At 39.8% G+C, this 576,716-nt stretch overlaps 2 protein-coding genes, 1 long non-coding RNA gene, 1 other non-coding gene and 1 pseudogene across 17 annotated transcripts; 3 read left to right on the plus strand and 2 right to left on the minus strand.

Moving 5' to 3' along the window:
* Positions 1-336: 336 nt before the first annotated feature.
* On the plus strand, positions 337-43,478 carry TMEM154 (transmembrane protein 154). Of its 3 annotated transcripts, XM_015538397.2 has the most exons (7): positions 338-513; positions 22,186-22,458; positions 22,550-22,588; positions 28,320-28,347; positions 29,649-29,734; positions 32,047-32,104; positions 41,059-43,478. In XM_015538397.2, the coding sequence occupies exons 1-7, from the start codon at positions 426-428 to the stop codon at positions 41,072-41,074; spliced, it is 588 nt and encodes a 195-aa protein (XP_015393883.1). In that variant the 5' UTR covers positions 338-425; the 3' UTR covers positions 41,075-43,478. The 3 variants fall into 3 exon arrangements, with proteins under 3 accessions (XP_042839698.1, XP_042839697.1, XP_015393883.1); XM_042983764.1 differs by lacking the exon at positions 32,047-32,104 and having other exon boundaries at positions 337-513; XM_042983763.1 differs by lacking the exon at positions 22,550-22,588 and having other exon boundaries at positions 337-513.
* A 79,348-nt stretch (positions 43,479-122,826) lies between these two features.
* FBXW7 (F-box and WD repeat domain containing 7) lies at positions 122,827-348,131 on the plus strand. 11 transcript variants are annotated; one of them, XM_042983766.1, is made up of 15 exons: positions 177,931-178,263; positions 190,448-190,518; positions 194,317-194,364; positions 254,272-254,321; positions 254,978-255,559; positions 317,593-317,675; positions 320,931-321,072; positions 329,874-330,008; positions 335,560-335,683; positions 338,046-338,182; positions 339,130-339,243; positions 340,461-340,642; positions 342,688-342,913; positions 344,861-345,071; positions 346,156-348,131. In XM_042983766.1, the coding sequence occupies exons 5-15, from the start codon at positions 255,047-255,049 to the stop codon at positions 346,422-346,424; spliced, it is 2,136 nt and encodes a 711-aa protein (XP_042839700.1). In that variant the 5' UTR covers positions 177,931-178,263; positions 190,448-190,518; positions 194,317-194,364; positions 254,272-254,321; positions 254,978-255,046; the 3' UTR covers positions 346,425-348,131. The 11 variants fall into 11 exon arrangements, with proteins under 11 accessions (XP_042839703.1, XP_042839701.1, XP_015393881.1 ...); XM_042983765.1 differs by lacking the exon at positions 177,931-178,263 and adding an exon at positions 189,723-190,003; XM_042983767.1 differs by lacking the exons at positions 177,931-178,263; positions 190,448-190,518 and adding an exon at positions 122,833-123,967.
* On the minus strand, positions 186,210-187,120 carry LOC102960823 (annotated as a pseudogene).
* On the minus strand, positions 296,973-297,079 carry LOC122238184. Its single transcript, XR_006217146.1, has one exon. It is a non-coding gene; the product is annotated as a U6 spliceosomal RNA (small nuclear RNA).
* A 3,674-nt stretch (positions 348,132-351,805) lies between the features above and the next one.
* LOC122237652 lies at positions 351,806-374,374 on the plus strand. Of its 2 annotated transcripts, XR_006216243.1 has the most exons (6): positions 351,806-352,078; positions 359,203-359,306; positions 360,069-360,210; positions 367,033-367,178; positions 373,280-373,377; positions 373,977-374,374. It is a non-coding gene; the product is annotated as an uncharacterized LOC122237652 (long non-coding RNA). The 2 variants fall into 2 exon arrangements; XR_006216244.1 differs by lacking the exon at positions 359,203-359,306.
* The last annotated feature ends 202,342 nt before the right edge of the window (positions 374,375-576,716 follow it).

The following is a 576,716-nucleotide window of genomic DNA, read 5'->3' on the forward strand; positions in this document are numbered from 1 at the left end:
CAGCATCTCAGAAAGTTCTACTGAATACCGCTGCTCTAAACTCTGGGCAGCCCCAGATTCTCACCTGGGGATTGAGTAAAATCACAAATGGAGAATGCTTGTGGTCCAGGACCCTCAGTCCCAGATCCCAAAAGCCATCTGAGCAATCGACACTGTTTTCTAAGAGACAATTACAAAAGATGGGGGCCGGTGGCAGGGCTGGGACTGAAAAGGGCTTGAGAGGTGTTACTGACTGAATCAGTGCTTGCAGAGCAACTTCTCTTTTGCAATCCTTGCTGGTCTGACAGGCTCCTGCAGAATTACATCACTTCCTAAAAAACAGGCAAACACCTCTCCTTCAAGTCAGCACCAACCCAAACAAGCAGGAAACAGGAAATGTTCAGGTTTCAGGGAGGCTGAAGCCCAGCGCAGCCCAGCACAGCATCATGCCGGGGCGAGCTGACAGGAAGGCTTCCGGGGCTGCCCTCGTCTTTGCCCTGGTGATCGCGCTCCTTCCCACCAGCCAGGCTCTGGGTAAGCTACCTCCCGGCTTTCCACTCCAGGAAAGGAGGATTACGAGGCTTGTTTAGTGCCCCGGGCTACAGAACTCTGCCGGGGAGGGGGAACACCCAGAAAATCTAGTCCTTTCTGTGAAAGAAGGAGAGAAAATCAGAATTGTAGTTTGGGGGGGTGGAGTTGGGGGGGCTTGGCTGGCTTTCCCCGCAGCTGGCCAATCCTGCCCCAGTTCACTCACGTGGGGTCCCTGTAATTTACCAGCTCTAACGGGCATATTAAGAAAACCATGAACTTTTTGGCAGTTCGTGCAAAAGAACATTTCAGTCAGCTGAAACAGAGAAATAATGAATTTACTTTTAACAAGGTGGGCTGAGAAATCTGCTTGTCCTAAAACCTCTTGTGAAAAACTGGGGTATGGAAATATACGGCTAGAAATTATACCAAAGAAAAACAGTAAGTTAAAAAAAAAAAAAAGTAAACAAAATTATCTGAGGAGTTACCAGGCATCCATTCCAACTTATCAAGAGAAGCCTTTCATCTGTTTTTCTTTGATCTTGTTACGTTGGGGGATATTTTCTTTGCATTGATTGTTACTACTGAAACTTTATTTTTTTTTTTATTTAATCTCTTTAAATCTTTAGATTAAATCTTTTTAAAATCAGAGTGTGTGTGTGTGTGTGTGTGTGTGTGTGAGAGAGAGAGAGAGAGAGAGAGAGAGAGAGAGGCAGAGCATGAGGGGGGGAGGGGCAGAGAGAGAGGGAGACACAGAATCTGAAGCAGGCTCCAGGCTCTGAGCTGTCAGCACAGAGCCCGACGTGGGGCTCAAACTCATGAACCGTGAGATCACGACCTGGGCCGAAGTCGGACGCTTAACCGACTGAGCCATCCAAGCATACCATGAAACTTTATTTTGAAAAGTGATGTGATTGTAGCCAATCAAAGGTACCGGAAAAGACAAAATGTTAAATCTCAGTATTTTGAGCTAAGAGCAGCAATTGATTTATACCCTTGACAGTTGCTACAACAAAAGCACGATCAGCCTCAATTGCCTCTTACAGTTTTGTTGACTTGCCCTCGGGTAAATAAACTCATTGCCAATAGTTTCTGTCAAGGGATACTACCTGCTTCTAGCATATGGCAGTATTTCAAGCAAAAGGAAGTTCTCAAGCTACAATTCTTTAAATAGGATGGGGGTGGGGGGGGGGGCATCAGGCCCTGACCTAGCAGATGTGGCAATTTCCTGGAGATTCACAGTCAACACGCCACCACACCATCCCACCAATTTCGCTTGCCCTGGGTGCTCTCCATGCGGTCTTGCCAGGCATCCGAGGTGGCAAATGAAAAGTGAAAGGCAAACCATTCCAACCAGAAAGATGTTTGGCTAAAATGGGAGGTAGTGTTTAAGATGAGCCGGGGGGGGCACCTGGGTGGCTCAGTCGGTTAAGCGTCTGACTTCGGCTCAGGTCATGATCTCGTGGTTCGTGAGTTCAAGCCCCACGTCGGGCTCTGTGCTGACAGCTCGGAGCCTGGAGCCTGTTTCGGATTCTGTGTCTCCCTCTCTCTCTCTGACCCTCCCCCGTTCATGCTCTCGATCTCAAAAATAAATAAACGTTAAAAAAAAAAAAAATTTTAAGATGAGCCGGGGGGGGGGGGCAGGGGGGCGGGGAGACAATGTGTTATCTTAGGCACGGTTTGGGGGCTGGGAGCGAGCACCAAGGTGACACAGCTCAAGTTGCATTTGGTGGCACAGGGGAGGTCGGAAAGCCAAGCTCCATTGCCCCGCAGCTCTTCTGACTGAGGTTCCCCGGTTCTCTCCTCTGCCCGGGTGGAGAGCCCTCTGGGCCAGACTCCTGTCCCCGCGGGGCGTCCCTTCACACCCCAGGAGGCAGAGCCCAGCCATCCCACTGCCACCTGTTGTGAGTCTTAGAGGTACCACCCGTGCCTCAAAGACGCGCTGAGAGTAATATTTAAGCTTGCCTGAGTATTTTCTTGACATTTCTGAGTCCAAGCGTCTGCTTGGGAGACGCAAAAGGATCATCTGAAGACCCAGTACAAGTTTTCTTTCTAAAACCCACATCTGATCAGTGGCTCTTCCACATGAAGACCTTTGGTTGCTCCTCACTGATGCCCCTTAGACTCTCACTTCAACCTCCTTTCCATGGCATCTCCTCCCACGTGCCCTCCCACTGCCCAGCCACAGTCACACCGAATGGAACATGTGCCCCAGGCCTGTGTGGCTCATGCTAAAAGTGAATGACAAGTTCTCTTTTTTCTACTTAATGAACTCCTAAAGACCCAGACTGAAAGTTAACGCTTCCTTGATGTCTCCTTACACTGCCCCTTGCCTGGCATTCTGCCTTTACCTGTATTATGCCCACATAAAACTAAACTTCTATAAACATAGCTAATCACATTAAATCCTAATTGCGTATATGTCCGTATCTGCCACCAGCCTGTGAGCTCCTCCAGGGAAAATCCTCTGTAGCTCATCTTTGCCTTCCTCGAACCCTTTTCGAGCAATATAATGGATCTGAGGCTGATCACTAAAAGCTGATGAACTCCTGAAAACAAGTATCATTAGAATGTCAGGGAAGTCAGAGGTGAAAAGCTGCATTTCAGCCAAGTGCAGGTTTTATCCGGATAATCATCCAAGACACTTACTGGGCCCTGTCTGGATTTCCAAAGTCAGAAAATGCAAAAATGCCCACCTGCAAAAAGCTGTATAATCGAAGTCAAGGGGAAGTCTCTTACAAAGACTGATTATATATTTTTAAATTAACGAATGTATATCATTGTGAGCCCATGGGGCCTAAGACTTCAGGATGTGAGTTGGTGTATAGGCGTCACACTTGTATTTCCTTGGATTCTTCAAAAAGTATCTTGGAGATGTTTGGTAGTAGAATCCAATCTACTGAAGAGCCTGACTCTCTTCCTTGCAAACATATTCCAGGATACAGCTCAAATCAAGCCAACCACAAACAGGCAACATAATCTCATACCTGCAGTTACCTGGACCAGTGTCAATACCTCTCAGTGTCTTTTCTCTCTATAGAGAGAGCCTGATGCAGACTTGATTATTATCCCAAGTGAAATAATCTGCTTAGAAATCACCAGGAGAGAAATGAGAAAACAGCTTTTCTGGGATTTTGACCAAACAGATGAGCAGAGTAGAAGAAAAGCTGTGGATTTAAGTATCTTGGCCAGGGTTGGATGCTAAGAAAATGCAGACTCAATGTCAAGGCAACATTGTGTCCAATGAGTGAGGGAGTCATTTCCACCTGGTTTCTTGCCCTGTGCCCTGTCAATGTCAGCTTGACAATATCAGAAAGCTAAAAGCAACTTCCCAGACACCAAAAACATGGGATTTATTATCTGCTTTGGGCATAATGGTTTGTAGAAAGGAGGGCTAAGGGCATGACACAGAGAACAAGGAGGCTGTAACTGTTTTGGTGGCCAGGGTTAAACACTGGGTTTGACACGGACGACTGGGAGATTTTCTATGCTGTTTCAGGAGAGCATTAGCTAAACCTTGGGAAGAAAGAATTAAATAAAATACTAGTTACATAAATGGAGTTGCACTTCTTACACTGATCTCATTTCAACGAATGTGACTGGCACCTGCTATTGCCTGGGACAGTTCCAATTTCAAGTAGCAATAATGATGATAGCAAACACATATAGTATTCATTGTATGCCAGGCGCTGTTCTAAATTATTTATACTAACTCATTTGATTTTCCTAACAACCTTAAACACATGTCCCTCTTTTACGTATGAGAAAATGGAGTCACTGAGAGGTTAAGTGACTTGCCTCAGGTCACACAGTTAAATAATAAAGTAAGATTCAGTCTCAGGAATCCATGTTCTAACATATGCTGTGATACCTCTGGATTTTTAGGCTCTGCCAGGATATGTGGCTAGTTTCAGGTTTAGAAAAATATATGTCTGGTATCCTTCTAACTGTAGATGCATTCTTAGTTGGAGTCTAATGTTACTGCATATTAATAAAGGAGCTGTATCTGGTTGGGTCAGAGACGGGTCTACAGGAAAAGGGATGGAGGGAGTTGGGTTGAACTTTGGCCTTTAGAGGGGGAAGGAAAGGCTGCAAGGTGCAGAGTGAGCAACAGAGAATCAGGGGATTAGCATAGTTAAGACCAGAAGCCGGAAAAGTTGGAATGATGAAGTCATTGGGTAAGAGGCTTCGGGGTGTGGGAACCAGGGTCAGTCGCTGTGGGAGAGCGCTACTGAGAACTGACCCCAAGGACCAAGCAGCCTTCAGGGACCAAAAAAAAAAAAAAACAAAAAACAAAAAACAAAAAAAAAAACCAAAAACAGACAGAAAGGGATTGATTGAGGCTTAAAGTCCCTCTGTGTCCAAAAGCCTGATCTAAGAAACCAGAAGAGGGCTGGATTTTGGCTGGGATGGGCCCAATTCTGCAAAGAAACAATATAACCTGCAATTTGCCTACCTGTGTATAGTTTGCACCATCCTCAAGTGTTGGCAAAGATGTGGAGAAACAGGAACTCTGCACCACCAGTGGGAGGGTTAGTGCAATCACCCAGTCCATCCTGCTGCTTAACCCATTCATTGGGCTTTTAATTTCAGTTATATTTTTTATTCTAGAAAAAATTTTTTCGTTTCCAGAAAAAAATATGTCTTGCTTTTATTTTTCTTTAAAAAAAATTTGTTAATGTTTATTTATTTTTGAGGGAGAGAGAGACAGAGCATGAGTGGGGGAGAGGCAGAGAGAGAGACACAGAATCTGAAGCAGGCTCCAGGCTCTGAGCTGTCAGCACAGAGCCTGACATGGCACTGGAGCTCATAAACCATGAGATCATGACCTGAGCTGAACTTGGGCCCTTAACTGACTGAGCCACCCAGGCGCCCCTGGTTTTATTTTTTCTTGTGTTATTTATTCCTTCTATGTCTTTGTTTTAAACATAGTATTACCTAATAGTTTTATCTGAAGTTTATACAGACCCAAGCCTGTTGTTCATCTCAATTGATTCCCATTCATGATAGAAATCCTGGGGGCACGAGGCACCTGGGTGGCTCAGTCACTTGAGCGTCTGACTTGGGCTCAGGTCATGATCTCGCGGTTTGTGAATTCGAGCCCCGCGTCGGGCTCTGTGCTGACAGCTCGGAGCCTGCTTCGGATTCTGTGTCTCCCTCTCTCTGTGCCCCTAACCCGCTCATGCCCTGTCTCTCTCTGTGTGTCAAAAAAAAATAAACATTAAAAAAAACTAAAAAAAAAAAGAGAAATCTTGGGGGCACTGAGGATACAGTCTGGCACACAGAGGAAGACTCACCCCACTTAACAGAAATCCAACTTTTTTTTTTATTCCATCACCAACGTATTGTAAATACCTTACCAATACAACCTAGTCCTGTCACCACAGAATAGTGTTTGGGAGAAATGGAGGCAGGGATGTGCTAGGCTTGAGGAGAGTCAGAGGTTAGACCTCAGGCTTAACCCCCAGCATTGGCGTGGAGAGGGGGAGGCTGAGCAGGCCTCAGGGGTCAGACTCCAAGAGTGACAAGAGGAGGTGCCCAAACATCATTAAAGGCACGAGCCAACAAACCAGAGTCTGCTGTGGAGGCAAGTTGACGCCAGAAACAGATGACCAGAGATGCCAAAGCTATTGCCAACGAGAAAGAAGTAGACAAAATCAAATTGAAATCAGAAGAGGGGCCAGGTCCACAGTGTCAGGATGAGGGTGAGGTCAGCCTGGCTGTGGAACACTGGTCTTTGACTTAAAACTTTGTGCTAATCACTGCTCCTTCCCTTCTTTTCTTTTCCTTAAGTTTATTTAATTTTGAAAGAGATAAAGAGAGCATGAAAGTGGGGGAGGGACACAAAGAGAGAGAGAGAGAGACAGACAGAGAGAGAGAATCCCAAGCAGGGTCCTCACTGTCAGCGCAGAGGCTGATGTGGGGCTCAAACACATGAACCATGAGATCCTGACCTCAGCCCGACTCAAGAGTCAGTCACTTAACTAACTGAGCCACCTAGGCGCCCCTTCCTTTTTTTTTTTAAAACCATGGCCTGGTGTTTCAGCTTTAACTTTTTTTTTTTTTTTAATTTATTTATTTTGGGAGAGAGAGAGAGAGAGAGAGAGCATGTGAGAGAGGCAGAGAAGGTCAAACAGGCTCTGTGATGTCAGCATAGAACCTGATGCAGGGCTTGATCTCACAAACTGTAAGATTATGACCTGAGCCGAAACCAACAGTGAGATGCTTAACCCAGGCACCTAGGCACCCCAGCCTTAAGTTTTGAGCCAAGAGATGGACAGAAGTCCCCTGAAAGAATTATATAACCTCTCATCCCTATGGTCCCAAACCTTTGTTCTAGGAAATCCCCTAGGTTCCCATATTCGTCTCCGAATTTAAATTTCCTCTATCATCTTTTTCTTTTTTCCTTTCCTTTTCTTTTTTCTTTTTTGTTTTTTGAAACATTTTCTGGACCCTGGGGATTTCCTTGCTTTTTTGAGATTTCTTTATACATTTAAAAAGTTGCTTCTGATATTTCATTCAGTATTTCTAGGTGTGGCATATTGGGAAAAATTTTCAGGTTACCAACCATACCAAAATACTGGAAAAGGAAATTTTTCTACACAACCAGTCTGGAGGACAATTTGGAAATATTTAGTCAGCTAAAAATGTTTGTAGCCTACAACCTCAACAATTTAATCTCAGGTATATATACCAGCTCAAAAACAAATGTGTGGCAAAACGTCATGGCCAAGAATGCTGACTGTAGCACTGTTTGTAAAGATGGAGAAAATAGAAACAACTTAAATGTTCATGAACAGAAGAATATGTGAAACTTAATATAGTCACAAAATGAGGTGTCATATAGCTGGTAAAATTAATGAACTAAAGCCAAATGTATGAAGATGAATTAATCTCAACTGTAATGTTAGCCAAAAAACCCAACTGAAGATTATTTTGCACAGAATGATTACATATACTTAAAGTTTTAAAAACACTCCGGGGCGCCTGGGTGGCTCAGTCAGCTGAGCATTCGACTCCTGATTTCGGCTCAGGTCATGATCTCGCGGTCGTAGGATCAAGCCCTGCACGAGGCTTCGCGCTGGGCTTGGAGCCTGCTTAAGATTCTCTCTCTCCCTCTGCCCTTCCCCTGCACACACATGTGTGCTCATGCATGCTTTCTCCCACAAAAGTAAATAAATACATAAAAACACTCCAAATTATGCTTATATTACTTAGGGACATAAGCATATTTTAAAAGTTGGGACTGATACACGTTAACTTTAGGAAAGCAATTACCGTTGGAAAGGGAGGGAGGGGAATGAGATCAGGGAGGAGTACAAGGAGGGCTTCCTGTATCTATGATGTTGTGTTTCTTTCAGAAAAACATGGTAGTCCTGGGGTCAGCAAATGAAAACCCATGGGCCAAACTCAGCAAGCGCCCCGTTTTTTTCTGACCCGTAAGCTAGGAATGGTTTTTATATATTTAAATGGTTAAACAAAAACTTACATAATAGCCTGTATTTTGCTTTGTGGGCCACAAGATCTAAAACATTCATTCTCTGCTCTTTAAGGAAAAGTTTGCCAATCTGTCCTCTAGTCGATATAGAAAATTGTAAGATAATTAGTGGTGGGTACCCAGTTATCTGTTACAGTATTCTCTATTCTTTCAGGTAGGTATACTTTTATAATGAAAAATAATGAGAGTGCCTCTGAGTTTTTCTTGAGCTTTCTGCCATCGTCCCTTTCCATAATTCCCAGTCTCTTTGAAAGAAGTCAACACACCTTCATCTGGACCCACTGCAATCTGGCTGCTGTGTCAAACACAGCATTCCAATTGCTCTACCTGGGTCATCAGTGTCTTCTAAGAGCTAACCCCAAGGGACCCATTTCTGTCCCTATTGCACGTTTTCCTCCGTATCACTTAACATAATTAACCAATGATTGAAATTCTCCTCTTCCTTGGGTTTTGCAATGCCTTTTTCTCCTTGATCTCCTAGCACATTGAATGCTCCTTTCCAGTTTTTGTTTAGGAGTCTTTCTCTCCCACCTGCTCATTTCATAGCATGTCTATCTTTTATTTCTTATTCCTTATATCATTCCTGGGCCATGGTATCCTTGTTCATGGCTTTCACCTTACTTCTTGGCTGATGATTCAAAACAAAACAAAACAAAACAAAACAAAACAAAACAAAACAACCTCCCACTAGGCCTATCTGCCCAGCTTTATACCTGCATTCTCGTCCTCAGTTTTTCTTGGACAATGTCACATGGGCCTTAGGCTCAGCATGTCCAGAACGGAACTCCTTCTCAGCTCCCTGCTAGTTTAAGCCCTTGTTAGCGCTCGCCTATTCTAGTTCATTAACTTCTTAACCTGTCTCTTGTGTTTAGTCTCCTCTTCAACCCTATTTCACATGGCCTCCAGAGCAATAGCTCTATAACAAAAAGCGATCATTTCTTCCTGTATCTACCCCTTCAGTGAGATTTCATTTCCTTTGAGTAGATTCCAAACCCCTTGCCATTATTACAAGGCCCCTTATGAGTTGTCCTGAGTTCCCTTCTTGCTTAACCCTTGACACTCCCCACCACACGCCTGATGGTGCAACTGCTTGAATGTGCCAACACTGTTGGGTCACTGAGCCTTCCCATGTGCGTCAACTGTGAGGCCTTTCCCTGACACCTTTGCCTGATAAACTCCTGAGATTCAATTTAATGACCTTCTCCTCTGTGAAGATTTCCTGAGTCTTCCACCCCCAGATGAACAAATACCTTCCTCTCCCATAGTCTCATGGTATTCTGTATACAATCATGGCTTTTGTTAAACTGTATTATAGGTATTGATTTATGTGCCATTGTCCCTACTTACCAGTGTCTTCCCTGGGAAGCATAGACCTGGTCTCATTCACCTTTATATGCCAGGACCTAGAATAGAATAGTGCCTGGTACATAATAGGCACACTATTGACTGACTGACTAGGGAATGAATGACATAAAATTTATCCAAGATTTACATATATTCATGACAAAGTCATAATCATTTAAATAATAAAATGAAACTATGGTAATACCTGGATAAATATGATTTTTTACTTACTCCACTTTTTTTTTTTATTCCAAAATGTTAACTATCCCATATCTTTTCATGTATAAGTAGTTTACTTCTGTCTTCTCAGACCAAAACAGGCAACAATTACTGCTTCCCTTCCTGGAGAGAATACTATGTAACCACATCCATTGAGTAGTATTGAGAAAGTATTCTTATCTGTCTTCCTCTCAAAATAGGGATGGCGGGGTGCCTGGGTGGCTTAGTCGGTTGAGCATCCGACTTCAGCTCAGGTCATGATCTCATGGTCCGTGAGTTCCAGCCTCACGTGGGACTCTGTGCGAACAGTTCAGAGCCTGGAGCCTGCTTCAGGTTCTGTGTCTCCCTCTCTCTACCCCTCCCCTGCTCACGCCCTGTCTCTCTCACTCTTTCTGTCTCTCTTTCAAAAAGAAATAAAAACATTTAAAAAAATAGGGATGGAGTTTAGACCCAGGAAATAGGTATTGAGCAAGCCTGACGATTTGCAGAAAGACCAGGTAGTTACAAGCATTTGGGGGAGGCTTTTGAAAGGAAAACAAAAGGAATATAAGTTCCATGGATAATACATTTCAAGCCAGTAAAAGAGGATTTGAAAACTCAAAAAAGAAATAAAATTTCTGTAACATAAAATAAATAGAAACATCTGCCTCGCGGGACGAGGACAGCACAGAAACATTTCCTCCTTAATTAAATATGGTGAAAGGAAAGTTCCCTACCAGGGCAGAGTCCAGTTTGTGGTGTTGGGTTCCTTTACCTTGAAATAAAACCAATAAATCTAGTCTGTTTTAGAAATTTGAATTTTTTTCTATGTTTTTTTGCTGTACATGAACTAAATCCATCTTTATTATTTCCTACTTCCCCACCCCATTGTGGTTTTCAGAAATAAGAGTCCAGTAGTTACTAGGGTTTCCTGACATCTGGTTTTTTTTCTTCCACCGACAAAAATATTTATTAATTAAAAAGACATTTATTCTTTTCTGAACATTATGCTTGTTTATTTATTCATGATTAAGACTACTACATTTAGCAAATAAAAATATAGGACACTCAGTTAAATGTAAATTTCAAATAAACACTTTTTTTTTTTTTTAGTGTAAGTACATCTCATGCAATTCAGTGTAAGTATAGGCCACACAAATATTGCATGGGACACATTTGTACTAAACAAATTATTTGTTGTTTATCTGATACTCAAATTCAAGTGGGGGTCCTGTACTTTATCTAGCAACCCTATGACTATCTTTTATCAAGCAAAGACCATCCCTACATTGGTCTGTCACTAAAACCACAGACCTTTGGTTACGTAGCCAGTTAATAAATATTAGAAAAAAATTAGGCTGAGTCCTAGATCAGTTATTCAAATAAAAGTACAGGAACCATGCTGAAAACAAAGCAAAACACAACACCCTAATGATTACATAGAACCAGGAATCCGAGAGCGGATCACCTTTAGAGAATCTACTCGTGCAACCCATCACATTAAAAACTAGAAGGAAAAAAAAATTCGTGGGATTATATTAACAAATGCAGAAGGGGCGTCTCGGTGGCTGAGTCAGTTGAACGCCAATTTCGGCTCAGGTCATGAACTCACGAACCGTGAGTTTGAGCCCCGCGACAGGCTCTGTGCTGACAGCTCAGAGTCTGGAAACTGCTTCAGATTCTGTGTCTCCCTCTCTGTCTGGCCCTCCCCCACTCACGTTCTGTCTCTCTCGAAAATAAACATTAAAAAATTTAAAAACAAAACAAATGCAGAAAAGAGGCTGGCAAGAGAGTGGAACTGAATTGCATCCCGAGCTCAAGCAGTAAAACTGAATTTTCAGTGCTTGAGGCCTGTTAGGTTGTCCAGGATGGAGGGCCAGAATAGAATCTCTTTCAAGGTAAAATAGGACCAGAAGCAGGCCAGCCTCAGACACCAGCCTCAGACACCAGCCTCAGACACCTGGACTCAGAAAGTCCCATCCATGATTTGTTCCGCTCAGACACCACTTCAGAGACCTGAGGAAATTGCCTCCTTCTTCGGCCTCCTGTAAGAATCTGTCAAACAATAGAACAATCTCTTGCTCTCTGCTCCCTCATACTGGTTACACCCTCTCCCCTTTCTCAGGCTGGTCCTGGTGAAGACACATCAGCCCCTGAGATACTAGCCCACATCTCCTTTCCCTTCGCTCCTGTCCTCCTTGTCTCCTATATGTCCACAAACATACATCTACCACTTGTTTTTGGGCTTGGCCCTGTCTTTCAGGTGCTCTCTCTGGCGACACTGAGCCCATGCTGATCTGAGCAAGGGGTGCATCGCCCAGACAGTGGGCCTGTGTGCACTGTGGAGGAGCCCGCCTTGTCTCCCCTCCCTACTCGGAGGGGGCTGATAGCAGGCCAGAGAGAGGGCAAGGGCATGGCCAGGAACATTTGACTCCCACTAACTCTCTCGAATTGTAATTTTGAAACCAGTTATTCGAAAGAGAGATAGAAATATAATAAAAGTAGAAAATATTCAGATTAGTAATCATAATAGCTATCATTTTAAGAAAATCCTTTTTGTTTCCATTTTTTTTTTTTTTTCATTTGTTTCTTCATTTCAGCTCAGGTCATGATCTCACGGTTTGTGAGCTCAAGCCCTACATCAGGTTCTGTGCTGACAGCGCAGAACCTGCTTGGGACTCTCTCTCTTTTCCTCTCTCTGTTCCTCCTCCGTGGTTTTCTCTCCCTCTCTCAAAAATAAATAAACATTAAAGAAAATACATACATTCCTTTAAACTGCCAGGTACCACAAGGCAGAATAGGTCTCCAGGGGGGAAAAAGGTAGTCAGATGGTCAGAAATGCAGCTTCCCCAGGTGAGTAACTCCCAACTGAGACAGCCTCAGGGTCTGGGCAAGTCCGGTTAAATATAAGCAAGCTTTCTTTTGAAAAGACACCAAAATAAAAAGTTTAAAACAAAAAAAAAGGCATCCGAGCATGGTGGGCCCCCTTTGTGGGCATGTTTTAATCTGATAGCAAATTACAAAAAAATAAAAATAAAATCTGATAATAAACTGGAGCTGCAGGTGTGCTTCTGGAGGCAATGAGGTAAAAAATACAACCAAGCTTCGCAAGTAAATTCCCAGAGCAGACTACCATGTGAAAGCATTTTACCAGACGACCCTCCTCAAAATAAGCCAAAGAAACATTTGTTAACCTTCTTTCAGCATATGGTTGATGAGAAAGGGTGTACAAAATGCAGGCATTGCTGTATGCGAACTGCCTTTACTTTTTTTCTTTCTTTCTTTCCTTTTTTTTTTTTTTACAGTTTATTTGTTTATTTAGAGCATGCAAGCATGAGTGGGGGAGGGGCAGAGAGAGAGGGAGAGCGAAAATCCCAGGCAGGCTCTGCACTGATAATGCAGTGCAGATAATGCACTGATAATGCAGAGCCTGATGTGGGGCTTGAACCCATGAACTGCAAGATCACCATCGAGCCAAAGACAGACAGGTAACTGACTGAGCCACCCTGGTGCCTCTGAACTGCCCTTTGACAGTTAAAACCCGCCCTCACCCTTCGGCGCTATTGTCTTGCATCTGTTCAACCATAGTTAACCTGATCATACCTTCTTCAGGTAAATATGTCAGGAAAATACATTAGGTGAGTATTTCCACTTAATCAAAATGGTCAAATAGTACAACAGAGCTTACAATGACAACCACAATCTCTCCATTTCCCTAGTCCTGTCCCCAGAGAGAATTAGGTCACCCAGCCTTTACATGTGGGAAACCATGGGAAACACTGGAACCCCCCCACCCAAACAAAACAAAAACTAGGAACATGAAATTTTATCATTCAGTATTTTTAACTTTGCGTTCAACAGTTCCTCTCATTTTCCAGTGCTTTCTTTGAAATTTAGATAACTTAAAAAAAAATTTTTTTTTTAACGTTTATTTATTTTTGAGACAGAGAGAGACAGAGCATGAACAGGGGAGGGGCAGAGAGAGAGAAGGAGATACAGAATCGGAAGCAGGCTCCAGGCTCTGAGCCATCAGCCCAGAGCCCGACACGGGGCTCGAACTCACGGACCGTGAGATCGTGACCTGAGTTGAAGTCGGACGCCCAACCGACTGAGCCACCCAGGCGCCCCTAGATAACTTTTTAAGAAGACCACCTTAGATCCGTGTTTCTCTCTGTGACTAAGAATGTACAGTGTGTATTCCTGGAAGAGGGTGGATAGAGGCAGGAGGACATTATATTCTTGATAAAAAGGTAAGAGATGTCCCCGCATTTTCTCTCAGACTAACATGGCCTATTTACATTTCCTAAACAACTTTTACCCGCTGGCAGACAGGGTTACAGGTGCTAGGGATACAAAAGGCACCAAACTGTGGAGGCATCAGACAATAAACAAGTATGTGGGGGCGCCTGGGGGCTCACTTGGTTAAGCGTCTGGCTTTGGTTCAGGTCATGATCTCACGGTTTGTGAGTTCGAGCCCCTCATTGGGCTCTCTCTCTGCTGTCAGTGCAGAGCTCTTTTCAGGTCCTCTGTCCCCCCAACCCCTCTGCCTCTCCCCTGCTCGCTCTCTCTCTCCCTCACAAATAAAGAAACATTAAAAAAAAAAAAGTACCTGAATGAAGTACTCTCAGATGATAAACAATAGGTTAGTACTGTTTTGAATCCAAGCAAATGGGAGAAAGGCAGAACACTTCAGAAACCCACCTGTGGTCCATGCAGGCTGATATCCCAGTGGCCCAACACCAAGGAGCATCGTCCATCCACTTGGCCCTGGTGTCTCCCTGCATCCAACACAATCACCCTCCCACAGACAGGTTGCAGTCGGATGAGCCTGGTACGTCATTGGTTCCCATTTGTTCCATGGCCCATCGCAGTCCGATTCCACAGATGCTGAACAACTGATTTGTAAACAGACACCAGCACAGAAGAGATAGACCATCTGATGGATGCCTATTCCTATTAATTTTGCTCTCAGAGGCTTCTTTCTGTATAGGGTCTCCGCTCATCTTTTTTTTTTTTTTTTAATATCTATTTTTGAGAGAGAGACACACAGATTGTGAGTGAGGGAGGGGCAGAGAGAAACGGAAACAGAATCCGAAGCAGGCTCCAGGCTCCGAACTGTCAGCACAGAGCCGGACGCAGGGCTTGAACTCATGAGCCATGAGATCATGACCTGAACTGAAGTCAGACGCTTAACCGACTGAGCCCCCCAGGTACCCCTCCTTTAAAGCTTAGTAACAACAAATTAAAATAAAGTCAATTGAATTACAGTTTAACTCAGTAACTCTCAGCCTGGCATGCTTACTGAAATCACTCGGGGAGCTTTTAAAACATGCCGAGGCACAGCCGCTATAGATACCCTCACTGATTTGGACAGAGCTTAAAACCCACCAGCTGATGTGGGTGCATGGTAAATGTTGTGGACAAGAGGCATCACTAATAACTAAGCACAACTTAGACCAATGGCTCTCAAAGCATGGACTCCAGGCCAGCAGCCACTGCATTTTGTTAGAAATGAAACGTTTTAGCTCCATCCCAGACCTACTAAAGCAGAAATTCTGGGAGCGGTGGTCACCATTCTGTGTTTGAGAAACCTTCCAGCTGATTCTGAAGCTAAAGTTTGAGGACCCGTGGTTTAAGGGGGCTCAAGGCTTCAGTGGTGACTGTTAAGCTATTCCGTTCTGGCGACAGAGTCAGTAGCTGCTAGACAAGACTTTGGTATCCCACTGCCTGACCTCTTTCTTCTCCAGTTCGCCAACGAGGAGCGCAGAGAACAGCAGTGGGGAGTGCTGGGTGGCCCAGGGCAAGACCAGAAATGGGGAGGGTCTTCAGCAGTGGTTCTCAATCCCGGCTGCACACTGGAGTCACCTGGAGAACTGTAAAAAAAAAAAAAAAAAAAAAAAAAAAAAAAATATCCTGAGGCCTGCATTCACCCCAGATATAGTGAGGTGGAAAGGTTTGGGCATCAGGAGCGTTAGAAGGTCCATAGGTGATTCTAACGTGCAGCCAAGGCTGAGAACCCCCGGTTTGGTTTTATCTCATCCAACACTGACTGGCTCTTTGCTGTGCGCAGAGGTCCAGGTGAATGAGAAGCAGGCGGACTTCTTGAGTTTGGTGTCTTAAGTATCTTGAAATTCAGATACTCCAGTTTCTCCACAGAGCAGGGCAGAATTTGAATGCCTGACACCTGACTTGTGTTTCCGTTTGTTTCGTTATCTGAATTATGAAATTGTTGACACAATTCGTGCATGGAGGCTACATAACAAATGAAAGAATGGGGCCTCTGATTGAGGCCCAACAGACTTCGTGGTATCCTGAGTTTAATGCCGTTGTCTCAACATTGTTTTCTTTTACATTGGAACATCAGTGTGGCATTCTCTCAGCTGGTACGTAATGCCTTTTTATCTTCAACTTAAAAAAAAACAAAAACAAAAACACTGGAGCGTGGTTGCATATTTGTTCCACTTTCAAGAAAAGAGAAGTCAGCTAGTTTGCTTCACGGAGAAGCAGAGTCATTTCCACTTAGTGACGGTGTTTGGAGCAGTGACAAGGGCTGACGCGCCCACTCAGCTGCTCTTGCGGCCGGGTTCACCTGGAGCCTTTTCTCCCAGTTTCCCACGCACAAAGATTCCCCCCAGGGTCCTTGCCAGGTTTGTGGAATATGCGTCCCAGATGTGTTTGCATGGCCATCGTCAGCAGTCATTTGTAAGTGACTCCGTAACTGTGCGGTTGATTATCTGGTGCTTTTAGGATCGGAGGATTAAGAGCAAAGTGAGGTGTTGCAGCGTCGCTTTTCGCCGGCTCGTGCCTCTCCCTGTTCACTGTCATGCCTGAGCCTCTCTATTTCTGCAGCGTTTTCAGTTTTACCCTCAGGCCATACATCACTTACCCTGAAATATGTCCAGACTTAGGTGAGAAGACATAGCAATAAGATGAAGACGTCAGAGCAGGCAGATTAGTCCCCAGGGGGACGGCCGAGAAACCGGTAAGTCTAGAGATGGGGGAACGAGAACGGAGCACTAAGCGCGTAGCAAATCTACCAACACCGGGCGTGTGTGTGTGGTGCCCTGTGGGTTACTTGGCATTTTCATGGTTGTGATTTCCTTTGCTCTTCACAGGAACACTATGGGATAAGTAGGACAGGGCCTCCTTCCTTGGCTTTTAAGAGAGGGTCGTGGCAGCGAGGGGCCTTCCCAGGCCCGGCCGTTCTGAACCCACATCCTGCCCGCCCCGATGCCATGGAGATGTCCACAAAGTCCACACACGACATAAGACACGGCCCTGCACATTCTGCCCCACACACGTTCTGGGCTCACTTCCTGATAGAGAGTCTGGGTTCTCCCATAGGAGCACTAGACTCCTTAGGTTGTAAAATGTTGCTTTTACCCAAGAAGCATAAGGTGGTTCCTACAGGAAGTTACCATTGACTATTGTGGGCCTTAGCAAGTGTTGCTCAGAAAAAGCTGGGGTTTAGGGCACATGGGTGTCTCAGTCTGTTAAGCATCTGACTTTGGCTCTGGTCATCATCTCATGGTCGTGGGATTGAGTTCCGCATGGGGCTCTGCACTGACAGAGCAGAGCCTGCTTGGGATTCTCTCTCTCCCTCTCTCTCTCTGCCCCTCCTGCCACCCTCTCTCAAAATAAATAAATAAACTTAAAAAAAAATCACTGTCTCTAAAAAAAAAGAAAGAAGGAAAAAGAAAAGGCCGGGGTCCATAGATACGTTGGAGGCAGAGTAGCTTTAGGGGGTGCCATGTCCATGGGGGAAAGAGTTGCTGTCACCCCACAGGCCGCAGGAGGAACCTCCGTAATGCTCTACGGAACAGTCCCCTGAGTAGCCCTCTGCGTTGCCTGCTTTTGTGACCACTGGCTCCTTTGCGGTTCCCACCTTGGTTTTGTCCGCCTCTTGTTTCACTCTCACCTCTGTTCCCTTGGTGAGCCACTCTTGGCTCCTGAGTTGATTCTATGGCTCACCTTGGTTTTCTGGCTCCCCTTTTGACGGCATCTAATGCTGCTGGGGCTAATCCCCACCGTTTTTCAACTCCCCCCTTTCCCATCAAAGATACCCTGCATGCCCCACACTTTTCTGACTTAGTTTCTGCTGGTCCTCATGGTGTGAGGCCCGGGCTGGAGCTATCTTGGAGAAGGCCACCAAGAGCAATTTGGTGCTGTCTTCTCTCCCCCTGCACCCAACACCCTTGTTCCTGCTCTCACCACACTTAAGACAAAATACAGACCATACGTGAACGGGTACAAACCAAAGGATGCAGGGGTGTTTATTGTAACATCATTGAAAATGCAAAAGAAACAACTTAAATCTCTGTCAATAGGAACAGGTTATGATACATCCAAATAATAGGGGGAAAGACAACTGTCTGTATATAGACATGAAATAATCTTGAAGGTCACATTTTTTAAGTTTATTTATTTAGTTTGAAAGAGGCAGAGGGAGAGAGAACCCCAAGCAGGCTCTGTGCTGTCAGTGCAGAGCCCAGTGTGGGGCTGGAACTCAAACCATGAGATCCTAACCTGAGCCGAGACCAAGAGTCAGGGGCTCAACCAACTGAGCCACCCGGATGCCCTTAAGATCAATTAAAAAAAATTTTTTTTTATTTATTCATATTTGAGAGACACAGACACAGCGCAAGTGGGGGAGAGGCAGAGAGAGGGAGAGAGAGAATCCCAAGCAGGTTCCGCACTGTCAGCAGGACGCAGGGCTTGAACTCATGAAACCATGAGATCATGACCTGAGCTGAAACCAAGAGTCAGACACTTAACTGACTGAGCCACCCAGGCGCCCCTTAAGATCAAATTTTAAGTGAGAAAAGCAACGGTCAGAGCAGTATATACATTTTGCCACCCTTTGTGTTAAAAAAAAAAAAAAAAAAGAAAGAAAACAGGAAATGATACTTACACATGCATTGAGTTTTTCTGGAAGGCAGCAGAGTGGGTTACTGCTGGGGAGGCACCTTGAGTGAGTGGGGGAAGTGGTGGTAGAGAAACTTCCTTTCTGAGCTTAGTATCATGTGTCTAGTACCAGTTCAGAAAATTCTAATTAAAAAAAAAAACAAAGTAAATAACCCCAGAAGCAACATAGCAACGTGGAAATAGATGGGGTGTTGGGGGTCCCCCCCTTAGTTGTACACATTAGGACATCATGCCACAGGGGTAAATAATTTTTTCAAATTCTCACTACTATGAAGGGACAAGCTATGACTAGAAGCTTCGCTATCATTTGGCACCTACGCTGTAGGGAATGCAGCTACAAAACCCTATGTCACAGAACTTATAAAGGACAGGGTTGTCCCCCAGGGCAAGACATTCAGGACTCAGTTTCTCCATTTGTAAAATGTGAGCAAGGAAGTTGTTGGGGGGAGGAAATTAGGTTGTGGCTGTTTATCCTAGATCCTAGCACATGCTAAGCATATGATAAATGCCAGCCAGTGTTCTTTATTATTTGTGGCTGTTGTGGTGTTGGATGGGGTGGGGAGGGCTGTAAGGAATGTTGTAATGGAAGTATCTGGAGATGAAGTCTTGTAGGGTAAAGAAAAATAAAACAGAGAGGGAAAGAGACCCCTTGATTCTCATTTATTTAAATAACCGCTAGAGATTCTGAGAGAGTGATGTTTAACGTGCAAAACGTATGTTAGGGTGTATGTGAGAGGGATGTTGGGGAGAGAAACTTCACCCCCTTTCACTCCAAAATGTCACTAGGGGCCAGCTGTGACCAGCACTGTCCCTTGTGCTAAAAAACAAGTGTACATGACCCAGGACCATCTGGTGTGTTTCTTTCCATTTCTCTTTCATTCCTGATTATCTAAACACTCTCATTATTCCTGCCACCTTATTTCCTTTCCTATTTTCTCTTCTTCTGGGGCCACAGGTCAAATGGTGACTCAAATCCTTCCTTGGAGAGGTGTTGAACACGTCCTGCTGTGCATCTGGGCTGAATTGCTTAGAAGGAGCCCCACAAAACCCAGGTTTCTGGGACCCATCCCTCTCTCTTCCCCTTTGTGCCAGGAAACTGCTTCCTTCCAGGCGAATCGGCGAGAACAGGGGTTCCCTCTCTGGTTCACCACCTCGTGCCTTGTAATCATTGTATTCCTGTCTTATCGGAGGGAAACATCGTGTGAATTTCAAGGCTCAGTTTCAATGATCGGCCACCTTGGGTTCACATCCTCCTCCACGATAGCTCTGTGACCATGGGCACGCTGTGTAACCTCTTTGCCCAGTTTCTATCTGAAAAAATGGTGAGGACAAAATGAGATAATCTGGGTAAAAGGCAGAGCCCAGGATTTGGCTTAGTAAATTCTCTATAAAGGTTAGCCTGAAATAGTGGTGGCAGCCTCAGCAGGCCTAGAAGTAAGCAAAAGAAATAAAAAAGAAGTCTGGGTATTCGAGGAAGGTCTGTAAGCACTGGCCTCAGAGAATAGGGGGGTCAGTATTTCTACTGCACCTGAGTGTGTGCCCCTCCCTTGCCAACCCCCCAAATATGTCTAGTCGTTACTGGCTGGATCATCAGTGAATGATGCTATTTGGTCTCAATAGTTCTGCGAGCTGGATGACTTTAATGAGGAGATTGTCCTACTGGACAAATATCTTTTCCTGGATTAGGGTGATATATGATGCATCAAAGCTTTTAGCATATGTGTTAATATTATTAACTTATTACCTTATTTCAAAGACATAAATATTTCAAAGACTTAACCCAGACCGAGGTCAATACATAGTAAATATTTTTTAAAATCCTCCTTTTGGGGGCACCTGGGTGGCTCAGTTGGTTAAGCATCTGACCCTTGGTTGCAGCTCAGGTCATAATCTCACAGTTTCATGGGTTCAAGCCTCACATCAGGCTCTGTGCTCACAGCGCAGAGCCTGCTTGGGATATTCTCTCTCTCTCTCTCTCTCTCTCTCTCTCTCTCTCTCTCTCCCTCTTCCTCTCTGTTTCCGTCTCCTTTTCTCTCTCTGCCTCCCCTGACTTGTACTGTCTCTGTCCCTCTCAAAATAAGTAAATAAACTTAAAAAAAATAATAAAAAATAAAATCCTGCTTTTGGCATAAACACGTGAGGAACATCAGCTAGTTATACTCTGTAGTTTGTAACTGACTCTGATGTTTTTGGGGGGGGCATTTACCAATGTGATTATCAAGTGGATTCCCTGGTCTTGGGGGATACGGAAATGTTCGTGTACATAGTCCAACAAAAAATTAGACTGTGATCACACATATTTTTATTTTTATTTATTTATTTATTTATTTTTATTTTTAAATTTTTTTTTTCAACGTTTATTTATTTTTGGGACAGAGAGAGACAGAGCATGAACGGGGGAGGGGCAGAGAGAGAGGGAGACACAGAATCGGAAACAGGCTCCAGGCTCTGAGCCATCAGCCCAGAGCCTGACGCAGGGCTCGAACTCACAGACCGTGAGATCGTGACCTGGCTGAAGTCGGACGCCCAACCGACTGCGCCACCCAGGCGCCCCTCACACATATTTTTAAATAAAATAAATCAGAGGAATTCATGGTCATTCAGTCATGCGAATGGATAAGGTGTGGAATTGGCTCTGTTACTCAGTGCGGTGGTGGCCTGACCTACAGTAACAGAGGATGGCTTAAAGCAGCTGACTTTTCTGTTTGCATGGCACCTTTCACTTAGAATGTTCATATAAGTCATCTTACTTGATAAGTTTTCTATAGCCTAAATTCATGCTCTTACCTTCAGTGGGCCCCATTTGAATGATAGGCAACATTATGCCATAGTAACATGGAAACCTTTGGTTGCCTTACTGTGGTCACTACATAGCCGGGTGAGGAAAGATTTTTCAGATGATCATCAGGCTAATAGTCCTTCCCTGTCCTGTGATGAGCCCCAGGATGGTTTTAAACACAATCTGAAATTCAAAGAGAATACACTTGTTTATAGCTTCTTAATAGGGGAAGCTCTTTCTATTCTAGGGAAAGATGCTTTCTATTAAATACATTTAAATATTGGTTCCCTAGTCTCTAAGGGAGCTTCCCCCTCGAGAATTTCCCTTTACAAATGAAATACATGTTGTGTTTTTATTTAGAATTCAGGAAGACTTGTGTCCGATAATCTCAGAGTCTCCATTCTCTGCAGCATGTGAGACTGAGGCTGATGTCTAGTCAGTCTCCCCAGTTTCCACGAATTCTTCTGCACTGATAGGCAACCTTTTATGAAAAACTAGGACAGCATGCATTGCTTTATACCTGAGTGCTGTGTGGCAAGTAGTTAACTTCCAGGAAACATGAATTTGGATTTATCCAGAAATGTTATGGAAATAGCGTGGTGTCCTCTAGAAGATGTTCTGGAATATCACCCTTGATATGACGAAGCTTCTCAATGCCCTTTGCGTAAGTGTGTCCAAAGTATCTGGTTAAGACCCAACTGCCTGTATCAGTGGGAGGTTTATCTCTGGGCTCCGTCCGATTCCATGTCCAATATACTCCCAGCTTGAACTCCATTTATGTTAAATCAATACTCTGTCACAACGAACCGGATGACCAAATGCAGTAGATCAAGTTTACCACTGGATGCATGTAGGGTAAATGTAAAAATCATTGAAAACATAACATACTAGCTTTGTCTCCATGGCAATCTCAATTTTGTGTGTGTTCCCTCAGGGTATGTTGAGGAACCAGAACAGTCAGCAGATAGGCCCCTGGAATTGGAAAGCCGCGATGGAGACTCTACCGATGGAGCCGTGATGGAGACGACGTTGGCTGCAGTGACCACAGCAACATTAATAACAAATACAAATTTTACCTACTTTGAGGAGGATGCAGATCAGCACGAATTTATATTAATGGTGTTGATCCCGCTGATTTTATTGGCCCTCCTATTTGTAATACTGGTAATCCTTGTAACACGCTATAAAAGGAAAAGAACTAAACAAGGTAAATATTCTGTGTGTTCCCATTTCCAGACAATTGCTTCATGTGTTAATGAACAATCAATAAGGCAAAAACACTTTCTGCTTTTACACAGAGCCTTCTAGCCAAGGATCTCAGAATGCCTTACAGACATGTGAGTATGATCCTAATTAATGCTTGTTGGGAGTTGGGGCTGAGGGAGGAAAGGGAACGGAGAGGTTTTAAAGTGAAGCAACAAGGACTACATAAAATAGTAAGTGGTGAACACTCCCTTGTTTTTCAAACAGAGAGCGGCTTCAGCCTCAATTGAAATTTAAATCACACAACTGCCATCTCTGTGCTTAATCCAGACAAGGGCGCAGTCTAGAACTGGCCAATAGGTCCGTGCGACATTCCCTGAGTCGGAGGAAATAATCGAGCTGGCAAAGCAGTGGGTCAGATTGGGGTTGAGGATGCGGAGGCTGAGACCTTGGGCTCGAGAAGAGGATTCTCTCATACAGATTTCCGTCCAAGATACTGTTTTCTCCTCCATGCCACATCCCAATTTGATTGTGTAAAGGCCTGAGTAAAGCATCATTCTTATTCTCATTAAAGCTATGACAACTTTTGTATGAAATTCCTAATTGGCTCAAGATGACCGTCATCAATCTGAAAGCAATCTGATGGAGAATTCCTTAGGTCAGAGATACACGCGAGGGGTATTCAGTGCCAATTCTCGGAGCAACACATACTAGGTGTCACGGTGTAGTTCTAAGTCCAAAGCAGACTTGACTACTTCTGGCTTGTGCTGGTAAAAAGGACTCCAATTGGATTTTTAAGTTGAAGCCTTTAGTTCTTCCAAAAATCACTCAAGGGATGAGACCATCCCTGATAAGCTCCATATTGATATGTGCACACAAAACTCGCTCTCTATCCCTCACACTCACTAATGGGGCACCTCTGGCTTCGAGATCAAGCTCTTGGCCTGTGGGTCTTGCTCACTGTCCTCACACCAGAAGAGGCTTTGAGATCACGGCAGGAGCTATAAATGGTCATTTTCCATTATGCCAGCAGGTATGGTAAATGTGAGCTAGGGAAGAAGCCCTGATGTGCATTACCTTTCTTGGCAAGAGCCAATGTAAGAGATTCCAAAGGAGTAGGAAATACACCTGTTTTCTCCACTGCTTGAAATTTCAGGGTGACCTAGTAACAGTGGTCACATGGGAGCTCCTTTGTAAGCTAAAGAAAAAGATAAAGCAAACAGAGATGTCTGGACCCCATTGTTTTGACCTCATGGAAAGTAAGAATTTCCTGCCTAAACCATAGTCCTTCAGCCAGTCTTACCTAATGGTGTCATAGGGTTTGGGGGGAGGATGCCGGGTGTCCAGTCAAATGTTCGTGCTCCTAGGCTCTAAATACAGAAAGGGCTTTTTGATTAAACTTCATTGTGAGAACCTCAAAGTTCAAAAGCCATCCATGATCAAGAACGGGCCTCGATCTCAGACATGGCTCATGTACCTCACATTGGGTACATGAATTGTTGGCTGTTCCCAGAGTGTGGCTTACACTTTTATGACATTAACGTGCCTGGTTGACACTGTTCGTCTGTGTGAGATTTCCTTCTTGTCTGCTTGGCAAATCGCCACCCTATTCTTCAATGCCCAGTTCTTTTATGAAGCCTTGAGTAATCACTCCCCAGGCAAAATTAATCACACCTCTTCTGTGCTCTTACAGACTGTGTTCACACTTACTGTGCACAGTGTTTACACTGGCATGAGTTGCTGACTTGTCTTTTTTTTTTTTAATTTTTATTTTTTGGTCTCTCTTACGAGGTTATGTTCTCTTTAAGGTCCAAGAGAATCAAGAACTTGTCTTATTTATCTTGTTTAGTAGTATGACATCAAGGTTAGAGAATGGACTCTGGAACCACACTGCCCTGTTGGCTTTTTTCTTAGCCCTCTGACTTCTCTGATTCAGCTTCCTCATTTGTGACATGGGCAAATCCAACACCTAGCTGACAGAGACGGTATGAGAATGAAATGGGTTCATGTATGTAAATCACTTAGTAGGAAGGAAGAGTAGCCGGCATATTGTGTTAACCTATTAGTATGATTACCCCTTTTACCTAACCTAGTGCCTAGCCCAACACATATATTAGCTGCTCAATAAACGTTTGTTGAATGAATGAGTTAATAAAACAATGTTAGAACTTTTTTTAAAGAACAGCTATTCTCAGAGATAAAAACAAATTTGCAACTTATTCTTAATACCAATTGGCACCTTCTTTTTGGTTTAAATATGCCTCACTTTAAGAGAACACAACAGAAGGGCATCTGGGTGGCTCAGTAGGTCACACACCTGACTCTTGGTTTCAGCTCAGGTTATGATCTCATGTTTTTGTGAATTTGAGCCCCACATCAGGCTCTGCGCTGACAGTGGGGAGGCTGCTTGGGGTTCTCTCTCTTCTTCTCCCTCTGCCCCTCCCTGATTGGTGCTGTCTCTGTCTTTCTCAAAATAAATAAATAAACTTAAAAGAGAGAGAGAGAGAGAAAGAGAGAGAGAGAACACAACACAGATATCTTGAAACGTCCAAACAATTGCTACTCACAAGTTTTGATAGAAATTTATTTAAATATTTTCTTTTACTAGCCACTCCTTTGGTATAGATACAGACGGTTAACTGCTTAACAGATGGATGTCTCCTCAAACAAACTAAATGCTGAAAGGTTAACAACTTCCGTCCCCTGAAGTCCCTCTATTCACATAACACCACATTATAATGCAAGTCAATAAAAGGAGAATATTTAAATTAACAAAATGTTATTTAAATATTTTTTTCCAGGAAAAATAGAACTGTCATACTGGGTCAGACCAGTAGTTTGCTTGGAAAGTATCCAAAACAATGTTTTGTGGAAGGGCATGGATGATGTGCTCTCAGAAAGTTAGACACATTGGTATTTCCCCCACCTGAATAGAGCCTGGTATGCGCTTCTGCACCAGTTTGACCACCGGGGGGCGCCTTCCCAACACATTTAGAAAGAACACTTCTCGGGGCTCACTCAGTTAAGCCTCTGACTCTTGATTTCTGCTCAGGTCATGAACTCGCAGTTTGTGGATTCGAGCCCCATGTCCGGCTCTGTGCTGTCAGTTCGGAGCCTGCTTGGGATTCTCTCTCCCTTCTCTCCCTGCCCTTCCCCCACTCTCTTGCTTGCTTTCTCTCCCTCTCTCTCAGAATAGATAAAAATTAAACAATATTAAAAAAAAAAAAGAAAGAACATTTCTTCCTATTGGAAATTACTTTTTCTCTTTGGGCCTGTCCGTTTCGAGTCCAGGAAAAGGGAAATGCTGTGTAGTAACCTGATGCTCTATTAACCATTCTTCCTAGACCTGCAGGCATTAAATTTGCAGTTGTTATTATTTAACATTTATTAAGTGTTCTGATGTGCTGTGTCTGAGAGAGCTGCAGGGAAAACAGCTGCCAGGAAGCCATCACTTTAAATAGACTGTGGCTACATGACGCCTGGGTCTGCTCAGTACATCTCCAGAAAGAGTCTGTCTCTTGCTCAGTGTTCGGCATGGAAAAAAGATAAATGAGCCACTTTCCTGTGGGGCTCCTGCCCTCATCCCCTCGCCCCAGCGATGCCACCATCTGAGGTACACAGAGGAGGGTAGCTGGCAGGGGGGGCATTGTCAGGCTGAGTGGGTGTAGCTGGGAACCTCAGGCCGAGGACGAAGTGGGTAGGAGGGTGTGAAATGGAAGGACTGTAGGAGGGAAAATGGAATCAAGTGCAGGTGGGGGGCTGTGTAAGAGGTACATTTGCCCTCCGGTGGCAAAGGGAGTAGATGGCTATTAATAAAGAGATACAGGCCCGGTGGAGTGGAGTGGGCAGGACCTGATTGCTGAGGACACGTAATTGGTCTCCCTCCTGGTTTAATGCTCTGCTCTGGTGTGCTCTCCCAGATGTTTTTCTGTTGCCATGGTGGCTGGGGCAGGGGTAATGGTCTCGGAGCAGGGGAGATGAGGCCGCAGAAGGCTCTTTGCTCTGTTTGAATACTGATTACAGGAGCTTCCCATTTGGTGCATCTGGAGTACTTTTGTAATGGGTTTTTAAACTTTTCCATCGTCTGCAGGCAGGGTTAGCTTTTGCTCACCACAAAGCCTGCAGGCGCTCAAATTATAAAGATAAATCCATGCCCTCTACGGTGGGGCTGTGGGGCCACTAGTGTCTGAGAAATTAGTTGGGGGTGGTTTACTAAGCAGGGAAAGAGGGGGAAGGAAAGAGAGGGAGTGACAAAACAGGGGGATCTTTATGGGTCACCTGTAGGGAAGGCTCAGTTGTGTATGGGCTTTATTTATAGTAAAATCCTTTAAGGAAATAGCACGTCAATTTTAGATGAAAGATATACAGATATAAAATATAAATGAACATACTCCCCTTTCCCCAGTCTAAGTGCCTGAGGAGTCAGACACCTGCAGAAAGCATCAGGTTCCTAGCAGGGGGCAGAAAGATATAACCCATAGGCCCTAGAAGGTAAGCAGTGGTGGCTCAAAACTTCCATCTGTGCCCAGCTTTCCTGGATCAGCGATGCCATGAAAGCTTGCCAACCCACAGGAAATTATAGTGGCTCCCAGCTGCCAGGAGCTCAGTTCCAGGTTCTTGCTGGTTGTGTTTGCCCAACGGGGACCTACATTTCTGCAGGCCAGGCAAAAAGAGACCTCCAGTTGCCAAGGATCAGGACCACTCGACTATTTGGTGGACCTCTAACAAAGTGGTTTGCTTCTCAATGGTTTTCACATCATAAAAGGTGCTGTGGGTCTATGCTCTCCACTCACTTGACATCATCGCCTCATTTCTCTGGATGCATCGGTTCCCCTGCCAAACAAAACAGAGCGTGAGCTGGGCCATTGGGCTCTGATTCTTGCCACACGTTCATCTGGAGCCTGATGGGCATTTGACAAACTGTTACCTGGTTCTCACCTCAACCACAGCAACAAAAAGCAAGTTTGCTCAAAGCTTTGTTTTTATGATATAGTTAAGTCCAAAACATTGGGTATGAATTTAACCCATGTTAGACCCTCCAGATTAAGGCCTACTCATTTATTCAATACATACTTACTGGGTATTTGCCAGGTACCGGGCTAGCTGGATGGGAGGTGGGGGGATAGCAGGACAACAAGACAGGCACGATCTCTGTCCTTCTGAAGCTGTGGGAGCGACCAACAAAATTAAGCAGATGGATTGACCGATGACAAACATGGCAAATTCTATGAGGAAGCAAGCAAGGTGCTGAGCTGGGGGACAACTGGAAAGGTAGGCCCTACTTCAGAGATAGGAGGGAGGGAGGGTGCTCCCTGAGGAGAGAGTATAAGCTAAGACCAGAAGGGTGTGAGGGGTCCAGCCATGCAAGCAGCAGGGGTGAGAGTAGAGTTCCAAGGGTAGCCCTGATGAGCCCTCCACAACCTGCTCTGGGACAAAGGGACAGTCACAGTGCTGGGCTTCGTGTGTCACACAAAGATACAACAGCAATGTGTTGAACTGGGACGTGTTGGAGTAAGGAAGGGGCCAATGAACAGTCCCTCTTGTCTGACTCTCCCTTGCTTCCCATTGCCACTGTTTTCTTCTTCAGATGGATTTAAAAAAAAATGAAAAGGGAGAAACATCTGATTTGAGGTCAACACTCTTAGAGAACCATCATATCTTTAAAAAAAAAAAAAAGATTTCATGTGGTAAATTAGGACCTCATTTCAATATGGTGCGTGTTTGACTTAAGAGTTATTGCTCCCTAAAATGCAATTTACTTAAAGTTGTCTCCTGTCTTTGGAAAGGAGATTTCAGCTGTTGTTGAACTAAAAAGTTGTTCTAGACAATGAAAGCTAACATGACCTTTATATCTATTCTCTTTAGGTGAACTGGGAAGTGAGAACATCAAAGTGTAAGTTCCTGCTGCCTCCCACCCAGCTCAGTGTAGACGAAGATATCCGGGAGAGGAGTAGATTAGAGAGCCATCTGCCTTTTTAGGAGTTTTTATTCTCACACCCTTGAGGGTTACCCTTTTCATCCTGGGCCCCAGGAAAGGGCCCTTAGCAGCCCAAGGGGGAAGGGGATGCACCTGTCTCCCAACCTCAGTTCAGTGGGGGATCTGGGTGAAGATCCAGAAAAAATCTTCTGGGTCCTCTCCAGGAAAAAAAAAAACAAAACAAAAAACTCTTTTGAATGCTACCAGTTCCAAATGCATTGTAGTTTAAATATTCTGACCCTGGGTGTATTTCAAGGACGTTGGTTCATTTATTCTGATTAAAAATTTTATCACCAGGAAAGATAACATTCCCTGGTAGGAAAGGGGAGTCCTGGTAGAGGCATAAAGTTCATGCTGCAGAATCACAGTGAGGACGGGAGGGAGAAGGGGAATGGAAGGGGAGAGGAAGGAAGGATGGAGGGAGGAGTGGGCAGAAAGAGAACAAGATGCCACCAGAAGAGTGTTCTGGGGCGATGTCACCACCTCCTCCAGCCTTCCCCCTAGCAACCTTGCTTGTTTAGACACTTTGCTGGCTTCCTCCATACGCCCTCCTCTTACACCCAGGCTCCTCTACGTGCCTTCCTTTCACGTCCCAGCTGTGGTTCTGAGCTGGTGGTCTCCTCCCCAACCCCATTTACGTTAACCAGGGGCTTCTTTTCCATAACCGTGTGCTCTGAATCCTGGTAAGTGAGGGCAGTGGGTTTCTGAAAGCAACGACTCCATTTCTCTATGTCAGAAAAGCCTGGGAATTGAAAGGAGGGGTGATAAAAGCAGCCTGTCCACAGTGGCCTCTTGACCTGGGGCACAGTTCAGAAACCTCAAGGAAAGGGAAGTGAAATTAAGCAAGGCTAACATGCTAAATAGGGCAACTCCCCAGAGGAGCCTCGTGGTAGAAGCCTGGCAGCTCAACTTGGTACCTAATTTAGGGAAGCAGTCAGAGTCTCCTGGGCTCCCTTGCAGCCCAAGAGCTGGGCCGTGCGCCTTGCAGCCCAAGAGCTGGGCCGTGCGCCTTCCATCATTGGATCAGTGATAGATGAAGGCTTATTGTAGTTCGAGCCTTTCCGCCTCTTAGAATTTGGTGAGTAGGGCAAAGCCCCAATCTGCCGTGGAGTGTCACACACCAGATCAAGTTCACCTTTCCCGCAGTCAACATTCTGGGCTTTCCCAAAATGAGACTCGGCACACCACACTCCTTTTTGTTTCTGTTCTCTCTCCAGCCCCATTTTTGAGGAAGACACACCCTCTGTTATGGAAATTGAAATGGAAGAGCTTGACAAGTGGATGAACAACATGAATAGAAATGGTATGTGGTAACCTAAAGTTGCTTTTCCTGTCCTCTCTGGCATGTGAAGGTTGCAACGGTTTTATAAATGTCCCGTAATTGTTGGAATGTGACGGCGTGAGCCCAATCCGCATTAGATCTGGAGCATGCGGGTAATCAACTTAGGTCTGACTATCCTTAAAGACTCAGTTTAAGGGGTGCCTGGTGGATCAGTGGGTTAAGCGTCCAACTCTTGATTTCAGCTCAGCTCATGATCTCACAGTTTATGGGATCAAGCCCTACAGCAGGTTCTGTGCTCGTAGCAGTGAGCCTGCTTGGGATTCTCTCTCTTCCTCTCTCTTTCTCTGCCCTCCCCTGCTTGTGTTCTCTCTCTCTTGCAAAATAAGTAAATAAACATTAAAAAAAGAAAAGACTCAGGTTAATTACTGCATCACATGGTGCCATTTGTTTTTATTTTTGTACAATCTTTTCAAACAGACTTTTTCAAGAAGAAGATGATTTTTCTTCAAACAAGGAGCTCTCTGGGTCCAAATTATCTGGAAAAAGCTAGCGTCTGGCATTACCTTATCTACTGTAGAATTTAGAGATCTATGATTTTAATCTGTATATGGATGTAAAATTTTGCCACATATAATTTACATAGATCAGTGCTGTTCACTGCCATATGCAAGAGACGCCAGCCATATGTGGCTATTTAAATTAAAATTTAAAAAATTAAATAAAGTTAAAAATTTTCAGTCACACTAGCCACATTGTGAATGCTCAGTAGCCACTTGGGATGCATAACTACTGTATTATACACACAAATCTAGAACATTTCCATCACCAAAGAAAGTTCTATTGAACAACACTAATAAAGATAGTAATATAAACATCCTCCTGTAACTTACTTCCTAATTGATATCTGGTAGTAATTGCTGTATGTGTTCCTTACTTTTCATTAAATCAATATGTGGGTTTAAAAAAGGTGGTAGCAGGGCACCTTGGTATCTCAGTTGGTTGAGCGTCTGACTTCACTCGGATCATGATCTCACAGTTTGTGAGTTCAAGCCACGAGCTGGGCTCTGTGCTGACAGCTCAGAGCCTGGAACCTGTTTCAGATTCTGTGCCTCCTTCCCCTTGCCCCTCCCCCTGCTCGCACTCTGTCTCTCTCAAAAATAAATAAACATTAAAGAAAATTGCGTGTCAATAAATGAATAAATAAAAAGTAAAAAAGATGGTAGTTGTTTTTTCCCTTTTAAAATTCCTATAAAAATCAATAACTGATTTTTAATGCTCAGATTATCTTCATAAAATCCACTATTTATATTATCATATCATTTGTATTGTTAACATTCAACTTTAAAAAATACCCTGGGGTCTGTCAGATTCAACAATAGTGAAGCCCCAAATCCAGACACCTGTTATTAGAATTATTATACCAGAGGCTTATCAACATAAGCTTTCCCAAAGATTAGAACCATTCGATGAACTTGTACAATTTTGAACGGAACAGTTTTTCATAGCCCAAGATTGAGGCAAGAAAGGCTCTGTAAAGCATTTGGGGACAGGGGCAGGTCACTATAATAATCGTTAAGGCAGTTTCATTTTGTTGTTTTTAGTTTATAAAATACACATACATAATAATTTGGCAAATGCAAAAATAAAAGTAGAAAGAAGAAAAAAATTATACCACCCAAAGGCAACGTCTCTTAATAATATGACATCTTTCCTTCTGTGCCTGAGATAACAGTAATACATCAGGATCCCATTACACTCACAAAACCAGAAACCCAGAAAAAGGCATATCTACTTCGTAACTACAGCAGAGAGTTATTTTGACACATAGGTGATGGAGTCGATGGATTTTGTTTTTCCTTACAAATAACTGTGACATGATAGGAGAGAACTCTGACGACTTTAAGAAGGTTAGTCGTTCCTCAATTCACTTGCTGCCTTTTGATCGTGCATCCTGACTGAAATCATTCTACAGGCTCATCAGGACCTCCGGTAAAGCTATTTTATTCCAGTGTCTAACCTGAAACATGCAGATTCTAGCTTTTGGAGCAACAGTGAGGTTCTTTGGGGACTGAGTAACCAAGCAGTGATGAATTGTGCCCTTTCCAACAGGGCCAGAGGCATGTTGAAGCCTTGTATCTGTGCTACTAATGCTTTTTCCCATTTCAAGAGCCTTGCCATCATTAATCTTTTAACCTCTGGAACTCCCTAGTGAGGTCATTTCTGTACAAGCAACCACACAGAGCTGGGAAATGTGGCGCTCAAATGCATGAGTTTTGTGGGTAGAAAATAGAATTTTGGTGATTAACAACGAGTTTGCTTTTATTCTGTCCTAGCTGATTGTGAATGTTTACCTACTTTAAAGGAAGAAAAGGAATCAAACCACAACTCAAGGTACTTCTAATTTCTACCATTGATTATATGTGTGTGGGGGAGGGTATTGGAGACCAGGGTAGGGCATTTTCATTTACCATCTCTGTGCTTGTAAATTTTATGTGACAATTTACATGGGTATATAGGTGTGTAGTGTGGAGAAAAGAAAGGTACAAAGGTACAAAGTAAAAAGAAAGATACAAATAGAAAGGTACAAAGTAAATATCCTAGTGACTCTATCTTTTGAAGTAAATTAATACTGGCATTTTCTTTGCCCTTCTGAAGACATACTGTTGAGTCGACTTCTGTTTTAGCCACAAAACTTTCCAACTGTAACAGACTATAGGTTTGTTTACCTTGGATAAATAGATGTTTGGTAAGGAAAACAGATGGAAGTGACAGCCTTACTGGATAACTGTAAATATGAGTGAGCAAAATGAACATATAAAAAACAAAACAGAACAAAACAAAACCCCCCCTGGATTGGATTGTCAAAGGAGAGAAATTAAATGAAAATTTTAAAAACATATTCCATTCTACCACTAGGTGGCTCTGCTTGATAGAAAATTTTAGTGGTCAGCACACCAGAATCTTGTTTAAATTTTGCTACCTATTGTGAGGCTAGAAATGACCACGCCTGGGGTGTTTTTGATCAGAGGACTGTTTGGTCAGGACGTGGGAAGCGTCGCGGGAGAAAGGATTGATGATTCAGCAATCGTGGGGACTTGTTCCACACAGCAGCGCTGTGATTTGGGGGGCACCAAATTGTTGGTAGGGGTGACTCAGAGGTGATCAGCGAGTAGAGAACTTGACTGAGCCTGTGACTGAGACTTTACGCTTCTGTTGGAGTAGATAGAATAATCTTTCAGAGCAGGGTAAATACCACCCGTCTTCTCTCCCTCCGTGTTAACCAGAGGTCTTGTGCCTGTCATCTTAAATGCTTCCAGAGTGCAGACATTTGTCACGGGCAGTCCCTGAGGCTGGAGCCTTGCAGGAAAAGCCTGATAGTAGATGGTGATCGGGGCAGTCAGATGTTTGTCTTCTAGCCCCTTTTTCTGCTCCTTCCCTTAAACCTTATCTGAAAGGTCGTCACCCTACATCTCACACATCACACCTCTACAGTCTTAGTGAGGTAAACCTCAGCTCTGATTCGGAAGTCCGTTTCTTATTGAAGATTTCAGTCAGCGTTACCAGTCCAGGTTTTTGCATGTTAAAAATTCATCACTGTTCAGAAAAAATTCTATCCCATGTAAATGAGGTACCAGATATTAACAAGTAGATGAAAGGGAAAAAAATGCTAGCGGGAGCATCACAAAGGCAATTACAAAAGAATATTTTCTCTGCATTTTAATCTTACCTAAAAATGAGTCATGTGTATGTTCAGCACATGGCTCAGATCACCACCAAAACCCTATAAATATCTTATGACTGTATTTCTGATGGGCACCCACAAGTGGCATGGAACACCGGTGGTTTTTATACATCTGCCTCTTGGTTTTTGGAATTATTGGCAACATAGAAGAAACTTGATGTTGAGAACTATATGGTTGGGAAAGCATCTTAGAAATCACATTTTTGAAATATTGAAAGGTTGGTCTTTGAAATAAGCTCTAGGTCATTTCTGCCTGTAAGACAAAAAGCCTTAACCCATTTGGAGAGCTGCTTTATGCTGAACTATTGTTTTTAAGGAGAATGTCTACATTTCCTCTGTTGGTCCAGAACTGTTCGGCTTTAATTCACAGGACAGCCGTCTGGCCTTACGTCATTCCCTCTCAGTGAAGCCAGCACCAGCATTAAAAACCAGCAATGGCAAGTCCCAAGGCTTTGGTGCCACAGATACTTTCTGACTGCTGCACAGAGTAGTAAAATATTGTAAAGCAAATCTAATTTTTAGTCACTGAAAAGTCAGAAAGGTACAAAGCACTCAGAACAAAGTCTGTCACAAAATAAGCTCTCAATAAGTATTGGTATTCTTATTATTAACTTAACATTGATATACATAAATTGACTGCCTTTTGGGCTCGTGAGCTTGTGTCCAAAGGCCCAGGCCCACCCACAATACTGGTTGGGGCATTTTTTTTTTTTTTTAAGACTGTATATTTTAGAGCAGTTTTCTGCTCAGCAAAACTGAGCAGAAAGTACAGAGAGTTCTAATACCCCCACACATGCACAGCCTCCCCGGCTGTTGGCATCCCATACCACAATGGTACATTTGTCACAATCAGTTAACCTACTTTGATACATCGTTACCCCCAAAGTTCCCCATTGGCTTTTAGCTCTGTGACTCATCCTTCCTCTACCATTTAAGCAGTGTACAAGTGACTGCAATGCTTCAGAAAGTATATAACAGTCACTGAAGATTGAACTTAGTAGAAAACACACTTCTCCATCCTCTTGCTAAACTAAGACTTCTGGACTCTATTTAAAAGGGCTCAATCCCTGTTGATGCTAGAAAGACACCCTGACGCAAAACCTCTTAGGCATAAAGTCCATGTACTTCTGGAAAAAGGAGTCGATCTGGTCACCATCCTACACTTAATGCACCACATTGGATACAAAGACTTTTCTTGTTAGGGCCCATAATCTCCGGCCTTTCAGAACTTTCCCCATGTATCCCATTGGCAAGCCATTGTTCATTACTTTGCCCTGTCCTCGTTGAATGGACATTTTCTTTTCTGCTGTGGAACCTAAAATCTAGCACAGATTTTAATAAATGCCAGAGACATACCGAGCACTATGGGAAGTTTATACTATGGTTTCTGTATCTTTAAAAAATCCATAAGAAAAGACAACAAAGGAATTGTGGAGGAGGGAGAGTTTTATATTCTTATTTCCTTATTGTTATTTCCTTAGCATTTTCCTCCTAATTCGTATTGGTTCTGTGCTAGGCAGTGTAAGAGGTAGTGGGAAGAGTGTTAGTGGAAGTCGTGTCCAAGGGAGGTGGCAAGGCTGTGGGAGAGGTCTGCCCTAGAGTTGAAGAGAAGTTCATCACTGACACGGTTCATCTTTGCCAGCACATGGTGACAACAAAAAGCAGATCTATTGAGTTGGTTTTATTATTGTTTAAATTCTCTGTAAAGAACGCACTCCCTTATTGTCTACCCTCACCCTCACAGAACCTTCCTGAATGGAGCTAGACAGTGGTAACAAGAAGGGGAGAATCCCTTTCATCATAGTGCTTAAGGTGTAGCCAGCCTGTCCCTTCTTCCTGAGGCCTTTATACTTAGACAATTTCCTGCAACCATGGTGTTCTGTCTCTGTAAGCTTAAGTGAATAACCACAGAAAAGGAACTGCAAATAACAGCCAAGTGTCCATCTTCTTTCCTTTATGCCAGTTAGCCACAATGATGAGTTTATATTGAGTGGGGAACGACTAGGGAAAAAATCGATTTGGTTTCATTCAAGTAGATTTATAATTTTGAAAGCTCATGAATAACAAAAACAATAAGACATTTGTATAGCATTTTATATATGCCAGATGCCTGGGTACTATCACCTAGGAAATTAACTAGTTAGAGGGTGAATAACAGCATCCCTGTTCTGGTTTTGTAATAATTCTATTGTTTATCTTATGATTCATGTCTGAGCTCAATGACATAAAAATGGATCACTTCAATATTTCTCAGAAAAATCCAGTTTAGTTTAATAAAGAATTTTGTGAATTTCTTCCTGTTTCCTCTCTTCTCTTCACCTTTCTCTCTTTTTTTTTTTCTTAGAAAAGTATGATGGTTGATATAATTTTACAAGATATATTTACTGAACACTTAATATGAACACCTAATGCCAGACAGGGCCTGGCATTGTCTATATCATGCCAGTTCGACCAGTTAAAAATGAAATAATCTGTATGAGTAAGCCTGGAACTCAGAGATGTTAAGTGATTTGTCCAATTTACACAGCAAGTTTATGAAATGCAATATTTCTTTTAAAACTACATTTTAATTCTCTTTTATTAATTAGTTAAAATAAGAGATAGTCCACAAACTAAAAGATAAATTAGAGATTAAAAAAAAAAAAGAAGGAACACACAGCAGCAAGAAAGGCAGCCACCATGAGGCTGATACGTGAAAGTATTTGGTAGATGATGCATCCATCGTCCCATATATTCATTGAAAAGATCATTAACTGCAAGAAAACAGTGGTTTTAGTGAACTCTTTTGACCTCTTTGCTCAAGTAAATCTCTGGCTACCTCCAGTTATTTTCTTTGTGAGTTTCTTTCCTCTTTTCCTTTTTTAGTCTCTCAAAAGTCTTTTAAAACTCAACAAGTATTTAGGAAGTATATTAAGTGCCAACTGGTTTCCCTCAAATCTGAGCTCTGTATTATGAGGGATACAAAGTAACATATGAGGAGTACAAAGTAACCATTTATAATCCTGCAGGATGATAATCTCAAATAACATTGTTAAAATGCAGGTGTGTGTGTGTGTGTGTGTGTGCGTGCATGCTCATGTGGTGGGTGAGAGATGTACTAAATTTAATAAAACACAGCCTGCTTGAATAGTGGCCCAGATTATGTCTGCTGTGGGCATGATCTATGTGTCTTGGATGAATTTTAGGCCTGCCTGTGATGTTAGCCAGATGTGTGACCTCTATAATTCCCCCCAGGGCCAGGCCTCTTTCGAGAAGGAGTAGGGACGTTATACTGATGAAAAGGAAGGGAGCACGATCTTATTGTTATGTGAGTTTGTGCTATCCTGAGCTCTGCACTTCCCCAAAACCAAGTTAGGGAGCATCATCATGTGAGAAAGGTTTAATGTAGGTTTATTACCATCTTCAGAGCTAAGAAACATTAGCTCTGCTCATAAAGAGGGATTGTTAGAAGATAAACCGGTCAGAAGAACAAAGATGGCTTATCTGATCCTACCTGCAACCAAGGGGGCAGTTAGGAAACAAGGTGTTAAGAGCTGTATCTGTCCTCATTTAACTGCTAGCATTCCAATTAAATGCTTTCTTAAAAATAACAAATCGATGCTTTTTCATCAATTCAATTTGTTTTTATGGTTTGTAGGCCTGTTACTATAAAGGCCTTTAGGAAAGCTGTCCCACATTCTGAAAATATCTGTGTAACACTCTGAGAAAAATTCCTCACTAATGCCACTGTCATAGACAAGACACTAAAACTGTAGGAATTAACACTGAGGCAGGCAACAGAGGTTGGAAGCAGGATTACTTACTTTATTTGTTGCAGTCGTGTGGCAGTTTGCCAAGGTATTTTTAACAGAACTCTAGGATTTGCCAGAGTTAACAACGTCTGGGCTCATTTGATCATTTCACAGAGATGATAAATAGCCCCAAAGACAGCAGGGAACGCATCTAACTAAATAGAGGGAAGAACGTGAGCCAGAGAATGGCTCTGGGCTCAGGTAGCGGGCCAGATCCCAGGCTGCTGACTTGCCCACAGGCCTGATGGCCACCGCACCACAGCCAGTAAAAACTCGCACGTGGGATTTGCAACACTAGGAATGACCTGAGGTCCCATAGCTGAGGCAACTTGTATCCACGTTGGGACCGTCTTGTGTGGCAGACCCTGTCACGCTGCTCACTGTCCACAGAGCTGAGCGCCGAGTGCCACGTGTGAGCTTCTGTGCTCTTCGGTGCTTGAAGTTGAAGCAGGAGGTGGACAGCGTCACACGTGAAGCCTTCAGAATGCTTGTAGAGTGTTCTAAACAAACCTCATTTAAGGGCGTTCTCAGAAATGGAAAGTTTGTTTTGGAAGATGGTTTCTGAAAGCTTTTGGATATTTGAAGCAATGTTCCAGCTTGTAGTTCACTGACAGACATTTGCTGCTTAGAATCTGCAAAATAAGGATAACACACGTTCATGGGTTTGCATGTCAGGCCCGCAGCCTAGGGCCTTGTATTTGCTCACCTATCCTTTACAACAACCCTAGAAGGTACATGGTATTATTATGCATGTTTTGCGGATGAGAATAGGAAACTCCGGCTAAGAAAGGTCAACTTATCCAAGGTCACATAGCAAGGAAGTGGCTGAGCCCCGGTTCAAGCTCTGGCCATCTGACCCTGTGCTCTTAGCTACTGTGCTAAAAGAGCCACTGTTAGCACACATGAGCATTAGTACTACCATAAAAGAGCAACACGAGGTGTGAAATACCAAGGCATAAACGTAATCAAAAAATGAATGGCGTAATATAAAAAGAAATTGTTCAAATTTTTTTTGAGGGACATAAAAGATTTTTAAAAATAAAGATGTACTGTGTTCCTGAATGAAAGACTCAACAATGTAAACATTTAAATTTACGGGTGCCTGGGTGGCTCAATTGGTTAAGCATCTGACTTTGGCTCAGGTCATGATCTCCCAGTTTGTGGGTTCGAGCCCTGCGTTGGGCTCTGTGCTGACAGCTTAGAGCCTGGAGCCTGCTTGGGATTCTGTGTCTCCCTCTCTCTCTGCCCCTCTCCCACTCATGCTCTCTCTCTCTCTCTTTCTCTCAAAAATAAACATTAAAAACTTTTTTTTTAAATTAAAATTTAGAACTCTGCCTTACACTTTAGATTAAAATAGACTCCAAATAAGTTTAAATGTTAAAAAAAGAAAAAAGTCCAGGGAAAATATAGAGGAATTTTATTATAACTCTGAGTTGGGAACTAGTTTGAAAGCATGACACACAAGTCAGAAACCATATCAGAAAAGCATAGTTTTAACTACATTGAAAACTCTAAATTTCTGTACTTCTGAAAACACAATAAATAGAATGAGAAGGAAAATAAAAACTGGGGTAAAGTATTTCCAATACACGTATAATAAATAAAAATTATGATTCTTAAAACACAAACCAATAAAAAGATAATAGTCCCATTTTAAATATGAGTAAAAATTATCAATAAGCAATTTTGCAAAAGAAGGAATGGAAATTACCAAGAGAGCTTTAAAAAATGTTTGTTTTTCTCAGAAATTATAAAAAAGTAAATATACTATTTTCACCTATTGGATCAATAAAAAATGAAAATAATAATATCCAGTATGGGGAAGGATGTGGGGAAAAAGATATTTCCCTAAAGAAAGTGTGGGGAGAAGGTAAATTGTACAAAATATCTAGGGAAGGGGGTAATTTGAAAATGGGCTCTTCAAGCTTTAAAAGAGCACACATTTTAACCTGGTAATTCCCCTTCTAGCCATTTACCCGAAGGTAACAAATGGAAATGTGCAAAGATGTAGCATTTTTTAGGCTAAATAAAGACTATTGGAAAGGGTCTACATGTTTAACAATAAGGGTGTGTAGTTTAAAAATGCTTTTTCATCTCATGAGGCAATGAGATCCTCTATAGCCACTAAAAAGATATTGTGTATTTATTAGCAAGGACTGAGGTCTCCAGGTGAATGAGAGTGAGCAAAGCAGTCGATAGCACAATATATGTAATAGGATCCTACTTTTGTACAAAAAGAATGCATGTCATTATCAAGGGAAGAAAGTTTGGAAGAATGAACACCAAAATGTTGACTGTAGTAAGATTGTTGGTATTTTTGCTTTGCTTATTTGTATTTAGTTTTCCAACAGAGGCCACGGATTGGTTTTATAAAAATTAAAAAAAAAATCACATCTGTTGTAACAGCTGGACGCAGATCAGCGTTGTGGACAAAAGAGGGCTCGTGCCCACTACTAGTGAGGCTTTGTGTTATACTGTGCTTAGGGGAGCTGAAGTCTCCAGATAAGGCCACAGAAGGAAAACCCGCAATTCAGAGACTTATGTTCTATAGAGATGAACTTCTGGATCTTAGAAATAATATTCTGCTACCACCCAGTTTCCAAGAAATGGAACCTCCTTGCCCAGTTTAAGAGTGGTGGTACAGGGTAACTTAAGTGAAGGGGTTGTTAAATCTGCTCTTCAGCTAAAAACTTTCTTAATTTTCCATCAGCTTCCCATTGTAAATAAATTTTGCTACAGAAGTTGTCCTTTTGTTCACAATTGCCCTCCTCCTCCTTTCGTACTGGCTGTCCGCCCTTATCACAGCATCTTCCCCCGGTCTTCACAACACAAATGCAAACACATAACCATACACACTACGTTTCCCCTCCCCTTTCGTGGATAGATCTATTTATCTGGCTACCTATCCGTCTACCAAACTGCTTCAAAGTCTTTTTGGAAACACATGCTGTTTCCCTGAGCAGGAGAGCCCTGAAGTAGGAGTAAGAAGAATACAGTCTGTTGCAGACTACCCATGTCTGTGAGCTAAGGAGATACGATGTTCTGTTGATTATTATCATTCGGGCACTTCCTTGGACACAAAGGTCACTTCAAGTAGGGATGTTCTGGAATTTGAGTGATGGGACACAAAACTGAAAAAAGAAGCAGGAGGAGAGGGAGAGTGGCCTGCTCTCCAGGAGACGTGGGTGGAGGTATGGTCTCACTGGGGAAAAGTTGCAGAGCCAGCTATGTGGCCAAGATAGCCAAGTTAGAAACAAAAGCACAAATTAGCCAGCCAGCACAGTCATGTCCGAATACCATGTCCGTAATTTATGTCTATTCACACTCCAAGATGCCTAATGGTTGAATTCTGAATGACACGGAGAAAGCACCTCCGTATCCTTTGTGGATACGAAGAAAATGGGCTTTTGAAAACACGCCAGGACCACCAACTCTTGAAAAAAACAATGCATGGAAATTTTTTTAAAAAAGGAAAAAAAAAAGGCAATTTGGCATCTATTCATAGAGAATGGGATTCGTTTTAATTAAAGGTGGGGGGGGGACCCCCAACTCCATCTGGTTCTCTCCACATCAGCACGAGGGAGGGATATTGGAGCAAGAGCTAGGGATTATTTCTTGGCTTTCATGGATTTCCTCCTCAGGGACCAAGTATAAAATCCAAACCAACCTTTGTTTCAGAAACTGTAAGCTGGACACTGTTGGCTTCCTGACTGTTTATGTTCTCTTGAGTCACCTCCACAGTGGAGTGACCAGCTCTTGGTAGCTTCTTGGAAATACACTATTGTTCTCTCTCTCTCTTTTTTTTTTTACAGTGACAGTGAATCCTGAAACTGAATGGTGCTAATGTTTTCCAAGGAGCAGCCCTGGAGGGAGCCTGCCGAGCCTGCCAATGGAGGATGAAGAGGATGCAAATTTAATTAATTTCAAATCAACACAGACACAAGAACCTTTTGCTGTGCCTCCCAACGCCCACTCTCCCTAACGATGGCATCACCTGTACTTGGAAGAATGCACGATTGAGAAGCGCCGGGCAGAGGCTTGGCTGCCATCCACCGTGGCTTCTGAGGGTGGAGTAGCCACGGGACGCGTTCACCTCTCCTCAGCGCCTGTTCCCTCCTCTCCACCAACCTCTAGCTGCCTGTACTCACTGCGGCCACACTCTCCAGGTCCTTGTTCCCTTTCTGCTTCATTCCTTGGAGTTTAAATCAGGAAGCTGTTTTACATACGGCCTCCTTCTGGGTCACCTTGTTACCTAATTAGCTTTGGATAATTTCCTCTGATTAGTCAAGTCCTCTGATAGGTCCTCTGCCTTCAGCAGGAACTTTCCTCAAGGCCAGTTACGTCATGGAAAAGACAGTGAACAAAGCGCGTGCTTCACTCTATACATCATCCCCAGGGGTTGGGAAGCGCGTCTATCTGCCAAGAAGACAGAGTGAGAGTCCACCGTCCTGAGGAGATGTTGTCTGGTGACCTGCGGACTCTGAGTTGGCCAGACAGGCCCTTTGGGCACTTCTCGGAGGAACAGGAATCTGCAGTGAAGGAGCGAGATGATCTCCCTCTCGGCTAAGATCACCAGCGCAGTCACATTTCTCCAAAGCTCATTCTTGCTCTCACCACACCTCTTTGCCTTTGTGTGAAGAGAACATGGGCACAGGGGGTCATCTGCCAACGCTTTACATTTTTGAGATCTTTAAGGTCGTTTGCAACAAACAGAACAGGAACAGGCGGATACCTGTGCCCGTGGCAGGCGTCACCCACTGTACCTTCCTGTCAGGCTGGCACAAGCCTCGTGTCTCCCTGGACACAGCTTTCCAGGAGGCCGCTATCAGTCCAGCAGAGGTGACATTCTACACGGGGTTTGTTGACATTCTTGTACAAGAAGCAACGGCGCCAGATGCAGAAGGGCCTGCTTATCATTCCCATTCACGGAAAATCAATCCTCACTGAATCCTTGATTGTCCAATTCTGACCTTTAAAGCAATCTGGCAAACTGGGAGTCCTCGGGTCTTCCGCAATACCTGATATTGTATTCCAGGAAAGAAATAAAGAGTGAACACTTTATTTATTTTACTTTCCACATGTAAACTGAGGGGAGATGAGGGTCACCACACATTTGCTGCTGAATTTGGGGTCTTGGGTTCGAAAGGCTGCCTTAATACATAACAAAACTACCCCTCTCCCCCTTCTCGGAATCCCTTTGACTGGTACTCACCTTCTGAACTATGCCCATCATTTTAAAGGCAGAGCTCCAAGCCAGGGAAATCTTTCCGTACAATGAAAGAGAACTATCTGGTTGTGTTTAACCACTGCTATTGTGTTATCCTGGGACTTCATGGAACTGTGGCAAAAGACAGTCTTTGTGGTATATAATGTCAGCAGATTCATCTGTCATATCCTCGTTAGCACATCCTAATAAGGCATTTTTGTTTTCACGTCTGTTTTGCATATTCATATTCAATTTGTGGTCGACAGTGACTCTCGGATATTTATGCCAAAATTGCCATTTTCTGAATTATTATTTCTGCCTGTTTTGTTACTTTGTTTCTTCTCCACGTTTTGACTCTTTGAAGAGTCTTAGATTGCTTCCTTCTCTCTCTAGGTATCTAAGATTTTTGCTGAATACTTACGCCTATAAACTTTATCCAAGTCTCTCAACCAATGCACCTAAAAGTTCAGAGAATGATAAGGGGTCTTGAAATCTCATTTTGATTAAGCAATACTTTATGAACATTTTAATACAGTTAAAATATTCTCATTCAGTATTTAAAATAACTTTAAATTTCAGAAGAAGCAAGCTTCAGTAACATGTCATTGAATTTATGTCTGCAAAATGTCCTAACCTCTATAATTGCACAGTCTACAAGGAATTTTTTTTAGAAGGTAGTTTATTCTAGCAAGGTCTATGAACCAAAGCAGTGAAGGGTCAATCCTAGCATCCTGTATCTTTTTATTACTGTTCAATCAATAGATATCATATATTTATGATAATTTCAATAACTGCTTTTAAACCCAAACTTAATTTTTATGTTTCAGACTATTGTTGGTAAAAATCACATTAATTTGCCCTAATTGGGTAGCCAATCAGAACAAAATCTGACTTTAGAATATTTTAAAGATATATAACTTTCACTGCATATTTTTGTACACTTTAAGCAAACTAGGTTAACAATATTGCCTAGTTAAACTCCTCAGGGAACTTGTTTTAATAAACATACAAGTTATCGATGTGTTACTCTTCTTTTTTAAGCTTATTTATTTATTTTGAGAGAGAGAGAAAGAGAGAGAGCGTGTGCATGCGAATGGGGGAGGAGCAGAGAGACGGAGAGAGAGGATCCCCAGGCCGATTCTGGGTGGGAAACCTGATGCGGGGTTCCATCTCAGGAACCATGAGATCATGACCTAAGCTGAGATCAAGAGTCAGGCACTTAGACACTTAACTGACTGAGCCACTCAGGTGCCTCTATCAATCTGTTACACTCTCTCTCTCTTTTTTTTTTAAAGTTTTATTTTGAGAGAGAAAGAGACAGTGTGAGTGAGTGAATGGTAGAGAGAAGAGAGAGACAATCTCAAGCAGGCTCCGCACAGTCAGCACAGAGCCCGATGCAGGGCTCGAACCCACAAACCCGTGAGATCATGACTTGAGCCGAAGAGTCGGACACTCAACCAACTGAGCCACCCAGGCGCCCCTCAGTCTGTTACTCTTAATTCAGTGATATGACTCCTCTTTCTGGGAAGCTCACTGTTATCTAAAAACAGGCATACAGCATGGATCAAAAGTCATATCCAGGGAGTGACAAATGCCTCTAGCAATGTAAAATGTTTTAAAAAATGCTTTTGTCTATTTTTAAATTTCGACTGTTTAAACTATCAATTTGCACCATCTCTGGAAGAAGGCCCCTATGATAAGTAAACAAAATATAGGCTTTAGTTTCAGTTTCTGTCAGAATTAATACAAATTCTGAAGGTAGTAGAGTGCCAAGACACAGTTTCATACTGGGAAGACACTGCTGAAATTCTCATTGTGGGGAAAACACTGAGTTTTATGCTGGATTAAATTTACACATGCTACTTTTTCACCGTCAGAAGATACTCAGGATGAATCCTGGGGTTCCACTCAGTATACACAGCAGGCAGGCCAGAGTAGCTCTACCCATAGGTTACATTTCTTCAGTCTTAAAATAATAAGAAAAGTCACTGTATAATAGTGTGGAATGGAATTAGTCAAATTTTTTATTAATAATTGCATAATCCAAACAATGAATTGCCTAAATTACTTTGCTCATTTGAGCAGCTCTTTGACATTGCCTTGGTATTGTCCTGTCTGGCACCAAACTTTTATTTTCCTCTTCGTCCTTTTGGGAGTAGCTATTTGTAGATACTCGGTGGGGTTTCTTGGTTTGTTTCGTTTTTTTGTCCCATTACCTCTTCTAAATAGCATGTCATATTCGTGAGATAGCAATCCATACAATTATATAAAATAAAACCTTTAAAAATCAATTCAGTAGATGCTCTATGCTCTTTTTGAAATGATATCTTAAGAAGTTAAATTTCTAAGCCAAAGTACATCCAATAACATTGAGACTTTCATTTCAGTGCCGTACAAGTTTAGAAATACAACACTGAACCATTGAAAACAACCAAAGGTGAATGGATGTTTTCCAGTTGGACTTCAGGTGCAGAGGGCTCGGGCAGTCATATTCCTCACATCCCATCACATTATCATCACTGGCTTTTGGTACTTTATACATAAGTAATTGGGCCTTTTACATGAAAGATATTCTTCACATTTTCACTTCTTTGGGCTGCATGGAAAGAACAAAATGAATGATACATAGAAACTACAAATTGTAAGCAACACTTTCTCTGGTATAAAGATCAGTGGAGAGTAATCACTATATTACTCTGACTTTGGTGAAACCCTGACATTATAATTAACATCAAGAACATGGGAAAACTCTGCATGTTTAATAAATGCTAGCCTTCAGAAAGAGCAGAGGTTATAGTTTTCCAATGAGTGAAAAAATAATCTGGTAGATCATTAATAATTTCACTTGTATGCATCTTGTTTTTAAAATTAAGTGAAAATAATGTAAAAAATGCTGTATTAGACTCTCATTTTTCAAGTAATATAAAGTCTTTCCTCAGAAGGTCAGTAAGATCATCAGATGTTTATTTATCACTTGGCTTCAATGTATAATTTCTATCTTATAAGTCTCATGTAAGAAATGGTCCCATCACTATTGATTAGAACTGATTTGCAAAACTACTAAAGTTTTAAGACTGATTACAGGTTTTAGGTTCTTTTCTCCTGCCTTGTATGCTGAGAATAATATATGTAATGATATTTTTCCTTTATAGCTTATGGCTTTAGAAATGTCAGATATCCATTACATATGTATAAATTATGCTCAGCTGTATGATTTTTATAAAAAATAAATACGTACATACACGCTGGTAAGCTAAAGTGCTCATTCAGCAGTGTTAGATGGAAAAGCATTTTTGAATTTAACTGAAAAATAAAGCACTATAAGAGAGGAGTAAAGAGTATCTTTGACATTAGTTTCTATGTGATTGTATATAAACACTTAAGATAAATGCTTATTTGAAAGTAAGGTGTTTGTTTACTAAAATGTTGTTGACTAAGAGTAAAGGAGTCAATTATACATCTGTTTAAAGGAAAATTCTTTTAATTTTACTTGTGACTATGAAAAAGAAGGATTGTTACCTTTTATAATTATCTCTTTTGATCCGTATACCTTTTTTTTTTTTTTTTAGTTTTTTTAATGTTTCTTTATTTTTGAGAGAGAGAAAGAGAGAGAAACAGAGTGTTAGCAGGGGAGGGGCAGAGAGAGAGAGGGAGACGCAGAATCTGAAGCAGGTTCTAGGCTCTGAGCTATCAGCACAGAGCCTGACGCGGGGCTTGAACTCAGGAACTGTGAGACCATGACCCGAGCCAAAGTCGGAGGCTTAACCAACTGAGTCGCCCAGGTGCTCCGATCCACACACCTCTTTAAATAAATGATGCAATACCAATTTTAAAGTTCTTATAGAATTCAACCTGCTTTATACAAAATTGTCTACCCTAAAAATTAACTGGGTTTTCTGCATACCTAAAAGATGTTGTAACACATTCTTGTCTTTTTTCTTTACAAAATATTTTTAAATTGAGAAACGAAATTTCAATTGTCTATGGAATGTAATTTTTAAAAGTATTTCTAGTAAAAATAGAAAAATCATAGGGGTGCTTGAGTGTCTCAGTTGGTTAAGCATCCAGCTCTTGGTTTCAGTTTAGGTTATGATGTCACTGTTTATAAGTTCGAGCCCCAGGTCAGGCTCTAAACTGACAGTGCAGGGCTTGCTTGGTATTCTCTCTCTCTCTCTCTCTCTCCCTCTGCCCCTCTCCCTTACTCTCTCTCTCTCTAAAATAAAATAATAATTAAGAAATTAAGAAAAATCTTAGAGCTAAAGCCTTATCTTTTTCCTAATTTACTAGCTTTTGTTCATGTCTTTAATTCTAATTTCATTTTCTACACCTTGACATTATAATAGTTGGAACAAGGCTGACAGACAAGTTCATAACACATAGATAATATGAAGACATCTGTGAAAAAGGATGCATTCCTGCACACAAACCAGTCAGTACATTGACAAACAACGAGCAGAAAGATTCCCCTTCAAGGCCTCAACTAACGTAAAACCTGGTCATTTATGGCATCAATACACCCCTAGAGTCTGCTGCAGGGTATACGTCCTGCCTATGTTAACCAGAGTGACTACGTGACTGACGTGATTGGGCAGACCGGCCTCGAGATGGCTTGGACCTGAAGAGCAGACAGCCCCACGGCCTCAGGGAAGGGATATGAAGAGAGAACAATAATACTAACTGGAACTTATTGTGAATTAAGTTCAGCTTCTAATACTAGACACGCAAAATGAAATTATTTCAAGCAAGATCTTTTTTGGTCACGCATGAAACAATACAGAGGTAAGCTGGTATGGTAACTCCATGGGCATCTGGACCCTGGATTCCTTCTAACCCTCCCCCCTATCATTAGTGCAAAGCTCCCATCCTCAGGGGTGCCGTTCGGTACACATGCCCCAGCGTGGTGTCCACAATAAGGACAGAAAGGGAACCAGCACAGGGCGAGCCCCTCTAAAGAGCTTTCCTGCCAGCCCATTGAAACAACTCCGCCTACATCTCATTAGCCAACCTATCTGCAAGGCCAACCCTACCTACCTGTAGGGTTGGTACAGGTAGGGTCTCAGGGTTGGTACATCATCATTCCCAACAATGAGGGTCTGCTTCTCAAAGCAGTGAAAGAATATTGGGTATCTGATGAGGTAGCAACACTGGCCATAAGGTGCTAAGTACTTACCATATATCGTCTTGTTTTAATCCTCGCCATATACTTAAAAAAAACGTTTACTGATTTTGAGAGGGAGAGAGAGAGAGTGCACATGTGCACGCGCACACACACACGTGCACGCGAGTTGAGGAGGGGCAGAGAGAGAGGACGAGAGAATCCCAAGCAGGCTCCACATTGCCAGCACAGAGCCCAATGTGGGGTTCCATCTCACGAACTGTAAGATCATGATCTGGCCGAAATCAACAGTTGGATGCTTAACCTACTGAGCCACCCAGGCACCCCTCACAATATACTTTTACGATAAGATTAGGGAACTTATGAATTTGTCTCATGTCTTCCTAACTCCAAAGCACATGATCTAAATGGCTACACTAAACTGCCTTCCCAGTAATAAGCAATAGGAGGGTGTTTAAGAAGGTGTCGGTCATTGTCAAGGAGGCCTGAAGGTGGGCAGATTCAGACCGGAAGTAACAGAAGCTTCAGGAGGGCAGTGAAGGAAGGACCCCAGGACCAGTAGAAATGGTATATCATGCTGAGAAAAAAAGTCAGGGTTTGGAATAGGGGTGATAAGGTAAAAATACTTAGTTTCTGGACCTAGGTTCCGGTAAGGATTTGGCCACCGAATAAAGAAATAACGAATGAAACTTAGTGGCTTAAAACCAGCAACAATCGTTTATTTTGCTCGTGAGTCTGCAATTTGGGTGGGGTTCATTGGCAACAGCCTATCTCTGCCCAGCATCATCTGGGCAACTGAATTGGGGCTGGGGGATCTGCTTTCAAACAGCTCACTCACATGGCTGGCGAGTTGGTACCCAGCTGTTTGATTCGGAACCCAGCCAGGCATGTGGGCCAGGGGCCTTGGTTCCTACTACATGGGCTTCTCCATGGCTGCCACACAGCATGGTAGCTGGATTTCAAGAGCAATATCCCAAGAGAACAAAGTGGAAGTAGGTGGCATTTTTAGAAGCTAGACTTAGAAGTCACATATCATCACTTCTGCCATACTCTGTCACTTGAAGCAGTCACAAAGTTCAAGGGGGAGAGAACATAAACTCCCCCATTCGATGGGAGAAGTGTCAAGAGCGAGTGGGATAGGAGATATGTTACAGGCATTTTGGAAAACACGATCTGCCAAAATTTGCATGGCCTCATGTAATACAGAAGAAGTATAACAGTCAATCTCACACCAAGTGTCCCTAGGAATATTTGATTTCCCTTGAGTCCAGTGCCTGATGGCCATCTTTGGCTTGGACATACATCCCTGGTCCAATAATTTTGGGCAGGTTTCATCAACTACATGAGGCATGACACATAACATAGAAGGGCCTGTGGGTGGATCAGACACAGAGAAACTTATGAGTATTTTCAGTACATACAGTTATAACGGGACCAGATTAGATTGTGAGCACCTTGAGGATGGGGATTAAAAAATGTTAGGCATCTCTGTATCCTGAACAGTGTGTGGCACTAGTAAATGCTCAATAATCATGAAAAAACCAATCAGCCACTGCGCTAAGAGTCACTGCACTACCCTTACTCGTACCAAATCAGTATTTATCACCAGTGAAAACAGGACCCAAAAAGAGGTTTGCTTATTGCCCGTTACCATTTTCTACCCAAGTTTCCAGTCTCTACCCAAGTTCACCTTCCAACTGATAGATTCTGTTACCATTTTTTATCTTTATTTGAAATTGTCCTATTGTATGTGCTTTTTATTTCCAGCTATCTTGAATCCAATCTGGAAGGTGGCAGAGAACAATCATAATTGAACCAACAGGCAAGTGGAGGTGGAGGAGAAAAGGTGGACCCCATTTGGAGGGGAAGGAACACAAGGAGGGGCCAGCAGGTCACTGAAACCCTCTCAAGATGCTCTTTTGGCTCAGCTCTGGGCTCTTCTTTGCTCTCTAGAATGTCCACGGGGAAAAGAAACACAAGTTGTATTAATAAAAAGGTTAAATGATCTATTTTAGGTAATGACACAAGAAAGATGTGGATTGTTTCTTCCCTGGATAGGGGGACAGATGAACAAAATAAGAGGTGCCGTAAATCCTCCTTGAAACGTTTCCCAGCCAGCACTCAATGTAGATAAAGCCGACCAAGTCACCTAATGGGGCAAGAGAGTAAACTATGGGACCCATTTATTTCTCAGCTCCATGAATCTGTAAAGAAACTCCTCCATCTTGTTACATGTGGTGACTAATGCCTTTTTACCTCATGTGAATGTGCCTTCCTGTTTGTAACCCAGAAGGACCTTTCTGTTCCGTTCCAGACGGACCTCCATCCTTCCTCTTTGCTTATACTCCCCAACCCTCTGCCTTCAGGGACCTGGGAGGGAGAGATATATCTGGGGAGGCAGCCAAATGAATTAATGTTAAGATTTGTGTTCTGAGTGGGGCTGGAGCACAAACAAGGGGAACAAAGTGGGCTGAGGGAGGGGGTAGGGAAAACGGGAGGAAAAGTTCTTGGGGAGTTCTCTGGCTCAACAGGTGAAACCAAGACTAGTTGTGAAAAACAAAGGGGCAGGATGGGAGTCAAAATCTGGGACACAAATCTGAAGCAGGAGTTAGAAGCAGACTAGAAAGGGTTGGGAGTGAGGTGAGGTGGGGTCTGGGTGATTTTGACAATGGAGCTGAGCTATCCAGAGTCTTCCTTCAGTGGCCACTGGATGCACAGGGAATGGTGGCCCGCCTGGCTTAATGGTAGAAGGGCAGAAAGGACACTAGACAATAATATCTTGTCTACGGTAGAGTCGGCTCACCTCCCTGTTAAGAACTGAGAAACCCAGTTCCAGAGAAACAGCGTGAATAAGAAGGCTAGGCTAGGATTCATGCTCCCACAGTATTGGGACACATCCCCTAACCCCTATGAGAGCTGTGAGAGTGGTGACAGCTAGCTGGATTGTCTGAGAAGGGGTATGCCACCTTCACCTCTGGTCAGATCCAGAGCAGGCCACACGAGGCGCGGCAGGGCAAGGCCCCACACTTTCTTTTGCATAAATTTTTAAAATTTATCCTAAATGAATGCACCTCCCTAATTTTTTCTCCTTACGTGTAACGTAGGTGTGTTTGTTTAAACAAGACTCCTGATTCCGTGAGGAATTTTCCAACTCAAAATACCTCAGACCAAAAGAAACATACAGGCTCCGGTAACCAAATTGGGCAAAGCAGGAAGTCGCTGCTCTCAGAGAGAACCTGACGCAGGTTCAGCTACGGCGAGGAACAGCCACACCAGGGACTCAAACGCGATGAAAGATTCTTCAGTATTCTTGTCTTCCGTTCATTGTCTGAAACACCCTTCTCCACGGGGCTACAGCTATTGTAGCTAGTGGCTCCAGGGAGCTCATCTTTCCGTCTTTACCACCAGAGCAGAAGGGAATCTCTTTCTCTCACCCAGTTAGGAAACGTCCCCCGGAAGGAATTAGATTAGACTGGCTGGGTTTTATGCCTAACCCTGTGAAAATGGTATTGGGACTGACTGGGGTTGACATGTCCTTGTACTACCACAGTATTCATATGTGTATGTGTGTGTGTGTGGTACACACTGATTGGTTGGTTGGTTGGTTGTGGGGAAGAGAGTTTATGAGGAAGCAGTTTCTAAAGGGGATCGGAATGCCACGACCACACGCAGGGCATTTGGGACCAGCCAAGGACACAGATATCCCCCTACACGTGTTCTTCTCTCCCGTTCCACTTACCTATCCACGTTCAGAGCCACAGCTCCAGAGTGGGCCAGGCTCTCAGGAAGGTGGATCTACTGATGCTTTTCGTTTCCTTTGCACATTTTTAGTATTTTCTAAATGTTCTACGTTTAGATACATAAATTTGTATCACCTTTGTAATTTATGTTACAAAAATGAGAGTGGGTAAGTTCTCATTAGTGGAGGCAGAAATATTAAGAACTCATAGAAAAATCCAATATTCTTCCAGCAAAGGAATGTTTTTTGAAACTCAGTTGCAAAGCTGCATGAATATATTTAGGTGTATATGACCAGGACCACTTTTTGTAGAAAAGAAGAAAGGGTTCTGCGGGAGGGTTGGTAAGAAGCCCTCAAAGCCTTGCCAGGGTGGAATGTATAGTTTTTCTTCTGCGTGCCTTCCTGTATCCCGGGCTGAACGTGGACACACTTTGCCATTTCTCTTCAGGGACTATGGGAGAATCAGGGCAGTTTTTGAAAGTCTGCCTTTACCTTATGGATCATGTCACCATTTTAGGACAGGAGCAGAAGGTATTAAAGCAGTTGTCAAGGTCTTGAGACGCTGAATGAGAACAAGTCAGAATTAGAAAGGTTTTCTCTCTCCCTAACGCATAATGTCTAATCACTTGGGTTCTTTTCATTTTTATTTTTTTACTGTAAGGATCTTTAAATATTAAAGAATATTTTGAATAAAGAGCAAAAATATCCTCCATTTAAAATTCTCTCCCTTGTTTACTTCTGTAAGTTTCTCCAGTTAATACATATACTTTTTATAGAGTTAAAAAAAAGTAGTGAAAATAAAGTCCAGTTAAAATCCACCCCCTGCCCCGAGAAAATCATTCTTAATTCCCCCAGCCTAGCATGAAAATTGCCATTCTTAGGAGTGATGTGGAGTCTGCAGCAACTCTTTCTAAGAAAGGGAATGAGAGCAGAAGGCTGAGAGGGAACCCTGGTGGGGGTCACGCAAGGCCACTGCCTCAAGCCCAAGAGGGCATGCTTTCCTGAGGAGAGCAGGACTCCTTAGCAGCTGCTGTGGGTGGGTTTAGAGGGGTCCATGGGAGAGGGACCCAGCCAGAAATCCTGGAGAGAGAAAAAACACTAGAAGGCTTCCCTGAAGATGCCACTGGGATCCATTCGTTCAGCAAAAATTTCTTGAGAGCCTCCTATGCGCCAGGCAATAAAGATGCAGAGGAGAGGTGAGATAGCGTGGGGAAGCCCAGAGCCTCTGGAGCCAGACTGGCTGGGTTTAAATGCTGGCTCCACGCTTCTGGACAGGTTACCGAACCTCTCTGCGCCCTACTTGCCTCGTAAGACTTTTTTGAAAAAACGCATGGGAGGATCCATGTGAACACTCTGAACAGAGAGTGCCCAGTACGTGGTACGGATGGTGGAGTGCTGGCTCTTACTATTGTCGTCTCTGCCCTTAAGGAGATCACAGTCCAGAGGCTGAAACGGCATAAACTGAAAGTCTGTGGAACAAGATGAAGGGCCTGCCAGGCTCATTTTGTTAAGATGCAGAGCTGTGGGGAGGCTCTCCTGTGGAACAGCTTGTGGGAAATCACGCTGCCCAGGAGTCTGGCCCCAGGCACCATTTTGTAGGTCATTGGATCACAGAAGGCACTGTCACCTAGTGAGAGTCATTCCAACTGGGAATGACAGCATGATGACGAAGGCTTTTAGTGAGTACTCACTCTGCGACAGTTACTTTTAGACATGCGCCATGTGAATGAACCCACTTAATGCCCCCAAGTAAGTACACTATTACCCCCATTTTACAGAGATGAGGTAACTTGCTCATGGTGCACAGACAAATGTGTGTGTGTGGTAGAACTGGGATTTGAACCCAGCTGGTCTGTTTTTATTTCATTTAAAAAATTTTTTTTTCACGTTTATTTTTTTGGGACAGAGAGAGACAGAGCATGAACGGGGGAGGGTCAGAGAGAGAGAGGGAGACACAGAATCTGACACAGGCTCCAGGCTCTGAGCTGTCAGCCCAGAGCCCGACGCGGGGCTCGAACTCACGGACTGCGAGATCGTGATCTGAGCTGAAGTCCGACGCCTAACTGACTGAGCCACCCAGGTGCCCCCAGCTGGTCTGTTTTTAAAAGCGGTCTGCATGTTCCCAGGCTCACCGTGCAGACGCACCATTTTCATTGACTACAAAGGGATTGTGTGAGGGTTGACACTGAATGACATTTTGCCCACATATTTGAGTATCATTCATTCGTTCCTTCAGTTGACATTTGCTGAGCCCCTTGCTCTAAGTGGGGCACGGTGGGACCTATTGGGTACAGAAAAGAAGCAGCCAGTGTCCTCCCATCAAGCTGTTTTGGGAGATAAGGCTTGTGCCCAGATGCAGAGTGATAAGTTCCCGGGGAGGAGCAGATACAGGGCTCAGAGACACAGAGGAGGAAGGATGACTGGGTTGGGGACAGCAGGCAAAATCCTGGGGGAGAAAGTTGAGCTGGAGCAAGGTCTTAAAGGGCAGAGGGTTGTGACAAATGGTCATCGGAGAAAATGGCATTTCAGTTCCTAGGGAGGAGCACGAGGAAAGGCACAGAGTCGGGGAGTGCATGACAATACAGTGTGGCTGCAGCACGCAGGGCGTGTGAGGGAGAGCGAGCTGCACGCGAGGAAGCAGGCACCGCACCGGGAAGCTGGGGCCTTGAACTCTGCTTTGGGAAGTTGGATTTCATTTAGCAGGAATGAGGAGCTCTTGAAGACTTTTGGGAATGAGAGCAAAATGCTCAGCACTGGGATTTGGAAGAATGATCCTCACATGTGGAGGGTGAGTTTCAGGCAGAGAAACAAGTAACGGGAAATGAGCGGAGCAGCAGAGAAAATCCAGGAAAGAGGAGAAAAGAAACGGGAAGGACACAGGGAGGCCAGGTCACTGCCCACCCTCCCTCAGCCACTTAAAAGCCTTCAAATGCCTCCCCTTTGTTTTTCAAATGAAGCTCAAAGTCCTTAATATTTGTCTGCAAGCCACCTTTGCCTCCTGGATCCCTCATGGCTCCTAGTGCTTTAGCCAACAGCCTCCTTTCAACCCCTGGAGAGTACCCTGCCCCTTCCTTCCTCAGACTTTCTCACGCGCTCTTTCCTCTGTCACCTCGTGCCCCTCCCTGCTCAAATCAGGCCCACCCATCCTTCAGTCTTCAGCCAAGCCAAAGCCTTCCCTGGCCCCCCATTGTGTGTTCTCAGTACCTTTTCTTCGTAGCCCGTGCTGCCATTGCAGTTTCACAGTTGTTTGGTACAACTAATCCCTGTCTTGGCTATAAGCTTCACGAGAACAGATAATCCCCTGCCCTCGAGAGCAAGCATCGTGAGAACCGATAAACGTCTGTTTGCCTTCTTCTTGTACCCCCAGCGCCAATCGTCTCTTGCGCTAGTGTGCCCTTAGAACGTTAAATCAACGAATGGAGCAGACACAGGATTCGGCAACTGACTGAATAAGAGAAATGAAAATGAACACCGGGCCTTGAGCCCTATAGTGGCAGGAAGCGTGGTGTTGCCATTTGCTGCAGCAGGGAACACAAGAGAAACCGGTTTTTTTTTTAGGTTACGGTTTTCAGATTAGGAATCTAGCGTCGTGCAAATTGATTTGGAGGTGCCAGCAGGTCATTAATTTGTCCAGCAGGCCGCAGCGACTTTAACACTACAATTTACGGGAAATATTACAGCTAGAGAAAGGAAGAGTGACGAGTTTGAGGGTATATTAGTGAGAATTAGTTGCCTGCATGTAGCAGAAAATCCAAGAGGATTTATCGTTGTCTCACCTAAAAGAAATTTGGAGGTAGGACACCCAGGGCTGCTATGGTGGCTCCATGGTCATCCGAGACCATGATCTCTATCTTTCTGTGCCACTGTTCTTAGCATGTGGGTTCTATCCTCAAAGCTGCCTTTGGCCCCAGATGACTGCTGGAGCTCTGGTCATCAAGCCCATCCTTCTGGCAGGAAGGAAAAAGACGGAAGGTGAGAGGCACTCCCCTGAAAGCCCGATCCACTTACATCTCATTGGCCAAAAACACTAGAAATGCAGTGCATCCAGCTTTAAGCAAAGCTGGAAAATGTAGTCCTTTAGATGGGTGCATTGCTACCTTGAAGAAAGCCAAGGGTTCTATTAAGAATAATGTCTATCGGATGGGCAACGGCTGATTCCACCACAAGAAGCGACAGCCTAGATGAGATACTCGAGGTCATGAGAGAAATGGGCAGTTTCACAAATGCTCCCCCACCTGAGAGGAATGAGCGTCCAGTCACAGGTACACGGAATTTTAGAGGTGCAAGGAATTTCAGTGATCACTTAACATAATCCCTGCATTTTGCTGATGAAGAGACGTGACCTGTAGAAACAAAGAGGTTTGGCCGATGTCACACCGCAAGTGGGGGGCGGAGCTGAGGCGAGAACCAGATTCCCTGGATGCAGTGGTGGAATAGAATGTGGGGAGGGTTTGGAGCAGCTCCAGAGGAACACACATGCCTGCAGAAAGGCTCGCTTCGTGCAACACTGCGGTGATTCAAAGGCGAGGCTGGCATGGAACAGTCTTGGGTTTGAATCCTAGCTGTGTGACCTTGGGCAAGTTACCCAGCTTCTCTGAGCCTCACCTCCTCATCTATGTAATGGGGTGATGGCCCAGAGCAGGCACTTTATTACCGCTAGTCGTCATTTTCGTTATTATTAGAAAGAAATGTTTTTAGAATAACAATCAGTGAACAAACAAAACAGGAATGAATGAAAGTACAACAGACAGCTAGCCACCTAAGATGCTTTTACTGTTTGTTTGCTGAGAGATTTAAAGCTGGATAGGTGGTATCTTACACGCCCTAGCATTAAATTCTATCACGCGAGCTTTCCGCACGTGCCCTACTGAGAATCTGTGCTTCCTTGGACTCCTTGTGGCCTGCCTGCAGACCACGCCATTCTCCTCTGTGACCCCTGTGCCCCTGATAAACACACCAATTCTGTAACAGGGTAACCAGACACAGACTTCCTCCACGTCTTGATTTCAGTTTCCCTTTCCCACCCTCACATACCCCTCTCACTCTTTCACCTTCTCCCCACCTTCCTCTCCCATTCATCAGGCAGCATATTTTGAGTGTTTACGTAAGACTGAGCTTAGTGTTGTGGGACACTCCAAAGAAGACAATAGTCATAGACTCTGGCCTTGAATTATTTTCAATATGATGACAAATGCGTGAGCCGTAATGACATTTTCTTAGGCACTGTGACTTGGAGGTAAGGTACATATATCTGTTCTATAGCTATATTGTTCCCCCTTTGCTGTCATTTCCCCAACTCTGTCATCACCTACTCTTTGCAACTTTACATAGTTTTGTGTCATTAATTCTTGTGGAATTTTAAAGGCTGGGAAATAGTTATATTTATGGCTTCTTCTTTCCTATCTTTAAAAAAAAAAAAAACTTCATCAATTCCATATCAATGCTCAAGGTAAAATAGCATTAAATTACCAAATGAAACATGCAAAATCTGTAAACACTACGTGAGATCCTCATTAAAATTAATTTATTTTCTTTGGGCATATACCAGGTTCCATTTTTATTTGGAAATGCGGAATTTATGTCTGTTGTAAAATATAGTAATAAGTCCCATATTGCTGTGGCCAGAACTATATGCCAGCTGGAGAGGAAATAGAACTCAGTATTTGCCTGTCTGGGAAGGTTTCACATCCAGAGAGCCTGAAGACCTCTCTGTAGTCAGAATGCTCTTGAATTTCCCCTCCTACAGGGTTCTGCTTCTGCCACTAGCTAGCTGAGTGACTTTGGGAAAGATGCTTCACTTCCCTGGGCCTCAGTTTCCCCATCTGCAAAACAAAGCAGCTAGATTAAATCATCTCCAAGTCAACAGCTGTCACACCAAGTATGCACAAAAAGCATCTCTCTGGGCAGCTTCTTAAAAATTCGAAGTCTCGAGTCACCAGGCCAAAGGGGGTTTGGCCCAAGAACCAGTTGTCCTAATGAACATGTCTGATCATTCCGAAGCAGGGGATCTGTAGACCACACAGAAATCTGCCAAGAGCTCTTATTCAGCCTCAGTGGGCTGCATCTTCCTCTGAAACATATTGCAAATATAAACTCTCAAAGAAGAAGGAGATGGAGAAGGAGGAAGAGAAAGAAAAAGAGTAAGCAAGAACCCTATTCCCCCTAAGAGCAGAAGTTGAAGGACAGGCACCGTGGTTCCCAGGGCTGACTGTTGGCACTGACCTCTCTCTGCCCTGAGTTGCTGAGCACTTGCATCTCGACACACACTGGGGAAGCTTGATCGGAGGCTGCCTTTTCCATCAGCTTACTGTTCCCTATGAATGAATGTCTTATCTGTTTCAAAGTATAAGACCTCTGGCAGTGAGGTCTGCTTTGACTTCCTGGGCATTTTTAGCAGCCTCTGCACAGTGCCACATGAGACCCGCAAGACTCGCTCAGATACCGACACAAGTGAGGCATGAGTAACTCTGAGTCCTGTAAGAGGAGGTCTTCTCAGTTTTCCACCCGTGGGAAACCTCACGTGTGGCTCTGTCAGCACCCACGTACAATACTTTCACAGGCCAGCTCCCTTCATTATAGATCTGAGAGGGAGAGGCTTAATTTCCCCTGATGAGCTCTTCCTTTTGCTAGTTTAGGGTGATGGGTACAACTGGGCACCCTTTGGCGTTTAAATTAGGGACTGCTTAGTACAGGAAGTTGAAATACCTACAACAGTGGCTAAAACTTCCTTTGTGGGAAGAATGTGGGAACATTCTAAGTACTTTACTCGTACTATCTCATGTAAACCTCTCGACACACCTACGAGAGAGGTATTATGATTGCATTCAGTTTCCAGAAATGGAAGCCCAGAGAGGTTAAGTAACTTGCTGAGGGTCACCATCTCGTAAGCAGGAGACCCAGGATCCCGGACCAGGGCAGTCTGACTCTGCAGCGGAAGTTCCAGACCACTTGGCTCTACTGCCTCTCTTATGTTTTGGGGAGTCTCAGCTCTCCCTAAGCTGTGGCCTGTGACCCCAAAGGTCTCCTTAGCCATTCCTTTCCCAAGTTTCCCGTTTGGAAGGGCTGTGTGGAGAGAGGGCCAAGCAAAGAGGGATACTGCTCTTGGGGATAATGGAGGACAGCCTGGAGGACTTCCTTCCCAGTAAACATCTGGGGAAAGCAGATAGCTTCGTAGGCAGAGAAAATACTGGAGCTGCTCGGCAGTGATGATCAGACCCTTTGGGGCCCTGCTGTAAACATACCTGCAATTGCAAGAGAGAAGCTGGAGTAGCTTATAAGCCCCTCTCTGCCATGCTCCAATGACTTGCAAGGCAAAGGTCTAGTGCATTTTCCTTTGAGGGCTGTACTCCACCCCCGCCCTCCCCCCCCCCCCAAATAAGTATGCTCCTCTTATTCTTCAGGTGATTAGATAAAAAGATAAAATGCCTTGCACATCTACAGTTTCCTCCTGCAGGAAGTGAGCGGATGGGAGAGATTCACCGTAATGATGAGTCACCACCTGGATTTGAAACAAACACACCTACAAAGAGAGCAGGGTGTAGACTCGGTAAATAATCAGCCGACTGGCACTTCTGAAACCAACTGCTACCACGGATTTGCTTTCTGATTTTTTTCCTCTTCATTTTTTACTGCTTTGGAGCCGTCCTAAGCAGCAGCCTGTTCCTTCTCTCCATTAAGATTCAGAGCGATCCCTCCCCCTCTACCTTCAGAGTCCTGGGAGCCAGGCTCAGCAACAGAGGGGAGAAATGAGGGCAGGGCTAAAGAGGAACATATAAAAAATAAATGAGCCATTCATAAAAATGAATATTATTACCAAAAGGAGCCGTCTGCCAACATCTCCATGTATATATTAACTCAGCTGCTGGGCTTTGCAACAACGCAGAATTAAGCCAATGCATCATCTTTTTAGTAGTTGCTCAGTTGATCTACTATTAACTTTAAACAACCAATTGTGAACTGAGCACTTCACCGTGCCGTAATGATGATGAGCCTTCGCCCGGTACTATTTTTTTTATAACGTAAGCTAGAAAATTGGTAAAATAAATTCAGCTGTGCTTAGTACGCTCCCGTAGCCCTTCAAAACCAGACATTCAGGTGTAGGAGGGAGACTGCTCAACTCAACCAGCTTTGTGAAGTCATTTGCACAAATTCTAAAAACCGCCTTTATTTTTCTCCAGCTTAGCATTTCTTTCCCTGAAAACCCGAAATGCCAAGATGTTGGACTTTTTGCCGTCTACATGAGAGATTGCAGATGGCTTCTTTTTCTTCACACTGAAAGACATGCATATTGGATGCCTGTCTTTTCCTCCAAGGCCTGCATGTCGGTCTAGGTGACAGTATGAAAGGAGCCAGCAAAGAGCCTGTGTTGACAGCAGGGTCCTGGAGACACCGAGCACCTGTTTCTTGCGTCTTGCTCGGCATTTTACTAGGTCGCCCCAGGCTTTTTGTTCTTTGCTTCTCAAGGCTGGTGTTGTGATCTGGCCCCTGGTCGTAGGTTGTGACTCTGAAGAAGAGTGACTGATTTCCACATGTGGCTTGTGGAATCCATGCTGTTCCTTTGCAGCCACACCTTGTAAATCTCTCCAGGCTACAAGCTGGTGTCTGTCCCCTGTGGTTCCGAGAACAATTCGCAGCAAACACTGACTGGAAGGGCCATTATGGTCGTTGATGTTCTCACCATCTGGAATGGTTACAGTTGTCAGGATCCGAGATGACTCAGTGTGCTGAGGAATCATTTCTCTAATGGCAGCACTAATCAGGAGGGACGAAGCCGTTGCTAAGTGCCGCTGCATGGAGAAAATACCACGCCAGATGAAAAGGAAGGCCCGTTGATTTGCTTTCGCTCATTTGAAAATAAAGTGGCTTGGAATGTCATTCTTGTTTCTGTCTAGTGACAGGCCATCTTCCGTGTCAGGCGCTGGCACCTCAGGCCAGGCTTCAGGAGCATTGGCCGTTTCCATGGGCAAAAGACCTGTGCTGTGCTCTCTGTCCTTTCTGTGTGCCCTGAGATCGGGCAACTCTCTGATGGAGGCTTAGCAGTTTGGTGTAAAAAGGGTAGCACAAACAGATGTGGATGGTCTTTTAATGCAACGCTAGCCCTTGTACTATTCCTTGCAAACCCTAACCCTGCCATGGACACCCTACTGCTGTCCCAGTTGGACCCTGTGGAAATTCCCATCCACACTGGAGACGGGGGTGGGGGGGGTAGGGGGTGTCATCATGCTCATTCTGGACCTTAATTGTTGCCTTCAGAAGGAATCAACCCTGACAACTCCTTGATTTTGGACTTCCAGACTCCAGAACTGTGAGATAATACATTTTTTTTGTTTTATGCCACTCGATTTGTGGTAATTTGTCATGGCAGCCTTAGGAAACTAATTCAGTAGGGGACCAGCAGACCTTAGATGTCACGAGAAGACATCAGACGAGAGCCACACAGTCTCCCCGTATGACTAAGGGTTTTCATCAGCTCCTTTCTGAGTTGCTGCACCAAATATCCTTAGAGTTTGTGCTTGAGGTCACTGTATTGTAAAACATAGGAAGTTTTCGTTTCATGGTGGGGGCGGGAGTTGATTTATTTGAATCCACTCCTTTTGTTACCATCAAAGGAGTCCTAAATCCAGGCTGAAAAGCTCACCCCCTAACCTTTTCCCCATAGGGCGGAAACAAGCATACCATGACAATTTCCCCTGGAGGTGACAGTTCAGGGTATCCTTTGTAACTATGTCACAGTCTTTGCCATGTGGGGGCCACATCATCCTTTTCTCTAATCTTCTTCCCATCCCTCCTGTTACCTCGGCCTTCTTTGCCTCGTGCAGGTACATATCCATTTCACCCATGATCCTAAGAATCCTGATATAAGGAAATCTAACAGCATCCTTAATCTTAAAATGAAAGCGAACACTTATGTAGCATTTGCGTATTACTAAAAGAACTCCATTTAATTCTCCAACCAACTTGTGACTATCCCTCTTTTGCAGACAATAAAATTGAGGCCCGGAGAGGCTAACTCACCTAAAGTCAACAACCGGTAAGTGATAGGACTAAGATATTAACCCACAAAGTCTGGCTTGAGAGTCCGATGTGGATTCGCTGTGCAAACCGCCCTAAGGTTAGCAAGCGAGGAAAAGGCACGGGGTGGGGGTGGGGTGGGGCTGGCCGCCACATGCTACCTTCTGCTTCCCAATGTTCACCTGCCATTTGGGACTATCCCACTTGAGACTGAAGTCCCCCCGTGTAACACGCTGATCCAGGCAAAGACTCACAGTTCCACCTGTAATTCCTCACAGCAATACCACGACTGAGCTGGGATGGTTAAAGCGAGCCTCTACAGCAATGTGGACGGCAGCGTGCTGTACCAACGGTACTCAGGATGTGCCCTGCCGCCTTGCTCCCGGGCTTCCTCTACCATGGAGCCCATCTTATTCCCTTCCCCAGAGATGAGTTTGGAAAATTATGTCTAAATCCAGCCCAAGGGCAGGAGGAGGCTATGAGGAGAAGAGGTGGCCCTTCTGGTCTGCCTGCCTTGCTCCCTCCCACTTCTGGCTCCCTGCTGAGATCCAGCCTCCTTCTCTGGGAATGACCACACCCACATCCCATGGGGAAAATCCCACCCACCTCTTTACCCATGTGGCTGTGGTCTTATCCTTTAATCTCAACAGGACCTCCACATCCTGATATCACACACCCTGAGGTCTGCAGGTTGAGGAGCAAAAGGAGGGACCGTCCATTATATCCTCTCTGTAATGGAGGAGGGCAGTTTCTGCTCATGACAATAGTCATTTCATCCTCCTGTAACTTGTCAAGGGAGATGCATTCTTAGCTCTGTTGGCTATTTCCTCGTTGCTACAATCAAAAAGACATTCCATTAAAGCAGTGAATAAGAAAAAAGGAACTGAATTTACTGAGGAGCATGAGAAACATTTGTTTTTTGTTTCACACATTCATTGCAAATGAAGGTGATGTGACCACAGCTGACTCACAGGGTTAATCAATTAGCCCACAACACTTAGAAAATGAACTTGACAGTGACACAGCAGTAGAAGCTAACACCTGGCTTCCAGGAAGCTGTCCCGAGCCTACATGCTTTATACTCTCTGGTCCCTACTGCCCAAAACATTACGGTTTTGCAGGCACCAGCTTCTGATTCTGCCTGTGCCAATGACTCTGACAGTTAGCTCAAAGCTAGGGCGTGGTGTGTTAGAACATGATTTCAAATTTAGTGACATTTCAGTGCTGGTCAGAGGACGCATACACTGCAGAAATGGAAGGATGGTTTTTGCTTTGGGGACAATCTGCAGGATGCCTTCTTAAACCACTGCCTGATGAAAAAGAGAATCCCCCTTCCCCTAACCACCCCCCACACCCCGCCCCACCAGTGGAACCCTATTTCTGATTTTGAAGTAAATGCAAGTTGTATGTTATGTGCTGAAAATGAAGTTATCTATTTTTTTTTTAAAGCCATTTCTGATTCAAAGCAGCAACTTGCTATAGTGATTATGATAGTGGTTTAGGATCAAGTTCTCCAAAAGAGAAATAAGATCATCCCGAATGTAATTATGTTGAAATATGAAACATTAAAAGCTCAACTTACCAACAGTTCATAGTCTGGGCTGTTATGAAAGCAGTTGAGTCAACTACAGAAAAGCTTCCAGCAGAATCCACCAAGACACTTAGAAAATAAAGATTATTGGGGCTCCTGGGTGGCTCAGTCGGTTGAGCATCCGACTTGGGCTCAGGTCATGATCTCGCGGTTTTTGAGTTCGGGCTCGCGTTGGGCTCTGTGCTGACAGCTCGGAGCCTGCAGCCTGCTTCGAATTCTGTGTCTCCCTCTCTCTCTGCCCCTCCCCTGCTCATACTCTGCCTCTCTGTGTCTCGCAAAAGTAAACAAATGTTAAAAAAAAAAAAAAAGAAAGAAAAAGAAAATAAAGATTATTGATTTTTGTTGTTGTTGTTAAGGAGCAAGAAGAAAACTTAGTGATTCAACTTCTAATCTTAAAGACGAGAGGGGAAAAAGAAGTTTGTAGATAAGTTTGAACAAATTTCTCATCCCCAGAAGGGATGTTTTTTAGTCCTGTGAAGTGTCCCCATCTGGCCTCTGAGCGGCCCGTGTTAAAACACACAGCCGCAGGTTGTTCCTAGTGGCTGACCTGAACTGAATGCCAGAGTGAACTGGACAAGGGCCTCTTCGTCATTTTTAACACCTCCCTTGTGCTTAGCTCCTGTCCAGCTCACTAAAGGTTAGAGATATTTCACATTTTTTGCAATTTTTTTTTTTAAGCACCAAGGCTGACTGGTTGCATTGACTGTGGTTACCACACTCCTGCTCAGTGTTGCTAGTGATGGGGAAGTCTAGTGTTCGTAACATCATCTCTTGTCCGCGTGCTTTCTCTCTCTCTCTCTTTCTTGTTTTTGTTTGTTTCATTGCAGTGAAATTTCTCCTAACCTTCTGACTGGCTTTGTTTTGGCATATCTACTGAGCTAGGAACCAGGAGGCCTGGATTTTGAAGCTTAATCTCACTATCATGTAGTAGGTTGGACTTCGAGTTGTTCCCTAATGTCCTCTGTAACTCATTTCCTTATCTGTAATGTGGAATTTATGAACCAAAGGATCTTTAATTTGATGTGACTTTCGATGCTTTTTAGAATGGTGAAAATATTTTTTCTCTCTTTTTTTTAGATGAAGAAATTGAAGATTAGGGAAGTTAAATGAATTGCTTCAAACTACCACCTTCCAGGATTGAGAATAAAAAGGAGGTAATAAGGAAAAGCTATTAGAGTAACTTATTTAATACTCCAAATTCATAGTAGTCTTTGGCAAAATATTGAGGTAGATAAAGACTGTTTTCTTGCCTTTCAGCTCCCCACTTATCTCTGAGCACCAATATCTGGAACCACTGTTTGCCAAGAGGGACTGGTAATGCAATCATAGCCGGTCCAATGCGGCTTTTGATATTACACTGAAAGACAGCTGTATATAGCTTGTATACCTCAGAAAAGATACTACTACACAAAGTATTGGTAATTAAGCAACTTTTAGAAACATGAATGTAGCATTCTAGTAGCTTCTCAGTGTTAGCCTTTTGCTACTACTATAGAATCTTGAACATAAGAAGATGAGTGCACAATGAGACAGCACCTGGAGGAAAACGGACAAGATGTTGGCAGCTTAGAAGACAATCTCTGGGGTGAACATCATTCTCTGTTCTTCCTTCCTAAAAACTTGACAATTTAGAAGGCAACACAATATGAAACAAAGTTACCTCAGAGAGTGAATAAAACATGATTAATTTTCTGATACCTTCATTTCAGTATATTTTGCCTATTTTAATTAGCTAAAAAATGTTGACCTAAATTCTTTTCTTTTTCTTTTTTTCTTTTCTTTTCTTTCTTTCTTTCTTTTTTTTTTTTTTTTTTTTGGACATAGGGAATACCTTTATTTATTTTTTTAAAGTAATCCCTATGGGGATGCCTGGATAGCTCAGTTGGTTAAGCAGCCAACTCTTGATTTCAGCTCAGGTCATGATCTCAGGGTTGTGAGATTGAGCCTGGCATCAGGCTCCACACAGGTGTCCTCTATAAACAAACAAACAAACAAACAAACAAACAAATAAATAAATAAATGGGGCACCTGCATGGCTCAGTCAGTTAAGTATCTGACTTCGACTCAGGTCATGATCTCACCGTTCCTGAGTTTGAACCCCACGTCGGGCTCTGTGCTGACAGCTCAGAGCCTGGAGCCTGTTTCAGATTCTGTGTCTCCCTTTCTGTCTCTGCCCCTCCCCTGCTTGTGCTCTGTCTCTCTCTCAAGAATAAACACTAAAAAAATTTTTTTTAAATAAATAAATTTGAAGTAATCTCTATGTCCAATATCAGGCCTCAAATTCATGACCTGAAGATTGAGAGTCATGTGCTCTACTGACTGAGCCAGCAAGGTGCCCCCCAAAATATCAATCTAAATTCTTTTTTTTTTTAATTTAATTTTTTTTATTTTTACATTTATTTATTTTTGAGAGACAGAGAGAGACAGAGCGTGAGCAGGGGAGGGGCAGAGAGAGAGAGAGAGACACACAGAATCTGAAGCAGGTTCCGGGCTCCAAGCTGTCAGCAGCACACAGCCCAACTCGGGGCTCGAACCCACGAACCGTGAGATCATGACCTGAGCCACCCAGGTGCCCCTCAAGCTAAATTCTTAAAGCAAATCTAGAACAATACCTTGGTTCAGGACTACAAACAAGAGCCCAGTGCCAGGGGTTCATGTTAGGCTTGGACCAACAGCCTTAGAGTCATGGGGAAACTTTTTTAAGATGAAGATTTTCCAGGTCCTAGCACTAGATGTTTTGAATCAGTTGAAGTGGCATGGGGCCTGGGCATGTGTATTATTTTACATTTCCAGATGTTTGTCAATATCTACTGATGTGATGCATCGGCCATATGCCCAGGTCCTCTTTGAGAGGTACTCCATTGTTTCAGACCAATAGTGGAGACAGTATATAGCAGAATTTCAGAGCAAGTCAGAATCAAGTCACAATCTAGGGAATAGATGGCATGCTCATACTGGGTACTTGAAGAAAGATTAATAAAGAAGAGAATTACAAAAACATGGGTAGGGTGTAGGGAAATCCACAAGGAGTCTAGCAACAGTATGGAGTCACTACAACCCGAAGCCTAAAGAGTCAAGGAAAGGGAGTGGTTATTGGAACAAACAGAGGCCATATGGACAGGACCACCTGACAGGATTTGTGGTCTTGAAAAAGGATGCAGCCATTGTATGTCAATGTTCAGAGCAGCATTATTTACAATAGCTAAAAAGTGGAAACAATCCAAAGGTCCATCAACAGATGAATGGATAAACAAAACACAATAGGTTTATGCAATGAAATATTATTCAGTCTTAAAAAAATAAAATTCTGACACATGCTACAATGTGAATGAATCTTGGACACATTTTGCTAAGTGATACAAGCCAGACACAAGAGGACAAATATTGTACGATTCCCCTTCTAAGGGGTGCCTAGAATAGGCAAATTCATAGACACAGAAAGTAGGATAGAGGTTGCTAAGGGCTAAGGGGAAACAGTAATAGTTACTGTTGAATGGGTATGGAATTTCTGTTTAGGATGATGAGAAAGTTCTTGAAATGGATTAGTAGGGATGGTTGTACGACATTTTAAGTGTGCTGGTTTGTATACCTAAAAATGGTTAAAATGGTAAATGTTATGTGTATTTTACCACAATTTTTAAAATGCAGATAGAAAAAAAGAAGAAAAAACCAGGGTGCGGCCAACTCACAGCAATTCCTCCAGGAGAAGGTCAGCTTCTTTTTTCTTCTCCTGCCCAGTCTTCAGCCAGAGTCTCTTACCAGTTGAACCCAACTGGAATGCACAGAGCAAGGGAGCCCATTGATGTAGTTCATGAAGATCAGCCATGCAGGGGACAGAACAGGGTGGAGATGAGATCTGAAGAGACAAAAGGCAGCTGGATAGCATGGGGCTCCCGTCATTCAATCATCTACTCTGTAGAGGAAGCATCGATCCTACCACCAGAACAACATCGAAAAAGCATTGGAATGAGAAAAGCTGGTGGCAGGTGTTTTCCCCTTACCCAGAAACAACCTTACACAACCAGTGAACACAGTGATGTGTTTTCAGATTAACCCAGAAAAATCTTTGTTTAAATGCCACAATAGACATTCACATCTTTTGATCTAGAAATCCCATTTCTAGGAAACTACCTTAAGGAAATAATCAGAGTAGACTCAAAATTACACACAAAGAGATTCACTGAAACGTTATTTATAATCACAAAAAAAGAAACATGAAATGTCTGGCATGCACCATATCTTAAGTGGGAAGGCAGGCAACAGGCTGAATATACCTGTAATGTCAATTGCGCAAGAGACTACAAACTATACTAATACATTAGAGAGGTCATCTTCAAATGATTGGATTAAGAATGATTTCTTTTCTTTTTCAAGCTTTCTTATTTTTCCACATTTCTGTGTTGAACATGATTTACTTTGATAAGAAAAAGCAACACATGTTGTTTTTTAGAAGCTCGTGTCTGCCTCGCAGATAAACACTCTCAATACAGTGACCTATGGAGTTTTCCCTGCCATCCTCTGTAAAAGGCATTGATTACCTGCTGGCTGCCTATTAATTTGAAGGGAAGCGGGGGGGGGGGGGGGGGGGGGGGGGGGAGGGAGGGCAGCCACCTCCTCCCAAACAGACAGCGTGTGGGGCTGAGGGTGCAGCTTCCTTTGATGAAATATTGCTAAACGATGAAATTCTATCTCCTGCAAGAAATTATTTCTGCTGGCTGTGCAAACGTCAGGCTGGAGCCTGCCCTTGGAGAGGCGGCTGCATTACTATGTATTTGTAAAATCAGCAGAGCCTATGCATGAATGGTCACAGCGGTTGATTTTACAAGCTACTCACGACGGGCATCTGCACATAGAAAACCATAGCTCAGAGAAGATTTAACCTATTGTGATTCCTTCTGATTTCATGCTTTGCCATCTTGAAAGGGTGTCATTTTACCCAAGAGAAAATGCTCTTGGGTAAAATGACTATAGAGACATAGGAAACTACAATATATTAGCCTATATATAAAGGGACATTTACACAGGCCAGAGGTCCTGCTGGGTCTGCCAGGTGCTGGGACTCTACACTTCAGACTCCATATTGGTGATATGACACATCAGTATTTGGTGGCACCAAGGCACCTATCTGCTTCTGACTTCACACTAAGTCATTGCTTCAAGCCAGCAAATGGTAAGAGTTTTTAACTCACACAGACTGTGCTTTCTTTAGACTGCATCTTGGTGAAGTCCCCAAACTTCATCCTGTCTGCCTTCCCCAAAGTATCATTAAAAAAAAAATATTTGTCTAGTTTTGAGAGAGAGACAGAGACAGAGAGAGAGAGAGAGAGAGAGAGAGAGAGAGAGAACGAATGGGGGAGGTGCAGAGAGAGAGGGAGACAGAGGATCCGAAGCGGGCTCTGCACTGACAGCAGAGGGTCCGATGTGGGGCTCGAACTCATGAACCATGAGGTCATGACCTGAGCCAAAGTTGGAAGCTCAACTGACTGAGCCACCCCAGTGCCCTTGAATTTTACCCTTCAAATCATCTTCTGGGGGTTGTGATGTTTTAACTAGGGAAATTAATTTTGCCATCTGTGAAATCAATAAAACATTACAAAAAATTACAAGAGTGCTTCCAATTTAAAAAATTAGAATACAAAAATCAACCATTGAGAGAAGTCATTCTTGTGGCTAAGAATGATTAGAGTAGACCCAACAAAAAACTCGTGAAGCCTTTTCAACACGCTGCTTGCATCACATCCCCAGAGACACTGACCTACTAGGTTTTGGGTGGAGAATGCACACTGAAAATGCTTTACTTAAGAGAGATCACATTAGAAGAATTACTGGAAGAAATGAGGCAATTCTAATAGCCCTTATTGTTAGTAGAATATTTTCTGAACAATATATCATTTTCCTTTATGCTTGGTTGCATCCAGACAAGAAGATGTTTACCCACTGCTTATTCTTGCCCCAGACTACTGACTTAAGATTCTAGTAAGATCCAAGGAGACAGCCATCTTAACCTAAAGCAGAAGGATTCTCCTCCTCTATTAACGTCTTTCCTAACTGAGCAGCTCATTTTTCCCATAATTTTCCAAGTTATGGCTGAGAGTTCCTGATCTCAGGCCAGAGTGAGAAGGAATTCATATTTCTTAATGACTCATGTGGTATTATTTCTAGAGAGAAATTAAGTGTGAGCATAAATAACTTGGCCAAGGGTACAAAAGATGAAGGTAGACATATCTGAAGATGCCTGCAGATGCAGAACTTAACGTGTGGATGCATTTGACTCTAATTATGCATCGATTCCCATGGAGGAAGGTGGAAATCTTTTTTGTCAGTATTGGACAAGAACATAATTCTTTCTTTCCCCTCCTTCTATCCTACATAAATGCATCACACTATCGAAGTTATCAAAACAGTATCATATCAGACAAGGCCAGAAAAGGGGGCAAGGCTGCCTTGGTTTTTTGTACATGTGATCAGAGTTCTGAAAAAGTTGTCAAACTACCATGTCAGGTAGTAAACGTTCAGTTAACACAAAGGAAAGTGTTTCAATCAGAGGATCATTTCTTTATTAATTTAGAAATACAGAGTGGTAATTGTATGTTGCTATTACTTCATAGCCAATTATTCCATCTATCTGGGTTGAGCCCTCAGAAAAGGTCTTGATAGCACCTGCTGGGAAGGAAAGGACACAGATTCACTTTCAAGCGGCAATGCTTTCAAAAACAATGACTCTTTGTGGGCTCTCAGCAGATACAAAGTGATCCATACAGACAAAGTTGGTGACTTACACTGCCAGAAAGAGATATTACCAACTTGAGTGACTGCTTCAAAATTTCTCAGGTGGTTTAGGATTTCTGTCCCCTATCTTATTAGGGATAGGTTAGAAGGACAGAGTTCCAAACCACATCTGGGATGAAATAATAGTAATTGCTGGGCAAAAAACTCCCTTGAAGATGAGACTGAGAGTAATTCACAAACAGAACTACTCTGTGTCTCTGCTTCTCAGGACTTCCGTCTAAGCACGCCACTGTTATCAGGAGTTTATGTTTAAAGCTTTACAGCATCTGTCCTAGATCTTTCCAGAAAAAGGATTGCTAAGCAGGAACAGAATGATCGCATCGTTCACACTTGAACTCAATGTGATGAGCACATTTGTTTGTCCTCATTAAGTGCAGTGTAGCGGGTGCTAACCGACATGCGGAGGCAGCATGCTGGGGCACGGCTAGGGAGCCAGGAGCTGGTCGGGAGAGCTGGGCTCTGCCTGCAGCCTGGGGAGATTACTGCTTCTCTGAGCTCTCGGGGAGAGCTTGTCAATAAGAAGAGGCATTTAGGGAGAGGTTGTCCAGAAGTTCCCGGGATTCCAGGAAATGCCCAAAGACACCCGGGGCAGGGGCAGGGGGAGGGCGCAGGAGGAAAGCCAAATAGGGGCAATACCTACAGGCCCTTGCTCCTCTTTCAAACAGACCATCTCTGATTGGATCCTTTATATGTATTGAGTACTAAGGAAGCCTGATCTTAAAGGTGTAAAAACCACAAGACTAGCTAACCTTCACGTTCTTTACTTACAAAAAGGCAAAGTGAGCGTATCTTTTTTCATGGTCAAACATGATGGCAGCTAGAGCATGGATTCTGGAGCCAGCTTGCCTGGGTTCAACCCTCATCTCTTATGTCTAGAGCGGTGTGACCTTGGGCAAGTTTCTTAACTTCTCTATGCCTCAGTTTCCTCAACCAAAAACATGAGTAATAGCAGTGCTTGCTGCATAGGATTCTTGTGAAGATTAGATGAGGTCATCGATATGAAGTCCTCAGAACAGTGCCTGGCACATAAACAAGTGTTTCCTATTATTATTGGCCCCAGCTAGCAGCAAGCTTCTGGCCAGCATGGCTAATAAAGCCACAAAAGGAAATGCAGAAGAGCTCACTCATTCCGCGGAAAGGTGCTTGGGAGCATAATTGGATTTGCTGAAAGTGCCTTTTTAAACGGTACTGTTGGTTTCTGATTCACATTTGGGAAGAAAAGCAGAACAGAAGGTGATAAATTCCTTTATGGGAGAGCTTGGCAGGAAAGGCAGATGCGACTGTAAAGTTAATTGGTGAATGGGAGGCAGGACCCCTGGGCAAAGGCGGACTGACGGCATGAACACGTTCTCCCTCTCCCGCTCCGGTTTGTGGTGATTAATTCATTAGGGATTCTGAAAGGCCATTCTTGGGTGGCTGCTGGCCCTGTCTTTGCCCAGACAAGGATGATGTCAGCATATAGTTTATGGAGTTCTGCAATCCTCCGGAGAATTCCAGGAGCTTCTAGAGCATCTCCAGGCGGCTGGCCAGCCCTCTGAATACTGGATCCCACTTGAGCCTTGTGTATTGCGACTTGCTTGTCTCCATCATGATTTCTGTTGTTGTTGTTGTTCTCTGTACAAGCACTGGGGCATGAGAAATAACCTCCAAAGTTCCTTACGTAAGACTCATTTTCCTAGCTCTGCTGGCTTGAATCTCCCTGGGAATTGGGCTCCATTTCTCAGCCCCTCCTCTAATTCATGAAGAACACAGAGTGAGATAACACACCAGGGATATGCCAAGTTTAAGACGCAAAATTTAAGATCGTCAAATGTGTCGTTATTTTATATGCCACTAAGAAAGAAAGAAATACTTGCTAATTAGACTGTAATACCAACTTAAAAAAATGTTTGAAAATACTCCTTCCAACTGACTTAGATGTTTTAAAGTCACACATCACTCTTAACATAAATACATGCATACATAAAAAGGAAAATATCAGGTTAGGTATTCCTAAAATGTTTTTCATGCCAAGTCTGAGTCTTCTGAATCACTTTTAAATCCTCGGTCAAAATATCTGTGTTCCTTCACATAATATCATTCTCTGTGCTGTCAGGGGCAATGGGCATGTAAAATGTCAATGTCAAATCATAGTGTAAATTTCTGAAGACACTGTAGACAGCCTGGGGACTCAGCACAGGTGGGCCACCCATGCCACATCTCGGTTGAAACACCGCATGAAGAGCTATGACAGGTCTGTGCCTGTGCCAGAAATGACAACTCGTTCATGACTGCCATCAGGCCAGCAGTAACTGTAAGTTGCATCCCGAGTGAAGGAACGTTTAAGTGTGCAAAAAGAAATGTGTATCTTAGAATCCATGAATTGGTAATAAAGGTTTACACTTGTTGTTTTAAGAGGATGGGTTTAATTCCCAGGAAACTTTTCAAAGATTGTTGAAAAACTGTACCTCATCCCATTAGTCAGAAGGTACACAGCAAAGTTCTGGCCTTTTCCAAGAACTTGACAGTTCCTCCTATCAGGATATGCTGGAGGATCAGAAGATTCCAGAGGGGAGAGCCAGTCTCAGGAGAGGATGGCTGCTCATGGGATGTGTTTTACAGTCACCCAAAGTGTTGTCCCCTTAAATGAGTCATTTATTTGTGTGATGGCATTGTTATTCTCCGTTAAAATACAAATACCCTTAAAAAGGTCATTCAGTATCACTGTCTGATTAATGATTTCTCCCTTTTAGAGTGGAGTTTGCCAGAAGTTTATTTAAAGGAGCCAACCCTTTAAACCACACCATTTTTTTTAAGTAATCTCTATGCCCAAAGTGGGGCTCAAACTTATGACCCTGAGATCAAGAGTCACATGCTCTACCAACTGAGCCAGCCAGGCACCCCTCTGAAGGAGCCAGCTTTTTAAAAAGAAAAATCTTGGGGTGTCTGGGTGGCTCAGTCAGTTAAGCGTTGACTTTGGCTCAGGCCATGATCTCATGGTTCGTGGGTTCAAGCTCCACGTTGGGCTCTGTGCTGACAGCTCAGAGCCTGGAACCTACTTCAGATTCTGTGTCTCCCTCTCTCTGCCCCTCTGCTGTTCGTGCTCTGTCTCTTTCTCTCTCTCGGAAATAAACATTAAAAAAGAAAAAAAAAAAGAAAAGGAAAAGTCTCTGAATGTTTCGATAGCATAAAGCTTAGATCATAAAAGACCACATATTGTAAGATTCCATTTACATAAAATGCCCACACTGGGCAAATGTCTAAAGACAGAAAGTAGATTAGTAATTGCCAAGGGCTGAGGGGAGGAGGGTGGGGATGACCGATAATGGGTCCAGGGTTTGGTTTTGGAGAATTAAAACTGTTCTAAAATTAGATTGTGGTGATGGTTGCCCAACTCTGTGAGTATAATAAAAACACTGACTTGTACACTTTAAGTGGGTGAATTGTATAGCATATGAATTATATCTCAACAAGGGATTTAAAAAAAGACACTTATCAGAATGTGTTCCGTGTGTGTTAAACAACCTAACCAGAAGTTCTTTTACACTTATCCCAAGGATATATATTTAATAAAAACTTAGAATTATTTTGTCCAAAGCAAAGCAGAATGCTAGGGACTATGGCAAAAAAGAAGTGATCTCTCCTTGGAGGAACCCGTAATCAAGGAGGAACAGGAGAGAGACGTATATGTAAATAACTGGGGACAGGGGAAATATCCTGAGAGAACTGAGGACATTTGGGTGAACTCAGGATCTGACTTGGCCTCAAAGGCATTGGACTTTGATAGGTAGGTGTGGGGAGATAGGAACAGGGGCAGAGGTGAAATAGAGAAATGTTTCAGATCCTCTGCAAGCTGAGAAAGGCTCTTGGCAAGAGGCCCCAGTCCAGGTGAGTTGATGGGTCCAAACCACCAAGAGCTCCTCCAGACAGAGTTTAAGAATTGATGAGCCAGAGAGAGTGAGGGTCAGTGGAGTGAAACCAGAGAAGGTTCTGAGACTGAGTGGGGAAATGTTGTCCCCAATGTGAAAGGAGCGGGAGCCCTGAGCAAGGTCACTCAGCTGCTGGGACAGATCCTGAACTCAAATCCGGGTTTCCTAACTCTCATCTCAGTCACCCCTCCCCTCGAATTACTGTCATAACACATTCTGTGCCATCGCCGCACCCGCCGTCTGTGGTCCTGGGAGACTGTAGCCTAGTGGAAAAGTGCAAGCTTCGGAGAGGTGGAAGATAGAAGTCAAAGAGACAGTGAAGTAAGAACCCACTCTTAGTTCTTTTCCTTATGTCTTCAACCTCTCTTTCTTAACCTTAGGATCAGAAGCACTCATGTTCCACGAACACCCATTCCTGTGCCACCGACCCCTGTTCTTTATGGGATGCTGTTGACCTGGTCTGCCCATTCTGGAAGCTTGACTGCAACTAACAGTAGGATTTGTGAAGGACAGCTTTCTTTCTTTCACCAAATCCCTAGATTGTTTTTTTTCCTTTAATTTAGGAATTTATTAAAAAAAAAACTCAAATAAGTTTGAGATTGATCGAATCCATACTTTGATAACGAGCAATACAAAGTCAACGAATTGTTGACCCAGTCAAAATTTACATATACTAAACTTGTAAAAATACACAGAACAGTTCTGGTGTTAACTTTTATTCCGTCCTTACTGAGCATTTCATGTGATTCTTAACCAGATTTCACTGAGGTCACTGTGTCTGTGTTGGTCATCAGGATCTTTTCTTTTTCTTTCCCTGGATATTTTCATTAAGTAATCCCCTACTAGGCTCCATGCCGTTCCTCATCCATGCTTGTTGTCATCAAAATGGCTATTTCCTCGCATGAAAGCTTTTCATTTTCTTTCTCCATCTGCAGTGGCCCAAAGTGCTCCTTTTAAGAACAGAATCCTCGTCAACTGTGTTTCTCTCATAGGCCAGCTATGTATGCATGTGGAGCAGAAGGCAAGTGTTTCCTCCAGCGGCCACCTGTTATCCAGGAAATTCTCCCTCCACCACCCCCTCTCTCAAGTGATTCTTTGCTCTGTGTTGAACTGTCCCTGTAAGCTCTCAGAGAAGCAGAGAGGATGTTTATAACTTCTTGTTTTAGTACTCACTTAAAAAAAATCTCTATCCGGCTCAGAAGTCATTGGCTGATGTAAACACCCTGGTTTTGCTCTTCTCCCTTCTCTGTGTAGTCTCTACTCAGCTTCTGTTCTTAGTACGGGCAACTTAACTCCCTGTAGTGGTAACCTTGCTCGCTTCCTCTGCAGAGGAGGAGCAGAGAGAGAAGGAGAGAGAAAATCCCAAACAGGCTCCATGCTGTCAGTGCAGAGCCTGACACAGGGCTCGATCTCATGACTGTGAGGTCATGATCTGAGCCGAAATCAAGAGTTGGAGGTTCAACCAACTGAGCCACTCAGGTGCCCCAGGGATAGCGCTATTTAAAGGAAAAGCCGAAAGGTTATGGGAAGCCTCACTTGGCCTCCCATCCCAGCTCTCTTTAGTCCTGATTTTGTATCTGAACTATTTCCTTCTTTGATCAGTAGATGCATGCTAATATAATACTATAACCATAGATGCCTAATTAATTCAAGCAAAAAATACTCCTATCCATCTGTACCATCATGGTGGATAATCAAAAATTTGCACACTTATTTTTATTAAATAAAAGAATAATGTAAAATTAACTTGCTTTCTAATACTGTAATATTACTCACAAAAAATTTCATTCCTTCAAAATATTTGATTACATTGGCTAATTCACACTATGTGATATTTTATACTGTTTACCAAATTATCACATTGGAGGAAGTCCAAGCCAGATGCTTTTAAAAAATGCATTCTTCACAAACCAGGAAAAGATCCCAAACTCTGAGAGAATCCCAGATGTTTGAACATTTTATCTGAACCAGTTCTGTGATGATAAAACCCTCTTGTCCTTCATTTTGTTACATCAAATGACTTCTTTATTGTGACTGATAATTGAACAAGAGCAGCTTTGGCTAATGCCATTGTGGACATTATCTCTTCCCATAAACACCAGCAGAAGAAAGTTCCGGATTATTAAGAATGGTCATGCTCTTTGACTCTTTCATGATTATTTCTACCAACTTTTTGTATCTTCAGTTTAACATTCCCAACAAATACACAAATACTACCTTTCTTTGCTTATAGACCAGGTCATGGAGAGCACTGTTACTTAAAATTATTTTAGGGGTGCCTGGCTGGCTCAGTCAGTAAAGCAAGTGACTTTTGATCTTGGGGTTGTGAGTTCGAGCCCCACGTTGGGTGTGGAGATTACTTAAAATAAAATCTTAAAAAAATAATAAAAGTATTTTATTGACTTGCATCTCAAATGATTATAAACTTGAAGACTTCCAGGGGCACCTGAGTGGTTCAGTCAGTTAGGCTTCTGACTTTGGCTCAAGTCATGATCTTACGGTTCATGAGTTCAAGCCCCACATCAGGGCTCTGTGCTGACAGCGCGGAGCCTGGAGCCTGCTTCAGATTCTGTGTCTCCCTCTCTCTCTCTCAAAAGTAAATAAACACTAAAAAATTTTTTTTAAAAAATTGAAGACTTCCAAGCAACAAAAATATTTAAACAATTTTGTTTTAAGTTTAAATAGTTCCCCTCCTTTTTCAAGGCCAATTATCTTGTGTTCCCATTTTGTATTCATTTAACAAATATCCATATACTATTAACTAGTGAAAAGATAAGTGGAAGAAGCAGTAATGGTCAACAAAGAAAAAAATGCATAATTAAGTATGTGGTAAATGTTATAAATTAAAAGGTGCAGTGGGATATTAATGGTGTGTGTAAGTGTGTAGTTAGGTAAAGGGAGGCCTCTTGGAGGAGGTCACACTGAAACTAAGGCCTGAAGAATGAACAGAAGGTAGGCACAGAGAAGGGAAGCAGGGTCTCAAATAGAAGGAACAGTAAACACACGGCCTTGAAGCAGAAAAGAGGTTGTTATATTCAGTTGAAGAAAGGATTTCAATGTGGCCAAGACGTGCAGAACAAGGGAACAAATAGGACAAGATAGGATACATGGGGCCAGAAGTTTAGATCTTCCTTGGAAGCACAATCTGTTAAGGTTATCAAACAATGGCGTATCATGATGATTCAATCCATGTTTTAAAAAAAATTACTCTGGTTATCTTTTGGTAGGAACGGGGAAGCCAGGCCACTACTACAGTGATCCAGGAAAGAGTGGAGAATGGCTTATAATTAGAGAGAAACTTTTGGGAAATGAGAAATATTGAAGGAAGTAGAAATGGCAAGATTTATTGAAAGTGAGAGAAAAGAGGGAGGTAGAAATCCAGTATGACAGGGGATTTTGGATTTAGTGACTGGATGGAAGAGGGTACTACTCAGTAAGATGGAGGAAAACTAGGAGAGGGAATGTTCTGGAGTGGGGATTGGGTTGGATCAAGAGTTTTATTTTGGAGATATTGACTTTGAGATGCCTGTTAGGAAAGTTCTGTACTCCTAAGAATGGTCATGCTCTAAGACACTTCTGTGATTATTTTTTTCCTTTTTTTTTTTTTTTTTTTTTGAAGGAGCTGGAAGTTTATTGATTACACTGCAAGGGAGCAGTGGGCAGGACAGCAAAGCAGAGACTGTCTGCTGTGATTATTTCCATCAGCATCTTCAAACTGGGGAAATGGCAGAAGCAATTTGATAAGTAAATTGAATGTATGGAGTATATGAACTTAGAGGAGAGGCTTGGGGAAGTATTTGAAACCATGGGTGTAGATGAAATGCCCTAGGGAGTGGATATTATGAAGGAAGAAATTACAATTAGGCCTCCAGACTGGTGAGCCACTAAATTCTACTGAAACCATTATTACGCTGTATGTTAACTAACTTGGATTTAAATTTAAAAAAATAAAATCTTTTGATAAAATGTCAAAACACTTCAAAGATCTTGTGCATGTATTCATTTATCTTTGTTTCTTGGCACTTTATGTTTCTTATTGCCCTTAAAAATGAGGTTTTATTTTAAAAATTTACATTGATAAACAAGTCACAGGGATGAAAAGTACAGTATAGGGAATGCAGTCAATAATATTATAATAACTTTGTACGGTGACGGAGGGTAACTATACTTACTGTGATGAGCATTTTGTGACGTATGTAATTATCAGATCACTGTTGTACACCTGAAACTAATGTAATATTATATGTCAACTGTACTTCAATTAAAAATGAAAGGAAAAATTTTAAAGAATGAAGAAGGTGTTGAGGAAGGCAAGTCAGCAAAGAGGACTGAAGAGTGGCTGAAGTAGGAAGGGTGCCAGGAGAATGTGGAGTCAGGAAGGCAGGCAGGAGAGTGTTTTGAGAAGGTGGAGGTGGTTGCTCATTTCGGGAGGAGAAATTTTAATGAACTGGTGGAAGCTGAAGCCATACGCGAACTTGGGAGTACCCAAAGGTCATGGTGGCTTTAAATGCCTGTTTAATCCAACTGTGTATAAAGTTTAGTTTACAAACTAAAATCCCACTAACCGCACAGGTCCCAAAGTCAAGCAAAATGTCAAACGTCCGGCAGGAACCTTCATTCCTAGAAAGAGAGAGAAATAACAGAACACCTGCAGAACTTGTAACATAAAAGATTTGGTAATGTACATAGTAAATTTCAGTAAACAAGTCAAAGAACAGACTTTCTGTTGTTTTTGTTGTTGAAGTGGGTGGATTTATTTACTGTTAAATATTCCTGCATAAAATGTAGGTGCACTATGAGTGCAACTCTATGTGAATCATGCATATAGGAGGTAACATGCAATAATGAAGTTTAATCATTCACAAGATTAAAAATATTATGTTTCTATTCCTATTCTATTATCTTTTTCTAAAAGAATGAGAACGGTTTGTTTCCTGTGACATGAAAAGTAAGGAACTGAGGTTTCTATAGTTTCTGCTCAACGGGTATACATTTTTTGGCTGATGGGAACTTCCCAGACCAGACAGGTATGAAACCACCCCAGACCACACAGTGAGGCAGTGGGAGGAGTTGTAACAGGTCTTTGTAACCTGTAACCTTTGTAACACCTCATTGGTGTGCATATTTTTTTCCACCGTTCCTTTAGTGTTACAAAATAACCAACTCCTGAAGCTCTAAAATCAACTTTTCATCTTAGTCCCTAACTTCTCTGTGACGAGATCAGAGTTGGCTATAAAAGCATTATTTATCTGCATAATTTCCTACTTTGATTTGTACACCTAAGCATGATTCCCTGGGTTTGTTTCTCGGGATGGTTGGAGTGGCTGGACCACCGTGGCTTCCCTGGCTGCTGTCCAGGCCCCAGCTGTACTGCATGTAGGCGGAAATGAAGGATGGGAGAGGGTGGGGGAAGGGAGAAGCAGTTGCCTTAATGCTGTCAGCTAATACTTCGTTACTTAATTATTGGCACCTTCCCACCACGTGCCAGCAGAAAGAATCTCAATTTAGTGCCTGAGGTCAAAGGTGGGGTTGGGCAAAAGAAGCAAGGAGCAAAAAAGCAAGGTGGATTGATCTTCGCCAACCTCTCAGCCTGGTGCTTGCTGAGGTCAATCTGTAACATCAATTTTTACTTACTAAGCATTTATCGAGTGCTTTGGATAGTCACCGTGCTTGCTGCTGGCCAGATTCTTAAAACACCTCACTGTGATGATCCATTATGAGAGACAAAACAATATTGGGATATGTGTCCTTTTGAAATGCAAATAACTCTGAGAAAAGTGATAAAAATTGCCACTGCTTTTGTAAAATTCAGAAACTCAGACCTTGCTCCTCTGAGCCCCATTTAACACCTTTTGCACACTCTACCCACTCAATTAGAGGAAACTGGCAAGATGAAAGGCACAGAGCTTGCAGATTAAAATATATCTCAAGAACCCTTTCCATGCTCCAAGGTAGAAATTATTCATAGAATTATAGATGAACAAATCTCCCTCTTTTAACTTTAAAAAACTGTTTAGAATACTTTTTTTTTGTACTAGAGTCAAATTATTACTTCTTCCTCATTTTAAATTTGTTTTATTTTAGAACCAGCTACTTCTCCTCTCAGTTACTGTGACATCCATTTATATTCAAAAGAATACAACCTAAGATCAGGTAGTATTGATGTTATTTGAAAGATTTATCATTTACTTGCGTTGAGAAAAGACACAGCTTTTAAACGTCACGTTCAAAATGTGTGTAAACATCTTGAAGGAGTCACTCCATGATGACATTACACATTCTCTTTTGGAATAACCTGATTTTAAAGCTCATTCCTCTGCTATGACATTTCTTAATGCTCTCTTTGCACAAAAGATTCTTAGAAGGATGAAGAGGGAAAAAAAGCCCACTTTTTAAAAAGTCTAACAAGATGTTTCATGAAAGGGTAGAATAAAGGCAAAATGACATGTGATCCAGAGGCCTCAATTAAGCCTTTCTGAGCCTCAATTTCCTCTTCTGTATAATGGGGGATAATGATAGCACCCACATCCTGGATTTACTGTGAACTGTGCAAGAGATGGCAACTATTATTGTTAGGAAGCTCATTTGGGGGGGGGGGTTGGATGCTCATGTGTTTGTTTTGGGGAGGAGTTTCACCCAAGGGGACCCTAAAAATAACTCAAACTTGTATTTTTTGATGAAGTGACAGATTCACACTCAGTATTCTAGTTTGTGAGACATGAGGGAAAGTTCAAAGCCTTTATGAAAAAAAAATTTGTTGAAGACTTTTTTTTTTTAAATCTGGCTTTTAAAAAAAATCTACTCTTTTTTTTCTTTAAGTAATTAATTTATTTTGAGACAGAGACAGAGACAGAGAGAGAGAGAGAGAGAGAGAGGGAGAGCACAAGCAGGGGAGGGGCAGAGAGGAGGGGGAGAATCCCAAGCAGGCTCCATGCTGTCAGCGAGGACTCCAATGCAGGGCTCGAGCCCATGACCATGAGATTATGAGCAGAGCTGAAATCGAGAGTCAGATTCTTAACTGACTGAGTCACCCAGGTGCCCCTTGCTGAAGCCTTCTTAAAGGACACATTCATTTATTCAGTCGACATACATTTACTGAAACCTACTACATACCTAGCATTGTGCTAGGTGCTGGGGAGTGAGCTAAGTACTTTCTGATCTCCCTGAGCTTGGCTCTAATGGAGAGGAGATTGTGATTGGCTAAATAACCACAAATAAATAATACAGTCCATAAGAAAAGCTATGAGGCAAAATTCTGCCTTTTTTTTAATCTTGGAAAATGGAACAGATGTTGAAAGAAGTACTCGGGAAGTCTAATTTTGCCATTCTTCCATCTCAGTGTCTCTCATAATTGATAGGTATGATGTTGGTACTTGGGCTCCCTTGTCTGTGTGTGGCATTCTTTGTCAAGACAAACTGTACCAAATACATGTCAAATTTTCAAGATTGGATTAAAACATGGAATCACTGAAATGGCAAACTGATGGCTAAAGCTATAGGTTCATTTCATGGTCATACAGACATTTTGAAGGGGCAAGAAACCCTGGACAGGAAGGCTGGGGTGGACCTGGGGAGTGGAGGCCTGAGGAAGGCAGGGACAAGATTCCTGAAGCAGTGGTCAAGGCCCCTCGATGAGGACATCCTGAGTCAGAGTGACAAAAAGACTGAGAGGCAGGACTAGAAGGATTAGTCATCGCACCTGGAAAGCAAGTCTCTGGGAGTGTGTGTGTGTGGGGGGGGGGGGGGGCGGGCGGAGGGGGGGGGCATTTGTAAGTGTTTATTTAGTGGGTACCCACTGACATTTTTTAATGAAATAGAAAAAAATAAAATAAAAAATGTCAGTGTACATTGTCTGTAATAGGGTTGAGGTTGTCTGGGTTTGGGGGTGTATGTGTATACTGGGTGGCCTCTGGGGCCCAGAGCCTGTTCAGTGGTGGGTACACCCTGTCCCCCAACTACTTTTCCCAGGATCTGGTCCTTTAAAGTAAAGCCTTTTCCCAAGCAAGTTAGGCAGAGACGCGGGTCGCAGAGCAGAGCTCCTACCCAAGCTCAAGTTCAGGGATCGGTCTGAACCAATGGTATATGGATGTGGGGGCTGGCCTGCAAAAGGTACAATCCAGAAGAGACATCCCTTGAAAATGAATGATATAGAGACCAAGTACAAGACAAAGGCATTACCTTCCTTCCATGGGAAGGAAATTATATAGGTTGGATTTGGCCATTTTTGTAACCTGCAAAATGGCAATCTCCTATATTGAAACTAAGAGGTGGGTTGGCCCAGGCTTGAAGAAGTCCCCTGATGATGCAGCCTCATTTAGGACCTGACCTGTGAGTGGGAAAGGTGCTGATATCAGAGAAAATTGGAAGTGAGATTAAACCACGGGCTTACATCCATATTTTCGTTCCTGGGCTCTTTGCCCTTGAGCAACTGCTCTGGGCACCTGTCAGCTGTCTGTAACTGAGGGCATTGTGTTTTAAACAAAGTATGCTTAGAGGTAGCTTCCTTCTCGCCATAGCACCTTTATGACTAAGACTGCTTTCCAAACACTGTCATTGTGTTGAGTTTTATTTCTCCCACTTGATAAGATACTTCTCTTACTGTGGTTTTAAAAAAAATTAAGTTAGGGGCACCTGGGTCGCTCAGTTGGTTAAGCAACCGACTTTGACTCAGGTCATGATCTCCCTGTTTGTGAGCTCGAGCCCCGTGTTGGGCTCTGTTCTGACAGCTGGAGCCTGGAGCCTGCTTCAGATTCTATGTCTCCCTCTCTCTTTAACCCTCCCCTGCTTGCACTCTGTCTCTCTGTCTCTCAATAATAAATAATAAACATTAAAAAATTGTTTTTAATAAAATAAAAATAAGCTAATTTATGTAATAACTTTTTTTGAAGGATCAAAGAGTTGGTCATTTTATTTGCATTTATAATTTCTTTTTTTTTATGTTTACTTATTTTTTGGGGAGAGAGAGAGAGACAGAATGTGAGCGGGAGAGGGGCAGAGGGACCTGACCTGAGCTGAGCAACTGAGCCACCCAGGTGCCCCACCCTTACAGATAGAATTTGTAAGTTTAGGTCTTCCCACATTGATTTTGGATAACAGAGAGAACTCTCAAGGAAAGAGGGATGAATAGCTGGTCTTCCTTGGAGCCGTTAGAGTATTCCAGTAGCTCAGTAATCCAGGACTCCTTGATGATAGACAGGGAGGTGGGGTGAGGGAGAACTTTGCACAGGTTTGGCAAATGGTGCAGTCCCTTTTTGCTGAGAGTTAAGCTGGTAGAGAGGGAGTGAGAGAAGTGGCCCTGAGCTGGGGATACAGACAGATAAACTGTCAGGGAGGAAAAACTAGTAAAGCAGTAATGGAAGATACCAACTTTCATGCTGGTGAAAGTTCATGAGTGGTGAGGTGAGGGTGGTTCTCTGCAGAGGTGGAGGAAGAGTCTCAATCCAGGGCCCCCGGAATGGAACATAAACTGTCAAGAGAGATGGCAGATCTCCAAGATAACCACTGATTGCTTTCAAATGTCCCACCCTGCAGTGGCAACTTCAGCCTAGGTCTCTGACCTACTCTTTGCGAATCTGAGTTCTTCCTTTTCTTAATCAAGGCCGAAGGCTCTTTATTTCAAACATGAAGAGAAGGAAATGTCTCTTTAAAACTCTTACATAAAACTTTCATGTTGTAGAAAAAGCATGTGCTTAGAAATGAGACAGAGCTGAGTAGCATTTTTTTAAATGCTCACCACAGACTAGCTGTGAGCCCGTGGGTAAGATAGTTAACAAGTCAGGAATCTCAAAGAACTACAGTCTCTTACCCTGGAAATCAAGAAAATAATACCTCTTTTGTAGGATTGTTATGAGAATTACATAAGACAAAGTTTATAAAGTGCAAGGCTGGGCACTCAATAATGAAGTTAGTATGTATGTTATGATCTTTCCAGTCCAACAAGCAGTTAAAAGACAACCAAAACAGAATTTACAACTCTTTTAGAACACCAGTGTTGATCATAACATAAACATTTGGGGCAGATTTGCAGAATTTATAATTCAGTACGGGGGTCTTTTCAAAGGCTTTTATGAAAGTGTTGCATGAAGCTGCTTAGACAGTTAAGTGAAAATTCTATATCAAGATCAAAGAAAATCCATCCAGTTTTAATTCTTGAGAGATTATCAAGTCTAAGAATTATTCAAGCACTTTAGTTTCTTCCTTTTCACTTCTGCTGTTTAACTTTCTCTGTTTTATATTTAATTTTGGCTTCTCTGTTATGGTCAGTGTGACCAAGGTTTGGAACAAAGGCTTAAAAATAATAGACATTTTAGACCTAGAGCTAGAACATACCTTAGGGATTATCCAGTCTAGTACATTCTAGATAGGACCCATGCAAAAATAACATTTCACTATTTTGTCATATCCCCATATCATTTACTTAATTTTTTTTGAGAATCACTTTATTTTTATTTATTTTTTTTTTACATTTTTTTAATTCTATTTTTTTTTAATTTACATCCAAATTTGTCAGCATATAGTGCAACAATGATTTCAGGAGTAGATTCCTTAATGCCCCTTACCCATTTACCCATCCCCCCTCCCACAACCCCTCCAGTAACCCTCTGTTTGTTCTCCATATTTAAGAGTCTCTTATGTTTTGTCCCCCTCCCTGTTTTTATATTATTTTTGTTTCCCTTCCCTTATGTTCATCTGTTTTGTCTCTTAAAGTCTCATATGAGTGAAGTTATATGATATTTGTCTTTCTCTGACTGACTAATTTTGCTTAGCCTAATACCCTCCAGTTCCATCCACATAGTTGCAAACGGCAAGATGTTATTCTTTTTAATTGCTGAGTAATACTCCATTGTATATATATATATATATATATATATATATATATATATATATATATACCACATTTTCTTTATCCATTCATCTGTCGATGGACATTTGGGCTCTTTCCATACTTTGGCTATTGTTGATAGTGCTGCTATAAACATGGGGGTGCATGTGTCCCTTCAAAACAGCACACCTGTATCCCTTGGATAAATACCTAGTAGTGCAATTGCTGGGTTGTAGGGTAGTTCTATTGTCAGTTTTTTGAGGAACCTCCATACTGTTTTCCAGAGTGGCTGCACCAGCTTGCATTCTCACCAGCAATGCAAAAGAGATCCTCTTTCTCTGCATCCTTGCCAACATCTGTTGTTGCCTGAGTTGTTAATGTTAGCCATTCTAACAGGTGTGAGGTGGTACCTCATTGTGGTTTTGATTTGTATTTCCCTGATGATGAGTGATGTTGAGCATTTTTTCATGTGTTGGTTGGCCATCTGGATGTCTTCTTTGGAGAAGTGTCTATTCATGTCTTTTGCCCATTTCTCCCCTGGATTATTTGTTTTTTGGGTGTTGAGTTTGAGAAGGTTTTTATAGATTTTGGATACTAACCCTTTATCTGATATGTTGTTTGCAAATATCTTCTCCCATTCTGTCGGTTGTCTTTTAGTTTTGCTGATTGTGTCCTTCGCTGTGCAGAAGATTTTTATTTTGATGAGGTCCCAGTAGTTCATTTTTGCTTTTGTTTCCCTTGCCTCCGGAGGCGTGTTGAGTAAGAAGTTGCTGCGGCCAAGATCAAAGAGGTTTTTGCCTGCTTTCTCCTTGAGGATTTTGATGGCTTGCTGTCTTACATTGAGGTCTTTCATCCATTTTGAGTTTATTTTTGTGTATGGTGTAAGAAAGTGGTCCAGGTTCATTCTTCTGCATGTCACTGTCCAGTTTTTCCAGCACCACTTGCCGAAGAGACTGTCTTTATTCCATTGGATATTCTTTCCTGCTTTGTCAAAGATTAGTTGGCCATACGTTTGTGGGTCCATTTCTGGATTCTCTATTCTGTTCCATTGATCTGAGTGTCTGTCCTTGCGCCACTTAATATTTTTCTTTAGGTTGACTGTCTTAAAAAACATAATACCTACTTTGCTTCTAAGCAGTAATATTCATAAACATCACAGGTTTGATAGGCTAGTAAAATAAATACATAACCTAAAGCGATTGTCCACAGGCCACCTAAAATCATCTCATGTACTACCAGTGGCATGAGGAAGATAGCACACTTGGGTAAACACTGATCACATCTGCTCCTCTATTTTATAGACGAGGACGCTGAGACCCAAGGAATTGAAGAGTCTGTGCTCGCAACTTTAATAAAAGGCTTGATATAAGAATTTGGTAATTAGGGGCGCCTGGGTAACTCAATTGGTTAGGCCTCTGACTCTTGATTTCAACTCTGGTCATGATCTGGCAGTTCGTGAGTTCAAGCCCCATGTTGGGCTCTGCACTGACAACGTGGAGCCTGCTTGGGATTCTCTCCCTCTCTCTGTCTCTCTCTCTCTGTCCCTCCTCCTGTTGGTGCTCTCTCCCGCTCTTTCTCTTTCTCAAAAATAAATACATAAACATTAAAAACAAAAAAAGAATTAGGGAATTAAAAACCATCTCAATATTTAGTAGTACCATGTCTTGCTTTTCATGTTTCCCATACACTTCCTAGAATCCAAGAGAGTAGGCAAAATAAGGGTTGTCTTAGTGAAAGAGAAAATACTGCATATTATATATCGCTCCTTCAAAAAACTATGGAGATGAGTCAAAGGACAAAGAGCTAGATTTTGTAATTTGTTTCTCTCTTTAAAAAATTTTAATAATCATCTGAACACAGTCCAAAGCTGAATCATTTACCTCTGTTCATACCCGTTTATGGAGTTTATTTTTACTGACCAGATTAAGGTCAGCAATATTGGCCTTCTCCTGACCCTGAATGCCTTGTTCTTTGAAACTCGAGTGTTAGTTCCTGTTTGCACCATTGTACCTTGTTAGAGAAGGTATTTCTATTCTCCAGAGAGTGAACAATAAGCTACTGTATGTTTGGTCTCTAGGGTTCATTTCTTCATCTTTTCATTAGTTTTATTCATAAGATTCTATTAGAGTCAATTGTTAAATTGCTGGAAACGTCCCCAACAAAGGACAAAAAGGTTCTTCTATAAAACAAGAACAGCCCATCCCCTGCCCAGACTTGAAGGACCATAAATTGGTGTAATAAATTGCAGAATATAAGCAAGTAACTTTTCTTCCCACTCTACTAAGGGGCCTGGGATTTGTGAGTCCACGTCTGAAAGTAGGTCAGTAGCATAGTAAAAAAATCCTACTAAATACAAGTTGGAGTTCACTGCTTTGAAAAACTGTAGTCCCATCTAGTTAAATCAGAGTTCATTACATTCATTTTCATGGATTCAGTTATCATACATAACCTGAAGTAATTGAAATCATTGTTATAATTAATAGTAGTATCTCATTTGAGATATTCCTTTTTAAAAATATTCTCCTTTTACTTCCAGAATTAATGGTTAGAAAAACATTCCTCAGTTTATCCTAGAGGTTTCATTTGACTCAATTCCATTGTGGATTCACATTTTCCTAGTGTTTTAAAGATCCTAGAATCCCCTTCTCTCTACTTTGAGCTCATGGAAGCATTTGAATACAAATCTGTTTTGATTCATTACTACAAAAGCACATTATCCAAAAAGGTACAAAATTTGAGAGTAAGCCTGGTCATGTAATTTCTTGCCAAGAACATAAAAGCAAATAGACCACTTAATATTTACTAAGAAATAAGTACCCAAAGGGGGCCAGTCAGTAACAAAGACAGAAGCACATGTAATGCTATGTCAAATGAGAAATTTGAGCATATTCATTGGACCAAGCATTAATCTTTTATGAATTGTACAATTTTAAATAAAGCAACATGGGGGAAATTACAATAGAGTGAAGAAAAGAGGCAATTCGGGGGAATTATAATGTATTGAAAACACATGTCGAATACTTCCCTCAATACTGATGAATGGGATCAAGCCATAGTCTATCTAAGCTTCACATTGTTTTTTGCCTCCTACATTCTAGCAAAGTCTGAAAACAGCAGCTAAGAAGGCAGGGATGGAGATGTTGCAAAAATATTTGTTTTACAGTGCAATGGATGCTTATCTGATTTTAAATTAAATGTTCCCTAACGGACATCTGTTTAGTGGTGCTCTTGTGCTCCCCCCCCCACCCTCTTTTGTGTAATTTTTTTGCCCACAGCATTCCCTCAAAAACTACTAGAGTGGCTTTTGCTATTCTTTATTTTTTTTTAAACAATGGCCAACCATCTCTCTAATACACTGGTAGACTATTCCCAGAACAGTTAAATAGCCTCTCTATTACACATTAATGCCTTGTTCACGCTATGAACTTCAAGACAATTTCCCAACTATTTATTTGCTTTTAGCACTTTTCCCTGCAAACTCAGAAACCAGCTGCCATTCCTTTTATACCCTTAAAATTAGGTGGGAGTGTGTAAACAATGAATGATAAAATGAAAGGGCTCTGGCCTCCCCATTGTACCTCTGGAAGAGCTCCTTTAGGAACAGAGGGACCCTCCAGAGGACAATGTCGCCTACCTGGGCTGCAGTCCAGCCGATGGCATCTGCAGGGTGGCATCTTATTGTGGTCGAGAACACACCTGCCAGGCTATGCCAACCCTTGTCACTTGCATTTAAAAATAAGACAGAGGATGAGACTTCTGACTTAGAACCAAGAGTCGTGTTCTGACAGTGCCTCTGTGAATTATACAATTTTAAATAAGCAACATGGGAACACTGCAATAGAATGAAGAAAAAAAGGCAATTTGGGGGAATTAGAATATATTGAAAACACATGGCAAATACTTCTGTCAATGCTAATGTGCGGAGCCAAACTCTGGTTATCCTTCTGGCTCCTTGAGCTGGACATATTTTTCATCTACTCCTTGGACCCTCTTCTGGAGACCTGAGTTCCAAGCTCATCTTGCCTTCTTGCCCACTCAGGACCCTTAGTTTCAGTAGCTGTTTGCCCTGTTCAGTGGCCACACTTTGCCATTTCCTCGAGGTCAGTGAGCTGCCTCCCATCTTACGCTGGCTGATACCTCGTTCCCTTCCCCCTTGTGTGTGGCTTTTGCATGGTCTACTAAGCCTGTCACCAGGACAGTGTTGATCTGGGACATCCTTGGTCGGTCCTCGTTCTCTCTAGCCTATCCACCTCCCCACACCTCCCAACTTCCTGCAGTCTTGTACTGACCCCTATCCAGTTCCCAAATTCAGAAATTAAGGAATCCAAAGATAGATTAAGATTCTGGCCTGAACCAAAAAAGAACTACATAATTTTGTTTAAAATGTGACAAATGTAAAGTACTCAGGTGATCAACATCCTTGAAAGTTGTCATTTACTCAGAGGAATTAATAGCTTAAATTGGTGAGTATTTCTCAGTACTATATTCTGGAGGAACAGCGTTCACATCTTTAATCTGAGGGGAGAAAGGAGACAAAGGGTGGTAAGGGCCAGAAAAATGTGAAAAGGATCAGAAAATGGGACTATCAGGAAAGATGAAAGAACGTGGAATATTTGTTTGTAAGAAGAAATTAATTTCCACATTTATAACTCCCTTTAAGAATGTGATGTTACTACATGAGCATTGGATTTTATTGTCTTTTCATTTCTTCTGTTCAATAAATACTACTGAAGATAAAACACAGAAGGAATGTGAAGAGAGTGTGTTCATTCTAGTGCTTTCTGAGGGTGGGACAGGCAATGACTTAAAAGGCGTATCATGGAGATAAGGAAGCGTTTCTTGACAGTTGCCAGACCAGTATTTCCCAACACCCTTATTTCCTCTCCTGTCGTCAGCATGGCCTAGTTCACATTGTCTAAAGATAAGTCATGAACTGTTCCTGCTCAGAGACCCAGTGATTCCCCTTTGAAGAACATACTCCAAGGACAAAGAACAAAAGTAACTTCCACAAACTTGTTCAGAGCGGCATTATTCAAATTATAGTGACACCTTTTAGGGGTCAGCCCAGCCCGTGAGCTATGCCATCATCTGTAGGAACTCCTCCCACCCTCCCTCCCCGGAGATGCGGCTCTGACATCCATGTTTGTAGTGGGTAATCCCTCTCGCAACTCAACCTGGAATGGAGCTAATGTAAGCCAGGAGGTGGGCCTGGGACAGAAGACTGCAGGTTAATCCCTGGATGTGGTCAGAGTGATACAATAAACTCTGAGGTAACTCTGTTCCTCTGCAAGAAGAGACAATGAGGGTAAAGGAAAGAGAATGAAGCAGATTCACTAAGAAAAACAGGGATAAACAAAGAATGGACTGTCAACATTCTGGCTCCTTCCAGACGCCCAAACTGCATTTCTACCCTTTGACTTGGTGACACATCCCTCTATCTTTGAAATAAATTACTCTTTCAACTTAAAGTAACTTGAATCACCTTTTGCTTCTTATAACCAAAGCCTTAACTAACACACAATAATAAAGAATCAGAAGCAAATTAACCCAAAATAAGAAAATAAGTAAATTATTGTAGGTCAGCATGATTACTGATCTTTTAAAGTGATTATCTACATGGAAAAGTGCAGGCTGTAAGGCAGAATGAACATATTGCTCGGGACTTTTAAATGGTAGACTTAGTCAAAGAGGACCAGAGGAGTATACAAAGTAATGTAAACAGTTACTAAGGGCATGGGAGTTTTGGACACGTTGTTGATACAATATCTTTGAAATTCAGACTTCTGGCATTTTGTGGCAGTGATTTAATATCCTGCTTCAAATCTTTCTCAGAATATTCATTTTTCTGATATAGTTATCCCCCATCAGTTTTCACCTAAAACTTGAAAGTTGTTCTTGAGTCTTTTTTTTTTCTAAGGAGCCTTTTATTGGGAAATGGTATTTAGAAATTACAATTCTGGGTGTGATTTTAAAATCATCCTTACCCTTCTATGGAGAATGGAATAAAAGCAAGTTGAGTATAATTTGGGAAATGGTCTAGGAGATAGTGTGATGGTCCATCCGGGCTACCAATAAAAGGAGTCAGTGCTCCTTGAAGAGTAAACTGATTATACAGGTCTGGGGCAAGAAATGTGAAAGAATAGCCTGGAACATCTTGCCAGACCAGATAGCAGTGAAGCAATCCAAGACTACTAAGGTCATGTCAAAAGGACTCAGTAATCAACCCACAGAGACTTCCACTGACCCTCATAATTATATGAGATAATTATGTATTGATAAAAATAATAATCATAAGAGATTGATACAGATTAAGGTGTTTAGATCCATGAATTCATAATAACATGAATTTATATAATTATACATACACACATAAAAACCTTTGAAGGATACTAAATGATTATCTATGTTGAAAATCCTAAAGAATCATCTTAAAAAATCTTAGAACTAGGGTGCCTGGGTGGCACAGTTGGTTAAGTGTCGGACTCTTGATTTCGGCTCAGGTCATGATCTCACTGTTTGTGAGATTTAGCCCCTCCTCGGGCTCTGTGCTGACAGCACAGAACCTGCTTGGGATTCTCTCTCTCCCCCTCTCTCTCTGCCCCCACCCTCTCTCTCAAAACGAATAAATAAGCTTTAAAAACCTTTCAACTGTTTTAAATCGCATCTTAAATAAAAGCCAACCTGTAAGACCATGCTTGATCTGGCACCTTCTAATCACACTCATCTTATTTCGTGCCACTTAACCCGTTGCTTATGATGTTCCAGCCATATTAACTGTTAAATAAACTTGCTTTTTTCTGCCCTAGGTTGACCCCTCCTCATGCTTCAGATCTCAACTTACCTTTCCAGGGGGATCTTTCCTGACCATCTTAGGAGTAAATCCTATTAATTCCCTCCCTAAAATCGAACATATTTTGTATTTATTTTGATTGTTCATTTGTTTTTCCCAGTACACTGCAAGTAAGTTTTAAGGGGGGAAGAATGCCTTATTTCTACCCAGGATCTACCACGTACTACTCTGTAACTCTAGGCACTCTGTAACTATTCATGGGAAAAGTAAGTGATGTTATCCATTGAGTTGAGACTAGGTGGTTGAAAAACAGGTGAGACTCTCAAATAAGTAAGCGAAGGTGATTGTGGGATCTCTAGAAGGGCAGAAGCACTAAGTCTGTGTATACCAAAGAGCCAGGAGCATGCTGGGAATAAAAAGAAATGTGATTTCAAGGACAAGGTCATTGTGGAGATTAAGAAACAGATGTGATCACCTTAGGTTTGCTTTTATGGAGAGTTAAATTAAAAAAAAAATTTCTAATACCACTTTAAAAATAAAAATTGTAGAGTTCCTAGGCATTGGCCTAATTATTCTCAATTAATGACTCCCATATTACAGATAATAAATAAGAGAACCTTTCCATTATGTACTTGGCTATGGCATCAGGACAAATAATTCTAACAACTTCTATTAGTATATCTAATCCTTGGTAGGTATTTTATTTTATTTATTTATCATTTTTGTAGAGAGAGAGAGAGAGAGAGAGAGAGCACAAGGAGGGGAGAGGGGCAGAGAGACTGGGAGAGAGAGCATCCCCAGCAGGCTCCACGCTCACCATGGAGTCTGACACAGGGCTCGAACTCACAAACCATGAGATCATGAACTGGACTGAAGTCAAGAGTCAGACACTCAACCAACTGAGCCACCCAGGAGCCTCTAATCTTTGATATGTCTTCATGTGAGCTTAGGTGTATGTATAGAAAACCCATCATGGTTATATTTCGTGCTTTGGCAGCTTTAACAATGACACAGTACAAATTTGTCATTTATGATTGGGAATACTATCATGCCAAACACTCCTTTTAATTTTTTTTCTCTTTTCAACCAAGAAATTTTCTGAGGCTAGCTGTTAGCAAAATCTGTCATTATAGTTTCTGAATATTAAAGCTGGGGTAAATGAAATTCTTCATAAAAATGTCAGGAAGCTAATGGGTTCTGAATAGCACGTGACTTTTTTCTACCTGTGTCTTAATTAATAAAACAACATAAATACATTACAGAAAGTTTGGATGATCAGAAAAAGATGAAAGAAATCAGACATAATAAATCCCCATGACCCTCGTGATACAAATCTCATATATTTTCTCATATGCTCATTGTTTCCTAGTTGCAATCTCAGTGTACATTTTAAGTTTTTACCCCAAAGTTTTCTTTGGTTCTGAAATAGAAGGCAAGCAAATTAGATAATTTATTTGTTTGTTTATTTATTTATTGTGAGAGAGAGGGTGCAAGTGAGTGAGGGGCAGAGAGAGCAAGCGAGAGAGAGAGAGAGAGACAGAGAGAGAGAAGTGGGGCTCACTCAAAGCCTGGCTTGTGCTCAACGCAGGACTCGAACTCATGAACTGTGAGATTATGACCTGAACTGAAGTCAGATGCTTAACCAACTGAGCCACCCAGGCGCCTATGAATTAGATAATTTAAAGTAGAGATAGATAAGGTGAAGCAAATAGAGGAGACAGATTAGAATGAGTAGTCATTTGAGATGGAACCTGATTGGCGAGAAAGAATCAGCCTTGTGACTGAGCCAGAGCATTCTCACACATAAGGCAGAGAGTACAAGGAAGCAGGACAGGAATAAACTTTGAGCAACAGAAAAGTGACCAATGTGGATAGAGTAAATGAGCAAGATGAACATGGACGAAGATGAGTTGGGAGAAGGAAGGGAGGAGGGAGATGAGGTTTGGCCATCAGGACATACATCCCCGCCAGGATTACACAGCACTGGGAAGCACTCTCCAAAGGAGAGGGATATTGCTACCAGGAGATTCGTAAGCATGCTGGGCAGAATAGGAAAACAAACAAACAAACAACCCAATAGCTGCATTGCATGGTCATTCAATTTACATAATGATTTTTTTTTTTGTGAGTAATATTCCATCATATGTATATTTTATTGACTTAATATTTTTGCTCACACTGCCATTACTAAGTTCTATATTTTAGTGAAACAATTCTTGATTCTTTCATAATTTGGCTGTTTCAAGTCTTTTATAATCATAAATAGTATTTTATGATGGTTCCAGTGCATATGGCTTTTTCTATACCTTATATTTTCTTCACCTCCAGAAAAAGGACCATGTATAACAGGGCATGAGATCTTCTTGTTGATACATTTTGTTAAAGTTAGTATTTTCTAAAAGGTTTTGTCCATGTGAAATGTCAGTAGAAATTCATAAAGCATATGCATTTTTCTGTCCCCTCTACATTAATAAGTATTACCCCTTTCTCATTTTGCCAACGTAATAGATGATAACTATATATATTTGCTTTGTGAAATCGTAACTGTTGGTGGAAATTTTTATTTAAGGTTAGTTGTATCAACTCTTCTGCAAATGTTCTCCACATGCCCATTGTTGATTTATCTATTAGAGTCTTAGTAATTTTTGTATCTATTTATTTGAACTCTTTAAAGTTCCTCTTTAAAGAACTTGTTAAAGTCCCTTCCCATAAGTAACTGTGTTTTCAAGTTTGCAGTTTGCCTTTTTAACTCTCAAAATTATATTTGTGTTTATATTGTCAATTTTTTATTTTATCTGTTATTTTCAAGCTTAGAAATTCATATTGTTTCCAGAGGCTTGGAAAATATTTAATTCTATTTTATATTAGCTCATCTAAAGATGTTTTTTTTTCTTTTTCATTTCTCTACATAGTCTAATTTTATTTTTTATTTATAATGTGAAATGAAGATATGAGCTGGTTTTTCTCTCAATTGGTAGCTGTTCAACCCATTACCATTTATTTTTTATTATTTTTTAAAGTTTATTTATTTTGAGAGAGACAGCTTGCATGGGGGAGAGGTAGAGAGAGGGAGGGAGAGAGAATCCCAAGCAGGCTCCATGCTGCCAGCCTGATGCGGGGCTTGAACCCATGAAGCCGTGAGATTATGACCTGAGCTGAAACCAAGAGTCAGTCACTTAACTGACTGAGCCACCCAGGTGCCCCTCAACCCATTATAATTTGTGAACTGATCTTTCTTTCCCAGTTGATTTGGGATACAACATTTAACATATATTTTATGCACGCTAGAACCCATTCACAGGCTATTATGTTCCAGTGGGAAATTTGTCAACTCAGTCCTTATACCAGCACCACAGAGTTTTGATTCTTACTTCCTTATGTCTTAGTATCTTGTAGGGCTAGCACTCCACTTCATTTCTCTTTAGAAAATCCGTGTTATTTTCATTTGTTCATTCTTCCAGATGAACGTTAGGATAACTTCCAAAGCGAAAAAAGAATAAAAAAGATCCTATTAAGCCGTTCATTGGAACTACATAATATTTAAAAGAGAAAATTTCGGGGCGCCTGGGTGGCTCAGTCGGTTGAGCGTCCGACTTCAGCTCAGGTCACGATCTCACGGTTCGTGAGTTCGAGCCCCGAGTCAGGCTCTGGGCTGATGGCTCAGAGCCTGGAGCCTGCTTCCAGTTCTGTGTCTCCCTCTCTCTCTGCCCCTCCCCCATTCATGCTCTGTCTCTCTCTGTCTCAAAAATAAACATCAAAAAAAAAAATTTAAAATAAAAGAGAAAATTTCTGGAAAATATCCAAAGGCTAGGATCAGAGTTTCCTGTCATCAAACAGATCCCAGTTCTGGTATCTTGTTCTCCTCTGTCCAGTTTGCTCTTTCTTTTTGAGAACAAAATTCATTTGCATGAAGAATAAATTTCCTGTTGTTGTGGAGCTTTTATTTAAAATTTGTATTTAAAATTTTTTTAATGTTTATTTTATTTTTGAGAGAGAGACAGCGTGTGAGCAGGGGAGGGACACAGAGAGAGGGAGACACATAATCCAAAGCAGGATCCAGGCTCTGAGCTGTCAGCACAGAGCCTGACGTGGGGCTTGAACTCCTGAACTGCGAGATGGTGATCTGAGCAGAGGTCAGACGCTCAACCAACTGAGCCACCCAGGTGTCCCCAAAATTTGTATTTAAAAAAATTTTTTTTTAACGTTTATTTATTTTTGAGACAGAGAGAGACAGAGCATGAACGGGGGAGGGGCAGAGAGAGAGGGAGGCACAGAACTGGAAGCAGGCTCCAGGCTCTGAGCCATCAGCCCAGAGCCTGACGCGGGGCTCGAACTCACGGTCCGTGAGATCGTGACCTGAGCTGAAGTCGGACACTCAACCGACTGAGCCACCCAGGCGCCCCCAAAATTTGTATTTTAGACAGCACTTCTGTTGTGGTTGACCTCAGAATTGAAGGTAGGACCTAAATAAGATCAGTGGGTTTTTGGACTAAAGTTCCTATACTTTTCGTTGTCTCTTGTTAGTTTTAGTATTTGTACAGATCTTTTAGCACCCAAAAAAGGACAGAGTTTCAGGATGGGAATTGCTTTCATTCATTACATTTGTTGTACTTATCAAATTTATTTGAAAATATGAAGGTCATGTGCCACTTGTTTGGATAGCTGATTTCTGGCATGCTTCATCATTTGTAAGTTTATTATAGAAAGTGGGAGCTGCAATCTTTACACAGTAATCCTTAGTTGATAGCTGCAGGTCCTGAATTACAGGAATGGTGCACCCTGGAGTTGTGCAGTACGTGGCCATATGCTACAGCCTTGGCGATAACTCTGCTGAACTTGAAAGCAAGTCTATTTATTTCCTTCCAGGATCCTATCAAGGGTTGATTTATACCCTAAAGTCATTTAGGCACTTTCCTTCGTTCTCCTTAGAGAACCTGTCTTTTCCAGCAGGGAAGGAATAATGATGATGATGATGATGATGATGATGATGGTATACACTACCACCATACACTATCAGTAAGTTTTGCTCTCATTATCTCATTATACCTCCATTGTAACTGTCTGTTGTAAAGGATATGTGTTATTAAACCTCTGTTTCAGAGATGTGAAAAATGAGGTTCAGATAGACTATACGAGCTCCCAGGCTAGTAGGTAGTAGGATTGAGCCTTCTGATAGCAAAGGCCAACCTCTAGGTTAACTCCTCCTTTAGGGGCTATTGAGGGAATGCCCCTAGCCAGTTGTGGTCCAACCCTTTAAGATACTAGTCTAATGTCTGGAATCTTGGAGAATTGTGTGTGTGTGTGTGTGTGTGTGTGTGTGTGTGTGTATTTGCGTGTATGTCTTGAGTCGGTTATAGTTCCGAAATGCTATGTTCAAGTTTGGGGTCTCCTGTGTGGGGTAGGATTTAGGGAAAACCTTATTGCTTTTTTTTTGTCACTTTTCTTTACCACTTGATATGTTGCAATTGGTATACAGGTAAAACCAGCTTAAAACTTCCACTTACACCAGATTTGAAGAGTAAAAGAAGTCATCCAAGATCAGCCAAAAGAATGGATATGGAAGGAAGAAGAGGCAGTACTACCTCTCAGTCTTTTTGGTGATGAGAAAGATGACCTAATTGTATAAGCCTGCAGTCTGTTTTGTTTTGTTTAAGCATCAAATGAGATACCTCCTTCTCCGCTCCCTGCCATAGCTGGGTTCAACTGTCTATAACATGGAGATCCTTAGAAAGAGTACAGCCTCTGTGTGTGTGTGTGTGTGTGTGTGTGTGTGTGTGTGATAGCAGCATATCTCTGATGACTTACAAAACCACACACAAGCTTTCTGTTTCAGGAGATCATAACTCTTGCATCTATTTATATGCAATATGGATTGTTTCACCTTCACTTTTCCTGTCTTCACACATTTACTTTGTCTTAAATGTTTGTTTTTGTCCCAGTCAATTTTACGTACATTTCTATTTATTTTTATTTACTTATTTTTTTATCTTAAAAAATTTTTTTTAATGTTTACTTATTTTTGAGAGAGAGAGAGAGAGAGAGACAAAGTGCAAGTGGGGGAGGTGCAGAGAGAGAGGAAAACACAAAATCCGAAGCAGGCTCCAGGCTCCAAGCTGTAGCACAGAGCCTGACATGGGGCTCGAACTCACGGACTGTGAGATCATGACCTGAGCTGAAGTCAGATGCTTAACTGACTGAGCCACCCAGGCACCCCACAAGCCTTCATGATACATTCAAGTTGAGCAAAATGACAGTGACACCAGTATCTATATCTTGTGCTTTTTGCAACAACATAATAAAAAAATTGCAATGCATTGATTGCCTTTCATGTGTCAAAATCGACAGGGAATTCATATACATCTTCTGATGTAATCCTTCTGAGCAATCATTCCCATTCTGCATGGCACAAAGTGTCGACTCAAGTGGTAGCTTACCCAAAAGCTACAAGACTGGAACCCAGATTTTCAAATACCCAATGTTTTTACTTAAAAAAAAAAAAAAAAGAAATCCATCACATCTTTTCAACTGTACTCTGGATGTTCTACCATGTATATATGTATGTTCTAGTATATACCAGATCTGGCATATACTATATCTAGTATATACGTATCTATACATCTATATATCTATACTAGATCTAGTATATATATCTATACTATATATACAGTATAGATATATAGTAGAGATATATACTATATATATATATATATATATAACTATATAGAGATAGATATATATAGTATAGATCTAGTATATATATATATATCTATCTATATATCTATATATATATAAAATCAGAAAATAACAATGATCCTCAGCTTTTTTTTTTACTAATTCCTTCTTTTATTTTTATTTTTTATTTTTTAAAATTTACATCCAAATTAGTTAGCATATAGTGCAACAATGATTTCAGAAGTAGATTCCTTAATGCCCCTTACCCATTTAGCCCATACCCCCTCCCACACCCCCTCCAGTAACCCTCAGTTTGTTCTCCATATTTAAGAGTCTCTTCTGTTTTGTCCCCCTCCCTGTTTTTATATTATTTTTGTTTCCCTTCCCTATGTTCATCTGTTTTGTCTCTTAAAGTCCTCACATGAGTGAAGTCATACGATTTTTGTCTTTCTCTAATTTCTTTTAGCATAATACCCTCTAGTTTCATCCACGTAGTTGTAAATGGCAAGATTTCACTCTTTGGATTGCCGAGTAATACTCCATTGTATATATATATACCACATCTTCTTTTTTTGTTATTTATTATTTTTTTATTTTTTTTATTAAAAAAAATTTTTTTAACGTTTATTTATTTTTGAGACAGAGAGAGACAGAGCATGAACGGGGGAGGGTCAGAGAGAGGGAGACACAGAATCCGAAACAGGCTCCAGGCTCTGAGCTGTCAGCACAGAGCCTGACGCGGGGCTCGAACTCACGGACCGCGAGATCATGACCTGAGCCGAAGTCGGCCGCCCAACCGACTGAGCCACCCAGGCACCCCATCACATCTTCTTTATCCATTCATCCATCGATGGACATTTGGGCTCTTTCCATACTTTGGCTATTGTTGATAGCGCTGCTATAAACATGGGGGTGCATGTGTCCCTTCGAAACAGCACACCTGTATCTCGTGGATAAATGCCTAGTAGTGCAATTGCTGGGTCGTAGGGTAATTCTATTTTTAGTTTTTTGAGGAATCTCCAGACTGTTTTCCAGAGTGGCTGCACTAGCTTGCATTCCCATTGCATTTCTATTTAATTGTCATACTCCCTACAGTTTCTATTTTTTTCTCCTGTGGTAGGTAAACATTTTCTCTCCTGAAGAATCTTGTGGTCAAGAGAATAAAAAGCTCTTCTATATAGTTCTTAGAATAAGAAGCAGTCTTTTTTCTTTCTATACTGCATCCTGCCTAGCATTGCTCTGGTTGGCACTCAATAGGTATTTATTTACTCAAAATAGATTCTAAAGAATACCAAATTCATTCAATACCCAGTACCACATTCAAATGCCACATTCATTTACTCATTCATCTAGTTTCTGGTAGCTCCTTTTATGTTGTCCTGGAGTGGAAGTAAAGGGCACAATAAAGCTTCAAAGAGTGTTTGTTTGTTTTTAATTTTTTAAATGTTTATTTATTTCTAGGAGACAGAGAGACAGAGTGTGAGTGGGGAAGGGGCAGAGAGAGAGAGGAAGATACAGAATCCAAAGCAGGTTCCAGGCTCTGAGCTGTCAGCACTGAGCCTGATACAGGGCTCGAACCCACCAGCCATGAAATCATGATCTGAGCCAAAGTCGGATGCTTAACCAACTGAGCCACCCAGGCATCCTTAAGATGTTTTTATTTAATAGATTTTATTTATTCTATTTTATTTTTTAAAAAATTTTTGAAGTTTATTTATTTATTTTGAGAGACAGAGAGAGTGAGTGGGGATGGGGCAGAGAGAGAGGGTGAAAGAGAGAATCCCAAGCAGGCTCTGGACTGTGAGCTGGAGCCTGATGCAGGGCTTGAACTCATGAACCGTGAGATCATGACCTGAACCAAAATCAGGAGTCTGATGCTTAACCGACTGAGCCACCCAGGCACCCCTAATAGGTTTTAATTTTTAGAGCAGTTTTAGATTTACAGAATGTGAGCAGAAAGTGCAAAGAGTTTCCATATACCTCCTTCCCTTTCCCCAGTTTCCTTATTATTAACATATTGCATTAGTGTGATGCATTTCATATAATTGATGAGCCAATTATCAATACATTATTATTAACTAAGGTTCATTACATTACATTACATTAGGGTTCAATCTTTGTATTGTACATTCCATGGGTTTTAGCAAATATATAATGACATATATCCACTATTAGAGTACCACGCAGAATAGTGTCACTGCCCTAAAAATTCTCTGTGTTCCACCTGTTCATCTCTCCCCCCTGCCCCAGAACCTCTGGAAACAATTGATCTTTTACTGTCTCTGTAGTTTCCCCTTTTCCAGAATGTCATAAAGTTGGAATCATACAATATGTACTCTTTTCAAACTGGCCTCTCTTCACTTAGAAATGTGCATTTAAGGGGCATCTGGGTGGCTCAGTCGGTTGAGTGTTCAACTCTTGACTTTGGCTTAGGTCATGATCTCATGGCTCATGGGAACCAGTCTCACATCTTTCTGCACTGACAGTGTGGAGTCTGCTTGGGATTCGTTCTCTCCCTCTCTCTCTGACCCTCCCTGTGCTCCCTTTCTTTCTCTCTCAAAATAAATAAACTTAAAAAAAAAAAAAGAAATATGCACTTAAATGTTCCCCCTGTATTTACAAGCCTATAGACTTTAAAAAATTCATCAACAATAGGTGTGCCTGGGTGGCTCAGTCAGTTGAGTGATCAACTCTTGATTTTGGCTCAAGTCAGGTTTGAGCCCTGCATCAGGCTCAGTGCTGTGTCAGCATGGAGCCTCTTTGGAATTCTCTCTCCCTCTCTTTCTACCCCTACCCGACTCATGTGCTCTCTCTCTCGCTCTCTCTCTCTCTCTCTCAAAATAAATAAATAAACTTTAAAAAAATTCATCAGCAATAGCTAGTAAACACCTACTATGTGTCAGGCACAGTGATGGGTGCTGAGTATACTGCAGTAGACAAGACAAGCAAGATTGTTGCCCTGGATCTAAGCTTCAGAACTGCCAGATGTTCAGTACCCCACAACAGATTTTCCAAGGCAACAAGTGCTGTACTTGTTGTGTCGAAGGTCTTCTGAGGAAATCATTTGCTTACATCATCAACTTGAGGGTACTGATGGTATCTACAAGTGATTTACCATGTTCCTGACGTACCACTTCCCTCTCCTTTGTGTATCAGGAATGAACTCTCCTGACTCACAATGTAGATCCTGATCTAATTCTTGACTATGAAATCTGATGAGACCAGAGGAAAGCCACTGCCCCGAAAGGTGGTTTCGGCCTGTTTTCTTAGCTTAGAGCTTATCTAGATCCTCCTTCCTACCTAATGACTAACACACAGAAATTTATTTCTGCCTATAGTCAGCAATAAAATCTAAAATTGTAATTGAAATTTCAAAAGATAATTTTCTAGTCACCAATAATATTGTTGCAAATGAAAATATAAGGCATCTTCCAAATCTTTTGTTGGTTTTTTCCCCCCAAGATTGGCAAGATGCATCTTGTATGTGCTAGATTTCCTGAGATGAACAAAAAGAGGAGTCTAGTCCCAGGCTCAAATCAGGTCTATTTCATTTAAAAATATTTCATATTTTAAGAGGATTTTTTGAGCTTGTATGTTTCTTATTATTTACTCATAAAAAGTTTTCAATGTTGGGGCGCCTGGGTGGCTCAGTCGGTTGAACGTCGGACTTCAGCTCAGGTTGAGCGTCCGACTTCCACTCAGGTCATGATCTCGCTGTTTGTGGGTTCAAGCCCCGTATCGGGCTCTGTGCCGACAGCTCAGAGCCTGGAGCCTGATTCTGATTCTGTGTCTCGCCCTCTCTCTGCCCCTCCCCTGCTCACGCACTGTCTCTCTCTGTCTCAAAAATAATAAATAAAAAAAAATTAACAAGTTTTCAATGTTTATTTATTATTTTGAGAGAGAGAGGCACAGTGAGAGTGGGGGAGGGGCAGAAAGTTAGGGTTTTTTCTTTTTCTTCTTTAAGCCTTGAGGTTTTCTGTACTATACCGTGTATTTACCAAGTCATGAGAACCAAACTGGTTTTAACCAGACTAGAAGATAGATTACATATGATGATATCATAATGCCTGAAGAAAGGAATAATTAGATCCGTGATTAATACATGAACACAATGGGAATACTGAGATGCCCCACTTGTCAGCAAATACTGTCACAGATTTTATTTTAAAGTCTTAGGCCCACAAAAGAGGACTGTCAAATGGTTATTAAGTCACAAAGAATGTGGACGCCCACAAGCAGACCATTGTTTTCAACCCTATTGCAAGAAAGAAATCTATACCTGAAAGATAAGAAAATCTGGATAAAAAATAAAGAAAATATTTATTAACTTTAGACTAAGAATATGCATCTGTTTATGACAAAAATTTCTGTACTAAAGATAAGGAGGCATGATGATTTCAATTATTCGGGATGACTGTTATTGGTATAAAAAAGAGCGTTTAAAAATGAGAAATATTTAAGGTAACAGCTTGTTTTTTCCCCTGTGGTCTTTCTTCACATGCAGGGTGCAGCCAAAGTTCTTTGTCTTGGAGACAATCTGTATTCTCTTAGATTACAAGCCTATTATAATTTCTTTTTCCTTCGTTAGTTTTCTATCCTTAGACATCTAATCATAGCTGCTGTTTTCTTTCCTTCTTTTATGAGGGAAGTTTTATATGGAAGAAGCAGAAAGTTGTGGTCTGGTATATGGGTGTACAGGACTTGCCAGGTCTTAGGATGGGAACTGCAGGGGATACAGGATGAGTCAATCCTTTCATTCAGGCAGCGTGGGAATGAGCCAGTGCCGCTTGGAGCCATACTGGAGCCTGAGGCTCTGGAAAATCAGTCATACTGATCCTGTCTCTCTCTGTCTCAAAAATAATAAATAAAAAAAAAATCCTGTCTTTATTTAAAATTTTTATATCATCAAGTATCATCATCTAGAATTTGTGTTAACTTAAAATTTTTTAAATGTTCATATAAAATATAATATAGATATTATAAAAGCTTATAATATCATATTAGTATGTAAGTATTATAAAATGTACTGGATATGGTACATTCTGTAAGATACATTTCTTAAAAGGTGGTGATAATGTTCTAGATTTAAAAAGACTAAAGAGATCACAGCCAAAGACCTAGAGTGAAACTTGATTAGGTACTGATCTGAAGATACTTGATCACTGAGTTTTTTGCTACCCTTTAAAATTTGTGTCTCAGGTGGGTCCTCCCTTGCCTCACCCTTGTCCCAGGACTGGGAAGGATTTCCCCGGGCAGTGTAAACCACCGTGGTCCAAGATGGAGGAAGATGCGTCTAGCTACAGTGAGAATCAGCAGTTTCCAGAAGAAGCCTTTAAGAATGAGGAGCATCTCTGCTTGTCAGAGACAGTTGAAGGAGGAGGAGAGCAACCCGGAAACACAGACATCTGGGGCCGAAAGAACAACACAGCCAAGGGCATCAGCAGTGCAGGCATGAGGTCTGCAAGTGGCAGGCAAGCCCAGTAATGTGGGGATGGAATACGTATAGGTAGAAATGGGAGCAAAGGCTGAAAAGAGAGACTTAGATCCTTCTGTGAACTACCTCTATGTTTAATTCTAGAGGTAATGGGGGGAGGGCCTACTGAATTTTTTTCTTTTGTTTTTTAAATTAAAATGCATTCTCAATGTTTCCTTAATTTATTTTCAAGCGTTTTCATAGAAGTAGTTTAAAACGTAAAATGTATTTTTGCTCTTGTTTAAGATATATGCTTCTTCTAAATCCACTGTAAAGTGACATGAGTGAAAATAGAATATTAGAAATTTAGAACCAAGTAAGATAAAGACTTGGTGATTGATGATAAACACAATTCCTATGCAGTCTGGGTTTTCCAGGACGGTCTCAATTTAAAATTTTCTGTCTTATTATTTTTATTAGTACATTGTGCCCCCCCCAACTTTTTACAGCTTTGTTAAGTCGTAATTGAGGTACAATAAATGGCACATATTTAAATATTTAAAATGTACACTTTGTCAGTTTTGACATATGTTGTCAAACATACAATGATTTCATACAATGTGAAACCATCACCACAATTGAATAATGCACATATGACCACCCCAAGAGTTTGCTCAAGCCCTTTGCAATCTATCTCTCCTTCTGACCTTCTTCCCCCATCCCCAGGTGACCACTGACTGCTTTCTGAAACCATAGATTAGTTTTCATTTTTCAGAGTTTTATATAAATGGAATTACTGAACATGTACTGAACATGGTACATTTTACGAGACATGTTTTAAAACAGTGGAGGAATGTGCTAGACTTAGAAAGTCTAAAGAGACATAACCAAATGTGATAGGTGAAACTTGGTTGGATACTGGCTTGAAGACACTAAAGACCACACTAGGGACAATTTGAATAGAACCGGATACTACATGACAAAAAGGAAAAAAATATGAATTCTCTTGGACGTGAAAATGATACTACTTTACGTAAAAGAATATCCTAACATTGTATGTTGAAGCATTTATGCCATTTACACCCAAATGGCTCAGAAAGATAATTAAATAAGACAATATGGAAACACTTTAACAACTACTGAATCTACATGGTAGGTATAAGGTATTTATGGGTCTTCTCAAGTTCTCTGTATGTTTGAACTTTTTTTTATAATAAAAGTCGGGGAGAGGGGAAAGGACAGAAAATTAAAAATTAAGACCCCTCCTGAAAAATCTAGCTTATAGTCAATCACTAGGCTGTAGCCAAGTCTTTTTTCTACTTGTAAGTCTTTCACTGGTCCTCTCTATATTCAATCCCATCACCCCACACCTGATTTAGAATAAGCACACATCTTTAAATGTTTTTTACTTATTCTTGAGAGAGAGCGTGCATGTGCGTGCACACATGCGAGGTGGGAAAGGGCGGAAAGGGAGGGAGAGAATCCCGAACCGGCTCCATCCTGTCAGCATAGCACGCTGCACCCAGTTCAGGACCTGAGCCCAGATCAAGAGTTGGGTGCTTAACCGAGGTGCCACCAGGCCCCCTGAATAAGCACACACATTTTAAGCAAGAGCAACAGTGAATTTTAACCTTCACATTAGATCATGTATAAAAATTAACTTAAATCTGATCATAGACCTAAACGTAAGTGCTAAAACTATAAAATTTCTATAAGAGAAAAGAGGAGAAAATTGTAGTGACGTTGGGTTTGGCAAAGATCTCTTAAATACACACAAAACACATAAACTATAAAGGAAAAAAAATCAATAAATGTGGCTCCACAGAAATTAAAATTTAAATTAAAACCACAATGAGATGTCACCACACAGCTGATAGAACGGATAAGTTTTAAGAGACCAATGATACCAAGTGTTTGGGAAAAAGTGGAGTGACTGGAAGTCTCATGTACACCAGTGGGGATGCTAAGTGATATAATCACTCTAGACAACAACAGTTGAACCAGTTCTTAACAAGTTCAATATATACCCAACCAAATGATCCATCATCCAACCTTTAGATATTGACCTAAGAGAAATGAACAACAGGTAAAGAAATAAATTCCACACAGTGGAATTAAGCAATGAAAAAAGAACAAATCATTGATGTTGGAGGGGGAAAAGTCCTCAGAATAATGATCCTGGAGAAAGCCTACATAATGTTGACAACTTTATGATGACTCTTTAGATACAACACCAAAGGCATAGATGATAAAGGAAATAATACATAAATTGGAATTCATCAAAATGAAAAACTGCTCTGTAAAAGACAATGTCAGAAGAATGAGAGGACAAGCCATAGGTTGGAGAAAATATTTGCAGAAGAGCTCATCCTTCATGGCTCTGCTCAATGAGCCCCTCTTCGGAAACCCCGACCTCCTTCTCCTTCCTAACCACAGAGACTAAGTGTTTTCAAGCCAAATTGCAAATGTTACTTTATTTCATCCATTTACTCAAAAAAAATTATTGTGTACATGCCATGTTTTAGGCACAGTTCCAGGCATGGAGCATACAGTAGTGAATAAATCAAATGAAGTCTCTGGTTTATATTCCAGTGGATGTGTGTGTGGTGGTGGTGGGGGGGGGGGGAGACTATAAAGAAATATAAGTATAATAGAATTTTAGGTACAAATATTACTGTGATTAATTTAAAAAAACAGTGGAAGAGTAAAGGGCACTGAGGTGGTGTGTGTCATTTTATTTTATTTATTTACTTATTTTGAAGTGTAGTTGACACAATAAGGTATTAGTTTCAGGTTTCAAAATAGTGCTTCAACATTTACATACCTGATGAAATGACTACCACCATAAATCTATCTACCATCTGTCACCATACAAAGATGTTACAATATTATTAACTATATTCTTTATGCTGCACATTACATCCCCATGACTTTATTTTAAAACTGGAAGTTTGTACCTTTTAAGCTCCTGCCCCTGTATTGCTCATTCTCCCATCTCCCTCCCTTCTGGCAACCAGCAGATTGTTCTCTGTACCTATGAATCTGTTTCTGTTTTGTTTTGTGTGCTCATTTGTTTTGCTTTTCAGATTCTACATATAAGTGAAATCATATGGGGTTTAACTTTGTCGTATTTCACTCAGGATGATATCCTTTAGGTCCATCCATGTTGTCACAAACGGCAAGACTTTATTAATTTTTATGGCTGAGTAATATTCCATTGTAGGGGTGTGTGTGATTTTAGAAAGGAAGTCAGGGAAGGTATAGCTGGCAGTCATTGGTACCCTACCCGTGTTCCCTAGGTACTTTGGAATGATCCAGTACAAGCCAATCTCATTGGAAACACTTGTGATTCCCTGCCTGTGGCATGAGGGCTTCTATCTGAATGTGGGGCAGGCCCATGCTTAGGGAAAAGACCTCAGCCAATGGCAATGGGAGGTAGAGAATAAACATCCTAGCTTCCCTGCCTACTTTGATGTGTATTCCACCTGTCTTCCAGAGATTCCCTGTGAGATTGAGCCCCAGTTTTCCTCAGCAGTACCCTGCTCATTAAAGGGCTCTGTATTTCCTCCCCTTTGTCTTCTCTGTTCCTCTGCCAATACTGCCTGATATCACAATTACTTTTCAAACATGCTACATGTACTCAAATCCTTAGTTTTGGAGGAACCCAGCTTAAGTCAGTGGGTCCTAGGGTGATGCAAGGAAGGATACTCTCAGAATAAGATTCCAGAATTGGATCATTTGCTGGTCAGAAGGCAATGAGGACCCAGTTGCTGTTGATAATCTCGGGAATGTTCTAGCATCATTTTTACTAAGAGTCTTACCTGTGATGAATTGGGATAGTGTGAAAGTGTAAGAAAATGCACTGGCCTATAAAACAGCTCTAGAACTGTATGAATAGATGGGGGTCAATGGTAATTATTAGAATTTTGAAGTTAGTTTATTGTTAGCTGTTGGAGGAGCCATGGAGGAAGAAAATAACAGGCTGAGATCAGGTAACCATTAATTTAGAACATAGTTTGAAAGAAGGCCAGAAATCTTGTGTGGCATCTTTTAAAGGGAGTCTCATCTCCTGTAGACAGAGAGTAGAATAAGCTGAAAAACAAGACCTCAAATTTGATCTTCAGTACAGCAGGAGAAGGTTGAATCCACTGCCCAGAAGGTTTCTTATGCTAAAGTCAGTGACTTGAAAGGGAAGAAGAGGAGCCTTGAGACCTCTGAGAGGAATTGCTGGGTGGATAGGATTAAAGACTTAACTCCCCAGATTCCTCTGGATATTCTGGGTCAGAATTCTCTGGAGCCCTTCCTCTTGCTAGAGGAAAGCAGTCTCTGATTGCCTGAGGTTTGTGCAAAGGCTTTACCTAGGGCTGATGTCTTATAAGATGATGCTTGTCTGTAAGACCTTTCCTTGTCTCTCTTTATTACTTCTAGACCGATAATTAGAAGTCTTATTATGAGTCCAGCAGGAAAATACTGCTGTGTGAAGAAAGGTATTCTTCACCAAAAGCTCTGCAGAACCTGGCAAATCCATACCAGCAGGAACTGGGAGAATTTGCCTGGAAATGGATCTTAAAGGTGCTGGATCAGGGAGGATAGACTATACTATAAGGCTGGATGGCACAGGGTTTATTAATAAGGGTGCATTATTCAGTGACTCAGGACTTTATATCCTGGTAGAATGCCTGGTAGAATGCAACCACTACATTGCAAAAAATAGCTCTTTGAAACTTGAAAACAATGATGAGATGGAGATACTGGGATTTCTTAGAAGAAAGATGAGTAAGGGCTAAAAAAAATTCAGGTGGGTTAGAATTAAGAATGCATTTATTATGTAATACTAGAGAACCCACCAGCTAACAATGTTCCCTAGGAGGGCTCAGAGGCTCCTCCCTTCACTAAAGTGGTAAGTATTATGCTAGTACATTCTGAGAAGCTCAGAATTGGTTGTCCTCTAGATCAAGATTGATGGTAAAAGCTGCTTCAGAGTCAACAGGATTCTAGAGGCCAGGTTGGCAGCACTAGGCCATCAGAGGCAATGGGGATGTAATTATCGTCACATATATTAACATGAATTAATCTTAGGGACCTAATGTTGATGAGGGGGGTGGGCAGGTGAATTCTAGAAGAATACATGAATTGTTTGGATTTTAAAAACATGCAAAGTGAAAATGTAAGTATGTGTGAGAGAAAGAGAGAGAGAGAGAGAGAGAGAGAGAGAGAGACAGGTTAGTAAACACAAAACTAGAATACTAGAATAATGTAGAATAATGGGTTCTGGAAGAAGTGGGAAGAAAATAGGGATGGAGGGAGATGTATAATAGGACTTCTAAGGTATTAGTAATATTTTCTATCTTAAGTCAGGTTGTGAGTACACAAGTGTTCATTTTGTTGTTATTCCCTTTACACATAAATTATGCTTTTTGAATGTATTCAATATTTAACATGAATAAAATATAGAAATAAAGCCTAACCATAATTTCTTTCTGTTGTGACTCACAGAAGAGACTACAGGCATCAGATAGATCCAGATTCAAGTCAGGTTGGTTGTACTACCTTAGGGAAGTTAATGAGTCTCTGAGTGATAGGTTTCTCACCAGTAAAATGATTTTGATAATGTCTTCCAAGCAGGGTAGAGGTATGGATTAAATGAGATAATTTATATAAATCTTATAATCAGTGCCTGGCACATATCAGGTGCTATAAAGTAAATTTGTCCATGCTTCCCATTTTCTTCCCATTCAGAAATTTTCCATCTTCTTCATTTCACTTCATTTCAATTTAATTATTTCCTGTAAGAAAAAAATTATGTTGGGTGGGCTATGCCTTAATTTAAAAAATATTTTAGTTTCAAAAGACCATTGTCTCATTTGATCCTCTCATTCAGTCTGCATTGCCAAGCACAGGTTGCAATATGGAAAGAGCCGCAAGAAATCTTAGCAAATGAATAAATGTGGAAGGTGGGTGTAATGGGCTGAATTGTGTTTTCCCAAAGTTGAAATTCCAATCTCTAGTACCTCAGATGTAACTGTATTTGGAGATAAGGTCTTTAAAGAGGTGATTAAGTTGAAATGATGCCATTAGGATAGGGCTCTAATTCAATATGCCTCCTTATAAGAAGAAGAGATCCCAGGGATGAGCTCCCACAGAGGAAGGGCCATTTGAGGATACGTTGAGGAGGTGGGTATCTGCAAGACAAGGAGAGTGGCTTCAAGAGAAACCAACCTTGCTGACACCTTGATCATGGACTTCCAGCCTCCAGAACTGTGAGAAGCTAAAATTCCGTTGTTTAAGGGGCTTGGTCTGTGGTATTTTGTTACGGCACCTTTGTAAACTGATACAGTAGGACAAGTATTATTATCCCCAACTTATAAATGTGTAACAGAGTCTCAAGGCTTAAGACCTTCACAGATTTACACAAGCAATAAAAAGGCAGAATTGCCCACTGAACTGAATCTAGGTACCAAATTCTGGTTCTTTTCACTATAGCCTGTTACTTTTCAAATTGTGCTATATTAAGATGTTTCAGTCTATATAAACTTAATTTAAATTAAATTCTTATTTTTATCAAAGTAATATATGGGCTGATAAACAATAACAAAAATAAACAAACAAAAAAACAAGGTCACCTGCCTTTTTCCTTCCTCTAATGTTGGCTTCCTTAGAGGCAACCACTTTCAACTCTTCAGGTGTTTTTTCCTCTTAGTATTTGCATCTAAATAACATGCTAATACAGGTATGTCATAGTTTTTCAAACCAAGATGTCATCTATTAAGTTCCTATTATTAAAGATGAGTCTTTGATTATCTCAATATGTACAGACACACACCATTATCCCATGCCCTTCATCTTTAAAAAGTTTTATCACCGTCTTTGATACTTTTCTTCTTCTGTATTATCTGTATTCTCCAGGTTAGTTTTCTTTCTTGCTTTCACATTAGGCTTTCCTCAAATGTCTGGTGACCCTCGGCTTTCCATTCATATTTAAGAAAAAGTGTGTTTTCTGCTTTACCCTGCATTTGTGCCTTCAGAAGCAACTAGTGACTTCAATTTTTCCATTTTCTAGGGTTCCATATCAGGGATTGGCTGGTTATTGCTGGACACGCTGCTACAGAAACTTAGGTTTTAGCTTTCTTTTCTCTACGTTAGCTGTTCCTGTCTACCTACTATTTTCTAGAATTTTCTGACATCTCTTGTCTCCTGTTATCTCCTGTTCTGTTTGTACTTTTTTCTACCATTACTATTATTTTAGGGGGTTTGGGAGGAAATAGAGACAAACATAGGTCTTTAAATAGGAGTCAACATTTCTAATTTTGACTTTTTTAAGATTTTTACTATTAGTCAATAAGCAATGGTTAGTATCAGTTCAATGCATAATGAATAAAATATGAATGCACAGTGCACAATGAATAAAAATATCTGTGAGTAACTATTTTTCCAGTTGCCTCTGTCCAAGCCTCTTTTATATTGAAAACCTCAGCTTGTGTGTTATGGGTAATAAGAGTAATATGATATTTTATACTTAAGTATCACTTACACTTGAAGACTTTCATGCTTAGAGCCAGGTGAGGAGGGTGAACACATGGAGAGAAGGACCAGTGTGGAGTCAGATTCTGAGCGGGCTGAGGAGGCCTTCCACGTGGTGACCTTCCACCTGGTGGCAAAGCCTGAATGGGGGGAGGAGAAGATCCATCCAGAGAGGTGGCATGCCCTGAGAAGTTGGGGGACAGATTCCATGTAAGGTGAAAAGGGCATCCATACTGTGGGATAACCTGTGGTGAGGTGTCAGAGGCCAGGTTTGTTGAAGGGCATGTCTGACTTGGAAATAGCCTGGCACAGGGGTCCTAGCTCAAGCAGCTACGGGGAAGGAGGGGATACCTGCAAGGAGGCAGTGGCAGTGGTGTGATTTTGGTTATATACCAAGTGATTGATCAAATAAGTAAGTATATTAAGAATAATGCAAGTCAGGTTTTTCACCCTAGGAGAATGAAGTCATAAATATGGAAACGGAAAAAAACTAGAATAAACCTCCAGGTGTTAGGGGTGCCTGGGTGGCTCAGTCGGTTGAGCGTTGGACTTTGGCTCAGGTCATGATCTCCCTGTCTGTGAGTTCAAGCCCCGTGTAGGGCTCTGTGCTGACAGATCAGAGCCTGGAGCCTGTTTCAGATTCTGTGTCTCCCTCTCTCTCTGCCCCTCCCGACTCATGCTCTGTCTCTGTCAGAAATAAATAAATAAACATTAAAAAATTTTTTTAAAAAATGTTTAAACTTCCAGGTATTGGATTGGAATTAGACATTTTCAGTGTGAACTCATGAATTGCACTGTATCTATATTTATATGGCATTGATATTAATATATAAAAACAGATGTAAATGTGTGTATGCATGTGTGTGTATGTATACATGTTCCCTAGCTCTGTCCATCAAGAGAGTCTGAGACCTGTGAACTCCAAATATAACCAGCAGACCCACCCAGACTGTGGCTTCCAAATACTGTTCTCCACTTAAAGGGACCGAGCAAGGCTCCTTGGTAGAGTGCCAGATTTATCATATAGAAATACAGTAAATATTTAGCAAATAAGAGATTATTGCATGGGACATGCCTATGCTAAACACTTAATTCATTATTTATATGAAATTCAAATTTAACTGATGAACCTTCATTTTATTTGGTAACCCCTATTCTTCAGAGAAATGATTACTTCCAACACTGGGGAAGGGAAAGTACAAGATGAGCCTGGAATATTTTGTTGGGCTAGAAAAAAAAATACTAAAAAAAATGATGGGACAAAACGAGATAGAAGCCAATTTGGAGGGGTATCCACTGGCCAAATATAGGACATTGTAAGCATCAAAATAAATAATAATAATAGTAACAGATTATAACTCATTAAACAAGGAAATCATGCGCCCATACAGATATAAATAAAAGAGTAAAATGAAAATTTGATGAGGAATAAAATATTTATTTAGAACTAAAATATCTCCTCACAAAATTAATACTCATTAATTCCAAATGGAAAAAACAGTAACTTTATTTTGGAGTTACCTAATTGTGGCAAAGCCTGGCAGACTCCATTTTAATCGAATAATTAAACTGGACTTCATCAGTAAAAGGACAAACTGAAACTGACTCAATACAATAACAGCACTACTCTGGTGGTATTTGTGCTAAACATAAACACACCCAAACTGAGGGATATTCTACAAAACAACTATCATCTTCAAAAATATCAAAGTTGTGAAAGTCAAAGAAATATTGAGGAAACATTTTAGACTTAAAGAGATTAAAGAGATGTGACAAATGCAACACACATTCTGAAGTGTACTCTATTTTGCTATCAAAGTTATTACTGGAACAATTAATGAAATTTAATGGCGGACTCAGGACTAGGTGGTAGTTAATGTTAATGTAGTCAATGTTAATGTCCTTATTAGGTTGGCAATTTCCTCCCAAATGGGTCAAGATAAAGAAGTTCTTTAAACTGTACTTACAACTTTTACATGAATTTCAGATTGTTTGAAAATAAAAATGTTTATTTTTGGTTTTAATAGGGAAATGAATATTTAATCATTCTTACACATAGGTCTAAAAACAGAGCTTAAAATGCCACTAATAAGTTTGCAATGATGATGTAAAAGACTAAAAGCCAACCATCTGGAGATCACAAATTCATTTATTTAAAAATGCTCTTGAAATTAAATTGCTAGAATTTTTCAGCTACAAGAAGCAAAAAAAGATTCTGTATATTACTGATACCTGCATGCAAAACATGAAGGAAAATTGCTCTTTAAAATAAAAACAAATGGAAGGTATTTCTGGGATTCAGACAGTGGCATTTCACCTCTGGGGTACATAGTCCTTTTAAGAAAAACATCTTTAAGGGTGTAACGGACTGAACGTTCACATGTTGAAATATTACTGCCCCCACCCCCACTTCCTGCACAGCCATGTACTAAGAGGCGAGCCCTTTGGGAGGTTATTAGGAGTAGATGAGGTTGTGAGGGCATAGGGCTCATGAATGGGATTAGTAGTACCCTTGTAAGAGTTAGCAGAGTGGTTGATGCTCTTTGTTCTTCATCATGTGAGGCTACAACAAGTGGACAATCTGCGACCCACAAGACGGCTTTCACCTGAGCATGGTGGCACCCTGCTCTCGGACTTCCAGCCTCTGGAACTGTAAATTTCTGGTGTTTATGAGCCACCCAGATTGATGGTTTCTTGTTATGGCAGTCAGGACAGACTAAGACAAAGTGTGTCAGATACTGCTGATTTCCTACTCCTTGTCTGTTCTTCCCACTCTCCTTATTAATGGAATTTCAACTTCATTGGGGCTCACTTGGAGCCCCAATGCCCAGCAAAAAGGCTTCTCAGCCTTCTTTGGGTCTAGGCATGGCCTCAAGTTCTCTCAGTGAGACCTAAACAGAATTGTGCTGGAAATGTTGGGGAGAGAATCTTCATTTCCTCATACAGGCACCACCCTTTCCTTTTCCTTCCAGTCTGCATTTAAATGTGATTCCTGAAAAACAGCCACTTATTTGTGACTCATTAGGCAGCAGGCTTGATGATAAAAGTCAATGTGACATGGATGGCAATAAGGATGGCAAAAAAAGAAAAGTAGCCTAGGTACCTGATGGTACTATGAGCTGCTATGCCAATCTTGGATTCCCTACTAGAGGATTTTTCATTAAGAGAAAGAACGAATCCTCTAAATGTCTATGTCTACTGGGTTTTCTGTTATTTGCATCTGAATACAGTATTATTATTACTGTCTTTATTTTATTTTTTAAGTAGGCTTCACACCCAGCGTGGAGCCCAATGCTGGGCTTGAACTCATGACCCTGAGATCAAGACCTGAGCTGAGAGCAAGAGTCAGATGTTTAACTGACTGAGCCACCCAGGCATCCCTGTGTACATTATTAAAAATGAGTTTGATGGGATTTTTCATAAAAGGTGAAGACCCAAGAGAGTTGAATGGCTTGCTCAATAAAATAAAAGGAATCTTGTATTTAAGGAGATTGTTTTGGAGAGATATGAGGAATGTGTGTGTGTGTGTGTGTGGGGGGGGTGGTTAGAGTAGCAGATATAGGGTGATGGAAAGAGACCTGATAAAACACATAATCAGTGAAGAAAATCCCTAAGCTTGCAATTGGCCAACAGTTTTAGGAAAAGTTCTGACATTGATTTTGAAGTTGTTTCCTGTGCTATAGAAGTTGGTTTTTATACTATAATAACCACTTGTTACCCTTCAACCTAAAAGTGCACTACATAGAACCGTCTCATGTTGATGAATGGAAATAGTAGTGTCCAGTGCAGGGCATGGCATTGAAATAATTTGAACAAGCCAGCCACAGTGGAGAGAGGTAGAGGTGGCTCTGAACTTTTCATAGCTTATCAGATGGTAGGTCATGACATTTTATTTGGTTTTAAAAGAAATGTCAACCCTGGAATAAAAGGCTGGAGAACCTGAGGATTTCATCTTTGGAATGGCAGCCTATTTGTTGAAAAGGCAGCCTTAAAGAAATACCTGGAGGGTATTGGTGTTCTAATATGTGGTACTTCTTTCACGGAAGAGTCAATCCCTAGAGTTCTTGTTTTCTTTTCTCTAGAAGTTCTTTTATAGTTTGGAACTGAGAATGGAACTCAGAACTCATGTTTCTATAAAAACAGTTTAACAAAGGGGGTTTGCATTCTCATGTCAGGTCACAAAGGCTTATCAAACCCAACCTCACTAGACTGGAATACTAACATAAGGACTTGCTATTCTTTATGTTTCTAAATGCAAACTCGGTATTAAAGTCAGAAACTTCACATAACTTTACATTCTGCTCAGTTCACTGTCTGATTGAGGTCAGATAGAACTCCCCTGCAGAGCAACTAAAGAATCTGAACTCTTAGCATGTGATCTAGTGTCTTAGCATCCTTTGCTTTTAAGCATTGTAGACAAGGGAGAAGTCACAAGCTGATTGTCTCAAAGGAGACTTTAGAATCAAACCTGGGAGTGGCTCTATTACTTTTGCCCGCTTTCCCTTGGTCAGACCAGTTACATGACCCCAGCCTAATAGCAAGGGAAACTGGGAATAGAGTCTTCCTATGTGGTCAGGAAGAGGAAAAAGGAACGTAGGCATCTTGTGCCTACTTTGCAGGGTTTTGTGAAGATTGAATAACTGCATATTCTAGGTTCTTGACAAATGTTATGCCCTTTCCCTCCTTTGAAGTCAGCTCAGTACACACTCATGGTGGTGGCAGGTTGCACTGGTGGTGGGTTCTGATGCAGAGGACTCTTAGTGAAAGGGTTTTGGTAAAGGAAATCAGGCAGATTCTGGTAGAGCTAAGAAGAGGTTGTGGTAGCCTGGAAGGTGGGCAGAGAATAAGAGAAGATAAGAACTGTGCAGTTAGATGCTCTTGAAAGTGTTCCTGGAAAGTTAGGACAAATTCGAAGAGAGGCAAAAGAGGTAATAAGGGTTTGGGCCGGGAGAAAAAAGACAGAGCTTTCCAGGAAAAGTATGGTATGGCGAAGGCGGAAGGAAGCAGTGTCTAAGAAAACGTGTAGGCTACTTTCAGAAAATAGGGGAATGCTCAGTATCTCCGTGAGTTCCCCACTTATTAAAGCTGCACTAAAGTGGTGTCAAAGGTGAATGAAAAGCTACTGGGTAAAGGGAGACCATCCTCCACAAAAATGCATAATGTTTTTAGAAAAAAAAAATACAATGCTCTTAAAATATAACATTGTCAAAGACAGAAATGACATAATGTAAAATAATTATTTCCAAATATTCTTGGAGAGTCCAGTTTTCAGTTTCTCTAAAAATATCTACATTTAAATAGGATTGAAGAAAAAAAATATGATTGAAGAGTGCAATGTGTGAAACTTGATTGGATCCAGATTGGGGGAGGGCACACACTATCAAAAATATTATTGGTCGTTTATATTTGAAATTTGCTAAGAGAGATCTGAAATGTTTAAATGTCACCACACACACAAAAAGGTAACTATGTGAGGGGATAGATGTGTTAACTAACCTCAATGTGGCAATCATTTCACAAATATGTATGTATATAAAATCATCATGTTGTACACCTTAACCTTGTACGGTGTTATTTGTCAAATCATATTCCAATAAAACTGGAAAAAATACTTGGGACAATTAGGGAAATCTAAAAATGAAGTACATATTTCGATGTAGATTTCTGTTCATTTTCTTAGGTCAGATTAAAGACTGAAGTTAGGTATATCCTTTTGCTTAGGTGATACCTGCTTAAGTCCTGGGAGTGAAGCAATATGATGCCTGCAACTTAACTTTCAAATGGTTCAGGAAAGTGTAAAGCTAATAGAGCAAAATGTTAACAATGACTGGATCTAGCTAAATAAATATGCATTATACTACTTTTCAGTGTTTCTGTATTTAAAAAAAAATTGTCATAATGAAATTCTGAAAAATGACAACAAAATTGAAGGTTTCTAGCATGTAATCATTTACTTGCTTATCAAGAGAATAAAAGTAGTCACCCATTTACTTATAGATCATCAGATGAAAATATATTCTGGTGGTGCCTGGAGTCAAGTATCAAACCTGACACATACTAGGGAGTAGACTAGTTCCACGAAGCTAGAGATTAGGTCTGTTTTGCCATTACATGTTCAGCACTTAGTTAAGTGCTAGGAAATAGTAGATGATAAGTAAATTTTTGTTCACTGAATTGTCAAGTAAATGGGAAAACTCTATGCTTATGATAGATATTCTAACACTTTTATATTTTCTACATTTCACTGCCTTTGGGAAGTTATGGTAAAAATAGACATATACTATTGCTGTATCCAGTACCTTTGGCGAGTCCTTACTGTTAATCCAATAGCTCAGCCTTGAATTTCAAGCCAGAACATTTTATTTTTAAAAAAAAAATTTTTTTTTTCCAACGTTTTTTATTTATTTTTGGGACAGAGAGAGACAGAGCATGAACGGGGGAGGGGCAGAGAGAGAGGGAGACACAGAATCGGAAACAGGCTCCAGGCTCCGAGCCATCAGCCTAGAGCCTGACGCGGGGCTCGAACTCACAGACCGCGAGATCGTGACCTGGCTGAAGTCGGACGCTTAACCGACTGCGCCACCCAGGCGCCCCTCAAGCCAGAACATTTTAAAGCCTTTGCTCCTCAGAGTTAAGTTACATCTAATCCTACCTTATCAGGATTTTATTAGGTAAACACACTTTGTGACTATTAATAATAAAACCAAACGAAGGGTTTTTCTGAAAATCTGAGGTTAAGTTATCAAAGATTATAAGTGATTTACTTATTTTCTGTTAAAACTAGTAATCATCTATAATTCATTTTTACATCTTTTTGCAAATCCAGTTGATGATAAAGGCAACACAGGGGTGATCTCATCAGGCAGTTGATAGGTTTTCTAGGTTGACTTGTTCTTGGATTTACAAATGTCATTATGTTCTGACATTCAACATTTTTAAACAGCATTATTAAATTATTAGGGAGCTGATCATGTAATCCAAGGGCCTTCTCTGAATTATTTTTCACTACTAACCATTGCTTTCTTTTGCACAATTTTTTTCTTGGATACTGAGAAAGTATGGTAGTTCTCTGAAGAGGCGATAAGGTTTAGTGAAGGAAAGAGTGGAGAAACCTTCTTCTTCTTCTTCTTCTTCTTTTTTTTTTGAGGGGGGGAGGGGCAAAGAGAGGGAGAGAGAGAATCTTAAGCAGGCTCCACGCTTAGCACAGAGCCCCACGTGGGGCTTGATCCCACAACTGTGAGATCATGACCTGAGCTGAAATCATGAGTTGGCCACCCAACTGACTGAGCCACCCAGGCACTCCTGGGAAACCTTATTTTTTTAAAAAACAAGTTTCCATGCAATCCCTTTATAGAATTTATTTATAATAATCTTTAAAATTGTATTTATTTATTTTTATTTATATCAACCTTAATCTGATTCTAAAGCTGTCAGACTTAAAATAATCTTATTCAATGACAGAATAAGAAGTTTGCCATATGGAAGTGAACAATATTCTACAGACCATTGGAATTAATTTATCTTACTGCTCCAGAAGACTGAGTCAGTGGGATATAATGGCAAGAATACTTATTAGGAGACTTGGGGTGGAGTCCAGGCATCTTATTTACTTGCCCTTTTGACTCTAGGTAAAATACTTAATTTCTCTGGGTCTCATCTTCCTCCAGCTTTAAAATATCACTGATTTGGGGGTGCGTGGGTGGCTCAGTCAGTTGAGCATCCGATTTTTTTTTATTAATTTTTTAATGTTTATTTATTTTTGAGAGAGAGAGAGAGAGAGAGAGAGCAAGTAGGGGAGGATCAGAGAGAGAGGGAAACACAGAATCCAAAGCAGGCTCCAGGTTCTGAGCTGCCAGCAGAGCCTGACGTGGGGCCTGAACTCATGAGATGTGAGATCATGATCTGAGAAGAACTCAGACACTTAACTGACTGAGCCACTCAGGCACCCCAAGCGTCGGATTCTTGATTTTAGCTCAGGTCATGATCTCATGGTTTATGGGATCAAACCCTGTATCGGGATTCTCGCTGAAAGTGTGGAGCCTGCTTGGGATTCTCTCTCCCTCTCTCTCTCTGCCCCCTTTCCACTCACATGCACTTTCTACTTCTCACAAGATAAATGAATAAAAACATTAATAAAAAATAAAATATCACTGATTCAACACAAAGAACTGACAGATATGAAAATGATAAAGACAACCAAAGAGAATATGTTGGGAAAATTTGCCAGGAGAGACATGTATGGTATGTATTCAATATTACTGAGTAAAATTAGAAAACAAATAAACCCAACAAACCATGTATTTTAGCAGGGACTTCAGAAGGAAAGAAAAAGTCACTGTGGCTTATAAAATGAATGAAACTGGGAAATGAAAAAAAGAAGTGTGTAGGGGAAACAATTTGTTACATAGTTGCCTATACAAAGTAACAAAGGACAGAATTCAGTTACATAGATTCAAGAGAATAAAAATTGCCTTTACATACTTGAGGGAAACTAACAACAAAACCCAAAACCACCACAAGAAATTCCAGCAATAATAGTTGAAAGCATGGCATTATTTTGGAGGGTAAAAAATAAAAAATAGTTTTATCCTGTTTTTAAGAAGTTTATAATCAAATTCATAAAAGATAATTAGGTAAGCTATATTTTGGAAAGAGTCGTCCCAAATACAATTCATTAGGTAGCATTGCCTTACCTGAAATAAATTGTTCAAATGTGGACTATAAAAGGATATTGGAAAATCAGGCATCTCAGATACTGGGCATGAAAAAGTCAATTACACACTTCACAAGAGGAAATCCAAATGGCTACTGGATATATGAAAAGGAACTCAATAGCATCAGTACTCACAGAAATGTAAACTCAAACCACAATGACATCCTACTGCACACCCACTGGACTGGCCAAAGGACTGGCAGCGCTGAGTGTGGCTGAGGTTGTGGAGCAATGGGACTCACGTACGTGTCTGGCATGAGTATAACACTCTAGAAGCAGCCCCCAGGTATATATCATACAGAAACTTGTATAAATGTGATGGAATACACACACGGAGAATGTTCACAGCAGCGTTTTTAACAGTTCCAAACTGGAAACGATCCAGATGTCCATAAACAATAAAATGGCTAAATAAATTATGGCATATTGCTACGATGAAACATGGTAATATGCAGCAATTAAAATGAACAAATCACAACTATATGAACAACCTGAACAACATATGGCTTCCAAACGACATTGTGAGAAAGCAGCAAGCAAACAGGTTACATATTATGTTATTCCATTTAATAAAGTTCAAAAGAAAGGGCAAAACTAAACAATATACTGTTTAGGGATGTACGCTTGTGAAAAAACAATAGAGAAAAGCAAGGAAATGATTATCACAACAAGTTAGAATAATGGCTACCTCTAAAAGAGAGGGAAAGAGTTGTGCTCAGGAAGGTCACCAGGGGGGCTTCTAGGATGCTGGCAATGTTCCATTTCTTGACCTGGTTGGTCACAGGCAGGTTTCTTTTAGAACTACTCATTATACTGAATAACTGCTTTATGCATTTAAATGTATATTTCACAATAAACATGCTAAAAGTAATTGAAGACTTTAGATGGCATTTCTAGAAACTTTACCAGATGTTTTAGCTCATGAAATCTTGACAGTAAAAACCACTGATGTGGGATAATAAAACACTGATTAAATCGTTTATCATAAGAACTCACTTCTCAAGTGCAGGAGAAAAGAACCTTACAAATAACCCTTTGTTATATTTTAACATAGTACGTAGATCTTTATCACACACAAACTGATGAAGCAGGGAAAAGTACTGTTACCTGAAATTTCAGATTTTTTGGAATTTTGAACAAACTAGCTGTTTTCTCCTCTGGATTAATAAGAAGTAAAAGAAATAAAGAGATGCAGACTAAGTTGGAAATGTATGAACTTCCTCCTCTCCAGTTGCCAGTTCCAGCTGTTTCCTCCAGTTATCACGCTGGGTGGTGAGGTGGGTGGATTTTGCCCAGCAAGCTTAGTGCTGCTGTTATTTCATAAGTAGGTGGATGAGGGCTCTCCTGAGTGCTATTCTGTTTCTCACTACTGAGGTTCTAAGGTGGAGACACTGACAATGAAAACAGATCAGGCTGCTGACAAACCCCATGTGGTACAGTACATACTTTTCTGGAGGCGTCCTCGGCTGCGTTGCAGAGCTCTGATGTTTGCGCTCTTTATCCAAAGCCCACAGAACTTAAAATCTGAGGTGCTCAGGCTTCACAAAATCTCCTAAGTTGGCATATTTTACTCATTCAATTTCCATCAGGAAATTAGGAAGGGGGAAAAAACCAAATAAAGATTTATTTTGTAACCAGGTGGGGCTATAACTGCTGGTCACATTCCCTGTGAGTCTTATTTGGAAGGACATGGCAGGGCATTGGTCATGACAAGGCAGTCAAATCCATGCTAGCTTAAGCAGGATAGTTAGCCTGGCTCTTGGAACTTCGGACAGTTGGGCAAGTGCCACTTTGTGAGTCTCTTCTTGCTTCTGCAACATCCGCTTCCGCACTTCCATTGATCTTTCTGCAGCATTTTAATAAAAATGAGCCCTTGGATTCACCCAGTTAGAAGTTTCCTTGGTATACTGTTTGCGTATGGTGGTGGTAGAAACCCCGAGCTTCCACAATTTGCCTATAAAAACTTGCTCCTTATTCCCTAAAGTGGAAAGACTTGTAATATCCATTAATGCTGCTTCCCAAGCAGGTAGGGTGTGCCAGGGTCCGGTGACAGAACTCTAGAATCTGCTTCCTTTCATCATTGCTGCCGCTTTCATCTCCGTCTCACGCTATTCCCCCGGACAGGTGCAAGACAGATTCTGAGGATTCTGGTCCTTTCATCTTAAAACATTTCTTTTCCTAGAGAACTACACTTCCAACTTCATGAGTTTTTATTTGAACTTACTTTCCAGGATAACATCTGTAGGAAAAGCTGCATAATCGTACTAATACCTAATTTAGAGAGGAGATAGCTTTGGAATCAGACCTGAAACACAGGCCAACATTTCTTGATTATGGTTATAGATGGACACTTATGAACAACCAAGATCAGTTCTCCAAAGCTTCATACAAGCAAGAATGAGTACTAAAAGTGAGACAATAAAGTCAAATATCGTTCCGTAATCTCCGGGAGGACGGCTCCCTTCCCTCGCGTCGGCAATTCGCCCCCCTTTACACTAAAGACACAAGTTGTGACACCGTACCTAAACCGCACCCCTATTTCCTTTCGTGGCGGGGCGGGGGGGGGGAGGAGGGCTGTATTACCACTCTCTTCTTTACAATGCCCCGCAGCTTACAAAACGCTTACACTTCCATCAACTCCTCTGAACTCCGCGGGTACCTCGGAGGGAGGCATTCATTCATCAAACATTTGCTCGGCCGGACCACACGTTATCGGGTGCTAGGTCTCGCCCCAAACCGCGGGAAGGGTGGGACGCTCGCTCCCTGGAGCAGGTGCAGCGGAACGGACGTCGGGCAAGTTCTCGCCCAGTCTGGCTTTTCGAAGGCCCATTTGGGGCGATATGCCTCACCTTCGGGGGGTGCGCGCCCGAGCATGGCCGTGCGGCCTGGGCCTTCCTCCTTGCTCCCAAAGGAGCCGTCACCACCTGCCCTGAAGGAAACCTCTACAGAGCAAGCTCTCCCCGCCGCCGTCGGGTCAGGGGTAAGATCAGGCGGCAGCTTAGGCTCCACTCGGCTCCTCCCCTTCCTCTCTTCAATTCTGACGCGGCCGTAGAGGCGGCGGCAGCCGCTGCTAGTCCCGCGGCTCGAGGCGCACCCACCCGCTCGCGGAGCCCAGACTTCCTCTTCCCTTGCAGCGTCATCAGAGCGCGCTGGAGTCAGCCAGGGCGGGGTGATTAGAAAGGGGAAAAAAAAAAAAAAAAAAAAAAAGGCCAGCGGAGGAAACGTCCCGGCGGAAAGAAAAGGGAGGGGGTGAGGGGAGCTGTTGCTAGGTGACTTGCGTCATCGGGCCGCGCCGCTTTCCTCCCGCCCCTCTCTGGAGTGAGGCGAGAGCCCCGCACAGAGCGAGCGAGACAGCGAGCTGAGCTCCGGGCGCTACCGCCACCGCAGCGGAGAGCGTGAGACCGAGGGAGCATCTGAGAGACCCAGCCTCCGCGCACTGGCCACGGCCGAGACCTTCGTCCTGACCTGGACCGGCGGGAGTCGCGGCCACCCCTCTTTTCCCCCCCTCACCTTCCCGGCCGGCAGCGGCGGCTGCACACGCCGGAGCCCGAGCCGGAGCCGGCGGCTGGGGGGGCTGGGAGGCGGCTACCTCAGGCCGGGACTAGTCAGCTGCTCCGCGGTGAGAAGACGCTGAGGAGGGGGTCGCAGCTTCTGTCTCGTCCCGGGGCGCGGGGCGAGGGACCCCCAACGTGTAGGGAGGGGGTCCCAGCCGCAGCGACACATGCGGGAGCCGGGAGCGGGGGCGGCGCCGAGCGGAGCCGGCCGGGTCCCCCACCTCGCCGCCGCCTCGGCCACCCGCCCGGGGCCATAGCATCTTGCCCCCGGAGTGTATGAACCCGGGACCCACGCTCAGCAACCACCCCCCGGCCGGGGGGGCGGGGACCCCAATGTGAAGCGGCGGCCCCGGCGGCGGGGAGAGCAGGACCGGCGCCACCGTCCTTTCCTTACCTTCCCCCTCTCCTCAGCCCCCTCGCGAGGGGGGGGGTCTTTTCCCTCGGCCTGTCGCCGGCCCCCCGGCTCCTCGGCAGGACTCCGGGAGGAGTTCTTAGAGCCCCCTCCCCCGCCCCAGCCCCGAGGGCGGCGGGGCCGGGGGGGACCCGGGGGGCCGGCCGCAGCCTCAGCCCAGAGGAAAACTTTATAAAAGCAAAATCTGGAGCCTCCCAAACGTGACTGTCCCGGGAGAAGTGGCCCAGGACGGGCAGCAGACACAGCCTGAAGGGACCCAGGAAGAGGAAAAGCGGAGGTAAGCGGGGCCGCTGCCGCCTCCTCTGCTCCGGCAGCGCGGAAGAGACCCGGGTGACCGCCTGGCTCAGAGACACAAGCACCGCTTCTTCCTCAGTAACGCGCCGAGCCTTCCGCAGCTGCCGCTTCAGAGCGAACGAGGAAGGGAACCAGCCCACTTTCTCAGCGCCACGGCTCTTCCCTAAAGTGTGAGTGGCCCCGGGAAAGGGAACGGAGGGGTGGAACGTGGGAGGATACCGGTTCGCTCTCCTGGAGTTTGGCTGATGTTTGACCGGAGTGTTGGCAGAGCGTGGATCAGAGGGTGTATCTTTATGTTTACAGCGAGGAGGAGGGTCTTGGATCGTCCACTGGTTTCGAACATTTAATACGTGGACTAGGCAAACTCACAGGTTCCCTTAGGGGAGTTCTGCCCCTATCCAGGGTGGACACTTGCACCTTTCTGGCCAGTAATTGGCAAAGGGAAATTGAGGAAGCCAAAGCATATGTGCACACAAAGGACATCTCTGTAATACACCTTTTCCTGGTACAGCGGGTGTGAAACCCCGCTGTGGTTTTTGTTTCGGGGCAACTCTTATTTGGGCTCCCACGAGGGAACCTTTTATCCTGCGAACCCCTGAAAGTAAAATTCCTTTCTTCTTTTGCAGTTTTCCTTGAGAGATTTTCATTTCGGTACCTGCTGGTGCAGGAATTTTTTTTACCTCCTCATTTCTTGGGTCCAGTTCCTGTGCATCAGGACACTGTGACAGATTTCAGTTACTCAGGAAATTCTGAGTTCTTGTGAATCACAGCTTACTTGGAGGAGAGCATCTAGTACTTTAACCAGTTTTTAAAAGTTGTTACATTTTTTCCTCACCCAAATGCTTTTTTTTTTTTTTTTAAATGTTTGGGTAGCATATGTCCTAATTGCTGGCATTTTTTTTTTTTACTTGGCAGAATGACTTGAGACTTGCTTGTTTGAGTTATCTTTACTTCCCTATCAAATGAGGAGAAACTTTTTTTTCAAATGAGGGGAAACTTCTTTAAGTTTGTTTTTACTTATTTTGGGAGAGAGATCCTGTCTGCTCAAGTGGGGGAGGGCCAGAGAGAGAGAGAGAGAGAGAGAGAGAGAGGGAGAATCCCAAGCAGGCTCCACACTGTCACGCAGAGCAGGACACAGGTCTTGATCTCACCAACCGTGACATCATGACCTGAGCCGAAGTCAGGAGTCAGTTGCTTAACCAGCTGAGCCACCCAGGTGCCCCTGAGAAACTTTTTGGTATTAAACTCTTTGAAGAATGATTATTTCCCTTCCCTTCCATTCTTGTGAAGGTGAAGTCTATAAAAATCTTTCATTTGTATCTTAGGTATCCTCTCTAGTGTCAACTTGACATGCGGGAAAGTAATGAGCATTTCATGTACTTCTACAGACCTTAAGCGTTCAGTACAGGGTAGAATTTTATTTAATAGAACACTGGCAGTACTATACTGAGAGTTGTAGTTCCTCCAGACAGCAGTGTGGACTCACACCCTCTGAAGCCACTGCTGAGAGAAGCTTTTTGGGAATGAACGTGAGCCGAGGGTTATCTGTGCTAACTTCGTCATTCAGGATCTTGACTAAATGTATTTAAAACTTTCTCAAATAGTGTTTGCATCTGTACTTTTTCTCCTTGAGGTAATGAGTTCTACAAGCTTATTAGACCCTAAATTATTTAACAGTTCATTTATTTATCCCAAACCTGTCTCTCTAAAGTTGTAAGACACATCCAGAGTTCTTGTTCTGAGAAGCGCTAGAACAAGCTGGAGTTCATCTTTTCTTGGTTTTATAGATTTTCATTGTTCCTCTTTACCGTCATCTTTCCTGACTTTGTGTGTCTGTCTTAGAATGATATCTTTCTATCCCTTGATCACTTTGCCCTCCTCAGGAACTTCTCCAGCTATTTTGTTTCTCTTTATATATTTGTGTTTGTTATGCTTTTTAAAGGAACCTTAGGTTCTGTCTATTTTAAATGGGTACTACATGAAAATACTGATTAGTGGATATAATGTTAGATGTGGAATCAGAAGCAAATGTCTCTGGACCTGTTTGCTATCTTATTTTGAGACCTTGAGGAAGTTACATATTCCATGTTTCACAAAGATGGGAAGAAGAGAACTCTAGTCTTGGCATTGGCTGTTTTTTGGGGGCAGGAGGGGGAGACAAACCAACAAACTATAATTTGAAGGTAGATTTGTACTCTATCAAAGTTGCTTACTAACTTTAAGACTTATTTTTATTGCTCTGACTATAGATTGGTTAAAAAGCATGGTAATGTTTTATTGCAAAGAAGCAGCAAAGTGTTTGGGGTCCATTTGGGGTCCCTGCCTTTGAGATGCTTTTATTTATGGCAGAGGCAATGAAACACAAGTTGCATAAAATCATAGGAAAGGGAGCATGAACCAGTGTTTGTTTATAGCCACTATATATTATACTACTATGTTTGGTACCTTTAGATATAAATGTATTTGAATATTTTTCATTAGAGAAGTGACTATATAAAACTAATTGGAGTCTCTGAGCCAAATCTGGGAAAGAAGTTCTCTTTTAGGATGAAAGGAGCAGTGGAGGTAAAGTGTTTAAGGCTTTTGGAATTGGACGGTGTGAGAGACAAGTATAATTAGGAAGTCAGCTTGATGGGAATACAGATGGAGATTGGTTGTTGAGTCAGCTTAGGGTCAGTTTGTGTTTGTGCAGTTATATGAGTATAGCCCAAAGAAGCAATTGAGAGAAATGTTCCCGAGAAGGTAGTTTTAGATGATTGAGGAGAAATTGTATTTTAGGTCAAGAGGCATTATACCTGGAGTAGGATTTTGTTTTTCTAGGAAACCAACATTAAAAAAAATTTTTTTGATGTTTATTTATTTTTGAGAGAGAGAGAGAGAGAGAGAGAGCGCGAGCGTGCGCACGTGCACACGAATGGGGGAGGGCAGAGAGAGAGAGAGAGAGAGGGAGGGAGGAAGGGAGACACACACACAGAATGCGAAGCAGGTTCCAGGCTCTGAGCTTTCAGCACGGAGCCCATCATGGGGCTCAAACCCATAACCCATGAGATCATCACCTGAGCCAAAGTCAGACGCTTGACCGACTGAGCCACCCAGGCATCCCTAAGAGAACCAGCATTTTTACACCATGGTCATCAAAGAGCTATACAGTTGCAAGCGTGAAAAAGAAGATGCCCCCAGTATTTTAGTTTGGTGCTAGTGGTTTCTTATAGAAAATAAATCAGAAATAAGGCAGTGGACTTTGCTTTGGACATTAAATTTTAGGGTGAAAGTTGATGCTGATGCAATCTGAAGATAGAAAAATAGTTAAACTAATGAGTGAAATGCTGAAAATGTAGAGTTAGGAGTCATTTTCACAGTATTAAGTTTTCTTGAGAGAGCTGACAGAGTAAAGAGATGAGAAATGTGTATTTTTACTTGGGCGGGGGGAAGGAAATCTGTTAAAGTTAGCAAAGATGTAGTAATGACAGAATGGATGAGACTGTACCTAAGAAAATGTTTTAAAAGTAGGTAAGACTTGAAGTCAACAGGGAGGAACAGCTTTTAAACATGGCTACCATGTTCAGTGTTAGGACACGTGAGTCTATATTTTTGAAAGAGCTAACAAGTTTTTTGTAGAGTATATAGGTCCCTTGAGATTAAGTTTCAAAGAATATATAGGATTTCACTGTAAAGGAAACTGTACATGAAAGCACAGATTTGTTTTTATAAAAATTTGTGTTTTTAAAGTTTGCCCTTCATTATTATCCTGAGTTTGGTCTTTAACATGATGAAGTGGGGCTAAAAATAGCTGGCAGAGAAGCCCGCTTCCCCTGCTTGCAGTTGATGTGTGTCTTTGTGTCCCATACAATGGAGGGGGATATTCCTGTGTTGGCACAGCAGTGCTGAAAATGCCTTTTTTTTTTTTTTTAAAGCCTTTTTATTAAAAAATAAACAAACAAAAAACGACTTGGCATTTAAAAAAATTCAGCTGTCTTTGAAGCATGAGACACTGTAAGACTTTTTTTGTGGTGAAACCTGCAGCTAATGGAACTAGCATTTAGTGTTGACTGACAAAGATAAGGATTGTGAGATAGGGTACACACACACACACACACACACACACACGCACACACGCACACACATACACTTATATCTCCACACTTTTTGTGTTCCTTAGTTCAATTCACCACCTTCCTACTAGCTTCTTTGGCCTCTTAAGGGTTTAATACAGGGAGCTAGATCTTAGGTGATTCTAGGATGAGGATACAGGGACTAGAATATATGCCATACAGGTGCCTTCTCCAGCCTCTACTTTCCACAACATTTTTTATGCAGGTAAAACCATGTTTAGATGAACTTAAAGGGCAGCCTTTTTGGGTTGACATGATTTACTAGCAAAGATAGGGGGAAAGGTGGGACTCTGGTAGGAGGGAGTGTTGACCTCATGTGCTTTGCCTTGGCAACTTTGGGATTGATATGGGATAATTAAAGACCCTTGGGTGTGCATTTGTGTTTTAGTACTCATGACCTGAAAGCCTACACCTAGGCTGGCAGCAGCTCAACTTGTGTACTTTAGAAACGGTTCTTGGAGAAGTCGTGAGTTGCTCTCACATCTCATTGTGTAGAGGAGGGGTTGGTAAGCTTTTTTTCTTTTTTTTGGTAAAGGACCAGTTAGTAAATATTTTAGATTTTGTGGTCCACATCTGGTACAACGATTGAGTTCTGTTCTTGTAGTGTAAAAGCCATAGCAATATATAAGCAAGTGAGTGTGACTGTGTTCCAGTAAAACCTTAAACAGTTGACCCTAGAACAGTGTGTGGGTTAGGGGCACCAGTCCCCTGTGCAGCAAAAATCCATGTATGACTTTTGACTCACACCGAAATTAACTATTGATGACCTATTGTTGACTAGAAGCATTACCAGTAACAGTCTGTTAACACATTTTTTGTAGATTTATATGTATTCTAGACTACATTCTTACAATTTACTACATTCTTACAATATTGAAAGAGAAAAGAAACTTATTAAGAAAATTTTAAGGAAGAGAAAGTACATTGACAGTACCGTATGTATTGAAAAAAATTTATGTGTAAGTGGATTAGCGCAGTTCAAACCCATGTTGTTCAAGGGTCACCTGTACATAAAAACAGGAGGTAGGTTGGATTTGACCTGTAGTTTATAGAACCCCAGTGTAGACAACTGCCCAGGTCCACCAACATATGGTATAAGCATTCCATTACAAAGATTGGAGTGGCTGCTTTAGGTGTTCTCCATTTTCTAAGTGAGATGTGTCCTTGAGGGTTGTCTTAAAATGATTCCGTAGTAAATCTGGAGTCAACTGTTCAAAATACTTTTGCCTTTAGAGTGATGAAAACTATGGATTGAGGAACAAGGTGGCAGTCCTGTCTATAGCATCTAAAAAATACAGACTTACTTGCATTTTCTTATTCTAAGATAAATAATTGACATAGTGGTATACTGGCTATGTGTCATAGCTGAAAGTATTTTTGAAGAAACTTAGGGGTGTAATTTTGGATGGTTCTGAAAATAAATTGTAAAGCATTTATTTTAATGTAAAATTATAAGTGTTTATGGTTGGTTTGAATCAGATGAAAATATTAGCCAAGTTGTAAGAACATTAAGTTTTGATATTTTTTTAAAAAGTTTATTCACTTATTTTTGAGAGAGAGAAAGAGAGAGCAGGGGAGGGTCAGAGAGAGAGAGAATCCCAAGCAGGTTCTGCTGTGACGTGGGACCTGATGAGGGGCTTGAACTCAGGAACAGTGAGATCATGACCTGAGCCCAAATCAAGAGTTAGCCGCTTAACTGACTGAGCCACCCAGATGCCCCCAAGATTTGATACTTCTGTTTCTAAAAGTCTTAATTTCTTGCAATGACCAATTCAGTATGTAGAATAATGGGGTGCACAGTTTTTGTTTTAAGTCTTAACAAATCCTCTATTTTTTAAAATGTTTATTTACTTTTTAAAAATTTTTTAATTTTTTTGATTTTTGCTCAAGCACGCAAACAGGGGATGGGTGGAGAGAGAGGGAGACACAGAATCTGAAGCAGGCTCCAGGCTCTGAGCCATCAGAACAGAGTCTGATGCGAGACTCGAACTCACAAACTGTGAGATCATGACCTGAGCTGAAGTTGGATGTTCAACTGACAGAGCCATCCAGGTGCCCCTTCTTAACAAATCGTCTAAATAACTTAAACGTGTACTCTAAAAAATGTTTGCTGTATTCTTAAGGGTAAATGTAGCATGGATGAACTTACTTCTTGGGAGACACTGTCTCAAATGTATTGTTTAGGAAGGATAATTCACTTTGTACAATTTTACATTATAGCTAATATCAAAACATTTGTTTCATATGTCAAGAAATACTTGCATTAGATGATGGTATATTTTTACCCTGACTTCATAAATATTATTTATTTCATGATTCCCCTATTTATTGCAGGGGAGGAGGTGACCCTTGCAATAATGGTAATTTTTAAATTGGTTTCTAACCTGCTTTTATGTTTCATAGTATTTCTACACATGTAATTGGTACTTCATTTCCTCTTTCATTAAAAAAATGTATACAGTTTGACAATTTAGGCTACCTTTTAGTAGGTCATTACAAAGTTGGCTTTCCTATTCATTAGGAGAGGATTCTTGTTCTTTTGAAAATCTTAATTTTTGTCATTTCAAGTAATTTTCTCATTGTCTTAAGCTTAAGGATAGTTGGTGATTTAAAAGACACAAGGTATTCATCTCATATCTGCAAATATTACAAATAAAAATATTCTATATTGGTGACATTTTCAGTGGAGCAGGGGAAAGAATGCTGTATTAGTGTTTTTCCTTTTTTTTAAACTTAGCTGCATTGTCATTACAAACAGATGAGTAAAGTTGCTTTCAAATAATAAACTTTTTTTTAAAGAAATTTTTTATTGAAGAATAATTGACATACAGTATTGCATTAGTTTTAGGTGTACAATGTAGTAATTCCATATTTATATACATTAGGAAGTGGTTGCCACAGTTAAGACTAGTTATCATCTGTCACCATGCAAAATTGTTACAATATTATCAACTATATTCCTTATGCTGTACATTACGTCCCATGTTGTATTTATTTTGTTATTTGAAGATTGTACCTCTTTATCTCCTTTACCACCTATTTTATCCATCTCCTCATCCTCCTGCTCCTGCCCCCTTTCTGGCATCAGTTTATTCTTTTTAAAAAAAATTTTTTTTTTTTTTTAACATTTATTTATTTTTGAGACAGAGAGAGACAGAGCATGAACAGGGGAGGGGCAGAGAGAGAGGGAGACACAGAATCGGAAGCAGGCACCAGGCTCTGGGCCATCAGCCCAGAGCCTGACACGGGGCTCGAACTCACGGACTGCAAGATCATGACCTGAGCCGAAGTCGGACGCTCAACCGACTGAGCCACCCAGGCGCCCCCCATCAGTTTATTCTTTATGAGTCTGTTTCCTGTTTTGTTTTCTTTCTTCATTTTGTTTTGTTTTGTTTTGTTTTTTTAAATTCCACATGTAAGTGAAATCATATGATATTTGTCTTTCTCTGTCTGAATTATTTTACTTAGGATAATACCCTCTAGGTCCATTCATGTTGCAAATGGCAAGATTTCATTCATTTTTATGGCTGAGTAATATTCCATTGCATATATATACCACATCTTCTTTATGTATCTGTTGATGGACATTTAGATTGTTTGCATATCTTGGCTGTTGTAAGTAATGCTGTGATGAACATCGGGGTGGTATATGTCTTTTTATATTAGTATTTTCATGTGCTTGCTTTGGCAACACATATACTGAAATTAAACTAGTATTTTCATTTTTTCCACATACATACCTAGAAGTGGAATTGCTGGATCATATGGTAGTTCTATTTTTAATTTTTTGAGGAACCTCTACACTGTTTTCCACAGTGGCTGCACCAGTTTGTATTCCCACTAATAGTGCATGAGAATTCCCTTTTCTCCACATCCTTGCCAACACTTGTTATTTCTTGTTTTTTTTTTTTTTTTGTGATAATAGCTATACAATTATTTATTTTACATAGAAGTGGTTTTTACACAGCCATCTCTAAGGTAAATAAGTTATATGATCTTTATCTAAGAGCAGGTTTTGATCAGGAAATAGGTGAACAGACGATGGAGACTCTGAATTCTTGAAGGGAAAGGATGCTGTTGAGGAAGAAGCGAGTTAAGGAAGAAGTTATTAGTGATATGCCAAATTTCTCTTACCATATAATTTGGCTGAAATCTGCCTTCATCCAACTTGGTAGCAAATTTTGAGTAAATAATGAACTCTTGCATTTAAACCTTTTTACTTGGAGACTTTTTCCTGCCCAGTGTAAAACCAGTCTGTCTTACGTCTCAATGTACTTCTCGATTTTTGCTACTTTCTTTTGAGACTTTCGTTGTTTTTTTCTCATGATACCTTTTATAGTATGTTTAGAGTGTATTTTCTAAATATACTCTATGTATATGACATTTCCTGAACACTGTGGGATATGTATTTTCTAATAATTATACTACTTCACACAAGTATATTTAAAATTTCCTCCTATTCCACCTCAGAATTGTGAAATATTTGAGGGAACATCTGTACTTGATTTGGATTTTGAATGACCAATATGTAATAATTTCTCTAAAATATTCCTTTAAATTTTTTGGGTAACTCGATTTCTTTAAAACAGTAAGCTAGTACAAGAAAGTATGAGAGCCTGTATGTGTTGTATTATCCTGCGGTGCAGTGGTTGAAAAATAATAAACAAAAATGTACCAGAGACCTCACTGCTTGAGTATCTTTTACTCTTTTCTCTATCACCTAAGGGATAGCTAGTGGATCACTCAGATATTGTGCAGTTTCTATTGCTTTGCTGTGTTGCCTCTGCCCTTTCTTTATAGCTGGGGGGTAGCTACTGGAAATCTGGGTGGCTTTAGGTAGCATGTATTGTGTGTGTCTGTGTGGACATATACCTAGTGTACTGCATTAGGTGCTCCTTTCTGCATGACTGTTCTTGGATTTAGGAAATATTGAAAGACTTAGTGCAAAGTATATATTTTTTAAAGTTTATTTATTTTGAAAGGAGAGAAAGTGCGAATGTGGGAGGAATAGAGAGAGAGGAGAGAACTAGAATCCCAAGCACGCTCTGTACCGTCAGGGCAGAGCCTGTCGTGGGACTTGAGCCAATAAACTGCAAGGTCATCACCTGCGCCAAAGTCCACACTTAACTGAGCCACCCAAAAGACATAGCGCAAAATATTTTTAATGTCACTTAGCCTTTCCTCTGAGAGGATCATCATTGGGTAAGATACTGTTTTCTTCTGGCTTTTTGTTTTTTTAAGAGAGAGAAAAGAACGAGTGGGGAGAGGCAGAGGGAGAGAGAGAATCTTAAGCAGGGTCCACACCCAGCATGGAGCTGAGGATACTGCTCCCGGGGGGGTTGATCATGACCATGAGATCATGATTTGAGTCGAAATCAAGAGTTGGAAGTGTAACCAACTGAGCCACCCAGGCACCTCTCTTCTGGCTTTTTCATCCCATAGCATCTTGAGTGAACCCAATAATATATGTTAGTGTAACATGTGAAATCTGGAGACAAATTGCTGGTTTGTTTTTGGAAGAATGTATATATCTTATCAGACTTTTTAGGATGGCTGACATAAAATAATGTGACCCATCCCTGTTAGTTCTTTGAGTTAAAGGTCTTTTAAGGTATGATATAGACAGCCCTAAAGTCAGGCTTTCTATTGTCCAGCATTTAAATTCAGCCCTAGAGTTTGACAAATAATACTGAAGTAATTCCGCAGTGTTTTCAGAAGTATCTGAACTAGCATATGATTCATTAACATTTTATTAAAAACTCTTAAAAACTAGAGAATGACACACTGCTGTGTTTATTATTTAGAGGAAAGAAGAACTGATTTGAACATAACTTGAATTTGAGTTCATTTCCAAAGACCTCGGTAGTACTTGGATCACAAAGGACTCTTTTTTGAATAATTCATTGATTATCTCTGAAAGTGACTGTGGTGCAAATTGTTTATTTAGAAATATCAGGATGCAATTTAGTTATCAAGTCTCTTAACTGTCCATCTCTTTAGTGCTTGGGAATAAAAAGCTTTAAAAAATTATGAAAAAGTTGGGATGCCTGGGTGGCTAAGTCGATTGGGTTGTCTGACTCTTGATTTCAGCTCAGGTCATGATATCGTGGTTGTGAGACTGAGCCCCATGTTGGGCTCTGGGCTGACAGCATGGAGCCTGCTTGGAATTTTCTTTCTCCTTCTCTCTCTCTGTCTCTGTCTCTTCCCTGCTCATGCTTGCTCACTCTCTCTCAAAAAAAAATTAATAAACTTAAAAAAATTATGAAGAACTTTAACAAGTTTTATCTGTATCATTATATCTGAAATTATCATTACATCTCAAATTAAGATTGAAGGAATTTCATTTATGTGATTCAGTTTTAACTAAATTTTAGTTTTCTCCCTTTTTAAAAATGATTAGTATGTGTGTGTTTGCTATTCTGTTTTCACTTTTTGTGTTTATTATACACATCAGTTTTCAGAAATAACTTTTCCTTCAAGCTTGGCATAATCAGTGTTCTGTTGGCCAGCATAAGAAACAAATGCTTCTTGACTGTTTTATATTTGGAAAGTTTCTATTTTGAGAGCAATTTGGTGATGTCTTCATAGTCTGTTTATTTAATAGAAGTGTATATTTAAGATAAGTATATGAAAAAAATCCAAAGGCAGAAAGAAAATATTGAGATATATTTCTTAGTAGTGATTATCTTGCCAGCTCTTGTCCTCATTCTCTAACTTCTTTTAAGGCAAGTTTGTTTTAGGTTTTGATGTAAATGCAAAAGCTAGATTGGTTTACATATTAATGGATCTCTAGCTATGTGGTTAATTTAATAAAAATTCTAGTTCAAGAAAATCCAGCTATTTTAAATATTTTTCTTTGTTGGTAGCAGTTGGAGTTTATGCTTCTGGAGTTATGCTTCTTTCCATTTCAGAGATTTTTCAAAATAGGATTTTATGATTATAACTAGTTTACTAGGTAGATGGGAGAAGAGCATAGTTTTTCTAGTGACTGTAATTTCTTTTTATTTATTGTGTATGTAATACCAGAAGGTTATATAAATAAATTTGTGGATCATCCTTTTTCTTTTGCATAATTGGTGGTCTCTTAATTGACTACCATGTGAATTTGAGAACATAAACTTTGGAATGTTGCTGTCATGAGTGGGGAATCTTTTTCTATTGAATATTACATAGGCAGATTTCTTTTCACTCAAGAAATATTAAAATACTGATTTATTAGATTAGAAATTTAGAGCAGGAGACAGAAAACTTCAGATTTTTTTTGTGAAGGCCAGGTATTTGGTAGGAGAGGTGAGATGTACAGAGGGGTGGGGAGAGCCACAGAGCCAAGGAAGGAGGGAAGGGCAGATACCAGGGAGAATGGCACCGGAAGTTTTGAGGTCAGTCTTAGTCAGAGGTCACACCCTGTTATTTCTTCGGGTTTGTGGAGTGGGGTGTTACCACATGTTATCTACCATCCTTTGAAATGTTGATTAGATTAGTTCCTAGCTTTTCAACATCTGGATTCTTTAAGCCATTGAAGTTTTAATCTGTTTGGGATAATCAATGTATCCTAGGGTGGGAAAATTTCCACAATACCAGCTGTGGGTATTGAAGGGGCAGACAGGGTTTTCAACTGCTAGTGGAGTTTCTTTTTTTTTGTTTTTGTTTTTTTTTCCTCTTTGGCAACATTTCCCTAGCTTTGCCTAAGTGGGATGCGTGTAATTCTGTATATGTGACAGAGTGGTTGAGAGGCAAGCTTTGGAGATGATAGACCCAGGTTCAGCTGTATTGTTTTGTGACTTCGGGCACATTATTTATTCTGTGTGTGTTCCTTGTAAAAACTGGGCGATAGTAATAATACCTACCTCTTTCATAGGCTAGTCAAGATAGTATTCATTATAATATATGAATTAATGCATTACGAGGTCTGGCTCAGAGTTAGTGCCCAGGGAATGTTAGTTGTTGAAATTAATAGTATTAATATTATAATATTGTTATTGTTGTTTCTGTGAAGTTGCTGTTTTGAATGCCAGAGGCATTTGTGATCTTCTGATGAGGTCACTATTTTGAATACTGCCTTTTTTCAGCAGCAGGTATTTATTGAACACCTGCTATGTCAGGTATTGATCTGAGTGCACAAAACATAAAAATCCCTGCCCTCCTGAAACTTATATTCTCTTTGGGGACCCAAGATACACAAAGCAAAATAGATGACCCATCACTCATTTTATGAAATGTGGTGTTTGACTTTATAGCTAAGCCTGTGTTAACCAACCCTATCAGCTTTTACTTTAGATCGTTTTTTGTTTGTTCTTCTTTCAGTGCTTGAGAGTGTTTGGTGGCAGGAGCACCCTAAAAGCATGGAACTAGTCTCATTGTCTCAGGTTATGGCTCAATCTTCATTTTAAGGCAGTCTTACACTCCTCATTTCCTTGACTTACTACTTAAATTGGCTATCACAGACTTTCCTTTCAGTCCCCAAATTTCTGCTGCACATTGTTTGCAGAAGTGGTGCTTCTCCCCATCTCATTACCTTTTGCTCATCCATGTCACTTCTTAAGAAAAGGAATTGACTACTAGAAACCTTTTTAAAGAAATATTCCCTGACTAATCTACTGTATACTTTTCCTTCATCTATTTTGTTATTCCCACCTTCTGTCTATTGTTAACTGAGATATTAAACTAGTTTATTGCCTGTCTTGTGTTAAAAAATTAAAAAAAATTTTTTTTAAATTTATTTTTGAGAGACAGAGAGACAGGAGACAGCACGAGCCAGGGAGGAGCAGAGAGAGAGGGAGACACAGAATCCGAAGCAGGCACCAGGCTCTGAGCTATCAGCACAGAACCTGACGCGGGACTCCAACTCACGAACCATGCGATCATGACCTGAGCCAAAGTCAGACACTTAACCGACCCTGGTGTCCCTACTCTCTGTCTTTTAAAAAAATATTTTTCTTGTTTCTTCAGTTAAATTGTAAGACATTTTAGGTTAGGGACCACTTTTCTATTCTGAGCCTTTGCTTCCTCTCTTGAAAAAAAGATACGACCTATCTCACAGGGAAGCTGTGAGATTTCAGGGAGATAATGTGTGAAAAAGGTCCTGAGCTAAATCCTAATAGTAGTTTCTTTTTCTTTGAACCACTCTAGTTCTAAAGTTGATACTGGGCATATATAGTCAGTGCTTAAAAAAAATACTTGTTAAGTTATTCTGAAGTGAGGTTGGAAGTCTTGTAACTTCTACTTGTGTGGCTAATTTTAGTTTTTACTTCCAGATGAGATTGAAAACATTACTTTTCATGTATCAGATAATAAAGGTGAGACATTAATAAGAGATGATATAACAGTGATTAGGAGCAGGGACTCAAGCCACTATCATTTGGGTTCAAATACAGACTACCACACTTACTGGTCGTGTGACATTTGGCAAGTTTAATTCTGCTGGTTTTAGTTTCTTTATTTGTAAGATGGGGAAGACCATAACCAACTCATGGATACTATGTTCCTAGAGTAAATGAGATAATAAATGAGAAGCACAGAGCAGTGCTTGGCACATAACATTGGCCCCAGCGAACATTTGGCAATATCTGGAGGTGGTGTTGATGGTCACAGCTAGGGAGAGGTATGTGTGCTACTAATATCTAGTGGGTAGAGGGCAGGTATAAACAATGTACAGCACAGCACCTCACAACAAAGGCTTATTTGATCCAAAACGTCAGTTGTGTGAAGGTTGGGAAACCCTGCTTTATAAAAAGTCCTCTGTTTCTCATTTGGGTATTTTCTTCATACAAGGTGCTTTGCCAATTCCATTGTGTATAAATACTGATTATTGATAAAGATAAATCACAGACATGGATCTCATTTAACATCCATTTTAAAGGACAGATATAAAGGGAAATTAATAGATTTCATGATTTTTGAAAAAGATTATAGGGCAGTTACTCCAAAAGTAATCTAAAAGTGCTTCCATTTATTATTCAGAAACTAGGAAAGATTTCCAGGTGGATTTTACTAATTTGTTTTTCTAAATGGCAAACTGTTCATGTAAAAGTGTATCAAGAATAGGGAGCTTATGAGATGTGAGTGCCATAGTGTGTAAATATTCATAGGATCAAATATACACTAATGGACAAAGTAAGTATCAAGGTTAATGGAATGATCTATTGGGAGAAACCTTGGATCGCATCTAATTTCCCTCTCTTGTTTTAGTACTCACCACGTTAAGGGCTGTTTAACTGAGGACTTCATCTTTCTATTAATCTCTCTCCCTCTCTCTTTTTTTTTTCCTGTTTAAAATTGCACGTTTACCATTCCCTATTTCAGAAGCTTCTAATTGATTTCTTTGCTACTGTCCTTTATATTCCTTCCTGAATTGATTCTGCTTAAAGGGGAGCCTTTCTAGTCTGGATTCAGTTTACCATTCAGACCTCTGAGCACCATCCCTTTATTTCTGGGAGAGAATTAAGTGCTAATGCCCTAAGGTTGGAATTGGAATGAACTAACTTTTCTTATGCATGGTATGAGTTGTATATCATCTTTGGGAGAATTGGCGAAATAGTTCATTGCATCATTTCCTGTATTTTGTGTGTCAAGTGATTTTCCTCATTTGTGTCTAAACACTGATTGTATATCCATATATACACATGTAAAGTATGTATATACTTAATGCATATTTGTGTGTGTGCGTGTGTGTATGTGTGCATGTATATACTTTCACATAAAATTGTCTCTGCACTTTGCTCTTTCCTCTGTCTGGAGTATTCTTTTCCTTTCATCTGCAAAACATTTATCTCTTAAGACCCTACTTAAATATCATCTTCTCTAGGAAGCCTGTCCTCATTAATGTAAGTGGAATTAGTTTTTTTTTTTTTTTTTTTCTGGTTATCCACAGTCTCTGTGTGGCTTTTATAGCACTTAAAATAGTTGTTCATATTTTTCTCTTCTACTGGTCAGTTCTTTGAGGGCAAGTGTTATGTCTTACTCATCTTTCAGTTAATATCTTCTCCCCCCAAGTGCCTAATATTTACTGCTCTTTAGCAGGCATATAGTTTGCTAACAAATGAAAGAGAAAAAAAAAGATTGGAAAGATTTTTTAATGCGCTCTGTAAGAGGAGGACATTATCATGTCACCTTTGCTTCAAAGTGCTTAGTGTAGTACCTGTTCATAGATGTTAAACAAATATTTATTAAATGACTTAGAAACCAGTTCTAATAATGGTTGGAAATTTCGTGTAAAGTTTTTCTTCTGTATTTCTAGAAGGCATATCCTAAAAGTAAAATAGCCTAGATATTTGGTACATCTGATGCATTAAGTTGAACTTTCTTTTCCTGACTCAGTAATGAGACTTTTATCCAGCAAATACTTTCTGAAAGATGCTTTTAGTTGTTTTCTTTTTCTCCTGTGGGTCCATTCTAGTGCTGAGCTTGTTGAAAAGGTGAATGTGTAGTATCTGTGCTACATCATGGGTGAGCAAGTAAAAGGCCTCTGTTCTTCTCGTACATTTGGGCCCAAACAGAGTGATTATATATTTTCTCTCAAGTATGGATAATGACACTATTGAAGCGTGAGAGAGAAAAAAGGCAATTGGAGGTGAGGAAGTTGCCTACTAGGTCTCTTTTTCTTTTGATGATGATTGATTTTTTCCTCAGAGCTGCCTCCATTTATTTATAAAGAATTAGCTAGAAGAGAGAGGGGTGAGAATCTAGAGGATAAGAATATAAGTTTGATAACATGGTAAATAAGTATTTTGATAATTATTGTATTTATAATCCTTATTACCACTTATTGAATGTTTACTATATGTCAGGCACTATGCTAAGGATTTTTGTGTGCATTAGTTAATTTATTCTTCCCAATAGTCCCTAGGAAATAGATAGTAATAAATTTGTTTTATAACAAGAAATAGATTCCCAAGAATATATAGCTAGGAATTTGAACTCACAGAACTGGGATTCAAATCCTGATCCATCTGATTCTGTGGTCTGTGCTTTTAATCACCATGCATGCATGCTGCCTCTTAAGTTTCACGGGAGGAGTTTTGTACTGAAAATGGGACGTCAACAGGTATACTGAGATAGGAGGGGAAATAGGATTTCACCCTATATATATTTGTTAGAAGGAAGACGATTAACAGACTCATGGAGAAGCAATTCCCAGGTTTATGTCCTGACACACAACAATTGTGAAATTTAAGCTTGCCATTTGAATTGACTTGCATTAACCTGCAATTTTCATTGAATTTAGTCTTGCTCTTGCTATGATCATCAGGAGCTAGATACATCTTCAGCAGTAGAAGAAATCCATCTAGGCAAAATCTAAGAGATAGTGGAGCAGAGAGATTTTTATAACTTTTTCTGTGGGTAAAATATATTTTTTAGTTACACTGAACTGTTTTGAGATTCTTGTTTAGGGGATGAGCCATGGAAATCTGTTATTTAGGATTTGAAAATTTATAATATGGCATGAGGTATAGCAGAAAATTTGAGAATCAATACTTGTTAGGTTCTAAGGTATAAATTGTTTAAGTCAATGCGTATCTGTGGTGTGTTTCCCTTATGTGATTTCTTAGACTATTTTTGTTATTTAAAAAAAATTCTTTTTTCCTGCTTTTTCATACTTTGTACAGGATTATTCCTTACAATTAGTTTACTTATAGGTGTTTTATATTTAATAAATATGGTGAACACATATTATTTTTATTTGTTCACAGGAGGTTTAAATAGTTTTCATAATTTTATTTTGTTACCTAAATCTAAAATGTTTCCTGAAAGATTTTCTCTTTCTTCTTCTTGATTGTATTTTAAATGCTGTATTTGTAACTTTAGTTATGTACATTTGAACTTTGCCTTTTCCAGAATTTTAATTTATGTTTTTGTAAAATTGTATCAAAACTTACTTGCCAAAGCTAAGAGTAGGTTGCTGAATGATGTTCTGTTAAAGATTAAAAATGCAGAGTAACACCAGCATTCTTCACAGAGCTAGAACAAACAGTCCTAAAATTTGTATGGAACCACAGAAGACCTCGAAAAGCCAAAGTAATGTTGAAAAAGAAAACCGAAGCTGGAGGCATTACAATCTCAGACTTTAGCCTGTACTACAAAGCTGTAATCATCAAGATAGTATGGAATTGGCACAAAAACAGATATGTAGATCAATGGAACAGAATAGAAAACCCAGAAATGGACCCACAAATGTATGGCCAATTAATCTTCAACAAACCAAAAAAGAGTATCCAATGGAAAAAAGACAGTCTCTTTATCAAATGGTGCTGGGAGAACTGGACAGCAACATGCAGAAGAATGAAACTGGACCACTTTCTTATACCATACATAAAAAAAACTCAAAATGGGTGAAAGACCTAAATGTGAGACAGGAAACCATCAAAAATCCTAGAGGAGAAAACAGGCAGCAACCTCTTTAACCTTGGCCTCAGCAACCTCATACTTGACATATCTCTGAAGGCAAAGTAAGTAAAAGCAAAAATGAACTATTAGGACCTCATCAAGATAAAAAGCTGCTGCACAGCAAAAGAAACAATCAACAAAACTAAAAGGCAGCCGACAGAATGGGAGAAGATATTTGCAAATGACATATCAGATAAAGGGTTAGTATTCCAAAATCTTAAAAGAACTTATCAAACTTAACAAACACCTGAAAAACAAATAATCCAGTGAAGAAATGGGCAGAAGACATGAATAGATACTTTTCCAAAGAAAACATCCAGATGGCTAACAGACACATGAAAAGATGCTCAATATTGCTCATCATCTGGGAAATACAAATCAAAACCACATTGAGATACCACCTCACACCGGTCAGAGTGGCTAAAACTAACTCAGGAAACAACAGATGTTGGGGAAGATGTGGAGAAAAGGGAACCTTTTCGCACTGTCGGTGGGAATGTGAACTGGGTGCAGCCACTCTGGAAAAGTGTGGAGGTTCCTCAAAAAATTGAAAATAGAATTACCCTACGACCCAGCGATAACACTACTAGGAATTTATCCAAAGGTTACAGGAGTGCTGATTTGTAGGGACACATGTATCCTAATGTTTATAGCAGCACTATCAACAATAGCCAAATTATGGAAAGAGCCCAAATGTCCTTCAGCTGATGAATGGATAAAGAAGATGTGGTATATATTCTTACACCATACACGAGAAGATGTGGTTTATATTCTTACACCATACACAAAAATAAACTCAAAGTGAATGAAAGACCTAAATATGCAACAGGAAACCATCAAAATCCTAGAGGAGAAAACCGGCAACAACCTCTTTGACCTTGGCCTCAGCAACCTCATACTTGACATGTTTCCAACATGTCAATACTACTTGGCGATGAAAAAGAATGAAATTTTGCCATTTGCAATAATGTGGAAGGAAGTGGAAGGTATTATGCTAAGTGAAATAAGTCAGTCAGAAAAAGGCAGATATCATATGTTTTCACTATATGTGGAATTTGAGAAGCTTAACAGAAGACCATAGGGGGGAAGGGAAGGAAAAATAAGTTACAAACAGAGAGGGAGGCAAACTATAAGAGACTTAAATACAGAAAACAAACTGCGGGTTGATGGGGGTGGAGGTTTGGAGGGTGGCGAAAATGGGAGGTAGGCATTGAGGGGGGCATTATTGGGATGAGCGCTGGGTGTTGTATGTAAGTGATGAATCACAGGAATCTACTCCCGAAGCCAAGACTATACTGTATACGCTGTATGTTACCTAACTTGACAATAAATTACATAATAAAAAAAAAAGTATAAGACATAGCACTGGGTTAAGATACTACTTTTATCATTTAATAAATTATTATTTGTGTGTGTCTAAGAATATGGCAAGTTTTAAATTTGGGATTCTCTTCTATTTAACATTAATTACTGGTTATTAATTATTACAATAGTTTTTTTTTAATATCTAGCGAAAGTAGCCTATCTATATTGCCTTCCTTTTCCAGTATTTTTCTGGTTAATTTGCTTTTATTTTTTAATTTCAAGTCAGCACATCTGGTTAAATAAAAGCAAAAACAGAACAAAAATGTGCCTAAGTAAAATTGAATTCTGGTAAATAAGAATTTAGGATTTGGGGTGAGGGAGTTAGAGAATCATCTCAGGATTTTAGGATTCTAAGGCTTAGGCTGATTAGTGTTTTTTTATATTATCTACCATAGGTTGTCTTTTTTAGAAATGAATGTTAATATGACACTATTATAAAAATAATATTGATATCAACATTTGAGTGCTTAGTGTGTGCCAGGCACTCTTCTCTGTTCTTTATTTAACTTATTCAGTTCTCACCATAGACCTCTGAGGTAAGTATTGTTAATGTCCCTATTTTATAATTGAAAATTTGGTACAGAGTAAACATTCTCAACATGTTACTTTCAGTTAGTAGTGGAACCGGGTTGTATTCAGGCAGTCGGGTTCTAGAGCCTGGGACCTTGATCACTACTCTATACTATATCATCTGTAAATGTACATAAATGTAAATTTATTTTTTACATGTTATTTATAGAACAGTGCCTGGCACACAATAGGGTCAATAGAAGTACAGGCTATCTTCAGTGGTATTTAATTGTGTACTCTATAAGGCTGGCAAAGCATGCATTATTATCCATTTATGTATGTATGTATTTTTTTCTTCTATTAATTAGACTCCAGAGTTTATTCAGATTTTTTTATTCCTTTTTTAAAAAATAGTTGAGTTCCCTGAGGTTCTTTCTTAGAAACCATATTATTGCTCAAAATTATATGGCCATGTTAGATCTCAGAATTAGCTTTTCTCACCACACATTCAATTTTACTTTCTGTTAGAAATGGATAAAGACTGAAGTTGATTTGTTTGTTTTTTGTATGTCATTGGTTTTGAAAGGCAGAAACAAATATACTAGGTTTATAGTATTGTATTCATGCCCAGTTGGTGGAGGAAATAAATTCTCAGGTGTTATAAAGCTTTTCTTTACTTGTAAAGTTTTGGGAGTAGTATTATCCTACAGACTTGTGATATTGAATCATATCAGTCATAATAATGTGAAGTATTAGAAATTGTTTTGATGAGAGAATAAAGAATGACAGGCTTTAAGAGAAACGATATAAGCCATATTTCCTCATCTAAGGAGTCATTTGTAGTAGTTTTTTTCCATTACTGCATTGCAGATTACCACAATTTTAGCAGCTAATCTCACAGTTTCTGTAGTTCAGGAATCTGGGCATGGTTTAGCTGGGTTCTATCCTCAGGGTCTTACAGGATGAAATCAAGGTGTCAGCCAGGGCTGCAGTTTCATCTGAGGTTCAGCGTCCTCTTCCAGGCTCACTGGTGGTTGGCAGAATTCAGTTCCTTATGTTTGTAGGATTGGTGTGCCATTTTCTTGCTGGCTGTCAGTCAGGGACCATCTCCGTGAGGCTCCTGTAGGCCACCCTTAGGTTTTTGCCATGTGGTCCTCTCTGTGGACAGTTCACAACAAGGTTATTGAAAGACAGTGGGAGAATCTCTCTCCCTTGAAAACTCTGCCTTCTTCTAAGAACTGATCTCTTTAGGTCCAGCTTCACCCACAAGAATTACCCTAATTTAAGTCAACTGATTAGGGATTGTAATTATACATGCAGTATCCCTTCATAGCAGCACCCAGATTAATATTTTGGTTGCATAGCCTTGAGAAGATGTGTACACCAAGGTGTTGGAATCTTGGGGACCACCTTTAGAATTCTGCTTACCACATGATTAGTTGTAAGGTATATCATGACTTTGCGTCTCACTAAAGAAGAAAAATGCTGTATTAAAGTATGATACAATGCATTATTGGTACTGGGATGTTGCCTTCTAAAAAAAATAATAAAATGGAATTGTGGTCATTCTTCCAAGCACAAATATTTGCTTCATGAGTATCAAATTTATTCCCCACTGCCGTATTTCTGTGTTGTGTTTTGCAAGCATAATTTTGTTTCAATGCTGAATCATAGTGTAATCTTTTCTTTTTAAAATTTATTTAAGTAATGTCTACACCCAATGTGGGGCTTGAACCCACGACCCTGAGATCAAGAGTCACATGCTCTTCCGAATGAGCCACCCAGGCACCCCCATAGTGTAATCTTTCACAGGGAATGGCAGCTGTATTTTGATTGCCACAGGACAAATGGATTGCTTTTCTTTGTTTCCTATTTATTTTTAATTACCTTTATTGAAATATATGCAGTGAACCACATCCATTTAAAGTATATGGTTTGATGAGTTTTGGTAAGTGTGTATACCTATGAAACCACCACCACAAACCCTCAGAAAATTCCTTTTGACTCTAGGCACTCAGTTTTTTAGCCCAATTATTGATGTGATTTTTGTTAGTATAGATTATTTAACATTTCCTGGTATTTTGAGCAGTGAGGAAAAAAAGGATATGGAGACAGGATATTCTTAATTTTTTGTGTTTTTTTTCAGTTGGGGTAAAATGATCCTCCTTGAAATTTTCTGAACACAGTTCTGGGATGTAATTAATCTCTACTTTGCCTAGATATTTTTTTCCACCACATGCAGAGTTGGCTGTCCTGAACCATATACGTATGTGCTTATATTGCTTCCTCATCCACTTTTCTACTTACTGTCTTTGTTGGGCCAAACAGAGAACTAGAAATTCCAAGCTCCTAAAAAATTTCACATTATTACTATCAGAGGTTTTTCACCTGTTAAGATCGTCATAACACCCCAAGAAAAATCTCAAAATGTACTCATTTCTGTTTTGTTAGGATTTGTAGTACAGTTTGGATTTTAGGAAACATAAAAGATTTCACTCATAGTCAACTCCTTACGGTTATTGCTTGTTTCATGTTGTTTAGTGTGTGCAGTGTTTTCCAGTACAGGAAACACTCTTAAGGGAAAAGTCTTACTTCCTGGAGCATAAGAAAAAGGGAACCGAGGGAGAACCCAAGTGAAGCTCTCAAAAAAACTCACTAGCTGCCATCTAGTACAACACTGTCCAATAGAAATCTAATGCAGGCTAGATATCTAAATTTATTTTTTATTTTTTTCCTAAATTTAAATTATCTAATAGCTACATTAAAAAACTAAAAAGGAAACAGGTGACATTAATTTTAATAGTATGTTTTATTTAACATAATATATCCAAAATATTATCATTTCAACAAGTAATTAGTATGAAACCTGAAAACCTATTAATGAGATATTTTAGGTTTTTATTTTAGTACTAACACTTTGAGGTCTGGTGTATATTTTATACTTACAGCACATCTTAATGAGAACTTAGCCACATTTCAAATGCTTACTAACTAATGGCTAATATGGGATAATGCAGATGAAGATTATGAAGGTTTTTGTTCTGTTTTGTTTTTTCTGTTTGAGGCAGTAGATGTGGACCCCACAAGAAATTGGCTTTAGTAAAAATGTTTAACTCTAATAAGTTAGAGCTTTAATGTTTCAGGATGGTTTCTATGGTTGAGATACAAAGGTTTTTGTTTATAAAGGTAAATACAAAAAATATAACATTTCTCATTATACAAGTAATGTCACTGTTGAAAATTTGGAAAAGTCTGTACAGGAGACTACAAGTTGCCCTTACTTCAATCTAAAAATAACAAAGGTCAGTCAAACTTTTGTTCAATTTCCTCTTTGTGAATGTTTCATTTTATTTTTAAAAATTTTAAAAATAATATTGACATTTTAATTATTTAATTTATATTTGAGAGAGAGCGAGCGAGCATAAGCAGGGGAGAGGGGCAGAGGGAGAGAGAGAAAGAGAATCTTAAGCAGGCTCCATGTTTAGTGTGGAGCCCAGTGCGGGGCTTGATCCCCAGACTTTAGGATCTTGACCCGAGTCGAAATGAAGAGTCAGATGCTCAACTTGACTGAGACACCCAGGTGCCCCGTGAATGTTTCATTTTCAAATCAAAGAAAAAAATATATTCTTTTTTTTTTTTTTTTTAATTCTTTCCTCTTCATATTTAGACATTAAGTATTATTGACATTCCTTTTGCCTGTTTGCTTAAATTTATTTATTCTGTTTCCCAGGCTATATCCTATTACAGGGTCTCTGTGAGTGGTGCCCTCTGGAACACAGTAATCTGAATGGTGCTCCCTGGGCTGGGGTTAATAATAGAAACCCTGATGGTTATGTACTCATTGCTAAACCAGTATAGTTGCTTTCTATTTTTCCTGCCTGCAGTCTTTTACACATATTCCAACTTTTTTTGTTGTTGAAATACAGTTCACATACCAAAAATTTTACTCCTTTTAAAAAAGTACACAATTTAGTGGGTTTTTGCATCCATCTCTAACGATGTATCTAATTCTGTAGCATTTTCATCACCCCAAAAAGAAACCCCTGTCCATTAGCAGTAACTTTCCATTTCCCCTTCCCTCAGCTCTCTGGCAACCGAGAATCTACTTTCTGTCTCTATGGATTTGCCTATTTTGGTCATATCATAAATAGAATCATAAAATATATGGCCTTTTGTATTTTGTTTCTTTCATTTAGCATAATGTTTTCAAGATTCTTCCATGTTGTGCCGTGTATTAGTACTTCATTTTTTTTTTTTTTTTAATGAATGAATAGTATTCCATTGTATGGAGATACAGCACATTTTGTTTATCCATTCATCAGTTGATGGACATTTGAGTTTCCAGTTTTTGGCTGTTGTGAATAAATCACCCAGCTTTTGAGATCACGCTCATTCTCCAAGAACATTACTTTTTTAACATCATCCTTCATTCTGTTAAAACTTTTGGTGGCTCCCTATTGCTTATATAACATAATATAAAATATTTAAAAGTCTTTACAAAGTATGTCCTCAAGCTACTTGCTTTCCATTCTTTTCCTTTGTGGTGTTTTGTACTATTTTCAAAATATATGTTCATATAAATCTGTCAATTGAATTCACTTAAAAATTACTTAAAATTTCAAGACTGAAGATACACATTAACAAACTAAGGAATGTATGTATATGTGTATATATATATATATATATATATATATATATATATATATATGCTAGAATAGAATAAAAAGAAACGTAATAGTAAAGAAATGTTTTTCTTGCATTTGTCCATAATGTCAAACAGAGACATACTCATTTCAGTCATATGAAAAAAACCCCTGATTTGAATCTGCCTTTCATATACTGAACTCATTCAAATTATTCATTTTCTGATTAACACTATTAGCAGCTTGTTTTTTCTGGAGTCTTAGTTTTGTTTTGTTTTGTTTTTTTCTTTTTTTCCCTCCCTTCTTCAGATATCCAGATAGAGTCTGTCTTTTTCTCCTTTTGACATTTCTGAAATAGTAAAAATGAAATAATTTTACATATACTTAATGTTTCTAGAATGTCTTTATACACACGCACACACGCGCGCGCGCGCACACACACACACTGATATTGTCTCGCATTTTATAGAAAGAGAACATTGTGGGGTGTCTTTCTACCTGGAAGGAAACATCAGAAGTGGAGAGGATGCATTCCCACTTTTTAAATTTTACAGTGTAACTTTGAGATCTTTTCATAATAGTATCTTCAGAACTTTTATCATTTTTTTCCCCTGCAGAATAATTTCTCCAAAGTGAGATTACTGGGTCAAAATGTACATCCACTTGCAATTTGTTTACCTGTACTTTTAAGTATAGAAATAAGAGAATATAAATGGGAAAAATGAAACTGTGGATTTTTTTAGACTTTGTTTATAGATGAAAAAATGTAGGATCACAATTTTAATTTTTTTTTTAATGTTTATTTATTTTTGACATAGAGACAGAGCCTGAGTGGGGGAGGAGCAGAGAGAGAGAGGGAGACACAGAATCTGAAGCCAGCTCCAGGCTCTGAGCTGTCAGCACAGAGCCCGACGCGGGGCTTGAACCCACAGACTGCGAGATCATGACCTGAGCCGAAGTCGGATGCTCAACCGACTGGGCCACCCAGGTGCCCCTAGGGTCGCAATTTTAAATAATTGGTCATGGTCACGCAACCAATGTAGGGATCAGGAGGCTAATCCAGGTATTTCTGATTTTAAATAAGCTCCTGTCCTTTCTGTTCTATCCGTATTGCATTTGAGCAAAAGGCAAAAGAAGTCATGCCAGCTTCTTTTTGGAGAGAAATAATAGAATTCTAGACTTTATTTTCTGGATCAGTACTTTAAGAAGCTTTGCATTCTGAAGCCTCTAAGTGTACTTTGCAATTTTCAAAAAGAGCCATATCTGATATTAAAAAGTATCACGAAATGATAATAAATAAAACACTCCAGGATGAATTTGAATAAAATACTGAGAGAAAGAGATCCCAGCATATATAGGTATTTATCAAAGGCAGCATTTCACAATGGTGGGAAAAAGCTGGGTGGCATGCATTATGTTGCAACATCTTTCTAATCATTTGGAAAATAAATGAACTGTTTATTGCTTTATTCTTTATGCAAAATAATTTAAAAAATTAAAAGATACTATAAAAGGACTGTGTAAGGTCAGCCTTTTGATTAAAGAGGCTTAACTCAGTGAGTACAGTCATGAAAGTTTTTTTTTTTCCCCAGTCATTGTTTTTTGAATTTTCCTTAATTGCCCCTTAACATTGTCATGGGTCAATGCCCTAGCTTTCCCAATATTTCTTTAGTTGCAGGAGTTCTAGTTATGCCCCTGACAGGGCTTGATGTGTGGCTGGAGGGATCTATAGCACTCTTTCACACTCCTTACACCCCTCACCCCCAACTGTTTTTGGGAGTATACATTTATGCAGCTTTTTTAGAGAGCATTTTGACAATATCTATGAAATAAAGTGAATATGCCCTTAGAATTGGCATTTATACTTCCAGGAATTTAATACTGCAGATACACACTTTTACTTGAAAGATGAGTCCTTAGGGACAGAAGTTCTTTGTTCTGATAGAAATTCAGGAAAGCTTAAACTCTTTTTATAATTTAGTGTTTATTAACAAGAGGGCTGTTTATTACTTTTCCAGCAAAATGGTGAGATATGTTACAATTTAATTTTTGGACATCTCAGTTATTCCCAATTTTTTGATAAGAGAAAAAATGCTGCCGTGAACATCTTTGTGTATATGGTACCCATTCATGAGTGTTGAGGATATTTCCAATGGCTATATTTTGGAAAGTCTTCTGCTTTACCTTTATTTCCTCCTCATACTTCAAGGAGCGCTTCAGTGTAAATTAGAGCTAATTGCCTAAATAGGTGTGTGACTTATAACGGGCCTTTTAACCTTCCTGAGCAGGAGGTTCTGTAGATCTGGGCCTCACAGGCTGACATTTTACAGCAGTAACAAATGGAACTCTTTGTTGTTGACCACTATCACATTCTTTACCATCCTATAGAGGATATGTGAGTGAGGGTGCTGTTGGTATTTTGTATAAGACAACCCATTGGTGAGATAGTCATGCTTTCTTGGTCCCTTCCTCCACTGTGATACCATTGTGTCACAATCGTGTATAACTACTGATTCAGAAAGCAACTTCCAACACTTACTATGGGGATAGTACTCCTCCCAGTTGAAAACTATTGTAAAAAATGTTGGCAGTAATTATGTAAGATTATTTGTGATTTTTATTGGCTTCTCTTTATCCCTTAATTCTTTATCAGCAAGGAGCAATGGTAATTTAAGTTACTTTACCTCAATATATAGTCTAGAATATGCCATTTTGTTTATTATCCTTGTGAAAGTTTGTGTCAATAGCAGTAGTTTCTTCATAGATACATTAATAATTGATATGGTACAAAAACAAGGCTGTATTCTGACTTACCAGCTTTGTTTTATTTAATTGGTAGTGTTACTTTTTCAAACTCAGAAAAACATTGCAAAAATATTACAAAGAATTCCGATATGCTCTTCATTCAGGTTCCCCAAATGTTAATCTCTTACACAATGACTGTGCAGTTATCAAAGTCAGGAAATTAGCACCGATATAATATTACCTAATTTTCAAGCTCTATTCCGATTTCATCAGTTGTCTCACTAACATTCTTATTCTGGTCTAGGATCCAATGCAGGATCACATGTTTTAGTTTAGTTGTCATGGCCTCTTAGTTTTTCTTTAATCTGAAACAATTCTATGATCTTTCTTTGTCTTTCGTGACTATTATACTTTTAAAAATACTGGTCACTAATTTTGTAGAATGCCCTACAATTTGGATTTGGGTGGTTTCTTCATGATTCAATTAATGTTAGGAATTTTTAGTTAAGGATGCTATGGAAGTGATACGATGAATCTTACAAAGAAACACATGATACTGATTTGTATGTGCTGTTTGTTACTGGTGATACTTTCTTTGCTTGGTTTTAGGGTGGTATGGATTTGTCTGCTGTAGTTGTGCTTTTCCTTAGTAATTGATAAGTATCCTATAGGAGGATACTTTGTGACCAGGTGATTATTTTCTTTTCATACTCTTGCTCTCTAATTTTATTTTCATTGATGATTCTTGCCTGAAATTACTATTAGGGTATTTGGCAAATGGTGATTCTCTGTCCATCATTCCTTCTACATCTGTTGGTTAGAATTCTCCTACAAGAAAAAGCTTCCCCCTATTATGTATATATTCATTTTTTTATTTATATCGGAATAGAGATTTTTATTGTAAGTGTATCAAATGGACTCTTGAATTCTTATTCTTTGGATTTAATCTATCACCATCATTACTGATCTTGGTGTTCTAATTATCTCAGATTTGGCCCTTGTGAACAAATCTTTCAAGGAGGCTCCTGATCTATCATTTTTGAGGACTGTTTGATTTTGTAGCACCACAAGATGTTTCAGGCTCATCTTGTACTTTTCTTGCCCTAGCCCTGGAATTAGCTATTTCACCAGGGAATATTCCTCTATTTGAGGTTGGAATTCTTCCATGCTTTTTTCCCTAATACTTGTATCTCACCATCTTTTAAAAATCTTTCTGGCTTAAAATCATCACTTTGGATGATCTGGACGCATAACCCTGCTGTACAGAAATTAGTTTATATTCGGTAATTCTCTTTGTAGCAGACTCTGTTTAGTTCCCATGAGACTCATTTTCTACTGATTAAAACTGGAGGATTTCTTCATACATTGTACCAAAATCATTGAAACAGAGTTGAAAATTTTCTTTGGTTTTGTTGAGTAATCATGATAGTAACAAAACACTGTTCTAAGAGCTTCCTTATAATGCTTATGGTACAGAAATGTTTTATATTATTTATTTATTTATTTATTTAGTTTAGTGGTTTCAGAATTTTTTCTTAAGAAAAATTTTGACTTTGCCTTAAGTACTCTTGGCTCACTTCCATATGGGAGGTGGGTCGGCCATCCATCCGGAGTACCATTTTGATTAGCCTTTACAAAGTCTGCAAAAGATTTCAGTCTTCTCTGCTAATTTAGTTTCTAAAACGTGTTTGCTCTTAATGAATACAGTATACATTAGATCCCTGTCACAGACTTTAACTTCAAATTTGCAGTCTCTAAAAGGTGGGAAAGGGAAAAATTGTGAAGCATTATTTAGAGGCCATAAGTTCCTACATATTTGAACTTTAAGTGAGACATTGTAACCCCATGTTCTTAGACGATGTTGTTTTGGAGCCGCAATTCATTCATACTGACCATTAATTTATCTTGATCTTATCTTGAATTTGTGAATTATGTTTACCAGTGGTTCTCAAAGTGTAGCTCTATACCAGTAGTAGTGTCAGTCTCACCTTGGAACTGGTTAGAAATGTAAACTTAGGACCCACCCAGAGGAGCAGTTTGTTTCAACAAGCCCTCCAGGTGATTCTGATGCACTTATTTGAGAAACATTGCTATATACATTTCCTATAAATTGTTTCAGATTGTTGGTGGAGGTAGGGAGTAAGGGTGCCAATTTATCTATTTACTATGTTATATTACCTGTTTAACCTAGCTCTTGGGAATATTGAGATATTTCGAAGAAATGTGTTTGTAAATTAAGCTCTGTAAAACATCTCTCGTATGTAATGTTTTGTAGGATCTTAATGGACATAATACTCTAGTTGATTTTGAATTTGAAAAAAGTTGACGTATTAGGCCATTTGTCAAAACAGTTTCTGGTAGCCATATGTTAAGTATGTGCAATTCACTGACATTAATTATGTACAACCATCACCACTGTTTATTTCTAAAATTTTTCCGTTCCCCAAGCAGAACTGCTCATTAAGCAATAACTCCATTCTCTCCTCCCTACAACTGCTGGTAACTTCTAACTTACTTTCTGTCTCTATGAATTTGTTCATTCTAGATATATCCTATAAGTGAAATCATATAATATTTGTCCTTCTGTTTCTGACTTATGTCACTTAACATGTTTTCAGGGTCCATCCGTGTTGTAGCATGTGTCAGGACTTCATTCCTTTTTATGGCTGACTAATAGTCCATTATATATATATACACCATAGTTTGTTTATCCATTCATTTGTTGATGGCTACTTGAACTACTTTCACTTTTTAACTATTGTGAATAAGGCTACAGTGAACATTGGTGTCAGTATCTGAGTCTCTGTTTTCAGCTCTTCTGGGTATGTAACTAGGAATGGAATTGGAGGGTCATATGGTAATTTTATGTTTAGTTTTTGAGGATCTGTCAAACTGTTTTCCACAGTGATTGCACTATTATACATTCCCACCAACAATGTATGATGATTCCAGTTTCTCCACATCTTTGCCACTGCTTATTATTTTCATTTTAAAAATATTTTATTTAAATATTTAAAAAATGCAGCCATTCCAGTAAGTGTGAAGTGGTATCTCATTGTGGTTTTGATTTGCATTTCCCTAATGACTAATGATGTGTTGGGTATTTTTTTTTATGCTTATTGGCCTTTGTATATATTCTTTGGAGAAATGTCCATTCAAGTCTTTTGCCCATTTTTAAAATAGGTGGTTTCTCTTTTTGTCATTGTGTTCTGGATATTAATCCCTTATCAGATATGTGGTTTACCGGAATTTTTACTCATATGGTAGGTTGCCTTTTTACTTTCTTGACAGTATATTTTGATGAACAAAATTTTTTAATTTTGATGATGTCCAGTTTATCTGTATTTTCTTTTGTTGCTCACAACTTGGTGTCATATCTAAAACTCCATTTCCATGATCATGGCAGTCCAAGATCATGAACATTTATCCCACTATTTTTGTGTGTTTTGTGAGTTTAGCTCTTATTTTTATTTTTATTATTTATTTATTTATTTTTAAACGTTTATTTATTTTTGAGACAGAGAGAGACAGAGCATGAACAGGGGAGGGGCAGAGAGAGAGGGAGACACAGAATCTGAAACAGGCTCCAGGCTCTGAGCGGTCAGCACAGAGCCCGACGCGGGGCTTGAACTCACAGACCGTGAGATCATGACCTGAGCCGAAGTCGGACGCTTAACCGACCAAGCCACCCAGGTGCCCCTAGCTCTTATTTTTAGATAATTGATCCATTTTGAGTTAACTTTTGGTATGAGTCAGGGAGGGGTCACCTTCATTCTTTTGCTTGTGGAAATCCAATTGTCTCAGCACTATTTGTTGAGGAGACCATTCTTTTTCTAGTGAATGGACTTGGTACTCTTGTTGAAGATCAGCTGGCCATAGGTATGTGGTTTAATGTCTGAACTCTTAATTCTGTTCCATTGGTATATGTATTTATTCTTATGTATTATGTTTTGAATATAAGTTTCTCATGCTGATTTTTTGCTTAAAAATAAAAATTCTTTAGGTACTTTAAGTGCTATTTTTACTTTTTGTTTTTAAAAAACTAAAATTATGAGTAACTCCGAACATTTAAAATATTACAGTTGGTAAATTCTAAAGAAGCAAATTTAGTATCACATGGTAGGTATTCTCCTGGGCCTCTGTGGAAAGCATGAGGATGCACAAGACTTGTTCTGTTCTCTACCATCTTAAAATTTAATTCACTAACTTAAAAAGCCCTATACTTTTGCTTTGCCATTTATTTTTTGTGTGAGCCCAACATCATGATGTCCTTAGGAAGTATGTATAGGATATGAGATGCATATCCCTGTTGGCAGCAAAATTAGAATGTTTAGATGTGATAGTATCACTTTTTTCCCTTTTGTATGGTTCATGTCTTTGCTTTTAATAAGCACTGAATTTATTACTCTCCTTATCTTTATATAATTTGCTGCTGTTATATTCTGTTACTAGCTTCCTAGAGAATGGGTCTCTCCTGTTTTAGTTTTTATAAAAGACTATTTAAGCTATTGCAACACTGACGCCTACCTCTTCTGTATTACCTCCTGTATATTACCCATCCATCTGTAAATGCTACAAAACATCATGTATCACTGAATCTTCCTTGGGCAAATTTATATTCTGATGCTGAGAATTGTTTACTATGTGTTCTTCATTTGGTGTGATAGGCTATTGTAACGTGAACTTCCAGGGTGATATTTTAGGTAGTTAAGAGTGATGTTGTAAAGAATATTCTTTTTTTTTTTTTTTTTTCAAGAATTTAATTATGTTTATCTTTAATCTTGTGTAGAGCAGCACTGTGTGATAGAACTATAATTTGAGTCACGTATGTAATGTAAAAATTTCTAGTAGTCTCATTAAGTAAAAAAAAAAGGCTAAATTATTTTTACTTAATCTGATATCTCTAACATCATCTTAACATATAATCAATTTTAAAATATTGAGATAATTTACATTTCTTTTGTACAGATTCTTTAAAACCTGGTAGATATTTTATATCTGAATTTGATCTTCAGAAATATTTGATCTTTATTTAGATTTCATAAAATTTATGGTTGAAAAAGTAGATTCACAGATCTTTAGGAAACTCAATTTCAGTTGACATGGATTGTGGGAAGATTATTAATGGAGCTCAAATATTTAATATTCTGAGTTTGGATAAATATGAAAATGTTTTATTAAGCATATTTCAACTCCTTTGTGTGTTTTTTTTAAAATTTTTTAATGTTTATTTTTTGAGAGAGAGAGAGAGGGAGAGAGAGAGAGCATGAGCAGGGGAGGGGCAGAAAGAGAGGGAGACACAGAATCTGAAGGAGGCTCCAGGCTCTGAGGTGTCAGCACAGAGCTGGGCGTAGGGCTTGAACTCACGGTGTGTGAGATTACGACCTGAGCCAGAGTTGGATGCTCAACCAACTGAGCCACCCAGGCGCCCCTCCTTTGTGGTTTTTAAAGCTAGAAGGGCCATAGCTCAACTAGTCATAGCACCTGTTTGAAAAAATTTTTTTTTCTGTTGTCCTTTGAGCAAGCCAAAGTAGTAAGCTAATGTTTTTGATTTCCACAAAATAAATGAATGCTGTTGCCAGTCTTTATTCCATTCTCAATCATGATCTGTGAAAACAGAGAGATATCTAGAGACCTATTTTAAAAATTAGAAGAGTTAGTTTATGAATAAAGAAGGAAGGGAAACTTGTCTTGAGAGAACTTGTTTGCAAGATTGTTTCCAAAATACTTTCTTTCTTTTAAAAAAAATTTTTTTTAACGTTTGTTTATTTTTGAGAGACAGAGCATGAGTGGGGGAGGGGCGGGCAGACAGACAGACAGACAGACACACACACACACACACACACACACACACACACACACACACAGAATCTGAAGCAGGCTCCAGGCTCTGAGCTGTCAGCATAGAGCCCGACACGGGGCTCGAACTCACAAGCCATGAGATCATGACCGGAGCCACCCAGGTGCCCCCAAAATACTTCCTGTAGAAGTAGTCACTAGAGATGGTCTTTGAATAAAGGGTTCTGTGATTAAAAGTTTGAAGAAACACCATATAACATAATGGTGACCTACTGAAGATTTACAGTACACAGTGATGTATTAGAGACTGAGACATGTTACAAGAAAGAAACTTGCTAAATCTTGTTTATCCTGCCTGCATTTCTTAAACTTTTAGGACAATGAAATTCCTTTTTTTATTGAAGTCAAACCTATCTATCCTATGAGAAATGCTGCCCTCTAGGGGCATAAACTCAATTGCTCTTGAATTTCAGTACCATAATGCTGCCTCATCTTTGTGTGTAGAAGTTGTAATAATTATACTAAATGCATAACAGAATAGCCGATTAGAAAAATCTTATATGGTTAATTTTAAGAAAGTTCAGAAGATGGAATAGCAGTGGAGTTGTTATTTGGACATATGACATATTTATGGCTGCTAATAATCTTTCAAATAAATTTTCCTTATGTGGAGAATTATGGACACATAATACTTCAAGACTCCAGATTTCATGAAGTCTCTCTTGCTGGCAGAAGCCCTCTTTCCCTGTCTTTTTGAAGACCTATAACAATCTATCTTATGACTCTTACCACTTAAAGGGAAGCCGGTTTCCTTCCATAGTCCTTCCACAGTCCTTATTGTTTTCAGATCTATAACTGGAGTCAGACTGTAATAGCATGCTGTACCTTTGCATAGTCAAAATGGGAAGAAAAGGATTATATATTAACATTCTAAAAAAAGATTTTTGGTAACATATCATCAGGAACTTTAGTAATATGTGTAAAGGTGGGTTTTGATGATGAGAGGGAAACCTGCATTTGGGTTCAGTGTATTGGCATGGTGCAATTACCAGAGATTTTGTGTTGAGTATTCTAACTCAAGCAGCTAGAAGATGTTCTAATTGTTTGCTCCTTTCATTGGTCTGAACATTGGCCTACATACTAAATGAAGTTGAATGCCTACAAATTCATGGTGTAACATAGAGGAAGAAGTCAGAAGATTAAGGGACATTTATTTCCTCTCCATCATTATCCACTAAGAGGTCCAGAAGATACTTCATTCCCCAAGGGTAATGAGAAATACTTTGAGGACAGTGCCAGCATCTATAAAAGCAGTATAATTGCTCTTGTCTGTAGGTAGGAGGAGATACTGCCATTGAAATGTCTCTTTGATTTCAGATGGTAGGATTCTCAGGATTTAACTTTCATAGGCAAGGTGGGCATCATTTCCATAAGTTAGCATGACAGGCATGATGATCAGAGATGCACTGACTTGACTGCTTCATTTTGGCTATAGCTAAATGATGATGGGATTCCTAGGTCTAAAATAGATGGGGAGCCCATTAAGGTCTTACTTGATCTGTATAACCAAAAATTTTAGGACTCACAAGTGAAGGTCTGACTTGAACTATCATAAGAATCAGTTGAACTATCATAAGAGTGAGCTGTAGTTCTTCACAGTTCCTTGACTTGAGTTAGGTGTGTAGAACCTGTTAAGTTTTCCTTTATTTGTTTATGTATTAAAATTTCTTTTCACTTGTTTTTCTATTCTTACTGCCATTTGCAGTTTAGTTCATAGGTTATAGAAAAACCCAGAAGGGAAGGAGACATCATCCAGAGATTCTGATATTGGGGCTGTGTTCAATAACTGATAAGATTGTTTTTTATCTCCCTTTGAGGAACAGAAAGGGTTTTATTCCTACAAAGCTTAGTTATAATATGTCAAGCTTGAGAATTTTGTTTGGAGCTTGAAGTTTGGAATAAATGTGTATGTTGTTTGATAGCCGAGACTTGATCTATATTTATCTCATTTCAAATAACTCGTTAATGTTGGAGAAATTTGTATGTTTGGGGCCCTGTAGAAGACAGAACTCATTTTTCTAGCATCCCTTGCAGCTAGGACACAGGCATGTGATCTAGATTATGTTGATCAGAAGCATCTGTGTAAAACATGAATTCAGAAGAGAAAATTGCAAGGAAACAGCTCTCACTTGGAATTGCTTCCTAATGTGGATGTTAGGTGGTGACACATTGAACTTTTTACAGGTAGCAGTGGCAGACATCCTAGTGAGCCTTATTATCTGAGGCTCCGCTTTCACGGTACCAGGGCTCACAGGGTGGGAACAGTTTGGTGGGGAGACTTAGGTATTTTTCCTGGTTGCATACCTCCAAGCTGATTCTCGGGCTCTTTGGGGAGAATTCTTTGAATCTCCCAATATATGTTAATAATTTCTTTTTCTATTGAAACTGCCTGAAATAGTTTCTGTTGTTTGCCACTAAGAACCCTGATTGATCTAATTATAAAAATTGCTTATTGTCAGAGTATTTTATTTTTCTCATTAAGATCCAAAAGTTGCCAAGACCTTATACTTTATTGTTTTCTCCCCAGAGGTCTACATTTCTTTGCCACCTTTTTTTTTTTTTTTTTTTCTTCCTAGAATGCCGATTTTTGTACCTTTTGAATTGCTTCCTGTCCTTCACTACTCAGCTTGAGCTCCACTGCTGTGGTGAAACCTTTCTTGTACATCCCAGCAACCTGATGGGTTCTTTTCTTCCTCTGAATTCCAGTAACACTTGTTTTGGTGTTAAGAGCTAGGGTTTTGTTTTGTTTTGTTTTGTTTTTCTTTCTATACATATCTTAGCTCTCACACTAAATAATAAGCTTCCTGAGAACTGGTGAGATACCTGTTTGAGTCCCTTGCATTATGTAGCAGAATGCCTTGCACCTATTAGATTCAAGGTTCAGTAGAGTCACTTTCATAATGTATAGTGATTAGAATTGCTGAGAATCACAGTGATACCTGGCCAAGTGAGCTAATAAACTAATTAGATTTACTTTATTTGGTCCTACTGAGACAAAATAGTCTAGCCAGGAGACCCAAATTCTGTCTTTCTCAAGGAGTCAGACACTTGCTTCTCATCCCTGTTTTTATCAGCAGGTGCACTGTCTTCTGAATTACCATCTTCATAATGTTTTGTAATTTTTTACTTTGACAAAGACTTCTGTTTTCCCCTTCCTTTCTAGTTACTTCCATTGTACCCTCTAGAATTGCTGTTCATAATCAGTAAGCTTACTATTTTCAGTTTCTTCTAGAAATTTGTATAAATTATGAAATAATTCAAACACAAAAACTTACAGAAAGTAATGTAGTACACCTGTGTACCCAGCCTCAAGGTCAAATAGAGGTTACCTTTTGCCTCCTTTGCTTTTTCTCTTCTTTTAAAATTTTACTGCCCCCATCCTTTCCTCCCTCCTTCAGAGATGCTCATTATCCTGAAGTTGTTGTGCATCATGCCTCTATTCTTTTGTACATATAAAACATTTACATAGAAGATGATGTGATTGTTTTCTAAATGTATTCACGTTGACACATGTAGGTTTAGTTTATTCTTTTTAACTGCTGTTTGGTATTCTACGTTGAATAAAACTTAGTGTTACACTAAGAGAAAATGAATTCCTACCTTCGGCATATAATATTGTAATGAACAGTCTTGTACATAAGTGCCCAGTCAATGTGTAACTTTATCTAGGATAGGCACACAAGAGTAGAATTGCTGGATCATAAGGTACAGGTGCTATTTCATCTTACCAAGTATTGCTAAGTCCAGTCCAAAGTAGAGGTACTACTTTGTGCCCACCAGCATGTTTCCTCACATTTTTGTGAAGATTTTGTTTTATCTAGCCACTACTTTTTGCCTCCCTGAAACATAAGAAACTCTTCTCATTTCAATGATTTCTAGTAAAGTTGAGCATCTTTACAAGAGTCTTGTTCATTCTGGTCTCGTATTTTGGGAATCTTTTCTCTGTGTTCTTTGGTAATTTTCTTTTTCTGTCAAATATTGGCTTTAATATTGATTTGTGGCAATTCTTTTTATAATCTGGATATTAATGTTTTTGGTATTAGCATTGCAGATATCTTTTCTATCTGTGGGTTTTTGAAATTTTAATTTATTTTTTTATTTTTTAATTTTAATTTCAGTACAGTTAACATACAGTGTCATATTGGTTTCAGGTGGACAATATAGCAGTTCAACAATTCCATACAGTACCTGGTGGTCATCGTGACAGGTGCCCTCCTTAATTTCCATCTCCTATTTCATTCATCCCCTGACCTCCCTCCCCTCTGGTAACCATCAATATGTTCTCAGTAGTTAAGAGTTTCTTGGCTTGTCTCTTTCCCCTTTTGCTTGTTTTTTTTTTTTTTTCCCCTTAAATTCCACCTAAGAGTGAAATTATAACATACTTGTTTTTCTCTGAGTTATTTCACTTAGTATTATACTCTCTAGCTCCATCCATGTTGTTGTAAATGGTAAGATTTCTTCTTTTTTTATGGACACTTGGACTGCTTCTATACTTTGGTTATTGTAAATAATGCTGCTATAAACATGGGGGTGCATATATCCCTTTGAATTAGTGTTTTTGTATTTTTTTGGTAAATACCCGGTAGTGCAATTACTGGATCATAGGGCATTTCTGTTTTTAACTTTTTGAGGAACCTCCATACTGTTTTCCACAGTGGCTGCACCAGTTTGCATTCCTAAAGAGGGTTCCTTTTTCTCTACAACCTCATCAATACTTGTTTTGTCTGTGGGTTGTTTTTAATTTTGGTCAAAAGTTTTAAATTTACAAATTTACTACATGGGTTTATTGCTAGTCTATTCTGTACCATAGTCTTACTTGATTTGCCTGATTTCTTGTCATTATCATACTGTATTGATTATAATAGTTTTGATACATCTTTTGAAGCTTGATGAGGTAAATCCCTGAATGAATTTTAGGTTAGCTTGTCAAATTTTATCCCCACCTCAAAGAAAATCCAACAAAAAACAAACCCTAAATCATGTTGGGATTGTGATTGGAATTTCATTGAATTTACAAGCTACCTTGGGCATAATTGATATCTTATTGGATGACTGTGAGATATATTTCTGTTTAAGTGTTCTTTAATGTTTTTCAGTATAGTTACATTGTTTTCACATGTTTTTTATTAGATTTATCCTTAGGTTCTCTCTCTTTTTTTTTAAAGTTTATTTATTTTTGAGAGACAGAGAGCACGAGCAGGGGAAGGTCAGAGATGGAAGGAGACACAGAATCCCACGCAGGTTCCAGGCTCTGAGCTGTCAGCACTGAGCCGACCTGGGGCTCAAACCTGCGAACCGAACCGTGAGATCATGACCTTGAGCCGAAGTCGGATGCTTAACCGACTGAGCCACCCAGACATTCCTTAGGTTCTTTATGTTTTTTTTTATTATGATGAATGAGAATTTTTATACAAATACATTTTGTAACCACCATTAATCAGTTTGGGAAACAGATTGCTTCTTTGTACATTGTTTTTGTATCCAGCACCCTTGCTGAACTCTGATTCTAATGATAGATTGTCTTGGATACCCTCTGTAGTTCGTCATATAATCAGGGATTAGTGATTGCTTTTCCCAAGCCTCAGCCTCCTTAATTTTCTTGTTTTATTGGGCTGTTTAGTACCCCTTTACTAAAATTACAGCCCTTCCTGGGTTTTGGCTTCATGTGTGTGTTACCATGTGGAGGAGGAAGAGGGATCTCTGTTCTAAAGTCTCTCACCAAGGTCCAAAAGGGTCATATTTAGTCCCTACATATAAGTTAAAGGCCAAAGGAATAGCTTAAGACTAGTAACCCATCCTAGGGCAGAAGCATTGTCAACTGGCAATCTTAACTAGTTTTTTTCTGTGTTACTGGCACTTTAAGATTTTTCTTTCATGGTAGCTAAAAAGTTTATTTAAAAAATGATTTTGATTTATCCTTTCTGAATGAAATTTCTGTGGGAAGGCTTTACAGGTGATCTAATCTGATATATTGTTGGGACTGGAAGTATAGTCTATACTATATAAATTTCCTTAATTGAAAATTTTACTCTATTTGGGGGTTCTTTGTGCCCTGCACCCCACTCATGCTGGTTTTTGATGTCTTACAGTATCCTATAGCATAGTGGTTTAAGAGAGCAAACTTGGTTAACTCTTTTAAAACTTCTCTGCATTTGTTTCTACATTAGTAGTGGCAGTATCATTTCTTACCTTACAGATTATTTGTGAGCATTAAATTCATACATTTAGAACAGTATTTAGAACAGTGTCACTTTCTCTTCTAGCTTCCTTTTAGCTGTTATCTCCTGCCGTCTTCGTACATTATTATTCTTGCAAGGTGATGGCACATTGCTCATAATCTTGTAAATTTTAGGTCCTACAATGATCTTGGATGATTTCAGCATCCATATGGATGATGCACCAACATCCTGAGTCTCATTTCCCTGACCTCTTCAAATCCAGTGACTTTGTTCTCCAGTCTGTTGTATTACTCCCGTGGGAATTATTAATAACTGTTCTGCCTAATAAATTATTAAAAAGTACCTTATATCCTTGAGGGTTGTTTGATTAGTTATATAACTGTTGGTTAGCCATTGCCACTATTCTACCAACTCATTTCTACTTCTAGTCTTTTGGCTTCTCATTCTTCCAATTATCAGCCTTCTCTATTTTTCTATCTCTTCTCTATCTCTTGTTAACTGAGAGTCTGTTGTCTACTGCTTGTTCATATCCTAGATCCCTCTTACTGGATATATTGGTCCCAACTGTCTGACAAAATCCCAGTTCTGAATTAACCCCATGATCTGCTTCCTCCATTTCTGTACCACCTAAATGCTGCAGTAGAAAATTACTTGAAAGAACATACTTTTTTTCATTATAAATTCATGATCATCAAGTGGACCCTATTACTACTTGAAAATCTATCGCCTTCCTCTTGTCAGCTGGTTTCCTCATCTCCACCATAACTGCTTTAGTTACCCACTCTTCTCAGACCTCCAACAGACCTCTTTCTAGAGAAGGCGTTTCCTATTACTTTCCAGTGAAATAGGAGTACTAGGTGGTTGCCATTAGTTGCCCACTGTTTTACTATTTTTTTCTTCCTCCTTAATGTTAAAATAGAGGCAGTACTGTTTTTTACCTAGGACTCTCTTGCCTTCTGTCCCTTTGGGGTACCTTACACTGTTGATTATTTCTTCTTTTGTATATTCAGTTTTCTTTCTTTACACTGAGTTCTTCTCCTCACTATTTAAAAAAACAAAATGGAACAATAAGGCTTTATGAGCACTACATTAGTAATCTTTTGTTCTCTTTCCTAGCCAAATGCTTGAAATCATTATTTATGTTTGTTTCCATTTCTCACCTTTGTCTCATCTCAATTTATTCACTCCACCAAACAGTATTTGCTAATGATAGCAGTGACCTCTGTTTTAATAAATTAAGTGGATGTTTTTAGACTTGTTCTTATTTGACCTCTGTATTAGTTGGCTAAGGCTGTCATAATGAAATACCACAGACTGGATGGCTTAAGCAACAAAAACGCATTTTCTCACAATTCTACTGGCTAGAAGTTTAAGGTCAAGGCGTCTGCAGGTTTGGTTTCTTCTGAGGCCTCTCTGCCTTGGTTTGCAAATGACCATGTTCTTGCTGTGTTAATGGTCTTTCCTCTGTGAATGCACAGCCCTGGTGTCTGTGTTCACATTTCCTTATAAGGGCACCAGTCAGATTGGATTAAGGCCTAGGTGATAACATAATCACCTCTTTAAAGGCCCTATTCCCAAATACAGTCATGTTCTGAGGTGTGCTGGAGGGTAGAGCATCAACATAGGAATTTGGGGGGAACACAGTTCAACATAACAACCTCCTAGAAGCTTTTAGCATTGTTGAAAACTTCTCCAAACCCTTTGGTATATTATTCTTCAGACCTCTTTTTGGTCATTTATTTTTAATTAATTTTTTAATTTACATCCAAGTTAGCATATAGTACAACAATGATTTCAAGAGTAGATCCCTTAATGCCCCTTACCCATTTAACCCATCTCCCTCCCACAGTCCCTCTAGCAACCCTCTGTTTGTTCTCTATATTTAAGAATCTCTTATGTTTTGTCCCTCTCCCTGTTTTTATATTATTTTGCTTCCCTTCTCTTATGTTCATCTGTTTTGTATCTTAAATTCCTCATAAAAGTGAAGTCATACGATATTTGTCTTTCTCTGACTAATTTTGTTTAGCATAATACCCTCTAGTTTCATCCACGTAGTTGCAAATGGCAAGATTTCATTCTTTGGATTGCTGAATAATACTCCATTGTATATATATATATATACCACATCTTCTTTATCCATTCATCCATCGATGGACATTTGGGCTCTTTCCATACTTTGGCTATTGTTGATAGAGCTGCTATAAACATTGGGGTGCATGTGCCTCTTCGAAACAGCACACCTTATCCCTTGGATAGATATCTCGTAGTGCAATTGCTGGGTCATAGGATAATTCTATTTTTAGTTTTTTTGAGGAACTTCCATACTGGTTTCCAGAGTGGCTGCACCAGTTTGCATTCCCACCAGCAGTGCAAAAGAGATCCTCTCTCTCCACATCCTCGCCAACATCTGTTGTTGCCTGAGTTGTTAGTTAGCCATTTTGACAGGTATGAGGTGGTATCTCATTGTGGTTTTGATTTGTATTTCCCTGATGATGAGTGATGTTGAACATTTTTTCATGTGTCAGTTGGCCATCTGGATGTCTTCTTTGGAGTAGTGTCTATTCATGTCTTTTGCCCATTTCTCCCCTGGATTATTTGTTTTTTGGGTGTTGAGTTTGATAACGTTCTTTATAGATTATCGATACTAACCCTTTATCTGGTATGTCATTTGCAAATATCTTCTCCCATTTTGTCAGTTGCCTTTTAGTTTTGCTATTGTTTCCTGTGCTGTGCAGAAGCTTTTTATTTTGATGAGGTCCCAATAGTTCATTTTTGCTTTTGTTTCCCTTGCTTCTGGAGATGTATTGAGTAAGAAGTTGCTGTGGCCAAAGTCAGAGAGTTTTTGCCTGCTTTCTCCTTGAGGATTTTGATGGCTTCCTGTCTTACATTGAGGTCTTTCATCCATTTTGAGTTTATTTTTGGTTATAGTGTAAGAAAGTGGTCCAGGTTCATTTTTCTGCATGTTGCTGTCCAGTTTTCCCAACACCATTTGCTGAAGAGACTCTCTTTATTCCTTGGATATTCTTTCCTGCTTTGTCAAAGATTAGTTTGCCTTACGTGTGTGGGTCCATTTCTGGGTTCTCTATTCTGTTCTGTTGATCTGAGTGCCTGTTTTTGTGCCATCTTTTTGGTCATTTAAATTGTAATTTCTTGAGTCTTGGTCCTAGGATGCTTTCTCTTGCCTCTTTGTTTTTTCTCACCAGGCAGTCTCACCACTTTGGTTTCCACTAATGGAGGGAATTACTTCTCTCCATAAGCCCTTACTTATCTAGCTAAGTTCCAGTCCTATTTAATAACTCTGCTTAGCTATCTCAGAGGCACCTAAACAAAATGAGACTAAATCTGAATTTAGGATAATCTCCATCCATGTGATTTAACCCTAGTCTACCTACATAGCCTTATCTCATGCACTTTCATTTTTATTCCTTGGCTTCTTGGTACAAATATGCTTTATCATTTCCTTCAGAGTCTTTGTTCTTGTTACTTTCAGTATGTCAGTACTCCTCACCTTAAAAAAACACTCCAATTTTGGGGCATGTGGGTGGCTCAGTTGGTTGAGTGTCTGACTTTGGCTCAGGTCATAATCTCATGGTTCATAGGTTCATGCCCTGCATTGGGCTCTGTGCTGACAGCTCAGAGACTGGAGCCTACATCAGATTCTGTCTCTCCCTCTCTTTCTGTCCGTTCCCCACTCATGTTCTGTCTCTCTCTCAAAAATAAACATTAAAAAAAATAAATAAAAATCCCCAATTTTTAATATATATCAAAGTTCTAAGCGTTAGTTATTAGGAAAATGCAAATTGAAACTAGGAGATAACTACTAAAATTAACTATAAGGGCTAAAATTAAAAAAAGAAAAAAGACTGTAATATCAACATTTCCAGTAAGACAGCCAGAACTCCCATAAATTGCTGGTGTGAGTATATACTTGTAGAACTACTTTGGAACACCATTTGGCATTTTTATATAAATTTAAGTATATACCTATCTTTGGATTCAGTAGTTCTCTTGGATATTTTCCCAAGAGAAATGAAAACCTATGGTTACAAAAAGCCTTATTCAAGAATTTTTTTGGTAGATTTATTTATAACGGCTAATCACTGGGAACAACCCAAATGTCAATTGATAGGATGGATAACGGATTGAAAAGTTTTGGTATATTAATTACTACAGAATACTACTCGGTAATAAAGAGGAAAGAACATATGCAAAATGACATGGAGGAATCTAAAAAAAACTCTCAGGTGCTGGACACAATACAGTACAATTCCATTTATATTAAGTTCTCAGATTAGGCAAAGCTGATCTGTGGTGAAAACAATTTAAAATATTGAACAGTGGTTTGATCATTTGGTTGTGGGGAGAGTAGTGGTGCTCAACAGGGAAGGGGCATAAAGGTTTCCTGAAAGGATGAAAATGTTCGGCATCTAATAGAGGTGTAGGTTATACACATTTATCTATTTGTCAGAGTTGTATAGGTAAGCATATATTTCAGCCTATGTAAATTTTACCTAAAAAAAAAAAAATTAAGCTAGGTGTCAGAGAGTGGAGGGTATAGATAGAACAAGAATGGCAGGGTGTCGATGGTTATAGAATTTGGGTTATGGATACATAGGAATTTATTATACTATTTTGTATATGTCTCAAATTTTCCACATGAACAGATTGTTTTGTTTTGGAAATCTAAAAGTTATAAAGACACGTCAACAACACCTATTCTTACAACTGGCTTAATAAATAAAATCTTAACCAATATAATTCTTTTCCCATGTGTACCAAACCCTGATTCCATGTCCCTTCCCACCACCAACTATCATCCTAGATTTCTCTTCACTTTTAAAAGAGGTTAGAGTGGGAGAGAGCCAAAGCATAAGAGACTCTTAAAAACTGAAAACAAATTGAGGGTTGATGGGGGGTGGGAGGGAGGGGAGGATAGGTGATGGGTATTGAAGAGGGCATCTTTTGGGATGAGCACTGGGTGTTGTATGGAAACCAATTTGACAATAAATTTCATATATTAAAAAAAATAGAAAAAAAAATAAACATTCCAAATATCAATTCTAAAGTTCAGTTTCTTGGGGGGAAGTCTCTCCTGACTCGAAACACTCAATAGCTTAAGTGTCCCTGTTATGTGATTTCATGGCTTTTATCCTAATTATGATTTATTTGTTTGATTACTTCATATCAATCTCTCCATTAGACTTAAGTTTTCAGAGGGCAGGGTATATTTATTCTTATTGTCTTAGTGCCTGGCATAATAAATTTATTGAATGATTGTATTGGTGTCGTTTTTTTCTCTTTAATTAAAGATTTCATAAAAATTGAAGAGCTATTATTCCATACTTTGATTGTTGGATCAGTATGTTAAAAAAAATTTATGAATGTGAGCAGATTCTTGATAGGTGATAATTCTTTCTCATTTTATTGGCAACTGATTAAAAAAAAGAGCAATAATAATGTGTACTGAGATCTGGAACCATGTCCAAAAGTCCTGCCACTTGATTCCCAAATACTCTTGAGCTTTATTATGTTGTCTGTTTCTTACTTGGAAGCATGTGAGTAAAAGACCCCTTTCCTATTTACAAATATTATTCTACATCCCTCTTCTTTTCTCTAGTGTGCTTTCTCCCTTGCCTATTAGTTTATGTTTATAAGGGATGATGGTCTTGTTTTTTTCTTAAATTTTATACTGTAGGTATATATTTAAATTTTGATTTGCTTCATTGCCTTATGAAGGTATGAACTAGTGAAAAATAAAGATTGATAAAAATGTTTTGCGAATAGTTACACCATTAAACATGTTATTTTTGGTGCAAATACATGTTAAAAGTACTGAAGGGGAGGGATTGTGTTTTGATTTTTTATTTTGTATTTCAAAATACTTCAGTAGTTTAACAGAGTAGCTAAATTTCTGCTATGATTGCTATGATTGTTGTTTACCTCGTGCTGCTTTTTGGGATATAGCATATTACACAGTTAGGAGTGTGGGCTCTGAAGAGTCAGATTACCAGAATTTGAGTCCTTGTTTCACAGTTTCCTGGCTTCATGATTTTGACCAAGTGACTTAACTGTTCCGTGCCTCAGTTTCCTCGTCATTAAAACAGAGATAATAATAGTACTTGGCAGCATTGTGGAGATTTTATGAGGTAGTGTGTGCAATGCCTGACACTTAGTAAACGTTAGATATTTATATTACTTTTTGGGTTCTAGGGAACCTAATAAAAATAATACCTTTTTCTCTGAGTTTTTTTTTTAATCATCATAAAATGCACATAATACATAATTTGTCATTTTCACCATTTTGAAGTGTACAATTCAGTGGAATTAAGTACATTCATAGTGTCCATTAAACAATAACTCTCCTTCTCTGCCTCTCCACAGTCCCTGATAACCTAACCTCTGTTTTACTGTTTCCATGAATGTGACTATTCAGGGTACCACATATAAGAGGAAATCATATAGTATTTGTCCTTTTGTGACTGGCTTATTTCAGATGGCATAATGGTTTCAAGGTTCATTCGTATTGTAGCATGTGTTGTAGCTGTTGATTCTTATCTTCATTTTTTGTGATTGGAAAAGATACTTTGTATGATATTGATCTCTTTGAATTTTCTGAGGGTTGTTTTGTGGCCTAATATCTGTTCTTTCTGGGAGAATGTTTCATCAACATTTGAGAAGAATGTGTATTCTGCTGCTTTTGGATGGAGTGTTTTATAGCTATTACATTACTTCAGGTTGATGTGAAAAGACATCAGTGTCTCAGAGGTTCTCTGAGACTGTTCATTTTCCTTTTTTTCTTTCTATTCTACAGACTGGTTAATCTCAGATGATGGCTCTTCAAATTTGCTCATTATGTCTTCTACCTACTCAATTCTGCTACGGAACCTCATTTTTCCTTTTCAGCTAATGTGTCTTTCAGTTTTAGAATTTCTGTTTTGTTCTTTAAAAAAAAATTCTTTATTGATCTTCTCTATTTGGTGATATACCAGTATCTTTGGCATGGTTCTTTTCATTTTTTGAACATATTGAAAATAGCAGATTTAAAGTCTGTCTGCTAGTAAGTCCATTGTCTGGGCTTCCTCAGAGATGGTTTTTACTGACTGCTTTTTTTTCCCCCGTGTATGAGCTATACTTTCATATTTCTTTGTAAATCTTGTAATTTTTTGTTAGAAACTAGACATTTTAAATTACACAATATGAACAATTTAAATTACATAGCACAGATTCTTTCCCTTCCCAAGATTTGTTTTTGTTGTTATTAGGTAATTTTTCTCAACTAATTTGTAAAATCTGAGTTCTTTGTCACGTGAGGTCATGAAGTCTCCACTCAGCTTAGTTGTCAGCTAATGACCGAACAGGGATTTCCTTGAATTCATGGACGCTATAAGTCTACTTGAGAGATTGATATGAAATAATCAAATCACAATTATGATAAAAGACATGAAAGCACATAACAGGGGCACTTAATCTCGTGAGTGTTTCGAGTCAGGAGAGAGAGACTTTCCCCCAAGGAAGTGACCTTAAGATTGATATTTGGAGAATGTTTAAAAGTGAAGAGGGATTCAGCATAGTGGTTGGTGGGGGAAGGAAGGGTATGTGAAATTAGGGTATGGTTCATAAGGGAAAAGAATTAGATTGTTATGGTTTTATTTATTAATCCAGGGGTGAGAACATCAGTGCTACTCATTTGTCTTCACACCTTTGATTAAAAAAACACCTTTTCATGTTGAAAATTTTAAACATATCCAAAATAAACAGAACCATATAATAATTTTTTTCCTCTTCATGTTTTTCAGTGCAGACTGGTGCTTTTCATTAGTGGGAAATGTGTAAAGAGCCAGTCTGGATTAAAAAAATTCATTCATTCATTCATTCATTCATTCATTTTTAAGAAATCTCTCTGCCCAAAGTAGGGCTTGAACTCTTGACCCTGAGATTGAGATTTGTATGCTCTGCCAACTGAGCCAGCCAGGCACCCCTGAATTTCTTTATCTTAGAACATCAGCCTCTGGAGAGCTTCTGATTAATTTTTGACTCCCAAGTCAAAGCATTAATAGACTTTCTAGTATGGCTGGGTCCAATTGGGTTAATTCACTGTGGCCCAAGGTCATGTAAAGACATTGAGTTCCCAAGGTAGCTACTGTGAGAGGAGGGTAGTAGACATAAGAGATAGTGCTTGGAAGAAAGCAAGGGTGCAAGGCAGATAGTCTGTGTTTACAGTAAGTATTATAGTGAAGTAAGTTTCATGATTTATTCTGCAAATTTTAAATGCAGTCTCTTGACCTTATTTGAAACTCTTAAAATTGATCAACAATATGACTTTACAGTCCATGAAAACTGATGTTTTTCTAATACTTTGAAGGGGTTTAAAATACCTGTTACTGGAACCAGTATTTTATTGATTGATTGATACATCTCTTAGATTAGCAATTAGGCAGAGAATGCTGAAGTTAATTAGGAGCACATAATAGGTGTATAATTGTACCAAGCATGAATCACATTTGAAAATCTAGTATTCATGTATTCCTGAGGCACCTAATGCCCAAAAGCTTCTATATCATATACTTTTTATTTAAGTGTATTTACTTGTTTTGAGAGAGAGAGCGAGCGCGTGAGTGGGTGAGGGGTGGGGGGGGGGCGGGGAAGGAATCCAAAGTGGGCTCACACTAACAGTGTGGAGCCTGACATGGGGCTTGAACTCATGAACTGTGAGATCATGACCTGAGCCAAAATCAAGAGTTGGATGCTTTAAGGGGCACCTGGGTGGCTCAGTCGGTTGAGTGTCCTACATGGTCGTGATCTCACAGGTTTGTGAGTTTGAGCCCTGCATCGGGCTCTGTGCTGACAGCTCAGAGCCTGGAGCCTGCTTTGGATTCTGTGTCTCTCTCTCTGCCCTTCCCTTGCTTGTGCACGTGCTCTCTCTCCCTCTCTCTCAAAAATAAACACTAAAAAAATAAAAAAGAGTTGGATGCTTAACTGACTGAGCCACCCAGGCTCTCCAGCTTAAGTTTTCAATAACTTCATAATATATTAAGCTTTTGGGCATTCAGGGTACCTAAGGAGTGACCTTTCTTTAAAAAAAAAAAAAATCTGAATATCATCTCCCCCTTCTTATAACTCTTTAATGTCTGTCCACTGGATGGAAAAAAAGTCCAAATTCAAAAGCGCTTCAAGAACTAATGTTTCTTACTAATTTCTTAGATGCATGATACATTCTAGCCTTATAAATTCAGAATTTTTGCCTGTATTGTGGTGTTTTATGTTCCTGTTTTTATATATAAGGTATTCACTAAACCTAAATATATTTTCCTTTATTTTGCCTCAAAGCCTCCTCAATGAAGACTTTTTATCTTGTCTAAGCTCAATTATATCCTTCATGCTGTTACATTTAGTAGTTAATATTATTATAAGCTACCGTATAGTTATTTTTCTAGATGGTTGTTTTATTCCTTAAATTGAGTTGCTTGAGGGCAGAAATTGTATATTAATCTTTGCATGTGTTGCTTACTGTAGTTGATCGATTAATGCTTATTGGGTAAATGAACCTTTTTATTTTTCATTTTGAGAATATTACAGAGATTGTTCCTTAAAGTGTTTATTAGACAATGGCACAGATTTCTACACAGATTGGCTCTATGGGAAAATAGAGAATAATTAAATAAAAGTAGTTTCATCTAGGAACAGTTTTCTGAAGCTAGAACTAATATGTTATGAAATTAGCTAGAGTGGGGAGTCAAATTTCTAGATGGTTATGTTTTAGTTGTTAAAGTAAATGGCATATAAGAGAACTTCTAAGTTCATATGGCAAAAACAGGGAAAAATTGCAAAGTTAGAGTCTCTGAGGTTTCTGATGTTTCATAGACTAACAAAAGGTTGCTTTATTAGCAGCATTAATGAACAAATCGCTTTATTGGCTTAGGCATACTGGTAGCTTTGTCGGTCCAAAGAGCTAAGAGTTCTCATTTCAATTCATGATTATGTTAGAGTAGTGAAGTGAAAGCCATTGACCTTCTCTTAAGCAGAAAATAGAAAGTTTTTACAAATAGATTGAAGCATTATAAGAAATGTGATGAAAAACTAACTTATCAAACCACTTAAAATTTTTGAGTTTGAAAAATGTTTTTGTGCATCAATTTTACAATAGTAGATTTAAAAGAATAGACTTAACTGGTTGCTATTTAAAAATAATTTTAGTAGGATGGTTTTATGGAGGTAGTTCAGAATGATTGAAAAAATGAATTATTAGAATGGACAAACTTTTCAGTTCTTCAAATGGTGATATATATTAAGATTAATATGAGATACAGAAGGTATTAAACTTTAGAGAAGGTATAATGCCACTCAGATGGCATAGCTTCCAAGTTATCTTTTATTTAAGTAAATGAAATGCATTTTGCTTATTAGGATCATTTTTGGGAGTGCTGATTGGCTTCTATTAATTTACATTAGAGATTAAAGTAGAATCATGGGGGGGGCCTGCTTCTAAATCAAAGGTCTTCAAAACCATAGTTTTAAAGGCCATGAATTACAGAAGTAAGTATTGTATAGCTGTATAGAACCAAGATTTGTATAGCAGCAATTCATTTATAATTTTAAATTTCTAAATTATAAGATATTTAAAGATATAAAAAATACAAGAAGGAATTTAAAGTGCTTATGTATCTAAGTGGCCAAAATTGACAAATATTAACATTTTGCTAGAATTGTTTCAGAACTTTTTATTTACTTACAAAAAAAATTTTTTTTTAAATGTTTATTTTTGAGAGAGAGATACAGAGTGTGAGCAGGGGAGGGGCAGAGAGAGAGAGAGAGAGAGAGAGAGAGAGAGAGAGAGAGAGATAATCTGAAGCAGGCTCCAGGCTCTGAGCTGACAGCACAGAGCCCGACATGGGGCTCGAACCCACAAACTTTGAGATCATGACCTGAGCTGAAGTCAGATGCTTAACTGACTGAGCTACCCAGGTCTCCCTCAATACTTTTTAAATAAAAAGTTAGTTGAGGATGGCTAATCTCATTCTTCTGTCTTTCTTGTAAGAGGTAATTAGTAGTCTGAAGTTATCCATTGTTTTTTATACTTTTATGCACGTTTGCATAAAAAATAGGATTGATTTAGGTTTAAAATGTAAATATTGTTTAACACCTTTTAACTTCCTTTTTTTCACATAATGTTCATATCAGGATTATCCATGTTGAGATATATATATATATATATATATATATATGTAAAGTTTGCTTATGTTAACTTCTATATTATTAGTTTGTTCCATTATTTGTGATGTTAAACTGGATCAGTTGGTTTAGCAAATGCTGCCAGATTTCTCCATTGTAAAGATATCTTTTTCTCTTTGGTAATTAATCCATGCATGGAGGCTGAGGAAACATCAAGGACCTTTCGCCCAATGATTTTAACATTCATTGTTGATATTTGCTTGAATCATTGATTACATTGATATTTGCAAAATGATGATTTTTTTTAGTTCTGTTTTTTTCCACATTTATTAGCTGGTATTCTTCTGTGAGGAAGAATTTCTACTCTCCTTTTTTTCATTATCACTGTGGGCTCATGGATTCTTTTATTCAGTGAATTAAAATCCATTATTGTTATATTTCTTTTGAAGGTTCAAATTGTTAAAATTTAGCCAGTGGGAACTCATTCAGTCTGGTTTTGGTGTCTCTGTGATAGGTCCCATCATTTTTAGAGCACTTAATTTTTCTGGCACAACAGAATGTTCTGTTCTTACTTTTATGCTTTTCCCACTATGGACCTGGAAATGGCTATTTCTCCAAGGACCCTTATTCCTCTTGGTGTAGTTCCATCACTACATCATGGGCACTGGATATGTTCTGTATTACTGTGTATCACTGTTCTTTAGGGACTCTTTTCACTGGACAGAGCAAGTGGTCTAAAAAAACCAGTAATATTTGTAATTCCAATCTACTACTGCACGGTTCTTCTCCCTTCCTGTTACATATTTGGATGTCTCTTAACAATAACATCAATATACATTTATTTATTGGTTCTGTCCTTCAACGTATACACAACATAATATTGAAATTGCCATACCAATACTGCTGCCAACTATAAACCCAATATGTAAGGTTTAAGATTTCTATGCAGTTTTTTGTTCATACAGTAGATCCCAGTGAAGGTATGTAGTCAGAGTACTATGCTCATAAGTTATTTTAATTAATTATGTTTTTATGTCACCTTGATAAACACTTGATAATCTGTTTTTGTTCATATTCAGTTTTAGGGCCCCATTATTGATTTAATTTTATTTACTGTTTTGAGAATAGTAAAACTACCATGTCTATGGGTCAAAACTACATAAAAAAGCATTCTTAAAGGTCTTCCTTCTCAATCACTATTTTCCATTTTTACTCACTTTGTAGGTAACCAATTTCATTAATTTCTGGTTTATCCTTGTGTTTCTTTTTATAAAAATAAGCCTATTTATGTGTGTGCATGCATTTATGTTTGTATGTTATTCATGTTCTTTTTTACACAGAAACACTAGATATGCATATTCCTTATGAGTGAATTTGAGCATTAGCTTATTGAATTCTAGGAAGACATTTGCTGGTATTTTTATTTGAGTAATGTTATTACTCATTCGCTTGGGGAAATCAACATCTTTATGATAATAAGGTACTTTTGCAAGAGAATAGGGGATGTCTTTCTATTTGTTTATTTACTTTTGTATGTTTCAGAAGTGTTTTAAAGTTTTCCTTATAGAAGTTTTACACATTTACATTTATTCCTAAGTATTTTTATCTTTTTTGTTGTTTTTTTATAAATACTGTTTTCTGTTCAATCAAATAAGCAATTTGAAATTTTTTCTTTTTACTAAGAGATTTAAGCTTGTTTACATATCTTGATATGATGGGTGTTTTCCTGATTGATGTGTTGTATTTACTGCTGTTTTTTATTCTTTCACATAGTGGTCTGTTTCTCTACTTTTTGAGAATTATTTTCTTACTTAAGGAAGGTTGATATTTTTGTTTTAATGGCTAAATTTTGGCAGTGGACTTAGACTGCTGAATATTGTTTTGTCTGCATTAAATGAATATCCTTTGACATTCACTTGTTACCTATTTAACACCAGAGAGCTGATTCTTCTCTGTGTTTTTATTTCCCTTTATTTTACATATTAAAAATTCCATTATAATATGTGAAAGAATATAATATTTAAGTACCATTCTTCTGTCCTTGTCCATACCTTTGTTTTAGTAATATATCTAAAATTAAATATATTCACTGTTGTCTCTGTTTAGTAAAGCTTTTGTCAAAGTTTCCTCTGTCTTTATTTGATGGTATGAAATTCATTCTTTTGTAGATTGCTCATAATGGGCTATGCTTAATGTATTTCCGGAGTTCATGCAAGTTTAAATCTGTGTTTCTTTAATAGCCTTGATAGTTAAAAGGACACCTGATTGGATATGAAATCCTTGGTTTACACTTTGATTCCTTGGATTTCTTGAAAAAGGTGCTACAATGTTGACTCACTTTGAATGTTGCTATTGAGAAATCTGATGCCAACCTTACTTCTGTCTTTTGTAAGAAGCTTAGTACAGTATTTTTGTTGGAAGCCCCCAAAGGTTTTTTTTTTTTTTTTTTTTTACTATTAAAATTTTATTAGGCTATGTTTTAGAGTTTATTATTCTGAGATTGTTTTTCCAAGTATGTAGATTTTTGTCAGAATTCACATATATCATATTTCTTCCTGCCTGCTACAACATACATGTATGCAATTGTTTTTGTTTTTGGAAATACGTTTTAAATTATAATTTTAAATATTCTTTTATTTTGCTTTTATTCTTCGTAGTTATCAGTTATGCATGTTATAGCTTCTTCACAGATCTGTGGTTTTTTATTTGATCTTTTTCCTTTATTTTTATTCTCTTGTCTGTCTTCTTGCTCCTTATTTTCCCTTATGTTTTTATTTGAATTCAGTCTTACTTTTTATAATTTAAAAAATGATTTGACTTTTCCTTCTTCTTCTTTTTTTTTTTTTTTTTTTTTTTGTTTATTCTCCCAAGTAGGGTCAATTATTATTTCATATCTTGCTGTGTTTTGTCAATATCTATTCTGAGTTTTTGATTTTTGCTTACACACAAACACACACACACACACACACACACACAGACACACTGTATTTACTTCAATTTGGAGTATTAGTTGACAGTTTTGTGAATTTTTTGTGGTGAGAATTTTCATTAGCTGAAGTGTTTGGATTGGAATTTCCATGTTTTTTTTTTCCCTTAAAAAATTCTTTTTTTTTTAATGTTTATTTTTAAGAGAGAGAGAAATTGAGTGTGAGCAGGGCAGGGGCAGAGAGGGAGACACAGAATCTGAAGCAGGCTCCGATCTCTGAGCTGACAGCACAGATCCTGACGTGGGTCTGGAACCCACGAGCTGTTAGATCATGACCTGAGCCAAAGTCAGACGCCCAGCTGACTGAGCTACAGCTGCCCCTTTCCATGTTCTTATAGTAGCTTTTTAATTAGTGTTGTCTACTACTTCTATTCATTTCCTGGCTTAGCGTTACCAGTTGTATGTAGACAGGGGTGAGAGATTTGCCTGGCTTATAGTATTTCTTGTTCAAGAGCTCTCCCTTTTGTTGGTATAGTGAAGTGCAATTTCTTTAATGTATAGGTTATTTATTTATTTTTTTGTTTGTTTTTTTGGTCTGGGAGGGTGAGGGGAAAGGGGTTTGCATATTGTACACTTTTGAGATTCTTTTTTGTTTTTGTAAAACACTTGATTTCCACCTTTTGCTTTCTTCTTTCCTTTTACCACCAAGCCTCTAAGGGTGTCCCATCTTCCTGAGACTGCCATCTCTGATCCTTCATACTTTGAACCCTCCCTATCTATTCATTGGTAGCCAGGAATCTGATCTACTCTGGGACACCATTTCTTAGTACTTTCCTATTTACTGTAAGACTTTCGCTTTCTGGAAGTTATGTGTTCCACCTACTCTAGGCTCCAGTTTCCTTCTGCTTGCCATGCAGTCTGTGCTTGATCTTCAGAATTTGCTCTGCTAAAATTTTACCCCTTCCTCAACTTATATCTAACATGGACTCTGTATTAGTCTGCTGGTTAAGCCAATGGTGTGGTTTATGGGTAGTTTTATTTGCTCTCTGGGTTGATGCTTTTTTTTATTTTCAGTTTTGAAGGGTGTATGGAAAGATTGGATTTACATGGGGCTGTTGTCCTATGAGAACCTGGAATATAGTCGTTTGACTTTTAACTTTGTTGTACCCCTTCTAATACAGAAGTGTCAAGTTTTGATGATGAATATATCAACTTTTTCTTTTATGGCTTTTGTGCCTTATTTAAAATAGCATTTTCAATCTTCATGTCTTGTGAGATTATCCTATATTGTCTTTTGAAAGTTTTAGTTTCGATTTTTTCAGGTGTTGGTAAAACATAATACCTAGAAAGTTTGATCTACACTGGGATGTTGTCGAGATATATTTTTACCTTACTTTTTTAGTGGATGTTTAATTGTCCCTGAATCATTCATTTAAATAGTCCTTTTTCTCACTTCTTGTAATACTACCTTTGTCATGTATGAAATTTCTGTATACACACAGATTTGAATTTGGACTCTGTGTTCTTGTTCATTGGCCTCTTCGACCCAATACCACAGATCTCACCGTTATGAATGTATGGTAAATCTTCGTTTCTGGTTGATAAGCCTCCTTTCTTTTTACCCTAAAATTTTTGTCTAATCTTGGTCCCATATTAACTTTGAGAAAATCATTTGGCTTTGTTTTTAGGTATGAACTAAACTAATAGCAACAATTATTTGTTTTTACTGAAACAAGGGATCAACTTGATATTTTAGCACCTTCTGTGTGTATATATTATCTTATTTAATTTTTAAGCACCTTCTGTGTGTATGTATTATCTTATTTAATTGTAAGCAATTGTAACATGTAGGTATTGCTATGCTTGTTTTACTTTGAAGAAACCAAAACTTAGAAAAGTTAAATAATTTTATTCAGTAAATATTGAGTACTATATGTACTACCATGCCCTAGAGCTAGAGTAATAAATAAAACTGGTGCTAATATAAAGATTTTTAAAAAGACATGTAATGATCCTTAATAGTTATAAAATGTAGAATTGCTTGGTTATTTTGTTTGTTACACATATTGAAAAAAATTTTTTTAATGTTTATTTTGAGAGAGTGAGAGAGAGAGAGAGAGAGAGAGAGCACCAGAGCAGGAGAGGGGCAGAGAGAAAGGGAGACACAGAATCTGAAGCAGGCTCCAGGTTCTGAGCTGTCAGCACAGAGCCCGACATGGGACTCGAACCCATGAAACATGAGATCATGACCTGAGCTGAAGTTGGATGCTTAACTGACTGAGCCACCCAGGTGGCCCATGTTACATACATTTTAAATGGTAAAGAACCACATTAACGAGAATTTGCAAAATAGACAAAAGGATAGAAGTCACCAGAATAATTGAAAATATTTAAATTCATATCTACTTTTTTCATAGTTTCTTGGCATATAATTTTTATTACAAGTTTATTTAATATTTCAATCAGATGTATAAGTGACACATGATAGTTCCTTTTTATATACATAACAAAATCATATGTAGTTGAGTGTGCCATATTGTAAAGTGGATCTTTTTAAGATATCACATGACTATCACATGACTTAGTAAATAGTTTATTAAAAGTGAACCTATTTGGATGGGTCTTAGTGATACTGCCTTATGGAAGGCATCTATATTAAGATAACATTTATTTATGTAGCCGTGTTTATTAGAAAAATGATCTTCGAATCTAATTTTGCTCTGAAATCATATGTCATGGACTACTGTGGGTCTATGGAGTTTCCACTGATAACATAATATGTCTTAGTCTAGATCTCGTCTACCTTAAGGAAAAGACTTGAAGAGATGATAAGCTTCGAGTGCCTATACAAATTTCTCTTTTGTAAATAATTTGTTTATACTTGGAAGTTTGATTACATAATTTGGGTTATTTGCTGTGATATATGCTTATATGCAGTGCCTTTTAAAAAGAGGTAAGCAAGACATGAATGTTAATTGAATATTTTCCACGTGGAAGTAATTGAAGATAGAAGGTATAGGAGTGGAGACTCAGAACTCTTTCAGTATAGGGATGTCCAGCCAAGTTTTGTTTTTTCTGTATTTACAAGTATTTACATTTAGAAATTTCAAGTATTTACATTTAGAAAACTTCCAGTCACCTAATAGGGTTATTCAATTGGAAAGTTTGGAATATGCTATAAATTTTCTGAAAAACATACATTTATGCTAAGGTTATGTATATTAGTATATATTATTTCTTTTCTTAGTGCTAGATAGTTTGTTAGTATCAGGTTTGGCACCAGAGAAAATGTATGTTTCTGGATTTTACTCATTTGTAAAAATTATTCTTAAAGACAAAATAGAAGACAGGGGTCTTGACCTTCAAAACTCTTGTAAAATGGCCATTAAAGATGAATTATTTTTTTTTTAATGTTTATTTATTTTTGAGAGAGAGATTGTGAACAGGGGAGGGGCAGAGAGAGAGGGAGACAATCCAGTTCGGAGGCTTCAGGCTCCAAACTGTCAGCACAGAGCCTGATGTGGGCTTGAACTCAGAAACCGTGAGATTATGACCCGAGCTGAAGTTCGTTGCTTTAACCAACTGAGCCACACAGGTGCCCCAAAGATGAATTAAATGATAAGTTTAAAAGATCTTTGTTACAATTCTTTCAATTATGAATACAACTATATAATTGTTTATTACTTATCAAAAATATCCATTGTGGTCATATTTAATATTTATATTTAAAGGAAGGCCAAACATTACTTTTAGTTAGTTCCTAGTTTAAAAGGTATTATTTTGACAAATTTTGTTAAAAGTATTAGAAATACATATATATACAACACATCTATATATATTTGTATATATTTCAGTCGTTATGAACTTATATTTTCTGTCATTGTGAACTTAACATTAAAGAAAATATATACTTATGACCTAGTATCATTTGATTTTTCTCACCTTTACTGTTAATAGTGTCTTCAATTTTAAAAGAAATTTGTGTGGTCTTTTATACCCGATTTAAATAGGAAATTTAGATACTTGACTGTTCAACCAAAGTATTTGTCCATCAGGGTATATATTACAGTCTATTTTGTTTGTATTGCCTTGTTCTTGATTTTGTAAGGTCTTGCTTTTTATGTAAACTTCTCTAGTGTTTGGTGGTATGGTTTAGTAGGGTCTGGCCTGTGTGTAGGGAGAGTCATGCACCCGTAGGATAAAGATAAACACTATTTGTCCGAGCATCAATTTTACTTAAAGAGTTAGAGAGTAGAAATGTTAAGCTAACTACACTTATTGTGATAAGCACTACATAATGTGTAGAATTGTTGGATCGCTATGTTGTACAATTGAAGCTAATATGACATTGTATTTTAGCTATACTTAAATGATAAAAATTTTTAAAAAATGGCTATTCTGAATCCTGAAAAAGAAAAAGAACGTTAAGCAATTTAACTGTTAGGTAATTAGAAGATTATATAATAAGATGACTTCACAAATAATATAGGATTGAATGCAAAATGTGTGTTGTTTTTCAAAAGTTTTTATTTATTTATTTTGAGAGGGAGAGAGAGAGAGAGGGAGGGGCAAAGAAAGAGAGAGAGAGAGAGAGAGAGAGAAGAAGAGACAGAATTCCAAGCAGGCTCTGCACTGTCAGCACAGAGCCTGACATGGGATTTGAACTCATAAACTGTGAGATCATGACCTCAGCTGAAACCAAGAGCTAGACGCTCAACCGGCTGAGCCACCCAAGTACTCCAAATGTGTGTTAGTTTTTAACATAAGTAAGACAAGCATTTTGTCTTTCATGTAGGCTCTTTAAAAGTTTGTACTCTGCATTGTCACATGTTAGGTGGAACTGAGGATAGGGTGGGTGGGATGAGAGAGTTATATGTTTATTACTTTTACCTGTGGTGGCATTTTGCTAGGGACACTAAACTGGAAAGTTGTGACAAGTATTGTTTTAAGGTATTTTACCCTTGACTTTCTTGGTGTCTAGGATACCTTCCTAGGAAATTAATTTGACAGAATCTGCTTATCAGGTACAAGGCCTATTTATGGGTTAGTAGTTTTTTATGTTTTTAAAGTTTATTCATTCATTATTTCTGAGAGAGTTGGAGAGAGTGAGTGAGCGTACACAACTCGGGGAGAAGCAGAGAGAGAGAAGGAGACACAGAATCCAAAGCAGGCTTCAGGCTCTGAGCTGTCAGCACAGAGCCTTCCCTGCACAGGGCTCAACACAGAGCTCTAATCTGGAACCTTTGAGTTCACAACCACGTCCGAAGCTCAACTGGTTGAGCCACTCAGCCGCCCCCTGTGGGTTTGTAGTTTAAAACTTAAAGGCTTCCTAGTCCTGAGGTATATCATCAGGACAACTTTGTCTTCTTTTCTCCACATCTTTAGAATTTTGATCTTAGGTCTTGGTTTCAGTCTTTTTGGTATTTTTGTTGTCATTATTGTTTAATTTTGTAAACTGTGTTTACATTTTCTTTCTGTCCATTTAATTGGGCTTTGTATTTTTCTTTGTATGAATCTTGTGTCCCGAGGAACTTTGCATCTGAGCATTTAATAATTGAATTAGCTGTTGTGAGTGGATTCATTAAAAAAAATTTTTTTTAATGTTTTTATTTATTTTTGAAAGACAGAAAGAGACAGAGTACGAGCAGGGTAGGGGCAGAGAGAGAGAGGGAGACATAGAATCCAAAACAGACTCCAGGCTCCGAGCTGTCAGCACAGAGGCCGATGTGGGACTCAAACTCATGAACCGTGAGATCATGACCAGAGCCGAAGTTGGATGCTTAATTGACTGTTCCTGAGTGGATTTATTTTAAATGAACAACGTGCCATGAGTAATATTGTATTACAGTTGACTTCCTTTTCTGTGGTGCTTTTACAAAGTTGCCAGTATTTTTATTTGCTCTCCCCCCATATGTATAGCCAAGTAATTACAAAAAAGGTGCTCTTTGCCATATTTATTCTATAAATGGTACTGTGCATTTGAACTACAAAGAGGAGGACATCCTTATTTTATCTTTACCTTTTAAAGGCAAAGTTTGCTGATTTTTATTTTTTCTTTAATGGGAATTTTGATTTTTTGTTTTATGTATTTGACATTTATCATTTTAAGAAAAAAATACTTCATGCTTATTTTGGAAATTTATGTAGAGTACATGTTACAACCCATAAAGCTACATGAAATATGTAGGAATAAATTTAACAAGAAAGGGATAAGATTTGTATGATGGAAATAACATTTTATTCAAGGTTCAAATAAATGAAGAGACCTACTACTTTTCAAAATGAAAAACCCAGTGTTATAAGATGTAGACTTTTTCAAAATTTTACCCATAAAACTAATGCAATTCCAATCAAAACAACAATTTATTTTTTCAGTTTGAAAAAGGGGGGAACTTGACAACTTGATTCTCAAATATATGAAGTATATGAATCAGAGTATCCAGTAGAAGTTTTAAAAATAAAAACCTGACAAGTGTTTTATGGTATTGCTTGCTATACTGTAAAGCTGTAGTAATTAAAGGGTGTCTGGGTTCAGTTGGTTAAGTGTCTGACTTCTGCTCAGGTCATGATCTCGTGGTTCATGAGTTCCAGCCCCGCGTCAGGCTCTGTGCTGACAGCTCAGAGCCTGGAGCCTACTTTGGATTCTGTGTCTCCCTCCCTCTCTGCCCCTCCCCTGCTTGCACTCTGTCTCTCTCTCAGAAATAAATAAACATTAAAAAAAAAAAAAAGCTGTAGTAATTAAAAACATTGATAGTGATGATGCAGGAAGAGTCCAGAAAGAGTCCTAATAAATGAAAAATGAGGAGAGTGTATAGACACACAAAGCACAATGTTATTTTTTTAACATATCAAAATGTAAAGAACCATATATTTGAAAAGGAAAACAGATTTGCCTCCATTAAAATGGAATAGACTTCTCTAAGAAAAAATATTATAAGAGGGCCAGATTAGTAGAAAATATTTGTAATTTGTAGCAAAGTTTTAACAAACATAACAGAGCTTCTAAAATTAACAAAATTTATTCTCAGTTTTTAAGAGTCTCTTATGGTTTGGCTCTTTCCCTCTCTAACTTTTCTTCCCCTCCCCCCTCCCCCATGGTCTTCTGTTAAGTTTCTCAGGGAGGGAGGGGAAAGTGGGTGATGGGCATTGAGGAGGGTACCTTTTGGGATGAGCACTGGGTGTTGTATGGAAACCAATTATTTGACAATAAATTTCATATTAAAAAAGTAAAATTAACAAAGCTTAGAAAAATGAATTGTGAATAAGGAATAATAATTCTAAGAATATGCATGATTTTATAAAAGTATGCATAAAGATATATATCTTTACATATACATCTATATATGCTTATATATCTTTACATATATATGTATGTAAGTGTTAATTATAGCATCATTTGTAGTAGCAAAATGTTGGAAGCAATCTGAATGCCCACTAGTAGAGAAATGGCTACATAAATTGTAGTACATCATCCATATTTTGAATATTAATAGATTGACCAAAAAAGATTCAAATCTAAATGTCATGAAATAGCAAAATGTCCAAGACATATTATTAATATATAAAAAGAATCCTATAGTCTGATCTCATTTACTTAGTAGAACTATATTATTTATGGTAATCTTGAAACCATTCCAAAATACAGACAAGACATTTAAATTAACCTATTAATATTATTAGGAACCATAAATTTAACATTAAGAGAATATAGACAAATACAGCCACTAAGGCAAACCATAAGAGACTCTTAAATACAGAGAACAAACTGAGGGTTGCTGGAGGGGAGGTGGATGGGGGGATGGGTTAAATGGGTAATGGGAATTAAGGAGGGCACTTTTTGGGATTAGCCCTGGGTGTTACATGTAAGAGATGAATCACTTGGTTCTACTCCTGAAGCCACCGCTACACTGTATGTCAACTAAATTGAATTTAAGTAAATTAAAAAATATATATATAAAAAATAAAAGTCTTTTACTATCAATTGAATGGAAATATCAATATGAATCTATGATTATACACATATATAGTCCCCTCTTCCTTCTAGTAGAAGGGCTTATAAGCATCAGCAATTGCAGTAGCAATAACTACACTCAGCACTGATAAGATCGTCTCTAAATATTGTTTCTACTGAAAGGATCCAAGGCTTCTGTGAAAAATTGCAGATCCTAGTTCTTGGGCAGAGAAAACAGCCAGAAAATAAGAAAGTGCTCAAAAGCTATTGTATCACATCAGCAGAACCCCAAACCCCAGCTCCAAAGGAGTTCCTACTGGCCATATCTGGAACTATCTAAGCCTTAGTGAGAGAATTATTGTAATTAATTATAAAACCTTAATTTGAAAAAATAATTTAGAAGTCCAGAGTGATAAGAGGGATAAAGGAAAAGGGAAGCCTTATTTAGAGAAGAGAGAAGTTAATACCTTTTGAAGCGATGTTAGAACTAGAATATTATCATAGTGAAAACTCCAGTGAAACACTTTAGACCAGAACCATCAGTGAATGCCAAAACCTTGGAGGAAAGACTGCTGGAAACAGGGTATACACATAATACCAAATTATTATCCCACACATCACTTACTATTACAAAGGAGAAAATGTGCCTTTGCAAATAGAAAGATCTGTAAGTTGCCACTTGAACCAAGTGGTTCAAACAACATTGGTATGTTTCTTGTTGTGATGTACCATGGAATACTTAACCACCTTTGGAGTCTTCTTACCTAATATGTTTATTCTGTATCCAGTCAGGTCCCCACATTCCATGAGTTAAAATCTTTTATTAGTTCTAGGAGCTTTTTTGTAACCTTTGTCTACATTTTCTATGTAGATTGTCATGCATGCAAATAAGACCATTTATTAAAAATGAAAATTTTTTTATTTTTTTAATTTATTTTTCATGTTTTTTAAATGAACTTTTGAGGGGGGGTGGGGAGAGAAACAGGTGGGGAAGGGGCACAGAGAAAGGGAGACACAGAATCTGAAGCAGGCTCCAGGCTCTGAGCTGTCAGCACAGAGCCCGATGCTGTGCTCGAACCCACGAACTGTGAGATGATGACCTGAGCTGAAGTTGGATGGTTAACCGACTGAGCCACCCAGGCACTCCAATACCATTTTTAATTTATTCATTTCCAATTTGTATGCCTTTTTTCTTATTTTTTCCTAACTGTTCTTGCTAGGGCTTCCAGTAATGATGCTGAATCGAATAAATGTCTTTGCCTTGTTCCTGGTCTTTTATTAGTTGTTTATTGTTAAATATAGAATTAGCTGTAAGTTTATTTAGACAGCCTTTAGTAGTTTGAGAAAATTCCTGCTTTGCTTTATTTTTTTTTTTCCTTATTGGTGAGAAATGGATGCTGAATTTTGTCTAGTGCTTCATCATTAGCTGTGTGGTTCTTCTTGCTTCATTAACACGATCTCTTTCCTTGTTTGATTTTCAAATATTGGACCAGCTTTGTATTCTTGCCGTATACTTACTCTACTTGCTTATGAGCTGTTATTCATTTTTATATTGCTGGGTTGAGTTTGCTTATTTATGTTTTTTTGAAAGAGAACTGTTCATCACTTTTATATACAGAAAATTCAATAGCGTCTACTAGCACAGTTTGGTGGCTAATTCTTTAGCCTTTGCCTTTTCCAACTTGGGAATGCAAGCCACTAACTTTGGACCCAGGATGTTGCTTTCCCAGTGATGGCACATCTCATCATGTCTGTCATTGTAATTGGTCCTGATAGTTTCTACCAGCTTGGCCAGAGGTCCTTTGTTTTCTGAGTTAACCTGTGTGAGAGTGACAGTGGTGCAGATCTTCCTGTGGACCAACCTGGCCTCCCCCTTGATGATGCAGTAGGGAACCCCCAGCTTATGTCACATGGCAGGCAGGAATACAACCAGCCAATGAGATCCACATCATGTGCAATTACTACCAGCTGAGCCTTCTTGTTTTCTACCAGGATGGTGACAGTATTAACCCCAGTTTGAATAACAGGCAGCCTTTTAGTGGGGACATCCCCTTTGCTGGTAGCTTTTTTCAAGGTTTGGGCCAATAATCTCTGCTGCTTCTCTCACTTTGTCTCTGGTCTGTGTTTGTGGGCCAGCTTAAGCATTTGAGTAGCTGTTTGGCAGTCTAAGACCTGGGTGAACTGGTTAATTGCAGGAGGCACTTTTAGACGTTTATAGAAAATAGCCCTTTGCTGCTGCAGCTGGATGTAGCGGGGCCATTTGATAAAGTGGTTGAGGTTCCTTTTGGGCTGGATGTCCTGTCCAGTGCCAAAGTTCTTGGGTATTTTCTCAAACAGGGGATTGACTACCTTCTTGGCCTCTTGCTTCTTTATAACAGCAGGGACTGGGACCACCTTCTTCCCCTTCGTCTTCTTTCCTTTCAGCACCTTGGATGGCTGGAGGAGAGAGATGAGTTTGCTTATTTTGTTGAAGAATTTTGTATATGTTCATGAAGGATGTTGTTTCTGCTGTTTTCTTACAGTATCTTTGTCTTGCTTTGGTACTTTGAGTTGGGAGTAAATTCTACTTCTTTTGGAGTAAATTGTATTTAATTGACATTACTTCTCCTACATATTTTGTAGCCTTTGTTATGAAACTTCAAAGCATGTATTTTAGTTTTTGGAAAAATTTTAACTACAAATTTGTTTTCTTTAATATATACCAGAAAATTCAGGTTATCTGCTTTTTCTTGAATGAGTTTTGGCAGTTTTTCTCTTTTGGGATGAAATGATACATTTCATTTTAGTTCCTGAATTTGTAGGCATTAATTTGTATTACCTAATTATTATAAGTATTCTGTAATTATTTTAATGTCTAAAGTCTATAGTGAAGATCCCTGCTTTCACTCCTCTTGGTAATTTATATTATCTTTCTCTTTTTTTTCCCCTTGGTTAGTCTAGGTAGAGGTTTATTAATTTTATTGAGCTTTTTAAAGAACTAGCTTTTGTATCCATTTATTTTTCTCTATTTTACTGTTTTCAATTACATTGAAATCCATTGATTTCTGCTCTTTATTATTATCTTCGTGCTGTTTGCTTTGAGTTTATCTTACTCTTCTTCTTTGCCCAGTTTCTTAAGGTGGAATCTTTTCAATTTAAAACTTTTCTTCTTCTTCTTCTTCTTCTTCTTCTTCTTCTTCTTCTTCTTCTTCTTCTTCTTCTTTTTAAGTTTATTTATTTTTGAGAGAGAGAGAGAGAGTGAGCATGCAAGTGGGGGAGGGGCAGAGAGCGAGGAAGAGAGAGGATCTCAAGCAGGTGCTGCACTGTCATCACAGAACCCTATGTTAGGCTCAAACTCACCAACCATGAGTTCATCACCTGAGCTGAAATCAGGAGTTGGGTGCTCAACCAACTGAGCCACCCTGGTGCTCCTCTTTTTCATTTCTCATATAGGCATTTAATGCCATTAATTTCCATCTAAACACTATGTTGATTGCATCATACTAATTTTGATATGTTGTATTTATTTTCATTTTCTAATTTCCTTTGAGCCTTCTTTGATCCATTGGTTATTTAGATATGTAGTTGAATTCTTATTTTAGGGATTTTTTGGGAGGTATTTTTCTTTTACTTATTAATAGCTTAGTTCCATTAGATAACCTATTTTGTATTTTTTTTAGTTCTTTTAATTCTTTAAATTTTGTTAAGGCTTGTTTTATTTTGGTGAATGTTTCATTGTACACTTGGAAGGAATGTGTATGCCTCTGTGGGTCGTTGGAATAATTTGTTTTGAATGGAAAGGGAAAATGTTTTAACTTTTTAATAAGATTAGACCTTAAATCCTAATTCCTTGAAGCCAGTAGGGTAATAGAAAAGGATATTGGTGGGGGGCACGTGGGTGGCTCAGTTGGCTAAGCGACAGACTTTTGATTTCAGCTCAGGTCATGATCTCACCGTTTGTGGGATGGAGCCCCACGTTAGGATCTGCGGTGGCAGTTCAGAGCCTGTTTGGGATTCTCTCTTTCCCTCTCTTTCTGTCTCCCCACCCCCACTCATGCTGGCTTGTGCACACTCGCTCGCTCTCAAAATAAATAAATTAGAAACTTAAAAAAAAAGAAAGAAAGAAAAGGATCTTGGGGATCTTGGGATTCACAATACTTGGTTTTAGATAGGCTGCCTTTTGCTATTTATATTATTTCAGATAAATTCTTTTGGGCTTTTGTTTTCTCTAGTTGTTAAATAGTATTGATACATTTGATTTTGTGAAATTCTTCTTTTCTTTAAAATTGTACGCATCAAGTTTTATAGTACCAGGTTTAAGGTTAATAGGTTTATTCTTTACTCTTTTTTTCGGTTATTGTATCATTCTTTTCCTCATTTTTAAAAACTTAGTCTGAATAGTGTAGTTTTAGGGATTATATGAGATGTTAGGACCCTGTAAAGTTTCAATCTATTGTAGAATCTGCCAGTTGCAGATATCAAGGTAGCAGTTTATGTTTCTAGATAAAGGCCATGTTTCTGGAAAGGGTTTAGAATTCTCACAGTGGTTGTATATGTCACTGCAATAAAGTGATCAGTTGGGGCTTGTGTTGACTTAAGGAGTGTGAAAATGATGGTGAAAGATATATAAGGCACAAGCTTTGAAAGAAGTACATTGTAAAAATTGGCAATTTACAAGAACTTATGAGGAGTTTAGAAATACTTGTAAGGTTTGTGGGAATGTTGAAGAATATGGTGGGGGCTTAACTTTATAAAAGAGTATTTGTGTAGCGAAAAGGATTATATATAAAATGTAGATGATTTACAACAAAACTTGTATTTCGTAGTGTTGTAGCAGCTGGGACAAGTCAGATATTTTAAAGATACCATGAATTTACTTTTCAAATTTGTAAATAGTGTCTATGGTAATCAGAATGTTGAGGGATTCTGGGGCGCCTGGGTGGCTCAGTCGGTTGAGTGTCCAACTTCGGCTCAGGTCATGATCTTGCAGTCCGTGAGTTTGAGCCCCATGTCAGGTTCTGTGCTGATAGCTTGGAGCCTGGAGCCTGCTTCCGATTATGTGTCTCCCTCTCTCTCTGCACCTCCCCTGCTCATACTCTGTCTCTGTCTCTCTCAAAAATAAAATAAACATTAAAAAAAAAAGAATGTTGAGGGATTCCTTTCAAACTCTTTGAAGTATTGTTTAAGCATTTCTTTGCAGTTTTGAAGCAATCAGGCAAGATGCTTCAGAGGATAAATACTGAGTGCTGTGTCTTCTTTGTTCAGGAAATAGAAATGCAACATGAGATTTTTAAAGTGTAAATTTATATCTTTTGCAGAAAATGTGATGGGGTGAAGGTTTTTGAAAACATTTGAAGGTTGTACTGGGATTCACTTCTGTATAAGGTGGAGATAACACTGTTGATTTGTACTGGGTTGATTTGTGAAATATTGTAATTAGGCTAAATTGAATGGGTGATGGGTAATTTGAGAAACGATTTCTAATGTTTGTTCCAGGTTATTCAAGATCTGATCTTTCTAACTACTTACAACTTTTGACTAGCTGAGATCCTGCTTTTTTTATATTCATCACCAGTCTACCTCTTGCTTTTCCACCTACAAAATTAAAATAGAAAACAACAAAAAATAACAGTATATAGGGAATAATAAATAATATAGGGAAATAGATCATTAGCATAACATATATAAATAAGTATATTTAAAGATGCAAGATTTTCAAATACAAATATTTGCATGGTTATAGTTCATGAGCAATCTTTATTAAATTTGTTGCTAGGTGAACGGTATGTAGTCACTGAATTCATTCATTCTGTGTCTCTTTTGTTTTAGGGGAAGACTGTTCTACTTACATCCTTATTGTCCTCTTTGGGATCTTTAGTATTACTGGAAATTATAGTTAGGTAATTTTTTTTAATAAACCCATGTCTAGTTCTGCAGGCTCTTTAGATGTTGGATGGGATCTTTTGGTTCTCAGCTTCAGAATTAATAACTCTGTGATCCTGATCCTTTTCCTAGTATATGTCTTGTTTGCTGAGATGTGTGACCTCTGGAGAGGTTTTCCTTATATTCAGTAAGTTGATCTTTCTCTTTTAGGAAGATAAGGCAAACTTCTCTTAAGGGAGGTTTTCCCCCCCTTTTAGTTCTAAGATGTCTCTCAAATTAACAGATTTGTTCATATCAAAATTTCCCAAAGTGGGAATGGTAAGTCTTACTCTTGATGAGTAACCTGGTGAATACCATTTAGAAAGAGAAGTACCCCAGACGCCTGGGCTCCTCGATCGGTTAAGTGTCTGACTTGTCTTCGGCTCATGTCACCATCTCAGAGTTCATGAGTTTGAGCCCCGTATCAGGCTCTGCATGACAGTGTGGAGACTGCTTGGGATTCTCTCTCTCTGCACCGCCCTGCTTCTCTCAAAATAAATTTTTTCAGTTTAATAAACTGAAAAAAAATTATAAAAAATAAAAAAAGATAAGTACCTGAATTAGAAGAAGCAGGTATCTGGCTTGGGGGTGGAACAAATGGTTAAACTGATTAAAAAATCAGTTTTGTGAAAGGGTTACTTGTGCACCTTATGTCTGAGAACTGTACCTGAGTGGTCAGCTACCTACTAGTAGAACGCTGATGACAATTTTTGGCTGATTGGAGTTTTGGAGGAGTCTACCAGGCCAGACAAAGTAGAAAAGTAGATTAATACTTCTATATTGATAAACTTTTGCAAAGTGAACACATCTTTGTAATTGTAACCTAGATCAAGATAGTTACTTCTCTAAAGCTTCCCTGTGTTCTGTCCCAATCAAATAACCCCTTTATCCCAAAGTTAACTCTATTCTGACTTTGTGGTCAGAGATTAGTTTGGCTTGTTTTTTGAATTTAATAAATTACACACACACACACACACACACACACACACACTCACACACTCACACACTCCCACCTGACATTATGTTTGTGAGATGTATCCTGTTTTGTTTTTAGTTTCCTTTTTTTCCACTGAGGTTTAGGATTACACGAACATGTAATGCTATAGTTTATTTCACCCCTTTCCTAGTGGACATTGGATTATATGGAGTTTTGGGCTCTTTAGATAATGCTGCTGTGATAAACTTTGTATATAGCTCCTTGTGCACATATGTATACATTTCTATTGATTGCATACTTAAGAATGGTATTACTTAGTCATTGGGTGTGGATATGTTCACCTTTGGTAGGTACTTCCAAATAGTTTTCCATACTGGTTATACTAATTTACATTCCTACATGCAGTGTATGAGAATGCCAGTGGCTGTACTTTCTCACTTGCACTTGGCATTGTCTGGTTTTTAAATAAATACTACACATTTCGGTTGATAATAGTATCTTATTATGTTGTCTGTATTTTCCTAATAGTAATATTGAGTACCTTTTCAGTATGCTTATTGGGTTTTGAAATTATTTTCTTGTGAAGTTTTGTTTGGTCTTCAGCCTATCTTAAAAATTGGGTTGTCTTGTTTTTGATGATTTGAAGTTGTTTTTCTAAAAAAAATATTTTGGGGGCACCTGGGTGGCTCAGTTGGTTAAGTGTCTGACTTTGGCTCAGGTCATGATCTCATGGTTCATGAGTTTGAGCCCCGTGTTGGGCTCTGTGCTGACAGCTCAGAGTCTGGAGGCTGCTTCAGATTCTGTGTCTCCCTTTCTCTGCCCCACCCCATTCATGCTCTGTCTCTCTCTCTCTCTCCCAAAAATAAATAAATATTAAAAAAAATTTTCATACATGAGTCCTTTGTTGGGCATGTGCATTATGAATATTTCCTCCTGCTCTGTAGCTTGCATTTTAACTTTTTAAAGAATACTACTTTTAAATTGTAATGAAGCCCCATTTGTTGTGTTGATCTTTGTGTCTTGTTTAGGAAATCTTTGCCTATTTCAAAGTCATGACAATATTTTTCTCTCATAAAACCTTTATTACTTAAAAAAAATTTTTTTTTCAATGTTTATTTCTGAGAGAGAGAGAGAGAGAGAGCACGTGTGTGCACAAGCGAGTGCAGGGGAGGGGCAGAGAGAAAGGGGGACATAGAATCCGAACCAGTCTCCAGGCTTCATGCTGTCAGCACAGAGCCTGATGCGGGGCTTGAACTCACGAACTGCAAGATCATGACCTGAGCTGAAGTCGGACTCTTAACTGACTGAGCCACCCAGGCTTCCCAAAAGCTTAATTGTTTTAAAATTTATTGTTTAGGTCTCTGATATACTTTCTCTCCTTCCTTTTTTTATGGCCTGTGGATGGATGTAATGAATTTGATGGATTTTGATTTTAACAGTGGTAGTGATAGAAAATCTATTGGTATGCCTTACTCATAAGAAAACATTTTTATTTTATTTTGTATGTGATATTTTAAGCTCTGGTATGGTAACATTTTCTGTTAGTAAGGTACATGATTTTGTATTCTGGTAATTCTTTAAAAGGGATTTAAAAACATTTTTTCCTGACTCTAAAAGAGGCAGTCTAGTTTTGCGTATTGTATTCTGTCTTACTTTTTTTTTTTTTTTTTGAAGAGTACGGTGCCTTAAAGACATTGGGTTGTTCAGTCAAAGGCAGCTGTTATATTTAAGCAGGCGATTTAATTTCTTTAAGACTTTTTTTTAATCTATAAAGCTAATTTAAGAAAAATGTGTATAAGTTTTTTCAAGTTGTGAGCAATGTGCCTGGCAAGCAATAAAATCTCTGTAGTTAGTGCTTTATTCTTGAATTTTGAACTTTGTTTTGAAGATTATTATTAAAAAAATTTTTTTTTAATGTTTATTTTTGAGAGAGAAATAGAGAGCACATGCATGAGCGGGGGAGGGACAGAGAGAGAGGGATACACAGAATCTGAAACAGGCTCCAGGCTCTGTGCTGTCAGCCCAATGTGGGGCTCGAACTCACAAACTGTGAGATCATGACCTGAGCTGAAGTCAGACGCTTAAGCGACTGAGCCACCCGGACACCCCTGTTTTGAAGATTATTTTGACTTGAGACCTGATTGAAAGGGTATATACCATGCTTATTATAAAATTATTGATAACTAACTTTTGTAAATAGTAAAAGTAATCTGCCTGCTTATACATTCATTTCCTTTTATTGTAGATAAAATATTTTAATTTTTTTCTGTCAGTGTAAGGTTGAATTTAAAATGCTTCCTTATGTTAATGAAAAAAAATAGAGTGAATACTTTGTAAAGACTTTTCCACCTCCTTGTCTGTACTTTAACTCTGTAGTTAGGTTGTCTAGGTGCTGCTTACAAGGTGGTAACTACAGATACCAGAAGTGTAGTGTATGATATTGTCTGTTGATGGTCAGGAAGAATTTAACATACCAGTGCTTCTCTAAGACCTTGTTAGTTTGCTCTTGTCTTGGTTGGTAATTTTTGAAATCTAATTTGTTATAGAGCTTATTCTTTGTAGTCTAGTAAACTCTACCAATATCTTGATAATTCATTAGCTTTTCCATATATTATACATAAAATTTAAGTTATTTCTAACATTAGGAAAAATTGTTTTATATTTATCATGTGCCATAGTTTCAGCATGTGATGTGTTTAAGTGTTGTAAAAAAACAAGTGGGATTCTTGGCTAGATTTTACAGAGTAGGGGTAACTTCTGCAGTTCAAAAGTTCTTTCTTCTCCTCTTCCTCCTCCTGTTCTTCCTCTTCTTCATTTTGTTATTATTATTATTATTTAGGGAATCTCAACCAGCAGAGGGATTTTTAACAGGCTGCCTAAGTATTTGGTAAGTACATACTTTCAGTGTTAAATATTTTGCATGTTACTTAAGTTTGCATGTATGTTACCTTAGTGACGTTTACAGTAGTCAGTGTAAATAACAAATATAATTTATATTTCTTATAATTTTTACTTGGTACTAGAATTTCTTTATAGATTTATTCTGATTCCTTCTGATTTATTCTATACACTGTATCCAGAAAATTCTTTTAGTGTGCAATCTGAGTATTAAAAGAGTTCGATGGCAGAGCTGTCTTAGCGGGCAAGAATGCTAGTACTTTGGTGAAGGAAACACAATTTTCCTCATGTGAGATTTTTGTAGCAGTTTTCTATTAGCTGGTGACAGTAATACAGATTTCTTCTTTAGCCATCCATTACTTGACTCCTCCTTACATTAGGTCCTGTTTACCATAGTAGGTCAATATGAAGACAAATACTCTGGTAAGGCCCTAAGCTATTTTCTCTTTGGGGTCTCTAATTTCATTGTAATAATATTTTAATATTAAGAATTTCATAAACTTACGCTTTGGTTAATAGTGATAGATTTAAAAATTATTAAATATACTTCAGCAATGTGAGGCATTGGATTATCAAGTGTCATAATATAGTTTTTTAATTGTTTTGATGTAGTCTGTGAAATGTTACTAAGGATGAATAAATTTATTTGATTAGCTAATCGAAGTTTCCTAGATATATGAAGAGATATTTAATAATAAACATTGATTTTTCTTATTATGATTATTAATGTGTTTGAAACAATATGTATTTAACCAAATGTGTTTCTAAAATTCTATAATCATAGTTGATGCTTAAATATTGAACAATTACACTATTCTGCTTACTGTATATTTATAATAAATGTACATTTTTAGGAGCAAATGATGTTATAAAAATCTCAAATTTTTACTATTATAAAATGTGGTAACTGATTCCTGAAGATATATTAGGTAGAACAAATCAACATGTGTTTTCTTCCCCATTGATGCATATATTTGAGTTAGTTTGAGGGAGGCGATCATCTTTGCATTGTATATGCTTATGATATATATTTCATTTCTGCAAATTTATTTTTAGTAACTATTGGAATACATTTACATATCAAGAAATTCATCCATAAGTGTACAATTTGGTGGTTTTTAGCATATTCAGAGGTGTGTAACTGACACTACTATCTAATTTTAGGATACTTCAACCGCACCTTGTATCCGTTAGCAGTCATTCCCTAATTCCCTTTAAACACCCTGCCTGCCTCCCCTACCCCACAGTCCCCTTCTCCAAGCAACCACCAAATACTTTCAGTTTCTATAATTTGCCTATTGTGGACATTTCATATAAAAGAAAGCATATTCTATTTGTCTTTTTGTGTCTGGCTGTTTTCGCTTAGCATAATGTTTTCAAGGTTCACCCATGTTGTAGCATGTGTCATTCATTTTTATGGGAAAAACCATTCCATTATATACCATATTTTTTGTATCCATTCATCAGTTGATGGATTGTATCTACCTTTTGGTTATTAGGAATGCTTCTGCAATGAACATTCTGGTGTAAGTTTTTGTGTGGATGTATATTTTTATTTCTTTTGGATATGCGCTTAATAAGGGTAGAATTGCAAGATGTGATAACTGTCTAAGTCTGAGGAACTGTCAGAATGGCTGTGCTATTTTATAATCCCACCAACAGGATACGAGGATTCCAACTTCTCTACATCTTTATAGACGCTTGTTACTTTTAGTCATTTTTTGTTTTAGCTATCCAAGTGAGCGCGAAGTGGTATTTCATTGTGGTATTGATTTTCATTTCTATAATAACTGATGATGAGCATTATTTCATGTGCCTGTTGACCATTTACATATGTTCTTTGGAGAAGTGTGTGTTCAAATCTTTTGCTCATTTTTTAATTGGATTGTCTTTTGTTAAATTGTAAGCATTCTTTATATATTCTGAAAACTATTCCCTTATGAGATATAGGATTTGCAAATACTTTCACCCATTCCGTGGATTGTCTTTTCACTTTATTTCTGGTGTCTTTTGAAGCACAGAAGTTCTTAATTTTGATGATGTTCAGTTCACCTGTTTTTTCTTTTGTTGCTTGTGCTTTTGGTGTCACACTGCAAATTTATCTTTAAATAAATATTCATTTATAGTTTAGATCTGTGACAAGGTTTTAATTACCACAGGACTGTAAAGCATTGGCATTTTTTGTGTTTGACAGCCAAAGCCCAAAGGAAGCAATTATCTTTATATTTGTGCTTCAATTCCTTAGTTAATTGTTTTAAGGAAAATGCTATGTTTTGATCCCATGGGTTACGATGAAAATGTTAGCTGTGTGTGATATATCCATTGATAATAGTCTTGTGAATTCATGTTTAGTTTTTTTGGATTGTAGGATACCTTAGTTTATCATGGCACTTAAGGTATATTTGATGTCATACCTTAATAAACTATGCCCTTTTAGGCTAACAATATTATCAGAATTCTTTTTATCTTTTCCAGGAGGAGAAAATAAATTTTGAGAATCTTACTGATTTTAGTCTTGTGCAGGATATTTGTAGGCACTAATTTTTTGATGTATTTGTAAACTTACATATGGAATATGTATACTTTTCCTTCAAGTTTAGTAGGTATGTATCTTCTTGATTTTTATGGGACAATTTTAGTTCCTTATTTTTTATCATGTGGCTTTTATCAGTTGAAGGCATATTTCAGAATGAATTGTTCTATAATGTTTTATAATGTTGGTTTTAGAGAAATGGCATATAACAATGGAATATCACCACTCTTAGTAGCGTTGGCTTTCTGCGTAAGGGCAAAGGATTGTAATATAGTGTGATTAATGTATTTTTATTAGGGAAATTTACTTTTGTTTGTATCATTCATATTATCTAACACTGTGTTAACTTCAAATAATGAAATTTTATAGAGCCAAAATTATTGATATTCTTTTTTTTAGTTGATTTTAAATCATGGTGTCCACTGGTTAAGCATCCACTTAAGTGTCAATTGGTAGGTAACATTGTTCTTCACTGTGATATTTTTATAGTTTGTTTTATACCACCCATGGACATTTTGCATTGGAAAAGGAAATAAAAGGTGAAACATGTTATTTTTGATGGTATTACATTTTCAGTTATAATAAAAAAAGATTTAATTGAGAGTTACTTCCTTCTATGGTATATGTCAAATGTGGCAGTTAAGAGAGTTTAACCTGTTTATGGCTGAATTAAGGCAAAATGGCTTTTGTGCACTATACTTTCTTTCTCTTGTTCTGTATGCTTACTAACAATAATTAAGTGTATATTAATTCTGAGTTATTTATATTTGAAATGGGGGTTTTAATATTAATAGAGACACTTTTTTTCTTACAAGAGTAAGTGGAGTTGCCCTTTAGTTAAACCACTAATTTCTTACTGAAATCAATCGGGGTTGCTTTATATTCTAGGTAGCAGATTCTCAGCTCATGTCCTAGAGTTTGCTGTTCTACTGATGTGCTTCATAATACACCTTGGAGATATTGGTCAGGGTTGTGTGGATAGAATAATTAAACTATTCTTTGTCAGAACGGTCTTTCACTACTTAATCTTACTGAGGAAAGCTCAAATGGACTTGGATTATTCTAAATGTCACATTATTTTTTTACAAATGTCTGAAAACCATTACACAATAGTATTGACTCCCTTTTCTCCCAGTACAATTTCTGTAGCAACATCATGCAAGGAGGTTTTCCTAAAAGCTTTTTCCTTCAGAACTCCCCCCCCCCCCCCCCCCCCCTGTTTTTAAGGAAAAGGTTGATCCAGAGTAGCCCACTTTTAATCTAGTAGTCATCTCAATTTTATTCTTATTAATACTTAAGGTTTCCATACTTCTGATCTTTCTTCAGAAATTTCCAGTCTATTAATTGAAATAATTACAACTGTTCATTTCTTTGGTTTTGTTCCCTGTTCATGGACTTCCTCGATTTGGTAGAGTTCTATCTGATTACGGTCTTTAGAAGTTTCTAATATAAATTGACACTTTTCCTCCTAGCTTAGCCTCAGTGCTTCCTGGTGATCCTTATCTCATTTTGATCTTCTATTTCATTCTCAGTATTAGTTATTTGGAACCTTTCCACTGTCCTCAAATGACCAGTCCTATTTCTATTTTTCTCATTCTTTTTTCATTTCATATTTTATACTTTATTTCCTCTATCTTCAGTCAAAGAACAAAATGTTTTCATTTTTTTCAAAGGATAATATCTATATTCTTAATCTTATCCCTTCTTCCTTTCACTTGAACCTTGCTGTTTTCTGTTATTCTCATTTTCCATGCTGGGTTCTCCATCTTATCACACTTAATCTTGAAAAGTGCCTTTTACTTTTACTCTTTCCCTATCCTTCCCTTTATCACTGAGCTTGTTTGATTTGTGGTCCAGTTTCTTAATTCTTACTCGGCTACCTTCTGCAGTTTGACTATTGTTTCTACTGGCATTCTGCTTCCTCAAGTGAAAGTAAACTTTTCTTACCTAACCAGATAGATAGTTAAGCTCATGTTAAAATGCTTTACAACATCCCTAAGGTAAGATTGAGTTCCAGTTGCTAAATCTGTGTGTTTTCATTTCTCATCCTGTCCTACTTTTTTTTTTTTTTAATAGCATTTGGTATTTTGCTTCTTCTTAACATTCACTTCTCCCTTGTATTCCATAATAACTGTGCTTTATGGTTTTTGTGTGATTTGTCCAGCTACATGTTCTTTTTGTTACTGCTTTTTTCTTTCATATACCTCTGAAGTATAAACTGCATTGAAGCTTTGCTCCTTGCTCCTTCTCATTATGTATCATTTCTAGGAGATGGTCTCTGTTTTTATTATGTAAGTTATCACAAATTTGTGATGACTCACAAATGCCACATTTTCCTTCATTGTCTGTTTGACTTCAATTATTATGTCCTTAGCACCCCTAAATTATTATTTCTCAAGCTGAAAAATTTGCCTTGAACATGCTTGATATATTGTTGGAATTTACTAAATGCTTATTGAATCAGTGAATGAACTCCTTATCCAAGTGCCCCAATCTGTTCGGTTTGTTCTTTTTTTTATATATAATGATTTTAACCATTCACCTATTTTCATGTTACAAACCCTATAATATCTTTGACCAATTCTTGTCTACCCTTGTTAGCATTAATTATTATATTTTGGTTCTAAGCTTAACTAATGAGGTAGATGATGTTCTCATTTGCAGATGGTAGAAATAGGGATCACAGAGATTGTGATGTACTTATGATTTCATGGATAGTGGTGGAGTTGAAAATTAAGATTATGTTTCTGATTACATGTTTCCTGGTTTTCACAGAAAACATTGTTTCTAATGATAAAAGCAGTATGATAGATAATAATTACTCTTAATGTACTATGTGAGTTAAGAGAATAAAGACTGGAAGATGGCAGGAGTACTTTAAATTCTTATGTGATGGGATGAAGGTCCTAATTCAGAGGGAGGAATGAAAATCAAGGATGTGAGAAGTTTTTCACTCAACATTAATAGAATTTTGAGATTCTGACATCTGGTAATGATGCAGTGATGCCAGTGAAGTAGTTGTTGAGTGAACCATCCTTCAGATAACAATTATAAAATTATAAAATCTGGATAAAATATTAAACTTCATCTGTGTGAAAGCCGCAAAAAATGACTGTAAATGAAGCAGAAGCCAGATTAAAGGTTACTACTCTTTAAAGCCTGCAACTGCAAGGGCGCCTGGGTGGCTCAGTCAGTTAAGCGGCCGACTTCAGCTCAGGTCATGATCTCGGGGTCCGTGAGTTCTAGCCCCGCATCGGGCTCTGTGCTGACAGCTCAGAGCCTGGAGCCTGCTTCAGATTCTGTGTCTCTCTCTCTCTGACCCTCCCCTGTGTCTCTCCCTATCTCAAAAATAAACGTTAAAAAAAAAAAAAATTAAAAAAAAAAAAAAGCCTGCAACTGCAATGTGTAAGCATTGTATGTTTGTAGCTTTCTTGGCTTTGGATGCATCCCAGCCTCCTGTAGTTCCAGTAGCATGGGACAGAAGTTAGGGCTAGCCAAGCAGCTGGGAATATACTGAGAGAGATTCTAGAAGCAAAAGAACCATTGAAGAGGTAAACAAAAACTAATGGAATTTTTCACCAGCCCACCAGCATTGCAAGCAATTCTAAAGGAAGTTCATTAGTCTGAACGGAAATGGCATCAGGTTGCAAGTGCCATTTACAGTACGGAATCAACATTTAAAAAAAGTGAATATGTGGGTAATAATAAAAACTATAAACTTTTTTTAATTAAAAAAATTACCGATGATTAAAGCAAAAACTATGATTGTATTGTTCAGTTTAAAATGTATATATGAAAATATTAGCACAAAGTTGGAGTATTTCTGGCTTAATTTGTATTTCTCTGATGTCAATATTGAGCATCTTTTCATGTATTGTTGGCCATTTGAATATCTTCTTTGGGGTGAAGTATCTAATCTCAAGATTTTGAGAATTGACTTCTATACAATATTTAATAAACATGTCATAATAAGACATGATAAATTGACATTAATACTTAGTATTCTGGCTTAGAAACCTTCTACTTAGGTTATCTTTTAGTTTCTTTCAGTAATGTATGGCAGTTTTTTTTAAGGTGATAAGAAATATTAAACTCTATGCTTAGTAGGTAATAATTCCTCATTTTCCCCTCTCTTAGGCCCTGGTAATATCTACTTCCTGCTGTATGAATTTTCCTATTCTAGATATTTCATGTAAGCGGGACCATCCAGTAATATTTGTTCTTTTTGTGTCTGACTCCCCCCCCCCCCCCCGCCAAGAGAGAGACAGTGCAGACATGCTAGCGGGGAAGAAGGGCAGAAGGAAAGGGAGAGAATCCCAAGTAGGCTCCATGCTCAGCACACAGTGTCGTGGGCCTTGATTCCACAATTCTGGGAATTTCCTGAGCTGAAATCAAGAGTTGGTTGCTCAGCCAACTGAGCCACCCATGCACCTAGAGTTTGTGCCTGGCTTTTTTCACTTGTAACGTTTTCAGAGTTTATCTATGTTGTAGCATGCATCAGAATTTCATTCCTTTTTATGGCTGGATAATATTCCACACTTTGTTTATTTCTTCATCTGCTTGTGGATACTTGGGTTTCCCCCCTTTTGGCTATTGTGAATAATGCTGCAGTGAACATTGGTGTACACGTATCTGAGTCCGCTTTTCCATTCTCTTGGGTGTATACCTAGAAGTGGAATTGCTGGGCTATGTGGTAGAATTCTATGTTTAGCTTTTTGAGAAACTGCCAAACTGTTTTCCACAGTGGCTTCGCCATTGTATATTACTAACACCAATTTACAGGGGTTCCAGATTCTCTGTATCCTCACCAATGCTTGTTATTTCCTATATGTAGTACCTTTTGGGGGTAGATTTCCTAGGATTTTCTGCATAAACAATCATATATGAACAGAGACAGTTTTACCTCTTTTTTGATCTTTTTGTTTTTCTTTCTCTTACCTTTTTATATTGGATTTCTAATTATGAGGATAAATAATGAGAACAAGCATTCTTGCCATGTTCCCAAACTTAGGGAGACTATATTTGACATTTCATATTAAATCTGTTATTAGTTATAGGACTTTCATAGATACCCTTTATCTGGTTGAGGAAGTTCTTCACTGGTTCAGTGGTTTTGTCTGTCTTTTTGTTAATGGTATTTGATTTTTGATCATTTAGTTTTTTTCTTTCCAACTATTCCTGTGAATTACGGTGATTATTTTTTCATGTTAACTCTATATTCTTAGATAAACTTCACTTTGTTAGGATATGTTATTGTTTTTATAATCACTGGATTTGATTTGCTAAAATTTTGTCAAAGCTTAAAGTGCCCTCTTTTCCTCTGTTTTGTATAATACTGACATATGTTTGTATGCCAGACATATAATTTATATAAAACTTGGCATATGGTTTTCTTAAATATTTGATAGAATTCAGCAGTGAAAGTTTTCTTGAAGGACGGTTTTGGATTGTGAATTCAATTTTACCCCTTGGTAGTATTGGTGTTTTGCATTTTTCACAGTATTTTTGTTTCATTTATTTTGTTGAATTGGTTAGTACAAAGTTGTTCATAAGATGCTCCTATTATTTTTTAATGCCTGCAGGATCAGTGGTGATATTAGCTTTTTGATTCTTGATGCTAATAATTTATTTTCTTTTTCCCCCCTTATCAGTTTGCTAGGTGCTTATTAATTTTTTAATATAATAAGTTAGCAAAGAGCCAACTTTTGGAGATAATTTTCTCTATCATTTGTTTGCTTTCTGTTTAATTGCTTTCCATTTTTTAATTCCTTCTTACTTTTGATTTAATTTTCTCTTCCTTTTAGCTTCTTATATTGGAAGCTTACTCTTCTCTTGTTTTCTAGTATAAATGGCTACAGCTAAAGATTCTCCTTTTCATGCCTCTTTAACTGTATCTCAGGAATGTTGACATGTTGTATTTTCATATCACTCAGTTTAAAAATACATTCTTCTTATTTTCTTGGGTTTCCTCTTTGACCAGTAGGTTATTTAAAAGTGTATTGCTTAATGTCCAGATACTTTGGATATCCTATGTTTTTATTAATGATTTCTAATCATTAATGATCCTATCTTTTTATTAATGATTTCTAATTTAAATTTGTTGTCATAGGATAAACTGTTATATCATCTCTTTGAAACTTATACAGATGTTTATGGACAGTGCTTATTCTGCAGTTTTAGGTTATAGGATTTTGTAAATGTTGCCCATTAGGTCATGTGGGATAATGTTCAAATCTTTTTTATTCCTGAAATGTTGGATAATAATGTTCAAATCTTTTTTATTCCTGAAGTTTTTTGTTTCTTTATTTATGGTAATTGCTGCTTACATAGTCAATCCATATTTCTCTTACATAATCTGGTTATTAGATTGGATATTTTTTCTCTTTTAAAACAATAGTTTTATCCTTCATTTAGTTTTCTTGAGTTAGTTTTACTAACGAAGAGACATACATCTTATTTTACAGTGATTAAAAATGTATATATAAATTATCATAATATTCTTCTGCTCACCCATATGTCACCTAGGTTTTGAACTTCTTTTTCTTCCTTGTTTTATTATTTTTGTTTGGATGCTAGATAAAACTGTAGTTTATTGTAGTTGTGTACTATGGGGTTCTTATAATAGTATGTGTGTATGTAGTTCTATGTTGTAGTATAGCATTGCCAGGGAAAATTTGGTTTTGTTTTATTTGGGGTCTGGTGGAAGCCATCTTATCCTCATATAAATTTACTGCTACCTCAACACAACCTTCTATATAATAAAACAAATTTCTGTCTTAACTATAGTATGAAGTTCTGATTTATAATAGTTTTAACTTAAATCACAGTCTATACAGTAGGCAAATTGGAAAAATATTCAGAACATTTAAAAAATGGTTATTTAATATGTGGCCTCCACAGTAAAATAAGTTAAAAGAAAATCCTGTTTATTGTGTACTATGAAATTGGATAGCCTGGTTTTTTTAAAGTTTAAATTTTTAAATATGTCAATTATTTGGGGCACCTGGGTGGCTCAGTTGGTTAAGGGTCTGACTTCGGCTCAGGTCATGATCACGGTTCTTGAGTTCGAGCCCTGCATCGGGCTCTGTGCTAACAGCCTGGAGCCTGCTTTAGATTCTGTGTTTCCCTCTCTCTCTGCCCCTCCCCCACTTGTGCTCTGTTTCTCTCTTTCTCAAAAATAAATAAACATTAAAAAATTATAAAAAATATCTCAATTATGTAAGACTTCTGTGTATTGGATCATTCTTTTTTTTATAGACCTTTAGTAATAAGAAAGCCAGTCTAGTTCACCATTCAGTTTTTGAGACAACTGGTATGATTTGAACTTAAACTTTGATGTCAGGCAGGTTCAAATCCTACATCTGTTGCATACTCTTCTCATTGTGAACTTAGTAATATTTTGATTATATTCGCTGTACTTTCTTAAGAGATCCATTTCTGATTTTTTATCGTTTATTTATGGTTGAGAAGGAGAGACAGAGTATGAGCAGGGGAGGGGCAGAGAGGGAGACACAGAATGTGAAGCAGGCTCCAGGCTCTGAGCTGTCAGCACAGACCTCGAAGTGGGGCTCAAACTCACAAGCTGTGAGATCATGACCTGAGCTGAACTCAGATAATCAACTGAGCCACTCAGGTGCCCCTTAAGAGATCCATTTCTAATATTCTATTAAGCTTCCTGAGATTTGTTGATAATTTTTTCCCCCATTAATGTTATGTAACGTTTGAATTCCTATAACACAACTGTATTTGGTAATAGTGGGTAATTCTTTTAATTTTGCTTTTTTCTTATTCAGTTATATAATTATCTTCAGGCAAATATATGAAAAGACAGAAATATTTGAAGGTTTTGTAAGTAATTATGGCAGGTAATTTGTTTGGTTCTGACTAAAGCTGAATTGAGAATATATTTTATTTAGTTTGGATATAGTATATAATTAGATGGAGCTCAGTCATTACCATGTATAGTTAAATCATTGCCAACCGTCCATTGTAATTATGTCTAGTGTCTCCGGGCATCCTGACAGGAATGTGTAAGACTAGAGGGAGTATTTCACTGTGAATGTGTCCTGTAATGGCCATTACTGGCAGTATGAGGCCACCGCTAGTAGTGGAGGAGAAACTATATTTGAAATGTAGAGTCAGAATCAAGTCCGTGGAAACATTTTCAGGTATTTAAAACTGTAAGATTCAGTTTCACCCCACAGATTGAAAATGTCAATGCTCCTGTGTAGAAAATAATTGATAATGTAATGTGTATATAATTTCATAGGCACCAAATGTTTTTTCTATTTTGATGAAAATGCCATATTTAATAAAATTAAAATATGTAATTTCATCTGCTTATTGGAACACTTTAATAAAGCAAGTAAGAAATGATAAGACTTCTGATTTGGCTGTATGTTAAGGACATATTATATTACATTTATTAATTAAGAGAAAAGTTCAGATAAAAATTAGTGGAATATGAAACAATGATTAAATAAGTGCCATGAAGAATTAGAAATTATTCTGATGTTGTGAAGTGCATTGTGACATAAAAAATGTTTTGAGGACAGAAAAGCAATTCATTTAAGGGGAAAAATAAATTATAAACAGAAATAATGAATGGACTCCTGGTTTTTTGATAATCCAATTAATGAAAAAGAATGACTCATATGAAAGTATTGGAAGGATATCTGAATGACTTACTTATTTGAAATCAAATTCTCTGACCAGTGAACATAGCAAAATCTCATAACATACCAACAATGACACTGATGATTGGTTAATAAATGTCTTAAATTTTGAGCATATAAGGTTAGTTACTACACAAGAAGACTTAAATTGAAATCTCAAATTTCTGTACAAAAGAAGCTTGATAGAAATTCATCACATTGGTCAACTCTTTAGAGAATTTACATGATGTTTCTGATAACAGGTTGTGAAGTTTACAGTTTCTACAAATTTTGAACAACTATGCCAGAGTAAAGACAAATTATCCTCTTGGTCTCTGTATAGGGAGTCTTATAAAATCATTCAAAAAGTCAAGCAAAGAGTACTCAGTCAAAAAATATAGGAAATATGGTATAACAGAAGTGTTTCAGACTTTTAATTAAAATGTTATTTTTTTGGATTGTGTGTATTTATGGTATTTCTTAGTCTTTTAATATTTTGTTGATTTTTTTTCATTTCAAATATGTATTCACTTTCATTTCTAATTTGTAGTCTTTCTTTTAAATCCTCTAATTTTTAGAAGCTTTAGGCCCCTCAAAACCTAGATTTGCCCCTGTTAAGAGGATAGAGCATGGATGCAAGTGGGATCTGATGGGATTGGCGGGGCATGGTTTAGAGGGACTGTGTCTTTCTGAAGAGGTAGCAAGATCTGATGAAAGGCATGGAGAGAACCTTATGAGTGTTTGTGGGAAAGAGCAATTCAAGTAGGATTCCTGTAAATTTAAAGGCCCTATTGTGGGAATAAATCTGGTGTGCTTATTAAAAGGAGACAGTGAGGTTGGCGGGGTGGGGGGTTGGTGATGAGTTTGAAAAGGAAAGCAAGGGCCAAATTATATATGACCTGGATAGGAATTTAAGGAATTTATATTTTGATTCTAGTTATAATGGGGTTACCATTGGAGAATTTATCGTATTTTCAGGCTAGCAGTGAACTCTTTGATGTACTCATTTGGAGACGCAGGCTTCTTTCATCTTTTAGGTCTGTCATCCTGTTGTGCTTTATTCTCACATGCCAGCCATATCAGGATGGAGAAATAACCTGCATACTAGCTTTCTTAAAATATCTATCATAGAAAAGCATCCATTCTAAAATTCATTTTCCTTTGATGAGAATTTAGTTACATGTAATTGCAAGGGAGCCACATGCATTACTATGGAGGGTGAGAATGAATTTTGGTTAGGAAATTTGGTATTGCTGCCACATTAATACTTATGTATTAGGGCCTAAGATCTGATTTATTCTAACTTATACTTAGTGTATCATTTTAAGGTTATACTATGGTTTAATGTTTAACCATTCTCTTATTGCTAGATTAGTTTCGAAGTCCTTGGTGTCAAATGCAAGGCTGCAATAAACAACCTTGTTACATCTCCTTGAGATGTTAGGGCAGCTAACAAAAAGTGTAATTGCTGTATAGTAAGGTATAAGCACTTAAAAAAATGTACTAAATACTGTGAAATTATCCTTCAAGAGTTACTCTCATCATCAGGGGATGAATATGTTCTTTTTACTACCTTCCTCATTAATACTTGATGTTGTTTTTGATAATCTTTCAACTGAAAAATGGTTTCTCATTGTTTTTGATTTGCATTTCCTTTATTATTGATGAAGCTGAACATCTTTTTGTAAGTTTTTGGCAATTATTTCTACTATGAATTGTCTATATGTTATCATTTTTTTCTCTTGAAATTGTTTTTTTTTTAAATATCTGGTTATTATTTTAATCCTTTGGGTCTTCTGTTTCAAAAATAATTTCCTAGTTTGTTGCCAGTTAAGAAAAAATTTTAATACTATTTGTTATATATGGTGTTTCTATATTGTTTCAGTATAGGAATGAAAAATTTTGATATCTTGGACTTTATATTACTGGTTTCCAAACTATTCTGTGGAAGCAAATATTACACAAATTCTATAAACTAGTGTCTTAGAATTTTGATGTTTATTTTTTATTTTCTTTTTGTTTAAAAAATTTCAGATCTACAGTTGAGAAGATAGTACAATGAATACCTGTATACTCTTCACTTAGACTCACCCATTGTTAACATTTTGTTAGTATTTTGCCACTTTTTTTTACTTTGTATATCTATATTTGTACTTATATCCATATCTACATTTACATATATATATATAAATTTCTTTTGGTTACACACTGAAAAACTAAAATTCATATTTCCTGACATGTAACTGCTAAATACTAAACATGAATGATGTAAGAATAAGATTTTTTTTCATATATAAGCATATATGTTATTATACCTGTGAAAAAGAGGTTGGCTTTCATTTCTCCCTTTATGCAGTACTTTCATTTTGTATTATGTAAATCTTAGCTTTCATAATGGTCTACACAGGGGTGCAGAGTTTTGAACTCACATTTCCCAGAGAACTTTGAAATATCTGTCAATGGGCATGTGATATTGCTCCAAGAACGAATAGCACTAGAAGGCCTTTATAGTTCAATACAAAGCTTAGTTACAAATATGTATCCCAGTATTTGTAAACTGATACCTATTTTACTTTATTTTATTTAACTTAAAAGATTTTTTTTGAGAAGGGCAGAGGGAAAGGGAGAGAGAGAATCTTATGTACTCCAGTGTGGAGCCCTACATGGGGCTCCATCTCATGACCATGAAATCATGACCTGAGCTGAAATCCAGAGTCAGATGCTTAACTGACTGGGCCCCTGATGCCTTTTTAATGAAAGAGGAAATTTTAGTGGGAAAAGAGAAAAATGTGATGCCAAATGAGGAAAAGAATCAACAAGCAAAAAAAAAAAAAAAAAAAAAAAAAAAAAAAAGAATAATCCTGTGAATGAAAGACTTTGAACATAAGTGATTATGGTCAATAAAATAACATCGATTATTTGTGTAGTATTGCCATGAATCTACACACTGTCACTTCTAAGCTGGTTTTGCCACTAGCATCTTTGCCATAAATGGTGGTGAAAATACTGACCACAGTGTCAATAATACTAATAGTCATTTATGTAGTTAATGAATCAGTAAGTGTTTTATCTTGAGCGTATTCTGTTACAGATAATGTTTCTACTCATTTTAAGTTTTGGGTATTTTTAGTTTTATACATTTATAATAAGTTAACAGTTGTTGGAAGCTGTTAGTGATTTAGCTTTGGATCGAACTGTTCCAATATATCTTTTAAAAATTTCTCATTGAACTGCTTACTTATCTTTATGCATCAAGATTTTCTTAATATAATCTAACCAAAACAGTACAGAAATAAGTTGCTGAAACTGATAAAAACTCAATGATTACATATTTTTGTATTTATTAGCCCATTGCCTTATTAATTTTCTTTATGTAAATAAATATAATTCATGAAATCTAACTCATAAAAATTTTATACTAATAACATTGTTCCTATATTTCAAATGTTGGAGTTCTATATAAGATTTCATTTGGAAAGTGTTCAATTAAGGGAAAAAGTTGAAGATCTCTAGCTTCTATTAATAGCATAAGGTAAACATTTTCTGTTTGGTTAGTATTATTATTTGCCATGGATGACTGGCTACTTCTTTAACTCAGAGTAAGTATTGTACTTCTTTATTTATATATAGTACATCCTCAGACATTGCTCTTCAGGGTTTCTGACTGGTCTGAACCCACTTGTTATAGAAATTAGCCATTCTAGCTCCAAAGTGATTAAAAGCCTTACAATAAATATAAATTCCATAGAATATGTTCTGGGTAGTAAAACAATTTAAAATGTTTTTTGATAAAACTAAATTTTAATAATATATACTTTTCTTTTTAAAAGGTAGGATATTATGACCATAGTTTTAGTTTTGGATAATGTAGGGTTTCCAGTTTGAATCTCAGTTATTATAAAGTGATGCCATTAGAGAGACTTTATAGTTTAATTCATCCCTGACTTTTAGAAATAGGTCAGTGTCCTATGCCATTTTTCTCCAGGATTTCCTCTTTCCCACACCCCTAATACCTATTAAAACCATTATTATCCTACATTTTATAAATAGGGAAAAAGGTTCTGCTTCCCTCTTTCCCATACCTATTATTATACACAAACAGAAGGTGTTATTAGGCATTTATAAAGCATTACTTTCTATAGTTTGTAGTACAAAGAAAATCGATGTATTCTTGTATTGACTGTGCTTTTGAAAACTCTAGTTCCTGCCCTGCCCCTCCACCTGGTTTGGAATCACTGCTTTGTGACTGTAAGGCCAGTCTGCCTTTGATATAACTCCCTGTTGATCACCCGGGGTTGACTGAATAAACTGCTATGTATAAAAGGAATCTTGGGACTGACTATTGGGTTTGCTCTTTGCATGTTTTGGTTATTACTCTTGTAGTTAATTGAATAGAGTACTGTAGTACTCTACTTGCTCTAAAGAGATGGAGTAATGATGCCATCTTGCTTATTAGGCAGAAACTAGTATAAAAAAGGGCTCTTTGTTTTACTACAGAGCCAGCTTAATTAGAAAAAGTAGAAGTGCTAATGGTTTTGAAAATATGATAATTCTCAAGTCATCCCTCTGGCTTGACTATTTCTCGTTATCAGTGGCAAATTCAATGCTCTTTTACGTAGTGAAGTTATGTTGTAATCTGAACTAGCTTTCCATTTTGGCTAGTAATTTAGTGGAAAATACCGCTTTTCTAGACAGAATTCTTCACTTTTCTTTTGGGGCCATTTCACTGCACCGTGGAGGAAATATGCAGAGAGGAAATAACTAGATGCTGATTGCCATAAATTAGATTACATCAGGTAGGGAACATTTTAATTATTGTTATCTAGCTATGTATGTTAAGACTGTATTTGATTTTGCTTTCATCTAAGCTGTAAAACGGAAAAAAATGAATTGTCTGTCTCTACACATATTAAAACTTTTTTATAATCCATAGAAGTTGACATAGCAAACTGAACATAGTTGGGTGGTTCTCCAGTTACACCCCACTCCTTCCTTCCTTCCTTCCTTCCTTCCTTCCTTCCTTCCTTCCTTCCTTCTAGTTTTTCTTCTTCTTTCTCTAGTTTTTACCCTGTAAATGGTTTTCCTCACTTACAAGTAAATCATTCTTTTTTTTTTAATGTTTATTTTTGAGAGAGAGAGAGAAAGAGCACAAGTGGGAGAGGGGCAGAGAGAGAGAGAGGAAGACACAGAATCAGGCTCCAGGCTCTGAGCTGGCAGCACAGAGCTTGATGCAGAGCTCTAACTGACAAACTGTGAGATCATGACCTGAGCCAAAGTAGGACTCTTAACCGACTGAGCCACCCAGGCGCCCCAGTAAATTCATTCTTAGTGGAGCTGGTTCGCAAAGAGATGGGACTGTGGTAGCAAGTCAGCAGGAGATTATTATGCTGACATTTTTAAGTGAGCAAATGGATGTTTATTTATGAGGTGATGACTTGTTTAAGACAGTATTGCCTGCTGAGAGTTGTGTGACCTAGTGCCCAGATGCGTTGATTTCCTAATAGTGTCTCTGTGCTATGATGGGTCATGCACATCTGGATCATTCTTCTTAATTGACTAAGGTGATACATTTCTTTTACCTTTTGAGAGTTAAACATATCAAAAGGCAAGTCAATTTATTAGATACTCTCTTAGAAGGTGAAAATAAATGTGCCTCATCACTAGTAAAGTTTATTTTGGCCGCTGTGTCAATCTTCTTAGAAAGTTTATGTATGCATGTATATATGTTTATTCTTGAGAGAGAGGAGGGGGAGCAGAGCATGAGTGGGGGAGGGGCAGAGCGAGAGTGAGACATAGAATCTGAAACAGGCTCCAGGCTCTGAGCTGTCAGCACAGAGCCCCATGTGGGGTCAAACTCACGAGCCGTGAGATCATGACTGGAGCTGAAGTTGGATGCTTAACTGACTGAGCCACAGAGGCACCCCAAAAAGTTTATTTTAAACATCAAATTATAAAAGTTTCCTGAACTTTCTCTCCCCCTCCCCCACCTTTTTTTATGGGGTTGGGGATGACAAGAGTGGTAGAGAAATCCATTGGAAACTGACTACAATGACTCTTCCTTTACCTTCTGACTAGTAAACATTACAGGCTATATAGACTTATTCTTGAGATATCACTATTACTAATGTCTTTTTTGCAGTTTTCCTTTGAATAAATTGATATGTAAAAGTAATTTGCTGTAAAGCCTTTATTTCTGAATTTTCCTGATGACTAAAAAACCTTTTAAAAACATTTTGCACTTATTTGAACTAAAATGGTTATTAAAAACACATACATTGGTTTTATTTAGATAAGCTTTTTATTAAAGAAAGTTATTTAGAATGTGGAAGTACATTGTTAGAATAATTGAATGGGTAACTTTGGTTAATGGTTATTTATTAATGTGTTACAACTTAAACATATCTATGCATTCAGTCTTTATTTTTCCAAATCTTTTTCTTATGTTGTAGGGCTTTTTGTTTGTTTGTTTGTGGGAAAGAAGATATATAAAACAGTAATCATTACTGTATTTTTAACCGTTGTCAACTTGAAAATCAGTGCTTAAATTTAAAACAAAATTTAGTGCTATTTAAGTGTAGAATTCCTAAATGTATAGTTCCCTCTTCTGTCTTTTCAGAGCTATTGCACCATATTAAATTTTTCAAATTAATTTCAACAAGTGTTCAAAAATCACCAATAGACTTAAATTGCTGTTTGATTCTTTGAAGTTTGAAGGACTTCTGTGTCTGCTACCTGTATCTCTAGTATTTCTGTTGAGGTTGGAATTTGGAATAGGCATCATCAGAAGTTATTTGTAGGAAATAGGAGAGATTGGGGTAGAAAGTAAGTGACACAGTGAAGAAACATGCAGACAGTTTCAGAATATAGGAAAGCTAATGTGGTTTCTCCAAGTCAGTGGCATGAGAAAGAGGGACATGGGAAGTTACTATCAAGTAAAAGAGATATAAGAAACATAGTAACCGCAAACAAAGAATGGTTCTTGTTTGGATTCTTTTTTAGGTCAAATTACCTAGAAAAGACACTTTTGAGATGATATTGGAAATATAAATATTGACTGGTATTAGTTAATACCATAGAAATTGTTAATATGAGTTGTGATGTCAGTGATTTTGTGAGTATATAAAGCAATGGATAAATTATTTAAATATACATGATATATGGGTGGGTGGGAGAAGGAGTGACTTTATGTCTAGGATTTACTTTAAAATATCTCAAAAAAGAAAAAGAGACAAAGGTAAAAATATTGGTAATATCTTGGATAACTGTTGAATATGGATGATGAGTGGGTATATAGGAGTTCATTATGCTTTTCTACTTTTATATATAATTGAGATTTTTCATTAAAAAATAAAGTTTTTGTGACCACTGACCACATTTTTGCTGCCACTACTAATATTTAGAAAATATTCTTAAATGTAAAAAAATTGTATTTCTAATGAGAGAAAATGTGTTTCTCTAACCATTTCATCCTTCCTCCCCCTCTAGCACCCACCTTTCCTTTCCAGTTGTCACCACCTGCTATGGTATTTGTTTGGTTTGTTGTGTGTCTTCTCCCCCTGGAATATAAATTCAAAGAAGGCTGGAAGGATTTTTATGTTTTGTGCATTGTTACATCTTCATTATCTATACCTGCCTAGCATATAGTAGGTGCTTAGTAAATAGTTGAATGATTGAGTGAGTGAGAACCAGAGCTCAAGGACATGGGGTTTGATTAAGGACAGAACCAAGGAGATCCTCTTTCAAAATTCCTGTGGCTGGGGCGGGGTGGGGGTGGGGTGGGGTGGGGTGGGGTGGCGCCTGGGTTGCTCAGTTGGTTAAGTGCCTGATTTTGGCTCAGGCCATGATCTTATGGTTTGTGAGTTCGAGCCCCATGTTGGGCTCTGTGCTGAACTCTTGCTCAGAGCCTGGAGCCTTCTTCAGATTTTATGTCTCCTTCTTTCTCTGCCCCTCCTCTGCTTGTGCTCTGTCTCATTCTGTCTCTCCAAAATAAATAAATGTAAAAAAAAAAAAAAAATCCCTGTGGGGTTTTAGGCTCAGGCCATGATCTCATGGTTTGTGGGTTCGAGCCCCACGTTGGGCTCTGTGCTGAACTTTTGCTCAGAACCTGGGGCCTTCTTCAGATTCTGTGTCTCCTTTCTCTGCCCCTCCTCTGCTTGCACTCTGTCTCATTCTGTCTCTCAAAAATAAATAAATGTAAAAAAAAAAAAATTAAAAAATCCCTGTGGGGTTTACTGGGGGAAATGTGGGCTAGTACATAAAAATTTGGGGGATAAGAAGCCTTCTCTTTCCTGTTTGACTATATCAAACATTCAACTGTTCTCAGCTACAGAAATTAATTAACTTATTATAGTGTAAGTTTTCTAATTGTCTTTCATATAGTCTTGAAAGGTTTTTTCCCCATAACCAACTTTTTATTACTGAATGCCAATCCCTTCTTGAGATGTATTTTATTTAAAGTTTATGTGTTTCTTCTCAAAAAAAATATTTAAAACTAGTGATTTTTGTACAGGCATGATGAATTTTAGAAACTGTTCTTATGGTTTCTTTTTATATTAAAAATATATAATCTCATATTTTCCATTTTTCTAACAATGGATTTTGTCTCTTTTTCATTGTATGTATGTTACTAGTAGTTATCCACTACTTAAAAAATAGGTGTTGGTTTTTAATAGTACTGTGAAACACAGCCAATAATAATTGTACTTAATAAATAAGATGACTGAAAGTTAAGTATTAAAAGTGACATCAGTGAAAATTGAAAACATTTTATATTTGCTTTTCTAAATGAATATTTTTAGGATTACTGCTTTTAAAATTACTGGGGTAATTTTTTTAACCAAAAACTGTAAGCCTTGATTTAAGGGAAAAATGTAAGCAGAGAATTGAGTGAGTCTCATTTTTTTTTTTCTGGTCTGGGTACCCATTTACACCCTTAAAAATTACTGAAGACCTCAAAGAGCTTTGATTTATTTAGGTTACGTATCTCAGCATTTACCCTATTAGAAAGTAAAACTGAGAAGTTTTGAAAGTATTCATTTATTAACTTGAAAAATAATAGCTAATTACATGTTCACACAATTAACATATTTTTGGGGAAATAGCCATATTTTTTGAAACAAAAAATTAATGAGATAGATGATGTTGTTTCACATTTCTTTAAAGTCCAGCTTAACAGAAGACAGTTGAATTCTCATATCTGCTTCTGCATTCAGTCTGTTGTGATACTACATGCCATGTGGGTTGAGGAAAACTTCAATGTATATTCATTAGGTATTGAGAGTGAAAAACACAAATATTGTCTTAGTATCATGAAAATAATTTTGATCCCATAGACTCCATGTAAAGGTCTCAGGGGCCCCCAAGGTCCATATTTTGAGAACTGCTGGAATTACTTCTCACTGGGATGCTATATGTGGCAGGATAGTGTATTAAATGAAAAAGTAGTTTTAAATAATGTAATAGTGTCAATTTGATAAGTTTTTGTTTGATACATTTTAGTTTAAAGGGACTATTGAAGTTAGCTTGTGCTTACTTACATACATAAATCTGGGCACTGAGCAGCCCTCACCTACAGGGTTGTAGTTGTGGATTTCACATCTTTTGGACTACCATGTAATTAGGATGGTCACCTTATTTCTTAGAGAAGTAGAAATTCAATAGAAAGGTTAAAATCTTTAAAACAAGTTTTTGATATTTAGAGTTACTTGCAATTAAGGGGGAAAGCACACTTTAAAATGCAGTTAGTTTGTTAAAAATAATCATGATGCTTAATTGTCATTGGTGAGCACGTATTAACATTTCCCCTTCCTTTTACACTTATCTATAGCTAGACGATTAAAGATACTGTTTATATCTAAATATTGTTGTTTTTCTGATAGTTTTAAAAGCCTTTTCTTTGTGGATTTGCTTTCTTCCTCCATCTATATGCAACCTAGGAATCAATAGTACATTAGGTCAGCTGACACTGAAGGAAAAATAATAAATGATGAAAATAGCCCTTATTGCTTACATTCTATTTTAGTTATAACTCATATAAGATCCAGAGGGTATTGGTGGGGGGATGAAACATTACACCTCAAGTTATTTCACAAGTCAGCTTTACTTTGGGATCTTTTATGCTTTTGTTTAAAAACAACATTGATGTTGGGTAGCTAATAAAATAACTTACTCTCATTATGCATTTGGTGGGGATTTTTATTGATGCTTGTTTGTAAGCTTAGACAAAGATTTATTTATAGGCTTTTTTTAATTATAAAGCTAATAGAAATCAAATTATGGGCATGCTATACATTTGTTGACAATGTAAATTGTATGAGGTTTTAATGCTTGGTACATTGTTCTTATGTTAGTAAGGTGTTATGTTAGTAAGGTTAATTTTTCATACCTCCCTTAGCTTCCCAATCTCACATATTTGATAGGAGGAGTACATCAGCAGCAATAAGACCTTTTTCCCCCAGCATGTCTGACATGCATCTGAAAATGTGACAGAGGAGCTTTAGCTAGATTTTAGAAGTTCTTTTGTTAAATCATATGAGAAACTTAAGCTGATAGGACTTCACATTTTTCACATAATGTGTTCTTTTGATGAATAGCTGTATAGCAGCAGCACAGGAAAAGCAGAGTTCTTGGCAATACCAGCTCAATTGCATCTGCAGATGAGGATTTAAAATTCTCTGCAGCAGACAGTACCTCCAGCAGGCGAGTAAAAGGTTACTGCATTATTTTGCTTGTTTGTTTCCATAGCCTTTATCTACAAAAGAATTTTTTTAAAAATTTCAGTGTGAAATGCATGCCTGTTTTTAGATGTTCTGGAAATTGATTTAAGTGTAACAGGAATCTCAAAAGGGCAGTGCAAGGTGAAGGAAGAGGCAATGCAATACTGGCTCTTTTAAGCTTTAAATCAGAAACGAAATTGAGCATGAGGCATACACAAATAAGGAACCTTTCATTGCCACAGAAAACAGGAAGTTTTAAAAATGTACATTTTCATTCAAGGTGTTTCTTATTACATTTAGTTTTTACACTATCTCCCTCAAAAAAAGTGCTAACAGAGATTGGTAATCATTGGTCTGTGAATGTTCATTAAGTTGCAGTTATTTGAAATATGATTATTTGGGAAGACTTTAAAGTATTTGTGTGAATGTCACCCTCCCTTGTCCTGGAAACTTAATGTGAATCATAACATGGTATAAATAAATATCTTTATACATTATTGGCAAAAGAGGATGCTTAAGTACAAAAGATACTATAGTGTGGCTGACATAGTACAATTGTTTATGTTTTCTGGGTGGTTTTTGCGTCTACTTCATAAGATGCAAATAACCAAGTGAGAGAAGATTCAGTATCAAAACAACCAGGTTTTTGGTGGCTTTTCTCTGTGTTGTCCATACCTATATGTATCCACGTGCCCTTTTCTTTTCATTAAAACTCTTCTAACGTTTATGATAGCAGGGGTCTCCTTGGATTATCTTGCTTATTTATTCCATCGTTACTTACGCCCCTATTTTTGCTATAGAATTTTATCACTCCATAGTTCTCAAGTTTAACTACAGTATTCACAGGGAATTTTTTTACTTTGCATATCAACCACCGTCCTGCCCTCTCCCAGCAATACTCAAAAGATTTTTATCATCTACTAAGTTTTGTTTTAAAAAAAATACACATGCCTATGTTTTTGTATTTTAGATCAAATAATAAGATAGAAAACAATTCTGTAAATCTATAACATAGAAGTAAAACCAGTAGATTATTCTTACTGTGACTGTTTGGCAGACTTCTTGAATCGTAGAGTCATAAAAGGTCAGCAGTTCTGATTGGTAAGTTAAAGAATCCGTCCAGTAATTTGCTCCCTGTTGTTTCTCAAAGCAATGCAGCAGCAGTTCTTTTCCAGATATTGAGCAGTTCTTGAACAGTGTGTATGAGGACAGGGAGGGGTGGGGCTCATTCCAGTTGGTTGTTGAAATAGTGTGCATTTACAGAGGGAACAGGTTGGATAGGCTGAGCTGAAGGAGTAGGCAAACAGATCTAAACTGATGGAGGACAGAAAGAGTGGTTAGTATAATTTCGGGGTGTAATATCTTGAGTTTGCTCCTTTGTTAAGTACTTGGGCTTTAATATAAAAGTTTGAAATATTAAAGCACCTTACCTTATTTCTAAAGAGTAGCCGGGAGACTTCTGTTTTTAATGTCGACTTTTTCTTGGCGATGAGTTTGTGTCTGGTATCTTCCTTCTGATAGGAAGCTGATGTTTTATTCTTTTTTAACAGTGTTTCTTTCAGCCAGAGAGCTGCAGAATGAGGCAGTTAGCCAATTTTGAGTATATATGGGACATTACCAGTTCTGATTTTTTAAGTTAAATTCTCATCTAACGAACAAGTCAATGTGTGGCTGTGGCTGCAGCATTATTTCTTCTTTAATGAAGAGGTTGAGCCGTTCGACCTGCTGCTCCGATCTGTTCTCTTGTAGCCATACCTCAGACCAGTTGCAGAGATTATCCATCGAATGTCCCAGGCAACCAAAGGTAACTACATAGATTTATTTCAAATAAAAATATACAATTAAAATGGATGCATTATAACTAGGACCATATGATTAAAAATAAAAGACCAATTAAAGATGTTCTTAGCAGTTTTCTTGACCTTGCAGTAGCTATCCAATATCATTTTGTCATCATCAGATTGTGTAGCAATGGAAATGCACTGCAGTAATTGATTTTGTAATAGGATCAGGTGATTTACTAGCTGCACTGACAACCACTTGCTTGCTTGCTCTGAGCTGTGGAGCACTCTAATGGATGTTGTGATTGCAGCCTGAAGTTGATGTGAGACTGCTGGCCACTTAAAGCAGCAGTACTTATTTTTTTAAATTAGAATAGTAAGTTTAAGAAAATTTTCTTTGCTTTAAGTTTGGGTAGCCTTAGTAATTTTATAGCTAATTTGAGTGCCCCCATGACATTTTAGAGATTATATATTATTTCATTCATCAATCCATAAAAAGTTCATTGGTACTAGTCATCTTGAGTATAAGGAAATGTACAGGAAATGCTCCCTGCTATTAGCTCAGCCTCAACATATGTATCAACATAACTCTGGTACTGATCATGAGAGCATCTCTCTATAGGATTTGTGTTAACTATCCTGTGTCATATAAGTGAAACAATATTGTTAGCATTTGTAAATTTTTTCAGTTTCAAATTCTAGCTGTATAGATTACAATAATGGAATTATGGCAAATTCTTGTATTAGTGAGTTGTAGTTGAGTTGTTTTGTATTCCTTTTTTGGTCTTTTGCTTTGTTAGTGATTTCATAGATATAACAACATTTAGGAAGTCTGAGTCAGACCAATTTTAAAGTATATTGATGACAACATATAGTAGCTATTTTAAAGTAACTTTTAAGAATACAACAAAGTAAACACTTAACATCCAAGATTATTAATTTTCAGTGATTATAATCTAATAATTTTTTTCATCTTCTATGCCTTTGAAACAAATACTTTATTACAAAATACAGGACTAAAGCTAAAGCAGAATAGAACTGCCATTGCAGAAAGAACAGTGAGACTCAGGTACCCCAGACTTTGCCCACTTTAAAGTTTTGCTTGGGGCTTTGCATAGGAAAGAAAATGAATCTCCTTTCCCTTTCTCGCCAACTCCTCTACCTCTCTATAGTACATAAAGTGGTTTGTACAGAACATGATGTAAAAACATTGAGTTCTCTGTTCTTCACTAGTTTATATTCTGTAACTACATTTATGTTTTTGCCATGATAGGGATACGTTTTCTTTCAGTCACACCCAAAAATATTTACATTAGTTAAGTAATGTTAATAATTTGCTATAGAACAAATTGAGCATGAAGTTGCCGTTATGTATGATATTCAAACTGCCATGTGAAGACAGCTTTTCCTTCTCATGTACTTAAATACTTGGTGGTAATGTTTCTTGAAAGATGTAAATATTACCAATATAATTCTGCACTTTATTCTGAATTCAGATACTTCAAACATTAATTATGGAAGACTGTAATATAATTTAACAACTAGTATTTGTAATCTTCTATTATTCAATAAGTAAAAAGTTTATAGCCACCCTCCCACCCCACCCCCCCATCCCCATAAAGAAAAACAATCTTCTGTGAACACTGTAACATGAACATATCATTTGGGATTTGGTCGAGGATGTGTCTAAATTTCATATATATTGAAATGTTAAATGGTGGATTAACAACAAATAAATCATTAATATAAGTTTCATTGGAGTGGTGGACATGAAAGCTTGCTTCCAATGTGTTGAGTAAATGGAGGAAAGGCAGTGAGTATCAGAAATGTTGACCACATCTTAAAAAGTCTTGCTTATGAAAGATAGAAGGTACTATGAATGTTCTATATTAGACAGTAATTCATGTAAAATAAATAGGTAATACTTTGTGAAGTTCAAGCCCTAGGAGAGCTGCCTTTTCTTAAGGGCCCTGGATCAAGCATCGAAAGACCTGGATTTAATTATCCTCTGCCACTAATCTCCTTGATGACCTTGATCAATTTATATATGAACGTTTTTATTTAATTTCCTTAAATATACTCTTAAAGAAGGCAAATAATACTTGATCTGGAGGCTGTAGAAATTGGAGTTAGGAAGAAGGATGAAATTTCTTAAAGAATCAGGTTCTGGGTGATATTGAAATGTTTCCATTTGCTTATTTCATCTCCTTTTTGGGGGGCGGAGTCGAGCATATTTCAGCTAAGAAAATGGTTTTATCTTTTTCATATCCAGTATTCTCTAAATGTTTAAGAGAACAAATTTGGGACTAAATTCTAGCATTACCAGTTTTCCCTAATGCTGTCTAACAGTGTTGTTAAAAAGTTTATTTCAGTTCGTAGCATATTTTTTTTTAGTAATTTTTTGTTGTTGTTGTTGTTTTTAAAGGCAGGCTTTATGTTAGTAGTGCTCTTTCCATATATGGTCTATCAGATAAGATGTATACAGTTCTCTTTGTTGTTTAAGCAAAGTGATTGGTGGATTGATTGAATTAGGTGCTTTCAGAGTGATGATGATATCATAATAATTACAACAAACATTTGCTGAACTCTTAATTTGGATCATATGCATTTCTATGTTAATTATGTCATTTAAGAGATAGGTATTATTGTTATTTTTAAAGATAAGGAGGGAGGGGAAGGTGGGTGATGGGTATTGAGGAGGGCACCTTTTGGGATGAGCACTGGGTGTTGTATGGAAACCAATTTGACATAAATTTCATATATTGGAAAAAAAATAAAGATAAGGAAACTAGGCTCAGAGAGGTTATAGCATTTAAATCACACAGCTAGGATATAACCTGTGTTAAAATTCATACTTAAAAACATATATATCATATATATTTTTTGCTGCAGAAGAGATTGAGTGTAAGGTATAGGTATATATTTAATTATAGTAAAATACTGTAATATATTTTTAAAGTATTTTCACTTTCAGTTAAGCAGTGATTTGCAGAGATGAAGCGAAGTTTTGGTCTGAAGACATTACATGATCACCTAATATTTGTATCTTGAATAAGAAATAACTGATGTATTTACCTCTTACTTAGCTATTTGGAGTATTTTTATGTGTTGCAGTAATTATTCATATAAAGCATTTGTACTTCATGTGCAGTCATGTTTCTCAAAGTATAGCTCAGAGATCACTTTGCATCTGTGTCACTTGTGGTAGTTAAAAGCACAAATCTACATCAGAACCTCTTGACAGAATCACTGGAATGAGATCCAGGGATTTTCATTTTTAAACAAGCCTCTCAGATGATTCTTATGCATACCAAATTTTGAGAACCATTGATATTGAAAATGTGCTCCTTTTTTACCTTTCTGTGTATGTTGCCTGTCAGCTTTCCTTTCTCTAAGAATTAGCTTACAAATCACAGATGATTTATAAAATCATCTCTCACACCGTTAAAAAAAAAAGTTTTGAGACAGAATGAGCAATTTCATATACTAATGGTGAAATGTAAATTGGTAATGTTAATTCTTTCATGGTAGGCATTTTAGGAACATGTTTAAGTAGTACTTAAAATGTTCATAAACTTTGACTCAGTAGGCCTACCTCTAGGAGTTTATCTCAAGGATATAATTCAGAGATTTGCAGAAAGATTTAGGCACACGAATCTTCATAGACTAGCATCATTTTTAAAGGTGAAACACTGAAAACTAAATAAATGAAGGTGAAACACTGGAAATAATTCAGTGTCAAATATCAAGGAGATGGGTAAATGAGTTTATTATATCCTTTTGTTTGAGCCACCTTCCAGCCTTAAGATGTCATATTGGGAAGAATATTGAAGATGTAGGAAAATGCTCATAATATAAAGTTTTGAAAGAATATAAAGTTGTATTTATACATCCATATGCATATAGTGCATATGGTATTAGGTTGAACTGTATGAAATTGCTGTTTTTGTAGGTCAGTGAATAGTTGAGTATTAGCATTTTTATGTAGTTTAATCTATTATATTAGTTTTGGAAATATGTATTTGTCACACGTTGTTGAGAGGGAGACCAGGAGGAAATACAACAAATTTATAAAGTGATTATTTCTGGATGTTGAGATTATAGATAAAGTCTCCTTCTTTATATGTCTGCGTTTTTCAAGTTTTCTACTAAGTCTTTGTTTTGACCTTTATAATAGAGCAAAATATGTTGCTAACAAAACCAATTATTAGAAATAATTGCTAAGCTTCTGTGGAATGCCCCAAGTAAAATTTTGTAGATTTCTTTTAAGGAAGCATAAGGACTCCCTCTGTACTTAATCTCTTACCTCTTTTATTTGCTGTCGAGTATATTTCTGCAAATGTGTATATAAACCAGTATCTACCTACCAAATTTTGATTGGATTTAAATCTGCAGTGGAAAATATACTTTGAAAGGAGAAGAACATCAATAATAATTGATTATTGATCATATAATTCATATATAATTCATATATAATTATAATTCATATATAATAAGTGGTGTCTTTTAGTGTCTAGGGATAGGATTGGATGTGACTTAGATTTTGTGAGAATAATCAAGAAAGTAACAGGAGGAAGTTATTTGAAGCTGGAAGAAGAAAGTGATGGAAAAAGTTATGAGTTACAAGTGTATCCTTTCTGTTTCTCTCATGCTTCCACATTTATTTAATTTTCTTAATTTTATAGAGTTTTTTTTTTACCAGTATGTTTAAGTTGTAAGCATATACAGTCACAAATTTTGGAGGAAAAGTCTGAGAATTCTGATTGAGATTACAGCATGCAGGAAAAAAAAAAATGTTCTTTTTTACCCTGAGATAAATAGTAACTAAAAGTCACACTGTTAACCTTTTGAAGATAATGTTTAAGAAACAGGTTAATTTCTAAAAGAAAAACTAAACATAAGTAAGTATGGGAGCAAAGGTTTGCAACATATTCTGTCTCTGTCTCTGTATAGGAAGGAAGTGACTTTCCAAATGTTGGAGTTGACTGTTGTTGAAAGTCATAGCAGTTCATCTTCTAAAGATTGCCTTTTAGAATTCATTTCTTAGAATTATACCTGGGATAATTTTTAGATACAATTTGGTTTAACTGAAGAAGTCCTTGGTTACTGAAAAATACAGATTAGAAATCATTGCCATTTACCTTTGCTGATTACGTATTTTATGATACTGACTTTTGCTTCCCTCTTCATTTTTGTTCTGTGACTAGAGCTTTATTACAGAGTGAATGGAAAAGAAAAACTTTATTTTTATTTTGCAAATCCATGTAGTTGGATTAGAGTGACTCCCTTCTAATTAATAAGGCTTCACTTATGTACATGGTTTTGCATTCAAAAACTAATGTCTTGTACTTGTGATTGTTTATGCAAAGAGAAGCAAGAATGAGTTTAAAGAAATTGAACCTTTAAGCTGGAGGAGAATGATTAATGGAACAAGTTTCTGGAGGAGGTATAGGGGTAGACAAAAGAAAAAAGACTGGTAGTATTAGTCTTGGAAATGATAGGGAACACTTTTTTTTCCCTCAGAGACAGAAGAGAAGGAAGGAGGAGCAGAGGAATAAAATCTTTGGGTTTGAGATGTTGAAAATTGTCAAGAACATAGCTGTGAAAGCTTCAGTCATCTCAATAAGGAGATTAAAATACTCATTTAGCAGTATAAATTCTAGTGTTTAGTAAGCACTTTATGTAGGACAGTTTACTTTTGAAGTCTCTTCTTTTTGATCACAGTGGAAACTATTCTTGATTGGTATTTTATTTTTTTTTAGTAAGAAAGATAATTTTGCTACTTACATCTTGAAAATTTTGCATAGAGGAACATGTTCCATAGTGAATGTTTTTGAAAGCAAGTCATCTAAACTCAGAGCAGTTATTGACCTTTTGATAATCCCTGAGCCAGAATTTGATTCAGAGTGTTACAGCAGTAAGCATGAATTGGCAGAAAGAATGAAGGTGGTATGAATGGTCAAGGTCCACGTGACATTTAATATAAAGTAGGTAGGATGTGATTTGGGGTGGTGGTGAGGGATGCTTAGATTGTATGGGTTTACCAGATTGGTGTACTTATTCTGTTCAAGATAGTATTTTTTTTCCCCATTTCCACTAACTTGTATACCCCTTCCTTCCATTTTAAAGTGGTAGGCATGCTCTACTGCTGTTTCTGACTTCAGTGATTTGTAATTCAGGATGTATCTGTTTCAGAACATCATAAAAAGTCTGTTTAAATTCCTAATGTACCAAGTGGCTGTTGACAGATGAATGGATAAAGAAGATATGGTATATATTTATACAATGGGATATTACTTAGCTGTAAAAAAGAATGAAATCTTGTCATCCATATGGATGGATCTAGAAGGTATAATGCTAAATGAAACAAGTCAGAGAAAGACAAGTACTATATGATTTCACTCATATGTGGAATTTAAGAAACAAAGCAAATAAACAAAATAAAAGAGACAAAAAAAACCCCAGACTCTTAAATATAGAGAACAAACTGGTGGTTACCAGAAGGGAGGTGGGTGGGGGGACATGGGTGAAATAGGTGAAGGGGATTAAGAGTACACTTATCTTGATGAGCGCTGAGTAACATATGGAAGTGTTGAATCACTACATTGTACACCTGAAACTAACATAACACTGTGTGTTAACTACACTGGAATTAAAATAAAAATTTAAAAATACTCTCAATGTAAAATAAAATTTCAGGTAAAAAAATTGAAGAACTTTTAATTTTTAATAACTTTTATTATCAGAATTAAATTTTGGTTAGGGTTTGGCATTCTTAAATTGTTAGAGATATCTTAGACATGGGTTGTAGACCAATATTTAAATGCTAAAGTCAGTTTTTTTTGTTGTTCAACTTAGTAAAGAAATGTATTCTCTTTGACCAAAGTGGGTAAATATTTTCTCCTTAACACTTTGACAGTTTCATAAAGAAAATAATTCAAGTGTGCTGTGCTGTAAACTAAAAAGATCACTCCTAGGGGAAAAACCTGAATTATTATTGTAATGAATGTCATCCTCCTTGTGGCGTTATTATAAAATTGAAGAAACTGACTCAAAATATTATTTTTAATACATAGTATGCACTAGAATTTTAATTTACTTTAGCCTAATTTTGAGATCTTCTACCTTTGTTACTATAATCTGTATTTTAAAATGTTATTATCGAATTTGTATTCATTTCAGATATTTAACTCCCTACTCTCTATTAGTGTTATTTAAAGCAGAAAGAGGGGTGCCTGGGTGACTCAGTCGGTTAAGCGGCCGACTTCGGCTCAGGTCATGATCTCACGGTCCGTGGGTTCGAGCCCCGCGTCGGGCTCTGTGCTGACAGCTCAGAGCCTGGAGCCTGTTTCAGATTCTGTGTCTCCCTCTCTCTGACCCTCCCCCGTTCATGCTCTGTCTCTCTCTGTCTCAAAAATAAATAAATGTTAAAAAAAAAAAGAAAAAAAAAAAAGAAAAAAAAAGCAGAAATAAAAATGGGCAATATTTTGGTCTGACAAAGTAATTAAAGTGTTTAGTAGCAGTAAAGGTTAACCTGTTGGTGCAGATTGGTTTTATCCCATAACAGCAATACTGAAGAAGTTAAGCTTGGCCTATATAAAGTAAGTGGTGACACTGGGTTTCCTTAAATACGTAATACAAGCAGTTCTGTTATAAAGCAATAATGTGTCTCTGGAAAAAAACCAGAGATCTGCAAAATTAGGCCCTAGAAATAGGAACAGGCCACGCAGAAACCTATGCAATTTATAATCTGTGTATTAACAAAACTGATAACAATTCTGATAAAAATAAGAATACAGCTAAAGATTTACCTGATATCAGTTGCTTAATTCTGAGTCCTAGGATTTATGCCTTTTCCTTTGAGATGTAGGTCCATGAGGACATTCAGTTCCACTTAAATAGATTGTCAAAATTAAAAATTCTGACCTAAGATGCAGACTTCTTTATCAGTCCTCTTTACCCACCCATCCGCCTTATTTGGGGGTAACAACAACAGCAACAACAGCATGAGGGAAATATTTTCCTGGTTTCTTGATCTGTACTCTTTGCTTGACCAGCTAGTTGAGCCTTGTGGAAAGCCTGGCAGTTCTTGAAGCCATTAACCAGCCTCTACTTGCCCTCTTCTACCAGAGTTCTATTATTTTCCTTAAGGTCATCGTATATTGCTAAATCTCTCTCTGTGAGAACACTTGTGCCTAATGGCTTTAAAACATTACTTTGTTCGAGAAAATTCTTTATGGACCAAAGTGACTTTCACATTATACTGAACTCATCCCCTAATGATGAACAAATGAACGAATTTCTGCTACAGAAATGTGTTCTGTAGAAAAATAGACTGTAGTCTCTAGTTGTCTCATTGTTTTGCCATTAATGCTTCATTTATTGAATTTGTACTTGTATACATTCATGCTTGTATTTTTTCCCTATGCTGTTAATAAGTGCCTAGCATCTCTCCTGTACTGTAGGGAGAGGAGCGATGTGGTGGAATAGCTTTGTCCATAGAGCACTATTTGTCCCTTACATTTGTATAGTCTTTGTTTAAAAAAGGTGGTGTGGATTATGTTATCTTTTTGTCAGAATTATTCTATATTCTGAATAGTTTACATATTAATTTAGGCATTAACATTACCATGTACTAAAGGAAAGGAACTTAGGAGTTAAGCAGACTTGCGGTTGAATCAAATTTAGGTGACTGAGTTTTGATTATTGGAGAATAATACTAATTATCTGGTGGGATTCTTTTGAAGATTAAGAGCCATATAAAACATCTAGTGCAGTGATTAGCACATAGCTGATATTCAACAAATATTCTGTGATGAAACTTGAGACTGCCAAGATTAAGTGACTTGCCCAAGGTTACCTTTCTTTGTAACAAAAGTCAGATTCACTGAATACCATATTTCTGATCTGTAGTTTTATATGGAGAAAAGCAAAAGCAAAACAAAACCCATTTATAGGTTTAGAAATAGAGCTATAAAAATATATACACATACTCATGGGTGCACACCTACATGTAGATTCTCCTGATTTAAGGTTTCTTCTTCCCTTAATTGATTAATATGTTTTACTTGCTCATATTCTTTTCCAATATTGATAGGATGATGATAAAAAATTGGTAGGGAAGCTCTTTACTTGATGTAAGATTTTGCTCTAATTAGAGTAGTGCTTAAGGTTGTGTCAGCAGTTTAATTCGTGCCTGTTTGCACTTTTCTGGTAGACGATAAAATGTTTCCTCAGCTAACCAATAATACTTAGGCATTGGCAAATTCATTGTTTACTTTATAAAAAACATGGCATTTCCTCCAGTCAAAAGAAAATATACTAGGTTGCTTGTTTTATACTACTGCATTATGTTGACCCTGTTAGGTTTTTTTCTTTTTTTTTTTTTTTTAGGGTTGTTTATAATGAATATGGAATTAATTTGGTTAATATGAAATCAACCCCTTTCTATCTGTTTTTCAGTAAAATTTCTACTTTTTGAGATTTTTTTTTTAAGTTTATTTATTTTGAGAGAGAGAGAAAGCATGAATGGGGGAGGGTCAGAGAGAGAGGAGATGAGAGAATCCCAAGCAGGCTCCACACTGCCAGCATAGAGCCTGATGTGGGGCTCAGACTCATGACTGTGAGATCATGACCTGAGCTAAAGTCAGGTGCTCAACTGACCCAGGTGCCCTAAGATGGTTATTTTTTTATCCTTCTATTTATAGATAAAAATACAGCAACAAATTATTTTCTTTTTCCCAGCTCACTACCTCTTTGTGGAAGAAAAAAGGACTATCATCAATATTTCTGCAACTGAGATTTATTTATGTTACCTGCAGTTTTTACCTCACAGTAATTTTTGCAGTAATGTTAGAGACTATGCATTGGATTTTATGGAAGATGTATTGTAGTGGTTGTAATTATGTTCTTTTATCTTTTGAAATTTAAGAATTAGAACTCAGGATTTGGCCTTGCAAGGTGTCTGATTTCCATTAAGTTTTTGAACTGATACTTAAAAGATTGAGATTAGATATCCAAATTTGCATGTAGTAAGTGATTACTTTTGGAATCATGTTATATACTAAGACATATTTCTCTTTAGAATTGATAGGTATGTTTGATCAAATTTAAGAACCTTGGGGCACATAATTATTTTAACTACCAGAAAAGAAAAAAGTGCTGCTATTTAAATGATAGTATGCATCAATTTCTAAGATGCTAAAATATGAAGAAAATGTGTGCCTGTTAGAATCTGTGAAATATGGTAGGTGTGTATTCAGATTTTAGGATTCCTTTTTGGCAAGGAGCAAATTTTGTCTTGCTCGTTGTTGAAGACCCTACTCAATTCTGTATACACGTTTAACTCTACCAATTCTTTCTGTCTTGTTTGTTACTTCCATTAGTATTTACTGACTGTCTTTTATGCGTAGAGCTGAGTTCTATTTCTGGTCACATAAGACTTCTTCCTTCTTGGAACTTTTATCATATTTCCAGAGCGTAACAAAAACCATTAATTTCTTAATAATTATTAAGTAACTAACTTAGATCTCCACGTAGATTTCTAGCTCTCTTATGGGTATGTTTGCTGTTTTTTATGTCATGTCACATATCTGCTTCATTGCCTAGCACATAGTTGGTAATTTGTTGTAATTTCTTGATTAAACTTTGTTTAGAATGGTAGGAAAAAGAAGTAGAGCATATACCTCAAAAGAATATCTATGTAACTGTGCTTTGTTTGATGTAATCAGGAATTTTGAATTTCATAAAAATGTGTTTGGACTTTGTAAGTCTAAAATGAGACAACAGAAAATTCAAATTGCTAACTGAAATTTCGATGACTTTTCAAGAAATAAGGTGATTATGGCTTAGTATTTATTCGCACACACATACTTAATTTTTAAAGAGATATTAAATTCTTATGTTTATATAGTAAAAGTGATATCCTGGCACCTTATAGTTTGAATTTTTATGGCCTCTTTGACATTACAAGAAATCCAGAAAAGCCAAGTGATCTGGCAGCTGTGACTTGTCCCTCAGCTGCACAGTGAATTACTGTTTTGTACACTGCTTGTAGAATAGTGGAGTGAAGACGTGTCTAAAGTAAATTCACTGGCTTCCAGAAGCGCCTGGGTGGCTCAGTCGGTTAAGTGTTTGACTTCGACTCAGGTCATGATCTTGCGTCGGGCTCTGTGCTGACAGCTCGGAGCTCAGAGCCTGGAGCCTGCTTTGGGTTCTGTGTCTCCTTCTCTCTGCCCCTCCTCTGCTTGTGCTCTGTCTCTCTCTGTCTCTCAAAAATAAGTAAGTGTAAAAAAATGAAATTCAAAAAAAATTCACTGGCTTCTAGCTATGTGTTGCATTCCCAAATTTGTTGAATTTGCGAAACATGGCAGCTATTACATTGCAGCCAGAACAATGAGTCTGAATATTTTCTATTAGAAAATGTTCTGAATATTTTCTATTAGAATCATCAAGGCAGGCATCAGGCATTTTAAGATACTTTGTCAAATTCTGTATCTCCTGCTTTCTTTTGAGATCATATTTACTGTGACAGTTTGGAATGAAAATGATTGTTGGCAATTATCCAGGTGACACTGGGCCATTGCTGATGAATCGGTAGGGTAGTTCTTATTAGATTATCAGATTTTACCTATAATCTTAATTTTTTAAGATTGTAAAGTATAGATATAGAAAACTGTATAAAATAAACATAACCCTTATTGTATTAAGATAATACATTCTGGGGTGCCTGGGTGGCTCAGTCAGTTGAGTGCCTGACTTCAGCTCAGGTCATGATCTTGTGATTCAGGATTTGAGCCCCGTGTCAAGCTCTGTGTTGACAGCTCAGAGCCTAGAGTCTGCTTCAGATTCTGTGTGTCCCTCTCTCTCTGCTCCTTCCTCACTCACACTCTGTCTCTGAAATGAGTAAGTGTTAAAAAAAATTAAAAAGGCAATACATTCTTGTAACTACCACACAGCTCTCAGTGCATAGAAGTTTTCCAAGTATGCCATATGCTTCTCTGTGTGCCCTGAGACAATCATATTCCCTTCCTTTAAGGAACTCCCTTCCTCTAAATTACTCTAAACAGTAATCATTTCCTTGTGTTTATAATTCTCTCACCTAAGTGTGTCTCCCTAGATACGATTGTTTAGTCTTGACCATTTTAAAAATTAGTTTCTATTTAAGTCTTTTTAAACTGCACATTTATTGTCCAGACATTTATTTCTCTTAAAATTTATGTTTGACCTGTTTTTCATAGTCTGGATTTGACCAATTACATACATATAGTGCAGTTCAACACATTCATCTGTCCTTTTCATTTCCTCGAGCTGGCAGGTGGATCTAGAGGCTTTATTAGACTTGGTTTGACTCCTCCGTCTAGTGGGTAGTATGTTATTTCATTAGAAGTCACCTAGTATCTGGTGTCCCTCCTTTTGTGATGTTCCCCTTAGTGCTTCTATCCATTCATTTATTGACAGGTCCAAAATGATGATGTTCTTAGTCTCTCTTTTCTTTTTCATTGACTCACAAATAATTTTATAAAGAAACGCCTTCCCCTTGTTATTTGATTTCTTAGTGCTATGGTACATTTAGGAAAGGGAGTAATGCAGTACTACTCCAGCATATACTAGTTAAAGTTTTAGGACTGTATTTGAAAGCTGAAACCCTCTAAATTATCAGTGGTAATTAAACAACTGTAATATTTAAAATTTTAGATTGGAAAAATAAAAACTTGCCAAATATATCAAGGGTACACGTTTTTCCAAATAATGTATAATAGCAGTTTTCAAACCTGACTGGTATACCAATGCCCATCAGAGGTAGAGCATATAAATGGTATTTTTACTCTTGGTATTTTTAACAATAGAAATATACAGGAATGAGAATGAAAATGAATCAATTACAGATAAACAATGTAAACAAATTTTAAAGACACAATGCTGAGGGAAAAAAAAAAAAACCCAAACAGATACAGAGTATAAACTTGTTATTTCAATTTTTAAATTTTATTTATTTATTTTAATAGAGCAGAGAGGGGCAGAGAGAGGAGAAAGAGAACTCTAAGCAGGCTCCACACTGTCGGTGCAGAGCCCGACATGGGGCTTGGTGAGATCATGACTTGAACCCATGTCAAGAGTAGGACGCTTAACTGACTGAGCCACTCAGGTGCCCCAAAACCTATTATTTCATTCATATAGGGTTCAAAAGCATGCAAAATTGGTCGATAGTGTTAAAAGTTACTGTGGTGGTTACCTTTGTGGGTGAAGAGGTGGTTTCTACAAGGAGTCACTACAGAGGGTTCTGGGGTATCAGAATGTTCTTTTCTTCTTTTTTCCTTTAAATTTCAGCTTTGTCAAGGTATAATTGACACACAAAACTGTAAGATATTTAAAGTGTACATTATGGTGATTTTATATATGTGTACACCATGAAAGGATTCCCTCATTTAGTTAATTAATGCATCCATTACCTCACATACTGATCTTCTTTTGTATGTATGTAAGAGAGAACATTTAAGTACTACTCTCTTAGCAAATTTCAATTATATAATAGTGTTGTCAGCTATAGTCACCATGTTTTACATCGATTCTTCAAACGTTACTAATCTTTCGGCTGAAAGCTTATACTAACCTGTCCCTGTGTTTGCCACCCCTAGCCCACTCTTCTGCTCTGTTTCTATGAATTTGACTTTTTTGTTTTGTTTTGTTTTAACATGTAAGGGACACCATGCAGTATTTGTCTTTGTCTGGCTTTTTTCATTTAGCAGAATGCCTTCAAGATCCAACCATGTTGTTGCAAATGGCAGGATTTCCTTTATTCTCATGGGTGAATAATATTCCATTGTGTGTGTGCGTGTGTGCGCACATGTGTGTTCATCCCATTGATGTATACTAAGTTGTTTCTCTATCTTAGCTATTATGAATATGACGCTGCAGTGAATATGGGAGTACACATATCTTTTTGATACCCTGTTTTCATTTCTTTTGGCTATACACCCTCAAGTAGGATTGCTGGGTCATATGGTAATTCTATTTTTAATATTTTGTGGAACCTTCATATTGGTTTCCACAGTGGCTGTGCCAGTTTGCATTTCCACCAACAGTGCACAATGGTTCCCTTTCTCCACGTCCTCCCCAACACTTGTTGTCACTTGTCTTTTGATGGTAGCCATTCTAATAGTGTGAGGTGATAGCTCGTTGTGGTTGTGATTTGCATTGAGCTGATGATTACGTTGTGGAGAGTCTTTTCATGTACCCATTGGCTATTTGTTTTTTTTTTTTTTTTTTTGAAGTTCCTCTTGTAATATTCTAATCAGATTTTTTTTAAAGCTATTGAGTTGTATGACTTTATGTATTATAGATATTATAACTCCTTATTAGATATACAATTTGCAAATATTTTCTCTCATTTCATCAGTTGCCTTTTCATTTTGTTAATGATTTCCTTTGCTGTGCAGAAACTTTTCATTTTGATGCTGTCCCCTTGTTTATTTTTTGTTTTTGTTGCCTTTGCTTTTGGTGTCAAATCGAAAAAAAAGTCATTGTCAAGACCTGTGTCAAGGAGCTTATTACCCTCTGTGTTTTCCTCTGAGAGTGTTATGGTTTCAGACTTTACAAATTAAGTCTTTAATCCATTTTGAGTCGATTTCTGTGTATGGTGTAAGATAGGAGTCTAGTTTCACTCTTTTGCATATGGCTGTTTTTGCAAACACCATTTATTTAGTGGAGAGAGTGTCCTTTCCCCACTGTATATTCTAATCTTTAAAATAGAGGGTTACTTTCTAATCACTAGAGAGGGTTCTGGGGTATCAGAATGTTTTAGTTTTTGATCTGGTGCTGGTACTTTTGGTATGTATCTTATATTCAAATAAAAGGTCAAAAAATGAGCAATTATGTTTCCAGACTTGGGAAAAAACAACTTGTATGCTCACAGAATTACTTGGAGGTTGAGATTCAGTGGATCTAGGCTAGGACTCAGGTCTCTGCATTTAAGTACCTCCCCCACCCCCATGATTTTGATGCAGTTTACTTTGAGAACAAGACTTTTTTGTTTAAAAAAATTTTTTTTAATGCTTATTTTTAAGAGAGAGAGAGAGAGAGAGTGAGTGTGAGTGGGGGGAGGGGCAGAGAGAGAGGGAGACACAGAATCTGAAGTAGGCTTCAGGGTGCTGTGAGTGTAAAGCCTGATGCGGGGCTCGAACTCACAAACCATGAGATCATGACCTGAGCCGAAGTTGGATGCTTAACCGACTGAGCCACCCAGGTGCCCTGAGAACAAGACTTTTTTAAAAAAAGCATTCTTCTAAAATTTGGACTAGTATGATGATACTTATTAAATTTAACAAAGTGGTTCAAATATATTATGCACTTACATTAAATAGGAATGTAGCTAATAAAGACATTAAATGAAACATCCAAAATACAGAATAGTTTTATAGCCTAGAAATCTCTCCATTTCTTATGATAATTTTTAATTAAAAGCATCAGATTCTTAGATATTTTTACTTCTATCACTAAACAGAAGGTTTCTCCCCACCCCTTCTACTTTTTTTTTAATCCTCCTAAATAGTTCCCACATGTGCAACAATGAGTAGAGAAATAAAAACCTACTTTTCTTCTGAATAGTGTGCTGTGTTCAATAAATGTTTTATTCTTAGAGAGCAACATGTTACTTGGCTCAAATTTATGTCACAACTAAATAATCACTACACATCCTAAATCTGTAGTGTCAAAACCTCAAATTTAAACCTAACAATATTAAGGATCTATAATATTAATAGCTTATTATTAGCAAATAAAGCAACATTGAACATCAAATGACTGTTATGTGCTTTAGAATAATTAAGATTTTTTTCCCTGAAATTAAAAATAAAGCTAATGTTCACTAGCTTTGCAGATGATTGTTTTGATATCAGTTGACTATACAGATGTATCGCGGGGGTTCTGTTAAAATGCAGATTCTGGGGCGCTTGGATGGCTCATTGCTTAAGCGTCCAACTTCGGCTCAGTCATGATCTCGCAGTTTGTGAGTTCAGGCTCCGCAACAGGCTTTGTGCTGACAGCTCAGAGCCTGGAGCCTGCTTCGGATTCTGTGTCTTCCTCTCTCTCTGCCCCTCCTCTACCCCTCCCCTGCTCACGCGTGTGCGCGCGCTCTCTCTCTCTCTCTCTCTCTCTCTCTCTCTCAAAAATAAATAAATAAAATGCAGATTCTAATTAAGTAGATCTGGAGTTGGGGCCTGAGATTTTACATTTCTAACAAGCTCCCAGGTGGTGACAGTAACTGCTGGTGGAAGACCAGATTTTGAATAGCAAGGTTCTGCTTTCTTGTCTCTTCCTATTGCTTTTTTTCCATTTCGTCAGAATAATCTTTTTAATGCATATATATGACAGTGTCAGCTCTGCTTATAGCCCTTTGGTGGCTGCCAGTCTTGAGTTCATCTTCCTTATTGTGGCCTACAGAGATTCTCAAGTTGGATCCTGTCTGTCTTGAACCTCATCTCCTAGCCCATCAGTTTCCTTTCTAGTAATTGTCTACCCTACAATTCAGTTTTAAACCCAGCAAAACCAAACATCTCACACATCTTTATTTCTTTAATTAGTTACTTTTTTCATTCTCCACCCCAGAGTGCAACCTAAAAGTACTTTTATTACTCACTTTAAATATTATGTTCTTTGTGAAATCATTCAAGGTCTCTCTGCAAGGAGTTAATTATGACTCCTGATCCTGGCACTGTGGTGGAATACCAAACAGTTATTATGAAAACTGTCTCAAATGAAACCACCAAAGTGCCAGATAAAGATATAAAGAGGTAGATAAATTTATTGATTTAACTACAGTGCTGACACGACAAGAAGGAAATCCACAGTGGCTAAGACATCCTGGGAGCTAAGAGTGGGCTAAAGCCAACTTTTGACCTGGGAGTTTTTCGACAGGTAGAGATCTTGGTTTCTAACTTATGGGCTGCCTTAAGTGCTGGAGACAAAGAGGTAAATTAGAAGGCCACACAATGTGGGTATCTAATAGGAGACCCGCATGTAAAGCTGAGATCCCAAAAGGATCTAAAAGGATGAACAGAAAATAAACCTAACACACAAAAATGGACAGTGAGGGACCTTTCAGTTTCAGTTTTAGTTTTGGGAAAAGGAGAGGCAGGATCCTCCCTCCACCTCCTGCATTTGTAACTGCAGGTAGATTCTCACATAAAGCTCTGTGTAGCTCTAAAATCCTCAAGCAGTGAACTTAATTTAAAGTGGTAATCAGTGGTGGTAGTGTCTCTGAGCAGCCAGCTGAAAAAAAACGGATTTTTCTCTGGAGCAATGTAAATTTAACCCAAGGCTCAGAGAATTCTACAGATAAAGTTCCAGGGAAGAATGCAGCTTGAGAGGCAAGTAGATGAATTAAAAAAAAAAAAAAAAGATTGAGACGTGAAAAACAGAATGTAAAGGTCTTAACATACCTGATTGGAGTTTCAAAGAGAGATGATAAAAAGAATGGAGAAAAATAAATATTTCAAGAGATAATGACTATGAATTTTCTGGAACCGTGGAAGCTCTTCCAGGAAGCTCAATGAATCTCAAACAGGATAAATAAAATGAAATCACATCTAGGCGCATCATAGTGTAGAACATGTAGAAGAATCAGGATAAAGAAAATATTTAAAAAACAACTACAGAGGAAAGACCATTTCCTTAAAAAAGAACAGCAGTTTGGCATTTCGCTGAGTTTTGATAGCAATAGTGGAAGCCAGAAGACAGTGGAATAATATCTTCAGTTTGCTGAGAGAAAACTGTCAGTCTTATATCTATAACCAGTGAAACAGTCCTTTAAGAAAGAGGGCAAAGCAGAAAGTTTTTCAGGGAGTGGGGGGAAAACTGTCATAGTTATGTATTATCCCCGGGATGGTCTATATTTGCTTTTAGGGTAACATTCTAGACCACTGGCATTAACAATAGACTTAGATTTTCAACATGTGACATTTAAAAAGGATAAAATGTATCTTTGTATACATAAAGAACTCTAGTTTCCGTTATCAAAAATTATCTCTGTATAATAGTAACATTGTTATTTTATTCACAACTTTAAAATATTACTCTCTGTTTTAAGAGATAGCTGCTTAAAAAGTTAGCTTAAACCTTTAAGTTAAAACAAAAAAATCTGGGAAGAAGACAGAAACCCAGGTTTTGTGTCTTTCTGAATCTACTTACAAGTAGATAAACAAGGTACCCAAACAGACAACCTGTGGGCAACATTTACCCATGACAGTGTATTCTCTGAACCATAAAATACCACTGGGTAAGGGCAAAACACCACTAGCTACAAGGCCTGAGTGTATCAATCAGTGTATTAGTAGGAAATGGCAAGGGCAAACAATGGGGATCAAACTTGGCAACAGGACAGTGCCTCAAAATAGTTAACTGGGAAAGCCAGCTGGCCAGTTAGCAAATGAAACTAGTAGGTCTTTTGCCTACTTCAACAATGAACGAGTGCAGTGGGCCTTCAGTAAGGTCTGTGAGGGCAAGGGTAGTTTAACCCCTGGGAACTTTCAAAGCTGACCTGCCAGGGCTGTCTTTCAGAATAGGGCCTCCTCACACAAAAGGAGAAGCTGTGGGAATGGAATCAAAATTGCACAGAATACGGACAAAGGAAAGAGAAGTGCCAGATGAAAGTTGGGGAGAACAGAGCCAAGAAATCTCAGGAAGCACGATGCATGTTTTGTTTTGCTCTGTTTTGTTTTTTAAACACTGTATATGACAAGGGAACTCTGTAAAATTAGACCATTTACATTAGACCAGCAGTATCCAGAGCAAGGAAAACCAAAGGCCTAAAGTATGCTGAGACCACATGTGGGAGACTTTAGTTTTGAGTATTACTTGAGAGGAGTAGTCACTTGGAGCTGTCCTATCATGTTAGGAATGATTTAATGAACTTGGTGTGAACTTGAGTTTGGGCTAGAGTATATAAATATAAAGTTGATTAAAAAAAAAAAATGCAACATGTTGCCCAGGTAGAGGAGGCTGCCAGTCACTAAAGGTGAATTTTAAGCATAGGTTTGGTCCTCTCTCATCAGTGCTACTTGCGTTTATTGAACACCTGCTGTGGGTCAGATGCTAGTATAAGCACTTGACCTGTATCAATTAATATTTATAATACCCTTTGAGGCATATTTTTCGTAAGCCATGCTTATGACCTAGTAAAGAGAACCTGGGAGCCTTAGGACCTTGCTTCTAATTCAGCTCTTTCCTTCATTAGCTGTTGTGATGTTGGGCAGGGTACTTAAATTTCTAGGATCACTTTCTGAAACTCTAAAATAAAGGGATTAAAAAAGAATATCTCTAAACTTTCTAGTTGAATCTATTGATGTTTTGTGCTCATAACTTTTCTGACAACCTAGAGCAGCAGTTTTCAGATTTTGGTCTTAGAAACCCCTTTACCCTCTAGAAAATTATCGAGGACCCCAAATAGTTTTTGTTACGTGGATTCTATGTGTCAATGTTTACTGCATTCGAAATTAAAACTAAGAAATTTTAAAAGCATAAGCACAGTTGTATCAGCCATCACAGTAATGGCATCATCACAAGTTGTGTAGTCAGAGGTTATATACATTTGGAAGAGAATGAGTGCAAAAGCCAGTAAGCTCTTAGTATTATGAAAGTAGGTTGACCTCAAAGATCTGGAAAGTCTCAGCAATTCTCAGGGGTCTGCCCATTACATTTTTTTTTTTTAATTTTTTTTAACATTTATTTATTTTTGAGACAGAGACAGAGCATGAACGGGGGAGGGGCAGAGAGAGAGGGAGACACAGAATCGGAAGCAGGCTCCAGGCTCTGGGCCATCAGCCCAGAGCCTGACGCGGGGCTCGAACTCCCGGACCGCAAGATCGTGACCTGAGCCGAAGTCGGACGCCCAACCGACTGAGCCACCCAGGCGCCCCTGCCCATTACATTTTAAATACCATTGACCCTGTTCCTGTCCTTTGAGAGGTTAGAGAATAGTTTTCTTGCCACTGAAAAAGAGTTGGAAATGCATCCTTCCCCATGTAACCAACCTTTGGTATGTTTTGGTTTGGAAGATAGTTACTCTAATCTTATAAATCAGTACTCTAGCCCAAATTGAGTAAAGGTTTGAATTTGAGTATCTTTAATAACTGCTGATCTCCTTTCTTCTGATGTTATACTTAACTCATGATGAAGTAGCCTATTTTCAAGCCTTCTTAAAATTGATATTAATAAGCTGTTTAATAGCCAATAAGAATAACATTAAGTACTCACTTAAAGATGTCAGGACATCTTTAAACATTTACATGCATTATCTCTGTAATTCTTACATAATCCTGTAAGATAGAGGTACCATTTAAAATCCCCTTTTGCAGGTGAGGTAACTAAGATTTAAAGACATTAAGTAAAGTTGCTCAAGGTTACATAGCTAGGTGTGGTGGTAGATTTAGAATTTGTACAGTCTAACTACTGAACCTGGGCTGTTAACCCACTGGATATTATTATTTCAAATTTGTGGAGCTGTGTCACTGTCAACTTGGCTTTGACATTGTGCTGAGATGGTCTATTTCTTAATGTTCTTTGTTGATATTAATATTATTCCTATTAATATTACCCCAGTGAAAAACCATTAGCTCTGCTGGAGCCAGGAATGGTTAAATTTGATCATAGTACTGTGTGATTTCTACTACTCTGGGAGTGAGAAACTGTGTACCAGATGGATAGTGCTTAAGAGGCAGTGGAGCATGGTTTCTGAATCTCATTTCTTCACTTTTATTTATTTATTTATTTATTTATTTATTTATTTATTTAAATGTTTTTATTTATTTTTGAGACAGAGAGAGACAGAGCATGAGCAGGGGAGGGGCAGAGAGAGGGGGAGACACAGAATCCGAAGTGGGCTCCAGGCTCTGAGCTGTCAGCAAAGAGCCCGACGCGGGGTTCGAACTCACAGAGTGTGAGATCATGACCTGAGCTGAAGTCGGATGCTCAACCGACTGAGCCACCCAGGTGCCCCTCATTTCTTCACTTTTAAAGTAGAATCTACATCATAAGTTTGTTTTGAGAGTGAAATCAAGTTTCAATGTAAAACATTTAGCAAGGCCTGGCACAAAGTAAGATTCAGTAATAGGTAATACTTATTTTGGAGTTGTGTTGAGAATTGATAAGGAAACAGGATTACAAAGTTGGATAGCTACTTTGGGTTATAGTCTATAGCATTTCATTGCTTTGCCTAAAATCTTATCTGTTTAAACTGGCGAAATACTTGTAATCGTATACAAGTATAGAGCTACATTTGCAGATTCAAATATAGCTTTAAGAGCACTTTGTAACTAGTAAGCAAAAGCAGTTAGAATGTGTGCATGAGTTTTTGGGTGTGGGGGAGATATGGTGTGCCCCCTTTTTCCTAAAGGGGGTCTAGGAGAAAATCTCATGATTTCTTTTTACTTTGCTGGGGGCATCCTTAAGGCTTTTTTTTTTTTTTTTTTTTTTTTTTTTTTTTACCAGGGCCTAGGCCCACTGTCCAAGGCCCTGACTGGAAGAAAGGTGATGTTTAGGGGTCTGAGAAAGAAGAGAGGTCTCTGTCTTAAGAAGGTTCTTTTATATAAAAGAGATAGTAGTAATGGTGTCCTGTTACCGTCACTTGTGCCTTTTGTTTCTCTTGCTGCTGCAAGATCCTTAATTATGCTTTGTTGGAAGATAGGTTGGCCTAGTGGAGTGAACACAAACCTTCGTTCAGACCTATCTCCTTTTCAAGCCTGTTGCTAAATCTTACTAAGTCTTTGGGCAAGTGACCTTAATCTGAGATTGTTCCCTGTTTTGTAAAATGGGAATAATGATCTCAGGGTTCTAGATTAGATGAATAAGCTGTACCTAACATATTGTTAGTTTCTAGTGGGCTCTCTGTTTGCTGATTACATGAATGCAGTGGAAGCATCTTTACGAACCTGAATATAAGACAGGCTTCTTAACTGTAAAGATTTCCAGCTAGTATTTCTTTTCTCTATCTGCGTAGGTAAGTTTCTGCAGAAGAAAAAAAGGCATATTTTTATGGCTTTCAATTATTATTATTATTATTATTATTATTATTCTTTTGAGTTAGCATTCTAATTTTGTCTAGGTGGGAAGAATAACTTTGGAGTGAAGGAATCCTGTTGGAAACTTGAAGTTCTAAGAAATATTCCTCCTAACAAATCTTAAAATCACTAGTTTTGGAGAGCAGTGACCACTGTTTTTGTCTGCCCGGTTATTTGAATGGCTGAGTGTAGTGGTAAAATCCTTAGGCAGTCCTCATTGTGATAAGGAATTTGAGTTGTGACCAATCCACAATGCTTCCTCTTAGTTTTAGATTGAGTGTACAACACAGCATTGTGCTGAGATTGCGGGTGTTTGGAAGTTTGAGAGTGTTTTACAACCACTGCCTTGTTAGGTTTGTCCAGAAATACTGTTCTATAACCTGAAAAATTTTAAAAATTTCTTGTCTGAAAATTACAGATCATTATGTAAGGGATCTAGTTTACTAATCTAATCATTGTGACAGTATTGCTTTATTTGTACATAAATAGAGAAGATCTTTGTAAGGAAATCATGATACTTCTTACTATTTAGAAAATAATAGCTCTCAGTCTTGACTAAAAAAAGGAAAGAAAAAAGAATAGTTTTTAACAGATTATAAATGTTTCTTGTTAGAATTAATGTTTTAGATGTTTTTGAGTTTTTATTTTTTTGGTGGTGATGGTTTTTGCCTTTTTTGCTTGTACAGTTATCATAGTATTGACAGTTAATAAGGACATTGGTGGGCAGTGATGGAGTCAGGCTAGAATGAAGTTTATTTTATTTTATATAATTATAATTATATAACTTTTATTTTTCTCATTCATACTATGTCTTACAAAGGTCTAACAAAGGTAGATTTTTTCATAATTTTTTAAAAATGGTATTTTTATAGCCATTGCTCTCTCTTTCCCTTTTTTTTTTTTTTTGATTCAGGGCATATGTCTTTGGCCAGCATTGTATTACCAGTACCTAGCTCATGTTAGAGTTTAATTATTTCTGTTTGTGAACTCAAATACACATTTTTTGAAACCACACTGTGTGCAGTGCAGTCAGGCAGTATTTCCCCCAAGGCCCACTCAGCCTTCCTGCCAAGAATTTGAAGAGGAAGATGGAATGATTGTTTCTTAGAGTCTCTCTGTGAATAGTGATTCTCTGACATATTCATCTGAATGAAGTAATTGTTTTTCCTCAGTGAGCAAGAAAAAAAATCCAGGCAGCAAGTTACCTGAGTTCTAACATACTGATGGAAACCTCCCAGGAACCTAGGCAAGGGGGCATCCAGCAGTAGCAAATGAGAATAGGATTCCTAAATTTAAAAAGCAGATAACAAGACATTTTTTTCCTTTGTGGTCCACATTAGTTGCCATGCTAAAACTGCTAAGATAGGAACTTTATTAAAAAAAAAAAATAGATTAGTTTCCTATAGACAAAATTTTCTATATTACAGTGGTGTGCTTTTTCTGAAGGTCAAAACCTTATTGTAAAATGATAGTGAGACAGAGTAGAGGCCAGAGCTAAAAGGATTTGAGTAAGTGCTTGCTCATTGTGGTAGTGTGAGTTCCTTAAAGATGCTGAGTTATTCTGAAACTTAGCAGATTCTGGTTTTCTTTGGTACTGTGGTCATTGGCTGTTTAGGGTAGTGGTGTCAGATTGTTGTTCCTTCTAGTACAGTTGCTATTTTAGCTCTATTGTATTCTTCATTCAAAGTCCTCTCTACCTGCTATAGAATGTTTCACAGTATATGCTGTGCTGACTCCTTAGTATACCAGGAGTGTGGACTCTGGGAAAACTGCCACCTTACTGTTGAAGTGGAAAAGTCAGTATTCTGGACTTCTTGCTTGGCTCTCTGATGTGATTGTATCTGGTATTAGTGTAGAGAAGACCCAATTAATGGACTCAGAGCAAAGAAGTTCAAAGCCTTTTTCAGCATTTAACAGGCTCGCAATAGGAGTCAAAAGGCAGAGAAATTTTATCATTGTCCTCAATTAATACATATCCTCATTTTCAACTGAGGTGCTTTTTATATAAAGTGAAACCATAGATGAGTTTTGACAATACATATACCTATGTAATCAGCACCTCAGTCAAGAAATGGAATATTTTTATCACTCCCCAAATTTCCCTCATTCTCAAGTCCATTCAATCCATACTTAGGCAACAACTGTTTTGATTACTATCATTGTAGATTAGTTTTTTGTATTCTTAAACATTATATAAATGGAATCATATAATGTTGCCTTTTTTTCTGGCGTTCACTCAACAGTTTTTTTTCAATGTTTATTTCTGAGAGAGAGGGAGAGAGAGACAGAGCATGGGGGAGGGGAAGGACAGAGAGAGAGGGAGACAGAGAATCTGAAGCAGGCTCTGCACTGACAGCAGCGGAGCCTGATATGGGGCTCAGCCTCACAAACCATGAGATCATGACTGAGCTGAAGTCGACACTTAACCAAATGAGTCACCCAGATGCCTCTCAACACACTGTTTTTGATACCCATTTTGTTTCATGTATCAGACATGCATTCTTATTTCTTTGTATTCTTATTTCCATTGTATGAATGTATCACAATTTATTTATCCATGGTTCTGTTGGTGAACATTTGAGTTGGGTTCATTTTTGGTTCTTCTCAATAAAGCTGTTATATGATACCAGCCTATTTGTGGACATTTCTGTTGGATAAGTACCTAGGAGCATATGTGGTAGCTCACAGGGTGTGTGTGTGTGTGTGTGTGTGTGTGTGTGTGTGTGTGTGTTTAATGTTTATTTTTGAACGAGAAAGAGAGCGCAAGCAGGGGAGGGTCAGAGAGGGAGCAAGGAAAACACAATCTGAAGCAGCCTCCAGGCTCTGAGCTGTCAGCACAGAGCCTGATGTGGGGCTTGAACCAATGAACTGGGAGATCATGACCTGAGCCGAAGTCAAATGCTCAACCGACTGGGCCACCCAGGCACCCCACAGTGTGTGTGTTTTTATAAGAAATTGCCAAATGGTTTTCTACAGTGGTGATAACATTGTACAATCCCACTAGCCATGTATGAGAGGTTTAGTTGTTTCCTGTCTTTACCAATGTGTGGTGGGTTTGGTCCCTTTTAATTTAGCAATTCTTGTTGGTGGGAAGTTGTATTGCATTGTGGTTTTAATTTGCATTTCCTTGATCGCTAGTCTTATAGAATACCTTTTCATATGTTTATCAATCTTTTTATATTTTCTTTAGTTAACTGTGTCTCATCCAATTTTTCATTCAATATTTGAATGATGAATGACTAAGTTGGTACATGAGTGACTAATGTGATTGTTGACTTTTATCACACACATTTCAGCATTTATATGCACACGTGATACCCCTCCTGCTCCAAGAAATGATGTTGGCACCTTTCTACCTAAAAGACCTGTAGGAGAGATTTGTTCAGTGATAAGTGTGTGTTTTTCAGAAGTAGACTTTAGTTTTGAACTACCACAAAGAAATAGAAATATCTGGTAACAATGTAAGATGGACACTTAAATTTTCATATTTTAAAGTCTGTATTCCCATGCTTTACTTTAGAATGTATGAGAAAAGTTTTTGAATGTATTCTAGGAAATGGAAAATTATCCTGTGAATTTTGTATATATTTGTTGGTTAACGGTTTTAAAAATTGCAGGAAGTAATAGATTATATGGACTGTAATAAAGTTATATGGACAGTTGAGTACACTTCCCAAATGTGAAAAAAGCCTATATATTGTCTATGTCTAATCATTGGCATATCCCTGCACTTTAAAGCTTAGCATTTTATTATATACTTGATATGTGGTGTCAGTTAACATCAGGAAGAGACAATAAGCAAAAGTAATTCCTGTTTTCTTCATGGAATTGGAAGGTGAGGCACTTGAAATAACCCACCTGTTCACTTTTTTAGCCTTCTACTTTCTATAATATACATTATAAAAGACAACTCACACACAATATGTCAATCCTTTATGGTCAAGCTTATCCCTTTATCAACCCAATAGTTACTGCATTTCTTTTATTATTAGTGCATGTTCCCAACCGTTCCCTAAATTTTCTACCACTATTTTATTTTTATAAGCAGAAGGGGGAGGTCCTTGTATTCAAGACCTGTGCTTGCCAATTTCAGCAGTTCTGTGACACAGAAGAATAGATGAGTGAAGGAAGTGACTTACATTGCCAGATAGAGTTAGTAAAGGGTGGGCAAAGAACTGTGTCAAAGAGAAGAAAGACATCTTCTTACAAAGATACAGACATATGAGAACATAGAGCATATTAGGAGAATACAAGTAGATAATATTTTTGGGTAGTGTATTGTTTAAGACAAATCAGTTTATATTGAAGATGGATAGAAGTGAGACCAGATTAGGAACATCTTGTGTACTGTGCTTAGGAGTTCAGATTTTATTCTATAGAATAGTTTCAAAAGTTTTGCAGAGTCACTTGGGTTGCTTTGTTTCTGTGAACAGTGTTCTCCTCCAGTTGTCCCTCACAAGCTCTCTTTACCTGTTTAATGTTTTGCCTTCATTTGAGCAAAGAGTTCAGCATGTAAAAAGTTTGGAAACTGCCACTGAGATGTTAATATTTCATGTTCTGGCAGCAGTATAGAGGGTAGGTGAGAGGTACAGGACACAAAAGATGGGAAGATTACTAAGGATGCTGTTGAAATAGTTTGGGTAAGAGGCAGATAGTTTCTGCTTATTAAACAGCACTAGGGAAGGGGAATTGATTGTGGATCTGCTTAAGAGGTAGACTTAGGAGGACTTAGTGATGATGTGATTGGTTGGCAAAAGTGTCAGGACAAGGCAAAGGTAGTTTGTAACAAGTAATGGGAACCAAAATGATGTCCAGATTTTCCCCTGCTCCCCATTTTTTTTAACTTCCAGAAAAGTCCCAACTATAGTCTTAAGAACTTATTTAGTCCCAGAACCATTTGATAAGTTTGCCAACGTGATGTACCATCACCCCCTAACTCTTGAGTATGCATTTCTTATAAAAAAGGACATTCTCCAGCATAATCACAGTATAACCATTAAAATCAGGATATTGGCATCAGTGTATAGATTTTCTATTCCTCTGACCCCAAATACATTTCACTAGTTGTTCAAATGCTAACTCCTATAATAAAAAGATTCCATTCAAAATCATGGACTGCATCGAGTTATCTTGTATCTGGAACAGTGCCTTGATCTTTACTTTCATTCCTTTCACACCTTTGAAGATTATAGGGTAGTCATTTTGAACAAGGACCCTCAATTTGGGTTTGTCTAGTGTTTCCTCATTAGTGGATTCAGGTTATGCATTGTTGGCTAGAATTTCAAAGAAGTGATGCTATTTTACTTTCATTACTTTTTATTAGGTAAATGTAATATCAGTTTGTCACATTACTGATGTTCACTTTCAGTCTTTCTCAATCTTTTTTACATTGGGGAAACACTTAAAATAATCTTATCTTAGGAATCACATAAAAATTATTATATGTACAGCTCATGGTACATCAGCTTGATCAGTAAGTTGTAGATAAAATAATTTATTGATAATTGTCAGCCCTCTTTTGAGTAGAGAATGTTGTCTGTGGATCTGTTTGTATTGGAAAGTTCATTAGTCAGTCGCCTCTTTTTGTGTGATTCCTTCTTCCCACAAAGTGTATCTGTTTTTTTTTAAATTTTTTTTAATGTTTATTTATTTTTGACAGAGAGAGAGAGAGACAGAGCACAAGTGGGGGAGGGGCAGAGAGAGAGGGAGACACAGAATCTGAAGCAGCCTCCAGGCTCTGAGCTGTCAGCACAGAGCCTATGTGGGGCTCGAACTCAGACCGTGAGATCATGACCTGAGCCCAAGTCGGAGGCTCAGCCAACTGAGCCACCCAGGAGCCCTAGTGTATCTGTTTTAATACAAGTTAGTAGAGCAGGTAGAGATTACAGTTTTTGTTTTTTACTTTACTGCTTTGTCTTTTTTGCCTTGTTCAAATAGGTCTTACCATTAACTTCTACTGTATGAGATCCAAATTAGATGTGGTATGTGCAAGAGTAGTTTTCCCTTCATGTTTAAAACTAAAAATGACATTTTAGCGAACGTTTCTTGGGGGAAAATACAACCCCCTGTTAATTAAGTTTAACTTACTTTCCTTGAGATAAATATCTTTTATCTTTGCATAAATATTTCAGACTCATTAGAAATGTAATAAATTTCACGTAACAAGCTTAAACCAAAATGGGGCTTAATTTTTCTTAATGTAGGTTCAGCAGATTTAATTTAAATAAAGGTTGTAAATTCATTTTAATATTACTCACAGCATGAAAATTTTTCAACAGTGTTGAATAGTAAACCAATTCAAACCATAAGCCAAAGCAATATGAATAAAAATATTGCGTAGACACTATTTATTTTATAAAAGACTTGGAAAAAACATTTCCTTATTCAGTGATATGATCTGGCTCCAAAGCAGGCCTAGCAGTTAGAAAAGTTCTTCTTTTATTAGGTTTTAAAGACACTGCAGAGAAGGAAGGAGCTGGCAACAGAGAACAGTACTACCCGAGGAATGATATCAAGAAAAGAATGATACCAAAGGAAATTAAGGGACAAGAGAGTGGTAAAGAGGGAATGCTTATTCAGTAAATGTAAAAAACTACAAAAATGGTAAAAGATCCAGTGGGACTTAGCAGCCAGTTTAAAATTTGGTTTTAGTGGAGTAAATGCAAATTGCAGATGTAGTAGAGTTGAATGGGAATGAGGAATTAAATTTGGCCAAAACAAAAACATATAAGTTAAAAAACAAAAAATAGGTATTGTAATGTGAACTGAGAAATAGTGTTTTATGTTATTTCCAGTAAAGATATATATGATTGATGAGCCATGTGGACTTAAATCATTGTTCCAAACCATAAAATTTGCTGCTCACATGAATATTTGCACAGTGCTCCCCATATTGTTCATTTTGTGTTGCTTTTGTTAATCTACATTGCTAAGGACCTATTCAGCCAATTTTGGAGTCCCTGGAAGATTTTCACCTTAAGGTACATCTTTGATTTCCCGGTTAACTACATGTGGAACTAGAATTACCCAACAAATTCTGTGCTTTTGAAGTATCAATCTTTTTAGTCACATATTTATTTTTTTATAGCTTGTGTTAAAATAACAAGAAATTTGATAAAAGAAAAAAAATGATAAATAGATGTTAAGGCTAGATTTATACCCAGTTTAAAAAATACAACATGTAACATGTTCACAGTACAGCTTTTAAAAATGTGTTTAAATATTTGATATTGTGTTTGTGACCTGGCTTGAAGTTCTTTGGTGAGAAAGAATGCATATAATTGACTTTAAAAAGATTTAATAATTATTTACTGACTAAAAAATGCTTTGAGGACTAAGCTGAACATTTATGGCTTTGGGTAGGTGCTGAAGAGAGCTGTGGTGAAAAAGGAACGTCTTTTTCCTGAGGAAGCTTAAAATCTAGTGGGAAGAGACAGATAATACATGAATAGACGGATAGATCGATAGATGGGCACTTACTGTATTGCATACACTATTCCAGTGCTTTTATACAGTGCTATGGAGAAGAGTAAAACAGGGCAAGGGGGAAAGGAAGTATGATGCAAGGGAGTTATTATTTTTAAAACTTTTTTTCAATGTTTTTATTTTATTTTTGAGAGACAGAGTGTGAGCAGGGGAGGGGCAGAGAGAGAGGGAGACAGAATCTGAAGCAGGCTCCAGGCTCTGAGCTGTCATCGCAGAGCCTGACGTGGGGCTCGAATTCATGGACTGTGAGATCGTGACCTGAGTTGAAGTCGGATGCTTAGCTGACTGAGCCACCCAGGCACCCTGGGAGTTGTTATTTTAAATAAAATGATTAGGGGAAGTGTCATTGTGTAGGGGGCATGTGAACTGATTCTGAAGAAAGCAATGGGCAGAACCATATGGATCTACTGGGGAGAGCATTCAGGCAGACGGAGTGGCCAGTGCAAAGGCTCTGAGATAGCAGCATATTTTCTTCTTGAAGAAAGAACAAGATTAGAAAGAGTAAAGTTAAAAAAAAGAACAGAATATAAGCAAATAGTGTTGGTGGTGTGTGTAGATTATTATATAGATAGGTAACCATAAAAATTGACATTTATTCTGAGTGAAATGGCATTTTATTATGTATTCCCACATACTGTTAATCAGTTTGGTTATAATTAACAAATAAATTATTAACTTGGGGTATGTATAGATTTCATTATATGAGGTTGGAGTGTTGGTAAGTGGTGTGGCCAGAAGAGGGCTCCTGGTGACTAGGGAAGCTGCTTTCGGATTCAGGGAAAATCCTAAACTGCTTGCTGAAGGTGATTGGAAGTTTTGAGTTATCCTTTTTGATCATCAGTACAATTTGGTTTGTTTTCCTGCGATCTATGTCTTAAAGCTTCTTAAATGACTTTGTAGTCTAATGGATCATCCCCTGCCATGTAATTTTAAAAATGTCTAAAAATTTCATAGTCATTCGGAGGCTTTGGCAGTTTGCTTAAAGTTACCCCTTGTTTTATTAGTGTAACTAGTGTTCCTCAGTTACTTAGATTTAAAGGTAATTTCAAGGTTAATGTTTGTCTTGGAAACATCTTTTGAGGCTTACAGCTCTAATTTACTCTTAAGACAGGCTTTCAGAGCTCAACTTGTTTAACATGTGAACTTGCCCTCTTTGATTCCTTTAAGCATCCTGAAATAAGTTCAAATGGTTTTGAATAATCAAAGATTTTTGAAAAGCAAGGTTCATGAGAAATTAGTCAAAAAGTTTCTGAGCAACTAGTTTAAAAAAAAAATTTTTAAATTTCATATATTGAAATTAGGTCTGAAATGCCACTAAATGAACAAAGTATAATGACCAAAAGTTAGCCACTATTTTCTGGGACATGGGTAAAAGTCCTGGAGTAATTCTCTTCTATCACAGTAACCTTATTTCTGATTTTTTTTGAAAAGCAAAATTATTATCATACTTCTCCTTCATCCTAGGATGGAACTGACTGTTGAGGCATCTCTTTCTTCAGACATCCTTAGGTTCATAATTCCCTGGACTTCACACTATTGTGAAAGATGCTGCCAGAAGAACCCTGTTTTGCCCACTGTAATTACAAAGGGAAAAGTGATGCCACTCTCTCCCCTTTTCTTTCTAGAGATTACTTTATACAAAGTATAACTTTATTTAATATAGGCTATCTGAATTTTCATTTATGTGAGAAATCTAGTGATGAATATCTATTAGAGCTTTCAATTTCTTTGATCATTTATCCTTTGTTATATATCCAGAAGCAATAATTGGTAATGCTGTGGCTTCTTCATCGGTATCTCAAAATACTGTGTGAATCTTGCATTGCAAGCACAGCTCTGTCTAAAGGATTGAGATAAAGTAGGTACAATTCATGCTCATTATTTGCAGATCTGTATTTGCAAGTTTGCTTATGCACTACAGTTTATTTTTGACACCAAAAAGCAATATTCATGATGTTTTCACAGTCATTTGTGGACTCGAGCATGCACAGGGTGGCAAAAAAAATCACTTGGCATGCACATTCCTTTCTGAGGTCAAACAAAGTGACTCTCTGCCTTCTTGTTTCAGCTCTCATACTGTAAACAAGTGTCCTTTTTATGGTTTATTTAGTGAAATATTTTTCATTAAAAGCTTTTCACTGGTAATTTGCCATTTAAAATGGTCTCCAGGCATAGTGGTGAGGTGCTGTCTAGTGTTGTGATGTGCCTTATGGAGAGCATAAGACAAGCTTTGTTCAGGCATGAATTTATAGTATTGCTGACTGTGAGTTCAGTGTTAATGAATCAACAATATGTATTCAGTACATGTCTTTATATAGAAACATACATATGAAAAGATTATATATTGATCAGTTGGCCAAAATGTTTGTGACCAAGGCTTGTAGGAACTTCACTCTGTGTTTCCTCTAGGAGCAGTGGCTCAGTATTTGTGGTAACTTTATAGAACACAATTACTGCGAATGATGAGAATGGACTGTGTTTAATTAAAGGTGATTTATAGAGATTTTAGGTATCTGAAATATTTCATAATTACCTCTTTAAACCATTGTTTCAGGTTTGTTTAAATACATACACACATACAGAGTTATTTATAATGTAAAATCTGATTTTTTCATGGGTTCTGGTTGGGTTAAAGGTCAGCGATTAACTCGTAAAGAAACATTTCCAACATTATTCTCTAGAAAATTAAAATGTGCCTGAAGCATATTGAGTGTTCAGCAAGTATTTGTTTTAGAATAATAATCTTTGAGCACTGTAGTGATTCTGGTTTTGGAAAAGAAGGCTGAGTATCAGTGTTAGAGAATAATACTCTTAGGATTTTATCATCTATAGTTAATGTAGACTGAGGCACATAAAAGAAAACTCAGTTGAATGTCTCTTTCTGGTCCCTACTTTGCTTGAAGCTAGCTGGAAGCTAGCAATCTTGAGAAAGTTACTTAAATCTCTTCCAGCTTCAGTTGCTTTGTCTGTGAAGTGAGGAACATTTTCAATTTAAAATTTCTATGGTTTTCTTGACTTTGAATCATTTCCATTCTTCTCATGCCCAATTGTCAAGGAAATTGTGTAATTTAATGTCAAAGTATATTAGCCATCAGACTTTATTTTCCTTACTTCCAAGTTTGGTCTCACTAGTTATTGATAAAAACGTAAGTTATGTATTTGATATATCTTGACATTATATATTTCTGGTAAAAAGAAATAAAAGAGCATTTCTGGATTTTACACTGACTTTTTAGGATACAGGATTCTGTTTGTTGATGTTTGTGTTTCTTACAAGTTCTAATTCTACAGAATTAGAGTTTTAAAAGTGAAAGTGTGCATTTTTTGTTAATATTTTATTAGCTTTTCCTATATGGCAGTTTTAAGTTTTAGGTCAACTTTGTTTTCTTTTTCTTAATGTGGGGTTTTATAAACTACTTTTTAAAAGATCCCCCCCCCCATAGGTATTAATCGATTCTGATCTTATTGGATAAATATTTATTATTTTAATTAGGTCATTAGCTTCTTTAATAGATTATTATTAGAACTAATTTCCTAAAAACACTGGATTTTTTTGTTTAATTTTGTGTTTATGAATACCAATAGAAGATGAAATTTTCATTCCTATTTTCCATTCCCAAACTGGGTCAGAGAAATCCAGTCTAATATATATACTACTTGGACAAATTTTTATGTAAGTCTGTCAGTTAGATATTTGTAGCCTTTTCAAATATTCTGGGATTCCTCTAATCTGACTTTTAGCTGTGTCATTGCATATTTTATATTGGCTGTGCTTTAAATCTGATTCTTTTACTTGGATTTACCATTTTTGACCAGGTCTGTTTGTAAGAATCTGTATTATTTTGAAAGCTATCTCTATGCCATGGTTGTAAATATGAGTCAGTTAACTTTATTGGCTTAAATTAAGACACTTTATTCTCTGTTCTTCCCAATGTAACACTAAAGTTACAGAATGATAGTGATTTGAATTTTTGTTTTCATAATTGGCAACAGAAGTGTTCACCAGTGACAGTACTAGTACTATTTTAGAAATACCAGTCATACACTTTCTATTTGTTGATAGGCTGACTGCTTACCAACCGTCTCCTCCCTACTTCTCACATATTCTTTATGATTAGCTTTATGACCTTTGTTCTTTCACCTTTTGCACTTTATGAATTGCTTTCAATATGGCATTTAACCTGTTTCAGTCTCTTAAAAATTTGCCTGTTAGGTTGGACACACAAAGGGCAGTTGGTTGGGGTTTGCATTATCCCAAGGTACTGACCCTGTTATCGTGCTGTTCTATGCATAAACATCCAAGTGAAAAATGTTCTGTTAATGTTAGGAGAGCTGACTTTAGATACAGTTATGAAAGCAAGATTTTGATTGTTTGAAGGAAACCTATGAATAGTAGATTTACCTTATATACATTGGGATACTATATATATTCATTTGTGTAGGTCAGTGTTTTTCAGCATGTTATTTTTAACCTGCCTCTCTCTAATGTTTTCATAGTTTGTCTTCTACATATACTAGCCAATAAGACTTTGATGACCTTTATTTTCTGTAGTTTTTTTAATTTTAATTTTTTGTAGAAAACAACAGATATATTATTTAATGTGCTTTTCCTAAGACCTACTTTCCACCTCAAATAGAAATTTTGTTGTTGTTCTTGTCTGAGTTGTAAATACGAACGACTTGACTTTTTAAAGCCATATTTAGTATGTATTACATCATAGCTTATTGATTATATTTGATCATCGAAATCTCATGCACCTAGGAAAGTTTCCTTCTCTCTCCCTGAAGGACTATTTCATACTTCTTTCTTCAAATTTCTAACACTCTTCTCCCAAGATCACTCTGATGATGATGACAATGATGATGTTGCTTCCTACTTTAGAAAGAAGAAGGAAAACAGTTGAAGGAATGAGTAGAGAATTTCCAAAGACTTCTACCTCTGTAAAAACCCACCTATTTCCAGCTGTTTCCACATTGAAAAATATGGTAAAAAGAAATAAATTTAAAGTACCTGTGATACCACACTTCTTTTCTATCTTTTGCCATAAAGTTTCCATTTTTTTTTTAACTAAAACTAGTCCTCCATTTTTGAATTCTTTCTCATCATCCCCCCCTTTTTTTTAAAAAAAAATTTTTTTTTTTTAACATTTATTTGAGACAGAGAGAGACAGAGCATGAACGGGGGAGGGTCAGAGAGAGGGAGACACAGAATCTGAAACAGGCTCCAGGCACAGAGCCCGACGCGGGGCTCGAACTCACGGACCGCGAGATCATGACCTGAGCCGAAGTCGACCGCTCAACCGACTGAGCCACCCAGGCGCCCCTCTCATCATCCCCTTTTAATTAATTAAGAAGAACACCACATTTTGTACCAGATCACTCTTGTTAATATACAGATACACTACACTGCTAGGTCTCCAGTCTTGAAGAATAAAAAATTTTCTTTTAATTCTGTTTTCCCTACCAGTTACCACTCCCTTTTGTTTGTTATTTTTTGCAGCAAATTCCTAACTTGTTTGTACCTACCATCTCTGTTCTCTTTTCCTACTCTCTTAAATCTACTTTAATCAGATTTCAACTAACAAAACTCCTATTACTAGTGACTTCCATGTTACTGAATCCAATGGTCAATTCTTTCTGTTCATCCTACTTGATCTATCATCAACAGTTGTCATTTTATACTTTGTCCTTCAGGGTATACTTTCTTCACCTGAATGTTTCGAAGATACCACCCATTCCCAGTCCTCCTTGTTAGTTACCTTTGTTGGTTAGTCTTCTTCTCTTTGAATGTTGGAGTGTCTCATAGCTCAGTCGTTGGAACTCATCTCTTTCTATACTTACACTTCTAGTTGTAATTAGAATTAAAGAATTTTCCTCCCACACTACAGCTTATTTATTAGCAAGTGTAGATTATAGAAAGTAAAATGAAATATTGCTATTTTAAAGCTATCTTTCAGACTTTCAAACCCCATTTCAAAACTTGCAGTGAGAACTGAGGCACTTTGGGAGATTTACCATCTAGTGGCAAGGGTTCGAAAAGTAGATAAGGCTGTTTTAATAAAGACCATTGTGATATAATGTAGTTATTCTTAGGGCATGATAGAAGATGTATGTTGTATTTGTTTTATCTCATAAACCTATAAAGATATTTTTAAAAGGAGTTTTATATGAACTTGGGCAGTGTATTGGCATTATTTTATATGACCTCAAACACGTCCATATAGGTATCTGCAAAGGGTGAAATTTAGGAATGACCATTATGAAAAGATTCTATATCAGATCAAATTTTAGTGTCAGTCTATAAAACTTTTATAAAAGCAAATGTGTCTGATATATAGCATTTGAAAATGCAGTTAAAAAATAAGTTTTAGGTGCTTACAATACCACCGCCCAAAAGCAGTTTGTATTTTGAAATCTTGTATTTATGCAGTTTAAAAATGTTGTGATCATGTAATTTCCCTTAGCATAATATAAACATAATATAAACATCCATGCCCTCAAATCTTTAAAAATGAACATGGTGTTTAGGAATTGCACTATATGTATCCCATCTCATGGATTCCTTTTCTTGAACGTTTGGGTTTTGATTATTTTTATTTACATTTATTTTTATTTTTTGCTTTTGTGGATAAAGCTGCAGTGAGCATCCTTTGCATAATTTTTTTTTCTGTTTTAGGATTACTTCCTTAGGATAGATTGCCAGAAGTGGAGTTACTGGGTCAGAGGGTATGAACTTATGAACTTTTTTTCCTTTTTTAAAAAAATAAAAGTAAAACTTTTTGTTTATTTACTGTCCATTCAATTTATATTCATTGTGAACGATGAAAATCATAATGAATTATACTTGGTGCCTGTCGGAAAACTATGTCTTAAGGCAAGGTTCTATGATCAGAGAAGTTTGGGAAATTCCTAAGGTAAGAAGGCCTTTTTATCTTGGTTTACCTCAACATTTCCTGAACTTAACTGAGCATTGAATTTTTTTTTTTTTTTATGATGTACTTCATAACATCTTCTGGAAGCTTTACAAAAGATATCATTTATGAACTGATTTAAAATTGAAAATGATTTTATTGGTTAAATTATGTTTTGGTCAAAGCAACTAAATTATCAGGCTTCATTCTAAAATTGTTTTTTAAAAGATTAAAATAAAGCTGTCACTATGTGATTTTTGTGTCTGTCTTTATAAAGTGTCGTAATTTCTACATTTTAAATTTTATTGATTTCTAAAGAACATCTTAATGTCTCCATGGCATCAGATACTTTATAATCTTTAATGAAATTTGGACTATAGACCTAGGACATAAAAGTGGAAGATAATATAGATTGAACAAACCTTTTTCTCCCCTCCCCCCCCCCCCCCCCCCCCCCATTTTTCCCTACAGAATGTGAAATCCTTTGCATCTTCTGATAGTCTAGCCAAGGTCCAAGAAGTAGCAAGCTGGCTTTTGGAAATGAATCAGGAACTGCTCTCTGTGGGCAGCAAAAGACGACGAACTGGAGGCTCTCTGAGAGGTAACCCTTCCTCAAGCCAGGCAGATGAGGAGCAGATGAACCGCGTGGTAGAGGAGGAACAGCACCAGCAGCAGCAGCAGCAGCTCCGACAACAAGAGGAGGAGCACACCGCAAGGAATGGTGAAGTCATCCGAGCAGAACCTAGGCTTGGAGACCAGAACGACTCCCAGCAAGGACGGTTGGAAGAAAACAACAATCGATTCATTTCGGTAGATGAGGACTCCTCAGGAAATCAGGAAGAACAAGAAGAAGACGGAGAACATGCTGGTGAGCAAGATGAGGAGGATGAAGAGGAAGAGGAAATGGACCAGGAGAGTGATGATTTTGATCAGTCTGATGACAGTAGCAGGGAAGATGAACATACACATAGTAACAGTGTCACAAACTCCACTAGTATCGTGGACCTGCCTATTCACCAACTCTCCTCCCCGTTCTATACAAAGACAACAAAAGTGAGTATATTTAGTTCACTGTTCCCCTGAGACGTTTACCTATCCACATTCATTGCAATGAAACTGTCCTCACACTCTTTGTTATTACCACAAAATTCATCATCAGGTGTGTAGTAATAAAATGAACTAATTTTTGTTTTACAGAAAGTATTAGAAACAGAAGTACTGATAATGGCACAATCTTATTACAAACGAAGGGAAGGGTAATTGATCCTATTACTATGAAAAATCATTAATATCAAATTTTACCATAAATTTTATCCCTAGGACGGGTGTTAGTAGTTTGTGTGCAGCAGAGAGTGTTGCAGTGAAACACGATTTGTGTAAATCAAATCGTAAAGAAACTTTTCTTATTTACAAAATGCAGCTGCTGGGGTGGGCTGTGTATTCGCAGGTGTCACTCCAAGGCACAAGTTATTGTCAAGTTTCTGCCACCACTTCCCTTATCTGCAGTTTTTGTTTTCCTTCCCATTCCTAGAAGACAGCTCTGTTGTATGTGCCTTCTTATCTCATTCAGCTAGTGGTGGCCCATGGAGTTAGCCATAGTCTTGTTTCAAAAGGTAGGCAGACTTCTGTCTAAACCAGAGAAATCTTATCAACTCTGGGACTTGTTGATTAATCTAGTGCTAGAACAACATTTCCATTGGATGCAGTCCTTTGTGGCTATGCCAGAAATTAAGGACTGAAGTATACCAGTCAGTCATACTGTCTGTCATCTTTGCTACTAGATAGGCAGGGAGGTCCTGAAACATTGAAGTCCGACTGAGATGGAAGGAGGAAGTGATTGGGCAGTTGCAGTAAATTTGGAATTGCCGGTGCTTGTTTGGGATGGCATGTGGACTTCTTTCCTCAAAATACTCCTGGCTACTCCTTAAAATTGTGGTTATGACAAAGGGTGGGGATTGTAGAAGAAAAGAAGCAGCATTATTTCTCTCACTCCCCAATCTTTCTGTTGTAGTCTCTCCCCTCCCCTCCCAATCGAATATAGTCCAAATGAAATGATATAGTGCCTGGGCTTTACCTCAAAATAATACTGAAGGGGAGAAAAGGAGACAGTATAGATTGGTCATGAGTTGCTGATTGTTGAGGCCAGGTTACAGAGATTAGGGTGGGGGTGGCTCATGAGTATTCTTCTGTGTGGTTTTCAAAGTATGTTTAAAATATTCTATAATCGAAACATTTGTAAGTTGTAAGGAATATGAACACACATACACACTAACCCTAGAAAATGATAAAGTTGTAAATAGGAGTTTTCTTTACATACTTGGTCTTTTTGACTAGCTCCTAAGTCAAGTAAGTGCTGACTTCTCCTCCTCATTGAATTTTATTTTCTTTGTATTTTGGTGCTGTTGAAATTACAGGAAATTCAGTAAGACGTCAGGTACTTTTTGCTGGACTTAGAATTTAATCAATATTTTAGGCAGTGTTGCTATCTATGGTCTAAATTTAAAGAGGAGAGAAAGTGAAAAGAATTATATTCAGAATGAATGAGTTATGTAACACAACTTTTGCCCCCCCCCCCCCCCAACCAGGCTTCTACGCTCATAAATCTTTATGTTTGCATGCTGTTTGGTTCTTTATTTATCATTTGAAAATTAGATAAAAATCATGACTGTCCATGTAGAATAGACTTATAAGTTAAACGGTTCTTTGGTATGGAATATTTTCATTCAAATGATAGCTTACTTACTTTACAGACATTAAAATGAATAATGTCCATAGTAGTCTATCCTCTTGTTCTTATTTGCTTATTTTTAAATTTTATAGTGAATCAGTGATTTAGCCCATAAAAAATATACAAACAGATGTAACATCGTCTCCCTTAATGTAACTTGACCTGGAATAAAATGTCTCAGGAATTAGGTTTAATACTTGAATTGCTGTATCATTTTTGCTTAAGGCTGTGAAACTTTAAACTCCTTCTAAAACATGTTTATCCCTAATTTACCTAGCCTGTCTACAAGTTTAGATTTTATTTAGTTGGTTTGAGAAGGGGCTGACTTCAGTAGTGATTTATATCCATTCTGCCATCTCTGTCTCAAGGTGTTGAAGTGCTTTGAATCTCTACCCCTAATAGCTACAGCCTGCTTTGTTGGTAAGGCTAAGACCTTTTACAGTGCAGTCCACCCAGCTTCTGTCCCCCAGATCTCTTGATCTCTCCCCCTCAAGGTTACTACATTAAAAGAGGGGGTTTCTACCTCTCTTCTTCCTGAGGATTCAAGTGGAAGAATGGGGCTTAATATTTTACTGCATTATCTTGTTTAAGAAGGAAGTTTAATTGAAACTAAGCATTGTTGAACAATGCAAAGCTATCAGTGAGTTCTGCTATATTTTAAAGACAAGAAAGCCAGCTGGACAAAACATATAGTTTTCCAAAAGGAGAAGTCATTAGATTGTTCTGTAGGAAAACTACCAGTACACAGGTTTGAACAGATGTTTTATCTTTTTTTTTCCCTTCAAGATGAAACTGTAAACAGAACTTTTAGGTGTATTTTATGTAGTTATATCGTTACCTCCTTAAAAACAAAGTAACAATTTTAAGGCAGTTTTTTCCTAGTGTCTCTCAGGTCATGAAATGCAAGATATTGTGCAGTCCACACAAGGCCACAGGAGTGGACTGAGTACTAGCAACTACAGGGATAGATGTGTATATGTGCATGAGTGTCTGTATGTATGTGTGTGTGTGTCTGTATAGGTATGCTGTGTACATACTTTTGATATGTTGTTTATTTTGAGGTCATTTTCCTTCACAAATATGGCAAGAAGAATATAAACTATTTGACTGCCAAGGCAGCAATGCCCTTCTGCAATGAGGTATTTTGAGCTTCATTTGGCCCATTTTCCTTTTTTCTATTCTTGAAACTCTCTTTAGGATCATTCCCAGAGTGCTTTATTTTCTCACCAATACTTTACAGATGTCACCTGTTACTTCATTGCTTAAGAAGAAAATGTTGGTCACTCATGTATATAATAAATCTTAATATAGTAAATAAGGAAACGCTCTCATTATTTCAAATGTAGAACTGTAGATTGTGAGTAACTTGTTTTGTGAGTGTTCCGCAAGACCAGCGAACATTTCTAATACATTTTAACTTGATAAACGAGCAATGTCTTGCAATACGAGTACCATGTGATGCCAAATGTCACATGATCACAGCTCGCTTTGATATACTTCCTAGTCCTTTGATTACAAGCATGTTTCCAGAATGAATTATGCTCCCAAACCAAGGTTTTACCGTATTTTTATTTTAGAGCAGCTTTAAATTTTGATCATTCTAAACATAAAACACTTCAACAGATTTTACCCTTGGCCACAGTTTCTTTTAAGTCTTCTTAAACTGTGACTTTTAAGAAGAGTAGTGGTAAAAGAATCATTAAAAAAAAAAAAAACCCTTTTAATGTTAATATGGGATTAGCCTTTTACTTTACAGTTTTATCCAACATATCTTTCACGTGTTTTTTTTTTTTTGGGGGGGGGGTGCAGTTTCTTAAATATACCCTGGAGCCAGCTATACTTACTTATTCAATCATTCCTGAACATGCTGTATATGCAAATATATTAATGAGAAAATCCACTTTTGGTCTTTCCTTGCCTTGGTCTTTTCTTTGAAAACATACTGAAACTATCAAAACTCTTAGGGCAGTCTTTTTTTCCCCCAGTCACCAAAGATTTGTTCATATGGGAACCTACGTAATAATGTACATTAGAAATTTCAGACCATCTTAATGTTAAAAGTCAAGTGTAAGGGCAGTCAAGAATTGGTATTTATTAAGCCCGTATACTGTTTGCAAGTTCCTGTGATAGATAAGTAAGTAGAAGTTACAGAGAGACCAAAAATGACACTGTAAGTGACCAGAGATTTTAATCCAGATCTGCCTAATTTAACAAAACAAAACAAAACAAACAAACAAACAAAAAAACCCCACACCTTTCTTTCCATGTGGTATGCTGCCCCTTATGGTAGAATTTGGAAAATATTGCTACACAAGATTTTCAGCAGAACTACAAGTCTATTCAGGTTCTAGACTCTGGAGTGGGATAACTTTCTAATACAATGTCGCATTTGAAATCATTAGGGCTCAGTTAAGTGGTTTTCCGTGTGGTATTTAACAAAAATTATTGAAGATATAAAGGTTCAAGGCTAAAATTGTAACAAGAAGAAATGACAGTGAAATTTGAGATTGGAAAACAGGTATCACTTTTCCAGAGTACACCAAACATGTTTTTAAGCAAGAGTTCTGTGCTATTTCTGTAAATTTGACTAGTCTGCCTATAAATTCTAAAGTCAACTTGCTTCCTCAGATAGGAATGCTCAACTTTTCAGTTTTAACTCCCTCCGTACAGCCTTATATTAAAAAAAAAAAAAATCTTGGCGTGCCAGGGTGGCTCAATCTGTTAAGTGTCTGACACTTGGTTTTCACTCAGGTCATTATCTTATGGTTGTGAGATTGAGGCCTCATTGAGCTTGTGCTGGGCGTGGAGCCTACTTCAGATTCTCTTTTTCCTTCCTTTGCCCCTCCCCTGCTTGTGTGTGTGTGGGGGCGGGGGGCGGGAGGATCTTGTTTTCTAGAGAGATGCCCAGCCCATACATAAAACTCTTTTTACATGTTTAATGCAGAGTAGCAACTCATTTTCCACTAAAATGAAAAGCAAATGAGGTTACCATTAGACCAAGTCTTTTGTATTCTCCTGATGTTTTCATGAACAAAACCATGCTTGAGCACCAGTTTCTGCTTCTTCCATGCCTGTCTTGTTGTCTTCCATCTGTTGTCACATAATTTTGTTCCTTAACCTCAAATTAGTCTATTTTTTCCCATCCTGACTGTTAGATTTCTCCTAGTAACTAAACAGCTTTTTTATCCTTTTTGCCTCAAATAAGAAATAAATATCTATTAAAATTGACAAAAGTCTGAGGCTTTTTCTTGTTTCTAGATTCTAAACAGTAGAGAAATTGGGCACAATGATCACTAGCCAATTAGGGGATCAGAATGACAGTTTTGTTTCTAGTCTTCCATTCTCCAACCACTCTTTTGAACAAGAGCTCCTGAGAAACTTTGTAGGACAATGTGACTAACATCTGAAATCTAACAGGCTGTAAATTCTATTCTGTTGAATGTAGAGTTCTAGAGAGTGATGTCTGCTTCAGGAAGTCCCTAGCCTTCCTTGTCTTGTTCTTGTTAAGACAAAGAACTTAAATTCAAATTCTGTTAGGTGTAAATACATCCAGAGAGCAACAAGAGCTATGTAAGGCACTCATCTTGAATAACATCCACTAGTAAACATAGCCCAGTGAATAGAGCCTTGCTTCCCACCTTTGTGAAGGAGGATACCATAGAAATATTCACTTTGCCCAGTTTAACCCAATTTTAAACACATGGATTTGGGGCTCCTGGGTGGCTCAGGCAGCTAAGTGTCCAACTCTTGATTTCGGCTCAGGTCATGATGTCATGGTTTGTGGGTTCGGGCCCTGCATCGGGCTGTGCGCTGACATTGCAGAGCCTTCTTGGGATTCTCTCTCTCCCTCTCTCTGCTCCTTCCTCACTTGTGCATGCATTCTCCCTGTCTCCTGTCTCTCTCAAAAAACGTTAAAGAATTTTTTTTAAAACTTTAGAAAAAAAACCACGTGGATTCACTCATATGTGGAATTTAAGAAATAAAACAAACAAGCAAAGGCAAAAAAGAGAGGCAAACCAAGAAACAGACTCTTAACGACAGAGAAAAAACTGGTGGTTACCAGAGGGGAGGTGGGTGGGGGGATGGGGAAAATAGGTGATGGGGATTAAGGAATGCACTTGTGATGAGCACTGGGTGTTGTATTGAAGTGTTGAACCATTAAATTGTACACCTGAAAATATTACACTGTATGTTAACTAACTGGAATTTAAATACAAACTTTAAAAAATAAACATGTGGAGAGGATAGTGGAAGTGGAGGGAAGGGGACACCCTGGAGAAGATGGGTTTTCCCTTAAAATGGTAGAGTGAAAGTAACTTTTCAGATTTGAACTTGAATTCTGATTTTGCCACCTATTATATGACAATGATCTCATGGACTGTTTCTTTATCTGTAAAATAAGACTATAATACCTACTTCTCAGGGTTTTTATAAGGATTAAGTAAAAAATATATTTATATAAAGCAAGTAAGTACTGTAGTGCCTGGGACACTCAGGTGTCAGTTGACAAATGAAGGCTTGTGACCTTATTTCTGTTTATCTGTCTCCTATCCCTCACCCTTAATCTCACAAATACACTTCATTCCCCACAAAGGAAATAAGTCTTGTGTTTTTTTTTAATGACCTTTAGAGTTCAGTCATCATATCACCCTCTAGTGGAAAAAAATATAAATAAATAGATAAATACTTGAAAGAGTATAGTTGTGGATTGGGAACAAACTGTAATAAGCTGAGCGCATCTCTGATAAAAATGTGACATAAATTTCCAAGGCAATGCTATTCACAGATCTTCCCAGTTGATAGGTATATGCAATTTCCTTTAATTAGAATTTGTCAGGTTTCTCTAAACTTCATTCTTTTAAAACATGTTTATTTATTTTTAAGGTTTATTTATTTTTTGAGAGAGACCAGAGACAAAAAGCCAACATTTTTGTTGGTGATGGGGAAGATGGTATGAAGAGGATAAAGGAGTGTATATCATCATGGGTTCTGTTTTCACTTTGCTGGATAACTCCAAAATTATGTCTTGAGCGCTCCTCATTCACCCAAGCCTCAGTCCTGCATTTCCAGTTGTCTCTTGGGCATTGTCATCTGAGTGATCCACTGAATGCTAAAATTACTATTTCTTCATACCAATTTTTAATTTTCCTCCTCAGATTTTCTGGTCTCTGTTAGTATCCTGATTTTCTTCTGGTCCTTTGGTGGAAAAATGGTTTGACTTTTTCTTATCTTCTAAACCTATAGGCCCACTGAAGAGTTTAACAGACTTGAATACTTGGTCTTCCTTTTACTTACCCCCAGGTGCTTGTAAGATCCAAATTGGACAGTCTGTGTTTAAAAATGTTAGCAGCATCTTTGCTTATGTTTCTGTTTCTTTGCTTAGGCTACAGTGTGATGTGCTTGACAATGAGCTAGCAGTATGAATGATTGGATGAATTTTTAAAAAAACGGATTTTTATCTCTGTATGGATTAGTAACCTCAATATAAATATCTGGTGACTGATTTCCCACTAATGAAGTCAAATCCATAATTGGACATTTGAAGTCTTTCACAATCATACTGTAGTGTCTTTCTACCTGATTTCATTTCCATGGATCCACTTGCTTTTAATGATCCCTGTTTCTCTCTAGCTGGCCAGATCCTTCAAACCCAGGTCTGATTCCATCTCTATTTTTATATCTTCTTAGAATTAGAAAAGTCATTGAACTACTTTTTGATTCTTTACATTACACAGTTCATTTGGTATTGCCTTATGACTTTTGGGTAAGTTTTGTCTTGAGTTGACAGTTCCTACTTTTTTTTTTTTTTTTTTTTTTTTGAACAGTAGAAATTTGATGTATTTGTCTCTAGTGCTAATTTAGGTTGAGAGTTACAATTCGCAAATTGTAATGTGAACAATTCTCATTTCACCTCTTAAGATGTACTCAGGCTAGACTATAAATTATAAATAAGCATGGCATTTAAATTTTGATTAAAACTCAAATATGCAATATAAAGATAGTTACATTGAAGAATGTTACAATACAATTAGCCATTCTAGGGTAAGACTCTCCTGAGAAGTTGAAATTCCAATTTAAGAACCATATTGCTAAGATGCAGAAATTAATTGAAGGCAACTTCTATAACCATTAGCAATCATCTCTTTGAAGAAAATTTAACAACAGGAAAATACTTAAAAATATAATGTTTGCTGAAAATACAGAACTCAAAACTGTGTATACATTATGATCCTACTTATGAAAGAAACATACATTAAACCTGTATATGCATGGGAAAAGATCAGGAAGAAACCACATGTTAGGAATTCCCTCTGAATATGGTTATTTCTATTATATATTATATACTTTTCAGAATTTCCCAAGCTTGCTACAACAAGCATATATTACTATGATTTATTAAGAAATAAACTGTATCTCCTGGAAACTAGTTCATATTTTACTTAGTCCTTTGAATAACTTCCATAATAATGCTCCAATAGAAGATTGAACAGAAAGGACCCCTCATACAGAAGGGCATTATATAATGATCTCTTCATAAAAATGCAACTGAATATACTGGAAAGCAATGAACTCTAAGAGTTCTTTGTGTAACCAATTCTTCGTATCTCTGGAACTCAGGTACCACCCTGGCAATTTTCTAAGGTCAACTTCCCACATTATTACAAGAGTAACAGTTAGTATAATAGTGCCTTTTTTTAATTTTCAAGACATTTATTTGTTTATTTATTCAAAATGTTTATTTTTGAGAGAGAGCATGAGTGAGGGAGGGGTAGAGACAGAGAGGGGGACAGAGGATCTGAAGCGGGCTCTGTCCTGACAGCAGCCAGTCTGTGTGGGGCTCAAACTCCCGGACTGTGAGATTATGACCTGAGCTGCAGTCAGACGCTCAACTGACTGAGCCACCCAGGTGCCCCAGGACATTTATTTAATACGTAGTTTCTTTAGAGAGTTACTTAGAATAGCCTTGACAGCAGTTTTGGCTGTCCATGAAATGTGAATATCATTTAAAAATCTTTCTATAGGCAATTTCTGAGTCTTTTAAAACATATTTCTAAAGTGCTCTACCGGGAAGTCACCAGTGCTTTCCCTCCCCTCTGCTATTCCCAACCCCGTTTCTTCAAACTAAGTAATGTATTTAAACTGCTTAGGTTTTTCCTCCTAATTTTAAGCCTCCTGAGATAATGTCTGAATGAGAGGGGACCTTTGAGGTTGCCAAGTCCAAACTTGTGCCTTTGGCTTTAGCAATAGACTTGGGCTTCAAAATGAAGTCATCACAAAGAAAAACTACAGTGTGAAGTAATATATTTTTAGACAGTTCTACATGATGACATCTGTTACTCTTCTTTGGTCCTTGTTCTTCCATCTAGAGCAGTGACGGCCCTTCTTCTAGAAGACTGGCTGTCATATTTATCCATAATCTTTTCTCCAGATTGAATCCCTTCAGTGAGTTTTCCAAGGTCACCCTCCTTGTTGCTCTTCTCTGGACAGGTTACTCTTGAAGTGTTATGTCCCATAGTCAACGTGGTGCTGCTGACATGTAGTAGAGCCTGACTATTACTGTTCCTGTTCTGAACCTCATCAATATAGTGAAATAGCATTGATAATGATATTAATAGTGATAATAAACCATTTATTGAACACCACTTACTCTGTGTTAGGACATTGTGGTACATTCTTTCCTTATAGAATCTCATCCTGTTACGTAAGTTCTAATTTTTATCCCCATATCAGAGATGAGAAAGAAGAGGTAAAGTAATTCATCATTGGCCAGTCAGCTGATTAGTAGTAGTGGAGCTAGGATTTGAACCCAGGTATCATTCTGGGTCCAGATTGCAATTTGTTAAAATTTGAAAATTCAGTGAAACTGTAATTTTAGGAGGAGGTGGACTGTTGACTAACCCATAAGGCTACCACCCTAACATTTGTTTTCATGCCACCAAAAGTTACCCCAACTTAATCTCTGCTCCCATGGTATATTTAGTATGACTCATATCACATTGTATTAAAATTGTTTTGCTGCCTCCCTGTTATTCAAGCCCTTTGACTTATTTATCTTGCCTAATAATATTTGTCAGGTATAAGATGCCCCATTACCTAATAACTTGTCAGTAAATAGTGAATAAAGTTACATATTACTTAAAAGTCCTTGACTACATGGATACGTATTTTGCATAAACAGTGATCAGTGTATATGCCGTTTTGTATTCCTGCTTTTAGCAACATTTATGTGCAGGTTTTTATGTAGACATAAGTTTTCAACTCCTTTGGATAAATACCAACAAGCATGGTTGATAGATCATATGGTAAGAGTATGTTTAATTTTGTGAGAAACTGCCAAACTGTCTTTCAGAGTGGCTGTACCATTTTGCTCTTCCACCAGCAATGAATGAGAGTTGCTATTGCCAGCTTTTGTTGTCAGTCTTTTGGATTGTGGCCATTCTAATAGGTGTGTCGTGATATCCTATTGTAGTTTTAATTTGAAATTTTGTAAAGACATGATGTTCAACATCTTTTCATATGTTTATTTGCCATCTTCTTTGAGGTGTCTTTTTAGATCTTTTTTTGCCCATTTTTTAATTGAGTTGTTCATTTTCTTATTGTTGAGTTTTAAGAGTTCTTCATATATTTTGTTCAGCAGGCCTCTGTCATATTGTCTCTTGCAAATTTTTGTCCCAGTCAGTGGCTTGTGTTCTCATTCTCTAGTCATTGTCTTTCACAGAGCAGAAGTTTTTAATTTTAAGGAAGTCCAGGTAATCAATGATTTCTTTCATAGACTGTGCATCTGGTGTTGTATCTAAAAGTCATCATCATACCCCCCCAGGGCCATCTACATTTTCTTCTATGTTATCGTTTAGGAGTTTTCTAGTATGTGTTGTGTATTTAGGTCTATGATCCATTTTCAGTTGATATGTGCATGTGCATGGCCAGTTGTTACGGCACCAGTTGTTGAACAGTCTTCGCCCCATTGTATTATCTTTGCTTCTTTGTCAAAGATTAGTTGAATATATTTATGTAAGTCTGTTTCTGGGCTATTTTGTTCCTTTTTGTTTGTTTGTTTCTTGTATCCACAAGATTTTTTCTGGGTAACCTGTGGGAGTCATCACTGGATAGCTCCTCTCTGTTGAATCCCAACCCTCGAGTGTATAGTTTGGGCCGGTAACGTTAGGCAGACTTCTGTGCTGGAAAGAATAGGAGGTAAGAAGAGCTGTCTGTCTGCTCTCTCTCATTTACTAGGCATAGTCCTCGGGCTCATCCACCAACCTCCTTGAGCCTCAGTTTCTTCACCATTAAACAGGAATAGGGTAGCTGCCCTTACTGCAAAAGTGTTGTATGGAGTTTAAATGAGACAATAAATGTGAAATGCTTTGCAAATTTTATTTATTTATTTATTTTAACATTTTTAAAGTTTATTTATTTATTTTGAGAGAGAGTGCGCCAGCAGGGGAAGGGCAGAGAGAGAGAGACAGAGACAGAGAGAGAAGGAACAGTGTGGAGCCTGATGTGGGGCTTAAACTCACAAACCATGAGGTCATGACCTGAGCCGAAGTCATGATTGGGATGCTTAACCGACTGAGTCACCCAGGTGCCCCTGCTTTGCAAATTTGAAAAAGCCGTACAGACATAGGAGATGATCATTTTTATTGTCCTCTTTATTTCTACGTTAGGTGACATGACCACAAACAAGGCAGGGATATATCCAGTGTTGCTCTTCGTTTATTTTTTCTTATTCATTTACTTTTAGGGTTTCTTTTTTTCCAGTCAAGATATGCATCTTTGCCCTTGTGATCAGTGAGGGATTCCTTTCAACACGATAAGAGGTGAACGTAAGTGCAGATAAGCTCATTATTGCAAGTTTCAAGATCTACTTACAGTGGAACAATACTTGTGCATTATCAAGAAAGCAAGTTTGGAAAGGAAATGACATTTTCCTTTTTGATTTGTCCTCTTACCAATACAACACTGTCTTGATTATTGTAGCTTTATAGTAAGTCTTGAAGTTGGGTAGTATCAATCTTCTTTGTTCTCCTCAGCCCTTCTCGGTCTTTTGCCTCTCCACATAAACTTTCGAATCTGCTTGTTAATATCAATAAAATAACTTGCTGGGATTTTGACTGGGATTGCATTGAATCTGTAGATCAAGTTGGGAGGAACTGGCAACTTGACAATATTTACTCTTCCTATCCAAGAACATGGACTGTCTCTTTACGTAGTTAACTCTTAATATCTTTTATTAGAATTTTGTAGTTTCCCTCATCAGATCTTATACATATTTTATTAGATATACTTAAGTATTTATTTTGGGGGGTGCTAATGTAAAAGGTAATGTGTTTTTAATTTCAGATTTGCCTGTTCATTGCTGTTACAGGAAAATGATGGGCTTCTGTGTATTTACTTTGTATCCTGCATTCTTGCTGTAATTGCTTATTAGTTCCAAGAGTTTCTTTCTTGATTCTTTCTGATTTTTGACATAGGTGATACTCTCATTTATGAATAAAGGCAATTTTATTCTTCCTTCCTAATCTGCAAATCCTTTATTTCCTTTTCTTGTCTTAACTGCTTAATTAACTAGGACTTCTAGTATGATGTTGAAAAGTAGTAGAGAGTGGGGTGCCTGGGAGGCTCAGTCAGTTAAGCATCTGATTCTTGGTTTTAGCTCACGTCATGATCTCACAGTTCATGGGTTTGAGTCCCACTTCAGGCTCTGCACTGACAGCAGGGAGCCTGCTTGGGATTCTCTCTCTCCCTCTCTCTCTGCCCCTTCCCTGCTCGCACGCACACACATGCTCTCTCTCACTCTCTTTCTCTCAAGATAAATTAATAAACTTAAAAAAAATTTGATTTAAAAAAAAGAGACAGAGAAGTAGTAGTGAGAAAGAAAATCCTTGTCTCATTCCTGATCTTAGTGGGAAAGTTTCTTACCATTAAGTGTGGTATTAGTTGTCAGGTTTTTCAGATGTTTATCAGGTTGGTGAATTTTTCCTCAATTCCTAGTTTGGTAAGAGCCTTTGTATCTTTTATTCTTTTAAAGGTAATTATTATATGTGTAATATATACAAAATTCAAAAACCTTTTTATTTCCTTCATCTTGTTTCTACCCTACTCTCTACCTGAGAAGTGGAGGTTTATTTGATATTTCTGAGCATAGAGGAATTTGGGTTACTTTGATATCTTTGCTTAAGCTTTTTCCTCATCTTTTAAATGTCTTCTGTCCTCATCAAGATCCATTCAGAGCTCACCTTCTTTAGGAATATTTCATAGAAATCTGAGCAAAATTCTGGATCTCCATTAGCTCTTTGTTTTTAACTTATATTGTGGTAATTATAGTCACTTTTTTCCTAAAATTTATGTGTATTTAGATTGTTGACAGACCTGATTCTCTGAGATTCTCTGTGTCTTAAAGGACCTTGTACTCTGCATACAGAAAATGCTTAAAAAACTTGAACTTTCAGAAAACAAAATCTTTATGTATTTTGACAAACACTGTCCAATTTAATCCTGTTCCACTTAATGTAAACATTTACAGGTTTTTGAACCTGAGGATAAAACTTTAAATTTGTCCCTTTTAGATTTTCTAATTTGTAATTTTCCATTGTGCCTCCATTCTCACTCAGTTTCCATTTCACTCCTTCTTAATGAAGGATTATTTCATCACCAAGATTATTTTATCAAGATTCTGTCTTCTAGCATTTTCTATGTTCCTCCCAGTTCTGTAGTTCTCAATGCATATGTATCCACATCCAAATAATTAAATCAGTGATATTTTCAGTGAGGAAATGAAAGCTAGGTTGAGACCTTAAAGGCTAGGTAGGAATTAGTGTTGTGGGAGGCTATAAAGAAATGAAAATAAGGAATCATAACTTTGAATAGTGGCGGAAGTTTTGGAAATAAGTATAGAGCCTTTCTAGGTGACTCTTTGAATATATTCCAGATGTCTGTGTGGGTTTATATTGGGCAAATTTATTTAAATTTTCTTTGTTTACAATTTGTTTCTTAATGGTTTGCCAATAGCTAATGGGTACTTTAAAAGATTGTTTACAGAGTTTCCATGGCATAGGCAACTTACCTTCCCTTGACATTTAGAGGACTGATCTTGGTGCCAAGTACAGGAACTTCACAATATCTTCCCATAGTTTCTAAAGTTTTAACTTGGAAATATTATTTGCTTAATGTTACATGAAGTGAATGAGATAGCAGAGAGTTTAATTTAGATTTTGTTCATATACCAGTCACCCCCTCCCCATCTTTTCCTCCCCAAAACTTCAGTATGTAAAAACAATATTTAAAAAAATAAGGCAACATAAATTTTAAAAATATTTACAAATCTATAATAAACTTGGGTCCATTTTGAAATTAGTGTTTCACCAACTTTAATTTAGACAGTAGTTATTGATTACTAAGCCTTTTATCAGTGATTACAATCTTAAGAATCTTATTAACAAGATTCTTTTCTGCTTATAAGTCTTCTTTTTAGTTTGACTCTTATCCTAGAATCTCAATCCTTCTTTGACCTCTCTTCTGGGGAACAGTTTTCATGTATTTCCTTGCTTTGTTTGCTATATTGAATCTCGTATCTATAAATTATGATAAAGAGAAAAGCCAGGTTGGATGAATTATAGAAGTAGAACACAGAGAAAAAGTATGGTTAGAGAATATAAATTAGCTGTGTTTTAAATACCTAATTTGTAGTCATGATACTATTATTTTTGTTTCTTCTTTGAAAATGGCCTTAAATTCAGTGCTGTTTAGTTTTAACTGAGAAATGCTGTTTGTTTGTTTGTTTTTTCTATTTAGCATTGGGATTTTTTAATGGGAAAATGTTTAAAAGCATTTCAGAATTCTTTTAGTGAACACTCTAAATGTGGATAGTAGTTTCAAAGAAGGCACAGGCAACTAAAGCCACAAGAGGTACAACTTAGGTTTTTGTGGAAGTCATACATGAGTATATTTAAACATATTTAGTAAATCAGGGAAAGTTTACTATGAAATATCATATAAGAATTAAGAATTCATCTGTTTCTTCATTGAACACTAGAGGGCCATATAGTACCTTATTGTTATTGATTGAGCTGCTTTTAACGTATTTAAATATATTTAGTAATTGCTTGTCTCTCTTCTACTTTGTGTCCTAGTACACTGTTTCTTGCTCAGAATTTGAAAATAATATTTAGAGTGGTTATGTGCATTGATATGTGAGATACCTAGAATTGTCCTTTTTTATTTTTAACCAGGCACTGTATATCTTTATCTGGCTGTTTTTAAACAGCAATAACAACAAAAAGTGAAGAAAGTAAACGTTGGGATAAGTGTACATATGTGCATAAACTTTGCTTTGAGAATATAAGAATGTTTTTAAGAAATTTCTCAAGTAGCTGCACATAAATGCAATAAAACCCAAAAGTCTTGTCATTGTTAACTGCTCTGGGCTTCCTCAACATACATGTGAGGAAAGAATGATCCCTCCAAGCGATTTACTCCAAATTTCCTCTTGTGTGAGCATTGAGGTAATTTTGCATGGTGTAATCACCTCAGCATCCTGAACTAAAAAAGAATATTTGAACAGATGATTGTTCTTCCTCATTTTCTTTTGGTTGCTTGGGGTGAGAAAATGAAAACTGTAATCCACAAGGTCCAAATATATCTGATGAATGAGTGTGGAGAAAGTCATGATTGAGCCAGTAAGATTACTCAGGCTCTTAGGAACTGCTGGGTGTGTGTATGTGTCAGGACCCACGTGCACGCTACTGTGCATGTGTGTCTTCCCAAAAACGTGTGAATATTCAGTTTAAAAAACCCATAAACATTGTACAGGCTCCAGAAACTGGCTTTGAGTTACATTTAACCTATAGACTACAACTGATCTTTTTCGTCTCTCTTTTTTTTTAATTGAAGTATAATTGACATATTGATCTTTGATACCTTATAAAGAAGTTCAACATCTCAAGTAGAGCCTTGGTTAAATTTTTATTTCTTCCCCTAAATATACTTTAAAGAAATAATGACAAGTTATTATTTATTGTGCTTATCAGTTGTCATTTTAATTTTTATATTATGTTTTCAGAGGAGAAAATAAGGACATTTTCTCTTTAGCTACTATTTTTACTTTTTGTAAAGAAAGATTTGGTAGAACTCAATGAAACACATTGTTTACAGGTAGAAGGGAGCATGTAAGAGGATTCATGTGACAGAAGGGGCAATAATACATTCAAAGACTTAACCTTATCTTTTGAGTTTCTCTCCCTTAGATATGTTAATTTTAATATCTTAAATCGTTATCTCAAATTAGTACTATAATGAAGTGATAAATTGTAGTCTTGAGTTCTGACTTTTCCTGAGGAGATAGTCCTGTTGAATACTGATGACCTTCTATTCAATTTAAAATCATTGCTTTGTAAATGTATTCTTTAACTGGTAAAGTTATATTTTCTTTGTGTTTGTGGTGTTTTTTGTCTAGTTTTCTCAAAACGTTTATTGCTGTCTTTTTGACAGACATGAGCTTAAGTGGTTAAACACTGAGCTTGAATTCTGATCTTTTTGTTCAGGTGATGAAATTAGCTATTCATAGTATAATCTACTTGGTGAATGTTCTGTGGTCCAGAGTATAAAACAAGTAAAAAGAAGAGATCAGTATCTGGTTATGGTGAGAGACACTTGAATGGCTTCTTCCTTGAGGAGAGATATTAGATGCTATTGATGAAGACATTAAAGTATTTATTATCTTTTCAGCATGTATCTGGAGAAAACATTGCCTTATTAGTTAAAATTGAGTTCAGGTTAGCAATATGACTGCACCGAAAGAACTGCTATTTTTCTTCTAAGATGTGCCACAATTTTATATTAACTTTTGTGGGAATGGGAGGGAGAAATGTGTGACATTTAACATTACTATGCTAAATACCTGCATCCACTGTAAGGGCATTTCGTTTCTAAAAGGTTAATGCAAGAGGGGCAAGTGCAGAATTGAATGTGTGTGGTGTTTTACAAAGGTAAAAGATCACTTTGATTCCTTCAAAAGGCAGAAGGTTTGGGAAAATCAGGTTAGTATGAGTAGTAGAAACATTTCTAGAATCTCATTCACCTGTATTGTAAGTAGTTTCCATCAGTGATTCCTCGATCATACTGAAATGATTTTCAACCAGAGAACTTTCTTAAGCTCACTTCCCTATATCACAGTTTATAGGAGACACAAACTCAAGATATCATCAGGGTCAGAAAAGTAATTTAAGTTAATTTAATTGACTAAACATAAGACCCAGAGAGCCAGAGCATTTCTGAAGGGGGTTAATGTGAAAATTGCAATCCTAATATTGCCTTATTTTTCAATTTTTGAAAAGTCACTGGAATTCTGGAATTGTTAAGTTTTTTATAAGTTGGTGTTTTTCACCAGGTCCAAGTTTTTCAAAAGCATTTCTTAGGCTGGTTTGACCTATGGACCACCAATTTTTCACTAGACATGATACGAGGGAAAAGAGTGTGCTGTTCATCACTCATTGCATCATTAAAATAATTTGCATCAGTGTAGATCCATTAAGAGCATGAGGTTGTTTGGAGTAAAAGTACAGCATTTACATAGCCCATTAAGTGCCTTAACCAGTGACTTGAGGACTTTTTTCTTTATGAATTTAATGTACTAGTTTTAGGTGTTAAACTGCCAAATAAATTGGCCTCATTTCAAAGAAATGTGTATCCTAATTTCCACAGGTAATTTGAGATGGCCTATGTGTAGGAGAAACACATAGAATAAAATGATCAAATGTACATGAAAATTAGTACCAGGTAAAATACTGGAGTAGATTATGAAGACCAAGCCAGGAGAAAAGATGAGGAAAGAATTATGATGAAATGGAGTAAGGTTGGCCACTCATAAGGGCCTGTACCAGTATTCTTCAAGGTGTGACCCTATACTAGATGTGTCAGAAACATCTGGAGTGCTTACTAACGATGCAAGTTGCTGGGTTACATTTCAGAACTACTTAACCAAATCGCTTGGGTTGGGATGTGCATTTTTAATAAACTCCCATGATTCTAATACAGATTAAAGTTGGCAAAATACTGGCCGATAACCTTGTCTCTCTGTTTCGTTGTGATTAAAATGAAGAGGAGGATATGCTGGTCCTCTCTAAGAAAGAGAAAACAAGTCAGTCTCTCTCTCTCTCTCTCTCTCTCTCTCTCTCTCTCTCTCTCTCTCTCTCACGCGCACACACACACACACACACATGTAACCCCTTTTCCTAATATATAAAAGGAATTTCTCACATGGGGCTTCATGAGTGATTCAATAGACTGTGCCCTCAATAACATATCTATAACAAATACAAATGCTTATGAATAGCAGTAAGCAGAGACTGTGATCTCTGTAGTCACACTGTGAAGTTTTCAATTATTAGCTCTGTAACTTCGTGGCAATTTGACCTTGGGCAAACTGTTAACTTCTCTTGTAGAGTTATCTTAAGGATGATAGTAGCATCATCAGTAATACAGTGTTGAGAGGATTCAATGAGACAGTATACATAAAGTACTTAGAACAGTGGCTGGTAGATAGTAAGTCCTTAATGAGTATTAGGTATTATATTTCATAAGATTTATTATTGTCAGGTTACACGATCATACTAAAACTGACTAACTACTTCAGGCTAGATAACATGCTATGCAGAGTATTTTTATTTCCAAAGATACTTATCTCTTAGATACATTGAAACTATTCCACTGATTTTTGCCTAAATTATTGTGACTTTTAGCATTGAGTCCAGCTGTTTGATATTTATAAATTTTGCCCCTGCTAACCATGAAGCACTTTTGCTCTCTAACAGATTTTTTTTTCTCCTTCTAATTGGTTGTTAATGTTAACCCTAGAAGGAATTTGAAAGAGAACCTGAAAGTAAATTTTGGTGGTATTGGGGCTTTGGGTCCTCATGTGAAAATGTTCAGAAGAGGTGGAAATGCTAGTTCTATTCTATAATGATATGTGGGTGTTCTTGAACTGAATAGCTGGAACTAGAATAAATGCAAAAGAAGATTCTCTTTGGTACTTCTATAGAAATCCTATAATTAATTACTGCTTAATACTACAGAAATACCTAAATTTCTCGCAGTTAAGAGATGATTATAAACGAATGATAGCAGTCATTATGAATGGAAGAATAGTTTTCAGTCAGGTTGAAATTATTTCTATTTCGGATGCATTCTAGAGAGCACATTTTGTAAAATGTTGGTATAGCTACTAGCTGCATCTGATACAGAATGCTAACTTGATTCCTCCTAGTAGTAAGAATCCTTGGTAGCATCTTGCATGTAAACTTTAACTTCCAATTATATAAAAAGTAAATAGAAGAATGATGATTGTTTTTATAGATCACCAGGGCTAAAAATAGTGTATAAGATTATTATTGTTTGGTTGTTTGTTTTTTTTAAGCAAAGGATTTACTTTGTTCAAATGTACCATGTCCTGCTGTTCATTTGGTCTTTACCGATGCTGTTATTGAAAGTAGCTTCTCTGCTCTAGAAATCACAATTGCTTTTAGAAGCAGCTTGACTTTCAAAGTGAAAATGCTTTAATTTTCTGTTTTTGGTTGGTCTTAAGTGGAAATTTCTGGTTATTGAGATCAGATGCAAATAAGGAATGAAGTATGAAGAAAGCACTTGTGAATTTGTAAAATAAGTTATTCATTTGCTTAGTTCCAGATGTTGGTTTTATATGTCTACATTATAAATTTCGTTTTCAAGAATGAATTGTTTGTACTTTGCCAATATGCTGCCATCTGTCTTAGGGTCTAATGAGTGAAAACTTTAAATATGCTGAAGTGCATCCATAATGTTTATCACTTTCAGTTTCAGTTTTCAGGTTTATTTTGTAATACTCATTCACTCTGTTAACTGGTTCATAGAAGAGATTAAAATTTTAAGAGAATTCTTGTATATCATTTAGCTATCAATAATCTTATATTTAGTTTTTGTGTTTTTTCACTCCAGAACAGAGCAGAGATTGCAAATTGCTTATATAGTATTTTTTTAACACACTCAAATTTGTTGCCAATAATTGAAAATCTGGAGAGTTCACATAAAAATATTGATTTTTTTATTTTGCAGATGTGTAGTATCTGGCTTTACTAAGCTCATGTGTATACATAACAACTATCATTTGCAATTTTAAATGGGCTTTCCAGGTCTTAAACCTGACCTGTTTCCTTCATTTTGCTGCCTGCTCCTCTAGTCATTTGAGTTTGGTTTGAATAAAGACAAGCATGATTTTAGGAAATCCAAAAATAAGTTGAGTTTTCCTTTATTTGTCACATATCAAATTCTTTTGGATATACATTCATACCAGGGCAATGTGTAACAGTTTGTCAAGTTTATTATTAAAATAGCCAGAGACTTGCTTAACACCTCATTTCGAATTGGGTATCATCAAGGTGAGAATTTGTCACCAAAACTTTTGCCACCCTCCAAATACCCAAATTTTCATCCTGGATCCCCTGTTATCCTTTCCATTCTCATTTAGTTTTGAAGTTAACACTCTACTACGATAATATTTATCATATTACAACAGTAAACCAGTGTTCATGGTGCTCCTTGTATTATTGTAAGATGTTTCAGTTATCTGTTGTCACTTAACCAGTCATTACAAAGCTTTATAGATTATAACAAACAACAACTCATTTACTATTTTTTATTGTTCTTTTAGGTTATGAATTTGGGAGGGGCTCACTTGGGCATTGCTAATTCAGGGTTTCATTCAGATGGTGTCTACAGGGGAAATAAGAGTTTAGAACAGCTGGGGGCTGGCCAAGAATCTTTTTCTTGGGACACTTGGGTGGCTTAGCCAGTTAAGCATCCAACTTTGGCTCAGGTCATGATCTCATGGCTCGTGAGTTCGAGTCAGGCTCTATGCTGACAGCTTAGAGCCTGGAGCCTGCTTCGGATTCTGTGTCTCCCTCTTTCTCTGCCCCTCCCCTGCTCCTGCTCTGTCTCTCTGTCTCTCTGTCAAATAAATAAATAGACGTTTAAAAAATTAAAAAATAAAAAGGAATCTTTTTGTCTTCATATAGTCTCAGGACTTCTACATGTGTGGTCTTTTTACCTGGGCTATTTTAAGTTTCTTCACAGCATGGTGGCCTCAGGGCAATTAGGCTACTTAAAACAGGGCTACCATGTGAGTATCTCAGTAAGTAAGGTGGAAGCTGAATCTCTTAAGACTTATACTAGAAAGTCACATAATGTAACTTACACATTTTCTTTTGTTTTAAATAAACTTCACTTGTCAGTGGAATGCGTGTCAGAGTACATTGTAAGAAGAGCATGTAAGATGGGGGATATTGCAATGACCATCTTTGAAAAATACAGTCTGCTATAGGGGGATCATAATATCTTTGCTTTTATAACTGTTTCTTTTTTTCTTTTCATTTGGACTTCATAAAATTCAGGCTCATTAAAGCAGATTCCATATATAATATATGTGTCTTACACAATACTTTATTTCAGTTATCTAGAGCTCCGTTATCTGGCAAACTTACATACCTGAAACATGCAGTAAAACCTTGGATTGCAAGTAACTTGTTCTGTGAGTGTTCCACAAGATGAACAAACCTTTCTAATAAATTTTAACTTGATAAATGAGTGATGTCTTGCAATATGAGTAGTATGTGACGCCAAGCATCACATGATCACAGCTGAGCCAATGGTTCTTGAAATTCACTTTGATATATGGGTGCTTTGGATTACAAGCATGTTTCCAGAATGAGTTATGCTCACAAACCAAGGTTTCCTGTATCGTAAAAAGTAAAACTCCAAACAGCCCAATTATAAAGTACACAAGTAAGTTAGGCTTAACATTCTATAGAATGGAATATGCTTTAAAAAGAATTTTTTTTTTTAGTATTTATTTTTGACAAAGACAGAGTGCAAGTCGGGGAGGGGCAGAGAGACAGAATCCAAAGCCGATTCCAGGCTCTGAGCTGTCAGCACAGAGCCCAACATAGGGTTCACACCCACCAACCTCGAGATCATGACCTGAGCCAAAGTCAGATGCTTAACCAGTTGAGCCACCCAGGCAGGCACCCCAGAATAGAATATGTTTTTAATACAGAACATGAGTTTAGGAATTAGACATGCTAGGGTAAAAATCTCAACTCCACTGCCTTGCAGCTCTGTTGCCTCGAACAATTTTTTAAGCCCTTTGGAGCTTCAATTTCCTTGTCTATAAGATGTAGGATAATGATACTTCCCAGTCTTTTGTAATATTTAAGTGAAATATAACATGATCTACTAAGAACTCTGTCAGTGTTTAATTCTTCTCCCACATCACTGTATCAGTCTGAAAAAAATGCATCATATTTTCTAAGCCCTGTAGCCGTAAACTTCCTTTATATCTCCTATTGGTCTCTGATAGTCTCCTAGCATCCCTGGGCTTCCTGCTTCCATCCTGTGATCTTTGTTTTATGCATAACCAAGAATTACAGGGATGGAATTTTACTTTTAATCTTTCTTAATAACCAGTTAGTGTTTTATTTCCTGGGAAGAATGAAAACTTAGACTACAGTTTATTTTAAACTTCAGCTATAAAATTAATGTTAGTGTGTAATTTTGACAATGTAAAAGGCCAGTGGTATCAGCTGTCAGCCCATGCAGGAATGAGACCCTATATATGTCTTTTCTGTAGCTTAATTGTATACTTAAAGTATATTCTATGCTTAATGAATAATTCTATACTTAAACTTGATGTTAAAGTGAATATTGATAAATGAGTACTTTGTCAGTATTCACTGAATATTGGTAAATCTCACATGCTTTCATAGCATATTACTGAGAATTATATAAGTGAAATTGTGGAACTATGTTCATCTCAAAGTAATTGTTTTTTATTTATAATTGTGCCAAACTTAACAGTAAAATAAACATAGTTGTCTTCCCCCTCTGATTTTACTTTTTAAATTGTCAACACGGTCAAGTATCTTACGTTTCCATAGATTCAGCTCTTTATTTTTCATAGGATAAGTTTCTATAATGTGTTAAACCATCAATTTGGTGAACTTAACTACATTGGAGCTTAATATTTTCAAAGCTGTACTGAAAAACCACCTGCATGACATTATTATCATCATTACTATTAAAAGATTTATTAATATTATGCCCTTATTTATGACTCCCTGACCCACAGCACTCTTCAGAATTTTTTTTTAATGTTTTTTTTTTTTTTTTTTTTTTTTTTGAGAGAGAGAGAGGGAGAGAGAGAGAGAGAGGCAGGCAGAGAGATAGAGGGAGGCACAGAATCTGAATCAGGCTCCAGGCTCTGAGCTGTCAGCACAGAGCCCCGAAGCAGGGCTCGAACTGAGGAACTGCCAGATCAAGGCCTGAGCCAAAGTTGGATGCTTAACCGACTGAACCACCCAGGTGCCCCACTCTTCAGAATTTTTGTAGGAGAAATAAATAATTGATAAGTAATATTTAGTTTAACTGAAGGGTTAATGAACCTTTAATGCTTAAACTTATTCATAAAAGTAACTTAAATGACGTGTCTTCAAAAACCAATATTAGTTTTTGTCTTCTTTCTTACACCTAATTTTATTTTGAGGATTGTGGAAAATTAAGTTGCTTTAAATCACTTTGTCATCTCATGAGGCTTTTGCATGACTGAAATACCTGTAATTACTGAGTCATTTTTGTCATAGTTGACTTAAAGGTATAACTATAATAATCATCAACTGAATTCTTGGTGAGCAGCTGTGCAAGACCACTTTAACAGCTGGGGTTAACTCAGCACAGACTGTAAGAGTTAAACTTAATCATGAGGCAAGTTATATGTTAAAGTCATTAAGGACTTCATACTGGGCATTTCTGAAATACTTAAAAAATTTAATCCTATAGTTGGATTTTTGTTTTATCACAAATATTTCTTTAAATGTTTAATGAAAGAATGAGAAGTTTCATTTTAATATAACAAAGTTCTAAGACAAATATGGCAGTAAAATCCAAAGTTTGCTTGTTTAAAAAAAAAAAATATATATATTCTGATGTCACTAAGCTGCTATGGTAAGTAGGAAATAAAAAAATATATAAATTATTATGGTATAATATGGAACCAGAAAAATCTCAAAGATTATTTTTCTTGAATTTCATCTGATTACATCATGTAGCTTTTTTCCAGTGAAAATATTTTCTCATCATTATACAACACTAACATATATTCACAATAAAGGGATAGTTTTTAGAAGGTATACACAAATGAATTGTAGCAGTGAATTTTATCTAGATGTATTTTGTAACTATACTATTCACCAAACTATAATAAAGGAAGGCTCACCAAATTGACAATCCAACACTATTCCAAGAAGGCTCTATACGTGGTACCAACAGAACTGTAATATCCTCTTAAAACTGCAAGAGACTTCATTCTCAGTCATCTAGTCCAGCCTCCTCATTCTAGAAATCTGAAATCTGAGACTAGTTAAGAGACTTATGTAGGGTCACTGGTTAGTGGTGGAGCTGAAACTAGAACTTAAAATTCACCCAATGTTTTTTGGATACTGATACATTTCCCTGGAGTATCAACTGCAAGTAATTTGGCTGAGAGTTGATAGATGCAACAGTTTAGTCAAGAATAATTTAGTTGTAAATAAGTTCATGAATAGTTGGGTTTTTTTGAATCATGAAATTTCTAGTGTACCATGGGGATAGTTTTGTCATCATTTTGAAGGACTTGTCTGATCAGTTTTTCTATATTTTACTTTTTATAACTTTATTTTTAGCCAATCATTTAGAAATAACGGGAAAATTCCAGTAGAATTCAGAAACAACCTAAATGTCCAGCAGTCAGATCTTGGGTGTATAAATCAAAGCAGTTGTAATACTTTATGTAATCTGCTATTGTAGCATTTTTACTTTGACATTGTAAAGTATGTACATGATGCATACATAATGCTTTTATTTTGCAAATGTCTGATTGCCGGGTCACATTTTTATAACACTTGTATAAACTGCATGTGCTGTTTCAGAACTCAAGCTAATTTCTCTTACGTAGTTAGGGGCTGCCCTTGGTGCCCACGTAAAGAAAATTAGCAGGGAAATACGTTCAAGACACCCAGTGGATGCCTAAAACCCTGGATAGTATCAAACTCTGTAAATACTATGTTTTTCGTATGCAAACAGACTTATGATAAAGTTTAATGTATAAATTAGGCATAGTAAGAGATTACCAACAATAGCTAATAATAGAATAATTATAATAGTATACTAAAATCAAAGTTATGTGAATATGATCTCTCAATATTGTACTAACCCTTCTTCTTGTGATGGTGTAAGATGATAAAATGCTCATGTGATGAGATGAAGTGAGGTGAATGGTGTAGGCATTGTGGTGAAGCATTAGGTACTATTGACCTTTTGGCAATATGCCAGAAGAAAGATCATTTGCTTCAGGACCTCAATTGACCATGGTTAACTGAAATGCTGGATAAGGAAGGGACTGCTCCGTTAAATGTATACATGACTATCTCAAATATATTATCATTGGAAGTTGTAATCTTAGTTGAACACTTTGAGCATTTAAATGTCTTTTATAACTTTTTAAGGAGTCATTTTGAATGTTTTTAATTTTTATAAAATGTTTCTATTCATTTGACCTATGCCTTTTGTGAATAATAAAATTTTAAAGGGAATGCCATATATTTATATGTTTCTTGCATTCTAAATCTGATTGTATTTTTGTTTCTACAATTGAAGTAACAGTCTGTTGTTCAGATTTTTTTTTGTTTTTTTTTTTGCAGTTTTTACAAGCTTGACCATTCATTTATCATTAAGCAAAGAACTTAATTTCTTGATTTATCATTGTTTGCCTCTGTTTAAATTGCTCTCTTTTTACATAGATTGCTTAGACTAGGAAGACACTTTAACACTCTGGTATCTAAGGTGTTAGGAAAGATGGAAAAGAATGACTGACATACAGAGAATAATGTCTCATTCTGTATCCCTGAATACATCAATATGTTTTATAATACCATATTCTTGTCTCAAAAGGATCTTGAGTCTGATTTATTTCACTTTTATAGTGGTATAATATTTAGCATCTGGAATTTTTTCTGTTTCTACCAAAGTGTAAGTCAAGTCACTTGTTTAAATTCATAGAGGTAGTGAATGATACGGAGTTTAAATGATGTATGCTGATATTCTTCCTGCCAGAAGTTTTCGATATGAGACTTTGTAAACTCTTGGTATGAAATCATTCATACTTGTAGGTAAACTTATCTTCCAAGTGAGTTGTTTCAGCTGATTCAAGAATAGTTTATGAAAATGGAAAATCTTTAAGCTACTGTGGCCTTTGGTCAAGAGCAGTTAAATCCTAGCCTTCAATATAGTAATAAATGAAAGAAAAGGTAGAAATCCAGAATAAACAGCTGTAAATCTTTTTGTAGCTGTTGTAAGAGAACTGGAATGTATGGGACCGTAATACATTTTAGAAGTACCATATTGGTGATATTTGGTACACTAGCATTTATATATAATCATCTTTGACCAATAAAAACTTTTAGAAGAAAGAAAATCAGAAAGTGACGCGTGGGCAAAATACCTTACAGAGATCTTCTCTTTACCACAAGTTCCCTAATGTTGTATTGTTGGATGGATAGTCAGTGACATCTGGAATCTTAAAAGACATCACAGCTTCATTTTTAGGTAAAAATTTTGCCAGAATTATGGAAGCCTTTCTAAAACTTGTAGATGATTATGTTTTAAGATATTCTATCTTAAAGTTATTACAGATGGATTTTAGAATGTCTGTTTGCTTTCCTAGTGACTTTTAAAATTGAGACAGAATACAAAGCTCTATGTGATTTTTGATCCTAATGGAGTGGCGGTAGGTAGTGGTGGTGGTAGTGGTAGTTGTTGTCGTTGTCGTTGTCGTCGTCGTCGTCGTGGTCGTAATCGTAATGGAAGCTAACAGTACTGAACACTTACTAGATGTGAAGCATTGCTCTATGTGCTTCACTTACATTAACTAAGTCAATACTGGTATAAATCCTGGGAGGAGGTTTTATATAGATGAAACTGAGGCATAGAGTCATAAATTTAAGGTCAAACCACTCATAAGTAGTAGAACCTCAGGCTTTGGATTAAGGTAGTTTGGCTCTAGTATTGATGCTCCTACTTACTATATAGCATCTCGTTAATATTTGTTCATAACATCTTAAAAAGAGTCTGTCTTTTTGAAGAGTTGAGCTTGGGAGGAGAGTTAATAAATAAGAATATCTTAAGTGTTTTAAAAAATATGATTGACTTGGGGCACCTGGGTGGCTCGGCCAGTTAAGCGTCCGACTTCGGCTCAGGTCATGATATCACGGTCTGTGAGTTCGAGCCCCGCGTCGGGCTCTGTGCTGACTGCTCAGAGCCTGGAGCCTGTTTCAGATTCTGTGTCTCCCTCTCTCTCTGCCCCTCCCCTTTTCATTCTCTGTCTCTCTCTGTCTCAAAAATAAATAAACATTAAAAAAAATTTTTTTTAAAAATATGATTGAGACCAAGACTTTACTTTTTCTTGAACATATGGAACTAGGTGCATTTTAAAGTGTTAACAATTAGAGTTCTTCTATGCATGGTCTATAATTTCCCTCATTGTTTTTTTTTTTTTTTCTTCTGTATTTAAAATTTTGGTATTTTGAATGTTTTCATGCTGATTGAGAACATTACTTTAGAAGTACTGTTAACTTGAATCCCCCAAAATGATGAAACTTGGTAGTATATACTTTGGAAAATTAATACTCACTTTGCTCAGTTACTAGTAATATCTCTTTTTTACAGACATATATTGTAGCACATAGTTGGATTTAGTGTTTGGTTTGCTAGTGTTGCAATACTCTGTACTATCCAGTTGAGGGCAGCTATTTACTGATTTAAAAAAATGAGTTGAATTAAATGTCATTACTTTGTGTTCATCAAAACTTGGTTATCTAATGTAAAACACATTTAATATACAAATAGCCTTTACTACTCTTATCATCATAAATAATTTCTTAAAAATGAAAAACTAATATTCTGCTTCATAACAATTTCTGCCCTCTTACAAGCAGGAGAAAGAACACTGTTCATTTTAATTTTAATTTTCTTAGTCCAAATTTTTTTTTTAGTTCCAAATCTTTTTTTTTCTTTCTCCTTAGGATCAGACTCCAAGGAAATTAGAGAGCTTCATATTTTCCTTTAAGACTATCTACATGTAAATACATGTAACTGTAAAGTTCTTTGATTTTAAATCTTTAAAAAATTTAAAATATAAAAAAGTTTATATTTAAAGTTTTAAATATAAAAGTGAAAAATTTATAATTTTCATTATATTATCTCTGTTAATCAGTGGATTAAGTAAAAGTTAAGTTTGGAGTTGATCTGTTTGATTCATGTTTCTATGCAGAAGAATGTGTTAAACTTGTGGAATGCAGTATGTTCTTCTAATTTTTCTGCATTAAAATAACATATAGTTTAAATTATATCTTCTTTGTGGTTCAAAGAAAGGAATTTTGAAGGTTTAATTAAATAACTGATTTCAAAGGTAACACTGAGAATTTTTTTGAGAATAAAGAATGTCAGTATACATAAAATGATATATAATATTAACAAAGTGGATACTGATAGTAACTTGGAAAGGGGCATTCCATGGGAGCTACTGCATGCAACAAAGGGATTTTTCTGATAAGGAGTAAGATCATGTTATATTGGGGGAAAAAAAAGTCTTGTGTTAAGAAATAAAGTGAGCATCAGAAGAGGTGATAGGACTAGAATGAGGCTGGAGATATTTATCGCCCCCATTGGTGAGGCTGGAGACATGGTTATCTTAGATATCAGCCTCACCTTTTTTTTTTTTTTTTTTTTTTTTTTTGGCCATATCAAATTAACGATTCCCAGTACACTCTCTTCTATCCCTAGATCTCTGGGTTGGTTTTTTTTTTTTTTTTTTTGGGAGGGGGGCGGGGAGAGGGGTGATTATTGTTCTAAATTATTTACTTTTTTATTAAAATAATTTTTTTTGTTGTGGTTAAATATCCATGGCATAAAATTTACTATTTTGACCATGTTTGAGCATACGATTCACTGGCTTTAAATACATTCACAATGTTGGGCAGAACATCTCCATCTCTATCTCTAGAACATTTTAATCTTTTCCAACTGAAACTCTGTATCCATTAAAAACTCACTTTCTAGACCTTTCTTCCACTTGCTGCTGGCAACCACCATTCTACTTTCTGTCTCCATGAATTAACCATGCTAGGTACCTCATGTAAGTGGAATCATACAATATTTCTCCTTTTTAAACTGACTTATTTCACTTAACCATTATATCTTCAAGGTGCATGCATGTTGTAGCATATACCAGAGTCTCCTTCCTTTTTAAGGCTGAATAATATCCCATTGTATGTATGTACCACATTTTGTTTGCTCATTCATCTGTCAGTGGTTACTTGGGTTGCTTCCACCTGTTGGCTATTGTGAATATGTTGCGACGTATGAATACCTATTTGTGAGTCCCTGCTTTCAGTTCTCTTTTTGGGGGGGGGGGGGGTTTACCCAAAAGTGGAATTGCTGGATCATGTGGGAGTTTTTTGAGGAACTGATACACTATTTTCTACAGTAGCTACCTCCCACCAGCATTTACATTTTAAGTTCCCATCAACAGTAAACAGTGTTCCAATTTCTCTACACATGCTTGCTACCATTTCTTATGGTGTGTGTGTATATCTGTAGCCATCCTAATGGGTGTGTAGTAGTGGTTCATTCTGGCTTTGATTTGCTTTTCCCTAGGGGTTAGTGATATTGAACATCTTTACATGTGTTTATTGATCATTTGTGTATTTTCTTTGGAGAAATTTGGTTGTTTACTTTTGTGTAATTAAAAATGTCACCTCTGATAATGATTTTGCATTTTTAACTGCATTTGAAATTGTGGTATGAAAGGAAAATGTAGTTTAATAAAATAGCTTCTTGGTGGGGCTAGGAGTATTTCTAGTGTATGGATTGGCTTCCTAGTAGCCCACTTTATATTTAGAAAGACAGATCTCTCCAATGTAAAAAAAGAAATCACTTATTTCTGACATTCTCCTTTCTAATTCTTTCCATATCACATTCTAAGTTCCCTTTATAGAGATCAATAAAAGCTATTGGAAGGAGAGATAAGTGAGATCACTGGCTTTTGGAAAGGACAGTGGAATGGACGGAGAAAACAAACTAGTTAACCGAGCGTTGTGAACATAGTTCGTGTCGATTACCTACCATCTATTAATTCTCACGCTCAGTTTTTTTTTTCTTATCTTCGTTAACAGTCTAGTTCATGGGTTTGAATATAAAGCGTAGTAACACTACGCTTTATAACTAAGTAACACTGGCATAAGTGGTTAATTTAGGGAAATGTTTGAGGTAATGCTGGAAAGATTAGTTTGGGACCACTTTGAGGAGAGTCTTCGTCTCCAAATTGAGGAACCATTGAAAGTTTCTGAGGTTTGGATTGTACACCACATTCTCTCTCTGTGTTTTAGGAAGATTTATCTGACCATGGCATGTTGGAGAAATTAGGCACTAGCGATTTGCGATGAATGGCTTAGTTACTATTTACTATAATAATTTCCCATCACAGGCTACATTTGTAAGTACTTGCTTATATATATATATATATATATATATATATATATATATATATATCTTTAATCACATGACATATACTTTCAAGTGGAATCACTGAGTTTTTCAGAATTACAGCAATTGAACTGACATTTGCAAACAACTACAATGTCTACTGATAAGATTAATGTGAAGTGCATATTAATAGCTTTAGGGAGCTAGAGTGAATTTAATGTTTTAGTATGAGATAAAGAATGGTATGTATGGAAAAGAGAGCATGCTTAAGATGAATGCTTGAGAATATAGTGCTCATTCTGAATATATCTAAGAACAAATGTGTGCATGCATACTGTCCTTAAATGTGAAGCACATTTGAAAAACATTCCTAAGATATTAATGCTGATATTTGGGTAAGGAAGACTCAAGATATTTGAGAGAAAATACAGTATTTATTTTTTGGAGTTTCGTAAGGAAAACTTTACTTTCACTTTCTAGGGAATACCTGAGTTAGTAGTTGCAGAAGTTTGAAAAGGGACCCTACAGCATTGCCCTGCTTTGGTTGTATTCCCATTACTGACTTTGTATGGGAGGTTCACCAGCTGTTTGACTGGCAGGAGCAGGAGCTTTCACTTCAGTAGTTTATAATTCCTGGCTATTCTAGGATAGTTTGCACTTCACCAAGCCTCAGACAGGTCAGGACATTTGGTAGGAGAAGGTTGAAAGACAAAAGCTGCAGGCCTTGGGTTCTCAGCCTTTTTGTTTTGTTTTGTTTTTTAATTAGAAAATTATATTTTAATTTGGTGGCTAGAATTTTTAGTAATGTGCCTGTATTACATGTAGAAAGTATTCATCAACTGAGAGGAGTTTTAAAATGTCAAAACCAGGAAAAGCTACTTTAAACCATGGCTTGGTTCCTGTTGATCTTAAAAGTGCAAAAGAGCCTCTACCACATCAAACTGTGATGAAGATATTTAGCATTAGCATCATTGCCCAAGGCCTCCCCTTTTGTCGAAGACGGGTAAGTCTTACATTTAAAAAATAGGAATATTTATTTAAATGAAGTTCTTCTGTCTTCTTTAGTGAAGAAATGCTCCAAATTTCAATTGATATTTATAAATTATCAGCGCATTATATAGCTAGATAAAACTTATGTAAGTGGTAATTATAATAGAACGAGAGCCTAGAGGGCAAGGTTACCCAATCCACCTTTTTTTTTCTCTCTCATTTGTTTTTCATGATATTAGAATCCTTTAAATTTATTTAAAATTGGCAAATGTGAAAAGCGTGTCTTAAGTATGTTGGCAAATACTAAAACCCCAAATTTGTAGTTTTTATTTTGTGAGAAAAGCAAAAAGCTGGTGGTATTCTTCTTATACATGGGAATTACAGCATTTAGCTCTTTTAAAGAGTATTCCAAGTTCCCTAGATTTATCTGACCCTTAGAACTGTATGATTTTAAATTGCCATTTCTTTAATTCAAACTTAATGTAATAGGGACATTACTTTTTGCTGTTATATCAAATAAAAATAGCATGCAATTGTGTGGCAGTTACGATACAGTTTATATATAGACAATCCTGAACTAACAAACATTTTGTAGAACTTGTGCTAACATATAATCAGGTTATGATCTATTGGATGTTTTTTAGGATGACATTCTGCTATCCCTTGCCAAGTTCTGACCCTGTTAATGTTAGCAGTTTTGTGTTTTCTGAGTTACTTGGTATTGCTGGTTTGCATTATTAACTAGAGTGATATATTTTTAGATCTAAAATATGTTTATGATCCTGAACCCAATAAACCAAAACAACAACAAAAACAACCCAAGATTAAATGGGTGATTGCATGTAACAGTGCTATGAATGTTTTAGTTTCCTTTTTTACCTCTTTTTCTTTTTAAACTAATGGGGAGATATTCTATTGAACAAGTAGATTAACACAGAACACCTGAAAAGTATTTTTCCTCCTGAGTAAAAAGAATCTTTTATTTGCTGGGACTTAAATAACCTTTGTAAGAACATGTTTTCTAATTATCTTAGCTCCTTTTGAGGAGTATCCTCTTCTACTCCAAACAAGTGGTAGCCATGTTGAAAAACATCTTGATTGAGGTTTAAATGTAATACAGTTTAAACATTGAAAATAGAATACAGATATCTCCACCACCCTCTTATTTTCTTCTTTACTATGTTGTTGGAAAGTGTTTGTCTTCGTTCACTTTGTCACTTTTATAACTTCTGAATGAGGTCACTGTTCTGATTTAAGCATTTACACAGAGGCCTCGAATAGCTTCAAAGTCATTAATAAACTAATTTATTATTTTTATACTTCTATAAAAAAATACCAATACAAGTAAAATTTTAAACCGAAGAAAAGAAATGGTGTTTTAAATCAAAAGGTTAAGATATTAACAATCAAGATGATTTTGTTCTTTGTTGCTGTTTTTAATAAACTTAGGTACAATATATGGTAGATTACTTCATTATGTCACAGTGTATATTTTTGCCTTTATCTTCTAACATGTACATGAAATTTAAAAGGCTCAGCAACAGATTCTGTAAGAAAAATTAATAGAGAACATCAAGGCTTTCCCTGAGGTCTTCCTAGGGTCACTATGCAGCTTGACTTTTCTGGGTTACTATGTTATGTTAATGTATAGCCTTGCATTTGTAATAGCAGAAGAGAACTAAATTCGAAAAATAAAATTCACACAAGAACATTTTTTGGAATAGTTAAAAAACACATTCAGTTTTAGACAGCCTGCCTGCCAGTAACTTAAAATTGCATAACTCATTGAATCTGACTACTAGAAATATTAGAGGGATAGCGTAATTATATCCCCCTCCCCTCCCTGGAATTCTGTGCCTGGTTAATTTAGATAGCTTTTAATTGATTTGAATGCTCTTTGCTATTTAATTTACTAATTTTCCCTTGGTAAATTGATGATAAACATTTAAAAAATGTATTTTTCTTTATCAAAGATGTAAGGAAGTCTTGGTATGATATGTAATGAATCGTATTTTGTGTGTAACATCTAGTATATCTCATACTGGGTACATTTTATTTTCAAGCAGATTGTTCTCTACTGACAACAAAGTACACAAAGCAGATAGATTTCTGTATTCTGTAGGCCATTTTTTTTTCTTCCGAGTAGTGAGCTATTGTGCACTACAGTGACCTCTTATAAGACTTTAGCAATCTTGACCTAGTAAAATTTGAAAAACATGGTATTGTCCTTCCATCCCTCATAGATGTTGATCCACTTAATGTTTGCACAACAAAATACTTTGAAAATTGTGAAAAATCCTTTAACATAGTTGCTGTAACTTAAACTTCAATTTGTATCTCTTGAAAGGTTTTCAGAAAATTTATTTACCTCATATTAAGTGTAAAATTGGTATTGGTAGTCTAACTTATTATATAAATTATTCTAGTCTCTCATTAGAGGCAGTTTGGACTTAATAGAACAATAAAGAAATAACAGTCAAGTTATTAACCAGTTACTGTAAATAAAAATATTTTTAGTATTAAGGTCCTCATACTTATTATGAGGAATACTTGTTAAAATTCTTGTTAAAAATGTAGATTCCTGGGTTCCCCTCTTTTGGATAGTCTTATGTAAGAGATCTGGATTAAAGCTCAGGAATCTATCTGTATTTTTCAAAGTCTTATAGGTAATCCAGACAGGAAAATTTGAGAGGACTAGTTAGTATATAACTTTATTCTAAAAGAACTGATTGTCCTTTAGAGGAAATTTTACAGGAAAAGCTTACTTAATCTATAAAATAACTGAAATTTTTGAATTTTCTTTGAAATTGGAATGCCTAATTATGATACTACTGCATTTCTTAAATCCTGAGGTACATTATTTTTTTTTTGCATTTTAAACATATATAAGAAATATTTAAAATGCAAAAAAAATGTACCTCAAGATACATCTTGATGGAATTTTATAGCTTATTTGGCAGCATTTTTTTTTTTCCTTTTTAGTGATTAGAGAAATAATATCTTTACAACTAAAAGAGGAGGAAAATGTACTTCAGTGCTTAAATCTCATTTCTTAACTCATTTTGTTTGGAGACTTTTAAGCATTTAGAATATTCTTGTAAATTACTCTTCATTGTTATTGTTTTGGTAGAAATTTCCAAATGACATGCCGTTGTTGGTTTATACAGGGCTTTTAAAGATACCTGACTATGCTGGTTTATAGACAAAATACTGTGTTTAGAATGCCTGTATTTTCCTGGGTTTGAACTGTGTACTGATTGTGTAGCATAAGTATTGGCAACACCGCTAGGAGAGTGGTATAGGACTGCTGGTGGGAGTGGTGGGAAGGGAGGTAGGGTTGATATGGGACAAGGACTCGTTGTCCCGAAACCCAAGAGCTCAAGCAATAATGAAATGTACGACTGGGATTTCTGATAATTGAAAACAATTTTGTGGGAAGTATATTCCATATCAAGTTTTGTTCAAAATACCACATTTAAAACAATTTTTTTTTAAAATGCAAATAGAAATAAAATTAGAATATTTGTGTCATTTGAGAAAACGTTAATATCACTCCTGCATGTTGTTATCATTGTGGGTTAGTTTAATTTAGGGGTCCACAAGCTCTTTCTGCAAAGGACCAGTAAATATTTTGGGCTTTGTGGACCTTATGGTCACTGTTGGAACTATTCATCTCTGCCATTGTAGCATGAAAGCAGCTTTAGGCAATACTTAAATGAATGGGTAAATGGACAGGACTGTGTTTCAATGAAACTTTGCTTATAAAACAGTGAAGATAGATTTTTATGATTATGATAATACTGCAGTAAATCTTGTACATACATTTTTTTGCTTGTTTATGAGTTTCCGCTCATGGTAAATTTTTAGAATGAGATTGTTAGTTCAAGCCATAAATCTTACATTTCCTTTAAAACCATCATCTTTTTTTTTTTCTAATTCTTTTGTAGTTATGTAGAAAAAAATATTTGTGTGGCTAATTGCTACAATTTTAGGATACTGCTTATTATTTCTCTTCTTAATATACAGCGTTAAGTATAATAAAGCTATTAATTAATATATAACCTACTAAATACATCCATAATTTTTTCTACTGTTGTTGATTTAGACAGTGACCTGCTTTGAACTTTTTTGTACATAAATCTTTAACATCTCTATACACAGATTTCTAGAAGTAGGATTATTGATTGGGTCAAGGAGTATGAACCTTTTTAGATTCTTAAAAAATACTGTTAAATTGCTCTCCAGAAAGTTGTACCAATTAAAAACCAGCACGAGGGATTTCTAATGTTGCTTAAGAGAAAGAAATCATATTCTTTCTTTTTTAAAATTTGAGAGAGAGAGAAGAGTGGGGGAGGGCGAGAGAGAGAAGGAGAGAGAAGGAGAAAGAGAGATTCCCAGGCAAGTTCCTCAGCATGGAGCCCGATGTGGGGCTCAGTCTCAAGAACTGTGAGATCATGCGCTGAAATCAAGAGTCAGAAGCTTAATGGACTGAGCCACCCAGGTGCTCCTTAAGAAATCATATTCTAAGTAGATTTATTCCTACATGGCAAAGTTTTGTGGATTTTACTTAGCTAATACTAGATTATTTTATTTCCAATTTTAGTATTCTAGGTTTTTTATCAAAGGAATCTTTTTCATTTTGAGAAAATAATGAGATATGTTTATATATAATAGCTTCAGGAGGAAAATATGTAAATAGACCAAGAAATCATTTGTTGCTCATGTAATTTTATTTTTTATTCTTTTTGGAAAATATTTGCTGTAGACCTGTCACCTATTATTTTCAACTATAATTTTCTTCTTCTCCTCCCATTGTTTTAAAACTACAATCTGTGTTTTTATCTAAATGGATGATCTGCATATGTAGTTTTATGATTTATCACTGATTTAACACATTATCTTTACCGCAAGCCTTGTGGTTATCTCAGTTTTTGCACCACCTTAATTTACCATTTTATATTTCTGAATTATAGTGTGATATTTGCACAGTATAAGTGACAGCCTCTCTCAAAGTGTACTGCTATTAATAATATGTATGACAAGAGTACTTCTCATACTAACAAGAGCAGCTGCCAGAAATAGTTGCCTATTTCTTATAGCACTACTACTTACTTTTACATTTCTGACATAGCTTTGCCTTTAGCCCCAATCCAGGTTTACTTTTTTTTTTTTTTTTTTTTTTTTAAATCTAGTCTAGCCATGATTAATTCTCATTGAAAGTAGCTGTAGCAAGTCTGGTCTTTTAAAATGTCTTGATGCCTGAAAGACATTTCATGAAACTCAATATCTGTTTCATGGAACTCTTAGGCAATTAGAAATGGATGGATGTTTACCTAACATACAGAAATATGAAACCTTTAAAAAGCCAGCATCCTCCACTTCTCTCCCAGATTGGTCTATTCAGGTGTCCACCAACTATATTTGTGCTTCTGTCTTTCTAGATCCTTTATATGACCTCACAGTCTAGCTTCCCTGTCTGGTTGGAACCTTTCTCCTGGCATTGATTGCATCTACCTTTGTCCTCATACACCAGTGGAACATATTGTAATTGTTGCCATTACCTTTGGCCCTTAGGCATATATGTACTGCCCAGTGATGTTATTTGATACCTTCATATAGTTATCTTGTCTCCTCAATTAGGCTATAAACTCTTCGAGTTCAGAAATTATCTTTAATGTCTGTCTTTTTATGCTCCTAGTGATACGCAGAAGAAAGTTAGTACAAATATTCCTATGACTAATTCGTTGAAGTGTGTGTTAAACTTGGAAGATTCTGAAGGAGTTTTTGTACTGTTAAGAATATGACATGTTTTTGTTTACTAAATGTTTTTAAATGACTTTGCAGCTGTGATTTTGAATATTTCATTTTCTAAATTTAAATAAACTCAGATACAGTTTGACACTTAATTTTAAAAGTAATTACTACTTACCAATTTTGAAAACGAAGGAGAAACAAACATAGGGTAAAGTCATTTAAATGGCTACTTTCAAGAGTCTACAGTAGCCCAAAAATGTCAGAAAATGCTGAAATAAAGAAAAAATATTACAGTACTTTTGGACAAGAGGAAGAACAGGGTGGTGATATGAGCAAGTCTGGAGAGATATTTTAATAGGGTACCTTATTATTATTATTTTTTGAGTAAACTAGTAAAATGTTACTTCCTAGGGTTATTTTCCTTACACATATATTCCATTGGAAGTGGGGAAGAATTGACATTTTCAAATGATCTGATAGTCTTTATTATCACTATTTTATCAATAAAGGAATTAGTTACCACGTATCAGACCATTCTATTTTAGATCATGTCAGACTTTTTCTTCTTAGGAATGTTTCATGTGTCATGCATAAACATAAATAAACAGAATATAAATTAGAAATTTTCTTGTGGTCTTATTCTATGTACTGTGCAAGGTACTGGCTATAAATAAAAAGGTGATGATTCTTCATCCCCGGTACCTGTGGATGGATATACAAAGGTGAAAAATCACAATCCTTTAAGCATCTTAGATAGTCAAGTGGTAAAAACCATAAACAAATCTTTATTGTCTAAAAAGATAATTGCTTAAATGGACCCATGTACAAAATACTGTGGGAGCACGAGAGGGTCACCGAAGTCTCAAAGCACATGGCTCAAGAAAGGCTTCACAGTAACTTTGAATCAAAACATGAAGGATGTTTGCTAAGCAGATGATCAGAGAAGTGATGGACAGAAGGAACCTATATTATTGCTTGGGCTCACATCTTGGTGTTTCACATTATTTATACTTCTGCAAATTCACTTACCCCTTGACATGACATTTATTAGTATTAATATCAGCCAAAAATATGTATGAAATACTTAGAACAGGGTTGGAAATTTTTCTAGAACCCGTGGATATAGCAGTGAACTAGATGGACAGGGACCATGCCCTCATGGTGCTTAGATTCTACTTTAGGGAAACAGAGAAGTAGTTGTTAATGCCAATGTTTCGATGACAGTAAAATCAGGTAATAGTATATAGTCTAAGTTGGGATGCAGAGGAGGCACTATACTTTCCATATAGGAACTCATATAATCCTTAAAATAGGAACTCATATAATCCTTAAAATAACCTTGTGAAAGAGGTGGTGTATTATAGGATCCCTGTTTTACAGATGAGGAATCTGAGGAGGCACAGGAAAGTTAAATAACTTGCCCTTGAGGTAATAAGCAACGGAGCTGAGATCCTAACTCAGGCATCTGGCTGTCATATCACAAACACTATGGTATACTGACCATTGTAAGGTTTGTTGAGTGAACAGATCCATCCTTAGTTGCCAAATGTTTTAAGGGTTAACTTTTGCTATGTAATGCTGGGTTTTTAAATATGTAATTCTTAGCTCTGTTCCCACAATTTATGATGGCTTCAGTATCTAACTCTGATAACATTGCTTTCTAGATGGTTTTTGTCATCAAGTGATGTCTTGGTATTAGGCTGTGTCTCAGTTGTCAAATATGAATGTAAAACAAATTATAATGTGTTTTAGAGGTCTACAACTACATTGTAGAAATAACTGCCATGAATTTCTCTCCCTTTTGTTGATAGATAACAATCTGTTTAAGTAGTTCAGTAATTTAACATCACAGGGCAAGGCTATTAAATTTAGTATGGGAGACAGATGAAAAATATGCTAAAAAATAAACTTGGTACTAAGTTCTGGTAATGTAAACATATATGAAATAAATCTACTGTCCCTTGTCTGCAGACCAGAAATCCAGCAAGTCCTGAGAACTAAGAACTTTTTTAAAGTTAACCAACTCTAACTGTAACTGACGTAAGACCCTTTTATTATTTATCTGAATGGTCCTATACTTTGTTGCAAAAATATTAATGTATAAAGTACTGGAAGTGTTCAGTAATACATATGCACTGTATTACTTTTCTAAACTCCAAAAAGTTCTGAAGTCAGCAATACAGCTTTCTGCAAAATTGTGGGACTCCACAGACCTTTGAGTTTTACAGCTGTCACCCACCTACAAAAAACGGAATACACTTTGAAATGTCAAAGTAGTCAAAGCCTTGTCTTAAGTCTCTGGGCACATGCACATTTAAGTACTGTAAAACATACCTTATATAAATGGATATCTAATTTTACTAACCTAGTTATAGGCAGCTCCATATAATATATAATGATAATTCAGAGCTTATATATTATTTTTCTTTAGGGATTAAATGCAACTCCTGTTAGCCAACTTATACATTAAATGAGGAATGAGAACCTCTACCACTGTTTTACTTCTTCTAGTATTGCTACATAAAACTAATAGCACTAAATTAATTTTTATTCTGCTAATATGTATTAGGCATACTTTCTGTGTGTGTTGCTAGTGTAACAAAGATGAGTAAGGCAGAGGCCTTCCTCGAAGGAGGCTATAGATGCTGTTCTGTCCAGAGACTTATCTCATTGTCCCCACTTTATGGTCACATATCAAAATCAGAGGTTAATTAGCTTATACAACAAATAAACATCTATTAATTGCGAGGCACAATTCTAGGCACTTTAGATACATTAGCGAACAAAGCAGAAAAAGTCCTACCTTTTATAGAATTTAACGTTTCGGTGACCCTGAGAATTCTGCCTGGGTGGGGACAGCGTGTTTGGTGTGCTCCAGTATATAGTGTGTCACCAGACTCCTTTATTCAATTGTACGCTTTTCTTTTCTAAATCAACTGAGGGTAATTTGTCTTATAGTTTCTCCATTTGTTTGTATAGATACTACATACATGTGCATTCATATACAGACACAGTCTTTCTCTGACTTGATAGGATTATGTTGGTAATTTTATTGAAATGTATAATCTACTGGTTTTCAAATACTGTTAGATAGTATCTAGCACAGAATAGTATTTTGAGGTCCTGAAAGATTAAATACGATTCTATTTTCTTCCATTTTTTCATATTCTTGGAAGGAAACTTTAATATCCTATCAAGCTCACCTAGTGATTTCTTTCTGGATTGTTCCTGTGTCAGAATTAGAGTTCTTGGCCCTATCTGACTTGTGGAAAGTTGCATAAATTAATATGTGTCTCACATATAAACCAATTATATAATGATAGATATAATTTATAGGAGATGTATTTATGGTAGATATAAATGCTAGATATAAGTTAAGATTTTTTTTTTTAATATTATAGAAACTTTACCATAGAAAGTAAGAGCGGAAAGGACTACCATTTATGGTGAAGCCAATGACATTCTAAATGTTAAAAGTTACAGTTCAGTTATTTTCATGATGCCGCACATCTCTTTATTTGCATATATAGTGTTTTATCCCTAAATTGTGAAAAGTAAGATAGGTTTTTTTTTTTTTAAAAAGTGAATCTGATACTAGGTTTCTCTTGTGACTTTGGTAGTATCTCTATATATAAATGTTTATATATTTATAAACTTTATTGACAGTTAGGGCTAGAGGAAGAACAATTAACAATAAGTATTTCTCAAACATTAATACATTAATACTGACTCCAAAAACACAGAGCTAGTTATTTGTTTCTGATTATTTTATATTTTCATGTATCTTATATTTGAGAGAAAAAATACAATTTTGGGTGAAATTCTCTTAATTTTTTTCTCCTTGCTAGTATTGAAAATGTAAATCAAAACTTGTAGGTTATTCCTATATTTAATTACATTTTTATATGTGGGTGATTACGTATAGTTCACTTGGGCACAATTTAAGCTTAAACAGCTTTTCAGTTTTCCAGAAAAATCTCTGCATTATCACTTTGGATTTTAAAATGTCCTTGTTACTACTAGTTTGAACATGTAGGGGCAGTATAGTACTGTTTTTGTAAATCTTGTGTGAATTTGTGGGATTTTTGAATTGGTTAAGTGGTGTTAAAAGTTCGTTCTTCTTTGAGAAAATGCAGTTGTATGTCTTATTTTTTAAGGGATGATTGGGAGTATTTTATTAAGTTGGAACTATCCTTTCAATTCAGGTTCTGATGCATAGTATACAAATCTTTTATGTTAGGGAAGCTCATGGCCTTGTTATATTTGAAGTCAAGGAATATGTTAAGCTAACAGGAAAAGTACATTTTTATAGTTATACAATGAAATGAAGACAGGTAAAGTGGATTTACAAAAATATGCAAAAATAGTAAAATCAGTGCAATTTTGCTCTTTTGTTTTTTTAAATATGGAAGCTTCAGGAATTTGTGTGTCATCCTTGTGCAGGGGCCGTGCTAATCTTCTCTGTGTCGTCCCAATTTTAGTGTGTGTGCTGCTGAAGTGAGCACCAAAATGAGTGCAATTTTGCTCGTATTCATCCTGTACCAGCCTTTTCAGACATGAGTGTTTAACTATGAGAATCTTTTAAATAAAGTCTTAATTTTTGAATCTAACAAGTGAACACAATTTAGGTTACTAAACAGTCTTATTTTAAGTTTCTTTAAGAAGTATTTTTTTTTCAGTATCAAAACAATTCGGGTTATTACAAAATTGATAGTTTTTTTCCCACTTAAATTGATTTACACTTAAAAACAACTGACCACTTTTCTATTTATTCATTCAATAATTGCTATGAGTCAAGGACTGCTTTAGGCGTTTGGAGTACAACAGTGAATGAAACAGACTCAAATCCTCATCCTTGTGGAGTTTATATCAGAATAGCTGAGTGCTTAACAGCATAGATGATGGAGTCAGTTAGACTTGGGATTGCATTCTTAGTTTCACCACTTACTAAGCCTCATCTGTAAAATGGAGATAGTAGAAGTACTTACTTTCATAGGGTTGTTGTAAGAATAAAATGAAATGACCTATAGAAAGTATGGTTATGTAATAAGAACTTAATAACTATTACGAAGTCCGCATAAGGCTTTTTCAGTGTATTGGTAAAAGTTATAATTAAATCTCCTTATATGATAGTACTTAATTTCTTTTACTTACAGTTAGTGTTTTGAATATTTTTTCATTTTTAGTTTGTTCAAACTGTGAAAGAAAATGCTTAGCACCAATTTTAAATGGTCATTTTCTTAAATAATTTCCTGAATGACTGTTAATCTCTAAATGGAAAGCTACTGCATGTGAAAAATTAATGTGATTTGTTCTACTTACATTATGTAGATTCATTCACTGTGACTATCATCTATGTAAAAATTAACCCCATTATGTCTTCCTAAATTAAGGTAACCTGTGCTATCTTAGTATTTTGTTTGGAGTTTCTCAGATGTTTAGAATAAATGTGTTGGCTTCAATACCATTAAATTAAAACAATTTAAATCGCTGTATAAGAATTAAAAAGAGTGTATTGATTCACATATTATGTTAGCTGCTAAAATGTCTAGTAAATAGTTCCCATTATGATTTTAAGCTCTGACTCCATTTCTTTCCCTAGAGGCCTCAAAATAAGTTAATTAAGAAATGGAACATACTTGCTAACATATTTGAAAACGAGCTTATCAAAATGGCCCCTGGTATATCGTTACTGTATAAGAATTGAGACTGAAAACATTTAAGGACTTGATTCGCAGGTCTTAACAAAAGTTCTTAGAGATTTAGATCTGTCTTTGGTACCCTGTGCTGCTCTTGGTTCTCTTTATTTTTTAATTGCGTGGAAACCCCATATTTAACACATATACATACATGCGTGCGGATGTGGCACACGCACACACACCTACAAGCACTCCCAGGCCCCCCATACACGCAAATGAAATTCTCACCCACCCCACCTCTGTTGAGTAGCTTATCTGCTGTGTTCATGCTGCAACTGCTTCATTGAGGGGAAGTGTTGTTCCGCTGTTTTCATATTAGCTTTGTTATCATGCGGTATTTTCAGCTGCTCATACTCATTACCATACAGCTGGTGTGTAGAGAAGACAAGGAAGCAAGCAGAAGTTGTACTGTCTACAAGAATAAGAAGCTCTCTTGCAGATGGGGTGCTGGCAGATGGGGCATGTGTTTGAACAGGTTTTACTAATAACAGAGTGCATTAAAAATCATTCTGAGAAAGTCCTAAGGTCAGTGCCATGAATTCAGAGCTTGAGAGGTTGTTCAGCTTTTTGTAGACCTTTTTAGAATATTAATTAACTCTCATACAAAAAAGTAATAAATGGCTAACCACAACATCACCCAAAATATTTTTTATCAGTTTTTCCTTTTTCATTTTAGTATATTTTCTCTTTAATGTAATTTACAAAGCATTGATACTATTCGCTAGTGTTTCTCATTATCTTGCACTGTATTTTGTAGTCTTCAATATATTTACTTAAAATTCCCAGACCATGGTTATATACAAAAGTATATATACTTTGAACAATGTAATAACATTCTTCAGTTTTAATATATACATGTTAAAATATTTCTTAGAAGATGAAAACCAAAGAGGATTTAGAAATGCATATATATAGTGTTGACTCCAGTGAGGTTTAAGATGAATTATGTTCTATCTCCAAAGTTAGATGTGAATGGTATGCCCCAAAATGTATCTTTTGTTAAAATTATCATGAAATTATTATGAAAATGCTTTTCATATTCACAAAACCAAATGAAGTAGCAATGAAATAACTATCAGGAACTTTTTTTTTTTTTTTTAAAGTATTTCAGTGGGATCTTAGTCCTTTTGGCCCTTTTCATTAAGTGTAGTGTTTCTTGCTAGATCCTTTCTCAATAGGAGGTCATGATAAAAAGCAACTAAAGCAAAATAAAGATAGGTGGTTATGTGTAAAATGCATAATATTCAATTTAATTTTAATGGAAATGTCACTTAGCTTGCTATTTTGTTCATAGAGATTAAAATATATATTGCCAAAGGTTGTTTTGTCTTTTTTTTTAAAGCAAATATTACTTAAAATGGTTTTGGTAACTCTCAAAAACTTTCCATGCTTCAGATTTCTTGTCAGTAAAATGGAGATTCAAAAATGATATATCTTGGGTTAATACCAATGAATAAATAAAATACTGAGATCTGTGGGATATAGTGTACATTAAGTGTTGTTAAAACTGTGTATATTCCTTTTAATAGTAAAAGTTTATATTCTGTTGGGCATTTTTAAAGGTACAGGAAGTTCTAAACCAGGTTGGTTTTTTTAACAAAGATAATTGCATTTTTGTTGTATATCAAACTGTATATTTTCTTTCAGTTTAGTTTATGCTTGAGTTGTGTAACTGATAAATATCTAGAAAATTGTATTACTTTTCCCTGAGGGGGGAATATACATATATAAATATATAAGATGATATAGATAAAACTATATATAACACATACTATATAAATAATATATAAAATATGTTACCTACATCACCTTCCCTTGTATTTAAAATTATATGAGCTTTTCAAATTATGCTGAAAATTAACTTTTACGGTTATTTTTTCTGTAGTTTTGTGTCATTATTGACTAAAGTATGTGTTACATTGCTCATTATCTCATTCAAATATTATTTTTTTGATACCCTGTTAAGTGCAGGATACACTCACCCTATGTGAGGAGTTGATGTAAAAGAAAATAGAAGTGGTCACTGCTTTCATGGAACTTACAGTTTAATAAGGGACATGACATGATTAATGTGCCTACAGTGTGACAAGGCGTTGGGTCAAGCACTGTGGTTAACAGCTTTAGAATGGGGAGGAGGTGGCTCAGAGAAGGACTATACACAGATGATTCCCATGTTTTCATCTCCAATCTAGACCTTTGTTCTGAGCTCCAGAGCTAGTTGGAGCATGATATCCTCACCTGGATGTCTCAAAGACACCTCAAATCAAATATGACCAAATATGGAATTCGTGATCCTCCCTACCCCAGGAAAAGCAAACAAACACTCTTGTCTAGTATCCTCTCTCATGTCCCATCCAGTGGGAAACCTAAGAACCTAAGAACCATAAGAAGCCTAAATGTCATCTTTAATAATTCCTCCTCCTTTACTTTTCATGACTAGTCAGTCTGTCATCAAATCCTATTAGTTTTATGTCCTAAATGTCTTGTAACTGTTCACTTCTACCCGTCTCTGTTGCACCTAGGTAGTCTCACCCACTGTTATCTCTTGCCTGGCCTGGTGGAATAAATTCCTCACATAGTCTCTCCACATCCACTCTCACTTCCGTTCTGTTTTTAATACTACATTTAGAATGATTTTTCAAGAGGCTTATCTGATTATTTCTTTCCCTTCACTAACATGCAGCATTAGCTTTTCATTACTCTTATGGTAAAGACCAAAATCCTTTATGAGGTCTTGCATAATCTAGCCCTTGTCTACTTCTCTTAACCTCATTTTGCACTTGCCATAGAGCCTTTATTTGTGCCTTGCAGCCATTAGGGGTGCCCTTCCCCCACCACAACACACTTTAGTCATTGCTTCTCTTCTCTGAAGAGACTGCTTCTTCTTATCTGAAGAAGACTTCTCTTCTCTGAACCTCTAGAATAGGTCAAAACCTTAACATTACACATTTTTCTAAAACTCTATAGCATTTACCATAGTTTTACTTTGGCTTTGTTTTGTTTGTCTTCCTCTCTTACTACACTGTAAACTGTAGCCATGAAGCTGAGACCATACTTAATTTAACTTATGTGTAATAGACACCCAAATAAATACTGTTGAATGAATGAATGAATGAGTGTGGGAAATCAAAATAACCATATAAATCTATATTTGTTTTAATTACGTATCCCAGGTAGAATAATAATTGGAGATAGTTGAAACAGTGTAGGATAGAATCACAGAGATAGGCATGTGTTATCAACACTGATGTTTACTCCTAGGAAGTGATAACCACACATGGATCAAACTGATACTAAAGATGGATTGTTCCTTAAAAAAAGATGTGTGTGATGAAATTAAGAAACAGGGCCAAAGTGATAAAGTGATAACTGCATTTTGAAGCATATGTTTGATACATACTCCAAAAAGTGCCCCCTCAACACTACTACGTATTAATAAGTTAGGTATTTTTAGTCTATTAAACTAAAAAATTCAAAATCAAGTAAAAGTCTTAATACCCTTTTAAGGGAACTTGAGGGAATTAAGTGTTGTGGGGTTGTGATAAGCATTTAAAACACTTTCTTTAGTGTTATGATACATAACTTTCGTCAGTTTTCTATAGTGTTCAGATCATTTGGGTAAGGGTGAAAGACTATTAGCCCTTTCAAAAGGACTTTCCAATGAGAGACTTTGGTGTATTCTGTTCTCAGCTTTTTTTCATTATTTCATGTTTTAGAGATACAAAGTATAGGACATGAGGGAGTGAGGAGGGTAGGCTATGGTTCTTGGCGGGGGAGGGGGGTTAGGAAAGGAAGCAAACCCATGTATTATTGTAAACACTGTTCATCAGATAGATTTTCTTTCACTGTGCCTACTGATGGCTGCCTACCTTCAATATAATGTCAAAGATAATGGGAGCAGTTCTTCACCAAGGGGGCATTGGCAGTGGTGTATTAATTCTTTGTCAGGCTGCTCTTGGTAAATTCCCGGAAGTAAAGTGTATCAGAGTACACAATTAGCTACCTAGTTTGTCTCTTCTTTCTCAATGTCTGCTGTGATTCTAACATAGATCTCATCTATAATCACATATTTGGATACTGAAACAGCTCGGGAAACATCCTAGAGATTTCTTAACTACCAGTACTTCTTGCTATGTATGTAGAAAACACTATTTCATTTTCTGTAAACTGGAGACCAAGATTTGCCTGTGTTCAAATCCTAGCCACCCTACTTAGTTGTCTAACCTTGGGGAGAAGTTACTTAAGCTCTCTGTGTCTGTTTCCTCATCTGTAAAATGGGATAATCATAGTACCTATTTCACAGGGTTGTTAGACAGTCTCAATGAGTTTATGTAAGTACCTAGAAGAGTGCCTGAAGTTCTCTTCTGTGTATACTTCATTTTCTTAAGAGAAATTTTTTTTTAAAGAGTTGCTTATTCAAGTTTGACTAGTTTACAGTATTTTTTGATGGTGGGCAGTTAAGGAGTATTCAAATCAGATTAAATGTAGTGTTTGTTTTTCCTTTTTCCTTAGGTTTAAAATTTTGCCATCTGTGTTTCTTGAAAATATCTCTCCCTCTTTCTAGCTCTATGCATTGTCATATAAATTGAGCAATTTCATCCATCAATTATATTGATTCGTCATTTTTTTTTATTGACTTGTCTGTTCTTCCTCCTGAATTGGGAGTTCTTCCAGGGTAGAGGTTACATCTTGCTCAGTTCTTTTTGCTTAGTGTCTGGCTTTTAGTAACCCTGGCTAAATATTTCTTGAATGCAGCAGATCTAGGACTACCAAAATAAAATGTTTGAATCACTGTTTGGTTTTCTTCTCCCATCTTGTTTCATTGTTTAGAAAATAGAGAACCATTATATGACTCAGGATTCATTTGGATGAGACTCATAATATTACAGTGGAATTTGAGGTTAGAGGCTCCCCATAAATTTTTCTCACATAATTTCCTTTTTCTGTGTTCCCTATGTAGAAAAACAAGTACAGTACATTTCACAAAGTTAAAGTCTTTGAAATAAATGAATTGGTGGAGTATAAATGACATCTTGGTCTAACAAAATCTTTTTTTTAATGTTTATTTATTTTGAGAGAGAGAGAGAGAGCGAGTGAGCAGGGGAGGGGTGGAGAGAGAGGGAGACAGAATCCCAAGCAGGCCAAAACCCATGAACCATGAGATCATGACCAGAGCCTAAATCAAGAGTTGGATGCTTAACTGACTGAGCCACCCAGGCTCCCAGTAACAAAATCTGCTTATTGCAATTGCTTAATAAAAGCTAGTTAAATAAAAATGTCTGAAAAATACCATTTAATTTTAATCTGCCCTTTACATTGTGATCATGATGATTAACCTGTCTTTATTTAACATTTCTTGAAAGTTATTCTAAGTTCTTAGTATGTTGTTTTGTCTCTTGATAGAATAACTTTTCAGGAATGTCTGAAAATGAAGAGAGGGGTGTGTGTGTGTGTGTGTGTGTGTGTGTGTGTGTGTGTGTGTGCATGTCTTTATCACAAAGGCTAACAAAATATTACAACTTTAAGAATTTTCTGTAGTTCAACATCTTTTTGCTAGCTTTGACTTCATGTAATTTGGTAGATTTAAGCTATTCCTCATAGGATTTTTTTTTTCATATTGTAAAAGTTTGAACATGTATTGACTCAGTTAAAAAGAATTTAAGATTCAATTTCTTAAAGTGTTCTCAAATCACCATGTAGCAGGTCTCAACAGACCAGCTGTATACACAGAGCAGATCTTAAATTGTAATGCACATTTGTTTAGTAGTCATTGTGCCATGATTACACACCATGAGTTCACACAACTGGAAGGAAACTCATGATACCCATCCTGCAGAAAGAACATTTTAGAATCCTGTATCAAGTGCGGCAAACTTTCAAAGTTAGTTTTTAAACATTTGGAGGCCTTGAGTATTTATAGATAAATATGTTCTTAAATATTAAAGAAATTTAATAAAGAAAGTGAACTTAAAATATATCTTTTTAATTTTTTTTTAACGTTTATTTTTGAGACAGAGAGAGAGCATGAACAGGGGAGGGTCAGAGAGAGAGGGGGACACAGAATCCAAAACAGGCTCCAGGCTCTGAGCTGTCAGCACAGAGCCTGACGCGGGGCTTGAACTCACGAATCTCAAGATCATGACCCGAGCCGAAGTTGGAAGCTTAACCAACTGAGCCACCCCGGCACCCCTAAAATATATCTTTTTAAAACAATGTTTAATGTTTATTCTAGGGAGAGAGAGAGAGACAGAGAGACAGAGATGGAGAGACAGAGACAGGGTGCAAGCAGGGGAGGGGCAGAGAGAGAGGGAGACACAGAATTCGAAGCAGGCTCCAGGCTCTGAACTGTCAGCACAGAGCCCGACGCGGGGCTCAAACCCACGAACCGTGAGGTCATGACCTAAGCCGAAGTTGTATGCTTAAATGACTGAGCCACACAGGTGCCCTATAAATAAAATATTTCTATTCTAATAGTTTTGCCAAGATGTCAAAGTGCTCCTGACTATTGACCTTACATTCACTGCAAATAAAAAAAAACTACCATAAATCGTATACCTTTTCACATTAACAGTTATTTTGAAAACATTTCCATGACAGGCAAAAATTATGTCAAACCTTACTCATGACCCATCTATTTCTAGTAATCTTTCTTTGTACTCTACTTTTATTTACTGAAACTTTAGAGTCTGTTGAAATCTCCTAAAAAGTTAGGGGATCATGTAGATGTTATGCTAGTCAGATAATTCTAGATTCTTTCAAAGCAATGAATGCAGTTTCTTAAATTATTGCTTTAAAATATAATTTGATGTTTCTGAAATGACTCTTTAGAATTCTCCTTTTTAAGTGTAGTGGGGGAATGATTACTGGGTTCTTCTCTCCTTACTTGACAGCTGCATCAAACAAATACTTAAAGAGCAGGCAAGGTACTCGAAAATAAGTAAAGAATTGATTAAAGATCACCATGATGCTAGAGCAAGAACCTGGTGTGATTTATGTTTCATATTGGCCTCGCACCAATATGGAACTAGTAAGTGTTTTTGAATAAGTGAAGTAAGTTTAAGTCCACAGACTTTGATTCATAGCTAGAGTTTTAAAAGATGAAAGTTATCCTTTCTCAGTTTAAATTCTTGTGGAAAATACGTAAGATGATTGAGATGAGAAGAGATGCTATATTTTAAAAAATACAATAAGTTTGAATCTGGACTTTATGTGTCTGCTAGCCAAATTTTATAATTGGACATAATTATCAAAATTGGGAAGCCAACCAATAAAAGATTACCGAGTTGAGAATAATGTGTATTTTAGATTAAGCAGATCTTGTGTGACAACATGCTAATGAGAGTGTACCTAATAAGTAGGGTTGCACCTGAGGCTGTACTTAGCTTTAGCTGAAGGCTTTTTCCAACTTTGAGATTCTGTGGTTATGTTCTGGCATTTTTTTTTTATGATCACAGATAAGCAGTCTTAAAAAGTGTACCATGGGTAAAATCCTTTTGTCTCTAATAACTAAAGGTAACCATATCATTTACCATTATAGACATTTGTTATAATAAGGCTGGATGCATTGTCCATCTGTAGAGATCTGAGCCCAACATCAGTGTCTTTCTCAAAAAAAGTAAATTATTAAATGTAAGGATAAAATCAGGACATAGAGAATAGAAGAGCAAGGTAATAGAGATATGATGCAGTAGATACTCCTTCATTCTTACAGAATTGAGTTATGAGATATAAAGACTTACAATAGTGCTTGGCACATGGTGTAGCCTAATAAAGTAGTATAATTCTCTTTTCCAAGTTTAGGAATCTTTTGGGATAGCTGCTGAGTTTGAGAGTAAGTGTGAGGGAAATGAAAGAGTAATTGCTGCATGAAAGAGTTGAAAAGAGTTATATCTTCTTTAATCAGTAACTGAGAATTACTTTGTAAGCAGTATTTAATTTTATATATATTTTTGAAAATATAAAAAATAATATAGGCAAAAATATATACAGAAGTTCTGTTGTATTTACTCTTATCCTGAAAATCCTGTAATGACTTCACAATTAAATCTGAACTCTTGACCATGACCTACAGGATCCTACATGATCTGGTCCTTGGTTACCTGTCTGACTTCATCGTGTACCAGTCACTTCATCTTAGCTAGACTGGCCTTATTCCTGCGGATCCCAGGCTCTACTCTATCATTTTGACTTAAAAGTTGTTTCCCGGGTGATGCCATTCAAAATTAGCCACACTTCTTTACTACCCTAGCTACCTACTTCTTTCATAGCACCCTGTTTGATTTCTCTCTTAGAACTAAGCATTATATGAAATTATCTTAGTCATGTATTAGTTTGCCTATTAGATGACTTCTCCCCCACCCCGCCCTGGAATGTTATACTATAGGGGAGTAGAGAGCTCATCTGCATTGTTTGCCACCTTATACCTAGAGCCTAAAACAGTTGTTGGCACATACTGGGTTCAAAAGGTTATGCAAGTGAACTTGTTTATTGACAGGTAAGAAAAAAGAGGGAAAATCTCTTATTAAGCCTCTTAGATGACCATTGTGAATATTTTAATATATTTACATAGGCTTTTCTTTGTGTGTGTGTGCGCACACACACACACACACACTTAAATATTTGCATATATATTTTACATTGGACCATACTTTATATCATGTGTTTGAATCTCACATACCTTCTACTTTACAGTAGCCCTTCCCCTAGTTCTTTACATGATGAACAGTTACACGGTGAGCTAGAATGCTCTGCAATGAAGTGTTTTCCTTAAGACTTCCTTAAAAGGAGGCTTTGAGTCTGGGGGCTGGAGAGGCAGGACATGGGGAGAAAGGGTTGGGAGCAGAACAAGACAAACTGTTTAATTTTCCAAGTATGTCATGCACTTTTGAATACCAGAGGTCCTTTCCCCACATATTGGTGAAAATCAATGAATCATGTACCCTACTGCCCTGAATTACATTTTTTATTGTCTTTTCATCAAGTTTTTGGGAGATTATCATGTTTAAATGAATGTTTATTTCTGAAGTCTCTTCATTCCCCCCTATATTCAAAAGTACAAGCCGTTTGTGTATATGATCTGGTAGGAGTGCCTATTGAAACAGAAGGACCCCTTATTAGTCAGTGTTTATAACTAAATAAAAAGTCAACAGTCTTTACGCCCACACAGTAAAGTTATCCTTGTACAGAAGGACACATATTATCCCTAAAATGGGAGAATGAGTCATGGCAGAAAGTACTTTTGAAGAAACCGTTACTAGTAAATTAAAGAATATTTTAACTGTAATATTAAATGTTTGGATTAGGAGGTGTGTTGGTAAATAGTTTACTCCTTAATGCACCTTATAAGACCAGTGAGTACTAGAAGTCTTACATATGTTAATTCTTCAAGGTAGTGATAGTGTTATTTCCACATGTCTTTAGTCCACAGATGATAATTTCCTTTTTCTTCCTTAGCATCTAAAAAAACTTCTGTTTGCTACCAAACTCAGAAGCAAGACTATTTTATATGAAATTTTCTATTTGAATGATTTCTTCATTTTCTGACCTCCTACACTACCCAATTTGGCACTTGATAGATATTGTTCTCTATTAGTTTCTTGTCTTGCCAGCTGGATTTTAAGTATCTTGGCGGGGGAGAAAGGTTACTGTAATGTTTTTATTTGTCCTCAGCATTTTGTAGAGATTGGGATATAAGTGATTATTTTTTAATTGATTTCTTTTAACCTAAATCTTTCAGTTTCTGTCACCTTTTCCCAGTCACCATGTCTTTGCCTCAGATATCCCACATGTAGCAGAAGCAGAGTCAGATGGATCTAGATAATCATTCCATGAACTGAATAATCAAGATTTAATCATAGTTTGCATATGCAATTGCTGTTTGCAAAATATAACTTTTTGCTTCCTTCTTTAGCAGTGTCTGATTTTTTGAGCCATCACATATCTAATGGAAATCAATTAATAAGTAGTGAACTTGGGACCGGAGTCTAAGGTTCTAATACAGCTGTATAACCCTGAGCAAGACACTTAATTCTCTACCCTCACCTTTCTCACCTGTTAATAGCAGTTATTATTTTATAGGATATCTGTTATATGCTGGGCATCTACTAGGTCCTCACAAAGACTCTGTGGGCTAGGTTAGTAAAGTTGATAGGTGGTAATTACCATTACAAAAACTAGAACTGCTAAAAGGTCAACCCCTATGGAGGTTCCACTCTAATAACAGCAAAGCTGGTGTTTAAACTCAGGTTTCTCCAATTCCAAACCCCATGTTCATTTCATAAATGAAGGAGAACTAGATTAGATGACTTCCAAGTTCTCTTCTAGTTCTAAACGTTATGGCTTCCTGTTATTAATGTTGGTGTTGTTGACTCAGTATGTACAACTTTTTTTACTTCTTAGCTTTTAGCCCCTTTCTCAAAACTTTTTGGTCATAACTAAATTCAAGTCATGACTAATCTGTGACTTATTTAAGACATTAATTCCAGAATTTTAAACAAACCTTGAAACAAAAGGCTATTTTAATACTAAAATATAAGATTGATATAGCACACCTACAGAAATTTTTTTTTTCCGAGTAGGTAAATGTATTTGAACATCACGACCAGCAGCAGTAAATATGGAACTGGATAAAGAAAGTAGAAGAGTGAATAGAGTTCTAGGTCTTCTATTGAGAGAATATTGATTTCATCCCTTCTCTATATTTGCTGTTTTATTTTTCTTGCAATCAACCTTATTTTTATAGTTTCTCATGATATTTTCCTTACTTTGCTGAAGGGTTACTATAAAACAATTACAACAGAATTTTGAGAAGGAACTTTCGGATATGAATTCAACATACTTACTGATGGTTGATTTTGGATTTGAAGCATGAGATGTAAAGATGAATTGATTTCTAAAGAAGTCAGGATACATTCCAGAGTGACTTACTTTGTCAATTATTGCAGGTATTGCCCATCTGTATAGAGATATAAGGAACGTTTTGGTGCATGAAGTAAATCTGATAGCTCTACCACAATATGAATTTTAGCAGAGCAAACAAGCAAAATTCCCATCTTTATTGTTTTCTTCTGTAGTTCTGATAAATGAAACTCTTAACTTGCATCTGGTATGTATGTATGTGTGTATATATATGTACTTGCACATATGTTTATCAGATAACTAATTTGGCCCAATTAGAAGGGATGAAAAAAGCTTTTACTGCTTGAATTAATGTTGCAGTTTGTGTCAAATCCTCAAGGACTGTATTTTTGTAAAGAGAGCTATAAATACCAGAAACTTCAAGAAAAAGAAAAATTTATAAAAGTACCACTCCTAAAATTATAGTTATCTTAAAAATTATTTAAAGCAGTCTGAGCTATATTTTGATTTGCATTTTGATTTACAGTAATATTTCACTATTTGTTTACTTGGATGATAGTTTCAAACTAAATCTGGCTTACCTTGTTTTATTTTACATGTTCTCAAATAACTAGTTTTGAACTAATATCAATGTGAATTCTAAGAGTCAGAAGTGTGTATATTACCCTATTCTGTCTTAAATTCAGTGGAGGAAGAAAAACATTTGCTTAATTGCATACTCTCCTGTGCCTGACAAATTCTAGGTTGCTAAATAAATGCTTAATTAATGAATAAGACTGGAAAATAGCTTATTGATCAGTACTGCCACCTACTTGCATTAGGGAAAATGTAGATGCTGGGCGTACATATTATTTTAATTGACAATACCCGTGATATGACAGACTATTAACTTGCCAGTTTCAGTTGTGAACCTTTTAGTAAGAACTCCCATCCCAGAAAGTTAATGACAGTGGGTTAGTGTGATTTCAAAAAGTTTGTTTTAGCTTCAGTATGCTTGGCATTCCTTTGATGTTGAAAGTTTGAGCTGTCTCTAATTTAAATTCTATGCTTGGGCAAGACAGCCAATTGTTGTGGTAGGTAGTTTTTCTAGTGTAATATCAGAGTGAAAAATGTTGTCTTGATAATAAAGAAAATCACTGACGTATAAACACATTCTGTTATTATAAAATGGAAGTAAATTTTTAAATGTTAGCAAGATAATGAAAAGAACCAATAATATCATAATATCATCAATTCTAGTACAATGGATAAGACTTTTTAGTACTGAGTATAACATATTTGTGCTTTAGAAAAATGATGTCCTGGTTGCTACTATTTATTTGTATGGCCAGCTATCCAAAAACATTAATTATTGTTATGTATCATTTTTCTATTGTGTCCTAGAATAAGATGGGAGCCTTCAAGGAGTAGATAGTAGTGGAGAAAGATATATAAAAATAATGACAATAATTTTTAGGTATGATGAATGCAATAGAAGAATTTATTTAAAATGGAAATAACTCTGAGACCCAAGGTGAGGAAAAGTACTCTATTACTCCTTCCGTTGTTGACACTGTATAAAGGTACATACTTCTCTGAAGATACATAATTCAGTGAAGACTGCTTGACTGTTTATATTTTTCTCACTATTTAGAATAATTTGGTAGAATTATTTGGTTTCTGTCAGTGACTACAACTTGCCCTTCTAAAAACTTAGTCATCCCAACTAATTGCTCAGAAAGAACCATTTCTCTTATGCTAGCTCACAAGTTAATCATTCTTCTACCTTATTTCCCAGAGGCTTTGCCTCTGAGGCGGTGCATCTTCATATCTTTGTACTGTTTTTTAATTTATTTATTTTCTTTCTTAAGTTGCTGCTCTCATCCATTCTCATACACGTAGCTCAATGGAGTTGTGATAAGATGAGCATTGAATCTGAGTTAGCAGTCACTCCCCTTGCTGATAGATTTCCAGTAAGGCTTACAGGTTGTCAATCAGCACAAGAAGTATTTTTTTATACAACGGGAAATTTATTGCTTAGCTGGAATTACATGAAGGTGTATTGTATTGTAGTGGAAATATGTTTAATACATTGAGTATTGATTCTAAAAATTTGGATGACAAACACAAGTATTGTCTCAGCAGTAATGGTTGACTAGTCTTTTTTTCGGTGAACTTACTAGTTAACATTCTAGCATAAAGCGTAGAATACTTTTTTTCCTAAACTTATTTAACATAGATTGTGGACTGATCTCAGTTTGAAATGTTTCTGTCTACCTCAAGGGTCAGAAAAGATAGATAGATACACACATAAAGGCTTTTTCATTCATACTACTGAAAAACTTAAGTCTCTGAATAAAGTTCTAAATATCTGTATTTTAGGGGCACCTGGAATGGGTTAGTTGGTTGAGTATCCAACTCTTGATTTCAGCTCAGGTCATGATCCCAGGGTTGTGGGAATGACCCCTTCAGCAGGCTCTGCACTGAGCATAAAGCCTGCTTGGGATTCTCTCCATCTCTTTCTCTCTGCCCTTCTCCCCTGCCCATATGCACACGCTCTCTCTCTCTCTCTCTCTCTCTCTCTCTCAAAACAAAAATTAAAAGTAAACAAATAAACAAATAATAAAAATATCTGTATTTTAGTCAATACTCTCAGAAATAGGAATGGAGAATGTTTGGGTTTTTTTTGCTTTTTTAAAAATTTTTTTTTATTTTTTTTAAATTTACATCCAAATTAGTTAGCATATAGTGCAACAATGATATCAAGAGTAGATTCCTAATGCCCCTTACCCATTTAGCCCATCCCCCCCTCCCACAACCCCTCCAGTAACCCTCAGTTTGTTCTCCATATTTATGAGTCTCTTCGGTTTTGTCCCCCTCCCTGTTTTTATATTATTTTTGTTTCTCTTCCCTTATGTTCATCTGTTTTGCCTCTTGAAGTCCTCATATGAGTGAAGTCATATGATATTTGTCTTTCTCTAATTTCACTTAGCATAATACCCTCCAGTTCCATCCACGCAGTTGCAAATGGCAAGATTTCATTCTTTTGGATTGCCGAGTAATACTCCATTGTATATATATACCACATCTTCTTTATCCATTCATCCATCAATGGACATTTGTGCTCTTTCCATACTTTGGCTATTGTTGATAGTGCTGCTATAAACATGGGGGTGCATATGTCCCTTCAAAACAGGACACCTGTATCCCTTGGATAAATGCCTAGTAGTACAATTGCTGGGTGAATGGAGAATGGTTTTATTTGCTTTTGTTCATATATATATCATGATGAAATTAATAGATCACAACTTTCATTAATAGAACTTTAGAGAATATTGAAAATTATTTTTATTTTATTTATTTGAAATCTGGTAAGAGATTTAGTTGGCTAGTTTTGCTTGCCAAATTCTTTCTTCACGGTTCAAATTAACATTGTAACAAGATAGTAGGGAGAATTGTTGAAATAATTAGGAAAATAAAATCTTCATGAGTACTTAACTTATGTAATGTTTATTACATTCTCACTTAAAGGATAAATTAATAAAAATAATTATCAAATGGGACCCATGGAATGTGGGGAGTGTGGGGTGGTAGAAAGTCTTTTCAGTGTATACTTTTGATTATCATTTTGATTTTTGAATCGTGTAAATATTTTACCTATTCAAAAATAAAACATGAATATACATACCTACATGTAAATATATGTTTGCGAAGGTCAGGTGTCCCTTTAACTTCATACCATACAAAGGAGCCATTCCTTTGAATATAGAAAATTATGTTATATTCTTCTTTAAATATCCTAGGTTTTGAGGCAGTATCCCTGCTTTATTAAAGTTGATCTATGTCCTCAACTGAGTAGACTTAATTTGAAAAAGTTACTTCATCTAAAGACAGGACATGATTTCAATTGTAATCAAGGTATATATACTGTTACATGATTGGTGGGAAGTTCATTTGTCCTCTAATAAGCTGGTTACCACTGACAAATTTTAGAGAAAATGTCAGGTGTTCATTTTATAATTAGCTAGTTTCTTCAGATAGCCCGGAGCGGAGGCTGATGGTGGAGGGGAAATCACTTTTTTTTGGCTTTGTATTTTTTAAAATCTTGAGTGCTCTGAATCTTCTAACAAAAGGGTTTTATGGGTCTCTTCCTAACCATTGGATTCCCCCCCCCCCCCAAGAGAGACTTCTTTTGAGAAAGAACTTTCCTTTGAAGTAAGCTGATTGTTTATTTAGAAAATTAACTTTTTGCTGGGTACTTGTACATATTGTATCTGAGGGCAAGAATTTAAGAGTCAGATTTTTTTAAAAAGATAATATAATATATAGAATATACTTTCCAGAAGAATCCAAGATGTACATCTTCATAAAATTTTGGATTATCTTATTTCATTTATGTTTTTTTAGGTAAAAGATACTACACTAACTTAATGTCTGTTATAAAGGTAAACATTTATTTTTTTAAATTATGAGACTACTTTATGCAGCATTTAGAATCATTTTCCTAATGAAAGTCATTTGTTAACTATAGCAGAGAGTATTAAAATGTACTAAGTCCAAATACTATTTCTTTTTTTCTGAAGAAACATTTCAGGTACTTAAATAACTATAGGCACGCAGTTTACTTGTAATAAAGAATGTTAATGGGGAGGGTAGGAGTTAATTAACTAGACCCTTAATAATGGGCCAAGGAATCTTACAATTGCCTCCCTCCCGAAGCTAGTTGTGTAGCAAGTTGCAAGATAAAATATCTAGATTTGTGAAGTAGTCATTCTGAGAAAAAGGTTGCCTTCAGGCAAACTTTGGTATTTATTATTATGTAAAATGCCTTTTTAATGGTAAGCAATACACGTTGTCAAAGTAATTCTGGAGGTAGAAGTGCAGTACATCCTGTTTACTCAAGATTAAATGAACAAATAAGGGTAGGACTCCCAATAAGCCCAGTTTTTGCTTTCTTTGAAGAAATAGAACATTTTGGCCAAACTTACACACTTAATACTAGTCTGATAGTCTTAAGATATTGTCATGATTACCAAGAATTGATGAAGTGTGGCAATTTTCTTGAAAACTATATTTGAAATGAAGGGAATGGAAAAACATAGGGAACGTTTTCATTAAATGCCAATATAAGAAGTATGCAGGTTAAGATACAACTTATTATATAATTTCTGCAAATGCTCCAAGCTCCAAACTGGCTTACTTTATTGTAAATCCTCCCCACCCCCCAACAAAGAATATTTAATTTCTCCCTTCGGGATTGCTCATTTTGTATCTTCTAAGCTACTTGAAAAATGTGATCAGTCTGTGCCAGGACTGCAATAGGGTAACAGTTAGTGGAAATAGCCTGCCCTGCCTCTGTTGGGAGGACTGTATGGAAAATATATTCCATTTTCAAAATGTTTCTGAAAGCACTTATTTGTGGAAAGGATGCTTGCCATTTAAAACTCTTCAGAAATGCAGGTTTTACAAAATACAAAATAATCTCCTGAAAGTTTGAAAGGGGAAGGGGGCTGTCGTGTGGGGCGGGCTCATTTGCTGCCCACATCCTCCCTCTGTTCAGTGCGTTGTGTGCTTACGGGTTCCCTGGAGCGGATCACCATATAATTGATGTGCAGTCTGCATTGCTGAATCCTGGACTGCACCATTCTGTGTTCAAGGGAAGATGTAATCTGATCCCTCTGCTGCTGAGGGAGGAATCTGTTCAGTCAAGGCTTTGACAGGGCATAGTCTCCTCCAATAATCTTCTCGGTTCTCTCTCATTATTCCCTCGAGTTCTCCTCAGTCAAGCTGCATGTATGTATGTGTGTCCCGAGAAGCGGTTTGATACTGAGCTGCATTTGCCTTTACTGTGGAGTTTTGTTGCCGGTTCTGCTCCCTAATCTTCCCTTTCTGACGTGCCTGAGCATGTCCACATTAGAATCTGTGACATACCTACCTGAAAAAGGTTTATATTGTCAGAGACTGCCAAGCAGCCGGACACACGGGGGCACAGAATCACTGAAGGGGAAAAATACAGAAAATATGGGTTTCTACGGCACACTCAAAATGATTTTTTACAAAGTAAGTAATCTGTTTTCTTCCTGTGTTGTATGATTGTGTGTGTGTGTGCCTGCCTGAGAAGGAAAATCTGTATCATCAGAGATGGCTGCAGTATCCTCTAATTTTGGTGGGTGGCTGGATGGCTGGTATTCGGTTTTATATGGTGAATGTAAGCAAATAATGCAAAGACAACGTAAGCTGTAAACAGCTTTAAATTTAAAATAAAATGTGTATTTTAATCCGGGAATTTTCCACTAAAATATATTTAGACTTTAGAAATGTGGCTCCGTTAAATGCTGACCTGGAAATACTCTACCCTTAGTTGGCTTTTAGTGAGTCTTTTGCCTTTAATTTTTCTGTATCTTATACATTTTTCTTTTCTTTTTCTTTAGTTGACTCTTTTAAAGTCTAGAATCACTAGAATATTTAGGACTTCTATTTTAAAAGATCGTATTTACTTTCTGTGCCCCTTAAAAAATTGCAGAATTAACGTTTGGTTCTAAAGTCAGGATTTTCAGTAAACAGTATAATATTTAAAAGACTTCTATAGTCCTACAGAAAGTCCTTTATTTTGTAAAATATTCTGAAAATAAAAATCCTTTCCAAATGGTTCCCTTGATATGTATTTGGGGCATTTTTATCCATTGAAGGATTTCTAAGATGGAAATAAAGTTTGCTTTTGGTGACAAATGGCATTTGCACCAATGTGTATTTGCAAGATACCCAGGGAAGTTCTGAAAGCCAGTATTACAACTTAATTAGAATGAATATCAAAGTTTCTCATATCAATTTTGAAAATAAGAATCTGTGCAAGTTATTAAAAAAGCTAGATTTTTAAGGTAATCTGTACCGACTGACCTTCCTGAGAGCTACATTTGCGTGTATGTGTACGTGTGTGTCTATGATTTATATGTATGCAAGCACGTGGCTATCTATATATTAAATCCTATATATTTATTTTTGGCTTTTATTAAAATTATTTGGAGAAAGAAAATAATGGTTTTTGAGAGGAATCACTTTAAAACAACGTAATGAGTACAGAAACTTCTGAAGGGTTGAATTAAGACCAATTCCATTTCTTTCCAGTAGGTATTTCTTGAACTAAGGCATAAATTGTGGACAAGCTTGCTGTACCCTCACTCTAGCTCCTGATATCATAAGATCATCACTGTATTTTGGAAGACTTTTTCATGATGATAAAAATGTCTTTATTATCCATAGTGTGGTTCAAAATTTGTTAGAGTCTTGATGGTTCTCTTTAGTATTTATAATGCAGCATGCTGTTTTATGATGTTCCCATGTGAGGCAGTAGGTAAGAAACTAAGTCTGGTGCAAAGCAAGGGTTTTTACCTTATTCTAAAAATGAGGATAGCTCTCTATCACTCTGGGGTTACCTCCGCCACATAATTTTCCATAGTACAGTAATTAATTAGCAGACACAAATCAAAATAGAAAAAGTTGCATCTTATTAGGTCTTATTTTCTAGTTTTTATGACATATCTATAGTCAGATGACCTCAGTTAACAGATGGTGAAATATAAAAAAAATAAATATTTCAATATTGATGTTGACATACAATTCTGAATGTATTTACGGTATTATACATATATAGCATAAAGAGATACTTTAAAAGTATAGATGTTGGATATATATACCTTACAAAGATGTACGATTCGTTCTTTTTAAATGTTTTTGTTGATGTTGCTGAAATTTTCAAGTTAGAATATTTTGTCCTGAGTGAGCATCTGTCAGTGAAGTTATATTCTGTGTAAATATCAATTGATGGCTTTTTTCCACCTTTATTATACCATCCCCAGACCTCTCTCCTGTTACAGATTTACTTTTTTACTCTCATTGCCCATATTCATTGCTTTATGCCTTATTATAATTACTTTTCAAGATCATCTTATTTACATTGTTCTCTTCACACTTTTATAATAAATATGTGTTTTAAATTCGGTTACTGTTACTTCCATTCGGGTTTTGAAATTTTGAGTTTTTTTGTATGTTTTATCTTGAAATCACTTGAAAGGAAAGTGATGATCACTAAGAGAGATACGTTAAATATGGTTCTTCAATGTGTTCATTAACATGACATTTCCCCCTGTGTTCTTAAACTGGGAAACGTGAAAGATATATGACTCTCAAGGAATATGTATGATGAATATCAGTTTTTAAATCACCATATGGTATTCTTCTGGACAAAATATTGGGGGGGTGGGTAATCACCTTTCTCGTCTTCAAAGAGTAAAACAAAGTAGAACTAGTAGAAGAAATCATAGAACATTTATTTTCTACATACATTAACTATGCCTAATTAATGAAAATTTAGGCTTATACAAATTTAAGAAATTTTTTTCACTAGTACCAATGCTAATGTTAAGACAGTTGGACAGGTGATTTTTTTTTTTTTTTAAACCTATCTTATTTGCTTTACCTTATAGATGAAAAGAAAATTGGACCATGGTTCTGAGGTCCGCTCTTTTTCTTTGGGAAAGAAACCATGCAAAGTCTCAGAATATACAAGGTAATATTAACCATAATTGATTCTCTCATGATTCTTATGTTTCTTTAAAGAGTTGATGATTCCAAAAGCATTTCTTCCAGTTTATTCTCATAGAATTATAATGTTACTGGTACTGTTGACTCTGTAACACATTTTGAGATCACTGAACATTGAGAAATACATAGTCCCAAATAAGAAGAATGACTACTGCCGTAGCTTATATTTTCTTACTAATACTTTGAAATAAGACACAAGCAGAAGTTCTCTTATAAGCAGAATTTTTAAATCACAGTTTTTAAGGAATTCTAAAAAGTAAGTTCTAAAATATGAATATGAGCAAATATATCTTGTTACTATAGCAACAGCTGCTCTAGGGTAGATATTTATATATGCAAAATTGAAGATACATTTATTAGCAGTGAAATAAAACTCACAGTTACTAACTAAATCTTCCTGTGTTAGGAATCCCCTTTTATTTTCTTGGTATATCTTATGTTTTTAACACATCCATATCCACACCAGTAAATTAGGTTTCCATAACAACTAAATACAATTGTAGTCTTGTTTTGTGCACCATTCCATCATTTTTTGGATTTTGCATCAGTATAAAACTTTTCCCACTTTCACACTAATTAGGCTAACTTAAGCACAATATCTATTACCCAGCCAATTAAAAATGGCTTTAGATGTTATTTGGAATGTGGTATTTTAAAATTTAAATGACAAAAGTATCTTCAGAGCTTTTTTTGGTCTTTTCTGCATAATTGTCACTTCTTCAAATCACTGATTAAAAGTTAGCTATAGAAGCCCTAAGAACTTCATGATGGTAACATTTCTTCTTTTTTCCTTAAATATTTTGATTTAGAGTTACGTTTATTATATAAGATGCAATAAATTTAACATTGCTCAGACTTAAGTTTCTGTGATGGAGAATTGCTAGAGATTGCATCTCTCTCTCTCTCTCTCTCTCTCTCTCTCTCTCTCTCTCTTTTAAAGAAAGAGTTTATATTTTTACTTCATCCAGTTGTGGAAAATACTTTTTTAAAATGCTCTTCTATGAAATTTAGAAATCATAGAATTAAATAGTTCTCTATGCAAAAAATGCGGAGATGATGCAGAGGAGAGAAATAAAACTATCTCTTAGTTATTTAAGAAATGCTTTCAGTATGATTTCCCATGTTAATTGTTCCCCTCTTAGTTACCCTTTGCCTTTTGACAATTCCACTGTGTTTGGCACTTCCACCAGAGGGTGTGGGTGATGGACACATGAAACTCTTCATTTTTGCTTTTTCCTTCTAGTCTTGAGAAAGTATTTCTTGGATGAGAACGTTGAGTTTAATGTTAAAAATGTACTACTTTTAATGTATAGATTGCAGTGAACCATATCATTTTGGTCTTCTATTAATATGGCTGATACCAGGACAAAGGTATTAAATTGTTCAGTTGTGTTTAAGGCAGCTTGTAAACAAATGCTGAATTTTTACTACAGAACACATTTTAAGAAAATCTGTCTTTAGTTGCTCACTTTTTATTGTGAGAAAATACCTGAAAATGTGCAAGTTCTGTTTTCAGCCTTTTAACATATAACTTACCAAAGCAAACCAAACTGCATATTGATTTCCATGTCTTTTTGGAGACTTTATCAGTATATATTTGATGCTTTTTAATTTTTTTGACAGATTTTCTAATAATAAGAATGAAACTATGATTTTCTGTCTTCCTTATTAGAAAATTTATGATCACATTCTGTTTCATTTTGGAGAGGAAGACAGAGCTTACCTCTGAAATTTGATAGCCAGCATGGGGCGCCTGGGTGGCGCAGTCGGTTAAGTGTCTGACTTCAGCTCAGGTCATGATCTTGCTGTTTGTGAATTCGAGCCCCACATGGGGCTCTGTGCTGATGGCTCAGAGCCTGGAGCCTGCTTCGGATTCTGTGTCTCCCTCTCTCTGCCCCTCCCCTGCTCACGCGCTCTCTCTCTCTCTCTCTCTGTTTCTCTCTCTCAAAAATAAGTAAACATAAAAAAAAAAAATTGATAGATGGGAAAATAGATTTAATTGTTGTATGTTAGAGATTATCTTGGATGTATAATATTAAAAGGTTTAAAGGTGGTAGATATGAAGATTTCTCTGTAAAATCTGGTGACTAAAATACATTTTTTAACAAAATAATGAAATACGCTGGATAGAAAAGGATTGAGGGTATTGTTTCATTAGTAATTTATCAGAGCTTAGATATTCAGCTAATAGGCTGTAATTTGTATGTTCTTCAGATATAAAACACTTTATTATCATAGCTCAATAAATTGAAGATTATTTTACAAATGTAACTATGAGTCTTCCTGAACTTTTTATTCAAATGTCTCCAAAATAGAGATATTCAGTATTTACCTCAATTAAATAATTTAATTATATATTGAAATTAGGAAGAAAGTTTAATATATTAATAACTTGGTTATAACTATACTTTTCTGCTATTAGTCATTTTTAGGAGAGTTGGACAGTTTTAGAGATAGATCATTTAGTCTTAACTCTTTGATTTTACTAGTGGCAGAATTGAAAGTTTATTTTCTGTAATGTCTCAGAGTTTAAATTATTCTATGAAAGTGTTCAGATGATCTCATTTGATTCAATTTTACATATCATATAGTAAGTTTTCAATACTTACTGTTTTGAGTAAATACATGTCTAATCAAGGCTTTTTCCTGTCAAATGTTATTTAGACTAAGCTTTATAAATAACAGTGGAAAGTTGGAGAGAGAGAGATAAATATTATAAATAATTTAGAAGGCATCTGAGTTGAAAATTAAGGAATAATGTGTGTGGTGAAATGTCTAAAATATATGAGCATACTGCTTCTACATATGAATTTTTTAAACCATTAATAAGTTTCACACCCTTTTTATACAGGAAATTTAAACTTCTATTTAATTAAGTCACTGAAGACCAGTCATAACAGAGGTAGAACCTGTATCTTCTAAAGAAATATTTTAACATTATTTGTATGTATCAACAAGTTGCAGTTTTGCCATAGAGATTCTGTCATGTGGTTGCAGTTAGCATTGCTGGGATAATAACAGGTGGCTATGTAGGAGGGAGGAAACCTGCTCTAAGAATAGCGGAATAGATTTTGTGTATCCTTGCTCTCTGGCAATAAGCAAATAAAAATAATAATTCTGTTGATGTTTGACATATGCCACATCACATGCTTATTTAAATTAGAGCCCATTATTCTTAACAAATACCTACCTTTGTTTCCACTCTTGTGTTTTTTTGTAGTACCACTGGACTTGTACCATGTTCAGCAACACCAACAACTTTTGGAGACCTGCGAGCAGCCAATGGCCAAGGGCAACAACGACGTCGAATTACATCTGTCCAACCACCTACAGGCCTCCAGGAATGGCTGAAAATGTTTCAGGTGACATGTCTAAACACAGTATTTGAAATGCTTCACTTAATTGCTGCAAAAAATAAGGGATTATTCAGCCATGAGAAGGAACTGTTACATGCTACACCATGGATGAATCTTAAAAACATTACGTTAAGTGAAAGAAGCCAGTCACAAAAATGACATGAAATATCCAGAACAGGCAAATATATAGAGACAGAAGATAGATTAGTGATTGCTATGTGATTGGTGAGGGGATGTTGGGGCTAGCTGCTGACAGGTATGGGATTTCTTTCTGGGGTGATGGAAGTGTTCTGGAGTGGATAGAGGTGATGGTTGTACAGCAAGACAGGTGTTCTGGAAACCATTCAAGTGAACATTTTAAATGGTGAATTGGACCTTGTGTGAAGCATATGTCAATAAAAAAAGCTATTGAAGATAAGGGAGTTCATCTTAATTTTTAAACGCATTAATCAAGAGAATCCAGTGCTTATTTTGTATAAGTGTGTGTTTGTTTTGTTGTTGCTTTTTAGATAGTAAGACCTTTCTTCCTTTTCTCTTTTATGTTGGGGTTTCTGAATGTACTTGTTTTCCAAAATTTCTTGCTTAGAAGTTAAGCATTTAGGAGTAATGTAGGAACTCCGCTAATTAGTCACTTGTGGTGATTTAGCCATCACTGTTACCCTAGTAGCCTCCAAGACTTTGATACAGCTTCTCTTCATCAGTGCCATGCTGGTGTATGGCTTGTTGTGTTCATATGCTGATTACTGTATTTTACTGGCATTTAAATTCTTTGAAAGTTTACCAGGAAGATTGGCTACAACTAAACCTCTGTTAGGAATTTTGTAAATCCTGGTAGTGATATTAAATAGATTTATCTCTTCTTCCAGTGAGACAATGCATATATATTAAGCATTTAGCAAAATAGTTGACCTAGATTAAACACTTAATTATTCTTTGTAAATATCAAATAATATAAGTTATGTGAAGTCACGGTATCTCTGATATTATCCATGACATTAATGTAAAATGAATATATTTCCTTACCTCTAGCTGCTTGATTGGTAGTATTTTATGAATGCATATGGGAATAAGAATGAGTAAGGGAAAAAGAAGATACTTTATTTGACTTTATTTGATATTTCAGATTTTTACAATATCCATTATGTAAATCCTTATAAATTAAATTCCTGGGCAAAAGCTAAATAAATGTCCCAGTCTTTTTCTTCTGTAGCTGGAAAACTCACTTGAATCAGTGTTGTTTTTAAATGGATTTTAGGGGCGCCTGGGTGGCTCAGTCGGTTAAGTGTCCAACTTCGGCTCAGGTCATGATCTCGCGGACCGTGAGTTCGAGCCCCGCGTCGGGCTCTGTGCTGACAGCTCAGAGCCTGGAGCCTGTTTCGGATTCTGTGTCTCCCTCTCTCTGACCCTCCCCCATTCATGCTCTGTCTCTCTCTGTCTCAAAAATAAATAAACGTTAAAAAAAAAAAATTTTAAATGGATTTTAAAAATTGTTTTCTACCCTTCAGGTGATTTCAGAGAAACTAGGGTAACCTTTTTTTTTTTTCAGTTGGTGACTGTAAGGTTAGAGCAGTGGTTCTTGACAGGGAGCAGGTTTTTCCCTCAGATGAAACAGTTTTGGTTGTTGCAACTGATGGGGTGGAGGGCAGGATGCCGCTGGCATCTGGTGAGTAGTGGCCACGTAAAGCACAGCCTCCTATAGCCGAGTGTTATCAGGCCCCAAATGTCACCAGTGCTGGGACTGAGGATGAAAGTTGTGTGTCACTCTCATGATAATGTTATAAGCCACTACAATCACAAAGAATTTTTCTTCTGTCTTCATAGTCCTGTGTTGATTAACCTTACCTTTCCCCAAGGATTAGTACCCCCCTTCCCTTCTCCCAGTTCTTTTACCTTAGGTTCCTGATTTTTTTTTTAATTTTAATTAATTTTTTCCTATGCATGAACTCAATTTTAATTTTTTTTATCATAGCCTTTCGATATGAAATGTATCCCATCAATAAGAGGTAAAAAGAAGAGTCAGACATTCATACAGTCACAAAGAAATACTTCAAAGATTTTTATCATCTCTGATTAAGCCAAGGAGATGGGAATATGGCTGTGTGTTGTCAAGCACACGCACACAGTGTAAGCGGCTGAGCGCTTGAGAATAACGCAGAAGAATTACTTAATATCATTTTTATAAGAAAGCATCGACATGATTGAAAATTTTACACTATTGGTAATAGTTCTCTCATCATTGTGGACAGCGTGCAAAATATTTATTTTATATGAAAAGCTTTATTTCTTATCACAAGGATGTCAAGTGATTTATTTTGTATGTGACATGGGCCTATTTTTTCCAGTGTTTTAGAGTACCAAAATATTCTTTGCTAGACATTTAGACTTTTCCCAATTTTAAGAGAACTCTCTCAAATATTGATTTATAGAAGGGAGGGAGTATTTGCTTTATTTTGCAGTGAGGATGTTTTCGGGAGTTCTTTGTAGAATGTTTACTTGTTCAGCTCATTCATGCTTTTCTTAATGAAATGTCCATGTTACCACATATAGTATGTCACCAAGTCTGAGATGCCTAATATCTAGGTTATTAGATGCATCCCATCTTCAGAAATCTTATTTGTAAAAAAAAAAACCAAAAAGTTTCTTACAATAAATGGGATTCAATAAATTAAAGAATATTAGGCTAGCCTTTGTTCTGTAAAAAAGCCCATTTGATTGCTTTTCGTATGAGAAGTAGATGCAATGAAGACAACTTTTTCTTAGCTAATAGGAATAACAGGTAGAATTATCCCTCCAGGTATAGTGTTTTTTTCAGATAAATATTCTGCAACAAAGAAATCTTTTAGCAACAAAAAGTCAACTAAACAGGTGTATCAGGACCTTAATCTTTTGAGTACCATATCTGTCTCTTACACACCCAGGTCCTCATTGTTGTGCATTGCCCTTTATTTTCAGGGCTGGTGCCAAAGTAACTAGAGATGAATCACTTGCCTAAAAGCTTATAGGGCTTTCATGGCCAACTTGTAGAGAGATATAATTTCATAGTAAAGTAGGGGAGTCATGAGTTGACCCTGTGTGCTATAGTGCAGGGATAATTAGACTGGCATGATTTCTACAAATGTGCTGTGGGGGTATTTAATGATGACTTTTCCGTTGCATAACAAGCAAAATGGGAGAGCTCATCCCCTTACTGTTCTGCTATTGCTCCTAAGGCAGTGATACAGCATTGTTTTGGTCCAGCTCCATCTATTCCGACAAAGTACTCTGTACTCAATTTATAAATGGAATGAGAACAAATGATATGCCATTTTGGATAAAGGGAAATTGAAACAAAATGGCATTGCAAAATTGAAGTGGAAATTCAAAACAAAACAAAAAACCGGAAATTTTGTACTGTGTAAATTTTTAGTAGCCATTGGTTCTACTTTTTTTGGCAGCCAGATTGATGCTTCAGGTTGTTAATTTGGGGGCAGAGGATTGGTCATTTTGTTTGTGCATTTGGGTGTTACATATAGGTTTTTTTACTTGAAAATTTTAGAGCAAGTAAAGGCATCAATAACATTATTATGATCTTATGTTGAAATTTATATTTAGAGGCATCCTGATATAAATGAGAAGCACATATGACTTAGAAGAAAAAGATCTTAGTACAAATTTTGGCTTTGCCCCTTAATACTAGGTAATTTTATTGGTATTACGTAACCACTCTTGCCTATTTTCATCCTCTGTAGGACAGATACAACACTAAAAAGTTGTCAAACAGGAGACAACATGTAAATGTGCTTAAAGCTTTATGTGGAAATAATAGTGGAGACTCAATGTTCGTTTCTTCTCTTGGTCAAGAAATAGCCTTTGTGAACCTCCGTTTTCTCAGGTCTAAAAAAGGGCTATTAAAAACAGCTTCATACAAATGTTATTAGCATTATTTTAATAAAAAAATTTGCATTGCATTAAAATAATGAATGTACTTTGAAAATACTAATACTCAAATATTTTTTAAATGATAAAGTAGAAAATACTTATGTGTTTTGACATTAAAAGTGGAGTAAAAACACTCTCTTGAAGGATTTAATTAAGTTCCACGGTAACACTTAGAAATTGTACATGTTCTCTGTTTTTTTTAGATCTTTTTTATTTGCTAGTCAACAAAATACCAAAACAGGATTATGCCAAAATAAAATGAATTCAGTGTTACTTTGCAATTGTATTTGAGGCAGTATGATTAAGAAACCTTGTGTGAAGAAGAAAGTGTGTGTTTAAGAAAAGTCATGAGAAATCAGTTCTTTACCACATGAAATTCAGGCGTGGTACTACCGAAAGTCATAATGTGTACATATCTGAATGGGGTATAGAGATCATCCAGACTAGTAACCAACACTGTTTGTGAGTCACTTGCATCAATACTGGATGAGTTGTTTATTTAAAACACAAAATGTCCTCAGCCCCACCTTGACTACTGAATCATACTCTTTGATGATGAGTTCTAGGACTCTGATTCTTACACTCCTCAACCAGCATTTAGGAAACACTGGTCTGGACCAAGCCCCTCATTATACAGGTGGGGTCTCTGAGATTAATTAAGGGACTTTCATATGGTTCCATGGTGAGTTTACTGGTGAAACCCCAGCTCCTAATTGCAGTTCAGTGCTTCTTATATTCTTCACTACTACCTTCATTCTTTAATTATCTGAAATAAAATACTACTTTCGTGGGGAATTTTCAAGTTTGCATTTGCAATTTTGCCCACAAATTAAGTTTTGTTTCTTTTGATCCTCGCCAAATTTGGAATGTTTTTCCTATCTCCTTAAATAAGTTCTCACATAACTTTACCATGAAAGACCAAAGGAAGATGCTTTCATCCAGGACAACTATTTTTTAGAACAGAAATAAAATAATTATCAGAATTATCCAGCAATTTTGCAGTTGCAGAAATAAGGCCTGCAGAGGTTAAAGTGTAATCTAATTAGTGTCAGTATCACCTCTAAAAGTTGGGTTTCCTGATCTGAAATTGACTGCTGTTTCCACTATTCCTCATTAAAGGAATGAGGGTTGTTGTTATTTTGTTTTAATATAGTCATTAACTGCTAGTTTTTCAAGTTAATACATACTTCCCTTGCTGGTAAACCATGTATACAAAAATTTGGAATCAGTCTTGGAGCCAAACTAAACCAGTAAGTCCTAGTAATACCATCAAATATAAATACCAGAAACACTCTCTGGAGATAATTTTGAGTTAGTGGTGGTGTGGTATTTCCTGACTCTTTGGGGATTCATTTATTTATTCAACAAATAATTACTGGTGCTAGGTTCTACTTTGGATTTGGAATACAATAGTGAACAAAACAGACCAAAAACTCTTTTCCACAGAACTTACATTATAGGAGAGGGATGGAATGGGGGCGGGGGGTTGGAACTGGTTTGCAGTTTTAAAAAGGTTGCCTGGAGTTGGTCTCAGAAGGACATAGGGAAGAAGCCATGTGGATATCAAGGGCAAGAATGTTCCAGGAACAGCAAGTGAAAAGGCTCTGAAGCGGAGCATGCTTGGTTTGTCTATGGCTAAAGCGAGTAAACAAGAGGGAAAGGAGTAGGAAATAGAACCTTGTAGGCCAACCCAGACTGGTTTTTACTTTTAATTTTTTTTGAAAAATGTTTTTAATGTTTATTTTTGAAAGAGAGAGAAACAGACAGAGCACGAGTGGGGTAGGGGCAGAGAGAGAGACAGACACAGAATCTGAAGCAGGCTCCAGGCTCTGAGCTGTCATCACAGATCCCAACCTGGGGCTCAAACTCATGAGCCATGAGGTCACGACCTGAGCCGAAGTTGGACACTTAACTGACTGAGCTACCCAAGTGCCCCTGGTTTTTACTTTGAAGTCAGAAGCCACTAGAGGGTTTTAAGCAGAAGAGTGAGTGATTTTTAGCAGTATCACTGACTGTTTTGTGAAGAATAGAACAAGGAAGGCAAAGGTGGAAAGCTGAGAGACTGGGTAAGAGGTTATAGGAATAATCCACGCGAGAGATAATATACTAGCTAGTAGTAGTAGTTAACAGTCAGATTCTGGATATATTTTGAAGTTTAAGGCCTTAAAATTCATTGATGGATCAGAACCATCTAACAGTGGTGAGAATGGGAGAGTTAGGGATGACTCCAGAGTTTTGGGCTTGAGCAACTAAGAGAATAGAGTTACGGTTTACTGAAATAGGGAGGATTATGGACATGCATATTTGAAGAGAAAGATCGTGGATATGTTAAGTTTTTATTGCATATCTAAGAATACATGTTGAATGGGCAATTTTATATACCAATCTGGAAGAAATCCAGGCTGGGGAGAGGAAAGCTTTCTATATGGTTCATACCTTTGTCGAAACCATCTAAGGAAAGTGACTTTAAGTAATTAGACTATTGAATATGTGTGGTAGGTGGAAACAGTCTCATTTACTACCTAGCTTGCAGCCTGTGTTGCTAATCCTTGTCAGTGATATACTTTTTAAATAAAGGGTCACAAAGTAACATCTGTTGAATGTATGTATAATTTAAACACAGATATGCATTTAATTTTATTTGACTTGTTAAATCAAATATTGTTTAGAACAAAAACATTGTTTAAAATCCTAGAAATATTTTCCTATGCAAGCATAATTTTTGTCATGGACTTTGCTTAAATATATAGAAATTTCTGACATAGCTTTTAGTATTTACTTAAAATCTGAATTAGTTGTTTATTTTTTATTCTGGCTTTTCACATTCTACACCCGATCCCCTAAAGTCCTTGATAAAATACGTTTTCCATCTATTAGCAGTAATATATCATGTATTAATAATGTTTTTCTACCCTTTTCTTTCTTAAGAAAACTGTAATAATTCATTAACCGAAAAAAAGACATTAAACAAGTATATTACCTTAAAGTAGAAATATTCATAGTAGCTATTCGTGTCATTAATCTATGTAAGGTACATAGAGTAGTAATATGTTGTAAGGTTTTTCACCCTATTACTGTAGAAGATTACATAGGATATCTTTATTTTTATATAAAAATTTAACCATAAAAACTTCCAAAAAGTGTTTCTAAGGCAAACAGTCATATATGCAAAAGTGTTTAAAAAGTTTTCAATAATTAAATTAAATTTAATTAAGTAATTAAGATTATTGTGCTATCAGGTTACTTAAAGCTGCATTTTAATCAAGTCAGCATAAGTTATCCGTTACCCAAATTGGATATGTCCTCATACTAGTGTCCATGAATGGAGGGGAACAACATATTTATGAAAACCCACCTTCAATTCTATGAGGAATCTATATCAATAAATTAGAGTTTATAGTATTGATAGTAAATGATCAGAGATGAGGGGAGATGATCAGTGTAAGTTTTGTTAAAGAGGTAAATTTTGAACTAGGATTTGAAGCTGTGTGAGAAAAACTGAACAAAACAGTCGAACTTCAAAGTAACTGCTTTTCATTGGTCATGAGTATGCAAATACATATATTTGAGTATTTTTTATTTCTGTGCATAAGTCCTCACCCTAATTAAAAAGGGTCCAAGGTGGGTTCTCAAGGAGAATCTTCTAGGTATGCAGGTATATAGAAGTAAAAGAAAAGAATACGATTTATTAGAGTCTATGTTTCCTCATATTTGGTGGTAAAATGGGAAAGTTTCCCAGAGTTTTTATGATTAAGTAAGATAATGTTTGTGATAAGTACTTTGGAAATACTATTGAAATGTTTGATAGTATTAACATAATCTACACCTTATAATAGGAGTTTCATCTACAATGAAATTCATTGTGGATTCTAAAGGGACAAAAAAAATTTAAACTACAGTACTTTAAAAAGTATTCTAAATAAGGCTTCCTGTGTCCTGAGTATATCTCAGTTTTCAATTATTATCCATTTCATATATTACAAAATCCAGGTTCCTAGTTTGAGCAAGAAATGGAATGTCAAATTGGACATAATAATTCACAAAGGTACTTAAATCAGCCTGGTCAAGGATGTTCTTTCACTTAAGCATCACAAAGTTATTTACATGTTTTACATGATTATTTTGAGGGGAAATTCTAACACTCTAAATTATTCACATGGCTTTTTAATATTTCCTTTTAAGAATCATGGCTTTTCTGTGCAGATGTTCCTCACTGGCAAAAAAAAAAATTTTTTAATAACCCCCTAGTATAAAGTAGTTTCTGTTTTTTAAAGTATAATGATGTGTTTTTGTCTTTCCCATAAGTAGTACTTTGTTTTTGACCCTTTTGTTCACATTCTAGTATCAGTACTAAGTCAGTTACTGTTTTATGTTTTTGCTGCTTTTTATTTCAAATTATTTTCACATAATAAATCAAAGTTCTTTTATTTTGTGGAAGACGCTTGTCAGATTTGCAGTATATCCAGCTATTAATTTTTCTCTAAATCATGCTGCCAATCTCCTCTGAGATGGGTTCCTTATTAACACTATCAAATTTTATGGTGCCCACTGGAAAGAATATTAAATACCTTGTTTACTTAGTAGCCCAAGTTGATGTTTCCAGATAAAACTCTGATTTCTTATCTTGATAGTAGATGAACATATAATATTTATAATAATATGGTACAAAAATATTTGTCAAAATCATGACTTTTTCTTAAGCTTTTATAAAATAAAGGTACCTAGTAAATTTGATGAGAATAATTGATTATCACTTCAGTGACTCCTGGAGAAACTTTCACTGTAAGCAGCCACTTTTTATGTTATGTGTAAACGTGGATTTTCCTTTATGAGTTTATAGCTTGAGACATCTATTAAAATAATAAAAATTTCTACTTCCTTTTTGATAGAGCTGGAGTGGACCAGAGAAATTGCTTGCTTTAGATGAACTTATTGATAGTTGTGAACCAACACAAGTAAAACATATGATGCAAGTGATAGAACCCCAGTTTCAACGAGACTTCATTTCCTTGCTCCCTAAAGAGGTAAGGATTATCAATTATATTCTTCTGGGTGCTATTTGATAATATAACTCCATAGCGACCACCTTTAAACATGGTCATGCTAATTATGGTATTCAGTATTCTCGGTTTAACGCTCTTAATTAGTGTTAAAGAGAGATGTAAATGATAAGCTGCCATGACTTAATAGTATCATTTCCAGATTCAAGTATATTTATGGACTAAGTGACTTCTTTCCACCCCTGCAGTAAGTCATAGGAGAGTAAACTATTGAGTTTCATTAATTTGATTATTCCTTTATCATAATTTTTTCCCAGGTTATTTGAAGCCCAACCTTTAGTTGTCTTGGTACATTTATTATATATAGTAGCAGATTTTTTTAGAAATTCTGATTTTATTAAAACAGATTTTTGTTGTTTGTTTCTCCAAAATCCCTCTGACACTAATAGTTTTATGATTCTGTTGAATGATAGTTCTGTTAACTCACATCATGTAATTTTTTTTAAATACGTGGAATTTCACATGTGTATCTTTTTCTACCAATCATCCTTCGTCTTTCCCCCATCTCTCTCACTGTCTCTTTCCCATGCACGCGCGCGCACACACACACACACACACACACACACACACACACTCACAGATTTCCTGCATCGATTACATCCTTATGGCATTTCTTTTGGAATTACTTATGCCTAGTTTTTATATCTTTATGAGAACTGACACTATTTTTTATCATAGATTGATTTTGATCACATGGGCATTCTTGGCTGCATAAATGAGGCATAGCTTAGATGTTGTTCTTTTATTGATGTTATAGGCTTCACAGTTTCATTTCTGTCAGCAAACAAATAATATGACATTAAATAATCAATGTCACGTGGTTTATATTTTCACAAATTATGTATGTGCCACTAATTATATGTCAGCTAAGAAAACAATATATAAGACACTAATATACTACTGCAAATGATCTTAAAACTTCAAATATGAAGAGAAAAAGAGTCAGTTTTTTTGGATAACTATTCCAAATATCCTAAGGGCATTAAACATAGTCTCAATAATTTCACATTGGATATGGATAAAATAGTTTTATCATATTTAATGTATGAAACTAAGCATTACTCTAAGAGAAAGCAAAGTGGAAATAATATCTTTTTCCTGAAATGTTTCTTCTTTGGAATGATTTTTTTTAAATGGCAAAAAAAAAAAAAAAGTAGCATTGTCCCAGAAAAAATTTTTTATTCTTGCTGGCTCATGCTAAACCTGAACCTTTTGAATAGAACTGGCTTATGAAATGACATAAGCTCTCTTTGCTTCCAGAAGGACATTCATAATAGGTAGCACTCTTATAAGTATTTGACTGAAAGTAAAGTTAGTCCCTCTAATATTTTCTTCATGGTTTCCCTAGATATCCTCCTTATTTTAGAAGGCAGTATTTTTGTTAAAATACAGACTTTCTCTTAGTCTAGTTTGTCCTCTTATCTCTAAAAATGGTGAATCTTTTGTTTTGCTTTATTTGTATTTCTATAATAACTTTTGAACACAAAAAATATTTAAGATCCGAAGACTATGAAAATATTTCTAAGAGTCTAAGAAGTAAGCACAAATTATTGATAACCAGTGTAAATGCAATAAAGATTTTTTTGGATTAAGTGTTCTTTTCAAGATTGCCTGAGGAAAAAGTAGGGAGGCTAGAGAAAAGAACAAGAGTGAGCTCTGGCTTAGCAGATCTTCTGCATTTTCCCTCTTTTTCAAAACTACTAGGAAACATTTCATATTTTGAAAAATGCTTTATTTTATATTTGGAGAAAGTGGTATAGATCTAAGTCTTTAAGGAAACTATTATCTTATTGGAGACTAAGTGCTATTATTATTTAAAACATCACTACTTTCATGTCAGGAAATGGACTTGTAATGATTTTCTTATAATTCCTTTCAACAGATCTCAAAGCTCTTTACCAACACTTACTTTTTTTTTTTTTTTAATGTATTTTTTTTTTTGAGAGAGAGAGAAAGAGACATAGTGTGAGCCAGGGAGGGGCAGGGAGAGAAGGAGACACAGAATCCGAAGCAGGTTCCAGGCTCCAAGCTGTCAGCAGCACAGAGCCTGATGTGGGACTCGAACTCACAAACCATGAAATCATGACCTGAGCCGAAGTCAGACACTTAACCGATTGAGCCACCCAGGCGCCCCATCAACACTTACTTTTTAATCTCAAAAACCTTGATAAAAATGTCACTAGTCTCACATGGGAGGCTTGTGATATACTGCATTATCCTTATTTTTGTAAAGAAATGCCAAGAAAAGCATAGTGATGCAGTAGATGACCTAGAACAAAACCTAAATTCTTCAATTTTTTTAAAGTTTGTTTACTATTTATTTGGAGAGAGAGAGCAAGCAAGCAGGAAAGGGGCAGAGAGAGGGAAGGAGAGAAAGAGAATCCCAAGCAGACTGTCACGCAGAGCTCCATGCGGGGTTCAAATTCATGAACCGTGAGATCATGAGCCAAAATCAAGAGTTGATGCTTAACCAACTGAGCCACTCAGGTACCCCCCAAACCTGAACTCTTAACATAGGATCAGCCAACAATTTCTTTATTCTTTTTTTAACCCCCTGTTTCACTAGTTCAATCCAGGGAAATACAGCAATTTTCTGGGAAAGTATTAGTTCCCTCTCACGTATAATATGGTGGTCTCTTACTAGGTTAAAGAGAAAAACAAAAAATAGCAACTCTCACTGAAATGACAAGTTTGGTCAAGGAAAAGGTTATCTAAAATAGATGTTCAATTTAAGAGCTTCTGTCTGTTGAGTCCTTAGGAGGAATTACTAATCCAGATTTTACCTTTACGAGAAATGAAAAGAGGGGTGTCTGAATGGCTCAATCAGTTAAGTATCCAACTCTTAATTTTGGCTCAGGTTATGATCTCATGGTTTGTGAGTTCGAGCCCCATGTTGGGCTCTACACTGACAGTGCAGAGCTTGCTTGGGATTCTTTCTCTCTGTGCCCCCCCCCCCCCCCCCCCCCCCGCCTCTCTCTCTCTCAAAATAAGCATAAAAAAAAAAAGACAAATGAATAGAAAATTGGATTAGCCAGACCATTTTACTTGGCCACAACAAACCTATACTCCCCTGCTATGGTATTATAGAGATGTTGTTCAGGACAATGCCCACTTTCTGCCTCCTGCAAGGAGCCCCACATGACTAAACCTTGCTTCCTTTGAAGAATTGTTATACTTCCCCCATAATACACGTTAAGAATTGTATAACTAATTGTTGTTCCTTTTGTGCTTGGCAGTTTAATTAAAAAACCATGTAAGATATTGTTGCCAGTGCATTTGTGTTCTACTTTTTCCCTGATTTAAACTTAACTTCTTTTATGATTTATATTTTTACTGCTTCTGATTTTCTTTTTCATATTTTTTATTTTCCTCTGTGTATTTTCTACAATACTTAGATGTTTTTAATAGAACTAGATTTAAATAGAATAAGTTGAAATTCATGGTTGAGTTAGGGCCTCTGTTGTTTTAAAGGGAAAATGTACCAGTTACCTGTGGAGTTAGCACTTCAACTTTCGTTAGCACCTAAGTGTTTCTTTACTCTTTAATGCATCTCTCTTTAATGCATGCAGACACTGGACTAGGTGAGCTCATAATCACCAGTAATGAAGGAAATGATAGATGATTTAGGATGTACCTTTGAAATCTAAGGTGCTCTGGATTCGTTTTCTAGCCTTTAAGATCCATTGCCTGTTTCTGTAAATTACCTGATTTCTACTTCAGCTGGATAACTAAAACAAAGAATAGACTTTTTCAGATGACCATTTTAAATATGTTGGGCATTAAATAGCATCTCTTTTTCACAAATATAACTTTGTGCCTTTTAATTTCTATATTAAATATGAATTTCACATAGAAGAAAAATATGGTGTTATCACATTACTGTTATACTGGCACTAAACAACTTGCCCAGGCTTAATTTCAAAATTAAGTGACTTATAGAGTATCCATTAGAAAAGTATAGTGTTGATACCTATATCTATCTATATCTGCGTCTATGTTTGTGTATTTGTATGTGTGTATGTATGTATACACATATATGTAGATTGTTGGATATAGTTATGCCTTTTTGTTTAAAATTACTCAGTTTCTAAATATGATACTGAATGGGCTTCTCTGATAGACCAAAAATAATTATTCCACAAAAAGGTTTTTTCTGTCATTTATCAGTAACAGTATTAAATTGAATACTGACTGGCCGGAGTACTTTCTATATGAAGTGTACTCAATAAATATGTGATTAATGATGAGCTCTCTCTATATAATGTTCTTGGGTAAGCATAATTTATATCATGTAATTACTATTTAGCACCAGAAAATAATTCAAATTGTGCTTTTACTCCCTGTATGGCCTTTGGCCCTTTAAATGATAGTTTGTTTTAATTCTTGTAATTTAATTTCTGTGAACACTAAACTTTATTGCTTTGTTTAGATCATTTGGGTTCTAATATCATAATTTAAATTTTTATGTGATTAGTGAGGCTAATTGGATAAGCATACTCACAAGTTACCATCCCTCTTTTTTCTTTCTTCTTCCCTTATTTACTTGAATTGACTATACATGCTTAAAAAAAATGATGGTTTGCAACCCTTGGAAACAAAATTTTAAAATCAGTGACATACCAAAGAGCTGGTACAAATATACAAATATATCTGGCCCATTAAGAAAATCCCCACCAGCAATGTAAAGTAATTAGAACCTAATTGCTTTTATATGTCTGTGGAGCAGTTTAGTAATTGTACCCTCTTGTCATTTACATTGAAGGGTATAAATGTTTGAGAAGTTCATCGTTGTGATAATAGACACTTTGATGTGATAAAGAACTATTAATCTTATCTATCAGAAGTGATCTGAAATCCTACCACACAGAATATCTAGATATCTCATTTCTTTTTTTTAATGTTCATTTGTTTTTTAGAGAGAGAGAAAGTGCAAGCAGGGGAGGGTTGGGGAGGGATGTGGAACAGAGGATCTGAAGTGGGCTCTGTGCTGACAGCTTCAGGGCTGACAGCAGTGAGCCCAATGCAGGGCTCGAACTCACAAACCACAAGATCATGACCTGAGCTGAAGTTGGATATTCAATAGAGTGAGCCACTCAAGCGCCCCTGAAATCTCATTCCTTAATTTATGTCATAACTTCAGTGAATTTACATGGTAGTGGGGAGAGAAAAGTACAAAATCTAAATGACTAATAAAGTATACATACACATACATACGTACATAAATGGTAGAATTCTTGAGTTGAGGCTCACAGAGCAAAAGAGGAGAGGCAGAGAAGCTTAAGTATTCTTTGCAAAGGTGACGTTAGTCAAGTGAAGTTCATAAAAACCAATAGAGCGAGTTTTTTAAGCCTGGTATATATTTAAGGTTAACTATTAGAAAGTCAACTTCAAAAATTAGAATGTAGAATTATATTGTGTTTATCTAAAAGTGCTTCATTCTATAGTAAATAATTAACTTATTATTTTTGCATGTGTATTTTTAAATATGGACATACTGTGCTTTTGCTTTTCATAGCTGGCACTTTATGTGCTTTCATTCCTGGAACCCAAAGACCTGCTACAAGCGGCTCAGACTTGTCGCTACTGGAGAATTTTGGCTGAAGACAACCTTCTCTGGAGAGAGAAATGCAAAGAAGAGGGTAAGGTTCAAAATCACAAAGAGAAAATCTTTAGACTTTGAAAAAGCAAAGTGATTCTGAAAACAAATAGCAAAAAGTAAAAATTAGAAGTTTTATATGTGCACATAGAATTGAAAAAAGAGAATTTTGGCCGCTTATCAAAGAATGAAAAATTAGTCTTCATTTACATTCACCTACTTATATAAAATCCCAGGTTACCCCACACATTCAAATGAGCTAGATCTCGCAGCTAACCCCTTTAATGAGCGATAGTAACGAATAGCAAATGTATCCGATTTGCTTCCCAGTCTGAAAAGATCGGATGAGGATGATTTAAAGGAAACCTAAAAAAAACAAACCAAAGCAAAACACAGACCCATGTATACAGAGAGCAGATTGTTAATTGCCAGAGGAGAGGGGAATTGGGGAGGCGGGTAAAATAGGTAAAGGGGATTAAGAACTATAAGCTTCTAGTTGTAAAATAAGTAAGTCATGGGGATGTAATGTAAGCATGGGCAATAGAGTCAATAATATTGTAGTAACTTTGTAAGTTCACAGAGGGTAGCTAGATTTATTGTCATGACAATTTTGCAGCATATGTAAATATCAAATCACTGTTCTGTACACCCGATACTAATATTGTATGTCAGCTACACCTCAGTTTAAAGGAAGGACAAACCAAAGACTTAAATAGGAATTTTTGTTTAAAATAAGATAGCGATTAATTTCTACCAGCAGTTTCCTGGATGAGAAAGGTGTCCGTCTCTCTAATACTCACAATTAAAGATCAAGTTATAATTGCAACTGTCCTTGGGAGAGAAACTCACTGGAATTCACACTAATAAATGACTACTCAGTCATATAATGAAGGAAGGAAGAAAGGAAATCCCAAATTATATTAACAGTATTCAAATATTCCATATTCTATTCTTTTCTTTCACAAACATTTATTGAACACCTCCTATGAGCTAGAGATTCTTAAATGTTGGGGATATAGTACTGAACTCCCATTTTCTTCCCATCATGGAGCTTATGTTCTTGAAAATTGTAAAAAAAATAAACAAACAAACAGAACAAAGAAAAAGAAAAAATCTCCTTTCTTAGTAGAGGAGAAGGTATTATCTATATTAAATAACAAAAGGACATTTTTTTTCCAGCAGGCATCTAAAAAAATTATATTTTTGAAAAAAAATGTAAAAATATGATTTGCCTCTGATAAGCAAAAATTTTTGGAAAGAAAGGTAGAGCATGAGACAGATACTCTACAGGTTACCCTCCCCTTCATGGAGATCACAGTTGATGAGGGGCACTGATGGTTAATAAAGCTGGAAGGTGAAGATCCAGGATACTTGGTTTCTGTCCTGCTTTTGCCCTGTCTGTAGCTTTGACTAGTGAAACCTTCTCTTCTCAAGTGTCTATATACATAAAGTGGGATTAATCATCCCGCCTTACCTTCTCTCATAGAATCATTATTTTAATGACTTTTTAAAAAACTGTGCTAACATATACCTGAGATAGAACTTATCATTCTAACCATTTTTAAAATTACAGTTCAGTGGCATGAAATACATTCATGTTTTGTACAATTCATCTTTAGAACTTTTTCATCTTTCCCAGCTGAGAGTTGATATCCATTTAACAGGAACTCGTTCCTCCTCCCTGCAGCCCCTAGCATCCATCATTCTGTTTTCTGTCTATGAGTTTGACTACTACTCTATGTGCCTCATATAAGTGGAATCATACGGTATTTGCTTTTTTGTGACTGACTTGTTTCATTTTGCATACTGTCTTCAAGGCTTATCTGTGTGGTAGCATGTGTCAGAATTCTCTTCTTTATCGAGGCTGAATAAATATTCCACTGTATATATCCCACATTTTGTTTCTTTATTCATCCATCGATGGACACTTGGGATGCTTCCACCTTTCAGCTATTTTGAATAATGCAGCTATGAACGTGGGTGTACAAGTATCTGTTCAAGTTTCTGCTTTCAATTCTCTTGGGTGTATATCCAGAATTGGAATTGCTGGATTATATGGTAATCCTGTGTTTAATTTTTTTGATGAACCAGCATACTCTTTTCCATAGCAGCTAATATACCATTTTATATTTTCACAAACATTGCATAAGGGCTCACATTTCTGTACATCCTGACATCCAACGTTTCATAGAATTATTTAGAGAAAGAAATGAAAAAGTCAATATGAAAACATGCCACAGAGAATGCAAACTTTACATTATCGTTTTATAATACAGTATTAGAAATTGGACAGTGTCCTGTATTTCAGTGGTTTTGAGCATAAGGGAAAATGAGATACATTATAAAATGGGTAATTTTTATTATTGGTGATGGCAGTTATACTCTTTATCTCTTTAAAACTTTAGGTATTGATGAACCATTGCACATCAAGAGAAGAAAAGTAATAAAACCAGGTTTCATACATAGTCCATGGAAAAGTGCATATATCAGACAGCACAGAATTGATACTAACTGGAGGCGAGGAGAACTCAAATCTCCTAAGGTAACTGAACTCTTGCACAGTAGAACAGAAAGCACTGATCAGTGTTGGTACCTGATACACTCTTCTTGGCCAGCAGTATAACCTGACACCTATCTCCTGTGGAAAGAAAATAATATATTTTAAAATAACCGAAAATGTAACTGACAGTATTGCTCTGTTGCTAATTTCTCCAGTCTGACAACTAATTGTACTTGAATAAAAGATGAGTTGAATTGCATGTCATTCTATCTTATGTAAGTGACAATTTCTGAGTATCCTGTTGAATTTTGTGTCATATGCTTGAGATTTTGCTTGCTCTCTGACCACGTAATTAGAACGTGATTTTTTGAGCAGTGCCCATGTTTTGTGTTTTTGGTGGCTTTTCTGAGTTTTATTTCTCTAAATTTAAGTGTAATACTGATTTTCTGTCTTATCCTAAGTATGTAAAGAGTGACAAAAATGCTTATATTCTACAACTGGAAAAAAGCAATTAGAGATACCGTTACATTAATATGTATACATTATAACAGGCTTTTTTTTAAGTTGAAAAAAAGTTGATAATTATCATTACTTTTGTCTTTCTCGTTTGTAGGTACTTTTGGTTTTGTGTGTGAAAATTGCAAACCATAGATGCATAGTTTTTGGTTTGAATAGATAAATAGATGATTATAAAATACATTTGTGTTTGAACCATCTTTATGAGTTTTTGACTCATAAAAGTCTTGACTCAATTTTAATAGTTGATATCTCAAGTATAAAAATCATAGAATATGGAAAACAAAGAAAATGTTTAGTACTTGATTCATCATTCAGGAAGGATGGATGCTACTTCATATTTTATATAAATTGTATTTTAAGAAATAGACTATAGATTGCTGCTCCTATTTGTGTCTTTATTTTTCTTTTCACGGGTATTTTTAAAAATTTAGTTTAATAATATATTTCTAATCTGCTCATCTATCTTGTAGGTTCTGAAAGGACATGATGATCATGTGATCACATGCTTGCAGTTCTGTGGTAACCGAATAGTTAGTGGTTCTGATGACAACACTTTAAAAGTTTGGTCAGCGGTCACAGGCAAAGTAAGCTTACTTCTTTCCACACTTCACATTTTATGTATGCCTTTGCAGGGACCAACCAGGAAAAATAAGGGTTCATTTTTGACTGCAGCTTATTTTGATAACAAATATCAGAGCTTCTAATTTATTTAGTTTTTCCGGTGGCACAAAGATCATGTTTCTCAGAATACGATGTCATTAGTTTCTTCTTGTAAATAGTTAGTCTATCTTTGTGACTTAGCTATTGTATAATTCTCACAGGTGTGCTTTATCTTTTTTTGGTTAATTTTTCCCACTTTTATTAGCCATCTCGCTTATATTGTCTTTTTTAAACTTTTTTAAAACTATGATTGAGGGATATGTGTTTTTTCTGCTTTGTTGGTAACTTACCTATAGTTTAGAAGTTGAATAAATCATGTTAATGTAGACTTATCTCAAGCCCTATGAGATGAAAGTTAGGCAAATACAATATATAAGTGAGGGAGTTTGAAGAAAAGAAGTAGTCCAAGCAATTAATTTCACTGTACGCAGTATTATATTTTAATTGTTCTATAGTGAATACTTATTTTTATCTGTCCAATGGAGAATGTTTTCATGACTTAAGTAACCAGCTGAAAAAAAATAGAGGAAAATGTGAAAAAAACAAAAACCTTGTCTTTTAAAATGTCTTACAACACGTTGATTCTTGGGCAAGAATCTTCTAAAATATTCCAAGTCAGATGTTAAAAATTTTTTTAAAGCAACTTCATATTTCCACAGTGTAATATTAGCTTTGGACTTATTTCAGAGTTTTAATATCTGTCTTTACTTGTCCAGAAGTACTTTGCCTGGCTCCTAACTACTGCCTTGGGGCAGATTCAGATGAAATGTGGTATGTAAGCCACACCTAACACAGTTGGCATTCTTTCATTGAATCCATTCATATGGAAGAAAGAAGTTGCAATTTTAGCATTATTTCATCAAAAAGACCAGGCTGGAGCTGTCTTACTTTAATGAGAAGTGTTTTACTTTCTACATACTTGTTCCTCAGTTGTACGTGTGTGTTTAATATATAATGCTACTGAATAAAAAAAACAATAAATAGTGATGGGATCATGTTATATTGATGTGAGGAATTATTTTCTGATGTGCCAGTCAAATTTTGTAAATAACTTTACCCCAAAATTTAATGAGCTACTGAAATGTTATAATACATCGTTTTCTTTTCTACCCAAAAGTAATCATCTTAAGTGTTTTTCCAGTGTCTGAGAACATTAGTGGGACACACAGGTGGAGTATGGTCATCACAGATGAGAGACAATATCATCATTAGTGGATCTACAGATCGGACTCTAAAAGTGTGGAATGCAGAGACCGGAGAATGTATACACACCTTGTATGGGCATACTTCCACTGTCCGTTGTATGCATCTCCATGAAAAAAGGTAAGGGGAAATCCTGTAGTGACTGGGAATTGTTTCTCTGTTACTTGTGAATCTGAGGCCTTTTGTGTAGAGTTCAGTTGTATAAAACTGTGTTTATTAGAGAGATAGTGATAATGTAATGTTAAATTAGACTTTATTAGACTTCAGATGTTTCTGTACTAGCAAAGCAGTAGTGTGTTGGCTTAAAATTGGGGGATTGTCTAAATTTCCATCTTCATTTAGTAGTGTTGTTGGCTTCCTCCTTGAAACTCTATTTTCTAATCTTGTGTAGCATTTTATTGTTGTACAGCTTTGATGACTCATCATCTTCAAAAATTTCTCTCTCTCTCTCTCTCTCTCTCTCTCTCTCTCTCTCTCTCTTGGTGTTTATATCCCTGCTAGTGGGATAAATTCAGTTATTCAGGCTTCATGCTTCTGAGTCTTTTTAAATACCCACCCACCCTACCTCCACTCCATCCTATCCCCTTATATCTAGGCAAAAGCTGAGGCCCATGGGTTTTAGTTTATTCTCATTACCAGTCACCTGAACTATTGACATAGCTTTCACACTTGGTTTTCTCACCTTTTACATGGCTGACAGAGAATTCTTTTCTAATTATGATAGTGTCATTGCCCTTTGAGAGCCTTCTGTTGTCTATCGAATCAAGGAAGAAATCCTCAATCCAGTTTTCAAAATAGTTTCAGCCAAACCAAACTGCTTGCCTTTTTTTCTTCTCACTGCCTTCGCTCTTGCTTTGATCTCCTCCTACAAAGCCCTCCTATTAAAATCCTTTCCATCTCCTATTGGCATGTCCTCACAGTATCCCTGTTAAACAAATGTGATTTTGACTTTACTTTGTAAAAAAAGGTCTGATGGTTCTTACCATGAATCTCCTGCAGTCCTTACCTTTAATTCTGTCCACAGCATCTTCTTTATGAGAACCATTACATTAAGCAGATTTCACACTAGATTTGTAATATGTGAAGAAAAGTATCTTCTCATATGTAGTTTGAATCTACTTTGAACAGTGTGCTCTACTATTAAAATTTGGGGGGTTTGGTATTGAGAGACCTTGTATTTCAGTTTCCATTATGTTCTGACTTAAATCACTCAATGCTCTCATTTTCTGCTCTTCCAAATGTGGAATCTATGGCCTTTCTTTATCTCTTTGGAATGACATGAAGATACCTGAGTTTTCAGCTCTCCTTTGTAATCCAAAGGCGATTGTAATATTAGTATCACTCTGGTCTTCAGAAGAGCATAGTTTTAGTAATGTCAGGCCAAATTTTTAAGGGATTATTGTTGCCTCCCTATGTGTATCTTCTAAAATCTGTATATCTTAATGCCTCCATGCTTATTGACTATAAATATAAGCATATGCAGCCTTCATTTGAGGATTTTCTAAAACTAGTAAATTTTACCAGAATTATATGGTGTAAGGCACATATCTTTAGCTGTTTAAATTTCAAATTCAGATTTGTTTTGTTAAATAACATTTATTAATTTTTTCCCTAATCACAAAAAGAATATATATTCATAATTAAAATTTTGGGAAATGGCATAAAGAATAAAGAAGAAATATAAAATTCAAAATACTACACCAGAGTTCTCCCACTAACATTTTATACATGTTGCCCACATTAGCATTTTATTTCTAAAATCAAGATCTTATTGTATATATTTATCACTTGGCAGTGGTGGCGGCTGCTGCTGATGCTTCTTCTCTTCCTCCTCCTCCTCCTCCTCCTCCTCCTCCTCCTCCTTCTCTTTCTCCTTCTTCAAATACAATACAATAGTTTTCAAATTGTTCCACAGAGCCCGAGGTGCTCCACAGCCCCTTATAAATGGAGGAACCAAAAGCAGGCAGAACTCTAGGCTTCCCAACCAGAGTAACTTGACTTGTGAATGTTTATATATCACAGTTTTATATAGGATTTCTTTGAAAACAGGTGTTCCTGCTTAGGAAAAGAAAAAATATAATAACCACTGACTTTGTATATCATGTTTACTCATGCTGTTAAAAATTCTAATGCTTTTTTTCTGTTTTTTTTTTTCCCCCTTACAGAGTTGTTAGCGGTTCTCGAGATGCCACTCTTAGGGTTTGGGATATTGAGACAGGCCAGTGTTTACATGTTTTGATGGGTCATGTAGCAGCAGTCCGCTGTGTTCAATATGATGGCAGGAGGGTTGTTAGTGGAGCATATGATTTTATGGTGAAGGTGTGGGATCCAGAGACTGAGACCTGTCTACACACGTTGCAGGGGCATACTAATAGAGTCTATTCATTACAGGTAAGAGATCCTATCTCTTTTATCCCTTACATGCTTTACTGATGAATCATAAGATTGTTTTACTCAGACCATTGCTGTCAAATAGCTGATTCAATACAATCCAAAAAATACAGATCAAATCATTCTGTTATATCATATAGTTTAAAATTGGCTTGAAGAGGGGCACCTGGGTGGCTCGGTCGGTTAAGCGTCCGACTTCGGCTCAGGTCATGATCTCACGGTCCGTGAGTTCGAGCCCCGCGTCGGGCTCTGTGCTGACGGCTCAGAGCCTGGAGCCTGTTTCAGATTCTGTGTCTCCCTCTCTCTGACCCTCCCCCATTCATGCTCTGTCTCTCTGTGTCTCAAAAATAAATAGACGTTAAAAAAATTTTTTTTTAAATAAACAAACAAATAAATAAATAAAATAAAATAAAATAAAATAAAATAAAATAAAATAAAATAAAATAAAATAAAATTGGCATGAAGAAAGTATAAATTTTGAACTCAAATGATTTGTTTAAATTTTTCTGTGATCATTTTTCCTATAAAATACAAATATTTGTCTTGGAACTTGAGACTTTGGAGCCGTAAGTATTACTATATTAATTATTGGGTAGATAGTCTCATAGGAAAATAACCTGGATTTTAATAAACTCCTTAGCAGAGGATTAATTTGGCCAAAAGCTGCCCCTTTGCCTTGATAGCTGAAAGTTGATGGACCATGTAATTGTGATTCCATCCCCATTCACAGTGGAAGTGGAGCCTTTCTACATAAAGCTGCTCTACCAGATGCCCTACCAGCACAGGGCTAGTGATTTGTAGTCACAAAGAACTGGATTTGACTAAACTGAAGTTTTTTGTTTACATTTGAACCTGATATTCTTGAGTAGGTTGCCATATTTTGAAATAAATAGGTTAATAGAAAGTTTAGCAAATGGGTCTTGTTTTATTTTCTGAAAGACAGCACTTTCATTGTAAAAACTTGTCCATTACTGATATAGTTTATTTGCCAGTTACTGCCTATTAGTGATCAGCAGATTAGTACACAGTCCCAATGCTGACAGTTCTCTGTTCTTGGGATATTTGTTTCTTAATTCATGGAATACCATCTATGTCACAAAATATTGGCATATAATAAAGATGTGTTAACTTAGAAAAGATTATGAATTTGGTGGAGAGAGAATTGGCTAAAGTTTTTTTTATGTTTTGTGATATGCTCAGAACCTTAATGAATATAATATTCTCATTTAAGTAGACCATTAGATTGAGAGAAGAGGTAGCAATATTATTATAGATATTCTAGGAATTGATATTTATTGCCTTTTGGTATAGCTGGGAAGCTGGCGAAGAGGTACCTATATCGCTTGCTTTTGCTATCAAAATGCCACCTCTTATAATTTCAGATATAATTATCTGTTGGCATATTTCCTAATTAGCATTTGGTTCTTATAAATGAAGTTTTTATTTTACAGTTTTTAATGGAACTTACTTTTAAACATCATGAGAGTTATCTCTAGTCTTTTCATGCCTTAGGTGTGTTGATAAACACAGCCTTTAATCACAAGCTTTGTCCATAGTTTCAACTTTCTGTTGTGAAGTAAGACTCCAATAGTAATCCTTATTGAATTATCCTGGATATTTAGCTACTAAGTGTGGCCAGATGATTTGAAAGTAATGCGTTCGTGTTTTCTTTTGTTTCTGCATCTAGTTTGAAGCCACTGGCCATAAAAATAGATAGATAGATAGATAGATAGATAGATAGATAGATAGATAGATAGATAGATAGAAATTCTGATAGAGGCTTCTGAGAACTGTAGATTTACTTGATTACATTTATCCTGTTACCTCATTTTGGTCCTGGCATTACTGGTTTCCCATGCTTTATTTTCCTGCCCTGTAGGGTTAAGGTCAATAAATAATATTAAGAATATCTTCACTTTCTAGTCTAATAAACTATGTCTGTTGTAGTTTGATGGTATCCATGTGGTGAGTGGATCTCTTGATACATCAATTCGAGTTTGGGATGTGGAGACGGGGAATTGCATTCACACGTTAACGGGACACCAATCGTTAACAAGTGGAATGGAACTCAAAGACAATATTCTTGTCTCTGGGAATGCAGATTCGACAGTTAAAATCTGGGATATCAAAACAGGACAATGTTTACAAACATTGCAAGGTAAGTATTGGCTACTCAGTTTTAGTTGTGTTCATTAAAAATGGGTTTGTCAGTCAAAAGAAATATGGAGCTTTTATGTCACAAAAAGAGTTAACCTCATACAAAATGAAAATGCTTATTTTGGATAAATTTATGAGCATTTCCACTCTGACTTGACAGAACGAGGCTACGCTTGAGAAATTGTTTTAAATTGTGTTAATATAAAATTGTTTAATCACGCCTGCATGTACAGTTAACTCTACCTAACCTTAAAGGACAATGTGAAGAAAGATCTTGACTGTATCACGGAAGCAACAGACTCCTTTTGTTTTTTGAGTGATCATTTTTTTTTAATTGTGAATTTGTAGGCTGATTTTAAATTAAAGAGCTACCTTACTGGGGGAAAAAAAAGCACATCTCTGATCTGATAGGAAATTGCTTTGGCCTCAGTTTAGACTTTTTAACCATCTACTTAACTAGGATGGAAGGAATAATAGCACCCAGAAAAATGAAGAAAGAAACATGTGAAAGCCACTAATATTAAATGAGGCATAACAGTGTTAACATTTTATGTCATGATTAACTTTTTATTGGTCTTAGTCCTTAAAATGTGTTGTTTTCGTTTTGTTTTGTTTCAGTGAGGCCATCTGGTGGTCTGTATTCTAGCTTTTTACCTATTAGTATTATCTGTTCCTCAGAGTTTTGGAATTGTGTCCATTCAGCCCTCGCCTTTGAGTGGTCAGGTCAAAGTGGTAGGGTAGTAGGTCTCATGCCCATTTGTCCATCAGCAGAATACATAGAATACATGAAGGTGGGCTTTCCACATCACCACTAAGAAAGCTCTTATTTGCACAGCCAGAAAACAAAATGTGTGCCTGGTAGCTAACAAAGCTTCCTGGAAAATACAACTCTTGTTTCAGTTTACAAAGAGCTACCAGATTTTCTTACAACCCTGCTGATCCGAAAATACTCACAGTTTCTAAATATGCAGCATTTTAAATATCTCATTTATTGTATGTTCTAATGTAGAAGTGTACAATTACAATGTAACTTACCCATCACCATGATTTCTAACCAGTAATTAAATTCCTTTGGTTTTGTCCAGGTCCTAACAAGCATCAGAGTGCTGTAACCTGTTTACAGTTCAACAAGAACTTTGTAATTACCAGCTCAGATGATGGAACTGTAAAACTATGGGACTTGAAAACGGGTGAATTTATTCGAAACCTAGTCACATTGGAGAGTGGGGGGAGTGGGGGAGTTGTGTGGCGGATCAGAGCCTCAAACACAAAGCTGGTGTGTGCAGTTGGGAGTCGGAATGGGACTGAGGAAACCAAGCTGCTGGTGCTGGACTTTGATGTGGACATGAAGTGAAGAGCAGAAAAGACGAATTTGTCCAAATGTGTAGACGATATACTCCCTACCCTTCTCCGTGGAAAAAAAAAAAAAAAAAAGAAAAAAAAAAAGAAAAAAAAAAGAAAAACAGAAAAAAAAAACAGAAAAAAAGAGAAAAAAAAGAAAGAAAAAAGAAAAGAAAAAGAAAAAATATCCCTTGTTCTCAGTGGTGCAGGATGTTGGCTTGGGGCAACAGAGCGAAAAGATCTACAGACTAAGAAGGAAAAGAGGAAGACATGACAAACCGTAACTGACAAGAGAGGCGTCCGCTGTCTCATCACATAAAAGGCTTCACTTTTGACTGAGGGCAGCTTTGCAAAATGAGACTTTCTAAATCAAACCAGGTGCAATTATTTCTTTATTTTCTTCTCCAGTGGTCATTGGGCAGCGTTAAGGCTGAAGCTTCGTTACAGATTCTGCTAGCCTGTCCTTTTACCACTGAGACCTAGAAAGGAGCTGCAATAACATCCAAACAAGGACTGGCTGACTTTCTAATTAGAGAGCATCTGCAACAAAAAGTCATTTTTCTGGAGTGGAAAAGCTAAAAAAAAAAAAAAATTACTGTGAATTGTTTTTGTACAGTTATCATGAAAAGCTTTTTTTTTTTTTTTTTTTTTTTTTTTTTTTTGCCAACCATTGCCAATGTCAATCAATCACAGTATTAGCCTCTGTTAATCTATTTACTGTCGCTTCCACATACACTCTTCAATGCATATGTTGCTCAAAGGTGGCAAGTTGTCCTGGGTTCTGTGAGTCCTGAGATGGATTTAATTCTTGATGCTGGTGCTAGAAGTAGGTCTTCAAATATGGGATTGTTGTCCCACCCCTGTACTGTACTCCCAGTGGCCAAACTTATTTATGCTGCTAAATGAAAGAAAGAAAAAAGCAAATTATTTTTTTTTATTTTTTTTCTGCTGTGACGTTTTAGTCCCAGACTGAATTCCAAATTTGCTCTAGTTTGGTTACAGAAAAAAGACTTTTTGCCACTGAAACTTGAACCATCTGTGCCTCTAAGAGGCTGAGAATGGGAGAGTTTCAGATAATAAAGAGTGAAGTTTGCCTGCAAGTAAAGAATTGAGAGTGTGTGCAAAGCTTATTTTCTTTTATCTGGGCAAAAATTAAAACACATTCCTTGGAACAGAGCTATTGCCGCCTGTTCTGTGGAGAAACTTTTCTTTTTTGAGGGCTGTGGTGAATGGATGAACGTACATAAGAAAACTGACAAAATATTTTAAGAATATATAAAACAAAATAAAGTTGCTGGTCAGTCTTAGTGTTTTACAGTATTTGGGAAAACAACTGTTACAGTTTTATTGCTCTGAGAAACTGACAAAGCAGAAACTATTCAGTTTTTGTAGTAAAGGCGTCACACGCAAACAAACGAAATGAATGAAAAAGTCAAATGGTTTGCCTCATTCTCCAAGAGCCACAACTCAAGCTGAACTGTGAAAGTGGTTTAACACTGTATCCTAGGTGATCTTTTTTTCCTCCTCCTGTTTATTTTTTTTTGTTTTATTTATAGTCTGATTTAAAACAATCAGATTCAACTTGGTTAATTTTAGTTATGTAACAACCTGACATGATGGAGGAAAACAACCTTTAAAGGGATTGTGTCTATGGTTTGATTCACTTAGAAATTTTATTTTCTTATAACTTAAGTGCAATAAAATGTGTTTTTTCATGTTAGTATGCCTGTTTCTTCCACTGAAGTAAATAATGCTTCATTATAAATACTTAGGGTTTGTCTCTAATATTTAAGATACCCAAGTCTTAGTTTCTTTGTATTCCCTGTAATGTGATACAGAGATCAGCACTTCCAGGTCTGTGTGATACAGCTAAAGTAAGAATCATGTGCCACAAAAGAAAATTTTGTTTATCACATTAGACTATAAAGGAGGACACTCCACTGTGCCTATCTCTGTGTGACATTGAATGTATAAATACGAAATCAGGGTCCCTCAAGCGGTTTCAGAACTTTGGTGATAGTTAACAACTAGAGTTCCTATAAAAAAAAAAGTTCATCTTTATTAAAATTTGATCTCCTGTTGAATACTTACCAGGAACTTGCTGTGAAAATCTCTGAAGCTCCCACCCTCCCTGAGAAGTAGGTACTGTTAGCTCTGTTTTAAAGGTGAGGGCAGGGGCGCCTGGGTGGCTCAGTCGGTTAAGCGTCTGACTTCGGCTCAGGTCATGATCTCACGGTCCCTGGGTTTGAGCCCCGCGTCGGGCTCTGTGCTGACGGCTCAGAGCCTGGAGCCTGTTTCAGATTCTGTGTCTCCCTCTTTCTCTGACCCTCCCCTGTTCATGCTCTGTCTCAAAAATAAATGTTTAAAAAAAAAAAAAAAAAAAGGTGAGGGCAGAACTGGCTCAGACTGTGGAGGTAATTTGTCAGAAGCTGGATAACTAGCAGAGCAGAGGGCCTGCGTTCACAGCCCTGCTCTTTAAGAAGAAAGAAACCTAGGCGCGCCTGGGTGGCTCAGTCGATCAGCTTAGGCTCAAGTCATGATCTCATGGTTCGTGAGTTCAAGCCCCGCGTCAGGCTCTGTGCTGACAGCTCAGAGCTTGGAGCCTGCTTCAGATTCTGTTTCCCTCTCTCTCTGCCCCTCCCTTGCTCGTGCTCTCTCTCTCTCCAAAATAAAGATTTAAAAAAAAAATTAAAAAAAGAAGAAAGAAACCTAGAATTTTGACAGACTAAAACAGGGTTTTGGAAAAAGTAAATCATTTTTGTGGTACTTTCAGGCTCTTCTGTTGCTGGTTTAGTCAACAAATCTAATATTTTATTAATGTTCGTGAAAAAAAACGAAGTTCAGTTATTCAAATTATGTAGCCACTCAAATAGCATGTTCTGTCTCCTACTCACCACTCCTATATATTTAACATTTTATTTAATCCCTACATTTAATCCCCAGGCCATAGATGAAAATCTAAAACTTAATAAAAACGGATGCTACCTAGAGAATACATTTCTCACAATCATAAAGTGTGTGTTCTTTACTCATAGAGCAGCAACTCTTGAGCCTCAGGCTCCCAGAGGTACTAAATCTGAACATCCAGAGTGGGGTCCAAGAATCTGCATTTAAACTAGCTCTCCAGGTGAGTCATGTTCACAATTTAGAACCACTGTCTTAGATCCCTACTGTTGCTCACTTGGTTAATTGGTCCCCAGCACATTATAGGCACAGGACCATCAGGGAGAAGTGATGGGTTAATGGAAAGACAGAAAAACCACATGGCTAAACACAGGCAAAAATCGTATTAGGTCTTGAGTGCAGGGGCCAGCAGCCTTGCCTGCGCTAGGATAAATCAGCGCGTAACCCAGAGCCATCACTGCTGTTGACAATGACAACCCTGAATGATCAAGAAGTCGTAATTCTGTTTGGTGATCTTGAAACTGTTTGATTTTTCATAATAAAAATGTGGTTTAACTGTAACATAATTAAAAAAAAAACATGTACATTACAGGGGCGCCTGGGTGGCTCAGTCGGTTAAGTGTCCCACTTTGGCTCAGGTCACGATCTCGTGGTTTGTGAGTTCGAGCCGCACGTCAAGCTCTGCTGGCAGCTCAGAGCCTGGAGCCTGTTTCAGATTCTGTGTCTCATTCTCTCTCTGCCCCTCCCCCACTCGCTCTCTCAAAAATAAATAAAGGTACATTATAGAATAGAATTGAGTTCACAGGATTTGCAGACAACTAGGTCAGAATTCAAGTCCCAATTTTATAATACTATGTAGTTTCAGGAATTTCATTAGATTTCTTGAACTCGTGTTTCCTCATCATTTAGTATGCAGAGAATACCCACCTGCTAAGGTTATTGTGGGGATTAAGTGAAATGTTTTAAAGCACATAACACACTGATGGCACTTAACGCTCAATAAATGGTAGCTAATATTAAAACTTGAGGAAAATAGACCCAGATAATTGTAACTTTCTATATTTGGGAACAATTGAATGTTTTGTGACTCATTCAGGTATGTAATAAAAATAGTATTTCTCTATATATAGCAATTTATGTTTTTTAAGTGGAGTCCCATAGATTTCTCATTTGAGTCTTACAGAAACCTTTGTGAGGTAGATTGGTATGGGGCACCTAACAGTGATTTTGTACACACTTAGGTGTTCACTAAGTATTATTTTACGACTAAGTGAATAATCTTTCTTGCAATGGATCTGTTCCTGAAAGGGGATATGTTAACCTGACGCTAAAGGAATTAAATTATTGTTGGTGTAGTAGGAAAGGTCATGAAAGGAACTCTGCTTTGTGGCCTCCTCAGTGAAGAAGTTCACCACCTTATATAACGGAATTTTTACATCTTCACACCAGAATACAGTCAGTCCCCACATTAGGTGTTACAAGTTCTCAAAGATCAAACATTGCCTGGCACTAATGCTAAAATTAAGACACAGAAGTAACCCTTAAAAGGCCCATAGCAGGTACTCAGTAAATAATTGTTAAACTGGGCAAAGGGAGTTTACTGTCTTTTTTTATTATTGGAATTTTACTATTTATAATTTATTATTATTTATAATTTTGGTATTTTGAAACTCCCTTATTGAGATTCAGTAACCACAGCTATTTCATTAATTTGAGACAGCCAATGTATACCGAATGGTTCAGTAAATGTTCCAGCCTACCTATTCGTTTTATTTCAAAAAGTAATTTACATGTAATTGTTGGTATTAACTGTTTTTTTGTTTTGTTTTGTTTTGTTTTGGTATTAACTGTTTTTAAGCCGCTTTCTCTATGACTTTTGAGCTAGTCTATTATAAAGTCTCCTTTCTGTTTATCTCAATTGATTAGAGGCTACAATCAAACAAAAAAAGAGGACTTTTTCTTTTCCCTGAGTGAAACAGGAAATCAAGGGCAGCTTCCCCAGACCCAGTCTGTGCCTTGCTTTCTATCCACTCCTCCCTGACACTCACTGCACTTTGTGAAACAAATACACAGAGGTGTCTGCTCAGACTCCTGGAAAGAGACTGCCGACTCCTTCCTGGCTGCTGTAACTCCTCCTATTCTAGGCAACCAGGTTTCAGCAAGTGTGCCTGGCAGGAGTGGGTTCACATTACATTCTTTCCTGAATCCTTCTTTCAGACACAATTTGATTAATTTTCCCTCTGTGAACCATCCTCCACCCCCCAATAAGAATCGGTTAGGATTCTAACCTATACTCCATCAGACTCATCAGCCAGTAAAAGATTCAGTCTTGTGCCGGACAGCAGCTCTGTGAGAAACTCCTGTTGTCTGGCCGTTCTACTGAGAGTCAAGGGTTTAGTGTTGCTGACAGATTAATTTGAATAAATGCTTCTGACACAGGTTGTTTTATAATCCCTGCCTTACTGCATTTTGAGGAACACACACACACACACACACACACACACACACACACCCATACAAGAATGTATTGATTGGAACCTCGGAAGAAGCCTCTTGTTCTCAGTCATAATAACATCATTTCCCATAAGCCTTTTCCCTCTTCATCCATGAAAAAAATAGGAATGGCCCATGTGAAGGGAAGGTGTTGCTAGTCAAGAGGAGAGTTCCTAAGTCTTTTCCAGGATAGATCAGTGGCCTCTGTGGGTGAAGAGGATGTGTGTGTTCACATAATGTTCCTGGAGCCCTGCCGGAAGCAACCATATGGTAATTTGAAAAGTTGATGCCTAATTTTTGATGTCGGCATTTTCTACTGCCCAGGAGATGGATTTTAAGTTAGATTCAAGGTGGCTGCCCCCAGCTCCCTTTTACTGGGAGTGCCTAGTCATTGATTTGAATTACCAACAAAAATTACATGGTATCATTCACTAGCCAATGTGTTTCATTATCCATTTGGTTAATACTAGTGATGCCCAAATGAGTGAGGTTCTCTCCAGCTTCACCCTTCTGCCACCTTCTCTTTCTAGGTGGAAGAGACCAAAAATATCAAAAGGTAATTTCAAAGGTTCTTCAGGGAAAAGGAAAGCACCAAAAACTGAAAGGACTCAGAATGCACCTTTCCCCAAAGTGTAAAGTATAAACAAATTCTAGATCCAGTTCCTAGGAAGACTCATTGCTGAGACGAAAGCCTGGCAACGTCCCAATTTGCAATTGAGTATAAAAATAGCAGAGTTTCTATTTCAGATAATCTGATGCTCCCCAGGATTTTTAAGGACAATTAACCTCAGAGTGGACATTTTGACATTTCATTCTTTGCTTTGAAAAATCTATCGTGGCAAAACCTAAGAAGGCTGTTTATCCTTGGGTTTGGGTTTGCGTTAGCAGTCATGCTCTGCAAAAGAAAAATAATGTTGAAATCGCACTTGCAAATCAAAGGTTCAAATATAATAGACCACAAAATTATATTGCCAATTTGCTCTTTTTCTAGGAGGTTCATAGATTATAAAATAGACATCAAACCACTACTCACCATAAGAGGAAGGTTATTTGCAAGACTTTTTAAACTTATATTGATGACGCCCATTAAGACTTTACCAAACCCTTATGCCTTGCTAAATGCAATCAGAAAGACCGTATAGTCCCCTGCTACCACAAGCCTTTCAGTCTGAGGATGCTTTCTGTTCCTCTAAAGTGAGTTTGAGTAGCTTAAATAAATCCAGCAGGGACACGGTAAAGTATAGAGGTTAAAAGTAAAACCGCATGCACTTCTGGTAAGAGATCTGGGTTTGGGAGGCCTGAAGCTTATAAACTTAAGGACCCTCATAAAGAAAAGACCCCACATAATTAGATCCAAAAGTGAGCGTTTAGAATGATAAAGATTATAACAAGTTACTGAAGCCTTGATATTGCAGATTCCTCTTTTCTGAGATCTCTTTAGGCAATTACCAGAATTGCTTAACAGAAGTGCTTCTGATTGCAGCCTGGCTTCCCCTTTCCACCTGGAACATTCTACAACTCCCTGCAACCCCTAGCTTAACAGCTTAGCAGGGATCTGTTAAATGAGGGACGCTGAAGCTTCGCTTCATCGGTTTCAGGGAGAATCCACCTCTGCCTCTCTCAACTTCAATTCCCTCATCCATAAATGGGGTAACATGTTATGGGGATTACATGAGACATTGTATGTCAAGCACTTGTCAGAGTGCCTGATATGTAGTAGGTCTTCATTAAAGGCTTGTAGTTATTACCAGTAATAAAGTGTGGTAGCCAGCTGCCATTGTACACTTATATGTGGTTATTAAAGCTTAGCACAGTTATAAGTATTTTTAAATCATTTATTATTCATTTAATCCCAACTGTCTCATGACGTATTATTATTAATCCCATTGTACAGATGAGGGAACAGATACAGAGATGTCAAGGACACACAAGGGAAAAAAAAAAAAAAAACTTGGAGAAACTGGGATTCAGACCTATGCATTGTGGCTCTGGAGCCCAAACTCTTAACTACTATATTACATATATTGATTCACAACTGCCTTTCAAATACAGGAAACTGTAGAATGTCTTGGGTCATATCAGAGAGTGATGTAGCCCTCAGTCCCAACCTGTCAACCTGAGAGCTGACATGAACCTATAGACGCAGGTAAGGTCCTGGGTTTCAGCTAGGGATGCCTGAAGAACAGGTGTGCGGTAATTCCTGGTATGGCTTACCTGCAGTGAATCCTCTCGCTTTTCCCAACGGCAAAGTCAAAAGTGAGTGAGTTGCCTATAAAGAAAGGATTTATTGTAAAAGGTTCACATAGCAATGAGAATACAAGCAAGGTGGGTAAAATAAGGTAGTATTCAAAGAAAGGTTGTTTCCAGATAATTTGGGGGGAAATATGCTATTTCTACAAAAAAGGGGTACTTTAATTATGTAAGAACATTTGTTTTTTTCCTTTTTAAATCACTATTGATACACCTGTGCCTCAGAAAACGAGGCAAATGAGAAGTAAGCTTTTGCACTCTGTTACAGTCATGAGGAGAAGCGGGGCCTTGTTGAAGTTAGACTGACACATAGTGGATCCTCAGAAAGTGCTGGCAGCCAGTAGTAGTAGTAGTAACAGCAGCAACAGCAATAAGGAAGATAGTTGTGTTCAGATTCTATCTTAGCCACTTGTGTGCCTGGGAGAGTTTAAAAATCTTTCTTGAGGGGCACCTGCATGGCTCAGCAGGTTAAGCATCCGACTTCAGCTCAGGTCATGATCTCATGGTTCATGAGTTCGAGTCCCATGTCGGGCTCTGTGCTGACAGCTCCGAGCCTGGAGCCTGCTTCTGATTCTGTGTCTCCCCCTCTCTCTGCTCCTCCCCCCCCCCATTCTCTCTCTCTCCCTATTTTTCTCTCTCTCTCAAAAATAAACATTAAAAAAATTTTTTTTAATCTTTCTTGGGGCACCTGGGTGGCTCAGTTGGTTAAGCAACTGACTGGTGGTTTCATTTCAGGTCATAATTTCACAGTTTGAGCCCTGCGTTGGGCTCCAGAGCTGGCAGCACAGAGCCTGCTTGGGATTCGTTCTCTCTCCCTCTCTCTGCCCCTCCCCTGCTTGCACCATCTCTGTCTCTCAAAATAAATAAATAAACTTAAATCTTTCTCAACCTCTTTCATCATCTATAAATGAGAAAGTACCTGTTCTGAGTGTTACATGGAATAACATGGAGCACCTGGTATAGGTGTGGCTGATTATGGGCTCAATGAATGGGAGCCATCGTTAGTACTGTCCTTACCGCCAACAATAGTATTGGTGTCTCAGGCCATCATTTCTTTTTTTTTTTTTTTTTTTAATTTTTTTTTTTTAACGTTTATTTATTTTTGAGACAGAGACACAGCATGAACGGGGGAGGGTCAGAGAGAGAGGGAGACACAGAATCTGAAACAGGCTCCAGGCTCTGAGCAGTCAGCACAGAGCCCGACGCGGCGCTCGAACTCACATACTGTGAGATCGTGACCTGAGCCGAAGTTGGACGCTTAACCGACTGAGCCACCCAGGCGCCCCTCAGGCCATCATTTCAAGCTTAATCTGGAAGAAGAGATCGGTAAGACTTTCAGAACACAATGCTCAGACCACCTTCCAAAATGTGCCAGGAACCTGAGAATAGGCTCCCCTGTCAGAAAGTAATATACAATCCAGTGTAAAATGACGAATTACCTCTTTCTCCCCAAAGCCCTACTTAATAGTAGAGCACTTAGAAAGGCACAAGCCCACAAGAGGAACAGGACAGGGAAATCAAGAGACAAAAGATTTCAACAATTTTGGATGAAGGAAAGCAGATGAAGGAGTCGTCACTAGACAAGTAGATTAGAGAAACTAGAATCTAAAGTGCCCACAAAGAGGGGGATACTAATGAGAAGTGAGCTAATTCCTTTTTCGCAGAAGGCAAGGGCCACAACGTGGGCCTGAGAACTGGGAAATCGGTTGAAGTAAGAGCACATGTAAGGTTGGGGGCTAACTGCCCCTTCCTCATCTTTTTTTTTTTTTAATTTTTAATGTTTATTTATTTTTGAGAGAGAGAGAGACAGGGCACAAGCAGGGGAGGGGCAGAGAGAGAGGGAGATCCATAATCCAAAGCAGGCTCCAGGCTCTGGGCTGTCAGCACAGAGCCCGATGTGGGGCTTGAACCCATGAACCATGAGATCATGACCTGAGCTGAAGTTGGAAGCTGAACCGACTGAGCCACCCAGGCACCCCTCCCTTCTTCATCTTCTTGCACACAGGGGACTATCTTGTGAGCCCCTAATCTCCCTGCCCACATTTAGAAGAACTATGAAGGGGATGTGATCCAGATTGAGTACATAGCCATAGGAGAAAGTAGCAGGGGGGAGACTCAGAAATGATGGTGGAGATTACATTACTGCAATTCTGTCTTACCCTCTTCCAGAATGCCAACAGTCTGGCATATACCAGGGGATTCTTTCTCAGAGAAGTGAACAACCTGAGAAAAAAGTCTCCATATACTGACATTGGGCAGAGAGGTGAGGGTTCCTCCAAGGAAACTTGGCTACTCACCCAAAGGAGAGATGCCTCATTCAGTGAGCTCCAACCACAAACAGAGAGCTTTCTATCCACTTTTCAGTGTCTATCTCTTAAATATGAACAGATAGTCAAGAATCTGAGTGACTAAGCCAAAAAAAAAAAAAAAAAAATCCATGAAGTAAACTTTGAAAACTATAACAACAACCTCAGGGAGGTAAAATACTGCTTCTTATAATACAAGAATGGGGTGCAATTTTTAAAAGGCCTTATAGGAACTAAAATGTGGTAGAAATGTTAAAAGAAAAAGAAAAAGCTTCAAAGGAAAATAAAAATTGAGGAAATCAAACAAAAGTTAGATAGAAATTAGTAGAGAAAATACAGAGAAAAAAACTGAGTGGATCAGTCTGAGACATCTAACATCTACCTAACAGCAGTTTCAAAAAAGCAAATAGAGAATAAATTATTCAAAAATTAATACAAGAGAAATAATAGAATTGAAAGACAGAAAACCCCTAGAATGAAAAGGCCCACTGAGTGTTTTTAATAAATGCGTGAAAAAAAATCCACAATGATTTCATCGTTAACAAAATTTTGGAACCCTTGGGCTAAAAAGAAGATGCTCAAAATTTGAGGAGAGAAAGGGCATCTGGGTGGCTCAGTCAGTTAAGCCTTTGACTTTGGCTTAGGTCATGATCTCTCAGTTCCTCAGTTCGTGGATTTCAGCCCCATGTCGGGCTCTGTGCTGGCACCTCAGAGCCTGGAGCCTGCTTCGGATTCTGTCTCCCTCTCCGCCCCTCTCAAGTTTGCACTCTGTCTCCCTGTTTCACTCAAAAGTAAATAAACATTAAAAACAAAAACTTGAGGAGAGAAAAATCAGGGCCAAAAAATGAGAATTGGAATTTTAGACTTTTCAATTATAAATATTTAATAAATATTTATAAACAGCAGCATCTGTTGCAAAGGAGACAAAGGAAACAAATTGCAAAAGTCTACAGGCAAATTGTGTTCAATTTAGGATTGCACACCCAGCCAAATTATTGACCAGGTGAGAGGGAGAATAAAGATATTTCTAGACATATAAGGAGAGCAAACACTACCTCTCACAAACTGTCTTAAGAAGCTTGTGGAAGATGCAGTCCCACAAAACAATGAAATAAGCCATGAAAGAAGAAAATGTATGGTATACAGAAAATAAGGATGTCAGTACAGGAGAGGCATCGTAAGATGATAGTAAGCATCTGGACTCTGGAACTACCAGGTGAGGTGAGAGCAGAGAGGGCCTTAGAGGAAGTCTCCCACAAATACAAAAGAGAATGATGAACGTCATCTTGCTATCATGTAGATCAAAAGAAAAAAAAAACTTCTTGGTATTCAGGACATCTGATGATAAAGTTAGAAATTATTTTTTAAGTTTCAATATATTAAAAGCAATGCAACAGATAAAAACCGAGGCAATTATTAATTCAAAATACCGTGTGAAAAAACATAAGCATAGTGCACTATTTGGTTCTCCAGTAAACCATATTTATCAAGCCATAAAAATGTAAATACTGATGAAGGATTTTGCTAAAATGTATGGGGGGTTGGGGAGGGAAGTGGGGTGCGGGAAGAGAGTTAAATCCTCATCTACCCTAATTAGAAGTTATCAATATCTAAAATGAAAAAAAAAACTAAAATAGAGGAGAAGCATATTTTACAAAAAGATAGGAGACAGAAGAATTAAAAAAAGAGTTACAAATGTCTGCCTCTGCGGCTAGGGGAAGGAGAAGGTACAGCGTCTTGATACGTTTTCCTTTTGTGCATTCCTCTGCTAAAACTGTATTTTTAAAGCAAGATCAAAAAAATCGGTGTGGGAGATTTCAGAAATAATGGCATTTCTTTGCCCAGGCTAGTCGGCGTTTTTCTTGTCAAGGCTCTGATCTAGCCAGTCACCAGAAGCCACGGAGTCTTCTGGCACAAGGAGGGGCTTAGGGGCGCTCCTTCTGGAAGAGTTCCACAGCAAAATGGAGACACAGATGAGAGCTGTGTGTGGGCAACTTACCCAGGTTCTCTTTGTCTTTGTTTTTTCATCTGTGAAAGGGGCCCCATGACATTCCCCCCTCATTAAGCCCCTGGAGGACTGAATAAAGGAGCCAGGTGATGTGCTCAGCATAGTCTCTGGCTAATGAGTTCTCACTAAAGGATACTTTATTTTTACCACGATCCCTCAGCCCCAGAGTGAAAACTAGCTGACATTAAGATCTGGAATTAGTAGGATCCAGAGCTTTTGACTTCTGATTTGAGCATGTACGGACAGGTAGACTGAGTCGTAGTCCTGTGCATGCTGTATCAAGAGCGGGAGCTTCATTCTTCTGCACGTCGCTGTCCAGTTCTCCCAGCACCATTTGTTAGACTGTCTTTTTTTCCATTGGATATTCTTTCCTGCTTTGCCAAAGATTAGTTGGCCATACGTTTGTGGGTCCGATTCTGGAGTCTCTATTCTATTCCATTGGTCTATGCGTCTGTTTTTGTGCCAATACCATGCTGTCTTGATGATGACAGCTTTGTAGTAGAGGCTAAAGTCTGGGATTGTGATGGGCATTGAGGAGGGCACTTGTTGGGATGAGCACTGGGTGTTGTATGGAAGCCAATTTAACAATAAATTGTATTTAAAAAAAAAAAGAGAGAGAGCAGGAGCCACTTCTGGAGACCCTTCCCCCCTCTCCGACCTGTCTTTCCATCATCTCTTTCTATCTGGCACTGGGTTCCAATTCTCCCACCAGTATCTGAAGCGTTTTCTCTACTTAGAAATGCTTCTCAGCAAACGAACATGCCTGAAGTTTTCATACGTGAAGTTCAGGGTATGTCTTTTGGAAATGATTTTTTCCTTTGAAATTCTAGATCCAAATCTCAAAAGGGCCAGAGTGGGGGCCCAGTGGAAGAACAGGAGAGAGGAAGAATTTCCTTCGTGCGTGTATTACGTCCTGCCAAATGGAATGCCGAGGGTACATACACAATTCCCCTGAGGCCCAAAGGCTTTGCCATGCCTGGGAACTGTGCAGTGCATACTGGTACCCAGTGCGGCTGTGACAGGGTGTGCTGTCGCTGTGAGTTACTCCTGCCCTTCCAAACCCGCCTCGAACCAGCATCAGTGTTGTCCGTGAGTTCTCCATCTGCCTGGCTGCTCTAGAAGGCTCTAGAACTAGAGCGAGGCTCAGGGGGGCCCCGAGTGGGGGGGGAGGGGGCTTGCAGCTGCCAGCTCAGCAGTCCAGGCTGACTCCTGAGGTCTGAGTGACAGACAGACTGCAGCCACCTGATCCTTTCAAACACATCCTAGGTTGCCAGGAAGCCCCCAAACATCAGCGGTCCCGTGTCTGCACGTGGCGGTTTGTGGTGTTCGGGTGCGGAGCCACAGGCTCTTCATTTGTGTATGTCTCACTGTGGCTTTCTGGTTGGCGGTCTAGACTCTTAACCCAGTGAGATTCCTGAAGGTTTCAGAGCGACGGGAGAGACCATTAGCAAGTTTTTCTTTGTTGAGAGCTACTTAACCATCGCCTATCAGACAAAATCAGCTGTTTGTTGAAGTGGGCGGCTTCTCACTTTTCTGGTCCTCAGTGACTATTCATAAGATGTTTCCTCAAGTTTTACTTTGTGAACAGATTGGTCTTAGTATCAGCACCCTCGGTGAATTTTTTTTTTTTTTTAATTAAAGGGGCCATCAGAGGCCCAGGGTCTAATTTAATTAAACTACTCTGCTTCATAACCAGAGCTTTGATGGAAGCATCTCTTCAGGATTGATTCACTGCCTCTGGAAATGGGCCTGAGTTTCCCGCGCAGGTGTGGCACGTTGGAGGAGGAACAGCAAGGAGAGAAAGGCTGTGACAGTTCATCTCATCTACTCCAGCTTTGGTGAGTACAGCTCTTTAAGACCCCTGGGAGAGGGATTCCGGTACCCACACTCCAGAGCCTTCCCACCCCTGACCACATGGCCCTCTCCATCTGCAGACCCTGAGCCTATGCACACCTAGTGTTTCTGTTCATTGCCGTTCAGCTAAGGAGTCGTTGCAATGGGGAAAATAAATTAGAACTAAATGAGACTGTGATTCAGAGTCCCGGAAGCATGACTGCCGATGAGCATTACTGGTTGTTTTATGTCTCCACTGCCTGGGGGGGGGGGGGGGCTCCCACATCAGTGACTGGCAATCTGGCTAATCGGCACATGGAAGCCTGGAGAGGGGTCCCACTCGCTGCGAGAGTATCTGTCTTCAGGTTGTGTCCACTCCTAAGAAAAAAATCACATATCTACGGCATATTCGCAAATCGTTAAAAAGCTCTTAGTTCACTCTTTTCCCTTGCCTACCCTGGAGAAGTCCAAATTAGAAAACTTCCTATTTAAGACAATCAACAGAGGAGAACAACAGATCAACTTGAGCTAATATCAGTAGCAGGAAGACCAATTAACAAATTCATGGATTGTGCTGCTTACCCGTATATTCCTAAGGTTAATTATGTGCTCAAGTAATAGCTTTTGCCTTGATTATGAGACCCTTAGGAAATAAAAGTGTGTTTCCACTTTGCAAGTATGTTTGCATTTCAGTCCTGCCCTGACACCACAGGAACTGGGTTCCGCAAATACCTCCTCTGCACACAGCTATAATCGAAGGAGAGATTTAAGTAGTCTCAAGACTCAATGTGTAAACAGAAACATAATTCATAAAACTGCTAACCTCCACCTACACATGTCTCTCTCTTTCTCTCTCTGCTTTGGATTATTTATCGTGTCAATTCTTTCCAGATGTTGTGGACCGGAGAGTGTCGAGTGAAGCATCTTTTCCCATTATTCTCTGTTGGGAGGAATCCGTAAAATTAGCTCCTGGGCCTTAAATATATGTACAGAAGAAAGAAACATCACCGACATTTTTAGGGGACACTCTCAGCAAAGGCTGTTCCGGCTTCCTATTAATTAGTGTAGCTTATATCTTTTGAGGGATTATCCCATGGCAAGCACTTTACGTGAATCCATTCGTATAACTTTCTCTGAGCGTATGAGACAGATACTATCATTATCATCATCTCTCCTTTACAGGTGAGGAAACTGAGGCACAGAGAGATCATGCAAACTGCTGTAAGAACTAGTTAAGTTAGAATTTGAACGTGGGCAGTCTGACTCCAGAGCCTACATACGGAACCACCAGGTGCTGTTGTCTCTTCCTTCGGGGCCCAGCTTCGGTACACAGGGTTAGAGGACAGTGGGTTATGTCACAAAATGGAGAAGCGACACCTAGAAGGGATACTGCGTCATTAGTAACCTTCGAGTGAGGTGAAAAGCTACCTCTTCTGCCTGCAATCACTTCAGAAGTAATCTGACCCAAAGTAATCAGAGTATCTGTTTCTTTGGGGGCTGCTGAAAGTGTGACAGAGATGTGACCAGACATCTCTGTCAGGCTGATCCTTCCCTTGGCTTGCCAGGAGCTCCGGGCCGGCCTGGGTGGGGCACCCACCGAGTGCTTGCTGAAGATGGGTTGACCTCATGGCAACACAGCCACGCCTTAACAGAGGCAAACTCTGACAATGTGGATAAATGAAGAGATGCCTTATTAGCTTTTAACGAAGACTAACCACAGAATTCTCTAGAGTAAGACACATGTATCAAATTCATTTTGTATCTACCTTTTCACCAGAGCACCTGCTGGAAAAGGTAGGCGATACGTCCAACAGTTGTGTGCGTAGGTTGTGTGTTTAGGTTTACAGCCAGGTGACCTCAGGTGTGCCCCTCAACAGCCTCATCTGTGAAAGGGTATCTATCTCATAGGCTGTAATGAAGACAAAATCAGATAATCCTTGGACCAGGAGCAGCTCACGGGCCGCCTTCTCAGAAATGCGGACTCTCAGGTCCCATCCCAGACTTGCTGGGTCAGAATCTGTGTTTGGCCCTCCAGGTAGTTCACCTGCATGGTCCTTCATCACAAATACTGAATTGGAGGAGCCATAGTAAAGCGAACACATGATCACTGTTAGTTGTAATTTTATAAACTGAGATCATTTACCATCAAAGTGAATTCAGCATCGCTGTTCTGGGAGTAAAGTATGCAAAGTGGGGGAGGCCTTGGAAACGAGCTGCGAGTTCCCGGTTGGAACCCCCCTCCCCTGTCTCCACTATTTGTCATTTTTCTAAATTCTCAGAGACGGAGAGAAAGCACCTGAAGAAAGTAGCAGAGACTATCTGGGGAAACCGTTGGGAGAACCAAAGTCAGGGAAACAAACAGTCACAAAACATACAGCTTTTGCATCAGGCAGTGATGGAAGCTGGCAGGTCATGCCTAGTACCGAAACTAGAAAAGGCTTTTTTTAAAAAAATTACTATTATTATTATTTTCAGCACAACCCAAGCCTCCCGCCAGATCATGGCTTTTAATTTAAGTGCACAGTTACTGCTCAAAAGTGATTCACAGGTCTTTAAAGAGCCACTCTCCTTTGGAAGTCAGTTTAGAATGCAGAGGGTTTGAAGATTAGTGTTGAGAGTTGAGAGCATTTGACTGCCTAAGGATTCAATCTCTCAGGTACTTAGATATTTTGCAGCGAGAACTGATGTTCATTAAACTGTAAGCAAATTAGAGTTCAAGCCAAAGATATAAAGGAAGACGTAATTAGCGTACAGGAGCCATCCACCATCGTTAGGCTTCTCGTAGGTGAGAAGTCTTCTACTTGAGAATTAGTTCCTTGCACAAAAGAAAATTATGCAGCTGCTTTACGCAGGCTGCCGATGCTGTGTTTTATTGCACTCAATTTACAATGAAATGAAGCAGAAGTCTGCAAGACTGCATTAAAGCGTTAATTTTCCTTTTGGGCTTTACCTCCATTTTATCTTTAGAGGAACCCAGAATGGTTTGGTAAATAGAGTATTTTGCCAGTCAATAAATAAAAAAGGTTATTTTTACCAAGTGGACTCTATATTGCTGCTACACGTGACAGAAGCTTCTTGGGAGTTCAGGGGATGGGAGGGCAAGCCATTCTTCAGCAAAACCGGTTTGGAGAAAAAAACACTGCTCCGTGTCCTCCAAAGCTGACTGCCCAGTGGTGGTGTCAATTCTGACACACCATTAGGGCTGCCTTCCTGGGCCTGGGTTCCAGGCACAACTTTAGGGAGACAGACAAAGGAATTGAACTTCCAGAGCAAGAGAAATCCGTTAGATGTATTGTAGTACCAATCCTGCAGCTCCAAAAGGAGCTCTGTAAGAAATGAAATACCAGGTCTCCCTCACCCCACCCTGTAGCACTTTATTTTCAGGCAGTCGAACTAGAAATACTGAGGGAGCCATGTTTGAGTTTGTAGAACTGCCACATGCCCTACCCGACACGCCCCTCCAACGATCCCTCCACAGACACTGTGATTTGAAAATTGGGACCAACTTGTAAAGAGCTTGGAAAGGGTACTCCCTTGAATCTGGAGGGCAGTGGTAGACCAGCAAGGTTGGGGGGAAGGCTATGGACTGCGACCCTAATTCTCTGGGTCTGCAGAGCAAGCAAAGGCCCCCTTGGGTCTGGACTGAAGGGAAAGGCAGTGGATGCAATAAGCAGCCAAATAGGTCCTTGAGGAGGAGCAGAAATATGGCGGCTTCCTGGAGGGGCTGGGGAGGAACCTGAAAGCTGGATGGGAGATTGGCAGCTCAACAGGGGCATCACACCCAGCCTGTCTTCCACCTGCAGCCTGGAGGTCTGGCTTTGTAGGAAAGGTGCTGCTGCAGCTCAGCGGGCTGGGAACACTGCTTTGGAAATTGAATAATGACAGTACTAACAGCTACCTCTTGAGAGCCCATTTTTACAGTGAGTCTGAGAAATGGGTGACTTTTATCTCTGTTTTACCAATGAGCAAACGGAAGCAAACAGAAACATGCTGTCATTTGCCTAAAGTCACCTAGATGGATCGTGGTGGAGATTGGAGATTAGCATCCACCCAGGAAACTGAAGCTGGCCTCCCTCTCTGCTTAGTTCCAGAACATTCTGGAAACTGGGAAATGTGTAAGACACAAGAAACTTGGGATATTATTTCTGAGGGAAGGAGCAGAATGTCTAGGAAAGTGGCAGAACTGGAGATTTGGGAAGGCAGGGAAGAAATGAAAAGAAAGAAGGATCCCAAGAAGGAGAGAGGATTGTTAAGAATGGAAGAGAGTTCATGGCCCCAAGTTCTGGGCAGTGAGAAGTGAGGCTCTCCACTTTGTTCCCATTTTGTTTGAGTCAAGAAACTCCAAAGCTTCCTGGAAGCTTGAGTGTGGCAACAACAGCCAGGATGGAACCTGGAGGGACATGACCCAAACCACTCCAGAAAGTCCTCCCCATCGTGGAACATAGGGCCAAGGCTTGGTGACAAAACCCCAGTTAGAGCCCGAGACCCCTCCCCACCGATTTCCCCTGCCCAGAGGATAACCAGGTACGCTCCTCAGGGACACTCTTTCAAAGCAGTAGGAAGCAGACCTCACACCCAGTCTCTGTTTACCTAAATCCATGTTCCAGAGGAGGCTGCTGGTGGTGCCTCACTGGGTTTTGGAAGAGGGAGGAGAGGGGACCCCCAAATGGACAGGTGTGATGCCAGGGCCAGATCACATAAGGCACTTCTTTCTGGAGCTCTGTCAGTTAGTGGCGGTTTGATTTCACACCTGTCTTTCACCCAGTGCCTTCTTCCTAAAAGCACCATAGTGTGTTTTGTTTGTTTGTTTTATAAAGTGTACATTTCAAATTTAATTTTCTCCGTGGCTTTTAAGATACTTGCACCAAGACTTTGGAATCACTTGATGAAACATTGAATGGGGCGCCGGGGGGTGGGGGTGGTGGGAGAGGGAATACAATAGGAAAATAGAGAGAACTAAAAACACGAAGTCCTTTCTGCCAGCACTATGCATGAATCATTAAAAAAACTCCCAAAGCAGCAATATATCTGCTGTTTTGCTTGGAAACAGCAGCACCTGGCACTCCTGAGTGTTTCCTGGGCTTGGTCTGTCAGTGCTTGGCCTCCTCCTCATCAATTAACATTTCTGAAAGGTCCTTCTAGTGTGACATGTGAGGGCACTTAGCTTGCTGTCCTGGGCATCAGGCAGCTGATCCCTGATATTTTGTGAAAGAAACAGGTCCTGCCGCCCTCACCGAGGGTCTGGGGGCTGTGGGAGGAAACAGAGCAGAACCAGGAGCATCGGGAGAGTCCGGGAATGGAGGGAAGACCCTGCCAGGCACCAAAGAGGACTCAAGTTAAGTCTCCAGTCTGGACTCCTCCTGGGGGACACCAGGGAAGCCCCTGACCCAGGAGTCCCCCTCAAGAGGACTGCTGGGAGCTGCAGGGATGGAAACGGGGTAGGAGGGGCTTTGGACACACAGACACCAAATGTTCTGAAATTTCCAGGACTGCCCCGCTTCCCGATTCCCTATTATTCTTTTCAATTCATTTCTGCTCTAACGCCGCATATACATTGCTAAAAACCCCGAGTTCTACAAAATGGCATGCTAAAAAATAATAGGGCTTATGGGAAAAATAGATCTGGGACAGTTCATAAAAATCTGTGGAACTTGGTAACCAGAACACTAGCAAAAACAATCACAATCCTAATAAAATATGAGCCTGTTTATATGTCTCCTGGCATTTGCACTCAGCATCACCGGCTGTGAATTCTTCCCAGCCTTAACTTCCCCCCATCTTGTTCTAAACGTGGGTCATGGAGGGCACTTGCTGCCACTGGAGATAAGTGCCATCAACAGTGAAAGTTCGATTCATGGTATAGGTTGCCTTATTAGGTGTTTTTAGCTTTGGGGGAAATATAATCAAGCTCCTACGAATAACTTGTTTATAAGAAATATTGAAGAAGAGGCTCCTGGGTGCCTCAGTTGAGGGTCTGACTTCGGTTCAAGTCATGATCTCCTGATTCGTGAGTTCAAGCCCCATGTCGGGCTTGCTACCAACAGCTCAGAGCCTGGAGCCTGCTTCAGATCCTCTGTCTCTCTCTCTCTCTCTCTCTCTCTCTCTCTGCCCCTCCCCCACTTGTATTCTCTCTCAAAAATGAATAAACATTAAAACATTAGAAATATTGGAGATTGATGAATATTTTAAATGGCACCATGAAGATAACAGTTAGCCAAATCCAATGTAAACCTGATCTGAACATGCTTTTTTCAAACAGGGAAAATTGAGAAATGACTTGTAACAGGTGATATTCAAGCATTAGTATTCATTTCGTTGGGTGTGATACTGATTTTGTGGTTATGTTTGTAAAATATTGGTTAGACATAAAAACAAAACCATGAGGTAGATATGTCAGAAAATGTTAACAGTTGTTAAATCTAAGAGATGTGTATGTGAGGTTTCTTTATACTATTCTGTTTTCTGTTTGAATGAGATATTTTTGTAATAAAAAAATATGGGATCTTGTACTGCCAGAAAGTAAAGGAGAGCTCAAAAAAAAAAAAAAAAAAAAAAAAAAAAAAAAAAAAAAAGAAAATGGAACAAAAACCCCACAGTTATGGGAGCAGGCCAACTGAAAGAGCTCCCAATGGCCAAGGTTGGACCAATTTGAACAAGAACAACAAAAAAAGTAGCATTAAAGATAACCAAAGTATAAAATAAATATTTGTAAGTCCACACTGATATTAAAGAATGATTGTATAAATCAATAAACTGTGGAGAAAAGACAAATCTTCTGTGCAGAAGAATTCCAAATAAATCATGTTTATATATACTCTACCCCCAAGGTGGTGGGTCGCAACAGTGTGGGCCGTGCATAGTGACTTCCTTCCAAAGAATATGGGAAAGGAGGGGAAAGGAGTATCTTTACAAGTGGAGAAGCCTGGCAAATACTACCTCAGCCTGATGGTGACCAAGGTCAGCATCACCAGTGGTAAGTCATGTTGTTAACATGTATCTTTGATATATAATAGAAATGTCACTTGACCTCTGTGATCTCCCTCAAAATTCCTATAACCGCAGTCTAATTATGAGAAAAACATCAGACAGATCCCAATAGAGGGACATTCTACAAAATACTTGACCCATACTCTTCAAGACTGGTCAAGTATTTTGTAGAATGTCCCATCTATTAGGATTTGATGACCAGAAAGGTCATCAAAGCCAAGGAGAGTCTGTGAAATGATCACAGCCCAGAGGAGCCTTGGGTGACTTGATGACTAATCAAAATGTGGTGTCCTGGATGGGATCCTGGAACAGAAAAATGACATTAGGTAAGGAAACCTGAATGGAGTTTGACAAATGTACTATGCTGTACTATGCTAATGTAAGATGTTACTAATAGAGGAAACTGGATGTGGGGTATATGGGAACTCTCTGTACTATCTTTATGATTTTTCTGCAAATCTAAAACTGCTCTTAAAAGTAAAGTGTATTTTTTGAAAATAGGAGCAAATAAATTAGCAAGATATAATTGCCCCCTCAATTATATTTTGATTTTAAAAAATAGCTTGGTGTATGATTGTCAGCATATATCTTGGGAGAGTTGAGATAAAGGAAATAGACTTACAGTTCTTCTTGAGAAGAAAGGATCATCTGTTGGCTTGAAGTTATTGCAGTGATGGAGTCTTGGCACTAGGTAGAGAGACATGGGAGAGAAATGGCAAACCATAATTAGAACAACTAGAAAGTTTAGCCCAAATGGAAGTCCTTTGGTAGCTGACAAAAATCCTCCAGCCCAGAAGTTTAACCAATCATTAAAGGAAAGAGAGGGGCTGTTTAAATCTATGATAGGTAAAGGCGTTCAGACCAGTGGACCAGTGGACCAGATGTGACAGGATAGGGACCCCCCACCCTCTCACCTCCACTCATTGTTTATCCATTCTTAGATCTTCCCATATTGCCAACTTCAACACCTCTGGAAGTACCCTTGGTTCGCTCCCATATTCTTACCACTGACTTACTTTTTTTAAATTTTATTTTATTTTTAATTTTTTTAAAATTTACATCCAAATTAGTTAGCATATAGTGCAACAATGATTTCAGGAGTAGATTCCTTAGTGCCTCTTACCCATTTAGCCCATCCCCCCTCCCACAACCCCTCCAGTAGCCCTCAGTTTGTTCTCCATATTTATGAATCTCTTCTGTTTTGTCCCCCTCCCTGTTTTTATATTATTTTTGTTTACCACTGACTTACTTGATTGTTGGTTTGTTTTTTTTTAAAATAGCTTTATTGGGATATGATTCACGTACCAAAAATTTCACCCTTTTAAAATGTACAACTCAGGGCGCCCTGGTAACTCAGTCAGTTAAGTGTCTGACCCTTGATCTTGGCTCAGGTCATGATCTCACGGTTGGTGAGTTTGAGCCCCACATTGGGCTCTCTTATTGTCAGTGCAGAGCCTGCTTCGCTTCAGATCCCCTGACCCCTCTCTCTCTGTCCCTCCCTCACTCATGCTCTTTCTCTTTCTTTCAAAAATAAACATTAAAAACAGTACAAGTCAGTTGTACTTCATGTATTCATAGAGTTGCACAACCGTCACCACTCTCTAATTTTAAAAGTTTTCATCATTCAAAAAAGAAATCCCATATCCATTAGCTGTTACTCCTCTCAACCCCCACTCCCTGGCAGCTACTAATCTGCTTTCTGGTTCTATGAGTTTGACTATTCTGAACACTTCATGTACATACACTCATACACTATGTGATCTTTTGTGACTGGCTTCTTTCACTTAGCAAAATGTTCAATATCCATTCATGTTGTAGAATATATTTGGTACTCGATTCCTTTTTTATGGCTGAGTAATTTCCCATTGTATGAATGAATATGCCACATTTTGTATATCCATTCATCAGTTGATGGACATTTGGGTTGTTCCCATTTTGGGGTTATTATGAATAATGTTACTATGGGCATTCATGTACAATTTTTGTGTGGTCATAGGTTTTTGTTTCTTTGGAGTGTGCACCTGGGAATGGAATTACTGAGTCATATGGTCACTCTGTGTTTAACTTTTTGAGGAACTGTCAAATTGTTTTCCAAAGTGATACACCATTTTGTAATCCCACCGAGGATGTATTAGGGTTCCAATTTCTCCTCACCAACACTTGTTATTGTCTGCCTTTTTTATTGTAGACATTCCAGTGGGTGTCAAGTCAGGTATCTCAATTGTGATATTGGTTTTCTTTTCCATAATGAATAGTAATGTTGAGCACCTTTTCTCTTTTCTTATTTTTCCAGTTTTGTGTGTGTGTGTGTGTGTGTGGTATAATTGACAAATAAAAATTGTATATGTTTAAGGTGTACAACTTGATGTTTTGATATGTGTATACATTATAAAATAATCACCACAATCAAGCTAATTAGCATATCTATCATGCCAGATGTTAAGTACCTTTGCACCAACTTATTGGTAATTTGTGTATCTTCTTTATAGAAATGTCTGTTGAAATCCTTTCCCAGTTTTAAAAATGGATTATTTGCCTTTTTATTGAGTTATGAGAGTTCTTTATAAATTCTGGAACCTATAAGTTCTTTATAAATACAGGTACTTACTAGATATACAATTAGCAAATTTTTTTTCCAATTCCATAGCTTTTCCATGTTTTTTTTTTTTTAACTCTTTAAGTAGTATACTTGGAAACACAAAAGTTGTTTTCTTTTTTTTAATGTTTATATTTATTTTTGAGACACAGAGAGACAGAGTATAAGCAGGGGAGGGGCAGAGAGAGGGAGACACAGACTCCGAAGCAGGCTCCAGGCTCTGAGCTGTCAGCACAGAGCCCGACACAGGGCCTGAACTCCTCCACCGCAAGATCATGACCTGACCAAAGTCCAACACTCAACGGACTGAGCCACCCAGGCGCCCCAAAAGTTTTTCGTTTTGATGAGATTCAATTGATTTTTTTAAATCTCTTGTGCTATTGGTGTTGTATTTAAGACACCATTGCTTAACCCAAGGTCATAAAGATTTACTCTGATGTGCTCTATTAAGACTTTTATAGTTTTGGATCTGGCATTTAGGTCTATGATCCATTTTAAGGCAATTTTTATGTATGGTGTGGATTAGGGGTCAAAATTCATCCTTTTGAATGTAAATATCTAGTTGTCACAGCATCATTTGTTGAAAGAACTATTCTTTCCACTATTAAATTACCTTGCCAGGCTTTTTGATGACCAACTGACCGTAAATGTAAGGATTTATTTCTATTTCCTTGTTTTTTTAATAGTTATTATTTTCTTGGGGCGCCTGTGTGGCTCAGTCGGTTAAGCGTCAGACTTCGGCTCAGGTCATGATCTCACGGTTTGTGAGTTCAAGCCCTGCGACGGGCTCTGTGATAACAGCTCAGAAACTGGAGCCCGCTTCGGATTCTTCGTCTCCTCCTCTCTCTCTGTCCCTTCCATGCTCATGCTCTGTCTCTGTCTCTCAATAATGAATAAACGTTAAAAAAATTTTAAATAGTTATTATTTTCTTGTTACAAAGAAATATTCGTGAGAGAAGTTTTTAAAAATATGACAAAGAACATAATAGACTATATTAAAACATGCTGTGATCTCATCATCTAGAGCAAACCAAGTTTTTGAAAACTAGATTCCAAATAGTTTTGAGGGGCACCTGGGTGGCTGGTTTGTTAAGTGTCCAACTCTTGATTTCTGCTCAGGTCATGATCTCATGGTTTGTGAGATCCAGCCCCTTGTCAGGCTCTGTGCTGATGGTGCAGAGCCTGCTTGGGATTCTCTCTCTCTCCCTCTCTCTCTCTCTCTGCTCTGCCCCCCTCCCCATCATGTGTTTTCTCTCTCTCTCTCTGTCACTCTCTCTCTCTCTCTCTCTCTCACACACACACACACACACACACACAAATAAATAAATAAATAAATATTTAAAAAATATATTTTTTTGTAATGCAAAAGCCTGGGGCAGAGGGTATAGGTGTTTTGATAGTCTCAATATCCTAAAAGCTCTGGGGTAATTCTTATGTGTAGCCATATCTGAGAACCACATGAAGAAAGGCCATCTTGGGTTGTGCAGATGTGCTCAGCTGTGGGCATGAGGGTTGTGCAAGCATCCTGGGAGCGAGCTGCCGTAGGCAGCATCGCAGCAGCTGAACTTGGACCTGAACAGTCAGGGTGTCAGTGTGTGTGGAGTGCCGGACACAGCCTCACAGGTGTCCCCCTGCCTTCCCATTGTTGCCATTTTTGGAGAAGCATGCCCATCCTGCTCCTACTTTGGTGACCCACCAGACTCAAGGTTTAGCCTTTCTCTGTCTATGCTATTACTATTTCTGCTGGGCTCTTTTGATTTCTTCCTAATGTCTCTCTTTCTCTAAGTCTTAAATGTACAACCCTCCAAAAGAAGATCTGATTGGAATGATTCACATCTAACATGGAATCCTCATTCTTGGTCACTGGGGGTGACTGTATAATTTGTCATTCAAATTGGGACCTTTCTGAGAGTGAATATGAAAGCTAATTATAGTTAAGCTGGAGAAACAGATATGAACCGAGACTGTTCCAAGTAGACTAAGACGTATCGTCACCCTACTTATAGGCCACCAATATTCTTTAGTTTTAGTGTAGCATTTTCCAAAGTGTGCTCTGTGTGAAACACTATATATCATATCCTTCCTCTTCACACCTGTTTTGGTGGTTTACGGTGCACATTAGCATATTAGAAGCCAAGAAGGAGTTGATCAACTTTATTTAAGATCTCCCATGTTTGGAGTGCCTGGGTGGCTCAGTCGGTACGCGTCCGACTTCAGCTTAGGTCATGATCTCGGGTTTCTGGGTTCGAGCCCTGTATCAGGCTCTGTGCTGACAGCTCAGAGCCTGGAGCCTGCTTCGGATTCTGTGTCTCCCTCTCTCCCTCTCTCTCTGCCCCTCCCCTGCTTACACTCTCTGTCTAAAATAAATAAACATCTTTAAAAATTTTTTAAAAAAAGATTTCCCATAGTTATTGACTGGGTTCCTTTTCAGTGCAGATTCCTTCTTTCATTTCTCATGACCTACCTCTAGCCAACTGGGGCAGCCCAGCCCAGCCCCTCGAACTCAGTAACCGGGTCAGGGATGGCCACCTAAAAGAACTTGGGCAAAGGAGAGCACTGATCCCAGAACTTGCACAAAAACTACCAAACATTTTTCTCTTTTCTTCTCTGGAAGACGTGAGGTAAACATGGAATGCTGCTGCTATAAAATGAAAACAAGCCCAAGTATGCCATCAGCTCCCTGGAGGGCAGAGAAGAAAGTTCTGCATGCCACTTCACCTCGGCAGTTCCCCAAATGAGAGACTACTTCTAGCAGAGGATTAAAAAAATGGCAATTATTCCTGTCAGTGACCAACTCAGAGGCCATTCATAAGAAAAACTGCAGAGACAGATAAATCACTTCCCCAGAAAGAAACCGGGTCCTTGGTGACATTGTTGAACTACTCCTTGGATGGTTTCTCAACTGAATCCAGCCCTGACTTTGGGTTACTAGTTAATTACATACCTTTTGTTCCTAAGCCTGTTTGGTTTGGGTTCTCTTTCACCTACAACTAAAAAGACAAAAATAAAACAAAAAAACCCCAACTAGTTTGGAGAAAGCTGATTTTTGTCTTAATTTTCTAGACCACAGACCCTCTGGACCAGGGTAGTGGGGGTGGCAGGAGGAGGTGTCACATGTCACAAATGTGAGCCGCCGTTGATGAACACCTGCTCAGGAAGAGGGCTGTGGTCGTGGCAGGCTGGGTGTACTCTTTCGTACTTTATTTGACAATTTAGCACAAACCATGTTCTATGTCATTAGATATCCTTCTGCAACATGATTTATAATCTCTGTGTAGTATTCCATTGTATGCATTTATCATCCATTTACTTAACCACCCCCCCCAAGTTGTTCTTTTTAAAAATAATGTAAATAATGTTTTGATGAACATCTTGTACCTCATTGTTCATGTTCGTCTCTGATTATTTCCTTATGACTAGTTACTAGAGGTGGAGTCGCTAGGTCAAGTGGTCTTACAGTTTCATATACGATTTGCCAAATTGCTCTCCAGGAACGTTGCACCAATGTATACTCCCAATACCTGCACAGGAGGGAATGTGTGCCTGCAACTCCACATGTGGACATTTAAAAATCTCTGCCAATTGATAGGTAGGAAATATCTCCTTGTTCCAAAGTGCTTTCATTTTATTGTTAATTGGCCATCATTGACCTGTATAGGTTATTTCTAGTCCGAGAAGTGGGAAGGTCCACAAGGAACGCATCACCAAATATACGGGGAAGGATGAGTCCCGAAGGCTGCAGGGCAGTGCGGGGCACCCTGTGAGCTGAGAGCCTGAGTCAGGTGGGCGCCTCGCCTCCCAGAGTTCTGGAGCCGGGCCTGGGATGTGGAAGGAAAGAACTGAAGAGAGAAGAGCAGAGCACAATGGGAGGGGGGCTTTATAAAGACGGATCAGCATCAGGTAAATTCCTCTTTCTGGAGAGACACTGGAGAGGAAAGAGGACAAGGAAAAGAAACTCAGATCCTTTCCCGGGGAGAAGATGCCAGCCAGGGCTTGCTTCGGCAAAGCCATTAAACCCAGTTGTCATGGCTCTTCACCCCATTTCAGATGGGTTCTTGGAGGAAGGTGAGGGCCTCGTGGCCCTGGGATGGGGACCACCCTGCCTGCCCAGGACCGAGGATGCCTCTTTAGATTAAATGCTAGTTCTCATCTCGGGAATAAAATTATATCGGTCTTTTTTGTCTTTAGTCTGCGAACAGATCCTGCAGGGACGTGTCAAACACCCATCTTTCCTGGACTTCTCTGGCTGGCCTGCAGACCCTCTTTTTCTGCTTGAACTTTTCTTTCTTGTCGACATTTGCCTGTGGCTTTTTGGTCCTGCACGCATACCGCACCCCAAAGACAATGGGACCTAAGATTGGTTTTAAAGACCCATGCATTTTGTTTCTCCCAACTGCAAAAAAATCCACACAAGAACAAAGAATGAATACCAACTGCACACGCTTTGCCAGCGGAGATAATGACTATTAACATGATATTCTACAATCTAGTAGTTTTCCTTGGCATAGATAAATATGTGATCTTTTCCAACTGTGATTTCTAAAGGAATACTCTTTCCAAGACCTCCCCCAGCGTCTCCTTCCCCCATTTGCTCCAAATAAATCGTGTGCTACAGACTCATGAGTTTATTGGAGAAAGAGAGAGAACAAGGTGACTGCTTTAGAAATTCTCTGTGATGAGCATAAAGGAAATTACTACCTAACCACACATTTCAAAGATTTTCTTTTGTACAGATATGACCTGTCAGATGGCCCCAGCTTCCTAAGCTTCCAGGGGGTTATTGTGAAAGAGATTCTTTCTTTCTTTTCTTTAACAATCATAAATGGAAAATAAGATCCAAGCTGGGTAGTATCCAGGCTGAGCAATTGCTGGGAGAATGGGAGGCAAACAAGAGCAGACAGCGTGGTGGCCGAGGTGAGGCGTCCCCTCTCTGCGGGAAGCAGGCAGGGAGGTTTCCGGACAGGCTCAGGAGGGCTCCACCTGGTTGCCAGAGCAGGCCTCTCTGGAGCACCTAGCACAGCCTTGGATCCCAGATGCAGCACTTACTCTGGTAGCTTCTTTGGTTTCACCGCTTCGCCGCCAGGGTATTTAAGTGCAAGGTTGCCAATGATGCCCTCAGGACACATAGGGGAGCCCCAGGTGTAGCGGCTGCTGAAGGACTGCTGTAGACCAGGGCACCCCGCTTCCTGACCCCATGTGGCCCAAAGAGGCCCATCACCAGGACGAGCTCTGGGTCTAACCCAGTCCTTCAAAGACCCAGAAAATTTGTGGAGACAGTCCTAGAACTGCACTTGGCTCATCTAATTGGGGAAGATTTCTTGAAAAAGAATAATAAAGGCGTTATCCTGACAAAAGCAAAGGTAATTTTTACTGAGATGCTTCGCGGGTCCTTTAGCGCTCTTTAAGAATACTGTAGACAGCGGTTCTCAAAGCATGGCCCCAGACGACGGCATCGACTCGGCAGAAATGCAAGTTACGGCTTTCCCCAGCCTAGGGGACCATTGCTTAGACCACACCCGCATAGATGTGACTAAGAGCCGCTGAAAGCAAAGCACATTCTGATGGAGCTTCATTTGGGGAAGACTCGGGAGGAAGACCTTGCCCATGCCTCCCTCAGGGACCCAAGTGCACAGTCAGAAAACAGTGGAGAGAGAGCAGGCGGCAACTTGAATCACTCATCCTTCTAAAACAAACTCATCCTTCCCCTGGCTCTTGCTTCACTTCCCTCTCTCTTGGCCCCCCACCCTCACTCCGGTCCCTGTCTTCCCACACTTGAATTTTCTTTTCTTGCCCCGGATGTCCTCACCATACTGAAGAATGCCTCCTTTCAGGGACCAGCCACCCCTTCCCTGAAGCCTACCCTGATTCTCCCCGGTGGGAAGTCTTGCTCCTTTCGCTGAACTCCCGTGGCATTCTGCCCAAAATGATATTGAAGCCCTTGGAGCTCCAGGACAGTGAGCTCTGGGTTACAGTCACCTCTGTCACCTCCACAATCGTGCCTGCCCCTGAAGGAAGGAGAACCCCATGAGCATGCCATGAGCAGCGAGTAAGAAATCATAGCAAAGACGGCTGGGGAGGACTCTGAGGGAAGAAGACTGAGAAGCCCCAGGAATAAATCGGCATCTAAATGGTGACATGATCGACCAAGACAAATTGGCCCCCTAGTTTCCAGTTTAAAGATTGATTATCACATTAATGTTAAATTTTATTTAAATGAGCCTATTTCTTCACAGTGGGCATTCAATAAAATGTCCCTATGGAACAGAATATTAGGAGAAAAGAATAAAGGCTCAATGAAGATGGGAATCACTGAAGGTAAAACAAACTGCATCCATAAAAATATCTCTTTAAGAGTTATTTCCCTAGTTTCCAAGCCATTCAACCCTATGTTTCTTTTTGCTACCAGCACGGGTTGCTCCTTTGTGTGATTAACAATGAGTTCTTTAATTTTCTACCACTTGGCCATGCTGAACGGAGGTTCAGCAAGGTTCATCCTTGTTTCCCCAGCCCTCTCTGACATTTGCATCTCTCATTTCAGGAATGCAAGTGTTGAAAGGCACACCCTGGCTCCCGTGAATCTAGAGCAAATGTTGTTTTAGCTTCCACCTCACCCCACCGTTTTGCGTAGATCCACTGAACTTAATTCAGCACCAGAATATCCATAATGTCTTGCACAGACTATTGGTGAGAGGTCAATTTACCCCTCTTTCTACAGATGTGACAACTGGCCTATTCTTCCTGTCCCAACCCCATCGCAGCTGCCCGTTGATCTCAGGCTGTGTGAGAACAGCCATTCAAATTCTAATCATTTCCACCAGAGCAAGTGGGGTCAGCACCAACTGTGTTTCTAGGTGCCCGTGCACCTAGATGTGAACAGAGCCCTGGGGGCCCGTGAGAACAACAGTCGGAGCCGGATGGATTGGATCCCTGCCTTGGCACTGGCTAGCTGTGTGACAGTGGTTTGGAGCTAACCTCCCACAGCCCAGTGTAGCCTTCCCTGGAAAATCCCCACCTCAAAAGGAGTTCATAAGGACTGAAGGAGAGAAGCCGGGAGGGTGCTTGGCACGATGTCTGGCACGTAGTAAGCGCCCAATAAAAGATAGCTCTTGGCTACTGATTCTTATGCTAATAGCAGACTTCCTACTTGATGTTCTGCTGGATCACTGGTGCCAGTGTTTTACTGTTCGCTGTCACCTCTCTCACAGGCTCCTTTGGGATGGCCCTGGAGCCCCTCCATGAACACAGTTCCCCCTGGGGCGTCATCCCAGATGGTTTCCAGAGGCCGGACTTCTCCCCTGTAGCGCTTGAGTATCACCTCATCTCGATCACCGGGAGGGCCGGACTCCCTGCCCCGTAACAACTTGAGAACAGGCACTATGTCTTCTGGTTCTGTATCTTCACTCTCAGTGAATCTCTGCTGAATGAACCAACGCAAAAACAGCCCTGCTCCAGTTCCAGGGGTGTTTCTGCATCCTCTCTGACACCTGCTGTGTCACTACTTGATCTGGCTCTCTCCTGTCCCTGGGGCTCTGGATCCTTCTGGGTGAGTGAGAGGCTCTCCTCTCTCCTGGTTGCCCATCCACACCCCCAGCCTCCCACCTGGAGCCGCCTGCCCCTCCCTCGGCAGGAACAGTGGAAGCCAAGGTTCACTGATGGCAGAGGATCAATACGGCGCCCTCTGCTAAAGGAAAAGTTCCAGCAATGAGATAAGCCTGCATCGTTTAGGACAGTAACCCAGAGCCTTTCTTTCTCCAATCCAACTTCACACAGAAGCAAAAACTTTTATTTGAACGTACTTTGATTTTAAACATTATCCATCAATGTGCACTTAAGAGCATCCGATATGTGTTTAGCATTTTACTACATGCTGGGGCTAAGAAAGAAGGACTGTGTTGCTTTGAATATCAAGTAGGTTTCCTTTACAATTATAAAATAAAACCTGCATTCCTGCTCTTTGCTTTACTCATGACCCCAGCTCCCTCATGCACTCAAACTTCGTCTCCAGGAAGGGAGCCAGGGGTCAGAGGGTATTGGCGTGGGAGGAGGTGATCATAGCGCACATTATTTCACTCATTGTTGGTAACATTTTCATACATTTCATAGCAACTCAAGTCAATACATGATATAGCATTTAGTGAGAAATAAGCACAGAGGTATTAATATAATTACATCTACATTTAGATGGTTATCAATTAATGTTAGACTCTGGTTTTCTTGTTCATTTTAAGAAAAATATTTTGGTGCTTCCATGTTGGTTGGGCCAGACTCCAGACCTTTCAACTTCCTCTGTGGTAGTTGATGCATGCAACAGACACGCTAGGAAGCTAGCTCACAGGAGGGCCAGGGAAGGTTGCGGGGCGGGGTGGCAGTGAGGGGGGAGGGTACTAAGAAGATAGGACCTCCCAGGAGCGTAGGCCCAGGCATAGCCGGCCTTGCAGAGATTGAAACAGAGTCCAGGAAATGGAAGGATCTAGCACAACTCTTGAGAGGAGTTCTCTCATTCCCTCCCTAGTAGGACTTTATTGATCCTCTGCCATTACTCAGGCTCAGCCCCCCTCTGCCTTGACTTCTACTTCCTGCCTTTCAAATGAACCCCTGTATCCTCTGGCCAGGGCACATCCCTGTACCTTGAGGATTTTATGTCTTCCGTTTCCATATAACTTGGGTTCTCCCTTGGCCCACTGAGCTCCTGCCATGTGATGTGCAGGTGAATCTTTCCCGCTTCTGGTTCCGTTAATCAGCTGACGAATTGTGTCACTGCACCCCACACCCCCAGTTCAATTCTTAGAGAATCAGGGGTGCCCTGATTGGCTCCATCGGTTAAGCACCCGACTTCCACTCAGGCCATGATCTCACAGTTCCTGGGTTCGAGCCCTGCAACAGGCTCTGTGCTGACAGCTCAGAGCCTGGAGCTTGCTTCGGATTCTGTGCCTCCCTGTCTCTCTGCCCCTCCCCTGTTCATGCTCTGTCTCTCTCTCTCAAAAATAAATAAACATTAAAAAATTTAAAAAATAGAAAAAGAAGGAAAATTGGATTTCAGCAGCTTGTCTGTTTGGGAAAGGTGTCGCTCTGTGCCAACTCAGAGGCCACTGGCTGAGGACAGAAGTAAAGAAGGCATCTCCGTAAGCACAGTGCCATGATGTCAGGGACTAGTCAGGGGCAGCTCTTCTCCTGCTGCCCTGAACTGTGAGCTCCACCCGGGCAAGAAGCAGGGGTTCTTTGCTCACAACTGTCTCCTCAGTACACAGGACGAAGCCAGTCGGTTCACATCAATTTGAGTATTTCTTGGAATAGGAGTGTCACTGAAATACTTTCTCCCTGCACTGCTTTGCCTGGCTAAATCCTACTCAGTCAAGGCCCAAATCAGGAGACTAATGCCCACAAGCACCCTGAGTGTACATCAGCCCGTGGTTCTCACTTTATCCCGTAGTTGTTCATTTAATCGTCTTAGTAAACAATCGCCATTTACGGCAGCCCCAAAGCTTTTGAATAGCTCCTCCACTTCCTCCTGATAATTCCCCACGATAGAAATCTCAAATTCCCATTCAAGAATGCCTCCAGTTCCCAGCCTCATGTGCCAGAGTACGGATATTGATTTATATTCTGCCCGTCAGATACACTCACGCAGGACTGGAATTCAGATCTAAGTTTCTCGGTGACAGAAGCAGGACACGGGCCATTCGTTCCACTGACCTCGACCGTGGCAGCTGTGGTGTGGTTACGAAACCCGCAGAGGTGACGATGGCTGCCTCGTTCAAAGATCCCTGCGTGTGGCAATGACAGCTTGTCTTTTGGCAGACTATTCTGGTGGAGTCCTGGAAGCTCAGCCTAGAGCCTGTTTCTCCCCAGTGATTTTGTGAGATATTTATAAACTTAATTAACGCCTTTCAGCTTAAACTAGCTGGAGTGGATCGTATTGTCGGCAACCAAGAACCGTGACTGATACCTGCCTTTTTCCTATCAGACCGAAGCTCTTGAAGTCAGGAACGTTCCATGCTCGTCTTGGAGGCTCCAGCGCTTGGCACAGGGCACGACGAGTAGTAGGCTCTCGGTAGCTGTGATGAAGATTGTGGATTCATGCGGTAGTCGTCTATATTTGCTTACCCGTGGACAACTCTTCCTAACTAGTTAGTATCTTTGTTGAAGGCAAAACTCTCCTTTCGATAAATTGTACTTTCATCTGCTTATACTGATCTTTGTCCATTTCAGCAAATGGGTTGGGCACTGTGCATATAAAGCTGAATAAGGTAGCATCCTCATTTCTCCTTCAAACCAATGAGGAGAGCCATCATTTTACTATGTAACTGTGATTTGTAACCCATTGTTGGGAGTGAGAAAGCAAGCAAGTGAGATGGTATTTGGCCATCCTATATGAGGTGTGAGCGAATGCCAAAAATGCTACGTATGGTAATTCTAAACTATTCCTGATTTAACCAGCGTCAACTCTTGATGATTTGCGCTGATGGTGAGGAAAACAGCTTTGACCGTCTGAAAGAAGCAGACCAGCTCAAATAACGTTTACATGGGGCTTTGGAGCTTTTCTTTTCTTTTCTTTTCTTTTTTTTTTTTTAATGTGGCAGAATCTTATGTTCTGGGAATTTATTTCAAACAACACGATGAAGCAGAACTGGAAAGACTTGACTCGGTTGGATCTGGGAATCCATCCAGTTTCCCTTGCCTGCCCCTCTGTTGAAACCTTTCCTCTAACAGCTTCAATGCTGGGAATAGACCCTTCATCCACTGGATTAATGCAAAGCACCCAGAGCACCGCTGCCCTTACTGAAATCTTTCTGAAAGTTGGAAATATCATTAAGTGTTTCATTTCCAGAGTTTCCCTGTTGGGATACAGGGCTTATAGAAAATCAGAGCAACATGCAGTTGAGGTGACAATGAAAGAGGGAGAAAATAGTATCTTGAAAGCAGAAAAGATACAGCCTAATCTGCTGACAGACCTTGAATAGTTTTTATGTCTCTATTTTCTCCACTGCCTTGGAAAAAAAAACCCAAAAACTTTTCTTTAACTTTCCTGGAATCCCAAGTTTTCTCAAGTAATAGCCATTCTTGGCATTCACTTCTCGCCGGGCACAGGGTTACAAGGTTTCTGTACATTATCTCATTTAATCCTCACGCTGACATTCTCTGGTATGTGCTCTCATTCCGGCGTTACAGATGAGAAGACGGCTCAGAGGCAACAAGGAAGGAAATGTGCGTAAGGCCACATCGGCAACCATTCAAATTCTGGCTGTTCTTGCTCCAAAAACTGTGTGCTTGCTCCTAGTCTGCACTTCCCCAATACTAAGGAACATAAGAGTAAGTTCCAGGAACCTCCTCTTGTCCTTTTCGGCATTTTGAGGGACTTAAAATCTTTTGCATCCTTATCCTATTTCAAAATCGGGTCCCTTCTGATTATTTTCAATGGCTAAGCCTCAAAGTGTACAAGCCTACCCCGTATGTTTTTACTAAATGTATTCCATGACAAAATCACATTCTCCCCACATATGGCTAGTTTTATAGTATGCATGTGTGCGTGTGTGCTTCTGTGCGGCTTCTAAAGTGTGACCGTAGGAGTCCGCAAAATAACATCTCATATGTCTATGGTGATTTTTTTTTGTTTACGAAGGGATCATGAATCTATTATCTATTTTTAATCACAAAGCTATGAAATTTTACACATAAGAAAGCCAAAGCTCCAAAAGGATAACAACGGGTCATGATTATATACATGAATATGTATATTGTAAATGGCAGAGCTGAGCAGGTGCAGGGGTCCTCGGACCCTGGGCCCCTCACTGCTACTGAGATAGCCTGGCTGCCTTGGCTCCCAACAGCTCCCCTGGGGAAGAAGACACAGCTGAAGTGACAGACCATCGAAAACAGGGCTCGGAAAGCTCGACCGTAATTTCCCACAAAAGGAGAAGTCTTCAAAACAGTTCACAATTAAGTTTCCAGTGGCATAAATGTTCCTGACATGGAGTTTCAAAAACACAATACAGCCAAATGACTGCTCTTCAGAGCACGCAGAACAAAGTGTAATTTCACAACTTAGACCTCACTTTTTACAGTTTTCAAGCAGCTTTCTGGGAAGATCTGTGTGTTTTGGGGGTGGCTGGCGCTCACAAGTTCTGGTACTTTATGGCCTCCCTGAACTGTGTGGAGAGGTCTTCATGGGCTGGTAGAGAATGCTTCCCCCTTCTTGGCTAATTGCTGCACAACTTCCCGCTCTCTGTAAATGGCAGATGACAAAACTCCCAAAGAAACTGCTCAGGGCTGTATTTGCCCATCTCAAGGGAAATTAAAATACCCACATTTATATGCTCTGATGTTTGGGGCCTCATTTGCATATTTTATTGAACACTCACGCAGACACACACACACACACACACACACACACACACACACACGGTTTTCTTTCAAGAAGGAAAATGCATCTCTCTGTTGGCACTTACCTGCATAACCATGTAGACACTTAGAATGGTTTGGAAAGCCCCAGGAGGCAAAATGCATTGGAAAACTTTGAGAACAGTGTTCATTTTACAGCTTTCTCTATAGCCTTCCTAGATACTAGGCTCAAAATTTATCCAGTAAAATCAGTCTTACAATCGTAAGCATTCAGCAATAAAGTCTTTACACAATTTTTTTTTTTTAAATCTGAAAGTTCTCTCATAAGTATAGGAAAACCCCCAGACAAAGGTGAGAGCAAGAAGAGAATTTATTCTTTTCTTGGGCTTATTGCCTGATGTTTTTAGTAGACAGTTTCTGAACAGGTAGATGGGGAAAAATATATATGTGACACATACACACCATATGTATGTATATGTATGTGTAAGTGTCCTTCTCTATGTATTTTTTTTTTTTAATTTAAACCTCAGGAAGAGAAGAACTATGATCACCCTCTTTTGGCTACCCTGTCTAGCTTTGAGAATTGAGGTCAGTCAGGACTCAAAGACTCTTAGGAGCAAGTGTCAGGAAACCCCACTCAAATCAGTTTAAGCAACAATAAAAGAAAAAAAAAATTCTTTAGCTCATGTAGCTGGAGAGTCCAAAAGTAGTGAAGTTTCAGGAATGGCTAGATCCAGGGCATCATACAGTGTCATCAAAACTTGGTCTCCTTTCTCCATCTCTTGGTGCTGATTTCCTTCTCAGCCAGACTTTATCTCACTCCCCAGAAGATCTGAGCTTATAACCTACCAGCTTATCCACTCCAGTGAAGAGAGTGTCTTTATCAGTAGATTTAGTAAAAAGTCCTTGGACCAGTTGGTTTCTGTGTCCATCTCTGAACCAATGACTGTAGTCAAGAGGACAGATCATGAGATAGATTGTGTGATCAGGCCTGAACCAGGCACCCATTGTCAAAGCTCAGAACAGGGTCAACTCACCTGCACATATAGCCTGAGAATGGGGGAGAGATGATTTCCTAAAGCTAAATACAAATTCTGCCCCCAGAAGGGGACATAGATACTGGTAGGCCAAATATACAAATGTTCACTACATTTACAGACCCCTCAGGATCGATTTCAAGACTCTTGTTTTCTCTAATTAAGTCCCATTATTCTCCATAAACTAGTTTTTCAAAGATAGGAATCCTATTAAGAGGTGAGATAGTGTTACCTCCCTAGTTAATCTGTCCTAGCCCTTTACCTGATGTGGTTAACTGGATTACTATTCAAAAATGTTTGCTGTGTGATAAAATTGCATAGAACTAAACACAGACATACAGACAAATGAGTGCATGTAAAACTGATGCATGTGGATAAGACTGTACCAATGTCAGTTTCCTGGTTGTGGTATTGTTCTATAGTTGTGCAAGATGCTACCATTGGGGGAAACTGGATGAAGGGTATACTGAATCTCTTTGTATTGTTTTTTATCATGTATGTGAATCAACAATTATCCCAAAATCAAAAGATTTAAAGAAATTGGTTGCCCTTTCCTGGGAAAAATGTGTATTTCCCAACTCCATCAATGGCAGATGTTGGCCAATGAAATGGAGTAATAACAGTGCTGAGCAGAAGCTTTAAGAGCAAGGTCACAGTTTGCCACGTTCTCATTTCCCTCTGCCATGATGACTGGCAACATTCCAGACAGAGGTGGCTGAGTACTTTAGCCTGGGTCTTGGAGAAGAGCACAGCCAGCCCACAATGGACATGTAGTGTGAGCAAGAAAGCAATCTTTGTCACCGTGAGCCATTGATACTTGAGGACTGTTACTATAGCATAACCTGGTCTAGGGCTTCTCAGACTCTCTAGCTTGTTTCAGAATCATCTGAAGAGCTTGGTAAAATGCAGATTTCTGGGCCTCGCTCCAGAGATTCTGCTTCAGTACTTTTGGGCTGGGACCTACGAATTTGCATTTCTTTTTTTTTTTTTTAAGTTATTTATTTATTTATTTATTTATTTATTTATTTAATTTGAGAGAAAGGTGTGGGGCAGAGAGAGAGGGAGACAGAATCTCAAGCAGGAGCTACAGTGTTAGCACAGAGCCTGATACGGGGCTCCATCTCACTACCTGAGCCAAAATTAAGAGTCAGAAGCTTAATTGATTGAGCCACATAGGTGTCCCAGAATTTGCATTTCTAACAGGTTATGCTGATGTAGCACATCAGAGCGTCACATTGTGAGTATCACTGACCTGGTCCATCTTGACCGATAAATCTTCTTGGCTTTTCCAGGGACCCTACCCTTGAACTTCCACAACTTGTCCATGTCCTTCCTATCACAGGGTCTGGAACTGGGGCTGGAACACTGCCTGACAGATACAGGTGCTGAGTGAATCAGTTCACTAAGTATATAGCCCAGTATTCTTGACAGAACTTAGTCTACCGACTCAAGTGAAAAAAAAAAAAATCTTTCTAGCCTTATAATCCCAGTACAATGACTGTGGTCTTCAAAAAAGATGCTCAACATCACTCCTCATCAGGGAAATACAAATCAAAACCACACTCAGATATCACCTCACGCCAGTCAGAGTGGCCAAAATGAAGAAATCAGGAGACTATAGATGCTGGAGAGGATGTGGAGAAACGGGAACCCTCTTGCACTGTTGGTGGGAATGCAAATTGGTGCAGCCGCTCTGGAAAACAGTGTGGAGGTTCCTCAAAAAATTAAAAATAGACCTACCCTATGACCCAGCAATAGCACTGCTAGGAATTTACCCAAGGGATACAGGAGTACTGATGCATAGGGGCACTTGTACCCCAATGTTTATAGCAGCACTCTCAACAATTGCCAAATTATGGAAAGAGCCTAAATGTCCATCAACTGATGAATGGATAAAGAAATTGTGGTTTATATACACAATGGAGTACTACGTGGCAATGAGAAAGAATGAAATATGGCCCTTTGTAGCAACATGGATGGAACTGGAAAGTGTGATGCTAAGTGAAATAAGCCATACAGAGAAAGACAGATACCATATGTTTTCACTCTTAGGCGGATCCTGAGAAACCTAACAGAAACCCATGGGGGAGGGGAAGAAAAAAAAAAAGGAGGTTAGAGTGGGAGAGAGCCAAAGCATAAGAGACTCTTAAAAACTGAGAACAAACTGAGGGTTGATGGGGGGTGGGAGGGAGGGGAGGGTGGGTGATGAGTATTGAGGAGGGCACCTTTTGGGATGAGCACTGGGTGTTGTATGGAAACCAATTTGACAATAAACTTCATATATTGAAAAAAAAATAAAAATCAGGCTCATTTTTTTCTGGATTACAAAATGTAATTTTCTGGATTAGAAAATGTCTGTTGTAGAAAATTTTTTCAGACCCAAAAATAAGAACCAACCTGTAATCTAATCACCAGAGGAAGCTACTTGAAAATCCTGATACATTTCCTTCCTGTTTTGTGTCACCCATGGTTCTGATAGAGTTGCCTACGGTACTGACCCATGTCCGGTTCATGGTTCTCCCAGGCTTCTTGGCTTCCCTTTACTTATAACTGTTCTTATCTAATCATTTCCCGTCTGTTTGTACAGTCTTTCCCCAAGACTTTTTCACCAGGCCCTTGTCACTAGTGTTCTTTGCTTTGATGCCTAAAAGATCAGCAAGTGACTGATGCACCCTTGCCCGTGAGTTATAGAGTGGCTCTTCAGTAGTACCTGAAGACCTTCTCATGCTGGTGTAGGCCCCACACCCACTGCTTTTCAGGGCTTGGGCTCCCTGCCATCTACCTGGCAGCTTCTGGTGCTGTGACTTGCCAGAGAACCAGGCCAGGATACAAACCACTACAGGTCCTAATGGGGTCTCTGTGGGAGCCCTCCAAAGGGGAATGCCAGACCTGCCCTCTGCACTCAGGAGGAGTGTGGAGATGCCAGAAATGACCATAATCCAGAAGCTCAACAATGAGACAGACTACCGCTGGAAGTCCAACAAGGGATGGAGGGAAATAGGCTCTCCTGAGTACCCAGTGCGTGCCGTGTGAAGGGTCTTTACAGAGGCTTTCCCATGTCACATTCACAATCCTCCTCTGAGCCAGCTTTTAGGTTTTACATAGGAAGGAAATGAGAGTTTACGAGGTTCAGGTACTATTTGTGTGACTAAAAGCGAGGAGAGAAAAATCTTGGTTTACTTCCAGAGTCTGTTAGCTCATGCAAATAAAGGCATGAACTTCCACGTAAGGATAGACTGGCGTGCTCATACTTTACAGCCTAGAAAGTCTGAGGAAGGATACATTCAAGGACTCTGACATGAAAGAAAAACTTGTGTTTGACCACGGATGGGTTCGTCCAATCCCAGATCCTCACAACAGAAGGAGACCCCATAAACCCCAGATGGCCAGGGTGGGGGTGATGTTTAGACCCTCAGCCTCTAGAGTCCAGCTTCTCAGGTTCAAATCCTTGTGAGCTCTGTATCCTTCAACACACCATTTGACCTCTATCTCAGTTTCCTCATCTGTATAAGAAAGGATGATAATAATAGTTCCCACATTATAGGGGTTCTTTAAGGATTAAAAGAAGCACATATAAAGCACTTTGTAGAGCACTTGGTACCATAGTAAAGGTTCGATAAATATTAGCTATTATAATAATTAGGGTGCATGCTGCACAGCCTAAAAGAGGTAACCAGATCAAAGCGAAGCTTACTTCACAGGGTGGGAAGTAAACTTGCTTCTTTTAGCCCCAAAGGTGGCACAAACTGAAAATAGAAATAGAATAGGAAAGGGCTAGATCGTGAGTGGGTAACCTTTTCTCTACCATAAGCCAATGACACACGAGGGGAAAAAATCCATTTCTGGCCCCACATAAGTCAAAGAAGAAGCCATCATGGGCTGCGAAGGGAACTCAGTTAGTCACCGGTTGCCATGCCAATGCAAGCATCACCCTTCCACCTACTCCCCCATCAACACATTCGAATAAGTAACAATGATAATAGCATGCACTAAAAATGCTATTTTTAAAAAAGCTAAATGTACTTCTATCAAAAGTCTGTTTTTCAGAAATGATTGCTGTAGGCCACATCAATATTTGCATAGAACCCCTAAAATGGGTTGAGTATAATCACAGAAGAGACATCTTCTGTATATTGGTTAAGGGCTTTTTGGATGAGGGCTGAAGGAGGGAGGTCCTCCTCACATTCTAAGCTTGACCAAATGCCCCTTTGTCGTGTCAGAAATCGAGCTAGGGTTAGACAGCCCTCAGTTTACTCTGCCTTCTCCCCACCCAAAAGCCTGATGTGGATCCCGGACTTCATCACACCTTGTTTTAGTGTTACTTGGGTATCTGCAGTTTGGTGATGTGTTTCTCCAACTAAAAAAAAAAAAAAAAAAAAAAAAAAAATGATCTAAGAATTTAGTTTCTCATAATGAATCTTAAGAAACACCGTAACTGACATGCAAAAAGATTTACAATAGCAAAAACCAAAACAAAACAAACCAAAAAACCCAAACCCAAAACAACCAAAACACAAAAAATAAAAATAACCTAAATGTCCAAATTAAATTGCTGTGCCTCCGTGTGCTAGAATATGATGAGCTATTAAAAATGAGATGGTCAAAGCACATTTGATGAGGTGGGAAATTATTATATATTGTTAAGTGAAGCAAGCAGGTTACAGAGCAGAGGATTTGGTAAAATCCAACCTTGATATATGCAATTTTATGCAAATATATGCATAGGAAAAACTAGTAGTGTGTTACTCTAAAATGTTAATGGTTATTTCTGGATGATAGGATTACAGGTAGCTGTTGGTTTTCTTTCGTGCCTTTCTAGATCTCCAAAAAACACTTTTTACGATAATTGCATATTTCTTTTGTAATCAGAAAAAAAAATCCAATAAATTGTATATGCAGAGAACTGATGGCCTACTGTGTGCCTGGTGCACAAGAAGACATGACCTCAGGGAGAGCTGCAATTGGCTCATCTGTGGCTGGGCCGCGCCTCACCCTAGGGCACCAGAGGTCACATCTGAGGTGTCAGCCAAGATAACTAAGTTCAAGTCTGAGATGACCTGGGCTCTCAGAGGATTTGTCAGCTCCCCGAAGAAACACTTTGCACTTCCAGAGCTTGGCCTCACTCAGCTCCGTCATCAACAGTGTTTCAGTGTCTCTAATTGGTCCGCGCATTCTGGTTCTGAGACAGCCACAGATCCTGCCCTAATGTTAATTTTCTCATGGAAATTTGAGGGCGGGGGTCATTATTGAGCTGTGGATGCCCCACATAAGTTTTTATGACCAAATAAATCCTCACCGTCGCCTGGCTCTCTCTCCCAAAACTCCCATCCATCCCCTAGGTCCAGGAGTGTCATGCGAAAAAGCAGCGGGAGAGGGGCGCCTGGGTGGTGCAGTCGGTTAAGCGTCCGACTTCAGCCAGGTCACGATCTCGCGGTCCGTGAGTTCGAGCCCCACGTCAGTCAGGCTCTGGGCTGATGGCTCGGAGCCTGGAGCCTGTTTCCGATTCTGTGTCTCCCTCTCTCTCTGCCCCTCCCCCGTTCATGCTCTGTCTGTCTCTCTCTGTCCCAAAAATAAAAAAAATAAAAAAAACGTAAAAAAAAAAAAAAAGAAAAAGCAGCGGGAGAAGCTGTCCCTCCGGGTGCACAGTGTTGATCACTGTGTAAGACTACAAAGGGAATTTCTCAAAGTCCAGCCCTTCAACCACCTGCCCCCAATTTCCTGGCGTGAAACTGCAGATTCCTGGGTCCGCTCAAAGCCCAGCAAAATCATCATCATCATCATAATCATAGAATGAGGTTATTCTATGCACCCTAGAATTGGGGGCTCACTTCCCCAAGAGCCTGAAAAGGGGAAGTAAGAATGCCCAAGCATCTGGACTAAGTAGTGTACAGAGGGACACCACACCTGACCTCAGATCTAAAAATACTCAGCCATTTATTGTGTGCTTGCTGTATGCCGGACACACCCCTGGTGCTTTATATCCTTGATCTCAAATAATCTTCTCTACTGCGCTCCCAGGGAGGTTTTTATCCAGATGAGGAAAACAAGAGTAAGAGTTTACTGGAACTCACATTAAGAGTCTTCATAGATGAACTTGACCACTGCAAATGGTTCCTGTCCCCTCTCTTCTCTGGTTTTCTCTTCTCTCTTTCCCAAACCCACACCTAATACACCGAGATTCTCCCACACTACTCACCCCCATGGATATCTTCTTTCCCAGACACCTTCACTGCATGTTCACCCTCAATGCTTTTCCAAGAGCGATGGCTGGCTGCATGACTGTTGCGTAGTGTGCTAAGTAGGGCCGAGTGTGGATTCAGCATAGGGCAGACGTGTATTGGGCGGGGGGCCCGGTTCCTAGCTATCTTCCCTGGACTCTGCTGCAGGGCGTGGCCAGGCTTCCATGCTTCCACCACGTGGCCCCTCTCACCTGTCTCTGCTCCCACCACTACAACTAACCGTGTGTGCCAGAGACAGCCACTTGACTACCACAGAGACATTTAGCCGGGCAACCTTAAAGCTAGGCTTCGTTACATGGGTACGTCCTGGCCTTGGGAGTGGAGGTGATGTGTACGACGCAATGCCTTCCCTCCGTCCTGTTCTGGCGCTGTGGGTGTGCGGGTGAGCCATCTTGGATCACATGGGCCAAGCGGTCATCCTAGGAATGGCAGAGCAACAAGATGGAAAAGAGCCAAGATCTTTTAGGACTGTACAGGGGAGAGCAGCCAGGACTACACAGCCTTTCAGGAGAGAAATACGTACTTTTGTTTCAGCTGACTGCTATTTTGGGGTCCCCTGACGCAACAATCAAACTAATCCCCCCCGCCCCGAATTGCACTGAGCTGACCAAAGTTTTCTCCCAGGAATTTGGAATGAATACCCCGAGCGTTTGTTAGCTGTGAGGGGCCCAAAGGCCACGGCCACAGTCAGAACCCTGGCCAGCCCAAACGGAGACCTGGTTAGAGAAAGGAGCATGAAGCAAACGTGCAGTGAAGAGGTTGGAGAGTGGCATCCTGGAGAAGGTGGTACTGCCATTCCCAGTGACATTCCAGGGCCCAGCATAGTTTCTAAAGGGCCCAAATGTGTATCTTGGTTTTGAATGTTATAATACAACATTGCCCTGTTTTCTTTTTTTTTAATTATTTAAATCATTTGTTATTTTTAAAAAATGTTTATTTTGAGAGAGAGAGAGAGAGAGAGAGAGAGAATCCCAAGCAGGCTCCAAGCTCAGTGTGGAGCCTGATGTGGGGCTTGATCTCAGGACTGCAAGATCATGACCTGAGTCAAAACCAAGAGTCAGATGCTCAACCAGTTGAGCCACCCAGGCACCCCGACCCTGGATTCTCTTTGCTTGAGCTTCATGTACTGTGGTAAGTGTTTTATTTATTTATTTTTTGTCTCAGAGCTGTTGGTCAGTCAAGGCTCTGTCTTATGACCACCCTCCTCCATTGGCAGGGAAGCTCCCTAAGAGCAGGGCATGGTGTTAGTGCCCGTTCAGTGCTGGGCACACAGATGTTCAGTAAATATTCAGTGAGATAGGTGACCCAGTCAGTCATGGGTGTCACTGAGGCAGGGAATTTTCATGGAGGAGCTGCCTCAAGGACACAGCTCACAAGTGCCAGCTTCTCCTCCTCTAACTCATGCTTTCCACGGTCTCGTCCAGATTCTGGCCCAAGCTGTTTCCAAACCCTGAGTGCGTATTCTCTCTTCTCGCTCCTTCATTTTAAACTCCCACTCCAACTTTTAAATCTTCACTCTAGTTCATCCTCCTCTGAGGGCTTTCTTAGAAAAACCCACCCTTTAATGCCTTAACATCACTCCTGCCTCAATCTCCTTCCCCTCCCAGGAATGGCCCGTCTTTGGGGAGCTCACCAATTGGACTATCAGTTCCCTTTTTGGGCCATATCACCACTTTTCTTGGTGGCCCAGTAGGGCACACAGGCTGTGGGCTCCTTCCCCCAACCATCAGCCTCTTGTGTCCTGCTCTGAACATAACGATGGCAGTGATGCTGGCCCACGGTGGCCTCTGTCACCCAATACAGTGCTCTAGGCTCTGGGAATTCAGTAGAAGACAAGACACCTCAGCATTTCTTATCGAGGGCAGTCACCACCAATTAGTGCTGAACGTGGGCCAGCTGGAGGGCCCTTCTCTCCAACCGTGTGAAGCAGGTTCCACCGTGCTGGATACTGGGGATATACAACGAACCAGATCTGGTCCCACCCTTCTAGAACCTGAAGTGTCCAGGTGAGGGTTGCCAGCAGAGATGGAAGCAAGTGGAGGGTTCTGCAGGGCTGAGCTGTGCTGGGAACCGCCCACCTCTCTCGTCCTTTGTCTGAGACTCTTCTCCTTCCCCATCTTTGCTGCAGTTGGAAAAGATGCCCATTCAGAGCCAGGTGCCATGGTGAGCTCAGGCCTGAGGGGCTGCTTCCTGCTCTGGAGTTCCCAGCTATGAGACAAAAGGGAAAGACACCTCCCCATAGGTCTGTCTTTAACCTGCGGTCCCAGGCCTGGATGACCCAGGTTACGTGACGCTGCAGGTGAATGCCACTCCTGGTTAACCTTCATCTGGGGCTGGCCCTGGGTGAATGGGGAGGGAGGGGAGACTGAACTGTTTTCCTGCCACAGGGAGAACAACAGAAGCCCAGGCAGAGCCCTGCCCATGCCCTCAGGAGTGACCCATTCCTGCCTGCTGGTATCTGAGAGGGGCTCAAAAGGGTGGATAGGGGTCTACGCAGGTTCCCCCGACCATGGAGTTAATACCAACGGAGCCAGAGAAGGGCAGCCAGAGAGAAGGGTAGAGGACAGGGGATGGCCAGTGTCACAGAGAAGCCAGCTCAGGCATCAACAGGGCAAGGTCTTTCTTGGACATGGATGATGGAGCAGAGGCACGGGGAGGCCTGGACCACCTTCAGAAAGGCACTTCTGGGGAGTGTTGGGAGGAGCTAGGATGCCTGGCTAGGAATTTTCCCTAGCAAGATCACCCTGACCTCAGAATTGGAAGGGACTTTGACCTGAGGAGTTCCGTGGCAAGCTGGTGTCTCAGGGGCAATGTCACCCAGAGGTACCACCCAGTCCAGGCATGGGGAGCAGGATTGGGGGGGGGGGGGCTGAAACTGCCTCTTGGAGCTGGCCAGGCAGGTTTACAGAATAATTACAGGGCCCCCGGTGTGGAGACTGTTTGCATATGATTTGCATGTGATTTGCACATGAATAGCCTGCACTTTCTGTTCCCAGGCAATTTTCAAGTTAAATATTAATTGTTGTTGCCCTTAGGGTTTCTAATATCTTGATTCTGGTTTCTCTGTTTCTTCTTGCCCCCTTGCTGTCAGTGACCATGATCTCTGGGGAGGAGAGGGACTGACCAGGCATGGGGGGCGGCCCCACCTCTGCCAGGTGAGGGGTGGCCTCCGGGGCTGGGCACGCAGGAAGAGAGCAGAGAGGGGGGTTGGCAGGTGTGGGGGATCAGATATCAGCTGCACACAGAAAGTAATAGGCATGTAAATCAACAAACCAGACATTACTGCTAGCGAACCTTCCTACAGTCCTCCCGCCCTGGCAGGGTCTTCTCTTTCAGAGAAAAGACTTCTCTTTCAGTGGTCCGTGCCCCAACCCAGGCCAGCCTGCCCGCCCCGGCCCCTTGCACTGCCCAGGTCTCCATGCTCCCATCCTCTTCCTCACCAGAGGTCTGGCCACAGGCAGCCGGCTGACGGGGGGTGGGGGGGTGAGGGTGTGTGGGGGTGTGTGGGGGGTGAGGGCGTGGGGGGGTTGGGAAGGTGAACCCCGTCTGCCTGGGCCAGAGCACTGCAGAGCAGTGGTTAGCCCACAAGCTCCGAGGCTGACTGTGTGCCTGGATTTGGATCCTGGCTCTGTGCTTTACCAACTGTGCCACTTTGAGGAAGTGGCCGAGTGCCTGTGTGCCTCCTGTTGTCTCCTGTGAGATGGAGTCACCGGTAGCGCCTGGCTGATGAACAGACCGTGCTCCCTGCGAGTTAGTCATGGATATTTGTGCCCCTGGTGTGGGTCACCTGGTCCCAGCCTTGCGCCGCACCAGCATTGGACCATCCAGCTTCTGCTCAAACATTTCCTGAGGCAAAATCTTACCAGTTCTGTTCTCCTGAGGGTTGTTTACACCACGTGCATTATAACCACATTAAAGGAGCTTGGGGAAGGGAGCTCAGAGCCTTTCCAGGCAGCCCCTTCTGTTCTTGATCAGCTGTCATTAAGAAAAGACTTCCTTGGGCTTTCTCCCGGCTCTGCCCTACACATGGACTCAAGTCTGTTTTCTGGGACATCTGCCTGAGAGCCTGTGGAAGATTTCAGGACGTACTCCTTCCTGTGCCTCCTCTCCCCATGCTTCTTAGACCAAACACCTCACTCTTGCCCCTCTTATGCTGGGAAATCACTTCTGATGACCATAACCTTATTGGAACTGCATTTTTTTTTTCAGCAGAAAAGTCCAGAAATCTCTGCAAAACTCATCCATGCACCAATGTGATTAGGGAGGGTGAATATTATTAGGAAAATGGTTAATAAAGTTGTTACTTTCTTTACATTTTCAAGAAAACAGCTCTGGAATTAGGGTTTCTATTTAAAACTTCAGGAGCCTGTGAAGTAACTAGGAGCCTGGGTGGATTCTGACTTTATTGAGAGTACCCCATGAATGACTGAATATTTTGTGAATCCAAGAGAGAGCACTCGGGAAAAGGAGGACACTTATTTACATTCTTATTTCCCTGGACACAGGATAGATACTGGCTAGTGAGTTTGTTGGTGGGGAGGTTAGAAGTTCAAAAGTCACCCCTTCCTTTAAGTGCCATCCATATCCCATCAGGAGGGATCCAGGAGAGGCCTGCGAATTAGGGAGACTTTGTTCTAGCTCCTTTTCTCTCTTCAACTGCCCTCAGACCTTAACTTCCTCTTGTTGGTTCTCAGTCGCAGTAAAATAGACTGCCCTAGGCTGGCCTAGGTTTGCCTAGATCCTCAGTTTCCAAACTTTTAGAATTGTGGACCCTTCTCTTCAAAAAAAACTCTTGTGATCCAAAATGCAAGACAGAAGAAAGACAGAATTCAGCTTTGGCTGAGTTCTCTGGGGATGCGTCCTTAGAGCCCTAGAACAGGTCAGTTTGGGAATCTTTCCCCACTTGATCTCTAGATGCCTGTCAGGCCCAGGGGAACCAAAGGAGACTCTGGTTCTTGGAGCTTGGACTTAGTCCATGGAAATTGGACTTCCCCCTGGATAGGCGAGAGAGCTGAAGTGTTGATAGAATTTTCCGGCACCATACTTGGTGGTCTCTCTCCTTGCTTCCTTCTCACCTTTTCTCCTACTGACTCGTGCTCCTTCTTTCCTTCTCTCTCTGGCATCTGGAGGCAGGGCTCAGCACCAGTTGTGGTTTTCATTGTGGAGCCTAAAGCTGCTGCAAAGCCTTAATCTGGAAAGTTCTCCTGGGCCTATTGAGAGGACTAAACAGCATTCTTCAATGACATCCCCAGACAGTGGCCCATGCTAAATGGAGAATGGTGCCTTGGGGTCCATCATGAATGAGTCAGGAGGGGTTGCCAAAACAGATCATTATTTCTTGAATTTATTGCCTCCTTTACCTGAGGTACAGTGTCAATGTCGCTGAGAGAAATTTCTTTTAATGTCCTGGATCATTAAAACCCAATAATCTCTTTGAAATGGCTTAACTGCTTCCTGCAAGGAGATAAAGTAAATAAAACTGTCGTCTCTGTGTCTGCTGTCACTGTATTGATGCAGGATTTCTTTACTTTTCTTTCTTTTTTTTTTTTTTTAATAACTGCATTCATTTTAGTTCGGGCCAGTGCATTTATGCCATGATGGTGGTTTATAAATTTGGTAATTAAATCCTGTTATCTTGACACTATGGGCAGAATAAGAAGCAGTGTGATGCTTCCAAAAGGAAAAACACTGTGAGGAGAAAGAGATCTGTTTTGTATTTTTTTTTTTTAAATCATTTTCACAGAGTCTTTTTTTAGTGCTAGATAGTTGACAGATCCCGACTGACAGAGAGATCCTTGTGTGGGGAAGGATTCTAATGAATCCTGTGAGATTCCTTGTCACCCCAGCAGACTAAAAAGTGTATGCTATTTGTAATCCCACACACCTGGAATTTTATCTAAGCTCTGTGGCTTACTAGTTGTGGGGCCTCAGGCAAATCACTCACTTGCCATATTTGCCAGGGTGCTTTTGGCTGCAAACGAGAAAAATCCCAACCCAGAATGACTGAATAATTACAGAAAATGTTTAATATCCTATAAGAAGAAGTTCTGGTGTAAGGTAACTCCAGGGATGTTGAATTCAGCATCAATGTAAATGAAGTGGCCAGATTCTTTTCAGTGTTTTCCTCTGACATCCTCAGTGGATTGGCCTGGGCTCCTAACCTGGCCTTGCGATTGTAAGATGGCTGCTTCAGTTCCAAGAATCCCACATAGATCCAACAATGTACAGCCGCAGAAAAGTGTCTGTCTCTTTTATCAGAAAGAAAGCAGTTCCTGGAAGCTCTTTAGGAGACACAGCATCACATCCTATTGGCCAGAAGTGTGTCACATGCCCATCTCTAAACCAATCACTGGCCAAAGGAATGGAATAATTATGATTTACTTAGAAAAAACATAGTTACCTCCTCCTCCCTCCCAGGCCCGTGATGGGACCCCTGAAGTAGATGGCCGTGTAGAGAAGTCTGGATGCCCAAGCAAAACCAAGCTTCTGTTAGACAAGAGGGTGATGGGTGAGTGGTTGTTGGGTTGGCAACCAATAATGTCTGCTACAATATCTTTGAGCCTATTTATTCATCTGTAAAACTGGATCATAAATACCTACCTTTATAATCCTGTTGTAAGGATTCAAAGAGGTGAATAATAGATGTTAGTTCCAAGCCTTTCTGTTGTGGACAAAGTGTTAGCAGGAAAAGAAGCTGACAAGTTCTCCGGAAGAGGCTGGTTGGTGGGCACAGGTATGTTTCCAGTTCAGTCCCAAGAGGCCAGAGAATCAGGCCTCCACTAATGATAGAGCTTTGTGCTGGAATTTTCCTACCAAACATGTGGTTAGCCTCGGTCAGTCCTCCAGGTGATCCTCCTAGTGGTCCTCCTGTGGTCTGCCTTTTACGTTTTCTAATATGCTCATGACTCATATAACTGGAATATGGACAGGGGTGACCTTGTTTTCTATTGCAAAGTGTGTCTCCAGCTAACAAATGGTGCCATATGGGCTTATTTCTAATTCCAGTGTTGAGTCTGCCTTACATTCCATAGGAAGAGGGATACAGGTGAAGCCTATGACATCCTGGAGCCGCTCTGCCTCATCATTCCCCCAAGACCAAACAGACAGGAACACCGAGGAGGTAAAAGAAATTCTCTCCTGAATAAGCAGAAAGTTCTCAAACTAGTAAACAGTGTGGAGGCCAGAAGTTGGAACCCTCATCAACTTGATCAAAACCCTTGCCCAGCATAAGGATGGGCCCTTCCAGACCTGACTCTTGGGAAAAGGGTGCCTACTGTGAATGTTTCTTCCCAACCAGCCTCTCTCTCTCTGATAACCCCTTGCCTCTGAAGTCCCCTCTTTCAAGTCCCTCGGTCCACCATCATCACCCTCTTCCCTAGGAGACCCCATGACTTCTTGTGGAGCAAGAGGTTCCTGGACACACCAGGGGAGAGACTAGTTTTCATTAGGACAGGTGTGGGTGACAGAGGAGGTGTGCTGATGCTAATTCACTACTTCCTCTCTAATGCACCCGAGAGGTAAACACATCTCCCCTAGGCAAAGTTTTACTTGGTTGAAGACTACACAATCTTAACTTGTGTAAAGGACATAGCATTACCCCTATTAAGAAAGCTTTGTTCCTGGTCTTTCCATAACATTACCCCCTGCCATTATTGTACTCAAAAGCATTTGGCTTTTTCTTGAATCTGCTATTGTATTACATTACAAGGGCCACACACTGACAATGAAATGGCTCTCTCTGTGGTACCCAGGAGGGATGGCACCCGCTTGGATTATATTCTTTTGGATTCCCCTGATGAAAGAGTGGGGAGGATTTCACTGCATGTAGTTTTGCTTTTGGTCTGTGAATGAATTGCTCATTTCATGAAAGGTAGAAGTGGGGAGAACATGAGCTTGTTCACCACAACATAGAACACCAGAATGAATGGGTAGAAAGTGAAGTTTCTACACTTAGGACAAATAGAAAGAAATGTCACATTATCCAGCAAAAAAACAAGTTTTTAAAATTTCTTGTTCCAAGAGATGAAAAAAATAAAGTTATAAATAGCCCTTTAAAGAATAGATTTGCATATAGTATGATTGTTTACCAGGAAAACCCAAAGAAATGAACTAAAAAGCAATTAAGATTAATAAAATAATATCATCTTAAGGTCCAATAAAAGAAGAGGATACAAAAATCAGTAATATTCCTGTGTACTTGGAATATTCGGTCAGAAAAATATAAGGGACAAACCAAAAATGTTGGTCTAGAGCAACCTTCCTTCTCCATGGAATTTAGTCAGGCTACCTCCTACCTATTGACCAGATGTAACTGTAGACATTATGCCCTCAGAAAGGGCTTCCCAGATCCCTTAGACTGATTAGATACCCCCTGTAGTGTGTTTTCAGAGCACTCCATACTTACTTTGGTCATTGGAATTACCAATTTTTGCTCAAGTGTCTCTCTTTCCTACTAACTGTCTCCTGAAGGGATAGAGAATGTCTTCCTCACTGCTAGACTTAGTGCCTTGCATAATATTGTTGAATGAATTAAAGAATAAACAAAACAGAATATTACTTAGGAAAATCTCTCTTTAGAGAAATGTGTGTGCCCTGTATGAAGAAACATGATGTACTTTACAAAAGATCAAAGAAAACTTGAGAAGATGTGGACAAGTGCCTTGTTCTTAGATGAAACAGCTGGGTATTGACGAGTTGTCCTTCTGCCCCAAATAATATATAGACTTAATTGTAATGTCAACTAAAATCCTTACAGTGTGATTGGGAGAAATATTATAAAATGATTCTGGAAGGAAAGGTCCATAAAGGAAAATTCTGGAAAAATAAACTATGAGTTTCCTGCAGAGAGCATCCTGTATCTTCCTCTATCTCTCCAAGTAGTCTCTCACACACAGCATGGTTAAGCATCCCACCCCCCTTCCCTGACTGCTGGGTTCTGTCATGGGGCAGGCTCTTGAAGATAGCAGAAAGGCAAGCAGGAAGTCCCTGGGCTAATAAATCTCTGGGTTTTTTTTATTCCAGAAAGCAGTGAGAGCTCAGTGTGGGCAGAGACAAGGTAAGCTTGTGAATGCTTTTTCAGAGTTTGGCACTGATGTGGCTATTGTGGTGGGACAGTCACAGTCTGGGACCTGGACAGGATGCAGCTGGAGCTCCCAAGGTTCTGTGCAAGCATTTGGGTATCTTTCTACATCCCTCCCCTCAAAAGGTCCCTCCCCAATGGCTAGTCTGGCAGTATCAGTCCCTCCATTGTCCTGCCTCTGCTTATTGTTTGCCTGATCATCGCCTCCTTATAGAACATGCTAGAGCAGCATTTCCTGGGGAAGGGTGATTGTGTGCCCTGGTTCTCTGGGATGTCCTCAGGAGGGTCTTGTTGACTTCTGCAGCTCTTCCAGTCTTCTTGCTCAGTAGTGTCTGTAAATCAAGAGTATCTTAGCCTTGATGAAGATGTCCCCAGCTCCCTTTGACACATCTGGTTCCATTAGTGCACGTCTCAATACAAGGAGTCAGCAAGAACAACGGGAAGCACTAGGTGGTTGAGCATTTAAAAATCTCATTCTTGAACCAAACAATCGGTCAATGTTTAACATCTTGCTCCCTCACCTCAAATGTCATTAAATCAAATTTGATCGAACTCCCTATAAAAATATATCCACCATATCACTTTACTTTGTCCCTGAAGTTGGAACATACATTGTAAGTTATAACACCTAACTCCATCCCCCCAAACATTTAAACCCATTAGAAGAACTCTCGCAATTATTATCAAGTCCCAGCAGACAATTCCAATGAATTTCCCATTGGACACAGGACCACAAATATTCCCATTGGATATAGTTTTAGTGATATTTTTAGACCAGGCCAGGGGAGTAATTTCTCTCTTTCCCATTTTTGTTTCCAAATGATCCCAGCTCAAAGATGGATGATTACAACAGGTGACTGAGGTCAAGAGTTATTGCATAATAAGAAACCAGGTTGGGAAATCTAAGGTCCAAGAAATAGAAGAGAACAGTCCAGTGAGTTCTGAGGTAAAGGGGCCCAAGGAAGCCACTGAAGTGGAGAATTCAGGGGAAGATGCAGGGGGCAGTGGGTGAGATGCTCCAGGGATGTCATCAGGAGCTAGTTCTATTGTTGGCTGCTCCTGCAGATGCTGGTCACAGGGGAGTTTGGATGTGCCTGGGAAGGGATGTATTCTCTTGTTCTTATTCCCTGTGAAGAGGTGAGCTACTTGCAGGCAGGAATTGATTGAAACTTACAAAGTCAATCTCAAAGTCGCTAGTTTGGGACCATATATTCCATGAGACCCCACTCACTGCTGCCTAAGTGAGAGCATACTCAAATTCAGACCCTGTGCTTAATTCCATGGAGACTTGTTCTTCCTTCACCTTCCCTGAGGCGGGGTGGGGGGGGGGATGTTGCACCAGTGTGCGCCTCAGCCAACTGAATAGGAAGTCCATCCTCTAAAATTGTTCTTACACACCTTTTCCCCAGAGCTTTCACTGACTTCTGCTATCCTTTGTGTTCAGCTTGACTAGTCCACCTGGCAGATGACCCAGAATCCTGTTGTTCATGGAGAACCACCACTGTCTAGAAGTCCTCACACTGGGCTCTGTGCCAGCTACCTTGCACATTATGGGGGCCTGAACTATTCTCAGCGTAAGGGACCGCTGGTTTCTTCCTAAGGAAAGGGGATTTACTAATTGCCCTAGTGGGTTTACTTCAGCCAATGCCCCATGCTATCCCCATGCTTGACCTCAGCTTGCTTCTTTCTCACCAGCTAAAGCTCTGGGGCCACGCGTGGCTGGGACTGTGCATAAATCAATGACCAGGAGTGGTAAGAATGGGATTAGGAGATTTAGAATCTGGGTTTAAATCTCAGCTATGCCATCAGAGCCACAGAGTACTGTGGATGACTTTGAGCAAGGCATGTAGCCTTGCTGAGCTTGAGTTCTCCCATCTACAAAGATGGGACTACTAATACCTACTTCCTGGGGTTGCCATGTGGAGAATAAATGAGACACTATGTGTGAATACACCTGGCATTTGGTCAGTAAATCTTTAAGCCCATTCACGAATCTTGTAGGACAGAGTACAATTTCTCATCCCCCCCCAGAAAATTTATCTTCATCTAACCCTGTGGGTAGAACCTGTGTTCTCTTTTCCTCATACCCTGTGAGTAAGCAAGCTACTAGCAGGCAGGAATTGATTGAAACTCCCAAAGTCGATCTCAAAGTGCCTAGTTTGGGGCTACATATTTCATGAGAGCCCCACCACTGTTGCCGATGTGAGAGCACACTCAAATACCCGTGTGGAACAAGCCAAAGGGACATAGCAGATTCTGCATTTACACAGTGCAGAATCACACTGCCAGCAGGTGCATCCTTAAGCGAGAAAACGGCTGTGTAAATATGATCTATACACACCCCCACATGGATTAAAAATATAGGCCAATATCTACTTGCCAAGGAAAAGACTAAGCTCTTTTCTTGAAAGGATATATTTAGGCCTGACAGTGAATCCCAGTATTTGCTGAGAGAAGGGGCCTGGGTCTGACGTCATAACTTCCCCACCTCTGAAGAGCTTGTCCTCCACAGTGCCTTCGGGCTCGTGCTCCATAGAGCTATCGTTTTGACAGGTGAGGGGAGGCAGACTCCACAAAGCCTTGTTAATTTTGGAGGTGGACTAGCAGGATTGACACTTGTGGTGATTCCTCACAATAAGACCATTGAAATAGTGTTCAGAAGGGGGTGAATGGAAATGGGTTCTGACATCTTCTGTACAAGGTGATGACAGATCACATTTAATAACCATTTTGTGCCTGTCTCTCTGGGCTTGTTTAGTGGCTTATTCTTCTCTTGATATCAGGGCATGGCTCCTATTAATCTTAGGGAGAGAAAGGGGGGAATTAAGGAGAACTCAGCCTCTGAAGAGGAGGTTTTCACCCCTTGACTTGAGCTTTTCCTTGGATCCAGCGATTGGCCAGCGAGTTTCCCAGAAATAAAAATGACTAGGTGAGTTTTGAGAATGAATTCAATTCCACATCCACCTGACTGTTAATCCCACTACGTGTAGCACAGAATATTTAGAGGCGAATTTCATAAAAAGAGGATAGGGAAGCAGAAGTAGCCTGAGAGCCCACACTAGGACTTTTTATGAGAAAGCAAATTTAACTAGATATTCTTGCAATTGGTGTTTTTTGTTTGTTTGTTTGTTTGTTTCTGGTCAAGTGTTAAGTTTTTCTACTTGATTTTGTGCCTCTCGGCATTGATGGTTGGGTCAGATTAAGGACCACCTTCAGACTTGAGTTTATTCTCAGTTACTTGGCTTAATTTCTCATGAGTCATGGTTTGCCAGGAAGCTCAGAGATGCTGGGCCAAGCACATGGACTGTTGCGTGTGCCCTCATTTTTTCATCAGTTTACCTTTTTGGAAGCCATGTAGTAGCTTCAGCCCCACCAGTTAGCACCTCTCACTTCAGGGGCCTCAGGGTAAAATACCACTCAGGCAGTGGATAAGTAAGGGCAGTCCTCCTTGCTTTCAAAGTCATCATTTTCCAAACCTGCCTTGTAGAACCCCAGGACCCAGACTCTAGAAGGAGACTTGCTCTCTATCTCTCCAGGAATTGAGGAAACGTTGTTGTAAGGAACATACCCTGAGATATATCCAGGGCTTGGGTTTGGTTGGAAATGGATGACCTGAAATCATCCCATTACTTTTCAGTACAGAGACTCTAAGCCCTGTGCATATGGGTGTGTGTCTTCATTTCCCTTTGCTGAAAGCATTCACAGACTGTCCTCCTTTCTTTTTTCCCTCTGGCCCCAAGCAGTAAAAGTGAGGAGCCCTTGCTTTTAAAAAGCCTTTAAAACTCTGCCACTGTCTACTGGAAAGTGCTAATTCCTGAGTCTCCCGATGATTCTCACCTCTTTGTGGATCACTCAGAGCTTTGGTGCTTTGGGCTATAATCAGTCTTACTTTTCATCTTTCATCTATTTCCTGCCTGCGACACATGGTGTTCCCTGCCAGTTTCCACTTCCTCTATCATCCATCTATCTCTATCTACCAGCCTATCTATATATATCTACCTGTCTGTCTATGTATATATATCTCCATCTCTATGCTCAGAGTTGACAAATGCTAGCGAGACCCATAAAGAAAGAGCCCCTTCAAGTTTAATGCACAGTAAATATGCATCAGTATATGCCTGAAATGACCCATGTAAGATCCTCTGCCACACCTACTCAAGAATTATTATCTTTCCTAGTCCTCTGAGAAAAGATCAGGGATAGAAGACAATGTCATTTCTGGAGGGTTTCTCCAGAGATGGTGGGTCTCTGCTTTTGAAAGGCTAAACATTTCTTTCTTTCTTTTTATTGTTTTTGAAAGGCTAAACATTGCTTAAGTTTATTATTTATTGAGCACTTTTTAGGTGATGGGCACTGTGCTGGGCCAGAGGTTCAAAGATAAACAGGTCATAGCCTCTGACCTCCAGGACTGCAAGTCTAGTGGATGAAAAATCGATCTGAAGACATTGCAAATTACTGAATTTTACTTGCTGTTGCAAAGTGGTCTAGAGAAAAAACTTAGTGGAAAGCAGACACTCAGCCTGGGTAATCTAACTGGGAGAACAGAAGAAAGCCAGCTGGAGAGAAAGGGAGAGAGAGAGAGAGAGAAAATCTGGCAAAATGGTTGGAAAACAGTAACTATAACCAGACCATGCACTCAGGGAACCTGTTTCTTTTGTTCATTGTTGTGTTCCTAAGGTCTAGAACAATGCCTGAAACACATTCTGTGTTCACAGAATTATTTGTTGGATGAAAGGATGGATCTCGGTGGCTCATTTCCCTCTCCTTTTTGGCTTGGCCATTTGCTGGAAGAATCCCCCACCTCCCCAAGATAGGAAAATGCCATTGGACAGGTATATCTTGGGAATTTGCACCATCTGTTTGGGGCCCCATGGAGAGGATGCACCAGATGGACCCCAGATCTATTTTGGTCTTTACTTTGCATGTTTCTTGTTTTTCTGCATCCCATGCAGATGGATACTCTCAGGTTATTTATAGCAGGAGTTTGCATACAATAATCAAACAGTTGCTCTAATACCAATGCAAATTGAATTATTTTGGCTTTGCATTCTTCAGAGGGCTTGTAGCAAACACAGTGTTAAATAGGTGTGGTACCAAGACTGTTCCCATATAGTATCAGCTGTCACCAGTTTTGACCCTCATGCCCAAGACAATTCTCTATGAAATATGGGTCACAATGATTTTATTTGCATGAATTTCTCACAGGTTTTAGTAACAGACCATTAATAGATACAAACTTCTAAATAAAATTCAGTGCTGGAAAATTTAATTTAATAGTATATTAAATAATTAATACACACAGTTAAAAATGTAAATATGGTTCTTATATATTAGGATGTTCATGATTTTAGGATTTATAATGGTGAATAATTGAAAACTTTCCATATGTTCAACGATAGGAGGTTGGTCTAAAAAATTATGGTACATTCACATGATGTAATACCATGTAGCTATCAAAAAAGCATATTTCAGGATAATACTCATAACAATATGAGAAAATGATCATATTATATATATATGCATAAACATATATCATGGTCTAATCTTATAAAACTATGCATTCCTACAAAAAAAAAAAAAAAACAACCCTGAAAAGATACAGTGAGTAATTGCACAGTGAGAAGATCAGGGGTGACTTTTATTTTCTCTTCCTGCTTTTCTGTTTTTAACAATATTTCTACAATGAACATTTATTCCTTTTGTAATCTAGAAAAAAATGCAATAAATGCTATTTTGAAAAATTGTCCCTTTGGTTTCTTCCAGTCAGGGCTTTGTATCTGGAATTTATATAAAAGCTTAGTTCAGGGCATCTGCTATTAAAGACAACCAAAGGGAAAATATAAAGCGTAGAGTCATAGTCTTTAAAGTAGGCATTTAAAAAGTTGCTTTTAATTTCATCTCAAAAGAGAGAGGTAGGTGGTGTCTTCTCTGCAGAGATTTATTAATGCTGGTTTGTACATCACCCAAGCATCTCACACATGCCCTGAAGCCCATCTATAAAGAGCTAACATGTATAGGCAACACATGCGTTTTCCATATCCATAAATTGTGCACTGCTCGAGGCCAGTCGTCTATCAAGTTTTCCCAGCAATGAAGACCAACTTGTGGAATCTCAGCTTTAAAAAAAAGCAGCAGAGCTTTGGGAAGAGGAGGTTCTCAAGGAGCAGAGTTTGTGGGCCCTCCTTTCGCTTTTACCCTCTTGCCTCCCAAGACCCTGTCTTGGACCTTGGCTCCGATCAGGCCTTTGGGGTGGCCTGGTCATGCACAACCTCATGTGTAAGCCCATGTTGGTTAAAGACATGAGTTTCCTAAAGCCTGAGGGAGGAACAGTCTGACTCATAGCCACTGTTTTAACTTGAACAGTCACACTATAATAGCTACGCAGCGGGCTCCAATGATTAGCAGCAGTATTTATCTTTCCTAGTTCGCATTTACAGTGACACATTCGGTGTTACCCACCCAGATCCAGCATCTATCAAGTCAGCTGCGTCATGGGCACTATTTTTAACTATAGGGAGAGGAGCCATAGCTAATGTAATCTATGATAACACTGTAATTAAAGTGTCCTGCATAATGAGGAAATCTAATAAATAAAGTATAGCAAGTATTATGTTTCAGAACAAACAAACGCTAGAATTTAGGTTACCTTAAAATCCAGCTACTACCACATAGCCTCAAAACTTGTCACTGCAATTGAGAAATGAGTAACAGCCTTCACTATCAGAGAAAACAAGATTAGGGGCAACCTTCCCAACATGGGACTGAGACACTGATGGTGAGAAATACAGAGCACAATTTGCTTGACAAGAACTGGTAACCTGGGACCACCCAGAAAGACAAAAAGAAAGGGACTAGCGATTGAAAGTGCCCAGATTCTAGTGTAGCATGTGATAATGGTTTTCAAAAATAATGATACATCAGTGATAAAAACACATAGACTCTGCTTAGCTCCTTAAAATCAACTTCATTACCATTGCTAATTTTATCATGTTATTGTATCACCGCAAATGTGAGGAAACTGGGTGACCGGTGTCCTTTTATTTCCACTTGAGATTTGTTCCAGGGAAAACTGTAGATGTTTTTGCTTTCCTCTATGTCTCCTACACAATCTTTGAACTAGCTTCTAGATAAGAAGAAATATCTACCCTTTAGTCCTATGATACTTCCCACTTCAGAGTGGAGAGAATACGGAGGAAAGCTTTTCTGCGAAAGAGAGAAGGGGAAATGTGATACATGGGGTAGAAAAGTCGAGAAGACAAGAAAATATCTGGGGATGCTCTGTATCACCTTTTGGTTAGAAGAATTCCAGTATCTGTTGTCCCTCTGAGCATGACCATGAGTCGATGCCTTTGACCGTTAGCAGAATAGCCATGGGAAGTTTATAGCCTATGGTGTTCTGATTGCAAAAGAATCTAAGTTCCAGACAGCTCTGACAGGTCAGCAACTGGAGAATGGGCCAGACCAGCCCAGGATTTCCATTTTGGAGCTGTTAGCAATTACAGCTGTTCACAGGAGCCCAGGGCTCTGCAGCCGCCATCTGTATGATTTCACAATGCCAGATTAAGCATTTATTGAATGAATATATAAATCAATGAACTGCGTAATTGGAGAAAGGAAGAAAAGCTCCAGTGAGCCCTGAGGGCTACAAAATTCCCTCTAAGTACCACTATCCACATTCTATAAGTTTTAACATGTAGTACTATCATTATAGTTCATAATGATTATATTATGGTTTCATTATTATTTCATTTTTGACACATGAATAATCTGGAAATAAATTTTTAATTTTAAAGTGAATGTTCTAAAACGTTTATCTTTTTATTATTTATTTTTAAGCTAATTGCATTTCATTATAAAATATGATCTTTATACAGATTCTTTGAAATAGGTCAAGACTTGTTTATTGACCTCTATTTTATACATGTACCATTTTGCATATGTTCTAGAATAAATTTCATACATGTGCTATCTGATTTTCAATCCAGGGATCAATATATGTCCATGAAATCAGGTTAGTTGTGTTGTCAAATCTTCTATACCTTTATTAATTTTTGTGCCTGCTTGATATATCAGTTTCTAAGAGAGGTATGTTAAAATGTCCCACTAGGTTTGTGGGTTTGTCAATTACTCCTTGTAATTCTACTAAATTTGATTTTTAACAACTATTTGTTTCATTTATTTATTTACTTTTATTGAGGTATAATTGACATATAACTTTATGTTAGTTTCAGGTATACAACATAACCGTTCAATATTTGTATATATTCCAAAATCATCACCATAGTAAGTCTAGTTAACATCCATCACCATACATACATAGTTAGCTTCTGTCACCATATATAGTCACACAAAAATTTTTTTTCTTGTGATGAGAACTTTTAAGATCTGTTTTCTTATCAACTTTTAATTATACAATGCTGTATTATTAACTTTAGTTACCATGCTTCATATTAAATCCCCATGACTTATTTTATAACTGAATTTTTACTTTTTGACCTCCTTCACCCATTTCCCTCACTCTCTATCAAATTTGATTTGTGTATTTGATGCTATAGTTGATGTTTGTGTTAGTCATACAATATTAAATTGCTAATTTTTTTCTAGTGTATTCAGTGTTTTATTATTAATGAAGTAGCTTTCTAATATTTAAAAGGCTTGAAGTTTATCTTATCTATATTAATATAAGTATACATGATTTCTTTTGGTTAATATCTATATAATATTCTTTTTGAATAGGTTACTTTCAATCTTCCATTTTTTTATGTTTTATTTTATCTTATTTCAAGTTTATTTATTTTGAGAGAGAGAGATTATGTGAGCAGAGAAGGAGCAGAGAGAGAGAGAGAGAGAGAGAGAATCCCAAGTGGGCTTTTCACTGTCATTGCAGAGCCCGACACAGGGCTTGTCTCATGAACTGTGAGATCATGACCAGAGCCAAAATCAAGACTCAAATGCTTAACCAACTGAGCCACTCAGGTGCCCGAATTTTTATATTTTAGATATGTCTCTTATAAACAGCATATAGCTAGATATTTAAAATATCATTTGATTATCTCTACCTTTAATTGGCAACTTTAGCCCATTTACATTTATTGTGATTGTTGATGTATTTGAACTTATTTTTTCCATCTTGTGCTATTTGATTTTTTGAGTACCTTTTTCTTTTATTTTGTGTGAGGATTTTTTAAATAAAATATCTTTCCTATTACTTTTAGGAAATTATTAATTACATTTTCATTATTTTAGTGGTTACCCTTAAATGTTTAATTGTGCTTAACAAAGGCTAAAGTTACTTAGTATCTCTTAAGCTTAAACTTTTAGCATATTTAAATCTGACCACTCCTTCACATTTTGTACATTACTGTTGACTGCTTTTTAAAAATCTCTAAATTATGCACTATTTTTTAGCCCTATACAGTAACTACTTTTTTAGATTTATTTGCATGTTTGCCTATTCTTAACTTACATTGCTTTTTGCATCTTAGATCTTCCCTCAGAGATCATTTTCTTTCTTCCAAAAGTATATTTTTTAAAGTTCTTTTCATGATAGTTTGTTGGTGATAAACTCTCTCAGCTTTTATATGTCTGATGAAATTTGATATATCTTGGAATGGAGTTGGCAAGGTTTGCTGATGACTGGAATAGAGGGTGATAATGAGGGAAAGAGGGTAGCCAAGAAAGTTTCTAGCAGAGTACTCCCCCATAGCAGGCACATAAAAGGCACTTACAGATGGTGCAATGAGAAGCAATGAGGGGTAGTGTTGCTAATTATAATAAATTCTCCCAAACAGACACGTAGGTCCAAAGATTAAGTTCTGGGTCCCTAAGACATTTATAAACAATTTCAGGTGTTCATTCATTCACCAATTCATTTTTGAACTTCCCAAATCTACTATACATTTATTCATTCATTATTTATTTTGTCATTTAAGCAGACTTTTAAAACATCTACTATATGATAGCTATAATATTAGGTGATGAAGATACAAAAATGAATAAATACTTACATGGACTCTGCCCTTGTGGATCATGCAGCCTTGTGGGAGAACAAATAGTAATCAGCTAATCAATCACTCAAATAAACATAAATCTGTGATTGTGGTTAGTGCTATAGGTTTCTAAAGAACCTATAATGGGAGGTTTGACTGTCAGGAGGTCAGAGTAGGCATCTCTAAGGAAGGAAAATTTGAGCTGAGAGCTAAAAAGTGACAAGGAGTAGAGTGCCTGGGTGGCTCAGTCGGCTGAGCATCCAACTCCTGATTTCGGCTCAGGTCATGATCCCAGGGTCATGGAATCAAGCCCTGCATTGGGCTCTGCACTGAGTGTGGAGCCACCTTAGGATTCTCTCTTCTTCTGCCCCTCTCCCCCGTTTGAGTGTGATCGCTCTCTCTCTCTAAAATAAAAATAAAAAAAAAATTTTTTTTTAATGACAAGGAGTAAACTAGGTAAAAAATGGGTGAAAGAGCCTTTCAGGCTAAGGAAATGGCAAAGGCAAAGTCCCTGTGGCAAGAAATGGCAGGCACAAAGCCTTGTGGTAGGGATACAAGCATAAATGGGGGAGCAAAGGGCATTAGTGTGGCTGGAGTAGAGAGAGGAAAAAGAAGGACTTAGGTAGAGACTGGAATAATAAGGAGAGGACAGTTCTGGGCCTTGATAGGCCACATCAAGGAAGTGTCCTTATCCTGAGAACAATGAGAGCTGCGGACATGATTTATGCAGAGGTAGTGACCAGATCAAATTTGTGTTTTGAAGAGATGCAAGCCTCCCGGTTTTTTTCTCCTGCACTGACTGACTTGGGGACTGCAGAGTGACTCTAGCTTCTTCCAAATAGCAACTCTCTGCTTGTGTGGGAGGGAAGTCTGGGCATTGTCCACTCAAGGGGCCTGCTCATAACACTTTCAGCACAGGTGAAAATAGACAGTGGGAGGTTTTTCTGGGACAGACACGGGTACTGTTGGTTTCCCCTTCTATGCTCTAAGCCAACTCTCAGATATATGCTCTAAATGTCTTGAGGAAGCAAAGGTATAATTAATCGAAGAACAGCCAAAAGGGCCCTCATGAACCTTTGATCCTGGTGGAATGAGAAGCTGTAGCGATTGAGGATCAGTCAGTCCAGGACTGCTTAGTGCATGGTTTTCTGTGACCTCCCTTCCTGGTGGGACTTTCTGTCTCCTTTCTTCCCTCTGAGCTCTCTGGAGCCCTAATGTGGCTGGGAAGGGGCAAGATGGGATGAAAGAGAAGTAGTTGGTGAAATGGGGGAAGAGGAAAAAAAGAGAGCATCAGTAAAGAAGAGGGCTCACAGTGTCAAAAGCAGGGCCAGTGTGGAAAGAGGGTCCAAGGAGAGCTTTGGCACCGGTTCCAGGTTTCCCTCTGTACGTAACCCACTGTATGACCTCAGGCAGATGATGTAATCTCTCTCTTGGCCTCTGCGTCCTCATCTATAAATGAGAAATTTCCCAAGGATGTCCACACACCCGGGAGTATAGTGAGGGGTGTCTGTGAAAAAAGATGACGTAACTTCCTGTGGAAGATCAACCTTGCTAGAAGATGTTTGAGGAAAAAGTGTTAATTTTATACTAAAACAAATATAGGCATCTTAATTTAGAATGCAAAATTTACAGTTTTTGAAAGGATATAATAGGCAAAGTCAAAAAACTTGGTCAATGTTTTTCCCGCTATTATTCAGGGTACTTGAGTGAAGAAGGTTGAGAAGCACTGGATTAGATGTGCTATAAGATGCCCTCCAGCTCTTTACTATTATGATTCTTTGGTTTTATGATGAGGATCAAGGAGAAGGAGGATTAAGCAATCTGTGAACTATAAAAGGATTTAGGCGACCCTTTTAGGTTTAGGAGTGGGTATTAATGTGGGCGTTCAGCTGTGCCTCATGCTCTCTCATGCTCTGGCTTTGAAACCTCCTGTTCCTCTTCTGGGACAGGCCTCGTCCTTCCTGCCTGCCTGGCTTACTCCTCCTTGTTCTTTAAGAACTATCTTAGTGTTCCCTCCTAGGGGATGCTTTGTCACTTCCTTCTTCCTTCCTGTTCCAATCCTCTAAAGTGCTGACTTGAGCAATACCCGTGCTCCCTGCTCCCTGTATACCCATAGAACTCAATAGGTAGTTCAAATTTTGCACTCATGGGGTTATAATGTATCACTGTTTTCTTCCATCATCATGTTAACCTGCCGTTTAACTAACTTTCACACTATTTGGAGAAAGCAGTCCCGATGTAGAAACAAGCCCTTCATTATATACTCTTGCTGACCCCTCTCGCTTTGGGTCTTGTAACTCTTAGAGACTGTGGCCACGTCTAACAACACTTTGTAGTTCCTCAAAGTGCCACACTGTGCTCTGTTTCTTATTCCTATTTCCCAGAATTCTGTTTTCTGGAATGCTTTTATTCTTGCCTATATGAAGAATCCCTTTTTATCTTTCAAGACTAGGTTCAATTGTCTCCCCTTGGAGAAGCCTTTCCTGGCCTCCCATGACTTCTCTGTGTGAACTTCATTGCTCCTCAGACCATTGCCTACCTCTTTTCTAAGGTCGTATGCTTGCACATACTTATATTCTGGTGGGAAGAAAAAGACAATAAAGGAAATATTTACTATGTCAAATTTCGATATACATTTTTTTGGGGGGAAGGAAGAAACAGTAAGTCCAAAGGCCAGATCATGTAGGGCATCTTAGGTCCCTGTAAGGTGTTACTGAGTGAGCAGAGGAGTGGTCTGATCTTATTTACATTTTAAAAGGCTCACTCTGGCTGCTGTATTGAACACAGTAGTCAAGAGGCTACTGCCTTTAGGTAAGATATAATGGCAACTTGCACCAGGATGTAGCAGTGGCGGCAGTGGAAAACGGTAAGAATCTTGATATATTTGGAGGGATAGCCAACAGGTTTTGTTAATGGATAGGATATAGGATCTGTGAGAGAAAGGAGTCAAAGGTGACTTTCCAGGGTTTTGACCCAAACAACTGGAAGGATGAAGTTAACGTTGATGAGAGAGGAAGACTCTGGAATGAGCAGATCAGTGGGAAAGACCAGGACTATAAAATTTAAGGTGCTTATAGACATGCAAGTGTCACTGGTGAGTAGCAGTAGCAGATATAAGTGTGGAGTTAAGGGGAAAGGGCAAGGTATACATGAGAATTTGGTGTCACTTATACACAGCTGTACTGTAAGCCCTTGAGATGGCAGGAGGTCACTTAGGGTGTGAATGTAGACCCAGAAGAAGAGAGGCCTGTTCTGAGACTCAGTGCACTCAACAGTAGGATCTTGGGGGAAATAAAGAGGACCCAACAAGGAGACTGAGAAGGAGCAGCTAATGAGGCCATAGGAGATCTGAGTGAGGTAATAACCAGGGGCTCTGAGGAGGGGGAGAAGTGCCAAGATAAATGGGGGTAGGGGTGCTGAAAAGTATCAGTACTGGAAATGAAAGGCAAAGTCATAAGAGTATATGAGAAGTTTTTAGGAAGCTGATGTATTTGCTTTTAGCCATACTTAACACTGTATGATTAGCAAATATAGAACTGGAATTGAAAACATTTTATTTTCACTTGAGAGGAAAATAACATTTATTCTCATTATTGGCAAATCAAAAAGGTTTCCAATATTCAATATTGTCAAATATGGTCTCCAAGGTAAAGTCTGCATAGAAAGAAAGAAAGAAAGAAAGAAAGAAAGAAAGAAAGAAAGAAAAAAAAGAAAGAAAGAAAGAAAGAAAGCTCGCTTCAAAAGGGTCATTTCAGAAATGTTGTATTGTCCAGAAAATCTTCAGTACATATATGCTGGCAAAAGATCAAACAAAAGCCTCAGGGATGGTAAATGACAACGAAGATGAAAAAATAACTAAACACCACTCAAATGTGTTATAGAAAGTATTTGAGGTTGTGCTATGGCCCAACTCTTCAGCATTTGCCTCCTCTCTCTGCAGCTTCCTCCTACTTTGGGTGGGCAGAACTTCTTGCTGGAAGTTGGCTACCTTCTGGCTAAAGATCAAAGCCTTGAGGCAGGATCAATTCAAATGGTACTGCTTCTCATTCTCCATTAATCCATCTAAAACTTGCAAAGAGTATCAGTGCTAGATGAGAGATCATCTAGACCAGCACAGTCCAACATCATGTTATATATCATGTTGAAATACCCTACAAGCCATACATAGAAATCATATTCTTAATTTAAATTTTCTAGTAGCCACATTAAAAAAGCGAAAGAAACCGGTAAATTTTAACTTAATTTTATTTGACCTAGTGTATCCAAAATAATATAATTTCAACATGTCAATATAAAAAAATGGGGAGACATCTTACATTCTTTATTTCACATGAAGCCTTTCAAACCTTGTGTGTGTTGCACATTGCAGCAAATCTCAATTCAGAATAGCCACATTTCCAGTGTTCAGTATTCTCATATGACTAGTGACTACTGTAGTGGACCACACAGATCTGGATTATGTCATTCAGTTTATAGATGAAGGGGCTGAGTCCAAGGGGGAAAGAAATGCAATAAAGATTGTTTAGCATGTCAGTACTAGCAAAGTGTCTTGGCTTCCAGTCCAAAGAGTTTCTCATATGTTCTGCTGTTCAAAAGAAATCTCCATTTAACTGTTCTTGGCATCTTAATTTTCATACTTTGGTCATAAAAAGTCCATCCTAATCTCTATTTTTCAGTCCCTTTCCTTGTATTTTTTTGGTGATCCTGTGTGCATCAGAATCACTAGAGAGCACGTTCATAAAGCAGGTTCCCTGATCTCACCCTCTGAAATTCTGATTTAGTAGGCTTGCAGTGGAATCCCAGAACCTACTTTGTAAACAAATGCTCAGTGATTATAATGCTGTTAGTCCATGGACCAACTTGAGAAACATCCTTCTAGCTTCTTAGTAGTTCATGAGGGAGATCTTAAAAGGATTGCCACAGAGCCGTTCAAAAATGGCTTCAACTTTCCTTCCCATATTCCTTGGGTGTCTGGAGCCCTCCCAGTCCTTGCTGTTCTTTCAAATTGGAATGTTATCTTTATTGTGTCTTCTCTAGTCTAAGATCCTTGAAAGAAGGATGGGAATTCTTGGTTTCCCATTTTTCTCCAGGGATTAGCCCACAGTAGTGGGAGTAAATACTTGTTGAATGAATGAGGAAGGAATGAATGAATGTTGTGGAAGCTTTCTTATCAAAGGTGCAAAGGAACAAAGACAGAATTCTTAGACTCTCCTTCTGGCTTCATTTATGCCTTTCCCTTTTGCGTGTAGTTGGTTTGTTTTGGGTCTTGGTGACATTCTTATGGGCCAGAAAAATGGGAGAAATGACAAGGTCATTATGAGATTGTCTTGAACAAGTATATAGGAGGCTTACAAGTAAGTTAGAACTTACTTCCCTTGGTGAAGCCTCAAAGAACCAAGGGTGATCTCTGCCTCGAGCGGAGTCTTAGTTTAAATCCTGAAATGACCCTGGCACTTAGGGATATAACATGACTTGGCCTTTGAGAGATTGGTTATCCTCGAGGTGTAACAGAGAAAAAAACTTAGAGGGATTGAGGCCAGTTGGTGGAATTTAGTCTTTCACTGACTGCTTAAAACTATAGGATATTGTTTTAAAATATTAAAATAGCCAATTGTCTGATTTACCTTTCTTCCCTCCATGTTTCTATTACACTATCCCCCCCTACCACCACCATCATGACCACCTCTGCCACTGTCATCCTCATCCCTCTCCCTCTTCATTAAGAGTGTCTCCTCCTGACCCAAGTCACCTTATAGAGAGCTCCTCTGACATCTGTCTGTAAGGTCTGCATAGCCCATAGGGTGGTCTGGAATCGAAAGAGGCAGGTACATCTATGAAAGCTAAATATAATACACCGTACACATGGAATCTTATTTTATTTTTGTTAATAAAAGAAAATGATGGTTAATGGTTGTTTTACACCTACTTTTCAAATATCTATAAAATCAGTTAATATTCTTTATGGTTAACAGAACAGACAGCCCTATAAAAATACCTTAATATGTCAGAGAATATTATTGAATTATGAAATCCTTTCATTTTTTATCTATGCAGCCTCTCCCACACCGCAACTGTCTTCACAATATTGCTGTACATTCCCCTCCTGAAACAGGCTTCAGATTGGAGCGGATTCTTTGTCTCTGGCCTTCTCTGGACTTACTGATTCAAGGGGATTTGAGGAACCTCATGAAGGAAACCTAGAGCAGGTGACCTAGAGCCAGAAGGGAGACTGAACAAGCCACCATAAACTTGTCCCCAGCCTCTGGCCTGGCATAGGTCCTTCTACCATCCAATCATGACCATGACGGCCTTCGTAAGAGAGAGTGAGCCTCCACACAAGGATTGCAGTGGCATTTCTCCTCTGAAGGTCTCAAGGCAGGGGCAGGTGGTTGCTGTGTCAGCCCAAATCACAAAACCACTCCAGAGATACCCACAGAGCCCTGGCTTCCACAGTCTGGTATCTTTGGGCATGGGAGATAATCAGAGCAGGGTCTGGCCCATTATAAGTCTCAAAAAATATTGCCGAATAAACGAATGGATCTGCCAAACAGACCACTTCCTTTTTTGCCCTTACATTTACTGATTCATCTGCATCTGCAAATACAGACATACATTTATGTGTGGCTCCGTATTTAAATTTAAGTGTTTTCTTTTTTCTTTTCTTAGTTTTCTTTTACTTCCTATTTCTTTATTCTCTGTCCCCTGAAAGCTCAGGTCCTCACAGCTCTGTGTGATGTGACTATGCACAGCAAGCTCCCAGAAGCCGGGACATGAAGAGGAGAAGAAAATCCTCTCTTAGAAACTGGTTTGGGAGCACCTCTACCTCACTCAAACGTGGAGCACCCTGGACACATTCAAGGGGTGACAGCCAGTGAGAACTCCACTTTCACACGGTCACAGGGAACAAAGGCCCATTAGATTGCTCTTACTGATTCAGAAAGAAGGGGAGAAAATGGTCTCAGGGAAACTGGGGTGGCATCTGAGGGGGGGGGGAGCCTGAGGGAGCGATTCTAGAGCAATCTGTCAGCTGTGGCCCCAGTGAGAGTGTTTACCGCCTCTTCAAAGAGACTCTGGCTCTGGGCATGTGATGGCCAGGAGAGATACTGCCAGGCTGAGTAACTTCTTCTTCTTTTTAAATGTTTATTTATTTTAGAGAGAGAGAGCAAGTAGGGGAGGGGCAGAGAGAAAGAAGAGGATAGAGGATCCTAAGTGGGCTCTGGGCTGACAGCTTTGGGGTTGACAGTGGAGAGCCCCATGCGAGGCTCAACCTCATGAACCATGAGATCATGACCTGAGCCAAAGTCAGCCACTCAACCTACTGAGCCACCCAGGTGCCCCCAGGCTGAGTAATTGCTCCCCCCAGCTTACCAGCTGGGTCCTGGGGCCACTGGGTCTTTGGTGGTGGATGAATGGTTTGTTCCTGGGTTCTGAGCTGGAGACACGCTGCCTTTACCGAAGGTGATATTTGGGAGAAAGGCTGCTTGATGAATTAAGGAAGAAACAGTAAAGAGGACACATCTGTGGCCCTTTCCTGGTGGCTGGTGTTCAGAGGAGGAGGGGCCAGACGTCCCCTTCTTGGAAGTTGCCCTGACTTCACTGGTCGCCTTGGCCTGGGGCCCCCAGGGCTCCGGGACTATTTAGGCCCATGCTGGCATGCATCACTATGCCGGAGCCCTGTCCTGTGGGGCATGCAGGGGCCCATCTGAGGAAGGCTTGGGTCACTTAGCGATGTTGGCATGAATGCCTCAGACCCAGGAGGAAACAAGCTGCTTGATGAGCAAATGTTGGTGGGACATTGATGACAAGGTGAACAGGAGCCACACGTCCTCCTCCCTTCCACACTCCCTAATTCTCATCTATTTTACAGATCAGGTGATAATTTTTAAAAATTTATTTATTTATTTTTGAGAGAGAGCGAGAGTGCGCTGCACGCCCAAGCACGTAGGGGAGAGAGAGAATCCAAGCAGGGTGCACAACCGCCAGCGCAGAGCCCGATGTGGGGCTTGAACCCGTGAACCAAACCGTGAGATCATGACCTGAGCAGAAATCAAGAGTCTGACGCTTAACCTGGTGAGCCCCCCTGGGCGCCCCAAGGATCACGTGGTACCTGGCATGGTCATTGGTGTGCATTGCTGGGAACGAGGAGAACAAACGTGAGGGTGGCACAGCAGAGTTGCTCCCCAGTGCTGCTCTCTTCACATTCCGGCCCCAGCTGTGGCCTCCAGCCAGGAAGCACCGCCCCCCTGCTCAGCATTCAGGGCAACCCTTGCCACGCACCCAGCAAGCAGCCAGGAGCTGGCAGCTCGGGTCCGTTTCCAGCCAGGGTGACAGGCACTTCCTGCGGGTACTACCTCTGTTGTGCACCCTGTGCACCCAGGTACCTTGACCTTTCCCCCAGAAAATTCAGGAAAAGAAAATGCACCTGATAGGTTTCTCCCTGATGATCTGGTCTTTTTCTGTAACGGCTCACACAGTGGCAGACCTTTGCTCCTTTCGGACTTGTCAGGATGTTTTTCTCAGCTTCCATCCCATTCTTATCAGGGAAAATGATGTGAAGTCGCTTTAAACTGGGAAGCACCTAAATCTTTGAGGTTATTTTATGGCACAGTCGTGGTATCCACAGATTAACCTTCTCACTTTCGGAGTGTTTTTTTGTTTTTTGTTTTTTTTTCAACCTAAAGGCCACTGCATGTCACGTTTGCCTTCTTGCTGTGGTATGAAACTGAATGTCCCTGAGGTGTGGGTGAGCAAGCCTACCCTACCTCCCAGCACCCACCCAGCAGGTCGGCTTTGATGTTGTGTACTTATTGGGTTTCTGAGGGAGGATTAGGGATTTGAGGATTCTGGAGTCTCATACCATACAAGCTTACTTACTGTATTGTCTCTCAATATGGAAGCATATGGAAGTTTGGAAAGGTAAGATGGGCGACCGAACAAGCAGACTTCTCCAACCTTAACCCCAATCAAAAGGACTCTGAGGTCTCAAATCGAAACTACTAGAAAACCTTGGTGTACTTGTCATGGGCTTACACCACAGATGCAAATGTCCTAGCGGGATTCTTCTGGTCCTTCTGGTAATAATATTGGATGGGGTCTCAGATTCAAATTCCATTAAATATACATTATGGTAAATTGGGCTGTAAGGAGGATTCAGTGGATTGATTTAAAAAAATCTGTGTAAAGTGATAGCCTGTCAGACCAGAGGCAGAGGGAAAGGGCCAAGTCTCAAGAGTGAGCCTCAAGGTGATTCTCCATTATTAGCTCAGACACTTGCTCCACAAAGTATTTCTCTCTTCTTATTCCACAGTTCTGTTTCTGACATATAAACAAGACCTTGGAAAGTTTAAATAGACCAAATACCTTTGCTTTCCTGATATTATTTGGGTGCATTCTGTTCATAGTGAGCAGCTGGGTATTGATCCGATTAGCTCTGAGTTAGAAAAGTTAAGACTCACCCTTCTTCCATCTCCTGAGTAATGGGGACCATTTGTGATTTCTACGAAGTAAATTAACCTTGCCTGGATGAGAGTGATTTCTTTTGGGTTTTGCCTTTGGGCAACTTCAAACTTAACCCAAGGACAATTTAAGGCATTCACCCACTCAAATTAATTTATTGAATAGGTTAGGCCCTAATTTATTGAATAGGTTATGCCCACAAGCTATGGGCATAAAAAGATATAAAGGTGTAAAACCATTAGGAAAGTTTACTAGGGTCGTGAAACTATCACATGTGTCCAAGGACCTATAATGGGAAACAAAAATTATTTGAACAGTCTGATGAAAAATCATTAAAAAGGGACATTTGACAGTATACAGAGAGATTCGTTGTCATGTTGAATTTTCTCCTTTTCTGTCAGCATCGTGGTCCCACCCAGTAGGGCTTGAGACGGAGATGAGGCAAGACGGAGTGGGCATTCTGGTTTCTCTGAGAGGGACTCATTTTAATTGAAGGATTGTTTGGTTTTGTTTTTATTCCTGGTATACATCATTCATGGATTCCATTTCACCTCCTCTCTTTCTACTTCCTTGTCGCTCACGGTCTTCTCCATCTTTTTCATTGAGTGGGACAGGGGAAGGGAGGGGAGAGGCAGAGATTAAAAAAAAAAAAAAAGCCAGGGCCACAAGCAGAACTGAGGTGGACAGGGAGGTACAGCATCAGGTCGGCTCTGGGCTGTCTTCAGCTGGAGCCACCAGACCAGGGATCTCACCGAGGGTACATGGGGCAAGGAGGGGGGTGGGGTGGGGAGGCGAGAGACCGAAGCCCCTGTTTGCTCTCTCTTGCTGCTGCTACTTGCACACCCTGCTTTCTCCACCTGGGTCACCTCACTCTTTGTTTTGTGTAAAGAAAAACCGCACTCCTCCTGTGTTTCTCCTTTACTCTCACGTGGTTACCACACTCATGACATTTCTGACGCCACGTATGTGGCGCTTTTCCCCACATCAGGAAACTCTCTGTAACACCGGCTTGGTCCTACGATATAACCCAACTTTGACACAAACCGGAGTTAGAGAATTCCCCACAGGTTAAGGGCTCAATCCCATGAGACTGCCCCCCCCCCACCTTCAGACACCAACTGCAGGTAGGAAGGTTATCCACCCAGGTTACCCACAAATTCCGTCTGACTTGGCTACAAATTGGAGGTTCCTGTGATGCCTCCCCTTCAATTTGATTATTTGCCAGAACAGCCCACAGAACTCAGGGAAACACTAATTTATATTTGCCAGTTTATCACGTAATAAATGATATGATACAGAATACAAATGAACAGCCAGATGAAGAGATACATACGACCCAGAAAGGTCCCAAGCACAGGAGTTTCTGTCCCTGTGGAACTGGGATATGTCACCCTCCTGGCACGTAGATGTGAACACCAACCCAGAGGCTCTCGAGATATTGTATTTTGGGATTTTTCTGGAGTCTTCATCAGATAGGCTTGGTTAATCATTCACTCAATCTCCAGACCCTCTTCCCTTCCTGGAGGGAAGGATGGACATGGGGTTGAAAATTCCAAGCTTCTCATCATGGCTTCGTCTTTCTGGTGACCAGCCCCCATCCAGGAACCAACCAGCCATTATTTTACTCTAATGAGGAGTCACCTCATCAGAATAGAAGACAGCTTCATCCAGGAAATCCCAAAGGAGTTGGGACCCAGGGTCAAAAGCCAAATATTAGGACAAAAGATGTTCCTCGTGCTCTTACCGCTTTAGGAGCTCTGTGCCAGAAACCAGGGGCAGAAACCAATATATTTTTCTCTATTATTTCACATTTTGCTGGAACTGATTGCCTCTTCTTCTGAGACACCTGTTGTGACCCCCAAGGGCAACCTCCTGTGTGTCCCGGACATCCGTGCTTACCCTCATCACGGTCCTCCCCACACACTACGTGGTTGTCTCTTTCCCACGAGCAACCTGCAAGCTTCCTGAGGGAAAGGGTCTCATCCATCATGTTTGCCATGCTATTCCAAGTACAACGCTCAGCTCAGGGAACGTGTTCATGAATATCCGATGAGAGAATGTCAAATAAATGTCAGGTCCTGATGTATGTTGCCAGAAAAGGAAATGTACCAGCCCTCTCCCAGAAAAAATAAATTCCTATCATCAGACTTCTGCCCGGTAATCCTTCATAGATCACTGGGAAAGGTGAGCCAGCTACTTCCCATCCATTCTTATTTCTTTGCTGACCCGCAGGGGCCGGGTACTGCACCGGGCAACGTGCACATGGCCCTTTGAAATGCACTTAGTTGGATTGCTCCTTCCCGCTTTGCCATCTGGAGCCTTCATATTGTTAACAGAACATTCTTTAGACATTTGTCAAACTCCCGGCATCAAGCAGCCCTGTTCCAGCACATGACTTCCTGTAACCACGTCCTGCCGACTTCTCACTAGTACATTACAAATAAAAAGCACACCCAGAGTGGCTCATACTTCCCCTCTCCAGTGACCTCAACCCCACGAGACCGGGGAAGCCGTGACTCAGACTCAGGAAAAAACACTGCTGGTGTCACCAACAGAAACCAAGGATCCTCCTGGGCCGGAGCTGGGGATATTAACAAATCCATTAGATTGGATCATTTGCGCCACCAGCTCTCTTTTCTTTAGGGAATTTGAATGTTCGAGTGCTTTAAAGTGGAGATAAAACGACCCATGATTCATGTCCCTGTCTTTCTGAAGAGTTTCCTTGTATAAGCTCCAACAACCTCTGCAGTTACTTGAAGGTTAACACTATTCTTTCCCAAAAAGGAGAAAACCATTTCATTCTTCTATTCATTGCTTTTCTCCTTCAGCACCTGAAAAGGAGGTGAACTCCCCCCTGTCCCCCACCCCCACCCCTTTTCATTCTTACCAAGAGAATCTCTTTCCTACTCTCACTTGTCTGGCTATTTTAACATTGAAAAAAGCAGAGTATAATTCTTTGACTAATCCTTCAAGAAGACTTTGGTTCCCCCCCCCCCTTTTTGTTTGTTTTTATTGGCTATTAGGCTAGCAAATTTTGGATTTGAAGGGCTCAGATCCTAGGCTAGCGGCATGCTGAGCTCATTATGCAAAGCTCATTCACGGGAGAAAAAGTTTTGAACTGCCTGGGTCTCAGCACAGGGAGTTTTTTAGAAAAGCTTTGGTTCTGTTTTCTTAACTGTCCTCCTGTAGCTCTGAAATGATGGTTCTAGTCAGCATCTGGTCTCATTGGAATTGGGGTAAGAGCCCTCAAAACCTTGAGTGTGTCTAGAAGGTCTGAGAGAGACTCCAGTCCCGATATCTAGGAATTAGACAAGGTCCAGGAAGTGGGGGGTTCTGAATCAGAGCATACCTACTTACAGAGAACTGCAGGATTACCAGGGTGCCTGGAATAATTTATCTGTGACTTTCCAGTGGGACCAAGGACAAATGATCGTGCTCTTTAAACCACTGCCTCTGCTCTGCTGGTGGAGGTGTGGATTGAGAGCATCAGATGCCTTATGCGGCCCAAGGCAAGTTGAAGAGAAATTCCAGCTCCCAGAACATAGGAAGAGGTCTTAAAGTTTCAATTAAGCGATTTTCTTTGAAGATTTTTGACTTGCATTAATTCTCCAAAGTTCATTCACTTTTCAAAGCAATTTCCCTCCAAAGGGTGGTTTGCTCTCTGAAGGAGAATTTTAATACTGATGTGTGTCATTTATCTCCCACATCTTTTCTGAGAAGACATATTGTAGAAAAGCCATTAGGAAACACTTCATATAATAGTTCCTTCACCCTTGAAACATCTTCTGAGAAGTAGGAGGAGGAGCTGAAAGGATATTCCTCCTCCACCACTTGCCCTGTTTTGGAAGCATAGAGATTGAAACTCGTGTGTGTCCAGTGCTGATCGGTGGTGTCCAGCTTCACAGTGGCCCCTCCATCTGACCTTGTCTGTCTTCTGAAGATGAGGACCGCCTCCTGCCAAGAACCTAACTTGTGATTCTGCTTGGTTTAAATCATTCTCACAAATGCCATTTCTATGTATATCACAAGGAGCTTCCCTCATAAATCTGGGTTTTTGAAAATATAATTTATTGTCCAATTGGCTTCCATACAACACCCAGTGCTCATCCCAACAGGTGCCCTCCTCAATGCCCATCACCCACTTTTCCCTCTCCCCCACCTCCCCATCAACCCTCAGTTTGTTCTCTGTATTTAAGAGTCTCTTATGGTTTGCCTCCCTCCCTCTCTGTTTGTAATTTTCCCCCCTCCCCCTCCCCCCATGTTCTTCTGTTAAGTTTCTCAAGAGCCACATATGACTGAAAACATACGGTATCTTTCTCTGATTGACTTATTTCACTTAGCATAATACCCTCCAGTTCCATCCACGTTGCTACAAATGGCCAGGTTTCATTATTTCTCATTGCCAAGTAGCATTCCATCGTATATATAAACCACATCTTCTTTATCCATTCGTCAGTTGATGGACATTTTGGCTCTTTCCATAATTTGGCTATTGTTGAAAGTGCTGCTATAAACATTGGGGTGCAAGTGCCCCTATGCATCAGCACTCCTGTATCCCTTGGGTAAATTCCTAGCAGTGCTATTGCTGGGTCCTAGGGTAGATCTATTTTTAATTTTTTGAGGAACTTCCACACTGTTTTCCAGAGCAGCTAAAACCATAGCATAGGAACTTGGTTTTTTACAAAAGTGTAATACTTTGAACGAATTTACTATAACAGATACTCATTCCAAGTCCCCCGAACCTTCTTTCCCCAAGGCCATGACCCTTTCTTTAGTGTCCTTCCAGAAGTATTCTATTTACGAGCATGTAAGCATTTGTATGTACACACACACATACACGTGCAATTTACATTTCAAAGATTGCTTTTCCCACATAACAAAAAGAAGCCTTCAGAGTTATACTGAATAAAGTTTATAATTTTTAATGCTGGCTTGGCATGAGCAATGATAACAAACTATTACTCATTCTCAGTGGGAAAAGGGTATTTCCATTTTCATATATTCTCTATATGACTATGTTCCATATTCACATGCATACGTATTCTTTTGTTTTTATATACACGTCAACATGTACTTTACTTCCCTTTTTAAAACTTTGTGATAGGTATTGGGTTTGAAGCAATACATAAAAGCTTATGTATCAATACATAAAAATAAACCTATGTCATTATTCTTTAACTGTTACATGGAATTCTTTAATTAGCTCCTAACTGTTGGGGCTGCCAGTATAATGCTGTGATGAATATCCCTGTGCAAATTGTCAACATATGTAAGTATAGTCATAGAATAAATTTATAGAAGTGGAGTTGTTTGGCCAAAGAGTATGTGCATTTTATTATTTTTTATTATTATTTTTTTAATGTTTATTTATTTTTGACAGAGAGAGAGAGATAGATAGAGAGAGAGACAGAGCATGAGAGGGGGAGGGGCAGAGAGAGAGGGAGACACAGAATCCCAAGCAGGCTCCAGGCTCCGAGCCATCAGCACAGAGCCCGACGCGGGGCTTGAACTCACGGACCGCGAGATCATGACCTGAGCCGAAGTCGGACGCTCAACCGACTGAGCCACCCAGGCGCCCCATGAGAGTGTGTGCATTTTAAAGTTTGATGTACACAGACAAATTTGCTCCCCAAAGAAGTTGTATCACATTATACTTCAATTACATGAGTGTTTCTCGGCATCTTTACCAACATGACGTATTACCAAAGTTTTTTTTATCTCTACCAACCTGATAGGTTACAAGCTGTATCTTTATTTCAATTTAAAATTACTTAATTTAAAAACTTTTTTCTTTTTTTTTTTTGAGGGAGAGAGATCACGAGCAGGGCAAGGGCAGAGGGAGAGGGGGAAAGAGATAATCTTATGCAGGCTCCACACCCAGTGCGGAGCCCAATGTGGGGCTCAATCTCATAACTGTGAGATCATGACCTGAGCTGAAATCAAGAGTCGCATGCTTAACTGACTGAGCCACCCAGGTGCCCCTACAGTTATTTATTTAATTTTAAATGAGATTAGGCACCTTCTGTGCGTTGGAAAGCCATTTGTATTTATTTACTTTTCTGTTGGCTACCTTTGCATGATCTCTGTCCATTTTTCTATTGAATTGTTGATTATTTTATTATTGATCCATAGAAGCCCTTTATATATTGAGGAAATGGGTCAATGATTCATGCCCTCTAAAGCCCTCCCTCCTTTTTTACTTCTAATGATCAATTATTGCTCTTATATATGACCTTCCTTACTCTCTGTCCCACTGTCTCTCCTTTACTTTCTTATATAGTTACTTACATATCTTGTTTCTTTGGACAGGAAAGAAGGATGACAGTCAGGCTTGCAAGGAAGTACACTCTTGAATATCCAATGAGTATATATTTTACCAAGTGTATATGAGGAAAATGCCCTTTATCTGGCATCTGTACCAGTGTCAAAAGACTGATGGACACTGTCCATTGATGGACACTTGGTAGCCTTGTATCTTACTTGTTGACTATAAATTAATGCCCGAATTCAACAAACTTCTTAAACTTATATTTACACTACCTTATTTTTTGTTTTTCTTATAACTCCCTCTTCCTTCTAATTTACTCTCTGATAGTGGTCATTATTTGGCTGGTACAAGTAGTTATCTCTAGACTCTTAACTCTTCTTTAAGTATCTGGGACAGGATGATTTGGGTGGTAAGATTCTGATGGGAAGAGAGAAAGCCTCATGTTGTTGCTTCAGGACTAGTCCCAGTCTTCTGTCTCAGAATCCTTGGGGAATGCTTTCCTCTAACTGATTCAAGAAGATGCCCCCCACCCCCCCACCACCCCATGAGGCATACTCTCTCCATAGCTTTCTGTTGAGAACCCACCTTTCCAAATCATGTAAAAACCAATTCAACTTTAGCTAACGTGGTAATGATTTGTGGGGAGCAGCAGAAATTCCTCTGTAATTATGTGTGAATTGATGTGTGATTTCCTAATGAGCTTAAGTGAAGAAATCATCGTTTTGTGATAAATGCTTTATATCTTAAAATGCCAGAAACACATATCTAATAAATTCAATCAAACTACTCTCATTTATATAACATTTGCAATTATTATTTAACATGCTGGCTTTCTTTGCTGCTTTACTGCTTTGGGTAATTGCAGAATCCAAAAGTTCCCTATTCATAAACAAGGCCACAGAAACTCATTACATAGGAGTTTTTCTTACTGCAATCATAAATGAGTTCATTTTGAAAAGTATTTGCATGCTGTGTAGGCTAAGACCCCCTTATCAGAAAATGCTGTAGTCATTGAATGAGTTTGCTAAATCAGGGACATTTGTCCCTGGAATGAGAGAGGTTACTCTCTGACACTGCAGCTTGGGCATCTAATAATGTCCAAACAAGTTGGGAAAAGCATCCAATGATAAAAATATGGTTCCTCTTCATTGAAGAAATGAGCCCCAATGAATTAAGTGGTCATAGGGCAGCAATGAACTCAGTGACTTTAGCACAGAAAACAGCATAATATATTGATTGAAGAGTCAGTTCCAAATTCAGATTCTGGATATGCCACTTAGTAGCTGTGTGATCTTAGACAAACTAGTCAATTTCTCCAAGCCTCAGTTTACTCATGTGTCAAATAGAGACAGTGCCTATTGTTGGGAGAATTAAATGAGGTGGCATATGTGAAAGTCCAGGGCACTCTGGCATATAACAAACGCACAAGCAACTGCGGCTAGACAAACTGATAGTCTTAAACACTGATAAATATCAGCAGCAAAACTGATCCTCCCCCCAACCCCACCCCAAGCATTTTCCCTAATGGCCAAGGTGGTAGTTCGGCTCATATCTAGCTTCTATCCAGCTGAGAGAATGACAGGAATTGATCATTGGTCCCATTGTTCTCGGGACCCAGGGCCATTTCCTGATGGGTTATACTGGTAGGTTGTCGAAACCCTAAATGAATCCTTTTTTAGTCAACTGTGTTAAAATTTGGGGATTGGCAAATGGAGGCCCAAACTGGTTTCCAGACTCATATCAAAACTAGCAACAGTTGACCTAGAGTTGACAGACTGTATTAGAAACCTGTGTGGTATGAGTCTTGCCAGGGCCCCTTCTAAGAAACTCTCCCCTATCCACAGGCCCTGCCGGAGGACCAGTTACAGGAAGCCATGATTTTTGCTACGGAATTCAGCCCACTTCCGGCCTGGGCCACAGCTGATTGGACAAGCATGGGCCTAGGCCCCTAGGCCCTCCCTGTGCTGCCCAATGATGGGGAGGGGGTGGGAAGCGAAGCTTGGCCAGTCACATTTCCTCCCTGGGTAGTTGAAACTAAAAAGAATGGTGGGGAAATCGCAAACGCATGGCCCTAAAGAGGTTCTAATGGATCTGGGGCAAGCTAAAATGAAGACTGCACAGAAAGTCAGAGAAGGGAGTGGAAGCGGCAGGGAGTGGAGAGGAGAGACTCTGCACAGAGAAAACGGGGTCAGTGTGAGAGAGAGCCAGAGTGTAGTTAATTCTGGGTACTGCTCTGGTTCCAGATGGTTTTCTAATTGCAGCCAGAGTCTTGACACATCTCCACAGACCCCCTGTTCCTTGAGGCAACTTGAGCAGAGACCCTCACGGGCACTCAGAAGAGACCACCTCAAGCCCAGTGTGGGCTGCTGCAAGAAACCCGTGGTTGCAATAAATAGGTAGAATAAAGGTCAGAATTGGTAGTAGCGGCAACAATATGGAGCATTGTTAATTATTCTACAAGGAATCTTGTTATCCATTTATTTTATAGATAACAGTGCAGACCTTGTAAATTGTAATAGAATGTTTGGGCTTCTGAACATAAATGAATAAAAAGATGTAAATTCTCAAGGTATTTAATTCTAATGAAATTCAAAGAACTTAAACTTCCATTCAAATAGAGAAATCTATTATCTTTGTAGACAATTGGCTTGTTCATCGGTCCTTCCAAGGACATTAAATAAAACATGTATGAATGTTCCTTTGTTGGAGTCTGCATAGATTTCACAGTGGCTAACATTTTTCCTAATAAAGAAACAACTTTCTGTCCTTTTCTTCCCCGTATTTCCACCACCGCCGCGTCAACTCGGCGTTGTTCTTCACCTGGACTATTGCAGTTTCCTCCGAGTATATACCGTACTATATAGTATATAGTAAGCACTCATTAAGTGCTTTGTGCGATGTTTTTGCTGCATGCGAACTAACCAGAATTCCTCAAAGCCGTTTTCCTCACACAAGGAAACAAGACTTAAAACATATATATATATTATATATATTATATATATATATATAATATATATATATTATATATATATTTTTTTGCTATGAAACATTCCAAACGTATATAAAAGCAGAGAGAATAATGCAATGAAGTGTCATATATCCATACGGGAAGGACGAGGAATGATCAATTCAGGACAAATCTTGTTTCATCTGTATATTCACATATTCCCCCATCTCCTCTTCTTTCATGCTGATTTTGAAGCAAATCCAAGCTATCCTATTATTTCCTTCATAAGAACTACTATGGTATCTCTAAGAGAAAAAATCGTGATGTAACCAAAATACCATCCTCACAACTAAATTAAAATAACAGCTTAATATAATAAATATCCAGTGTTTAAATTTCCCTAATTATCTTATTTTTTTAGCTTCTTTATTTGAATTATATATCAGATGAGCTTAACACCTTATAATGTTTCACATGTCTCTTAAGTTGCTTTTAATTTATAAGCCCCTCCTCCTTTTTCTTTTCCTCCTTTTTAAAGAAATCTCCTCTTCCGTTTTCATTCCCTCCTTCTCTCTTTTCCTGAAATTTATTTATTGAAGAAAGAGGGTCATTGTGCCATAGTTTTCCGCAGTCTGAATTTTGCTGACTACATTTTTCTGTTGTTAAATATTTTTTTTGTCCACTCTCTTTTCCTTACATTGGTTTTTAGATATGGACTGGAGTCTCACTTGGATTCGGGTTCAACTTCTTGGCAATACCTTAAAGGCATTAGAGTATACTCCATGAAAAGGCACATAATGTCTTTTTGTCTCCCTTCTTGTGATGGTTATCGCCTGGATCCATTAGATCATTAGGGGTTGCAAGATGGCGATGTCCTAATTCTATAATTCCTTCTTCATTTATTAGCAAGGCTACTTCTAACTTCTCATCAACTGTTTGCTTACCCTGGGTACAGTCCATATAGGAAAGGCGAGATGAATGTTTGATTCAAATTTGTTTGTTGATTCCTCCAGCATTCACTACATGTGACCAGTGAGTCTTTGTAAAGTATTATTCTGAACTCATGGATTAAGGATATCTGAGTTGTTTCAAATCAATTCCATTTATTATTCTTATTGATGATCATAATGTTCTTCTCTACCTTTTGCTCCTGGGAGCTTCTTCAAGTTGGCTCCTGAATTTTTTGACCTGGCTCCAGTGGTCTTTGATGTTTTCCTTGCTGTCTATATAACGAGATGTTCCAAGCTCATCTTGTATATTTCCTACTGTAGACCCAGAGTCAGCTTTTTCTCCAACAGATATCAGATTTTTCTCCTGGTTCTTTTAGTGCAAATGCTGTATAAAGACCATAATCTGGGCACCAGGGATGTTCATTGGTAGAGCATTGGTTTTCATTTCTTGGTCTTTTCAGAGTAAATATGCGTTTTTTAAAGATAAAATATATTTAAAAAAAATTTTTTTTTTTTAACGTTTATTTATTTTTGAGACAGAGAGAGACAGAGCATGAACAGGGGAGGGTCAGAGAGAGAGGGAGACACAGAATCTGAAACGGGCTCCGGGCTCTGAGCTGTCAGCACAGAGCCCGATGCGGGGCTCGAGCTCACGGACCGCGAGATCATGACCTGAGCCGAAGTCGGCCGCTTAACCGACTGAGCCACCCAGGCGCCCCAAGATAAAATATATTTTTGAGTTCATACTTACACTTCCAATTCAAATTCAACACTATGGAGTTTTTAATTAGTCAATTTTATATATCGGTGAATTCATTGCAATTTTTTCACTTTATCATGTATTTCCTTTCTTCTTTCTTTTTTATTTTGCTATGATGTCTCTTGCCATAAAAAAGTATTTTATTTTAAATTAAGTAGTCAGATTTATCAGTCTTTTCCTTATTGCACCTGAATTTTGAATGATAGTTAGGAGCGTTTTCCCCACTCCCATGTTACAGGAAGTTTCATCCGTATTTGATTCTAATATGTGTATAGTTTCATTTACGTTTAAATTTCTGATCCATCTGAAATTTATCTCATTGTGTCTGGATGAAAAAAAAGATCCAATTTTATCTTTATCCACATGGCTTTTCATTTAACCCAACATTACTTATTAAAAAGTCTATCTTTTTCCTCTTAATGTAAGATGCCACCTTTATCCTATATTAAATTTCCACTTGTGATTGGTCTTATTCCTGTACTATTGATCTTTCTGTCCATTTGTGTGCCAATATCACGTTGTTGGAATTATGGAAGCTCCAGAACCTGCTTGCCCTTTTCTGAGCTATTCTTGGTAGTGCAGAACTTTTGAATGAGAACCTATCTTCATCTCTCCTATCAGGTTCTATGCCCACTTTCAAAGATAACATCTTGCTTATGCTAAGTGAGATTGAGGGAAGACATGGATGGGCCCCTTAAAACAAGATTTGTCATGGGGCCCCTGGGTGGCTCAGTCGGTTGAGCATCCAAGTCTTGATTTTGGCTCAGGTCATGATCCCAGGGTCATGGGATGGAGCACCGCAATGGGCTGAGCGTGGTGGAGCCTGCTTGAGATTCTCTTTCTTTCTCTCTGCCCCTCTCCTGCACTTGCACGTGCTTTCTCTCTTAAAGAAAAAAAAAGACAGGAACTGGCAAACTATGGCTCATGGGCTACATTTATTTGTATATCAAATTTTGTTGATGGGGCGCCTGGGTGGCTCAGTCGGTTAAGCGGCCGACTTCGGCTCAGGTCATGATCTCGCGGTCCGTGAGTTCGAGCCCCGCGTCGGGCTCTGTGCTGACAGCTCAGAGCCTGGAGCCTGTTTCAGATTCTGTGTCTCCCTCTCTCTGACCCTCCCCCATTCTTGCTCTGTCTCTCTCTGTCTCAAAAATAGATAAACGTTAAAAAAAATTTTTTTTAAATGAAATTTTGTTGAAATACAACTATATTGTCTATAACTGCTTTTGTGCTACAATGGGAGACTGAATAGTTGTGATAAAGACTATATGAACAGCAAATCTTAAAATATTAAAATACTATTTCTGGACCTTCACAGAAAAAGTTTGCTGACCCTGCCTTAAGATAATACATTGGCATCCTAATGGGTCTTCTAGAGATAATGTTTAACCCCAAACAGGACCCACTACATAATTTGTGGGGCTCAGTGAAAAATAAAAATTCAAACCCCCTCACTCAAAAAAAGTGAAAAAAGTGCTGTGAATGGTAGTAAAATATAAAGCTTTTACCTTCTGTGTTTTTCTCTTGATTTGTCATATTTTTTATTTGCTCTATGATGTCATTTTAAATAAAGAAAAATTAAAAATTTAACTTATTAGCATAAATTTTACCTTTCATTTTTACATCATCCAGTATCTATTTTAAATGTAAATATAAGAGCATTTAACTTGTATGCAGAATCACTGGAATTATGCAATTCATATTTCTTGGCTTGTCCCTGGAGGATACCTGCAGTTTGCGGGGGGAGAAAAACACAAGCCTAAAAGGTTGGAAGGAGAGAGAGAGATTCTCTCGGGCATGCAGTGGGCCCAGGAGAGCAAGTGCAGACCCTTAAGAGAAGCCCAGGGCACAATCAGGACACAGGGGGCTTAATGTTTGCCTGGTTCCCCTTCCTACAAACTGCTGGACCAATGCTCCATATCCAGGCCTGGGGAGAGAAAGTCCCACAGGCCCACCACCGCAAGAAGAGGATACCCCCAAGGATATTGTGACCTATGCTCCAGTACAGCCGTGTGCCTGGATCAGGGGTGGGCAAATCACCCCCTAATGCAGAGCAGAGTGGAGGGATGGTAGTGGTCATTAAGCAGGGCTGGGGAGAGGGGAGTAAAGGGGGCAGCGCTGGGTGCTGAGAACCTGTCTTAAGAAGGTTGAGGGTCAGCAGGAAGCCCAGCACATGTTCCATGTCTCATTAGATTTCACTTACAAAACACAAACTCAAAGATAAAATAATTAAGAATATCAAGGCTGCAACCATAGAGTATCAGATTTGGGGCCGTGGATAACCACACTGCTTGCACACTCCTGACACCTCCTTGATCTCAAGTAATGACCCTGTCCCCCTGGGGAATGTCTGTCTACACTACAGCTGGAAGGGAATGGGTGAGAGTATAGATATCATTGGGAGTGCTGCAGATGGGACATACCCCTCAATGACATCTTAGAAAGATGGTCCATCTGCTTAAGTCCTACTTTTTTTTTGTCCTTTTTTTAACACGCATTTTTTTTTATTATGGTAAAATATACATAATACCATTTTAACATTTTTTAATGTTTTTTTTTTTTTTTAATTTTTGAGAGAGCGCAAATGGGGGAGGGACAAAGAAAAGGGGACAGAGGATCTGAAGTGGGCTCCGCGCTGAGAGCAGGGAGCCTGATGAGGGGCTCCAACTCATGAACCCTGGGATCATGACCTGAGCCGAAGTCTGATGCTCAACTGAGCCATTCAGGTGCCCCCATTTTGACCATTTTTAAGTGAACAATTCAGTGTCCTTAAGCACATTCACATCGTGTGCAGCCATCAGCATCGTCATCCTTCTCCAGAATGTTTTCATCTTGTAAAACTGAAACTCTGTCTCATTAAACAGTAACTCTTCATTCCCTGCTGCCCCCAGCCCCCTGCAGCCGCCATTCTACTTCCTGTCTTTATGAATTTGACCACTCCAGGTACCACATTTAAGTGGAATCATATCGTAGTTGGGTTTTTGTGACTGGCTGATTTCACTTAACATAATGTCCTCAAGGCTCATCCATGTTGTAACATGTATTAGAATTTCCTTCCTTTTTAAGGCTGAATAATGTTTCATTGTATGTATGTGCCACATTTTGTTTATCCATTCATCTGCCAATGGCCACTTGTGTTGCCTCCATGTTTTAGCTAAGGTGAATAATGCTGCTGGGAACGTGGGTGTGCAAGTTATTGTCCTTTAACACTTGGTTCCATCACTGAATGCACCTTTATGTAGGATTGTACTGATGTCGTAGCTACTCTGTAGGGACCTGGGGCCTCAGGGACATTCTAGGGTCATACTCGATGCCCCACTGAGTATTTGGTTTCTAGCCTGCCTAGACTGGCAATAAAAGGAAAATGTTTCAGAAAGAGAAACCACCGAAGCATTATTTTTCTTTGTTTCTGCAAAACAACTTTGGTTTATTTTCTCTCATTTGAGGCTTTGTTTTCACCTATGCAAATGTGATTCATCTTTGAGCGCTGGAGAAGGGCCTTAACTAACATAATTACTTCACCAATCATTTCCTTGGCTATTGGAAATCATCTTTTTGGTGAGGTCGACTGCAGTTGCTTGAGCTCTATACAGACCCCAAATGACGAGCAAGCTTCTTTTCTTAACATGCTAATTATTCTCTGAAGCGCGTGTTGTGTTAAAAGGCGGATTTAATTGGATGTTAAATCTGCAATTGAAAGATTAAATTATGAAATAAACAAACATATCAGTCTAATAGGTCTTAGGAAAAAAATTAGTCATTCCACTCCAGTTTTTGTTAAGTGCATATGCATTCAGATATATATTTAAATGCCCAGGGGCACCTGGGTGGCTCAGTCGGTTAAGCGTCCGACTTCAGCCCAGGTCACGATCTCGCGGTCTGTGGGTTCGAGCCCCGCGTCGGGCTCTGGGCTGACGGCTCAGAGCCTGGAGCCTGCTTCTGATTCTGTGTCTCCCTCTCTCTCTGACCTTCCCCCGTTCATGCTCTGTCTCTCTCTGTCTCAAAAATAAACTTAAAAAAAAAAAAATTAAAAAAATAAAAAAATAAATAAAATAAATGCCCATTTTGCTGTACCTTGTAGCTCTCTACCTGAGTTTTTTTCCTGGGCTGATTCCAAAGGAAATCATCTCAGGAGGCTGAGTAAGCTTAGGATTCTGGGAGCACTGGCCCCAAAATAACCTTTTGCTTAAAGACTTTACCTATATAAATGAAATTCATGAAATGTTGAGAAACCATTTTGAAATGAATAATGCTGAAGCGATTCCAAGGGGTATAATTTGGGATGCATCAAAGGTGGTGGTTAGAGAATACATTTGCCTCACTGTAAGTTTAAAGGAAATCAAAGATCAAAACAGGTACATGTTCGAGAAGGAAATTAAGAAATGAGAAGTACATCACAGCTATGTAAAAATCCCAAATGATTTTTTTTTCAGAAAATTATTTCAAGGCAAAGCAATACCATTTTTAATAGAAAAGAATGTGACCCCCCCCCCCAAGTTTATAAAGCAAGCTTCCTGGGGATAGGAAATAAAGATGAGTAGCTCTTCAACTTGACATTTTAAAAAGGAACAAGAAAGCAAAGATTTTTTTCTTTCCCCCTAAAATGAGTACCCATCGGGGAGAATGGTAATACAGCCACAATACGAAGTTATTTTAAACACGGATGCCCAGGGCTGGGGAGATGAGAGGGATATGCAACATACTCCACCATGTTTCAGTCAGCTATAAGTACAGATGCATCTCCAGCGTAAGACTGTTGCTCTTTCCCAGAGACAGGGGTCGGGTGTGTGAAAGGGGGAGACAGGTGATGGCATCTTCTCCCTGTTGTCCTCGCCTCTTAGGAAAATACCGTATTAGGTAGGTACCTCAAGGGGAAAATTCTAGTACGTTGTTTGGAGAAAGATACTCTCTTTCATTGACAGTTTATCAAACAACCATCATTTACCCTTAAATCTGATGAATTTTTAGCACATTACTTTTCCATGTTTTAACACTTGGTAATGAGATTTTCTTGAAGGCGTCATTCCAGGAGTAGTACATTCGCCAAAATAATACCTTTTGTTGATCAAGCCTTTAATTTTCATCTAATGAAATTCCTTGTCTGTCTTTCATTTACTGTCTACTTGTTAGGTGATGCTAAGACATTCTAACAGCATAGAGTGACCAGGTCTGAACACCATTTGAAATCTAGAAAATTTGTCCTTATATTGTTAGTTTTTAGGTGTGAAAATGGCAATATAGTTATGGTTAAAAAAAAAGGGGGAGTTTTGTCTTTTACAGAAGTATTGAAATATTTCTAGATAAAATGATGTAGTGTTTTCTTTAGAAAGAATATAGAACATAGGCAAGCGGGGAGGGACCTGAGTGAAATCAGACTGCCCAGGCACGGATGATTGTGGAAGTTGGTCCTGGGGTACCAGTACAGGTACGTATATAGGAGTTAAGTATACTGGTATCTATTTTGCATATGTTTGAAATTTTCCATAACGGAAAGTTTTTCTTAAAAAAAAAAAAAGCTGTCTTTACACTCTTTGCTTAAGAATCCTCTCCCACTTCCCCAAGTAAAAGAGTGAGTGCAAAGGAGTGATTCTCTGTTCTCGAAAGATGGTCGCATGCGGAATCTATGTGGTAGCAGTGACTCTGCTGTGTTTTCTGTTCCGGCCACACCATCACTGCTGGGAACTGCCCAGGGACACAACCACCTGCTTCCTGCTCTGTGTGTGTGGGGGGGGGGGGGGGGGGGGGGGAGTCACACCAGGTACAGGAGCCACGGCTCACAGCAGGTGGAGGTGGAGAGTGCAGGTCCTCGAGAGGCCAAATTCCTACCACCGAGTACCATTCCTACCATTGAACAAAACTCTCTCCCCGGTCCTGTTTCTTTCTTCTCTGTGTATTGGGATGCATATGTAGCGCTCTTATCTCCCTACTAATTGCCAATCCTTTAAGGGAGAAAGGGAATGGAAAAGAAAACCATTTACTAAGTGCTTATTTATTATGTGTTAGACATAACAATACACACTTTACAGGTGGTATTTCATGTAATCCTGTGAGGTGTAGGTAATTTAAAAAATCCTGTGAGGAGAGGTTATTTTTAAAAATCCTATTCTACAAAAGAGGAAACTGAGGTAAGAGAAGTTAATTGACTTGATGGTCTATATAGCTTAGAATACCTTTGGTTGCAATTAAATAATAAACCAAGCTCAAACTGTTTCAAACAATGAAAAGAAATTATTAGCTAAGGTAACTCGTAAATCCCAAAATGCAGCAGATTTTAGGGACAGGTCTGTCAGCGTTTGCTTGTTTGTTTGTTTGATGTTTATTTATTTTTATTTTATTTTATTTTTTATTTTTTTAAGGTTTATTTATTTTTGGGAGAGAGAGAGAGACACAGAGCATGAGCAGGGGAGGGGCAGAGAGAAAGGGAGACACAGAATCTGAAGTAGGCTCCAGACTTTGAGGTGTCAGCACAGAGCCCGACGCGGGGCTCGAACACACCAACTGCAAGTTCATGACCTGAGCCGAAATCAGATGCTTAACCAACTGAGCCACCCAGGCACCCAAATGTCTATTTTTGAGACAGAGAGAGATAGAGTGTGAGCTGGGGAGGGGCAGAGAGAGAGGGAGACACAGAATCTGAAGCAGGCTCCAGGCTCTGAGATGTCAGCAGAGACCCCCATGCAGGGCTCAAACTCACAAATCATGAGATCATGACCTGAGCCGAAGTCAGACGCTTAACCGACTGAGCCACTGAGCCACAGGGGCACCCCTTTGTCAGGGTTTTTAATTCTTGTGTCTCCAAGATTCTCCAGATTCTGCTTCCCTCCATGCACTGGCCTCATCTGCAGACCAGCTTCCCTCATAGCAACGAAGAGGCTATGGCATCCTCAGGTCTCATGTGGGCATAACATAATCAGGGCAAGAAAGGCTCCTGTCTCCCCAGCTAGTCTAGTAGTAGACTTCCCAGTGGTCTCTGCACCTGTCCATTCATGGAGAGGAAGGATTGGGAGAAATAAATCTAAGGTGGCCCAGCTTGGTGGTTGAGCAGAAGGAGAATGTTGGTGGTCATTTCTGGTTTGGGGAAAAGCAAAAGGGATTGTGGGAAGAAAGAGCCAATGGAGAACTTTTGTCTTTCATCTGGAAGAAGTGGAGAGAGGTTAGAATAGAGAGACGGGCTCTGTTCTGTTTTGCTTTCAGTGATGTTTGCTGTGCACCTATAATTCACTCTTTCCTTTAACATTTGCTAGAGAGATAACACAAAGGATTGAAATAGTAGTAATTCATTTAAATTGGATTGTGCTTTTCTGAACATGACCCTGAGCTGAGAATGGACCATATGGGACTCTAGGTTTTGTTTGAGTTGCATAATAAACTGAAGCAAGATACAAGCAAGAGCCAAAAAAGAGTAATATGGGCAAAGTGCGTCGTGGCTGTTTAGAAACTGAGGGCTGCTGGAAGTGGGAAAGGGCTGATAGAGGAGGCAGGATTTGATGTTGAGGAATGCAGAAGATTTGGTTGGTTAAGTTGGCAAAGTAAAAAGTTTGGGACTGTGCATAGAAAATCACATGAACTTGGGGATAAAGCAGAGAGTCTGTGTTGGGAAGCAGTAGGTTGAATGGCAAGGATACAAATAGCTAACATTTATTGAGCACTTAATATGTGCCAGATGCTGATCATATTTTAACTGGCATATTTTAACTCATTTTAATTCTCATTAAAACATGGGAAGGTTAACTAATTTGCCAGAGGTCCCACAGCCGGTAAATCGTAGAGCCAAGATTTACATCCTGGGAGTGTGACTTTGGCCCATTCTCTTAGCAACTACACAGGCCGGGGCCAGTCAGGGGAACGGCTCTCTCTCATGGGCAGCGGTGACTTGCCAGAGGAGAAACACGTGGAAAGCAGAAATTTAGAAAACATTAATCTTGTAGTATATTAAACAAATCTTCAACGAGGAGAGCGTGCAGGTAGTGAAGGTAAAGAGAGGAAGGCCCAGACAAAGGTAGTGTCCGTGGGAATGTATGAATAGATTCAGTGTCTCCACAAGACTAAAGAGAGACAGCCTCAGTATTCGGGACCCAATTAATCAGATTTGTCTCTCCTCACTGGCCCCTGAGGAACAGACCCTTGATGGTGGCCTTGGATCAATAGGAAAGGTGAGGAAATGCCCAGAGTTGAAGCACAGTCTAGGGACAGGAAAATACAGGACCAGGGCATCCGAGTGGCCAGGGAGCAAGAGGAGGTCATCAGGTGGAGAGCTGGGAGGACTCTCCCAAAATTCATTGTTTGCTAGCAGTTTAAAAGCCAAATGCCGTCCATGCAGCTATTGATACATTACACTAGTTAGAACAATGAATTGAGCATATATACAGCTACGTGGATAGAGCTCAAAAATCCAAGGATGAGTAACAACAGAAGACACAGAAAGAAATCCACAGCACAGCACCACTGATGTAATTCAGAAACCTCGTACACCCACAAAGCCAAACCACACATTTTACGAGGGTATAGTCATTCAAGGATGTGTACACGTCAGGTTCGTCAGGGTGGGCACCTACAGGAAGGAAGGAAGGCTGGAATGGAAGAGACCTCCTCCCAACAAGAGAGGACTGCAGATGGATGATGATGGTGCGGCTTGAACTGGGGGTAGGGCCACCTCACCCACCTGCACCTTCCCCAACAAGGGCAAAGGGGCAAGAGATGATCTTGGCTGAATGCGCATTGCCCAGGGCTGGCCCAGGGGGAGAATCACTGCAGGCCAGGTCTAGCTCCTTCTGTCTTTCCTGTTTCTGGTGCTTTTGAATAGGGGTACAGATAACTTTCCAACCAGGAGCTGCCAGAGCAGGGCACAGGCTGGGGGATGGCAAGGTGGTGGAGTGAGAAAAGCATAGGAGTGGCCTAGTTCTGCCACATCTGGCTGTGGGACCCAGCCAACCCATTTCCTCAATCTGGGCCTGGTTTTCTCATCCGTAAAAAAGGAGTGTTTGCATTGCACTTTCTCTAAAGTCCCTTCCAGCTCTAAAATTTCTATTCTCCCAAGGCACCTGGGTGGTTGAATCGGTTGAGCGGTCTGACTTTGGCTCAGGTCATGATCTCACTGTTTGTGAGTTCAAGCCCTGCATCGGGTTCTCTGCTGTTAGCAGGGAGCCTGCTTCAGATCCTCTGTTCTCCTCTCTCTCTGCCCCTCCCCCACTCGCACATGCGCGCGCGCGCGCGCACACACACACACACACACACACACACACTGTCTCTCAAAAATACATGAATGTTAAAATTCCTGTCCTCCCTCCCACCCTAGGAAAGAAACCTGCACATCCCAAGGAAAGTATACCTTCCCTTTCTCGCACCTCTGAGACATTCCGGAGTGCGTGCACAGGCTCCACAATTCACTTTCATGGCCAGTGAAAATAAAGCTGATCTGTCAATGACTTCTCAACACGCTGACATGGAAATTACAAATACATTTCTGCAGATGTTATATTGTGTTTATAATGTTGCTCGTATGAATTTATGAAACTTGTGAAACCCTAAACATTTGTCTTCCTTGAAAGGAAGGAGTTAGGTTTGGTCACCAAAATGAACCATGCCTCTGCGTGTGTGTGTGTGTGTGTGTGCGTGTGTGTGTGCATGTGTGTAGGGGAAATGTGTCTGATTGCTGTAATTTTCCTTTCAGTAATGGACTGATTTCCACTTCTAGGCAGGAACACCCAATCAATCGATACTGTTGACCGCTGCCACAATTGCTATGGTTTAAGACATTACCCCTTTTATTTGTACTCCTGTGTATCTCTTCTCTGTTTGACAACCTCTTTCTCTGAGCAAGGAAGGATCCCTTCTAGTTCCCCCAAATCACTTGTTTTGATCCTATTGTTTGTTACAATGCAGGTGTGAACTATTTATAAGTTTGCCTAAGTAACAGATTTGGAGGCAGATTACTTATAGAGTCAGAATCTGTTATATGTGAAGCACTAAGGAAGAAGCTCAGACTGGAAAAGGGAGTATGAGACGTGTTTCTACTAGAGCTGGTAACGTTCTGTCTGTTGATCAGGAAGCTGGTTACACAGGTACATTCAGTTTGGGAAAAATTCATCAAGCTATACAGTTACATGCCCTTTCTGTATGTAAATTATATTCCCATAAATTTTTCTCTTTTTTTAATGTTTATTTATTCTTCAGTGAGAGGAGAGGAGACACAGAATCCAAAGCAGGCTCCAAGCTCTGAGCTGTCAGCACAGAGACTGTTGTGGGGCTCGAACTCACAAACTATGAGATCCTGACCTGAGCTGAAGTCGGATACTTCACCGTCTGAGCCACCCAGGCTCCCCAAATTTTTCCCTTTTAAACCCAAGGACTTGAAGTCACCAGTATCTCCCATCTTTGTGAGGATGTCTAGTGGTTAATTATCATTTAGTGGATTTAAATTACTACTGGTCAGATTGAATCTCAGACTCGTAGAATTTTAAACGTAGATCTCAAAAATAATTTAGTTTAATTCCTTTTTTTTTTTTTCTTACAGCTGAGGAAATGCAGGCCCAGAGAAGTGGCTTGCCCAAACCCACACAGAGGTGAAGACACGGTCAGCCTTGCCCCCTCCTCCTGGCCAGCTACAGATACAGTAATGGTACCATCAAAAAGACCTAAGCTGGGGCACCTGGGTGGCTCAGTCGGTTGAGCGTCCGACTTCGGCTCAGGTCATGATCTCACAGTTCGTGGGTTCAAGCCCCGCATCGGGCTCTGTGCTGACAGCTCAGAGCCTGGAGCCTCTTTCAGATTCTGTGTCTCCCTCTCTCTCTGCCCCTCCCCTGTTCACGCTCTGTCTCTGTCTCAAGAATAAATAAACATTAGAAAAATTTAAAAAAAAAGACCTAAGCTGTTGGAGACAAATATTATACCTACTCACATAATTCTTTGGTGCTCTCAGTCTAAAATGAGGGATTATTAAAGAAGATAATTTGCCAGTGACTGAAATGTGCTGCTGCTTACAAAAAGGGTTTTTTTTTTTAAGTTTAAAATTAAGATAGTTCTAGAAATGCAGAACAAGGCAATGACTATGTCTGCTTGCCTCCTCCTCCCCCAGCGCGTGAGATGCTTGGAGGTGTGGGAAGCAGGTAGCCAAGAACCCTTGGTGGGGGAGGCCCAGAAGAGGAGCATGGATGTCTGGCAAGAATACCTCACTCCTATGCTGCCAGTCAGCCTTGTCTTCAACTTCTAAATGGGGTACCAACACCCCCCCCCCCACCAATTGGGGAAGATCTACATGCACTCAATTATGCAGAAGTATGAGCTCGCAGTGGCAAACTTGCATTTTACTCAGGATTTTTTGCTACCTGTTCTGCCTGGAAGAGGCACATAAAATAAATACTGTGAGTCGTTTGGGCAGTGGACTGGAAACTCACAATCTATAACTCAGGTTACCTGTGTCGGTGTGGGAAATGCTGTACTGGTAATTTCAAACGAATAAAATGGGTTTGGGGAAGAAGGTGGGGTGGAGAGAAGGGAAGGGGAGGAAGTCGCAGCTGGAGAAAGAAACAGAGAGTGAGAAAGAATGCCCCAAATGAGGAGCATTGTCACTGAAGTTTGTGCTTTGGAGCAAAAGGCAGGCCTTTCTCTGGCAGGGCAAGTGCTGAATTCCACAGGCGAGGAAGACAAAAGGCTTTAAGCAAGGATTCAAATAGGGAAACTCATAACCCATATTTGTTGTACTACAATGAAAAGCTTATACCTGGAGTTTATCAGTTTCCCCCATTGTAATTGTCTCTGGCCGCATGTACAGTAGGAAATACCAAAAGGGGCAGGAAACACTGGGCCCCACAGATTCTCTACCCGATAACTGTGGCCTGTCAGGCTGGCCTAGATAAGGCCAACAATTCACCTTGTTTGACCTCCGGAAGGTTAGGCAATCAGATAAGGTGGCCCAGGGAGCACCAGGAAAAGCCAACAAGTTCTTGTTGCTATTAGGATTTAAAACTTTTTTTTTTTAATTTTTTTTTAACTTTTATTTATTTTTGAGACAGAGAGAGACAGAGCATGAACGGGGGAGGGGCAGAGAGAGAGGGAGACACAGAATCGGAAGCAGGCTCCAGGCTCTGAGCCATCAGCCCAGAGCCCGATGCGGGGCTCGAACTCACGGACCGTGAGATCGTGACCTGAGCTGAAGTCGGAGGCTTAACCGACTGAGCCACCCAGGTGCCCCAGGATTTAAAACTTTTTTAGCAGTGGGGGCCTCAGCCAGGCTTCAAGAATCCACAGGTGACTTTGTTTTGGGAATACCCTTTCCTAGTCCCTCACCCAGCACAAAAGGGATTTTGCTTTCTCAAACTCTATGTCAGCAAAAGCCCTGGTGAAGTCCAGCCTGGCCTCCCCATCACTGGCCCTCTGGCCGAAGCTCCCTCTCAGCCGGACCTGGGTGGATGCTCACCAGTTCAGCCCAGGCTGCTACTTTTCCCCTACTCTTGTCCTCCCCAAGGCCTAGTGGAAGGAGCTGGAGAAGCTACCGGAAGTTTGGGATCTAGACCCACGGTAAGACCACTTTCCCAGGGGCAACAGAGAGCACGGGTGGCCAGTCAGGATTTCCCCCAATCTAACGCCCTATTCAGGGTTGTAATCCCTGTTGCTGGAGGGCGGGGTCTGCCCTTAACCTCAACTATGGCTCATTTCAGGTCCTTAGATAATGGTTGTGGGGTTGCCGGCCCTGTGACCCTGGTCAGGGTCACAGCGGGGAATTACAACCAGAAACATGGCACTCGGTCCTCATGGCTCTAGCCACCCCTGCTTTCTAGACCCACCCAAATCTAGGAAGGAGGTGACCCTGAGCCTCAAGAAGCACGAGCAGTTGGGAGGCCTCTGTGTGAGTTTCACTCTTACCTAGGATATCTTGACATGACTACGTGTGGTGACGTTTCCATTGTCCGTTTTTGGATTTTCCTCTTTTCTAACAAAATGGGCCATAGGGAAGGGAGAGTGTGTGGTGGGGGGAAGCACGAGGGGGATGCAGCTGAGGCATGTGTAAGGTCTGACACATTCAAAAACCTAGTGAGGCTTCAGTCATCCTAAGACTCGACAAATGTTTACTGAGCTCCTATCTTCTGGTGAGCATAGCTCTAAAACTTCCGGACCAGATAAGCAAAACAGATCTTGGACTTCGTGGAGTTTGTATTCTAGTTGGAGATATGGGAAAAGTGACTTGAAAAAATTGAGGGACTTGTTCTACTAAGGAAAATGCAGCAGGGAGAGGGACAGGGAGTGCTAGGTTGAAGGAGTATGGTTTTAAATAGGGTGGGCAGGGAAGGTCTCACTGACTGCCCTACAGTTTGGGGATTGTTGCTGTTTTGAAATATTTCCACCTCTGCTTCCCCTTTGCCAAGTGCGTGGATGATGGAGATAAAGTCAATAATCCAAAGCCCTGTCTTCCTCAGTCTGTATCTCCAAAATAAGACACCCATTCCTCTCAAATACCCAAATCACAAAGGCCCGGGCCCCACCTGTCAAATCAGCAGAAAGGTCAGATTTTTCTTAGGTTTCCCTCCCCAAATACTACTGAGAGTCACTGGGGTGGGTTGGTCTCGTCCATTATTCAGTCCCTGGTTTGCCTGCCTGCGGCCACCCTCCCGGAGAGGGAACCACTACAGGTACCTGGGGGCTGAGGATGTCCAACCCGCTTGGCCTTTACCCTGGCCTAGCAGGTGGCCAGCTGTGTACTTCATTTGCTGGTTTGGAGAAGCCCTGATGGGCTCACATTCATTTTCATGTCCACGTTGTTCCTCTACTACTCCTGCGGATCTTTGATCATTGACCTTGGCATCACCTTTCTCAGCTCCTGACCCAGCATATCCCTTCAACTTCCAAGTATGGATCACCTTCCTTAAGTAAACTTTCTCTCGGGGCTGTATTTTTTTTTTTTTTGTATTTTTTTTTAATGCAGTTTGGGGTCACCTGAATGGCTCAGTTGATTAAGCAACTGACTCTTTATTTATTTATTTATCTCTTTTACCACGCTAAACATAACTATTTTGAGCTAAGAAAAAAAATCAACCAATTTGAGAGATATTTGTGGGCTCAAATTGTTTGGATTTGCTGATATTTTGAGGAATTGGGAGTGTGAAGAATAATCCACAGGTTTTACAGCTTATTTAGATGGAGATACAGAACATGGAAGAAGACCAAGATTGTAGGAGAAAGTTATAAGTTCTCTTTGAAGTTTGAAACCCTTTTAAAGCAGTTGGACACAACATAATCATTGACATGAATCCTAAATATGGAATAGGAGAAATAGAAATACTCCACAATGATATATTTCAGTTATTGACCCAAGGATTATTCAATAGCTATCATCTCAAATCTATTTTCATTTAATTATGAGCTTAAACTTTTGATTCTTCTATGTGAAAGTGTATAAATATAATCTTAGAGGGCTCCTGGGTGGCTCAGTTGGTTAAGCGTCCAGCTTCAGCTCAGGTCATGATCTCAAGGTTCGTGAGTTAGAGCCCCATGTCGGGCTCTGTGCTGACGGCTCAGAGCCTGGAGCCTGCTTTGGATTCCATGTCTCCTTCTCTCTCTGGCCCTCTCCTGCTCTCTCTTTCTCTCTCAAATAAACATTTAAAAAGTTTTTCAATAAAAAAGTATATAATCTTAGCAACTTTAATACTTCCTTATAAATTTGCCATTATTTACTTCTGATCATTTTTATATTTCAGTCACTATCATTAACACTACTCCAGGAGTATTCTCACGTGATTGGGAATGGACACGAGGAAAACGACAGAGCAGGTGAAAGTAGAGATGGACATGAGATCCCAAAGTCATCTGTGTCTATTGCCCTTTATATCAGGATGAGACAACTTCTGGTAACTTGTCACACATCTCTTCCTCTGGATGTCTAAATGTATTTCCCATCTTTGAGTTGTTCTTCCTTTTCTCTGTATCATTTATCTCCCCTGCTTGTTTTGGCTTAGACTGGGAACCAGGAGAGTTGACCCTGAGCCTATAGAGGTCTGACCTCTGATAGGATGCTGGAGGAGGGGGATGCTGCTGAGTAGTGCTGGAGTGTGCTCCCTGTGGATGACCAGCACATTCAGGAGGCAATTCTTCCCAAATATAATGCCAGGAGGACATGTTTGAGAACTCTAAGAGAGATTAGCACATGTCATCCCAGTCCTATAGGCTAATGGCATCATAATTGAGGCTCAGAAACTTCATCTGAAGTTAATGAAGTGAGATGATGCCTCTTCAAAAGCACTTGGTAAATATTCATTAAATCAATGAATGAAGAAATAGATTTGAAGAGATTAAATAACAGCAACACAACAACAGCAACAAACCCAAACAGTTGTGACTGTATGTTCTCAGTGCTTGCTGTCCCAAGTGTCTTACGAATTTGGAGTTTGTTGACCCTCACAACCACTTTATGAGGTAGGACTTTCTTATCTCTATTTCCAGATGGGATCAGGAGACCTGAGTGGTTTCTCAGCTAGTAAGTGGCAGAGCTGGAACTCAACCCCCTACAGTCTGGCTGTAGCCTTTAGCACCAGTATACTGTCCTCTCTAAGTAACCTGCTCAAGGTCATGCATGGATACTACTTGAAACCAGGTCTGACATCAGACCACGTGCTCTCAACCACTGCTATGGTCAGAATGTTTGTGCCCTCCCTAAAATTTATATGTTGAAACCTAACCTCCAATGTGATGGTACTAGAAGGTAGTAGGGGCTTTTGGGAGGTAATTTTGTCCTGAGGGTGGAGCCCTCTTGAATGGGATTAGTACCCTTATAAAAGAGGCCCTAGAGGGTTTTCACACTCCCTCCTGCCATGTGAGGGTACTGCAAAAAGACGACCATTCATGGGGGCACCTGGGTGGCTCAGTCGGTTAAGCATCCAACTTCAGCTCAGGTCATGATCTCACGGTTCATGAGTTCGAGCCCTGCATTTGGCTCTGTGCTGACAGCTCAGGGCCTGGAGCTGCTTCACATTCTGTGTCTCCCTCTCTCTCTGCCCCTCCCTCTTTCTCTTTCTCTCTCGCAAAAAGTAAATAATAAACATTAAAAAAAAAAAAAGACCATTTATGAGCCAGGAAATGGGTTCACCAGACACCAAATCTGCTGGTGCCTTGATCTTGGACTTCCAACTTCCAGACCTGTGAGAAATAAATTCCTATTGTTTAGAAGCCACCAAGTCTGTGCTATTTTGTTAAGGCAGCTCAAATGGACTAAGCCACCATTCTATATTATTTCCCTACAGGATCATTGCCTATCAAGAAAGTTTCTGTATGTCAGGCCATTCTCCAGTTCCAGGCTGCTTCATTTACCTGATCAATGAGTCTATTTCCCTTTCTCACAAGAGAAAAGACAGAGACAAGAACTGTTAAAACTACTTGCTTTTTTGTCATATAGAAGAAAAAAGAATAGTTGTTTAACTAAAATTTCCACCATTAATCATCCTGGGAAATAGAACCGAAAAGTTATTCTCCAAAACTCACAACAGAAATCTTTAGCAATGTGAGGACTTGCAAAGGTGCAGACCTCAGTACTTATTGTTGAAACAGATGATGGAGGCACCTGTTATTTCACAGGTGAGAAAACTAGGTGGAGAGAGGTTAAGTGTGCCTTATCTCCAGTCATGAGCCTGGTTAGTGGCAGCCGGGACGAAGCAGATCTCCTGACTCACTGTTTAACAAACCCTCTGTTCATCCTGTTTGGCCTCAGATTTCTCTCTGTGACCTGAAATAGCATTTCACCCATTCATCAGTCACTTATTAATTAATTAATTCACCCTTGAACATCTACTGAGTGCTTTCTTTATACCATGCTCTTTTCTCTGTGCTGGACATGGAGTGGGAAAGAGGACAGATATAATTTCTGCTTTCATGGAGCTTACAATCTATTGAATAGATAGGCCATGAATGGATGAATGAATGAATGAATGAATTAAGAAATGAAAAAGAAAGAGTCAGGGAGTAACAACTACCATGATGAAAGCAGGATGTGGAAAAAAGGTCAACTTTAGCTTGGGGTTCAGGAAGGTTTGGAGGGAGTTCATTTAAGTAGATTCTTCAGTGGTGATGGGAAGGCAGCCATCTTGAGGGATAGCATCCCAGAGCTGAAGCCCTTAGAAAAGGGACCTTAGAAAAGCAGGGGCTTTAGAGTCTGAAGAACATGAAATAAAACAATACAAAGGAGGGAGTGAGGGGGGCAATCTATGCTATTGAGTGGGACACTCAGATCAAAAAATCTCATCAAACCATTAAGAAAGATGGTTATAATGCTATGCAACAAGCTAGAAATTGATCATGGTATAATGTCATGGCAGGCGGAGGGGGACAGGAAATATTGTATGGAAGCCATGACTGCAACTGTAAAATTTACATGTAAAAAGCCGTAAAGGAGATGATTAGAATGATTGTGTGAACTTGTGGGATTATAGGTAATATGATTTCTTTTTTTCCATTTCTTTATTGTTTCCAATGTTTCTCTAATGGGTTTCATTATTTAAATGGAAAGACCGAATGTATAAAAACAAGTTTTAGCTGATGCTTTAAAAATAAAAATAGGATTAAGTTCTTGGGTGTTCTAGATTAGATTTGAGTTAGATTTTTTTTCACTTATGTGTTTTCAAAGTAATATATGCATATAGATATTTAAATATCAAATAATACTATAAGACATATTGAAAAAGAGCCATCATGCCCTACCCCTACCCAAACTCAGATTCTATTCTCCTGAAGCAATCACTTTCAAGTCTTTTGACTGTTTCACATTTTTTTCTGGCATTTATCCCTGAATTTCTAAATAACATGCCTCTATTTTTATTGTTTGATTTTTTCCATCATCTTAGAAGTTCTTTTTATCTCTCTCCCATGTTAGAATCCACTTTTTCTTAGCCCACATATTGGTTTACTTCCTTGTTTTGCTGAAACACAACTTCCTTCTTTTATTGAAACACAACTAACAAAGAATGCATGCAAAATAAATTTGCACGTTTGAATAAACTTCTGCTCTGTGCTCACATTTGACTGATAATTTGACTGGGTATAAAACTCTAGGTAGGGTTCTTATTTTTTTTTTTCTCTCCAGTTTTTTGAAGGCATAGCTCCACTGTCTACAAACTGTCATTGTGGCTATTGAAAAGTCTGACAACATTCTCATTCCTGATTCTTTATATATGATCTCTTCCTCCTACTTCCTGCACCAGAGCTTTTATGGTCTTCTTCTTATCCTTATTTTAATGAAATTTCATTCATTACTTCATTTGGGGTAGATCTTTTTATTGGGGCCCTTTCAAAGTGGATACTTGTGTCCTTCAATTTGGGATTTTTTTTTGTTAATTCTTTAATAATTTCTCCCCTTTGTGTTTTTCTCTTCTCTCCTTTTGGAACTTCTGCTACTTCTGTGTTGGACCTCTTGAGTGATAATCACATTTTCTTATCTTTTCTCGGCAACTTTTCATCTCTTTTGTTCTACTCTCTAGAAGAGTTCCCTAATTTATCATCAGCATTTTCTATTGAATTCTTTTTTTTTTATTTAAAAAAAAATTTTTTTTAACGTTTTTATTTATTTTTGAGACAGAGAGAGACAGAGCATGAACGGGGAGGGGCAGAGAGAGAGAGGGAGACACAGAATCGGAAGCAGGCTCCAGGCTCTGAGCCGTCAGCACAGAGCCCGACGCGGGGCTCGAACTCATGGACCGTGAGATCGTGACCTGAGCTGAAGTCGGATGCTTAACCGACTGAGCCACCCAGGCACCCCTCTATTGAATTCTTAAATGTCTACCATGATATTTTTAATTTTAAAGAACTATTTCTTGTTCCTTCTTATTATATTTATCCTTCATAGTATAGTATTGTCTCTCATATTATTTCAATTTTAATTATAGTTTGTTGTTATAGTTTCCTCTGCTCTTGCCTTGTTTCACTCCCTTCAACTTACCTGTTTTTGTTTTTGTTTGTTTTGGTGTATGACTTTCATATTGGGAGCTTTCCTCAAATGTCTGTTAATACATTACGACCTATTTACTTGTAAGGCTGAGACACAAAAGAGATGATAGGAAGCTCTAGGTGGGAGAGGGCAAGGCTTATGGATAGGCAGGCATTCTTCATGGCAGGATGGTGTTATGAACTGAATTCTATCCACTGCAAATTCATATGTTGAAGCCCAAGTCCCAAAGTAACTATTTGCAGATAGAGCCTTTAGCAGGTAATTAATGTTAAGTGAGGTCATAAGGATGAGCCTTACTCTGATAGGACTTCTAAGAAGAGGAAAAGACACCAGAGAGTTCTGTGTGCTTTTGCATAGAGGAAAAGCTATGTGAGGACATAGTGAAAAGGCACTTTCTGCAAGCTGAGGAGAGAAGTCTCACCAAAACCAAAACCTGTTGGCACCTTGATCCTGGACTTCCAGCCTCCAGAACTGTGAGAAAATAAATTTCTGTTATTTAAATCACCCAGTCTATGGTATTTTGTTATGGCAGACTAATATAAATGGCTGGGTGGGGACTTGTTCATCTCACTGTGGACTCTCCCCATCCCCACCATAAGGGGTGTAGTCCATTTCTTCAGACACTTATCCTCTAACCTCTTGTTTGAGAGTTAGAGTAGGAGTGGCTATAACTTTGGAAGCTAAACAAAATGAGGGTTTAGGGGAGGGGGGAAATCCCTTAAAACAGTGGGTTTTCAGTACATTTGTCAGCTAAATCCAGTGTCCCCACGGCCAAGCCCTTTAGATTCAACTTCTCCCTTTTGACCCTGCAGTCTCCTGAGATAAAGGAAGGACAGCCTTCTGGTTGAGTCTGTTGGGAGTAAGAATTTGGGATTCGTTATTCATTATATCGATTTACAACCAATGTTCTACTTTTCAGCCTCACCCCTCACCTCTGCCTTCACATGTATATGGTGCCTCCAGCCTCTCCAGGGGCCTGGTTCACAGAGATTTGCTTCCTGTTGGCTTCCTAACCCTTCCCTATTCTTCTGCAGGAACTTCACAGAAAGCTGAAGCCAAAGTGGTTTGTGCTTATCCAAATACTTTAATTTATTAAATCATGTCATTTGGAATATATTTTGAAGAATATATTTAATATATATTAAAAGCATATTGATGTAATGAATACCCATACATTTACCACCCGAGTAAAAAAGAGGGAGATTATCAATATCAGTGAGTTTCTTCCAAGATGGATTGTTTCCCAGACCAGTAGATTCATGCTTTTCACTAGTTCAGTAACATTTGCATTTCCTCCGTTCTCTCTAACCTCTCTTTATAAGACTCCATCACGTCTTCTCAGCTTGTCGTCCACTTGTTTTTAACCTCTCCCTCATATTTTCCATATCCTTGTCTCTTTACATTTGTTGCATGTAATTTACCTAAGATCTCAGTGTATTCTGGCAATAGAATTTGTCAGAATGTCTAGTCTGTTACATTGCTGGAAAAGGAAGTCTCCAATCCCATCTCTATGCTTTCTATCTTGTAGTGGTTCATCGACATCACTGGTCTGCTGCTATCTCCTTATTTTTTTTTTTTTTGGTTTTGTGATTTTAAACATTTTCAATTCCTTTTCTGTCATTTTAAAGGTATTCCAGGAGAAATTTGAGAGAAACACTTTTGTTCAATCTGAAATGTTTAAATGGAAGTTGGTTAGGATTTTCTTTTAGAATTGTGTAGCACTGCCTTAGGTCTAATGTCTCCAAGAAAGGAAATTCACATGGAAATCTATCAATACAGTCATTTAATATAGCTTTTGCTTAGGAGAAATTACTGGGACACACTCCTAAGTAGCTTGATAAGTGTTCTCCTTTAATGTTCTCTATTGTGAATCATCCTGTGTATAGAAGGACGTGTTCCGAGACTTATCCAGATGGAAAAATACATATTTACATTTCATAATAAAACTTTTAGGAAAGATGCATTAGTCATCTTGATTAAAGAACTGAACAACTTAAGCTGTTTAGAGACAAAAGACCAAACTATTCATATTAAATTTATTGTTCTGTCCATGAAGAAAGATTAGGTCTGAAATAGCCACTTCTTAATTTGAGTGACTGGGAAATCACTCCACCAGTGCATAAATCATTGCTGGGTAACTACTAGTTGATTTCACAACTTCTTTGAACTGAAAGTATTTTTGTAAGCCTAAATTCTTGGTATGTGAGTATGAAAATACTTCATTGCAGGACATTAGTATGAGCCAGTGTTCTATCTAGACGCAAGCCCGGAATTGCACCTACACGTACTATTTCCTTTGTGAGCTAAGAATCTGTCCACAGAGGCCAGTCCAGGTCATCACTTTGCTATGATCAGGTAGGGTCCTTGCTAGCAAGGCCCTGCCCCCTGCTGGCCCTGCCTATCCATGGGCAGTGTGGCCCCAGGGCTGGGTTTGTTCCCCAGCTATGACAAACAGTCGTCTGTCTTAAAGCACAGGCTCTAATTACCCCCGCCATTAGCCTGCCTGGCAGGACTGCAGATGTTATTAATGGTCATGAAATTATCCAATGCCTTTCAAAACTCCAGAGCCAGTTGATGTTTGTTCCTGTGACCTCTCACAGTATTTCATTGCTTTGTCCATTTTGCTGCTGTATTGAACTTTAACCTTGAGCACAGAATAAAAAATTAGAAGAGTATCACTCTCCTCCATTTTCCTTTTCTCCTCTTATCAGCCTCCCAATTCCCTATTTATTTTGGGATATAATTCAAAATTTTGCCTGAATTGCTGGACTGTTTATTTGCAGGGAGCTCTTGTTTGTATGGATGTGCCATTCTCCCCCATCCCTGTTCATCTCATAGATCATTTTTCAAAAATTAAAAATAACTCGTTGCTCCTTACTAGAAAATCAATATATTTTCATGGTAGGAAAAATTAGAAGAATGTAGATGAGCAGAAAGAAGAAGAAAAATCCATAATCTTACCTTCCTTAGATAAACACTATTAAAATTTTATGTTATATCTTTACAGATGTTTCTATACAGATATTTGAGAAATATGAGATGATAGTGCTATAACAATATTAATAATAACTAACATACATTGACTACTTAGTATGTAACAGACACTGTTCAGATTGCTTTTCCATGTATTAATTCACTGAATCATCTCAAGACTCCTATGAGGTTGGTTTAATTTCTATTGCCATTTTGCAGATGAGGAAACTGAAGCATGGAGAGGTTAAAGATATTGCATAAGGCCTCATAGCTATTTAAGTGGAAGAAACGTTATTTAAACCCAAGTAATCTGACTCCAGGCTCTAAACTCTTAAGTAATATGTTATATTGTTATCTAACCTTTCCATCTTTTTCCTTTCCTTCATTTTTTTTTTTTTCTTCTGAGCTTGTATATTTATCCTTTCCTTCATCTGGAAATTCCTCAACCATGCATACCCAGAAACTCTAATGTAGCTCCTCTCTAATTTTGTTTTGGAAGGACTTTTTGGGCACACCATTTTGTCTTATCTGAATTATAGACTAGGTCTATATTTGGCCAATAAACACATCATGGCAGGATCTATTTAGAATATTTAGCTGGTTATCAGCTGGTCTGTGCAAAATGTATTTGACTTGGTCTCTGGCTGATAGGAGAGACTGAAAAATGTCCAACTGCATAATAGACCTATCCTTGAACAAGTAAGGGTGCAGACGCATTTTCCAGACAAGTCACTGATTGACTAATATGCGGGTAGAAACCATGTTTGTTCACTCCTTTTTCTACTCCATGTGACAATGCCTTGCATGCAGCAGACAATGGGTGCTTATTTGTAAAGTTGACAAGGATGTTCCAGGAGAGATGGGTTCCAGTTTCAGTCTCACTACAGATTAGCTATTGGAGTGGAGCAAATTACTACACGCTTTGCCCCTAACTGCTTCTATGCTGTTAGTAAATCTTGGAGACCCTAGGATATCATTCCTGAAGATTCTTAATTCCTATAGAAGAATTGTCTTTTGGTTTCCAAGTTCAATAGTTTTTTTTTTTTTTATTTTGAAAGACATACAATTTTAATTTCAAAAAAGTGTGGGGGACAGATGATCTCTTAGATATTTTAGTACCTTCCCACCCCCCATTTTGACATACATTACAGATGACATTACATATAGGATACCCTCTTATGGGTGACCCAGTGTGGGAATCATGGCCTAGCACAAGGATAAGAGAGTCTGTAGGATTATGTATAATCCCCAGTCTACTAACTGTAACCCTTACTTACTCTCACTTAAGAAAACACATTGACTAAGGAACATTTCAAAACCATCATAGTAAAGCTGTGAGGGAGTGGTACAGGAACAGGCATAATGACCAGAGAGAGAGAGAGAGAGAGCGAGCGAGAGCAGAGAGCCTTGGAGACAAAACCATGTACCCATGGGAAACTTGTATATATGAGAGCTTCTTCCCAAATCAGTGGGCAGAACATGGATCATTGACTGGATAGTGTTGAGAAAACTGAGTCACTGTAGGAGGAAAAAATGTTGGATTCCTATATTATAACATATACCAAAAAAAAATTCCAAATGGATGGAAGATCTCCATATGAAAGGAAATATACACACATCCTATAGATAAGTATGTAGAATCTCTTTGTGGCTCTGGGGTTTGGAGCAAATTTCATAACCAAGATCCAAACAACATAAAAGCCAAAATTGATGGGTATGGCTATATCAAACATAAAGATTTCACTTGAAAACAGTTAACCTACCTGACAGAAGGCATTGTGGAAAGATGTTTGCAGTGTCCAAAATCAATAAGGAATTAATGCCCCAAGGAACTTCTACAGGTTGGCAAGAAAAATATAGGAAACCCACATAAGAAAAATATGGGCAAAGATATAGGCAGTTCATAGAAGGAGAAATCCACATGTGAATAAACCTATGAAGAGATGATTACTTCACCAGTAATCAGTGAAATGAAATTTAAATTACAATGCAACCCACTTCAAAATCATCAGATTGTCAAAATTTGGAAATCTTATTAGTATCAAGTGCTGACAGGGATTTGGAGCAACGGGAACACTCTGACCCTGCTGGAGCGATTGTAATAGCCTGTGCTTCTGCAATTCTACTCCTGTGAGGACCCCAGAGGTGGGCTTACCCAAAGCTCTGTGTGCGTTCCTGCCGCAACATTTGTGGTAACAAAGCATTGGAGTCAAGTAGGAGGAGTCCATCCCTAGGACAATGGCCAGGCATCTGTGGTTTTCTGTAAAGCTGTCAGCAATAATAATTAGATTTACATAAAATAACAAGGATGGATTGCAAAAGCGTTGAGTTGAATGAAAAAAGTAAGAAAGAAAATGAGATTTATAGCACATTGCCTTTTGTAATGAAACATGCACACACAAAGCGATAGCATATGTTATTGAAGTGTACATATATGTCTAAATAAAGAAAGGAGTGAGGGGTCTGGAGCGAGGCAAGATTGGAGTGGGGATCAAGAAGGAGGAGAGAAAACCCAAATAAAAGGGAGGCCTTTTATGGATTGATGAGTACACTCTGAACTAAAAGAGTAAAATTAATTCAAGTCTGTGTCCCAAAAGAGAAGAAAAGGCAGTAAAATCAAATTGGAATTCACTTAGGAGGTATCCTTATGGTAACAACGTCAAAACATTCTGTTTTTATTCTGTATAGCAAACCATTGATAAGTTGTAGCTCTTCATTATTTGAAACAGATCACTGGTGCAGACTGCCCAGCTGTCAGGACCCGGGGCTGAGAGCCATAGTGGGAGCTGTTTGTGTTCACAATTCTTCACCTGACACAATCCTACAGAGGTGGACATGGCCATAGACACTAGAGAGGCAGCTTCAATATTTGAGACACAATTAGGAGACAGATATAGAAAAGGTTTGCAATTATTTATCCATAAAGACCTAGTGTGAATACCTCTTTATCCGTATTTTATTTCCTCCATCTACTATTTAAAATCTCCCCCTTATATTTATAGAATGAAAATCAGAAATCTAAACAGCTCTAACATCATTTCCCTAATTCCGCTAGCCTGCACTGCTCGGATGTCAGTCTCCAAATTCCTAATACAAATGAACAGAAGACAAAATCATTTCCCAGGATTGTGAAATGAAGTGTTTCAGCAGAACACAGAGAAACAGTTAAATTTTGCAAAGCTGTGAAACTGGAGAGGGGGCTGTCCTCAAAATCTACCAACCAGAGACCTGGAAGGAATTAACCTGCTTGAGGTTCATTTCTCTCTCATATCTCCCCACCTATGGCACCAACCTCACCTGTCAATTTCATCAAAGAGATACTTGAATGGATTCTCTAATCTGCCCCTACTCCAAATCAATCAGTTAATTAAGGTGATCTCAATGAGCTTATTAAAGAACCAGGTCTTTTCCTTTCATGTTATGTGGTTCCCAGTGAACTCCCTTTATAGTGGTATGCTTATCAGAGGCATCCAGGAAGACGAGCATTCCTTACTAATTTATTCTGGTCACAAATGGATTTTTTTTTTTTTTTTTTTTTTTTTTTTTTTGTTAGCAGACTTAACTGCAAATATATTGTGTAACCTCTTCCGAGTCAGAATTGAGTGGGTTTCTGTTTCTTATTTATGTACTATTTGTCATTTAAAACAATGATATTCTTGGGGCGCCTGGGTGGCTCAGTCGGTTAGGCGGCCGACTTCGGCTCAGGTCATGATCTCGCGGTCTGTAAGTTCGAGCCCTGCGTCGGGCTCTGTGCTGACAGCTCAGAGCCTGGAGCCTGTTTCAGATTCTGTGCCTCCCTCTCTCTGACCCTCCCCTGTTCATGCTCTGTCTCTCCTGTCTCAAAAAAATAAATTAAAAAAAAAAACGTTAAAAAAAAAAAAAAACAATGATATTCTTGGTTTCATACAGAATTGCTATAGATTCACTTTATCCATTTGCTTTGAAGATCAAAATGGAACTGGTAAATAACACGATTGTTTCTTGTGATAACTGACTTGGAGGCAATGTGTGTGGCTTGTGGCCCCCATGTGAGGTCAGTCCTTGTATCTGAACCCGTGAGCATTGATGGTAACCAGAATTACTTTAAGGAGGAAGTGGGGCTAGTGTCCTGGGCACTATCTAACTCCCTCTCGGGGCTTCCAACCAGTGGCAGTCCATTATCTCATTAGTCGCATAATATCCCAGTGAGGAAGCAAGGAAGGAAGATGCTAATGGAGTAATGAAATGGTATAAAGCACTTTGCTAATGAAATAACCACTTCCTGTTCCCCTGCCCCCAATCCCTAAGGCCAGATGCAGAAACTGAGGCAGAGGAAGCTGAAATTGCTGACCCAAGATCCCCAGAGAGAGTCAGCAGCAAAAACCAGGTTGGGGGACAGAATGCTGCCACCCAACAAGCTGATGTAACCTGTTTTTTTTTTTTTTTTTAAAGAAATGCCTAAATAAGGGCTAAATTGCTCACTGAAGATAGCAACAGACTTTTCTTTCTCAAGCAGCACCGGGTGTGGGTAGCTGGGAAGTCAGAAATGTGCTGAGATGGGGGGGTGGGCACGGGGCCAAGTTAAAGCCATAGTCAGGCTCTCAGAAGTGGGCACTTTGGGGTGCAGCTGGCCGCTTCTGCCGACTCAGTGCTTTGCTGATAAGTACAATTCAATTTGGTTCACATCTTTATAGACACACACAACACATATTAAACTGACCTCATTTGGTCTAATTCCTCAGGTTTTTACCCAGGCCTTTGAGGCTATTTTCTTAAAGAACTGCTTTGATAAAGACTTTCATTTTTAAAGGAGCTGATTGCATTTAAGTTTCTTCCCTGCTTTAAAATTATGAGCCTACATCTTATTGGAAGTGTTTTGAGAGTCACTAGTACACTTCTGGGTTTTTTTTGTTTTTTTGTTTTTTTTTTTTTAAATTATTCAAGGGCTTCTGCTTGTGGCACTCATGGTCTCTACGGTAAGCACAGTGGGCTCTGGGTCCTTCTGGGGGGTCCTCTGTGTTCTTTTGCTCAGTGTCCACAGACTTCAGCCTCCTCCTCACGGCTCTATGACATCTGCCTTCTTTGGAAGAGGGGAAACTAAGGTATAAATGGCTGTAAGACAAAGGTCAGATGGATAAATCTTTAATCATGGAATCGCAGGCATGTGTGAGAATCTGTGAGAAGAGGGAGTTTTATGGCATTCTGCTGATAGCTTACTTGGAAACATCAAGTAAGGCATCATTCTTTTTTTTTTTTAATTTTTTTTTTAACGTTTATTTATTATCAAGAGACAGAGAGAGACAGAGCATGAGCAGGGGAGGGGCAGAGAGAGGGGGAGACACAGAATCTGAAGCAGGCTGCAGGCTCTGAGCTGTCAGCACAGAGCCTGACGTGGGGCTCAAACTCACAAACCGTGAGATCATGACCTGAGCCGAAGTCGGACGCTTAACCGATTGAGCCACCCAGGTGCCCCGAAAAGCATCATTCCTGAAAGAACACAGGTGCTATTGCTTTTCCCTTAGATTCAACCTATACAACATATGTAAAATTGATAATGTGAATGAACGCATAGAAGTCATTCATTCACTCACTTGTTCAATAGACACAAAAAGGAATAATAACCCCATAAGCCAGGGAGCTCACAGATGCATAAAGAAATGATACCAGTGCTAGGTTGTAATAAGAAGCATAATAGAGGTAGATGTAAACAACAGAAGTTTCTGGCACAAAAGTGGAAGTTCAATGAATTTATAGATAATCAAAACTCAAAAAGACATTTATTCGTTCCAAGTCCTAGGTGAAGCTGGCAGGAATTATATTTAGTGGAGACAAATATATGGTCCAGCAAGGATCTAAAAAGGCCAGTGAAATAATTGCAAGATCAGAGATACCTGTTGATATGATGTGGTGGGCAAGAACATAGGCGATAGAGTTGAGTAGGCTTGTGCTTCAATCCTGGCTCTGTCATTTACTTCTATGATCATAGGCAAATCTCTTCACCTCACTGTGCCTCAGTGTTCTTATCTGTAAAACGGAAGTAATAATAGATCCTGCTGAAAGGGTTGCTGGGAAGTTTAAATGAAGTAATACATTTCAAGTGCTTAGGAAAGAGCCTGACTAATAATAATAATAATATAATAATAATGATAAACACTCAGTAGTATTTAACAACTGTTATTATTATTCATAAAAGGTTATTTTAGAAAAGCAAAAAAACCACAAAAACAAAAAAACAAAAAACAAAAAACAAAACCAAAAACAACCCAAATCTTTGTATTGCAGCTTGCCCAGTTGTAATTACCAGTTTTCTGTAAGCTCATTGGGTTGTGTACCCGTCTCCCAAAGGGATAGGAGGCAGCGAGGCAAATCGCTACTTTAGATCTGATAGTCTTTCCAAAAGAAGAAAGTGGCCGTGTGTCATCCTAGGGTTCTTGATAGGCAAGAAGAGAAAACCTGGGTATGGTTGGACACAAGCTCAATCTACAAGGAAAGCACAGGACTAAAGCGATCACAAGAAGATTATGGGGGAAAGTGAAGGTCTAAATGAGCTGAGTCAAGCCAAAAAACACTCAGGACCACAAAAGAAAGGTTCTAGGCAAGAAGATGGGGGGAGGGGAGAGAACAGCACACCCAGCGTTTGCAGTCAATGGCCAGAGTGTAGCGGGCCTGGAGAAGGCAGGGCTCTGGGAGACATACTTTTGCCTGTTTTTTCCGACAAGGAGAATGTGGAGGATGCGATCTGGTTTGTGGACACTGGAAGCCAATGTTTTTGTTGTTGTTGTTGTTGTTGTTGTTTTAATGTTATTTTTGAGAGAGAAACAGAGCGTGCGTGGCGGGCGGGGCAGAGAGATGGAGAGGGACACAGAATCCAAGCAGGCTCCAGGCTCTGAGCTGTCAGCACAGAGCCCTACTCAGGCTAGAACCCACCAACTGTGAGATCATGACCTAAGCCAAATTCACATGCTTAATCGACTGAGCCACCCAGGCGCTCCAAAGCCAACAAGCTTTTAAGAAACACGTAGCTGCTCTAAATGAAATCGGATCTCTGGAATAAATGATATATTGCAAAGTACTGAGGCAACTTGCCAATGAGATTCTGCAAGTTGTTATGGGTTGAAATTAGAAGAATCTTGGAGAAAGGAAGGCGTGTTGGAAAAAAAAATGCTGGTGAGCACATTTGTGTATTTTCAGAAATGGAAAGGAAGTTGACTTTATAAATACAGACAGGTAAGCATGTTGTCCATCTTGGACAAAAATTTGTTCTAGAAGGGTTGACTTGTGAGCACCTTGAAGAGAATGTGGTGATCCCTAGACCACAGCACTGGGTGACAAAGATCAACCCACACAGGCTAATCTCATTTCTCCTTCTCCTCTTCCCTCTTTTTCCTTTGGTATTCTTGGGCCAAGAGTGTTGAGAAGTCTACTGAACTATGTGTTTGTCTTTCAGCAGAGCATATGATAAGCCTCTCATGATGTTGCTGAAGATAAGAAAAAAAGGGGCTAGATTCACAAATAGTTAAACTTGGAAACGGTTGGAATGTCTGTAAAGAACAGTGATAATGGAAAACCTCAGCTGGGGAGTTTCCAGCAGTGTGGGATAAAGCTCTGCCTCACCCTGTGTCCAGGTCAAACATTATTTTTGCTCATGACTACCACTTATTACATGCCTACTATGTGTCATGTGATATATATAAAATATCACTTGATTGTTATAAAACTCCATGAGATATTATTCTACAGAGCGATTAAGTAACTTTCCCAAGGGCACACGGACACTAAGGCAGAGACTGGGGATTTGAACTTTAGGCTTTCTGAGTCAGAGCCATTGCTCTTTCTGTTACACTAAATGACTCAAATAGCCTAAGTGGGTGGGAGAAATGGTGAACACACAGAATGAAATCATCAGGATCCAAAATGATACCATCAGAGGTACAGAACGAATCCAACAAGAAGTGATTTAACTGGGTAAATTGAAGATTGGAGTGGTCTCCCCTCCTCCTTGTAAGAGCCCTGCAAAAGTACAGGATGGAATAAACATGGCTTTGGAGGAGTTTGGGTGACCCGAGACATGAAGGTGATGTGGCAGCCCAAAAGAAAAAATAAAACAACCCCACTAATTAGATTGTGGTCCATCTTGAGAGGATATGATAGTTAAAATGAGATTTGGAACAAGAAAACCAAAGAAGAGCTATGTCTGCGGCTTGGAGCCAGTTGCGTAATGCCTGTGGAGTGAAGGGAGAAGACAGAATTCCTTTTGACTGTCTCCACTTTCAGGGATACACCAGGACCACACAATGTCTCATTGACTGCTGGTGAGAGAGAGACACCTGGAGCAGCAGGCTACCTCACTATCATTTCCTGGAGCCACTCTTGAAGTGGGATGCAGGCGAAGTTCTAAGGGAAAGTAGCTGGTAGTCACATCACGTGGGGGACAAGGGAGGAAAGACGCTAGAGATGTTCAGCTACGAAGAGACCTCTTGACTGGTCTCGACACACTGAAAGGGCTGTCATGTGAGAGCACACGTCTACTAATTCTCCAGGACAGTGGCCTTCAAACTTGCTTGGCTGTTACCTGTAGGAAGAATTGCATTTTATATCTCAACCCAGAGGACACATAAATACACACATATAACTGAAATAAGCATGCCGGAAAGCATTATTACCTTTACTACCTTCAATTTACTTTGATATTTTCTCTTGTATTCTATTTTATTCCATTCTATTTTGTTTAAAAAAAAAAAGTTGGTTGAGCCCGTTAAATTGATATCCTGACTTATCGGTGGGTTGAAATGCATAGTTTAAAAATCCCTGACTCAGAGACTAGAGCGAGGGTGCAGAGGTGAAAGCTACAAGGTGTCAGCCCTTGCTTCAGGATCACAAAGAACATCCATCAGGCAGAAGTGACAGAAGATGGGACTGGTTTCTTCAGGAAGCAGTGAGCTCTTGCTTCTTCTGGTATTCAAGCTTAGGCTGAATGAAAGGGTGATGAGGGAAGGATCCAAACATAAATGGGGACTGGATTAAATCGACCACAAGACTCTCTCCATTTCTGAGATGCCACTGTTGAATTAGTTCCAGCCCTTTTAGGCTATACTAACGGAAGCATGGAGTACCTCTCTCGGGAGAGGTATACCTCGCCATTCAGACCACAAATCAGAGTATCAGAACCAATCTGGGGACACATTTGGAGATATATTTTTGAAGCCCCTCACTTACTTGTTCACTTGTCCAACAAATATTCGTGGTGTATCTGCCAAGCCAAACACGATCTAGGCTCTGGACAGGAAAGACCCACATCGCCCAGGCTGGGTGGCACTCACTGCCCAGTTAGGAAAAGAGAATCACTCAACACGTACTTTCTGAGTGCCTAACTGTCAGTCACTGCTTTGGGTACTGGGCATTTATCAATGCAAAAACAAAACAAAACAAAACAAAAAACAGATTAAAAAAAAATCCTTGCTTTCATGGAGTTCACAGAGCATGTACAACCATTGATGGGTTCTGTCCGTGGTACATGCAGAGTACCTAGAGAGGGCAGGAACCAAGTGCAAGAGTCAGGGACTTGTCCTTGAAGAGGTGGCATTAAAACCACCTGAAAGATGAGTACGGGTAGTCTCAGGGAGAACGGGAGACGAGGGCAGGAAGGAACATTCCAGATAGAGGAACAGCAAGCGTCTGGGGATATGAAAGAAAGGTGGGCTGGCTGGGATGCAGGGTCAGGGAAGATCTGACCCCATAGGGTCAGGAAGTGGGATTTGATGCTAGAAGCGAGGGGGGAATCCATTAGAGGGGTGTAGAGCTGTAGGGACATCTAGGGTGATAGAGAAACACAGCGGGAGAGAGACAAGATAGATTTGGAAGATGCGTGGGAGGGAAAATCAGCCATACACAGGGTGTGAGCTGGAGGGAGGGGACTGGAAGACCCTTGTGTTACTGTCTTCAACAGCTGGTGGGGATGGTGGGGTGAGGGAGGGAAGGTGTCCTACTCCTGGAGATGAGCAGCAGAGAGGATGGGGGTAGAGAAGGTGAGGTCGGTCTGGGACATCTTTGCTCATGCAGCTTTCTCTCCTTAAAATACTGTCATCCCACTCGTCTGCTGGGAAAACACCTGTTTGTCCTCCAACACTCCAGCCCCCACGAGGCCTTACTTAACCCTCCTCTTTGTCAGACAGAAGCAATCCTCCCCACTTTGTATTCCTGTTCTTCCCTTCCAAACTTTGGTCACTGCCTCAACAACGCTCTGTCACATTTATTTATTCACCAATAATAATAATAATAATAATGCCCATGTACATTTACTGCTAGCCAGGCACTGTTATAGGTCCTTTTCATGCATTGCTTCGGTTAATCTTCACAATAGCCTTTTACGTCAGTACCATTACTCTCCCCATTTTACGAGGAAATGGAAGCAGTCAGGTAACTTCTCTAGCTCACATGGCACTACTTGTAAGGGCAGAGCTGGGATCCAAGCCCAGGGTGTCTGGCTCCAGGGTCCATGCTCTTAGTCATTGCATGCGTCTGTTTTCCACTGGATTGTAGATCCTTGAAGTTAGCGCCCAAGTAATATTGTTTTCTTCAGAAAAAAAAAAAACCACTTTGAGAGCTTTAATTACCAAAATTAGAACAATAAACACAATTGCCACTTGTAGGCAAAGCCAAAGTGAACAGCCATCCAGATTTTCTTTTCCTGCTAATCCCAGAATTTTTGTTATTTGAAACCCAAGATGCAACCACCATCGTTGAATTCTTGAGTTAGATCTGGTCCTACCCCCTGATTTTAAAGATGAGAGACAAATGTTCTGGAAGGTTAAACATCCAAGGCCAGAGTTTGAGGTCGTTATAGAAGTGTAGGGCCAGGTGCCACATGTTTCTGGTTGTAATGCCAACACTTGAGTGAGTAGACTGGCATGGGTGTTCCTCATATGGGTGTTCCACTCTGTTACCTGCTTTCAACCTTCAGTCCCTTCTTGTTGTCTATGAACATAAAAACTCCAAGCTCATGGTCACTTGAGTGTAATCTACACCAGGGTGGGGGTCCTTATTTTGCCCACTGATATATCTCAGTACCTCAAATCATACCTGCCACACTGCCAGCCCTCTTAACGTATTGGATGAATTACTGGGTTCTCTGAACACATCTTGAGCTTTCCTAACTTGACAGCTTTAAATGGGATATTTTCTTGCTAAAAATCTCTTGATTCTCTCCAATTTTCCAAAACCTTCCCATTCAAGCTCAGATATCATTTTGTGAAAACTTTTTGAACGTTCCTGCTGAGTCCCTGTGGTATCTCTGTACATTGGCTGTGTGTGTGCGTGTGTGTGTCTATGTGTGTGTGTGTTGAGAACATTTAAGATCTAGTCTCTTACATTTTGAAAACAGTCCTAGTGCCCAGCACAGCATCTGGGCCATAACAGGCCCTTAAAAAGGTTTGGTAGAATAAGTCAATGGCAAGAAAACATTCACACGTTTAAACAGGGGTTAGGATTGTCAACGTAAAGGTGGGGTTGGCAACATTTTTCTGTAAAGGAACAGATAGCAAATATCTTAGGCATTGTAGGCCATAAATTCCTGGTTGCGACCGCTCAGCTGTGCTGTTGTAGTGTGAAAGCAGCCACAGACAATACAAAAACAAATGTACTGTGTTTCAATAAAACTTTATGTATGGATACTGAAGTTTGAATTTTGCCTTTCATATGTCATGAAATATTATTAAAAATTTTTTTCGATGGGGCGCCTGGGTGGCTCAGCCGGTTAAGCGGCCAACTTCGGCTCAGGTCATGATCTTGCGGTCCGTGAGTTCGAGCCCCACATCAGGCTCTGTGCTGACAGGTCAGAGCCTGGAGCCTGTTTCAGACCCTGTGTCTCCCTCTCCCTGACCCTCCCCGTTCATGCTTTGTCTCTCTCTGTCTCGAAAATAAAAATAAACGTTAAAAAAATTTTTTTTTAATATATTAAAAAAATAAATAAATAAATAAAAAATAAAAATTTTTTTCGGGACACCTGGGTGGCCCAGTCAGTTAAGCGTCTGACTCTTGATTTTGGCTCAGGTCATGATCTCAGGGTCATGGGATTGAGCCCCAAGTCAGGCTCCATGTTGGGCCTGGAGCCTGCTTGAGGTTCTTTCTCTCCCTCTGCCCCTCCCCTGCTTGCACTTGCATAACGCTTTCTCACTCAAAAAAAAAGAAAATAATTAATTAATTAAAAAAATTGTTTTCAACTATTTAAAATGTAAAAACCATTCTTGGCTCACAGACTGTGAAAGCCAGGCTTTGGATGGACTTGGCCTATAGGTCATAGATTGCCACCCCCTGGTCTGGATGGCAGGCTTAGAGCTGGTGGGCGGAGGTGACTTTGACTTCCTAGAGTTCACTTTAGTACCCTACCTTCAGTAGGAGGGGCTACTTACTGTGTGCACGGGGGGAGCTGCCGTCACAGACATGTCCGATCGGAGGGTCTGGGGATCACCTGGGTAGGGAGGGAATGGAAAGGAGAGTCCCACTGAGGGGTGGGGCAGGGGTGGGACATGAGGTGACCTCTACAGCCCTTTCCTTTACAAGAGTCCCCGCAGCAGCTTCCTGGGCTGTGGAATAAAACCACAGGAGCTGAACAGATTGGAGAGAAGAAGGTCATTCTGAATTAGTGAAAAGGTCTGAGTTATAAAATGGTTTATAAGAAATTATGCTTCATTGTGTTCAAGGACATTCAGCAATCAAAGGAACACTTAACAAAGGGATGTCAATAATCCATTTGAATTGCACTTTGTATTTTTCAAAGTGCTTTCCAGTACATTATCTTCATTGATCCAAGCAGGAACCCGAGGAGATGGACAATCCCATTTTACAGGTGAGGTCACACCATCTGAGGTGGTTCAGAACCAGATCTGTGCTGCCTGATGCAGCCTCCATAGGCTGGCTGTTGAGTAGATAAAAGTGACAATTTTATATTTTGTATCAAGGGTGTATTCTGGAGTTTCAATATGGAGTTTCATTTATATTATGAGCAAACATCCTTAACTCAAGCTAAGTTTTTAAAGGTTTTTTTTTACGTTATCTCTACAACCAATGTGGGGCTCAAACTCATGAGTCCATGAGATCAAGAGTCACACGCTCTACCAACTGAGCCAGCCAGGCACCCCAACTCAAGCTAATGTTTATCCTTTTAGTATGTGCTAGAAACATGGCCACATACCCAGAGTAGCATGTATACTTTGTCAAACCATGTATACATATATATAGAGAGAGTGTGCATGAGCCAGAGAGGGGCAGAGAGAGAGAGAGAGAGAGAGAGAGAATCCCAAGCAGGCTCTGTGCTGTCAGCATGGAGCCTGATGCAGGACTTGAACCCGCAAACTGTGAGATCATGACCTGAGCCGAAATCAAGAGTCGGACCCTTAACTGACTGAGACACCTAGGCGCCCCTGAGTTTGTCAAACTATATTAATAAAATATAGCAAAAGGTCATTAAAAGCTGACAAGCAAGAATACTGGACTTTACCCTGTTCCTCACATCAGGATGAAAAAGGTGTTTCCGCTGGGTTATCTCCAAAAAGGAGGCAAACGTTTTTGCCTTGTAAATGGCCTAAAGGTAAACAAATGAACTTTGAATTGGAAAGGTGTTTCAGGGTCTGAAATTCTTCCATCTGGTAGATCAGTAGTTGAGAGAAATGAGAAGGACTCTGCCATGGGAGGGAATCTAATCCAGTGGTCTTGTGGTGGGTTTTCTCCCTCCGTGTCCCAGAGAGTATGACCTGGGGGCAAACCCAAGAAGCAGCCAGCCAGTAAGCCCTCGTGATTTAGGGGATAAATCTGCTTCCCCCACCCCCCCCCCCTTCAAGTTGGGGCTCTCATCAGCATCTCCTTGCCAAATTAGGCTTTGGCACAGTGAAAGATGCCTTGGCAAACTTTTTTAATTTCCCAAGAGCAACTTCCTGGTTCTTAATTAGGCCTTTTATTCCTAGATGTCTATATTTAACTGTGCTCTGTTAGCGCTGACCCCTTTTGGATACTGCCAAGAACTTCAGGGAAGTGGCAGTTGAGTCTAGACAGGGCAATTATTCAGATAACTAAGTTCCCCAAACCGGGTCTTAAAGCAAGACACTAGGAGGAAATGCTCAGTTGTCACGTGATGCCTGCCTGACTTCATTAGGTAACTGCCCAGGGCCACCTCACTCTGCCAGGGAGGCAGAGAGCATACACGTAACCCATGGAAGGATGCAGGCCAGTGCCGTCAGGGTTGCGCCCATGAACTGGGTGGAGTAGAGGACAGAGGGGAAACGATGGAGTGGGAGAAAGTCCTAGAGAAAGGCTCTCAACTCTGAGGGAGGACCGCGAGGATGTTCGTTCCACGCATTTGTAAAAAACCAAAATTAAAAGTACCCTACATGTCGATTACCAGAGAAATGGATCAGTCAGTTGTGGTACATTCGTACGATGGCATGCGATTCAGCAGCGTGGAAATGCATGAGCTGGGCTTTCGCCTATCCACGCGGATACACCTCACAACCATAGTGCCGTGTGCAGGCTGCCTACTGTACGAAAACATTTGTAAAAATTTAAAACGTCAATAACAATTATAATGTATACTGTTTATGGATGGCATAGATGCAGTGAGAGCATTTAAAAAATCCATGGTAATTAAAAAAAAAAACCCAACTGATCCTTTTTTTTTTTTTCCTTTTTAAAGAAAAGAGAAAATGCATGATGTTCGGGAGAGCAGTTACCTCTGGGGAGGCGGGGGACAAGGGAGGGAGTCGGCAGGGCTCAGAGTCTTCAGCTGAGTCTGTGATGTTTACTTTTTTCTGCTGGGTAGAGGGTTCACCCCCCTTGATATTATTAGTATACTCTTTAGCTTGCCTGAAATCATTCATTAAACGTGAAGAGGGGCCAGAAGGAGAGGCAGGGCTATGTTTGTTGGGGATGGGGTGGGGTGACAGGAAATGTCTCAGGAGAGGACAGCCTGTGGCTTCTCTCCTCCCTGAACTGTGATCAAACAGCCTTTCGGGGAAACAAGAGTGTTTGTGGGACAGCTCCAGGTGGAAGTGCAGAGAACAAGGTTCTAGAAACAGTTCTGCCTCGTTCAGGAGCTGAGTGATCTGCAGTAAGCCCTGGCTTCTTTCAGGTCCCTCCTCTCAGTGGAGATCCTCCCTGATCTTGCCAAAATCCAGCTGCCTTTGGCTGTGGAAGTCGTCCCTTGAAAGGCCCGCAGCACCGCCTTGCTGGGGAACTGGCCTCACTGTGTTGGCTGCTTAAGGGGCAGTGTGGGGGAGGGGGTGTGGGCTTATAAATACTGGACAGGGTGGGGTTAGATATCTGCTTACAGAGCTCTTGGCACTTTGCAAACGACCCTTGCCAATAATTACATGGAACAAGAGTATTATGTTGTTGTTATTGTTGCTGTTGTTGTTGTTGCTGTTGTTGTTATGGAGAATTTTGAAGGTACATAAAATTAGATACTATTACTCCTATATTAAAAAGTACCCAGCCCCCAGCTCCCAAAACGATGAACATGTGGTCTTTTCCTGTTTATCCACTGGTCTACTCTCCATCACTTCTCATATCATTTTGAAGCAAATCTCAGACAAAAGACCACATGTTAGTCAGGGTTCTCCAGAAAAACAAAACCATACGATTTTTCTCTCTACCTAGATGTATTTTATTTTATTAAAAAAAAATTTTTTAGCGTTCATTTATTTTGAGAGAGAGAGAGAGAGAGAGAGCATGTGCAAGCAGGGAAGGGGCAGAGAGAGGGAGACACATAATCCAAAGCAGGCTCCAGGCTCTGAGCTGTCAGCACAAAGCCTGACACAGGGCTCGAACCCACAAACCGTGAAATCATGACCTGAGTCAAGGTCAGATGCTTAACCGACTGAGCCACCCAGGTGCCCCATACCTACATGTATTTTAAGAAATTGGCTCATTTCAGTTGTGGGGGCTGGAAATTCAGGTAAGAGTTGACATTATAGACTTGAGTCTGAATTCTACAGGCTGGAAACTCAGGCAGGGTTTCTTCTATATTGGTGTCTTGAGGCAGAATTGCTTCTTATTCTATGAACTCAGTCTTTGGTTTTAAGACCTTCAACTGATTAGACAAGGCCCACACACATTACAGAGGGTAATAAGCTTTACTTAAAATCTACTCATTTAAGTGTTAGTCACATCTAAAAAATATCTTCATGGCAACATCTTGCCTAGTGTTTGACCACAATGCTGGGCACCATGGGCTAGCCAAGCTGACACAAAATTAACCAGCATTTAATTAGCAATTATTTCAGTATGTATATCTAAAATAAGGACTCCTTTTTTAGAACAACTACAATATTATCATACTAAATTAAATGAACAATTATCTTAAAATCCTCAGACATCCAATTAAATCCAATTTTAGCTTTCCAATTGTCTCATAAATGTTGTAATTTTCCTTTTTATAATTCATTGGTTTTTGTTAGGATCTAACAAAGGTCCACAACTTGTGGTTGGCTAAATATGTGTCTTAAAACTCTTAATTTACAGGTTCCCCCAACACCTCTCTCTCTCTCTCTTTCTCTTCCTTGTAATTAATTTTTTAAAAATATAATTTGTATTGTGAAAATAGAAACTCTCGGTCTGGATTTTGCTGGTTGCATTCTCTTAGTGACATTCATCACGTTCCTCTATCCTCTGTGTTTCTGCAAACTTGTAGTTAAATTTAGAGGCTGAACCAGGCATTTAAAAGAAACACCTATTTGCATAATTTTAAGGGCTCCCTAAAGAATCCCTTGTCACCCAATCTGCAAACAAATAAACAAACCAAAGCAACATACTTCCCCTATTAGCCTGCTGAGACTTAATATCATAGTGCTAAAAACAATTTTGTTTTAATTACCAAAAAAAAATGCAATACTCCTGGGGCATCAGGGTGGCTCAGTGGGTTAAGCTGCCCAACTTCAGCTCAGGTCATGATCTCAAGGTCGGTGAGTTTGAGCCCCGTGTCGGGCTCTGTGCTGACAGCTCGGAGCCTGGAGCCTGCTTCAGATTCTGTGCCTCCCTCTCTCTCTCTGCCCCTCCCCCACTAACACTCTCTCTCTCAAAATAATAAATAAACATTAAAAAAATTAAAAATACAATACTCCTAGAAAAGGGAAAACTTCTTAGACATTCACTGTTTTGTTTTGTTTTTTTTAAGATTTTATTTTATTTTTGAGAGAGAGAGTGTGCACATGAGCAGGGAGGGGCATAGAGAGAGGGACAGAGAGAATCTTAAGCAGGCTTTATGTCCATGTGTTACCACTGTGAGATCATGACCTGTGCCCAAATCAAGAGTCAGACACTTAACCAACTGAGCCTTCCAGGTGCCCATAGCCATTCACTCTGAGCCTTCCAGGTGCCCATAGCCATTCACTCTTGAGTATGAATGCTTTTATGATATCCTTTTCCAAGGCAGTTTCTGAAAGTGAGGGAAGAGAGCAGAAAGCCAGTGAGAAGAGCACATGGGTAGTGGGTGTGTGTTTCACAGCGAGGGGACAATGAAGTCACTATGGGAAAGAGAATCCGTTAACATAGGACTCATCTTCAAAGCCCCCTTAGCTGTTGAGCATTCGTGCCATGGGCACTGTGTTCAGTGTTTTCAAGCAACTATTTCGGTTGAATCTTACAACAATCCTGTGAAGTGAGTAGAACTTATACCCATTTTAAAGATAGAAACACTGAGGCTCAGCCTGACTTAAGCAACTGATTAAAGGTCATGTGGCCAATAAATGGTACATAAGGAATAAGGATGTGGAATAAAGATTCCTCCCCACATTCCTGGCCCGTGTGCTCTTTCCACCAACCCACAGCTGCCCCTCCTGCCCCTCTGCTTCGTTACTTTCAACTTTGGGCTGGCTTCACAGGAGAGGTGAGAGATGATCCCCTGACATGGGTGCCTTCCAACCTCTGGTGTAGCCTGTTCCTGGACACATTCTGGGGATCGTGCCCAGAATCGGGCCATCCCAGAGGACAGTCAGGGATCTTCCCAGAGGCCTCTGAGTTAGCTAGCCTGTTTTGTTTCCTTTTTCTTTTTTTCTTCGCCCTTTCCTGGGAAAGAAGATGGAAACGCTATCTCTAGAAACCCAGCCAGCTGATTAGACAGGAAAGATGCTTCTGACTTCTGTGGTGCTACCATGAGTCAGCAGGACTTTGAAAGAAATCTTATTTGTTTATTGTACCAACGAAACTTAAGAGTAACAGAAATAATGATGATTTAAAAAAAAAGAAAAAAAAAGAGGCCGTCTCCCAGAATCACACCAGTCCAACAAAATCAGCTGTTTCTATGTCTTGGTGTTCTTTGTCAGCCTCTGGCTGGAGGCATGTGCAGTCCTCGAGCTCGATTCGACTCCTCTCTGAGCCTACACAACAGGCAGAGGAAGTGAGGAAGAGACCGCTCTCCCTCTGCCCTCCTCCGAATCACAGCCATTTTAAGTTGCTCAATTTGAAGCATTAACCTGCAAGACTCTGCATCCGGGGAGCCAAGGAGAGGGGCCAGCGGAGTCTTGTTAACTTAGCGCTTCCTCATTTTCTTCTGCTGGCCTCTTTGAGAACACAGCCATGAACCTTCGTAGGATAGCTCTTTCTTTTAGAACCAGAAGTGGAAGATCAAAACGAGCCAAGGTAATTGAGAAAGAAGGAGAAAGAAACCAGCTGTAACACACAAGCAGTTCTGATCTTCCTTAATACTGAGATCACACACAGCTGCAACCCTCTCTCATTTCTGGGTGTCTAAAGCCTCATTATTTGGAAAAACGTATTTCATAGGCAATTTCAACATTTGAAGACAAAAAGAAGTATGTGAAGCCGGTTGAACCTTGGACGATTGTCAGTCATTTATTCATATTGTATCTGTTCAGTGAATGCTGAAGTTAGGCCACTGCTAACCTTAATCCATTTTGGGCGTATTTAGAGAGTTAAGCCAAGCTGTGCACCATCTCTCATTGTAGCCAGCTAAGAGGATGGTGGGGTGCATTTACTATCATTACCTATGTACAATAAAGCTTTTGAGACATCCTTAAAGAGAAATGCAGCAAGAAAAAAAAAAGTTAAGTTTTTGAAAGCAGTCATTTGTCTTTAGCCGAATTCATCTGGGTATGATACAGGTTGCTGCAGACATAAAACTGTCTGGAGTCTGGCTTCAGGGTTTAGAATTATAAAATATTCATGGCGTATAATTTTGCATAATTTGTTTAGCTACCAAGACATAATTTAGTTATTTGGCGCATGAATCCTTCAGAAGGCCTTAAGAAGAGAAAAATGGACTTTAAGACGTTAAATCCAGCTTTGATGCAAATACAGATAAGTTGAACTTACCCTGTAGTGCCCAATGTACTCAATACACATAAACACACACACACACACACACACACACACACAGGTGCACACACACGCACACCCCATCTGTGTATAATTGATTCTTCCTAGTGATCCTTAGCGCTGTTTCACTGGGCATTTTATATGTATTACTTACCTAGTTTCACTCTACATGTGATTGCCTATAAACTCAAAGGAAAGAGCTACAGGACATCTTCAATTTCAGTGAGATGCATTGAGATCATACAATTCCTTGATTTTAAGTTCGATGAGATAACAAACATCATATTTTATGTATTCAAAGCATAAAGAACTGACCTCCATGTCCGGCACATGTCCTGTGCTGAACACCGATGGATGCATTTGCACCTCCAGTAGAGGTCCCTATTCCCCGGAGGGAGCTCACAATCTAGTTGAGACAAGGCGTACAAACAGGAACAACCAGAGAACAGCTAGCTCTAAGGCATTATTGAAGCAAGTGCAAGCCAGCATGGCAGAGCCCTCAAAGGAAGATGCAGAGGAAATGCAAATAAGGGAAGATGTGCGTTCTTCTCGCCTGCCCAGGCGAGCCCCTGTCTCTCTCTCTGGATGACGTCGACATGGGATCACCTGTCTCTGAATCTTCAGTCTTGCCTCTTCCAACCCATTCTCCATATTGCAGTGGTAGAGGATCTCTCTAAATGCAAATGTGTTTCCCTTACCCTACAGCCCAGCAATTGCACTACTAGGTGTTTATCCAAAGGATACAAAAATGCTGATTTAAAGGGGCACACACCCCCCCCCAACGTTTATAGCAGCACTATCGGCAATAGCCAAATTATGGAAAGAGCCTAAATGTCCATTGAGTGATGAATGGATAAGGAAGATGTGGTGTATATATACAATGGAATACTACTTGGTGATCAAAAAAAATGAAATCTTGCATTTGCCACATCGTGGGTGGAGCCAGAGTGTACCATGCCTAAGCAAAATAAGTCCATCAGAGAAAGGCAAATATAATATGATTTCATTCCTATGTGGAATTTAAGAAACAGAACAGATGAACATAAGGAAAGGGAAGGAAAAGTAAGATAAAAACAGAGGGAGGCAAACCACAAGAGAATCTTAAATACAGAGAACAAACTGAGGCTTGCTGGTGGGGTGTTGGGTGGGGGGAAGGGCTAAATGGGTGACAGGCATTAAGGAGGGCACTTGTTGGGATGAGCACTGGGTGTTATATGTAAGTGATGAATCACTAGGTCCTACTCCTGAAACCAATACTATGCTGTATGTTAACTAACTTGAATACATTTTTTTAAATTATACATAAAAAATTAAAAAATTACATCCCATTTGATATAGAAAAAGAAAAAGAAGAAAAGAAAAAGCCCAGACAGCTTTAGCTTGGTATGCAAAGTCCTTCCCCCATGCCCCAGGCAGAATGACTTGCTTGGTTCTTTAAGAGCCTTGCTCCTCTTAGGGCACCTGGGTGGCTCCCTCGGTTAAGCATCTGACTTCGGCTCAGGTCATGATCTCACGGTTTGTGGGCTCAAGCCTCGCATCGGGCTCTGTGCTGACAGCTCAGAGCCTGGAGCCTGCTTCGGATTCTGTGTCTCCCTCGCTCTCTGCCCCTCCCCGGTTGTTCTCTCTCTCTCTCTCTCTCTCAAAAATTAACATTAAAAAAAAATTAAAACAAAAAAAGAGCCTTGCTCCTCTTGAACTCAGGGTTGAGCTTCTCTCCACTTGCATTGTTGTTGCTCTCTTGCCCCACTTCCTCCCTTACTCCATCAGTTTCAGCTTAGGCTTCGTCTGGAAGCCTCCTCTTACTCCCTGAGACTGGGCCAGTACTCCCTACGTGGCCCCCATTGCTCTGGAACTTTCTCTGGCCTACAGAGCATTCTCAGGGTCAGTAATTAGAAACTAATGAAGTTAGTAGAGATCTGAACTCAGAACTTCTGGGTTTGAAACCAAGACCCATCGTTTACTAGTTTAGTTTCGTAATCTTAAGGCAAATTGCTTACCTTCCCTGTAGCGCTATTTTTTACCTGTAAAATGACAGTACCTACGACATACGGCTGTTGGAGGAATAAATGAGATTATATATGTGAAAATACGTAGACTAGGGCCTGGCATTTACTCAGTCTTCAATAAATGTCAGCTACTATTAGGATAATGCTTGCATGTTAAAATAATTGCTATAATTTGTGATACATAAATGCACATATAATGCATCCATACATGTATACACACATTATATATAAGGCTTAATATTATGTGATATAACAGTCTTGTCTATTGTTCTGATAATTACTGGTTATTATCCCCCTCAATACTATATACTTCTGCTTCCCAACCGAGCAAGCTGTTGCAGCCAGTCCCAAGGCTGACAAATCAATACCCAGGCTGTTTGGGAGATTATTCTAAAGGAGAAGGACAGGGGCCAGGTATTTTTGTGGCTGTGTCTCTCTCCAGTCCTGGGCACAGCAGCTGGTGGGTAGATGATGTGCAATGATTATTTTGTGAATAAATGAACGAATGAGGGAATGAATGAATGAAGTGAGTTGTGTAAAGTTTCTTATGGAAACAGAATTTTGGGTGGAGAATGGAAGAAAATGCAAGTAGGTGGGGAAGCCTGTCCTGTCTGAGGGAACAGTATGATGGGGCCAAGGAGCAGAGTGCATGCGGGGCCAGGAAAGAGCACCTGTGCCTTTTGTGGGGTTGGAATCGTTTCCTGTATGCATATATCGCTTAAACCTTTGCACACACAGTGTCTGACTGGAGGGGATGGCTGGCCTATTGGAGCATTGAAAACAGGACAGTAAAAACAGAGATGGGGAAAAGCATAAAGGAAGAACAGTGAAAACAAGAATTCTACATGTAAGCAAAATAGATTTGATTGCAAAATGACTACCATAAAATTGTAATTTCATATGAATTTTAAAACTAACCTTTTACGGATTATAACAGTAATACATATTCATTGCAGAGAGTGTGAGATATGCAGAAAAGCAGACAAAAAATAAAAATTCACCCACAATCCCACCACCAAAAATAACCACATTGATGCAGTAGTTATGCCTCTAGTGTTTTTTTTTTTTTTTTGCCTGTGCACATGGACATTATTGAATATAAAATTTTGCATCTTTGTCACTCCATTATGAGGAATATCCTGGTCCAAACCCCTCATCCTGTATTTAGCTCTGTTGCCTGGGGTTCCAGACAGTCTGTTACAACAGGGACCCAAGAGGGTTAGAGGAAAAGTCTACTCTCTGCTGGGCCTTGGTTGGCTGGGGACGTGCAGGTCCCTGTTGGAACTCTATGAGGGGCTGACTGCAAGCTAGAGGCCACTGGTCGCTGTCAGCTTCAGAACTATTTCTAGGCAGCCCCTGGCTGCCTTCCTGTTGTTGATCCTGAGATGACACCAGTTCCATAGCCTGGGCCCATTGGGACTCAGCTTACTTTGGTTGCCTCTCTCCGCACTGGCCTTTTGTCCACAGGGCTCAACTGTCTGACTTTCGAATTTGGTATTAGTATGGTCTTGGTGGGTTCATGGAACCTTCTCTAGATTGTGGGGGCCCCGGGCCTGGACTTGGCAGATGGATTCTGTGTGTGTCAGTGTGTGTGTGTGTGTGTGTGTGTGTGTGCGTTCAAGTGGGCATGTAGATGTAGTTTTGGTTCTTGACTGCCCCTGGCCTAGAGTGTAGGGACAGATTGAGTGCACTTCCTCTCCCCTTTCCTTGCACAGGCTTCCCTCCTGGCCCCGCTGGAGTTCTGATAGAAGTGAGGCCAAGATTCGCTATCTAGGACCAGGGCTCACAAGGGTGACTTGATTTCAGAAATAAAGGAGCACTCCAGATGTCACAAGTAGTGTCGGGCCTGGCCTAGCAGCTCAGCTATTTCACTCCACAGCCCAGAGTGCAAGCTCCTGAAATCCCACCGGGCTGAGGTCAAAGTTCATCCTAGAGCCTGGGCCAGGACTGAACCTGGGGTGGAATAGTCAATGGATTGCAGGACTGAGATGGGGAGGGGTTCTGGGTCTGGGAAGCAGGCCGTTCTCAGCAAGAAGAGGTTTTAGAAATTATAATCCATTTTTCCCCACGTGTGAGAACCCCTTTTGGCCATCTCCTGGCAAAAGATCATGTAGCATCTACTTGGACATGCCCAGCGACAAGGGGCTCGTTCATTCATTAACCATTCAGGCTCTCAGAATGATGATAGGAAACTCTTCCACATTAAGCTGAAATGTGCCTCTTGGGACCATCCATCCAGATGCCCCAGTTGTGCCCTGGGCCACAGTGGATGCAGGCTGGACCCTCCCTATTGACAGCTGTAGCTGTGCACTCCTTTTCTCCTGGGCCAGGAGCGAGCTTTCTGCCTACCTCTGAGTGTCAGCCTGGCAGAGAAGCGAGGCTGGGACAGATCCGATCCAGGGACAATGTAACTATTACCCACTCTGGTCACAGTGGAGTCTTGGGGTTTATTTTACGGCAAGCAGAGGCAGGTGTGGGATAGAACCCTGAGCCAGGAACGAGGCAGGACCACAGAGACAGATTATATTCACCCTTCAGGTCTGTGGCCCTACTGGATTAGATGCTTGCTGAAACCAGGGGTGACTCCCTTCTCTGTATCAGGCCTACTATTTGGTTCTTTTTGTAATCAAACATAATTTAAAATTTTCAGGATGGCAAGATACCTATAGAGAATGGACTTCCCCCCCCATTATTCTCTATGCAAAACAAGACAATAAAATTATTTCAATATTACTTTGCTTCAGCCCTCTACTTATGAGTTAACTTTGTTTACCCAGTCTCAGCAAATTTTAACCCCTTTCCTCCTTTTTGGGAGAGAGATACACAGGTTCTGGTCACAATAGGACATTGAGTTCAAGGTATCTGACCCTTTCTGTTATCTTTAGGGCAGAAATAATTGGTGGGTGTGGCATTCAATCACAACTCGTTACTTCAGTTAAGGGCTTCCCGGGCAGATCACTCTGTTCTTTTGTAGCAACGTTAAACAGTAAGCAATTTTCTGACTATGATTGTTCACGTCAAATTTATACATAATCTAAACACCGTTTACTGCAGCAAAACAAAATTTGGCCTCTAGAGATAGGTGCGTACACATTTTGGTGTGGCTTCAGAACCACAGTAAAAAATTTTGATTGGTTATTTCCGTCACCTTCCATCTTTTCCCAAGAGAGAATTAAAATGTGTGGTACCAAGGGAGCTTCAAGACCACATGGAATAATTAACCAAGGACCTCCTGGAACTCTATCAAAATCTGACTGTGGGTCAGATCGAGTTAGAAAACATCCCATTCAACATAAGAAATGACAATTTCCAGCTAAGAGAAGAAAGGGAGAGTCCTATTAAAAATCGAATAGGTGGATTTTAATTGAGAGTAGCAATGAGGAAGTCTTTGGGCTTTGGGGCAGGAATGCAAAATACCTTACCTGTCTGTTAAGGAGGATCTTTCGAAGAAATATTGGAAGGCTAGAGGCAGAGAGACCATTTACGAGGTGTGCTAGTTTGGAGACAGGTTAGCTGCTGTTATAAAGAGACTCCAAACTGCAGGGCTTAAATAAGGAGGCAGTACTCTATATCTTGTTTGGTATGATGATTACATGGGGACACACAACTCTCAAAACTCAATGAAAGGAACTCCTAAGATCTTTGCATTTTGGGGGTGTTAATTGTGCTTCAGTTAAAAACAAGTAGACATTCATTTCTCTTTCACCTAATAGTCCAATGTGAGTGGATCAATTGCAATCCGGGCTTGTGACCAATCTGCTTGGCTGTCCTAAACATGTAACTCCATCTCTGCTGTCCAGTAAGGGGGACAAGGGAGGAGGAAATCCATGGCAAGAGGTTTGTCTTCAGGTGGAAGCAAACTTGGAATTGGTGTCTCCACTTCTGCTCATATGCCATAGGTACAAACTGAATCACAAAGCTACATACAAGAAATACACACCCAAGCTGAAAATGCCATGTGACCAGCTGAAACTCCAGAGGGTGGGGCTCTGTCCTCGTACAGAAAGGAACAATGGGAGAATGATGCTGGAAAGAATTGAAAGCCTCCACCACCTGGGGTAACTCTGATCCGTGATAGCCATGGAGCAGAAGGGCAGACACCAGAGTCATTCGGGAACAGAGCTGACCCAATTGTGTCACTGTTGGAACATAGGAACAGAGTTCAAGATAATTACAATTGGTTATTGGTTCCAATGGGTTGGATTGGCAGGTCAGGAAACAGTGGAGCCGTGATAGGAATGGGGAAACAAGGAGACCGGCTGGTGTCCTGGGGTGGGGCAGACAGAGGAGATGGCCAAGACAGACTTAGCCTCTATCCTTAGAGATGTTTAATAATAGAGAGGCAGCTGTCACTGCTGTGTAGGGCGTGGCTCTGCCTGAAACCAGGGAGCTAAATGAAATCACTTTTTTTCTTAACCAGAAAGTTGAGCATTCTGAAGGTAAAACAAAGCAGGAGCTGGTGGCTGTGAGTGGTCAGAATCTCTCTAGCAGTCAGCATTCCAGGGGGGATTCCCACATCACCAACCATGGACATCGGCAGAGTGTCATGGGCTTATTGCCACTTTCTCTTTAGCGCGACCCACAACACACCCTTTTCTGGATCTATGCTGCTCAAACCTCTGGCCACAACCCACTTCATGACCATTTACTGAGTTGTATGCTGCATTTTAAAGCATGATGACAGAACAGCAGATCAGGAATGGGTGTCTGATTCTTGAGCACCACAGTGACTTAGGGAGTTTGGGAGTTGGAGAACTGAGGGGTGCCAGTCTTCCACAAAGTGACCAGAAGAAAACACTTGTCAAACGTGTGTGGCTTGTCCTGCGTTGCCATTCAGCCCTGTGTTGTTTAAATTGAGAGCAGTGAGCTTTCTCACAGAGAAGATTAGAAATGCCTTCAAAGCAGTGACCACACATCCTATTTCTTTGCTTTCACAGCTACTCCTGACAATGCTTGGGAAGTAGCTAGTTGTTAAATTAATAACCATATGGACTTTATTCCGTGTCGAGGGCTTGCGTAGTGATTCTTCAAGCAAAGGGTGACCTTCTTTTTAAGTTTTTTTTTTTTTAATCTTTATTTTTGAGACAGAGAGAGAGAGAGACAGAGTTCAAGTGGGGGAGGAACAGCGAGAGAGGGAGATACAGAATCTGAAGAAGGCTCCACGCTCCAAGCTGTCAGCACAGAGCCCAATGTGGGGCTCGAACTCATGAACTGTGAGATCATGACCTGAGCAAAGTCGGATGCTTAAGTGACTGAACCACCCAGGCACCCCAAAGGGTGATCTTTTTTAACCAATCTCCTTAAGCCTCCCCATCTTTATTCACCACCAGACATGGGAGTTCTTCCAATAAGTGGAGAGTTCATATGGTTTATGCCAAGTAGAGGAAATGTGAGTATGATTCCTTAAGCTGTGGGACCTTGGGTAAGCCTTTAACTTTGCTGGGCCTCAGTTTCATCATCTGAGACTAGAAATGGGAGTTAGATGAGGTGTTAGCTAAGAACATTTCACAGCATTACTATTCCATGATTCTCTCTTAGATCAAGCTGCTTGCCCTCCAGGCATTTTTTCCAGACATTTGAGGTTTCAACTCCTCCACCTTCTTCTTTGAGGTAACAGAGCATTCCCTGTCTTGTGCTTCCCGCCCTTAGGGGAAGGCAGTTTCCATGATTCTGGTTTGGTTAGGGATATAAACACAGATAGGAAAGCAAACGATCCAACCGATACACTATTGTATTAGTTTTCTATTGCTGCATAATGAATTGCCACAAAGCTAGCGGGTTCCAGCAATACGAATTTATTATCTTGAACTTTTTGCAGTCCAGGAGTCCAGGATGCGTTAACTGAACTCTCTGCTCAGTCTTCTCAGCTGAAGTCAAGGTTTGGCTGGGACGGCAATCTCATTTGAGGCTTGGCACCCTCATCTAAACTCATTCAGGCATGAGCAGAATTTAGAACTATGTGGTTGCAGGACTGTGATCCCTGTTTTCTTGCTGGCTCTAGGCCAGGGGTCGCTCCCCTCCAGGCTGCCCTTGGGCCCTAGCCATGTGGCCTTTTCACAACACAGCACCCTGATTCTTCAAGGCGAGCAGGAGGGCAGTCTCTGATGCTTCTTGTCCATTTTAAAGGCTCACCTCATTAGGTCAGGCTCACCTAGAACAATCTCCCTTTTGATTACCTCAAAGTCAACTGATTAGGGACCCTGATTACATCTGCAATATTCCTTTGCTATAAATCAGAGAGGGATATGTCCCATCTGGGAGAGGGCTGTGGACACAAGGTAGCAGGAAGTTTTGAGTGAGGGGTATCTTAGAATTCTGCTCATCATGGCTCTGAAGGTATGGTTACAATCTCAAATGCCTACACAGATAGGCACGGTTCCCCAAGGGAAACTCCTAGAGTCTGCAAGTAGAGAGTAGTGGGGTCTACGGTGAACTGGGGAAGACATGCCTTCCCTAGACACAGCAACCTGGGCGGGTGCCACACTGATAGCCAAGATGATCTGGAAGTCTTGATATCCACGCAAAAACTCCTGAGTTTTAAATCTGGACAGCCATCACAGAAATGGTTTTACAATTTCAAACTTAACAAAAAAAATTTTTTTAAACCCCCAGTGCAGGTCAGAGGTAATCTATCACCCATCAGTGTGTGAGTTCTGTATTAGAGAAAGCCAAATCTAGTTGAAGGAAATGATAAACTTGACCTAGCCAAGGAGAAACCCAACTTTTAAGGACAAAATTGCTTCAGGAAGACTGTGATCGTGGCAGTCAGCCAGGACCCCATAATGTGGCAATGCATCTTGGGCGCCAGAAGCTGAATCTGTAAGCGAGACCCCTGAGGTGAAGCAGAGGGGGTAGAGGTGAGCACGGAGAGAGGCGTGGGCCCCACTGGGATCACTGCACTAAAACAGTATTTACCCTGAAAAAAGACTTTCTGCCTTGTAATGCAGGTCCGTGAGCAGTGTGGCACTTCACATCACATTTGTAATGCAACACCTTCAATGGTTTGCTAGAAAATTGCTCCCCAAATTATACTTCTGTGAAGAGTACACAGTAATAACGCACCGCAAGGGCAAAGAAAAATGTATTGCAATTGGATAAGTTGAATAATGTAATGTTTCAACAATACCAAAAAGAATGTTGTATTATTAAATTACCACAGCAGTTTTAAAAAGCACTATTAAAATCACCATGAGCCGGCATTAAGAGTGCGAATAACAAATACTGAGTTTTTCTGAGGGTTATGGTGGGACAAAAATCCCTCCGTCTACTTATAGTCTCAGAAAACAGACAGGCACTTACAGGAAAGGATGACTGCAGTGAAAGAGAAATCACTTTGGCTCTCATTCAATACAGGAGTGGCAAAGTTATAAAAGTTTAAACATCTCTTTAAGCAATCTGCACAGGTACAGTGAAGCGGGCGTCTGAGCAATTATACAGAGATGTGATCAGCACAGGGGGCCATTCTAGATCATTCAGGCTCCAGAATGCATACCTTCTCTGGAAATTCCAGGCTTTGAGGGTAAAAGAGACAGTGCTTTCAGTCCCCTTAATGATGGTCATTTCCTGTAGACCTGACTGGTATCCAGGTGTGTTATGAATTATGTAAAGTTTAACTTTCTGAACCTCACGTGGTCTCTCCCCATAAACTCCCTCACTCCAGATCTGTTCTTGCTGGCTCCCAATTCCTCCCTGATCCTTAGATGACTTTGCTTTCTTGGAAATCAACCCACTTGGATTTTAACGCTTATGTAATGTGTCAATTAACCAATTTGATGCCTTCTTGATCTTCTCACAGGAGAAACCCAGAAGAATTGTCCTGATCAAGGCCCTTTGACTGCAGATAAAAGAAATCCAGCAAAACTAGTTCAAGAAAAGAGGGAAACTAGTGGAGAGAGAGAGAGAGAGAGAGGTGATTTCATAGTTTCCAAGAGCTGGTTCTGCTGCCGGGGCTCACATGGCCCTGAAACCAGAACCGGGGTGCTTGCAAAAGAAGTTTCACTGTCATCCCCAAACTCCGGGGGTGTTCATGTGGCTGCACCTATGGAGGTGGCCTTTGGTCTTTAAGGAATTGCTTCCTCTCCGCAAGTCTGCTTCGTTTTCTTCTGTCAAGGGGGAAATGGCCACCTCAATTATAGCTCTGCAGGACTCATCAGCAGTAAGACCCCTCATAGACTGATGAGTCTGAGGCCCAGTTCCAGCCTGGAGTGAGAGGGAATTGGGTCAAACCCACCTTAAGCCCAGTGGGAATCTGTTCGATTGTCGTTTTCTTTCCCGTCAATCTCTTATTCATTAAACTTTGCATTGTCTTAATACCGTGACCCAAAGTGGGTGGAATGGGAACAGGGCTGGGAAATGCCACCATCTGAAATGGAAACCCCAGAAGGCCTACCATCCCATGGATGAGATTAACCGTCTGCTTGAGAGATGACACGACATGTGCTACAGACAAGCTTAGAGAGTCTCTCCAGATGCATCGAGAAGCTGCAGTCTGAATGCCATTGATGTTAGGCAAATAGTAAGCATGGAAATGGTACCACGTTAATGATAGAAATAAGTAGTTGCTTTGCTTGGGATACTTAAAAAGATGAAGATAAAGAATGGGTTGAAGAGTTACCATTTGTCTCTGGCTCTGTCCAGAGAGCCTTGATTGGCTCCAAGGGTTTCTTGGCCTGTTTGGTGGGTGCCACTCATTAGGCAGATGCTCCTTAGAGCTTGATGATGCCAGCCATGAAAAATCTTCCCATGCCCTGCTCCGTTACATTGCCTTGAGTTAGTAATTTCATTTTTCAAAAATACTTCCCACTTTAGAAAAAAATCTACTCAGCAGCTGTCAGCCAGTCTCATGAGTTTGATTAGCCTGAACCAATCATCCAGAACTTCAATGAACTCACAAAATTGAGCTCCTGAACCCTAAGATCTGAAGACCCTGGTGATCTTGTCAAGGTGCCAACCAATGAGCTCCTACCTCGCTTGAATTACCCCAAAGAAAAGTCCTTATAGCCCAAGAGAAGCACAGTGAGAATCCCTGTGACAACTTTAGAGGGTCAGTGGTTCAGGACCTTCTTTTCTCCAAAGCTTTATTAGCAAGTCTGGCAGGGAGGATTCCCAGCCAGGCAAGGGGCAGGTAGCTCTGACATTGTGGCACAGACACATGTGACAGGTAGAACTCTCAGAATCCTTCAAGTCACCCAGGAAAGGCAGCTACTCTTTCTGCCTGTAAATATGGCAGCAATTGCCTGAAGTCTGTCATGAAAGGGTGGGACAAGCAGAACTTTGCCTTCTCACAAATAGTCTGGACAGTTTGATTAAGGCTGACTACAGGGTTTTCTCTCCGACTGTTCCAATCTGTAGGTCTCAGTCTGCTCAGGCTGCCACAACAAAATAGCATCGACTAGATGGCTTAAACAGCAGAAATTTATTTTCTTATGGTTCTGGAGGCTGGGATGTCCAGATCCAGGTGCTGGTCAATTCAGTTTCTAGTGAGGATTCTTTTTCTGCCTTGCAAATGGCTGCCTTCTATCTGTGTCCTCACAGGGCAGAAAGGGAGGGGGTACTCTGTGTCTCTTCTTCTAAGGGCAGTAATCCCATCAAACCAGTGGCCCACCTCATGACCTAGTTCCATTCCAAAGGCCCATCTTTGAAAATCATCACATTGGGGGTTAAGGTTTCAACGTATGAATTTTGGGGGTGGGGGGACAAAACATTCAGTTCATAACAGTTCTTTTCCTTCTTGTCCTTATTATTGACTTTTCCTCAGGGTTCAGAGCCTGGGGTTCAGGCCCCTGGGACCTGTGGTGCAGAGCAGACTGGAGGTATTGCAAAATGGAGGCTCCATGTCTTTTCAGAGAAGAGGTGCTGAGAAAGAAGGGCAGTTTGTGGAGCTTCCCTGGATGGAGCTTGTCCCTTATGAGCATGCCTACATAAGGTGTTATAGCTCAGGGACCAAAACTAAGGTGGTACAAGGAGATGTGTCGAGACGTGACTCAGACCAATTTGATCATACACAACTCTTGTGCTCCTTTTGGTAGATGATAGGTGTTTTGAGGTCAGCGAGGTTCATAGCATCCCACACTCTCATTACATTTATTAGCAAACAGCATAAAACAGATCATGCAACCTTTCCTGGAAGCTGAATAATATCCCAGAAATGATCCCTTTAAGTGCTTTAGCTGTCACCTTTGATGACAGTTCATTTGAGGCAGACGTGACAATAAATTGGGAGTAGGTTGATACTGTCTTTCTAGTTGGCATCAGACAACCAGATCCTCCAACGCAATGGATAGTTACATGCCATTTAGAGGACATGCTTTGGGTTCCATCCCTAAGAATATCACCATAGATTTTGTTGTTTTTTATTTAAGTTTATTCATGCATTCATTTTGAGAGATAGAAAGCGAGAACATGGGAGGGGCAGAGAGAACGAAGAAAGAGAATCCCAAGCAGGCTCCACGCTGACAGCGTGGAGTCCAATGTGGGGCTCGAACTCACAAACCATGAGATCATGACCTCAGCTGAAGTTGGGCACTTAACCAACTGAAGCACCCAGGTGCCCCTTCATTGGATTTTTGTACTCTTTTCACATAAGGGTGGGGGATAGCTCTAAAATATTTTCGTCAGTCAACATGCTTCTCTGGCTTTGGCACTTAAGCCTCTCTTTCTGACTGGATTTAATATTCACTCTTGGGTTCCACACATTTATAGCTACATTTGGGGGTTTCCCACTGCCCAACCCTGTTCCTTAATACTCAAACTAACCCAGCCAACTCTACCAGTTCTCCCTGCCCTGAAGTGAGGTCGAGAGGTGGCATTGAACAAATATCCAATAGGTATGGGAAGCAGAGTAACAAGAACATGGTCATTAATATGGGCCTTGACTCCTGTTAGACCTGGGCTATATTCCAGCCTTTCACTACTTGCTGTGTGACTTTGGGCAAGATGCTTAATGACTCTGATCCTGTTTCCTCAACTATCCAATTGTGTGAACATTGACTTCTGCAAAATTCCTGACACATAAAAATAGCACAATAAATGCTAGATATTATTATCAGTATTATTGTTGTCCTTACTCAATAGGTAAGCAAAATGCAGGGGTATGGACTCCCTGCATCTGATTCTGGTCATCTAAGAGCTCCTGGACTAAGTTCTTGATGGGTCGTTGGTCTTGGTAAAAGGGGGGTAGCAGTGCCAGAGAAGACGGGCCAAATATGGGGAAGAAAACTGACAATAACTGGAAAGGCAGTCAGAGAGAATCCAGGAAGAATTAGAGGCAGAAACCCCAACCAAGAACTGGAACCCCAGGGCTCAGGGTCTCAGTCCAGGGGAAACCCAGTGCATACAGGGAAAGCCCAGCACAACCAGGCCTCACTGGTAGCAAAGGTGAACCTGAACTGTAATAGGATTAGACAGGGCTGTTTACCTCGACAGTCCGGATTCATCCTGAGGAATAGGGGTGTAGAGGAGCTGGAGATGAGTTCCAAACAGATTTTCTCCGTATGAAAAGCTTGAAAGGGGTCAGAGTTGGTGTCTGGGATATGAGGAACACACAGTATGAATTTCCCCGGGCCAGATCCTCAGCAGAGATCTTTGGCTCTGTCCCCAAGAGAAAATTCTAGCTAAAACCCAAATTGCTTGTTTATTAGCAAATATGAATAATGTACAAATTAAACCACCTGCTCTTGTTGAATTAATTTAGGTTATACTGGGGCCGGGATGGAGTGGCTGATGGTTAGTTAACACAATCATGCAAATTAACACACGCCTGACTTCCAGGCAGATCCCCACTGTCCACAGCAGGGGCCCTAAGGGAAATCAGGCAACAGACCTTCAAGAAAGCAATAATCTCTGCTTTATCTGTTCTGACAGTTTTCAGCTACTTTCCATGGAAGTCTTTTGGGGAGAATATTCAGTACCTTTTTTCTTAGCCCAGTGATGCAGGAAGCAGAAACTAAAACATGGAAAAGAATAACTTGATAATTGGTATCTTGGGCTAGTGTCCTTCTGGTGAGCTGGTGATGTTATCTTTGTGTGTCTCACATTTCTATCAGCCCCGGGGACTTAGCTCTAAGCGACCAGAATTTTCTCTATCAGGTGGGTTATTTAAGGTTGTCGAGAAGACACGTACCTGGACCACCTTGGGTGAGTGGGCTTACTTCCAAGACACAAATGGAAAGGGTAGAATAGGACATCTTTTCCTTTTTAGCCACATACATTTGGGGTCTCAGCTCAGTGAGGACTAGAAAGTGGAGAACTGGAGTCACTTGGATCTAACTTGAGCCCACACACCCAGCATTCATATTTGCCAAGAGAGATGTCTTATTGGGTCACCTTGTCACCATCCAATACAGAGCATCTCTAATGGACTGAGTCCGTGCAAAGCCACCGCACTGGTGGTTGGCCACCCTCATGACCAGGTTGGGGCACCAATCCTGGGTGTGATGAGTTATGGCCCAGGCAGCATGATTGGCTCAGTAAATAAAAGTACAAAGCTGGGGACACAAGCATTTTTCAGAAGGGGGCTGACAGCATGAAGGCCCTTATTTCATCATTTCATCATAGACCCATCTCCAGAATACCTCTGTGATTTTAAGTTTAAATTTTAGCTTGGATCTTTATTGAATCAGCTGTGAAAGTTTTGGGAGTCTACTTAAGCTTTCTGATACATAGTTTCCCAATCTGTAAAATGCGAGGGTGAACCTAACCTTAAAATGTATGATGGGCATCAAATGAGAAATTTGGCTATGAAAGCATTTTGTAATTCTAAAATGCCATACAAAATTCTTTTGTTTTGTTTCAAACTGTTGCTTTTATGATACTGCTTTTGATCAATGTGCTTAGTTATTTAAAAACACAATATTATAATGCTGCCAGAAAAAAATAGAAAAAAAGATTGAGGTTAAAATTTCTATTACAGATAAAAGCTAGGATATACAGATAACTAATTGGATAATATTAAGCTCCTCTTTTAATTAGATATTCAAATCTCCATTCACTACTTGACTACGGAACAATCCCCCCCAGGAATCGTATCAAACAGAAAGTATTCGCATCAGAACTTCACTTGGTTTTAAAGTTTGCCTCACATTCCCTGTGGGTTGTTGCATGTTACATTAAACATATGGTAGGTTGCATGTAGCATTAATTAACTTTTGTTAAACATCTTGAAGAAGAGCAACTATAGGAACGGCTGCTAAATCCATAGATTGTGTATGTGTATTACTCTACTCAATGTGTGTAAACAAACACGAGATCTAATTTAGAGTTGACATATAAAAATTGGTAATGGATGTCACAGCATAATATCAGTAGAGGCAAAATGATTTTTTAAACACTCTTCTGAAATGTTCTGCCCTTTCTCAAGGGTAATTTGTCTGTCACTTCCTGATGTTCCAGTTGCCCCACTGGCTCTGTGAGCAGCATCAGAGCCTGAATTTCCCTACAGGCAAAGGCCCAGAATAATAATCCTTTGTGCAAACAGCTGCTTAGTTATGCTTGAGGTAAAAATCGTGATGATGGGCAATGTATCATCAAGAATTCTCCATCTGATTTGGAGACATCTTGATGGTCTGTGTGGCACAGGCCTCTGGTTTGCTCAATGAAAAATCTGCTTGGTAGGTATAGTTCGCTGGGGCTATACAACAAAGTACCACAGACTGAGTGGTCTGAACAGAAGAAATTTATTTTGTCACAGTTCTGGAGGCCAGAAGTCTGAAATCAAGGTGTTGGCGGGGTTGGTTTCTTCTGAGGCCTCTCTCCTCAGCTTGCAAATGGCTGCCTTCTCTCTGTGTCCTCACAAGGTCTTCCCTCTGTGATGTTCATGTCATAATTTCTTCTTCTTATCAGGATACCAGTCATACCAGATTAGGGTCTGCCCTAATGGCTTCATTTTAATTTACCTCTGTGAAGATCCTATCTCCCCAAACAGTGACATTCTGAGGTTCTGGGGAGTAGGACTCCAACATGTGGACTGAGGGGACACAATTCCTCTCAGTGGGGAAAATTTTTTTGGCTCAGAGCATCCATTCAGCTAATGAAAATCTTTTCTTTTTTCTTTTCTTTTCTTTTCTTTTCTTTTCTTTTCTTTTCTTTTCTTTTCTTTCTTTTCTCTTTTCTTTTTCTTTTCTTTTTCCTGATTTTTTCCTGTTACTTCCAAATAGCAGCTCTCCCCTATAGCTTCCATTTTTCATCCTCAGTTCTTCCTTTCCAAAACCAGTTCTGAGTTTTTCCCGAGGCTGGTTCTGGAAGAGAGTTTCTCTGATCTAAAGACCATAAAGGAGTCATGTATGGCCCCAGTTTATGCTGGTGAAAGAGGATCTGGAAAATGAGGACAGTTGTGGGAGATGGGCAATGACTGCAGCCTGAAGTGAGCTCTCAGGCCCATGAACTGGCTATCAAGTCCCTAGAACTGAATGCTAGAACGGCTACTCAGCAAGTCTGATGGAACTTTCTGTGACAGTGGGGATGTTCTATATCTCCTCTGTCTAGTACAGTAGCCATTAATCACATATGGCTATTAAGCATTTGAAACATGGCTACTACAACTGAGAACTGAATTTTTAACTTTACCCAATTTTAGATAATCTAAATTTAAATAGCCACATGGAGATAATTGCTACCATATTGGACAGCACAGCCCTAGACCAAGAATAAATAAGAACAGTTCTGGTATTTGTGAAATCCAGTCGGATTGGGGCACCACAAACCACCCCCTCCAACACACACACTCTCCAAACCCTCTGCTATCAATTTAAATGGCCTTTGGAGAAAAAGCTATTGCAAAAGTTGGCTGTGGTATTCACTCCCTGCCACCAGCTTCAAGTTGGGGGCCCCATAAAAAGCTAGCTTGGTTTATTGCTTTGCATACAGAAATCTCCAAGAGACCAGATGAGTATAGATAGGAATGTTCCTTAGCCACAGTGGAAATGTTTCTTACTAAGAAATATACCTCTCTGGAAATATTAACTTGGCAGATGGGTTGAAAGTAATTTTGAGCCTATTGTGGCTTCCTTTGCAAATACTATGCTTAAATTGGAAGTCTCCATCGGAATGTGGCTTTAGTCAAAATAGACAGGATCCATAATGCCTATTAGTTTTTAGCAGGGGCCAGTAATATCACACAGTGTAAATGGGATAACATCTTTGGAAAATCAAGTCACTTTTGCTCACTCTGATCATGCCTCTGGCTCTGCAGAGCTTAGGTGAGTGCCAATTTGGAGACCCACCATTTTTATTTGTTATTTCACAGAGGTAAGCAGGGTGGGAGCTGCCCAAGACAATGAAGGTAGCCATTACCCTTCGTTGGGCTAAGTATATAATTTCCCCAGTGATCCTCTGAGTAATAACAAAAACTTATGTGAGGTACATGTAGTGTTATATTCCCTGGGGGTTAATATGGCTTTCACTAAAATTGATTTTCTGAAATCTTGCAATATGCCTCATCAAACTAAATGAAACCTGCACTGGTTTTATAAGATGTGATTGGATTCCATGTGATAAATTAACCCTCACCGTCAGAGAGGCACTGGGTAATAGGCTGGTTCATTTCAGCCCCCACAGCTGCCATCCAGGATTTTAATTTTTCCACAGGGCCTTATTTAATTCCCTCTGGGATTGGGAGGCCCTTCCACCCAAAAGCCTCTGTAGGCTTAGCTGGCACAGCTGAAAATCATTTCTCCCAAGATGGCGATTTATCTCTGTTTTCCATGTGAAAGAAGCTTGCCTGTGGTGAAGAGAGGGCTTCGAAGGACAGAGAACAAAGGCAAGACACATGCAGGAATTTGAGGGCTTTAGGGAAATGGATTCTGTAAGTGGTCAGAACTGGACTTTGAGGAGAAGATCACTTTTATTCCTCCGTGACCGTTCCCACAGTAGCATCATTGGGTTATGTTAGGAGGTATTAGACACCCTGTCATGACCTGCTTTTTTAAACTGTGTGTGTGTGTGTGTGTATTTACAACACTTCTTGGACTGCTGAAAATAGCTTTGCATCTCTGAGAGAAAAATGACTGACCATCTGAAACTGAGCCTTCCATTTGTAAAATAAACCTGTTAGTTGTGCCTAAGCAACCCAAGGGGGACATCTTCCTTTGGAAGGGAAAAGTAAGTATGGTTGAGCTTTGGTTCAACCTGTCCCTAGGAGATGGGCTCCTAAGGAAACAGCTTGAGAGAAATTATTGAGAGCAAGTCCTAGGGGAGGAAATGATCTCTTCTGTGGGAGCAACTGAGATCCATTAGGCAAGGATACCTACATAAGCATTTCCAGAAGACCATGGTTTTTCATGACAATATTGAAATCTAACTAACATTATGCACCAAGTACCTGGGGAAATCGATAGCAAGATCGCTTATCAAGCAGAAAGATACCCTAGATGCAAGCATTATATTGCTAAAAATCCAACTCTGTTTAGACAGACACTCTGAGCGGTGGAAGTAGCAAGGGTTTAAACAAACCAAGTGCCAGGTTCCCTCTCTAGACCCACCACAGCTCAGAGCATATTCATTCTTGGCCCCACTCCCTTCTTTTTCCTAAGGTCTTGCCCAAGCTAATAAGTTTCAGAAAAAGCAAAGAACTGACAGCTTCCCCCAAGCAGACTGTGTAGTGTCTTGTTTAGCTGGAGGGTAATCTTTTCAGGGAGGAGAACCAATGTGGGAGAGAGAGATTTGGGATTTGTGAAAGATTTGGGGGAAGGGGGTGAGAAAAATGTGGGGGTGTTTTCTGTTCAGGAGAAAAATGAAAGCCACTGTTTCTCAACCAGAGACCAAATTATTTATCCAATAGAACAGACTCTTGGGGTAGTGAATAAAGTTACGTGGGAATACAGAGAAGTAGGTTTAAGAGCAATTAGGTGTCACTGAGGAGTATTTTGCAGTGGCACAAAATAATGGGTCAATTTTCATTATTAATCATTAAAATAGTCATGATATAGGCTTTGTTTGCAAAAATGTTTTAGCTTTGTTATTCAAATTAATGTTTTCTTTATTAAAATAATAAATAAAAAGATCCTGGCATGCAATTGTCCTTGCCTGGTTCCTTTCTTGCTTTTCTCCATTCTTTTTTATTGCTATAACCTGAGTGTCAAGGTGCATAAGAAATGCTCTGTTCTTCACTGGGAAGGAGGCTTTCTAAGGAGCAAAAGTTGACCCTGGACAGGTTCAGCTGGAAGGCTGAGCCCACCTAGCTGGGATAGTTTCCTGGGGCTACCATGACTGTCTCTCCCTTCTCTTAACATCTCCAGATGGGCCATTCTCCCCCACCACTACTAGGCAATGACTATTTGCTGTTGGTTTTGTCTGACCCTGTCAAGACCTGAAACATGACCTGTGGCCTGGATGCATTGTTAGGTTTGATGTAGGTTCTAGACTCACTTGAACTCCGTCATCTTTCATTTTACCCTTGAAGTGGATAAAATGGAGGGAGTAACCTTGGGTTAATTAGGATCTGCCATTTGTTTATCTTTCTCCTCTGACCTCAGTATTCTAAGTATACCAAGGTATATGGGGTGTGTGTGTGTGTGTGTGTGTGTGAGAGAGAGAGAGAGAGAGAGAGACAGAGAGAGACAGAGAGAGACAGAGAGAGACAGAGGGAGAAATGGTAACTTAATCAGAAAAAGAATAATCCCTCCATGCTGTAACCTCTTTCTGTTTATGAAGGGCACCTTCAAAGGGAGCCCCAGCCCTTTGATAGCATGCTAAAATGTTCATTTTTAATTAGTTTCTACTTTCTTCATATTGCTGCAATTAATCCTGCTTCCTAACTTTCATCTCTATAAATAAAGGTATTTAACAGAATTGTAGGGTATTTATATCCTCTGTACCTTCTGTTCTATCTTGCAAAAGCACATTATTCCAAGAGATGCATGTGCTCTGACCTTATTCCAGAAGGTGCAAAAAGAAGCAAGTTTCCTACCATTTATGGCTTCTTGAGAGTTGAATCTCTGTCTCCAGGACACTGCTGGGTCCAGATTTGCTCAAACAAGCCCAATGGGGTTGTTTGCTGGGTCCACATGCTTCAGCCTGAGCTTCTCCCAAAGGCCACAATGATCTCAGAGGCACACTGAAGCCGGGTGGGGCTGGCTCGGCCCTGGGATGAGAACCACGGGGAGCACTTAGCAGCCATTGTGGCTATGGGGCTCAAGCAAAGGTTCTCAGACACCCCCTCCCCCAGATCTGCAACTGTCATCTTCAGAACTAAGTCATCAGGGAGACTTACCAAGGTAATAGTGAATAAACAATTTGAATTCTACAGGTCCCATCCCTAAACCTGGATGTGTTTGTTGATTGGTAAAAATAGAATTTGGGTGGAGAAAGTACCTTGCCCTATATGGTAATTCAGCCCTATTTTGGTTTCTAATCTGAACCATATGGCCTACATTCCTTTACCCAGCAGTGGGTGTGACTACCATGTAGGGGGTGTGGAGAGGACAAGGGCTGAGACGTTGTCAGTGTCAGCACGTGGACCACTGTCCTTGGTCCTGAACACAAAAGTCTTGGCATGTGGGGATATGGTCACATTTCACAACCTAGAGATGGTAATATTTACTGTTCAGCCTCTTTTAGAAATTCTGGGTGAGGTCAAAGAAGAGGCAGTGATAGCAGAGAATAAGAGAGGGTGTCAAAGAGATACAACTACAGTGTGGGGAAAAAGGATTTTTATATTTATAATGATAAAAAGATTTTGTTTGGACAAAGGCGTTCAGTTTTTTCTTTTTAATATCATCTTTAAGAGGAAAAAATCAGTTTCTTCCCTGCTACTGAAGAAACATGGATGTAGCTTATGCTTGACAGTGTGGTTTATGTTGTATAATATCTGGATGATTTCATGTAAATGTGACAGTTACAAATCATATTTCCTCCGAGATGTGTCTGAGGGCGTCACATGCTGCTGTGTCCCCTCCCTGGGCACCAGCCTAACACAGCTATAGTCAAGTAACTCCCTTCCTGAGGGTACACTTTGCCACGATCATGAGAATGTTCATTGACCACCATCAGTTCCTGGTTTATATTAAGGCTTCTCCTAAAAATTCAGCTGCACTGTCTACCTCCTCTCAGGTATAACCCTGTGTCCCTGCAAGCTTCCCCCCACCCCACCCAAGCGCTCAGAAACATCTTTCACCTTACCACAATTCAACCCACAATCTCTTGGCCTTGGAATGGGTTCAGTACGGAGGAGAGAAACCAAGAATAGCATTTGAAAGTCTCATGCCAAGGCTGACAACGTGAGTAGGTTTCTAAGGACTGTGTCTTTTCAGATGGAAACCAAAACTCAAGATGTTTTTAATTCCTTGGCAGCCTGTCTCCACCTTGACTTTTCCATGCAAGGAGGTGTAAGAAGTCTATTTACAACTATTGTATAATGTAAAGGCAAATTATTTTGTTGCTATGTTTATTCCTGGTTAATTGAGAAAATTATTCCATTTAGCCAAGAGTAAAACCTCTGAGATTTTTCTTCTCATTTCTCTGCATGTCTGGGGAAACAGGCAGCAGTAAACAATCATGCCCTATTTTATTCCTAGTTAAATGAATTATCATAATAATAATTACCAGTAAAAACATCTGGTTTTGGCACAGCTCAACACAGGGATTTCTCAGGGCAAGATGTGATCTTTACCCTCCATTCTTAACCTTTGCTTGACTTCCCAGCTCCCTAGACTGACCTCCACAAGATTTGAGCAAGGGACCTTTGAAAGTTAGTGCTACTTTCACATTTAGATGAGCCATCCCTTAAGAGACTTTGCTGTTGTTGTTATTATGCACAATACCTTTTTTGTATGTCTTTATTTCTTGTTTAGCTTTCTATGGAAACCATTTGCATGATAACGGAGTTTTGTTCTTTACATCTGCTCCTGTTGTTTCTCCCAGTGTGACCACCTTGTCCACTTGCTGTGGAATTCACCAGGATGCTGCTTCCTGAGCAAGACACCTCCTGGGGTTCAATGCTCTGACTCTGGGGACAACGCTAATGCTCTTATCAGATGGGGAATTTGTTTACAAGTTTAAGGTTCCTGAAACAGGAACAAACTTAGTTACCCAGAGAAAGCCTTACAGAGAACAATTAAGGCCTCAAAGCCTGGTCTGGGCACCACTTCATCAGAGCTACCTGGGATTGTTTTTAAAACAGATTCTGGGCTCATACCCTAAACCTACTGAATCAGAATTTCTGACATCTGTATTTTTACCCCCTCCAACCCCACAGGTAGTTTTAAAGCCACACTAAGGTGGATGAGCTACTGAGTCAGAGTAGGAGAATATCTCATCAGGCAAAGAACCTTAACCTCGTGGTTTGGGACCTGACATCTGGAAATCTGCCTACTAATTCTGGGCACTTAAGAGGTTTGCTTAATGTAACTGATGCTGACATATGTCTGGCCACACAAATGTGTTCCTGGCAGTGAAAACTACAACGGGTTAAGGCATTGAATCTGTCTCGGGACTCAGCGTGTCAAACAGGAAAACAAGGTCAGTATGACCAATATAGTGTGATGGAAGCAAAGTTCATGGACCAGGAATCAGAAGAGTTGGGTTCTGGGTTTGGCTATGTCATTATCAAATGCTCAGTCTTGGTCACACAATGTTGTTGATCTGGGCCTCAGTTTCCAAATCTGTAAAATGAAAGGATTAGAATAGATCTGTGTTTTTCATGCTGTTTTCCTCAGGGTCCTAGGGTCCTAGGAAAATCGAGAGTCAGAAAAGAGGCTGAGTGGGTGAGGTTCAAGATCTGTCCTGCCCACTTCAACCAGAGAAGCTCAGCTTTTGTCTCTTTCATACACCACACTTCTGCAAAGAGGGTTGTTTTTGAGAAGAGACATCTGCTGTTTAAAAAAAAGGTAAAAGCAGGGCGCCTGGGCGGCTCAGTCGATTAAGCTTCCGACTTCAGCTCAGGTCATGATCTTGCGGTTTGTAATTTTGAGCCCCACGTCGGGGGGGGGGGGGGGGCTGTTGCTGACAGCTCAGAGCCTGGAGCCTGCTTCAGATTCTGTGTCTCTCCGTCTCTCGGCCCCTCCCCTGCTCATGCTCTGTGTCTCTCTCTCTCTCTCAATAATAAATAAACGTTAAAAAAAAAAGGTAAAAGCAAATTATTTGACTAGATGATGTGTAAGATCCCTTCGAGCACTATGATTTTAAGATAATGTTTTAGTGGGTTCAAGTTGGTTTACCTAGGAAAATACATCTTCTCTTTAAAACAGAGGATTATGAAAGACTACACCAACCACTTTTGCATGTCAGATCCATCTTACAAAATGTTAATTTAACATTTGCAATTTAAAAATAAGTCAAGGATATAGAAGTTCTATTTCTCCCACAAGAATAGATATAAACTTTAGAATGTTTCTATCAAAGAGAAGTTTGGGCTTTTCCAACCCCAAGATATTTTATGAATAGTTAAAGATAATAGCTGAATTCATAACACTGCTAAGGTTTTCCTCAAAGGAAAGCAGCAGGAGTTGGTGGAGTCTGAAGTGTTTGAGCAGGTTGACAGCAATGGCTAATATTGGGTTTTGAAATCTATGTGTATTTTAATTTTCTGTGTAGGCTGTATTCCACATTAATAATGGACAATCTGGAGTTGATTGTTCTCCGCAAATAGCTGCTTCATACTGGCTTTTCCATCAAATCACTCAGAGCAGAGAACAGAGCTATGGCCAGCCGACAAACATTGGGCTAAACCCCATCTGTCCGCGAGTGGACTGAGAGACCCAGGTCAAGTCCCCCAGTCTTTTCCTGACCCACTTGTACCAGGTGAAAAATAGGGGGAAGATTTGTGGCCGACTGTTTACATTAGGGAGTTCCTTCACATTAGGGTAGGTTTTTTTTTTGAAAGTTCATGGGTGTGTTAGTGTCCTAGGGCTGCCATAACAAAGTACCACAGACTGGGTGGCTTAAAGAAGAGAAATTTATTTTCTCACGGTTCTGGAGACAAGAAGACAGAGAACAAGGCACAGACACGGTTGGTTTTTCTCAAGGCTTCTGTCTTTGGCTTGCAGACAGCCTTTCTATCTTTGTGTATGTTCATATGGTCATCTCTCTGTCTGGTGTCTCTTTTTCTCTGTGTCCTAATCTCCTCTTCTTAGAAAGACATCAGTCAGATTGGATTAGGGCCCACCCGAGTGACCCCATTTTTATTTAATTACTCTTTAAAGACCCAGTCTCCAAATACAGTTACATTCTGAGGTACTGGGTGGTTAGGGCTTTGACATGTGAACTTCACGGGACACAATTCCCACCGCTCAGCCCATAACAGTGGGTCAGTATGAGTAGAGAGCTTTGAGTTGTACTGAAGAATTACTTGTATTATTACTGTTGTTGATGTTACTTATTATGAGGCTGCTACTACTTAGGACCCATTTTGCTATAGATGATCAATTTCTGATCAGGCCATCTGGGGTGCTGGTCTCCAGGTTTCCTGCACAGAACTGGCCAGTCCTGCCCAAGCCTGGTATGAAGAGTGTGTCCCTTCTTTTCAACGTTTTTTTATTTTTTTATTTTTGGGACAGAGAGAGACAGAGCATGAACGGGGGAGGGGCAGAGAGAGAGGGAGACACAGAATCGGAAACAGGCTCCAGGCTCCGAGCCATCAGCCCAGAGCCTGACGCGGGGCTCGAACTCACTGACCGCGAGATCGTGACCTGGCTGAAGTCGGACGCTTAACCGACTGCGCTACCCAGGCGCCCCTGAGTGTGTCCCTTCTTAAAAGGAGTCCAGGCCATGGGAGTGGAGCGGACCTGGCTTTCCAGGTTGCTGGTTTTGTAAATTCTCCATGCATGTCATTTACTTCTGTCCATTCAGCATAAGGCATTTACTGATGAAATCATTTAAATTTTATTTTGAGGTGGAAGAACAAGCCAAAAAATTTTTTTGAAGATATCAAATAAACAATAATGGCTCTGCCAGAATAAGGATTTTAACAGTGGGACAGTACGTCTCATTTCGATTCATACGGGAAGGATAAAAATAGCCCAACAACAATGGGAAATTATGAAAAGTGCCTATTGAGCAGTCGCTGAAAGCCCAGTAGGGCTGTGAAGGGAAATAAATGCATATCTAGAGGGTACATTTTGCTCTCATTTGCGAGTGCATATCTTCTTGGGGTGGGCATCTACTCGTGCTTGATAAATACATGGTGATTGATTAATAGAGAAAGATTAGCTGAGTACAGGGCTGCAATCCCAGACTTTTTGCTTTTAATATTTAAAGAATTCTGAACTTAAGCCTTCCTGTGTCATAATAGCTTAACTTCGGAGCAGGAAGGAGAAGACACCCCCTGCCATTCAGGAATGCCTAGGGACTCAGAGTTAATGACAGTCACGGTGTTCTGTCCTAGGAGGACGCAGACGTGTATCTAGAACAGTTTAAATGCTTCCAAGCACTCCCTTTCAACTCTGACTTCGGAATTATTTTCCTGGGTGTGTTTGTTAGTGGCTACACTCTGACCACATTGTCTATTGGCCACTTTTTCTGAGCTGGCGTTGGGGGTTGGGGGACAGTGCATCCATAACCTTTTCGCTCTCATGATACACATAGAAAATGGTGTTTGTAGGGCATGCTGGGATAACCAGGTGTGTCAATCAGAGTCCAGTTCAGAAAATCAGAAACTGCTCTAGTTACTATTACAGAGAGAGTGGATTACAGGGAACTGGTTAAACAGGCACTAGAGCTGAGACGGTAACCCGGATGAAGTATTGCCGCTGGACCCCTCTAGGGTGGGGAACAGAGGAGAGGAGCTGGGGACTACCTGACCTGGAGCTTGGAAGAGGGTCCCAGACAGCTGGGACCAGTTCTCTGAGGAGGGGCTGCTGGTCAGTGGCTGCTGGTGACCGAGGAACTTGGAGAAGGGAGCCTAGCCTGCCGGGGCTTCGCTTCCAGGAGGGGCAGCGCCTGGTTGCTGCTGGTCCTTTTGAGGAGGGCAGTAAGATACATTTTCGGGTGGTGGACAGAAGGTGGAAACTAGAACCCACTGCTGCTGCAGGGTTGAGGAGACAATGCTCGGTCATCATCGACTGAATAACCAGCAAACAGGCAGGAGCACATCCTCTTCCTCCCCTCCCCTTCCAGTCTTCTTCTCCTGCTCCTTGTAGTTAGAACCCTGCAGGGAGTCATCTGTAAAACGAGAAACATTTGCAGCTCCCCAGCACTAACATCACAGAGCAGAGTACAGAGGGTGGCCGTGGAATCCGGAGGCCATAGCTTAATAGTTGGCACCCAGGACTATCAGCCCAAGGGGGCTGACCCTACTGTCCCAGCGAAGATGCGGAGCCAAATCTCAGCCTACCTGTAAACTGTCGAGTGTTGGATCCATTGGGAGGTGCTGGTTTAGGGGCATAAGTGTCACAAAAATGAGATGCACTAGTGTGTGGTGGGGAGAGGATGCTGCCTGGGGACCAAGGCAGGACCTGGTGCATGCCAAGAGACAAGGAGAACGCCAGTGGGACCTGATGGGAGGACAGAAAGAACCCAGTGTCTGAATATGGGCTCTGCGGAGTGACTGCCGGAGCTAAAGGCAGGTTCCAGCCCTTAAAGCTATTCTGACCTGGGGCAAACTACTTAACCTTCCCCAGCTTCATGGCGCTGCTGTGAGGATTAAATGAGATAATCCGGGTAAAGTGCTTAGCCCAGCGCTTGTCACAGGGTGAGCATTCAATAAGTGTTAGTCCCTATTATCAGAAAATTTGTGGAACTCGTTCATCCACTTTCTTTGTGATGGTGATTGTTGTGCAGGCACATGATGACTCATTTTCTCATCCTGACAGGTCTGTGCTAGCTAAATGCTGCAATCGGGTACAATTTGATCTTTGCTGGCCAGTTAGATAATGCAGCCACCCTTGCAAATCTGGTAGGGGGAATGGGTCCATACAAGGTCATTTCATCCAGGAGGAGATTTTTCTTAAGCTAAATAACAGTGTGGCTCTAGCACATGTGACTAAGTCAGCTCCCCTGTTAGCAGGGAGCTTAATTTTATGTATGATTGGAATTAGTACTATTTTCCCTTATTTATAAACAGCCATGTTACAGCAGCCATTACTCAGTTCCTTATTACTATTCTTGGTGACTGTGGGCATCTAACCAAATATGTGATTATATATGGGCTGGCTTTATGGTTGGCCTTGGGAGGCACCAGTTTCCACGGCTCTGTGGTGTTTTTGAAGGCACTGCAAGGCCCGGCATTCTGTCCATGAGACCAGCACAATAACACTCGCTTCAGACTGCAAGCGACCTCTCAAAATTTATCCCATGGTCTTGCTCCTCTGTCCTGTTCCTGCCCCATATCTGGCTGCTGTCCTTGAACTTCAAGTTTAACCCTCGGTCTGAACGGTGGGCACCTACCTAATGTTGCATGCTGCCTTGGACCAAATGTGACTCTCATCCCTGACCTGGCTTGTCCGGGATTCTGGATCCATGCACTGGCTCTGCTTAGGTCAGTTAATGTGTGTTGGTGGGGGAGGAGCCCAGATGGAGATGATCTTTGTCTATTTGAAGGTATCTAACATCTCACCGTTAAGAACGCATTGCTTTAGTCCAATATAGAGCTTGGCATGATAATGGTTTTTACTTGAAGAAAGGGTGTCATGATAAAGCCATTTGGGAAACAGTGGGTTAAACAAGGTTAAATAGGTTCTCTCTTCCCCCAAATCATCTCTGAGTTGCTAAGGTACTGATTTTAGTTGGTGAATCTCCAACAAAGAAAGAAGTAGCAGTCACCCAATAGTATATAACCATCAACTCATTTTTTTGAAAGAGTAGTCCTCGGGACTGGAAACTATTTCTAGTTTAGACACCGACCTTTTCTTATCACCTCTCTCTCTTCCTTGGTGTCTTCTTTCTAAATAAAAGTATTTCTGGAAGGAAATATGTATCAAATCAGTGTCACCTTAGTGAGACTTAATTCCATGAGTTTCCGAGCAAGTTGGATTTTTCCTGCACAAAGACTCTCACAACCGTCTCTTTCAGACTGTCTGCCTGGGCTTGGCCTGGCAGGTTGTGTAAAAGAGGTGGATGGAGGGACGCCTGGGTGGCTCAGCTGATTAAGCGTCTGACTCTTGATTTGGGCTCAGGTCATGATCTCACGTTTCGTGGGTTTGAGCCCTGCATCGGGCTCTGGGCTGACAGCACAGAGCTTGCTTGGGAATCTCTCTCTCACCCTCTCTCTCTGCCCCTCCCCTGTGTTCTCTCTCTCTCTCTCAAAAGAAATAAACTTAAAAAAAAAAAAAGAGAGGTGGGTTGGAAGGGACTGATGTGGGAGATGCGGTTCCTGAAACACCTTGGCCTCACCAATCTTTTCCTTTATTCCTTATTTTGTTTCCTTAATTACCTAAGTTCTGACTTTTTTGTCCCTTTTGTGTTCTCCAGATGGCCATTGATCTGGTAGAGATTAAGATAATGGAATATTTGTGATGCAGGGGGTCCCTGTGCTGATCTCCAGCTTCTTCTTCATTCGGGAGAAAGAAAGAGAGGTTGAATGCCACAGTAGTGTCTCCCGATTCCAAGGCCAGGGCTCTTGCGTCCTGAGCTAAGATGCCCCCAGGGCTGTATTAATAATGTCTTTTTATTCCACAGTTTTGATGCTTAGACATCTTGGGGCCTTGCTGACCAGAGAGACTGCCTCTCCCAAGACTAGCTAATTCCTCGAAATAGTAAACAAATCTCCTTGCCTACAGTTGTGACTTTCAATGCAAACCAACCAATCCAGAACCCACGCCCCCAACCTCCTCCTCCAACAGGGTCTCATACTCCAGGTCACTCTGCATGTTCTAAGACCCCAGGGCCAGGTACCAGGCAACTAGGGATAGCCCCCAAGCCCCAGAGCTTGCTGAAAATTTCCAAACTAGCCAATCTTAAACTTGTTTACCCCGCCTCGCCTGTTCTTTGCCACAGAATCCACAATAAAGGCTCTTGTCTCAGCCAATCCCCGTCTCCGTCCGGTGACCCTGGCGCCTCCTCTTATGATGCCCCCTCCCTCCTCTTGGGATCCGTGAGAATAACAAACTATCTTTTCAGTGAGAGTTGTTTACTGATCTGTACCATACCTGAATAATAAGAAAACCTATATATTTTTAATGTGTATTTATTTTTGAGAAAGAGAGAGAGAGAGCAGGGGAGGGGCAGAAAGAAAGGGAGACACAGAATCCAAAGCAGGCTCCAGGTTCCGAGCTGTCAGCACAGAGCCCGACACAACGCTCGAACCCATGAACCGTGAGATCATGACCTGAGCCAGAGATGGACACTTAATCAACTGAGCCACCCAGGCGTTCCTAAAACCTATATTTTTAAGCAGGGCTTGGTCCCAGGGAACTGCCTGAATTTTTGGAAGGACACAGAAGCCCTCCAGAATTTGGGCAGATGGAGAACCTGAAGAGGGATCTTCTGGTGGCAGAAAGTTGTATGGGTAGAGCCTGCAGTTTTCCACCCTTGGAGACGGACTCCCTGAGGGAGGGCCTGTCATCATCTCTCCCGGCCCCGAAGGATTTCTCTTTCTTGGGTCCAACACTGACAAAGCCACAATCCCTTCCCCCTGTTCCCTTTCACACAAGCCAGACAAGCCAGATTTTCAAAGGGAAACTGACTTCAAAAATAAGGGAAATCAAAAGGAAAATACACCAAGAAAAAAAAAAACCCAAACAACAAAAAAAAAACCCACCAATGTACACATGCACATGAACAAAAAAAAAACGAGAAGTAAAACAGAATAAAATAAGATGAAGGGAAGAAAAGGGAGGAAAGCTAAAAACGGTCAGCTTCAAAGCTCTGGGTTGCAGCCACCCTGGCCACGTTCCAATCTGATCCTTTTAGTCTGCGGTGAGATGAGCTGTTTCTCAGTGACAGTGAGCCTCCCCTTCCACAAGTGCTCCATGCCCCAGCCCTCCTCCCCCAACCCCGTTACATTATTGATTAAAAAAACAGCCTCATTATGGGGTCCATTTGGCAGTAACTTCTCCCTCTTTGGATATGGTCCAAGACGAACCACTGCTATGCTCAAATATTTCTCTGGAACGTAACTATTCCATCCAGTTTGCACCCTGCCTTAGCTCTAGGCCACACCCCTTCCTGCGGTGCCCAGAGCCCCAACACCCACCAAACTCCATCTGTCTCCTGCTGTCGCTGCCTGTCCACCAGTTCACTGTGGCCCTTCTTAAGCTTTGCTGCGTAGGTTTTTCTTCTTGTCCACTTGGATGTGACAACCCAAATCTTGCTTGTCTGACTCTTGGCCTGTGACCTTGACACTCTGGAAGACTTGGCCATAAAAAATTGTCCCAAACTCGAGTCTAGGCTTTTGGAACACTGTTGAATAGAGCCCTAAACTCCAGATTATCCAGAAGGGACAATGTACAGAAACCATGTTATTAGAAGCTATTCTCTATGTCCCCACATATAGTAAACAAACACCATCACTCCCATTCAAAAAAAAAAAAAGAGAGATAAGCTAAAAAGGTAGAAGGCATAGACGGACTGAGGCAAGGGCAAACAAGGCTCTCTGAGGTTACGTGACACTATTAATAGCTATAACAAATATCATTTCTCCTATTGAACAAATCACTATGGGACTCCACCAATGTGTTGGATACCATGATTCTAGGCACTGGGGATATATCAGTAGCTAAAACAGACAAAAATGTCTGTCCTCACACAGCGTATATTCTAATGGAGAGGAGAGAAAGACCCCAATAAAGAGGCAAATTAATTAGTATGTCAGAAGGTGGTGAGTGCTGATGAGAATCAGGAAACTGAAGCACACTGAGGGAGAAGTGCAGGCCAGAATCCTAAAAGTCAGTCAGTAAAGGCCTCACTGAGAAGGTGCCATCTGAACAAAGACTTAAAGGGGGTGAGGATGCAGATATTGGGGGAAGTGTTTTAGGCAGACAGTTCTAGAATAGCCAGTACAGAGGCCCTGAGGCCGGTGCGGCTACAGCAGAGTATATGAGGGGAGAGCAATCAGAAAGGGAAGGGTGCAGGACTCCACATCGTGGGTGTGGTAGCCATCCTAAGAGCTTTGGCATTTACTTTGAGTGAGATAGGGAGCCAATGCCACGTTTGGAACCGAATGATATAATCTGACTTCGATTTTGAAGGAAATACACTTTTTTTTTTTTTAAGATTTTATTCTTTTCAGCAATCTCTACACCCAACATGGGGCTCAAACTCATAACCCCGAGATCAAGAGTCACATGCTCCACCAACTGAGCCAGCCAGGGGCCCTGAAAGAAATAACACTTTTAATTTATTGAACACTTAGGGTGGTGCCAGGAATTGCACTGATCACCAAACATGCACTGTCTTCAAATCTTCACAGCTGCTTATAGGGAAAGATTCTATTATTGTAATCTAAACTTTAAGAAGTGAGGAAATTGACTCAGAGAACTAGGAAACATGTCCCAGGTCAGCTAATAAATCAAGATGGCTGGCATGGAACCCCAGTCTTTCTGATTCTGAAGCTACACTTGAACCATCCTTTTGTGCCTTGGGACTTGTTACTAATCGAACCCATTGGACTTTTGCCTACACAGCTGTGGGACCCAAGGAATTTAACAAAAATCCCCTACCCTTGGACAAGCAGAGCAAGACTAACTCCATTTTGTGCTACACCCACCATCTCATGTATAACCCCCGCATGACCTGCTTATTGCTTAAGACACTCCCCCACCCTAGTCAAGCGGCTGAGCACACCCCGACTGGAAACCGGCTCATATAGGAATGCGGAACCCCTAACCGGCAAAGAATGTAAACCCCGCCTTTTGCCCACCAAACTTGCACGCCAATTCTGACCAGAGTGATAGGCTAGTTCAAACAGTTACTATAGGGTAAATTGTAATTCAATTGGCCACCTGCGTGTGGACTGATATGACTATGCAACTTTCTGTGTGTGTTACAATCTCATTGGCCACTGGCCCCTATAAAACTGCTACGCCTCTTAACCTAGGGGTCCAAGTCCCTGCTCCGCTGTGTCGGGTATACTTGGGCCCAAGCTGGAGCTTGCAAATAAACCCTTGTGCGTTTGCATCGGTATCGGCTCCTTGGTGGTCTCTCGGATTCGAAATGGGGGGCATTACACAGCCAGGGACTCAAGTGGCCCTGGGGCCCCAACCTTAGTTTCCTTTACACTGTCTTTGCATGTTGGACATTCCCCCCCGCCCCACCCCTCGCCCTGCTTGGCAGAATTTAGGTCCTTCTCCTTCACACATGGTGCACCGTCGTTCAAATTCATACTCAAAGCTTGAATGCATGCACTGTGAAGGTGCTTAGTGAAGGCAAGCATGTGAACATTGCTTAGTAAGCCTCTTCTTCAAACCTATGGGTCAATAGCCTTAGGACCCTATGATACACATATGACCCCCTCCCCTCTCCTGTTCCCGTGTGACCTGTATGAAGCCTGGGTCTCTTGCAGCTCATAGGGACCCTTGGCACCCCAGAGAGAACAACAGATCATAAAATTCTAAGTGCCCCTCAGATTTGAATATAGTGTCTTAGCATCCATGTCCAAGTGGCTTTAACTGGTCAGAATCTAAAACATGGTCTACTGAACAATGTTTGGCCCATATAAGCCATTTGGGTATAACTTTGCGGTGTTCATATAAGGGGTAAAGAGTCCATGAGAAGAAAAGGCAGTTCTACTGGTGAAGTGGTGGTGAGAAGCTGTTTGGACCAATCCAAAGGGCTTGGACCAATTGGTCCAAAAGAGTTTGGACCAATCCAAAGGGCTTCATTTTTCAGCCTCCTCTGGTGAGCTACCCTAGGCCCCAAGACTTTTAAACAGCTACAAGAGCAGAAAACTCTAAGTCGTAGTTACTATTTTAAGTGCATATGCACCTGTGATGTTGTGATTTATAATAAGAAATATATATTTGGTTTTGTTCCTGTTCCTGGCACAGAGCTCCTAAAACCATTGGAATTTCCTAAGTGAGGACCGCGATAAAGGTGTCTTTTGTTATGTGAATGAGGTGACTTTGGTAACCTAAGGTAACCCAAGGTGGGGGTGGTGGTTGCCGGGGGAACTGACCACGTGATCAGAGAGGTGGAACTTTCAGTCCAACACCAGGTCTCTGGAGAGGGGCAAGGGTCTGGAGGTTGAATCAATTGCCAGTGGCCAATGTGTTAGTCAGTCACGACTATGTAATGAAGCCTCCACAAAACCCCAGAAGGACATTTAATTATACTTCAATAATAATAATATAAAAAAAGCTCAAAGGACAGATTTGGAGAGCTTCTGGGTTGGTGAACACGTGGAGATGTGGGGAGAGTGGTGTGCTTGGAGAGGGTATGGAATATCTGCCCTTTCCCCAGACTTCCCTCCTTGCACCTTGACATCTGGCTGTTCCTGAGTTATTTCCTTTAATAATAAACCAATAGTCTAGTAAGTAAAATAATTCTCTGGGTTCTGTAAGCTACTCTAGCAAGTTAACTGAACCCAAAGAGTGGGTCATTGAAACCTCCGATCTATAGCCAATTGGTCAGAAACACAGGTGACAACTGGGACATGGGTCTTGTCTGATGTGGTGGGAAGCAGTCTTGTAGGACTGAGCTCTTAACCTGTAAGATTGGATGTGTAGATAGTGTGAGGATTAAGTTGAACTGTAGGACATCCAGCTGGTGTTGGAGAATTACCTGATGTATTAAAAAAAAACCCACATACACACAGAGGAATTGAGTGCAGGATTATAGCACCTCATTGGGAGCGAAAAGATAGGGGGAGCGAAAAGAGGGCAGGAGAAATGCTAATCTGAGCAATATCAGGCTCAGGTGAGACTCTTCCCGGGCCATTCAAACAAAAGGGGGTGGACTTCTCTGGGGGAGACAGACAAGAGTGTCTTCCAGAAACAGGAGTCTGAAGGAGAGGGTACCATTCACCCAGGCCACTGAAGTATAAAGCCCACTTTTGCACTGCAGAGAGTTCTGTGCAACACATGACCTTTACTTTCACCCAGACTTTATTCCAAGTGCGCTCTCTCACCCCGAGAGGCGGGACAATGCCTCAGGCTTCAGTGACAAAGCATCTGGCAATAGGACTGATACCAGGCTTGTGGAGCCTCTGGCTCTTGACAAGCCGAGCTGGAATGTTGTCGTGTCTGGCCAGTGCCTGGGCACCTTCTGTCTACACCGACACAAATCTTGTGTCTACCCTTTCCTGAGGACTGGAGCAAACCCTGACCCAGTGATGATTTTATATGCAGCTCTGTCTTTCAGAGGCGGACAACCAGAAGGGCTTGGGAGGTTTTAAATGAGGATGGGAAAAGGTGGCCTTTTGGAGCAAAAGGAACAAAGGGAGCAGTCTGCAGGGAGCTGATGTTGGGGGGAGGGGAGTGAGTGTTACCGTGACAGTGACCATAGACATTGTCACCTGCGTGAACCCAAGAATCACTGGGGTAAAAATGATTCAGAACCCCATTGGAGCAGTTCTGAGTCCATTCATTCCTTTATTCAGCAATTTAATTAATGTACTTATATTTGCATAATGATCAGCTTGGAACTAAGAACAGAGACAAATACAATCTGGTTTGTCTTCAAGGGATTTGCAGTTTAGAGCGACACTGTTCCATGCACCTTTCTGAGGGGCTAGAGATGTTCCATAATCCTGCACTATTTGCAGGTGGCTATTGAGCATTTGATACGTGGCTAGTGCAACTGAGGCACTGCATTTTACATTTTATTTAATTTTAATTCATTCAGATTTAAATTTCACTGAGCCTTGAAGAATAAGATAAAATAACTGAGCCAACTGAGCCTTGAAAAATAAGATTAAAAATAATCACTTTACACAAGCGTGGTCTAGCTAAGCTCCACCAGGAGGTGAGGGGGTTTTCCGCACTTCTCTAGTACAAGTGAAGTTCTTCATGTTACCATGTCTTAGAGAGATGACTGTATCTTTTCCAAGCCAGTCTTCCTCTCCTCACTCTCATCTTTTTTCCCTCTAGAGATATAGAGAGATCTGTTGAGCCAGCAACAAAACACAGCCTTCATTTCTTGCTCTATATAGTCACCATCTATCCATCCATTCAACCACCTATCTGCGTATTCAACCCTCTTCTGATTCAACTTCCTTCTCCTAGAAGAGCCGAGGGACACAGGTAAGCGAGAAGCAGTGTACAGAATAAGCATGAGATGTGAGTCCCATGTACACAAGCCACATAAAAGACAATGCCTTCAGAAGGTGCCTGGTAAATGAAATCTCTGCTCCCAAAAGGCATCAGGTGCTGCTAATGGCTTTGATGAGGCCATCTAGATGTATCTCAATTACACTGATCACTGGATGAATTTTTCAAGATCAGGCAGGTTGCAGTCAAGGTAAACCATTAGCAATGACAATGGCAGTTAACAACAACAGAGACAGATGTCTGCCCCAAGAACACTCTCATCATTTTTGTCCTGGACACCTCCAGTTCTTACCTTGAAGGTGGCTTTGTTCCATCACTAGCCAGGGGCTAAGCTGTCTCTGCTGGCCAGGCCTGGGGCTCATCCACATCCTCTCCGGGGAAACCAGCCAAGGAAATGGCCATGTCCTTGCTTCAACTGTGGCATCCCATGAGCCCCACCATATCTTGAATTGGCAGTTGAGGGATTTCTTATCCATTTAGTGAGATATTCGAGGAGAAAAGGGGTCCAGAAAGGTCATCCACATAATGTAAAATGTGTGCTCCCGTTTATGCATGCTCGCACATGCAGGGCTTGAATACTAGGGGATGTCAATGGGTTGTTTTCTCTCAGCTATTTCTTTTTCTCTCCATTCACTAAATTTTGCTGAGAAAATGTGGATGACTGAGAAAGAAGAGTTAAGTGGTCTGATGTTGGGGATGGAGTGTGAGGGAGGCTATTATGCCAACAAAATGTTGAGAGTCTTCTAATTTTTAGCCAATTGTTTAAAAGCCAACAGACGGTAATGCTTATGAGATGTATAATTCAAGGCAAATCTGTCCAGATAGAGAGGATAAAGCATCTTTAACTTGGCTAACAAATGTTGAGCTGCATTCAGAGAAATAAAACCGACAAAACCCAAGGCACATAACTGCAACATTGGAGAGATGAAAAACAATCCTTTTTTTTTTTTTTAAAGACGTATATGTACTTGAATAAGGAGTTGGGATTTTCCTATCCTTCACCACTGATGAGTTATGTTATCAGTCACAGGTGAAGCAGGATGTATCCCCAAATCTTAACTATTTGACATTTGTCTACTCTTTCCAAGGTCATGCTGCCTTCCCATTTTTCAGTTTTCCCAACTTTTTGTTTTGTGCCAAATAACATGATCTTTGTTTCATTAATATTTAAGAGTAATTTAGATTGTGCCAGATGATCTTAAAGCTCATTTAAATCAGCTTGAAGATAATATTAAGCTTTCTTCCAGCACAATCTACTACCATAAACGATAGTGTCATCTGCATATAAATGACGGGCTAAATATGATAATGAATAGCGAAGATTACTAATATAGAATGACAACTGCATTTGATTTCAGATAAATCTTTCAAGGATCCATTATTCCGTTTTCAGAGTTAAAGATGCATTGTTTTTGTCCAAATCTTCTAAAGGAAAACACAAAAGGTTTTCATGAAATGAATCTTTTATTGCATTAGAAAGGGAGGGGTAAAATGTCCACAAATTATGCACATATTGTTTTGCAAATACAATAATTAGAGTTTGCACAGATCATTACTTTATTGGATTGAACAACTGTCTCTTGGCAATTGCTGCTTATTCTTCATTTTTCCCTCTTCCTCCTCTTCCTTCTTTTGATGACAACGAACACTTTTAAATACTGTTTCACTAAAGACTGGCTTGAACACTTAAGTTGCCATAAGCCTATGGGATTTTTGCCCATGCTACCTTCTAGGGGACATTCTTTCACATTCTATGGACATTTGAATTTAATAAATCACATCTTCCTTTTTTATTGTCCTAGAACTTACTGGCAATATCAGTTGTTTGAATACAATACAAATTTTGGATAATTATGCATCAAATGTGATTTGTAAGAACTAAAGTAAGGATAAAGATTTCTCTCCTAAGAGACTATTTTTAAAGTCAAAAGGAAAATATAATGAAGGGAAATGAAGGGACAGACAAAAATAAACATCAATGTCATTAAACATGCACTGACTTTTGCGCTGCAAATGCAGTCTTATTTTTTCTGTGGATGTTGGGCAAAGTTAGGCAAAATAATGATTTTCTTCTTTTCCTCCCTTCTATCATTTCTTCCTTTTATCTAACTGTCCCATCTAGCTTCCCCTGAACACAGAGGGCCTCTAACCCCATTCAGAAGTTCTGGGGGCTGCTCTCGGAGTTTCAAAGCTCTGGAAAAGAAGGGAGAGTTTGCCTTTGGGCTGGGAAAAAACGGTTTTCCACTCTTTAGATTCAGTAGAGCTAGTCACTGTTATGGGCCCAGGGACATGGACTCCTGGAGAAACAAAACATGGAAATGTCAATAAGCTTCCTGTGGGCAACTGCATATGTGCTTGGTATCTCCTCACACAGCTTCTGAGACTCAGAGATACTCAGTGCTTGCCAACTGAATGAGTGATTTGAAATATCACACAGTTAGAAGAATTCTGTTATGGAAGATAAGTGTTTACTGCTCATCCACACCACAGGAAATGCTCAGGCAAGCCAACGGCCCTCCTCTTCTTGGACCCTCCAGCTTTGCCTACACTAGAGGAACTGCTTCCTTGACTTTCCAGTCCTGGAGAGGAAAGACCTTAAGAGGAAGGAAAGCCTGGGAAGTAGACGTGCCTGAAAGGTTGTAAGGGAACAGGTTGTAAGCAGACTCTAGGTATGGTGGGGAGATCTGGGGTAGAAGTCAAGCCTCAAATGTAACCTCCTCTTTGAAGTTTCTCATGTTTTGGGACAATATTAAATCTTTCTGTTTGCTTCTACAGTATTTTGCATATAACTTTATTAGCTCTGGATATTTGTCTCCAGGTATCTCTCTTCTCCATGAGACTATGTACTCTGAAGGGTGAATTTTATTTATCTTGATTTGTCTTATGCCTGGCACATAGTAGATATTTTAAAGGGTTCTGCTAAATGACAATGATGGCACCAAGCATCGAGAACGCACAGTGGAAAGAGTGCTGGCAGGGCCGCTCTGTACAATTGTGTGGGTTGTGCACCGTACATCTGCATGCATGACTCATTTCTGGATCCCTGACAGCTGGGTGGAGAGATGGGGAACTTTGAGCTTAGGAAATGGATCATCTCAGAGCCTTTTCTGTCCCTTTTCACCTAGTTCACAGGGCTCTAAAATGATGTAAGTTCTGAAGTATAACATGTTTTCCAGACAAGAGGACTTCCTTATTTCCCCTCGAATCTTCCCATCTGTGACTCATGTCTCAGTTTCCCTCAGTAGATATCTTACTCTTTCATTTCTCCAATAAATAAATACCTAGGAGTAGTTTGGTATCTTTTAAATTGAGAGTCATATTGAGACCGGATCCTTTCTGCTGGGATCTTTTGAAGAGACTGGAAAAGAGGAAATCATTATGCCGGGTGGGAACGGAGGTGGGGGTGGGATGCAGATGGGAAAAATTGCAGAGAGGACCTGCCCTATTAACTGTGTTTGAGTAGAAAATAAATTAACATATTCAGGAGAACCCGAGGGGCAGCCAAGTTTTAACCACAGAGGGAAGGAGGCTGAGGTTGTGGGTGGTTGAGTTTAGAGGGTAAAGCTATGCTTTGCAGGATGGTTTTGCCCTTTGAGAACCTTTTTTACTTGTCCCATGGTCTGGCTGTAAGCTAATTATCTCATAGTTCACACTGCTTTCTCTGAGATTGGTTTATCCTATTAACAACCATCCAAGCAACACATCACCTTAAGACCTCTTACCATCTTTAATGAAGACTGTTGGAAAAACTCCCTTTTTGGAGAAGGTACTCAGAGGGACAGCAGTCACCCCAGCCTGGTCTTTCTGTGTGGCACTTGAAGAATGGCACTTGCTGGTCTTCTCTGGGCATCCAAAGCCTCTGGAGTGTGACTGTTCTCCTGGAACCAAGGAGCCCTTTGACAGTGAAGGAGGTCAAGTTCCTTCCACAGGGGAGGCTGCATTCTTGGTGGCTCTTCCCAAAGCCAGACCTTGCCCATCTGAACATAGGGACTCCTGGAGGTAAATGAAAAAGTCTATCTCACCAGGCAGAGAGTCAGTGGTAGTAAAAAAAAAAAAAAAAAAAAAAAAAAAGAAGAAGAAGAAGAAGAAGAAGAAAAGAAGAGAAAAGAAAAGAAAATGTGTAAGAATCAGGACAGAGGGTGGGCCTGGGCACATTGACAATGGCAAGAGCTGGTGAGAGGGGTTCAGGAAGAGAAGGGGCGCTCAGAGGCAAGGGCAGGTGGGAAGCATGCCCCCCAGTATGCTCTGGTGTTGCTCTTAATAATGCAAAGCCAGGGGCGCCTGGGTGGCGCAGTCGGTTAAGCGTCCGACTTCAGCCAGGTCACGATCTCGCCGTCCGTGAGTTCGAGCCCCGCGTCGGGCTCTGGGCTGATGGCTCGGAGCCTGGAGCCTGTTTCCGATTCTGTGTCTCCCTCTCTCTCTGCCCCTCCCCCGTTCATGCTCTGTCTCTCTCTGTCCCAAAAATAAATAAAAAACGTTGAAAAAAAATTAAAAAAAAAATAATGCAAAGCCAGGAAAACACTAATCAGATTTAGTAAGCAGATACAGCTGATTTACCTTATAATGATCAGTGAATCAGGCAAGTCTGAGTCTACTTATTCACGGGCTCCTTCCTCCCTGTCAGTCCAATTCTCCAATAAGGACACAGCCAGGCAGGGCCCTGCCACCACCGGCACCCCACATTGTCATTAGATGCTACCCGTGGGGAAAATGACCTTGTTTAATCCGATAATAGGACCGGCCTATGGGCTACATGCCATTATCATCCCCATCGTACAGATGAAGAAACTGATGCAGAATCAAGGTCGCACAGGCCGTAAGAGACAGAACAGGAATCTGAATCCGGGGCGTCTGACTTCAGAGCCTGAGCTCTTGTTGACAGCACTAGCCCACCTCGCCATTTTCAAGGAAACCTGGCTCCCCCCCTCCCCCGCCACCAACTTTCATTGAGATATAATTGATGTGTAGTATTCTATTCATTTTAGTCACACGAAATGTGTACATAGTGCAAAATGATTGCCACAATAAGTCTAGGTAACAACCATCCCTTCATATAGGTACAATGTCTTTTTTCCTGTGATGAGAGCTTTCAAGAGCTACTGTCTTAGCAACTTTTCAAATACACAATACAGTACTGACTAGAGTCACCATGCTGTACATTCTGTCCCCAGGACTTACTCGTCTCGTAACTGGCAGTTTGTACCTTCACCCAATCTAAACGTAAACCTGTTCATAAGAGTCCGTCTGGATTCTGGGGTCTTTTCACTGACCCTCAGGTCTGGGTGCCTGTGCCCTGACTTACTGAGGAGGAAGAAAGGGCTTCAGCCTTCTGTCTGGGGTGGCGCTGGTGGTGGGAACCAGGGGTGAAGCCCCTCGGCAGGGGCTATGCCTCTGCCACTAGGAAGCACGTGTCCTCCTAGCCTTGTCTATTCCCCCACCGGGGTCTGTCTCCCAAGTGCCTACCTCTCATTTCGCATACCGACCATCTGCTGGCTATTGATTTCTCTGACAATCTAAAAAAATGCCCAGTGCTAAAAGGAATGCCGGGCCTTTCAATCTGCTCTCTCCTTCCCTATTTTCTTTACTGTCTTCTCCTCTTACTTTCTTGAGAAAAAAGTATTCCACTGCAAAAATACTAGTAACGGTTAGTTCTTCTCATCTCCTGAGCATCTGTCAAAGAAGAACACATCAAACTGTCCCAGCCCAGTCAGCAGGACCATGACCACGTGAGTGACGAAATGCCTGAGTTAAGTGAGGGGGATGCCACCAAAAGGGGGGGGGGGAGCACTGGTAGAGCAGGTCAGGCCACACCCTCGGCAGCATGACACGCACCTGAGAGATTTTGAGGCTCCCCAAGCCCAGGCTACTCTCAGGCCTATGACAGCAGAATCTCTGGGCATCCAAGTTGCCCATGTGATTTCATCTCAGGCTTCTGACGGCTGCGTCATATTATTTACGCAAAAGACGCGTGCAGCCCCAGCCCAGCACTTCTTATGGGAGTGGCCTCGTATAGGAAAATGGTCTTGCCAGCCAGCTCACACACGCACTCCCAGAGAAGGTGCCTTGAGGCCTCTACCTCAGGTTCCAGTGACATCTGATACCCACGGGATATTAGTTATCTATCCCTGCATAACAAATTATCCCCTACTTATCCACTTAAAACAACCAACATTTATTATCCCATAGATTCCGTGGGTCAGCAATGTGAAAGTAGCGTCACTGGGTGATTCTGGCTGAGAATCACCCGTGCGTTTGTGGCCAAGATGTTGGCTGGGGCTGCAGTGCCCTGAAGGCTTGACTCAGGCTGGAAGATCCACTGGTGAGCTGACTCCTTCACATGGCTGTTGGCAGGAGGCCTCCGTTCTTACCAGGTGGCTCCCTCAGAAGGCTGCGTGAGCGTCCTCATGACAAGGCACGGGGTGATTCAAGCGAGAGAACAAGGAGGAGGCCACAATGCCTTTCACTCCCTAATCTCGAATGTCTTGTACCTTCCCTTCTACCACCTTCTATGTGCTAGAAGTCACTACATACAGCCCACCGGTAAGGAGAGGGGAATTCGATTCCACCTGCTACAAGGAGACAGAGCAAAGAATTCATGGACGTATTTTAAAACCATCACAATGAGTATTGGGAATTAGTGTCTTTTCTCATTTTATTCATCTTTTTCCCAGGCAGAGGCCTTAATTCTGGGTTCCAGAGATGCATCAGGTAGCCAAATGCACAGCTGGCACAGAGATGTGTCCCCTGGGCCAACTCTTCTTCTCTTTCATTCTGGTCCTTGACTCATTTGGTTTAGCAACCCCACAGTCACCTGCTCAGCTCTTGTTTTGTCTTGTCTGGCTCAGTGTGGACCCTCAGTTTCCGCTCCGTGAGGGTCTGCTGCTGGGGGTGGACATGGTGGGTAAGGAATGCTTTGGACTGGGAGAGCGGGGGTGGAGGGAAAGAGATGCCCTCTGTGTGGTCTGCTCCCCCAGTCAGCACTTTCCCTGCATGAGTCATAGTCTCCCAGGAGCACATCTCCTATTATGCTAACGGAGTGTTTGTCTTATTGCCAGACCTGAATGATGTTAGGCCAGGTCTGGCTTTGAGCTCTTGGAAACTGGAGTCAGAGCAGGAGGGAAGGATCTTGTCTACCACATTTGAAACCTGGATTTTAAGTTAATTATACATAATTAGCATAACTGAATTACACTTAGGACAGACGTGTTCAAAGCGTGTTCTGAGGAACCTAGGATTCCGTGGAGATCTTTTTGGGGAATTTTGCAAATATTCTATTTGCAATCTATTTAAAAATTTAAAATGCCATATGTTTTTAATTGTAAACAAGTAATATGTACCAACTTTTAACAATCAGCCCATTGGCTTGTGCCAGCCAAGCTAACTTTGTGTGTTTGCACCCAGTATTGGAATAAAGCTTTTCCTGCTATCTCTTTTAACAGAGAAGTGTCTTGAGTTTGCAAAGCCGATGATTTTTTTTTCCCCAAAAACCATTACCATTTGCAGCTACTCATTTGGGGGAATCAGACTCTCCTCATTATTATACAATCAAAACAAAATCCTAAAATAAATTGGATGCTTAGACTGATATGACATCAGTTTACATCCCTAACTCCCCATTTTAAATTGTCTGTTGCAAAGATTCCTTTCACCATTATCTCCTTGATTGACTTCTAATACATAAAAGTTATTAGTGAAATTTAGCCTATAAAACATATGTTTCACAATAATTTGTCAATTTTGATCTTTGTATACATTAGTGTATTTGAATGCTTGTTGTTGCAAATTACAGAAAACCCTTGTCAGAATGGCTTAAGCAATAAGAGGGTTTATCATCTTACGTAAAAAGAAATTCCAGGGTTGGTCAAGTTGATGGTTCGGTGACATCACTGAAGGCCCAGGTTCCTCTCCTTTTCTGTTTTGCTTTCCTTGGGTGTTGTCTTTGGACTAACTCCGCTCAAGATAGCAAGATGGTTGCCAGAGTCCTAAACATCTCGTGTGCACATGGGACATACCCAGTGAGAGAAAAGGGCGAAATGTCTCTTCTTAGGAGCCAGTAATTTTTTTCCAGAAGCCGCTAAACAGGCCTTCCCTGGCATTTCATTGTGCAGGACTTGTTTACAGCAGTCATGGCAAGGCAAGGTCCACCATAATCGGCCCTTCCCAAATTGTGAAAGGGAGATGTGGACCCTGAATAAAACCTCGCCTGAGCCAGCATGAGAAGAAGAGGGAACAGCTCTTGGGACTCTACTAACAGTATCTGCTAGAATTTGGGTTCCTTATATGAGTCATTCGATAAAACTATTTTAGTACTAAAAATAAATTGGTTGGAAAAACTTCTGGGTGCATTGAGAACTCTTCGTGGGCCAGGCCTTGGGATTGCTTTTACTGCCAGCCAGTTTTCTTAGGAGGGAAGTGAGAGGCCCTGCCTACACTAACCTTAGGGCTAAGCCTGCTTTTAAGCACACTTCCTCTCCTCAGTGACACTGGCTGATCTTTGCATGGAGATCCACAGTTTACAAGGTGCTTTCCTATATTGACCTCATTTATCCTCAAGCTATGATGTTGGCTAAGGACTCCAAAAATCTAGTTGGCCCTCTGACCACCCCCATCGTCTGGGAGCATCTTGAACAAAGGAGAGTCAGAGGTCTCACCTTGGACCCACCTTGAACCTCCTAATGTATTTTTCCCCCCCAAGCTCTTTGGGTGTTTCTGCTATCATGGGAAACTGAGAGGTTTGACACGTCTGGAGAGTTGGTGTAGCTGGACAAGAGGCTGCAGACATGGGCAGCAGTCAGGTGAAGCTGGGGCTCCGAGTTAGGGCTGGGACTTTGGCCTGTGGGACACAATCAGATGAGCACGTTGCAATTACCAGGTGGGTCGTGGCTGATAGGTGATGGACATTAAGCCAAAGCAACGGGGACAGAAGATAGGAAAGGGCATGCGTGCGAGAGGCCAAGAACAGTCTACGGGACTTAGTTTCTGATTAAACTGAGAGACAGAAAGACCCGAAGTGGCTCCCGGGTGTCTAGCTAGACTCTTTCTCTCTCAGCATGTTGCTTTTCTCTGTCACTGCGTTTCTGGCTGAGGAAGACAACCATGCCTGAAAGACCCTCAACTCTTTCACCTCGGTCGAAATTTTCTTGACCTCCCTTTTCTTCCACCCCCAACTTGTTCCTCTGAAAGCCGAACCTCCAGCACTGCCCACGCTCAGGGCTTCTGAATCCTCCTGCATAAACCAACCTGACCATTCATCTTTCATCACCAAAGAACAGTCATAAACAACCAGGCTTCCACCAAACTGATACGTGATAGATTTTGTCCACAGGAAAAAACAAATAAATCCACTCCAGCTAAGCTGGAAAGGAGAAATCCCTATACACCCTAAGTGAGGAGAGGGGCAGCGTGGGACTAATTTTGATTTAAATAAAATGTTAATGTTCAAATGAGGAGAACAGTGAAAAGTGTATTCTGAGGAATCTGGACCAAACCCAAAGATACTTGAAATCTTGAATTGTGTCATTGATAACTTGTATTCATTCTTTCACCTTGTGTTCTAAAGAAAATAAATTCTAATGTTTTGCTGAAACGCTAATGGAAAATATGAGAGACCAGTGGGAGGGTTAAAATGAAAATCCTTGAATTTCCTGAATGCTAGGAGTTTAAGAAGTTTTCTAAAACCACTCGTGAAAAGCTCTGGCAAATTTCCTTTTTTTTCCCCCCAGGAAATGTTTTAGGAGCATTATCTCCCTCCACACGACCACTTCTGTTCTCCTAAGAACACTTCTGTTCTCTAGGCTAACGCATGCTCAGTTCCTCTCATCTGCATACAAAAATCCCTGCATATCCCTCTCATTGCTCTATTCCCTAAAAACCTCACTTGTGGCTCAGCTGCTGACAAGTCTTGGATGGACACCAGAAACCCACTTCTTTGCCATTGAAACAAAACACGTTAAAGGAAGCCATTTCACCTATAAGAGGGTGAAGAACTCTCATGATGGCATACTCCACCATTCATTCGCTTAAGAGCAGGTGGCAACAATGTTTAAAGAAGAAACATGTTTGGACGAGTTAATAAAAAAATAGTGGTAGATCTGTCCAGTGGAATTTTCTTCCACTACAACAAAAATCAACCAATATATTGATGTGTGCAAATACATGGATGAATTTCAAGATAATTTTGTTAGGTAGAAAAAGCCAGACACCCCCCCCCCCAAAAAAAATGGATGCATATAGCACATGATTCCATTTTTATAAAATTTTATAAAATCCAAATTAATCTGTAAAGACACAACAACAACAACCCATATTGTGGTTGCCTAGGGATGATGGATGGGAAGCCCAAAGCACAAAGGAGTATCAGGGAACTTCCGGAGTGTGTAGACACGTGGCTCATCTTGATGGCGGTGTGAGTCTCACAAGCATGTCAAATGTCGAATCTCATCAAATACACACTCTACATACATGCGATTTGCTGTGCCTCAATGCTACGTAAATAAAGTTGTACAAAAAACCAGGGAGATAAAAAGATGAAATCTTCCCAACTGAAAATTTTCTGTACGCGAATCCTAGTCATCTTTCTGTAAGGTAATTTTTCTTTGTCATTGGATAGTTGATTTGCAGATTTATGTTTCCACACTAACCCTGCAAGTCATGTCGGGAGGTCCTTTCTATTTACCAGACACTCGGGCATAATGAGGCTTCCGGAGGCACAGGCTGGCGAAGATGCAAAACGCGTCGTTTCCGTGTCACTCTGTGCCACTTGCAGCTCTTGGTTGTTTCGAGGATTCCAACTCCCAGCTAGCGCTCAGGCAGGAGCTCCCTCAGCGCCTGTGCAGGGCCCCCTCACTAGCTGCCCTTTCTCCTCCTCTCTCCTGCGCTGGAAGCTCCATGGAAGTGAGTGGCAGCTGTGTATGTGGAGAAGGTGAGCAAGAGTTCAGGTGGTGGGGAGGAGACTGGCTCCCTTGGGGAGAAGCTGCATACAGAGACCTAATGCCTTAGCTGAAGAGAAGCATGAAAGAGAAATCTGAGCAGGGAGGGGGTGAAACTGAGGGCACCCCGCGGGGAGAAGGGGCTGTTGCAGCCGGTTTTGGGTCCCTGAAAGGGAGGGCTTATGGAGGTGAGGTCCCAAAGGCCCTCTTTCTTCCACATCTTTGCCTGTCTGCCTTTTCCATTAACAGACGTCACTGTGGCACTTGTAGCAATGGTGTCTCAGATCTCCAGGAACAAGCCTGCTCCACGCAGACCCCAGAACTGATGTACTTAGAGTGTGAGCTAAGGCTTATCGGTTGATGCCTTAATGGTAGGCTGACGTTTGTGCTCAAGGAGATGCGAATTAACAGCCAGAATCACTTCTCCCATTGGCCATGACTCCAGTGTTATTGTACGTATTGAAAATAGTTGCGATAATTCATGGAGGGGCTGCTAATAAATAGGCACCGCAACAAGTGCTTATACACATTGTCTATTTAAATTCGTACGATAACCCTGCAAGGGAGTTATTGTGATCCATGTTCTTATTTTATTTTATTTTTATTTTTTCTGAGAGATAGAGAGCAAGCAGGGGAGAGGTAGAGAGAGGGAATCTCAAGCAGGCTCCCTGCTGTCAGCCCAGAGCCCAAAGCCGGCTTAAACTCACAAACCATGAGATCATGACCTGAGCCGAAATCAAGAGTTGGACGTTTAAGCAACTGAGCCACCCAGGTGCCCCGTGATCCACATTCTACAGATGAGAACCCTGAAGCTCAAAGCAATAGTGACTCAACCAATACCATGTACTTATTAAATAGAGCTGCTGGGACTCGAACCTCGGTAAGCCTAGCTCTAAACCCAGCTCCTTTTCTTCCTTACCGCATTTTTCGTTTTTTGTTTCTTAACTTTTTAATGTTTATTTTTGAGAGACAGAGACAGAGAGCAAGTGGGGGAGGAACAGAGAAAGAGAGAGAGAGAGACAGACAGACAGAATCTGAAGCAGGCTTCAGGCTCTTAGCCTGACGTGGGGCTTGAACTCACAAACTGTGAGATCATGACCTGAGCCGCAGTCGGACTCTTAACGGACTGAGCCACCCAGGCACCCCCCCCCACCCCACCCCAACCGTGTTTTGTTGGACACAATTGCCCCCAATCACATCTCTTCTTTCTGCGTTCTCTGAGTTTCGCATGCCCTCACATTCCAGCCTCTGAACAGGTTGTAAAAGGAGTTCAGCTTACATATAACACCCCATTCTCAGGACAGAAGCAAGGAGATAAAAAAGTAGTCTGGAGATCAGTGGATGAATCAGGAAGACTCTGGGGTCAATGGTACACAGCACGGCTGCATTTCTGTGCGCATCCTAAATCTCTTCTTCTGATCCTGGGAGATACCACTGACCTCTGAGCTTCTTCTCAAAGCAGTCCTAAGCGATCTCACGGTCAAGGGGACAGTTTTGAGGTGGGAGGGGCATGGGTGGGCTCACGAGTAGGATGTCTCAGGGTTACACAGGTGGACGCTGATGCCAGGCCTCCCCTCTGTTCGTGGAGTCAGACATATCTGCCCCGAGGGGCTTGTGGCGTTATTTGCTTCCCTTCCCTGGTCTGCCAGGGCCTCAGTGTCCTGTCATAAAAAAGCAAGGGCCAAGGGAGTGCAGAACAGAGAAACAAGAGGAAATGAAAGCTCTTTGGGGAAAGGCAACTGTGACAAATTGAAAGAGTGGAGAAAATACTAACACAAACAAAAGAAGGGAGAATAGGCTGTGGGAGAGTAAGCAAAAGAGGTCTGTGTCTGTAGCCCTGGGACCAGCAGAGTGCTGATTTGTTTTCTATAAAAAGAGATGTGTTATTCCCTCCCTCCCACCGCCCCCCCCCCCAACTGGCCTCTTGGCAAATAATGACAAAGAAGAATGGTTGTGGAGTTTACTGAAATGGAATAGTCTGCGGGGTATTCTGAGTGAATGAAATGTGCTCTCAGATATCTTATCATGTTCCCCACCAACTTGTTTTTATTTCAAATTGCCTACAACAGGTGCCAGAGTCTGGGCAAAGTATAATACCGTACCTTGCAACAGCTGTGCGTAGAGCGCACATAGAAATAGTCAAGAAAGGTTACACAATGTGACTGGTCTCATATGGCTCAGAGCAGCTCTAGAATTTAAAACATTTCCTTGTCCTCTAGTTAAATTGGGCCCCCGTGATATATGTTCTGCAACTTAATATGAAAGGCTGCTGATGGATGGGTTGATAGCATGGCCACCAAAGCCGGTGGTGGTAGGCACCTGCAGGGAACATGCGTGCTCTTGAGTGGCCCCGGTTCTGCAAATACAGGCTCTCTGAAATGGCGTCTGCTCAGTTGTGTGCAAGTGAGCACTCCCCCAATGCATGGGAAAGATGCTATGTAGTTTAATGCAGATATCACCTGCCCCCGGGACACTTCTTCAGCTGCTGCCCAAATAGAATAAGCTGTAGTTTATGTTAAAAAAAAAATTTCAGCACCCAAGTTCTATTCTTTTTCTCCCACTCAAGAAAGCACTTACGAAGGGAGTGACAGTGGTGCCACTAAACTTGTTCTGATTTGAGCGAAAAACAAAATTCCTAAGCTTCAGTTCATAGAGAGGAGACACCACCTCTAGTTGATGATACTGTATGAATCAGTACTGCAGCTGAGAACCACTGGTTAAGGGGATCTTCTTAATTTGGGAAAATATGTAAGGGCCATAGAAGACATCATCCAGTTTTTCTCCAGGTATTTTTCTGTGATTTGAAATCGAAGAGAATGCTCTCGGAGGGCAGACGTCGAACTACGTGTATCAGTCAGGATTCGGAGTTGCGAGCAACAGAAACAGACGCTGTTTAAGCAGAATTTAAGGCCAACTTAAGCAGAGAAGGAAAGTACTAAAGCTATAATGTTTAGCTCAGAGCTGCTGAAGCTCCACAGGGCCTGCAGATTCGGAATAATGTGCCCAGTCACGCTACAGAGCTGAGCCCTAGATGCCGCGGCCGGGCCTCCCCAGACCACCAGCTCCGGCACTGCCAATCCAGCAGCTCTCTCTATCTTTTTGCAAACCCTGCCACACCCAGAGGGCATGCCTCATGGTCCCTGAGCCCATGAGGAGGAAGCCCCAGATGACTGGCCAAGTGGAAGGCATGGATTGGGATCCCAGAAAGGATTTTGGGGTTGATGTATTATGAAGGAAATCAGTGGATAATCTTCATGCTGACATCTTGCTAGACCGTGAGCAGGACCATCATGTGTCTTGTTTACATCTCTATTCCCAGGCCCTAGCATATTACCTGGCATGTAGAAAGGGCTCAATAAGCCTCTGTTGAAATGAATTAAAATTGAATTTTAAATTTAGAATCACCCTTTCCAAGGGCCGACTGCCAGTCACTATTGCAAATTAGTTCTGGTAAATCAGAGTAAATTAGAAAAGCAATCAAAAATAGACTCTCTGAGCCCAGCAGTTGTATACACTTAAGTACCACAGAATTTCCCTTAAACCTATGGGTTAGCAGTTGGTTGGTTGGTTTGTTTGTTTGTACGCTCAATGTCAGCTTTACTTTTTCTAGTACTAACTGTATTTGCCTGTGTCTGTTCATCCATGTGAGCATATTGACTAAAGGTTATTCTGCTATCAAGAAATGAAACTATCATCAACCTCTATCTGAAGGCCAGAGTATATCCAGAGTATTTGCTCCTGTTTTGTGAGACTCCTTTCTTGGATGGGGGAGGAAAGGAGGAAGGATGTTTCTCTCTAGGCAAAAAAAAAAAAAAAAAATATATATATATATATATATATGTGTGTGTGTGTGTGTGTGTGTGTATAATATGTATATATGTATATTTTTTTCAAAGACTTATTTGCAGTGCCTGGACCATTACATGGTCCACACATTATGTTCCTATTAAATTACCCCAGATGTTTTGCCCTGTTCATTTCTTCCTAGTCTTTTGCAGAATTCCCAGGTATAAGACTGGAGAGTATAAAGCACTGTAGGAGATTATTCTTCAAGTAGATTCAAGGAGATGTTCAGTATTAACACACAATGATACAATTAGTGTTGGGGCTGTGCTAGAAGACAAAAATATGGGCGCGTCTGGGTGGCTTGGTCAGTGAAGCGTCCAACTCTTGATTTCTGCTCAGGTCATGATCTCATGGTCGTAAGATCAAACCTTGCATTGGGCTCCCAGCTGGGTGTGGAGCTTGCTTGAGATTCTCTCTCTCTCTCTTCTTCTGCCCCTCTCCCACTCTCTCTCTCTCTCTCTCAAAAAAAAAAAAATCATAAAAAAATATACCAATATGGATTACTTCCCATAGTATACATGCCAAAAAAAATTTATTTTATTTTTTAAAAAAATTTTTTAACGTTTATTTTTGAGAGAGAGAAAGAGAGCACGAGTGGGGGACGGGCAGAGAGAGAAGGAGACACAGAATCCGAAGCAGGCTCCAGGCTCTGAACTGTCAGCACAGAGCCTGATGCGGGGCTCAAACTCACAAACTGTGAGATCATGACCTGAGCCAAAGTCGGGTGCTTAACCGAATGAGCCAACCAGGCGCCCCCATGCCAAAAAAATTTTAATTGATTCTGGATGAATCATAAATTTTCATGCCCTTGATTCAGAAAAATGCCTTTAAAGCTTAAAGGTCTAAAATCTCATTGGGTTTGAAAAATTGAGAAGTGCTTAAAAATAATCATGAACTATGAAAAGATGTTCAACGTCGCTCCTTATCAGGGAAATACAAATCAAAACCACACTCAGATATCACCTCACGCCAGTCAGAGTGGCCAAAATGAAGAAATCAGGAGACTATAGATGCTGGAGAGGATGTGGAGAAACAGGAACCCTCTTGCACTGTTGGTGGGAATGCAAATTGGTGCAGCCGCTCTGGAAAGCAGTGTGGAGGTTCCTCAGAAAATTAAAAATAGACCTACCCTATGACCCAGCAATAGCACTGCTAGGAATTTATCCAAGGGATACAGGAGTACTGATGCATAGGGGCACCTGTACCCCAATGTTTATAGCGGCACTCTCAACAATAGCCAAATTATGGAAAGAGCCTAAATGTCCATCAACTGATGAATGGATAAAGAAATTGTGGTTTATATACACAATGGAATACTACGTGGCAATGAGAAAAAATGAAATATGGCCTTTTGTAGCAACATGGATGGAACTGGAGAGTGTGATGCTAAGTGAAATAAGCCATACAGAGAAAGACAGATACCATATGGTTTCACTCTTATGTGGATCCTGAGAAACATAACAGAAACCCATGGGGGAGGGGAAGGAAAAAAAAAAAAAAAAAGAGGTTAGAGTGGGAGAGAGCCAAAGCATAAGAGACTGTTAAAAACTGAGAACAAATTGAGGGTTGATGGGGGGTGGGAGGGAGGGCAGGGTGGGAGGGAGGGCAGGGTGGGTGATGGGTATTGAGGAGGGCACCTTTTGGGATGAGCACTGGGTGTTGTATGGAAACCAATTTGACAGTAAATTTCATATATTAAAAAAATAAATAAATAAATGAATAAATAAATAAACGTTAAAAAAATTAAAAAAAAAATAATCATGAACTAGAGTCCATCTGTTTTAACTTCAGTTGGATTAAAGTATTGACATGCTCATTCTCTCCCATAAAGAGTTATTTTCTTAGGGTCGGAGGGTTATTTTTGGGCACATGTGTGTGTGTGTGTGTGTGTGTGTGTGTGTGTGTGTAAGTTTCTCTACATGTATTTTCTCCCTCATTGGTGCAGAATTTTTTTTTAATGGTTTTCATTGTCCAGTTTTGAAAAATGTAGCATCATAATTCCAATTATGCTTAAAATAAATATATGTGAATTGAAAATGATCTCTGAATGAGATAGTTATTGGTTATTGAAGTTTTTTCCTTTTCCTTTTCTGTAGTTTCAACTTTTCAATAATGGGCATGTATTGCTTTCATGATTAGAAAAAAACATACAACAGGCATTTTTTGTGGTACTACCATACTTGAAATATAAAAACTATCCTCCTGTAAAATCATGTATCAAAAATAACGGAGCTTATGGGGAAAAATAACATTGGGATAGATCACTCAAACCTATGGAAGTTTGAAACAAGATTATTAATAAAACTCAAAAGCAATTCTAATAAAAATAGTGGCATAAGCAAATATACAGGAATATGAAGCCTGGAACTCATCTTCCTCTTTTGAAATATATGTCATGGAGGACATTCATTTCTGATAGAGAACATTTCGTCAATATTAAAACTTGGATTTGGGGTATAGCCTTCTTCATTAATCCATTGTCTTAACACAGAGCATAATAGCTTTGCAGCTGCTTTGTCTTCACGCTCAGTTTGCCCAGAATAACTTAAGATAGTGGAAACATAGGGTCCTGGATGCCACTAAACCATATAATACATGTATGACATAAAAATTAAGACTATAAATTTTTAGTTTTTTCTGAAGTTTGGCAAACATTTGTAAGGCTTAACTTTTAATTTTGAGAAAGCTTATCTTGGATTGTTTCAAAGTGTTAACACGTTAGTGGAAATTATATAAGAACCATCACAACTTCTGCATTATACTGACCTCATCCCCTACTTGCTGGTCACTTGTGAGCTAACATATATTAAAGAAATATGTATTGTCACAGAACAGTATTAAAATTTTTAGGTCTGGTAAATGTGGTATCTAGACTGTAGATCGGTGGAAAGAGAAACAAGAAGTAACATCTGGACAAACTGCTAAATTAAAACTTTTCTTGAACCATGGGCAGCTGAGGTTACAGAACATCCAAAAGCCTAAAATCTATGGAAAGATGGGCTTCTTCTAAAGAGGAGCATGGCTGGGTCACCTATGGCAGAGCATGGGAGAAAAATTTGTTACATGCTGTACTCATGGGTAAGAAGAGTTGCTGAAATTTTTTGAATTGCCAAAAATGAGGTGGAGGGCTGGTGTGAGAACATAGAATCCAAAGAGCCATAAACATGAGAAGTTGCGTCCACTTCTAGGATTTTTGAAACTTTTCTGGATGCTCACAAGTAAGATTGTGGGCAGGGTGGGAGAGACAGAGAGCAGTCCTGGAGGAAGGAGCAACTGCTACTGCAGGAGAGGGACAAATCCTACAGGAGAGGGACGATCCTACTGCAGGAGAGGGATGATCCTACACCAATACCTTGAGAGAGCTCCTACAGCTGGGTAAGGGCAGGAAGCTTCTTCTTCACAAGAGCCACCAAAGATACAAGGCAGAATTTGGCTGCCATTTGGGGGAAGGCAAGAATCACAGAGAAAACCCAAGACTGATACTGAGGACATAGACTCTGGGTAAGACTGGGTGAGCCAGAACAACAAAGACACCACCCTCTCTCACCATCCACCACCACAGTGGCAAACCCCAAGTAATAAGCAACAGCTGTCTCCTATTGGATGAAAAGGAAGAACAATGAAATATACCCTCTTTGAGTTCCAGGCACATAAGGAAAGCTGAAAAATGAGGGTAGAGTTCCCAACACCCTAAACATAAGGCCGAGTTCTCAACCTTGTCACTACTGACATTTTGGACCATGTAATTCTTTGCAGTGGGGGATTGTTCTGTGCACTGCCGGATATTTAGTAGAATTTTTGACCTCTATCCACTAAATTCCAGTGTGATCCCCTTCCCCAGGTTGTGACAATCAGAAACATTTCCAGACATTGGTATATATCTTCTAGGGGAAAAAAATCACCACTGGTTGAGACCTACTGCATTAGGGAAATCTGAGACCTATTGCATTAGTAGTGCACCAAAGGTGACTATCAGAAAAAGACTTAAATCCACCTCACCTTCTGACCAGATTGACTCAACCTCAACACTAAAGACCTAACATAAGAAAAGGTACGTCCATTTCCAGACATAAATAATATTTACCTCAGTCTCTACTAGTGTACCCTTGATGTCTAGGATTCAACAAATATTGTCAGATAAACAAAAAAGTAAGAAAAATCACTTCATTTTTAAGAGACAGAATTATCACCAGAATCAAACTGAGAAATGACCTGAATGTTGTTATTATAACACAGAAAATAACTCTGATTAATATTTAAGAGCTCTGGTGAGCTAATGGACAACATGCATGAACAGATGGAGAATTTGAGCAGAGGGATGGAAACTATATGAAAAAGTCAAATGAAAATGCCAAAAGTAAAAAATAAGTTAATAGTGATGAAGCATTCCTTTCAGGGTTCACAAATAGAATTGACACAGCTGAGGATCAGCAAACCTGAAAACAGATCAAAGGAAATTTCCCAAACTGAAACGCCAAAAAGAAAAAAAAGAGAGAGAGAGAAACAGAATAGAATTGTGGGGCAATATACAATGGTCTGATGCAATTGTAATTGAAATTCCAACTGAAAAAGAGAACAGGGCAGAAAAACAAAACAAAACAACAACAAAAACAAAAATAAAACAAACAAAACCTAAAGAGATAATGGCAGAGTTTTCCAAAAATTAAAAAACAAAAAATAAAAAACAAAAAACAAAAGAACACACACCAATTGACAGATCTAAGAAGCTCAGAGTACCCTAAGCAGGAAGAATACAAGGAGGAGAGTGGGGAGCAAGAGGAGTAGGAAGAAAAGGAGAAGGAAAAGGAAACAAATACACCTGACACATCATATGCAAACTCCTGAAAACTGAAGATAAAGAAAAAAGATAAGAATTACAACTGATTTCTATTCTAAAACTACACAATCTAGAAGGCAATAGAATTAAAATTTTTAATTAAAAATTAAAGTAATAGAATTAAAAATTTAAAGAAGAAAAACCCTGTCAACTCAGAATTCTATACCTAGCAAGATGATCTTTCAAAATGAAGATGAAACAAATACTTATTTAGAAAAGCAAATGCTGAGAGAACTTATTACCAGTAACTTTGCACTTCAAGAAACATTAAAGAAATCTCTTCCAGGAGAATAAATATGATCCCCAACAAAAACATAGACCTACTCCTTCCTGAATTAAAGATCTCTGGAAATGGTTAAAATGAAAGGAAAATTCTTTTTTCCTATTTTTAATCATTCCCTACAACAAAAGATACTAACTTTCTAAAACAAAACTAGTAGGAACATATTATGGGTTTACTGTACCTGTAAAACTAAAATATATGACAATAATAGAATGAAACACAGGAGGTAGGAATTGGAAGTTTACTGTTATAAGGTCCTTACACTATACATGAAGCCTTATAATGTTATTTGGAAGTAGAATGTAATTAATGAAGGTGTATATTATAAACCTTAGGGCATCCATTTAAATTTTTTTTAAAAGAGATATAAATTATAAGCCAATATTAGAGATAAAATGTATTCAATGTAAAAGCAAGCAGAAAGGGGCACCTGGGTGGCTCAATTGGTTGAGCATCTGACTCTTGATTTCGGCTCAGGTCATGATCCCAAGGTCAATGGATCAAGTCCCACATCAGCCTCTGTGCTGAGCGTGGGGCCTGCTTAAGATTCCCTCTCTCTCTCTCTCTCTCTCTCTCTCCCTTTATGCTCCTCTCTCCTGTTTGCATTCTCTCTCTCTAAAATTAAAAAAATAATACTAATAGCTTTTAAAAAAATAAATGAAAGCAAGCAAAAAAAAAAAGGAGCCAAGAGACAAAAAATGGAATGAATAAAAAACAAGTAGCAAAATGATAGATTTAAGCTCAACCATATCAATAATTACATTAAGCATAAATGAATAAACACATCAATTAAAAGATAGAAATTGTTGGATTGGATAAAAAGCAATATCCAACTAGTAGTCTTTATAAGAAACCCACTTTTAATATGAAAATGTCTTATTAAGGAAATTTATAGTAAAAGCCTTCCTATAAAAAACCCTCAAGCCTAAGATGTTTTATTGCAAAATTGTACTAGATGATTTTGAAAAATAATAATACCAATATTATACAATTTTTCCCCAGAAAATAGAAAAGGAGCAGTCATTTCTTAACTTTTGATGCTAGCATCACTCTGATACCAAAAACAAAGATCCTGTGTGAAAAGAAAATTACACACATACCCCTCATGAACATAAATGCAAAATTCATCAACTGATTATTAGAAAATTGAACCCAACAATATATAAAAGGGATAATACATCACAATCAAATTGGGTTTATTCCAGGAATGCAAGATTCATTTAACATTTTAAAAACTGGTCAATGTAACTCACCATATAAACAGATTAAAGAAGAAAAACTGTATGATCTCTTCTTAATATATTCAGAAAAGGCATTTGATGAAATTGGAAGTCTCTACATGATTTTTAAAAAAATCTTAGAAAATAAGTCATAATAGGAGGTAACATTCTTAATCTGATAAATGGCATTTATAAAAAAAATCAAAGCTAACATTATACTTAATGATGAGTGACTAAATAGTCTTCCCCTAAGATTGGAAAAAAGGTAAGGATGTCCATTCTCACCACTTTTATTAAAAGTTATTCTGGAAGTCTTGACTGTGTAACAAGGCAAGAAAAAAAAATTAAAGACATACAGGTTAGAAAGGAAGAAATAAAACTGTTTCCATTTATAAATAGCAAAATAGTCTATATAGAAAATCTTAAGAATCTATGAAGAAAATCTACTATAATTAGTGAGCACGGATGAAGGATACAAGATCAATATACCAAAAGCAATTGTACTTCTTTACATTAGCAATAAAAATTTGTGAATTGAAATTCAATAAACACCATTTAAAATAAAGTGCCATTATTTAGGTTAAAATCTAACAAAATTTATGCAAAATCTATACTCTGAAAACAAGAAACTTTGATGAAAAAAATTGAGTAAGACCTAAATAAGTGGAGAAGTATACTGTGTTTATAAATTGGAGGTATCAGTATTGTTAAGATGATAAATCTCCCTAAACTGATCTATAGATTCAACGCAATCTCAAATAAAATCTCAAATAAAAACCTAACAAGATTTATTAAATAAAAATCAATAAGCAAATTCCACATATGATGAAATCATATTATATCTGTCTTTCTCTGACTGACTTATTTCACTTAGCATAATATTCTCTAGTTCCATTGTGGAATGGGAGAAACTCAACATGTGAACATAGGGGAAGGGAAGGAAAAATAAGATAAAAAAGGGAGGGAGGCAAATCATAAAAGACTGTTAAGTACAGAGAACAACCTGAGGGTTGTTGGAGTGGAGGTGGGCGAGGAGACGAGTTAAATGGGTGGTAGGCAATAAGGAGGGCACTTTTTGGGATGAGCACTGGGTGTCATATGTACAATATGAATCACTGGGTTCTACTCCTGAAGCCAAGACTACACTATATGTTAACTAACTTGAATTAAAAAAAAAAAAATCAATAAGGAGATTCTAAAATGTAAATAGAAACTAGAATAACCAAACCAATTTTTTAAAAAAAGTTTAAGAGCCCAGTGCTACTTCTTTAAAGCTCATTATAAGTTACCATAATCGGGGCAACTGGGTGGCTCAGTTGGTTAAGCATCTGACTTTGTCTCAGGTCATGATCTCACATCTCATGGGTCGAGCCCCACATTGGGCTCTGTGCCAACAGCTTGAAGCCTGAAGCCTGCCTGCTTCAGATTCTATGTCTCCCTCTCTCTCTCTGCCCCTCCACTACTCACATTCTCTCTCTCTGTCTTTCTCTTTCTCTCTCTCAAAAATAAATAAACATTAAAAAAACTTAAAGCTACAATAATCAAGGTAGTCTTTTGTTGGTGAAAGGATAAACACATAGACCAACTGAACATGATAGAGGATTAAGTCCAAAAATATAACCATATATCACCAATTTAGTTTCAACAAAGATGGAAAGGCAATCCAATGGAGAAAGGATAGGCTTTTAATGAAGGGTGCTGGAAGATTTAGACACTTACATAACAACAATAACAACAGCAGCAGTGATAACATTCATCCATATGTCTGTAACACCTCAAAGAAAGCACAGAGAAAAATCTCTGATCTTGAGTTAAGCAATGAGTTCTTAATGCCCAAACCAAATAATAAGTTAATGCCTAAACCAAAAACACAATCCAATTGATAAGCTGGACTTTACAAAAATCAAAAACTTTTACCCTTTGGAAGACTGTGTTATCAAATGCAAAAAACAAACCACAGATTGGGAGAAAATATTTGCAAAGCACATAGCTGATAAATGGCTTATATGAAGAATATATAGAAATAGAAATCTCACAACTCCATTATAAGAAAACAAACAACCTCATAAAATATGGGCACAAAATTTTAACAGACATGTCACCGAAGAAGCTACACAGATGGCAAATAAGCACATGAAAAGATATTCAATATCATTAATCACTATAGAAATGCAAACTAGAACCATAATGAGATACAACTGCGTACCTATTAGAATGGCTAAAACAAAACAAGACATAACAAAATAATAAAATAAAATAAAATAAAATAAAATAAAGTCTGACAACAACGAGTGCTGATGTGGATGCGAAACAACTGGAAGTCTCATATACATTGTTGGTGGAAACAAAATGGTACAGCCATTTCAGAAAGACAGTTTGGAAGTTTCTTATGAAGTTAAGTATCCACTTCCCAGATGACCCAACAGTCTCAGTCTTAGGTATTTACCAGAGAGAAACAAAAACTCATGGTCACACAAAAGCCTGCATTTGAGTGTTTACAGCAGCCTTATTAATAATAACAAAAAATGGAAATAATCCAGATGTCCATCAACTGGTTAATGGGTAATAAACTGTGGTATATTCATACATTGGAATCGTTCCCAGCAATACAAAGGAACAAGCTACAGATACGTGCAGCGGCACTGCTGTATCTATCTGAAGTGAATCATGCTAAGCGAAAGAAGTCAGAATATAAGGCTACATACTGTATAATTCCAACTCTACGACATTCTGGAAAAGGCAAAACTATTGGGACAGAAACCAGCTCAGTGGTTGCCAGGGGCCAGAGCTGAGCCATCAGGATGGACAGCAATGGGGCCTGAGGGAACTTTTGGGGATGATAGAAGTGCTTTATATTTTTATTGTGATGAGAGTTACTTGACTGTATGTGTTTGTTTAAACTGATAGAAATGTACATTAAAGAGGGTAACTTTACCGTTTATAAATTACACCCCAAATAAGATGTAAATCTGGAAATAACTAAAATGTTTATAATCAGCAGTGAAAAACCAAACTCGTCCCCCAGTGCCCCAAGTGATCTGATATCTACATCTGATGAAGAGTGAGTGCTGTTTCCTGGGTGGGAAAATGTTTGGCATCCAAAGGGCTCAGGGTCAGACAGCCTTTCTCCAAAGCAGTCACAGGATGGGCTTTTTTTTGCCTCAGACTCTGGGGCAGGCAGTTTTCTGGGCTCTGACTCTGCTTCCCTCACCAATGTCTCCAGACCAAGGCCCAGTGGGAGCGGAGTTCCCTCCTCACCGATTTCTCCCGCTATCCCTGATACGGGGGATTCTCAGCAGCCTTCTGGTGCGCCTGTGAGGTGCCCGTGGTGAACCTGTCATCGGTCTCCAAACCCAGGAGTGCAGCTCTGGTTGACCCCTCGTCGTTCCTCGAGGCAAAGGCTCTGTGTATGTGAAAGGGTCCCCGGGGCAGCCAGAGGGGTGTCTGGTGACAGCTTAAACCATTTTTGCAGCCTGGACTTTCAGGGACCCAGGCCAGGAGTTAAGACTCCTGTTGTTAACAGTCACTTTATCCTCTCCGCCCACTCGGTGGAGCCTGGCAGGAAGGCAGTCAGAGCAGCGGGTCAACAGATGTACACAGGCTGCTGAGTAGAGGCCCAGCAGGGAGGATGAAGGCGGTGGAAAAGGCCACTCTGCCCAGAACTCTGAATTTCCCGGCTTCCTCGGGGCTAAGCCTCACCCTGCTTGCTCTGTGGAGCCCTTCTTCCTCTGCATTTATAAACCTTTATTCATGCATTGATTCCATTTAACTGCCAGGTAACTAGCTAGAACTGAAAATGTAACCTTTAATTTGAAGGCCTATACTTTAAGAAATTGCCTGTCTGTGTTGCTGAGGTTCCAGGAAGGTAGCAATGGGGAGGAGGGGAAGAGAAAAAAAAGAATGGAGCAGTCCCAGATTAAAAGAAGGGAGTCTCAGCTAAAGAACCTGATCCAGTTCTGCGCCCTCTAATGTGTAATCTTGGCTTTCCAGCTGCCCCCAGGCCCTGACTTGGCTAAAATTATTTGGCCCTTCCCAGCCACCCTTCGAAATGTTTGGCTGGGACGTCTTGATTGGACTGAGGGGCAATGGGTAATTTAAGAGACCTGCACTCCAGGAATGAGGTGTGTGTTCAAAGCTCACAGCTCCCCCGTTCTTCCATTTCCACCCCATCCGATGACAGAGGGAAGGCTTCCCAAGCTTTCGACAGAAGAAACCTGTTGGCGAGGCAAAGATCAGCTGGCCCCCGGCCAAGCCGAGCCGAGATGCTGCTCGGGAGACACAAGTCGGTGAGCATTTGTGCAGGCTCTGGTACCTGGAACAAAAATATGCTGAGCCGCAAATTATGGCTTTCAGATGTCACCGCTGCCATCTGACATTGCGTTTCAGCTGTTCACGTCTTCATTACGGTGCTGCAGCCTCCCGTTTAGGCTGTGACTGTGCGTGAGACAGATTTATGTTACGTGGGTTACTGTGCACCAGGAGCAACAATGCTCACCGAGGGGTGTCAGGCCGACTGCCAGAACCCTAGGGTGGAGAAGCCCGGCGCCTATCGGTTGCATCGTCGGTGTCTGTGTGTGCGCGCGCGCGTGTGCCCGTGCACATGCCCGTGCGTGCACAGCCCTCCTCCGGGCCCCACCTTGCAACAGCTGAAAGGAATCGGCCTCCCTGTGACAGGAACTTGTTCCCGGTGTGGTTTTCTCATCTCCCTTTGCTTCCGTAGGCCTCTCTCCTGGCCCATCTGCCAGATCCTTCCTCTCCCCCTCTCTCCTGCTCCTCTTTGAGGTGGTAACTAGACCAACACGGCAATGCCCTTGCGGCTCCCTTTTCAGACTCTCAGCCTCTCTCAGATTAATGGAACAGAAACATGTGCTTGCATCTGATGCCAGTAATCATATCCTGAGTGACCACAGAGAGGGGGATTAAGCAGAGGTACTGGCCTGGCCCCGGGGGATACGGTTACAGGAAGAAAGCGTTTCTTGACTGCGGCAGCCCTGGCTGCTTCTCACTTGCCCCTCCTCCTTTGCCAGCGACCCATTAAGTCCCTTGAATATTTTCCATAAGATTCATTAAGGTCTATGCAGCCATGGTCTGAGTCACTCAAGAACGGGATTTTGATCTACTTTTTGATTTGCACCCATGGCTGTGAATGGAACATATTTCCATATTCCTGACTTTGAGGTAGTGATGTTCTACTCTGAGCATGTATTTTCAAATAGTGAAAGTAAACAAGTGTATGGGTACCTAGCCCGATGACTTAATTCGACAAATATCAACCCTGAGAAAATTACTCATCCAGTAGGACAAAATCCCTCCTCAAGTGGCCCTAGTGGTGGCCCTAGTGGAGGCGATGATGCGTGTACTCAAAATGCAGTGACGTGAATTCAAGTATGCTGAGTGTGGTGAAAGAAGCACAGTGAACCCAGGGAGCATAGGGAAGCGAAAGCACTCCCGGCTGGCGAAATCCAGGGAGGCTGCAGGGAGGAAGTGGCATTTCAGATGAACCTTGAAAAGAAGGTAGGATTTTGACAGAAACAAGTAAAAAGGAAAGGCATTAGATGAGAAAGATCCAGCTTGAGCAAAAGCCCCGAGATGAAAAGGCACCAAGTAAGTATTCAGAGAAGAGTGGGAATCTGAGCTACAATGCAGAAATGTGTACTTAGAGAAGAAGTGACAAGATGTGGATCCGGAGAGCCTTGGATTATGAAGACTTTAATGTCAGGCTTAAGAGTTGGGAATTTATCCTCTCAGCAATGGGAGCCACTGGAGGTTTTAGAGCAGGGGAGTGACAAGATCATGCCTTCTCGACTGAACTTTAGGAAGAGTATTTTGAAGAAGCACAGAATGTAGGAGTGTGGCAGGAGAAGGTAAAGATGGATCAGTTAGGCAGGCATTGCAACAATCTGAGAAAGAGTGGGAAAGAAGCACGTGACGGGCCCAGAAAGGTGATGACGTAGAGGGTGCAAGAGGGAATCTGGCAAACGGTTAAATTTGGGAGGCGAGGCAGATGGGTAGGCCAGAAGCGATGCTTGGATTTGAGACGGATACTGGAAAGGTGGTGGTGCCATGGAGAGAGGGGGATATGAAGGGAGGAACAGATTTGGAGCAGTGAATGCCCAGTTCTTTTTGGGATATTCAGATGTCCAGGAGAGGCACCCAGACGCCCTGCAGGTGTTGACGGGAGAGACTGGATGTGAGACCATCTGCAAGGAGGTGCCAGGTGAGGCCCCAGGGCGGGGCATATGGCAGAGGAGACACCACAGAGAGTTAGCTCAGCTCCTTGGGGAATGGCACATTAAGAGGATAGGAAACAGGCAGAGTTTCCTGTCACAGAAACCAAGAGGGGAGGGGTTTCCTGTTAGATGCTGAACCCCCGAGGATGATGAGGAGGTCCCTGGGGTCCTTCCTGAGGCTCCATCAGGAGCGAGGTGGGGCGGAAGCCAGATCAGAAGCCAGTGAAGAGCGAGTGGGTGGAGGGGAAGTGTAGGCAGCAAGTGTATTTCCTGGAGGGCTTTTAAAAATAGGACTGGGGGCCATTATTTGGGGATGGTTTAAGGGCCTCCTGCCTGGTATCCAGGAGACAGATCGTACAGGCTTCAAGGAGCCAAAAGCTGAGATCTCTGTGGGTACTTATCTCTTTCCCTCTGAAGCCAGAAACCTGGTGTGTGTCCTTACTGTAGCAGGTGAGGAGTTGGTTGTATTTGTGTGTCAGGGGGCCCTTGTGAGTCAGAAACCAGGCCCCTCCTTCAGCAAGGCCCGGGGCAGCTTACCCCATGGATCCGAGCCCTGACTTGGTGGCTTCTAGGTCTGGAAGTCTTGTGTTCTCTTCTTCTTCTTCTTTTTTTTTTTAATTTTTTTTAATGTTTATTTTTGGAGAGAGGGAGAACACGCAAGTGGGTGAGGGGCAGAGAGAGCAAAGACACAGAATCCGAAGCAAACTCCAGGCTCCCAGCTGTCAGCATAGAGCCTGACGTGGGGCTTGAACTCAGGAACTGTGAGATTATGACCTGAGCCGAAGTCGGATGCTTAACTGACTGAGCCACCCAGTCGGCCCCCCCTTTCTAAAAATATTTATTTACTTTTGAGAGAGAGCGTGAGGGAGGGAGGGGCAGAGAGAGAGGAGGACAGAGGATCTGAAGCAGGCTCTGTACTGACAGCAGAGAGCCTGATGCGGGGCTCGAACCCACGTACCATGAGATCATGACCTGAGCCAAAGTCAGATGCTTAACCAACTGAGCCACCCAGGTGCCCCTGGAAGTCTTGAGTCCAGTTTCAGGGACCACCCTGGGGTGACTATAAGGAAGCATCACTTCTCCAGGACCCTGATAGAGGAGAATGAAGAATAAACAAAGGGAAATGTCAGCTTCCAGGGTCTCTTTTCCATTCCTCAGAAGAAAAAAGAGTCTTTCCTTTTAAAGACAGGCTTGAGGTTAATTGATCTTTCCTCAGGAGAGGCTACAAAGGGAAAAAAAAATCCTGTCCATGATGTGACAGTGCCCTAGGGAGGCAGCCAATTATCTTGGTTCGAGAAGAGCTGGGACTCGACTGCCTGCCATGGAAATGTCTCCCCTGGCTCCTCACGGGTGACCCCGGCTGGCACAGCTTCACCATCCCAGGCTGCTCTACTCCATCCCTTATGATAGCCAAGCCTCCAAGATGTTTCTAGATCTGCCCATGTATGGTTTTAAAACATATGCCCTGGCTTTGACCAGCTCCTGGCCTGAGGAGAAACTTCCAGAGTCCAGATTTTAGGTGTGTGGGTAAGTTACCTGTTACCAAGGGAGGTGAGTGAGTTTCTGCCACTATTTTGGGAATGAGGCCACCCCACACTGATATATGTTGCAGCTATTTATAGAGTTTCTGATTTCTGGCATCCAGTCCTTTCAATCAGGAATAATTCTTCAGTGAGTACTATCTGAAAGGGTCTCAATGTACTGCCTCCCACAATGGAAGCCAAAGCTGAGGTGAGGGAAGTGGGGTGGGCCCGTGACTCAGGCTGAATCAACCACACAAGACTCTGAATTTTGCAAAAGAGGCAGAAGGAAAGAGGTATGGTTTACAAATTGTTGGCATTTATTGAGGGTCTGGGGCAGCAGCACTGAATGTCCAGTGTAGAGACATCTTACTGTGGTGCCCTGGCTACTTCTTCCCACAGTGACCGGGGCTCTGGTTCCAGCTCCCTGGCCTCCTTTGCTTTCTATGTTTCCTGGGCTGAGCCTGGCCCCCCAGGCATTTTGTCTTCCAGTGAATTGGCCTTTCACTCAAGTTAGTCTGACTAGGTTTCTGTTGCTCGCAACCAAGAACCTCAACACAATGTAGAAGAGCTATGCTAGCAGGGCCTTGGAAATGGGTTTATCCGGATCTGAGGGGCAAACAACCCCCAGCAAGAACTCAGAATGTCACTCTTTTAGTGGGACAGAGAATAAACAAACAAGCAAATATTTGCACACACGGCATACGTACACATTTGAGATGGTGATGAGAGAAAAAGCACAGTAAGGGAGTAGAGAGTTGAGTGGGCTCTATATTAGGTAGGATGGTCAAGGAAGACTGCTTGGAGGAGGCAGCATTGAGCAGAGGTCTGAATGTACTGAGAGAGCAGCTGAGAAAGACATTTAGGAGAAAAGCCTTCCAGGTCAAGGGAACCCCAAGCACAGAGAGCTTGAGGAAAAAAAAAAAATCATCACCTCTCTATCTCTCCCACTGGCATAGCTTCCTGAGAGCAGGGATTCTGTCTTATTGGTTCACTCCTGAATCCATCACGTCTAGAACATTTTTGGGCACATAATTATTTGTAAGGAATGGGAAGATGAATGAATGCCCAAGTGGCAAACAGGGCTCACTTTTTCACATCATTTGCAGTCCTTCCCTATGTGCCTCCGCCCGGGGGCAGGGGGTAGGGTTGGAAGGGATGAGTCAGGAACAGGTTTAGGATGTGGGGCCTTGGGCGGGGCAGGACAGGTTACCTTACTTGTCTCCTGATGTCAGAGGATTAAATTGCTTGATATCTGTAAAGCTCTTAGCGTCAAGGGCATAGAGTACACTTTAAAAGTTGGCAATTATTAATATTAATACTTTCCTCAATCAAAAAATAAACTATAAATCTATATATGCCCACTTGGACTTGGCCTATTATTCTCTGGACTAAATTTAAATCACCTATCAAATATTCATGTTTTTTATTTGCCAAGGCACAAATATAAGCAGCCTTGTTCATAATTATATTACCCTTTAGTTTATTTGGTGGGACCCTAGAACCTCAAACCTCTTTTCTTTTTTTAAAAATTGTATTTATTTATTTTGAGGGAGAGAGAGAGAGAGCACAAGCAGGGGAGGGTCAGAGAGAGGGACAGAGAGAGAATCCCAAGCAGGCTCTGCACTATAAGCACAGAGCCCGATGCAGGCTCGATTTCATGAACCATGAGATCATGACCTGAGCTGAAATCCAGAGTCAGATGTTTAACCAACTGAGCCATCTAGGCACTCCTCAAACCTCTTTTCCTTTTTAAAAAAATTCTAATGTTTATTTATTTTTTAAGAGAGAGAGATAGAGACAGAGTGTGAGCAGGGGAGGGGCAGAGAGAGAGAGAGAGAGAGAGAGAGAGACAGACAGACACAGAATCCGAAGCAGGCTCCAGGCTATGAGCTGTTTGTTAGCACAGAGCCTGACGCGGGGCTTAAACTCACAAATCATTAGATTGTGACCTGAGCCGAAGTCGGATGCTTAACCGACCGAACCAGGCAGGCACCCCTCAAACCTCTTTTCTTGATGCACAAAGGAGATGGCAGTGTCTGGACCTTGGGTACTTGTTTATTTCCTTGAAGGAAGGAAAATAGAATCCAGCACGGTGCTTCCTCAGTGAGGGATCCCTGCTCCCTTCCCCACGGTCCTTTCTCCTTCACCCTGTCCATTAAAGTTCAGGCCACAGACTGGGGGCTATAACCATGGGAGAGGAGTTTCACGGCCCACAGCCACAGCTCTGGGTTCACCCTCTGCCCCGTCTTCCTTTCTCCTCCCCCTCCTCTTGCTCCTCTTCCTCCTCCTCCTCTTCTCCCCTCTCCCTTATCTAACCCTGCTGTCCTAACTTGACCTGGCTTCTCATTTGCACCTCAGCAGTCCTGCCTTGACCCTGCCTGGCTTGGCTGGGTGAAACTACTCCCGAAAGAAATAACCTCACAAAGAGCCTTATATGACCATCCGCTGTTGTTTACTATACACTTGGCCTTAGGTAAATGAGGTCAAATGAAACAAAATTCCAACTCAGCGGCCCTCGCCTCACTTCCCATTGTCAGACACTCCCGCTGACCCCCAAATGAACTGACTCTGAAGCTTTCTTCTGTCTTGAAAACAGGTCAGTTTTCAGGGCTCAGGAGGTGTGACCTTTCATGCACATGGGTCTCCAGGGCAGGCCTGGAGAGGCTGCTTTTTCCTTCGAGAATCTTCTCCAACCCAGGCAGCTATCACCAGGTCTCCAGGAGAAGGTAGTGCTTTCAGAAACTACATCCTAGATTAACTAACAGGTCCTCCCAGATTAGAGATTCTGTGTGCATTGCCTGTAGGCATTTAAATTGGTATAATAGCCTTTTGGAGGGCTATTTGGCAATATACATCAAGAGCCTTGAAAATGTAGATTCCCCTGACTCAGTAATTCCACCGCTGGGAATTTATCCAGAGAAAATAATCAGAGATGTAGCCTAAAAACATATGTATAAGAATATTAACTGCAGTGCTAGTTATAGTGGTAAAAAAAAAATCAAAAGAATCCACAGGGATTTGGTTAAATAATGCATGGTACTTTCCTCTAAAGGAATATTAGGGAATACTAGGCAGTCCTGTTCTTTTAAAGTGTATTTAAAGCATATATGATGATACACATGATAGATGTTCCTCTTTTGCTCTCCAGATCCACTCTGCATCATCCAAGCTCCCCATCCTTGATCCCTCTCTGGATCTGTGCAGGGGCAGACGCAGCAGGAGGAGCGTGAGGGCAGGGTTCTTGATTCCTGGGCTGCTTCTCCACTTGAAGCCTTAGACCGTGTCAGGCAGTACCTCTCCTTGCCTATCTATCCCTCACCCTGCAGGCTTAGCAGGGGGATCTCTTCGAGGTGCTGTTCGGCACCCCTCCTGGTTCCTTCACCTGTCTTCAGGAGGTTGGAGGGAAACTTATTTCCTGGAAGACCCTAACTGATGCAAGGCAGAAAATAAAATGCTTGTAACGTTGGGGTCTATGTGCCCCTATGCATCAGCACTTTCGACAATAGCCAAATTATGGAGATAACCTAAATGTCCATCAACTGACGAATGGATAAAGAGTTATGGTTTATATATACAATGGAATACTACTTGGCAATGAGAAAGAATGAAATCTGGCCTTTTGCAGCAACGTGAATGGAACTGGAGAGTGTTATGCTAAGTGAAATAAGTCATACAGAGAAAGGCAGATACCATATGTTTTCACTCTTATGTGGATCCTGAGAAACTTAACAGAAGTCCATGGGGGAGGGGAAGGGGGGAAAAAAAAGTCACAGAGAGGGAAGGAGGCAAATGATAAGAGACTCTTAAATACTGAGAACAACCTGAGGGTTGATGGGAACTGGGGGAGAGGGGAAAGTGGGTGATGGCCATTGAGGCGGCCACTTGTTGGGATGAGCACTGGGTGTTGTATGGAAACCAATTTGACAATAAATTATATACAAAAAAAATAAAGTGCTAAAAAAATAAAATAAAATAAAATAAAATAAAATAAAATAAAATGCTTGTAACATAAAGTTAAGTGGCTGAATCAGGCCAAAAGACAGTATAATCCCAACTCTGTACTTAAATATATTTAGAAAAGGAGAACATATCTACCCATGAAAGCAGGGAGATACTGGAAGGAAATACACCAAATGATTGGCTGCTGTTGCTTCTGGGTTGTGAGATTGTAAGTGCATTTTCTGGTCATCTTTATGCAATGCTGCATTTTGCACATTCTCAAAAGTAATCATGGATCATCTTTAAGTGAACAAATGTTTAAATTCCTCTATATTTTAAAACAAAACTTATAAAATAGAAGAATTAACTACTCAATACCGGTGTAATGGCAGACCAGTCACCCACGAGTACAGTGCAGCTAATAGATTTTAGATGGATATATTATGATGTAATTGGAAAGGAAATATAAACATCTCAGGGCGAACTGTAACCAGGCCTTGACTGTTCCCAATCATAACTTATCTAAATGCTGAGACACCTAAGACTTGGTCCTGCTTCACAGAAGTCCTTGCTGGGGCTGGACTCTTTCACAGGTGCACGTGTTCAGGCTCCAGCCTTGGCCTTGCTTCCAGCTGTGCTCAGGGTAGGAAGGAAGGGGCAGGGGGTCTGAGGATCAAACCCACCGATTAGGCCTGAACAAGCCAATACTTCGGCACCCTCCCAAATGTATCCTTAAATATTGTTCCACATTTATTCTGTGGGGATAGGGAAATTCTATTAGTAAAACTCCTGTGCCTCCATGCTCAAAGTTATTACAAATACCAAGCACAGCATAACATTTTGACTTACTTTTTAAAAATTTATTTATTTATTTTGAGAGAGAGAGAAAGCAGGTGAGGGGCAGAGAGAGAGGGAGAGAGAGAGAATCCCACGCAAGCTCTGTGCCGCCAGCACAGAGCTCGATGAGGGACTTGAACTCACAAACTTCGAGAACATGACTTGAGCTGAAATCTAGAGTCGGTCACTTAACCGACTGAGGCATCCAGGAGCCCCCACATTTTGAATTAATTTAAAATGGTCTTTCTTTCCCCGTTTCTCTAGCGCTCTCACCTGGAGAGAATTCAGCTACTTGCCCACTTAGGATAGACGTAATACAGACAGGGATGTGATTACAAAGTCTTACTCAACATTTCCAAAAGTTATTTAGCTTTTTTGAGTGAGGGGGGATGGAGAGGGATTTCGTACGGGCAAAATTTTTCTGTAATACTTGACTTTGTTCATATTTCTTCTGTATTCTCTAAATCAGATGGTTTCTTTAGAACCATACCAAGGGATTTAAATTCCTAAGAGAGTAAAATTAATTACTGGTATATAATAAATGCTTCCGATGCAGGACTTCCAGAGTTTCGGGAAAGAGAGCCTGCATCTCTGGAAGCATTCAGCTGGCTGGTCTCTGATGGATGTGCAGACTCAAAAAGCACTAGGCAACTTGCTTGAGCTAGTCACAAAAATGATAGGGAATAGCTAACCCTCAAATAGTGACTGCTATGTGCCAGGCCGTGTCCTAAGTGCTTCATGTCTGCCTATTTAATCCCCCACACTCGCACTATGGTAATCCTCACATTATAGCTGAGAAAGCAGGAACATAGGAAGGTAAAATATCTTGCCCAGAATCACACATGAGTAAGCAGAGGAACCTGGGTTTGAACCTGGGCTTGAAAGCTACCACAACCCACCAGCAGTGCATTTTAGGTTTTACTCAAGGATGGGATGTTCTTTGGCTGAAGTTTCTGTTTGGCCAATTATATCAGGAGTCATGCATGGAAATCTGAGTTAACTGGCTCTGTGTATCTGATTTTTTTTTTTTTTAACGTGATCTTTTAGCGCCTTTCGTAGATTGGTAACTGGGACAGCTGCCCGGCTCCTCTGCCTCTAAATCTGGCTCTGCTGGGCGTCCAAGTGTCCCTGATCACGGCATGTCGGGGAGGAAACATCAGACATGATCTCTCGGTATGAGAGCCAAGAAAGGCTGCATCCCGTGGTCCCATGAGCTTTTAGTTCCTATACACACTCTGCCTCCTGATCGCTGCAAGAGAAAATAGTACCTGAATTTTTAGGCATCCTTTGTGATGCCCAGTTGTCTCCTGAATCAGGAGGTGGTTACTCCAGCAACCCAGTGCCCTCACACCCCCTCCAACTGCAGAGGTGAAGGTGTTCACTAATTACCTTCATCTGCAAAGACGGCATCTCTCTGAGCAGCGTGCCCTCAGCAGGACTTTTTTTTAAACCTGCAGCAGGTTAAAAAGCAGACCTGCTTTTAATTTATTAAAAAGACTTGGCATTTTTTTCCCCACTGAGCGTTTTAAAATGCAATTAGACAAAATGGAATAATAATCAGGCAAAAGTACTGAGGAGTTTTCACAGAGGGGGTAGTCCTTTGTCATGTCGCATTCCGCTTCTGGGCCTTTATGCTGGGACAGTGTGCGTGTGGGACTAACATCAATGCCCCCCCTCACCCCAGCTCCACATCCCTGGGCTCTCAGGAAACCACAGCTGGATCTTCACACAACCCTTGCTAGAAGGCAGGGGGCGCATGACTCTAACAGCTTCACGTGGTGCGCCGATCTGTCTCCTCCTCTGAGACATTTTTATCAAAATATCTTCAAGGTCAGACCAAGCATCGACATCTTTAAACAAGTTCCACAGGAAGTTGTTGTGCGTGGCTGAGTTTGAGAGCCTCGGTAAACTCCCAAGAAGTAGGCCCATGCCTGCATTTCCCATTGTTGTATCTTTTGCACCAACGGTGTCTGGAATATGCAAGCATCAGGTGAATATTTATGGAATGAATGAATCAAATTTCATGAGACATGTTAGATGTTTTTAGAGCAACAAAAAGGAAGGGGGTGCCTGGATGGCTTAGCTGGTTAAGCATCTGACTCTTTTTTTATATATATCTAAAAAAAATTATTTTTAACGTTTATTCATTTTTGAGAGAGAGAACAGTGTGAGCTGGAGCAGGGGGAGGAGGGCAGAGAGAGAGGGAGACAGAATCCGAAGCAGGCTCCAGGCTTTGAGCTATCAGCACAGAGCCTGACACGGGGCGTGAACTCACTGACCTCGAGATCATGACCTGAGCCAAAGTCAGATACTTAACCGACTGAGCCACCCAGGCACCCCGACTAACTCTCGATTTCAGCCCAGGTCATTGATTTCGGCTCAGGTCATGATTTCATCGTTTGCAGAACCCCGTGTTAGGTTCTACACTGTCAGCCCTGAGCCTACTTGGGATTCTCTCTCTCCCTCTCTCTGCCACCGCCCCCCCACCTCAAAATAAATAAATAAACTTAAAAAAAAGGAAGAACAATTGTACCTCCCTCACTGATGACTGGAACAGAGAAAAGGAACGTGAGATATTGGAACTCCATATTGTAAATTATTTTGTTATCGTAGTCAAGTATGTATCGTGTCCAGGATATTGTACTGTATGAAACATGCCATGTAAAAGGAAACCCATTAAATAGTCACTGTTGGCCTATTACCACTGGTATAACCAGAACAGAAGGACAAATGGCAGACGTGGCCAGAAAAGGCAGGTTGCTGCTCTGGCATTGGCATCTTTGTGGAAAGTCTCTAAGGAGGTGAAGGAACATGCATTCTTTGATATGTAAAAACCTTCAGATTCTATCACAGCCCCCTCACCCCCACCTATCCCTAGGCTCCTTGGTGCCCCTTCATGTGCCTATAGAGTAGTCCCTGTGCACAGCCAAACATGTTGATTTATTAAATGTGCCAATGTGCCCCTCTGGGCCGAGAGGGCTCTACAGCATTCGCCCTTGTGTGGCATGGTGCTCACACCTAATAGACATTCTACAAATGCTTGCTGAATCCCTTCAGCCATCAGTCAATGTGGATTTCAGTAATTAAAACTGTTTCTGATGCACTGGGATTTGTTAACAGAACAGTGAGTTCAAAGCGCATTCTGAGCCTCAGAAGGGAAGCTATTCTCATTTTACCAGTTTCTAAGTGTCCTACTCGTTCCCTCACCCCAGCCCTTTCCTTGTGATTTAATGGGCAACTGATCAAATGCACCCTTGTCCTCTGAAAGGAAAGTAGCCTGTGTGAAGGGGCTTGCACTGAATTCCTTATCCAATCAGGGCACTTCATGCTGAGAGGAAGAAACCAGATTTGGAAATAGGTCAGATTAAATTTCCAAATTCTTTCTCCTGCCTATCCTTCTTCCTTTTTTCTCCCTTCCCTTCTTCCTTCCTTCCTTCCTTCCTTCCTTCCTTCCTTCCTTCTTCCCAAATGGTTGTCTTCCACATGTGCACTACATCTGAAGCAGGATGATATTCTCTGTCATGGATAGCAGGCACCACATCAATGGCTCCAAGTTCAACTTTTAAAATATTAAAAGAGAAATTATCACCTAGACAGTATGCTTGGATTTCAAACCTCCAGGGTTTGATTGGCCCAGCACCGTTTTCTACTGGAGATGGACCAGTTCATTCTTTCTGGCCTATGAGAAAAGTCTTGGACGTTGGGTTTACCAACCAGACCCCCCCCTCCAGCTACACGAACACTGATATGTCCCTGCAGACCTTATTTAGCTATGAACAAGGCCAGCTTCCCACACTGAGCCTTCTCACACTCTAGCTCATGGCCCTATAGGGAATGTAGCCTCCACGTCTCTAAGCCAGGCTCGTGGCACTCAGCAGGCAGACAATTCCAATTAAAGTGGGGATAAGACAGACCCTTCGGGGTTGAACCCCAGACTTTTTATCTCCTAGTGGCTAGACTTCCTTGTGTGGTGACCCTGCGTTGTCTGACAAAAGTTTGCTGACCATTCACATGACCACATGTGCCAGGCAGGAGGCAGGGTGTGGAGTCAATTGCAGGCTGCCCAGCTTCATGCCCAGGCAAGTCTGGGCACCCCATGCAACGCACCGATACAGTTCTTGCCAGAAATGTCACAAATTTCAGAACAATACACACCCACATCAACATGTGAATCCAGAAGATGGTTCAAACACTGTGTCTTACAGAGACCCCGTAGCTTCACAGAGTCAGCTGTGGATGGCTGCCCAGGTGCCCCCTTCATTCTGGCCTTGGTCTCTTTTTTTCTTTCTGGCTTTTTGCACACCCCAGGCAGGACCCCCATATTGCCACAGCTCATAAGGCTGCCCTTGTCATCCTTGCCAGTGGATCTTCACAAGGTGGAATCTTAACCTTCTCCACAGTTGGAGGCAGAGGCCATTCCTCCAGAAGGGGTCATCCACGAGACAACCCAGCTTGTCTCTTGCTAATATGTCATCCCACACACCTTAACCTTCATATTGTTATGCCAAAGGACCACACCCACTCCGCTAGGGATAAGGGAGAGAATGGACATGGAAGATGAATGAGGGGGACATGGTAGGCTTCCAGAAAAAGATATAGGCATCTCTTAAAAAAAATATTGGGAAAATACACTTAAAAATTATTCATCATTCATCGGAAGTTCAAATTTGATTGAACATTCTGTATTTTTATTGGCTAAATCCGGCAACCCTACCAAAAAGCCCATTATCACTTTGGGAAAAAGCCTCCTTACTTCCTGCCATCACCTACAGCCCCAATTCAGCTGGCAGGGCTCCCCTGTGAGCTGGGGCAGGGAAGCACTCTTCAAAAGAGGAAGCCCTTTGAAAAATGACTTTTATATGGGCCTCCACTTGGTTGAGCAAATGTTATCCATACCCAAGGAATGACTCAGACTCCTTCTTCTGCATCCATTCCCGTGGAGTATTTTATGATGAGGTGGGACCACTATCTCTTCCCTCAGGGCACTAGGGTTTTCCTGTAGGTATTCGTTTGCTAGAGCTGCTCTAACAAGTGACACAGGCAAGTGGATTAAACAGTAGAAATTTATTGTCTTGTGGCTCTGGAGCCTGGAAGTCTGAGATCAAAATGTCAGCAGGACTGGTTCCTTCCAGGGCTGTGAGGGAGAACCTGCCAGGCCCTTTCCCCAGCTTCTGGTGTTTGCTGGCAATTTCTGGCATTCCATAACCTGGGGAAGAATCACTCCCCTCTCTGCCTTCATCTTCACATGGTGTTCCTGCGTGTGTCTCTGTGTCCAGATTTCCCTGATTCATAAGGACACCAATCCTATTAGATTAGGGTCCACCCTGAGGACCTCATTTTAATTTGATTACCTCCGTAAAAACCTGCTTTCCAAATAAGGCTATATTCTGAAATAGTGGGAGTTAGGACTTCAACGTATCTCTTTTAGGGGGAGATACAATTCAACCCATAAAAATGTACCTTAATGTCGTGTATATTTGCATTCGCCAGGAAGATAAGGGACCATCCTAATTGGAGTCAGTGATTTGGTTCCTTTGCTGGCTTTGGTTGATAATGATTTAAGGCCTTGGAGTAATGGAAGATAAACTGCTTGTCACTGCCCACTCTGTGTTCCAGGAGATTGCATTTCTGTGTGAGGCCAGCCCCAGCATTGCCCTGCAAAGGGCTTTTCCATTATGCTAAGAGCCAGTGATGATAGCCACCATTAATATTCAGCCCTTTGGCCTCCACCCTCTCCCATTCCCTCAGCCCTAAGCACTTCCCTCTGACCCTCCATGAGGTAACATCAGGACTATTTTCCCCAAGAGACCTCTGTAATTGTTTGCCTGCAGCGGGGAGCCTGGTGATGCTTTGGGTAGACTGTGTTCAAGGAGGGGAGTATGAGAGGGAGAAAGGGAGCCTTTCTTACAGGTCTTCACCCTCCCCCTTCCGAGCTAATATTAGAATAAAGTCTCTGCTTGCTTCCCCTCCTCCACGCAGATGCTGGGAGAACAAGATAAAATTCCTTGTCAGTTTTGGCCCTAAATTCTCATTTATTTATTAAGAAATGATACCATTTCTCCAAGGAGTCATCTATCCTGTTTTCCTAGGTGCTGTCCGTTACTACAGAAATGAAGGGAGGGAAAGATCCACGTTTAAGCCGTGGGGTTTTTGGTGGTTCTTAATGTCTCTTTCACCCGCGAGACTAATGTTTGAAGGTGGTCCAGGAAATTTTGTTCTAAGAAGAGCCTGCTAATTTGGGCCTCTTCAGAGCTGACTCTGGGTGATGAAGTGGCATGATGTCCACAAGAGTGGTACCATGGCAGTGAGAAGTGCCTGTGTTAGTCTGCTCAGGGGCTGTAACAAAGTGCCCCAGGCTCGGTGGCTTCAACAATGGATATGTATTGCCTCGCAGATCTGGAGCCTAGAAGTCTAAGATCAAGGTGTTTGCAGGGCTGGCTCCATTTGAGGACTCTCTCCTTCTCCTCACATGGTCTTCCCCTGTGCATGACTGTGTCCTAATTGTCTCCTCATATTGGATTACGACCTACCCAGTGACTTCATTTAACCTGAATTACCTGTCTCCAAATACATTATGAGATATTGGGGGTTAGACTTTGACATATGGATTTGGGGGGACAAAACTCCGCCCATAACACTGCCCTTGTATAAGATGTAGAGGGGACTTGGGTCTCAGGTTTAACTCTACCTCTGGCTAAGTCACTTTGGGGAGTGTGTCAGTTGGAGGTTTTGGTTGTCAGCAGCAGCAGCAGAAATGATCCAGGCTCAATTGAGCACCACAGGACTTGAATTAGGATGCTGTTGAGCACACACCGACATGATGGGAAGGCTGCGGAACCAGACAGAAACCCTGGCACTTTGGGGGAAAGGAAGAAGGAGTGCCAGGAACTGCACTGTGGTGGAAACACTTGGATCAGGGGGTTGTAGCCAACATGAGTGAGCTCAAGAGTGCCAAAGGACAGTTCCCTCCTGGGTCCACAACTGTGGACAGGAGGTCAGGAGGGCAGGAGGATAAGGGACCCTGAGCCTTGGCCTCAGTGGTGGGAGTCGGGCACCAGGGTTCACAGCTTTGCAAGACCACCCCTAGTCGGAGGGAGTGATTCCCCAAGAGAAAATTAGCAACTGTCAAAAGAGGAAATGGATGTTGGGAAGCCAAAACAATGGCAAAGAACTGTCACATGACTTATTGCTTTGTTTGAGGAAAGGGGGCTGGACTGGACAACCTCTACGTCTGTCTTCATTAAACATTTACTAAAGCTCCCTACCACTTCTTTCTTGAGTTCGTCCCCTTTCTTTGTCAGGTGGGTGTTGAGACTTCCACTTCTGGATTCTTTATTACCCATGGTGCCTCCCTGGCCTTTGACAGCTCCCAGTGTTTCCTCCAGTGGAGGTATTGGCCTCTGTTTGTTCAGTAAGGTCACCAGGCTTGTACTGCTATAAAAAAAAAGCAGAGTGAACAGCTTTCTGGTATGGATCAGTTTATTAATGTCTTCTTTGTGATTTGTACTGGTAGTAAATATTATATTCATTATAAACAATAATTCATCCTGCCATTCTTTCTCTGGTCCTCAGTTACCTTGTCCATAAAACAAGAAGGTTGAATTAAATGATTATTAAGGTCTCTTTCAGCTCTAGCTCTGTTGGATTCCATGAAAATTAAACTCCTCAGGGTAGGTAGTCTGTGGGGGTTGACTGTGAGGCATCCCCCTAGAACTTGGAAATGGAAAATGTAATTTCCCTCTAAGAGAAAAATTATAAAACCAGCTGGCACCAGATCAAAGAAGATATATTCAAAGTCTCCTTAAATGGACAGGATGGATTTCAGACCGGAGAAGTCTGACAACACAAACATTCCCAGGGACAGAATGGCCTGTCAGAACGGGATGGAGTATCGCAGACATGGTGCAAAGGGAGGCTGGAGAGCTCGTCAGAATTTATTCAAGATTTGACCAAGACAGGGCTGGAGCAAGGCAGTGGGCAAGGTGCCCACATATTAGAAGACTCTGGCCCCTCCCTTGGCTGCATCAATGTAGTGAAGATGGGAGGAGCTTCAAGCTGTTAGGACTGGGATGAGAGTCCACATAGGTAACAACCCATTTGGTACAGCTGCCAACCAAACAGGAAGGTCTTTAGCTACAGCTGGAACAGGGACCCACGATCCCACCATATCCAGCATTTACTCATTCACTCTTTAATGGCTGGGACATCCATGGGTCTTTGGTATGGGAAGGGCAGTAAGTAGGAGAATATAGGAGGCTCAGAGCAGAAGCTATTTATCAATCAGCCCAGAATTATTTTAATGTTTTCATAATTTGCATGTTTGAAGCATTCAACTCCTTCTCTTTCTCTGATTCCAACTCACCAAGCAATCCTTTCATTTGACCGTGGTTTCCCATGTTTCTACCTCTATGGGAAGAATGGGCATGATAGGCTTATATGTTTGTAAGATGACTGTATTTTTCAAAGTAAACAGACTTTCTGGGTTATCAATCTCTTGGGAGCCTGATCACATAGATCATGTTACTCCATCCTATGAGAGAAATCCATTCTTGGCTTACAGACAAAGTCAACTGCCCCAATTAAAAAAATAAATAAATAAACAAAAAGGCCCAAACGTGCTGCATGGAAATGCTTCTTAGAAGTAACCAGCCAGCTCCTCTTTCAAACTTCAAATCAGTGACCCAAGGGTTTCTTCACTATTTTTCCACAGGATCTCTGGCTGAATTTCCACAGCACATAACAATTCAACTGTAGACAGGTCAGCATATTACAGTGGTTCTCTCTCTCTCTCTCTCTCTCTCTCTCTCAATTCTGGCATGTGTGTTTAACAAATTTTGAGTAACACATTTATTTTCAAACAAAATCGCACAAAGGACCTCAAGCTCCAGAGAAGCATCTTCAGATGCCAGGCATCTCTGTTTGGGTGTATAATGGGCACCTCAAATATGAAGTATCCAAATAGAATTCTTGACGACCTTCCCTTCTCCATACCTGCTCCTCCTCTTCCGCCCAAAACCCTAAACTAATCCTCAGGTCCTCTCTCCCAAATTCTTGCTTCCACATACATAACATATTTAGAGTCCCATCCCTTCCAGGCCCCGGCCCCCATTCATGGAACCTTGTTACCAGCCACCATCCCCTCTTGCCTGCTGGATCACCGCAATGGCCTTATAATAGGTCTTCCCGCTTCCATCTCTGCTCCTATACATTCAATCTCTGTGTAGTGAAGTCCTACGTTCAAAAATGTGGATTAGATCGTGATATTCCCCTATTCAAAGTGCTCCAATGTTTCTCATCATACTTAGAACAAACATCCAACTCTTACTGTGGTCTGCAAGGCCCTGCACCATCTGGTCTCCTGGTATGTTGGTGATTAAACCACTCTCCCCCTCATTCTCTTGGCTCCAGACACACTGGACTTATTGTTGTTCCTCAACTGTGCCAAGTTTGTTCTCTGCTTTGCATTCCCCGTCGTGCCTGCTTAGAACCGCTGGTGCCCTTGACTTTGAACAGCTCCTTTCCTCACACCAGTCAGGTCTTTGCCCAAATGACACCTCACAGAGGGCTTCCCTCATCACCTTGTTAAAATAACCATGCTGACTCATTCCTACCCTCTGGCTCGTTGGTTAGCTCCTGCCACCCCCACGGCATTTCGTAGTGGATAGTGTGGTATGCCACCCAGCTCCCCCTTCAGGACTGAGAGGCCCTCATTGCTTTAGCTGCTGGGAGTGTTCGTTGCCGACAGTTCACACCTGAGATACTTTCCAGGCATTGGCCTTTGCCCAAAGAAGCTGCTTTACCCGTGTTTATGCCCACTCCCTGGAGGCAGCCTATATGCAATGGCTACTAGTCACACAAGGGTACAAAGGCTCCATCCCCTGGTCTCAAAGGAGACAACTCTGTTAGCCAAGCTCCAGAGCTTCCAGTAGGGTTGGGTGGGGCTTCTGTTCCCAGTGCTTCACAGCTCAACTTTTCCCTCTGCCCATCCTGCAGAACCCTGCCCAACGCCTCACCCTCACATGTTTTGTTCCTGAGAGCACTCCTGTAAATCTCTTGGAGTCTAGTTCCCGTAGAACCTGCCTATGGGCCACTATCTAAAATTATTGGTTTGTTCACTTATTTCCTGGCTCCCCAACTAAGACTGAAGTTCAGTGAGGGCAGTGATACTGTCTGTCTTCTTCACCTCTGTAGACTATCTCAGATGTTTGCATGGTGCCTGGAACACAGTAGGAATTCAATAAATAATTACTGAACGAATGAGCGAATATATCTGCAATATATTTCATAGACAAAAGTGAAACTGCTGGGTAGGGGGACAGGCAAAATAGGTGAAGGCGATTAAGAAGTACAACCGCGAGGCACCTGGGTGGCTCTGTGGGTTAAGCGTCCGACTTCGGCTCAGGTCATGATCTCACAGTTCGTGAGTTCGAGCCCTGCGTTGGGCTCTGTGCTGACAGCTCAGAGCCTGGAGCCTGCTTCACATTCTGTGTCTCCCTCTCTCTCTGCCCCTTCCCTGCTCATGCTCTGTCTCTCTCTGTCTCAAAAATAAATCAACATTAAAAAAAATTTTTAAAAAAAGTACAACCTTCCAGTTATAAAGTAAATAAGTCATGGGGATGTAAAGTACAGCATTGGAAATATAGTCAATAATATTATAATAATTTTGAATCATGACAGATGGCAACTAGACTTACCATGGTGATCATCTCATAATGTATACAAATGTTCAATCACTGCGTTATACACTAAACAATAGTGTATGTCAACTATACTTCTGTTAAAAAAAGTCTGATATATTTGACTGATAAAAAGAGAAAACCTGATACGTTGGACCTCATCAAAATTAAAAACTTTCCTATGTGATAAAGAACTCGTATCTATAACATATACAAAACTAGCAAATCAATAGTAAAAAATAACTGTTAAAAATAGGCAGAAGACTTGAACAAGCAATTAACAAAGAAGAGGTATGAGAAGCCAACAAGCGCATGAAAAGATCCCCGTCATCACTAATCACACAAAAATTTGAGTTCCAAGCCCAATAAGGTAACATTTTCCACCAACGAAAATGCTCATAACACAAATGTTGGCTATAGGATGTAGAGCAACTGGAATTCCAATACACTGTTGGTGAAAGTAGGCAAAATGGTGTAACTATTTTGGAAGCTGTTTCGCAGTTTTGATAAAGTTAAACATACACTTATCATACGACCTAGGAATTTCACTTTTATCCAATATAAATAAAAACATTTATCTACCTAGAAAAAAAAAAAAAACGAGTCGTAGAAGAATGCTCTTGTCTAGCTTGCTCATACGACTGCACACTGGAAACACTCTGCATGCCCATCAACAGGAAAATGCAAAACCAAATTGGAGTACATTCACCCATTGAAATACCACTCCTTGTAACAGAGAACAAACTACTGATACTCAAAACAATGTGAGGGTATTGCCAAAACATCCTGTTGAGTGAAAGAAGCCAAATTGGAAGTACATATTGTGGGAGTCCATGAAAATGGAAGAAAACTAATCTATGGTGATACACGTCAGAAGTTGTTGCCTGGAGAGGGAAGGGTACCTTCTGGGAGAGTCTTGTGCTAAAGAGGGGCCTGGGGGACAGCCCTCAACTGGACAGAAAGCTCCTGCTTCACCTCCTTTTTCTCCAGATTTTTGGTAACTCTTGGGTGAGGGTTACCCAATGTCCTCCTGCAATACTGGCCGTACAGGGGAATTTCTTTGGGAAGGAATATGGAATGCAGAATGTGTACCCATGTATTAAATGTTACCTGTGCTGTGGAAGTAAATGAAGAACAACCAAGAAAAAAAAAAGGAAGCTGCCTTTTTGAAGTTGTTGGCAGGAGGGGGGGCGGGTAAGGGTACCTTGCGTCTGAAGGTACTCCTCCCTCTGTCACCCCTACTACTGTTGGAGAAATGAATAAAGTAGTGTGCCAAAGATGGCCGATGGGACTAAAACAAGCTCTGGTCTCTGGCTTGGAGACCCCTCTTTCGGGCTCTTCTTGCCCTGTTTGCCACGCGCGCGAAAACCGCCCCCTCGAATATGGAGGCTGACAACTATTAATTACCCTTCCCGCTTGCATTCAGCACTCAGATCTTTGGAGAACCGGTCTCCTCTGAGACCGCTGGGGTTAAGTAAATCTCTGAGCCACCAAGATCTTCGAATGCCGCTTGGTTTTTCCTCCACCGTTCCAGCCTGGTTCCCTAACACTACCACACCGCTTGAGAAGTGCCTGAGGGACCCGCACTGGCTTAGGGCAGAGCTGATTCTGGAGTCAGGAAATTGAGATTCTTGGCCAGGTTCCTAAGAAGGCATTCATTGTACTTCCTCAAGTTAAGACTTGGCTTTACAGGTGCATTAGCCCATTCAGCAGGGACACTGAGCCCCAAACTCTGCTCTGGGAAAAGATGGGAAATGGGAAAAAAAAAGTGGTCTGTCCCTCTGAAGTCAGTGATAAATCCTAGGAATCTGGAGAAGGTCCTAGGGGATTTAGTACCTCCAGTAAGATTTGGGGTTGGAGGGATGACCTGAGGCTCTGGAACCCCAAGCCAGGAGTGGTCCCTTTTTGTGTGACACTGCCTAGAAGGGGGACTACTTGGAACCGGCCTGGGGACCAGTCCGTTATTCCAGTAGAATGCCCAGGAGGCCACTGACCCCGGTGACAATTCATTTTTTCCTGAGCCTTTGTAGTAACTCTCCTCTATTTCCAGTATTGGGACTCCCTGGAATGTTTAATGTGCCAGCACCGCAAGGATGCAAAAGCCATTTCTGGGTCAAAGAAGGTGACATTGCCTATTTGTTCTCTCTCGGTTTCCTCCCCAGTTGCTCCCACGTCTGACTGATATTTTTCATTCTACTCTGCATTTTGGACAGAGACAGGAAACCAAGGCTGTCTGCCAGTTTCAGATGTCCTGACTTCTTGCCTGGTGGAAACATGCTGAGTTGGAATTAGATAATGCCGGGGAAACCTTCTCCCGAAACTGGGAGGGAAGTGTGCCCAGGTGTGCAGGCAGACTCCTGTCGGGTAACCCTGGGAGGGGTGAAGCCACACCCCTCCCAAAGTGGGTTAGCCAACCTCTGTTCTCCCCTGTCCCAGGAGAGAGGCAGCTCCCGGGGCAGCCTGAGCCCGAAGTAGCAGTTAGAGTAGCGGCAGCTTGTTTCATCTCCTCCAGAAGGCAGCAGGACTGAAGTCCACTGTTTGGTCCCTAGGAGGAGGTTCCAGGATTATCCGGCCACTTTTTTTCTCCCCTAAAGCCCTTTCACAAAGCAAAAATGACAGGAGTCCACCCAGCAAATATCCAACAGCCTTCCAGACCGTCTGGACCTATCCATAGCAGCCTGCGCTGGCTCATTACACACCCTGAGAAGACCAGTCCTGGGTCCCTAAGCAGGTTGATGTCGGCCCAGAGGCAGGAATGTTCGTGAAGGACACGGATGAAGAGGAGCTTGAGCTGGACGGAGTGCATCAGTGTCCTGGGCCCCGCCAGAGAAGACGAATCCCTTCCTCAGCACCACTGAGGCCACACACTCAGCCTCGGGAAATGCCTTTAAAGACCTTGGGGATACACGTCATTGGCCTAAGTATAAGCAGTGCTGGACACCAGGAATAGCAATTGAGCAAACATCCTCACGGAAAAGCAGCTAATGTCTCATCCCTGCCATGGCTAAATTGTTTTCTAACGTTCTCATCACTATTCGAAAGAATAAAACATTACTAGCATCGAATGTCTTCATCCGGGTTCAGGACAGGCACAGGCTCCATTCTTGGCCCTGGCACTCATTTATTGGGGGAATTTAGTGATCTTAAGCAAGTCCTCCAACCTTTTTCTTTTTAATTATTATTTTTTTAATTTCTAGGCTTTGAAATCTGTTAGTAATAATGTAACAATACCATTACCCTCAAATGCTCACTAGGGGTTAGGCACTGTTCTAGGAGCTAGAAAAATAGAGGTTGGTAAGCAAGCAGATGAAATGTACCCCCTTCAAGGAATTGGTAGCCAGTGATCTTCAGAGGATCGTGTTTTCCCCACTGTATAGCTGCAGCCAGTTAGATTTACAGGATTTAGGTTTGGACGTGGAAAGTACTTGCCACAACGTGTCTGTTGTTAAGTCATGGCGTCTTGGTTCAAGATTTCCCCCTTCAGTTCTGCACTTGGCGATGTTGGGGCGGCACTGAGTTGGCCACGTTTATTTTGCCCCAGACACCTGCAGGCCTGGTAGGTTCTCAGACAGGAGGCTGGGAGGCTGGGAGGAGGGAGGGATTGCACCCTCCCGGGTGTTCTCTGAGAATCTCCTGGCTGCTTCTGTCCAGCGGTCGCCGCCATGTGTTCTCGCAGTGGCAGATGAGTCCAGTTTGGAGTTCTGCCAACACTGCGGAAGTAGCCTTGGAGCACCCCTTCTGGGACTCCAGCACCAGTCCAGCAGCAAGCATCCCCTTCTCAGAAGTCTGTGCACCAGCCCTCCTCCAAGATTCCATGTTTTCCTAATTCCAACTTTTCCTTATATTTAACAACTCTTTCTATAAAATCATCCCAGTCAACATAACTGGTGTGGTTCGTCTCCTTACTGGTGCTTTATGACCTGCGGGCACGCAGCTGAGAAAGTGGCAGAGCCAGGGCTCAGATGCTTGCCTAGCTGACTCTAGACCTTTGCTCTACTCACTGTCTCCCCCATGGCGTGTGTCCGGCTGCAGGTCTGTGGGAGAGGACGCTTAGCTCTGACCACTGAGCCCCCCAGGAAGACCGGGTTCACCTTTTGAGATAAAGAAGGGAGACAAGTGCTCAGGTGATCACTCTCCAGGGAGGGGGCAGGACACTTGTTGCTAAAAACAATGAGGTCAGTCTGCAACAGCACCTTTGCCTGTCCACACCCCTCCTGAGGGCAGCTTGTCCACCACTCTATTCAGTGCCTGCCCTACAGCCATCATCTTGCCTCTTTCCTGCCAACGGGACCTGAGATTTGGGTCAGACCAGACGTCTCTTATCCTTGGACTAAGTAGACCCTTTCTCCAAGCCCAGGGATGAGTCATAATTGGTCTAAACCAACCATACTTAGCTCCCTTGCTTCTGCCAATGATTGGACATATCACTTGGTCATGGCCAATGAGACAGAAAGACAGAAAGAAATGAGACAGAAATCTACAAGGGCTTCCTATGGATGAGCAGCAGGTACTAAGCCTACTCTTTCCAGCTGGACTTCCAGCAGCCAACTTGGGACCATGAGACGGCACTATGAGGATGAGAAGTGAACAGCTAAGGGCAACAAAGCAAAGAATTAGAGAGAACCAAGATCCTGCATGGGATGCCACAGTCCAGACTTCTGGCTCCGTGCTTCTCTTATGGGAATAAATGAATTGCTTATGCCACTGGTAGTACTTGGGTATTCTGTTGTTTGTGACCCAAAGCCTTCCCATCTGATAGAACATAACAATTCTGAGTCAACACGGCACCACTGTCACCTCCACTGATGCCCGCTCAACCCTCACACCTGCTGCTGCAAGCTGCACCCCGGAAAAGGCAGGCCCCGTCCTGACAGCTGTGGCCATTGGCTTGCTCTGCAGTGGTGGCCCCCAGCACTCCACACATGCTGTGTTGTCCTTTGCTAGGCTCCAGCACAACCTTCAGAGCAGGAGGGCATATAAATAAAAGACCTTATGTTTTATATGCTAGTCAATATTTATTCAACCCCACCAGAGCAGTAGACTGGAAGGAACAGAGAGACTATAAAATGTCTTCTGTGCTGAAGCTTGAAATCGTGCTGGAGGAAAGGGGCTTCTCCGTGCTCTCACTGCAAAACAGTCTTCAGCCCAGCAGAGCTCAGGAGGAGCCCTCGGGAAGCAGAGTGGCTGGGGCAATCTGGCGAATGAGGACAGAGACGGCCCAGGGCTGTGGGCACCTGGCAGCAGCCACACTCTCGGTGCAGCTCTGACCTGTGGCCTCGAGCGGCTTATCTCAAATGCAGACAGCCGTGTGTCCCCAGGGACCACTCTTCTCTCCTCCCTTAGAGTGTTTCACGGGAAAGCCCTCACTTTTCAGGGCGGTCTTTCTAAAGCCCTTTGGAGGGATGTTTTTGTGTTCGATGGGAGGTACCCTCACACCCCAGACGTCTTGGACCCCTCCTGACCCTTTCTTTTGCATGACTCGTACCATTGCATGTGTTTGTTGATTTCGCCACTCTTGTGCTCTCTTATCTGTACTGTTCATCCCTTCTGTTCATCTCTCTCCCTCCCCAACCTTCATACAACGTCTGCTATTTCCTTCTAGCAGGGTAGATGATTCTCTCTACTCCAAACTTTCAAGGCTCCCTCCGGACTACTGACTCAGATCCCAAATCTGTTGCCTGATATTTTAGAACCTTCCCCTCTCTGCCCTCACGTTTCAGCCTTATCTTCATCTCTCCCTTACATACACATTGTGTGCTCGTCAGAAAAGATTCTCCAGACCTGCTCCGTGACCCCTTTCCTCCGTGCCTTTTCTTAGGCTGCTCTTGTTCCTGAGATGACTTTCCTCTTCACCACCGTGAAGAATCTAATCAAATCCACCCAGGCTTAGCTTAGATGCCTCCTCAGTTTCCTTCAATCTTTGCTTTTCTCACTGGGAGAGAGTTTTTCTGCATCTGGATCACTAACAATTCATACTCATTGCACTGGAGTCAGTAGAATTCTCTGTTTTGTGTATGATCTCCCCCACTTTCTCTTACATAATAGATCAGTAGTTCTCGACCGGGGGGTGACTCCCCATCTCCACTCCAGGGCATATTTGACAATGTCGGAGACATGCTTCGTTGTCACACTATGGGGGTGCTCCTGGTATCTGGTGAGTAAGAGGTCAGAGATGCTGCTATAAACATCCCACAATGCACAGGGCAGTTCCCCACCACAGCAAAGAATTATCCAGCCCAAGATGTCATTACTGTCAAAACTGAGAAACCCTGCATTAGAAGATAAACTTCCTGAAAGCAGAAACCACACTTCCTATTTCTCCACAGTACACAGCTTTGAAATGTAATTTTGCTCAATTAGTTTCAATGAAGGACTATAAATATTTAATATAAATTTACATATTCTGTTTTGGACGTGTATACAGACGCCCACTGCACAAGGAGTGGTAATACTCCCGTTAGCCACCACACGTAATATACAGAAGGGCTCTCGGTGTGGTAACCCTTCATCATTGATATTCCCCGAGTCTCTTCCTGCATTGCTGGATCCCATAAAGCAAAATCCTAGCTCATATTCGCTCAGCTCCTTATAGAAATTCCTTCGCTAAGCTATGCTTTAGTATATTATGTCTTCTGTCTTTATGGAGGGTCAATAAAAGTAGCACTTTGTTGTACAGTGTTTCTGTTCTATGGAACTTTGTTAGCACTATTTTGTACACTATCCACCCTTGAAGGTGACTGAAAGCAGCCCCTTTATATTACAAATGAGGAGAGTAAGTTTCTCTGTGTTATTCAGTGTCCTTGATCCAAGGACCTATGTGATAAATTCCTACCTAACTTTAATTCCTGGAAAACACGTTGTCTCTGTAGATGCATATATTGTCAAGAAAACAAAAATCTAGGCACCCTGACACGCTGTCAGAAAAGTTAGATTCAAATTAGATGTTCAAGTGTTAGAATCTGCTCCACTCAGGAGTCTGAAACCATCTATTTATTTATTTTTTTAACATTTATTCATTTTTGAGAGACAGAGACGAAGCACGAGTGGGGGAGGAGCAGAGAGAGAGGGAGACACAGAATCCGAAGCAGGCTCCAGGCTCTGAGCTGTGAGTACAGAGCCCGACATGGGGCTCGAACCCATGAACCATGAGATCATGACCTGAGCTGAAGTCGGACGCTTAACCAACTGAGCCAACCAGCTGCCCTTTCTTCTGCTTTCTTCAGCAGGAGTGTTATCCTTAAATACCTGCTCTTGTGCTGTGTTTTAATCTTTAAGCTGCCTCAAGTCTTTTGGAAGTAAGTAGGTACAAATCTTAAGTGAAACAAATAAAAACTACTCCGTGTTATTGCCAGCCACCTTCTGTTGCTGAGGACCAAGCGCCAGAGCGCTGGGGCGGAGGCAGTCCGGTTAGAATTTCAGCTCTACCGCTTTGTCATCTGTGTAACCTTGGGCTTGTTACCTAACCGATCTCACAGGGTTGGTGAAAGGATCAAATGAGAAGAGGGTACGTTGATGAGAGCACCTTTCTGAGCCCGCCCCACGACACAGGCGTCCCGCGCATACTTCCAGCTTCCTCGTCCAGCCGGGTTTCTGAAGCCCATGGTTCTGTAGTGCTCGGCCACTTTTCAGTAACAGTAACAAATTTTCACATCAACATGGATTCTTGCAGTTATCATTTACCTCCCCCTTTCCGGATAACGTAACGGATACAAAGTTACCGCTCTCTGTTCCTGGGGTTTTATTTGGGAAGGTAAGTTATGTAAACAACAGCACTGACACTCTACTTTGGGTCCTTTGATTAGCTGTGGTGGCAGCTATTTTCAGAGCTTGGCACTGTTTATGCGTCTGTCACTTAGGCTTACGGCTGGCCTTGAGGTTTCACGTTGTCAATAGAGGGAATATGGCCAAAAAAGACTACTTGTTTTTCTTCTTGCCTAAGAGGGGATGAATTTAGAAACCAATGAAGAATACCAACTATTCTGCACGTCTTGATCATTAAATGGTTTCCCATGTACTTGGAAGGCCAGAGGCCCTGGGCAAAGTTAAAGCGACAGTACAATTTCTTCGAAAAAAATCACTTCATTCTTTACAGTAGTTTGATTCTCACAACTCCTTGTGAGGAAGTGAAGAACGGAGGCTCAGAGAGACACCAGGGCACGGCCGGGTCCTATAGCTGGGACAGCTGCTCCTGCTTCTCCAGGGTTATTGCCATCCTCCTGGAGCCATGTGACATGTACTCCCACGCTCCCTAGCCTACTAAGACCCCAAACCCAGAGATGCTTCTATTCTTTACAGTTGAGAGGAGGAGATTCGGGATTAAAGTTTGTGAATCTTCCAAAGCTGCGTTATCCAAATATGGTAATCACTAGCCTTGTGTGCCCCCTTTAAATTTACATTTCAGGTCATTAAAAGGAAATGAGGTTAAAAACCCAGTTCCTCAGTCTCCCGAGCCGCATTTCAGAAGCTCAGTGGCCACACGTGGCTAGGGCTACCCATCCTGGGTGGCTCAGGTGTAGATCATTTCCATCGTCACAGACAGAGCTATTCAACGGTGCTGTTTCATTTTCTACCTACAGGGGGCTGGTGCAAAAGAGAGGCATAGTTGCACATGAACCATTTCTTACAGTTCTGAAGTAAGTGTTCTTTTCAGAGGAGGGGCTTTGCGACAGGGGCTCTCAGTGGTGACCCAACCCCGGGTCTCCCTTTATTGATGCCCGCGTGTTTTGCACCCCGAGACTCTCTTGGCAATTACGGAGAGCCACCCAGGCAACAACGAGTCTGGGCAGCACGTGAGTGTACATTCAGGGGTGTGACCCAGTCAGTGACCAAGGGGCAGTCTCAAGAACCTCAAAAACATGTTGCCCTGAAAGCATTCTCTGTCTCAGGCAGGGTTCCCCTTCCAGCATGGCCAGTGGCAAGAAGTCCTGGTATCTACCCCAAAGAGAAAGGGCGAGGGATCATTTGGCTTCTGAAAGGCCAAACTTGCTTTACATTTGCTCCTTTTATATTGATTTTAGAGAAATAAAGTGTCCAAGTATGGTATTAGATGCTAATGCAGTTTCCAATTTCCCGGGGAAGTTTCTATTTAATATATTTCAGCACATAAAAATATACACACTGAATGCTATCACTATTGTCTCTCTGTGTCCCTGAATCCAGCTGACCTTGACTTTTCTTAATTCTCTGCTTCTCTGGAGGCTTTGGCATGGGGACAGATCCCTCACTGTAGTACCCGCATGGTGCCTTTGAAGCTTAGAACAATCTTTTTTCCTGGTCCCAAAATAGTGCTTCTGTGATTACCCCTGATGCCCCGGCTGTCATTATCCCAGGTTTCTGGCTCTGCCTTCTCCTTATCCAGATAACGTCTGGCACATGGAACGTTGTGTCTTTTTTGCCCCTAATTTCACACTTTTCCTCACACACTTTGTTAGTAATAAAAACCACATGGCCATCTACTGAGCTCTTACCGTGTGCCAGAAACAGTGGTGGGTGCTTTACAGGTATCATCTAAATTTAATCTCACCCCCTCAGCAGCTACCACCTTGTTCCGAGCCACCATTCTCGCTCACTTGGACCATTACAAATGCTCCCTAACACGTGTCCTTTCCTCTGTCCTTGTCCCCTTTGGTCTATGCTCAATAGAGCAGTCAGAAAGAGCCTGTTAAAATGTGAGTTAGATCACATTATTCCCCACTGCTCCGGCATCATCCTTTCTGACTCAGGGCCAAAGTCAAGTGGCCTATAATACCCTAAGTGATCTGTGCTCTGCACCCTGTCACTGCCTTGACTGCATCTCCTACCACTTGCCCCTCTTTATTCTGATCCAGCCACACTGGCCTCAGGGCCTTTGCACCTGGTTTTCTCTCTACCAGATGCCACGTGGCTTGCTCCCTTGCCTTGGTCAAGTCTTTCTTTATTCAAGTACTGCTTTCCCAGTGAGGGCTTCCCTGACCACCCTGTTTAAAATCATACACACACATACACACACACACTTCATCTCTTTAGCACTTACCACCATTAACAGGTCATATGTTGAACTTACTTAGTTGTTTATTGTCAGTCTCCCTGAACAATGAATCCAAGCTCCATGAGAATAGGGGCTTTTGTCTGTTTCATTTCCTGGCATATTCTCAGCACCTGGCACATTATAAGGTACTCAGTTTTTTGAATAAGTGAATGAATTTTCATTTATCCTGAGATTGTAGTCAATTCAGATTTTGTAGGTGGGAAAACCGAAGCTTACGGTTAAGGTCTGGTCCCTCAGACCCCAGAGCTCACGTGCTTCAGCCCAGTACATGCTTTCACCCATGACAATGACTGACATTCCAGTAGCCTCTGGAGGGACCCCTCCAGCCAGCACCTTGCACCTGCTGCCCTGCCCACTCGTGTGTTCAGGCAGAGGACTTCTGCAGTGCACCAGCCTCCACAAAAGCAAATTCAGCAAATTCCTCAGATGCCCACAGCTATCGTCAGGCAGGACTTCCAGAAATGGCAGCATCTCCTTCCCATCTGAGCCAGAAAAGCTCAAAAATTGCAAATTCTCCACAAAGACTCAGGGGCGAGCTCGCTGTCCTCTACGGTAGCCAGATAGTAGGCAAGCTACCTGTCGGCCAGACAAAGCCGGGAATAATGAGGGACACCTTTTATTTTGACCTGGAACAGAAGGTGAAGGGTTCAGCAAATAAAGCTTGGACTGTTAGCAGATTTCTCATTGTTATGGTGAAGAGGTTAGGTTTTAAATTTAATTTTGATAAGCCATGGAGAAGAGAGAGAAAGTGTTTTACCTATTAGCTAGTGAACAGATATAAAAAAACAAACTTGTTTTCAAAGAATGGGTTTGAACTACTGGTACACTTTTTTTTTTAGTTGTTTTTTAATTGTGGTAAAATACACATAACATAAAATTGACCACGTTAGTCATGTTTAAGTGAATAGTTCTGTAGTATTAAATATATGCACACTGTTGTGCAACGCATTTCCAGAACTTTCTCATCTTGTGGAGCCACTGAACAGCTCTCCATTCTCCCTTCCCCCAGCCCCTGGTAACCATCATTCCACTCTTAGTTTCTACGAACTGTACTACTCTAGACACCTCATACTGTGGAATAATGCAGTCTGAGTCTTTTTGTGCCTTGCTGATTTCACTTAACGTAATGTCCTCAAGGTTCACCCATGTTGTAGCATGGGTGCACTTTTTTAAACCAATTTTTGTGCCTGCCTCCTTTGACTGGGCTGGATGTAAAGTCCAGAGACTATTTTTAGAGATGCTTATTTTGTCATGAGCATTTTGTCTGCATTTATGATGTGTAAAAAATAACGCCTTGTTTACAACCACCCTGTTCAAACAGTTGAGGCTTGCCACAGAGCAGTACATTTCCATTTAATTTTACTTTTTCCAATAAAATGAAATCATTTATTAAAACACTCATCAATAAATAGAGAACACTATTTAAATAAGATATACAGTTTAATGCATCATTTAGAGCAGAGGTTGTCAGACTGTCCCCAAGAACCCTGGGTCCTCTGACATGTGTCAGGGCCACTGAGGAGGGGTCTGGGAGGACTGAACTCTGACCTCAGCCCTCTAGTTTTGTTCAGAGCAGCTCTAATTGCATATCTCATGTTGTGGGGTTCTGCATAATATTTTATTTGAAAAAAAAAGGTTTGTGTGGTAACATTATTATTGCCACCAAATATTTTGGTTCTCCCCCCACCCCCGCCTTCTAGGCATTTGGTAGAGTTGTAGTTCTTGACTTTCTGATGACTGGGTAAGGTCATAGGACTAGTTTTGGCCAATGAGGGTATCATTCTGGTCTGGAGCATTTAATTCCCCATGGGAGACCCTCCAGACCACCCCCACTTCTGCCTTTTCCCTCTCCCATGGTGTTATGGATTGCATGTTTGTGTCCTCCCAAAATTCAGATATTGAATCCCCAATCATCAAGATGATGCTGTTTGGTGATGGGGCCTATGGGCAATAACTGGATCATAAGGGTGGAGCCTTCTGGGTGGATCGATGCTCTTATAAAAGGAGACAAGAGAGAGCTTGCTTCTCTCTGCTCTAGACCATGTGAGGGTGCAGCAAGAAGACATCATCTATGAACCAGGGAGAGAGCTCTCATTAGACATTGGATCTTCTAGCCCCATGATCTTGAACTCCTTGTCTTCCAGAACTGTGAGAAATAAAAATCTGTTGTTTAAGCCACTCAGTTTATGATACAGCAGCCTGGGCAGACTGAGACAAATGGCTATTGACAATGTGGTGGCTACTCTATCAGCATGGGTTCAAGGGTGAGGATGACAAGGATAACATAGAGAAGAGCATTCAGCCAACTCAAAATATTCAGCGTGAGCTAGAAATAATTATTTGTTGACTTAAGCCACTAACATTTCAGGGTTGATTTGTTACTGCAGCATAACCCAGTCTATCCTGACTGATACACATAGTTTTTGGAAATGTAATACCACCATGTTGGAGATATCTAAATGCTGATGTCGATTTGGATACCTCTTCACTAACATAAATTTTTTAAAACATTGCTTAATCCAGTCACATTTGTGGTTTTAGGTTGGACTAAGGTTTATTTATGTTTTCTACCTCTTAGATGTTCACCCTCTACATCTGACTGGGACTCCAGGAACTTTAGGAGTTTCACTAAATAGTTAAATTTTGTAACTTTTCTGCTGCTGCAGATTTTAGCTTTTTCCAAGAAAGGAATTTTTTGATTACCCCAGGTTTTCTCATTCAGCAGTGCTGCTAATACTTCTTCCTAATGCTCTACTCCCACCTCAGCTGTTTACATGAGGGAAGCAATTACATATCCATTTCTTCTCCTGCCTCATGACTGAGTCATATTGAGAGAGAGACAGAGACAGACAGAAAGAGGAGGAAGATGGAGAGAAGAAAGGAGGTAAATGAGAAGAAGGAGGCAAGAAATATTTTTTGGCATTTGGTTTATGTTGCTGATCTTTTTTTCTAATCATGAACTTCTGAGCTAGTGTTTATCAAAGTGGTTCTCCTACCTCAGAATCACATGGTGACCTTGTCAAAAATGCAAGTTGCCGTTCAGCACCCACTGGGAATATCAGGGTAATTCCCATGTACACTAAACTTTGACAAACATTGTTAAAAATCATTCTGATATCCCCTGTTGGCTATATATATAGCATCCAAAGCAGTCTTTTCTTTGTAATAATAGATGATCTACCTTTTTTTCAGCCCAGGCTTGGTATCGAAATTAGTTTCTGTTACAAGAGAGATGTTGTAGTCATAAGTTCTTAGCCCACTCCAGAACTCGCCTTTTCAAATATATAGTTAAACAGAGTACGGCAATATTTTAAAATGGAGAAATAAAGTGATATGTTCATATTTTGTGTACTTATCTTTTATATACTTTAAACCACTGCATTATTAATTTAAGGGCAATGCACACACACACACACACACACACACACGACAACCTCAACAATTGATTATGATGAAGCCAAGTGAGCTTGAGGTAACCAGGTCCTAGACCCAGAATTACCATAGAAGCAAGACATTGGTACTTGACATTGATCATCAATTTCATATCCAAAACTTGACATGTATTAGCTCATGTAATCCTTACAGCCACCCTTTCAAGGAGGAATTATTTTGTTTAACTTACATGGAGGAGAGCTAGACTCAGAGAGGTAAAGTAAGTTGCCCAAGGTCACACAGCTGGTATATGGCAGAGCCTGACTAATATAACTCATAGCCCAAAGCCACTGGCCTTCAAAAATTCATATCGTCTGCACCAAGCCATTCTCCCTCGTAAGGAATGGAGGCAGCTAAGGAAGAGCACTGAACAGTGGAGGGAGACTTCAGGCAGAATGGGGAAGAATGTCCCACAAGGTATGTCCATCGAAACCAAATCATCTTTAATTTACAAGAATGACCACAGGCTATAGCAGTAAAATATGGAAGGTCTATAGTGCAGATTAGCATCATCTGTGAAGAGAATTTGCCTGGTCAGGGGAAATAAAAAACACTTCAAATATGGATGCTATTTCATTTGGTCAAAGTAGGTCAGAGAGTTGGGCAGAATGATAGGTGGTTCTTTATCAGCAGCTGTGTTTGAAGGAATTAAAGTAAGATGGAAAGAATGCAATGATGCCACAGTGTTTCTGTTCACCTGGGTCATATCCAGAGTCTCTACCGAAACGGGGGCCTTTGCAGTTTCTATATGAAATGTCACCAAGACAGGTTGACCGACAGAGACCATCCTAGAAATAACTGCCTATGTGGAAAAAAATTCTATATGCAGTTGCATTTCTAATTCTATTTCTGCAGGACTAGGATGTGAAGGAAATAAGCTAGGAGGGTAATGTCCTCTTGTCACTGTCATTATGAACCCAAGGTACACATTCTAGTTCATTCTCCCTTTACCCACCAGAAAGCCCACTGCATTTTCATAACCAGAGCTTGCTCTGTATACCCATACAACCAGCCTCGTGCATAATTTTTGTTAATATTCCTTTATTTAGATTTTAATTTAGTTGGGTGTAGAGTCCCTCACTATGTCTATATCCTCTTCGGCAAGTCGCATGCTGTGGGGATGTAATAAATGCTCATTAATAATAATGATATTTCTCTGTTGTGAGTTTTCTTTCCATATAATGAATTGTCACTGGAGGAGAAGCGCTCTGCAATAATATGTGTCAACTTTTTAATGAAAACTACTATATTGAGTGCCTGCAAAGAGCTATTCCAAGGTAAGTTATTAGAATACCATAGCGTTAATTTTTAGGAATTGATATATACTTGTGTGGAGTGGCTTGAAAGTACCTGAGCTCTTGGCACAGGTGGAACTGCAACTTAGATATTTTGCTACTTGACATGCAGGGGGGCTTCTCCATTAGCTTCAAAAGCTTCTCATGGTGTGGTTGCTTTGCTGATTGAGTCATGTAGATCACTCAAATTCGTTGTGATGGTTTACACTTTAATCATTCTCTCACGGTAATATAATGGTAATTGGTGTCGTTTAATCTACTGTGCTGTTTAATGCCCTGAGACTTCTGGGGATTCCACACGACCCGTCAAACATTAACCTACACTATTTATTTACCACGCGCAAGAAAAAGCTCCCTTCTCCTCAGGCACCTCAGCTTTTAAAGAAGCTGCCTGAGGAAAACTGGGTGTGTCCCCAAACTGGAGAGAGGTTTTCCCTGTCTAAATCCTTCTGAGCTGGGTGGCTTATGCACTTTTCCCCCAGAAATTCTGCACGTCACTGACCTGATTCACTTATGGGCCTTCCTGTGTGAATTTTCTCTCATTTCAGACGCTAATGTTGAAGGGCTAGGTGAACCAAGCACAGAAGTGAGGCAAGTTCCTCTCTAAATTAGGCACTCCTGGGAGGGGGGTGCGGTGCTGAGTGACTCAATCAGTTGAGCATCCATCCAACTCTTGATTTTGGCTCAGGTCATGATCTCACAGTTCCTGGGATCAAGCTCCCTGTCGGGCTCTGCACTGACAGCATGGAGCCTACTTTGGATTCTCTCTCCCTCTCTCTCTGCCCCTCCCCTGCCCACACATGCATGCTCTCTCTCTCTCTCTCTTGCAAAATAAATAAATGAAAAATAAATAGATAAATAAATAAATTAATAAATAAATAAGGCACTCCTGGGACCCCAGTCCGGGGAAATGAACAATTAAAAAAACAAAATAACAGGCACCTGGGTGGCTGGATGGCTCAGTCAGTAAGCACCCGGCTTCAACTCACATCATGATCTCATGGTTCCAGAGTTTGAGCCCCTCATCAGTCGGTCTGCTGTAAGCACAGAGCCCACTCTGGATCCTCTGTCCCCCTCTTTCTGCCCCTCCCCTGCTCATGCGTGGTCTCCTCTATCTCTCTCTCTCAAATATAAACAAAACATTTTAAAAAATGATGAAAACAATGCTTAGAATTTTCCAGAACGACCACGGCAACAACAACAAAAACACACCAACTTGAGGAGAGGGCATGGCTGAAAGGAAGAGAAGAAAGTTCAGACTGCTCAGCTCTGATGCATTTCTAAGCCAGATACCCTTGAACTTGGCCTCCCCAAGCCCCCATCGCTCCTGCAGTGCAAACATGTCAGTGCAGCACTTCGTGGAAGCCAATATTGTACTATCACCCTCCCGTGGAAATAAACGACCCCAGGAGAATGGGGGACATAAACTCACTAAGCACATAAATAACCATTATGGGCAGCCCTGCACGACTGCAAGGTATTGGATCCAGAACCTGACAAAACATTAGAAAGATTTGTAAATGGTTGTGGCTGTAGAAGTGGGAACCAACACACCACATATCTCCAGCATTTTCAAATTTATTTTATGTTTGTCAAAATGGGGTACTTAACCTTGATCTTTGCTTTTTGAATGGAAAAGAAATAAGATTTTAGTGGGCATCCGTACCATCGTAGCTACAGATAGGATCCTCGCATGGATCCAGGTCCTGGTAGGATTGTTGACTTTGAAGGTGCTCCCTTTGGATGGGGACATGGAAGGAAAGGGGGAGGGAGAGCAAATACTTTAGTCAGACCTGCTTCTCTGCTTTCAGTGTATGGGGAAAGCAACTTGGAAAAACAGCAACATTGGGGTGGGGGTGGGAACAGGACAAAGGCTGGCTCTCTCTTAGGCAAAGGTGGATTATTTCTCACCCAGGTTAAGCAGATTTTTTGCTGTTTTTCTTTTGCTCCTTCCCTGTTTGTTCTTTTGTTTTGCTTTTTGTTTTTGTTTTTGTTTTGTTTTGTTTTGTTTTGTTTTGTTTCCATGATATGAACACCAACTGGGAGCAGTCAATCTTCAGCGCATTTGCTGCCATTTTTCCTACCTACAGTCATAGCAGATCCTAATAGTTGATCATGGCACTCTTTCTCCTGAGCTCATACGTAGTCGCAGAAGGTTTCTTCCACATGTTCTGCAGTAACCTTTGACCAGCAGAGGAAGCTGGTTTTCAGGATGGAACTTATTATCTACCCTGAGGGCACCCCAGAAAGACTGTGTGTTTCCTAGCCACAGTTTCTCTCTAGTTCACCCCACATAGTAAATACTCGAACAATATTTGTTGCGAGAATGAGGGCCATGACTAGTAATGGAAGCATGGTAAATTCGACCGGAAACTTACAAATAATCTTGGAGGATGGAGGGCAGGATTTTACAAAATTTCTGATTTCTTAATGTGGCTTATTTTACCTGTTTCATTATTTTCCCCATTTATTAGCAAAACCCAAATCAGCTATAGTTAGAGAATAAACTGACGATCCATATCTTATTATAAGAAACCAACACATAAGGTTTTTAGAAAAATGTATAAGAGATTAGTTAATGTCAACTAAAATAGCATTTTTAGTAACATTAAAGAAATACTTGTTCATTATAGAAAATCTGAAAAGTACAGTAAAAGAAATTAAAAATCACAAACAAATCTGCCCTCAATAAATACTATAGTGACTGTTACTGTTTAAAATATCTAGTCCTTTTTGGAAACAGATAAATATATCTTTAAAATTTTTTCTTCCTCTTCCTTCCATCCTTCCTTCCCTCCCTCCCTCCCTTCCTCCCTCTTTTCTTCTTTCTTTCTTTCTTTCTTTCTTTCTTTCTTTCTTTCTTCCTTCTATATAGGCAAAATTAATATCATCTTATGCACAATTTTGTAACCCACATTTTTCACTTAAAAATACATGCTGAGCATCTTTCCAGATAAATGTCTACAATATAGTGCTTGGAAATGAATTTCTAGTTTTCCATCAGGATGCAATTTTCTCTTGGGGTCTGATGCTGGGTAGTAACAAACGAACATATTTCAGAAAATGCTTTTATGTAAGGCATTTAAAAAAGAACCATCAAATTTTCTACTCATCTTTTCCCACCCCCTGCCTTCAAATAACTAAGAAGTTAAAAATTTCTGCTACCATTGAGATGACATTTAAATCTTGATAGATCCATTGGAAGTTTGTGGTTGTGTAAAAAAGGGGGGCTTTCAGCTGTTCCACAAAGGAAACGAATGCTTATTTTTCTCAGAGGCCTTTTCTAAATTGGAGAGGAAAAGAGCAAAGAACAGTGTCCTTTCCTCACAGGAGCAGCAGACTTGGGATCCACCAGCCTCTCACAATGCGGATTGGCACTGAATTTTAGAAAGTCCATCCCTAGTTAAACTAGTGCTACCCGGAGCATCAAAACAGACCCAGAGCCCTCAGAGTCTGTGTGTACTGTAGCAGAGCTGACAAAGCTTTACCCAGGCTCAATCTCCCCTGCAAGTGACAAGAGTCAGACCTCAAAATCTTATGCAACTTCTTCAATAAGGCAGAAAAGAGGAATCCTGCAATTGGAGGATTTTGTGGAGAAGATGTTTCCAAAAAACCAGAACTAATAAATGCCAATGGGCCGACTCCATTCTACGTCGTTAAGCAGAGCACTGAATGAAGCCCGTGGACGTAGAATACAACAGAAGGACCACACCCAGTGCTCCCTTCAGCTTGGTGATTTCTCCTTTGAAGCCTCACCAGAGTGCAGAGAGCCAAGAGATGTCTTTAACTCGTTGCTTGACCCAGCTGTTTGATTTCACAAAGGCACTGCATCTCACACATGAAAGGTCAGGGCTTTGATGCCCTTGCCTACAGGGAGGGCCATACCTAACTAACCCAGCCCCTAAAGGCAGCTGCCTTATCTTGCTCAAATGATTTCCAAGAAAGGAGGTTGTTCAAAGACCCTTGGCAACCTTTCCAGTGGCTCATGACCTAAGCCGTTCATAGTCTTAAACTCTTGAGCTCCTGAAAAATGGTCTCTGGCCTTGTCATCAGTGAAAGAGAACACTGTCTTTGCAAATTTTTCCCTTTGTATCCTTAGTTCAAGCATCCTTGTCTTAGCAAGGGGTTGCTTAATTTCTGGCAGCAGAAATTTATACCAGCTAGGTGAAGACAAATTTAAAAATTTAAGATACACGGGTATCTCACAGAATCCAAGGGCAGAAACGTAGCTGGGTCTCATGAGGGCCAGGTATCACGCAGTAACCTAGTCCAAGCATCTTTCCATGGGGATTGACTTCCAAGGGGATTGAAATAGAAACCGCAAGGCCTCTGAGGGCTTGTTCTGGAAGTCATATAGCATCGCTCTCAACACACGCTACTTGTCAAAGCAAGTCAGAAGGCCAGCTAGACTTCGAGGGGAGAACAGAAAGACCCCCACCTCCTGACGGGGAAAGCAGCGTGTACACACAAGATGGGAGGAATTGTTGACACCACCGTCGCTGAGAATCTTCCTAGCTGGCCACAGCCACTGAGGCTACCCTCTCTTCTTCCCTGTCCATCTGGCACTTGCCTCTGGTTTTCTCTGTAGATATGCTCATTCTTCCTCAGCACCCAGTTCAAGGACAGTTGCCCTAGAATGACGTCATCAGCCTGGGAGCCCCCTTACCTCTATGAGTTCTGACTCTATAGCCAAGTAAGTGGAGTTGCTAAATCCCTGTTCCTCTACAAACTAGAAAACACTGGGCAGCCCTTTTCTCTAGACCAGATATTCCAGCACCTTTAGGTATTTCATGAATGTTTTTCTATAGCTCACTTGGGAACTAAACTTCAAGAAAAAGGCACAAACCTTTGGAGGTATTTGACAGTGTGGGTGGATGTGGATGATGCTGACTAATGGTATAAAACCTTCTGAGGAGCTTTGAAGAAGGAGTTTGTGAAAATACAGTTTATATTTTTATTTTTAAAGCCCACATCAAAAGAAAAACCAATTTCCATCGGATTTCATTGTTATCTGGCAGGTGAGAGGAGTGGGTTTTTTTATCCCAATGTCTCCCTACACACACACATATTCTATGATCTGGATCCATTCACTTATAGGTGAGGCTTCTATTACCAGTAAAAGCACTGTTTCCACAAAGAGCAAAGAGATGAGCATCAAAGAGGTCATTCACCCTGCCCAAGCCGAGAGTGTTGAGTGTGTAGGTAATCACTGCCTTTACCAAAATGCTGCACAATATCCTCCTGGTCCAAGGACAAGTGACAGAGATATAGGCACCTCCCTAAGTTTGAAAATAACTCAAGTTAGAGTTCTTAATCTGAAGTTCAAGAATGCGTGAATCCCCTGAAATTATATACAAATTTTAGCCTGTGTGTTCATTTTTCTGAAGCTGGAATCTTTAGCTTTCATCAGATTCCCAGAAGGGTCTATGAACAATGCCCCTGCCCAACAGATGCCCCACCACCAAAAGCCAAGACCTACTGAGTGAGCTGTGATGACTGAACAATGACATGGGATTTCCTGGGGACCCCTTTTTCCATAAAGGTCTGCTTGGGCTGGGGTGTTAATTTCTGGTGTGCAAGGGACCCAGGTAAAACTGGCCACCATCAAAAGGGTAGTTGTGAAGGGATCTAGAGTCCAGTGAGATCATGAGGCCAGGACTGATGGCTCAACATTCTTTTGCTGCTGAAACAGAGGATAGTACAGCCTTTTAAGCCTGGGAATCGCAGAGAAGCATGTCTGCTTCACTGCTTCCCTGAGGAGAAACTGAGGGGTCTCAACCAGGAGCCCTCAAGCCCTGCCTTATCCTAGACGTATGTGGACTCAGCCAGTCAGTCTCCAAGAGGGACCCCATAGTCTTGCTGAGTTGTTGGGTCCTCCTATAACGAGGATGGGGCTGTGAGAAGCAGGGGGTTGCTGGACCATTCCAAGGGCTTTCCTCCAACCCTGGTGATTTCGCTTCCTTCTCTGCCAAGTGTGGCTAGGAAAATGCCCTGATATAAGCAGCGGGGATCTGTCCTGCCAACAGTCATCACTAAGCCCTTCTGCTCAAGGTACATTCATGCTGTTCTCAGATTTCAGTTTCTCAGGAGAGATCTGGGTCTCTGCTGGGTGTCCCTTGCCCTCCTTTGTTAATCCTTCTGTTATTTTAGGCTCTGCATTGGTGGTTAGAGCAGCTTTACTAAGGTAACCAGCACAGACCCAGGAAGCCAACTCTCGGAAGGGATGTACCAGGGGGGATACAAATGACAAAGAGGAAAACTCCTTCAGTGGACCTCATTTTCTCCCTTCACCCACCTGCCCCTCCACCCCTTTGGCTAAGGCTGATCTTCAAGAACTAATTTCTGCTAGGTAAACAGCAATGGGGACATCAATTTCCTGTCAGCCACAGCAGCTTCGACAGCTACTGTCCTTCATTCACACACGTGAATGCTTTGCCTAAATTGCACATTTCTCATTTAGCGCACCTTGAAAGCCTGCTCTGTCACTTGCTCCTAATCTCGGAGCTGACTGCACAAACCGTGGATGGCATCAAAGCAGCGAACGGGGGACTTTGGAGCATGCCCAGCTTGCTTCAGACAGAGGAGTCAGCTTCAGAAATTAGGCTTTTAAAATCTGAGGAAGAAAGTTAGACACTTAACCTGAATATATGTTAAAAAGTTATTGTTTTAAGATACACAAAAGGAGTTTGTGCCATTTTCTAAAGGAAAGGACCAAAAGATGGCCACATCCTATATGGTGAGCGCTTCAGCTCTGGGCCGCTCTGAAGTTTTCCCCTGACTTCTGGCGTTACTTCTTTTTTTTTTTCAACATTTTTGTTTTTGTTTTTGTTTTTTTTGGGACAGAGAGAGACAGAGCATGAACGGGGGAGGGGCAGAGAGAGTGGGAGACACAGAATCAGAAACAGGCTCCAGGCTCCGAGCCATCAGCCCAGAGCCTGACGCGGGGCTCGAACTCACGGACCGCGAGATCGTGACCTGGCTGAAGTCAGACGCTTAACCGACTGCGCCACCCAGGCGCCCCTGACTTCTGGCGTTACTTCTTAACTGTACCCAGGGACCCTGAAGGAAGCCTCAGCAAGTCCCTGGCCTCTTTGGGGCCCATGTGACTCAACAGGTACAAAGATTTCTACAGCACTTTCACATAACTTCCTACAGATAATTCTTCCAGCAACTCTATACAAAAGGTATTAAAAGCTCCATTCTTTAGATGTAGACACTGAGGCACAAAGAATTTAGGATACTTGCCCAAAGTCACACAGCTCTGAAGAGGCAGAACCTGGCTTGTTTTCAGGCCTTCTGAATTGAGTCCGGGATACAGCCCGCTCCACGCAAGGCAGCCCTGCTCTCAGATGCCTACAAAATCTGGACTCCAGTCTTTTCTGAGAAGACTGGAGGTGCTGAGTCCTAGGGCTGGAGGAGTTTCTTTCCCCACTGTCTTGTCCTTTGGCCTTGGCTGGATGTACCTATTCTTTGGTCTCTTGGCCTGGAGAGGAAATAGACAGTGATGAGAGTGTTCAGAGACTTAATTAACTAATCTCTTTAACATTTGGCTGCCTTGGGCAAAAGGGTCTACGCTACAATATTCTCAGAAAATTCTATGGACAGAGAATCTGGCTTGTCAATTGCAAAGATCCTTTAGTAAAAAGGAGGATGGGGGAGGGGTCTTCCCCTAGGCAGCCCGGCAGGAGGAAAGATGGGCATCAGGGAGCAGAAAGCCTGGCCCCATGCGAGGGAAGCAAGCTCGCTGGGATGTGGGCCCCCGGAGCCTGGAAGGAGTGACCCGAGGAAGGAGGAAGCCTTCCGCAGCCCCCAGAAGCCGGCTGTGGTGGTGCCACGTGACTGAAGGGTGACCTTGGTCAGGACGCCTTGTTTCCTCATTGTGCACAACACGGCGGTGGGGGGAGTACCGCCCCCCGAGATTCGACGTCTCAGCCTCTGTGATAAACAAGGCTAAACGAATTAGCCAGGGGAAAAAAATTAATTGAATTTTATAGAGGGAATGTTTTGCTTATCTTGTCTTTGCTAACAAAACCGAGATAATCCTGGGGTTGTCGTGGCTCTTCCTTCTCTTTTACAAGTGGCCCTCGGTGCGCGTGACGGGCGATGTGGGCGGGCAGGAGCGTGTCCTCAGGGTCACATCCGGAGCCTCGCCGCTGCACGGCCTCCTCATAGACCAATTTTTATTTGCCATCGAAGCCTGGGGACTACTTGGACACGTTGGCCAAGCGGCTTCACAGCGTTTCTCACCGGAATCATAATCCGGTTTCCTGATGAAGAAGAGGGGGATGGTGAGGGGGGGCAGGGATCTGGGGGTCACCAAGGTCAGGTCCAGTATGAGTGTTCAGGTCAGAGGGCTACCCCTTGAGCACCCAAAGTGCCACCTGTAATCTCAGGCCTAGAACAAGCACCACTTTCAAAGTGGGGGAGAACAGGAGGCAGCAGCCTCAGGAGTTTGGGGCTGTTTCTGTGAGGCTGAAATTTCCTATGAGGAAGGTGAAGTGAGCCAAGGTTGAAGACAGCAAGGTGTGTGTTTCCAGTGGGACAGGGGCCCTGACATGTGCTGGCTGCTGTTACCATCAGTGTCTGTGATGACTGACCACACTGACCACACAGGCCACGGATGCCTCTGCTAGACACTGAGAAGTGTGGTCCAGAGCTCTGTCTCCTCAGCCTGTGGATCGGCGCCCACTGAGGTGGGACTGCAGGCCTTGGGGGGAGGATAAGACCATTCTCAGCTAGCCACAGAAAGAAGCAGCCTAGATCCCATTGCAGGAGCTGAAGCTGAGAGAGGTGGGGAGTTGAGGGAGGGACCTGGAACAGCAGAATTGCTTGAAATTAGGCGGCTCTGGTGATGAGGTCTGCGGCTTCCCCTTTAGAAAAACCCAGCTCAGTGGCCACTTGAGACCTCTTTTATGATTTGGGCAAGTAGGCTAAGCCCACCCAACCTGCCTTGGCAAGTATCGAGTTCAGGTCCCAGGAGAAGCTAACTGACCCAGCTTACCTCTAATGCCTTTCCTCTTCTCATTATCGAATAAGGTTTAAGAGCGTTTGTGGAAACGTTTTTCCCTTTCCTCCATATACCCTTTTCCCCCCTTGTTCTTTGCAGTGAGGGAGGATTCTGGGCTGATAGGGAGTTCTGTGGACTCCACTGCAGTTTTTTGACTGAAGTATATTTTATCTGTGACAAGTCAAAATAAGGTGAGGTCCTGGGGAGTCCAGCTTGGAATTCTAGATCCAAGCTCATCACGATGTGCAGGGTTGAAAGTGTGAGGGGAGACCTGTGTGTGTGGAGTGGGGCTCACAGAAACAGCTCCTAGGTCCCACGCAGGGCCCGGGGCTATTTTTGTCACTCAGCACACAAGGGGAAAGACCCAGGGTTCACTCTCTTTGGGTCCCCATTTTATTGTCCATCAGAAATGCCTGCTACTCCTGGCCTGTCATCCTCATGAAGTCGTTTTAGATTGATTTCATAAAGCTGGCCGGCAGGATAAGGTTGTGCCACTCAGCGGAGTTGCTAGGGAAAGGTTGCTAGAAATGCTAAAGATTGTTTGGGTTATGGGTCAGACACGGCCCATGCAACATAACATGTTAGCAGAGCTGTAGTCTAGGAAGTGCTGAGTTTCTCATGTTCTGAATGTGAAGGCAGACTTAGCCTGTCTGTCACGTGCTTGGGTTGCTAAGCACACTTTACACTTACTGGGGGCTTTCTATGTACCAGAGACTGTTCCAGGCCATCCTCTTCAAAACTGCGTGAGGTGCAGGCTATCGTTCTCCCCACTTTGCAGACAAGGACACGTTGGGGCATGTTGAGGCTAAGGATCCTTCCTGTGACTATACCGTTACTAATAGGCAAAGACAGTATTTGAATCCAGGAAGTTCACTTTCAGAACCGGAGGGTTGTAGGGAAAGCCCTATGGAAGGGCTGGGCGGCAGGAAGAATATTGGAGTAGAAGCCTCAGTTCCATGGCTGACCTCATCAAATCACTGAGGCACCCCCTTTCACCTCTCTGGGCCACAGGTCCCTCACTTGTACAGTGAGGGGGTTCACAAAGGTCCTTCTAACTTTAAACATCTAGAAAGTTGTATTTCAGCTATAGTTGAGGACAAGGTCTTCCTGTAGAGCAGCTGGACAGCCACCAAAAACAGAAGCAGAGAAAATCCAGATGTTATAATCACAAGCATGATTACCACCACAACTAACATTTATTGACGCTTGCTGGGTGCCAGGCGCTAAGACCTTTCCAGTCCTTGTCTCTTTTAATCCTTACAACAGACTTACCAGCTAAATACTAATGCCATCCCTATTTTTCAGATATAACAACTAAGGCCCAGAGAGATTAATTAACACACTCAAGGTCACAGAGCTCACAAGTGATAGACGTCTGGGGCATTTCTCCCTGCCCTCTCTGCCCACCAAGAACATTCCCTTCCACCTTATGCCTGATGCTGCAGCCTACCTGAGACCTCCAGTGAAGGTACTGTTTGGGGTTAACACACAAGAACAACCTTCCCAAGTGCAATTTCTGCCACCAGTTGGGCTTAGATATTTGGCCCGTAGAGACTGGGGACTAACGATGGGTTCAGGGAAGGACAGGACAACCCTGGGACACTGTTATAAACAGGTCAGCTTCAATGGGCAGACTTTCATCTGGCTTCTTCCTTTAGACACCTGGGGGAACCAGATCTTGAAAACTCATGTTGGAGGGATTTGTCCCCACTTTCTTCCCTTTTGATTAAAAACTGAGTTTAAATGTCAGTGGAGAGGTGAAAAATAAATAGGCTTTGCACTGATGGTTAATTGCGGTCAACATTTTCCAGGCAAAATTTAACTGCAGACTATAAAACTAGGGAGGGGCAGGGGAAGGACCTGGTTTCTAAGTGCTGAGAGGGATGGCGCAGAGAGTGAGCAGAAAACAGTACATATGTATTCTTTAGGTCACGAGACTGCCCCCGGGAAGCTGGGAAGAGGGAGGAGGATGAAACCCTGGAGGGTCTATCCATGCTGGTCAGGGCGGCAGTCTGCTGTGACAAACACCGGAAGCTCGGTGGTGACTTAGCCCCACATTTTTTTTCTCTAACATCACTGACCTCACAGCCCAATGTGAGTTGGAGGCTGGGGGTTGAGAGGAAGGTGGTAGGATCTGCCCACGGTAGTCATTAGGGACCCAGACTCTTTCACTTTGTGTCTCTGGTGTTCTCCTCCAGCCTGGGGGCTCTTCACTGGGTCCTCTGCCTCCAGCATGAAGAAAGAGAGATCTCGTGAATAAGACAGACTTGCTCTCACCACTTGGACAGTTTACCACATGCCCTCTCGTATTTCAGAGTGGGAACTAGTCCCATGGACCCATCTACATGCAAGGAGACTGGGAGTCAGCCTAGTGGTGCTGCCAGGGAGAGGAGAAATGGGCTTGGCGAGCCTGTGGCATTGTTCTGCCACATTAAACTTCTGGGTTCCCCAAAAGCCGATCCCCGAGACCTTCCTCAAATGCAAATAAAACCTACAAGGCAAAGGGCTTAAGAAAGTCCTAGGGGATTTCATCCTTTTTTTTCCCCTTGGCCTGTATCCAAGGGCAGACAGAAATCTACTTACTGGTTTTGTGGTGGCAAACAGTCCCGTAATAAAAGCCCTTTTGGTCCTTCTGATTACCAGACTCCTGTAGACAAAGACCCAGATTCAATCTGTGCATTCCAAATGCAATGGTACATTTAATATGATCTATAGCTGATGGCTGCACGTTAGCATTCTGAGTCTGGCTACTGTGTTATCAAAGCTGATCACGGTCATGTGTGCTCATCTGAAGACAGGCTGGTTCAACCAGTGGGTCTCAAACGTTGGTATCCTTTAGGATTAGCTGAAAACCCTGTTAAAATGCAGATGTTTTCCCCTCCCTCCACCTCCAAAGATTCAGATTTGACCCGTCTGAGGGGAGACCCAGAACCTGCATTTTTAAAAAGGCTCCGAGATAAATCTGACGAATACCAAAGAATGAAACCATTGAATAAGGCCATAGTTCAGTTCATCTGCAAGGAGACCATTTTGGAATATACTTGAATTCAGAGAACTTGATACAGCTGATGTCACCTTAAAAAATAAACAAGTGACATGTAACTTGACATAGTCCACTCCGGTGGAGAGCACAGTTGGTTTTGGCCACAAGTCTGACAACATGCAGCCAAATCCTAACTGCCACTAAGTCTGTAAACTCAGTCCAGCAAAACACTTACAAAACATACTTCCTGTTTCTTCTTCTGAGAGTGACAGTAAAACCAGCCCCGCACTTATCCTACAGTCTTTTGGGTGATCAAGTATATTTAAGTGTGGTAGTGCTTTGAAAAACATAAGTTTCTATAATAGCAGCAGGTAATATCAATATTAGATAAACTGAGGGAGTTATTTACACTACAAAGGAGTCATTTGCTTTACAAAGAGATTCCATAACATTCTTTAACATTTAAATGCTTGCTTCCAGAAATTTAATTGGGGAATAAGGCCAGAGGAATGCAGTACCAATGCATTGTTAAA

This window comes from Panthera tigris, chromosome B1, assembly GCF_018350195.1.
Source record: "Panthera tigris isolate Pti1 chromosome B1, P.tigris_Pti1_mat1.1, whole genome shotgun sequence".
Lineage (NCBI taxonomy): Eukaryota > Metazoa > Chordata > Mammalia > Carnivora > Felidae > Panthera > Panthera tigris.

Coding starts and splice junctions, on each gene's coding strand:
- TMEM154 (XM_015538397.2), top strand. CDS start 426: ATGCCGGGGCGAGCTGACAGGAAGGCTTCCGGGGCTGCCCTCGTCTTT. Junction 514..22,185: donor TCCCACCAGCCAGGCTCTGG/GTAAGCTACCTC, acceptor GTGTTCCCTCAG/GGTATGTTGAGGAACCAGAA. Junction 22,459..22,549: donor AAGGAAAAGAACTAAACAAG/GTAAATATTCTG, acceptor GCTTTTACACAG/AGCCTTCTAGCCAAGGATCT.
- FBXW7 (XM_042983767.1), top strand. CDS start 255,047: ATGAATCAGGAACTGCTCTCTGTGGGCAGCAAAAGACGACGAACTGGA. Junction 321,073..329,873: donor AATGGCTGAAAATGTTTCAG/GTGACATGTCTA, acceptor CCTTTTTGATAG/AGCTGGAGTGGACCAGAGAA. Junction 345,072..346,155: donor ATGTTTACAAACATTGCAAG/GTAAGTATTGGC, acceptor GGTTTTGTCCAG/GTCCTAACAAGCATCAGAGT.